The sequence below is a fragment of the Tachypleus tridentatus genome, chromosome 4 (assembly GCF_004210375.1).
Source record: "Tachypleus tridentatus isolate NWPU-2018 chromosome 4, ASM421037v1, whole genome shotgun sequence".
NCBI lineage: Eukaryota > Metazoa > Arthropoda > Merostomata > Xiphosura > Limulidae > Tachypleus > Tachypleus tridentatus.
The window spans coordinates 103,952,664-104,529,379 of NC_134828.1; the positions used below are offsets into that span (position 1 = coordinate 103,952,664).

Consider the following 576,716-nt stretch of genomic DNA (forward strand, 5'->3'; position numbering starts at 1 on the left):
ACACATTTGCTGAGTTTCATGAAAGAAAAACCTTAGTCATTTCGTGTACAGCAAATATAAACTGAAAACAATGTACAATCATTATGGTTTATCACGGTTCACAATAATTCCCTTTCTTTACGCTTACTTTGCAGGTTTACAAACTGCTTCTTACCTAAGTTTCTGTTTACAATGACGTTGAAACTTTTCATTTTTTGTTATATAGCGATAAGAACATTTAAGTGAAAGTGAAAAAGAATGTTCATGAATACGTGAACCACACTGTAGTTGGGCAACATACAGTCATCGGTAATGTTTACGCATGTATAGTTTTTTCACGTTTGAATAACAAAATAAAACGTCCTTGCTTGGAGGAGTCCTTTGTCAACAGAACATGAAGGTGAAGTTTACCAGAGTAGTAAAAGCCTAAAAATAGAACAAATAATAATCAACTGCATTGATTTTATCATAGTTCATATGTTTGAACGACATCAATGACGTCATTTAATAACTTTAGAGACAATTCTTCCTCAGGTGTTTGTCTTTTTTGTTTGTTTTGAATCTTGTGCAAAGCTACACGAAAGCTATCTGCGCTAGCCATCCCTAATTTAGCAGTGTAAGACTAGAGGGAAGACAGCTAGTCACCACCACCCACCGCCAACTCTTGGGATACTCTTTTACCAACGAATAGTGGGATTAACCATCGCATTATAACGTCCCCACGGCTGAAAAGGCGAGCATGTTTGGTGCAACGGGGATTCGAAATTTTCAGGTATGACATTACAAAGTAATATATCTTTCTTCAATTGGTTGGTCGCTCTTGATGTGCAAAGCTTTCGATGAGAAAATATTTGTCGTTTCGTACAAGTTATAATGTGACGGTCAATCCCACTATTCGTTGGTAAAAGAGTAGCTCAAGAATTGATGGTGAGTGGTGATGACTAACTCCCTTCCATCTAGTCTTACACTACTAAATTAGGGACGGCTAGCGCAGATAACCCTTGAGTAGCTTTGCGCGAAATTAAAACAAAACAAAGGACACGATATTTACCCTATTCACCTGAAAAAGGTATTGAAATTTTAAAATAATGTAATGCTTGCCAACGTTTCAAGAAAATAAAAATTCATTGGTATATTTATTTCTCGTATATTGCATTCAGTAATATTAAGATTAATTATTTAACTCACCTTTCTTACATTCGTAAAACATCTACTGTAAACAAACATACAGAGATTTTGTTTGTTTGTTTTGGAATTTCGCACAAAGCTACTCGAGGGCTATTTGTGCTAGCCGTCCCTAATTTAGCAGCTAGTCATCACCACCCACCGCCAACGAATAGTGGGATTGACCGTCACATTATACACCCCCACGGCTGGGAGGGCGAGCATGTTTAGCGCGACAGGGGCGCGAACCCGCGACCCTCGGATTACGAGTCGCACGCCTTACGCGCTAGGCCATGCCATACACAGAGAATAAGTAATTATTTAAATTCACCAATCCGTAAAATAATATTCTTTTGAAAATACTTACTATTTAAACATGTAGGAATAAAATTTAATATTTGATATGAAATCTTATATATAACGCGAACGTTGATGTCCGTCCCAATTTCGTCTGCCTTTAGTTTAAAAAGTTGTACATTACATGAAGGCATAGCTCAACATTCACTTTTAATATGATGTGAGAACTGACATGAATGATGTTAATATTAAATTTTATTTCACAAACAGGATGTTCTGGATTAATTTGTTTGGAAATTAATAACACTATCATTCACATTTCAAAATGTAGGTTTATATTATATTATTGTTGAAAGGCTCTTAGCATGACTGATATACTCAACAATTACTTTTACATGGGCTGTATAAAGAGATAGTAAAACGAACAGTGTAACACAGTTAACCTTTTTAAAGTCCACGATATAATTTAAATTCATAGATTAACTTCAACTTTACTTGTCATTGAAGACAGGTACTTTATAAGAACATTCTTTTTGCTCTTGTAATACCTGTGAAATATTTAATCCATCATTGTTTGAACTCGTTATTCTGGTCGTATACCCCAATGGGATAACAGTAAGTCCATGGACTTACAATGCTACAATCCAAGGTTTGATACCCAGCAGATAGTTTTGCTGCATAAACACAAAAGTACAAACTATACAATGGGTCATCGAAACCCGATTTTGAGTGTTACAAGCTTTCAGGTTTATCACATATTGTTGGATCCTATATTCCATTGTTGCTCCAAAAGACCTCCAACTACACCTTCCACACCATGAGTGCGACAAAGAAACATTCAAGTTCGAGTCTCCTTGGAACTACAAACCTAAATATTTCTCAAGACGGTGATAATGATGAACCACTGGAAAGATGGTCTAATCTGTGTATAAGACTCTACAATTTTCTTGGATGTCTCTCTCCAAACCACATTTAAACAAAGGCACAAATGTCCAATGAAGTTGCACCAAAACATTTTATAAAATTGGATTCCATGACGCTATTGAGACTCCAGTATTTCTGTTGTTGTTTTTTTTTGGCTATCTTTCAGGTGAAAAGAACCGTTTATTTCTAAGTATGGCTGGAAATTTGGAAACGTGTATTACGAACCTTCAAAACCTTCTCACTCTTGTTAAAACTGTTAAATGTACCAAGTTCCTAATCCTTATTAAAATGTCAAATTACAAAGCTTCTAATCCTCAAAACGAAACTACTATAAACAAATTCAAATAATTCTCAGCACAAAAATGTGTCCATGCATACATCCAAATAATCTTATGGTATTCCTACTATACGACGTGTTTATGTTTTGTTGTTTTCGTTTCCAGTATATACAGATGAATAGTTTGTGATCACCTAAAACTTGCAAACAAACTGTGTACAAGTTTTAACAGTAGAAAATTAGCAATATCTAGACAACTTGTTGGTGTTCTAGTAACCTATTGTCAATTAACATTTTTCACGGAACAAATCGCAGTAGAGATGCATATTTTAATGTATTGTACATTTGAGTAGCTTTGTAAGCCGTGTAAGTGCTCAGTGATAACTAGAAGCTATTTAATCGCTAGTTTTATGCAATGATCAAACATGAACGACCAGCGCATGCGTTCTGGAAGAGCTGACGCTATTGTCTTTTGTATCATACATAGTCGTTAGAGTCTCTCAGACTAATTAAGAATTTCTTCAGAAAAATTAAAATAAGGGATTTTCCTCAGACACCACAAAATAATACTGGTTGATGTCTCATCTTGGAATTGTGTTTGAATAAACAATAATTATTTTTAACGTTTTTTAATATTCTATTTTATCTTTTTTTCTCCAAATTAGTTTGTTGCTAATTTTAATTCGCATAGCTTTTCCATGTTCATCCTGTTGCATCGGTCACTGTTCTTACCTCTAAATATAATTATTATTCTTGAGAACACCACAATATTACTCCAACTTTCTTCTTTTTTAGAAATTACGGAAACCGTAACTAGGTAGACTTAATTTATTGTAAGTGGTATAATAGAACTGAATCTGTTTCTTTCAGTTTAAAAGGACACTTTATGTAATATTTGTTTTATTTTAAGTTTTTTTGGGGGTGAGGTGAACAAACTTTGTTTAGGTTAAGTGTTGTTTTTGTTCAGTTTGCTGTTTTCAAATACCGGTATTTCTCGTTTATTTGTGGTTTTAAATAAGTTATATATCCTACCGATTTAAAAAAATGCCAGATACCAACTAGATAACGTTGGATTTCTAGCTGGTTATAAGACGGTACCTAACTACGTTTCAAATTAACTTTACGCATGAAGTTGAGTCTTTTAACCTTTGTCATGCATAAAGTTAAGAGAAATATTTGTTTCTATGCGGTAGAACAATAAAATATATATAAATCTGTAAATCTGTAAAATTACCGCTGTACCAGGGGGGGGGGATTTTAAAATGCAAAAATTCTAAACGACAGTGTTGATTTTTATGTCTTAAAAACTCTCAGAAGGTTTTTGAGAGATTTCAGTTTTCTGACAATAAAAATTTTAAAGTTTTTTGGGTGTTTTTTTTTTTTTGAGAGAAGGCGTGCGAAGTTTCTCAAAATTGAGTAAATATTAACATAATGTACCTGTGACCTAGAAATGTTACCATGTGGGTTATACTGATGAAAAATTTAAATAACCACATCATTCTATCAGTATTTAAAACGGAATAATTTAAATTCAGCCCGAATTTACTTCTATGTTACCAAATTTAATTTCGGCCTTATTAAAAATTCTCGTTGGCTACGTGACGTCACTTGGGAGCTGATAAGTGACGTGCATTAGAAGGAAAGCTAAACAGACCTAAGTCATTATAATAATTATTTATAACAATTATCGCCAGGAACTGTTTATTGTAGTTGTTGAATTTCGTTCAAATCTACTGGGAGACTGTTTGCGTTAGTCATCTCTAGTTTAGCAGTTATACATTAGTCACCACCAGCTGAGTTTGTGATTTTATTTGAATTAATGGTTTAGTTTGTTTATCCCACTGTGGCCATGTTTGAATTAATGTTTTAGTTTGTTTATCCCACTGTGGCCATGTTTGAATTAATGTTTTAGTTTGTTTATCTCACTGTAACCATGTATGAATTAATATGCTTCGCTCACTATAGTTATGGTTGATAAACTGTTTAAGTTACTTTAGCCCACTATGATCAGAGACGTTTATGTCACTTCAAACTACTAGGTGCAATTTTCTGAGGGCGCTCGTCTGTAATGATAAAGGTCGGCCACCCAGTGGTACAGTGGTATGTCTGCGAATTTATACCACTATAAATCGGGTTTCGATAACTCTGACAAGAAGAATACAGATAGCCCTTTGTGTAGGTAGCTTTGTGCTTAAAACCAAAACAACAACTATAGATCCGCTTTGTCTAGGGTGGCCTGGCATGGCCAAGCGCGTAAGGCGTGCGACTCGTAATCTGAGGGTTGCGGGTTCGCGCCCGCGTCGCGCTAAACATGCTCGCCCTCCCAGCCGTGGGGGTGTATAATGTTACGGTCAATCCCACTATTCGTTGGTAAAAGAGTAGCCCAAGAGTTGGCGGTGGGTGGTGATGACTAGCTGCCTTCCCTCTAGTCTTACACTGCTAAATTAGGGACGGCTAGCACAGATAGCCCTCGAGTAGCTTTGTGCGAAATACCCAAACAAACAAAAAAGCTTTGTCTAGGGGAGCCCGCACTATGAAGGTCCTGCCGATGTGTTGCCTGACACTGAACACACCACAGTCCAAATCATTGAATCTTCTAACCAAATAATGGTACTTGACAAAAGCCCTAACCGTGTAGCGAGTATGTTCTTATTTTTATTTTGTGTCTTTGTATAAAGTGCAAATCACAGGACCTTATTCATATCCATAATAGTCCGGCACGCTACCCAATAGGCCACGCTTGGACCAGCTCAAATTTGTCGCTAAGTATTTAAAAAAGATTAGAGTTTGGAGCTCATAGGCGCATCAATTTTCAGCGTATCATATCGATCAAGTTTTATTTTTGTGGTTTTTCAAAACATCAGCTGGAGATTCGGCGCACCATAAAAATATAATAGAGGCACGGATCCGTGTATCAGTGCCTTGTAATAATTCTGACTCCGTTCAAACTGCTGACATCCGGCCTTGCAATGCAGCAGAATATTAAAGACATAAAGATATTATGAAACGTTAACTCTGAACGTGCTTACTTTACTGTAATATTTCTTACTTCATTTAAGGTCTTCCTTCGTTAGGTTCTTGTGTTTTACATAGCTATATATATTAACAGGCATTTTTAGTTTTAGAACCAGACATTTAAAGACAGTTTCTTACTAATTTTGCGCAAAGTTGCATGAGAGCTAAGTGTGCTAGCCGTCCCTAATTTAGCGGTGTAAGAGTAGAGGGAAGGTAGCCAATCATCACCACCCACCGCCAACTCTTGGGCTACTCTTTTACCAACGAATAGTGGGATTGACCGTAACATACAACGCCACCACGGCTGAATGGGCGAGCACGTTTGGTGGAACGGGAAATCGAACCCGCGGCCCTAAGATTACGAGTCCAGCGCCTTAACCAACTGGTCATGCCAATGGAGGAGACAGTGAGCTGGGTAAATCTGTGTCCGGTTGTTATCTGTAAAGGAAATGCATATGTAAAAAGTGTGTTTCAAAATTTTGCTAATACATACGTATACATTCAACTGAGTTACACATTAATTTGTGAAATATTTATTCAAATATGTGCTCACTTGTAATACTGTTTAAATTATGTATAGACTCACTCAATTTCGTTTTCATTAGAAAGTTAAGTGTGACAGTTGAGTTGCCGTTGCTGTCCAGTCACGTTCGTAATTAATTAATAAATCAGATGACTTGCAAACTTCAAATGTAGTTTACTGCACTAAAAACGCAAAAAACGCTTTTCCTTCCATTTCGGAAAAATAGTAGAAAAGCCTAAAATTAGAGGTTTATATATATTTCTAAATTTCAAATTAGTTAAACGTATAGAACAGAGAAACTTGCGAAAAAATACTGAATTCTGAAAAAAATGTTATATTGTATTTATTACAACCATTCAAGTTTTTAAGTTATTATTTTCAATTTTCACTTGCAAATGATGTTTTTATACGCCATTTTACGAGATAACAGCTTTTGACCTAGTTTTATCTACAATGTGTATTCTGTAGCTCGAACTGACACTCCAGACACCTCAATGAAAGCTTGAAACTAGCAAACTTAGACTGAAAGACTTTAAAGGTCCAAGAAAATAGATCAAGGAGGGAAAAATATTTCTATCTTGAAACATAGACTACGGATATCAAATTGTTTACAGTGTTGAACCATAGACTAAAGTTATCAAGCTGTTTATAGCGTTAAAATATAGTCTATGGTTACCGAGCTGCTTATACTTGTTGAGACATAGACTATAGTTGTCAAAACTTAATACAAACAAATTGTATAGAAGTTTAAACAGTAAAGAATTAGTTGTTTACCTATAGTTTGTTGCTGTTTATAGGGTTAAAACATGGATTATGCTTGCCAAACTCTTTATAGGTTTAAAACATAGACTATGGTTACCAAAACATTTGATTGTAAGATTTAAACATAAACTATGGTTACCAGACTGTTTACAGGGTTAAAACATAGATTTATGGTCACCAAACTGTTTATAGTGCTAAAACATAGATTATGGTTACCAAACTGTTTATAGTATTCAAATATAAACTATTTGTCACCAAACTGTTTATAGTTTTGAAACATAGACCATGGTTATCTAACTGTTCATAGGGTTGGAAAATTAACTATGGTTACCAAATTGTTTATAACGCTAAGTAATTCTGTAATTTGACGTAACATTCTACACATTTAAAACTTGCAACAAGCAATACATTATAAATCTCACCAAAAGCATCTTAGGTGTCAAAAAAGGTGCAACCAAAAAAAGGATAGAGCGTGGAACTTAAAGGAATGAATTCAAAACAGATGACCAACGTGGTAGCCACACTTATAGTATTGATAATAATATTAAGCAAATATTCATTTATCAGTTGGCCATGCCGAATTTATTTGTTCAACTTCGGGCATGAGTGGATAAAACAGAGCACGTGGCCTTGTCTAACTAATGAATGGATATTTGCTTTAGAAGTCTTATCAACGCAATAAGGGTGGCCACCATTTTGACTGTCAATTTTGATCTCATTCTCTTAAGGCGCATGTTGAATCATTTTATGACCTCACATTTTTCACACCTAAGATGTGTTTGAGCAGACATCATGGCTTGTTGTTAATTCACATCAATAAACAACAGCAAATAAGAAAGTGACACTCGATAGCAACCAACATTAGATATAAAATCGCAGTGATATTATTCAGAACAGAACTTTACGTTACCGAATCAACCAGATTATTTATAAATTAAACACTGGTAGTTTCGATCTCTTACACAGTTTTATAGTAACGTCATGCACACTTGATAACAGTTACTTGCACTCGGAAAAACCCGTATAAAACATCATAATTTACGCTAATATCACGTGACGCTATACGGTTTTTAATTGGGATAATATCATAACGTTTAGTAAATTTCTGCTGAAAAGTTGGCAAACAATAATGAATAATATATATTTTTTTGAAAACTCGTGTTAGAAACTGCTAATCTAGTTTGGTTAGCCTAATCAGTACTTGTGTATCTGCATGTGCTTTCACGCCACACTTTTGTTGCTGTAAAGTCGCCATATGTAAACTGAATGAAAAAGAAACTAAATACGTTTTACTTTTACTATTAGGTGAAGCTGTAGTAAAAACTTAACAACGATAGATCACGTGACGTTTTGCATAGGTGTATGCGGTATTTCGGTCAATATTGAGCGGTTTTGTTAAATAACTTTGCATGTGTGGTTTCTATTTACACCATATTTGACAGGCCCGGCATGGCCAGGGAGTTGAGGTGTTCGACTCGTAAACTGAGGGTCGCGGGTTCGAATCCCCATAGCACCAAACATACTCGCCCTTTCAACCGTGGGGACGTTATAATGTGACGGTCAATCCCACAATTAGTTGGTAAAAAAAGTAGTCCAAGAGTTGGCGACGGGTGGTAATGACTAGTTGCCTTCCCTCTAGTCTTAAACTGCTAAATTAGGGACTGCTAACGCAGATAGCCCTTAAGTAGCTTTGCGCGAAATTCAAAACAAAAAACTAAAATAGACCATATTTGACACTTAATTGTAGATTGTTAAAACTATCAGTGTACAAAACTTAGAGAAATCACTGAAAGTGAAACATGTTTTTATCAAACACTATTTTCGTACTTTCGGTACCAAACAAAAAAAATTGGAAAATTTTATTGAAAATTGGATATTTTATATCTCATGTATTTTTTAATGGAGTGTCTTGAAATTTGGTCTGTGCAGTTAAGGGCCAATAATGTACATACACTGAAAATATAAGTTAATTTAAATTATCACTGTTCAAGACAGAGAAAGTGAAATATTTCTAAACTATAATTCCTGTTAATAGCACACCTCGTGTGTTCTAGAGGCTGCTTTGTGCGCGCAGCACATTACCATGTATCTTCGTAAAGTGTTTAATATAACACTCTGTTGAAATAAATCATTCAGAATCATAGTTTCAACGCCAAAATCCAGGGCTAGATTCCCTATCGTTAACAGAGCGCAGATAGCTCAATCTCTGGCTAAAAACAACACCGAACCAGGTCACGACGTAGTTTCCAACAGTATTAAAGGGTGGTAAGTTGTGTTCCACCCTTTTGAGGTCCACATTAACTTTCTAAAATAATTTTCAAGCAACACGCTTTTTTATTCGTTTTCGAATGTGAATTTTAGATGGCAACAATACGTGTACTCAGAATACGTTACTTACGTAAGGACATGAAACCCTTTTATCCGATACAACATACAAAGTTTCGCTATAGTTAACTTGGCATCATGACAATCTTTCAAGGTTTTGGTACTGTAAATACGATATGATGATTTTCTTGTTGTTTTGAATCAAGCACAAAGCTACACAATGGGCCATCTGTGCTCTTCCCACCACGGGTATCGAAACCCGGTTTGTAGCGTTGTAAGTCCACAGACGTACAGAGCAATACGATGAAGCCACGTTAATTGTGATAAAACAATTTGTCATTTCTAATTACTGTTTCTCGCGTTTTCAGTTATTCTGTATTCTAACTTATATTCACCTCTGTATTCTAACTTATATTCACCTCTGTATTCTAACTAATATTTGCCTCTGTATTCTAACTAATATTCGCCTCTGTATTCTAACTAATATTCGCCTCTGTATTCTAACTTATATTCGCCTCTGTATTCTAACTTATATTAACCTCTGTATTCTAACTTATATTCACCTCTGTATTCTAATTTATATTAACCTCTGTATTCTTACTTATATTCACCTCTGTATTCTTACTTATATTCACCTCTGTATTCTTACTTATATTCACCTCTGTATTCTAATTTATATTAACCTCTGTATTCTTACTTATATTAACCTCTGTATTCTTACTTATATTCACCTCTGTATTCTTACTTATATTAACCTCTGTATTCTTACTTATATTCACCTCTGTATTCTAATTTATATTAACCTCTGTATTCTAACTTATATTAACCTCTGTATTCTAATTTATATTAACCTCTGTATTCTAACTTATATTAACCTCTGTATTCTTACTTATATTAACCTCTGTATTCTAACTTATATTGACCTCTGTATTCTTACTTATATTCACCTCTGTATTCTTACTTATATTCACCTCTGTATTCTTACTTATATTAACCTCTATTCTTACTTATATTCACCTCTGTATTCTTACTTATATTCACCTCTGTATTCTAACTTATATTCACCTCTGTATTCTTACTTATATTCACCTCTGTATTCTTACTTATATTAACCTCTGTATTCTTACTTATATTCACCTCTGTATTCTAACTTATATTAACCTCTGTATTCTAATTTATATTAACCTCTGTATTCTAACTTATATTAACCTCTGTATTCTTACTTATATTAACCTCTGTATTCTTACTTATATTCACCTCTGTATTCTAACTTATATTCATCTTTGTATTCTTACTTATATTCACCTCTATATTCTTACTTATATTCACCTCTGTATTCTAACTTATATTCACCTCTGTATTCTAACTTATATTCACCTCTGTATTCTTACTTATATTAACCTCTGTATTCTTACTTATATTCACCTCTGTATTCTTACTTATATTAACCTCTGTATTCTAACTTATATTAACCTCTGTATTCTTACTTATATTAACCTCTGTATTCTTACTTATATTCACCTCTGTATTCTAACTTATATTCACCTCTGTATTCTTACTTATATTAACCTCTGTATTCTTACTTATATTCACCTCTGTATTCTAACTTATATTCACCTCTGTATTCTTACTTATATTCACCTCTGTATTCTTACTTATATTAACCTCTGTATTCTTACTTATATTCACCTCTGTATTCTAACTTATATTCACCTCTGTATTCTTACTTATATTCACCTCTGTATTCTTACTTATATTAACCTCTGTATTCTTACTTATATTCACCTCTGTATTCTTACTTATATTCACCTCTGTATTCTTACTTATATTCACATTTTCAGCAATGTTTCTAACAAGTCTTTGTAGTAAAGTCTTTACTGAAAGCTCACAATAACAGACTTACATTAAGATTTTTCACAACTTACGACAGCACATTCCTGAATGTTTATAACACTTTCCTGGAATCTTACTACAACACAGTCTTTTTAATGAGCAATCTAATCCTCTCGTGTTTAAAGAACATTTCATATGGTATTTTATTAAATTATGTGACAAAGATTATGAATTTTATTTCGCGAGCTCTGCTTGATAAGGTCAACAAACTTCGTTTAGGTCAATTGTTTTTGTTCAATTTACAGTTTTCAAATACCAGTTTTTCCATTGTTTGTGTCACAATTAGGTCATATCTTCTACCGATTTAAAAATGACATCTACCAACTGGATTTTTAGTTGGATATAAGACGATTATCCAAATTACTTTTCGGATTAACTTTACACGTGAAGCTGGTTCTTTCTAACAGTAAGTCTACAAAGTTTAGAGAAATTCTGTACGGTAGAGCAAGAACGATATGGCGTGCTCGGGAATATTTAGTGGAATAACCGTTTCTCATAATTTCTATCAAAACAAAAACCTATTTTAAAACACTCCACAATTGACAAAATTGTACGTTATAAGTATGATCAATGTCAAATCTCTCTCTCAAAACTGTACGTTATAATATCAATGTCAAGCATCTCTCTCAATATGATGTTTATTTTTCATTATACTTTGTTATGGTGATCGTTGTAAACGCATAGCAACCGTTTAATATACACTGCTGACCAAAATCTTAAGGCCAATGAACATGAAGAAAAACATGCATTTTGCTTTGTTAGACTCAACCACTTATTTGAGTAGAGCTTCGAAAGATGAAAATAAGAAAAGGGAAAATAAAGAAACAACTTTTTTAGCATTTAATAGGGAAAATGTGAACACTATAAAATTAGCCCAAATATCAGCTGATCAAAAGTTTAAGACCATACTATAAAGAAGTCCTTAACAAGGTAGGAAATGCCCAACAAGGGGTCTCAGTAGTGAGATTCATGGCCGTCATTGCGAATAATGTCAAACATTCGCTTTGGCATGGCCGATATAAACGTTTGCAGAAGGCTGGCTGGAATGTTATTCCAAGTGATGAAGATGGCTTCACAAAGGTCATGCACTATTTGGAACTGACGTCCATTTCTATAGATTTCCCTTGCCATCCACCTTCAAACATTTTCAATGGGGTTCAGTTCGGGCGAACACGCTGTATGGTCCAAAAAATCATGTTATTCGCCATAAAAAAGTCCTTTGTCCTGTGGGCATTGTGGATTGCAGCGTTGTCCTGCTGAAAGATTCAGTCATTTCCACATAAGCGAGGGCCTTCAGTCAATAAGGATGCTCTCTCCAACATGCCAATGTAGCCAGCTGCTGTTTGACGTCCCTGTATAACCTGAAGCTCCATTGTTCCATGGAAGGAGAAAGCACCCCAGATCATGATGGAAACTCCTCAACTGTGTCGTGTAGAAAATGTCTTCTGTGGGATATCCTTATCGTGCCAGTAACGTTGGAAGCCATCTGGACAATCCAGGTTAATTTTTTTCTCGTCAGAGAACAAAACTTTCTTCCACTTTTCTACGTCCCATGTTTGGTGCTTCTCAGCAAAGTTTAACCGAGCTGTTTCGTGGTGTGGAAAGAGGCGTGGCGTTTTTAAAGCTTTTCTTTCGTAGATGCCGTCTTATTGTTATTGAGCTGCATTCTGTGTCCGTAAGGGCATTAGTTTGTTTGGGAATTTCGCACAAAGCTACTCGAGGGCTATCTGTGCTAGCCGTCCCTAATTTAGCAGTGTAAGACTAGATGGAAGGCAGCTAGTCATCACCACCCACCGCCAACTCTTGGGCTACTCTTTTACCAATGAATAGTGGGATTGACCGTAACATTATAACGCCCCCACGGCTGGGAGGGCGAGCATGTTTGGCGCGACGGGCGCGAACCCGCGACCCTCAGATTACGAGCGCACGCCTTACGCGCTTGGCCATGCCAGGCCCGTAAGGGCATTAATCTGTTGCGACGATTGGCTGGTGTCTTGCCGGACAACCCGTCGAATTCTCCTGCACAACGCCGGCGAAATCTTCTTGGGCCGACCTCTTGAAATTCTCGTTGCGTACCCCTCATGGTCTTTTAAGAAATTTGCAACAGCAGTTTTACTACGCCCAATCTCACCAGCGATGGAACGTTGAGAGAGACTTTGCTTTTGCAGCTCGACAATTCTGCCACATTCAAACTCTGTCAACTTTTTAGCCTTTGTCAAGTTTTACCCAATGTAACAGAGGAAGATGTCACTGGGAGATGTTGACAACGCTAATGCTTGAACCCAAATGACTAAATTTCGTTACGTGTTTACCAATTAACTCTTCATTTCAGTGTAGTCTTAAACTTTTGACCAGCTAGTAATTAGGCTAATTTCATAGTGTTCACGTATTCCCTATTAAATGCTAAAAATATTTTTATTTTTATTTTCCATTTTCTTATTTTCATCTTTCGAAGCTCTACTCAAATATTAAGATTTTGGCCAGCAGTGTATGTCTTGAAGAAATAATGTACTCCACTTCCTTGTAGTGCTTATTTTCATAATCTCATAGCAACACCTTCTTAGATTCTCATTACCCTATTTTGAATGTTTATTACAAACCTTGGAAGGTAGAATAACAGTAACATGAACACTGTAGCTTACGTAGGTAGGTAATAAATGGCCACGTCTAAATTAGTTTCGTTTCGTTTTGAGGAATAAATTATAAGAAACAAATTGCTGGACTATCAGATGTACTTGCTAATGGTTCCTGAAAGTGTTCTTTTTCTAAAGTAAATGAAACCAAAATTAAGAGCAACAAATATTTTATTTCCTGCTTTTGAAGTTCTTATGTCATGCTGTATTATAGCCTATGGATTATCTCATCACTAAATGTTGAACTGTGGATTACCTCAGCACTAAATGTTGAACTGTGGATTACCTCAGCACTAAATGTTGGTCTATGGATTGCCTCAACACTAAATGTTGAGCTACGGATTAAGTCAATGCTATGTGTTGAACTGATTTCGAAAGATCTTCTGCAAAAACAAGAAGCAAAAGTGGCACAAAATAACCATCTTAATTTCAAACACAAATCTACACAACAACGATTATGATGCACACACTTAATAGAAGACGCTCAGCTCGTAATCTCAGGGTCGAGGGTTCGAATCCCTGTCACATAGAGAAGTTATAATGTTACAGTCAATCACACTATTTTTTGGTAAGAGAATAGTCCAAGAGTTGACGGTGGGTGGTGATGATGAACTGTCGTCTCTCTAGTCTTTCATTGTTAAATTACGGATGGTTAGCACAGATATCTTCCGGGTAGCTTTGCGCGAAATTGAAAACAAAACACACATATTTTAATGTCACAATGGTATAAGTGACATTTTAATGGAAAAGTACAATGGCGGAGAATTAACTGTCCATTTGAGGCATTGTGGAAGAATTTTTAAAGATTCACTTTTCAGTTTCGTTCGTCTTTGTGTGCGCTGCAGAAAGGGAAGTATAGTAAAGGTTCGTGAAGTTGGCGGTGGGTGATGAAAACTAGTTGCCTTCTCTGTACTGTTTTACTACTAAATTAGGGACGACTAGCTCAGATAGCTCTCGTGTAACTTTGCGCGAAATTCAAAACAAACCAAATTATTTAAAAGAACAAGAATCGTTAAAGGTAATAATTAAAATGTCATATCAAACAATTAAATAGACGAGGTGAAAACGCGATTTCAACAGCTGTACACAATATTGAGAGTGTTATATAAAAATAAAGTAAATTTTTCAATTTATGGTAAGATATTTCAAGATTTGCTGGAACAAAACGGTTATTCTTCGGGATATGGTATGCAAAACTGATTCTTAAGGGGAATAGAGTGTACAATTTGTTTGTTTGTTTGTTTTGAATTTTGCACAAAGCTACTCAAGAGTTATCTGCACTAGCCGTCCCTAATTTAGCAGTGTAAGACTAGAGGGAAGACAGTTAGCCATCACCACCCACCGCCAACTCTTGGGCTACTCTTTTACTAACGAATAGTGGGATTGACCGTAACATTATAACGCCCCCACGGCTGAAAGGGCGAGCATGTTTGGTGCGACGGGAATTCGAACCTGCGACCCTCAGATTATGAGTCGAACTCCTTAACCTACCTGGCCATGCCAGGCCTAGTGTCTACAACAAGTGTTAATGATATTTTCAAATCCATACTCCACACAGACTCTTGTTTCCCAGAACTTTAAAGGTTCAAAGCATGTGTATTTAATGTGCGAAGCATGATGAAAAATGTAGAGCATTACGTGTAGCCTAATTCGTAATCTTAGCTCTGACGTTTACTTAAGGATTGTTCGTTCATTGCTCAACGCATTCTGACCATCATTGACCAACACGTAGGAGGAAGAAAAAAGATTTCCTCAGCAATCGACGCTACTTTCATTCCAATCAAGTGAGATGCAAGATGAAGATGAGATAGCCTCACAACATGCTATATGAATAATTAATAGTTAAAATATTAATAAGTAGCCTAAAGTAAAATATTTTTACCATACTAAAAAGTAGACGATTATTATTATTAAGACAATTATATCTATTTTTAAACAGGAAACATTGTTATCATATGCCAGGTGTGATTATGGGGCATAAATCTTTAGTTGCCCTTATAATCAGTCAGTGATGTAATAAGAAACAGGAAGTAGCAAGATTAGATTACTTGCTTAAACCACAAAACTGCACAATCAGGCTTTCTGCGCTGTGTCAGTCATACGGATCAAGTTCCAATTGTTATCATTATGAGCACTTAACTCTACTGTTAAAAAGATTTTTAAATATTTCAATTAGGAGTTTAATATTGTCGATGAAAGTTCACGTTTTTAAAAAAAATCAATACCACTTATTTCTAGAAGCAAAAAGCCTGTACAATGACCTATCCTATTGCAGGAATCGAATCCCGAACTTATAAATGTGTTTTCGTTTTACATGTCTAAAATCTACCTAATAATAGCACTGCGTGAAAGTAAGTTAAATTAAACAATTGCTATTACTACGCTACGTTAGAGTTTTGAAATTAATATAAAGAACAAGTAATTGTTTGGGGGTAATCCATAAAGTACGTATGTAAAGATTTTAAATGGTCTCTCCCTTATATTCAGTATTACGTTTCTCTCAGATACCCAATGAGAATTACTTTCTTTCGTCATTCCTCGTTCCTCCCGAAAAACAATGTGAGAGGCAACACATTTATTTAGACTATAAAATGTCTTATTAGGCAGTTGTATATGAAATATCGGATTCTCACGTGCAAATTTGAATCTCGATTTTTAAAGGTTGAAAGAGAAGCATAATTTTAAAATTTTCAGAATAATATAGTATGTGGTCTGGTTCACGTCACAATAACTTTACTTTTCTTATTTCAGAGACTAAGTCACATTTATATTGATGTTTGTCATCATGGATAAAATTAATATTCGTATAATCTACGAGTTGAAGTTCAAGCTTGGTCACAACGTGGCGACAGCAGCTCGTATCATCATGGGTGATGAAACAGCCAATGAGCGTACAGCACAGCGTTTTTCCAGGAGATTTCGCTCTGGTGACACAAACCTTGAAAATGAGCCATGGGCTGCCCTCAGACAGCCATTAATGAGGGAGAAATGAAGGACTTAGTTGAATCAGATACCCGCTAAACCGTGAGAGAACTTGCTGATAAATTTAATATTCATTATTCAAGAGTTTTCCAGCATCTTGAAGCAATTGAAAAAGTTCGATAAATGGGTGCGTCACGAGTTGAGCGAAAATCATCAAACAAGTTGAAATTTATTCCTCACTCCTTTCTCGCAACAAAACAGACCCGTTTCTCCAAAGAATTGTCACCTGTGATCAAAAATATGTTCTTTACAACAATCGACGTCGATACAGACAGTGGCTTGGCTATGAACAAACATTAAAACATATCCCAAACCAGCTCTTCATCTTCAAAACCTTATGGTCAGTCGTCAGCAGGTGTGATCCACTATTCATTCTTAAACTGAGGAGAAACAACCACAGCAGATAAATATTGTTGTGAACTTGAAATATTTCATCAAAAGTTCTCACGAAAGTATTCAGCAATAGTGGATTGCAGTGGACCCATATTGCTTCATGACAATGTTCGTTGTTGCTGTCCAAAAACTAAACAACCTTCAGTATGAAACACCATCTCAACCACCATATTCACCACATCTTTTTTCCATAGATTATCACTTTTTAAACATTTGGACATTTTTAAAGGAAAAAAAAAACGTTTGCAAACCAAAGCTCTATTTAAAGTGACTTAGAAGGCTTCATTGCATCAAAGAACGTCCAACTCTTTAAAAGTGGCATTTATAAACTTACAATTCATTGTCATAAGTGTATTGAGTCTAAAGAAGCTATTTTGTCTAAATAGATTAAGTAACAAAAAGAAGTAATTTTCACATTTTCCTTCAAAAATCCGACATTTCACATGAAACAGTTTTATACAAGAAAGTAAAGCTGACATTTCAGCAGCAGACTAAGAGAAAAAAAGAAAAAAGTTAATCTTAAGAACTAAATTTTTTATGTGTATGTTTTAGTTTTTGTTAATAAAGCAACTGATATGCCTTTCTGTGAATATGATACACCCCACTGTACGTTATTGATGGTTTGCTTGTGTTATGTATTATGGTCTGCTTTCTTTAAATGGATTGTACTGCAGCAAATGTACAGTAATAAACCCTTAGTGTAACTGAAAGTTATAATATTTTAGCCTTTATCATAAAAGAATGCCAATCGCCCTCTTTATGTAAATCGGGTAGTTGATTGGTTAGTGGGAACAAGCATTATCATTCATTAGGCAAAAGCCATGGTCAAACACTCCAAAATATGGAAAAGAAAGGGTTATAGGTGTAGTCCTTATCATGTATGTCTTAATGATATAATTTCACAGAATGTAGAAGTCAATACAGTCTGTATATGTAATGAGCGATTTAGTTTCATTAACTAGAATTCAGAAATGGAAAGGTATAGGAAAGTAACAGTTAGTGAGATGGAGTGGAATGTTATAGGCCTACTCTGCGAAAATATCAACGAGGTTATTCAAGGTCAAGTTCAAACTCACGTCTTTCGAAATTTGTATTATTGTACACTATGAACCAAAAATGTCATTCTTAGAACATTTTATAAAAGATAACAACCATTGTAATCAGAAATATCAATGAGGTAAACATCCTAACAGCATTATTAAACTGTAGCCAACTATCAATATTTGCTGCCCAATTATAACGAATTTATTTTTCATTAGTCAATATTTATGACTTTTGTTGGTTTACAAATGAGTCTGTAGTACGCAGCCGCTGAAACTACATTTTCTCCAATCTGACGTGAAGGATGGCGTTCATATGAAAACCGTATGGTATATAAATTGGCACAAAACAAGGTGTTTAGGTGGCGCTCCGTGCAGTAGGGCTAATGATAAACTGTTACTTATCTAAATACTGTAATGTTATTTAAATGATTTTGGAGCAGCTGAAGTGCATCTAGGAGTCAATATTTTTTAAAGGTGTTGAAGAATTCGAACAGGAAAACTACTTCATTTATCTATAATTATTTATTATGACTTAATTGATATCATCAAGGAGTAGGACCACAATGAGTCTAAAGTGCCACACTAATACATATTTAGTATTGCTTATTCTTCTCCATGCCATACTTTTATTAGAGTCGCATGCCTCGTGTTCTCGTGCGAAAATGAGGTCATACTCAGAACTATATTCTGTTTAAATAATAATTATTGTTTGATCTTATATTGCTTCCCAAGTCATTTCTTCATTGAATACACTATGGGTACGAATATGCCTTTTTGTGAACATGATGCACCGCATTGGACGTTTGTGGTGGTTTGCTTGTGTTATGTGTTACGGTCTGCTTCCTTCAAATGTCTGTTTCATCGGTTTGTAAATGGTTTCACACTTTGTCATCGACTCTTGGGGAGACAACCTTCTGTAAGTAGCCATCTTCCATTTGTTTTATGTCTCTCCACATCCGTAAAATGTTCAATCTCTTTCTTGAGGTCTATCCATTGTCTATAAAAAGTTTGGGGCACTGCAACTAAGAAAATATTATATAAGACCACTTCATACAATTCAGGCTGAATAACTAGTAATATATATCCGGATTGCATGGATATTTTGTATGTCTAAATGATGTAACAATGAGCTGAGAAGAACAATTAGGATTATCGTATAAAAATGTTTTGTTTTGCTATAGCTATAATATTACCGTTTTCGGTTATACCATAAATGTTTCGTACAGTGTATTGTATTTGGACGATGCATCCAAATGATGCGCTTCAATGCTAAAGACGATAATGGATTTAGTATTTAAAAATGTAGTGCTGAGTAGTTGTGAATGTGAAGTAGTAAGAAAGCAAGCCATTGGATATTTATAGATATTATCTAACTAGAGAATAACCTCCAAAACAGTAGCTACAAGAAGGATTAATTATTCTTGTTACCACTGACGAACTAGAGAATAACCTTCAAAACAGTAGCTACAAGAAGAATTAATTATTCTTGTTACCACTGACGAACTAGAGAATAACCTTCAAAACAGTAGCTACAAGAAGAATTAATTATTCTTGTTACCACTCACAAACTAGAAAATAACCTTCTAAACAGTAGCTACAAGAAGGATTAATTATTCTTGTTACCACTGACGAACTAGAGAATAACCTTCAAAACAGTAGCTACAAGAAGAATTAATTATTCTTGTTACCACTCACAAACTAGAAAATAACCTTCAAAACAGTAGCTACAAGAAGGATTAATTATTCTTGTTACCACTGACAAACTAGAGAATAACCTTAAAAACAGTAGCTACAAGAAGGATTAATTATTCTTGTTTACACTGACAAAATTGGATCCAGATCCTCCAATATCTTACTTTATGGGGAAACAAAATCTAGTCTTCAGGGTCTGAAAAAATCGGTTCAATTCCACCATCAAACTGGATGATAAGAGGAACCACCCGTGAGCTGAGTTTCTGGGCGAATAAAAATCAATATATACTAATGTTGACCATTCTCAGAGATCTTAGTAACAGCGACGGGCATGTTTTAGATGGGGATGTCGTATTAATGTTCATTTAATTTTGTATTGATAATGGTTTCTTATGTATAAACATTAGTCATTGAGTGGTTATTTGATTATGTGTTAAAGATTTGATCAGTGATGACATGGTGTATATTTTACCTCAGTATCTTTGGCACTGATCTGATGGAGAATGTTACTATTAAGCGATACAGCTGAGTCAGTAAACAGACGAAAATTTAATTGGTACTCACTTTAGATTTCGTGTTCATAATAACCAGAGAATAAATAACACAATGGTGTAGATGTTAAAAATTGTTGAGTATACAAAAGATGTAATATAACATAGAGTATTCGGGTAAGTAAATAAGAGATGAAACAAACCAGTTAATATCAGGTTCACAATACTTTATCAATACCTTGTTATGTTTCTAACCATATTTCACAACAGGGTGCGCGTTGCGTGCTGAGTATTTGCGCTACTGGCCGTAGTTTTCATATAGTATGTTTAATGTTGAGTACTTTGATACTGTCATTAAACAACGGTTTAAGGCTAACTCCATGAGCTTACACAATTTTAAACAGTCTAAAGTTTAAAAAGTGCCCCCTAGTGGCACAGTGGAACGTCTGTCGACTTACAACACTAGAAACTGGGTTTCTATATCCATTGAATGGTTTTGTGCTTAACTTCAAACAATAATAACAGAAGTTTAAAATCCGTGATAACGAAAAAACTCACTTGTAGAGAAAATTATATGTGTAAAAACCCTTCACACGTTTTCGAACACTGTAAATCAAATAAACACAACATAACCATAGAAAACACCCAAATACTAAATAAAGAAACAAACATAAACAAACGCAAAATTAAAGAAGCTTTACTTATACACCAACTCAAGCCCAAAATAAACCAATACAAAGGAACACCTTTACACCTATATTAATAAATATATCCAACATTTAAGCACGCCCTTTACATTCCTACACTTAGTTACACAACTGCCTTCAAACCATGTGGTCAGCTATTGGTCAGTTACCTCTTTCTTTCTTTGTGAACTTGACAACGACCGAAGAAAGTCAAAACGTTGTTCGCTCCTTTACGTAGTGCTTTCTCTATCCATACCAGCCGTTTTTACATATATAAAAGTTTAAAATATTGCTTTTGTCCAGTAAGATCACGTATTCTCATCGTGAACCCAGAAATCAGGACACATTAGTACTTTAATGATACTTCTGGGATTATTCATTCTTTATTTCTGCCATAAGCCAGGAGAGCAATATCAGTACGTCTATTAATTGCAAAACAAATCGATTAACTCCCACGATCTAACAACAACAATTCTAAGTTGAATGGTCTCCTCTCAACTATTCCTATCTTCTGTATGGACGTTTCGGACTCCGTGTTGAGTTTCCTTTCAGATTTTACCTAGAGTAACAAATTTATTTTGACCATAAAATTATCATTCCTCTCACAGTGGTCAAGTAGCCTGCATCTTTTATTTTACCTTATTTAAAAAAAAAGCGTAGCACTCTCGTGCGCCCTCGGCTAGTACAGCGGTAATTCTACAGATTTACGACGCTAAAATCAGGGGTTCGATTCCCCTCGGTGGGCTCAGCAGATAGCCCGATGTGGCTTTGCTATAAGAAAACATACTCAGCATTCGCGTGTCTAAACAACTCAACGTGCTGATAAGAACGTGTTATATTAACATTATCTCGAAGTCATTCTTTGATATTAAGTCACTGTTTTCGTAGTTGAAAGGTATTATTTACCATTTAAATATCCACACAAATTAAACTGCTTGTTTCCTGTAGTTTTGATTGAGTTAGTTTAGATAACACAAAGTTGATACACTAAACCACCTTTCCATAGAATGATCATTGTTTTACTAAAGGTTACGTTATTCCAGAAATGTTTGTAGTCTTTAAACTTTCTGTCAATAAATGTTATCAGGACATAATGATAAACAAACAGTTGTTTAATAAATGTTATCAGGACATAATGATAAACAAACAGTTGTTTAATAAATGTTATCAGGACATAATGATAAACAAACAGTTGTTTAATAAATGTTATCAAGATATAATGACAAACAAACACTTGTTTCATAAAATATCGAATTCTGTTCCACAGTTTTTTAAAAAATCCTGAACGGCTCTATGTACTCATTAACTGAATGGCTCTATGTACTCATTAACTGAACGGCTCTATGTACTCATTAACTGAATGGCTCTATGTACTCATTAACTGAATGACTCTATGTACTCATTAACTGAATGGCTCTATGTACTCATTAACTGAACGGCTCTATGTACTCATTAACTGAACGGCTCTATGTACTCATTAACTGAATGGCTCTATGTACTCATTAACTGAACGGCTCTATGTACTCATTAACTGAATGGCTCTATGTACTCATTAACTGAACGGCTCTATGTACTCATTAACTGAATGGCTCTATGTACTCATTAACTGAATGACTCTATGTACTCATTAACTGAATGGCTCTATGTACTCATTAACTGAATGGCTCTATGTACTCATTAACTGAATGGCTCTATGTACTCATTAACTGAACGGCTCTATGTACTCATTAACTGAATGGCTCTATGTACTCATTAACTGAACGGCTCTATGTACTCATTAACTGAATGGCTCTATGTACTCATTAACTGAACGGCTCTATGTACTCATTAACTGAACGGCTCTATGTACTCATTAACTGAATGGCTCTATGTACTCATTAACTGAATGGCTCTATGTACTCATTAACTGAACGGCTCTATGTACTCATTAACTGAATGGCTCTATGTACTCATTAACTGAATGGCTCTATGTACTCATTAACTGAACGGCTCTATGTACTCATTAACTGAACGGCTCTATGTACTCATTAACTGAATGGCTCTATGTACTCATTAACTGAACGGCTCTATGTACTCATTAACTGAATGGCTCTATGTACTCATTAACTGAACGGCTCTATGTACTCATTAAATGAATGGCTCTATGTACTCATTAACTGAACGGCTCTATGTACTCATTAACTGATGGTAGTTATTTGAGTCTTAAAACGTCAGAAAATTTATTTACGTAAATATCTTGAAACGCTCATAACGGTATAAACATGCCATTTTTAATTACACATTTATTAATATCTTTATCGATTTAGACAAGACTTATAGATTATAGTTCATATATGGCCAGCTTATTTAAGCTCTTAGGGCAGTTTCTTACCTTTACTGTAGTATAGGGGCCAAAACTAGATAACCGAATAAAGTATGTGTAATAGATCCTTAAGTTAAATTTCATTTTCTACTGTCTAATATAGATTCTCAGTTATTAGTATAATCTGGAATAAGCAACTGAGTTCACGTTTCAGAAACGTTATTAAAGCCGAGGTGGTTCGGTTACAGTTTTGTTTTGTTTTATGCAGTTTGGTCAAAATATATTATGACTGAAAAGGGGATGAAACGAATAAAATAAACTCATGGTAAATACACAGTGAATAAACTTCATATTTTTAACATGATAGTTGTGAAGTGGTAAAGAGACTCAATATTTTCAATATGGTAGTTAGTAGGTGTCATAAAGTTACCTAATATTTTCGACAGTTGATGGAGTGGTAAAGAGACTCGATGTTTTCAGTATGATAGTTATTGGGTGTGATAAAGTGACCTAATATTTTGAACAGGATAGTTACTGGGTGAGATAAAGTAACTTAATATTTTCAATATACTAGTTTTTGAGTGTGATAAAGTGACCTGATATTTTCAACATGATATTTGTTGGAGTAGTAAAGAGACTCGATATTTTCAATATGATAGTTATTAGGTGTGATAAAGAAACTTGATATTTTCAATACGATAGTTATTAGGTGTGATAAAAAGACCTAATATTTTCAATATGATAGTTAATGGATGTGATAAAAAGACCTAATATTTTCAATATGATAGTTAATGGGTGTGATAAAGTGACCTGATATTTTCGACAGGATAGTTGTTGGAGTGGTTAAGAGATTCGATATTTTTCACATGGTGGTTATTTAAATATCAATAAGCATCACTAGGCTTATGGTGTGAAATTAAAACAAAATATACCTTCCGTGTAACTATTGAAATACGTTTTATAAATACAATATACCGCAAAACAGATATTTGCTACCAGGTAAACAATTATATTAATGAATAACTGTTTTTGCTTTAATGCAAAGTTGCACAGTGAACTATATTCTACACGGGGATTGAACTCATAATACTATATTTAGAAGCCCTGAAGCTTACCACTGAGTTACTGGGCATTCCTAACTGGGTTAAACTTATTTCAAAAATTACTTCTATGTTATTTTAACGTATTAAAATTAATTTCGGATGCAAGTATTATTTTAACACATTATTGTTCATTTGTCCACAACGGATTTGAGATCAAAGTTGTGTACAAATAAAATATCATTTCTATCCTTTGTCTGTCATAAGTTACTTTCTAGTCTGTTCTGAAAATACAGCGTCTAGTGAACCTTTTGGATATCTTAGCTCACTTCAGCTGACGAGATCTAACATTCAACAAAAGGAATCTCGTAAAGTAACGTCAAGTAGACGAGACTTCTCTTTAATTTTGAACGTGATAATATTCTTACACTTAATTAGTTTCTATCGTTTCATCATATAAATGTATCTCTTAAGAGAGAAAAAATAAATACGTTTAGTCATCTCTGCTCGATAATATAAAATTTTGCAATATATAGATATAAACTTATTGTTGATGGAAAAGTCAGTGAAGACAGTTTGAGTATTAAAGTAATAAAATATCCTGAACTTGTTTAACTAAAGAGCCATATATGATCTAGCGAAATGGTCTCCATATTCATTTCAATAAATATTTATCATCACCGTAGTCCATTCCATTTTCATACTATATACATATATACAGTAGCGGAAAAATTTATTGCACTACTCAAATTGTTTCATATTTTTTCACGAAATTATCCTCTCATTTTGTAGCCTTAATATATATGAGTGCAAATGTGTTCCATGAATCATGCAGTACTGCTTAATTATTACAGAAATATATCGATAGGCTGTCTGGGTATTGCACCAGTTTTTCTTTTCTTGGCCATGATAGAGATTCTTACTAAGAGTCAGTTTAGAAGACCATCTGCTACAATAAACGTGTGATGTCACCATGACCAAAGGTTGCGAGTTACTCCTCTGGAAAAAGAGCAGTCATTGTTTCTTTGAGTAAAGAGAGACTTTCGACAAGACAGATTGCTAGCTGAATTAAATTAATCAGTCTACTGTGAACCGCTGGGTGAAGAGATAGAAAGGGATTAGTTGCGTGGATCGGGGGGTAAGAGATAAAAATAGTTTCCACAGCAGCTGGTGATCGTGTTTTAAAACGCACAAGCCTGTAGAATTGCCATATGTCGTCCACTAATCTTAACAGAGCATGGCAGGAAACTTCTGAGGTCATTGTCACCGCAAGCTTTCGCGTCTACCAGCAAGAAGACCGAGAAACAAAAACCTCTCCTCACCAACATGACAAAGTTCAACTTGACCAAAGATTATGTTGACTTGACTGAAGCAATGTGGAGAAAAGTGATCTTCCCAGACGAATTAAACTTCAACCTGAATGGATCTGATAGGAAGTACTTTACATGATGTCGATGTGAAGAAAAGTTTCATTCATCACGTTTGAATAAAGTCACTTTACATGATGTCGATGTGAAGAAAAGTTTCATTCAACATGTTTGAATAAAGTCACTTTACATGATGTCGATGTGAAGAAAAGTTTCATTCAACATGTTTGAATAAAGTATGAAGAATCCATAGGGTCAGATGATATGGGGATACATCTCTGGTTAGGGTGTGAGATGTCTAAATTCTGCGAAAGGCATTGTCAATGCTGACAAGTACGTCGAGATCCTCAACTCCTGGTTAAAGCCAATAATTCAAGATCACTTTGGTGGAGCTGATCAGTGCACATTCCAGGATGATCCTGCTCCATATCACACGGTTTAAATGGTTGCTAGTGTTGATGCACTCAATGCAGCAGGCGTGAAATAAATAAAATATGCCATTTTACATACATTGAGAAAACATCATTGCTTTTATTTCATTGCCTCATGTAAAAGACTATATTTGAAGATAGAAAATCAAGACACGAAACGACAGCCCGGATCTCAGCCCAAATGAAAACCTTGTCTACATTCAGTCCCTCGTGCTCTCTATGCCACGAGGATGTCAAGCAGTTATCAAAGTCAGAGAAGGCACAACCAAATACTAAAACTAAAATCAGACTCAGTTGTTGTTAATTACACTGATGAACTTATATTTAAATATAGGTTCTATTATTCAGAGAACACTTTCGTATTTGCGAAGTGATTATCGATCATCTGCTGTAATACATTTGTGGCGGTTACTTTTTTTTAATAAGATGAACGTAGATGTCTCGATGACTGGAACATGTATATATATATATATATGACTTCTCATTATATGATAATAAGCAAAAATGACCCAGCATGGCTAGGTGTTTAGGTGACTCGCAATCTGAGATAAGATCATTATAATGTGACGCTCAATCCCACTATTCGCTGGTAAAATAGTACCCCAAGAGTTGGCGGCGGGTGGTGATGACTATCTGCCTCCCCTCACTGCTAAAGTAGGGACAGATAGCGCAGATAGCCCTGGCGTGGCATTATACGAAAAATTTAAAACAAACAATAAACAGAAATATTTAAAAGAATTATCTTAATAACTATCATTTAACATCAATAAATTGTGAAATGACTACAGACCTCAAAAATACAAGAAAGCAGTTGACACTTTTTATCTTTAAAAAAACAAATCCCACTTTCTGAAATTACTTAGTTCATTCGACTGTCCGATTCACATGTTTCCACTCTAAGCACTGCATGCGTTTTCTACTAGGATACCAATATCTCATTTTCTACACATACAGTATAAAATTACTACGCTTTATATGTCGACACAACGTATACATTATGTGGATAGAACTGGTAAGCGTTCAGTCACATTTTTACATTGTTTGTCGTACGCATATTACACAACGACTGTAATTTAACACAATGGTTTTATTGATAGTGATACCTCTTATCAGATTCAGTCTTAAACTTTATACTAACAGTATAGATGGTTAGCATAACCAGGTCAGTATACTATTATGGAGTAAATTAAAAGAAATTACTGAAAAGATTCAAGAAGGGTGAGCGAAACACGACGTGAATATATATCTATCATGTTACCACCTTTAAAACACTTGTCAGCTTTAAAGAAAAACTAACGTTTTATACTCTATGGTGGGCTGAGCATAGTCTGTTGGTTAGCGAGCCCGGACTGCAAATTCGAACATTCATGGTTCGAAACCTACTGATACGACAACTAAAGCTCTAAAAGCACTAAGAAGCAAATGGCAATCAAATACTACTATTGGAAGAGACAATGATAACCTAAGAGTTCACGTTAAGTTCCGTTGAGTGAGTGAGTGCATTTTCATGTTCGATATTAGGAACAACTGTGCCCAGACAGCCCTTGTTTAAATATCTTGAAAGTCTGACACAAACTTTTTAATATATTTCTTGTGTTCTGTACAGGATTTTTTATGCTAGCTTCTCTTCTATGGAAAGCTGGTAAAAATTGAGTAAAGCTGGTATTTCTCTAAAGTTTCCTTTCATTCATGGCTTGGTATGGCCAGATGGTTAAGGCACTCGACTCGAAATCCGAGGGTTCGAATCCCCGTCCCACCAAACATACTCGCTCTTTCAGCAGTGCGGGCGTTATAATTTGACGGTCAATCCCACTATTCGTTGATTAAAGTGTAGCCCAAGAGTTGGCGGCGGGTGGTGATGACTAGCTGCCTTCCCTCTATTCTTACTCTGCTAAGTTAGGGACGGCTAACGTAATAGCTCTCGCGTAGCTTTGCGTGAAATTCAAAATAATAATAACAAACTTTATAAATGCATCTAATAATGGAGGTTTATTTGAGTCACTTGTTTCACGAGGAATACCACATTGAATACATATCACAAACTGAACCCAGTCAGGTGGTTAGAGCACTCGACTCGTAATATGAGGGTCGTTGGTTCGAATGCCTGTCATACCAAACATGATCGTCCTTTCAGCTGTGAGGGGCGTTACAATGTCAACGTCAATCCCGTTGGTAAAAGAGTAGTCCAAAGGATGGCGGTGGCTGCTTTCCTTCTAGCCTTACATTGCTAGATTAAGGTACGGCTAGTGAATATCGGCCTCATGTAGCTTTGCGCAAATTCAAACCAATCCCTCTTTCGCAACTGAATGTTTAAGATGATACTGTGAAAATCTAAAGTATATGTCTTAAACCAAAATGTTTACGACCTCTGATAAGAAAATAAACACAGTTTATATGATCATAATTTGATCTAATTACCTCCACAAATCGAAATAAACTCGATGAAGACAATTTCATCAAAAACGTAATATTTTTTTTATACTGTTCTTTTCATTTTGCAGAAAAGTTCTGTTTTTCTTTTTTAATTTCTCGCACAGCTACTAGAGGGCTATCTGCGCTATCCGTTCCTAATTTAACAATGTAAGACTAGAGGTAAGGTAGCTAGTCATCACCACCCCCACAGCAGACTCTTTGGTTATTCTTTTACCAAATAATAGTGGGATTGATCGTGACATTATAACGCACCCACGGCTGAAAGGGCAAGCATGTTTGGTGCGACGGGGATTCGAACCAGCAACCCTCAGATTACGAGTCACGTACCTTAACCAACTGGCCCTGCTGGGCGTGGCGGAAAATACCAAAAACATTTACTTCGAGGACGTGCCATGTTTTTTCTTGTTTCGTGATGTTTTACATCTTAATTTGAGAGTTAAATGAAAATGGCTTAGCCCAATATGAAAATGTATTTTCGTTTTTCTAAGATTTACCGAATTAATAAATCAGTTTTATGTGTTGTTTTTAATATTGTAAACACTTAAAGAAAACCATTTACCTTTATTTTATTTGTTGTGTTCGATTTCTATGCAAGTGTCCTATAATACAATAATACGGTTATTGTGCTTTGTTTATATCTATTAACATTTGCCCATAAGCACCTTCTATTGTTAAAATTAGAATATTGATTAAAAACTTTATATAAAGTTTACGACTGTATGCGAAAACTTAACATAAAGCTAAATATAGATTTTCTTCTTCTGTAGTTAGTATGTTTCTGTTTATATTCACTAAATTTGGACCTACGCTATGTTTTAGTATTCAAGTGTCGTTTAACTTATGCCCAAAAAAATATCATAGGAGATTCGCCACTTCAATGTAAATGTAACGTTACTATGGCAACTAGTAAATTTTTGTTATTTGAATTAAAGCAAATCCACGTTCGGCTGGCCGATGTGTCCACTATGTGGAATGGAGCCCTAGATTTTAAGCTTCGTAGGTCCATAAACTCACCGCTGACTGCTCGTGGAATGTAGAATTGTAGATTTTTGAACAATCTTAACTCGGGTACCATGTCATTATCTTCAGCGATGCACGATGTTAGAAAAACAAGTAGGTTTAAGAAGCGTTGATAGTTGTAATGTTTTTTTTGGGGTTTTTTCGTCATTGTCTTCCCAGAGTTAGTACTGTAAACGTTGATACATTTATTTTTTACATATTTGCATGGTTCCAGTAAATTACCAAATTATTATTTTTCGTCAAGTGTTTGAGTATCTGTGAACCACAAACTCATCCAGTGTTTAAGCCTCTTTCATAATAATATTTTGTGCAAGTTTTTCTTCTAATAATGAGTGTTTATAGTACATTTCTTGACCTTTTTTTTTTAAGTTTACAATTATATAAAAACTGTTTCGACACAAATTGATTCAACATTAGCAAGTTTCACTGTCTTAATTGAAAAACGGCCAAACGTTTTGCGGGAAACAAAACACGTGGACCTTCCCGGTTAGTCAGCAATAATTTTATGTACTTACAAACCTAAAATCCGGGTCTAGAAATCCCAATGTGGACAGAGAGCATAGCTTTCGACTGACATAAACATCAAATGTATCCACAAAGTTGTATACTCATCTTGTTTTTTTTCTATTTAGTTGTATTCCATAAAAAAATAAATCGTCGATATGTTTTAAATTTCGCGTAAACCTACATGGTGGCCATACACGCTGGTTGTCCGTAATTTAGCACTGCAAGATTAGAGTAAAAACAGCTAGTCATTAATAGCCGCCGCCAACTCTTGGGCTACTCTTTTACCGACGAATTGGCAGTAAAATTATAACGTCCTCGCGGCTGAAAGTGCGATCGTGTTTGGTGTGAGGAGTATTCGAATTCGCAACCCCCAGATTACGAAGCGAGCGCCCTAACTACCTACCTGGTTGTGTCGGGCCTAGTTGTCGAAATGAAGTGGCGTTTATAGTTTAGTTTGAATATAGGAAACACTATAATCTTATCTGATTAGAATTAATACAGATAAATGTATCAAAACTCGGACAATGTCTTTCTCGCGGCTTTGTTTAATCATGGCTGACTAATCTCTTACAGGCTTAATACGACTGTTTTAAAATTATTATTTGGGCAAATTCTTATGTGGCCCATAGACTGAACAGCAAGGCAAGGTTTAGGCAAAGCCAACACTAATTTATAATTCCTGACACGAAGGGTAATTAATCAGTAGTGTTCACGGTTCATGCGATAATTTTATAAATGCGCGACTCGCAATCTGAGGATCGCATGTTTGAATCCCTTTTACACCAAAGAAACTCACCGTTTCAGCCGTAGGGGCGTTATAATGTGATGGTCAATTCCACTATTCGTTGGTGAAAGAATAGCCCAAGAGTTGGCGGCGAGTGATTATGACTAGCTGCCTTCCCTCTAATCGTACACTGCTAAATTAGGACCGAGTATCGTAGATAGCTCTTGTGTAGCTTTGCGCGAAATTCAGAAAAACTACAAAACGTGAAACTTTCAGTAGCAGATAGAGGCTCGCGAGCCTGATATGCTAGCATCTAGCTTGTACCAGATATTGTTAAATCAAAGTTAAGTTACTCTATATGTATTAGTAGTTTTGAAATTGAGAATATTTTAGACAATAGCTTTTATTATCTTTATTATAATATTTAGTTGTCAACTCTTCAAAATATTTGTCAAGTTAACCATTTTTTTTTGTAACAAAATTTACAAGTATTTAAAAATAAGGCACCAAAGGGCACTAAATCATAAATAGCATTCAGAATATACTAAAGAATGTTTACTATAATTACATAACCCTTACAATTATTTGAATATTGTCTTGTCATCGAAGTCAACTGGTATAGAACACAAAACCTTTGTTCTGAATATATTTGACAGTTTACCTTAAAACAGTAAACTTTGTCCCCCACCTTCTTTCTATAAGCAGTCAAACTATTTCTACGTTACTACTCATTAATACTATAAAGTATGGAAGAACTGAAACATTTGAATCAAACTTAAAGCAATCTTCTATCCATGTAAACCTCAGATATTTTTCAAAATACACAAAATTCTTAATAAATGTATTAAAACATTAATTTTGATGAGCATATACACATTGCTTTGAATACCCAGAAAATGTTACATAAAGAAAAATTAAAAATCCGATTTTGAATAAAGCTTCAGTTACAATATTGTTTATCAACTTAAAAATATGAAAACATCATACCTGGAAAACCTTTATAGTAATGACAAGAAACAATGCAGTATTTGATTGTCACTATACTGTCATAAGATGGTATTTAACATAATATTCACTTTATATAATATCTATTTATAAAACAAGTGTTTAATTTTGTTATACTTAGTATACCACAGTCAGTCACAAGAACGACAGTAATGCTGGTATCACGTGATTCTTTATTCTTTCCAGAATATTCGTTACGAATGCCCACCAGTTTATTCAAACCTTCGGCGTAAAGCGACATCGTGAATAACCGTCTAACGTAAGACACTCAGAAAAATATAAATAAATAAACTGTACGCCTCCTTAAAGTTTGTTTAAAATGGAAAAACCTTTTAATTTACTATACAGGTCTGTTTTCAATCACGTCTTTAATATTGTTTTTGACAAGCATTTGTAATCAACTTTATTTGAACCATAAATATAAAATTTTAATAAAATACGAAACAAAAAAAAATTTGGAGATCAAAAATGATTAATGAAACAAAAATTCTGTAAATAATACAGCACGTTTTCAGTAAAGATAAAACCGTATCAACATCCTATTGTAAGAAGGTTTTAAACGGTTTTAATGCTGGTTCAAAAAGGGAATGTTTATCGGAATCATTCCATGTTCAACATTGTCTTTTATTACTAATTACGCATGTGTAAAACAGATTGTCTTAAGTAAGCATACAAATAATAAACCACATAACTCTTGTATATGCACGTAAAAATACACGTTTTCATTTCAGCATAAAAATACTAGTCACACCCAATAATTAAAATCAAATTTTCTAATCATACCTTTCTCAAAACGTTACCAAATTTCATGACGTTCTCTTGTAAAAGTTATTCCACAACACAAACAAGTTTCTATTCTGTACATTATATATTTCATATTGTTAAACCATGGCATTACGAAATCGAAGTCAAGAACACAAACGAGTTGAAATTAGACGCGAGAACAACTGTTAAAACGCAACGTAATCACACTTTTTCGTGGTGTAAAGGAAGACCAACGTTTGAGATTTAAAAATTAAAACGAATAAATATTTGATAGCCAGTTTAAAATATCATTTCGAAATATTTTTAAAAGATTAAAATTCAAAATATTCAGTTATGTGTACGATGTTTCAGGGGTAAACCCCCCTCCCGTCAAGACGTTCAAGATTCCTACGGTTTTGTGATCAACTTGTTTTTTTGTCTTTTGTTCTTGTTTTCTAGAACGTTTAAGACATTATGATGTACAAATGGTGTTTAAACTCGGAAAATATTATTGTAGTTACCCTGGTTTATTTTGCAAGCATTTTCCCAAAAAAAATTTTTCTTTTATAAAACGAGCTAAAATAATAAAAAGGTAAACAACAAAGTGGGCCGAAACGACATGAAACTGAAACGAAATTTGTCATTCCAGACCACGAAGTACTTCTAACCACGACTAGTTTCTTTCTGAACAAAGAGTTCTCACTTTCTGCGCAATTCATTGTACGTGTTCCTGAACGACTTGAAACTTAGCACACGACTGCGAGGTCTAGGGACCCTTTCCCCTTTTCTTTTCCGTCGCTAGACTTGACTTGTAACCCTTGTATAAAATACACAGATAACACAAACATATATCGAAAGTCACTGTGACGTTTAACATAAAAGAAACCTACATGTGCTTGCTTTCAATAACAGGAGTTTTTAATTCATCATCGAACGCTTTGTTCTCAACACCACCAGTGGGAGAAATACGGGTATGCGAGTCAAGAATATTCATTTCGGACGAGGATGACACAGGCCCTTTGTCCCCTGGGGTTGAGTTATTAGTTTTGCAACAGTCTTTGCAGCAGCTACACACGGTCAACATTCGGCTTATGAGTCGGTCGATCGGGTCGAGAGAATGTAGACATTCAGGTAACCAATTCCAGTCGCGTAACACCTTAGGCAACAGGGTCGACTTCTTCCTCTGAATAATGTTAATGACGATAACGAAGAAAAAGACGATAAGGATTGGAATACCGACCGCCAACAGAACTACGGTACCAGCTGCAGACAACCCGAACACGATCCCGGGAAGAACCAAAAACATCATTAACAAATAAAAAACTGAAAACCACCGGTATTTCGCTGTGGTGTTACCGAGGATCTTAGATAACTTGATAGGGAATCGAAGAAAAGGCAAAGGGTAAAACAGTATGATGCCACTAATATTAAAGAATAAGTGACAAAGAGCTAGTTGAAGTGTCTCGGCAATATGTTTTTTATCCGCAGCTAGAGCCGCCAACATACCAGTAGCTGTTGTTCCAATGTTAGACCCCAGCGTTAACGGATACATCCTCTCCAGCGAGATAACTCCAAGGCCTGCCAGAGGAGTCAAGGCTGATGTGAAAATAGACGAACTCTGGACCAGTACCGTTACAGCTGCGCCAATTAGGATGGCCAAGTATCCCATTAACTCCGAGAAAGGAAAACGTGGGTTTGCGTTGACTGTCTTTTTTATGATAACGGCTATTCGTCCTTTCAACATTGTATGAAGTAGTTTAACCAACATCATAAGACAGGCGCACAGAATGATCAAAGATAATACCAACATCAGGACACCTATCAGCGAATCACTCCAGTCCAACCCTCGCAACAAGAACTCGCCTGAAAAAAAAAAAAAAACAAAACACATGAAATAAAGAACTAAAGGTATTGAAAAAATTAAAGATAGCAAATCGTGTCCATAATTCAACGTTTTAACTGAAATATTTAATTAGTTGTTAAGTGTCAATTACCAAATAGTAAACGTTATTTATTGCATTACTCTTCTAAACTTCCTCAGGAGTTGAATGAATTTAAAACACGCACAACTAAAACACTCAAAGTCTTTGAATAAGAATAAACGTTAATATAAAAGTAATTTTATATTGCTATAAAATTTATTTTGGAAGATACCTCGCACCCCTTTATGAACGACAGGTTTACTGTGGTTTACCTCGAGGTAAACTTGTTCACAACTTCTAGAGACTTTTTTTTTTAATCAATTTAAAAAAATATGAAAGAACAAAGTGTGAAAATGTTAAATTTACAAAAAAGGTATTTTTCGGGAAAAATTGTTTATTTTAGCATAATTCTTGTACTTACAATTTTTTATACATTCGGTTCCGTTTTTCTTACAACAACGTTTGATGAGAGACAAGTTCTTTGCAGATTCCTCCTGTTTAGCTATAGCTGTTATCACACTTTTATCCAGCTAGAAGCGAGAATAAACATGTTTAAGTTCGAAATACTTAACGAATGGTAAGGTTTATTTTTGATTGAACTGGAAAAAAAAAAAAACCTGTTCAAACTTTTAGGCAAATATTTAAGAATTACATTTCACTTGAGGAACGATATACATTATGCTGATACATCAATAGTTAGGCACAAGGATTTATAAGCTTGATTTTTTAATGGTTTTTATTCGTCTTGAAACATACTATATGTTTCGACCTAACATTGTTTTTTTTTTTCGTGTATGATCAATAGCAAACTACAAACAGTATTATTAAAACAAAAGAATTAAGACAGAATAATGTCAGTAGGTAACTGGACATAATTAGAAGGTCAAGTCATTTGTATATGCAATGAAGAAGATTGTTGACAAATACCCGACATGGCCGTCGCAACAAACATACTCGCCCTTTCAGCTGTGGGGGCGTTATATTATAACGGTCAATCCCTTTATTCGTTGGTAAAAGAGTGGCCCAAGAGTTGGCGGTGATGACTAGCTGCCTTCCCTGCTAAATTAGGGACGGCTAGCGCAGATAACCCTCATGTAGCTTTGCGCGAAATTCAAAAAAATAAACAATGTTGCTAGAATAATTATCACGGTTTAGCGAGATGATCGGCAAGTTTGATGATTTACAAGATTTCTAAATAGTATATTTTTTAATTGGTACGGTAGAAAAATTTCATCCAAAGTTACTTTGTGATCCGTTTCGTACTAATACGTTAGAGCAGGTGTTTGGAATTTATCTCTACGCATGTGATCTTTGTGTCTTCAGCAGTCTTATGTTTAGAGAACACGTGTGTTTGTGTTTTACTTATAGCAAAGCCACATGCTGAGTCCACCAAAGGGAATCAAATCCCCGATTATAGTGTTGTAATCTAAAAAGCATGTGTGTTTGTGTACTTTTTGCTACACACTCGTAACGGGTACTCAAGATACCCAAAACAAAGGAGAGACTATTTAGAAACCACAGAAATCCAAATTACCAATATCTCATTAAACTGATAACTCCAGCAAGAGACGTTAAGCCTGTTCAAAAAAAACTCTAGAAACATTTAGAAATTACAGTTGTTCACATTTGCTAGTTTTATAAAAGGAAGGTAAGCATGTTTGGATCTTCTAGGCAAAGTTTGGAGGTAAACATTTTAGGCAAGTAATAAGAAAACTAATGTAACCAATTACGTAGATCTTCTAGAAAGGAAACAAATAACGCCGTGAATTTTGAAAGTATACTTTTTCTTTTTATGCATACGGAGAATACAAAAATGTTAGATTTATATAAATATAATGCAAGGTTAAATATGCTACTTTAAAAGTCATTTATAAACCTACTGTATCAATGTAAGGCCAACATCAGATATTGCTTCATACCACTAAGTGTTATTTGATCAGCAGCTTCGTGCAACGTATTTTTCACTGGCTTTTTAGTAAATAACCTAACGGCTAAGTAAGTTAAAGAAATCGCAAACAAGATATTATAATTCAAATGGGGGCGGAGGACTTTAAGACAATCTTATTTTATATATTAAAGCTCCAAAACAAAATTAGGGGCCCCATACAAAATCATTGATGTAGCCTTAGTGAAAATACACTAACCATCCATAAATAAAACAGGTTAAAAAACACCAACAGCTAACTCGAGTGACCTGTTTTTAAAACATTAAACAAATGACAAATCAAAAAAATTGTTAATATGTTACACTGAATACTTATTGCTATAATTCCAAGACAAACTTGGAATATTCTAAACTAATAAAACATTAATTTTCTCTATTTAAGTAACAGTGATATTTTTCTTTTCATTTTTTCATCAAAATTTAAGGCTTAATTGTTAATATTCTTGTGACAACCCACACAAACAATGTATTGCTGTTTAGTTGAAATATACAAAATGAAGAGCCTTCTCAAATAGGCCCGGCATGGCCAAGCGTGTTAAGGCGTTCGACTCGTAATCCGAGGATCGCGCGTTCGAATACTGGTCGCACCAAACATGCTCGCCCTCCCAGCCGTGGGGGCATTATGTTACGATCAATCCTACTATTCGTTGGTAAAAGAGTAGCCCAAGAGTTGGCGGTGGGTGGTGATGACTAGCTGCCTTCCCTCTAGTCTTACACTACTAAATTAGGGACGGCTAGCGCAGATAGCCCTCGAGTAGCTTTGCGCGAAATTTAAAAAAAAAAAAAAACTTCTCAAATAACATATTCGTGAATTCTGATTTAACGATGAGCGTTTCTAATAAATTACATCGTATAAAATATGTACCACTTTTCAAACAAGTAGCGAAATAATCGGAGAACACGTTTCTCTCCTAATTAATAAAATAAAATCAATAAGCTATTACCTGTATAATTTTCTTCGTAAAAGGTTTTGTTAATTTCTTCAAAAATTCTCTGTCGGCATGCTCATTCTGTTCCCAGTTTCCTGAACTTAAAATTGCTTTCGTCAGATGAAATAGATAATCTATATAAAAACAAGAAGCATATTAAGTTGTCACGATGGGTCAGGATACAAATAACTTCACAGGATGTCACGAATGCATACAAACTAACTACTTAAACTACAGTCTACGAGTAGCTACAATAACTAAACAATTTGTTTCATGAAAACCCAAGACAATACTTTGGTAGAAAACATTTATTTAACAGTGTCATTTTCCACAACAGTGCTAAATGTTTATACAAATTTTAATGGGCAAGTGTAATTATCGATATGCTCGTTATATTCAGAAGCGTTCTGAACATTAGTTCGAACGTTTCGCAGTATAATATATTGTTAACTACCCATGTACAGCCTAGTGGTTAACGACTCCGACTCGAGATCCGAGACTCGTTATTTATTGTCTCATTGTAAAAACAAACAATCTCGGTCCACACACTTTGTACAGTGTGCATACGATAAGACAGACAGTCAAATCCCCCTCATTCGGATATTGTAGCCCACACCTTGACTAGTTTCCTTCCCTCTAGTCTAGTCTATCAAACTTAGACCATTAGGACCGATAGTTCTAGACTAATTTTGCGCGAAAATCAACATGTTGTTAAACACCTCAAAACTACCTTCAGACTTAACATCTAGTGGGAGAACAGTTTTTCTTGTTGTTTAACGATTAGTAAAATATAAATTGTAATTAGATGCCTCCCTACCACCACATAGATTGGTCAGGGACTCGAATCCACTAAAAACGAAGTCTGTAGTCAAAGGCTTAAGTGCTTACTTTTACAAAACCGGGACAGCACAACAAACAGTAATAACAATATACAACCGTGTACCAGGAATGAGTCTACTCCATTTTAGGCTAGAGAGATCTATTGTAACCTTTATCTGATGACATAATATACAAGGTAGCGCAAAAATCGCTATTATTGCGCTTTTACAAAGTCGTTTATCGCCAATTGTCTCCCATTTGTATGTCGCAGTAAGTTAAGATATGATTAAATTTAAGAGTGGAAGAGGTCCTCATTGTAACACTGTCATATTTATAACAGCTACAGCGGAAGAACTTGGAAAGTTTTGTTGTTATATCATGACTGTACGTAACTTCTGTAACAACCTGAATCTCAGAAGTTTTTAAATCACATGCTGCTCTACAGGTACATCAAGTGCGAATTAGATCCACTTAACATATTTTATGATAATTAAATGAGGCAACTCAACCTGTTCCTTTCTCTATTGGAAGCAAGACAATGACAGTCAACCAGTTGAACATATCGTGAACAGTGGCAGCTGCGAAGGCCCGACGGAATTCGTTTCTTTCGGTCGCTTGCATTAAGGACACTATAGTGTTGGTAACAGACGTGCCAACGTTGGCTCCCATTACAATCGGTATGGCGTTCTTCACAGAGATTACTGAAAAAAAGAAAAGTTTGCTATAGCTTGAACCACGATGGTGGTTCATAATAAGGATCGCAAAAAAAAACAAACCGTTATAGAATGTTAGAGCAAAAAGTACCTTAAAAAAATAAAGAGTTCAAACAACGCTTTAATGCCTTTAATAATGGCTGCTAAGGTTGTACACACATACAAATCCGATAAAAGTGGTTCGTTTGTAATTTTTTTTTTTTTTTTTACCAGCCTGCAACTTGTTATATTGCGCCCAAAGCCTTTTGTAAAATATTAAGTGTACTGCGAAGGTCAAAGGGTCAATAAAAAGGTTTTACTGCATTTTACATAGCCTAAAGACATCATAATCTTAGTATAAAAAAGTGTTCCTTTACAAAGCTTACGTACAAGGTAAAATAGGAGTTACCAGTCAATAATAGATTAACAGTAGGTGACTAACATGTAGGTCCTGAATGCTTTGTACACTATCCAAGCGGTGTCTTTAGGAAGACAACGTATGTTATGTATATAGTGCGAGAGTTAAAAATATGTATTACACATTCTTAAAATATTTAGTTTAAAAGATGAAGGTTTATTTAATGCGGTGTCTTAGAAGTACAAGTTTTATTTGAAAAGTCTGCTTTTCTGCTGGTAAATTTTGTATTTTATTGTAGACATACACTTGCCCATTGTTATGCATTATGTATAGAGGATTTAATTACACAGAAAATATAAATGCTCATTATATTCTCAAAAATTTGACAGTCTGTAGCTGCAGACTAACATGTTATATTTTGAACTAATGTGATCAGATAGTCAATAGCTATAGTAAATCATCATGAACCGTATCAGCTAGTTGTGTTTATCATACATACAAAAAGTTAGCTACATATTAAATATTACCCATAGCTAAGTGTAAAAGTTAAGGAAAAAAGATTAATAAAAAATTAGAAATTTATAAAAACTGTATTTTTATTCGCTTATTCATTACCAATGTCAAACCGTGACATAAATAAATGCCCCCCCCCCAGTGGCTCAGCGGTATCTATGTGGACTTACAAAGCTTAATTCAAAACAACAACAAATAATTTATCTAAAGGTTACTCCTCCATACATTTTCTCGTGTCTTGATAGAATACAGGAAATAACGGAAAAATATTAACTTTACAAGCATTTTTTGAAGGAGCAAACTTCTCCTTCTCCTCAAATTAAGATACTTAAAATTCAGCGGTCATACTTCAAACAATGCAAGAAAACAATCAAACTCTTCCTTACAATAATGCACTTTTCGCCCATCCGTCACTACTACACCGTTACTGTTAGATCAAATGTTATACACAATATTTAAAAGTTGTTTGTAATGTTTCCTGCATAATAAGTCTGAACAAACCCTTGACTTTTGTGTATACAAAACACATTTTGCTAATGTAATAGCAAATTGAAAAACAACTAAGTGTAACGAAGTAGTTTTAGTTATAGAACGATGGATTTCAGGGCAGGAATATCGTAATAATTTGTAGATAAGGAAAGAAAAATTCGCGAAAACATTTTACGACAAGAATATTTTTATGTTAAGTGGGATTTAAGTGTAGTGTCGACTGCTTTTATAACATACGTATCGAACTAATTCACTGAAAGCAAGAGTTCGATAACAGAAAGCTCAACATGACCGGGTGGATAAGACACTCGACTCGCAATCTAATGAGGTTCGAATCCCCGTCACATGCTCGCACTTTCAGCTGTAGGGGCGTTATAATGTTACCACCAATCCCACTATTCGTTAGTAGAAAAGTAGCCTATGAGTTGGCGGTGGGTGGTGATGACTAGCGCATATATCCCTCGTGTAGCTTTACGCAAAATTCACGAAAATAAACAAACATCGATAACAGTCCTATTGAAATTACAGTTACATTATCACTATAAAAAATTTGATAAAAACAGTTGAAATTATGTAATCGAAAAATATTCGATTACAAAGCTTGTTTACGAAGGTTTAAAAAGATAATAGTCGTAATTATACAACTATATAGATTATATAGGTCACCTTTATCAACACTTCTTAAATCCAAATTGTAATAAATTAAGATACTCACATTCAGCTCCTACCATAGTTATGACGATAGACGTAGATGTCGACGAACTCTGGACCAAGACTGTAACAAGGACTCCAATCATCAGACCTACCACTGGGTTGGAGAGCAATTCGTTTTTTGATAACACCCCTCCAGCGGCTTTCCCGCCTATCAGACGAAACGCAGAGCTGAGAAAATCCAGGGAACAGACGAATACGTACAGTAGAAGTAAGAGAATCGCAATCTTTAAAATAGACAAGGCAACTCGTAAAATCTTCTGATATGTAGTCAGCTCTGGAAAGAGAAAGACAATTCACGATTTTAAAAACTTGGTTTTTAGCGTCAGTTAAAAAAAATACAACAAAAACTTATTGATGAGAAAAACCAATTAACCTTCTAACAGTTAAACAAATCACAACTACACGATAATAGGTTAGACTGAAAGTGTAAATACAACCCGTTCGTTATTCAACACACGGCCGATAGCGTAAAAAATTCACCTTGTGAGACAAAGTGTAGTAATTGACTAGGAAACAATAGCTTACGTGGGAAGACGGTAGCAACGAGTCACAATATTAAATGTGTGTGAAAAAAGTGGGTACCAGATGGTATAACAAAATTAGTGGTAGTAGGTATAACAACAATATAAGGGTCTTAACGTGCCAAAATTGTGAATAAAATGTTGTTTGAACAAATACATTACGAAACAGATGACGTAGCAACAGCTCGTGAAACCTGCGACATAATCCAGAAGAGAATGTTAAAACAGCAAGTCCAATAACAGTTTCTGAAACACGTTTGACAGTCTACTATAGATCATGTAACACAAGGTGCAGTAACAACTCATAACATCAGATGGATCCGAAAGTCTAGAACAATATGGAATGCAATGACTGAGTAATAAGTAAGACAAGCAAAGCAATTTCAAACAGGATTCTAAAGTTAAGGCTTACCGAAAATTGATTTTTTTTAAAATGAAGACGTATCAATGACGACAAATCATTTTAACTTGTATAGAATAAGTTTTAAAATAATGTTTTGCAATAGCTGTAAAAAGTTATTTTCCTTCACTTTAGCACCCCATCTGGTGGCCACAATCAGAGGATTGTGCATCAACTTCGTGAGGAACATTCCCAAAATACAGTCCTACTTGGCACAGTACTAAACCACGAATCACTCGTCATTTTAACAGTAACAATCTACAGATTTATAAACAACCAAGAAGTTTGTAATAAAACGTTTTTACAATACTTTCTACTTATAGAGAAAAGTAGAAAAAGTTAACAGTTAATAGATATTGAACAATAAGCATAGAACCTAGCGGTCATTTTTGTAACGATTTTATATCAAATAATTTGATGTAGTGTTAAGAGTTTAGGTGTGGACTCATTGATGCTAAAATATTTTGCATCTGTTATTTGAAGCAAGTTTAAGGACTTGCATCGCTAAAATCCGTGTTCGATTCTCCGCGATGGACACGGCGTAAATAGCCCGTTGTGTAGAGTCACGCTCACAAAAAATAAATTGATCTAAAACTTGAAATTGGCCAGTGTGATTAATTTAGTTCATCTGAACCGATATTGTTCGTATTCACACATAACAGAACTAGCATTATTATAAAAAGATTCTAGCCACTGGCTGGGGGTAAGGTTAAAGAACAGAAGTCCACACAATCACCAACACGAAAGCACAAAATAAAAACTTGTTCCACGAGTCTTGAAGTCACTAAAATATCTCTCTGTCTCGAGCTGTTTCAATACCTTCTGTCTCACCAGCAGACGGTAGAGAAAAGTATGCATAATATCAATTAAAAAAAAAATCATCTCCAACTGAAATTTAAAAATAAATATTACTAGCACAACATAACCCCATATTGTACCAAACGATAACAAGAGTTAAAACGAACACCTTTTGAAAAATCTTCCCATGAAATATAACCTTGAAACCTACATACCTGCCTCCAACTATAAAAATGACTTTGGAAAATTTTACAACACAGACAGAGCCAAAAAGTACAACAACAGTGGTATTTACCAATTAACGTACAAGGACTGAAATATTGTGTGTGTGTGTGTGTGTGTGTATATATATAATTCAGCCATTGCATCCTACCTTGTTAAAACTAAACAGTTTAATCCAGACGAAAAATGGAATATTTTGCATTTTTGTTAAAAAAGGTAAAAACAAGACAATTTAGAAAGTTTATAAATAAATAAAAGTTTTAAAACAAATCCAGAAGAAAAAAAAAGACATTAAATGTTCAAATCAATTTAAACTCTTCCCCACGTCTCGAGGCGAATGTAACTTCCGGTTCTTTGTTTAAAGATTTATAAAATTGTTATAAAACATTTCATTCTGTAACTGATAACATCTTTACTGGCGAAACGACGATTGTGAATAAATGATACATATGAGGGCTGTTCAAAAAATACGCGGACTGACGTCATAAAACAAAATGTACTTTATTTAGAAGTTACAGGTCTGGGACCCCTTCAAAAGTACTCTCCTCCCCAACGCACACACTTATCCCAACGGTGTTTCCACTTGTTGAAACAGTCCTGGTACGCTTCTTTTGTAATGTCCTCCAGCTCCGTCGCATTTGCCTAATCTCGGGAATCGTCTCAAATCTTTTTCCTTTCAAGGGTCTTTTGAGTTTGGGGAACAAGAAAAAATCGCAAGGAGCAAGGTCAGGTGAGTAGGGTGGGGAAGAACAGTGATCGAGTGTTTGGCCAAAAACTCACGAGTTCTGAGGGCTGAATTTCGCAGCAACGCTGTGCATCTTCAATTTTTCTGTTAAAATCTCGTAACAAGATCCAACTGATATCCTACACTCTTCAGCAAGCTCCCTGACAGTCAGACGTCGATTTGCCCGCACCAGGGTGTTGATTTTGTCGACGTATGGGTCGTCAGTTGACGTGGAAGGACGTCCAGGACACTCATCATCTTCAATGGACTGTCGACCATCCTTAAAACGTTCATGCCACTTGAAACATGCCGTACGATTCATAGCAACATCACCGTAAGCGTGTTAAGCATAGCAAAAGTTTCAGTCTTAGATTTTCCAAGTTTAACACAAAATTTCACAGCAAGTCGTTGCTCCTTCAGGTCATTCATTCTGAAATCCGCCAAACGAAAAAATCGCACTTCACTTAAAACCGCGTAGCTAATACACAAATGAAGATATCTGCAATCGGGAAATGGCGTCGTAATCAGCTGATCTGTGCAAACCTAGCGACACCAAGCGGATTCCCCTGGAACCAACTGGAGCCGCGCAATTCAAACAGTCCGCGTATTTTTTGAACAGACCTCGTATGTGAAGTGTGTGGTTTTCTTAGCTTTCCTCTACTTTGTAATTATGGAGTTTAAACAGGTACCAACGGTTTACAGTAACAATTTCGTATTACTTTTAAAAATGCAAGTTAAACCTTTATTTATGAAACAATAACATTTTTGTCGCATTAAAAAAAAAATCACGAAAGTTATTTTACTTACACTATATATGATCTCACTAAAGGTTATTTTAATTACACTATATATGATAGAAGACGATTGTTCTTTATTTCCTTTATATTCTAGTTTAGTCAAGATATTCGTTGCTTTATGAAAAACATACTAATAATTTGTTGTTAGTTAGCGAAGTATGGTTGGTAGCAACAGTTTAGTTTTTCACCAGGAAGTCTTAACACAAACAGGTCGATATATCATACCTGTATACTCGCAAAGGGAAATTTCTAAATGCATGTATTGGCTCGAAGTTTTACTGGAAATCAAAGGCGTCATTAGGTGTTTAAATGGAAGCGGGGGTTAGGCCTATAAACGCAGGAACTTTAAAAGGCATTTAGGCATGATATCGATCATGCTTTTCTATTCTGATGTTAAAGATGCCAAACGTGAATTAGGAGCACAGGCCACGTGTGCCAGCGCCTAACGACCTCTCTATGGTATTGGACTATGTGCGCGTGCGCAAAACAGATGAATATTTCATACGTTAATTCCGGGAACAAATAACATAGGCCTGCGATGGTTTAACCGTCTTGAAATGTTTTACATGTTCTGCAGTAATTCCTGTACACTGAATTCGAAAACTATTTTCGCAAAAATCACGTCATAACGCAATACATAAAAGAAATGCCACAACACGCAGATTTTGAGACCAACAAATAAAACACGTAGATTTCGTAAAGGATACACATTCGTTTGGTATCAAGGTTATTTCATTTTCTTCAATTTGTTTGCGATTTTGCCAAAAACATAGCAACATAAAACAATATTACACTATGTAACAAAAGTTTTGTTCCTGGATAGTATGTGTTATTTCTTATTTGCTTATGTTATAAAAGTACAGAAAATGTCCATTATTCTCTTTAACTTTGCTTTTGTCACCTGTATAATAACATTTAGAAATTAACCTATTTTCTATGTAAAAACGGACAAATTTGCACAATTTTCATTTACATAAGGTCTGAATAAAACAACATATGAATCAAGATTTACATGTATTTATACTAAAGTTAAACAAAAATGAACAAATATGTTTAGAAGCAAGTAGGTTTTCGAGATTTGCGACTGTAATGTAAATCACTTTCATGTATCAGCCCCCAAATATAGTCTCCCACCATGTTTTCGTTATACGTTCCCAGGTCACAAATGCAAAGTTTGAAGAGAAAAATAGGTCATTTCCATTTACTTTAGGCATAAGCAATTGAGAAATAACACTTGCTGTCCAGGAACAATAAAAAGTAAAAATTTTGTTAAATAGTGTTATGGTAAACAAGATAATAACTTCATCCAAAAACTTGTTTCCCCCAGATGTGTAATAAATACTTACGTCAAGAAAAATATCTTTTCTTAGTCATTGAAAATCCGTTATTAACACCAAAACAACATTTTTTATGAAGTTAGCACGCCTGTGTAATTAAAAGACAGAAAAACCAGTTTGTGATGCAACAAGTGGAACACAGACGAAACACCAAGCCTTATTTCAAGAAACGCATGAAGAAGCTGCCTCATTATTTATGGTGGCCCGCAAGTCCCTACCCATCCATATGTTATTATGTTATATTCAATTACGCATGTATTATAAATGAGTTTTTTTTTCAGGAGAAATATGGCCAATGTAAGCCCATTTACACTTTAAGAGCGTATTGCACATAATATTATGCAGCGAGAATGAGGGACAACACATAGATACACTGGATACATAAATAACAAATGGATGGGTAGGGACTTACGGGCCACTCTGTATGTTCTAGGACTAGTGTTCAACAGTTTCAGCATTTAACAACAACCAGTAAAGTGCTTAATGACGTCACTGAGACGCTTAGAAATTTCCGAATTTGAAGGTTTTCATAATGCTAAACCTTTAATTAATTTTAAAAAATATTAATAACACAGACGTGTATCACTTCATAAATTTCCTAGTTTTTAATCTATTACCAAAACAAATTACCCCGCTATTTCTGTGATGGTGACAAACATTTAATGTTGAACCAGTTTTTGTTTGTTTGGAACAAAGCACAAAGCTACACAGTGGGCTAGCTGTGCTCTGCCCACCACGGGTATCGAAACCCAGTTTTTAGCGTTTCAAGTTCACAGACATACCGTTGTGCCGCTAGGGGGCAACAGTGCACCAGTAAACAATATTTTAGTTATTTATATCGTAATAGTTTTACAATGAAACGAAATTCGAAGTTGTTGTTTAAGATCTGATAACTTTTTACTGTTGGTTTTTCAAACTTCGTTTAAAATATTTGAGAAACTAAACCTACCTGACCATTTGACCCCATCGTCCTTCAACTCGGGTAACGCCCATGGATCAACATCTGCTTCCTCTTTCTCCCCGCTAGAGGTCGCGTTGCCCGCCGTGGGACAACTTCCATTTGACTCTTTAGGTTGTTCGACTGTTTCAACTTGAATCTTCAACTGTCAATATATTTCATAATCATACTAATCTTAAAAATTTAAATATATCTCACTCACATCTTCATTAGTATATCAATGGTTATACCAGTAACACCTGTCAGGTAAATTTGTTTTAATCTTACACCAATAATTTACATTTTCCCAGCTCGATACATATAGTTATATATACGATATAAAACGCTGAGCATTTACTACCTGTTCAAACCTAGAATTTACGGCGTCCTATATTTTTGCATGTCTTAACCACTACTGACCATGATAAATAAATAGTAAGTCCGAGGGGTATACATTAAAAAATTAGGTTTCGATACTCGAAGAGGACTAAGTTACAGGTAACTTATCGTGTTTACCAACTTAACATCACTGAGTTAGAAAGCTATTTTAGTACTAAATTCAGGTGTTTTAGTGAACTAATAACTTCTAAAATATGTTGTTTGCTATGATAAAATATTTAAATACAAAATTATCAATACTAGCCGACTGACCGTGGCGCCACCGCATTAGATCCGCGTGTGACGCATTCATAATGTCATATCTATACCCTGAGAATAGAGGGGAGTCCTCCTTGACGGGAAACGAAAAGATTGGCAATCCCTATTGGAAATCTACACGCACACATAACAAATTCGTAGTTGGGAGTTCTGCATCGCGTAATAATAATAAAAATCCAGTATCATACATATAATAAGTAAAAGGTAAACCAGGATACATAACCGTTAATGAACAAGACAATATTACACGTGGTTGCATTTTCGCGAATAACAAAAATACGACAACCACATTTTAACTATAAACATTGTTGTTGTCAGCGACAAGTTTACGGATTTACAACGTTTGAAAACGGGCTCCAATTCGACGCATTGGACAGATCGTAGATAACCTAGAATATAGGTTTCGGTTATAGTGCGAGACCACAGACAATCTTACGTATTGTACTTTATGAAGTTGTTTACGATATATTACGATTATTTTAATTCTTAAAATTGACTCAAGTACCATCTAGTGGTTATTGAAGCCGATTCAGTCTGCTGACCGCGGGTCAGATCACGTCGCTGAACAATCTCGCCTTTTCAGTTGGCAGTGGGTAGTGTTGACGGTCTGTCTTCCAATTTAAAAATTAGAGGAAGTTGCATAGACACCCCTCGAGTAGAAGTTATGAGTGAAGTTCAGTAACATTTAGTACATAACTATAATTAATTCTATCTTTGATTTTATGACCGGTTTATTTAGTTATTTATATCAAAAAACACATCGTATAACACACGTTGATCCTCGTGCAGATACAAAAACACTTTTCAAAATGGCATTACACAAACGATTTGGGCCCGGCATGGCCTAGTGTGTTAAAGCGTTCGACTCGTAATTCGAGGGTCGCGGATTCGAATCCCGGTCGCACCAAACATGCTCGCCCCTTTCAGCCGTGGAGGCGTTATAATATGACAGTCAATCCCACTATTCGTTGGTAAAAGAGTAGCCCAAGAGTCGGCGGTGGGTGGTGATGACTAGTTGCCTTCCCTCTAGTCTTACACTGCTAAATTATGGACGGCTAGCGCAGATAGCCCTTGAGTAGCTTTGCGCGAAATTCAAAGCAAACCAAACTAAAAATACACTATCTTGTCCTACGAATATTACAACAAACGACTTACAAACGATTTGTAATAGTAGAAAATTACTGTAACGGTTGTGAATTGGCCCATTTGTTTAGTATATTACGTAATAGATATACTATTATCATGAAATTGTTTGAATAGTTTAAACTGCAGTTGTCTAGAAAACTAAATTTATTAATAAATTACCGTTTTTTGGTTGTTTTTTTGTAAATTGCAACTGTTTGTCGATTGAGTTACAAACATTATTTTGGGGTTTTCAAAAGTGTAGGGCTTAAACATGGCATTAAAAACAGTTAATTCACTTTATCTCACATTAGTGTTCGTAAAAACAAACATTTTAAAATAATTTTTAACCTATAAACTATATTAAGACAAAGTTTTATTGTACCACTACAACGTTTATTTGTATAGAATTAAGCACAAAGCTACACAATGGGTTGCGTGTGTTTTCCCCACCACAGGTACCGAAAGCAAGTTTTTAGTATTGCGATTCCGCAGACATAGAGCTATGCCACTGGTGGAATTAGATGTTTGAAAGTTATAAAATTATGTATTTTTAGGGGCCGATTGATCCTCATTTCTCCTAATGAGATGCAGTACATACGGATTTTCTAAAATGTTAATAGTTACTACTTCACCTGAAAACTTCGAAAAAATTAAAAGCGTAATCTACCTTTTTCATTCTTTTTAATTTGAATGGTTACTTTTTGTCGCAAACAATTTTTTTCTTACGGTTCTTTGGACAGTAAAAATACGTTAAGTAACAAATTTTAGGCATCACTTGTTTAAATAAAATGTGTAACAAATTAAAAATTATTGCCATTGAATAATTATTTTTTCTTACCGTTCCTTGAGTCATAATTTTGCCAAGTCGGCGTTTTCATCAACTCTTCAAATATTACTTATTGTTTCACGTTCTTTCAGACGTTTCTGATAAAAGAAGCTTCAACTGGGCTTTTTATTTCTAGCAAAACGTCATCCTTTCCTGCAACGTCACATATTTGTCTCACTACCCAGTATTCAGTGTTAGTTCGTTTTTCGGCGTCCTGTACAAAAATAAAACGTTATATAACATAACTGAGTATTAATTTAGTCGCTTCCTATATTATATGGTATCTGAGCTTCTCAGCGGATGAACATTTTTAACTGTCATTAATGATTTTATCTGCTCTCTACTGATTTTTATGGAACTTTTTTGAAGTGCGTAGAGTTACAAATGTGTATTATCTAAATGTTACAGGTATCGGAAAGACCGTATACACCTGCAAAAGATGCATCCTTATTGGTGCTTGTGAATACTGTCCTACTTCACGCGACAACCTCGTGCGTAGTGTTTGACACTTCCTAAAAAAGCACGTGTTAATAAGAGGTGTGGTTATTCCCACAAACGTGCACGAGATAAAAAGTTCTAACACAATAAAGTTGTATTTCAAGAAATGGTCTAAGGTGTGACTTTAATAAATTCTTATTCGTAATTTTATTTTGTAAAAACGATTATTATTCTAATTCTGAATACGTTTGAAGCTAAATGAAAAGCAACACAATGGATTATTTATGCTCTGCCCACCACGGGTATCGAAACCCGAATTCTAACGTGGTAAATCCGCAGACATACTATTGTGCCACTGGGAGGGTCAGTTATTGTTAAGTGAAAGAAAAACTCAACTTTTTTTTTTCATATAAAAGTAGTAAATTTAAAATAACAACATGAGTATCTTATTCTTACATTTTTTTTTTCTTAGCGGACTCAAATTATCTGGTAAAACTTGTAGGTCATGTTTATAAATGACACTAACTGGCACTGTAGTAACATAAAATAAACGGCTTGGCATGGTGGTTATGGCACTCGACTCGTAATCTGAGGGTCGCGGGTTCAAATCTTCGTCACACCAAACATGTTCACCCTTTCAGCTGTGGAGGCGTTATAATTGCACAATCAATCCTACTATTCGTTGGTAAAAAGGTAGATCAAGAGTTGGCAGTGGGTGGTGATGACTAGAAGCCTTCCCTCTAGTCTTACACTACAAAATTAGGGACGGCTAGCGCAGATAGTCCTCGTGTAGCTTTGCGCGAAATTCAAAGCAAACCAAACTAAAAATACACTATCTTGTCCTACGAATATTACAACAAACGACTTACCGTATCAGCTAGAAACAACTACAGTATCTACACGACATTTTCATATTTATAATCTATTGTCGAATTTTCCATAATACGTGAAATTAAATACTTTATAACATTCTAGGTTTTCTAGACCTGTTTTATTAAATTTTCTAATCTTTACGCCATGATTACGAACCGCGGTTCCCTCTAGCAAACAGTGTGTTGGTATAGTTTCAAGATTAACGCCCTCTTTGGCCAATGCGTTTTTTTACTTCCAATGCAAAGTGTGCTACCCCCTCCGAAAATAAAACATTGACAAACCTGTAATTATGCTCTGTACATTTTGAAACAAATATTTTAAAGGACAGCGGTAACTCTGCGGATTTACAACGCTAAAATCAGGGGTTCGATTCTCCTCGGTAAACATAGTTTTGCTGTAAGAAAAACACACATACATTTTAAAGAAAAATTGTGAAGAAGTTTTATTCTAATAAACATATAATACATCTGGCATGTATGAGGTTTTGTCTGAAGAACCGAATGAAGCCTAATAATAAATTATTTTTTTCCATTTATGTCATAGATAGAATACTTTATAATGTCATAGATAGAATATTTCATAATGTCATAGATAGAATATTTCATAATGTCATAGATAGAATACTTCATTATGTCATAGATAGAATACTTCTTTATGTCATAGATAGAATACTTCTTTATGTCATAGATAGAATACTTCATAACTGTTTAAATATATGATCTTGTAGCAAACCCTGTTTAACTGGTTTCTAAATAACCTGTTATCATCTTTTCGTACATTAGTAAACATTCTTTAATTATCAAAACTCAATTAAAAATGCTATTGAAGGGTACATCCGCAGATACATCTGAGGTGCACGTTTAAACCTAATTTTTAGTTATTATTGCTATGTGTTTTTCGTTCTAAATTTAAGAGCCAAATTCCTACTTTACAAAAAAAAACTTACTTGCTCCTATCGACAATAAGGCTACATGGGGTCCACGGAAAGAAAGTTAAGGAAAGTTTAAAGAACGTACAAACTTGAGTTTCCTACTAAGTTTGGCCTGGCATGGCCAAGCGCGTAAGGCGTGCGACTCGTAATCCGAGGGTCGCGGGTTCGCGCCCGCGTCGCGCTAAACATGCTCGCCCTCCCAGCCGTGGGGGTGTATAATGTGACGGTCAATCCCACTATTCGTTGGTAAAAGAGTAGCCCAAGAGTTGGCGGTGGGTGGTGATGACTAGCTGCCTTCCCTCTAGTCTTACACTGCTAAATTAGGGACGGCTAGCACAGATAGCCCTCGAGTACCTTTGTGCGAAATTCCAAAACAAACAAACAAACCTACTAAGTTTAAAATTAATTTTGTAGAGTTAGCAAAAGGATGACTAGCTGCTTCTATGTCATCTGTTATAAAATACTTGATACATATGTGTTTACTCAAAGGAAAATTTCATACAGAAGAAATCAAACAACTACAAAATCAAGATATAAACAGTTCAAAGAAATGGATGGATACTCTTGTCTTGAATGTTTCCGTAAAGCTGTCCAAGGCTAACCCTAATTTTGACATAACAAACAAAATGAAATTCAGCTAGTCTACAGTGCCAACTTCTCGGTCTTGGTCTATTCTAAGTAAAATAGTGGAGTTTGTCCCTAACCCACATACCCACGTACCCACGGCCCTAAATTGCTGAGCATGAATAATCGATAATGAAACACAAACCTTGGACCCAGGCATTCCAGTCCAGCACATTGGCCCCATTACAACATCCAGCCCCGGGCAAAGACGACCTCTAAATAATACAGTCGTCAAAGCACGGGAATCTTAACACAGTTAAGTTGTTGTGGGGGGGGGGGGAATGGATGAGAGACAATGAACCTGCTTGTAAATACATTGTGATCAAATGAAAGGGGTGAAAAATGGTGCTATTATTGTGTTGAACATGAAACAAACTATCACTGGGAGAGGCAAGACATAAAGGTTTGTTAAAACAAGATATCATAAATTATCACGAATCAGTTACAACAAATTATTGTGAATGAAAGATATTAAGTAGAATTTTAATGACTGTATAGATCATATAGGCACGAGTTAACATTACAAAAGACACAGGTTACCAATACACGATATACTTTTAAATACAGCTTTAGGTCTCACGTTAACATTGAGGTTACCAATACACGATATACTTTTAAATACAGCTTTAGGCCCACGTTAGTGAGGCATACCATACAGGAGAGAGGACATCACAGTGTTCACTAGTGTTGTTTAGTATTTTAAGTTTAAAAATAAATAATTAACTTTTATGTTTTTAAATCCTTTTTCTAACTCCACTTATTCACAACTAAAATTCGGAGCAAACTTTCAATTTAGCAAGGTTTCGCGTGAAAAAACAAAATGTATCACCTTATAGGCCAATCAGAAGGAAAACCAGTTGGCCTGGGCCTCAAACTCAAAGTGGTTTAATTTAAGTTTTTGGCATTCGTCAAGTTTCGCGACTTGTTTTACGTGTCTTCCTTTAAATTATATTTTACTTTGTTTTTTAGAGCTAATAATAATTGTCTTATTCTATTTTCACGTGTCGTTGTTTCTATTGTTATTTTTATGGCCAGAAACTTTAAAACCTGGAGATGAACTCGACATCTTTTAACCCTAACAGAGCATCCACATCTTTGGGTGTAATTAAGTTTGTGCGTGTTGGGAGGGTGGGGAATGTCATATATTTGATCAAGTGGAGCTTAACCGAATTAAAGCTCCATTTCCTTAGCTTAATAAACATCAACATAAAAAGCGAAGAGCACTTTGTGGTTTAAAATAAAATATTTCATTTTTTTCGCCATCAGAAACCCTGCAGTAGTTCAAACAAGCTTTTTATCTGAAGTTCAACTTCAGATTACACACCATAAGGAATTTGAACATTTCTTCTATTTAAATAAAAATTAAAGTTCTTCTAGTGAAACTTCTGAGAATTTCTTATGTGATAATGAGTAATATACTGGTAAAAAATAATCATATCTCAAGGCATAAATTAATGATTGAGCTTGGAAACCGAACTAGGTGTAGTCATGTTCAAAAGAATTATGAATCATGTCTCATTTTGAATACTCACGTGATCAACGAACGTCAAAGGAAGCTATGTGGACAATCAGGTCATGGAAGGTACGTTAAACGGCTACTAATGATTGATTTGGTTTGTTTTGAATTTCGCGCAAAGCTGCACGAGGGCTGAGCTAGCGGTCCTTCATTTAGCAGTATAAAACTAGAGGGAAGACAGCTAGTCATCACCACCCACCACCAACTCTTGGGCTGCTCTTTTACCAACAAATAATGGAATTGATCATCACATTATCATGCCCCCACGGCTAAAAAACGAGTATGTGACGAGGATTCAAATCCGCGACCCTCATATTGCGACTCGATTATTCTAATCACTATGCCGGGCCATCATCATTTGAAAGAGTTATAAGTCAAAAATAAAATAAAGCGTTAAGTACAATATTCCTTTTTTTTTTTTAGTAAATATATATTTTATAATTTCTCTCATATATCAACCAATCGCTAAAGTATACAATTGCAGCCAACTCATCGACTGAAAACTGTTTATTGTAATGTCTGTTATTTCTTATTGGAACTATTATTTTCTTTTATACTTAATTTATTCAAATTATGTTACTTAATTTAAAAAACAACAACACATTATTCTCTTGTAATCTGTACATCCTACAAAGCTTATCACTTTAAAAGTCGGTTCTGATACCTGTAGTGGGCACAGTACATGTAGCCCATTGTGTATCTTTGTGTTTAACAAATAAACGAACAAAGTTTTAATCTTGGAAATACTTACTTCACAATAACAAACTGCCCGGTGGTCGACTCGTAATCTGAGGGTCGTGGATTCGAATACCCGTCACACCAAACATGCCCGACCTTTACGCTGTGGGGGCATTATAACGTTACGGTCAATCCCACTATTCGTTGGTAAAAGAGTAGCCTAAGAGTTGGCGGTTGGTGGTGATGACTAGTAGCCTTCTCTCTAGTCTTACACTACAAAATTAAGGACGGCTAGCGCGGATAGCCCTCGTGTAGCTTTGCGCGAAATTTAAAAAACAAACAATGAAACACAATAACAACAAGATGTATCGCACATATTTAAAAGCTATTTGGTCAATATCGTATATTATAGAATATCATGGTATTTATAAGGTGTAGAATGTCGTGACATTTTTTTAAATATGTCTAAAATATCATGGTATTTCAACGAGTAAATCTACCGAATGGAATACTACAAAGATAAATTTGTTGAGAAAACAACGTTTGCTTATATGTGGAACAGACCAATCTAGATGAAGATTATTCATCAAGAAAAGTGTTGAACCTTTCAAATTAAAAGTAGGAACAACAGTTAAAGTACACATTAATTATATTGATGATATCGATAGTTTCAATTTCAGAAATAGAAGCTAGATCCATCCTAACATCAGTGTATAGCGTCTTTCACCTAGCGAAACAACTTCAACTATACTGACTTATAAGAAAGATTAAGTTTAGTGTGTTTATTTTGTCAACAAATTCAGCAGAAGTTTGGTGATGTATTCATTTCTACTACTCAACTGAAAATGTCGTTGAGAATGTTTTTTCCCACAAATTGATACAAGACGATTGTATTGGGTACACTAGGTTTAAAATTATTATTTAACTTATGAATCTTAGATAGAATTTAAAAGCAGGGTAGGTATAAATTGGAATTGGAATTTCTTGCAAAACTTCGCTCGGACTATCTGCACTAGCCATCCATAATGTAACAGCGAAAGCCTAGAGGCAAGGCAGTTTATCATCACTACCCACCGCCAACTATTGGGATACTCCTTTTATCCATGAATAGTGGGATTGACGGTCCTATTCTAATGCCCCCATGGCTAAAAGGACAAGTGTGTTTGACGGGATAGAGATTCGAATCCGCAATTTGCGAGTCGAATGTTCTAACCACCTGACCCATCCAGCCCCCAAAACTCGAAAGGAACTTTTTTCTCTTTGTATTTTGGTCACCTGACAAGGTCATACATTGACTAATAAGGTTTACCAAGTTATGAAATTGTTTTTGTTGAGAAACGTATGAGCCGTAATTGAATATCAAATCAACAGAAGAAATGTAATGACAATTGATCAACGCCACTAAGCACCCTCCTTTGTCTGTCTGATATCCTTAGGCCTGGCATGGCCAGGTGGTTATTCGAGGATTGCGGGTTCGAATCCCCGTCGCACTAAACATGTTCGCCCTTTTAGCCGTGGGGCGTTCTAATGTACGGTCAATCCCACTATTCGTTGGTAAAAGAGTAGCTCAAGAGTTGGCGGTGGGTAGTGATGTCTAGCTGCCTTCCCTCTAGTCTTTCATCACTAAATTAGGGAGGATAGCCTTCGTGTAGCTTTGCGCGAAATTCAAAACAAAACAAACCAAGCTGATATCCTTGAAAGGAGACCTATTTAACAACTCGCACTGCTGTCCAGTAGTGTGTTGCCTAACTCGTTAAAATGACATTACATAAGGGACGCTTAAATTACAATTTCACGAGAAGAATTATGCACTCGGTAGGCTACAACACAGCATGGTATATGAACTTCAAAAGCAAGAAATAAATTATTTGTTAATTTTTTATCTTGAAACAGAAGTCTTTCGAGGAACCTGCGAAAGTCCATCTACTAGAAATATTATTGTAATTATTCAAACCCCTCCATCAACAGTGGATTGTTTGCAGACCTTATAGAACCCAACCGATAGACGTTATGTGTCAATACAAGGAAAGTCATGACTTAATAGAATCCATGCCGTTGAGTAGTACTTAACACAACAAGAAATTACAGAACCCACTTGGAACACGGTTTTACATATTTTTCAGCTAAACAAGTTAATATACGTTTATAACATCAGTATTCACAAGTGTTCTCTGATCGTGAGCGAAATGTGAATTCAGTTCACGCATGTCCACTTGACGTTATGTGCTACATTATTCAATGTTATGTCGTCTTTAAATCAGAATAACTCTTAATGAAAACATTACGTGACAATAGAAAACCACATAATTCACGTGAACAAAAGTACTGACGTAATCCAAACTATCTCTTTGAGAATATACAATGGAGTTTTTTACCTTAGTAACATTGTTTAAACACAATATTTTACACGCTTTATAAGACTCTGAAGATAAATCACATAAACTGATACACGGTTTTATCAATGATTGTTATCAATACAGTTTATGACGGTAAATAGAAAAATCACTGTTTCAGAAACAAAAATGCATAAGTTGAATTTGTATTGGACAAGATAAATTCCTTAAATAAACAATTAGAGGCAAGAAGAGAAAGCAAATATCAAGTAGCAACAGCAAAGGAGCACATCTCAGTAATCCTTTTCGAAAACAGTTTATGATGTTATTACTACATCAGAACGTCATGTTCGATATTTAATACTGCAAATTAATGATCTAAGTAAATGGAAGCGAAATCTCATTGAGTGTGTAAAACCAGTTTACAATTAACAAGTGAATATCACTTTATAAATATATCTTTGATATACACGAAAATATCCAAGATATTCGTCAGATTATTCAAAACCAGAACACAAAAGGATATCGCACTGAGAGATAATACAGCTTAACTTGTATTTTGTATTTATGAAAAAATCCTCATTATTAATATCAAGTATTAGATGATGAAATAACAATACCAGTGTATCGGTGAACGAGAAATGAAATACTTCTCGTTTGTTTAATTGATTATCTCTATCACACATATATATCTTCTAATACGATTTTACGTATAGACTTCATTACAAGTTATAGTTGACTTAATAAATCTATCAGACAGAAGTGGTGTTTAAACACAGCAAGAGAAGTCATGACTTAATAGAAGTTGATAAGAGTAAGACATAACCACAGATAGGAAACTTAATAGAATAAGCAGTAAAGTCATGAATAGACAGATATTTGGTAAATTAGCACTAAGATAGTACTGCCCTATTACGTATTGAACTGTGACAGGTAAGTAATGTGATTGGCACTTCTGGTAAGTGTTATTATATACATTTTGGTGTATATTCCAACTAAATTATTTGGGTGGCAACAAAATAGCTAAGTATCATTAGTAAATAAAAGATCAGGATTTATTGAAGAAATACAAATGGCTTAATTATAATAAATATTTGATTTAATACCATGTATTTTCAACAATGCAAAGATAGTGTGTCTGAAAGTAATCACAGTTTCAACTACGCGTATTTTCTATCTCTCTTTCTCTATACTTTGAATGTTAAACCTAAATAAATAGGATAAACGACCAAACCCTCACTTTCTAACATTATAAGGGATTATCGAATAGTCAAGTTTTTTAGTCACTGCTCTCTCTTATTCTGAATAGTTTCGAATCGGATACTAGCTCAGTTAAACAGAAGATGAGTACTGTAGATTAAGATAATTTGAAATAAAGAAATTAGTAAGTCGTATGAAAATCACGATCGATTTCAAGTCTCTGTTGAACGGCATGTATCAGAACCTTATCGTGATATTGTTTGGTGTTCGTAGATAGTATGTTGTCTCCAAAAATCTATCGCTTCTAGTTGGGGTATGTGACAGCCCTTTCAAACACAATATATTCTTACACTGAGATGGTAAAGATATGACCAGATCAGGGATATAGAATTAAAAAAAAAAACGAGGACATTCTCTATACTTAAAATCGAGGATATTCTCTATACTTAATAGTACAGAAAAACAACAGAATATAGATCAACTTGAGAAGTCAGGACCAAACAGAAAGAGACCTTCAACAAGTCGTACACCAAAGGTAGTAAACCAAATGCAACGTCCTCTAAGACATGAGAATCCACCAACACTAAGGTTAGTAGCAGGTATTATCCATGCGTCTCAGGCAAGAAAATATGACGTAATATAGAAATATTTCCGATGGGAACGAAGCCAAAGAGCATGGGCTCACCAACATAAAGCTTCTACTCACACCTTCCGCTCAACCGTCGCACGCCCCAGTCACTTAGAACTGTTGATGCTATTCCATATGAAAACGTACAGATCGAGTTACTAGACATAGCACGTAATTGGATTGTTGAAACGAGTGTTGGAAAAATTAGTTCCTTTGTATACTAGTTAGAGTATGGAAAGTATCAGTGTGAGGTGGTAGGCTTTAAACACGCCATCTTCATGACTGAAACCTTTAAAAGTGGAATCTACGTTACAAGGCTATTGTTAAGCCGCATGTTCGTCAAACAGAGCATAACTAGACATAATGAGGGTTCAAAATATTACGTACTAAATTATTTGTATAACCGAATGATAAAAATCTAAGTTTTTATAACATCATTGATATAGAACGTTTAAAGCTAAATTTACATAATTGTATATACTTCACTCAAAACAGTACTTCAATCAACCTTGACATACATACTTTAACTAGTACACAAAGGTTAATGTGGAGTGCCACGGGTTACTATACAGCAGTGTTATAATTTGTGGTAACTTTATTTATGGTATAAAGATTATTAGAATATTTATCTTAATAATAGATGGCGCATGTCCAAGTGCTCGTTTATAAATGACTGTAAAGTGTTTTTTATATTATTACTACTAACATTTATCGACTAATTTTTATATGATAAGTAAATGCTAGTATATGACAAGTACTATTCCCCATTCTACTAAAGTATAAAAAATTCTTCGACAGTGCATTATCCTAGTTCTAATGGTTTGCTTGTTTGAAGAACTTCATATAAAGTATTTTGAGGGTTAACTGCGCTAGCCATTCCCCACATTTTTAACAATACGAGGGCTGTTCAAAAAATACGCGGACTGTTTGAATTGCGCGGATCCAGTTGGTTCCAGGGAAATCCACTTGGTGTTGCTAGGTTTGCACAGATCATCTGATTACGACGCCATTTTCCGATTGCAGATATCTTCATTTGTGTATTAGTTACGTGGTTTTAAGTGAAGTGCGATTTTTTCGTTTGGCGGATTTCAGAATGAATGACTTGAAGGAGCAACGACTTGCTGTGAAATTTTGTGTTAAACTTGGAAAATCTGCGACTGAAACTTTTGTTATGCTTAACACGGCTTACGGTGATGTTGCTATGAATCGTACGGCATGTTTCAAGTGGCATGAACGTTTTAAGGATGGTCGACAGTCCATTGAAGATGATGAGCGTCCTGGACATCCTTCCACGTCAACTGACGACCCCACGTCGACAAAATCAACACCCTGGTGCGGGAAAATCGACGTCAGGGAACTTGCTAAAGAGTGTGGGATATCAGTTGGATCTTGTTACGAGATTTTCACCGAAAAATTGAAGATGCACCGCGTTGCTGCGAAATTCAGCCCTCAGAACTCGTGAGTTTTTGGCCAAACATTCGATCACTGTTCTTCCCCATCCCCTCTACTCACCTGACCTTGCTCCTTGCGATTTTTTTCTTGTTCCCCAAACTCAAAAGACCCTTGAAAGGAAGAAGATTTGAGACGATTCCCGAGATTAGGCAAATGCGACGGAGCTGGAGGACATTACAAAAGAAGCGTACCAGGACTGTTTCAACAACGGTGTTTTCAAACACCGTTGGGATAAGTGTGTGCGTTGGGGAGGAGAGTACTTTGAAGGGGTCCCAGACCTGTAACTTCTAAATAAAGTACATTTTGTTTTATGATGTCAGTCCGCGTATTTTTTGAACAGTCCTCGTAGCTGTAGAAAAGAGAGTTAGTCCATACCACTTAGGCCAGGTGATTAGAGTGCTCGACTCGTAGCCTGAGGGTCACGGGTTCAATTTCTGTCACATCAAACATGCTTACGTTATAACGCCCCCACAGCAACTATTCGTTGGTAAAAGAGTAGCCCAAGAGCTGGCAGTGGGTGGTGATGACTAGCTGCCTTCCCTCTAGTCTTACACTGCTAAATTAGGGACGGATAGCGCAGCTATATAGAAAGCTCTCGTGTTGCTTTGCGCGAAATTCAAAACAGCAAACCTTATTACTTTTTTACGGTCACGTGAATCGTAGTCTACTGGTGTACTTTAGGCCTAGCTTAACTGGTAAGACTTAAATATGTCAATGCTTTTCTAAGGAATATCTGGACGAGGTTAATATGGTTAATTTTGTATTTCTAGTATGTTTCGAAAACCACAGCTGTGTTTTATTCACATTATTCCAGTGGAACGTTGAATATACATATATAAATATCTGATATATTCAGCTGTGTCCTTCTTTATTTATTGATATTAATGGGATAAAACAACCATGAACTCCACGAGATTCACACGTGAACAACAGACAAACGAAAATATCGATCACGTGCAGAAACAAGTCGAAAGGTTGCTAGGTGCGTCAGTGCTATTAAAAACACGATCACCCAAAGAGAAGCGATAAGCGTGTTCCTAGAGAAACATTTTTATCACACTTAACACACCAATGAAACGGCTTATGTTGTTGATGAAAAATACTCATGAATTGGTCTGTTTGTCATTTCGAGCCAGAGCGACGTTAATTTGATCGTTGTAAGGAGATCAATGAGCAGGTGCAAATCAGTGGTATGGATCTGAATGGTTTGGTTGGTTTTGAATTTCGCGCACTCTAGGGCTATCTTCGCAGCCGTTCCTAATTTTGTATTGGAAGACGAGAGAGAAGTCATCACCACCCACCGCCAACTCTTGGGCTACACTTTTACCAACGAATAGTGGAATTGACCGTGACGTTATAAAGCCCCCACGGCTGAAAGGCCATGCTAGTGTAACAATTTCAAATAACCCCTGTTTTCAAGTTACCCCGGTAATATGAAATTGTTTTCAGAGTACCGGGGGAGTAACATGAAATCGATTTTAAATTACACCCTTGATCTCAAATTACCCCCTCTTCTAACGCCAAAATGACAAACATAATGATTGCTTTTAATATTTGTAGTGTGTTTCGAGTACGTATCTAAGTACACGATAGTAGGAAAAAAAACAGACGGGGTTTACATAAAGTAAAGAGTTCACGTGTGAAGTATTCGGGGGGGGGGGGGTAGGTGACAATACGTTTTTTTCAAATAAATAACAAAGTCTTTTTCGTAAACAGCGATTTTATTTGGTCAAATCTGACACTGACACTTTTTACACTATTGAACACTGAACACAATGATAGAGTCCAAATTCGTTCATGACATTGCAGGTTCAAAATGTTGTTAAAACGAGTCTATCGGGAAGGCGGTAGTTTGAAATCAAGTGGGATAAAATGAAATTGATTTCAGACTACCCCCGATGATAACCTGAAATCGATTTTGTCCTACCCCCCGGTAATATGAAAACGAATTCAAATTACCGGGGGGTAACATTTACAGGGGGTAGTTTGAAATCGGTACACCGGGCGTATGGATTTGAAATTTGTTTAAAACAACACGTATTTGATATATATATTTCTTTTGTGATATAATAACCTTTGTGGAAGGTTTTTATATGTCAGAACTGGTAGGTATGACATTTGTGTACATAACCGGAAGTGAATGTTACGTACCTAAAATCTGTTTATTTTTAATAATAACGAATGCGCTTTTGAGGGGGTTTGGAGATAGATGAATGGGTAATAATCAGGTGATGACGACAAAAGATTGTCAAAACGTTATACAGTTGTTAATTATAATAAAGTTTACTTTATTCCTCATTCAAGCTGTCCCCCAAACTTTCCAACCTGGTTATGTTGACATAACTTTCAAACTGTTGTTATTACTCGTATGAACTCATGGCTTCATTTTACATCTACCTTTCTATATGCATTGGATCATATTTACTAATTACATGACCTGGTGGTTAGGGCGCTCGACTGGTAATCTGAGGGTTACGGGTTCGAATCCCCGTCGTTATTATATCATGGTCAATCCCGCTATTCGTTGATAAAAGAGTAGCCCAAGAGTTGACTTACCTCTAGTCTTAAACTGCTAAATTGGGGACGGCTAGCGCAGATAGCTCTCGTGTCGCTTTGTGCGAAATAAAACAAACAAACAAACAACTCATTAGATTTAGAATGCGTTGTATCTGAAGAAAATTATATAGAGGACTACAAAACTATCACTGAGTATATAGAGGCCTAGGAAAGTATCACTGACTATATAGAGAGCTACAGAACTATCACTGAATATATAGAGGCCTAGGAAAGTATCACTGACTATATAGAGAGCTACAGAACTATCACTGAATATATAGAGGCCTAGGAAAGTATCACTGACTATATAGAGAGCTACAGAACTATCACTGAATATATAGAAAACTACAAAATTATCACTGAGTATATAGAGGGCTACAAAAGTATCATTGAATATATAGAGGGCTACAAAACTATCACTGAGTAAAACTACAATAACTATACTGACATAAAACGCTAAAATCTGAGGTTCTGTTTCCCGCGATGGACACATTAAATATCCTAATGTGACTTTTGGTCTAACACAAACAAAACTAGAAAACTTGTACATAAATGTTCATGCAGAGGTTTTTCTTTCAGTACAATTACACAGGAAAGTTTATATTCTGTGGAAAAGACAGTTTCTAAACTTTTCATAAAATCTTCAGTTATCACATTACGAAAAACAAAATGATTTTATAAATTAACATACAGATTATGCACAACCTTCCTTACCCTTACCTTGCATATTAAAAACACAAGTCTTAGCATTTATCTTACCAAGGAAATTCAAAACTATATCTGTTATTATTAACTTTTCTTAAATTTTATTTCCGCTTTTGAAATATGGTCACCTTTTGTTGTTATCTTCATGAGCCCCCTTAAAGGGTGGTGGTTGAATGGACTCGCAACACTTGTAGAGTTATACAGACTTTTTAACAACTTTAAAACCAGATATCAGTTATTGTTGCCTATTTTAAACCTGTGTAAAACATTAAACGATTTTTATCGCTCACTACTTTATCTCGATAAAAAAGTTTTTTTAAAAAAACGATCTTCACATTCCAGACATGTATAAACGATGTTTTTAAACCAACGTTTTGCCTTTGCGGCCTACATTAGGATTGTGTATATTAACCCTAACGAAGCCGCAAAATCCATTCAACTTTTGCTGACTCTATTATTCTGAAGTGTTTGATTTTTTTTTGCTGTAATATTTTTAGAAGACTCAGTGAAAGTAAAAAGAAGAAAAAAAGAAGAAAGGAAGCACTCCTAATTAGCAACCAACAACCTCAGCTGAACAATCAACTAGCTGCATCACTGCATCCGAAACTATGGTCAACTTATCGTGTCTGACATGGGCAGAAAGTGAAAATCTCATCCAACAAACAAGTGTCAATATCTACTGAAATGGAAGAAACACTTGTATAATAATATAATTAGGAATAATACATATTATATGTATAAAATCATCTGGAGACAATGAAATACACTATGTTTGATTGTCCTGTATCATCGAATATAGAAGTATTCTGATTCTGACTTAGTATAACTAACCCTGATTTCTGTAAATAAATACAATTAAATAACGCACCTGTTTCTCGTAATTGAGCCACATTCGATAAGTCCTTTCAATTGTTTAACTTAAGACACTTGTGGTGCTTTCACTTCTATAAAAACTATACTCTTAGTTAATATCAGCTTCTCTAAATATATATGATAGGACCCGACATGGCCAGGTGGGTTAAGGCATTCGACTCGTAATTCGAGGGTTCGAATCCACATCACACCAAACATATTCGCCCTTTCAGCCGTGGGGGTGTTATATGTGACTGTCAATCCCACCATTCGTTGGTAAAAGAGTAGCCCAAGAATTGGCGGTGGGTGGTGATGACTAGCTGCCTTCCCTCTAGTCTTACACTACTAAATTAGGGACGACTAGCGCAGACAGCCCTCGTTTAGCTTTGCGCAAAATTTAAAAACAAACAAACACTCTAAGCATATATAATACAGTAAACTTGGATTACGCAAATGTGTTCCATTAACCCTTCTCTTCTAAAATTTACACTGCAGTACAAATATGGGGAAGTGAAACAATTTAAAAAGCACTTCCTTAGGACATTCCTAACAAAGAGATAATGGAAACTTAAAACATTATTATAGGTTAATAGAAAGTTTGTAGAAGAATTAAAACGAACAACAAACTTAGATTATACACAAAAACTGATATTTATTGGTTAAGACTGAAATTGTTGCTAACTGTCCGTAATTAGGTAAACATGAGAGTAAATGGGAATGATGAGAACGTGAGTACGTTGATTTTTCTATCCAATTCCCTTTAAAGCAGTGGAATTCTCTACCATATTTCAAGTCTTCAATAGCAAACGTAGAAGACTTTAGATCCTTGCATGTCTAGAAACACAAAGAGAATACATTAACACTATTTCATATTTGGAAAGAATTGTCAATATTATTAAAAATTACCGACACGTTTCCATGCAAGGTTTAATTTTCTAGCTATTTTGATCATCGCTCTGTATGTTTTTCTCTTCTGATATACAATATGTACTTAATAAATGGTCTGAAAAGAGTTTTATTAATATTTTTTAACGGGAAGGATCTACTGAGTTATGTCTCCCCATTCAGATCTCCACACGTTCACTTTAACCTTCAATGATACAAGACAATTTAACAGTGAGTCTTAAATTCGAAGATTAGAATTGAATTTGTATTATTGGACTGCTTACATATTTCTGTTTTCTACAATAAAAACTTATTATTTATAAGCTAAAGAAATACTATATTTATTAAGGATAATAATAAACTATTAACCTGTTAGTTTCGTTAGTATGAAAATATCATTCAAACTTAATTATAACATGTTTAGTTTCGTATTTCTTGAACTTTTTGTTTAAAATAGCAACTGTAAAATGCTTATTAGAGCCAGTATCAAAGCCTAGATTAACAAGTCACTACTGTGTACAAAAACACGTTCAGTACTCTAAATATGTTGAACTTTTCTTTTTTACCAGAGGTGAAACTGGCAAGAAAAAGATGTGACGTATAGGCCTAATAAATGTATTATTTTATTGGCGGCACTATCCACTGAGAACTGCAGTTTAGCCTATTCAGGGCTCATTGGCACAACTTGGGTCAACAAACCAAAGAAATACCATTAGGCCTCGTGTAACGGTGAAGTGTGTATAATATACGCAGGGTTTTGAATCAGTTTTACTTTACCATACAGAAAAAGAAAATAAATATTTAAAATTGATATACATATGACCATTAAACAGTTGAGCCACTGTATAATATCGAATAATGAATGTGGTAAATTATTTACATTTCTAAATTAATTTTGGTTGATGTAGGGTAAAGTTAAAAGGAACCATAACATCACAGATTATTCAGTTCTAGTTTTATATATTAATGTTTTGTAGATTAACAAATCAGTACTATGTACAAAAACAGGTTTTGTAGTAATATTTTGTATCAAAGTTTCGTCAAGTAATCATTATAACTTCAATAACATGATTCACTGGAATAAGTTTATCACTCTTGGATAAAATGCTGTTACTGTGAGTTGTTCAAAGCGACATTCTGTATGATAAAAGTTTCATCTTATGTTATTCACCATTTTCGAGGCATTTTAAACGTATTTTCACGTTCAAGTGTAAACGTGAACATGATTGTAAATAGATTGGTTTGGTTTGTTTTGAATTTCGCGCAAAGCTACACGAGGGCTATCTGCGCTAGCCATCCCTAATTTAGCAGTGTAAGACTAGAGGGAAGGCAGCTAGTCATCACCACCCACCGCCAATTCTTGGGCTACACTTTTACTGACCAATAGTGTGATTGACAGTCACTTTATAACGACCCCACGGCTGAAAGGGCGAACATGTTTGGTGTGACGGGGATTCAAACCCGCGACCCCTCGTATTGCGAGTCGAGTGCCTTAACCACCTGGCCATTTCGGGCCTGATTGTAAATCGATAGCGGTAGTTTGGTTCCAGTAGTTTTTAATTATAAAAATGAATCTTACTCAAATGGTTTCATCATTTTTGAGCGAGTTACTCAATTTTCTTTCAATTTTCAATTCAGCTTATGCATAGAGTGCATTTTATTAGAATATTTATTATGCTTGTTGGCTTATATATTTAAGTTGTAAACAGCACGTATTGAGCTCTGTAATAATCAATAAAAGGAAAGGTTGATGATAACAATCGTTTCTGTCATCTCAATCGTGATAAATCACGTTCTTCAGAAATTCGGTAAAAGCATATTTCCTCTTGTTACAGAAACTGTTGCCATACCACCTACTATAAAAACGTATTTCATGATTTAGAGATACCATATCTCTGAGCTTCTTAACTACCAATCCTCCAAGTTGAATCAAATCACGAGCTTTACAATATTTAAAAACAATATACTTCAGTTCCATGAACCCAAGATAATCTAATTGCACTATTTCTAATTTGAGTCAAAGGTCCTTAGTTTGATAATGTTGAATGTGATTTTGATTTTCATGATATAAAATTAAACATCCCTTAGGGGGACAGTGGTAAGCCTACGACAGACTTACAACCTGGGGTTCTACTCCACGTAGTGGAGAAATCAAATAGTCCCATCTGGCTTTGTTATAAAATAAGAAACCATAAAATTACAATACAGGAAGTTTACAAGTTCAAAGTTTTATTATTTATCAAAAAACTTTAATTTATTTTATTTTAGTTTCTTCATGTTGATGAGGGACGACAAAAAGTATTGTTTTCTGGTTCTTGATAATGCGATAAACTAAACTGTGTTATGAAAAGAATCAGAACAGAGATATTTGTACTCAAAAAGGATTAGATTCAGATGATAGAAGAATTGAACTATGTTCATATAAATAAGTTTTAATCTATGTATCCATTTTTTATATAATCATTTTTGAAGAGAAGTTTAGCAGTTCTTTGTCTTGAAACTTGTGTCTCAGAACTTCAGTAACTTTAGGTTCCTGTCTTTCCAAGCAGTTCGAGCTGTTTCAGTGTGGTAGGCTGAGATCATCTGAACCAAATATTTGAAAATTTAAGGGACTCTTCCATGATATTTATATATTTTTTTCTGAGTGCGATCAAACCAAGGTTTTTTGGTGTGTTTTTTTATAAATTCTCCTTGACTTCAAGGTGTATTAGTTTTTTTGAACGCTAATCCTAATTGCTGATATAAATGTGACCGTTTGGTGGTTGTAAAAACGCTGCAAAACGGTATAACTGATGACACGATCGGTTCATTATAAAGACCTAAAATATCTGAACAAAATTTTTCGTCACTAGTTTTTGCTGAAAAGTTTAATAGTTTAAAATCGAGGTTTAGTTTATTGTTTATGTTCGAATGAACTGTTATTCTAGAAAGAATTCGACCGCATAGATAATTATAAGAATCCATGAATGAAAGCAAAGGAGAATAAGTTATAAATTGTCAACCACACTACATTTATCTAATCCAGTACCGACGAGGCCTTTCGCCTAATACGAAGAATCACCAGGCCGGCTAGGAAGAGACAGATGTAGTGGTGGTATATATACATAATTTGTCAATTGTTACAGTGTGAACTAACTTATGCTGAAATATATGTACTACAATATTATTTCTGGATAGCTTGCTACATGTAGCTTTACATACTTAGTAATATAATGTTGACAGTTCTAATAAAATAACATGGAAAACATCTGTCCAACGACATTATGTTGTAAGGACAAACGGCTGCGTTATAGTAAAATTTTTGTTCTATTCGCTCTGATTATCACTACAAACTTGATCTGATGGTTAAACGTGTTTTCAGCTGATGGGATTATTAAAAGCAATTCATGACTATGAGTTATTAGGTGATAATTATGTAGTTTAGGACCAAGTAGAGTTCACAGCGAAAGACAGAAGAGCAACATGTTTTCCCTTACCTGTTCTGTTTGATTGTTTTTACTGAATCTTGCGCAAAGCTACTCAAGGGCTATTTGCACTAGCCATCTTGAAATGAAAGACTCGTCCGTCTCCAAGTTCTCAACCATTTTCATCAAATAGTAAGACTCACAGTCACATTATAACGCCTTGTAAACGTGATTCATTGTGTTTCAAATTCTCACACGATCTGGTAAATAAACAGCCAACAAGGTATTCCCAATGTGACTACCGCGCTAACTTTAATTAGATAACGTTCACAGATCTTTATATGTCCAATCTCTATTAAGAAGAGGAAGGTTACGGGTATGCGTGACTTTCAAAGATACGTCACTGCTGGTGTTCATTGAGTTTAAAATTAAGTGTTAAAATTATATCATCAGGATCTCTGATTGGCTGCTTAAACCACGTGAACATAAACTGTCCTTCAGGTTCTTTCATATCTTTATAAGTGCAACCCCTCAGTATTGGGTCTACGAGCTTATACCAATATAAACCGGGTTTCGATACCTGTGGTGAGCAGTTCACAGATAGCCTATTGTGTAGCTTTGTACTTAACTCCAAATAAACTGTTTGTTTGTTTTTTGTTTGCTTTTGTAAGAGCTTTGCAACATATTTGTTACTGTCATATAACGTTAGGAGAATGCCAAGGCACATATCTACATTATAATTAATTTTAAATGACCCACTTTAAACCACGAAGTTTAAAATTAAATAAAAGTACCATATTTTTACCAAACCACCCATACTAACTGAATCACTGTTATGAAGAAATTTATCACACCTACAAGTTTAAAACAGAGCAAAAGTAGTTGAAATACTCTATTTTATATACATTTTCTTATAGTTTTTCCCATCTTTAGCCCACTCTACTTTACTAAACTCTACTGACAATCAAACTTTTTAAATAAGTAATAGTTTTTAGTTAATGTAATATAATTAGAATTATCCAAGTGAGAGTTAAGTGATTGACAAACAAATTAACAATAACTATCAACAATTAACCACACATTCATAACTCATATTCAGCTTACTATAAAAATGATCCAATATGTGTATTTATTAACATCCCTTCCCACAGTTCACGTGCTCCGTTACTGTAATTTATTTATGGCGACTGAAAATTGTCCAATGGTGTACTGAACTCTTTTTTTTTTTTTTACAAATTTTGCATATAAATAACAAACACCAAAAATAAATCACCAGGAGAAAATGGTACACAAACCATTCTTCTTTAAAAAAGGCACTCCGAAATTATTTAAATATCTTTCAGCAATTTTTAATCTATCATTAAACTCTGGTTATATCCCGGTTTCTTGGAAGCATGCAAGTGTATTAATGCTCCATAAAGAAGGAAAGCCAGCCAATAATCCAAACAGCTACCGACCAATCAGCCGTCTGATCAGCTGTGTAGGCAAAATTCTAGAGAGAATAATCAGTAACAGACTTTCCACATTCCTGGAGACAACATCAAAATTACCAGACGAATAAAATGGTTTCAGAAAATTCAGACAAATAACAGACCATTTGGTCAGATTAACAGAATCAATTATAGATAGTTTTAATAAACGAGAATGCACTGTCGCTTGCTTTCTCGATATTGAGAAGGCATTCGACGCCATATGGTGTAACTGTCTCCGGTTCCGAATGCAAGAAATCGGGGGCCCGGCATGGCCAAGCGTGTTAAGGCGTGCGACTCGTAACCTGAGGGTCACGGGTTCGCAGCCCCGTCGCGCCAAACGTGCTCGCCCTTTCAGCCGTGGGGGCGTTATAATGTGACGGTCAATCCCACGAGTAGCCCAAGAGTTGGCGGTGGGTGGTGATGATTAGCTGCCTTCCCTCTAGTCTTACACTGCTAAATTAGGGACGGCTAGCACAGATAGCCCTCGAGTAGCTTTGTGCGAATTTCAAAAACAAACAAACAAAGCAAGAAATCGGACTACCGCGGTGAACTATTCGCTGGCTGTCAAACTTTCTCGAAAATAGATAATGTAGAATAAATGTTGAAGGTACCTTCGCTGAGAGTTTTACTCCAGAAGCTGGTGTTGCTCAAGGAAGGTAGTTAACCCTATCCTGTTCATCATGTACGTGAATAATATGCCTCTAAAAGATCCAAATAATGAATACTCATCACAGTTCGCAGACGATGTAGCAATCCGGAAAAGAGCAAAAACACCAGCAATAGCAGCCACAAACATACAACCACAATTAAATAGAATAAGTGAATATTGCCAAAAATAATAGAATCAAAATAAGCATAACTAGTAGTATTCAGTAAGTTAACTAAACATAAAAAAGCACAACCTCAGATGTATATGAATGGTGAACTACGCCAGACTGCTACATCAGCAAAATTCTTAGGACTTACGTTCGATTCAAAACTGACGTGGGTAAACCACACAAATAGTATTAGAACAAAAATTTGGCGAAGAACAAACTATGCTGGGAGTCTAACTGGGCAAAACAGTGGTGCTACGGCAGACAACATTAGGAAAATATATAAAACATACATTAGACCCGTCATTGACTGTGCAGCTCCTGCATGGATAAATGTAAGCAAAACACTACTACAAACAATACAAAATACACTACTCACAACAACTTATAAAGTACCCAGAACAACATCATCTGAATTTATGCATAAATACGCACACATGGAAACAATAGCAGATAGACTCCTACATAGTACAATAAACTATTTAGACAAAAATTGGAGAAATGAACTATTGAGGGAACTTGACAGGAATTGTTTACATGATGAGGATAGACTTAAGCAACTTTCCCCAGTGAATATATATTTTATGAATAAATAAAATAAAATAAAAAAAAAAAAAAAATAAAAGGCCACCTATGAACTGGACTTCACATTAGATTAGGGATTAATTACAAAACATTGAAAAGGTTTTTTATATAAATGTTTTATAGTTAATGCCTAACTGATGAAAGTACAAATAATATATGGAACTGTAAGAAAAATGTTTTATTTGCATCTAGTGTATGTATAGATCGTACATGGACATTATTCTGAAAGGGGCCTGAGAAAGTGCGGGTTACTCTGGTCCTCGTGTACCATATATAAATAAATGTATAAAAACCAAATTTTGAAGGAAGGAGGAAGAAGTTAACGAAACCTGACCCTTCTGGGTAGATAAACATCAGTATCCAAATATCCATACAGAGAGAGAGATAGAACATGTTGCAGAGAATTTCTCTTCCTTAAAACTAATTTTATTCTTAAAATAAGTAATTATTACTCCTTATACTGTAATAAATTATTTCAAACACGTGTTGAGTGCTTAATTTGTTCCACAATCTATAGTCATAAGTTAAATTATTCAGTGACAGTGAAATATAGATTCGCGAAAGTTTAGCTGGGTCCTCTTCTGTTGTATATCATTACTCACAGAATTCTAAACTATACTAATTTCCGTTAACTTTGAAAGGGTCTACCATAGCTCGCATACCAAACTATTCAACCATACACTATATATTTGTTTATTTGTACTTTGAGGGTTGCTGCTCCATATGACCCCGATGCTACGTCATAATCTCAAATTTTCCTTTTCCGTTGTATTAATCATTTCATTGTTTACAAGCAAACCAATTTTCGTTTACTTTGAAAGTGTCTACTACACCTCAAATAACAGACCACTCAGCCATACCCTACATTTGATTAGGTATTACCTTGATGTCATGTTCTAGTCACGAAATCTTCCCTTTGTTTATAAGAATACCAATTTTCGTTTACTTTGAAAGTGTCTACTGCACCTCAAACAACAAACTAATCTTATTACAATATGTAACACAAATTTTGTTCCTGGATAGTATGCGTTATTTCTTAATTGCTTATGTTGTAAAAGTACAGAAAATGGCCATTATTCCCTTTTAACTTTGCTTTTGTGAGCTGGTTAATGAAATTTAGAAATTAAGCTATTTTCTATGTAAAAACGGACAAATTTGCACATTTTCATTTACATAAGGTCTGAATAAAACAACATATGAATCAAGATTTACTTTATTTATGCTAAAGCTATACAAAAATATTTAGAAGTGAGTAGTTTTTCAAGATTTAGCATAGATTGTTTTACTCAGACAATTTTCAGCTTTCAGAATAAAATAAGACTTTTTCAAAGAGACATATTGTCAAGAAACTTCAGTTACTTTCCTAATCTCAAAAGGAGAGTAAATACATTCCTTGATATTGAAGTAAAAGACCACAAACTAGAAGAATACACAGAGAAATCACAAGGACTACTTAACAATCTCCTAGACAGGTTTAAGAACTTGCAAAAGCTTAAGCCCTGCTTTGCCTTTCTTGTAAATCCATTCATGGTTGATCTGATCAATATGGTTGTCCAATTCTCGAACCTTTGGTCACAGAATCATTTGCTGTGGAAATGAAACTAATAGAACTACAGGAGAACCTGGGTCTAAAGATGATCCACATTCTACAACTGAGTTCTGGAAACAAGTTCCAGAAATAAAATATCCTGAACTAAAGAAAACCAGCATACTGTTGTGAATCACTGTACTCTGTAATGAAGTTTGTGGAGTCCAAGCTTAGTGCAATCCTTAAAAATCAACACCTGACGGAGCTAATTTGTGCAGCTTTGACAATATATCAGCCGGAATTTCAACGACTCACAACCCAGATGGAAACTTACAAGATGTCTACTAGCAGTAAACAGCAGCCTGATAATTTTATCAATGTCTGTTTGTGTCGGAAAAATATCATGATAAGACTAAAATTTTGTAAAGTGGTATCTGATTAAAATAACTCTAATTTTATTGGTTTGCATAACTTCCTCCATGTTTTAACCAGTTATTTACTAAGACAAATAAATATCATTAAAATATCTGTTTTTACTCCTTTTATTTTTGTCAGTCTCATTTAATGTTAATGACATGTAAATTTGCATATTTTTCTTAGATGTTTCCTTAGTTCATTACCGTATTAAATACGGTCAATACAGTTAAAACAGCAATCAGCCAGGATTTTGAAAACATTTCGTATATATAAATGTTTACTTTGTGATTACTGAAACCAATACAAATTAACAGTTTAAAAACCACATACATTAATAAATATTGTTACGTACATGTATTTATTAATGTTTATATTAAATGTATGTAACAAAATGTGCATGTAACAATAAAAACGTGTGTGTAATATCTGTTCGTGTCTTGCAGCTCTCAAACATCTGAAGTTTATCGTATATGGCTCTTAACGTTAAGCAAGTTTGGCCACCCCTGAGCTATATGATACTATCTTAGTTTGAATAATTACTTGGAACGTGAACCACGTAGCAGTTGCACTCGTGCAGTGTGTGTATACACTCATATACTTCAAATATCTGATGCATATGATCCAAAAATGCAGAATAACACTATAAACATGGACAGCAAAAGAAATAGAAATATACAGAAAGCAAATAAACCATATTTTTGTTTAAAAGAATAGTATATTTATTTTACTTAATGGTGGTGTTCATTACAACTAAATCGGCTTTTAGGGCAGAAAGAACGTTTCCTAAACAAGCCCAAAATGGAGAAAAAAGAAATAATGCGTGCCAGCATCAGATTTTTTTTTTGTTTGTAATTAAGCACAAAGCTATACAAAGGCCAACCTGTGCTTTGCCCATCACGGGTATCGAAACCCGGTTTTTAGCGTTGTAAGTCCGCAGACATAACGTTATGCCATTCGGAGAAGAGGCGAAAATGTTCAGAAGAAGATAATATAATATTCTCCACTTTCATGTCAGAACTGGTTTCTAGTACGGCTTTTTTACAATCCTTAAAGCACCTACGTTAACAAGTATTTTAAATAACAAATACAAAAGAAAAAATCCATCAGTTCGTATTAAGTATTCGTGTCACAGCGCCCCAGATGGAGGTACAAACACAAGGCCAAATTGTCACAAGCTTTTTCAGGATAATTATTGTAGTATTTAAACTTTACCTAAACAAAAAGGATTAGTGCACCTTTGCAATTTTTGTTTATCCAACTTACAAGAATGTAGTAACTATAAAGAGGTACAGAAATAGGCAGAAACGTATTCAGGGTTGCTAATTTGGGAGGACGACGTTAGTTTACTTATAACAAATACACATTAGGCTATCTGCTGTGTTCACCGAGGGAAATCAAACCCCTGATTTTAACATTGTAAATCCATAGACTTACCGATGTCCCACCGGGGAATACTTTTGGAAGAAAAATGAAATTAGTGGTGAAGCCACGTGCCTCCCCCGAAAAAATTAGTGATTTTCACTGAAAATTATGTCACTTGGTGCTATCTCCGACTGTTGTTACACCTATTAAAAATTGTTTGAAAGACACTATACTGGTAGAGCGAAGTTAACATTTATTTCAACTGTGACACAGGCAAAGAATTGTTAGTTCAAACAAAATGTTTATCAATGTGCTTTCAACTTATCTTTGTTCTTGTTGAAGTTATATTTATTTTTCAAGAGATAAACTTTATTTCAATACTGTAATTTGTTATAACACAATTAGCTTTACTGGAAGCACTCCAAGTTCTCAGCTGTAAGTGAAATATTTTGGTGGAAAGAGACTTCTAACGGTAAGTTTCATATTGTCCTTATTGAATGCAATTATTAACTAACTAAGGAACGTTTATATTTTGGTACTGAGCCTTTGAAGTGAAGCAAATGTCAAATTGAAATCATGGTTTCATTGAGAAAGTAAAATTTAAACTAAGTCTGGGGATATATATAACTCGTAATTTTATCCTTCTCAGCAAACATTGGAATTCCAGACGCATGCGTACATTTTGGTCCGTGTCTGTCATAAAAGTGTAACAGAAAAAGAGCATAGCTTGCCATCTCCTTGTTAGTGGCTAATTGCACACCTTGCTTTGTAAAAGGAAATAATTGTCTGATTAAACTAATTAGTGCTTTTGTCTTAAAATTCAAAGCCAAAAGTCTATTTAAAAAAGTGGAAATATGCCTTATTTCAGGTGTGTTTGAACCACTTCTTGTGTAAAAATCATGAAATAAAAAAAACTTGTGCAGAGTTTCCAGTTTACCGTACTAAACATTACGATAAATGAACCAGCTAACGTTGAGTAATGTGTGTGATTGTGTGTTTTCTTATAGCAAGGCCACATTGGGCCATCTGCCGTGTCTACGAGGGGAATCGAGCCTCTGATTTTATGGTTGTAAATCCGTAGATTTACTGCTGTCCCAGCGGGGGGACAACGCCAAGTCCATAAAAAAAAACTGAAATGCGCCATATTTCAGGGGCATTTTTTTTGGCTTGTATTTTATACAATTGTATTTTATAAATAATGTTGGTGTGGTGTTTGTCAGTGTGATACAATGTGATAACTGCCACGACTTCTATATTGGAGAAACAAGTAGAAAAATGGAAACCAGATTCAAAGAACATAAAAAGTCACCTTCACACGTTTTCGAACACTGCAAGTCAAATAAACACAACATAATTATAGAAAACACTCAAATACTAAATAAAGAAACAAACATAAACAAATGCAAAATTAAAGAAGCCTTACTTATACAACAACTTAAACCCAAAATAAACCAATATAAAGGAACGCCTTTATACCTATATTAATAAAATAAAATAAATAAAATTATATATTCAAACATCTAATACCGCCCTCTACATTACGACACACAGTTACACAACCCCTTTCAAACATGTGGTCAGCTTCCGGTCAGTTACCTCTTTCTTTGTGAACCTGACGATGACCGAAGAAGGTCGAAACGTTGTTCGCTCTTCTATGTAAAAGTGTTTTCTCAGCCAAAACGAGCCGTTTTTGCATATAAATTTTCTCAACAAGTGGGTTTCTCGTCATCACTGATGGTGTTTGTTATTGCTTCTATGAGTTCTTCGGCTGAAATTGTGTTTGTGCAGTCGTTTGTGTTGTTGGTTTGATAGTTATTTACGTCTACTGGGAAAAGTGGTTTGAATAATTCACAGTTGTTCATTATAAAGGTATTTGCTTCATTATAGAAGCATGTGTTCATGTCTGGGTCGTTGTTTGTTTTAAACGTGTTTTCAAGCTGTTGTTTGAATATTTCGGCTTTGTCTTTATTTGTATATGCTGTGGTATTATTGTGCTTTTATGGCGGGTTGTTATTGTATATTGTTGTTATATCTCCATTTGTTCGTCTTTTTAGGTGTGTCCATAATTGTTTCGGATCTGTTTTTTCGTTAAGTTTGGTGCGTCCCATTTTTCTTGTTTTATTAATTTAACCTCTGCTCTGATTTGGGTTCTTATTCTATTTATTTGTGTCTTTAATTCGCTGTTTTTTGTCTCCATGTATTGTCTTCTTAATAGTCGTGTGTGCTTGATTAGTGTTAACAGTTGTTTATGTGGTTTCCATGTGTTATTTTTGGTTTTATGTTGTTGTTTTGATATTGTCTGTTTTGCTGCGGTTTGTAGGCATTCCATAATTATTTGACAGTAGCTATCAACATCTATTTTATTTTTAGCTGTTGCTATAATTTTGTTTGGCAGTCGATGGTCTAATTGTTTTTGGTATTCTTTCCAATTTGCTTTTTTGTAATCAAATTTTTCTTTTCTGTATATAGTATTTTTATGTGGGTTGAGATCGAAGACACATCATATAGGTTAATGGTCGCTGTCTACATCTTTTCCCACTTGATTTTTGACTCATGTTATACGAGCTTAGGCACGCGTCTAGTATGTCAATAGTATTAGTGGCATACGTAGTATGCGTAGGCGTATCGTTATTCAGGAAGGCTATGTTATGTTCATCTACAAATTGTAGAAGTCTTCCATTAGAATTTGTTGAATTAAGCCAAAATTAATATGTTTGCTGTTTAGATCTCCTATTACAATAGTATTGTGATTGTGGGAAAAAATGTTGTTTATTAAATTTAAATCTGTTTGTTTTGTGGGTGAACAATAAATTCCTGCTATTGTGACTATTGAGCGATTACTTAACAGGATATCTCTAATTATATTTTCGTTATAGCTGCTGATTTGTGTTTCTGAAACTAAAAGATTTGTTTTGTATAGCAGCAGCATTCCTCTGTTCCTATCCTGTTTATTTAATCTGTCTTTTCTAATAGTTATATAATACGGTATTTTAAATCTGCTGGTTTGGTATAATAGGGTTTCACTTAATATCACAATTTCTGGGTTTGAAATATATTATGTTTTCCAATTTAAATAAGGAATTGGGTACCGGGAGAGTATTTCCATCGAACGTCAATAAAGTTACTGCCAGCCGTCCAATGAAGAAACAAGACGTAAACAATGAGGCCTGTTGACGTCAGCTTAGTACGCTGTAATCTGATAACGTGTTTATGTAGCAATCATTAAAACGCCGCTGATGAAATACTTTTTGTTACACTTTTATGAAAGAATTTGAAAGTCGGTAAAATGTTTTACTGAAAGATCGATCTGTAAAAAAAGATATTCAGCAATAAAACAGCTGAAATGTAATTACGTTCAGATGAATGCATTTCAAGTGAAAGGTGCCGTACCTTCGTAGAGACCATAAATGTGTCGGTATTAGTCAGAAAACATCATACAATATTAATGTGAACAGTGTCAATGACCTTCCGCAGTAGATAAATCGTGAAAACGCTTTCACACAACACATAGAGGTCAGGTATGTCTTTGAAATTTCAATGTACCATTGTGTGGAAATGACAAAATACTTGACATGAGTTATTTGAGGAATTTGTTTCGAAACTACACTTAAGAAAGAACCAAGTGCGAGATGGCAAATAATAAATAATCTGAAACTAAACTTTATCTTGAATCGTCCCCTACAGATATATACATAACTTAAGACTACTCCACGCAAATTAAAACAAGTTACTTAATGTTTTTACAAACTACCTTCAATGTACACTGTTATAAACCACATTTACAAACGATGCTAACCACACAAGACTATCGTAAAAAATAAACTTACTTTATCGTTTCATTTCACAGCTAAAACACAACACTACTGATTCGCTTTAACATCTAGAAACGACTGCATTATCTTGAAGCAAACTAGTTTACTATCTCTTACCTATGTTGTATTTATAAGTTATTATCGAAGGCATTAGAAAACCTGATCTGAAATCTTTGAAACTTTCTAGGACTAACTTAACGACATCATTATGACTCGCAGCTTCCTTTATCTAACAACTAAATCACATCATTAAAAATATAGCTTATAAAAGTAGTTTAAAAAAAGTACGACAGTCAAAGAAATAACGAAGTTCCTTTCTTTCTAGTTACCAATTAATCTGGGGCATTCATTCAGGGTATTACATATGTCTTCTCGTGAGAAAGATTTCTGTAAAGTTGAAATGTGTTTTTTTCTTATAGCAAACACACATCAGGCTATCTGCTGAGTCCACCGAGGGGAAACTAACCCTTGAGTTTAGCGTTGTAAATCCGTAGACTTACCGCAGTACCAGCAAGGGACAAAGCTGAAATACTATAAAAATAGAGAGATGATTCTTCGAGCGTATAATTTCCTTTACTTTTTGATGGAACTAACCATAACAAAGATACAGAGCCCACAGCTGTACTGGTCCCAATATGCTTTACTATAGATGATTGACAATAACACCGTTCTTCTCTCTGCTATCAAACTAATGTTGATTGTTGCCAAACAATTCATGTTCATCTTTAAAGGTCATCCCTTCCAAATGTGTCCCTTCTGTTGTTTGATGTCTTGTTTGGCTTGGTTATCTCTCCTGAGCAATAGTTTTTATAAAGCTTCACATCCACTGAGGCAACTTCGTGTTAATGCGTACCTTAATATTATACAGGTAACTTTCACACTTATATATGCTAGGTCATTGGCTTTCATAATTAATTCCAACACTGTTTATATATATATGTAATACTTATCTATTGTCAAATAACTTGTAACCGTAAGTAAAAGAATTCCATCATTAGAAAGCTCTGAAATCTCTATCGTTCGAAGCAGCACAGATTCTCTAATTGCACTGATCTCGAACGTTTCCATCTTTCTGGTACTTTTTAAACAGGAAACAAAAAGGCTTAAACCATAGACACTGATAAGCATGTTGTGGGTTGAGAGTTTCTGAAATAGCTCAGTTTATCGTATATTTTCAATACTAAAAGCGTTTAGAGTAAACATTTCTTAGCAAAAAAACACACGCCTTGCTATGTGTACCTCGGTGAGTCAATGGTACTTTTATAAACTTCCAACGCTAAAATCTGGGGCTCGATTCTTGTGGTGGACAGAGCGCAATCAACCTATTGTGACACTGCGCTAAAAATGAACAAATTACCTTTCAAAATCGTTCCGGTTATCAGATTTCTTTAATTTTTAAACTTTTTTTTTCTTTGTATTTGAGCACAAACCTACACAAAGTGCTCTCTGTACTGTGCTCTTCTCGGGTATCGAAACCCAGTTTCTAGCGTTGTAAGTCCGCAGGCATACCGTTGTGCCACTCGAGGGAGGGGGTTGGAAATGTAAAAGTACATCTTCCATCGCCGTGAAGATGAGGTAATTTCCGTTTTCGGGAATGGCTCATTCGGGTCATCGATTTCTTTGATCTTACAAAATTAAAGGAAACCTTTCTCAGAGAGAGCAAGTTACATTTTTCATACACTAAGTTTATCAGGTTCTCTTAACTTTGCAGTGAGAAAGATTTCAACCATATAGAACTGTAGTACGCAAATATAATTAATGCATATCAGTTTATTACTACACATTCAGTACGGAAAATAATAACAAATTAAAACTAGTATTAAATATGAAATTAAGGTTCTTAAAGCATTTTCCAATATTGGTTTTAAAGTTAACAAGTTTCGCTGTTGCTTACAAACAAGATGAGAACTAATATGAAAATTTAATAAATATAATTACATCATAGAAGAACACATTTAATTTTTATTTATTTTATTTTCTCTACATAAAAAATATATTTTCTCAACCCAAACCAGCCGTTTTTACATATATATTTTCTTTTATGTTATTTCACAAGTGTGTTAAGGCGTTCGACTCGTAATCCGAGGGTCGTGTGTTTGAATCTCCATCGCACCAAACATGCTCGCCCATTCAGCCGTGGGGCGTTGTAATGTGATGGTCAATCCCACTATTCGTTGGTAAAATAGTAGTCCAAGAGTTGGCTGTGAGTGGTGATGACTAGCTGCCTTCCCTCTAGTCTTACACTGCTAAATTAGGGACGGCTAGCGCAGATAGCCCTCGAGTAGCTTTGCGCGAAATTCATAACAAACAAACACAAAAAATGGAAGATTTTATAACCCTGGTGGATATAATGTGCATTATAACTTTCCCAGAAATGGATGTCTAATAAAATTACGTCATCATCCAGGACATTACGTTACTCAGAAGTGACATGGTTGTGAATGAAACACATGCACGGACTTCCTGTAAAATATGTTGTCAGTTATGATTCTAAGAGTGTATCCTACTACAGAAATTCGTAGATTTTGCGCAAAGCTATATGAAGGCTGTTTGCTTAGCTATCCCAAATTTCGAAGTAATACACTAAAGGGAAGTCAGCTAGTCAACATCACCCATTGGTTAACAGATCCTTAGTTTTGAAAAGATACATACGAGCAGAGTTTTCCAGAACATTTTGGAATTGTCGACAAAATTGTCACCAACTCCTAAATTCTTAGGATATAAACTACACATGAGACTTTTTTAGGATATAAACTACACATGAGACTTTTTGAAGTATATGTTTTTCATTATTTATACACTCTGGAGGAGCGGAGAAAATAAACTTAGGGGCCATTTTCGACCTAATACCAACTTCTAGGTCTTCATTCACATACAGGGCTAGAGGGAAAGTAGATATATAGCCAACACAGCCCATCACTGGCTCTTAACGAATAGTGAGATTGACCATAACTTATAACGCTCTTACGGCTAAAAGGGCAAACATGTTCTGCAACGGATCATGGACTGTTTATACACAGTAGTTTTTAAAAACTGGCTATCTCAGTGTATCTCAGCATGCATGTATTTTACTATAAAAGAATGTACTTTTAATGCCCGACACGAGATATTTTAAATTAATTTTTGTAATTTCAGTTAGTTACGTATGAAAATTTAACATTTAATGTCTTGTTTGATTTCATATTTAGAATTTAAAGTTTATAGTGTCGAGTATTTGTAAATATCCTAATAGAATTAAATCAGAGTGAAAGTTAAAGGAATCGAGAATAACTAAAATTAAATGTTAAAGAATCGTTACAAGAACTTAAATGTTAAAATTACTTCAGGCAGCTAATTCTTAAGACAAAATCCCAGACAGAACACTTTTACAAAAGGCGAATGTTGAGAAATTTAAATAATACATTGTTTATAAGAAAATATGTTATAATATGTCAGCGTGATTTTTTTGTATTAAAACTTGCAACGTCAAAATAATTAAGCAGAGGGCACTTCTGTTATTTCTCCTCAAACCAACACTTTATCCATTTGTAATGTCCTCCAAACCACGAAGTTTGTTTGTTTGTTGTTAATCGAGAAGCACGCATTGGACTTTGTGCTGTTCTCGCCACAAATGTCGAAAACCGGTTTTTAGTGTTATAAGATTTCAACCGTACCATTAAGCCGCTAGGGGACGCCACGAAGAGAAAGTTCAACAAAGTGTACATAATTTTAGCTGTTATTGGTTCTAGAATAATACAGTAACAGCACAGAGGAAAATAAAGAAAAAGGCTAACAATAAACAGTTTACTTATTTTCTAAAAATTTTAGACCTAATTCAAAACTGTATACAATTTATCATTGAATCTTCATCGGTTTTTACTTTCATTAGTAATTCAATGGTCATTTTTAAAACAAATAAACATTACAATTATTCTTATAGAAGTGAAGAGTAATTAAAAGAATTGTACGCATTATCCGTTAAAAAGTGTCAACGCTTACAATTACGTTTATTCCAGAGATTTCGTATAAAGTCACACAAAGACTATCTAGCCCTAATTCTGAACTGGTAGACTATCTTCATCTCTTTAAGTAATCTTATCTAACTGAAAAGTATTATTTAATCATTGTTCTTATACCGCACACACATAACCCTAAAGTGCAGCTAGTGTTTTTATAGATGAACTTAAACACATAAATTCATAATCCATTTACGTCATCTTCCAAACCCCGACACCTGAGCCTTTAACTGGTGTCCATTATTTCAGATTGTTGAATGTTATGCACACATAAACAGGAACTTTCCATAAAAAGACTCTAGATGCGTTTCGATGTCCTACAATATCATCTCCAGGAGTAATGGTTAAGGATAGTTGGGATTTATATGATCATATATTTATTTATATCCCAAATGCCGTCTAAACTTAAACTACCCAGAGTTACAAAGAATGGTGTGATAGAACACCGAAACATACGAAGTTTTTTATATGCAAAAACGGCTCGTTTGGGCTGAGAAAACACTTTTACATAGAAGAGCGAACAACGTTTCGACCTTCTTCGGTCATCGTCAGGTTCACAAAGAAATAGGTAACTGACCGGAAGCTGACCACATGTTTGAAAGGGGTTGTGTAACTGTGTGTCGTAATGTAGAGGGCGGTATTAGATGTTTGAATATATAATTTTATTTATTTTATTATATTAATATAGGTATAAAGGCGTTCCTTTATATTGGTTTATTTTGGGTTTAAGTTGTTGTATAAGTAAGGCTTCTTTAATTTTGCGTTTGTTTCTTTATTTAGTATTTGAGTGTTTTCTATGGTTATGTTGTGTTTATTTGACTTGCAGTGTTCGAAAACGTGTGAAGGTGACTTTTTATGTTCTTTGAATCTGGTTTCCATTTTCTACTTGTTTCTCAATATAGAAGTCGTGGCAGTTATTACATTGTATTTTATAAATAATGTTGGTGTGGTGTTTGTCAGTGTAGTTTTTACATAGTATAGACCTCAGTTTTGTGCCGGGTTTTTGAATAAATTTGGTATTAATTGGAATGTCATATTTTGTTACTAATTTTGCCAAATGTTGGTTATTTGTTTGCTGATGTCAGGAATATATGGTATACAGCAGTATATGGTTTCGTGGTTTTTGATTCGTGAGCTGTATTTACTTTAGTTGGTTGATTTTGCTTTCTGTCTAGGTGGGTGCGTATAATGTTTTCTACGGTTTGTGGAGGAAACTTATTGATGTTGGTGAAGTATTGATTTATTTTGTCTTATTCATCGTTAATTTTATCTGGTGAGCATAGTTTTATGGCTGTGTTTATTTGGTTTCTTAGTATGTTGAGTTTTTGTTTTGTTTCATGTGCTGAGTCCCAAGGAATGTATAGTCCAGTATGGGTGATTTTTCGGTGGATTTCTGTTTGAAATTGTGTGTCAGTTCTTGTAATTTTGAGGTTAAGAAATGATATTTGATTGCTTTCTTCCTGTTCATATGTGAAGTTGATGTTGGGATGTATAGAGTTAATGTGATTGAAAAATTAAGTATGTGTTCTGTAGATTTGAATCCCGCAACCGTGTCATCTACATATCTGTACCAGTATAGTGGTGGATGTAATGCTGTGTTAATTGCTTGTGTTTCAACTTGTGTCATAAAAATATTGGCTAGAACTGGTGATACTGGGTTGCCCATGCTTAGGCCATTTGTTTGTATATAGTTTTGGTTGTTGAACATGAAGTTTGTCTTTATCGTGGTGAATTCTATGAGGGTTGCTAATTGGTTACTGGGAATGTCTATAGTTGGGTTAGGGTCTCGGATATACAGTTCTAAGGCTATCTTGCAGGCTTCAGTGGTTGGAACTTCTGTAAAGAGGGATATAACATCGAAACTGGCCATTAAGGCTTTATGATTAAGTTGATTTAGATTAGACTTGAAATTAAAAGAGTCTTTGATAAATGAGCTGGCTGATGTTACATATTTGGAGAATGCCCATGCTATGTATTTACCAAGGTTGTAATTAAACGATTCATATGTGGACATTATTGGTCGTAATGGACAATCTGGTTTATGAGGTTTGGGGATGCCGTATATTTGCGGTGTGCGTGAGTCGGTTTTACGTAGGTAGGAATAAAGTGTTTGTGAAATTGTGTTGGCTTTTTTCATTTGTAGTAGTAATTTGTTCAGTTGCGTCTCGTGTGTCTTTGTTGGATTTGTGTGTATTGGTTTAAATTTGTTCGTGTCTGATAGGATGTTATTCATTTTTTGGATGTATTCATTCGTGTTCATTATGACTATAGCGTTACCTTTATCTGCTTTTAGAATTTTTATGTTTTTGTCTTGTTTTAGGTTTTTAATGCAATTAATGTCTCTTTTTGTAAGGTTGTTTTTCAGTTTTCTGTTTTGTGAAATTATGTTGATGGTTTTGTGAGAAAATTCTTTGAAAAAATCGTTTAAGATGTTGTTTTTAGGTGTTTCTGGAAAATATAAATTTGTAATTTTACCTGGGAAGTTTGGCTGTTGGATGTCAATAAAATTATCTAAGTTGTCTTCTTTCTGTTGGTTGTTTTTGGTTGTTTCCTTGTTTTTGTTCTCTGTAGAAAGTATCACAAGTCTCCTGGCTAGGTCTTCTAAACATGTTTTGATTTCTATGGTTGGAATGTACCTAGGTGCTATAGCGAAGTTGAGTCCTCCAAAAATATTTCTCCAAATATGTAACATCAGCCAGCTCATTTATCAAAGACTCTTTTAATTTCAAGTCTAATCTAAATCAACTTAATCATAAAGCCTTAATGGCCAGTTTCGATGTTATATCCCTCTTTACAGAAGTTCCAACCACTGAAGCCTGCAAGATAGCCTTAGAACTGTATATCCGAGACCCTAACCCAACTATAGACATTCCCAGTAACCAATTAGCAACCCTCATAGAATTCACCACGATAAAGACAAACTTCATGTTCAACAACCAAAACTATATACAAACAAATGGCCTAAGCATGGGCAACCCAGTATCACCAGTTCTAGCCAATATTTTATGACACAAGTTGAAACACAAGCAATTAACACAGCATTACATCCACCACTATACTGGTACAGATATGTAGATGACACGGTTGCGGGATTCAAATCTACAGAACACATACTTAATTTTTTCAATCACATTAACTCTATACATCCCAACATCAACTTCACATATGAACAGGAAGAAAGCAATCAAATATCATTTCTTAACCTCAAAATTACAAGAACTGACACACAATTTAAAACAGAAATCCACCGAAAAATCACCCATACTGGACTATACATTCCTTGGGACTCAGCACATGAAACAAAACAAAAACTCAACATACTAAGAAACCAAATAAACACAGCCATAAAACTATGCTCACCAGATAAAATTAACGATGAATAAGACAAAATAAATCAATACTTCACCAACATCAATAAGTTTCCTCCACAAACCGTAGAAAACATTATACGCACCCACCTAGACAGAAAGCAAAATCAACCAACTAAAGTAAATACAGCTCACGAATCAAAAAACCACGAAACCATATACTGCTGTATACCACATATTCCTGACATCAGCAAACAAATAACCAACATTTGGCAAAAATTAGTAACAAAATATGACATTCCAATTAATACCAAATTTATTCAAAAACCCGGCACAAAACTGAGGTCTATACTATGTAAAAACTACACTGACAAACACCACACCAACATTATTTATAAAATACAATGTAATAACTGCCACGACTTCTATATTGAGAAACAAGTAGAAAAATGGAAACCAGATTCAAAGAACATAAAAAGTCACCTTCACACGTTTTCGAACACTGCAAGTCAAATAAACACAACATAACCATAGAAAACACTCAAATACTAAATAAAGAAACAAACGCAAAATTAAAGAAGCCTTACTTATACAACAACTTAAACCCAAAATAAACCAATATAAAGGAACGCCTTTATACCTATATTAATATAATAAAATAAATAAAATTATATATTCAAACATCTAATACCGCCCTCTACATTACGACACACAGTTACACAACCCCTTTCAAACATGTGGTCAGCTTCCGGTCAGTTACCTCTTTCTTTGTGAACCTGACGATGACCGAAGAAGGTCGAAACGTTGTTCGCTCTTCTATGTAAAAGTGTTTTCTCAGCCCAAACGAGCCGTTTTTGCATATAAATTTCTCAACAAGTGGGTTTCTCGTCATCACTGATTATACGAAGTTTTTGTTTTTTGGGGGGAGTCCCTGTTTTAATAACTAGTTATTGTATAATTATTCTAATGTTGTTTTCCTTGTAAATGTTTTACAGAAGGTTGCTGTAACTGATGTATACTCTGTCTTCATGCGCTCCATCCGTATTCGGGAATCAATGAAACAATGCAGATATAACTTGTGTTTCTTGTACATTACCCCTGTCTGTTTGAGGATAAACAAGTTAGTTTGTTTGCAAATTTAAAGGCTTTAATTGGGTTTACAATGCTTTTAAGTACGTGTATGAAGAACTAAACATGTTTAGAGATGTCTTAAAATTAAAACAAACCCCATAAAAGCAAATTATGTAGTCACAAGTATATCTGTATTGTTGCAGATAGCCCTAGCGTACCTTTGCGCGAAATTCAACGTAAAATACATACGATATCCCAGCAGTAATAAGCCTAATTAATTACGATATTTACTGTATTTCTGTTTGAAGTTTATGTTGTAATTGACCCTATAACCAACAAAGTCACGGAACCACAAGTAATTTTTCTCGTCACCTGCTCTAGAACACATTTAATGATATTCCGAGTTATCTGGTTAAAGATCTACGAGTTAAATACAAAGATACTTTAACTGACTTATTTTAGTTATTAGTTGCTTACATCAACCTGTCTGCGTGTTTTACTGAAAACTTAAGAAAAAACAGAGAAACTATTGTTTGTTATTAAGCTACACGAAGGTTTGTTTGTTTGTTTTGGAATTTCGCAGAAAGCTACTCGAGGGCTATCTGTGCTAGCCGTCCCTAATTTAGCAGTGTAAGACTAGAGGGAAGGCAGCTAGTCATCACCACCCACCGCCAACTCTTGGGCTACTCTTTTACCAACGAATAGTGGGATTGACCGTCACATTATACACCCCCACGGCTGGGAGGGCGAGCATGTTTAGCGCGACGCGGGCGCGAACCCGCGACCCTCGGATTACGAGTCGCACGCCTTACGCGCTTGGCCATGCCAGGCCGCATCTTATTAGAAAGAAATGGTTTTATTCCAAGAAAACAATTGTTTGTTTGTTTTGAATTTCACGCAAAGCTACTCGAGGGCTATCTGTGTTCGCCGTCCCTAATTTAGCAGTGTAAAACTAGAGGGAGGACAACTAGTCATCACCACCCACCGCCAACTCTTGGGCTACTCTTTTACCAACGAATCGTGAGATTGACCGTAACATTATAACATCATAGTAATAATGGTAATAATTAGAATTGTTATCTATCTTATTGTGAAGTTTGTTTGTTTTTTGGAATTTCTCTCAAAGCTACACAAGGGCTTTCTGTGCTTTGCTTACCATAGGTATCGAAACTCGGTTTCTAAATGTGTAAGGCCGCAGACATGCTAGTAAGGGACATATAGAAAAGTTCGACGTTAGATCCTCACGGATGGTTCATCGCTCTTGGCGAAGAAACCTTGCTTTATTATGTAGTATGGAAATATTATAATGTCTAATGTTGCCATGTCTTTCAGATACGTGAAATATGCATTGTACAATTTTTCTATAAGTCTTCAAGCTACTCATAGAGGGCTATATATTTAGATTGAAAGCTAAACAACAACATAATGTATATTATTGTTACGTCATCTCATTCATGTAACCTAAAAATAGTTACCCAACTCATCTCCTCCTCTCACTTCTGGAAAAATCGGAAATCCGTCTCACTGATGTCAAATACTTTCACACGCGAGTAATGACGAATATACTTTCAGAATCTTTTACCATTTCAGTGTAAACCAAGAGTGCGAGTCATAACTTATCCAAGAAAGTATTTTTACTTTTTAAAAAAATTTGTATGATGTAAGCCACGAGTTTTTTACTATAGTTTTGTAAGTAATGCGGTTCACAAGTATGCAGTTTTAAAAATATTTATAGCGCGACGAACACTGTACATTTAATATTGTTGTAAGCATTTTATCAAGAACTTTATTTTTTTATCATAAATACTATACCTTTACCTCAGGTATCAAACAATTTCAGAACATACCAATAATTCATTAATAAAATAACAAAATAATTTAAAATTTGTAATTTATTTCCAGAAATATTTTGTCTGGATTTTTTTTTCAATAAACAAGTTGGACTGACAAAGTTTGATAATAGTTGAACCCGCAAATCATATTCATTTATTAAATAGATATATATGTATCTTGGTTCATTAATATTACACACAATACTTATCAAATCACCAATATCTTTCTGTTACTTTCCTTTTAAATACCTGAATAAACGTGTCTCAGTAGCAGATTTAAGGGGCTACGCTCTGAGCGGGCACAGTATAGGTAGACAACTTGGCAGTTTTATGCTTTAAAAAAAAAGATAAAATGAATATATTAATACATATACATGTATATAGTTTCTATAATGATTGTTTAATAGCGCCCTCTAGGCACTCCTTAAGATCTTAGTCTCCAACACTTATTTGCCCATACAAAAATTAAATGCTACAGAACATAGTGTGTATCTCTCGATTTGTTTCTCGGTTATGCACTGATGTTATTGCAACTTATTACGTAACTTACGTAGTTTGGCTTCTTGTCAATTAAGGGTGAGTAGTCTAGGATTGATAAAAAAAAAAAATTAGAAGATATATTTGAATTAAAATGTACAAAAAATTGCACCTTTTTGAAAACGTATCTTTGTAATTCTTGAGTTAGGCCAGAAAAAAAATCCAATTTCAAAGACCGAAATTTACTAAGCAGTGTTTCACTTTCAGCTAAACCTAACACATATTTATTAAATTAGACTACAAGTACAAATAGGCCTATTACTTATGTTATACAATGTAGAATTAGCGTTTGAATCGTTTTAAGTGGTGAATAAACGTTAATTAATCGGGTGGACGCGTACTTTTGTTCACGATAACGTTTAACATTTCCGCGTAGTTTCTACTAAAAACGTGGTGATTAAAGAATGAGACAGATGAAATAAGTGAAGGTAAATTTTGGAAGTACACATTCGTCATAGTTACATTCTACAACTGTAGTTAATCATTCACCAGTGGTTTCCTATCATTTCTGGCGAGCTTTTATACTAGAAATAACAATAACACTATGTAACAAAATATTTACTTTTTCTTGTTCCTGGACAGAAAGTGTTATTTCTCAATTGCATATGCTTAAAGTAAATGGAACAGACCTATTTTTCTCTTCAAACTTTGCTTTTGTGACCTAGAACCGTATAACGAAAACATGATTGGAGACTATATTTGGGGGCTGATACGTGAAAGTGATTTACATTACAGTCGCAAATCTCGAAAAACTCGCTTCTAAACATTTTTGTATAACTTTAGTATAAATACATGTAAGTCTTGATTCATATGTTGTTTTATTCACACCTTATGTAAATGAAAATGCGCAAATTTGCCCGTTTTTACACAGAAAATAATAGGTTAAGTTCTAAATTTCATTATCCAGGTCAAAAAAACAAAGTTTGAAGGGAATAATGGCTATTTTCTGAACTTTTACAACACAAGCAAAAAACGGAATAACACATACTATCCAGGAATATAAAAAAATTGTGTTACATTGTGTAATGTATACCGGTTGTTCAGGAAATGCAACCAGATTTTTAACAAAATTTTCTTTAAAACTCAAAGAAAAAAATGAATTTAAAAAACTGAGAAACAGGAAGTTGTTAACTTCCTGTTATAACTTCAAACTTATATACGATCAAGTTTTAATTCGAGTAAATCTACGTTAACAGGATGAATAACTGATTATAATGTTCCGTTTAGCTAGGCCTGCACATCAACAAATTGTGGCTTTAACTAAATTAGTCAGTTGGTTTGGCAAACCAGCTTCTGGAAATAAAAAACAACGCAAATTATTGTTGAATTATAATACATTGTTGCCAGGTGAAGGTTCCGGTACGATGGCTACCTGTGCTACCCGTCCCTAATTTTGCTACTCTTTTACCAACAAATAGTGGGATTGGCCCTCACTTTATAACGCCCCCAACGACTGAAAGGGTAAGCATGTTTGGTGCGACGGGGATTCGAACCCGCGACCCTCAGATTACGAGTCGAACGCTATAACCACCTAGCCATGCCGGGCCAATGCACAGTTAAAGTGAATGGTTAGTGGTAATCTTAAGCTCCCTTGCACAGTAAATAACAATGTTATCAGATACAATGAAACACGTACAACTGAGTGGTTGGAATAAGTTTATTGGTTTCGACTTCTTTGATTCACGTATAATCTGTGTGAGCAAATGTATTTTTCTCAATTTGTTATGCGCCGACAAGAGACAAAATATTTTCTAACATTATTTCATAAATACATCAAGTATATTACAAATAATACAAAGACTGTACAATTATGCTAAGAAAGAAAATGAATTTCTAGTATACAAACGCACTAACAAACATCACATTCTGAGATAAAAAAAAAAAAAGCTACCTTGCATATCAGTATGTACGGGTATGGGCTTGTTAAAAATGTAGTGCTGTTCCTCAGACTCCCCCTGCATTAGTGGAAATATTAATACAAGTAACGAGATTGACACGTTATACTGAAATAACACGTGCCGTTAAAATTATTTTACAAACATTATCTGAAATATAAATAATTTACACTTTCCAACCTGGAAAACAAATTTTAATTCAAAAATAACTTTATTGAAGCACAATACTGAGTTTATCAACCGTAAGATTTTCGGAGGTTAAAATTATACTACCGTATTTTCCGGTTAATAAGCCGAATCGCCGAATAAGCCGAGGCCAATTTTCAGCTCTGAAAATGAGGGTTTTTGCTTATTACCGCCCAATAAGCCGAAGCCATTTTTGAGAAGTGACAAGTTTCTTCAAAATGATTTCTTAGTCTCGTTTCAGCCTCACCATGCATGTTGTGTGTGATCATTGGCGTTCTGTAGTAAAGCAGAACGTGTCGTATTGAGACAGAGATGGAATCAATATGTCATTCGTTATTGACTCCACTCACTGTAATTAGGTAACCAATGAAATTCCAGAAACAACGTTTCACTGTAGTCTTAACGTGCTTTGCTGATGGGACAAAATTACCGCCTATGGTAATTTTCAAAATAAAAACATTTCCTAAGAAGAAGAAATTTCTGAAAGGAGTGATCGGCCAATAAGCCGACCCCAAAAATCAGGTCCAAAATTTAGGGCCAGAAATTCGGCTTATTAGGCGGAAAATACGGTATCTAAAGAAAACGTTTATTTTCCTAAACGTATGAGATTTTTTATATCTGATAAAACAACACAGCTAGAGGGGGGGGATGACACACCAAACAAGTTCCAAACGGGTAATTGGGGGAACTTTCCCACACTCCGGTTTCTGATATAAAACACGATAAAACATTTACGTTATTTGAATTAGAAAGCCCTCCTCACCGTATTCGTCAATGGGTTTTGTTCATTTGAAACTACCCAATTAAAATGCCAGAGAAAGTTATACGATGTTAAAACAGCGATTTGACTGTTGAATTCCTAAAGTTGAGATGAGAACAGCGTAAAATAATTCAAAAACAAATATGGATAACTTAACAGCTTTTAAAGAGAGATCAAAATCAGAAACCTAATGAAGTTATATTAATTATATTATATCTAATGCTTTCCCACTTACATAACACAACCAATTTCACATAACACACAACACTGCGCCTGCTTTACGCCTTGCCTAGAGTTAGGAGGGAGATAAGTCTCCCTATGGTGTCTTCTGTTGAATTTTGCGTAAAGTTACTTGAAGGCCTATCTTCACTAGCCGCCACAAACTCTGATAAAATGATAGTATTTAGGGCAAAGCCACGAAGGTGCTGTACCAAATTAACTACTGTACTACTGGCCTGAAAGAGGGTAGCCAATCAGCATTACTCATCACCAACTAATGGGTTTTTCTCGTCAACCCTAATAGTGAGATTCGAACGCCGCTCTTAAAATTCCCCGAAGGCACCATAGCGCAGTTTTTCATTTACTTTGGCCTTCACGTGACACGAGCCACATAACTTCATGTTCCTCCCCATTTTATTTTCTTACAACATATATATAAACAAATTTCAAGTTTTCTATTTTCATCAAATTCTCTACTTTGTTAACATTTAATTAACCACCTCTACTTAATATCTGTTAATACGATTTTTTCATTAACTTACACTCTTCAATATACGTTACGATGATTATTTTATACAATTTAGTGCACCAACAGTGTCAAATAAGAAAATAATGTGAAACTTTTCCAAACAAAACCGAGTTTCTTAATTCGTAATGACGAGTAACCACTTGAAGTAAAAATGTATCTCAGGACGGCTGGTATGAATATGAACACTTTTAACGAAAATACAGAAGAAAACAATGATTCGACCTAAATATTACCTCAGAAGGTCTAAACGTTGTTCTCGGCTATATTTTTGTAAAAGTATTAATACCCATATCAGCCGTCCTCAGATATATTTTTAAGTTTCTTAATCATTACAATACCTCCTTCGATGCAAAATTTCAAAGTTATTTCTCATTTAAAATACGTTTTATTCCTTCTGAAACAAAATAATAATTGTTGAGATATCCCCCAAAAAATATTTTGAACGCACGACTGGATCAACACATTAAATAAAAAAAAACAATAAATGCAACTGTCATTACAACTGTGCACACGTACACGACCCCTGTTTATATTTGTGAAAAACTGGCTCCACTCTAAATGCAAATCTTATACATTTTATCCATAAAATATCAAGCACGATAGTTGCACAAATCTTAAAAAAATGTGTATATTCTTTTTTGACTGATATAAAACACATAAAAGTGATAAAATCCGTAGACGGGGGTTAAAAATCGAAAACAAAAAATACTGAATTATTTCTCGAGTTATAAATTCTACAAATATTATGCGTAAGAGGGGTATTATTCACAATTATCACGAAAACCCCCACCAAGAAAATACATTGCTATGATAAGAAAACACAAGAAAGAATTTATTTTAGCGTTATTTCATGGGGAACAGAATAATCTTTATCTCATTAACTCATGGGGTTTTACTGAACTCAGAGGCAACTTAAAGTTTAGGGCGTTAACTTCCTGCTTTCAAGTTTACTCATAATGACTTTCGCCACCTGGTGTTTATTTTGAACACTACAGGTAGCATAATTTTGGGAAGCTGACAATCAAGTAACCTCCTATAATTTGTAACTCCAGCTTTCCCGAGGTATAATATAAAAAAAACAACACCTCCTGACTGACTGAACGGTTAATTTTATATACACAATATTCTGACTGATATATCAGTTAATATTAACATTCTTTGCACAGCAACCTTACAATACTTACAGTTTGCCTCGCATGTATGGGCATTTTCTGAAGTGAGGTCTTTCAGTACATCTTTTTCTTTCAAAATATTCAGTATTTAAGCTAGGAACATTGTACCCTCTCTGTCAGAAACTAAAAGCCATCAAATATCATAAGTTGCACTTATATCCATACTTTACAGAGTATTTGTATGTACCAAAGGGACATTAACACAGGTCACTAACACCACCACATCAGGACAAAGTTACCTACATCCAAGACAAACTACCACATCTTTCTTAAATTACTGTTAAGGTGAGCTGAGAAGAAAGTGTATTTGGAGAATAACCGTTATTAGTTAAGCCTAATATATCATACAATATATCTAACCGAGGAAGATCAGTATGATTGTTCGATACTATCCACACAAGAAAACAACTGTTCCTGTCTATAAAAGAAACGTCAACACTCTTTTGTGTTCTAAATAGGAATACATTAAAAATGATCAATGCCAATTACTATCAACAATTATATGAAGTGAAGTGCAAATGTTCTTACTGTTGAAAACATTGCCTCCTTAAGCTATGTTTTTAACAAATCAAGAAATAATAAACATTCAATGATTAGAATTATTTGAGAAACAAAATATTTAAATAACCATACTTCCTGTCACAAATTTTTATGTATTTATATTGTGGTTTATTAGTAATAAGGAAGAACCTTTCAAACCAGGTATAAATTAAAAATTTGGAGAATAATGGGTGTGTGCTAACATCCACAATCACCGAGTAATATGCCGATAAAAAGGTTGGTAAGAAAAGTTAATATCTGTATCTATTACAATGAGGTTGGAAAAAACGTTTCACACTTCAATACTTCAAGACCTATCAAATCTTTAGGCATCTTTGTTAGTTGCTCAGACAGGGTAAGACAGATGTCAAATTTGTTTTAATTTTTACTTTATGTTTATATTCATATTCTATTAAACCTCAAATAAACTGACCAACAAATAAACAAAACAAAGAGCAACAGTTAGAGACACCTATTCACAAAAGTTGGTAGTAAAACAATGGTGATAAACTTTTAAAATAAACTAATTGTTTAGAACTTCGAGATTAAATCAGCTTTTCTGATATTTTAATAAATAATGTTAAGTACTCTATTATGCAGTGAATTGAAGTTACTGAAAACAGAATGTAGCATTTAATAGAAACATCACAAACAAATAAATTATTTCCAGTTTGAGTAAAAGTTCCTAATGTTACTGTTGCACTAATGTTTCAAAACAGCTTCACATATCTTTCTGGTTGATACTGCTTGATTCACTGTTGGTGTGCCATTACCAATATACCCAAAACTTTTTCTTCAGAATGGATTGTTACAAACGTAATTTTTTTATGGTTATCTTCTACATAAACAACAGAACATAACTCATTAACTGAAGCTGGTATTCCTGCACACTGAGTAATAATACAAAGTTTTTCATGTTAATTCCATGAAAATAACACTTAACAAGTTTGAAGCTTGTTTGAAAAATAACAACAACATTAGTAAATAACAACTTCACATGAAAGATGCAATTATTTAAGCACTTAAAGTGCAAATTATAACTTATCAAGTCATAAAATCATCTAAGAACAGTATCATTTGGACAGTATGTTCACACAAACCAACAGTTAAGTGTGCCATATTTAGGTAAAATTATTTTCTACTGTATAATTCATGCAGATACCAGTACAACTGTACCATAAAAATATAAAATATTCTTTCTATTTTGTACACGACTAACAATACCAGAATGTTACCACTTATTCTTTGAACTAAGTAAAACTGAACTAACACAAGCATCACAAGAAATTAAAGGTTCTGTCAAATTTGGCTGTTCCAAATGCAAACTGAAATTATTTCTACTATGTAGAACTCACAAACCAATAAAAAACTGGCACAAAACCAACAGAAAAAAATGACCTTCCCCAATTGTGAATAGTTTGAAGACAAACTTCACTGATCCACAAACACCAGAGGTAATAATTCTTTGTTGTGTAGGCTGTATTCCAATTCAGTGTCACTGAGAACAGAAGACTACATGATAAGTTGTTACTCAAACAGGTTTAAATCAAAGAATTATTAGAAAACATTAAACATATGTTAAGTTGCAAAGAAACTGGATTCTAAATGAATTACTTAATTTTTCATAGATATGTGTTCATGGAAAATACATTGGAGGGTTTGCTTCCTTTAAGTTTCTGATTTAGAGGTAAAATACAGAGCTGTTTTGAACATCACCTTTAGTTAAATTAACAACATAATAATTACATTTCACATTAAAAGCAATCAAAATAAATTTATGTTTGGTAGCAAATTCTAAAAGGGACAGTTAATAAACTTGTTAATCACATACATCAGGGCAGTCATCACTGAAGCTGCATCAAATGCACAACAATTACAAATTCAAGATATCACAAATGGACATGTGTGAACATACTCAAACACACACTCATATATAAAACAAGACTGTAAATAGAGCACTTGGAAAATAGGCACCAACCTGTAAACAAATAGATTTGAAGAGAACAGCTATATTCCCTACATCAAATTAAAGATAAGCTGCTACTGTGTGACTACTGAAAATAATGAACTACTCTAAAGATTAGAAGCTATCTTATTCAGGATTTAATATTTATTTTACTTCTCAGTAAATACTGAGTGATAACAAGCTGATAAGTTGCTTATCTCCTGTTAACTTACTATATATTATTGCAACAAAGAATTGTTTTTCATATGTCATTATTTATAAGCATATCTACCACAATGATGGTAATACCATAGCTATGGAGCACTTACAAACTGTTCTAAGGATTATTTTTTGAATTATTGAAATTATTCTTGCAGAACGTTTTCCAAAACAATACATTGTTTGAGGAATATTTTTCTAAAACAATAAATTAACAACTTGTGTTTGGTATAATTTTTCAAACAATGTACTGAATCTTTAGTTACTTACTCAAAACAATAAACTATTTATTCCTTAAAGTAGTTCTTAAATAAACAAACTATTTCTCAGGAAATGATCAACTACACTTATCAAAGTTAATATAGTGATTTTTTTTTTTCTTTTGAGGGGCTTAATGATGCAGAGGAACAGGTGCTGGGATGTGATAAGTTATTTCACAAAAATTGACAAACTAGAGTATGGGAGCAATTTCTACAGGTAATTATAAACTTAACATTTAATGCACAAGTAATGGAAATATTTGAAACTGATGACAAAATGAATAATATTTTACTAGCACTTGGGTTTCTTTTCCTGTGAGATGATGATAAAATGAACATATTTTATAACAGGCATGTTTCCGTTATGGTGATGGAAAAAAATTACATCGATAATGTCTCGTATTTGGGCCAGAGTTAACATACTTCTCACAAAAATGATATTTTTATATCTATGCTACTAAATGATGCTGGCTGGGAGTTTGTCAAGAACCTCTGGAGACTTTTTGGAAATACTTCCCCTTCGGCGAGGTAGTGTTCCTGATGGTGGGGCAAGAGGCTGGTCTGGGCAGCCACTACTAAGCAGAAGGTCTTCTATTTCTTGAAATCCCGAATTTCTAGCATAAACAAGAGCTGTCCTGCCTTCTGAGTCAATGGCTTTTACATTAATATTATTCTGAGAAAAAGAAAGTAAAACATCATTCAGGCAATTATATGCTGAAAGTACTTAATCAGAGTAAAAAATTATGATAAAATTACATGTGACAATATACATATAAATATCTCCAATTTATATAATTCTTAATTGAACATAACAGAAAAAGAACAGCACATATTTGACACTAACATGACACTTCCCGTGCATAACAAGATCCATGTGAAAATGATCATCTTATGGTCTTTTTTCCATCTGTTAACTACAAAATAATGAATGTTTCCTGACTGTTGTTCGAAATCAATGTGAGAGAGTCCTAATCAGAAGTAACTAGTATCCCAATTTGATGTTTTTAAGTTTTGTTTTCAATAATTTAAAGATATTTCATGAAATGAATTCAAATTCAGAAACACAATAAAAATGGATTAAATTCAATAGGTTTACAAAGGGTTGCTTAAATGTTCCATATTTTGAAGAAATATGATGCCCAAACTCCTTGAATACATGCATAATGATTTTGTGATGTCATTTGCATGCCCATACTCTAAAAAAACACAAGGTAATCAATGCTATCTTTCTGTTGAGGGTGTAGCTAATAGTTTACTCATGTGAAAGGTCAAATATAATAATTTTCCAAAAATATTCACTTCACTTCTGTATCTAATGATGTTTGAATCAGATCTTTATTTATGATATTAGTGGTGAAGCAAAGGTACATAAAATTTATAATAAAAATGATCTTACTATGATGTCAGGTTAAATTTTTGCACACTCTACTGAAGTCAGTAAGAAATAAAAGTAGTACAGCAAAATAAGTTAGGACCATTATAATCCAGAATTGATTTATCTAGTTTACACAATATTTTCATCCGTAACATCATAACTTTAGTACAAGTTCCCAGGATGAAAAGTGAAAACACTCAGAACCATAAATTATATAGATGGAACAAGTCTGTAAAACATTCAATTAAAGTATTTAATCCTGAAATTATTGATTCACTTTAACATAATTTGTTACCAACAAGATTCACATATCAAATGTTACTGAAAAATTCTATGCTTTTGTTTCTTACAGCACTCAGTATAAAAATCTGACCAAATGATCATTCATTTTATACAAATATATAATAAATAAGGGACTCTAGCATGAAGAAATGTGAAGGTTAATTGTAATACTGATGATATTCTGACTGCATTTCTTTGTGTGGCCTGTATCTTATTAGGGACCAAGTAATTAAATTAACAAAGTAATGGGTTCACAAGCAATGTGATGTAGAAAAGAGATCAGAAAAATTTGTTTCACAAGACAAATGGATCTGTCAGTAATTCTAGGGTAAAAGATTTTACTACTAGAGCTATGTAAAACTGTAACACAAATAAGCTGTAAAGAACATTTCTCTTCTGAATTGGCTAGATTCTTTAAACTTTAGACAAGTAAATAAAATTGATGACCTATGGCATGGGCTCCCAAACTTTCTCAGCAGAAGGCCCCATAACATTCTACATTTTGACTGAATTATTTCAAACAATATATTTAAAGAATAACCCATGATCACGAGAAAACCCTCTTGTAGAAAAAATTATATATGTAAAAAACAGCTGGTATGGATAGAGAAAGCACCATGTAGAGGTGCAAGCAATGTTTCAACCTTTTTTGGTCATTGTCAGGTTAACAAAGAAAGAAAGAGGTAACTGACCAATAGCTGACCACATGGTTTGAAGGCAGTTGTGTAACTGAGTGTAGGAATGTAAAGGGTGTGCTTAGATGTTGGATATATTTATTAATATAGGTATAAAGGTGTTCCTTTATATTGGTTTATTTTGGGTTTGAGTTGTTGTATAAGTAAAGCTTCTTTAATTTTGCATTTGTTTATTTTTGTTTCTTTATTTAGTATTTGAGTGTTTTCTATGGTTATGTTGTGTTTATTTGATATGCAGTGTTCAAAAACGTGTGAAGGTGACTTTTTGTTCTTTGAATCTGGTTTCCATTTTTCTACTTGTTTCTTCAATATAGAAATCGTGGCAGTTATCACATTGTATTTTATAAATAATGTTGGTGTTGTATTTGTCAGTGTAGTTTTAACATAGTATAGACCTCAGTTTTGTGCCTGGTTGTTGAATAAATTTGGTATTAACTGGAATATCATATTTTGTTACTAGTTTTTGCCAAATGTTGGTTATTTTTCTGCTGATGTTGGGAATGTCTTTGATGAATGAGCTGGCTGATGTTACATATTTGGAGAATACCCATGCTATGTATTTACCAAGACTGTAATTAATGATTCATATGTGGACATTATTGGTCGTAAGTGAACAATCTGGGGATGCCGTATATTTGTGGTGTTCGTGAGTCAGTCTTACGTAGATAGGAATAAAGTGTTTTTGAAATTGTGTTGGCTTTTTCCGTTTTTAGTTGTATTTTGTTTAGTTGCATTTTGTGTGTCTTTGTTGGATTTGTTTATGTCTGATAAGATGTTCTTCAATTTTTGGATGTATTCATTTGTGTTCATTATGAATATAGCACTTCCTTTATCTGCTTTCAGAATTTTAATGTTTGTGTCTTGTTTTAGGTTTTTAATGGAATTAATGTCTGTTTTTGTAAGGTTGTTTTTAGTTTTCTGTTTTGTTAAATTACACTGACAAACACAACACCAACGTTGTTTATAAAATACAATGTGATAACTGTCACAACTTCTATATTGAAGAAACAAGTAGAAAAATGGAAACCAGATTCAGAGAACAAAAAAAAGTCACCTTCACACGTTTTTGAACGCTGCATATCAAATAAACACAACATAACCATAGAAAACACCCAAATACTAAATAAAGAAACAAAAATAAACAAATGCAAAATTAAAGAAGCTTTACTTATACACCAACTCAAGCCCAAAATAAACCAATACAAAGGAACACCTTTATACCTATATTAATAAATATATCCAACATTTAAGCACACCCTTTACATTCCTACACTCAGTTACACAACTGCTTTCAAACCATGTGGTCAGCTATTGGTCAGTTACCTCTTTCTTTCTTTGTGAACCTGACGATGACCAAAGAAGGTCGAAACGTTCACTCCTCTACACAGAGCTTTCTGTACCCATACCAGCCGTTTTTACTTATATAATATTTAAAGAATACTTTAAGATTATTTAATTTAACCTTTTTAGCTTTGCTTTCTAATACTTTTTTAAAAATTATTTTGTGTATTTACTACAACCCCTCTGTGAAATCTCTCTGACCTATTATTTTTGTATAGATGTAATTAATTGTGTGATCAAACTATAAAATAAAAAAATTAATATAATTAATGTATAAAATTAAGTCTGTTTTATCACAGTTGATACTGTTTCATTTTGCATACATGTAGGTTAATTACAGAGCTTACACAAATCTTAATTTCTGTTTGGTGCAAATATAAGCAACTGACATCAATGAAAGTCTGATAAAAATAAACACAAAACCAGAACAGGTTAAAAACTTAACATTAGTTTAAAAAAGACAACAAAGTAACATACAATGGTTCGTTACAGTAATATTTACTTGGGTATACATTGCAATTCTTACCCAAATTAGCAGCTGAGTGATTGCAAGGTTTCCTGATGCAGCTGCAAGATGAAGTGGAGATCGAAAGTCACGCTGGCTAACCATCACATTCACCTGATCAGCTGAATCAGCATGGGCTAAAAGCAGTGCAACCATCTTAACATCAACTTTATGAACAGTCTCCAGAAGTTGCTGGAATGATAATAAATAATAAGACTAACTTGATTCAGTCAAAACAAGCTCGAAAGATAATTTGATCCAGTTATTACATAAATTCTCTTATGGAAGAGAGGGTTTTTCCGAGATAAATTATTCAGGTAATATTTTTCAACACTGATAATGAATGATGTTTCATAACAACACCCTCACACCAAACAAACCTGCTTTAGATTATAATACAACACCAATTTTTAAAAAGTCAGAATTTTTTACTTTAAGCATGAAGGAATTCTCAATAGCCACAACACATGAAATTCTTTTAGGCATAAATAGAGTAAAATAATCTATGATATCTTTGTTTCCTTTTCTATTATCTATATTTTCATGCACCAGCAACACACTAAGCATGGCACACGTACACTCAATTTGATTTTACTACTCATCAGAACCTCTACCAGCCTAGATTCAAATTGAAATTCTATTAGGCAGGATTACAGTAAATTAATCTATGAGACCTTGGACATGATCAAATACATGAATCAAAAAGGTTTGACCTCTTTATTCTAAAACTGTAATTAGGTCTCAACTTGGTGAGAAGATGAAGTTATGAGCTAAAAGTCTGTACTTAAAAAAAAAAAACTCAGAGTCATTCTATGAGCCACTAAGGTGCAGATAAAAAGAAAATATCCTCTGGTGGGTTGGAAGTAAGTTTACAAACTTACAGTAGTACAATTCTGGGAACAGTTCCCTGCAATGAACAGACCACAGATACAAGCTCTACACTAAAACATACATGTCAAACATAAAAATAATAATAATTACAATGCATTTCAAGAAATTGTTTTTAAAAATTTACTTTAACATTTAAACAAAGTGGTCATTAAGAAAAGTTTCTTTGTTTTATATATTTGTTATATTGCAAAAGAAAATGGTAAATATTAATGAAAATAATAACATTTATCACTATTTATTTATTTTGATAATATAAATGCTAAATAAAACTAGTTTTATGGGCTTTGCCCCCTTAGAAATGTGCTTCTTGATTTCATGTGAAAGGAAGCTCTGAAATAAGGTTAACACTATGTGTATGGGTTGGCATCAAAGTGCATATGTCATGATCTTTTATACAACATACCTTTTCAGTATATAAGTAGTTGATAACTTTGATAGCAAATACATATTTTATCATATATTACTGATTTGGTGACAGGTTGTGATGAGTAAATATCAGATACATTATTAGAGGGATACTGAATAAAAGTTGCTCATACTAATCTCAGTGGTTTTAGAAGTTACTGAAATGCAGACTTTACGAAAGATAAAATATTTTTATTCTTCATGGGCTTTACGTTGTACTCTGACTTGAGTCAGACTAGTATCATCAGTTTACAGATGTATCTTGAGTACAAAATACTTTTGTGATACATCTGTTTGTTTCTGTATATTTTATTAAAAGCTTATCACATTTCATGTAGATACTTCATAAATTTAGAGTAACAGTTAACATTCCTTTAACAACACGGAGTTGGCCCATTCTCATTCGATTAAAAGATTTTTTTTATCAGGTCTTTGTAGAAAGTTAGTTTTAAAAGAACACTTAAGACTAATGTAATGATAATTATTTTCCAAGCAATTTCTTTTCTTGTGTTAGTTGAAATAAAATTTATAATGTTTATGAATGCAGCTCATATATAATGGATACAAAAACAGTTTATTCAGTACTTGTAGATTTACATTCAGCTAGTTTCTCATTGTGTTTAATACATAAATGCTTCTGCATGTTCCAAAATCCAAATTTTTCATTTACTCTGGAATATAATACTGAAAAATTCAGCTCACCTATTAAAAAAAAACTCTTCACTTACCATCTTTGTCAGTGTGTAATAATAAAATAATCCTGGATTCGTTGAGCAAATTAAGTGCATTTCTTTTACGTTTGGTGTATACTATACATCTATTTGTCAAGCAAATCTAGGATGTTACTTTTGTAAAGAAATTCATAGAAGATAATTTTAAACTGTGCTAACCTGCACAATGAGGTAATCAGTATAACCACAAGTGTGGTTTTTTTATGCTCTTCAAATGCTACAGTACTTAATGTGGCATAACTTAAATAACAAACATGTAATAAACAACTTTACAAAGTTTCATCACAGTTGAATTCCTTTTTTGCTACAAAAAATATTAAACCTGAAGATACAGTCATTAATATAAAAACAAGTTACAAAATTAGAGTACATGACAGAAACTATATGATATAATATTAGCAATATTAGTACAATGAATGAAGTCAATACATTTGAAATAAAAAATGTCTTGATTAATTGCAACTACTATGTAAGATAAATAACTTATAGTTATGAAGAATCAGGACGAATGATACAGTTATAAATATGTTATTGTATTGCAGCAGGTGGTAAGATGTGAACACACTTGTTCAAGAAAGCAAAACAAATGTAATATGAACAATATAATTTTGGTTAAATATTTTACTAACCAGAGAGTTCTTATTGGAATTCCATCTTTAACCTGTGTATAAAACAACGTGTAAAATCACATATTGTTTTAAGAGTAACAAGCATTGTCTTATACAATAGCACACGATAGCTCAAAAAAGAAAGGATCAAGAAGAGATGTTGATTTTTGCAAACTTCAGTTAACTACATTCACAACTCACCTGTCCTAGAGGAATGGTAGTGTTAATGGGAACAAGGAATTCTTTCAACTCATATTTAGATCTAATCCAACGTTCTTTCTCTTCCCTAGGAAAGATACAGAAATTACGTTTCAACAATCACAGATAATAATTTATCCTTTACCAAGAAAAAACTGTAACAAGATTTACAGAAAATATTCAATATATTGTAGATATGTCTTTGTCTTATCACAAACTACCTGCTAGAATTTGGTGTAGGTTTTGCTCTTCCTCTGGTGTTCCCTTCCCATATGTTGTTGGCCACCTTGTTTCCCGAGAGACATCATTACACTGACATGTCCAGGCCTGTAATAGAAGAAGAAATAAAGCCACGAGTTTTAACTGTTTACTGCAGGATGAGCTTAGGTTGTCAAGATACACATCTTGAGTTTCTTCAGATATATAGAAATAAGTTCTATTAGAGTTATGTTTAAAGCAAAGAAGAATGTATATAACATCTTACGGCCACTCGTCCAAGTCCAAAGAACGAACTCGTGAAATGTGAGATCCTAAGTTTCTGTGAATTCCGGAACATTCAATACACATCAAAGCTCCCAGGTTGAGACTTGCCCAATCAGGATCTAAGATAAAAATAATAATAAAATAACATCAATACATATTTTAATAATATTGGATATACGTTTTTAACTTAACAATTTCTATCAAGACAAAAAAACAGTAAATAATATACTAATTCAAAAGTTTTGTTAATGTCAGTAAACATTTTCCAACACATGACACAGAGATAAACCAGATTGTTTTATAGGCATTTGTAAACAATAATTTCTAGCTTGCAGCAAATTAATAAATGCTTATTATTTTCATGTTTTCATTAAGCTTAGTTAAACTTTAAGTTAATAAGTACAATTTACATTTATTTTTAATTCAAAAACTAAAAGATTAATCACAAATGACTAGTTTGTTTTAGTCTAAGTGTAATGACTCTCCAAATATTTTCCAGAAATTTCATATTTAATTAATGACTGCTATGGCTACGTAGCTAATAATACTTGTAATTTTACCTCTCTTTTTTATTTGTAGTATTTTGGGTTAATCAAAATTTTAAAATTGGCATAACCAAGCTTAATATGTCACAAGATAAAGCCATTAAGAACACTTCATTTAAACACTTCTGCAATTCAGAACCTGATTCCTCATGAGAAATATTCTAGGTTCTCACAACATAATATAGATCTATCAGTCTCTTATTACAGAAAAGTAAACATTTTTAATTTCGAGTTCCATCTACTAGCTAGAATGTAAGCTTTTCAAGCAAATATTTTTAGTTTTTAATATTTTTATATATCAAATAAACATTTATTTAAACTTGTTTGTAATGTCGCTGACAAAATCACAGCACTGACAACAGAGAAACTGGGTTCTATTTCTTTTCCAGTCACTCTAATTTTAATGCACAAAAGCCTATGCCACTGGTCACCAGATATACAGTAATATTTCAATGTAGATATTTATAACTGATATATTTTCACATAACGAATTTACAATGTTCTCAAAAATATTTTTGTTTAACTTGTGGTGCAAAATTATTGAATATTTATTTATTATGGGCATCTTGTTTATCCAGTAAAAGTGCACACTATAAAATATTTTGAAAGATCACCACACATAAATTTTAAAATTAAGACTTTACATGTGCTTTTTTGTAACACCCATTACAAACTTTTACCATATAAAAATAATGTTGAGATCCCATGAAGGAATGATCACCTGCAGTATTTTCACAGTAGGAGCACCTACATGTGTGTGTGTGTGTCTATATCATGTTTATTTATTACTATATTTGTAGATTACACAGCTTTCTAGTTTAAGAAGGTAACTTTCTTCATCATTGTTGTTCCTTATGTGACTTGTAAGGATGAAAATCTTCTCAGAACATTATTCTCCAGTTTCTTTTCTGCTACCAAGTACATTTGATAAAAGTTGTTAAACTGGACAGTTTTCATATAGAATAAAAATGGGAACAAGTTTAATACAATTAGTGTCAGCATGTTTCCACTTTCTGTTGTGTTACGATACAATTTTAAATAATACCGTATTTGTTTTATTTTATTGAAAAAGTTTCATGTTTCACTTATATAAATAGGATGCAACTTTCCAAGTTCTTTTGCAGCTAAATGTAAAAATTAGCAGAACCCTAAGATCATAAAATGGAATATAAAGAGAAAGCCTTATAACTCACGTTCTTGTATTAGGGCTGCACTGGTTTTTACAATACAAGCTAATACTATTGAAACTTCAATACTGTGTTTCTCAAGCTGAAAATGTATAATAAATATATATTTTTGGAATCAAAACCAAGCTTTAACATGACAAGCACATATGTATTAAGTAATAAAAAACTGGCTTTGATGTTTGTATTATCACTGTCCCCCTTTATTCCTGATAATAATGAGGCCCACCTTTAAGTCAAATTCTAAACTTTCAAGATGAACACTATTTTCTCTTATACACAAAAAGTAATATGAGAACACAAAATTATTAATTTACTATGCCTGAATGTATATGTATTTTGCTGAAAGCTAAGAACTCACAAAACAGTCAAGAACTGAATGAAACTTGAATCCATTTAATGCTGAATAGAAAGAAACTTTGTCTTGCTTTCTCTTATATATAATACACTTATGTTTTGGTAAAATATGTAATAGTTTGATCCTCATAATCTAACACTAAGCTTTTTACTTTAAATTCATACTAAAATAAAAATAACTCATTTTTACTCTGAATTCTACTTTCTATGTTTACTGAAGAAGTTTTAAACTCTTCAACTGAAGTTGTTCTCAGGTTATTCCCTAGTGAAAACAAAATTCATAAAAAATACTGTCACCAAGTTAATAAAGCCATGAAAGACAAATAATAAGTTAAAAAGATGTGTTGCTAGGAGTTCTTCCAAATTTTTAAAATTACAACTAACAAATATTTTGTATCTGTGTTTACTATTACCATAAAACCCAATAATCATGTACCGAACAGAAACTATTAACCTAGTTATTGAGGTCCTCACAACACAGTCAAGAAACTAAATGAAGAATTAAAACAACTCACTTGTAGCATCACAGTCAACACAGTGTGTGTTTCCTAGGTTTGGGTTTCTTATCGCTTGAACAGTAGTTGCTCCAAGCTGAGTGCTTGAACTGGACTGAAAAAAAAAAAGCAAAACAAAACAGAAATCACACAACTAAACAAAAACCCATCTAAAACCCATAAGCAATACTAACTAAATATATATTACAGTTAATAAGAAGATAAACTTGTTTGTGTGTTTGGTTTGAATTTCATGCAAAACTACACAAGGGCTATCTGCATTAGTCATCCTTAATTCAGCAGTGAAAGATTAGAGGGAAGGCAGCTAGTCATCACCACCAACTGCCAACTTTAGGCTACTACTTTACAAACAGTGAGATTGACCATACCTTATAATGCTCCTATGGTTGAAAAGATAAGCATGTTTGGTGTGACAGCGATTCGAACCCACAAACCTCAGATTGTGAGTCAAGCACCTTAACCACCTTGTCATGCCAGGCCTGAAAGTTAAACTAACAGCAGTCATATATCTTCTGAATAATATATAACAAAAGATCAAAGATTCATAAGAGCTCAAACATATCCAAGATCAAATGCATAAAGATGCTCTACATATCACACTTGCATCTGCTGCAACGTAATTTTATTTAATCTTCTTAAGATTACTAGAAATTTCCAGGTGATTTTTGAAAAACTCTAAAACTTATTTGATGCATTTATACATATCTGTAGATTTTTTTTGTAATGTACATTTCTTACCTTGGCTTTAGTGCTTTGTATTCCTTGTAAACTAGAAAGAATTTGTTGCTCAATAGCAGAAATCCAACCATCCCTCTCCTGTAAAATATTTGTGCAAATAAAAACAACATTCAAAACCAGAGAATTACATTACAATATGTAGGTAACCAATAAATACTCAAACTGTCAGTGATTATTTGGCCTACAGTTTACTAGAAATTACTGATATTAGGTCAAATTTCCACAAAACTCAACAAATCAGAAATAAAGTTAAATGTTTTAATATAATTACTTGATCGTCCTCACTTATTTCAAGTATTTCTACTTGGTTTTAGGTGTACACAGTGTTTACATAACATAAAAACATTACATGTGTTTTCAATATTCTATCAAAAATATTAATATATTCCTCTTACACTTTCATATGAAAACATTAAAAACATATTTATCTATCTATCTATCACATGTACAGCCACCTTTTATAAATTTCACACAAAGATAAATCATATGTTGAAACTAGTGCTTAAATACAAACTATGTGTAACTTATTATATGTAAATTTACAAGCAACTTAAAATGTATCTGGTGTTTCTAAAATAATAAATTGTTTATACCTAAAGTTAGTCCATTTACACATTCAGAAAATACTAACTTTTACAATTATTTTCAAGTACTTATCCTATGTTAATAATCATCCAATACTGCATATATCACATAACCACTAGTTATGTAAATTGTCAATGGTTATTACATATATATATAGAAACACACACATTTAAAATGTATTGTACATGAACACTAACTGTTACAAGTGTCACTGTTTATTATACAAGTAGATGTATTCTTTACATAATATAATTAACAGTTCTGAAGTATTTCTTTGGGCATATCTTCAGAAATAATATGAAACAGCAACAAAAGAATCACATTTTTGATTAATGGCTGTTATTCTTGTTTGTTTATTAAATACACATATGTATTCTATGAGTTGCATACCACAAGGATGCCTACAGTCTAAATCATGCAAGTTATTTAAATAAGTTTTTTTCATTAGTTCAAATTGCCTTTGCTTATTATCTGGTTATGTGTTAAGTCACAAAAGCTGGCCACATTATGAAGACACCACTTGATAACCTATTGCTATGATAATAACATAAAATATGACACAGATTCCACAACAAGGAAAGTGTCTTGTTTACTTGTTATGGATTAAGATCTACAACCAGTTCATAAACATCAGCAGAGGATTACAAACAAAATACAACAAACACGTTAATTTCAGAAAGGCTTAATGAGGCCAAGGTTCATTAAATGTATTACCTAAGGAAAATTAACAAAGTCACTGCTGTGGTCTCTTATGAATAACAGAAGCAAATGGATTGCTGAATTGTTGTCTTCAAAATAAACTTATTTGTTAGGTGAAGATGTAGATTGGAAATAACCACTAGTAACGTTCAGGTAAAATTTGTATCCTTCAGGAGACACACACCCTACCACAAGAATATTTTCTACATCTAAGAGGACAGAGTGGTGAAACATAATTCTTTACAATACATCACATATTCTAACCACCAACGAAGGTGTACTGACACAACCCATTTTTTGAGTTGTCACCAAAGCTTCTACATATTACAATTGGGAATTAGTTGCATTTTACAAACCCATACAATAATCTCTCCCTTCAGTTGGCCACTAGCACAAGGTGGGACAACATGTGTTGAATCTTACAAACCTATACAAAATCTAGTTGGCTACTAGCAGTTTGCAGCCAATTTATTTCCATGGTGACAACTGATTGCCAATGTTAACAGACACTGAGAGAGATGTATTTGAATAGACAGTTACAGAAACAATATCTGTCAATGAAGCTTCCACTTGGCAAGCAACTTTATCATGCTCTTTTGAAAATCAGAGAGATCCTTGCTTTAAATACATTATTTTAAACATTAACTGTGGCATGGCAACATTGTTGTGAGGTTCAAACAATCCCCTAATGTAACATACAGTCAGGCTGTTTTGCATATGCAAATAAAGTGTTCTTTGAATGAGTATGAAAGGATCTTAATAAAGTGATCAGAAGGTACACGTACATCATTGATGATTATCTCAACTTGCATTTATTATTTATTAAGTATTTAGTAAGTTACTTACATCATTACTGGTGGCTTCAAACTGCCATTGTTTATTATCTAGAGAGACAATAACAAACTCATATCCATCAGAGTCTGAAAAGAAAAAAAAACAAAACATTCTTAACAATTCTTTTTCAAGCAGTAATAAAATTTGGATTAAAAACCTATATATACTGGAGCTAAATCTTGCAATAAATTTATCATAAATATTCCAGTAAAATGTAATTAAACAAAAACATACTATAATCCCAAATTAACAAAATGCATCATACAGGATAAGACGGAAAAATGGTTTTATTCTTGGTTATAAAGAATAAGAAAGTTACTACCATTAACTGAACTATCAGGATTATTCAACATGTTAAAAAAATAGGTTATTTTTAGCTAACAGCTCTATAATTGGAGCTTTTAAAAGTTAACTGTATATTGAACACTATAATATTTACTAGTTTAAAGATCTGGTTGGAGGGCCAACATCTCAAAATAAACAATTTGGTTTTAACTAATAGTATTATTACTATCCACTTTCATTGAACACTCAATAAAAACTTATTTACTTTCCATTTATATAAAATGCATGTCATACTACTTTACCTGACATGTCTTTATAACAGATTTTATTATTTAAAACATTGTTGTTGTTTTTTTATAATTTTGTTATTTTACTCATTTCTAGTTATCTGTATTCCCCTAGTATTTCTTTTCATTCTTCAACTTTCATGCTTTGTGGATAATTTTTGTTCCCAGGCTTCTTTTGGAAGCTTTTTCTTTAAGTAATTTATCTAACTTTTCTTCTCCTTTATTAATTTTATTTGACACAAAAAATTACTGCCACACCTATAACAACTTCCTTCAAAACCAAACTAAACACTTCTGTTTTGTAAGACTGGGCTAACACATACTTATGACTGTACTGAAAATGGCTTAACTAAAATTTACACTTCACATTTCACTTCTGAAATAGAACAATAAGGTTGTCAAACTTCTTTCATTATGTATTGAAGCATTTAAAAAAAAAAAGTTAACCAATCATAATAATTCACATGTGAATTCTGTGATTTTATTCTTACTCTACAAACAACTTATTATACTAAATGTTATGGAAATTATCTTTATATACAACCAATAAAATTTCAATAAATCAGTGGATGAAATTTGATTCACTAGGCTTATTATTTTCATTTTTTCAATCATAAAAACAGGGTAAGACAAGCATATCTAAGTAGAAACTTTATTGAATCACTTACAGAATAAAGATATTGAATTAGTCATATTTTCTCTAAATCTGGAGCATTTGAACAGAAATTTGCATTATGAAGTAGTTCTGGATACAAGCTATTTAAACCAAAAATACCTTGGGTGTGAAAAGAAAAGAAACTACTACCAGAATCTGGTTAGATTTTTTGTTCAATTTTGAGATCATAGTGGTAAAATAAAATACACTGCATACCAATATTTGCTGTCAAATTATTATCAGTGTATAAATGTAGATACCAGTTTGACTGCCAATTTTGATTTGATCTCTTTAAATTGCATGTTCAGTCTTTTTGTTTTGGCAACATTTTTTTTCACACCTAAGGTGTTTTTAATCAGAAAGCAAGACTTTTTTTTATCAATACATACCATAAAATTACACCAAGTTAAAAAGTGACACTCAACAGTAACTAACATTATCTTTAGGGTCATAACCATATTATTCAGAACAAACTTTTATTTACAGAACCGACCATATATGTATATGGTGGTAGTTTCCTCTCTAAAACAGTATTAACAGCTTCCCTTACACTGATGCTATGAGGCTGAAGACGTAGTAAAAATGTTAGACCTAGAGCTCACATGATATTTTGCATAGGTGTGCACAAACATGTTTGTCAAACTTGAGCAGTTTTTGTTGAATAACTTAAAATGTTTTTAACTGTACCAAATGAAACTCCTAACTATAGGTTCTAAAGATCTATCAGTGTACCAAACTTGAAATAAATCCATAAAAGTATGATCTTCTATCACATCCGTTTTCTCTACTTTTGGTGAAAATACAAAATGGATAAAACTCAACCAAATGTCAGATGTTATATTTGGGGTATTTCTAAATGAACTGCCTTGAAATTTAATAGATGAAATAATAGTTCAATAGAGCACATTAATTGAAAGTATGTGATGATTTGAATTACCACAGTCCAAGTGACAGAAGGAGAAAAACTGTTAAACTACCATTTCTGTTAATAACACACAGTATGTCATGTAAGTTGTTTTCTGACTGCAAGACACACTACCATTTGCTATGATAAGGATTTATTTCTCCCTATTAGGAAAGTACCTTTTATACAGTATCTTAACTATGGAATCATATTTACCAATCTCTTGAAACTAGACCATTTGAAGGTAAATGAATTAAGTTGAATTACAACTGTATTATAAAAAAACAAATTTATTTAAATTTTAAAATGTTTTTGAGCATATTTCATGTGTGACACAGTCCAGTAAACATCTTCCAGTGAATTCACTAACAGCACAAAAATACAACAAAATTTTGTAATGGAAAACAACATGTAAAATGAAGAAAAGAAGGCTGAATTTAGATAAAATGCAAATGTAATCCAAAATAATTAGAAAAAAAGATAAAATAGATAATTATCTCAGTGTTGGATATACTGAACAACACTGAGTTATTCAACAATAAATACATAAACAGTTTGTTTTACTACTATAGTGTTAACTAGTTTCCTTGCTGTAAAATATACATTAAATTTGAACAAGGTGAGTAACAAACTCAAACCAAATTTATTTAAAATGATATAGTATGAGGAGACCTATAACCTGCATATTAATGACCTCTTGTAATATCAAAAACTTACAGAATATCTTTCCACCTTCAATAGAAATCATGAATAGCTTTGCATGAAAATGACATCTTAAAGTGCTTGCATTGGTACATGTTTTACCATCATGTGTTACCTAAACAAATAAGAATGAACTACTAAGAAATGATTCCACACAGGTAGAAAACAGCCAATTCTTTCTCTTCATAAAGAGGTACACCACTTGCAACATTAATCCAGTTTCACTGAACTACATTTATAACAACCCTCTGTTTTCTTCCATCAAGCAACTCTCCTATCTAATTCGTTGACTTATTCCCCTCACTTACAAGATCAGTTTCTTTACAAGTCTTTTATATGGTATTTTGTCAAATGCTTTCTTAAAATCCCGATGCACCAAATCTATAACCTTGCCATCATCTACATACAAGTAACATTTTCAAAGCATGCCAAAAGATCTGTAAGGCAAGACTTTTCCTTACTAAGACCATTTTGATGGTCTGATAAAATTCTAAACTTTGTTAAATAACTTTGCATAGTATATTTTATCATAGTTTCCAAAACTTTTTCCACAACTTATGTAAAACCAAATGGCCTATAATTATTGGGACAGCTTCTATTACCTCCCTTGAAGAAAGAAGTAACATTAACTAATTTACATTCTGTTTGTACTTATCCACTAATCAAGACCTCACAAAAAAATTGTAACAAGTGGCTCACATATCCAATCCTTGACCTCCTTTAAAACCCTTGGGGAAATATTATCTGGTCCAGGAGCTTTATCATTCTTTAAACTCCCAATTTTATTTCAATAACCTCAGAATTTATGTAACTGTCTTATTCAGCTTAATTTTTATCTATCAATTACTCAAGAAGAGTAATACTGCTTAAGTATTCATTGGTAAAAACAGAAAAAAATGCAGAATTTAATAATTCAGCTATTTCATAATCATGAGATACAAGCCTTCATTTCACATCCCTCAAGTGTCTGACATTTTATTTATGCCAAATGTACTTAAAAAATCCTTACTGTTAATTTTTATCCTTTCAGCCAAATGTTTTTCATACACCATTTTGGATTTCATAATTGCCTGTATGACCAGCTTTTTTGATCTTCTATAATACTAATCAATTTAAATTTCTTAAATATGTAATGCTTTTCCTTAATTTGATCTCTTATATACTTTGTGAGCCAACTTCACTTTTTACTTGGAGCTACCCTTTTCTTTCTGTAAGGAATATATTTGTTTTTAATATTGAAAATATTTTCTTTAAAATTTTTCCATATTTACTCATTGTCTCCAGATAACTGAGCTGCCCAATTATCACAAGATAATTCTTGTTGTATCCCTTCAAAGTTTGTTGTTTTTCTTAAAATTTAGAATCAAAATATCATTATTCCTGATTTCCACTACACATCAAACTTAATAAAGCAGTGATCACTTGTACCTACATGTTCCCAAATTTCCACCTTCTCTACCATTCCTATATTAGAAGTTAACAACAAATCTAAAAAAGCATTATTTCTAGTAGTTTCCTTTACCAATTGGTGGAAAATTCCATTTTTAGCAATTTAAAAAAACCTTTCTCTGTCATAGTTTGGCTTAAGCATTTCCCAATCAATATGTCTGAAATTAAAATCACCCATAATTATGACTTCATTAACAGCTGAAACCTCAATCTCAGTGTAAAAGTTACTCATCAGATTCATCAAGTGGTTTGTAACAGATCTCTACTAACAGATATCCACCAACAAAAGCCCAAATTGATTCAATCTCCTTGCTATAATCCTTGATATTCTTGACTTCAACAGGATGTACCTCACACTTTACATATGAAGCCACTTCTCCTCCATCTCCATTACTCTGTCCCTATTAAATAACCTATAACCATGTATTTCAAAGAAACTTCTGTCATCAAAATTATCTACATTTAAATTTGTTTCAGTTATTCCCATTATATCACAATCTTCTATTCCTACCAGTGGCCTAAAGCCATCTATTTTATTTCTTGTACCTCTAGTATTACAATAGCCTACTAAACCTATTCTTGTAACTACTTTTACGCAGCTTTTCTCTACATATTAATTTTGTTTTATTTAGTTTATCTTTGCCTCACCACTATCTAGTTCTAGTTTTAAGCTTCCATTAACCTGTTGACTGCAAAGTATTTCAGCTGCTATGGCAACTCCGAACCAAGTTCAAAATACAACTCTGATGCTTCTTCATTTTGTAACTTTTTCGTGATGCCATTTTGGATTGAAAGTGAAACAATTTGTAAGTAAGTCAAATGAATGTCTTTAAAAACACATTGAGAATGAATTAACTCGTCCGTGGCACTGTGTTACCAATCGGCTTGGACGAGTTATCTCGTCTACGACACTGAACAGGTTAATGATGAGTTAATAACCCTTTCAAACATGTCAGACTCTTTCCTACTTAAGTAAAAGCCATACATTCCAAAAAGTTCCTTCCTCTCACTGAACTGATTCCATAAGTCCTACCAGCTAACCTGCTCATTATTAAATATTAATTTCAGCCTAGCATTTAGCTCTAGTGATCTACTCAAAATTTCATCTCCACTATTAATTCTTAGCAGTATCCCTGACACAATTTATTTATGGTCTTTATCTTTAAATGCTTTTATCAACCCCTTGAAGTTATTAATTAGCTCCTCTGACTTTTCCTTATATTGTTATCTCCTACCTACATAACAAAGACTGTATTGCTGTCAGTCCCCTTAATTGTATCTTTTGCTCTGTCAATTGTGTTTCCTACCTCTAGGTAGTATAATCTTAACTCTTTTCTCCTTATTTACTGTACAGACTATTTTATCCACTTGCCATATCAAGGAATCACCTATAACCTCTTTACATTCATAATTCATATCCTTCTCTATTATTCCTTATGATTCCTTTTCCTCCAATAATTCTAAATCTACATAATGTAAGGAGTTGAAATTTGTTGTTTTGAAAACATACATAACTTCAACTTAATCATTTTGTTTAAAATAAACTATATTTATTAAGACCCTTGTGTTTTTATTTCTGTTTGAATAGAGGATCAAAGATACACTGTCATAAAAACAGAATTAGGCCACTTAAAGTGTGCACCAATACTTACAGGGATAATTGTAATATAAACAGTCCAACCCAAGCTGCAATTCTTAAAAATTACAAAACAAATATTAAACAGAAATTCCATTGTAAGCATCAAATCTTAATTGCCTGTTTACTGAAGTAAATAGGTACTGTTATCTTTAGCTCATATTAGTATAAACATTTCTCCTCAATGTGAAAAACATAACCCTATATGTATGAACCAACCATCGAGAGATTCAAGGTTCTTTCCTCCACTACTCTTCATTCTTCTGTGTCGTTTCTTGATATTGGGAGTGTCTAGTTTTCCCAAAAGAGGATTAGTACTAGGAATTCCAGATATATACTGCCCATCAGTTCCATTTACTGCACCTGCTTATTAAACAAAACATTACTGAGACAAAAAGCATAATGCAACAGCAAAAAACGATTGTACTTATGTAAATTAAAGTTGTTTATCTGTCAACATTATAAACAGCTTATCAACAGAAATTGGTCAGAAAATTTTCTTTGATAAGAATGATCTTAGCATTTTATTAAAAAAAAAGATGATAAAAAGTAGAAGCACTAATTGAATACTAATCAATAAACACCTAAACAAAACCTATACTTTCACATTTTTACAATTATTTAAAAAAAAAATGTATAAATATAACAGTTAGTTAAGGATATACTTTAAGCATCAGTACAAAATGTTTCAGACACTATTTTATCATATTGTAACACTAGCTTAATGCCTACATTTAAAATGTTCAAGTAAATATTTTAATAGCACAAAACAGTTTCATATTCAGCATCATGAAGACTAGTACTGCAACAACATTTTATCTTTCAAGACAGCAAGTCTAAACCTAGTGTTACACCACTGTTTGAAATCATTAGCTGGAAATTACGTGAAAACACTATTTATTATACACTACTAAGTTGTACATCCACTAACAAAAATAAGTTATCTTATTACTTTGTTCTAAATAAAATGCTTTTAGGAAACTGACAAACAGAACTAAAGAAACAAAAAGATGAATTTAAACAAAAAATGAATAAAGAAAACTATAAACTATGAAACTTAGTACAAGAGAATTAACTTTTGTATTAACTTTGATTGTTTTAATTGGATACTTTGCATTTCATTGTACATTATTGTATGCTGTACAATGCAATAAACATGATAACTTGGCACAGTTTATTGTCTGTTAAACTATATTTTGTTTCTCTGTTGCTTTTCTCTGTATACTGATATCACTCTATGTAACTGGATACCTTGAGTTATTTTACACTCACATTTTTGTATAATTTAGCTTTAAATAAATGGAGTCTTACTTCTTTGTTTGATAAGACATCAGTATCCATCTCCAGAATGTGTATATTTTGTGATATGTAGAAGCTGTGTTTTGAGACAAAACTGAGGAATATTTTTCATACAGTTTTTGTCATTGCAACAAAATTGAATTTTTTAGTAAATATGTTTTGTATGTAGTAATTCTCTTGTACTAAGTTTTCATTGTTTATAGTTTTTTGTATGTAGTAATTCTCTTGCACTAAGTTTCATAGTTTATAGTTTTTTTGTACGTAGTAATTCTCTTGTACTAAGTTTTCATAGTTTATAGTTTTTTGTATGTAATAATTCTCTTGTACTAAGTTTTCATAGCTTATAGTTTTTTGTACGTAGTAATTCTCTTGTACTACGTTTCATAGTTTATAATTTCATGCTTCTTCAGAATAAATCAATACATGTCTGTATATTTCAAAATGCACACAAATGTCCTTCTTACCTGATGTGACTGGATGATTGGAAATCACTACAGCATCATCACAGTTACTGGATAACGAACCTGACCTGCGACTCTGACGATCTCGTACCAAGTCAAATGCCGAAGCTAATAACGCTTCCCGATCTTGAGTGATAGGTTTGGAAAAAGCCAAAAAAGGAGAACAGTGGTATGTGCCTGTTGGTGGTGGTAGAAAAATGGCATGGTGCGTGGTAAACTCTGTACATGTTGAAACTAACTACCAGATGACACTAGTGCTAACTATCATTTGTAATTTAAATTCAGTTCCTTACGTCACATGAACCAGCATGTAATAGCCTACAAAATTTTGACATGCACCACAATATCAAAATTTTATGGATATAAACACCTAATGATAGTGAAACTTATATCTTAATTCATACAACTTCTGATAAAAATAGTATATAAAAACAATCCTAAGTACTAAAGCCTATCACACATTAATTAAAAGAAATAAACTACAGTCTTTACTCACTTTAATATTTGTCAACTTATATTTTATAACTTTCACACATCATCCTGAAACCTTAAATTCCACTTTCTAAAACTGCTATAACTATATTTAACTGGTAACAAATGTTAAACTAACTAAGTGTTAAAAGTCAAAGCCACAATAACTACAAAAGATTCAAAAATAAAAATAAAAGATTCATAAAAAAATGTGCTTGATAATTACCTAGTAAATTATCAATATTTTCATACATCTGACAAACGTTTCTTTACTAATTTGCTACTTATTTCTAATCCTACAATATACATCTTCTTAACAACTGTATACCAAAGTATCACATGGGGAAAAAGATTGGTTGGTTGGCATTTATTGGCACAAAGCAACCTGGCTATCTGGACAAAACAACCAGTAAGAAATTAAAAATAAAAGTAAAATTATTAAAATACATAAAAAGGAATCATGTTAAAAGAAAACAAAGGAAAATTTTCAAATTAAAAACTTGAACAGAATTAAAAAGGCCAATGGCCTTTAAAAATAAAAAAAAACAACTGAGGTGGACAGTGTCACCATCACCAATGACACTGTCCAAAATGAGGTGTGAACCCATGTCAAAAATAGTGCCATTGCTCATGGCTGTAATGATAACACGATGGTAAAATGTGGGCTATTGTGACTTGAGTGTCACATACACCACACGTTGGTGCATCAGTCCCAGTTAAAAGAAAACAATGAATTAAAAAAATGTGAACAATGCGTAACCTAGCCAGGACAACTTCCTCCCTTTGATCTTTATTGAAGCAAGACAGCCAAACAGCAACAGAAGGTTTGATCTGAAAAAGGTTGTTATCACGTTAATCACTCCAAGACAACTGCCAACTGGCAAGGAGCCGAACCTTGAATACATGACTGTAGTTCACGTACAGAGCAGGCATGGCAGCAATAGCACCAGAGCAGACAGATTTAACTGTGGTGTCAGTGAGCACATTCCCACAAACACTGACATGGCCTGGTGTCCAGAAAACCTGGATAGAAATAGATGATAAAAAGAAATGGGCCAGTCAGTTTTGAATATTGATGAGAAAAGGCTGAGAACTATTGTGATGTGATTATAAGACTAATATAAAGCTAAGTGAGTCAGTATATATAGTACAGTTTGTGTACTGCAATGCTTCTATGTGATCCAGGGCAAGAGAAATGACATAAGTTCAGCAGCAAACACAGAAACTGTAGAGGGGATCTTGTGTGCAACCAGTGAACCACACCAAACCATGGCAGAGCCCACAGAGTCACCTGATTTCAAACCATTTGTATAAATGGTATTCCCAATTGGGAGTATCTGTTTTCTTTAGATGACTCAAAGAAAGGGCACATTTGTGGATGGTAATAAACCATGGTGGGATGGGCTGTCTAGTGGAGACAGCAACATCATTCAAGGACAGACCAAATTCAGCCAAAAGGTAAAAAGGAAAAATGGCAAACCATAAAAAACATGGTCCACTGAGGAAGGAAAACATGACCCCAAGTAAGGATCAATGTTTTGAAGTATACAATAAAGACAGTTGCAAACGGTGGAGGTAGTGAGGAAGTTCATGAGACTCAATGTACAAACTCTGGACTGGGGAAGTGCAGAAAGCTCTCATACACAGCCGAAGCTCCATAATGTGAATGGTGTCCGAAAGCAAGGCTGAGGTCCCAGCAGAGCCACAGACCATGAACCCATAGTCCAGTTTTGATCAAGTGACAAAATGATAGATCTTTAACACAGAACATTAATCTGCTCCCCAAAACATAGAAGAGAGAATATGAAGGATGTTCAGTGCCCTTGCACACATGATACATAGCTGCTTTATGTATAGAATAAATGTAAGCTTACTTAAGAATTTTCCCTCAGGAACCAAAGAAAGAACATCATCGCCAAGACGGAGCTCAGGATTAGGGTGAATACCTGTTGATGACAAAAATAGAGAAAGAAAACAAAATCCTTTGCTGTGGTCCTCTTTAATAAATGATTGAGGGCAGTTTGAAGTTGTCGCTTAATTAAACTTATGCTCAATGATTGATAAAAGACGTGAAAGTTGTCAACATAAAGCTCATTTGCAATGGCAAGATGGAGTTGTCTAGTGATGACATTAATCTTCACACTGAAAAGTGTGACCCTCAAGACACAGCCCTGAGGGACTCCAAGTTTCTGTGAGAAAGTATGGGTGTCAAACCCACAGAGACTTGGAGTCACTGGTCCGTTAAAAGATTAATGATAAATATGGGCAAATGGTCTTGCAAACCATAAGAGTGGAGGTCTCGCAAAATGTCATAGAGACATCATTCCGATAGGAAAGAGGTGATCATTCTGCCCAAGTCTTAATGGCTAAAAAGGTTGGGGATGAAGCCTAAGTGCTAGATGCATGAGAAAAGCTTTTGCCAAGAGTATTGGCAATGCTCTGGTCACCAGCAACTTCCAGGTCATCAGAGAGCGAAATCAAAAGGAAGCAAGAACTATACTGTTCACTGACCTTCTGAATCTTGTCCAATACAACTTTGAAACTGTAGGTAGAAGAGATGCTAGTTGTGAACTTAATCCAAGATTCCTTCTGGTTTTGACGTCTCACCTGCTGAGCATGTGCACGAACCCACTGAAAAGGTTTTAGGATTATACTGAGAAGCCATCCAGATAATATAGTCATTCACTGCTGCCAGTCTTTTATCAATGTCTTACAGATGATGGCAGGATCAAGTTCTGAGAGAGCAGTAAAAGAGGGCCAGTTGGCCTGGTCCAGCTTCCATCAAGGCATTCAGGTCAAATGGCATCAACCATGAGCAGTCTTCCTCAACATAATAGGAAAATTATCACTATCCCTTGGGTCATTGTCAACCACACAAGAGAAATGAGAGAAAAGTGAAGGGGAGTAGAAAGAGAGATCAATAGCAGTAGGTGCATAAAAATAAGTATAAGAACCAGTACTGAAGATGAAAAGGTTATGATCCGAGAACACATGTTCTACAAACGACACTTCTCATCAATATCAGCATCAGTCCAGAGGGGACTATGTCCATTAAAATCTCCCAAGATTAAAAAGGGAGAAGACAACTGTTCAATGATGCACCAAGGTCTGACTGATAGTAAGTCTCTTCAGGAGACAAGTAGAAAGAACAAACAGTGATCATATGACTTATATGCAGTGGCAAAGACAAGGTGGGTATGTGTCGATAGACCAGCAGTGTCACCCCTTCATGTACTCATCCATCACACAACTTGTCATTTCTGTACAAAGAAAACCACCAAAAGGTGACTACATTGGCAGGTTTCAGAATCATTTACTGGAAGGAGACACACACAGGATGACAAGAATCAATGAAATCCTTAATGGCATCTATATTTGAATGGAAATTTCAATAGTTCCATTGTATCAATGTGGACATTTTTATTTAGGTAGAAAATTAGGTGGAGAACTTTTCATTTTATGATCACATCATTTTTCTTTATTAGAAGGAGATATTTTCACCTCTATAAATTCTGCACTGCATTGAGTAGGCAGGTCTCCATCGGTAGATATAGAGTCCAGTGACTGAGGTTGAGAATGAACAACTGTTCGACAACTCAAGGTCAAAGAAGATGGGCCCAAGCATACACCAAAAGCCAGGGCCAAAGGAAATGGACCTGAGCAGCCACTAGAAGGTTTGGTGGGTACAGATATTGGAGTAGACATTGACTCGTCTATTCTCTTAATCACAGATGGCAAAAGACTCTTCTCACACTTGAAGAATGATTTTGATGGAGACACAGAAAAATCTGTCTACACTCCAACTATAGCAGTGGAACAGAGTGCAGCAGCATGTGTTTAAGATGAAGTGATATACAGTAACCTTTGAGGTTTGTGATAAGAAATATTGTGAACCTTTTTCTAACACTGCACCTCTTCTTCCTCCAACAACCAAGGGCAAAAACAAAAGTAAGAGTGGTAAGAGCTACTATAATTAACACTATGAGGGTCCATTTCACACTTGTTCACACATCAAAGAATCATGACGTGATACCTTTGAGTGATCAAACTGCTGACACTGGAAACATCTGAGAGGGTTGGAATATATGGCTGTACCTTACAATTTAGATAACCTGTGTTGATGGTGACAGGTGGTTGTGGTGATGTAAACATCAAAAGTAGGGCACTGGTAGGAAACATAATTCCATCTTTGTGAGTGGAGATACACTTCATTGCAAAAACTCCTTGGGTGGAGAAACCACCGAGGGTCTCTAACTCAGGGATGTTCTTCAAATCCCTGTCAACAATAATTCTTCATGACAAATTCAAAGAAGCATGGGAAGTAACCTTGATGGTTATATCCCCAATGTTTTTTGAATTCAGGAGTTTATTGTGTTTCAGAGGGGATATTTCCACATACATGTCCCTAGAACATAGCTTTTTGACTGACTTAGGAGAGCCAGCAAGCCCCTCTAATTCCTTCTGAATAAAAAAGGAAGACATTTGCCCTAAAGATTTCTCTAATAAATAATGTAATATCAGAAAATGATGTTTAATATGTTAAAGACTGCTGCTCAGTATCTTCAAGATGTGATCGTTTACCTATAATCTGTGTTTTTTACTATTTTATTTTGATTTGGGGGATATATAATAAAAAAAGAAAATTTCAGTGCCCATTACCCACCCACCACAGAGCCCAATGAGGGAATACGTTGCAATGTCATAGAAGGACATTGCAGCAACGCCTAAACAACAGTATCACATGCAATGTCTACAACACCTATTAAGAATTTCCAACACTGGTACTTATTTGACCCCAGCACAACTGGACCAGTCAACTGATCTTGGGGACCACTCCAAGGCTGCCATCTAGAGGAATTCAAGATCAAAATGGTGTGTTAGGGTTGAACCCCTCAACCACAAGGATTCTCTCCTCCCCTTTACGGGTCGCCATGCACAGCAAACACATGGTGGATGTTTAGATCTCAGAGGAGGTAAACTGAAAGCACAGAACCTTCTCTGGGAGATCCTCTCACCACTTACAGGAATCCACAGTAACAAGGGGGAGAAAATAGTATCAATTTTGATTCTTTTATGTCTGCAGTGAAGACATCTTGCTCTTTAACTGGAAACCTTTCAAAGTTGTATGACATGTGATAATGGATTAATCACTGCAGCTGCATAAAAAAGGCTATTATTATGGATGGCCTTTATCCAGCTGTACGCTCAACTTTAGAAACAAACACAATTACTATGTACTTAGTTCATTCAAGTGAATAAAAATTAAATTGCTTAAAATTTTATTTTAGTTAATGTTTCAAAATGTTTTTGTTAAAATGTATTATATAGTAAAGTTACCATTTTCTCAAAGAACATACAGTTAGAGCTCTCGAGCATTAACTAGGTATAGTAGAAATGCTTTTAAGCCCTTTCTTAAATGAAAACCTGTACCAGAGCAGTGGAGAATGATCTAATTTAACTATTATTAATCTTGTATTCTCAAGATGGCTGGTATGGGTATTAAGACTTCAAATAAAATAAAAAATAGTACAACATTTTCGACCTTCTTAGGTCACCTTCAGGTTGACAAATTTTAATTAACAAACTTTAATTACTTTTAATACCCATACTAGCAATCTTGAGAATACATTTTTACTTCAAGTGGGTTTCTCATCATCGTGTATCATTAATCTTATTGTGATGAAACATATTACCACTAATTCTTGATGACTAGAAACCCACTTGAAATAAAAATGCATCTCAGAAAATGACCCAAGAAGGTTGAAGCATTGTTTTCTCTACCTATTAATAAAAGTGTTAATATCCATACCAGCCATTCTGAGATACATATTACTACTAATTACTAATATTACCTGAAGACATAGTAATGCCAGCATGCACTAATCTGGTACCTGTAGAACTTATACCAGACAGCAACTAACCAACTATGTACAAGTTTGTTGGACTTTATACCATCGATAAGTTTATCCTTTAAATTTTTTCTTAATGCATTAAATGCACTTTAACACACACTTACTTTCATATATTTATCCTAATTAGTATGGTACTGGATAACCATCAAGTTAAATTCTTGGTGAAAATGTGCATTTGTATAGCCACACCTACAGTGATTGACATACAATATCAAGAGGTGAGCAGGAATTTTTGTTAATTTATTTTAGGTTAATGATAAAGTACATGTCTGTTTGTATAAAATGAATGGTTTAAAATGCTAGATTATAAGTTACTCAATATGATAATTCAAATGAAGAAACAAATAATTTATATTTGGTTTACAATGTCATTTCAGTTAATATATTCAAACAGGCTTTCATCACCATCACTATATCTCAAGGAATATATATAATAATATGCATCATGAAAAGTATATGTTAAGTTTTAAAAGTATCATTCTAACACAAGTAGTATAATATTGTGTTGAATATCATCACAATGAATATATATTGTGGGAGCTATAAAACAGTATTTTGACAGTGGTATATTAATGGGAGAAATTCAAACAATTTGGCAATATTACACTATTAGTGTCACATCAGTAGAATACATATAAATGAAGTTTTTAGTGTCACACTATAATGAAGAACACAAGCACTTATTTAATAGTGTCACATTATCATTAAGAATAAGAATAGCATTGGTACGTATCATGTAAATAGGATAAACATAAAGAGTGATTTTAACAATTACAAACAGCAGAAGAAATAAGAGGTCTTTTAATGTTACCAAACTATTATGACAAAGACAAATACCAAGAAATATTAAAGATAATTTAACACATAAAAAAGTATTAACAACCTTCAGCTAATCAAGAACAATATAAACAAGACTTGAAATTTTAATATCATAAGGAAAATTTTAACTTGAGAAGTGGACTCCGAAAGTTTGTCAAAGCACGTCCTTCAATTAGACATGCACATAATAAACAGAGAGAGAGAGAAATTCTTCATTGCTCAATCAGATATTTTCAGTTACAAAAGAGGAGATACTTTTATATTCCTGTAGAAAATGATATATTAAAACAGGTTTAATTAACCAGCTTATCTTGAAATCAGTTTTCAGAATAACCATGCCAAGAATTGAAAACATAAACATAGATTAAGTAGAACCTAAAATCAGATGCAAATATACTATTTCCAGCTGATTATGAATGGATAGTAACAAAAAATTACCATCCAAGGGTCAGTATAAAATAAGTACAAACTTACACAACATTAAATGCAAAATTAGGAGTGAATAAAAAAATTATACTTCCAAGTAAAATTACAAATATTGTAAGATGCAACAATTAAACTTAAGAATGTAGAAAACAATTACAAAAAGAAAGATTACAAGAAAAACATCCATGACCTCAAAAAGACTAAGTTATTTGTTAAGTACATTTAATATACTTAATATTTAAAGAGACACAAATAAAAGAAACACAACTAACAACAGCAAGAAAATGTGATTTCTTTTCACCACAACATAAATAAAACAAGTACATCTGAATCAGAAAATCTGGATAAAAATTCTAGTTACATTACACTAAGAATGTAATTTCCATATAATAGATGCTAGGTTAGATTTATTAGGGTTGGATTCAACCAAGAGATATAGTTACATTAAGGAAAAATAGAAGTTAAGAATTTTTCCATACATATAAATGTAACTGAAAAGTTCTTATCTTCATATATAAAGTGTCTCAGGCAAGTTTAATGGAAAATTTTTCTTTCATATTAATTTAATATTTTTAAAGGACAAAAGGGTAGAACATAAACGGTAAATACAAGCTTCACAATAACTGAGAATTTAGAGATAGCTAAAATTTATCATTTCCATATTTTTTCAATACAGTTGAAGTACAAACCATTTTCTTAGCACAGATATCCTCCATTTAGCAAATAAATGGTAGAAAGAAAAGACCAACATATAAATGATGCATTCTTGCTTGTATTATCTCAAAAAATGAAATACATGCAATTGTTTTCTCACAATTTTCCAAATTTGTATACCATCAAAACACTGTTCTTGCAGTCAAGAACTACTTTTTTCTTGTTACAACTCTTTCTAAACAGTTATGGTCAGAAACTAGTTTTCCTTGTTGAAATTCTTTTAAACATAATTTATATACATATATATCTCATTTGAAAAGCTAATTACTGAGTTTGAATGGGTCAGTCATTTCAATTTCAGTACATTTCTTTCATAATTTTCTTGTACAAAATTAGACATGCACATAATAAACAGAGAGAGAGAGAAATTCTTCATTGCTCAATCAGATATTTTCAGTTACAAAAGAGGAGATACTTTTATATTCCTGTAGAAAATGATATAGTAAAACAGGTTTAATTAACCAGCTTATCTTGAAATAAGCAATTTCATACATAGAATATTTTGTTCTTTTAAAGTAAATAACAATATTGAGATTAAAAATATGCTGGAATAAGTGAGACAAGAGATACGATAAATATTAACTATGATATAATATCTTTATCATAATATTATTATTCTTTATATTGCTGAGCAACTAGTTTCAAAGACAATTCACCAAGTTTTTTATGAGATGTTCAGTTTTTAATTTAAATTTATATATTGTAGTTCATAAATTTTCAGTAAAACTTTCATGTACAGCACAAAAAATTCTACAGTAGTATTTTATTCCGAAAATGTATGAATTTTTGAAAAAGCTCAAACTTCAGAATTATCCATGACATTTTGTAACTATTAAGTAGGTATAACACATACACTGCTGGCCAAAATCTTAGGGCCAATGAACATTAAGAAAAAATATGCATTTTGCATTGTTAGACTCAACCACTTATTTGAGTAGAGCTTCGAAAGATGAAAATAAGAAAAGGGAAAATAAAAAAAAAAAACTTTTTTAGCATTTAATAGGGAAAATGTGAACACTATGAAATTAGCCTAAATACTAGCTGGACGAAAGATTAATACCATACTGAAAAGAAGCATTAATCGGTAAACATGTAACAAAATTTAGTCATTTGTGTTCAAGCATTAGCATTGTCAACATCTCCTGTTTTACACTGGCAAAGGCTAAAAAGTTGACAGAGTTTGAAAGTGGCAGAAGGGTCTCTCTCAACGTACCATCACTGGTGAGACTGGGCATAGTAAAACTCCTGTTGCAAGTTTCTTAAAAGACCCTGAGAGATATGGAACGAGTATTTCAAGTGGTCAGTCCAAGAAAATTTCACTGGTGTTGAGTAGGAGGATTCGACGAGTTGTCCAGCAAGACACCAGCCGATCGTCAAACCAGATTAAGGTCCTTACAAATGCAGAATGCAGCTCAAAAACAATAAGACAGCATCTACGAGAGAAAGGCTTAAAAAACCATAAATGTCTTCAAACTTCACGCCTTTTTCCACACCATGAAACAGCTCGGTTAAACTTTGCTGAAAAGCACCAAACATGGGACGTAGAGAAATGGAAGAAGGTTTTGTTCTCTTACGAGAAAAAATTTAACATGGATGGTCCAGATGGCTTCCAACGTTACTGGCACAATAAGGATATTCCACCAGAGACATTTTCTACTTGACACAGTTGAGGAGGTTTCATCATGATCTGGGGTGCTTTCTCTTTCCATGGAACAATGGAGCTTCAGGTTATACAGGGGCATCAAACAGCAGCTGGCTAAATTGGCATGTTGGAGAGAGCATCCTTATTGACTGAGGCCCTTGCTTGTGTGAAAATGACTGGATCTTTCAGCAATCCACAATGCCTGCAGGACAAAGGACTTTTTCATGGCGAATAACGTGATTCTTTTGGACCATCCAGTGTGTTTGCCCGAACAGAACCCCATTGAAAATGTTTGGGGGTGGATGGCAAAAGAAGTCAATAGAAATGGACGCCAATTCTAAACAGTGCATGATCTTCACGAAGCCATCTTCACCACTTGGAATAACATTCCAGCCAGCCTTCTGCAAATGCTTATATCAACCATGCCAAAGTGAATATTTGCAGTTATTTGCAATGACGGCCATGCAACTCACTACTGAAACCTCTTGTTGGGCATTTCCTACCCTGTTTAGGACTTTTTTTTGGTATGATCTTAAACTTTTGACCAGTTAGTATTTAGGCTAATTTCATAGTGTTAACATTTTCCTTATTAAATGCTAAAAAAGTTTTTTTATTTTTATTTTCTCTTTTCTTATTTTCATCTTTTGAAGCTCTACTCAAATAAGTGGTTGAGTCTAACAAAGCAAAATACATATTTTTCTTTATATTCATTAGCCTTAAGATTTTGGCTAGCAGTGTATAATAACTACAGTTTGATTAATTTACTTTATAAAACATTTTATTCACTTTTTGTAGAAAATTGTGGAGCAGAAGGGGCAAGATACTTTAAAATAAAATTAATTTCTACAAAAACAATTTTTAAAATAAGAAAGATAATTTCAGTAATTTATAGACAACCACAAAGCATCACAAAGAACTCATATTATTGCCAAAAGCAACCATACCAAAGTGAAAAGTCAACTGAAGTCAAAATGTTTTCTAACTAAAGTTTTGAAAAAACAAGAACTACATAATACTTTTAAAACAAATTAAACTCACAAGTTAAAAAAACAAAAGCAACATGAAAAATTATCAGTGAAAATTAAATCTTAAATCACAATTAAAAACAAAGTTCTTAATACTATCCAATAACAAGCCTGATTGATAGATTAGTTACTAATCTTCCTTCTTTCAGCCAATCAGTTCACACTTTTTTTTATACAGAATAAAATCAGAAAGAAAAAACTGACAAAATTAAGCAAAACCTTGTATACATAAGAAGGTATTATCTTTCACCAAAATAAGCAATAAATTTAAAGTTAAACAAAAAACTAGTTAAGGCTACCATTTGTAAACTATCACAAAAACTATATCACTGTAAATGTTTCAAATACACAAATAAAATTTCTGAGTTAATTATTATTATTTCACAAGTTTAAGTCACAAAAGTCATTTGATTTCCCAGATAATGCCATCTGTGGTCATCATTCAAATTTTCAAGTTAATAAAAACATATACACACACAATTTTTTTGTATTATTTAAAATATCACCACCATATTTCAATATTTTATTTAATTAGTAGATTATTCAAGTTTAATTTCTATTATCACAACCACTACATCTTCTCTAATTCATTGTTACATTCTTCCAGAATTATTAAGTTTAAGCTTATACTACCAACACAACAATCAAATTGTTTAGGTTACTTAACCTTCTATCCAGAGAAGGTTTTTCACATTATTTTTACACCTAAACAGCTATATTTTCCATGTTGTTTTATTTAGTATCATCTTAAAAGATTAATTACCACCACCACCATGTTTTTGAATTCTTAGCTTAATACCACCACCATCAGGTTTTATGTTATTTTTTCCTCCACCACCACCAAATTTCTAGGCTAACTCACCTACCACCATCACCACCACACTACATGTTAGGTTATTTCAGCTACTTCCATCAATAAATCTTAAATGAAAGAGTATCCAACATTCCAGAAGAGGTTTGATCTCTGATAAGAATTCATGCAAAACAAGACAATTCACACAGCCATTAAGAATATAAAAAACTTGCAATATTACCTCCAGTAAAAGAAATACCACTCAGTTCAGAAGTTAAGTCATTCATTTGGTTCGATGATGATGTTGATGGAAGCTGCCTTGAGCCTCTGGGTTTCTGGCCTGGAATTTTCACTGTTGTGTGCATCAGAGGGATTTCCTTTCCATGGACATCATCCATATAATCCTACAAATACAATCAATATAACAGTATTACTTAAATGTGTTTTGTTGCTGTAAACATTAGTGATGAATATACATGCAAGTTTCATTTCATATCCAAAGTACAAATAACTCCATTCAAAATAGAATTGTTTGGTTGGATATTTGCTACTCTCACTACTACTACTGAGCTAAATTTATAAATAAAAAATCTCACTACTTCATTGCCTATGAGAATGAACATACAACACCTGAAAAGGTTAAAATGTTTGGACACCGAAATAAAGTAGTAAATGATAAAATTTACAAATGATAATTCCATTACATTATCCACAATATATAATCTATAAGGTATTTGTCTTTATTTATCCTTTTAGCAAATAAAATATCACTGTTTTCAGTGATGCTCAATGAATTTTTTCAATTGGCAATATACTCCATTGATGAGAACCTATCTTTGCCACACACAATCTTATATTAAAATCTATAAGTTAGACTACCTCTTGCTTTAAAAACCATAAAGTTACAGAAAATCAATTTATATGTTACATTTCCTTAAAAATGTACTTTTGATAAATACTAGAAAAACGTATATAAATAATAGGCCAGTAAGGATACCATATCTTAAATGTTTTCATATCTAATTAAGGTTCTTGGGTACTTAAAACATTTTCCCAATATTTTTGTGGAATCTATGCTCCTACTTTTATATGCCTAACAAGAGAACTTTACTTAAAAGTCTTATAAACATTGTATACTTCTGTTAACATTTATTTATGATATGATTTATTCTCAAGATATGATCGTTTGCCGCCTACAAAGATAGGGTTTAATATTCGAAGTATAATTAATCAACTAGCAAATATTTATGAATCTACAGTGTTTTCTTTTTCTACTTGTTTTTAATGAGAATATAATCAGGTTACAACATTGTAGGATTCAGTTAATTGCATAAAGAAAGAAAACAACATATAGTTAGCTGTAGATCTATTACTAATTCATTTAACAAGGTTTCAAAGTCTCTGATAATATACTTAAGCAAAAATTAGTATTTTTATAAATTAGCATGAAGACCAATCAAAAACCATAAAACATTTGCTTACATGAAGACTAGGGTGATAAGTCAGCCTTCCATCACTTGTTAATGTTACATATTTTTTTTTCCATTCTTTGTTTAAGGCTTTGCTACTTCTTTTGTATAAGTAGCCCTGAAAAAAAAAAAAAAACTGAGGTAACAGTGACTCAACAAAAATACATTAAATGTAAAAAACAAGTGCAATAACAGAATAAAAACACTAATTCAAATAGAAGACCTAAAAAACCCTGAAATATTCAGTTCAAAGAAGTATATCACAAAACCTTACTTTCTAATATATCTGAACAAATAGCTCCTTTCAACTACATTACTGAAACATTGACTTTGATACAGATGGCAAATTATCAGCTACCAGTACTAATATAAGTACAGATTATTTTAGTTACAGATAAAATTACATTACTCTATAGCAAGTATTCAACTACTCCAAAATCTTTCATTTATAGCAAGGTAAACTTCACTTTACTTTTATCTGTATTTCCTAAAACTCTAAAGTATATAAAAATCTGAGAAGCTTCAATCTCCTATTGCCATTTTCACATGCTAACAAGTACATAGTCATCCCATTCTAATTTAAAGTAACATTTTAAGCACTTTCTCTTGTTACAATAATATGAAGAAGAAATAATGTACCTGTTTTAATGGAATTATTCTTCCACTTCCAACTTCTCCATTCTTGGTTTTCTTCTCTTCTTCTCCTTTTTTTAATGGCTGAAAATGTTTATTCAAAATCTCTAATACGTATTTATGGTTACCTTACATTCAACAAGGAAAAAACTACAGTATAACTTGGAGTCAAACTGTTTGAGAAGAGTCTCCATAAACATCTCAGCTGAGAACTGAGGATTTAGTTGTAATTCAATTGTTACTTATATGAAGACTTAAGGAGTATTTCTCATCTTGAACAACTGATGGATGGACACAATGTGAACAAGATGATAGCATTAATTCAGAGCTTGTTAAGGAAAAATTGGGAAATTAAAAAAAAAATGATGAAGTTTCTGGATCAGATATTTCCCCAAGGGTTTTAAAGGAGGTTAAACATTGTATGCACACTGTCAGTGAGCCACTTGCTGTCATAAATTCTTGAACAATGGGCAGGTGCCAAAGAACTGGAAGTTAACTAATGTTACTCCTCTCTTCAAGGTAGGCCACAAAAACTGTTCAAGAAATTATAAGCCTAACAGTTTTATATCAGTTGCAGAAAATGTTTTTGGAAAGTCTGATAAAAGATGTTTTTCAAAGTAATTTAACAAAATTTAAGATTTTATTCTATAGTTAACATGGTTTCACTAAGTTAAAATCTTCCCTTACAAATCCTTTTACATTCTTTAAAAAGGTTACTGCTCATGTAGGTGAGAGTAATGGTGTAAACTTGGTGTGTCTGGAAGTATTTGACAAGTGCCACATAAATGGTTTGTAGAAAAAAAAAACATCTCTGTAGAAGTGGATGGTAAGTAGCTAATTGGATAGAAAAATGGCTTGATGTGAAGAGCAGATGAATCGAAGAAAGTAGGAGGTTGTTACAAATGGAGTTCAATCAAACTCTAGATTAATGTCAGAAATTGGTACTTCAGGACTTAGTTTTTGGACCTTTGCTCTTTTTGGTTTACATCAATGAAGTAGATGAAAGAATGACATATAAATTACCTAAATTTGCAGATGATATTAAGGTATTGGGTGTTGCTGGCTGTAAAGAGGATGCTGCCAATTTACAACAGGAGTTAGATCTCAAATGGACAGCAACTGCTTGATGTGAAAACACAATTGTAGAGGATAATGTTTTGATAGGCTTCTGTCTTTCATCTTTGTAATGGGTCAACTTCTATCAACAAGATCAACAAGTACAATAAAACCTTGCCGGCTTGCACACTACTCTAATCAACTGACCTTCCTGCTATGCTGTAGAGATTAGAACATTATCTCAAACTTTTTGATACTTTAAGCAATTACTTTCACCAGAACAACAAAAATCAAAAAGTCCTCGACAATACAAAAAGACATCTCAAACAATTACATATAAAAGAAAACAGACAAAAAAGGAACTACCTAATCAAGACATCTGGAACACAATATTTTGAACTTTGACAATTTTGCACCATGAATACAAGTATACTGTACATCTTTAACCCTCACACCAAACACTATACATTGAACCTGGGAAACATCAAGAAGAAACAAGTGCAAAAATTCAACAGAATTATCAAGAAAGGTAACTCTATGACTACCAACACAGTTCACAACTTCAGTTCAGGACCACTGAAACAGAAAACAAAATTTTTAATCTAGGATTAAACTGTACTATACAATCTGGTACACTTTCATTTGCTGGCATAGTTGCAACTTAGAATCTACTGCACAAAACATCCTGAAACCAGTAGCCAAATAATTTCAACATCAAACCTACTCCATCATCAAGAATGCCAAGAATTCAACATCTGACATAATTTAAAACAAATATAATGGACCTGAAGATGAAGATGGAAGACTTTTGAAATGTCACTTGTATTTTTTACAACAGGCAGTTGCTGCCCATTCCAGTTAACTTATCATGAATACATTGCCTAAACTATTTATTAAAATATTTAGATAATTTAGTGAGTTGGGCATATAAATAGAGAGATGGGTTTTAACTATAATAAATACAAGGTAATGCATGTGGGTTATCATAGCTTGAATTATAAGTATAATTTGGATGAAAATAACTTTAACAGTGTCATAAGAGGAAGGGATCTTGCTGTAATGATTGATCAGTCTCTGAAGCCATCCAAGCAGTTTGTTGTTGCTAGTGATAGGACAAACAGAATTTTATGTTTTATCTACATAAATATTGAATACAAGTCTAATGAGATAATAACTTCACTGGGTAGGTCACTGGTAATATCACATTTAGAGTATTCTGTTAATTCTTGGGGTTTTTACCTGAGGAGGGACATTAAATTGTTGGAAATGGTTTAGAGAAAGGTTATTAGAATGGTGCCTTGGACGGAGGGGTTGTCATCATGAGAAGAAATTAAGATATCTGAAATTGTTTTCTCTTGAAAAATAAGAGTTAGAGGGGATCTGATTGAAGTGTTTAAGATTGTAAGAGGAATTGATAATTCTGATGCATCACTTTTTTCATACTTTATGAAGAAGAATAGTATGGTTAGGGGATACATAAGGATTCTGTCAAGGTAGGTGTCACTTTCAGCTAAATCCATTTTATTTTTACATCAGGGTTGTTGGCATCTGGAATGGGTTGTCTTTGGATGTTGAGAAGGCAGTAAAGTTAAGTGTAAGAGAAAGCAGAATAACTATATGAATGATAAGGGCTGGCTTTAAGAGTTGTTTTATTTTAATTTATTCAATTAATAGTTTTAGTTTTTAACAGTTTTAGAGATTGTGACAGCTGAGATGGACTAATAGGACACATGATGTCCATAAATATAATATTTTGTTTTTATGCATATATAAAGGTAAAAAAATTAAAGAAAAAATGTATAACCCATAAAGTTACAACTGAAATTTGGAATTCACTAAAATTAAAGATTCAAAATCAATATTTCGCTTTTAAAAAAAGGACTATTAAAAATGAAGTCTTACAGTAAACAGATTTGAACGTCTTCTGTTTTTCCGAGAGGTTGTTGGAGTTGAACTTGGTGTTGGTAAATCCTTGTCCTTAGAAGTGGATGTAGGAGGCAAAGCAACCTCTGTCAAAAGATGATCTGGGTCTTCAATCTTGAAATCCTTCAATACAGGAACTCCACTAGAAGCATCCTGACTCCTCTGTCTCATACTCACATCCTATAAAAGAAATTTCTACTGATACCCATGTAGTGATCAAAATTTGTTTAATGAACTGAATGAAAAGAATGACTATTATTCTGATTAAGTGAACCATATAATCAAAGTAAAGGGAAAGTTTTAAATCATGATTATACCAGTAAAATTAAGTTCAATAAAAAAAACTCAAATGCACTTAAATCTGTTTTCCTGAAACATTTATTTAAATTTCTAGTAATCCATCATTTTTACCCTCCTATACATACAGAATAAATAGGTATGAAAAGTATGGAATATTACTTATGAATGTATAAACCAACATAAGTCACTAATGCTCCTTCTTTAAAAGTGTTGATATCCCTAACAGTTTCTTAACTCAAAAACGTATTTCTAACAACACTTATCTCCACTCATACTACAGCTATCACTTAACCATTAGTGTTTCAATCTAAGCATTGATCTGATTATTTTCTCACTTGCTCCAGTCTTTTAACCCACATAACTGCCCTCAGAGATATATGTCTCGTGGCACTCTCCACCTATGTCAATGTGTACTTCAATATATAAGCAACTCCTTCAGATAGTATTGCTACTTTTTCAAAACTGATCCAATCCACAATTACTAACACTGGCTATTAGTGGAATAGAAAGTCAGGAAGGTCTAAAAGGAAGCAAGCACTGTTGGAAATACATTTCTGATTTAAGAAATTGTTAGCTTCCCAAACATACCTCTTCTCACACTACAGCTAGAATCCCATGTTCATAAGGTGGAAGGGCTTGTGAGGGCATTATCAATACAGAATACCCCTCCACAGATCATGACTGTGCCCACAGAAAATTATCATCCCAATGGGGAATGATACTATATTCAGAACAGCCATATTCTTCACCTAGAACCTAAATTATGCACTTTTGGGTGGAATTTAACGTGGTCTATCATTAACTCTGGTCAACCAGGTAGGCAGATCACACTATTTGGGTTCGTAATTATAGGGCAATGGCTCATAAATCTCACTTTGGTAGCTAGGGCATATGGCCCACAAAAGATATAATTGTGAGTGGATCCCAAGCTTCAGCTACAGGGTGATGCATTACAAGCTGCAGGAATCATGATAAGAAGTTAAACAACACCAAAATTGATAAAATCTTTCCTCAACCTGAAAAATTCCAAAAGGCAACACTCCAAACTTAGAGCAACAGGATCCTGTATTCCAAATTTAACCTAAAGAGACAGAACTCGTCAGGTCTAGAATTATAAACACTTATATGGACAAAGAAAATTCCACTTGCCCCTGAAATTATGTGAAGGACATGGAATATACAGTACTCAACCATGAACCCAGGATGGGACCACTCTGTTTTCAGAATTACAAGGAAGTAATGGACCCTTTTCCATGAACAATCTACTGAAACAATATCAGTCAAAACATAGGGTTGCATCTAACCCAACCAGATAGTCAATTGTCAAACCTGAATTGTTATTACTAGTAGGCTTCTACATAAGCTGGTGCCACTCCAATCAATATTAATTGTACGTTACTGATATTTAACACCAAGTGACTTTGTGCTTTCGTAATGAATGTGATTTTGTACATGCCCTTACTTTATTATTATAAAATTTAGATGGAATCTTTTAACTAAATAACAAATGGGGTAGTACTGTTAGTTAGTTTCTACTCCTAGCTTGCTAATCATGAAAAACTGGTCATTTTATATGACTGTGATCTTCTTTTAGCTATTACCTCACTGTTTTTGAAATCAGAATGGCCATGCATGCATAGTTCAATATGAAATGGTATATTTAATTTTATTTCTGTCTTTGCCTCATTGAAAGTAAAATTGTTCTTAGAATGACTACTGTTACCTTGTTTCTGTTGTAATCATTCAGACCTTAAAAACTTCATAGCTAGATGTGTAGGCTAAAAGAATGTGCTTAGATTTTACCATCTCTTACCTTGCTGACCTTGAAAACTGGATGACTTTGTGTATAGGTAACAGTAGGATGGCTACAGTGACTGGGAGAGGTTCCTACTGTTGTTCCTGATGTGACTACAGAACTTGATATACTTGAGCCTACAGAAGTGGAAACCATGGTTGTGGAAGCAGGATGTGATAATATATACCCATTGTTAGCCTTACTGGTCGTTTGTGAGACAGCACTTGAAAGGAAATAGTTACATCTTGGAGGATGACCAATTGGTGTACTTGGCCTTGAGTTGTTTGGAGTTAGTGTGGCCAGTTTGTGTTGAACAATTTTCTGACATGCTGTAAATTAACAAAAAATATCTAATTCAATTTTAGTTGTATCTCAAGATCCTTTCACTTTATAATATCTATAATATAAAATGTATTTTGAACATTAATCTCCAAATAAAGATTTCTTGAAAATCTGAACACAAGTTTTACTCAATATAACAACTAGAATTTTTTTTAAATAGCCTCTTCAGTAAAAGAGGCTATATCCCGTGTGAACACTTGAAATGGTCATACAAAAATCATTTAACATTTTTTTGTTGAGATGTTAAAATGTTTTACTTACCATCTTGAAAAACCCTCTCAACATTTAAACCATACGTTGCACAAGTTTCATAATAAGAGCATCGTTTGAGGTCACTGGCCAGTTTCCGAGCTCGAGAATCATCAATTATTCGGGGGTTGTTTTCACTAATAGCATCTAGAAAATATATATATATATATATATATATATATATATATTAACATAAAAAAATATGACTCTTTCAACTCAAGCTAGCAATAACAACATTACAGTAATCTATCAAATCACTACCAAACAATGAGAAAATGAGTATAGTTTACATGCAAAAGAGATATGTAAAGGCTTAAGTTATTAATGGGAATGCTAAAAGTGTGGAAAAAACTTTCACTCTCTCAACTGACTTACCATGTTGCATCTGTTAAAAATATTCATGACGTGAGAGGTAATTCTACGGTATTACCCCTTCACGTTATTTATTCAATCAATTTCACATAAAAAGTTATACACAGACTTGCAGGGTCAAAAGGAATTAGTGCCCTCTCAATGTATTTTGGAGGGAGGGGATATAGTGTATAGGTGACACTCATTAAATTTTGTCAGATTTCTTTTGGTGACAAACAGGTTAACTTTAAAAATCAAAAAATGTGAACACTTTCTAAATTATAAACAAAAGCAAAATAATATGTTATTTAACCTGTTCAGTGCCGTAGACGAGATAACTCATCCAAGCCGATCGGTAACACAGTGCCACGGACGAGTCAATTCATTCTCAATAATACCTAACTTCAATGCTAGATGTTAGCACCATACATGCATTTGATCTACTTACAAATTGTTTCACTTTTGATCCAAAATAACGTTACAAAAAAGTTACAAAATGAAGAAGCATTAGAGTTGTATTGTAGCAGCTGAAATACTTGACAGTCAACAGGTTAAAGGAACAGTTGGGTCATCAGTAAAATAAACAACTCTCAGGTAGGTTATGGTACAATTTCAAATTAAAATCATTAAAACAAAACTGATCTATTTAAAAGGCTGTTAGCACGAGTCAATAAATCACAAGTGGGTACAGGGACTTATGAAACCAAAACATTTCAATACACAAACTAATGTCCTAAAGAAGAGCAGGTTAACAAAGGAGACATGCACTAAACATTCCTTACGTGATCTATACAAGCTAACGGAAACTCCATGAGTAATAAACTTTAAGAGCAATATAATTGGCTTTTAAAGTTTCATAAAATTATTCACAATGATATGATGAAATACAATAATCAAATGCAGTATATGATTGTTATCTGTATTGTTTGACCTTAAAAAAGCTTACTTCCACAATACAATGTATTATTATATTGTATTGTTATTTAGTGATAATTACACAAGATAAAGGATGTGTGTGACACAACACACACCTCATGTTCTACTTTACTGTGCAGCTTCCTATTTGTTGATAAAATTAGATGTGATGACCCAACATCTTGCCTGCATTTTGGATAGAAAGATATTAACCAGACTGAAAAAAACATTTGTTAGCAACACATTCAGTCTTCATTAGACATTTGCATAACAATGATTTCAATGCAAGTTAATCATTAACAAACAACAGTTTCAACATTTATTCTAACAGCTAATTAACAACAATTTCAAATCTAGCTTAACAAGTAAGTAATGAAGTTCCACAAAGTTTAACATAACAGTTAACTAGAAAAGGTTTTAGTGTCAAGCTCAATACTTAACCAACAAAAGTTAAAATGTTTCATTTAACAGTTAACTTAAAACAGTTTTAATGTCTGGCTTAAGCTTTTAGACTGTTTTACGTGGTAAATAAAACTTCCACAAGTAGAAAGATGAAACACCCAAATGTAAAATAAGTGTTTTATCATTAAAAAAACATAATGATGAAACACCCAAATGTTTCTAACACAAACTGATGTCACAATAAGATTAAAGTTCACACTGGAATCAAATATTCAGAGCTCCAGTATACTTATCTCTATCTTTGATTTATTTTAAAACTAAACAGAATTTAAAATATTATAATGAATAACATCATTAGTAATTTAGTACATTGTTTTAAAAAGAGAAGTAGTGGAAGAAGCTAATTAAACTATTTATAATACTAATGTATCTCAGAATGGTTGGTATGGATATTAACACTTTTATTGATAAGCAGAGAACAATGTTTCGATCTTCCTAGGTCATCTTCAGGTTAACAATAAAAGTGTTAATATCTCTACCAGCCATTCTGAGATACATTTTTATATCAAGTGGGTTTCTCGTCATCAAGAATACTTATAATACTGTACTTTTAACATATTTTAGCATCAGTGCACGTGCTTAGTGAGTAAAATTTTAGCCAAAAGAGAAAACAAACTTTTTTTTAACTAAAATAAAGTTAACATTTTAAGTTGTATTATATCAAACAGGTAAGCTGAATTTCGTGTGAACTCTTGAAATAGCCAATTCTTATTAAACAGTGCCTAATTACACTTACACAATGTGTCTTCTTTGAAAATTAACTTGTGTGTGACTACACTACAGTATAATCTAAGGCCTGTAAAGGAACATCATATTGATAAAGGTCCATCCTTATGTTCAACAGCAACTCAAGGAGGAACAAACAGTTTGATGTAAATTTTTTATTAACCTGAAAATGACCTTAAAAGGTTGAAATGTTGTTTTTCCACTTTATTTTAATTAAAGTTTTAATACCCATATCAGCCATCTTTAGAATACATTTTTACTTCATGTGGGTTTCTTGTCATCATGAATCAGTTTGACTTCTGTGTTTCTTAACTCATCAGTTGTCTGTAACTTAGTTTGCATGAACTTATAGCCAGGCTCGTCTATCCTAAACTAGTTCTTCAGGATTATGGTATACTAAATAAAAAGAGGTTTATAAGACAGACGATTAGGTCTTGGGTGTAAATACTGAATAAAACCATTTGAAAATACATTTCAAGCTTGACTAAGAGTACTGATGATGTAATTCTTTAAAGATTACTTTCAAGAAATAAGAATATTCAAATCTTAAGCAAAACCTAAAAAAGCTGTATTGTCAATTTTTATCTGTTTGTCCTTACAAAGGTTCAGATTCATCTGTAGTAAATAGAACAAAAAATGTGGTGAAACAGACGAATAAGAGAATTCCAAATTTCTATTGAATTCAATCTAAATATTGTCCACGTGTCTAACTAAACTAAACTAACGTGGCAGGGGTTCAGTTTAGAGAGAGAGAAATCAGAAGAGTTCTCTCTCCAACTGGGGTGTTCAGGAACTTTATAGTTCCTCTTCGTCCCCTTACGTGAGAAATGTTTTAAAATATCCATGGAGTTTTTACTTTATTTTTAACATTTCAAAAATATTTGTGAGTGAGAGGAAGGACGGGAGAACTGGACGAAAGCAGCGAAAGTGAAGTGAGCCAGACTTTAGCTCGAGGATGGAGAACCCTGGCGGCTGGCGAATTGGTTTTTTTTTTTTAAATTTACTGTAATTTCCACGTGTCACGTCGTCTCGTGAACTTTAAGGAAAGGTTAGTAATAGCCAGTCGCTTATATATATATGGGTCCAGACTTTCTATAAGACACAGCACACTTCCAAATAATATTTCACTCCTTCTAACAACACAGTACTCAAATAAACAAAGGTGTATTAAATAAACACCAAACCACAATATACCACGATATCTCCTAAAACTTGTTTCGTTTCACAAACTACATCACAGATGCGTCATACAAATGTAGAAACTGTAAACAGTAAAGGTGAATTATAAGTTTGAATTATTATGTAATTATTCTGTAGTATCGTCTACATAAGCGCCACCTATTGGAAGTTTACCAACATATAAAATAATAAATTATTTTAAATAACTTAACCTTACGGGGAGATTTGGTCATAGTCAGTAATGAAGACTATTTAAATCTAAAACTGTTTTCTAAAAATAAAGTGATAAGTTTTCCCTCAGTTACTCAACTCACGTAAAAAGTTAAAAGTTTCTCCCTCAGTTACTCATGTAAAAAGTGATAAGTTTTCCCTCAGTTTCTCAACACACGTAAAACGCTACTCGTCTACAAGTCTCCACCCATACAGTTGCCCAACGTACTAAACACCATCTAGGTTAATTCTATCAATAAAGACAAATGCTTGCCGTCACGATATCCCTTGATATACAGTATCTTATCTTAAAACTCCATTAGTTACGTACAGATAAAGCGTTTCTACAAAAGGCGAGTTATAATACCTAATAATCTTTAGACTGGGAAAGTAAAGTTTGTTATATCTGACTTACAGTAATACGAGAACATAATCAGAAAGTGAGAATACAGATAAAAGAAAAACTATATTTATAACATTTCAAGTTGTTAATCTCATAATACCGATCCTTCTTTTAAGCACACAAGTTGTAATGCGGTAATAAGACAAATCGTGAAGAAAATTAGAAAAGAGAACCTAAATGGTATCTTACTGAGAGTCGTGACAATGAGCAATTAATATTAATATCCAAAAACTACGTGGAGGTTCAATTTTAATTACGGTTACTTTTATATGGAAGTATCGTTAGAAAACTTACGACGTATCGAATTTATAACAATGCAATACCTGTTTAAATCACTGAATACAGGGTTTATATCTTCATAATATCTATCGATAATTAATGAGTTTGTACACGGTTCACATATGGACAATATCTGTTAGTAATCATCGAGTTTGTACAAGGTTTATATCTGTTAATAATCACCCAGTACGTGAAGGGTATATACTTGGACAATATATGTTGGTATTAAATGAGTTTATCCGTCGACACAGTTTTAACGTGAAAGTACACAGCTTACAGTTCAGTGTGTGTGTGTGTGTGTGTGTGTGTGTGTGTCGATGAAACAAGAAAACATAGTATCTGCACGTTTATAACAATACTTGAACTCAGTCGTGAATTGTAAAATGTGATAATTTACGGTTGATGAATGTCAAAGCGTGGTGTTAACAGATAATACTTTATAGTAATAAATACATTGTTGTAATGTTCTTTTATTGGGCTGGTTCTTTAGAAAGTATTTGGTGAAAATAAAACTAACAGCGCACTTAGACAGCAAATTAGTTTCTTCATTCTTACAGACTACTGACCCTTGAAACACAGGTGTAGGCCAGAGTTCATAAACATTTTCACTTTCAAATTCAACAGAGGTTTACTCACTAATGGTATTATAATTAACTTGCAAATAAATTTACTCGTACAATTTTACGGTGAATCGATCAAATAACTGAATATATATTAATCGAAAAATGTTACTGAATGGCTGGAACTCTACCAATTAAAAAACAGATTCAATGCTTCACTCATTCTCATGCTTACAAAGTAGTTTTGTTTTTAGACACTTCTCAGTATCTCACGATCATTCATATTCCTGAATATTCTACACATTCTTGGACTTGCTTGTCATAATGTCACATGAACTTTAGCTAACATGTCAATTAATAAACTGAATACATCCCTTAAAACCGTATAAAACCTGCATCCTTTACCACAATAAACGATTCCCACTCAACGAGTCCTTACTATATAGCAAATAAATGACCCATTCACTAACCCAAACAATTCTTACCTTGTGTGCCGACAAGAATCAATGGAATTTCTTGAGAGCTGCGATAGTGAGACAACTTGGTATAGTAACTGACGACAGCATCAAAAGATGGCTCGTTCTCCAAACTGAAGACGAAGATGACGGCGTCCACCCAGCAACTAAACTGTGTTATCATAAAAACAACAACACACGTTATGACAAAGGAAGGTAATAGTGTACATACCTGGGAAAAATCTAGTATCAGTACAGGCAACGAAAACTTTAAATACACACGTTTACATTCTTCAAATAGAATTTATATATATATATCTTATTCCAGATGTTTAAATTATCATAGGTAGTAGCTTTGTTTTAAACAACAAGAATAAAAATTGCTGGTTTGTTTCCAATATTTGGACAAAGTTACACAAGAACTATTTACGCTAACCATTTTCAACTGACAGATCAGAAGATTTGGTTTGGTTTGTTTTGAATTTCGCGCAAAGCTAAACGAAGGCTATCTGCACTAGCCGTCCTTAATTTAGCAGTGTAAGACTAGAGGGAAGGCAGCTAGTCATCACCATCCACCGCCCACTCTTGGGCTACTCTTTTATCAACGAATGGTGGTATTGACCGTCACATTACAACTCCCCCACAACTGAAAGGGCGAGCATGTTTAGTGTGACGGGGATTCGAACCTGCGACTTTCAGATTACGTATCAAGTGCCTTAACTACCTGGGCATGTCTGGCCCAGGCTGGAAGAAATACATCTAATAAACAGCGCCCATCGACAACTTCAAATGGTGAGTTTTAGACATCCATGATTTTGCCATAAAGGGACGGGAACCATGGAGCCTTGGAATGACAGTCAGGAGAGTTAACCATTATGTCACACCTAGCCGAATGTATATCGAAATCAATTTCTTTTTAACTTTGCTCAACAATTTTGAGCAATGTTTCCCCCCCCCAAACAAATTTTTTCTTTAATCTATATAAATATAATAGTTTTGTCTGTTGTCTGTCCATACATACACTTGTCTATACAAATATAATAGTACTGTCTGTTGTCTGTCCATGTGACTACTTCGCAGGGTGCGGATGGATCATCAAAACTGGTATGGAGGTTCAATAGCGGGAGTACATACAACTGTTCAGTTTTGCATTTTGCGGTTTTCATGGACGTTTCTTGCAGCTGTAACAGATTCACTGTTGTACATTTATTTTAATACCTACATTTGTTTCGGTTTGATGCGTGTGATGTATATTGCGCAAATCCCGACTGTTCTGTAAATTTGTAGAAGACTTTTGAGAGTAAAAATCAACAAAGTTTACGAAAACACTAGTACATTTTTGAACATTGTTGAAAGTTCGAGAACATCACGTGATTCGTAAAAAAAAAACAGCCAAGAGACAGAATGTGTGTGTTTTCTTATAGCACAACCACATCGGGCTATCTGCTGCCAAGAGGCAGTAAATGAAGATTACTATTGGTCAGCTACAGTAAGTGTGCTATACACCTCGGAAGCTATAATTGTAATTAATGTCTATTAATCCGTAAACTACAGATTTGGACAAAGAATGTCTATATATTTCAAACATTACGAACCGTTTAACATCAGTGAACTAACTTCGGACGTTTGCAGTTCTACAAGGACATTGGATATTGTCGCCAGTGATAACTTATGTGTTTCAACCTCAGCCAGCCGTCAAAAGAAGTGTACAGGTGCATCAACAAAGAATTAATTTACTCTCCACGAACGTTTATAAAATATTCAGTTCTATACTAGATATAAGAGTCACTATGAACCGTCATTTGCAATAACTATTAGTAATAACCGTTATTACAAAATGTATTTTTTATCTTAAAATATATTTGTGTTAAGAAAGAAAATTGTGTGTACCAATCTTGTTGGCAAATATCATAAACTTGATATATGTTAACATTCAATTCACTTCTAAATTCAAATTTACGGCTAACTGAAATAGTAATACGTAACGTAGTAACATAATAAATTGAAAACTTGTCCGAAATAAACTATACTCTTCAAAAAAATAAACGCAAAAGGGATAATTTTGTTAATTTAAAAATAATATATGTAAAAACGTTACAAGCTCAGAGTATGTGATGTTACACATGTTAAGGCACTGATTGTCAGACCAAAATGATAATAAAAGTTGTGCACTTTGAAAACGGAGGAAAACATCAGATTTTTCGCAAAAACGCATTCGTGTCTAATAAATTTGTTTGAGAGATCTGCATGTTCTGCAAGTGCAACATGTGCAAAATCCCTATAAAAGTGACGGATTTCCGGTTTCCATAGCTCAGTTTTAAGCCACCGACACGCAATACAGTTACGCCAAGACTGACTGAAGCACAACGCAACAACGCCATTGGTCGCTTGGAAGCAAGTGAATCTCGATCAGATGTTGCTAGAGCTGTGAATGTCCACCCAAGCACCATCACAAGGCTATGGAATCGTCACCAACAACATGGATCAACTTGTGACCGTCCACGATCTGGCAGACCTCGTGTGACCACGCCCACACAAGATCGCTACATCCGGTTACGTCACATTCGGGATAGGACCACCACTGCGACGTCTACTGCCTCAACAGACCTTTTGCACATTCGAGGGAATCTTACGGCTCAACGATACGTCGATGAGATTCTTAGGCCTCATGTGCAACCCATCATGGTGAACGTCAACGACGTTTTTCAACATGACAACGCCTGTCCTCACACAGCCCGACTCGCCACTGTCTTCTTGAGACACCACAACATCAACGTTCTTTCCTGGCCCTCCAGATCACCTGATTTAAACCCCATCGAACATCTTTGGGACGAGTTGGACCGACGTCTGCGACGACAACAACCTCAACCGCAGACTCTACCTCAGCTTGCAGCAGCTTTGCAGGCTGAGTGGACAGCCATTCCACAGGATGTGATTCGTCATCTCATCGCTTCCATGGGCAGGAGATGCCAAGCAGTTATTGATGCTCACGGGGGGCATACTCGTTATTGACGTTGAGTGAGGTCAAACTTCAACTAGTGAGCGTGGACTTCGCCTTTGCAGACTTTGGATGTTCAGCAGTGAATGTGCAAAGTTTCACACATGTTATACAGAACTACCCGGAATAAACTTGTTAACAAAATGTCTCAAATTTTGCCTTTTGCGTTTCTTTTTTTGAAGAGTATCTAACACGTAACACCATTACTTCATCCGCTGCTGGACGAATCTTCACAAAAGTTCGCACCATGGATTGTTGAGTCCATGCGGAGATACACGCAAACTTGCTGTTTCACATTTTGTGTTTTGCAGTTTTTATGGACGTTTTTGCGTTCTTTGTAATTACATACAAAGGAAGCAACTTCTCATATCCTAAGATAATCTTTCAATAATCATGAATTTACATAACTTCCCACCAGGGGATGGATACTAGTTGTCAAATGTTTTACACATTCTTAAGTCATTGTTTGTTTAAATGAAGTTTACGAATGTATAAATATCTTTATCATTTCTCCAACAGTATTAGGTGAGTTACAATTCTATACCCATTGTTTTTATTTGCTACCAGTCTGTTAGTTTTCTCCGTATTCTGGAAAATTCTAACAAATGTATTTATATTACATTATGGCAATTAAAACGCAGTTTATACAGGCGATTAAACTGGTGTAGGCACAAACGAAACATTTTTCTTATTTTATCTGTCTTTATAATGCATTTATTTTACGAATGTTTCAGCAAAAGTTAATTCGTTTAAATATTGTCCACAAGTTAATTAAAACAATAATTCTGCCTTTCCTTCTCTACTGAAGGTTCAATCTCCTATCCACGGCTTCCATCTTGAATTTCTTGTATTTTATATTATACTAGCATACCGCGTAAGTGAGGGGTCAGATTAACATTTAATGAAGTATGGAAGAGTTTCTCAGTTCACGAATGTTAAATCTAACATGACGATGTGTTGGTAAAGTCAATAGTTTATAATAATTCACACATTGTTTCTACTCAGAAAAGCGAATAAGTATTGGAACTTGCTTTTCCTGGTTATAGGGAACAGTCTCATTAAATCACTTCACTAAACAGAAGCGAAATAAATAATAAAATAGCAATTTGATTAATATTATATTATGTTCATCCTGAATGATCCTTATACGATCGGGTTAAACAGACAATCCAGAAACCTCAAGATTTAGGTAGAGTTATTCAACCCTTCTTTAGGATTGCTATCGTGGAGGATGGCAACCCATCGCAAGCACTGCTGCCTATGCGACTACTTTTAACCGAAGAACAGGTTGTCACAATTATAATGCTCTCTTGCAATTGGAAGTGTGGAGTACATCCGTGAGAATACCACGATTCGAACCTTGCACCTTTCGTTACCTACCCCATTATGCAACCACCAAGACATTTACGGCCACATATGACATTCATAGACAGTCATGAAATTCAGGTATGAGAAAAATAAATACCAGTTGTTATGTTTTATTCTCTTACCAAAAATAATTTTTCTTCCCTAAATGAAAAAATGATTTGATGGTGATTATATGAGAGTCGCATTCGTACGTACGCTAACACTTAAATGTAATAGTTATGTGTGTTTAGATAACATATGCGCATGTCAAGATCGAACAATGTATAATTCTTTAAAGTAAGTGACGTGTACTTTTCGAAGGAAATAATTACAAAGACAGTGTTTTTATGCTGTTTCCATGGCAGCCGTCACGATCTACTTCCCGTGTCGGCCATCTGCTGTACGTACATCACAAATAGACGCCACTTGATACGAATAATCCGCAATCGACCAATCAATACAAGTAAAATATTATTTGTAACTCAGTGCGTTTTCTATAACTTCGTCTGTCGTTTCCTCATGGGACATACACACTGAATTTTCGACCAAGAACTCATGAGACATATTGTATATTTCATCAAGAAAAAAAAACCAAAACCCTTGGAATTCACGAAACGCACAAACTACGATGACGACATTCTTTATGGTATGTGGGTGTTTATATATATATATATATATATATATTGCGTTTAAAAATTAATATACTACTTACGAATATTGTAAATATAATAAACACACCCAAAAGAAATCAGCGGTGGAGTCAAATGTATGAGAATTATATTTTTTGACATTTTATAGGTGGCGCCACAGCAAATTGACCGCTGCGGGAAGGGTTAGTAACAGTCTCTTTCGACACAAAATATTCATAAACTAAGATAACAAATGCATTCAAACAGGGGATTAAGAATTTACAACGAAAAACGAAGATATTTCCTTGTACGTAATGGCAATGAGAAACAAAGGAATACAGTTCAACTCGATACGTTAAAAACATTCAGAAAGAAACCTGCAACAAGTCGTACTCAACGCAATCGTGGAAAACAACGCGTGATGTCATGTAAGAGGTGAGAAACCAAAAACATAGAGGTCAGTGGCAAAAGTACAGTAAGTTATGCAACGAAACCATGAATAATTTCAAGTTGGAAATAGACCAAGATATGGGTTAACCATGATAAGGCTTCCAACTGTATACCAATATTCAGTTAACGCATACATCAAGCAGATGGAAAAGTACGCGTGTACTTATACAAAACTATACGAAAACAAACCAATCAACTCGCCAGACACAGCGTCTATAAATTTCTGTGATCGAACTGTTAAAACGCTTTTACACTAGATGAAATACTGGAACTATGCAGGGTGTAGTAGTACAGAATATAACAGAATCTTCTGCAAAAGAAATTCTTATAGAGTTATTGTCGAGATGTACAGTCGTCCGAAAGAATATGACCATCATGTGAATATATAGCATGGCGATATGTTTAACTCCAAAACTGTTTACAATACAGCACACTCAACCCCTGTGTGTTTACGTATAGTGTATGTATTTTCGATGGTCGGACTAGAACAAGATTTTGAATACAGACCCTTATTATGTACAATCTCCTACAAAAGTTTCAGGTATTTATCCACTTGTTATCGTACAATAAAGTTGGAAATAGAAGACAAAAGTACAAACAAAAACTTACTTGAAGTTCTGGAGGTCCACCTTCGTCTCTAATTAACAATAAATGGCTTTGTCCGTCAATCAGCACCTCCTTCTTGAAGCGACCACCTATTTAGTAACAACCTCAGTCTAGACCATTATAAAACATCATACCTCAGATACTTGAACATGTACAAGTAATTTGAATAACTACTTATATTCTTATACTTTAAAATGCCATCATCGGACGATACTTTTGGAAAGCCAAAAGTAACTGATTCACATACAGAAATGAATGATAAAAACACTGTAGGAGTTTAATTAAATGTTTCCAGCTTAATTTTGTTTCTAACAAGAAAAGTGCGTTGGAAGAGTTCATATAATAATAGCATGCGTTTATACAAATATATTATTGTTTGTAATGTGACATACCTTCTGGTGATTCCTCCTGCATGTAGGATCCTGTCAGATATCGATGAACTAAGGCTGATTTCCCGCTGTTTAAACTTCCCACAATGCCCTATGTTGATCATACAACAAATGCATCCTTACTAAGCCCAACTAACGATTATAACCAAGAAAACGAGTAATTCTAAACAGCGATAGAAAAGCTGTTATTCAAATTAAAAACTTTATTATGAACGTAAGGGAAATAACGTAGGTTGTGTGAACAACTGACAAAACCAATGATAAAAACAGATTTGTAAAGTGAACGTAACTAATAAACAAAAACACCCAGAATTATATGTACTCTAATAAAAATACAGCTTTGAGATACGTAGTTGACTAAGACGTTTTAACACAATATTAATATTTAATATTAACTCCTACTCGTATCAACCTAACGATTAAAAATAAACAAAACAATAACCTTCAACCTTATTCATGATATCAGGAAAACATATAGATTCAAAAATTCATTTAAAGACAGAAATAGAAAGCTATGCAGTGCAAACTCTTTCGAAATGTTTCTCCACCATGGGCAAATCCAACTTTTACTATATGACGAATTATACTCTCGTTAACAGTTAACGAAATACGGAAAAGTTCGTGAAACAAATCACTAAATCCATAAAAGTTGTAAAAACATGATAACGTTTAATTTTGTAGCTCAGTTTGTAAAGCACCTGAAAAATGTTCGTTTGTGATCCTGGGATAAGCGGTAAAAACCAATACTATTCACCATTTTACCGCACAGAAAGACAGTCAGTGTTATTCTTTATAACAGAACAAAGGATAAGGAAAAAAACAAAAAAACTATTCACCATTTTACTGCACAGAAAAACAGCTAGTGTTATTCTTTATACTAGAACAAAGGATAAGGGAAAAAACAAACAAACTATTCACCATTCTACTGTATAGAAAGACAGTCAGTGTTGTTGAAAACGAAGTATTAATATACCTAACTTTACTAAACAATTATGGAAACAAAACTATGAAAGTAACAAAAAAAAATTAGGTTATTCAAACATTTAAGATTAATAACCTATCATAACACTTACATTTATATTTATCGCAAAGCTACCTGCTGACGTCCATAATTTTTAGCTACTGACCAGAGAAAAGGCATCCCAGTCAGTAGCACCCTGTGACTCGTGATTCACGCTATGGGACTGCTTGTTACTCTTATATCTTACTTGCAGTTTAAAATGTGGGGAATATTTTGCAGTATCGCACGAATCCACACTTGGCTTGCTAACTAGACTCTAGATCTCTGCTACAAATCCAACACGTGTCCAACCTATCTTTATCGGGCCAAGTAAGGGGTATGGTAAAGTTTAAAGGATGAGAATGTATATTGACTTACCAGCCTCAAATCAGGTACAGAACGACTTAAAGTCCACTCCTGGCTGTTGACGAAAGAGTCTGAAATGACGAATAAAATATTAGCTATATATATATATATTTATTTATTTATTTATTATTCAAAATTTCTGTTTGAGTGAGGTAAGCGTCGAATTTTTGTATGATTCGTATAAAATTTAGTATACATATAATAGGCCACCCATGTAAAGCATTTGTCACATTATGTCGTCATTTTTCTTAGCAAAACATGATACTACTGCAAGCACTGTTTGTTTGTTTAGAATTAAACACACAGTTACCACAATGGGTTATCTGTACTCTGCCCACCACGGGTATCGATATCCGGTTTCTAGCAGTGCGAGTCCGCAGACATACCGCTTGTAACCTTTCATTCAAATATCTCTTTTTTATTCTTCTAACACGTATTGATTACACTATGTAACAAAAGTTTTACCGTTTATTGTTCTTTGGCAGAAAGTGTTATTTCCAATTGCTTAGAAAATTCGTTGCTTTCTTTGAGTCTATATAGCCTAGCAAATTTTAACTTACGTGGTATTAGTTTTTTACACATTAACTTACAATTGTACGGATGGAAAAGTATGTACGAGTTCACCAAAGACGATCATTAAATATGAATGGTTCTTGTTGAAATTACACTATGTAACAAAATGTTTACTTTTTCTTGTTCCTGGACAGAAAGTGTTATTTCCCAATTGCTTATGCCTAAAGTAAATGGAAAAGACATATTTTTCTCTTCAAACTTTGCTTTTGTGACCTGGAACCGCATAACGAAAACATGATGGGAGACTATATTTGGGGGCTTATACGTGAAAGTGATTTACATTACAGTCGCAAATCTCGAAAAACAACTCATTTTTTAAGTATTTTTGTATAACTTTAAGATTAAAGTTATATTGATTGTATAAAGATTGTATAAGATTAAAATAAAGGCAGCTAATCAATGTTACCCACCGCTAACTGTTGAGCTACTCTAATCGGATAGTAGCGTTTGACCACCACTTTTATAACGCGCGTACGATACCAAAGTGCGTATTGCAACAATAATACGCGAACCAACGAACCTTCAGGTTTTACAGTCCGGCCACAGTAACTACCAGAAAAACATCCGACACGTGCCTGAAATAGTAAAAGTTAAGTGCTTAGCCACGATATAATTTAATGAATTTAGTTTTTCCATATTGCGTGGCCACAATCAGGCAAGTTGTGTTCTTTAATATTTTGAAATGTGTCAGTTGTTCTAGTAATGTGATATTCATTTAGCAATTTCGGGAAAATAAGGGTTGATGCTACACCACTTTATAACACAAGTGTGTTGATGGCTTTTAACCTCTTTGAACTTCTCGAATAAAAAAAAAAAAAAAAGGAAATAGTGGAAAATGACTTGTCACTGCGAAATTCTCAAAATGTCGGAAAGTCAAAATGGCCGCCAGAATATGATATTTTACTAATTTTAATCCTATACCAGCACTATATTATCAAACCGTACGTTTTTACGATTAATTATTTTTACCAAAAGAGTTGCTAAAAAACCTTTAATAAAATTACAATTAATAACAAGTTAGTAATAATTATAAATGACAGACAAACCAAAATACCTCTCTGACCAATCTTCGATAAGGTACCAACAAGATTTCCCCACTGTTAGTGGTGTTACGTTTTGTTTAACTAAGAACATCGCTACACAACAGACTGTTTTTGCTCTGCCCACCACAGGTATCGAAACCTGATGTTTTAGTGTCGTAGGCCTGCTGACTTACAACTGAATCACTGTATGTAGAGGTGTTAATAACATATGTTCATTCTTGTATATACAAAATTTTTTTGTGACCTGAACAATAGATGGGACACAGCGAGAGAGAATAGTCACATTAATCAAAGTAAAAGGCATCGGGAAACCCATTCACAGTTACTAATACTAAAAATATTATGTGGTGTGAAGGGATCTGCGGACGGAAATTACAGTGTGTGCATTTTGGTTGCAAATGAATTTGATAGGAAAATAACTGAAAAATATGTGTCATGAGAGAAACCGTGCAAAACAAATTTGCATACACTCGAGGATTTGCAAAGGATTGGTTTGTCTTGAATTTTGCGCAAAGCTACTCGAAGGCTATCTGCGCTAGCCGTCCCTAATTTAGCAGTGTAAGACTAAAGGGAAGGCAACTAGTTATCACCACCCACCGCCAACTGTTGGGCTACTCTTTTACCAACGAATAGTGGGATTGACTGTTACATTATAACGGCCCCACGGCTGAAAGGGCGAGTATGTTTAGTGGGACGGGGGATTCGAACCCGCAACCCTCAGATTACGAGTCGAGTGCCTTAACCACCTGGACATTTGCAAAGGAAAACAAGAGACAATATAACCGGAAGAGTTTGAGGAATCAAAGTAAAACATACATTTTTGTGTTGAAAATATTTTTGCTTGTTAAAAAACGATAATCAAAACAGACGAATTTGGATAAACTGCCATGTCGTAAACTAAGGATCCTATCCACCAGCTATTTCCAAATCTAATGATTATAAAAATTATGCAACTAAAAGGCGGAAATAAGGCTACTCTTGTTAATGCGATTAGAGGAAAAATCAAGTTAGAAAAATGACCAAAAGAAATTAAAAATGGCATTTCGAGATTAACAGTTTTTGTTGGTATCATCAGAAAACCAATGGAAGAAAAAGTTGGCGGAGAAAGTGTTGTAATCAATTATGAGTGATGGCATAGGAGACGAAATTCAACAGAGACAACTGCTTGAAACAGAGAAAAGTTACAAAATGTCAACAGAGACAAATGCTTGAAACAGAGAAAGGATACAGTGTCAACAGGGACAACTGCTTGAAACAGAGAAAGGATACAAAGTGTCAACAGAGACAACTGCTTGAAACAGAGAAAGGATACAAAGTGTCAACAGAGACAACTGCTTGAAACAGAAACAGAGAGAAGGATACAAAGTGTCAACAGAGACAACTGCTTGAAACAGAGAAAGGATACAAAGTGTCAACAGAGACAACTGCTTGAAACAGAGAAAGGATACAAAGTGTCAACAGAGACAACTGCTTGAAACAGAGAAAGGATACAAAGTGTCAACAGAGACAACTGCTTGAAACAGAGAAAGGATACAAAGTGTCAACAGACAACTGCTTGAAACAGAGAAAGGATACAAAGTGTCAACAGAGACAACTTGAAACAGAGAAAGGATACAAAGTGTCAACAGAGACAACTGCTTGAAACAGAGAAAGGATACAAAGTGTCAACAGAGACAACTGCCTGAAACAGAGAAAGGATACAAAGTGTCAACAGAGACAACTGCTTGAAACAGAGAAAGGATACAAAGTGTCAACAGAGACAACTGCTTGAAACAGAGAAAGGATACAAAGTGTCAACAGAGACAACTGCTTGAAACAGAGAAAGGATACAAAGTGTCAACAGAGACAACTGCTTGAAACAGAGAAAGGATACAAAGCGTCAACAGGGACAACTGCTTGAAAGCAATTGGAAAGATATTCTTCAAAATAAGAATGGTAAAGTTATTAATCTGCTTTTCTGTTCGAAAATTGGTCAGAAATAAATATAATCTGTCTGGAGTTAATACATTACACACTTCAGGAGGGATTCGAAAGCAGAAATATGTTATCGCTAAAAACGGTATTAAGGAGGGAGTATCAATTATATTTTTCTCGTGAGGAAGTGGACACTCCGTCATCTGTATGCATTACAGACAGTTTGAAACCTAGTAGCGCATGTATCATAATTACAATATCAGATACTACTATCTTCGTTACTTCAGTGAAGATGCATGAAAGATTTGTGGACAACCAATGAAATTATTTATACATTGAGACTAACGATTATTTCATATTACTCGGTAATTTTGTGGAAGCTTGAACACAAATTAACAAAATATACTCTATTTCCACATGTATTCAGTGGATGTGATACGATATGGTTTCTCTTTTGGAAATGATCAGGTCAGGATTCTGGATACAGTCGTCAAAGATATCTTTCCCAGTAAATTTGCCAACACATTCTACACTTTGGAATGACAGAAAAACTACACGATATTGTGAATGTTACCAAACAACTTGTTATGGTATGTATAAAGACTGGTCTTTTCACAAGCTGGACTTTAAAATGCTACATTGCTTAGAGCTATCATTCAGCTATGATTTAGGCTAAAACTGATGAATCAACACCATTCACACTTAAAATTATAAAAGTTTCACTACCTGATCATTTTGTGATTGGACGACCGCAAACAATTGCACGCGACTGTTGGTGAAAACAAAACCCGATTGGCTGGCAAAAAGAGGAAATGACTTTTTGTAAGTGGATTCATGATTACTCTAGAAATTGTAACGTAAAACAATGCGGATATCTCATGATCTTTCATGGAGATGTTGGGTGGTCCAGAAACTTGGTTTGCAAATTAGAATAAAAACTGACGAAGAACAATTTTAATGCAAGAAGTTGTCGTGTTCCGAGTTGCGAACACTATTTGGTATGGTTTGAATTTCGCGCAAAGCTACTCGAGGGCTATCCATCAATCTGTAGTTTAACAATTAATATCTAAACTCTCAAAACTGAATAAGAAATTGACGCTTGGTGGTATCACGATTTTAAATTTTTTACTCGATTTTTCAGTTTCTGTTCCATTTCAGTTAGAACACAATTAGATAGGTTATTAATGACTGTTTTTAGATCAGCGATAAAATACATCCATCACTTAGAGCCAATTTAAAATGATTAGAAGAGAATGTCAATAATATAAACGGATAATTGTTACACGAAGTCGTTCTATTAGACGATACTAGTTTAGAAAGATCAATTTTACAATATTCTATTATTGAAACCAGGCATTCAAAACTTATGCAATGCCAAAAATACGAACATTAAATTATAATATAAAAATGGCTTAGAAAAACAAACAAACAAACACTACAAATTGGGTAGATATATAAAATTTATTTTCGAAATAAAAAGGCGAAATTATATTATGTGATAATAAAAGTTTCAACAATAAATTAAAATAAAATCCAATGAAAGTTTTAATACAGTTGAATACTTTATATTGCACTTCAGAATTAATCTGTATCATTTATGTGCCCACACCCAAAATGTAATTTCCTCTTTTGTATATTAAAACTAAATTTTGAGACAACACTAATGATTATGTTTGTTTGTAACTAAATACAAAACTACACAATGGGATATTTATGCTCTGCCCACCACGGGTACCAAAACACGGTTTCTAGGATTGTAAGTCCACAGACATACTGCTGTGCCACTAGGGGGCGATAATTAAGTAGATTTGCAAGTTCGCTAATTTTTGAGCGGCACATTACATATCTAGCTCTGTGAAAATCTACAGATAAAAGTATCTGTGCCAGCCATGGAACACTGAATTTAAAGTAAGTTGTTCCCCTACTAAAAGTCCAGTCAATCTTTATTCTGTATTCCTCAGGGGCGTCGACCCATCAATTCAACCAGAAGAAATTAGACAAACCATAGAACCCCAAATACAAGCCAAGGTATACGCAGTACATCGAATTTGTTCTAAGAACAGTAATCATCCCACACACTTCATGAAGATAGTGACAACATCGAAGAACAGTGCCGACTGTATTTTACGAGATGGCTGTTATTATCATATATTTCATTTTAGAGCCGAACGCCCACATCGACGACCACTCAAGAATGGTTCAAACCAAGCACCCAGATATCGCAAACAACCAACGGGAATCTTCCAACATGAAAATACCAAAATACCGCCGAGTCCAGACCGTATTAGAAGAAACATGAAAACGGATTCAGACAACCCGACTCAGAAGACGACAACACCCATTGTTAGCAACACGCCAAGTTCCAGTAGTTCAAGAAAGAAAAAGGACAGTTCCTGCCAGACTTCAATCCTAGTTCCACAGAATTCAACAACCAGCCAGACTCAAACCATTACGAAGATAACCATCGACGCGACAGCACAAACTGAAAAACAATCTACCTCCACGCAGAAAACTCAAACCAAAATCTCGAGAAGAAACAAAGCATCACAGACCAGCGAAGAACAACTCACCGAAGAACAGCCAGTAGTTCCACCACCAAGACCACGTTTCTCACTTGCACCAATGGGCTTCAAGTGTGGAAACAAGTTCATGATGAAGTTACCACCCGATCTACAAGACTGCAGCTAACAGTTTCCACGTATACCACCAACATAGTTCATCAGATTTTTTTGTTTTGTTTTTTTTTCCCAGCTACTTCCGGGCACGGTCTGGGTAGATTATTCGGCGCCCAGGCCGTGAAAGTGGGTTTTCTCGGGGTACTCCCGTTTCCCCCCACAGCAAAATCTCTGGCATCGGACCTGTAGGTCCCAGCCTCATTCTGAAAAGGGCCGTTTACCCAGTCAAGGGGATCTAATAAATTACAGTAAATTTTAAAAACCAATTCGCCAGCCGCCAGGGTTCTCCATCCTCGAGCCAAGGTCTGACTCACTTCACTTTCGCTGCTTTCGTCCAGTTCTCCTGTCCTTCCTCTCACTCACAACTACACAACTCCATTTTTTGAAATGTTAAAAATAAAGTAAAAATTCCACGGATATTTTAAAACATTTCTCACGTAGGGAACGAAGAGGAACTACAAAGTTCCTGAACACCCCAGTTGGAGAGAGAACTCTTCTGATTTCTCTCTCTCTAAACTGAACCCCTGCCACGTTAGTTTAGTTTTAGTTTACAGATAAAAGTTAGCTCTCGGCTTTTTTTTTTACGAAGCTCTTTAAATGTCTTACATTAAAAGTTTTGAAGTATTTTACGGAAACTGCAGTCCTCCATTTTTTTCTCTCTTGAAAACGCAGGAAACACGCAGAAATTTGCTAAAAATGAGCAACATTCTCTTCGAAGATTTTCAGTAACATTCATTCTCGAACAAAATTGTTGTAAAACGGGGGAAGTAGATTAGAAGCGACGAGTTGTAGCAGTTCAGTCTAGAATCTTGGTACAGCACAAATGGCAAAGCAGTTGCATAATTTATTGTTCACATTTTGGTTTGGTTTGTTTTGAATTTCGCGTAAAGCTACACGAAGGTTATCTGCACTAGCCCTCCCTAATTTTGCAGTGTAAGACGAGAGGGAAGGCAGCTAGTCATCACTACCCACCGCCAAATCTTGAGCTACTATTTTATCAACGAATAGTGGGGCTGACTGTCACATTATAACGCCCCCATGGCTGAAAGGGCGAGCATGTTTGGTGTGACGGAGATTCGAACCCGCGATCCTCGGATGACGAGTCAAGTGCCTTAATCACCTGGCCATGCTTGTTCCAAGTAGTCCATTTCACAGCAGAGATGTCGTCAAGATTTCTACTGTGCAGATTTGGTTGCATGGAATTAACCACAAAGCTACACAATGGGCTATCTGTACTATGCTCACCACGGGCATCGAAACTTGGTTTCTAGCTGTGCCACTAGAGGGCGGATTTGGTCAATTTAACGCATTAGATTTAATAATAACCTCGAATTATCCTTCTACAGGAAATTATATCCTACATTAAAATGAAAGGAATTTACTAAAAACATTTTTAAAAATCGCTAGTTAAAAAAGGATTGTAAGAACAGTGATGTCTCTCGAGACACCTACATTTTCCAAATAAAATATTTTTCTTAAATGTACAAAACATTAACGAACCACTTTATTAGGGTTCTTTTTTACACTTCCAAATGAAAGTCAACAGTGAGAACAGAATACAACATATTAACCATGCAGTGAAACATCTACACATAAAGTTGATGTTGGTAGATATTGTTTAGAAACAGGTTGTATAAAAAAAAATGTTACAAGAGTAGACACGATGGTTTACTTTTGTACAACAACGCTTAATTCTATAAAAATAAACACAAAGTTTCTGAATAACGTAGTATAAATGGATCACGAAATAAAACAGTCTGTCAGCTGGTTTCTTGCACGTTGGAGTTTAGACGAGTACAAGTGTTGTTTCCCTTAGTTACTTGAATTATCATGCCCAGTTGTGTCAAAAATACTCGTGATTTCAAGACTGCGTGTTCACTGGACTAGGCTAAAACCTGATGAGGAGAGGACGACAAGCTTGTTTGGATAGGTTGCCACAGAAAAACATGAAATAAAGCCTGACCCACTTGGCAACCTTTCAAACACTGAAACGATATAATCTAGTAAATAACGTTGTGATTAAACCATGGATAAATAAAAAGTTGAATACCTAGCTAAAATATTTATGGCTGACGACAGTATATAAAGTTCTAATCTCAGTAACAAGCGCGTGTATGTTTTTTTATAGCAAAGCCACATTGGGCTATCTGCTGAGCCCACCGAGGAAATCGAACCCCTGATTTTAGCGTTGCAAACCAGTAGACTTACCGCTGTACTAGCGGGGGCCAGAAACAAGTACTTTATTAACTGGTATAGTGATACATCATACTGGTTAAAACAAGTCCCAAAAATAGATTATTGAAATGCATTTATTCATCTAAAAACGTTTTATTTATTTTTATTAAAAACTATGCAACGTACGCTTTTGTCCAAGATCTAATCTTACACATAAATGTGTAAACGTGTGGAATGATGATCACGTGTCTCCCTCTCTCACTGTATATTTTCAACATTTTAAACCTTTTCTAGTGTTCTAATTCAGAACAGGAAATACGGTCAAGGCTGTGCACTAATTCAACCCTATATGTCACTTTCTTTATCAGGATATGGTCAAGGAAGACATATATTTTAATGGGTTCTTTTCATTGTTTCCTATATCAATATTTATTTGCGTGATTCCTTCGTAACTGTCACGTGGACCAGGGAGTTCAGCATCAGGAATAATGTAGAACGTTTTCAGATTTTTAGATAAATTAGCTTCTTACACCGAGAGTTAGGACATGCTGTACAAACACCGAGAGACATGCTGTACAAACTTCCTTCTTGTTCTAGTCTTTATACAGCCGTCGATCCTGATTTGTTTATTTCCCAGTTAAAACGTTCATGTTTACAAAAAACAAAACAAAAAAACTTTATTAAAATACAAATTTTCTTGTCCTCAACCTATTATTTCTTTATTAAATTAGCAATCTACTTCCACTAGCTGATCAGCTTAAGTACAATTTAACTTCTGTTTTGAAAACGGTTTGTTCATAACATGTACTGTCTTTTTTCATTCCATCTGCAACAAAACACGTCTGTACTCTCGAGTACTAAATCCATAAACTTCTCGTTATTGTAAAAAATCAGGTAAGGAATATCAGCCCAAATGTTGGAATGTCATGGATTACATTGATGAAGAAGACATATTGGTGCTATGAATAGAATTTAGGCCCGACATGGCCAGATGAGTTAAAGTGTTCGACTCGTAATCTGAGAGTCGCGGGTTCGAATCCCAGTCGCACCAAACACGCTCGTCCTTTCAGCTGTGGGGGCATTATAAAGTGACGGTCAATCCCATTATTCGTTGGTAAAAGAGTAGCCCAAGAGTTGGTGGTGGATAGTGATAACTAGCTGCCTTCCCTCTAGTCTTACACTGCTAGATTAGAGACGGCTAGCGCAGATAGCACTTGAGTAGCTTTGCGCGAAATTCAAAACAAAAAAATTTGAACCTGGAGTTACTACAGAATTCGGGGTTGATCTGCATGTTGGATTCAGACAAATTTCTCTCATTTTTAATGTGAGATGGGATTCGAAAACTGCCTCAGCAACCTGGTCAAACATATGGCATAGAGAAGGGGAAGCGAAGCTGATCTAGTATTAAGACCATGTGGTTTCTGAAAGGCTCACAGAAATCTTCTGTTGAACAAACAGTGCTTCTCGACATTTTACAAGTGTATTACAAAGGGCTAATCAGTTCCACCCACGCTCAGCCCTCTTAGTGGGGATGGTGTGTACAGTGAGCCATGTAGTAGATTGGCACCCAGCACTCGTGAAGCCCACAATAATTAAACATTTCAGTAGTGCCCATCCATCTTAAGATGGCGTGGTCACCATGACACTAGATACTTAACATGCCTCTCATCAGCCTAGAATTCTCTCATGCAGACAGTAGGTATTGGTAGCATGCAGACAACAGGAGTTGATGGCACGCCCTAAGAAACTCTGCTCAATAGTCCATTTGTAATTATTATTATTAATAATCCCTTTGCTAGCCTACAAAAAAAACCAGCTTGGATATATCGCGTCCAGACCTTTTGTAGAATAATAAAAAGGTACCACAAATGTCGTAAGGTCATATAAAATTCTGTTTGTTCTGTATATATTTTATACTAGGTAAAAACGCCACCATTCTAGTGTAAACAATGTTATCATTAACCTTAAAGTTAGCTTTCTTACAAATACCTGGTGTTCCTTGAAAAATAGCTTAAATCAAGGGTAAAACAGAAATAATAGATGAACAGTAGATGACTAACATGTAGATACTCAATGCTTTTTTCACTATACAAGAGCTGTCTCTATGGAGCCAGTTCCTGAAATATGTATGAAGTGAAAAAGTAAAAAATATAAATATACACATATATTAAATTTTATTACACACATTTGTAGAATAATTACTTTAAAAGGAACAAAGCTTTATTAAATGTTCATTTTCCTTTTTTTATTTATGTATACAGAACTTAGCTGCAGAGCCATACAGACGTTTCGGCCACCGCTGTCTAATCACGCTGTCAGTCTTCTTTCCTATAATAAGATGTCTCGAAGACATCGTCATCCGATATGAGCCCCAAGTACGCCTAATCTCTGAAGCCACGAGGCAACCACGTAGAGGAGGAATTCTCCTACAACCCGAGATTCACGATGGCCTAAAATCTTTATGCAACCCATGGAACTCAATCACCCCAGTCACTTGTCAACCCTCTAAACGCCAGGCTACCTTCTACACAGTCTTTCTATAAATTTAACTATCACTACACATGAAATACTCTCCTCCCTTGAATCTGATACCAACTTTAAAACTTATCTTGCTCACAGAATCATTTCAAAGAAAAACGGAAGTAATTCCCAATACATGAAAATCGTTATCACTTCCATGAAAACTGCAGGCTACATATATTCTGGTGGTGCTTCTTTCGTTTCAAAGGATAGAAACCACACCAGTAACCATGTCCACTTCTTACATACATCACCTCCTTCTATCTTACCACTTCTACTCAACAACAAGCTAATGTTAAAAAAACAAAAAAACCTCAAAATCAGAATAATCTAAAAAACCAATCCACTGTTTTTCCAAGCCTCTTCCACCATGTCAAAACCAACCCATACTAGTAAGACCAAGCCGCTCAGACCAAAAAAGTTCCAAAGGAAAAGCTCAACTCAGATCCAGGCCCATCCCCACAACCACGACTAATTTGACCAACACTAGCTCCTGCTCTGACAACCATACATTCTCACTAAAACCCGTCACAAACCACATCAGCCCATCCGATGGACCAACCACAAATAAACTATCAGCCTCTTCTTCCATCGAACACACACACACACACAAAGAAACTGACCACGCTTATCGTTAAATTCGACTGGTATTCGATTACTATTTCACTCAGTGAGTTGAATAATATGAACTAGTTGACACATTGGCTCAAACAATCGCTGAAACAACAGATAACTCGTTTCAAAATAACGAGAATCCTCCATAATTATCAAGGATTACCCTTCAACTGAAAGTCGTTTGCCGAGTGGTGCTGAGGTGTAGTGAAGACTGACGCTAATTGGTTGACCGTCCAGACTACGAAACATGTGATTCCTCAGTTTATGAGTTCAGAGCAAACTAGAAGGAGCGAACACCTGCCAACTGTAATACTGATAATCAATAAGCGAATTTAACCATAAACTTTAACCGAGTTGTGTAAGGTATATACTTGTAGTTAAAGTGTCCCAGCCTGTCAGTGGTAAGTTGGTGGGTAGGTTTGGCGTTTTATGGCGCAAAGCAACTAGGCTATCTGTGCCAATGGTAAGCTTACGTTTCTACAGTATTCATATGAAATATGCATCACTAAATAACTTGAGACATAGGCTTTTAAAATTTATTAAATATCTCCTGCATTTCCTAGATAAATAAAAATTACTGGCCATTCACACACAATATGATACAAAATAAAATAATTCTACGTTATGAAATTCTTCTATTCTAAAACGTCACAACATTTTTATGTACCAATCAGTCGTTAATTAACAGTGTCTATTTTAACCTATAACATCATAGAAGGAATTCCAGAAGCGACTGTAGAGGGACGTTTATGATGTACAAACAAATACGACAGATAAACTGTCCTGAAACAGAACACCACACACCTTGTGGAACATGGAACAAAACAGAGGCTCCTGACACCCCCTCCCCATCGTCAAATAATTCATAACTTTCCACACCGTATGAAGCCGTATATTTAAAATGAAGTCATGGCATTCAAGATATAAACAGTTATGGTAAGTATTATGTCACTGTTTGTTTGTTTTTGAATTTTGCACAAAGTTACACCAGGGCTATCTGCGATAGCCGTCCCTAATTTAGCAGTGTAAGACTAGAGGGAAGACAGCTAGTCATAACCACCCACCGCCAATTCTTGAGCGACTGAAGCGGCAAGCATGTTTGGTGCGACGGGGATTCGAACCCACGACACTCAGATTACGAGTCGAGCTTTAACCTTTAATTATACGACATAGGTAAGTCAAGTTCAGTATTATACTTATAAAACTTATGACACATTAAGAACTTCCAATTAAACACAAATAACTAACTCAAAACTACAATTATTTGAAAATAATATACACATTAATAACTCGAAGTTTTTAATATTGTTACGAAACATTTTATACATGTACCCACAACTTGGCACCCTTAATAACGTTGAATAAAGTGATTTTATATATCAAGCGACAGGAGGGTCAACGCACTCCACTCAGTCAGTCACGTAGTAGTTTTCAATCCAAATGATTCATTCAGTTAGGTCTCCAGTTACTTAGTGAGCAGGCCATCTTTAATTCAACATAACATTAGGAAGTCACACTATAAAACATTATGCCCTAAATATGCTTGCAATGGAAGTAGCAACGTCCCTAATGTGCCTATTATAATAGACGTCAACGAATACAACTTGAATACTGTCTTCTCCTTGCAAAGTACTTATGTATTACAATTCTGCAGTCTCGGTCTTGTAACAACGTAGTTCCGAATTTCACCGTTTAATTAAATATACATCAACAGAATTTGTAGATGCAATTTTTATATTGGAAGATTCATTGCTTTCTTTGAGTCTATATAGCCTAGCAAATTTTAACTTACGTGGTATTAGTTTTTTACACATTAACTTACAATTGTACGGATGGAAAAGTATGTACGAGTTCACCAAAGACGATCATTAAATATGAATGGTTCTTGTTGAAATAACACTATGTAACAAAATGTTTACTTTTTCTTGTCCCTGGACAGAAAGTGTTATTTCCCAATTGCTTATGCTTAAAGTAAATGGAAAAGACCTATTTTTCTCTTCAAACTTTGCTTTTGTGACCTGGAACCGTACAACGAAAACGTGATGGGAGACTATATTTGGGGGGCTGATACGTGAAATTGATTTACATTACAGTCGCAAATCTCGAAAAACTACTCGCTTCTAAACGTTTTTGTATAACTTTAGTGTAAATACATGTAAATCTTGATTCATATGTTGTTTTATTCAGAACTTATGTAAATGAAAATGTGCAAATTTGCCCGTTTTTACACAGAAAATAATAGGTTAATTTCTAAATTTCATTATCTAGGTCACAAAAGCAAAGTTTGAAGGGAATAATGGCCATTTCCTGTACTTTTACAAGCAAAAAACGGAATAACACATACTATCCAGGAATATAAAAAAATTGTGTTACATTGTGTAATGTATACCGGTTGTTCAGGAAATGCAACCAGATTTTTAACAAAATTTTCTTTAAAGCTCAAAGAAAAAAAAATGAATTTGAAAGACTGAGAAACAGGAAGTTGTTAAATAGGCCGATTTCACTCATTTATTTCAAAACTTCAAACTTATATACGATCAAGTTTTAATTCGAGTAAATCTACGTTAACAGGATGAATAACTGATTATAATGTTCCGTTTAGCTAGGCCTGCACATCAACAAATTGTGGCTTTAACTGAATTAAGTCAGTTGGTTTGGCAAACCAGCTTCTGGAAATAAAAAACAACGTTAAAGGATTGTTGCCAGGTGAAGGTTCCGGTACGACTGTGTTTTTTTTATTTCGCGCAAAGCTACACGAGGGCTATCTGTGCCAGCCGTTCCTAATTTAGCAGTTTAAGACTAGAGGGAAGGCAGCTAGTCTACACCACCCACTGCCAAATCTTAGGCTACTCTCTTACCAACGAATAGTGGGATTGATCGTCTCATTATAATGCCCCAAAGCTGAAATGGCGAGCATGTTTGGTGTTATGGGGATTCAAACAAACGACCCTCAGATTACGAGTCAAGTGCCTTAACTATTTGGCCATACAGGGCTGCGCCGGTATGAAGGCCGCCAGCTCGCAAATAAAAGTATTTTAACATAGAGAAAAATCTGTGTATAATTCTGCATATTAACTTAACCTACGTTATGAGTCTTAAACAACAGCGCTAAATGATTGTTGAAGGACACGGAAAACAATGGATCTCCATTGTTATCAACGTCGGTAGTCAAAATACATGACAGGGCGAAAATACATGTGAAGTCAATGAAATGTTCCAACTTTTATAAAGTATGAAAGAATTTCCAAAACACACGGAAAAGACATGGTTGGTGATAAAATAAAATCGAATATACATTTGCACAATGTTCAATCACCACTCATTCAATGGAAACAAAGTTTTGTTTGTGTCTGGGCACAAGCTTACAGAACGTGCCACTTGCGTACGCTCTGTCCAACCCGAGTAGGGAAAACTGCTTTGTTATTGTTTTTTGTGTAGAAGCCTTAATGCTTTTGTAAAGTGCGGCGCAAATTCGCGCCCAACAGCAAATCTGGATAACAATAGAAAGAACGCAATTACTTGTTTATTAAAGTAAATGTTCGAAGTGCCGGCCTTTAACCCCGGATCAATAAGTGCTTCGATGTTAATAATCAGCAATTCGAATATGAACTAACAATTACTTTTTTTTTCGTTATTCAAAATCCCTATGGGGAGCGACTAAGTAATTAAAACGTAAAGTTCACACTGATGAAAAAACAAGCAAAACAAAAACTCGGGGTTTCCTTCACATCCGAGATGTTTATCTCTTGCACCTCTACTCACGTTTAAAAAAGAAAAAAAAAAAACGACTCTTTTATACAGTTAATTAATCATGAAAATTAAAACTAATGAAATGCTTAATTCGTATAAATTATTAAATAAATTATTAAACATTGGAATAAAAAGTTGTTCTTCAAAACAATAGACCAATACCTAACTGTCGAATTAAATATTTTTTAACCGTTCTTATGGCACTTTAACTTAAAGTTTAACTTAAGAATTAAGACTATTAACTTGATGCGGTAAAATAAATTACGAATTGTTTCATTGAATCCCAAAACCTTTCAGAAGATAAAAGACCACATCCTTAACCACATCATAACTGAAACATACTTTACATCTAGTATTACAGTAATAAGGAGTTTTACAAACTTGTCAACACTGTGTTTCTTGGTTTTAAGTTTACAAATAATACTTGTATAGGGTCTATTGGCTGCTAATAAATAATACAGAATAATCTAAACAGTGTCTACTAAATATAAATGGAATCAAAATTCACAAGCTACCTTCTCGTAAACGATTCGCATGAAAAAATAAGAAAGCATTTCAAACTATTGTAGTTACATTTGTTTTGTGAAGGAAAATAATGAAATCTGCACATCCAAAACCGTGTTCTTCTCAAATAAGAAACATGGCTACCAAACACATGCTAGCATTAAACAAATGTACAAAAAAAAACAACGTAAAATTAATTGAAAAGTTTAAGTACAAAGCATCTGCTCGCGAAATTTGTTATTGTAATTTTAGTTTAAGATTAGGTTCTGCTTAAGGAACAGGCAACATTTCCAACTTGTACAATTCAACAGACATATGATTATCTACTAAAGTCTACTAATGAGAAATAACGTATGATTTTTACTCATGAGATAAACTAATACTAATGTCTGCACGTGAGATTCTTCCTAGATTTTATGGACATCTGAGGATTTTTTTTTTTATTGTTGTGGTTGTTGTATTTTTAACTGATATAAACTAGGTGTTCTTAAAATCGAATAATTTTTGGTACATTTGTTTATTGGTAAAATCAGTTACTAAGTTTTACTATAAGCACATACAGTTGGGTTTTATACGATAAAATGAAACCACAACTTGAAGGAAACGGTAATAAATTAATAATTACAATTAGTTTACCAACGTTTGCTTCTGTTTTCTTAACCAAGTTAAAAAGTAACTCACAAAAAACTCCTTTATAACTTGTAACAAATAAACTGCTACTAAGTTTCAATTTTGCACCACGTTTTTTCACCAAGTTTTAGAGACTTCAAACCTACATAACACAGAACGTAGAGTACGCGGCCCTGAAAGAGGCCGTTCTTTGACTGCTGAGACAGAACAACAAAAAATAAATAAATAAGAAGTTGACAACATGAAGAGGAACGAGCAACACTGCCCTTGTCCTTGTATTCTCTAAATCACTGGCTCTAATTACTTTAGATCACACCCAACACATGTTTTAATTCTTGTAAACTAAAACTTCAATTAATTAAATCCAGAGTTCTAAAATACATATATATTATTACACATCGAAATAACACATCATGAAATTAAGAAATGCATATTACATTTCTTCATGTCATCTGATTTTGTTTCTTTTTAATTTCGCGCAAAGCTACACGAGGGCTACCTGCGTCCCTACTTTTGCAGTGTAAGACTAGAGGGAAGGCAGCAAGCCATCACCACCCACCGTCAAGTCTTAGGCTACTCTTTTACCAATGAATAGCGAGACTGACCGTAACATTATAACGCCTCCACGGCTGATAGGGCAAGTATGTTTAGTGTGACGGGGATTCGAACACATGACCCTCATGTCACTCGAAGGAGACAACAATAACACCATCACAGCTGTACATGGTTAAGGCTAGTCATCATCCACTACTAAAACTTTCACTGCCCTCAGTGGCACAGTGGGATGTCTGCGGACTTGTACTACTAAAAACTGAGTTTCGATACCCATGGTATAGCTTTGTGCATAACAACAACAGCAGAAATTAACGTGGTTTTAAGGTCACCGGGATTCAGATAAAACGGCCTACTGATTTGGATAGTTTTTTTTTTTTCGATGTCTGATATTATAAATAAAAATTCTACATTTTTAATACAGAAAATACATAGATTATGCGATAAACTAGAAAAACTGGAGTCTCTTAATTTCTAAACAACACGTTTTGGAATCAGAAATAAAACGATTATTAGAGAACGTACTTAGAGCTGCACCAAACGAAAATTTTCAAAGAATATTGACTAATCAGGAATTAGGTTATTTCACACACTTTCAAGATTAACTTGCTGATTCGCCAGTTCTTATGTACGTTAATAAAGTTAACTGAAATGAATAATAATCGGTGCTAAAATCGTGTGTTATTTCACCTTAAAATTCCGATAAGTGTATTAACGAAATAAGAATTGTTAATTTGTTAATAATTAAAGTATCGTGTGTGTATAGATACACACACACATACATTATAACTATAAATTTTAATCCATAAACAAAACATATTAACATGAAACAAAATACGCTGCGTATTTTTAAAAAAGTGAAATTAACTCCAAATGAAGTTAAATAAACAAACAAACTCACGAGGAAGGACTGCATCAAAAACAGCAAATCCCAATCTCTGACTAATTATATTATAACCATAAATTATTAAGCCACAAACAAAATAAATTAACACGAAACAAAATACGTTGCATATTTTTAAAAAGGATCTATTCATATACACAGAGCTTACCTATCTCATGAGATCGAGTACTATATGAAAGGCCTCGTCGGCATCAGATATGACAAATGTAATATGAGTGACATATACTATATTCTCCTCTTCCTAAACTTATAAATGAAACAGATTTTGTTTTTGACAGCACCGGGAAGAATGTCGCTGACAGTGTTTGACAGTTCGCTTTAATAATTAGTTTTTGTCAGAAACTTTCAAACACGCCTGTCACTCCGATTACAGTTTCTGCACAGTAATGTTCTACACCTAGTACATATAGCAAAATATGATTTTTAGATTTACGTATAGAAACTGTTGAAAATCATAACAAATTTACTCAACAAATAACTCGTGTTCAATTAGATTTACAAACTAAAAATGCCAAGATGTGTTTATAACATTACCATATTATGTTATTTTCTTTGCCTATATATTGTTGGTTAAAAAGGGCAAAACGCCAGTGACGACAAGGGAGTTCTCTGACAAGCCCTTTCTCTGAGATACTAAGTGGACTAGGCCATCTTTCTATGGTATTTATATTGTACAAGAATTGCTTATTGTTTTGTCAATTTGCTTATAATATAATAAACATGTACACATAATTTTTATAAAATAGGCACATATATGAACAACATGTGTATGAACAGGTGTACTAAAAATATTCATGTTAGTGATCAAACATTGTCAGGTGCCTTTACTGCTAGTAGTTAAGTCGTTTAAAACAGTAAGACGCGAATTTAAGGAAAATATCCTAATATAACAACGTAACATGAAAGCCCATTTCTCCATAAACATAACTTGTTGTGATGTATCAGCTACGATTTTAAGGAAATGTTTTATGACATGGTTTTCTGTAGCAAGTAATTTATATTAAAACATCCCACTCCCTGGTGTCAGAAAAACAAAACAGTATGGCACTGATAAACCTTGACAATTAATAAGCCTTACTGAAATAACTTTCACAAGATTTTTAATAATACACTTTACGTTTATCAATCCGTTATGCAGTGTAAAACAGACACACGTCTAAAAGGATGGCACATTTAATTAGATCTGATCAGGAAACTTCCACCTCAATCAGTGTGTCATTCCACCCACTCCCTAAATAAATTCACAGGAAACAACTAGCAAAGAAACTATTCAAACACAACACTCTATCTTAACTCATACGGCCGTGATTTGATTAGTATAAAAGCCACTCGACATTTATATGGTTAATTCTCAAGATGGCCCAAAATAATTTTCAAATGTAATGCGTCAATCGATAACAAAATTGGTCACGAATACAGCTGTACCGTTAAGTGGAAAAACGTCTACACTCAAAAGTATAAAAAGTATTTTTTTAAGACTCACACGACTGTTTTATTATCTCTGAAGGATGTGAAAACAACGTGAATCAACTATATTATTTCTAACAGATTAAAAAATATGAATAATCACTAAACACATACAACTATTTTCCTTTTAAGAAAATAACCTACTTTCAGTACTCCAATAAGAGTAATTACACAGTACTTACAAGGATCCTCTTTAAACTTGTTCAGTCATTCCAGATTGAATTTTACCTATAAACTGACGCCATAAATTGTTCATTATGGAACGGATGTGAAGACATCGGAACATTTTGTAATATTTTGTAGAAACTATATCTATAAACGAGCTTTTTGTGCTTTAGGAGAACGTTAAGCCTAGCTTTAGAAACTATTAGTATAAAATGTTAGCTGTAAACCTAAAAATTCGTGCGAGGTTTTATGAAAAATGAAACACCATTTCAATCTCAGCATTAAACAATACTACTAACAAAGAGCCGCAAAGCATTTTCGGTCAAATTAATATCTTTATTGTAACAAAACTTCTTAAAATAGGGGATTTCTAAAATACTACAAAATAATTCTAATAACAGATGTCGAGGTCTATAAATCATCATGTCTTTGGGTTAACAGTAGTTAAGACTTCATAAACCAATATAGTACGGCCTACACCTATATTCGTTAAATCAACACTAACTCCTGCTTTTTGCTGTAGTTTAGTTAGGGTTAAACTTTACCGCGCTTAATACTATGAATAAATAAACTTGTAACGTTATTTAACGAGCAGACGAAAAACTGAGTATAATTATAATAGATTTTATGTTTACACATGTATATTTTAAATGAGCCGTTCCACAATTAAATCACAGTATCGACTTAAAAACAACAGCAGAAGTTTACTTTACGACTTTAACTCCGTATGGTATTTAGTAATCTTAACTATCGAAGAAATATTCCTTATTTGAATCGTACTGGTTAACCGACCTAAATAAACCGCCTACGTCCTCATAATGCTACTCGGAAGCATAAATATAAGCTTCCAAACACACCTTATTTACAGTTAACTGCACTGTAGCTAACAAAATAACACACACAATATTTTCACATTATCCGTACATGGGTACGTTTCTTCAACTATTCGTTTCGTCACTACTACTACTTTGTAACTCCTTCCAAGCTAGGCCCGGCATGGTGGTTAAGGCACTCGACTCGTAATCCGAGGGTCGCGGTCACACCAAATATGCTCGCCTTTTCAGCCGTGGGGGCGTTATAATGTTATGGTCAATTCCACTATTCGTTGGTAAAAAAAGTAGCCCAATAGTTGACGGCGGGCGGTGATGACTAGGCTGCTTTCTCTCTAGTTTTACACTGCTAAATTAGGGACGACTAGCGCAGATAGCCCTCGAGTAACTTTGCTCGAAATTGAAAACAAACCAAACCTTCCAAGCCAAAACCCAATGTTGTTTCTGCGGAAATACCCGTCTTTAAGCTTTTGTAAGCCTCACGCTAACAGAACTTAAGACTATGTTTTACTTATTATTATTATTATTATTATTATTATCATCCATTCAAAAGTCTGGAATAATATGTTGACTACTCTATATACATACATAAAAAATTCAGACGTGCGTGCATAGTATATATAAGCCACGCGCCCCACTACCTGTTCAAAATGTATAACAGAATATTAGAGACAAGCTGATGGTCACACTTTTCATCTTAGTACCTTACACTTCACTCTTTTATACAGGCCTGATAACAGTGTCGTTCAGTGTATTTAAAGCTACACAGAACACTATATTTATCCTACTTTCAAATACGCCCTTCAAAGTTGTTATCTTAGAAGAAAACAGGACTAGTTTTTAATTCTTGTACTAAACAAGTTGCATCATATCAAAATATACACTGTAAGCAAATTAACGTGGAAATAAAATACTGATAGAAAGAAGAGGAAACAAGCACGATTCAGTAATGTAAGATAATTAATCTCCTAAATATCGAATAACATCGTTTAGAGTAGGAAAAACAAAACAAAATTAAAGACAGCGGGTAATTAGTTAAGTAGTAATTTCTCTAGAAATCACTGAGCTATAACACTAGATACGGTTGTTAAAACATGTTAACATTTACTGTTAACCCTTTTTTTTTCTTACCTGTTGTGTTAAATCGCACAACATCAAGTTACACTGACAGCGGTTAAGTCTTTATAGATAGATACGTACATACCATATATTTTATGTAATGAATATACAGTCTACAGCAAAAAAAAAAAATTGTGTGTAAAAATAAGTTTAGGCCTGTGAAAAATATACAATGTTTCACAAATAACAACTCCTTCACATAAGAGAACGTTCCCACCGTGACTAAAGCGATACATTCTCACAGCCAAATAGAATAAAGCAGCGGAAACACGACATCTGTTGCCATGAGGCAAACGGTTAAATACACAGGGATAGAAAGAATGAATGAGCGTATGGAGATGAATAAGGAACATGTCACGATTGAAGGAGATAGGAATAAAATGTTCAACAGGAATATAACAAGAAATATTAAATACAGAACCTGATAAAACTCGTAACTTGTTCCTGTCGTCTTTTCGTCGTTTAAAACTGATACGAAGGGACCGTCTTCGAAATTCCACCGGAATATGTGGTAATTTCAAATGCATCACTACACCTTTTAGATTCGTATGAATTATAGCTTATTCACTCCTTTATGGTATGTTTGTCCACTCTTACGAGGCACTACTTACACAGTTTACAGTTTCATAGCAGCTGCTATATCTAGATTTAGCGTTTTGAAGAAATACTTTTCACAGTGAAAGTTCAAACGAGAGCACACCAATTCTGTACAATATATATAGAGTACTACGAGACTGACAGTTTCTCAGGAAATGTTAATCTTTACATTACACTGCGCGGCAGCACCAACAAATCTTATGATACAGCACATTTTGGTTCCTCTGTTTTAAACTTGACAAATAACAGCAGCTATTTCTTTTGACAAAAGGGGAAAAAGAAATTACAGAACTCAACTTCATAAGACCTTCGTCTACTCCCAGCAATGTCTAACAAAGATTACCCAAACAGCCAATCGCACAAGGGACGCGTAACACGCCGCCCGGGCGTTCATTCAGCAAGAAGTGAAATGCTGTTCAATCAAAACGGTGAAACGTTGGTAAATGAACGAAGTACGGCAGAAGACTTAAACTGATTACGTCATTTTGGGATGGTGTGTGGACCACAATTAAACCTTTCTATCTACAACCGTCTCCACGTGGGTCGCGTGGGGGCGAGCTTTACTCCCTCTAACACTGGGCTTGGTGACACAACGAAATGAGTCATCCAAAGTTGGTTGAGAACAAGTTAACGTGTAAAAAACTCTCAACGCCTCGGTTGTTTCACATCGGTGTTCCTGCTATGCTGATATAAGTCAGAGCACGGCAGATTCCCGTCCGGCGTTACTAAGTAAAGCAGGTAAATACCAGTTCGTGCTATGTAGATAAGCGCATCCAACTACACTTGTTTGAGATTAACTATGATAACCACATACGTAAACACCTAGGCATGGTTCATAACGTTGTAGTCATTTCGGACTTGAAACCCTTGTATCCAGAGTGTAAGTAATAACGAAAAGCCGGTGACGGCATATTTTACCCAAATGTCACGTGATTTCACTGGCTTCCACAAAACGCTCCATGGCAACGAATGAAACAATTTAATTTAACAATGTAAATATGAAACCAGCACCAATTGTCACCAAGTGACATACACTAGGTACAGGAAGCACGAATATAGTATTTGATTATAGTGTTATTGAAAGTACATCACGTTAATTAATGCGATAACCTGCTTGAAATGCAAATATATATGTATAAAACGATACTCAAAAAGGCCCAATGAACAATATGTGAATGTGGTATCATGTTGTATATACAAATCTAACAACGCTACTCTTAAAAACTCTCAATGAACAATATGTTTACGTGGTATCATATCATATAAACAATAACAACGCTGCCGTTAGACGCCTTTCTGCCTGTTTACGACCAGTTATTTGTGCACTGTTTAATAAACTGTAATCTACTAATACCACTGATAAGACGCTTCACAACACCAGTCGTATGTCACTTTACACAATGCAACAACGCTGCTGTTACAACAGTTGGCACCAGTTACGTACCTCATGATGTACAAAGTAATAATTTTTGACGATTAGTTACGTTAAATTACATGTAACGATCTACTAAATATAACGTATCAACACTATTATCTATATTTACCTACACGTCTATATTGATAACTTTTATTATATAACACCATTAGTGAATCATTTATTTGCACGTTTCATTATCTTTATTATACAGCGTAAGAAACTTTTTAATGAGCATTTTTGTTCAATTAAGCATAATTTTCGCGTGATATTAATTAACAATGTTATTCACTTGCGCTCGAAACTCATTTCTGCATGTTGTTGTAAACCTACTTGGTTTTTTTTTTGTTGTTTTTTTTGCATTGTTCATATCGCGCATGGCGAATACAATGGTTTGGTTTGTTTTGAATTTCGTGCAAAGCTACACGAGGGTTACCTGTGCTAGCTGTCCCTAATTTAGCATTGTAAGACTAGAGGGAAGGCAGCTAGTCATCACCACCCATCGCCAACTGTTGGATTACTCTTTTACCAACGAATAGTGAGATTTACCGTCACATTATAATGCCCCCACAGCTGAAAGGATGAGCATGTTTGGTGTGACGGGGATTCGAATCTGCGACCCACAGATAACGAGTCGCACACCTTAACACGCTGGGCCATGCCGGGCCCTCACCCTATCTAAGACTTTACGTACTTTATAATTCACAAGTAGTAAATAACTCTATGAGCGAAGAAAAAAATGTTAAAAAAACAACAACTGAGTTCAGTTTTCTTCTTTTCCTTAAACGGAATGTAACGATTTTCTGTTTTCACATCTTATCCTTGTGCTGCTTCTTTTATTTGGTTTTTGTGTCACATTCTTGTGCGGTTTTATATGCATCAGTCTCAGGAATAAATATACATTCTATCAGAATATTATCTGAAATAATCGAACGTTGCCAGGGGGTGTTGAAAGTCAGTTTCTTCAACAACATAAAAAGCGAGGGTACAATTGCAGTAAAACAGTGTGGCTAACATGTTCGAACGCTGTAAAATAAAAAACAGCGTTTAGGTGCGTGATCGAATCCACAATTTGGCAACGTTCCCCTCTCAATCTGATTGGGCGTTAAGAATGCAGCTGTCTAAACGATGGGGAGATAGTCCAACCGTTTTAAACCGCGGCAGAGCGGATCACATAACGTTTGATTTTTATTTTATTTTACTTTTTTTTTTTTTCAAATACAAACTTTTAGCTCATAGCTCCATCTCTTGTTCGATTTGAAATCTAGTTACATCGGCAGCTATTGAAAATTCCCTCGTTTATTTTGTTTTTCTATCAGTCAATGAACAGAAGAAAACTGTCGTCATAACAGAATAACAATTAACAAATAATAACTGCCTTTTGACATACAATATCTCGTTTTCCGTACACGAAGGAAGCGCCGAAGTAATTGGTTCTTAAGAGTCACATAATTGTCCATGATACGAAAAGAAAAGCTAGTTTTAAACTTCACTGTCACGTTACTTAGGTGTGTATTTTGATTGAAATTTCCGAAAATATTGAATTTTACAAAGGAATAAGGAAAAGTTTGTTTGTTTGTTTTAGAATTTCGCACAAAGCTACACCAGGGCTATCTGCGCTAGCCGTCCCTAACGTAGTAGTGTAAGGCTAGAGGGAAGAAAGCTAGTCATCACCACCCACCACCAACTCTTGGGCTACTCTTTTACCAACGAATAGTGGGATTAACAGTCACATTATAACGCCCCCACGGCTGAAAGGGCGAGCATGTTTGGTGCGACGGGGATGCGAACCCGCGACCATCAGATTACGAGTCGCACGCCTTAACGCGCTTGGCCATGCTTGGGCCATGAAAAAACGACAAACCAACATGTGTATAAAACCGTTGTTTTCTCTCTTAAATAGACTTCATCTAAATGTTGCTCTCTTCAGACGCGGATGTTTTTCGTTAATATTTAATCAAGAAATTCTCTAGTGACTTTCTTCTTTTCCAAACATGTCACTTTAGTCACACCCGTTTTCATGGAAAGACTTTAAATCACGAAGTATAACTGCCAATTTTTCCTAACGTTTTACACAGTGTGAATAAAGTGAAATGGAATTCTCCGGAATGCATACCGGTTAGGTAGTGGGGCGGAATTCTCCGGAATGCATACCGGTTAGGTAGTGGGGCGGAATTCTCCGGAATGCATACCGGTTAGGTAGTGGGGCGGAATTCTCCGGAATGCATACCGGTAAGGTAGTGGGGCGGAATTCTCCCGGATGCATACCGGTAAGGTAGTGCGGCGGAATTCTCCGGAATGCATACCGGTTAGGTAGTGGGGCGGAATTCTCCGGAATGCATACCGGTAAGGTAGTGCGGCGGAATTCTCCGGGATGCATACCGGTTAGGTAGTGGGGCGGCATTCTCCGGTATGCATACCGGTAAGGAATGAAATGACGGTATAAAAAAGTACTACTGTAATATATCCTACCCACAGAGCCAATGTTTGGGATGAAAGTATGTTTGACTTTAGTGTTTCTGCAACTATAACGCAATCATATGTTACATCAAGTCAAACATTTAATACCAATACATATATCTTCATATTGGCTCATTTTCACAACACTTTAAACACCATTTACACGTATTACTTACAGTCAGGAACTACATATGAGCGCGTCCAATATTCAGCACTAATACCAATGTTCCACGAACCTTGGCTTCAGCTGATGTACTGATATTAACGTTGAGTTTATTTGTAAAAGAAGTCGGTAGGTCTAACAGGGCCCGGCATGGCCCCGTGGTTAAGGCGCTCGACTCGTAATCTGAGGGTCGCAGGTTCGAATCCCCGTTATACTAAACATGCTCGCCTTTTCAGCCGTGGGGGCATTATAATGTGAAGGTCAATCCTACTATTCGTTGGTAAAAGAGTAGCCCAAGAGTTGGTGGTGATGACTAGCTGCCTTTCCTCTTGTCTTACACTGCTAAACTAGGGACGGTTAGCACAGATAACCGTCATGTAGCTTTGCGCGAAATTAAAAAAACAAACAAACAGGTCTAACAGGTGTCATTAAAGGCTATACATAAAACACGTGCCTTCCTAGTTAAAATGTGCAATATGTCAGATACAACATTAACTACACAGTTGAGTACGTTATATTCAAACTATTTTGAGTAAACAAATCAGCAAGACGTGTAGCAATCATATTCGACATAAAATTGCGATGGGAGAGAATGTATAAGAACTAAATTTTAACATTTTTTGGCATAACGTAAGCAGTGTGATACCACTGAAAATTACGAAGGTATGTATCAGCTTTTTCCACTTAAAATGTTCATACACTCGAACGGATACCTCAGCAACTGTCACATCCAAATATAATAATATTTCACTATTTTTATTTCACCGGTGCTTTATTTATTGCCATAAATCCCAATATGAAACTGCCCCCTTATGGCGTTTATCGCAAAACGTTGGACCCTAGAGTCAGGAAGTTTTATTATCAAATATATAAAGTCTTACCCTCCTTGCAAATAAACCAGCAGTGAAATCTCGCGTTTCTTCATGCAAGTTTAAAGTTCGAATCTGACCTCCCTCGAAATACTTTTCCATGATTTTTTATAAATGTGTAGAAAACTTACTGATTATAGCAAATAAAATACTTTTTAAATATATTATCTGCACCAGTGAAATATTATTCTGTACAGTTTTGGGTGTGACAGTTGTCGAAGTATCCGTGTCACATATAAAGATGTGTTCAGATCGGATTATCCATTGCTCTTAATACTATTAGAATCCAGAGGAATATTAATCAACTTAGGGTACCAGGCCCATTCAGAAAGAAACCTGCAACATGTCATATGTGCCAAGCACAGTAAATTATCTTGTAACACGTGGAAATCCATGAACACTAAAGTTACTGGCGAAAGGTGTTTATGTACCCATGGCAACGGTATGTAATCACATCCAAAATGATCTCCGTCACACAAAAAAAAAGAAACAAGTCACATGACAAGTCCCTTCCACGACATATCCATTCAACTGTCGCCCGCATACATCAAGCAGCTGGAGAATGAAATGGCTATTCGTGTTATTATTTACGAAAAGAAACTAACCAAGTTGCTGAAAGCAGCGTCTATAGACTTCTGTATCACTGGACTATTGAAATAGACGATAGGAAACCATCTTTTTTTTACGCTAAATACAGCATGGAGAGAAAACAGGATGGATGAATGTACATTGAATATGAAAGCCTTACAACGGAGGTTTTAGCAATGGAACTACACTTCAGGGCCATTGTCAAGATGTGGTGTCATTAAATCTGGCGTGTCAAGATGAGCTGCATCAACCTGGCGAGAAATCGTTTTAATATAACGTCCTCTCTCTCAGTAATACAGCAACCGAGAAATCGTTTTAATATGACGTCCTCTCTCTCAGTAATACAGCAACCGAGAAATCGTTTTAATATGACGTCCTCTCTCTCAGTAATACAGCAACCGAGAAATCGTTTTAATATGACGTCCTCTCTCTCAGTAATACAGCAACCGAGAAATCGTTTTAATATGACGTCCTCTCTCTCAGTAATACAGCAACCGAGAAATCGTTTTAATATAACGTCCTCTCTCTCAGTATTACAGCAACCGAGAAATCGTTTTAATATAACGTCCTCTCTCTCAGTATTACAGCAACCGAGAAATCGTTTTAATATAACGTCCTCTCTCTCAGTAATACAGCAACCGAGAAATCGTTTTAATATAACGTCCTCTCTCTCAGTAATACAGCAACCGAGAAATCGTTTTAATATAACGTCCTCTCTCTCAGTAATACAGCAACCGAGAAATCGTTTTAATATAACGTCCTCTCTCTCAGTAATACAGCAACCCATATAAAAATATACATGTAAATAACGTGTACTCGTTACTTTACCACGAACTATAAAACTACCTTCTTCCTGCTTCATGTATCTAGTGAAGGAACTCGGTGCAGAAAGCGAGAGAAAAAGAATTTTTGTTTTGAAAAATTTAAGGGAGCTTTCATTAAAACCATGCGCCCGTTCCTAACCCATTTGTCATCTGTCTTTTAAAAATATTAAAAGCTAAAACAGACCAACATATAAACGTAAAAAAAAAAGTGGTCTAGTTGAAAATGTTTCTCTGTGGTCACACAAAGTTAACCGTCCTACAGAGAAAGCACCAAATTAACAGCATACACCGCCAACTCCTAAGTCACTTTAACCAAATACTGAGATTTGACGGTCCCACTTATAACCCACCCTCTGTCCCAACGACTTTGCTTCAAAGGAACGCGAATAGTGGACCAATGGGATTCACACTCCAACAACTTAGCTACTAAACCACAATATACTTTGAAAAATAACCAAAACAAAAAACATTAAGACTGTGATATCACAGTCATAATGAGGTGTGTGAAAGTTTTTGACTTGTTTAAGTGAACCAGATGTTCTGTGCGCAATATTAAATCACACAGCAAAACAACACCAAGCCCACTTATACAATCCAACATTTAACTTGATATTTCATTTTGAAATTCCAACATTGATGTATTTTTGCCTATGCTTACTTTCTAGCCTGATTAATATGTCATGTTTATGTACCGATTCCACGTTTTTGCTTAAACTCAATCCAAACCCGACGATTCCTTCTGTGCCTCTACAGTCTAACATAAGCATCTTTCAGTTGTTTTTTGTATTTTTATGACACGTGTAGTGTGAGCTGTAGATAAGTTTAGTTAAAGTTGAAAATACTAAACTACCTTGACCCTGAAAAGAAGAAAACCTGGAACCCTACTTTCAACCACTAGATACCTAGGCAAACACCAGTTCAAAAACAGCGTGTTTGGCATATGTAGGTCAGTGCAAATAAAAATGTGCAATGCAGTGCAATTATAGGGCAGATAAATAAAAGTAACGAGTTTTGCACATTTGATTTTAGAAGTACGAAATGTTATTTATACGTATATAATTTTGACACAAACATTAACTCTTCGCTAAATGCTTTTTATGAGAGGTTATTAGCAAATTTAAAATCCAAATAAATCCTTTTGTTGTTGTTTCTTTTCGTGATTTTTGATACTATTGTGCCAACTTTCTTCTAAAGACCTGTCCACGCTAAGGTTCTTTTTATTTTAGTATTCAGCACAGTGTGGATAACAAACGATCTGTTTACACTGGAGATTTTATTCAAACTCAGAACAGTTGGATTTGTTTGAAGAACAGTATGAATAATAAACAATCTGTTCACATTGGAACGTTTATTCAAACTCAGCACGGTTGGGTTTGTTTGGAGCATGGCGCGAACAACAAATGATGTGTTTACACTGGAGCTTTCATTCAAACTCAGTACGGTTCGACTCGTTTGGAGCACAGCGCGAAGAAGTGGTATTGGTTCGCGTGGTAAACTTGAAGGTGGACAACAGAGGGACTGGTCGGCTTAAAAACAGGAAACGAGCTACACATTTTACGTAACCGAAAATTATATTCACCCATATACGTGTAAAAAATTATTCCACGAGTTGGTCAAACAAATTAAAATAATGTCGTCAATCTTAATTTATCCAATACAGTAGAGCGATAAGTCAGGTATACACAAGTGGTAATGGATCCACGAAACGATATGGATATTAGAGAAAACAACTGCATATTAAGATATTTGGAAAGACGACAAAATTCTTACTGAAGTTGATAAAAGCCATAAAAAATATTTATCAGTGATGTCGAGAAACCCCATGTAGAGAAATATATATGCTAAAACGGCTCGTTTGGGTTGAGAAAATATTTTACGTAAAATATATTTGTTAATATCTCTCGAACACTGAATAATAAAGGTTTTCACAGAAGTTTCGAGAAGTACTGGATAAACTAAAAAAAAAAAAGTACAAAAATTACTTAAAAGTACAGAAATGAGACGATCACAAGATGGAAGTAATTTTCGCAAGAATAAAAACTTTGTACCTGTTCACTAGTGTTTCATTGTCTCACATCAGTTACCCCTCTCTCTCTCTAGGGTTTGGGTATCATATGTACCCTAGAGGGTCAGGTGCTCTTTGACCTCTTCCTCCATATCAGTTACCATTGGTGTCGTTTGTCTGTTTTTTGAATTTCGCGCAAAGCTAAACAAGGGTTATCTGCGCTAGCCGTCCCTTACTTAGCAGTGTAAGACTAGAGGGAAAGCAGCTAGTCACAACCACCCACCGCAAACTCTTGGGCTACTCTTTTGCCAACGAATAGTGGGGTTCACGGTTACTAAATAAAGCCCCCATGACTGAAAGGGCGAGCATGTATAGTGCTACGGGAATTCGAACCCGCGATCTTCTGATTACGAAACACGCGCCCAAACCACCTGGCCATGCCGGGCCGCTGGTTGCCATCCTTACAGACCATAAGTGTTTCCTGCATTTATTTTACACAAGGTGAAGGCGGTATCCAGTCGTAAAATAAACTAAGTCTAATATATCATAATGTGAACTTTGATGAACTGAGTGCTGACAAAACATGGACGCGAAACCGAACTCCAGTGGTGCATTTCCGAAAGAACTTCGTATATTCGTACACAGAGCAAGTGTAAATATTTAGACCATTTATGAAAGCAAACGATCTGAAGTAAGTTGAAATGAATCAACTGAACATTGCCTGATTTGGTTGAACTATTATTTGTATTTTTGTTTAATATACATTCGAATAGAAAAACTGAGACAGAAGGAAACTTTATTATATAGTTTGTTACAATGTCTATATACAAATGAGAATGGCCTTACATATACAATCATTTTGTTATTTCAAGTTAATATGATCCGCCATGGCCAGGTGGTTAGTTATCCCCGTCACACCACACATTCTTGCTCTTTCAGCTGTAGGGTCGTTATAAACCACAGTCAATCCCACTATTCGTTGGTAAAAGAATAGCCCAAAAGTTGGCAGTGGGCGGTGATGACTAGTTGCCTTCCCTCTCGTCTTGCACTGTTAAATTAGGATCGGCAAGCGCAGATAGGCCTCGTGTAGGTTTGCGCGAAATTAAAAAAACATCAAAACAAAGTGAAGCTAATAACTCAATATCAAACAACTTACTATGTCGAAACTTTGATGCAATCAAGTTTAATAAACTAAACGTATATCATACACATTTGTATTTCTGGTTAATGAGGCTATATGCCACCGTCTCTTATTTGTGAACTACTGTCCAGGAGAGAGGCAGCAAGCAGAAGCGCTCTAGGACAGTTTATTCACGCTAAGGGATTAACTGTCGCTCTTATAACGCACCACAAATAATGGGAATATTTCTTGGTGTCGCATGGAATCAAAGCTGGTTCACCAACTCCGACGTCCAGACCGCTACCACGGGGTAAACCAACAAACTGTTCATCATCGTTTCTCAAAAAAATAAAATAAAAAAGCTTTAAAACACCGCACTAAGAGAGTAACAAAACATACATAGGGAGGTTTATACAATGGTTTACAAAATGTTACTATTGGTGTTTAATGACATTACACAGTTAAATTTTAAATACTTAAGAGCCAATAAAATTTCTTTACCAAACGTTATAGGTTACTTTATATAACAAACGGCAAACTGGATTATTAACTAACCGAGAGATAACAATGGCGTATATTATACTTCCACATCTGTAGACTATCACCAACAACAAACAAGTACCACTCTTTTATAGCCATAGTGTATTTGTAAATAATTTCAACATATTTCATATTTATTTAAGACACTTAGAATTTAGAATATATCACTAAATAATGGAATAAAAATTCGATTATTGTTTTGTAAACAAAAACAATGCAAGATAAGATTAGATCATTCATCATTCCAGTAACGACGCTATTGTGCAGCTTTTACAACAGATGGCGCAACCGACATGAATACAAATGACCATCTTGATAAAATCTATTAAAACAATAAAGTTTTGGAATTAACAACACTTTGGATGATGTTAATAGAGTCGAAATCTTATAATTTTAGTGGATTTAGCAGTCGTGGATTGCACTAAAAACAAGGTATGACGCATTAGTATTTTGTACATATGGTAAAGCTACAAAGGTTCATCAACAATTTCGAACTACTGACCACAGGCCAACACTATCTATGCTAAGGGACAAACTGTCGTTCTTATAACGCACTCACAGTTTAAAGTGCCGAGATTCAAACGTATCGCCCAAGTAAAAATGGGAACACAGCTCTATCAAAGGGCCATCCAGCGTCTGAAAGAAGTTGGGGGTTCTACCAGCTAAAAGTAAAAGTACTATTCAGAGTTTCTGTCTGGAGTTACGATAAGACAGCTTTAACGTTAGTATTAACTTGCTCTTCTGAAATAGAGAGTAAATAAACTCGGGTAGCGTAAACCGTACATATAATCCTGGCGCCTTGTGTGAAATTAATAACAACACAGACAAATCTAAACAACAACCACACATAATTAAGTTGCGACTACATACATACGACATTAGTACACAACTAAAATGTTGTGTACGTATTCCAATACCTAGTTTTCGCGAATATATTTAGGGTTAGTGATTAATTTACGAGCTATGAATTTTTGGTTGATTTAATAAGAAGATGTGAGGAGGTTGTTCTACAAACTGCTCTTGTTAATATAAATTATTCGCGAACATCTGAGGAATACAAAGCCAGCCTTTCATTATGAATCATAAATACCCCAATGTGTCATTAAAACTGCTCTCTTATTCCCCGTTTCTCAGTTTCTTCTATAGCCCGTTACAACACACGCCCATTGTACCCAAGCATAGTTAAAGAAGTTCACACCAGGGTCGCACAGAGTCGCCAAATTTATTTAGTCCTGCTACCTACTTGACTGTGGGAGATGTTCATGGGCAAACAAACAAAAACTCTCAAACAAGCAGCATGAACCACCTTACGATTTTAAGACAGTAAATTGTGTAGGATAAAAATCGTCTTCACGTTGTTAACTCGGAAAATCGCAATTAAAAACTGTTTAAAGGTTAACAAAAAACATTTCGTGGCGACTTCTTTAAATGGATTGAGATGTCTCATTCATACCTTGCTGAAACTATAACTCAGGCTTCGTCTACAATCTGAACATCAGTATAGAATGAAAACAGAATATTAGCTAATGATCACCTTTACAATAAAAAAACACTTTAATTTAGCATAAAGGTTAAAATTTACAAGCAAAACTAAAAGATCGTTACTCCAATAAAGTACTTACCTTCCGTGAAACTCTTAGTTTGTGTTTTTATTTTGTGTATGTGTGGGAAGGAAGTAGTATATTTTCATTCCACAACCAATGAAACTCTTCTATAACTGACTCTACATGGAACGGGGGAGTGTACAATGTGGAAGTTACATCAAGTTTTTCGGGTTTTTTCCCCAAAGCAAGGACCGGATTCGTAACCCCATAAGCTAACCACAAAACCACGCTCTGCCCAATTTCATTAAAAAATAGAAGTACAGTTTCTTACATTGTACCAAACAATACTAAAAAAATGTTATACTTTATTTGGAATAGATGTACAGTTTATTGTGATATACCAAACAATACTGAAGGAATGCTATACTTTATTTGGAATAGATGTACAGTTTATTGTGATATACCAAACAATACTGAAAGAATGCTATACTTTATTTGGAATAGATGTACAGTTTATTGTGATATACCAAACAATACTGAAAGAATGCTATACTTTATTTGGAATACATGTACAGTTTATTGTGATATACCAAACAATACTGAAAGAATGCGTAACTTTATTTGGAATACATGTACAGTTTATTATGACATACCAAACAAAACTGAAAGAATGTTATACTTTATTTGGAATAGATGTACAGTTTATTGTGATATACCAAACAATACTGAAGGAATGCTATACTTTACTTGGAATAGATGTACACTTTATTATGATATACCAAACAATACTGAAAGAATGCTATACTTTATTTGGAATAGATGTACAGTTTATTGTGATATACCAAACAATACTGAAGGAATGCTATACTTTATTTGGAATAGATGTACAGTTTATTGTGATATACCAAACAATACTGAAGGAATGCTATACTTTATTTGGAATAGATAGATAGTACAGTTTATTGTGATATACCAAACAATACTGAAAGAATGCTATACTTTATTTGGAATAGATGTACAGTTTATTGTGATATACCAAACAATACTGAAGGAATGCTATACTTTATTTGGAATAGATGTGCAGTTTATTATGATATACCAAACAATACTGAAAGAATGCTATACTTTATTTGGAATAGATGTACAGTTTATTGTGATATACCAAACAATACTGAAGGAATGCTATACTTTATTTGGAATAGATGTACACTTTATTATGATATACCAAACAATACTGATATACCAAACAATACTGAAGGAATGCTATACTTTATTTGGAATAGATGTACAGTTTATTGTGATATACCAAACAATACTGAAGGAATGCTATACCTTATTTGTATGACATCTATCTTAATTTTAAAATAATCCACTTTCTTTCTTCACAGCTTAACAATAACAACCATAATACTACATCACAAAACTGCAAGGTGTTGATCAATGAAAGAACAACACTAACAGTGACAAACAATACACACCCTGTTACGTATTGTTAACAATGTCTCAAGTACAAAAAATAAACAGGACATGTAAATAGCTGCAGCGTTAGAGACACTACAACCTTAAATAGAGAAGAATTATAATAATTATTATTACTTGTGGTAACTGCAGTCATATTTAAAAAGTTTGAACTGTAGTAAACACCTGTCAATATCTTTTATTAAAGATTCTTATGAAGTTGCACTTAATTTGTCTAATTATACGTTTAGTAAGACAACAGATACATAAAACCTGAGCATTTCTATTGTTCTTCTATAATTTTAATTGAATGTAAAAAGTAAATACTTTTATTGAATTCTTTATTTTTTCATAATCAACTTAATGTTATTTAAAATAATTAACAAAATATACAATATAGCCATTCATTACTACAATTTAGTCATACACTATTTTACAAAATGTTCGTATGCAGTTATTGTGTGACAATTAACACAAAATTGTAAGCAGCTGCCATTATATTTATACCACAGTTGTAATGCACATAAACTTGCATGTACACTTATGTAAAACACGAGAGAATTTTTATTTTCTGAATAATCTGTATAAAACCATGCACAATTCTCAATCAGATATTTCTCAATGACAGCACAAATAACACAAAAATGTGCAATATTAAAAGCACCGACTCTTTGATACCATGAGATTAAGATTTTACGTTACACATAAGAAATCGGTCAACTACATTTTTTGTTTGAAAAATGTACTTGCTGCATATAAAGCCAGTTTAGAATGAAAATGCGAAGAAACTGTTATGATATCAATATTACGTGCCACTGATGGAATAGTTACTGAGCTAAGCAAATCTTAGTACTTACAGGGTTCAGCATATCTTAGGGATAGTTACCAAGCTTAGCAGAACTTAGTGGTATTTACTTGGATTGGTAGAAGTTATGGGTAATTACTGGACTTAGCAAAATGTAAGGGTTAGGATATTTACTGGACTTGGTTAACCTCAAGGGCAGAAATACTCACTGGATTTAGTCAAACTTAAAGGTAGGGATACTAAATGAATACAGCAAAATATAAGGATAGAGGTATTTACTGAACTCTGGCAATTATTTGGTAACGAAAACTAAGTTCCACCTAGTACTGCTCACAAAACCTTTGTGCTAGTGAGACTCAAAATGCTTACATCAATTGTGAAACTATCTTAATCTTATAAAAGTAACAATAAATTATGAAAATCACTATTGTTTTAGAAGAAGAGAATTTTCTAGAAAGTATTCACACGTGAATTCAGGAAAATTCAATACACTGTACACATTAACTTTGTCATTTTTATCACAACCTTTTGACTTGGCTGGTGTTTCAAACGCTTACTCATGCACTACTTGTAACTGTATATATTTTTAACCTCGTTAACTGTTTATTTATTCATATTTTTTTCCTCATGTCAATCCTGTCAACAATTTCTGTGTTGAATATACGTAACCAAAACTAGACATTTTAAATTTTAATACCACTTACCTCTAGAAACTACACTTGTTGGACAAGTCATGTTTAACGATATTTTAGTAGCAACTTTTCACTCCACTAACTACAAAAACGTTTAACAGATGGCGACACACAAAAATAATTACGCTCACACTTGTTTACAGGGCTTTTTGAGTTACGGAACATTAGCTCAGTGTAAATGGTTTATCACGCGTATAGTTCCATTATTATAAAAGTAGCGTGACAACCATGTCCATGAAAATAATACCAAAATATTCGCTGACAATACATTTCCGATTAAACTGCTTTTTGACATAAAATTACCAGTTGCCAACTTATATTTTAAAGCCCGAAATAGATAATACCAAAAAAGAAATATATAACCAAAAGGAATCATTCCTACCAGAATCAATAACTGAAATATAGTTCTTATCTTTATAAAACGCCTGATATCGTGCTATATCCGTAGCTCATATCATTATTTTATCACTAACTTACAATCAGTTGCTTAAAGCAAACCTAAAATTCGACTTGTTACCAATAATTACTATAGCTAATAAAACATACACTGCAATTGGATATCAAAAACAAACCCAGTAAATATTTTAAACAGAAAATTTAATTTGTTTTTTTCTTCAAAGCCAGATTTACACATTTCGTAACTAAACTACAACAATGGTAACTGTCACCATCAATACAGACATTACCTTAGGTAGTTAGTTGTCCCTTGGGGTAAAGCAATGCATGTATTTTTGTAATTATTCAAAAGATAGGAAAGGAATACCGGTGCTTGTTACATAATGACTGATTATTCTCACATTGCAACTGAAACTTGAGAGCTAATTGAAGTTACCTAGACTATGAAAACGTGTTAGAGTCATATTGTCCCGAGGAAACCGTCCTAATTAACTGGTGAATCTAATTACGCACCAACAAGTACTCTTTACATAGCAAAACAAACTATGAAACAACTATTAATACAAACACAGTATTTCATCACTTGGAAATCTGTTCCCAGTTACTATAAACAATGGTACACAAACAGGAACTACACCTTCATAACGAAAAAAGCCACTTTTGTTTATGTACTATGGAATCCGTTACAAAAACAGGGCTCTGTGTCAGATTGTTCTCACTTACAGGGTTTTTCGTTATTTCTACTTCATTTACACATATTTTAAGGGAAGTAAAAAGAGTACACACTTTCAAATTTTAAAATAGTAAAAAGGTTTTACTTTTATAATAGATATAAAGTTTGAAGCGCCTACTAACTCTCTCCAAACACTAAGTAGTTTTGTTTGTTTGTGGTCAAATACAAAGCTACACAAATGGTACTATGTTTACCGTTACCGGATAATTCTGGTACTATTCATGTCTGTCAATTTATCATCAGCTGTTGATTTGACATAAAAAAAATCAGTAAACGTAACTCTTTTTACAGCTTGTATTTCTCAGTGAAACGTCCTCAATTTGAATTTTTTACGAATTTACCTCACTTGTGACTGACTGCTTTATGACCACTAATGACAACAGATAACAATCAAAGTACGAGAAATACCAATACAAAAGTGCAAGGCTCGTGCGTTCTTATGTCACGAGCAAGCTCGTACATATATATAATTAAATTGGGCACGTGTGAAGCCACCGAACCGTTTTTTTCTCTTTCTTCTGTACTACACTCATATAGTTTGAGAATTTTCGCTATTTTTTTCTAAACAATAAAATAAACTATAGTTCCATAAAATGTACAAGGATTGACAATGAAATAAATATATTTTTTTCTCCCAAGACTTAAGGCAGTTTACACCAGAGAACAATATATTTCAGAACAGATCAAGTTACTAGTTCTTAGCACGTACTATAAAATAACAGGTCATCCAATAAGTAATGTCCGAAAATGTAATACAGAAAGTGCATCATCATTTCTGTCTTTGTAGAAGGCTTTAATAACTAAAATATGTAGTAGGACGTGTATGAAAATGTTCAGACAAATAAAATAAACTAACTCAACTCAGCTTTTTCAGATCTTTAATCAAATAAACCCCTATGAAGATGGATGTGTCTGAGGAGCACATTAGGCATGTAATGCTTTATGAGTGTAAAAAAGGAAATAGTGCAGCAAAAACTACATGAAACATTCAAGGTGTTTATGGCGTGGAGTCTTTCAATGAAAGAAAATACCGTAGGTGGTTTCAGAAGCTCAGATTAGGTGACTACAGCTTAAGTGATGTGCCACATTCAGGTCGTCCTGTTGAGTTTAATGATGACTTGCTTGTGGCTGCACTTGATGAAAATTGTGCTATAACAGTTGAAGAACTAGAACAGCGGCTTAATTCAACAGTTCATCATCATGTGTAACAGCTTGTAGAGGTGTAAAAACTTGGAAAATGGGTCCTCCATGATTTGATAGAAGCCAATCTTAGAGCAAAAATGGGTATTCGCATTCCTCTGCACTCTCGTGAACGTAACTCATCTATTTTGAACAAGTTAGACGAAACTTTTATAAAAATGTTAAGCGCCGCAGACAATGGCTCAGTGCAGGTAAACTGGCTAAAGCACAGACCAAAGTAAACATCCACCCTAGGAAAGTCTTGTTAAGCGTTTGGTGGAATATTATTGGTGTGATCCACTTTGAGTTGCTGCCACTCAACGTAACGATTACATCAGACTTCTATTGTCAGCAGTTAGAACGCTCGAATGTTGCACTGAAAGAAAAGAGGCCTGCTCTGATCAATCGTAAAGGTGTTGTGTTCCCCAATAATAATTCAAGGCCCCATACAACAAGGACCACACCTGCAAAGATTAAAGAGCTAGACTGGAAAAACTTCCACATCCTCCTTATTCTCCAGACCTGGCCCCATCTGATTATCATCTATTCCAAAATATGCAGAACTATCTCGATGGAAAACAACTTGGAACACATGAAGATGTCAAACTACTCTCTCTACATTCGTTTCCTCCAAATCCCAAGAATTATATAAAAGTGTTATTCAGAAGATTGCGAATCGTTGGGAGAAAGTAATTATTAATAATGGAAAATACATTATTGATTAAATAACATTAAAAGCGTTTGAAATCCTTTCTCTTTTTCTGAACCTAAAATCGGACATTACTTAAGGGATGACGTGATACGCTGAATAGGTTTAAATTAAAAGTTTTATTCTACAAACAAATATTATGGCAGATAACCCTCCCAAAAGAGACACAAGCTATAGTCTCTATTTCTTTAAACAAATACAAAGGCAGAGTGGTATGTTTAGAACTTTAGCAAAACACGTGACCTGATGTCAAATGTCGAGCTTTAACTTTCTGCCAATATATCTAAGTTGGTGTCAGATCCACAGCGGTATCTATTACACTGAAACGCCCGAGTTGGTGTCAGATCTACAACTGCATTTATCACAGTAAAACGCCCGAGTTTGTTCAGATCCACAGCTGTATTTATCGCAGTAAGACGCCAGACTTAGTGTCAGATCCACAGCGATATTTATCACAGTGAAACGTCAAAGTTGGTGTCAGATCCACAACTGTATTTATCACAGTAAAATGCCCAAGTCTGTTCAGATCTACAGCTGTATTTATCACAATAAAACGCCCGAATTTGTCAGATCCACAGAAATATTTATCACAATGAAACGCCAAAGTTGGTGTCACATCCACAGTTGTATTTATCACAGTAAAATGCCCAAGTCTGTTCAGATCTACAGCTGTATTTATCACAGTAAAACGCCCGAATTTATGTCAGATCCACAGCGATATTTATCACAGTAAAACGCCCGAGTTGGTGTCACATCCACAGCTGTATTTATCACAGTAAAATGCCCAAGTCTGTTCAGATCTACAGCTGTATTTATCACAGTAAAACGCCCGAATTTATGTCAGATCCACAGCGATATTTATCACAGTAAAACGCCCGAGTTGGTGTGAGATCCACAGCTGTATTTGTCGTAGTAAAACGCCCGAGTTGGTGTCAGATACACAGCTGTATTTGTCATAATAAAACGCCCGAGTTGGTGTCAGATCCACATCTGTATTTATCAGCAAAATGCCCAAACTGGTTTCACATCCATAGCTGTATTTATCACAGTAAAACATCTGAGCTGGAATCGAAATCAGCGCTCTTCTCACTTGCTAATCAACTTGGAAAGACATAGTTACATTATCGACTGTACAAACATTACACACACAACACGTAAGCTGGTATTATGTTGAGAAACAGATCTTTTATCATTAAAGACACGTATTAGCGCCTGGTTTCTGTTTATAACCTTCCCAAAAAAGACACGTGCGCTGTTTATTAAGTTCGTGCTACAATCTTCTCAATACATACACTAAGATGGCGTTCAAGTTCACGTCTTTACCTTTTCACATAAACACATGAACTAAAGTGTAGTGTACCTTCTTCAGAATATCCATAGGTTTAGTTCCAATTCTGTGTCTCTAAGACTTTATTAATAAAAATAAAGTAACGTAAAATTCAAACCTGTACTTTCTCCTCACTACAGCCATCTTATGAAAGTCCAATACTTGTTTAACCTACTAAGCCTTACCTACCATTTCCAACAGAACACGAGCCGATTAATGTAACGCAGAACAATGTTCATTTTAATAAAATCAGTAAATCAACAACATCAGTCTCACCTTTTTTTCACCTTACAGAAAAATATAGGAACTGGTGTGTAGACCACGTGGTTGCCACTTTCAGCACTCACACAGAAACCTATTCAGAGTTGTTATAAAACTGACAACACTCGAGTGAAGATTGTATCTTTATTAACGTGACGTCATTTTTCGTTTTTCTTTACTGACTTAATCTAACTGTCCTCACTCACTAGACTGCTCTCGTTTTTATGGCAATTCACCCAAACTGTGAAATACACCAGCTGTATACAGTTACACATACATATATTTTCTGGGATATATAGCAGCTGCACGTTGTCTTTTCTCAATACATCTCAGCTGTGGTCACTCTTCGCATAATCACGGATCGAAGCCACCCCTTCATCACAACTAGCATACAGAGTGAATATGTATCTACATTACTACTCCAGTCCCTCTATCAACTTGACCCATGTCAAATTCAGTATTACTTACATCACAAGCGCAAATCATAATAGTGGATTAGACATCGCTTTAAGTATACGAAAAACCGGGGTTAATTTTTTTGGTAGATGAAATATTCTAAAGTGTGCATCTTTCAGTTGTTGTTTTTTTAAAGAAACAAATACTCAAACACTTGTAAGACAACTTTGTATGATTAACAATGAATGTTCTTTATCTTATTAAACTATTTACTGACTGAAACTGTTCATTCGGGATAAGGAAAGGAAAGGAGAGCTATAATACACATGTAATATGCACACCAGCAAGAATTTTCATTCCACTGTCTCTATAAATAATAATAAACTTCAACTCACAACTTTAACCTTAGTAGATAGTGGAGCTTAAAGTAAAATCCACAAATAAACCGACTGGCCATAGACCCAGTTTTACTGCTAATACTAAGTAACAGCAATAAGGAAAGTAATGTTACTACTAATATATATATACAGTTAACTTGAATATAGTAAAAGTCAGAAATATACCATTTGGCCACAAGTTCCATTCTACAGCTAATGGAAGTAATAATAATAAGTGTTTCAATCTTACACCAAATATATATACGTGTGTGTGTGACTTCAATACTGTAACGAGTAGAAAAAACAAGGTACAGAAAATCAATTTAACATCAAAGGTGCATAAAAATGACATTCGTATATATGTAAATAGACAATTTGTATTGCTGTAAATTAGTTATTCTATTAAATACTAAAAGTTTGACGGTAAATCTCAATTGTGAAAGTATCCTTAGTTCTGGGGTATCTGTAACCCTAAATTGGATCTCAAGTTAACCCTCAAAATATATTTAACAAAGAACACAGCAACATATTAAAAACAACTGTAAAATTATCAACTATGCTAACGACATAATATTATAATCGGGTCTTCCGCCACTCGACTAGTTTATTCAAACCATACAAAACTGACTCTGCTCATAATGAGTCACAAAAACAGAAAAAACACGCCCCTACACTCGTAAAGATGACCGCGACAATCATGGTTTTACTGCTACATCATTCCATAATTTTATATTGCATTTTCAATGGCACACAAGTGGTTATTTATAATTTGTTGCACACGTATCCACCGGATTGAATTTTTTCATAACAAGAGGTTGAACCACCATTAAAAAAAATGCAATCCTTTAAAATGTATAGGATAGAACCGTTAAACCATGCACAAAAGAGGACAAGGGACTGTCAGATAATGTAAAAATACAAAGTCAATGCATAATCTAGTAAAACAACCTTCACGTTAGAGTAGAAAATTGCTTTACCTGGTTGAATAAGAAACTTGCCCGGCATGGCCAGGTGGTTAGAGCGCTCGAATCGCAATCTGAGGATCGCGGGTTCGAATTCCCATTACACCAAACATGCTCGCCCTTTCAGCCGTGGGAGCGTTACAATGTTGTGGTCAATTCCACTATTCGTTGGTAAAAGAGTCCAAGAGTTAGTGATGGGTGGTGATGACTAGCTGCCTTCCTTCTAGTCTTACACTGCTAAATTAGGGACAGCTAGCGCTGACAGCCCTCGTGTAGCTTTGCGCGATATTCAAAACAAACCAAATAACAGAAAAGCTAAGTGTGTGCACACACTCATTCAAGACAGCTCTCCTGAGAAACGAATCCTATTCGAGAATATATTACAGACAAAACAAAATAATGCCGTACTCTACAAAAGATAACTATTTATAGAAGGCTGTAGAAAGTTCGATATGTCTTTAAAATGTACGTACTTGTTAAGAACGTTGTCTTTTAGGGAATTTTTATTTTGTATTGATATTAAAACTACTAAGGGTATCTACTGCAGTTTCTAGATTTTAACCAACCAACCAAAAGAAAGACAGGCAATTAATAACACCATATCAAATACAGTCCTTTCTAAGGAATTGACTCTCACTCTTGTAACGTACTCATAGCTTAGAATACTTCGTTTCATCGCATGTATTTGAACCTGGTTAGTAACCTCTGATATCTAGAATTATACCACAGTGTCAATCCGTGCCTCCTACATCTAAAAACAAGTAAACAGACTATGTGGCTAACATTCTTTACAATTATATTGCTCAAATAACAATAATTATTATTTCTAAGTTAACTTCTATCACTGACATTTTAAGTAACAATATATATATACTAGCCCTAAAATAATCTATGGTGTTAATAAAGCAACGATGAACAAAAGATACGCTTGAATGTATACATACATGCACACACACACAAAATACTTTTACGTAAAGATACCCTACACAGTGAAACAGATCATAAACATATGTTCATGAACATCTCCAGTTTCTCTCCTGTTTATTTCAAGCAAAATGATCCCCCCTCAAGTTTTCTGTTTAAAACATACATGTGTATTTGTATGTGCGCATATTAATATCAATGCTGTTAAAGTTTCACTGATTAATCCACTTATTCTTGGTTCATTGTGAAAACTCAATTGAGCTATTACACTTTAATTATCTTTATTCTTTTTAAAAGAAAGTATCCTAGACCTTAACGGGATCATGGCCGAAAGTATCGTTAGCAGCGATGACGCCTTCAAATGATTAGAAACAAGCTAACTGCCTTTTTTTTTTTTTATATTATTTAGTGTAACGGTTTATAAGTATTTGCTAACTTGCTATTCCGAACCGTCTACATTAGCATGTGTGTTACGTTTCACACTATTCAGTGTGGTTTTATACAGTAAGCTTGTTCAGAAGTTACTGTTAATTTTAACTTCATTATTACTGTCCAAGCTGCGAGCAATACACACCGTATGTAAGTCACTCTACTCACTTGTTTCGTGTACAGCCAGTGAGTGAAACACATGTCGGGTCGGATTCAACCCAACAGTTTATCATTGTATATGTATAACGGATGATTCAGCGAATGTAAGTACGAATTTCTTTTTATTTGTATGACATTTCAACGGCCGCTTTTTAAAGTATACAAGAATGTTCACACTTTATTTTCTAGGTTGTTTTCTGGTTTAGTTGAGCAAACGTTTTTATTCCTATCATGAAGTGGCTGAAATGTCCCAGGATAACAAAATGCATACACACAAAAATGTTAGAGTTCCAAGAACATCCGGTTCTCGTTATTTTATGATATAACGGTATATTTACACTGACATAATGAAAACGTACCTGTTGTGAATTCCATAACATCAAGAACTCGATACACATAAACAATTACGATATAAAATCTCATCTTTCATAGACTTAACTGGTGTTAAACAACTAGTTTCTGATACACATTTAAATTTACTATATTACAAAAGGTTTATTTGTAACGATACTTAATACATTCACTATATATATTACCTGTCAACAATCACTTTACTATCAAAAGTGGATAATTTTAAGTCAGAGTTATATGTTTTAGCGTAACAAAATAGACAGTATATTCCCTCTTAAGTGTTACAATTATTAGAAGATTTTTAGTCAATGCAAGCGTTCCAAAGCCCTTAAATTGCAGAGGTATTGAGTAACTTTGGCTTTTATATTCTCTCATTTTCACAGACTAAACCCATAATGGGTCTCTTTATCCACAAATTCTCCATTTATTATTTTTTTGTGCTGACCATACATAATGTTTTTAAAGAACTACAGTTTCCAAATTAAGAAATTATTCAGGACAATAAAAAAATCATAATTACTACGGAACCCTTAATACAGTGAACTTAGAGACAACTGTCTTTGCTTTCTGGGTAAACCAGGCCTGCTTGTGCATGTGGTGAGAGCCCAGGTTTTAGATACAATTCAAATTACCTCTACCGACATCATTGCGCTCCTAGAGACGTCTTGACAATTTGTTAAACACATAAAGACACACGTTCTGAAACTTCACTAATTATTGTTTTTCTTGTATAAACTTTGAAATCGTCATGGACAAGTTCGATCCATAACACAAATTTAAATAGAGCACTGCACCCAGGGTACAATCTGAAAATGATAATCCTGCAATTATACAGAGCACCATCTAGCGACGTACGACTACAAAGTACTAAATCATGACAATGAGATTGTCACCCGTCTTGATAGGAAAAACATGTGTCCATAACCATCAGTTTCCAAGTACGATAAAAATCCTAGATGCGATACTTTTTGTTACATTCAACTCATTAAAATGCACAAAGTATATATGAAACATAATAAAACAATTATTGTCGCTCCAGTATGTCCAGATAACAGAATAAAATAATCGTTGTACCTTCAGTATGTCTAATATAACAAAACAATCATTGTTGCTCCAGTATATCCAGATAACACAATAAAACAATTATTGTCGCTCCAGTATGTCCAGATAACACAATAAAACAACTATTCTTACTCCACTTACTTCAACAAAACGGTTTGTGAGCTATTTACTAGATCGCACAGCCAAAGGTCATCTTAGTATACATGTAACTTTGTAACTGTTTAAGCCACTGCTTGATGATGCCTGCGTACGACAGACTTGTTGGAATTAGAATTGTACGTTTGTATTTTGGGCAAAACAATCATTATCTCAGTACTGTCTGTTGACCAAATCTTGAACCCTGGTTTAGCCTAAAACCTGAAGACAGACAGACTGACATGTCACAAAGCTTTTATCTCTCTCGTTTAAAAGTTATTATGTTTTAAAATGAGCACAACCACTTATTGGCACAATACAAATAGTACGTGTTCTGATGTGTTTTTCATCACATTCAAATTCACCTTTTCCATTGGCAATAGGTTTTTAAATACTAAATTGTCAACCAGTTAATCACCTATTTCTTGTTTAGGGAAACTATAATAATACCAGCTGCTTTGAATAACATTTTATTTAGGTTTGGTTTGTTTTGAATTTCGCGCAAAGCAACGAGGGCTATCTGCACTAGCCGTCCCTAATTTAGCAGTGTAAGACTAGAGGGAAGGTAGCTAATCATCACCACCCACCGCCAACTCTTGTGCTACTCTTTTACCAACGAATAGCGAGATTGACCGTCACATTATAAAGCTTCCACAGCTGAAAGGGCGAAGATGTTTGGTGCGACGGGGATTCGAACCCGCGACTCTCGGATTACGAGTCGAGTGCCTTAACCACCTGGCCATGCCGGACCCCTTTGTTTAGGAGCGTCCAACTTAAACATGAGACGCACTAAACTATATATCCATTATAACTGGTTTTACACGTTTTCGTGTGTTTTATAAATATTTAAATTGCAAAGCTTGGTTGACTTCAACTTACTCAGTGCTTGACAAAAAAACACTAAATTACTTATCCTTAATATATGATCAGAGCATGTTACCTCCACTGATCAGAAGCAGTACCAGCTCAGCAAATAATATGGCTAATTTTATATACCTCCCTTACTAGTTGTTATGTTATGTATAAAGTTACACATAGAGCTGTCTGTGCTCTGTCCACCACGGGTATCGAAACCCGGTTTCTAGCGGTGTAAGTCCACAAATATACTGCTGTGCCACTGGACGGGAGGGGCTCTCACTAGAAATACGTTGCCGTAAAACGAGAAAGAATAATTAGAATGCACCAATTCATCAATTGGGTAACTTTGTTATTATCGATATATAAGAGATTCAGTCTTAAATACATACACAAAGTTATACATTTTATGATAAATTTACATGAAAATATAAAGACAAATAACACACACATACATATTAAACAATATAATCAATACTGATATATTAATAATTAAATTAACTTTAGATAGAAATGGAAAACTTACTTAGCAAATTTAAGAAATTACTGACAACAACAAAAAATTTCGCGTTCTTTTGACTTTATTCGTAAAGCGTTATAGTGGCTTGAGATATTTTGATGTATCGAATAACTTGTATGTTCGAGTTAGCAATAAGACTTAGAAAACAACTACTTCGATTCATAACCTTAGAATGCTTATACAAGCATTCTATCGAAATTCTGAATTACGTGCATAGCTGCCACAAGAGGGCAGTAACACCAAAAAATGAAAGAAAAAGCTACACTAAATTTCTCTGAAACAAGAAGGAAATATAAACGTGAATCTACAGACACGATAAATTTAATTAATAATTACGTCATGTGCATATCGCTAAAACACCCAATTACTTTGTAAGACACAGCAGAAAAATGCATCTGCAGGCATATGATAAAGATGAAAAACGCTCTGTCTTTCATTCCTGGGCCTGGCATGGCCAAGCGCGTAAGGCGTGCGACTCGTAATCCGAGGGTCGCGGGTTCGCGCCCGCGTCGCGCTAAACATGCTCGCCCTCCCAGCCGTGGGGGTGTATAATGTTACGGTCAATCCCACTATTCGTTGGTAAAAGAGTAGCCCAAGAGTTGGCGGTGGGTGGTGATGACTAGCTGCCTTCCCTCTAGTCTTACACTGCTAAATTAGGGACGGCTAGCACAGATAGCCCTCGAGTAGCTTTGTGCGAAATTCCAAACAAACAAACAAACTTTCATTCCTGATAGCCGGTCATAAAGAAAGAGAAATACTATTTCAACTCTTAAAGAAAATGTAGTTTATATATATATATATATATCGTTGTTTTTATTAAGATTAAAATGTGAGAAATTTGCTGAAATATAATTAGATGCACTAGCTAACCAGAATAATTCCTTTGTAGCTCACGTGACTCCAACATACCAACACATGTGCGTGGATGGAACAACACTTAGCTTAACGTATGACGGCATTTCGAGAACATCACGTCTTTTAGTAAAGAAAAACTAATGATGAAAAATATTAACAATTATGTGTCTGTGTGTAGTTTATAGCTACAACAACTATAAACTTATCAGAGGGTGAAATCCATAAAAACTAATTTTATTACAATCAACAACATTATTCTGTATGTGTAGTTTACAATTGGAACAACTACAAACTTATCACAGGTGCTAACCATAAAACTAATTTATTATTACAATCATCTCCTTTGTTGTTTTTCAGATATGTCTGACATAGTTATTACGTAACTGCATTAAAGTACGAGAAATGTTGCTTAGTGTTTGTGAAATGTACATCTATTTGGTAGAAATAAATCTACACAATTTGTAGGTGTTTTAATGTATCTGGCATTCAGCAGATTTAGGGCTAAAAGTAAATCGTCAATGATCTACAAGTATGATGAGAAATGTGTTGACAGTTTCGTTCACAAAGTCTAACTTTCTCGATGACGAGAAACCCACTCGAAATAAAAGTTATCTCGGAATGGCTGGTATGGGTATTAACACTTTTACTGATAAGATGACCTAGGAAGGTCGAAACGTTATTCTCTCCTTATCAGTAAAAGTGTTAATACCCATACAAGCTGTTCCGAGATACAAAAGTTTAATTTTGTCTACCCCAGTTTTCAGCTGACTTAACAGACACCATAAAAAAAAGCATTTATTAGAAAACACATGTATTTTCATGTTTCGGTGAGAGATTCGGATCAACTTTAAACCCCTGTTTGTGGTACTTAGGATGTTTTGAGTGAAGAGGCAAGCAGGGGAACACTTTGTAATCTCTGGTTTGCAGATTATTTGGTTCAAACAGCAGAAACAGAGGAGGGGTGGCAGGAGAGGTACAGAATGTGTCAGGAAATTCTCGAAACAGGTGGGTTAAAGGTTAACACATCAGAGAAATGGAAGTAATACTGTGCATCGGATAAAGAAGAGATGCACACACAAAACAGTAACAACTTAGGTCAAGTCGATTTAGGTTGGTTGGTTTGGTGCAAAGCAACTAGACTATCAGCTCCAAACATCCGGTAAAAAAGTTGAAATTAAAGTAAAATTATTAAAATTCATAAAAGAAAATTAAGGTAGAACAAAGTTTAATTTTTCAATTAAAAAGATAAATAGCATTAAATCCAATTTTTATATCTAGTCTACAGTGGCAAGAGAAAAACTACAGTAATACAAGTTGTAAAGGACTTTCTGTAGCATAATTGTAATTATCATAACTCCCCAGGATGACTAACAGGTGAGTTCAAACAGCAGCGTTAGTCACCAGAAGCTGGCCTTTCCAGTCCTGGTGTCGAGTTATTTGACGTTACGACCATTTTATAATTTCAAAACGAACTAGATGTATTTTGATTCTTAAAGGGGAATCACATTATAAAAAGGTCTAATGTATAAATAAAAAACTTAAATAGCATTAAAAAGATTAAAGGCCTTTAAAAAACTAAAAACATTTAGAAGGTGGACAGTGTCACCATCACCAATAACACTGTCTTACGTTATGGATAAACCTTGGGACAGAACATGTTTAAAATGGTGCCGTCGTTATGACTCGACGATGGCAAGACAGTAAAATGTGGCTTATCGTGACCTGAGTGTTACAAAGACAATACATTGGTACACCAGTCCCATATAAAAGAAAACGACGAGTTAAAAACTGTGAGCAATGCGTAGTCCAGCCAGGATAACACTCTCTTTCCGATCCTTACGGAGGCAAGACGGCCAAAGTCCCAATAAAGGGTTTTATTTGGAAAAGCTTGTTTTCACGTTGCTCGCTCCAGGTCGACTGTCAACTGGCACATAGCCGAGCCTTGAATATAGGACCATAATCCAGGTATGGAACAGGCACAGCAGCGACAGTACCAGAGCAGACAGATTTAGCTGTGGTTTTGGTGAGCCCGTTCCCGCGAATACCAACGTGGCCTGGTAGCCAGAAAAACTGCATAGAAGTGCATGTTAAAGAGAAACGAGCCAGTTGGTTTTGAATATCGGCGAGAACAGGGTGAGAACTAGTGTGAGACGATTCCAGGGCCAGTAGAGAACTAAGCTAGTTAGTATAAATAATGCTTAGCTTCTATGTGATCCAGGGCAAGAGAAATGGCATACGGTTCAGCAGTGAACACAAGCTGTATAGGGGATTCTGCATATAATCACTGAACTACAACAAACCATTGCAGAACCCACAGTCACCTGATTTTGAACCATCCATATAAAATAGGAATGGAAGGATGGTTAGAAAGATGTTCAGCAAATAGCAGACAGTATTTCCAATCAGAAAAATCTGCTTTTCTCAGATGACTTAATAAACGGTCAATTTTGAGGGCTGTAATAAGCCATGGTGGATGGGCTGACCAGTGTATACAGCAATGTTATCCAAGGACAGACCCAATTCATCCAACTGCATCTGGATACAAAGGCCAAAAGGAGCAATTTCAGTCTGTTTTGAAAAAGCATGTCCAGGAAGGAAAACATGGCCCCAGGTGGGATGCTGTGGTAAGGATCAAAGTTTTAAAGCATACAGTAAAGACAGTTGCAAACAAAGGAGGTGCAGAAGAGGTTCATGAGACTCTGTGTATAAGCTCTAAACTGGGGAAGTGCAGAAAGCCCCAGCATAGAACCAAAGTACCTGATGATGAAAGAGATCCAGCATCTTCAAGGCCTAGGTCCTGGCAGAGCCATAGACCAGTGACCCATAGTGTCCAATTATTCGATTGAATAAGAGCACAACACATCTTTAGCATAGAACATCAATCCACTCCCAAAGTAGTGGAAGAGAGGACACAGAGGATGTTCAGCACTCTTGTACATTTGACCCATAGCTGCTTGATGTGTGGTATAAAGATCAGCTTATGGTAAAAAATAAGCCCCAAGAACTTTGTCTCTGGAACCACAGGTAGCACAACATCACCAATACGGAGTTCAGGAACAGGGTGAATATCCCGTTGGTAGCAAAAGTGCATGCAAACAGTTTTAGTGAGAGAGAAGTTAAAACTGTTTGCTGTGGTCCACTTCAGTAAACGATTGAGGGCAGTTTGTAGCTGCCTTTCAATATACCTCATGTTCAACGACTGGCATGAGACGTGAAAGTTATCAACATAGAGCCTGTTGTAGATTTAGGTGCTAGGCTCCATCATTAGTGAGGAAAGATGTGCAGTGGAAGTAAGGGGAACAGAAAGAGCTGGAAGGAATAGGTGAAGAAAAGAAATACTACAGAGGCTTTTGTTCAAAATTTACAAAACAGTAGTCAGGCTAGTTCAGATTTATAGAACAGAAACTTGGTTCATAAGAAGAAAGGTGGAAGGTATTTCAGGAAGAACTGAAATGAGAATGTTAAGATGGATGGTGTAAAAATGTTTCAGAGGAAGAACAATGAGAGATGACATCAAGAAAAAAGTTGAAGTTTGTAACATCATTGGAAAAGTGGAAGAAACAAAACTGAAATGGTTTGAGGATGTAGTAAGAAGTAGAAAAGTGCCAATGGAGAGATGAAGAAGTAAGGTAAAAAAAATGAATACAATGAACAGACACACAACAGAGATCAGTGCAACTACAGATGATGCACAGGACCATAATCTATGAAAAATGAAGACCTGAATGGCTGACCCCACATCAGAATGGGATCAAGATCTTAAGAAGAAAAAGTACCTGAATTTTGTGTGGAAACCAAATGAGTAGTTATACCTATCTGTCAAGTTGACATGATAAATTGACAGATTTCATTAACAGCATCTGTATCTGTTTGATGCTTAAACAGTTGAAAGAAGATGCATTTGCTAAAATGACCAAAAATTTGACAATAATGTAATTTTTCCTAATGTCAGAGCCAGGTCAATAGCCTACCGATATTGCAGTGATATAAGGAAAAATTACATTATTGTTAAATTTTGGTCATTGTAGCAAATGATGTGTAGATATTTTTGCTTGCTGTTGCATGAAATGTTTGATGCTTAAGCAGTTGAGAGAAGGATGTATTTGCCATAATATTGCCATATGCTATAAAACATGATTTGCTTATGAAAAACTACAACAGAATACTTGATTGTAAGTTGTGTATTATAAAAAATCTTCATGTGGAGACATCACTGGTAAATATATAACACTGAAGCAAGCGGTACAGAAACCAAATGAGTAGTTGCACCTATTTGTCCAATTGACATGATAAATTAACAGATTTCATTAACAACATCTACATATATAAAAAACACTGAAATACGAGCGTGGAAACCAAAAAAGTAGTTGTACCTATTTGTCCAACTGACATGATAAATTGACAGATTTTATTAACAATATCTATATAGACATACATATATAAAACAGTGAAACATACATCTGAAGAGAAGAATTATTCCATAACATAATTTGTATCTGGAAATAGCATGCTTGTCATGTACTTTTGGTTACTCCAATCAAATAATCAAAAATATAATTTCAATATATTTTGCACTGCTGAGAAAGACTGTATAATGTGAATTTATTATATGATAAAATTTTGTTTCAATATATATTCTTCAAACTAACCTGTATCAAGCTTAATATTTACCACACTTTTCACAACCCCCTCAAAAATTATCAAAGTTTAAAGGTTTAAAATGTTGCAATTGCATCAAATAGTTAAATCCATATAAAAAAAAACAGGAAATAGAAAATTTCAATGTATTCTCTTCAAAGACAAAAATAAGCTGATATAATTAAAATAACAGACCTAAAGTTTATTCCTCTGATAACAGTGCGACAACCATAATAATATGCAGCAGTGTAATGAAGCGTTAGTGTGAATATACATAAACTATAAAAAAGATATCCAAATAATTAAATACATAAATAAAATTTACATTTTGTTAGGAGTTTTGTAATTCACATAAGGAATGAGACAATAATACCTTTAAATCTTACGTGTATAAGTAAATATTTATTTAATATTCGAATTATTTAAATAATTCAAAGAAAAAATTCAATTTTTCTTTATTATTCAGTTCAGAAATGTAATGAAATAATTACCCTTTTGTTATTTGCCAATCAAAGTGTCTGACTATGAGTAATTGTAAAACAAAAAATTAACAGTTTATCCAATCCAAGGTTGAGTTTCTTTGAAGTAAAAACAAATTAGGGTTAAGAAAACAGCAATTAATAACTTTCCAAATCAATAAAACAAGAGCACATTTAATTTTTAACAATTTAGGTTAAACAACAATTAATATTTTACTATTAAAATGCTATATAATTTTCACGGATCAGTCAGTCCAAGTTTGAATATTAATTGCATGAGTATTACAGATACACAGGTTAGTCCAAGCTCAGGCACTACTGATAGATTAGTTAGTCTAAGCCTTACTATTACTGTTGGATGACTAAATCCAAACCTGAGTAGTGTTCAAGGAGCAGGTCCTTTAAGTTTTGGTATAAAGTCAGATACATGAAACTTTAGTGAAGAGGTTCAGTATTTACAGTTATCAATCGAACTGATTTTAGTGAATATACATCAAATGAAAAGGTTAGTAACTACATATGTCATTTTGTCCTACAACCAATGAAGTTAGTGATTATTTGTAGGTCATGAAAGAATAGTCAACAAGTAAGTTTACCTATTGTTTAAATACTACTGGCCTAGTCCACTGGAATACAAGCTCTCAGAAAATACACTATCAAAAAGTGAAAATGTTAACTCATGTGAAATGTTACTATCAGATCTTCACAGCTTGACTGTACACAAAAAGAGGCCAGGGTCTGAGCTTATCTCATTGCATAATGTGATTTGTTTCAAATTACTGATAAGAATCATTTTTAATCAACATGTAATTTTTATTAAAACAATTTTGTATTGCAAAAAAAAAAAAAAGATGCATATTGATAAATATTTAACAAACAACAGTTTGGACATACCAGTTGAAAACATCACTAAACTGAAATCTAATAACAGTTTGAAATGTAACTTTTAAATAGTTTGCATTAACTCAACACTAACACAACTTTATAACAGCAACAAAACTTTCTCAAATACAATAAAAGTAAGAACACTATTAAAAAGGGAAATTCAGACACAGATCTGAACATAAAGAAACATGACATCAGAAATGTTTCAATCAGTTGATACAAGTTCAGTTAACTTCTAGCTGATAATCTAACACTTTCAGTTCCAGCATTCAGAGGATGTTAACACTGCTGATTTTCTTGTTTGTTTATAAAACAGCAGTCAGTGTTTACAATGTACATGTAACAATTTAAGCTGTTAAGAACAAAAATGTCAACAGCTAAACTTAGCACCACCTATAGATCCTTAACGGTTGATAGATGTTGGTAAACATTATTTTTCAGTTATTCTAATTTCAAAATCTGCAGAAAAATAAAACTTGGACAAGTTTTTGAGCCAAAATAACCAATCAATGTTTAATAGCTAAAGTGTAAGATAAGTAAAGTATGAACATTTGTAACATTTATCATGTATTTAATTATTATACACACACACGCTGTATAATCTAATTGTTGCCATACGTACATATATCCTCTGTATAGTGTAGTTGTTGCTATATGTATATATCCTCTACATAATCCAATTACTGGCATATTATATATACATATATATATATATATTTCTCAATATAGCCTAGTTGTTGACTTATGCAGATATCCTCTGTATGTTCTACCTGTTGGTGTATGTATGTGTGTGTTTTTCTTATAGCAAAGCCACATCAAGCCATCTGCTGAGCCTGCCGAGGGGAATCGAACCGCTGGTTTTAGCATTGTAAATCCATAGACTTACTGCTGTACTAGCTGTGAAGTAAATATAGTTTATTTGTTGGTAAATGTATACACTCTCTATACAGACTACTTGTTGGTATATGTATACACTCTCTATACAGACTACTTGTTGGTATATGTATACACACTCTATACAGACTACTTGTTGGTATATGTATACACTCTCTATACAGACTACTTGTTGGTATATGTATACACTCTCTATACAGACTACTTGTTGGTATATGTATACTCTCTCTATACAGACTACTTGTTGGTATATGTATACGCTCTCTATACAGACTACTTGTTGGTATATGTATACACTCTCTATACAGACTACTTGTTGGTATATGTATACGCTCTCTATACAGACTACTTGTTGGTATATGTATACACTCTCTATACAGACTACTTGTTGGTATATGTATACACTCTCTATACAGACTACTTGTTGGTATATGTATACACTCTCTATACAGACTACTTGTTGGTATATGTATACACTCTCTATACAGACTACTTGTTGGTATATGTATACACTCTCTATACAGACTACTTGTTGGTATATGTATACACTCTCTATACAGACTACTTGTTGGTATATGTATACACTCTCTATACAGACTACTTGTTGGTATATGTATACACTCTCTATACAGACTACTTGTTGGTATATGTATACACTCTCTATACAGACTACTTGTTGGTATATGTATACTCTCTATACAGACTACTTGTTGGTATATGTATACACTCTCTATACAGACTACTTGTTGGTATATGTATACACTCTCTATACAGACTACTTGTTGGTATATGTATACACTCTCTATACAGACTACTTGTTGGTATATGTATACACTCTCTATACAGACTACTTGTTGGTATATGTATACACTCTCTATACAGACTACTTGTTGGTATATGTATACACTCTATACAGACTACTTGTTGGTATACTCTCTCTATACAGACTACTTGTTGGTATATGTATACACTCTCTATACAGACTACTTGTTGGTATATGTATACGCTCTCTATACAGACTACTTGTTGGTATATGTATACACTCTCTATACAGACTACTTGTTGGTATGTATGTACAGACTACTTGTTGGTATATGTATACACTCTCTATACAGACTACTTGTTGGTATATGTATATGCTCTCTATACAGACTACTTGTTGGTATATGTATACACTCTCTATACAGACTACTTGTTGGTATATGTATACACTCTCTATACAGACTACTTGTTGGTATATGTATACACTCTCTATACAGACTACTTGTTGGTATATGTATACACTCTCTATACAGACTACTTGTTGGTATATGTATACGCTCTCTATACAGACTACTTGTTGGTATATGTATACACTCTCTATACAGACTACTTGTTGGTATATGTATACACTCTCTATACAGACTACTTGTTGGTATATGTATACACTCTCTATACAGACTACTTGTTGGTATATGTATACACTCTCTATACAGACTACTTGTTGGTATATGTATACACTCTCTATACAGACTACTTGTTGGTATATGTATACAGACTCTCTATACAGACTACTTGTTGGTATATGTATACACTCTCTATACAGACTACTTGTTGGTATATGTATACACTCTCTATACAGACTACTTGTTGGTATATGTATACACTCTCTATACAGACTACTTGTTGGTATATGTATACACTCTCTATACAGACTACTTGTTGGTATATGTATACACTCTCTATACAGACTACTTGTTGGTATATGTATACACTCTCTATACAGACTACTTGTTGGTATATGTATACACTCTCTATACAGACTACTTGTTGGTATATGTATACACTCTCTATACAGACTACTTGTTGGTATATGTATACACTCTCTATACAGACTACTTGTTGGTATATGTATACACTCTTGTTGGTATATGTATCTATACAGACTACTTGTTGGTATATGTATACAGACTACTTGTTGGTATATGTATACACTCTCTATACAGACTACTTGTTGGTATATGTATACACTCTCTATACAGACTACTTGTTGGTATATGTATACACTCTCTATACAGACTACTTGTTGGTATATGTATACTTGTTGGTATATGTACTCTCTATACAGACTACTTGTTGGTATATGTATACACTCTCTATACAGACTACTTGTTGGTATATGTATACACTCTCTATACAGACTACTTGTTGGTATATGTATACACTCTCTATACAGACTACTTGTTGGTATATGTATACACTCTCTATACAGACTACTTGTTGGTATATGTATCTCTATACAGACTACTTGTTGGTATATGTATACACTCTCTATACAGACTACTTGTTGGTATATGTATACACTCTCTATACAGACTACTTGTTGGTATATGTATACACCTCTATACAGACTACTTGTTGGTATATGTATCTCTATACAGACTACTTGTTGGTATATGTATACACTCTCTATACAGACTACTTGTTGGTATATGTATACACTCTCTATACAGACTACTTGTTGGTATATGTATACACTCTCTATACAGACTACTTGTTGGTATATGTATACACTCTCTATACAGACTACTTGTTGGTATATGTATACTCTCTATACAGACTACTTGTTGGTATATGTATACACTCTCTATACAGACTACTTGTTGGTATATGTATACACTCTATACAGACTACTTGTTGGTATATGTATACACTCTCTATACAGACTACTTGTTGGTATATGTATACACTCTCTATACAGACTACTTGTTGGTATATGTATACTCTCTCTATACAGACTACTTGTTGGTATATGTATACACTCTCTATACAGACTACTTGTTGGTATATGTATACACTCTCTATACAGACTACTTGTTGGTATATGTATACACTCTCTATACAGACTACTTGTTGGTATATGTATACACTCTCTATACAGACTACTTGTTGGTATATGTATACACTCTCTATACAGACTACTTGTTGGTATATGTATACACTCTCTATACAGACTACTTGTTGGTATATGTATACGCTCTCTATACAGACTACTTGTTGGTATATGTATACGCTCTCTATACAGACTACTTGTTGGTATATGTATACACTCTCTATACAGACTACTTGTTGGTATATGTATACACTCTCTATACAGACTACTTGTTGGTATATGTATACACTCTCTATACAGACTACTTGTTGGTATATGTATACACTCTCTATACAGACTACTTGTTGGTATATGTATACACTCTCTATACAGACTACTTGTTGGTATATGTATCTCTATACAGACTACTTGTTGGTATATGTATACACTCTCTATACAGACTACTTGTTGGTATATGTATACACTCTCTATACAGACTACTTGTTGGTATATGTATACACTCTCTATACAGACTACTTGTTGGTATATGTTCTCTATACAGACTACTTGTTGGTATATGTTCTCTATACAGACTACTTGTTGGTATATGTATACACTCTCTATACAGACTACTTGTTGGGTATGTATCTCTATACAGACTACTTGTTGGTATATGTATACTCTCTATACAGACTACTTGTTGGTATATGTATACGCTCTCTATACAGACTACTTGTTGGTATATGTATACACTCTCTATACAGACTACTTGTTGGTATATGTATACACTCTCTATACAGACTACTTGTTGGTATATGTATACACTCTCTATACAGACTACTTGTTGGTATATGTATACACTCTCTATACAGACTACTTGTTGGTATACACTCTCTATACAGACTACTTGTTGGTATATGTATACACTCTCTATACAGACTACTTGTTGGTATATGTATACTTGTTGGTATATGTATACACTCTCTATACAGACTACTTGTTGGTATATGTATATACTCTCTATACAGACTACTTGTTGGTATATGTATACACTCTCTATACAGACTACTTGTTGGTATATGTATACACTCTCTATACAGACTACTTGTTGGTATATGTATACACTCTCTATACAGACTACTTGTTGGTACAGACTACTTGTTGGTATATGTATACTCTCTATACAGACTACTTGTTGGTATATGTATACACTCTCTATACAGACTACTTGTTGGTATATGTATACACTCTCTATACAGACTACTTGTTGGTATATGTATACACTCTGTATACACTCTCTATACAGACTACTTGTTGGTATATGTATACACTCTCTATACAGACTACTTGTTGGTATATGTATACACTCTCTATACAGACTACTTGTTGGTATACTTGTTGGTATACACTCTCTATACAGACTACTTGTTGGTATACACTCTCTATACAGACTACTTGTTGGTATATGTATACACTCTCTATACAGACTACTTGTTGGTATATGTATACACTCTCTATACAGACTACTTGTTGGTATATGTATACACTACTTGTTCTCTATACTCTATACAGACTACTTGTTGGTATATGTATACACTCTCTATACAGACTACTTGTTGGTATATGTATACACTCTCTATACAGACTACTTGTTGGTATATGTATACACTCTCTATACAGACTACTTGTTGGTATATGTATACACTCTCTATACAGACTACTTGTTGGTATACTCTCTATATACACTCTCTATACAGACTACTTGTTGTATATGTATACACTCTCTATACAGACTACTTGTTGGTATATGTATACACTCTATACAGACTACTTGTTGGTATATGTATACACTCTCTATACAGACTACTTGTTGGTATATGTATACACTCTCTATACAGACTACTTGTTGGTATATGTATACACTCTCTATACAGACTACTTGTTGGTATATGTATACACTCTCTATACAGACTACTTGTTGGTATATGTATACACTCTCTATACAGACTACTTGTTGGTATATGTATACACTCTCTATACAGACTACTTGTTGGTATATGTATACACTCTCTATACAGACTACTTGTTGGTATATGTATACACTCTCTATACAGACTACTTGTTGGTATATGTATACACTCTCTATACAGACTACTTGTTGGTATATGTATACACTCTCTATACAGACTACTTGTTGGTATATGTATACACTCTCTATACAGACTACTTGTTGGTATATGTATACACTCTCTATACAGACTACTTGTTGGTATATGTATACACTCTCTATACAGACTACTTGTTGGTATATGTATACACTCTATACAGACTACTTGTTGGTATATGTATACACTCTCTATACAGACTACTTGTTGGTATATGTATACACTCTCTATACAGACTACTTGTTGGTATATACACTCTCTATACAGACTACTCTATACAGACTACTTGTTGGTATATACTCTCTATACAGACTACTTGTTGGTATGTATACACTCTCTATACAGACTACTTGTTGGTATATGTATACACTACTCTATACAGACTACTTGTTTGTTGGTATGTATACACTCTCTATACAGACTACTTGTTGGTATATGTATACACTCTCTATACAGACTACTTGTTGGTATATGTATACACTCTCTATACAGACTACTTGTTGGTATATGTTCTCTATACAGACTACTTGTTGGTATATGTATACACTCTCTATACAGACTACTTGTTGGTATATGTATACACTCTCTATACAGACTACTTGTTGGTATATGTATACACTCTCTATACAGACTACTTGTTGGTATATGTATACACTCTCTATACTACTTGTTGGACTACTTGTTGGTATATGTATACACTCTCTATACAGACTACTTGTTGGTATATGTATACACTCTCTATACAGACTACTTGTTGGTATATGTATACACTCTCTATACAGACTACTTGTTGGTATATGTATACACTCTATACAGACTACTTGTTGGTATACACTCTCTATACAGACTACTTGTTGGTATATGTATACACTCTCTATACAGACTACTTGTTGGTATATGTATACACTCTCTATACAGACTACTTGTTGGTATATGTATACACTCTCTATACAGACTACTTGTTGGTATATGTATACACTCTCTATACAGACTACTTGTTGGTATATGTATACACTCTCTATACAGACTACTTGTTGGTATATGTATACACTCTCTATACAGACTACTTGTTGGTATATGTATACACTCTCTATACAGACTACTTGTTGGTATATGTTCTCTATACAGACTACTTGTTGGTATATGTATACACTCTCTATACAGACTACTTGTTGGTATATGTATACACTCTCTATACAGACTACTTGTTGGTATATGTATACACTCTCTATACAGACTACTTGTTGGTATATGTATACACTCTCTATACAGACTACTTGTTGGTATATGTATACACTCTCTATACAGACTACTTGTTGGTATATGTATACACTCTCTATACAGACTACTTGTTGGTATATGTATACACTCTCTATACAGACTACTTGTTGGTATATGTATACACTCTCTATACAGACTACTTGTTGGTATATGTATACGTTCTCTATACAGACTACTTGTTGGTATACACTCTCTATACAGACTACTTGTTGTATACACTCTCTATACAGACTACTTGTTGGTATATGTTCTCTATACAGACTACTTGTTGGTATATGTATACACTCTCTATACAGACTACTTGTTGTATATGTATACACTCTCTATACAGACTACTTGTTGGTATATGTATACACTCTCTATACAGACTACTTGTTGGTATATGTATACACTCTCTATACAGACTACTTGTTGGTATATGTATACACTCTCTATACAGACTACTTGTTGGTATATGTATACACTCTCTATACAGACTACTTGTTGGTATATGTATACACTCTCTATACAGACTACTTGTTGGTATATGTATACACTCTCTATACAGACTACTTGTTGGTATATGTATACACTTGTTGGTATATGTATCTCTATACAGACTACTTGTTGGTATATGTATACTTGTTGGTATACTCTCTATACAGACTACTTGTTGGTATATGTATACAGACTACTTGTTGGTATATGTATCTCTATACAGACTACTTGTTGGTATATGTATACACTCTCTATACAGACTACTTGTTGGTATATGTATACACTCTCTATACAGACTACTTGTTGGTATATGTATACACTCTCTATACAGACTACTTGTTGGTATATGTATACACCTCTATACAGACTACTTGTTGGTATACTCTCTATACAGACTACTTGTATATGTATACTATACAGACGCCTCTATACAGACTACTTGTTGGTATATGTATACACTCTCTATACAGACTACTTGTTGGTATATGTATACACTCTCTATACAGACTACTTGTTGGTATATGTATACACTCTCTATACAGACTACTTGTTGGTATATGTATACACCTCTATACAGACTACTTGTTGGTATATGTTCTCTATACAGACTACTTGTTGGTATATGTATACTGGTATATGTATACATCTCTATACAGACTACTTGTTGGTATATGTATACACCTCTATACAGACTACTTGTTGGTATATGTATACACTCTCTATACAGACTACTTGTTGGTATATGTATACACTCTCTATACAGACTACTTGTTGGTATATGTAATCTCTATACAGACTACTTGTTGGTATATGTATACACTCTATACAGACTACTTGTTGGTATATGTATACACTCTCTATACAGACTACTTGTTGGTATATGTATACACTCCCTATACAGACTACTTGTTGGTATACACCTCCTCTATACAGACTACTTGTTGAGTATAAAGCATATGCTTTCTATACAGACTACTTGTTGGCATATGTATACACTCTCATATACAGACTACTTGTTGGTATATGTATACACCTCTCTACAGAGCCTACTCTGTTGGTATGCATGTATACACTCTCTATAACAGACCACTTGCTGGTATATGTATACACCTCTCTACAGACAATTTGTTGGTATGCATACACTCTCTATACAGACTACTTCATGGTATATGTATACACTCTCTATACAGTCTACTTGTTGGTATATGTTCTCTATACAGACTACTTATATAAAACTCATACAGACTACTTCCTTTCTCTCTTACAAGCTTATATGTATACGCCTCTCTATACAGACTACTTGTTGGTATGCATACTCCTTCTATACAGATCTACTTGTTGGTATATGCAAATATACACTCTATACAGACTACTTGTTGGTATATGCATACACTCTCTTCATAGACTACTTGTTGGTATATGTATACACTCTCTATGCATAACTACTGGTTGCAAGTACACTCTATACAGATCTACTTGTTGGTATACATGTATACTTCATGGTATACTGTTATGAACTCTCTATACAGACTACTTGTTGGTATATGTATACACTCCCTATACAGACTACTTGTTGGTATATGTATATTCTCTATACAGACTACTTGTTGGTATATGTATACGCTTCTCTATACAGACTACTTGTTGGTATATGTATACGCTCTCTATACACTACTACTTGGTATTGTATACCTCTATACAGACTACTTGTTGGTATACTCTCTATACAGACTACTTGTTGGTATATGTATACACTCTCTATACAGACTACTTGTTGGTATATGTATACACTCTCTATACAGACTACTTGTTGGTATATGTATACACCTCTATACAGACTACTTGTTGGTATATGTATACACTCTCTATACAGACTACTTGTTGGTATACACTCTCTATACAGACTACTTGTTGGTATATGTATACGCCTCTATACAGACTACTTGTTGGTATATGTATACACTCTATACAGACTACTGTTGTTGGTAAATGTATACACACCTCTATACAGACTACTTGTTGGTATATGTATACACTCTATACAGACTACTTGTTGGTATGTATACACTCTCTATACAGACTACTTGTTGGTATATGTATACACCTCTATACAGACTACTTGTTGGTATATGTATACACTCTCTATACAGACTACTTGTTGGTATATGTATAATGCCTCTATACAGACTACTGTTTGTTGGTATATGTATACTGCTCTATACAGACTACTTGTTGGTATACACTCTCTATACAGACTACTTGTTGGTATATGTATACACTCTCTATACACACTACTTGTTGGTATATGTATACGCCTCTATACAGACTACTTGTTGGTATTGTATGTACACTCTCTATACAGACTACTTGTTGGTATATGTATACACTCTCTATACAGACTACTTGTTGGTATATGTATACCTCTCTATACAGACTATTTGTTGGTAAATGTATACACACTCTATACAGACTATTTGTTGGTATGTGTATACACTCTCTATACAGACTACTTGTTGGTATATGTATACCTCTATACAGACTACTTGTTGGTATATGTATACCTCTATACAGACTACTTGTTGGTATGTGTAATGCCTTCTCTATACAGACCACTTGTTGGTATATGTGTACACCTCTATATCTAATGGCATACTCTTCTATACAGACTACTTGTTGGTATATGTCAGCACTCTACTTTAAGACTACATTGTTGAGAATACTCTAATATACAGACTACTTGTTGGTATGTATATATACTCTAAATACTACTTGTTGGTATATGTATACACTCTCTATACAGACTACTTGTTGGTATACACTCTCTATACAGACTACTTGTTGGTATATGTATACACTCTCTATACAGACTACTTGTTGGTATATGTATACACTCTCTATACAGACTACTTGTTGGTATGTATACACTCTCTATACAGACTACTTGTTGGTATATGTATACGCTCTCTATACAGACTACTTGTTGGTATATGTATACGCTCTATACAGACTACTTGTTGGTATATGTATACACTCTCTATACAGACTACTTGTTGGTATATGTATACATCTCTATACAGACTACTTGTTGGTATATGTACACTTGTTGGTATATGTATATCTCTATACAGACTACTTGTTGGTATATGTATACACTCTCTATACAGACTACTTGTTGGTATATGTATACACTCTCTATACAGACTACTTGTTGGTATATGTATACACTCTCTATACAGACTACTTGTTGGTATATGTATACACTCTCTATACAGACTACTTGTTGGTATATGTATACACTCTCTATACAGACTACTTGTTGGTATATGTATACACTCTCTATACAGACTACTTGTTGGTATATGTATACTCTCTATACAGACTACTTGTTGGTATATGTATACACTCTCTATACAGACACTCTCTATACAGACTACTTGTTGGTATATGTATACACTCTCTATACAGACTACTTGTTGGTATATGTATACTCTCTCTATACAGACTACTTGTTGGTATATGTATACACTCTCTATACAGACTACTTGTTGGTATATGTATACACTCTCTATACAGACTACTTGTTGGTATATGTATACACTCTCTATACAGACTACTTGTTGGTATATGTATACTCTCTATACAGACTACTTGTTGGTATATGTATACACTCTCTATACAGACTACTTGTTGGTATATGTATACACTCTCTATACAGACTACTTGTTGGTATATGTATACGCTCTCTATACAGACTACTTGTTGGTATATGTATACACTCTCTATACAGACTACTTGTTGGTATATGTCTCTCTATACAGACTACTTGTTGGTATATGTATACACTCTCTATACAGACTACTTGTTGGTACTCTCTATACAGACTACTTGTTGGTATACTCTCTCTATACAGACTACTTGTTGGTATATGTATACACTCTCTATACAGACTACTTGTTGGTATATGTATACGCTCTCTATACAGACTACTTGTTGGTATATGTATACGCTCTCTATACAGACTACTTGTTGGTATATGTATACACTCTCTATACAGACTACTTGTTGGTATATGTATACTACTTGTTGGTATATGTATCTCTATACAGACTACTTGTTGGTATATGTATACACTCTCTATACAGACTACTTGTTGGTATATGTATACACTCTCTATACAGACTACTTGTTGGTATATGTATGCTCTCTATACAGACTACACTCTCTATACAGACTACTTGTTGGTATATGTATACACTCTCTATACAGACTACTTGTTGGTATATGTATCACTCTCTATACAGACTACTTGTTGGTATATGTATACACTCTCTATACAGACTACTTGTTGGTATATGTATACACTCTCTATACAGACTACTTGTTGGTATATGTATACACTCTCTATACAGACTACTTGTTGGTATATGTATACACTCTCTATACAGACTACTTGTTGGTATATGTATACACTCTCTATACAGACTACTTGTTGGTATATGTATACGCTCTCTATACAGACTACTTGTTGGTATATGTATACGCTCTCTATACAGACTACTTGTTGGTATATGTATACACTCTCTATACAGACTACTTGTTGGTATATGTATACACTCTCTATACAGACTACTTGTTGGTATATGTATACACTCTCTATACAGACTACTTGTTGGTATATGTATACACTCTCTATACAGACTACTTGTTGGTATACACTCTCTATACAGACTACTTGTTGGTATATGTATACACTCTCTATACAGACTACTTGTTGGTATATGTATACACTCTCTATACAGACTACTTGTTGTATACGCTCTCTATACAGACTATACACTCTCTATACAGACTACTTGTTGGTATATGTATACACTCTCTATACAGACTACTTGTTGGTATATGTATACACTCTCTATACAGACTACTTGTTGGTATACACTCTCTATACAGACTACTTGTTGGTATATGTATACGCTCTCTATACAGACTACTTGTTGGTATATGTATACACTCTCTATACAGACTACTTGTTGGTATATGTATACACTCTCTATACAGACTACTTGTTGGTATATGTATACACTCTCTATACAGACTACTTGTTGGTATATGTATACACTCTCTATACAGACTACTTGTTGGTATATGTATACACTCTCTATACAGACTACTTGTTGGTATATGTATACACTCTCTATACAGACTACTTGTTGGTATATGTATACACTCTCTATACAGACTACTTGTTGGTATATGTATACACTCTCTATACAGACTACTTGTTGGTATATGTATACACTCTCTATACAGACTACTTGTTGGTATATGTATACACTCTCTATACAGACTACTTGTTGGTATATGTATACACTCTCTATACAGACTACTTGTTGGTATATGTATACACTCTCTATACAGACTACTTGTTGGTATATGTATACACTCTCTATACAGACTACTTGTTGGTATATGTATACACTCTCTATACAGACTACTTGTTGGTATATGTATACACTCTCTATACAGACTACTTGTTGGTATATGTATACACTCTCTATACAGACTACTTGTTGGGTATATACTCTCTATACAGACTACTTGTTGGTATATGTATACACTCTCTATACAGACTACTTGTTGGTATATGTATACACTCTCTATACAGACTACTTGTTGGTATATGTATACACTCTCTATACAGACTACTTGTTGGTATATGTATACACTCTCTATACAGACTACTTGTTGGTATATGTATACACTCTCTATACAGACTACTTGTTGGTATATGTATACACTCTCTATACAGACTACTTGTTGTATACACTCTCTATACTACTTGTTGTATACACTCTCTATACAGACTACTTGTTGTTATGTATTCTCTATACAGACTATGTATGTTCTCTATACAGACTACTTGTTGGTATATGTATACACTCTCTATACAGACTACTTGTTGGTATATGTATACACTCTCTATACAGACTACTTGTTGGTATATGTATACACTCTCTATACAGACTACTTGTTGGTATATGTATACACTCTCTATACAGACTACTTGTTGGTATATGTATACACTCTCTATACAGACTACTTGTTGGTATATGTATACACTCTCTATACAGACTACTTGTTGGTATATGTATACACTCTCTATACAGACTACTTGTTGGTATATGTATACACTCTCTATACAGACTACTTGTTGGTATATGTATACAGACTCTCTATACAGACTACTTGTTGGTATATGTATACACTCTCTATACAGACTACTTGTTGGTATATGTATACACTCTCTATACAGACTACTTGTTGGTATATGTATACTTGTTGGTATATGTATACTCTCTATACAGACTACTTGTTGGTATATACTCTCTATACAGACTACTTGTTGGTATATGTATACACTCTCTATACAGACTACTTGTTGGTATATGTATACACTCTCTATACAGACTACTTGTTGGTATATGTATACTTGTTGGTATATGTATACACTCTCTATACAGACTACTTGTTGGTATATGTATACACTCTCTATACAGACTACTTGTTGGTATATGTATACACTCTCTATACAGACTACTTGTTGGTATATGTATACACTCTCTATACAGACTACTTGTTGGTATATGTATACACTCTCTATACAGACTACTTGTTGGTATATGTATACACTCTCTATACAGACTACTTGTTGGTATATGTATACACTCTCTATACAGACTACTTGTTGGTATATGTATACACTCTCTATACAGACTACTTGTTGGTATATGTATACACTCTCTATACAGACTACTTGTTGGTATATACACTCTCTATACAGACTACTTGTTGGTATATGTATACACTCTCTATACAGACTACTTGTTGGTATATGTATACACTCTCTATACAGACTACTTGTTGGTATATGTATACACTCTCTATACAGACTACTTGTTGGTATATGTATACACTCTCTATACAGACTACTTGTTGGTATATGTATACGCTCTCTATACAGACTACTTGTTGGTATATGTATACACTCTCTATACAGACTACTTGTTGGTATACTCTCTCTATACAGACTACTTGTTGGTATATGTATACACTCTATACAGACTACTCTCTATACAGACTACTTGTTGGTATATGTATACACTCTCTATACAGACTACTTGTTGGTATATGTATACACTCTCTATACAGACTACTTGTTGGTATATGTATACACTCTCTATACAGACTACTTGTTGGTACATGACACTCTCTATACAGACTACTTGTTGGTATATGTATACACTCTCTATACAGACTACTTGTTGGTATATGTATACACTCTCTATACAGACTACTTGTTGGTATATGTATACACTCTCTATACAGACTACTTGTTGGTATATGTATACTCTCTATACAGACTACTTGTTGGTATATGTGTACACTCTCTATACAGACTACTTGTTGGTATGTATACTCTATACAGACTACTCTATACAGACTACTTGTTGGTATATGTATACACTCTCTATACAGACTACTTGTTGGTATATGTATACACTCTCTATACAGACTACTTGTTGGTATATGTATACACTCTCTATACAGACTACTTGTTGGTATATGTATGTATACACTCTCTATACAGACTACTTGTTGGTATATGTATACACTCTCTATACAGACTACTTGTTGGTATATGTATACTCTCTATACAGACTACTTGTTGGTATATGTATACACTCTCTATACAGACTACTTGTTGGTATATGTATACACTCTCTATACAGACTACTTGTTGGTATACACTCTCTATACAGACTACTTGTTGGTATATGTATACACTCTCTATACAGACTACTTGTTGGTATATGTATACACTCTCTATACAGACTACTTGTTGGTATGTATACACTCTCTATACAGACTACTTGTTGGTATATGTATACACTCTCTATACAGACTACTTGTTGGTATATGTATACACTCTCTATACAGACTACTTGTTGGTATATGTATACACTCTCTATACAGACTACTTGTTGTATACACTCTCTATACAGACTACTTGTTGGTATATGTATACACTCTCTATACAGACTACTTGTTGGTATACTTGTTGTATACACTCTCTATACAGACTACTTGTTGGTATATGTATACACTCTCTATACAGACTACTTGTTGGTTGGTACAGACTACTTGTTGGTATGTATACACTCTCTATACAGACTACTTGTTGGTATATGTATACACTCTCTATACAGACTACTTGTTGGTATATGTATACACTCTCTATACAGACTACTTGTTGGTATATGTATACACTCTCTATACAGACTACTTGTTGGTATATACAGACTATGTTGGCTCTCTATACAGACTACTTGTTGGTATATGTATACACTCTCTATACAGACTACTTGTTGGTATATGTATACAGACTACTCTCTATACAGACTTGTTGGTATATGTATACACTCTCTATACAGACTACTTGTTGGTATATGTATACACTCTCTATACAGACTACTTGTTGGTATATGTATCTCTATACAGACTCTCTATACAGACTACTTGTTGGTATATGTATACACTCTCTATACAGACTACTTGTTGTATACACTCTCTATACAGACTACTTGTTGGTATATGTATACACTCTCTATACAGACTACTTGTTGGTATATGTATACACTCTCTATACAGACTACTTGTTGGTACTCTCTATACAGACTACTTGTTGGTATATATACACTCTCTATACAGACTACTTGTTGGTATATGTATACACTCTCTATACAGACTACTTGTTGGTATATGTATACACTCTCTATACAGACTACTTGTTGGTATATGTATACACTCTCTATACAGACTACTCTATACACTCTCTATACAGACTACTTGTTGGTATATGTATACACTCTCTATACAGACTACTTGTTGGTATATGTATACACTCTCTATACAGACTACTTGTTGGTATATGTATACACTCTCTATACAGACTACTTGTTGGTTGGTATACTCTCTATACAGACTACTTGTTGGTATATGTATACACTCTCTATACAGACTACTTGTTGGTATATGTATACACTCTCTATACAGACTACTTGTTGGTATATGTATACACTCTCTATACAGACTACTTGTTGGTATATGTATACACTCTCTATACAGACTACTTGTTGGTATATGTATACACTCTCTATACAGACTACTTGTTGGTATATGTATACACTCTCTATACAGACTACTTGTTGGTATATGTATACACTCTCTATACAGACTACTTGTTGGTATATGTATACACTCTCTATACAGACTACTTGTTGGTATATGTATACACTCTCTATACAGACTACTTGTTGGTATATACTCTCTATACAGACTACTTGTTGGTATATACACTCTCTATACAGACTACTTGTTGGTATATGTATACACTCTCTATACAGACTACTTGTTGGTATATGTATACACTCTCTATACAGACTACTTGTTGGTATATGTATACACTCTCTATACAGACTACTTGTTGGTATATGTATACACTCTCTATACAGACTACTTGTTGGTATATGTATACACTCTCTATACAGACTACTTGTTGGTATATGTATACACTCTCTATACAGACTACTTGTTGGTATATGTATACACTCTCTATACAGACTACTTGTTGGTATATGTATACACTCTCTATACAGACTACTTGTTGGTATATGTATACACTCTCTATACAGACTACTTGTTGGTATATGTATACACTCTCTATACAGACTACTTGTTGGTATATGTATACACTCTCTATACAGACTACTTGTTGGTATATGTATACACTCTCTATACAGACTACTTGTTGGTATATGTATACACTCTCTATACAGACTACTTGTTGGTATATGTATACACTCTCTATACAGACTACTTGTTGGTATATGTATATACACTCTCTATACAGACTACTTGTTGGTATATGTATACACTCTCTATACAGACTACTTGTTGGTATATGACTACTTGTTGGTATATGTATACACTCTCTATACAGACACTCTCTATACAGACTACTTGTTGGTATATGTATACACTCTCTATACAGACTACTTGTTGGTATATGTATACACTCTCTATACAGACTACTTGTTGGTATATGTATACACTCTCTATACAGACTACTTGTTGGTATATGTATACACTCTCTATACAGACTACTTGTTGGTATATGTATACACTCTCTATACAGACTACTTGTTGGTATATGTATACACTCTCTATACAGACTACTTGTTGGTATATGTATACACTCTCTATCTACTATATATGTATGTACTCTCTATACAGACTACTTGTTGGTATACTTGTTGTATACACTCTCTATACAGACTACTTGTTGGTATATGTATACACTCTCTATACAGACTACTTGTTGGTATATGTATACACTCTCTATACAGACTACTTGTTGGTATATGTATACACTCTCTATACAGACTACTTGTTGGGTATGTATACACTCTCTATACAGACTACTTGTTGGTATATGTACAGATACTTGTTGGTATATGTATACACTCTCTATACAGACTACTTGTTGGTATATGTATACACTCTCTATACAGACTACTTGTTGGTATATGTTCTCTATACAGACTACTTGTTGGTATATGTATACACTCTCTATACAGACTACTTGTTGGTATATGTTCTCTATACAGACTACTTGTTGGTATATGTATACACTCTCTATACAGACTACTTGTTGGTATATGTATACACTCTCTATACAGACTACTTGTTGGTATATGTATACACTCTCTATACAGACTACTTGTTGGTATATGTATACACTCTCTATACAGACTACTTGTTGGTATACACTCTCTATACAGACTACTTGTTGGTATATGTTCTCTATACAGACTACTTGTTGGTATATGTATACACTCTCTATACAGACTACTTGTTGGTATATGTATACACTCTCTATACAGACTACTTGTTGGTATATGTATATATCCCTTGCAGTCTATTCGCTGATGTAAACTTATATGTCACAAGATATTTTTATCACAACTCATCTTTGCATAATCCACTTAATTAGCCTGAACTAAAGCTATAACTCTTGATTTATAAAAAAACAAGGATAGTTTTCATTGTCTTTATCATGTAAAGCAAAAAGTGAAAAAGAACAAACATATGATCACACAACCTCAAGACTTGAAACAAACAAGTTATTTTCACCATAATTTTATTTAATCAATTCGTGGTTCGAAGACAAACTTGTTACAATGAAATTTTATGTCCTATGCCAATAGGTGGCTACAACAGTTGCTATACCATTATAATCTTTTTCTTAATCTTGCATCTTTTGGGGCATATTTTCAGGAAAGTTGATAATGGGTTATAATAACAAAATAGTATTACAGTTTTATTATATAAAATTCAGCTTTTCCCTGAAGAACTATTCATCAACTGTGAATCTGCTAGCATGCATTTATTTTTCAAGCCCCAAGTTTTATTGTTTTCAGCAGTTCAGAAATAACTTATTTAAACCATTATGACAATACTGCATTATCACTGGCTGAGTACAACCTGTAACTGTTTAAACTTGATGTTAGGTACCTTTCATTTGATAAACTCTTTTTCTAACTTCCTATTGATGATAATGTCTAAATTTCCATGTTTCACCTATTTATGTAACACATTTCCATGTCTCACCTATTTATGTAACACAAGCAATGCATAATTTTCAACAATGGTGAAACTTTGTGTGACCTATTCAATTAATACTGTAGGTAAAATTCTAATAACTTATGTGTAAAAGTAAGAGTGAATATGCCATATATCAACCACGCTACAACTGCCATATCCAGTACTCATGAGGACTTTCACCCAGTGTAAGGGGTAATTGGACTGGTTGGAATATGACAGATGTAGGAGGCAATGTAGTTAGTAGGTGCTACTTTATATTAAACACCAATCTTCACGACCACAACTGACACGTGTGGACAAAACTATGTAAATGAATTGCTATTATCATCAACTTTAAAGTCATTTATAAATCAGACTTTTTCGAGTTTAAGGATTAATATTTTTCTCACTGTTTACTTTTTTTCTGAATTAACTTAACAATCATTTAAAAGAACCAGGAAACCAGTCTTAATTCATATAACCACAACAATGAGGGAACACAAACCACTTCAGCAATATTATGAACTTATGAATGAAAATAAGTAATATGTTTATTGGTTGGCTTCAGATACCTCCATAAAATTACACAACTTGTGATACTAATCTGATACTGGAGTGGTATAGTGGTATGTCCACTACTAGAAACTGGGTTTCAATACTCGTGGTGGGCAAAACACGGATAGCCCATTGTTTAAGTTTGTGCTTAATTTCAAACGAAGAAAACTTGTGCTATCTGTGCTACACACATAAAATGAAGGTTTGTAAGAACCTGACAGATATGAAGCTAATATCCATTAGAAAATCAACACAAACTTACAGTTAGAAAATCAACACAAACTTACAGTTAGAATATCGAAAATGTTTGATACAAATTATCCACGAATTTCGTACGAAAACTGATTCTTTATTGCACAGTTTTGCTTTTTCAAGCTAGAAGTAAACTTGATATCACATAACCATAATTGTTTCTGGTATAATATCCTGGCGAGTTTATACTAATACATTTTTATATGTGTGGGTGGGTGAAAGAAAATAATTCGCATGAGAGGTCACGTAAAATTACGGTTGTGTTGTTTTACTTGAATAGGTTACATTTCTGTTTTCGTAGATTAAGCTTGAAATAGTGCTGATTCATATAAACTCAAATTATGTTAATAATGAAGGATTTTCAAAATAGTTATTATCATTCGATTTCCCATTCAAATTACCATTAAATGAAAGAAGAACCTGCAGTTGCTCAATGGGATGTGGTGTCGCCTGCCAAGCAGTCAGACAACTTCTCGTCAGCATACGTCATCACACACTGAGTCAGCCCAGCACCTACTCTGAGACTCAGGGGAATTCATGCATGCGGTTAATATATTTCTTGACGGAAGTGCTAAAAGACTCGTACATCAATAAAATAACAATAAAACTATAATATAGTCGATGAATTACTGGCGATAATATTAGCTTGAAACTAGTAATATTCATAATTTAAACGGCTTGTAAGATTATTTAGCTGTGGTTATAAATCAAATGAACAGATATTCTTAGGTGCACACCCATACAGATTAGACAAGAGCCTGAAAGTCAATATTTAACCCCAATACTGGATCTATATGCACACTGTTTGAAACTCGAAGTCGGGTTAAGTTTTATGAAACTTATTTCCTAGTCCAACTTTCACAAAGCATTCTTGAAATAAAGTAATATCTGAAAGCCTTGTTGAAATACCTTTGTGTATATATTACTTACTTATTACATCCCACACATGTACACAAGTAATATATCCAAGCTAACTAGTCTTTTCACCGAAATACTATTACTTTTTAAACACAAGTTTTAATTCATAACGGACTCCCCACCGTTCAGCGTTGCCTTTTATACCTAAAATGAATCCAGGGGATGTGTAAAAAACAGGCATCCGATCAGTACGGGGGAGGTTTCGACGAGTGTAGGAGGGGACCACGCGAAGGTTAGTTCCGACTAAGGCTCTGTTGCCGTTCCTTGCAAAGGTGTGTATGTTGAAACTTGCTGCAAGAAGGCTAAGCTATATTAATGTGTACATCAGTCAAGTGGATGTGTCAGTAGCTGAAAGGAGAGAAACATATACAGATTTACACAGCTTCACCACGCTGAAAATAGAAAACACAATGAGCAAACATATGCTAGAAAATCTATTGTTTATACAACCTCCCTTAGAATTTAAATAGTTGTTGCACTGACTGGAAACATCAATAAACAGTTTAACTTTTCCCAATGTTCCCTGCAGTCCACCGGTCTTGCTCAAGCACTGTAGTTTATTGTACGTGTATCTGTAAGCAGTATGCCCCCCCCCTACTGTCAAAAACAAATGACTTCAGTACATAACCAGCTGAAGATAATGCGAAAGAATACGGTTGGTTTACAAAATCAATAAAAGCAGCAAGAACAAAAGATTTAACAAAAGATTTACAAGATCCACAAAAAATTTCGTTACGTCACACAGCGCATACACACGTACAGTATTCATAAAACAGCGTCACATCTGTATATCCTTGAGAGAACTAGATATATATATATTTAGCCTACCTGTTTGACATATACAGCAATACAAAAACATCAATGGAATAGGGATATTTAGATGTATTATTTTCTAAATGAACTTAAATCGATTTAAAAGAAGCGGCGATACGTGTTATTAAAAATACCAGTATTCTTAAGTTTTGGTACAATACTTGAACAATAAATGTTAATGGTCCATTTCTCCATTCTATTAATTCAGATATAATGCAACTTTCACAACATTGTTGTGTAAGTAGTGTCCGAAAACGATCTAATTAGAACAATTCTATTTATCCTATTTTACCAACTTCGAGATAAAAACATCTTTATCAGCTGAATCTATATCGCAGAATGAAATCTTATAACTTGACGCGACTTCTCGGGATGTCTAGTTCTTCATTTTCAAGCGTATAGTAACTACAACTGCATACCCGCTATTCATAAAAGCCAAAACTTAACATTTTTAAGCAATAGTAAAATAAAAATTGAAACAAGTACATCACAATAACGTAGTTCGCATCTACTGATTTATAATTTCACTGACATTCAATTTTTTTTTTCATTCTCGAAAGTGATTCCTAAATACGTTTTTATTTACAGTTCAACTTGCTGAAAATTATATTGTGTAAAGTTGTGCTACTGAAAAAATAACGCCAGTGAGAAACGCGCTAATTCAACTTTAAAGTTTTATGACTCACAATGGGTTACGTAGAGATTCGATACTATAAAGTTGTATTTTTAGACAATGTATTTTAAACTAAAACTATAGAGTAGAGAGAGAGCAGCCATATAGGAAATGATAGAATTGGCCGTAAAATCTTTAGTCCATTAACAGTGAAGAAAATATATATATATATGTAATAAATACAATTTTGATATCTCATGAATATTGTTTTAAAAACGTTACAACTTCCAAAAACAAAATATGCAAAATATTATACGCTACTCAACTAAAAACAAAATGTATTATAATTCATCATACAGTTATATCTCTTTCCCATTAAATAACTAACTGTAAAGAATACTGAAAAAAATAAAAGTTTGGAGGAAATCGATAACTAGAAATATTTTCATTCGCGGAAGAACAAAAATAAGTGTAAACAGCAAACAAACCAATTGCAAGTAAATAAACACACGAAAAAAGTGAAAATAATAAGTAAAGAACAACATTTGTTTGTTTGTTTGTTTTTAATTTTGCGCAAAGCTACACAAGGGCTATCCGTGCTAGCCATCCATAATTTTGCAGTGTAAGACTAGAGGGAAGGCAGCTTGTCATCATCACCCACCGCCAACTCTTGGACTGCTCTTTTACCAACGAATAGTGGGATTGACCATCACATTATAACGCCCCACAGCTGAAAGGACGAGCATGTTTTCGTATGATGGAGATTCGAACCCACGACCCTCAGATTACGAGTAGAGCGCCGAACCACCTGGCCATGCATGGCCAAAGAATAATATATCATTTTGCACAGAAAGGAATTAACGTAAAAACTGTAGTCCATAATCCATCATCTTTAAGAAATTCTATACCATTTTTTTCATTTTTCACACTGTTTCAGTGGATCTCATTTAAATTATATATTATGCAGAAATAACTACGACCAAAAATTATAAATGCAAATAACGACAGAAAACGTTTGTCGAGCTAAGAATATAAACTTTGAACTTTATAGATTATCTAGAAAAAAATATTTATTTTTTAGATTTATTAGCAATTTAAGAATACTCAAAAATCGATAATGTAAATATAGGGAGTTTGTAAATCTGCCATCGAAAACTGATACGGGTTTTAATATTGCTTTCCGTTTGCCAAGTTTTTATCACTCACACACAAAACATCAAGTAAAATCATTCTATTGATAATTATAATGTTAAAAAAATCACACAAGTGTCAAATTCATTAGTTTGGTTTGTTTTGAATTTCGCGCAAAGCTACGAAGGCTATCTGCGCTAGCCGTCCCTAATTTAGCAGTGTAAAACTAGAGGGAAGCCAACTAGTCATCACTACCCACCGCCAACTCTTGTGTTACTCTTTTAACAATGAATAGTGGGATTGATCGTTACATTACAACGCCCCCGCGGCTGAAAGGGTGATCATGTTTGGTGGAACGGGATTCGAACCCGCGATCAAATCTATTTGAGGAGTTAATTTCCAACCTCCATGACACCGTTGCTACCTTTAAAACATGCACTTGTTAACAGCGATTTTGCTACAACTAAAAGACATATTTCGCTTATAGCTTCAACTTCGCGATTGTGCGTTTCAATGTTTATAAATAGTATTCGTGTAAAATTTAGTTAAGCCTCGAAACAATCAATCGGACCAATTGAGTGACCAATATTTAATTTTTCAAAAAATATGGTTAAATTTACTTGAGACAAAAACCTAGCAATATAACATTAGAATACACAAGCGAATACATCTGAGAATTAAAACTATGATAAGGAGATAAGATACTAAAGCCAACTTGTAGGGGTTCGAGGATATTTTTACATATTTTACTGCTTCTCCCCAGACTTTACAATACAAACATTATATTGTGACCTATAAACTCCATCTAGAAAATGTAGAAACCCTACAATGAGCCACAAAAAATGTGAAATAAATTAGTCTTCAAGCAAAAAACTTTCTTTAGAAATATTCAAATTTCAGTTTGTTCAAATCTTACTGAATTATTTCCAGTGTTTATTATCACAATTATTTAGACATAACCAATATTTTTATTTATCTCTTCTTGCTCATGGCAGTCCAGTTGTGCGTTTCCCTGTTTCTCCCTATCAAAATTTGAATTTATTTTATCTAAACCAAAACTGATACCTAGGTAATATCCCCGTTATTAGATTGTTTTACTCACGGTATACTAAATCTTGTCCACATTTTATTTCAGACCATGCCTATTTCATGGTGTTATATTAACCGAGCTTCGCTAATGTAAAATCGCGCTAATAGTCCTGTACTCACAGTACGGTTCAGGCCGAGCTGTGGTTCCTCTGAAAACACTTCCACACCTTTAGTAATAAGGGCTTTATAAGACTGACATACAATCGGTTCAAACGGCAAACTCCTTAATTGGATACTTACGGAACGGTTATACCCTGAAGCTAGGCGGCCGTTTAGCCATTAAATGCCGCTCGTGTTAACAATACCAACACGATTAAACATTTTGTCGTTAGCACTTTTACTGCACCTAAGACTTGTTGAAACGAAGCATGTTAACTACAAGTGCTACCATGCTTGATCTAAGTGGCTGATAGCCAACGAAACCACAATCAAACTTTATCCTTCAAATTTTGAAAAAGCTACAGGTGGTATGTAGGAAAATCCTGAAGCGCAAATACATATATGGACGTACACGAACACTCAAGCATTTATTTGCGAATTACGACACGATTCGTTAAATTATTTTATGTGATGTTTGTAACAGTATTAAATCACTTGAAAATAATTGTGTGTTAAATCTGGAAAGAAAAAACGGCCTAAAACACACAAAGTTACTGTGATAAAATAACATAAAAGAAAACTTTTTTTAAATGTCGAGAACTATTCCGTAAGGGATGTTAAATGTCGGTTCTTTTATATTGGTTTGTTTGTTTTGAATTTCGCGCAAAGCTACTCGAAGGCTATCTGCGCTGACCGTCCCTAATTTAGCAGTGTAAGGCTAGAGGGACGACAGCTAGTCATCATCACCCACCGCCAACTCTTGGGCTACTCTTTTACCAACGAATAGTGGGACTGACCGTCACAATATAACGCCCCAACGGCTGAAAGGGCGAGTATGTTTGGTGCGACAGGGATTCGAACCCGCGACTCTCAGATTACGAGTCGAACGTCTTAACCCACCTGGTCATGCCGGGCCTTTTACACTGGTATTGATTTTATTGTTTTTTTTAAACCTCATAGAGTTAGTTTTTGGAAAAAAAATGACACTTCGTTTAATCACTCGTGAGTTCAATGGCTTTATTTATTTTGCCAACCAAACTTCATCAGAGGGCACTCTCTTGCCCTTTTAATGTTATTGATACGTCAAGTGTCACGCATTAGGCACATCAGATCTTTTTACAACACGGTTTTGTGTTACCCAAGCCCGAAGTTAATCTAAATTTGTTTTTTACATTAACGTCTAAAACCCATCAAAGATATTCCATGACAGTTTCATCGTACCACGTGACTACAATAAAAATATGACAACTTTCAAGGTTTTTTTTTTTTGCATTCGTAAAGAAAGAAAAAAATGAAACAGGAGAGAGAGAGAAACACAAAGCTTTACTATTTTCCGCACACTCCATGCACGAGGGGCCTTCACGTGTAAATTCGTTCTTCCTTTTTACTGTACCTCTCTGCGTTGTACTTTTTTTGCTTATTAGCAGTATCACGATTTATTGGAACAGTTAACACACACACTATACATATACGAATAATTACACACACACACACTATACATATACGTATAATTAACACACACACACTATACATATATGTATAATTAACACACACACACACACACTATACATATACAAATAATTAACACACACACACACTATACATATATATAATTAACACACACACACACTATACATATATGAATAATTAACACACACTATACATATATGTATAATTAACACACACACACTATACATATATGAATAATTAACACACACTATACATATATGTATAATTAACACACACACACACTATACATATATGAATAATTAACACACACACACACTATACATATATGTATAATTAACACACACACACACTATACATATATGTATAATTAATAATATACATATATACATTAACACACACACACTATACATATATGTATAATTAACACACACTATACATATATGTATAATTAACACACACACACACTATACATATATGTATAATTAACACACACACACACAATACATATATGAATAATTAACACACACTATACATATATGTATAATTAACACACACACACACAATACATATATGAATAATTAACACACACACACAGTGTGAATTAAATTAATGATAAACAATCTTCTCAATACATCTCCATACTCCGTAATTTTATATTCATACAAGACATTAATCTGGAAAATTAGCCTATAACAAACCAACAGAGCACACTCATACTAATAACCCTACAATAAGTAACACTTTAAATGAGAAACTATGCTATAAGTATAGGTTTTGAAATATTCAAAACTAACAATTCATACAAACATACAGATGACTGACATGAAAGGTGAGATTATTTGCCAAAGTTACTAGTCAACTACATACATTAGCCTAATCAGGCTGTACCTAATTTTGAGGTAATAAACCAGAGGGAAGGCAGTTAGTCAATGCTACCCACAAAAACCTCTTGTACTACTCTTTGCTAACAAATTATGGTATTGACCATCACATTACAATAATCCATGGCTGAAAGGATGTACATATGTGGTAACATGTTTCAATCCCACAACCCATTGACAGGTAATCTAATGTCCCGACCACCAGGCTATGTCAGACAAATTTTAAGAAAAATAAAATAGTTATTCTAAAAAAAGGTAAAATTTTGTTTATTGGATGTGCCCTCTGAAGTTTAATGGATTTATTATTATCTGTATGTATCTTTATAAGATTGTCATAGCTGAGAGCATAATATAAAAATTACTTCAAATCAAATGTGTAGCACTTGTATTCTAGACTTGTATTTAGAAAAATTTATATATTTATGCATTTTTAGGCACTTATTAGGAGCAAAGTATTGTCATACAAATAAGCATACCTTTATTAAATGTTATGTACTGATACTGTTCTGCCATTCAGATAAAAAATAACAACGTGTCATTTGCATCTTGTCTGTGTGAAGAAAATACACTACTAGATGAATCAAAAACAGAGATAAAGGGTGGATATAGAGGTTATTCATGTATGTAAGTTGCTAACACACCCCTATCATACCCAAATAATTTATATTACAAAGAAGTTTAACAGAAAGGAGTTTATAAAATTCAATAGAATTTTACCCTCGGGTGAAGTGAGTATAAGATTTTGTGTGTCACAATACATGCACAATGTACATGCTTTTCATTTATTTAAAAATTAACCATTGCTTAAAAACCATTATACCATAAACAAGTGTTTCTGCTTCCCTTTTATCTTCTATTTAAAATGACAGCAAAAGTTTTCATTGGTTATTCACTGTTCTGATTTTTCTTTCGCTCTTTGAGAAGGCTGCTTCAAAAACTGCAAAACAAGCCACTTTAAACAAGGTACTTTTCTAAACTTATAATGCAACACCTTTTCAACAGACATCTAGCCAACTGTCTGCCACCTGATAGCCTCAGATACTATAAACACAAAACATCTTTATGTATTTTGTACTTTCATAAACTTTAAGTATGGGAGAAGCTCAAACAATTCTCGAAAATAACACTGATTCCCTTGTTGTGTTAATTAACAACAGGCAAACAAAAACTAAGTTTTGTAAGTGGCATATTCAAGATGCCAAAATATTTAATGAAACAAAATTTTCTGTCAAAGCCATTCAGTAATAATTACCAAGTTTGGATGAGTCAAAAAATAACCTTTCTACTGAAGACTATAAATAGCTTTGAAAGGATGAGTGATAGTGATGCATTAAAAAACAAAATCAGTTATTACAATACAAACCAAACAAATAGCATTGTTTACAAATACCTCAGCAACACTCATTACTTATGATAGACTCAAAAAAGGGCTTTTTCAAATAAATAATAACATTATGTTTTATTGAATAGCTCAAATGTGTCTTTACTGATTAAAATTCAACAATGTTAACCACTGGATTAACAAGGAAGAAACTGTTTTTGCTGAATAAAACTTGATGGCATTCAGTATTTTAATTATGAGTGAAAAATAAATATAAACAATTTTCAATTTATGTTCAATGAACTAGAAATATATTACTTTTGCTAAATAAAAGGGAGAAAATTACTTTGTTCACAAAATCGGGATATACTATTCCTATTGAAACAAATGTAAACATTATATATGCAAAAACGGCTTGTTTGGGTTGAGAAAATATTTTTTATATAGAAGAGCGAACAACGTTTCGACCTTCTTTGGTCATCGTCAGGTTCATAAAGAAAGAGGTAACTGACCGGAAGCTGACCACATGTTTGGAAGGGGTTGTGTGATTGAGTGTTGGAATGTAGAGGGTTCATTGAAGAAGCCAGCAAAGTACTATCTCTTCTGATTACAATTAAAAACACACAAAAAATTAAATAAGCTAGGGAAAATACTATTTATACTGAATGCAGTAAATATAATTTAGTTTTTGTATTCTATAATTTGATGTTATACTTCTCATGAAACAAGGTAACATTTATTTTGGTTGAACAGACAAGGGATAAGGTTTTTATTATCTAAATGCCACTAAGTAGAAAAGTTATTAATTAAATATTAATACTACACACTTTCTGGAAAAATAGTTGTTAAAAACATTGCATTTTCAGTAGTTGGACTACAAGAGTGTCACACTCACTGAATAAATAATCAACAAGACAGAATTTTCACTGGATGAATGAAATGGATAAAAATAAAATAAAAATGACTTCCTTTTGAAAATATTTTGTAATCAATCTTTGATTAAAATTTCATATTCATACTTCTGTTAAACTTTGTTTAAAAACAGTTATTAACATGAGGCAACATTTCAACCCACACGTTCTGTTCTTAATGATCAAATGTCACAATACTGATCTAACTTTATAAAAGTCAAGAACTATTTTTATGATAAACTACTTTTCTGTGGTACAAAAGAGTGAATTGCATTCCTGACTTTCCATACAAATGTTAAATTTAATTGTAAATAAAGAAGGTTACATTAATTTTAAACAAGATCCTGGTAAAGCCACATTTTGATTGCTGTGCATTGTTTTTGTCCCCTAACCACAAAAATTCAATAAATTTGCCAGAAGAAAATGCAGAGACAATGCTTTACACAACTTTATTCAAATATTTGGAACTGTTAGTGGCTTGGATAATTTGCCTATAAATGGTGTGTTTGAATGATGGAATAAAGTTGACAACACAATCAGAGGTAATAAGTCTTGCTGTATTCCCAACCCCACAAGAAAAACCTATAAAACATCATATACTGTTTCAAAGAATTATGAAATTAGGATTTCAAATCACTTAACCTTGAAGTCAAATTACAGTCAATCAACCACATTCAATTTTTATCCTGCCAGAGTTTTACTTTGAATCACCTATAACCAACTTGCTGGATTAGATTATAGTAAGAAGCAGGTGACCACTGTTTTTTGTTTCCTAGAAAGTTCAACTGACTGAATGTTTTAGAATGATGTATGCTTTGTGAATGTTTATTAGTCTTGTAAACGTAAGTAAAATGAAACACATAAAAGTAAAAATATATATATATTAATTTTTTTCCAAAAGATTTTCACAAACCTGCTAGACCTAGCATTACTCTTTGAAAAAAAAACAAAAACAATTTGGGGTTATAAACATGTGTAATTGTTTACATGATAAAACTGGTTCTTCCAGTAGAGGTAGTTATGATGTTTAGCTACATCCTTTCAAAGACAAGTTACAATGGATACTGTCTATGATGGGTAAAACTTGGAATTATTTTAAAAACAATTGTCCATGTACACGTTCTGTATTTGGTCTTTCACAGATAATGCATATACATAACCCTAAAGTGACTAATGTTAAGTGATCATTTGAAATGAACTATAGACCACAATGGATGCTGGAAGCTTGTACAAGTCTCTGGTATGTGAAACCCGTGTTGTTGTTTTTTCTGTCAAGGAAAGTGGTTTACCTAGAAGTTTATTCCAATGCATACATTTGGGCTGGATAACTGTAGCATTATACAGACATAATAGAAAAATCAGTAGCATATCTGGCATCTAGGACATTATTTAAACTGAATTTAATCAGGCACCTAATGTCTAATTAGCAGATTGTAGTCCACATGAGCGATATACTGGTGTTTATTCTTTTCTTAAATTATTTGTGTGTCAATTAGTTTAAGTTCATATAATTTTGTGGTCACATAGGTCAATACTTTAGTATGAATGCTAATAAACATTGGATTATAAATAAAAACTTTTGTACAATGTGTGTTCTAATTTGTGAACTGTACGAATATAATTATGCTAATATATATATTATAAGGTATGCAGCATTAAACAGAATACCTGCTCATTTTCCTTCTAGAATCATTCTTCTCCCAATAATATTGTAGGGCAGGTATAAAAATTAACTTGTAAGCTGCTTTAATCCCAAATCCTATGCTCATCACATTTGAATTTTTCAAATATCCAGATAGGTCATGTTGGGTGACTCTCATGTAGTCTACCAAAACTTTGGCTACATATACCACTTGTTATAATTGCAGTTGCTTGTTACTTTACTATTTGTTGATGTGGATACCTACAACATTTCTTGTAAAACTAAAATTTTATAAAGCAAACCCCACTAAAAACATCTTCTCAGAGCCTCGAGGATCATAATACTGTTCAGATTCCTACTAAAACTGAATTAGTAGAACTTACAAATTGATTAACTGTTAGAGTAATTATTAGATGACATTGAATGAACTGGATATTTTCATGTGAAAAAGCTAAAAAATGAAAATTATAATGCTAAATATTAGATTTACACATAATCCACTGTGTATCTTTTTGCAAAATGGCAATATTCCAGTGGACAAGGGACCTAGTTAAAGTAAATACACAGTAGAGATAACTAATAAAGATAATATTTTGATCACTTGAATAGTTGGAACAATTGAAAACAATACACATCACAAATCCTAGTTTTGATTGGCTGGTTACTTTAGTGAATTGTGTCAGTGTTATTTATTGGTTGAACTGAGAAAACTTCAATTAATCAAAAATGATAATGAAAAAATCACAATGGATTCTTTTTTTTTTTGTTACTAGATAGTTGAAATAATTGGAAGTACTCATTTTCATTAGCTGGTTATTTTATGACATCAAACAAATTAATCATAATTTCAAATAATTAGTCACTTAAATGACACTAATAAAAGTACTTAATCCTCACAGATTGATTTGTCCTATCAATAACCCAACTCTAGCTGGTATTTAAAATTTTTAAAGATATGTTGAACAGGTAAGTAAATGTGAAAGGCTAAATTCAACTTGATTTTGATATCTTGGTAAACATCAATAGACTAAACCTGTAAATGTTTACTTGACTTTTTTTATGTTCTCAAGTATCCCAAAGAAAAGCAAGATAAGAAACAAATATTTTACAAACTACAAATAAACAAATAAAAACATTATTCAGCACTCCAAAGTCATTACCCCATTTCTTAAAATTAAGATGTCAGATCACTCATGTCAAACTGTTCTGTAGAAAACCAGTCAGTAAAAGACAAGCTGCACTTTACAAGTAAATGATAAATATCCTTCACAGAAGAATTCCAGTTGTAATTACTGAACTATTTCAAAAAATGTGTATCTGTAATTCCTAATATCCAGTTTTATACACCCTCAAAAATAAAAGAGATGAATATTTGTGAAAAAAATATATGTTGGTCCAATTACCATCAGGTCTCACACCACCTCCACATGACTCATGCAAGTCAAAGCATGTCTGTATTATTCCAAATGCACTGATAGCTAGTATTCTGCAAATGGATCAAATGTTTTGTTCCCTGACAATAACCTTGGGATTAGCAAGTGTAACTAAATGTAGGATTTAAACTGAAGAGTGTCCCTGTCCCAAAATACCATCTGTATTAGTAATGGGGAAGTCTGTAGCCATGGTAACAGTCTCACACAACCGATACAGCAGTTACACAGCAAATATAAGATCCATTCCAATACCAAGTATGTATGTGATAGTATATTAAAAGATACAAGTACTTTAAACACCATCAACTTCTTCCCACTACAAGAAGATATAATTCTGCAACATGTACTGTTGCTGAGGTTACATTATCTTTACCTATGCTGGCTCCTTGACCACTTCTCTTGGGGCAAAGATTCGGTATCCTTGACCTCTCTATAACAACCCTTAATTACATTGTTCAGTAGTGTCTGTTAATTGGTTTGCTTTTTGCTAAACAGTCACATTTTAACACCAGGACCAGTCCTGGAGCCTGTGTGAGCTGATGTATTTAGTACCCTTGCCTCTGTAAAAATGACTAGAACTTCTAATTGCAGTGTTGGTTTTGGAACATGCTGCCCACCCCAAAGGCCAGCCATGTTTGGTATTAACCTATTAATCTTGATTTTAGACCAAAACTAGTGAAACTTGATGTTTTTTTTACCACATTTATAATCTTTCTTAAAACATTATATTGTTTTAAAATGTAACAACTGTTTATAGACACACTTTCATAGCTCTAAGGCCACAGCTGTTAAGAACTATAAATAGTGTATACAATAAATCTTTTACATCATGGAAAATGGCAAATAAAGTTGATGCAAGAAAGTACAACAACTGTTACTGAAGATAATCAAAATTTTACATCAAAGTATAACTAATATGTGACTGGTAAAAACAGATTTTGGTCTACTATTTGAAAAAAAAGGCCTGAAGAATCTTCATATAATTCTATTGTTATATACAACAAGCAAAGACTACTATATGCATGTGATGGCACTATACATATTTGGACATAAATAATCATTAATACATACAAATTTCAAATACTGAAAGTTTAGTTATTGTGTAGCTAAACATGCATCAAAAAGTAATAAATTGAAGTTACTGTAAATCATAAATCACAGAATTTTCAATTCAAGAAAAATAAAAATATCAAAATACATTTGTTTTAAAATTACCTTTTTTCAGTGCAATTTTCTTCCTGAATTGTGAAATACTTTCACGTGAAAGTATCTATCATGACAAAGTTGCAAACAATTCTTATTAAAACATTGTTTTATGGGAAATCATCATTTTATATATTAGCATTGATAGAAAAAACTAGAACCTTTTGAAAACATAAATAAGTTCAAATAAATGAAAATATGTAGCATAGAAACAATTTTGTTTCAACATTTCCATAAACTTTGCTGAAATTCCCATGTGCCGTACAACTAGCCTTCAGTCAAAATGTGCTCACATAACTGTATAGATTTCAATAATTATAAAATACAAAACCAATAAGATAGATAAGGAGTAGAAATGTAGATTTCCTCTTCATATCAAGCTGAGGATAATATTTAATCACTTTAAACAATATTAATTAAAAATACCTTTGTTTGAATCTGCAAACCTTTTTATTTTGCCTTTTCCAAAATTATTTTTTCATGATACTATAAAACAATGCCTTTACCAGACGAGCAAAGTAGACTACATATTATTACAACGTCAAAGATTCTGACAATTTTCATGACAGTCAAAATGTACAAAATCAATTTTGATTTTGAAAATAGTAAGTTTGTGTACTTTGATTAAGGAAGTTTAGCACAGACTTATTTCTGCGAAAGCAAAACTGATATTGTGAAAAACAATATACATTGTGACAGCTGGTAACAAATCATCTTAGATAGTAATATTTCTAAATTCTCTGGTCATACCAACTGTTGGAATAATTGAAAAAATTCTTTATTCAAAAGTATTAAAAAGGAGGCCATACTCTACAATTTTCATGGAATTATTACATTTAATCTGTACTTATATGTACATGGACTTTTCAAAAAGCCGTTGCTAGATTGTCATATAAGGAACTTCTTGGAGAGATTGCATCAGTTTATTCAGGAGATACAGTAAAAAATTGAATGAGAAATTATCTGGTGGTAAATAGCAAATGATTGATATAAATGAGATCAAATCATAATGGATTAATGTTAAAAGCACTATTTCTCTTATTGATTTATAACACTGATAAAAGAATAATCAGTTAAATGGTTGAATATGCCAGTATTAAATTGATTGGTATTTCATCTGGGTAGAAACCTGGCAGATAGCTTTAAACCTTAATACAAGTTATGCAAAATGGCTTCACACTATGAATATTCTAACAGCCTTCTTTGCAGGGGAAACTACGTGAAGCTGATGAGGACACATTACCTGAACATGGTTATTATAACATCTAAAGCCTTCTAAACAATGTATGTTGCCTATAACAAATCAAACAGGATTTTACATTTTACACATACAAATACTAAGAAAACAAATGAGGAGGACAACAGTTCACTTTGTAAGATACTGTTGAAATATTCTGCCCAATCTTGGTTGCCTTATTTTTAAAATAAAGTCTCGAGCTGTTGGAGAAAGTTCAGAGAAGAAACTGAGGATGATTCTAGTTTTTGAAGAGGTTAACATCTTATAGGTTGAAAGAATTAGGTTTAAGAGATAGCTAGAAGAGTAGCTTAGAGATGAAAAATGGATATATAAAAATAGGTTTATTTATCTAGTTTGGTGAAGAATCATAGTAAAAAAATGAAATATTCTAGATGATCCAAAAGGTCCTTACTAACCCTTGAAAATGAAGTAAATGTAAATTATTTAACAGTTTCAGTGAATGAGTTAGAATGTGAAAGATAAAAATATGTGCACTTAAAGAATATGAAAACAGAAAGGACTTGCTTCTTTCATGAGAGAAGTAATGCAATGATGCTGTGAAGAAGACAAAAAAAAAAAATGGAGAGAAAGAACCAGAAGAGATTCTTAATAAAACCTCAAGTATTCTGCTCAGTATTTATCTGTGCTAAAGAAATACTTATTTGTTTTTTTCTACAATTTGAATTTGTGAACAGGAAGATTGATGTAGACCAGCAAAGCTTCATATAGAGAAAGGTACATCATTTTGGTGTCTCTAGTCTCTCTACTACAGATATGAAGAACATGCTGGAAACAGTGTAGAAACAGGCTACAATAATAATACCTGGTTAAATACATATTGGCTAGAAAAAAAACTTTGAGCTTATTTACAATGGAGTTTAGAAGGAAATGAGGGCTTAATTCAGATTTTCAAAAGTTCTCAGAGTTTATGTTTTACTGGAGGTTGTGTATGTATAAGTGTCAGAATAAACAATGTTCAAAATACAAAATTGTATGTTCTAAAATATACTTTTGAAATAAGGTTTCAAGATTACTATAGAACAAAGTTTTTAACAGAATATTTTGTAAGTGTTAAAAACAGTTGAACAAATTACCTGATTATGTAATTATGTACAGAATAACTTGTTTCAAGATTTATCAGATGGGTATACAAATGTGAAAGGCTACTTTTCTTTGTATTTAAAAAAAGTAAAACAAACACTGTTTTAGGGTTCCAAATTGTCTGAATGGTTTTTTGATACCTAGCATTTTCTTTACTATTGAAAAAAAAAGTCATCCTACTTACAATAACATACTAAAATTTTAGTCTCTGGTTATAAAATGAGCAATTCATAAAATATGTTAAGTAAAATATTTTCAGTGGCCTTTCTTAAAATTTTTTCAATGCATGCTGAACAGTGATATTTTTGGAAACAGCTTGTACAAGGGACAACACTTTTGAAGTTTTTATTATCAAAATTACTCACTAATTTTAATATGATTAATTTGTGAAACACTAATAAAGAACTTTGGTGCTACTAGAGTGTGCAGTCTACAGTTACTATCACCACCACCATTTTAATCATTCACTAAAACATAATTTCTTGCTAAATGACATATCTATTCAGGTTTTTGTTCAGCAAATAATTATAACTTAATGAGTTGTGTGTTCCAAAAAAGTACTTTAAATTTATGTTATAACTGTGCTAGTTTCAGTTATTTGAACTTATTTCATTCCAAATATATTTGTTCCCAAAATGTTATGTAATGTTTTTTGCACTTCATTGGTTTAAAAGCTTTATTTATAATAACTGGCATCAATGGCAAATACATGAAAGTTAAAACTATGATGGTGATAGTATTTCTGTAGACCTCATGTTACAATATAAATATCTTTGTAGACTGCAGGATATGATAGCACCAGAACTTCATTAAAAGAAACTTAATCTATTGCTAGTATACACTAGCAATTTAAAGTTCAGACACCTACCATACGTTAACTGGTAAATTTATCGTTATATAATTTCACCAACTCTATGAAACAACTTATTGCCTACCCTCACACAGTGCTAACAAATTGTGTGAATAATAACACTGCACTAATAAAATGTTTACATGGAGTACAATGTGAAGTTTACAACAATTGTAAGAGATACAATAAATACCTTATAACAGTGTAATAATTCTGCACAGTAAAGAAAGGTAAAATAAATATTCTTTAATTATGAAGACAATGAATGTCAAAATTAAATGTACATCATCATTACCTAAACAACATTCACACAGGATAACAGAGTATATCACACATGATAACTGTCAATGAAACTGTCAAACAGTAATTTCCATGCAATTGTTTTCAATGTAAAGTATAAGTATTTATCTAGATCTTAAGGATACGGCCCTGTGATTAAGATTTTAACAAAAAGTATCATACCTTTATGTTTTTCAAGAGAATGTAACTACTACCAGCACTTATTGTACATATAACTTATAAGCTAGGCATTTTGAATATCATTTTCTAACCTAGAATCTACTTAAATTACTACAAGGTAAGGGTGCATCAATATGTCAGCAAGAAATGTTTAGTGAAATTTAATTTTTTTCAAAATGACATAATTGAATCTTGGAAGAATAATAATGAAATAATAATTTTATGAAAAATGTAATTTAATTTCAATTTTATTCTAAATATCACCATTAAATTCTTGTACATATTTAATTAGTTTTTAACTTTTGTGTATCTTAAGTATTGTTTGATATTCAAATGACCAAATTTTACATTGTAAAAAACAAATCATTCCCCTGGGGTTGAAAAAGCAATAAAATATTTTATAATTTTTTTGTCTCTACAAATTTTATTAAAAATCTTTAATTGACAAACAAAATGACCTTGGCTTTCACAATGCTGAACTTTCAATTGGTGGTATGTTTAACGTAAGAAAAATAACTTGACAATTAAATAGGAATGAATCAGGTGATTGTTTTCATATTAATTACTAGGTCTGACTACTGTGTTTGAACGGAATAGGCATCAAATTAATAATTTACCCCATTTAACTTAAGATTTTACTTTTGTTTGAATTCTGTCATAAATAATAATTTGTAAATAAAAAATAGATGCAATACAGAATCCATGTATATTCATTTAAGAACCTACACAGTGAAACCTCTATACAATTGAAAATATATTCAGAAAAATAACCAATTCAACTTACCCTCAATTCGGACAACTTGGTCCCTTATTTGAGCTGCCAACAGTGGGTCAGGAATAAGGTCTAGCAAATCGTAAATCGCATAGATACTAGGGTGGACACTTTCAAAACGATGAATCTCTTGACGTATTGCCCACGAACTGCTGTAAAATGATTGTGGTATGTGGCCCCTGTTACTCATTTTACTATTCTTGTAACTGGTCAACTAAGAAATAATTGACACATTTTTGATAACAAATATAAAAAGAGACCAGTAGAGACCACAATGTAAAGATAAACACAACCTCACGCTCTTCCGACCATTGCTTGTGTGACAAAAGCGCATGCGTAGATTGCTGTACACTGCGCAAGTTGAATACGCAACCCGGCGTGGTATATAGCTAGCCCTTCTCACTGTTTATAACCTAATTTTGTAATTCAAAAATGAACATGAAATTGAAGTTTATTTTATTTTATAGGAAACAAGCTTAAGTATAACAACGATAATTGCTTTTATAAAAAAAAATAAATTATGTATCTATCCCAAATTTAGCAACAACTTATAATCATTACATGTTTCGTAAGTTACATTCATTTTTGTTTGTTTGTTGTTAAGCGCAAAACTACACAATGGTCTATTTGTGCTGTGCACATCACGAGTATCAAAACCTTGTTTATTGGTATCAGTCTTCAAACTTGCTGCTGAACCACTGGTCGCACATCATTGATTCTTTGTCTGAAAGCTTATTAATCTTACACCAGTTGTGGGGAAAGGTTTGGGAAGTCTGATAAAAATGCTTTGCAAAGAAATTTAATAAGGTTTAAAATTTTATTGGATAGTCAACATGGTTTCACTAAGGTAAAATATTACCCTACACATCTTTTTTCGTTCTTTGAAAAAGTTACTGCTTATGTAGATGATTGACAAAGTGTCACATAGGAAGCTCATAAAAAATACATCTTTAATTGTAGGAGATAACTCATTAAACAGAAGAGTAACTGGATGGAAGAAAGCAGGGGTTTGTTATAAATGGATTTCAGTCAAACTGGATTAATGTCACAAGTAGGATACCTCAGAATTTAGTCTTAAGAATTTTGTTATTTTTAATATGCACAAATGAAATAGAGAAAATGATTATCAATAAATAACTTAAATTTGTTGATGATATTAAGGTGTTTGGTGTCGCTAGATGACGCTACTGTTTTACAAATGATTTAGATTATTTACCCAACTTATAAAAGAAACTGTTATTCCCCTTCAAATCATGGAAGAAATGGTATAATGGTTAATCACTTTATTGAGTCGTCTAAGCAGTGGGATGTTGCTAGTGTTAGGACAAATATAATGTTAGGTGTATCTACAGAAATATTGAACAGAAATCTGAAGAGGATATAATTTCATTGTGTAGGTCATCATTGTTTAGGCCACATTTGGAGTACGGTGTTCAATCTTGGGCTCATTATCTTTGGAAGGGAGTTCAGAAGAGAGTTACTAGACTGGTGCCTGAGATGGAAGTGTTGTCACATGTGGAAAGATTAAGATCTATGAAATTGTTTTCTTTTGAGAAAAAAAAAAAGAAGAGTAAGAAATGATCTGATTCTGCTGCCTTGTAATGTGAAAGGAATTAATAGTGTCGATACATACTTTTTTACATATATAACTGCGAGAATAGTAGAACTAGATGACACAAAAATAAGTTTTGGCAAGGTCGGAGTCATCTTCAATTGAGAGAATTTAACTTTGTTAAAATGACGGTTGTTCTCTAGAATGGGTTGCCTTCAGATGTTGTGGGGACACCATAGAGTTAAGTGAATATAAAAGAAAGCTTCTTAGCTATATGAATGATAAAGACTAGCTTTAAGATATATTCTAATTTTAGTTCAGAGGATGAAATAGCCGAGATGGTTAATAGATTCCCTGTTGTATTTAAACATTGTGTAATGTTAAAGCTCAAAGTTAAACATTGAACTATCCGTGCTGTCCCTATCGCGAGGATCTAACACAGAATTTTAGTGTCGCAAATTCTGAAACTTACCAGTAAATTACAAGGGAGAATATCCTAATTAAAAATTACTTATGATATTATTCAGGTTTTTTTCCTTATGTGCACATTTTAAATATAGTGTAATAAAAATAATCTAAAACAGGAACAGGTTATGATTTTACTAACAGTTATCTATTTGTGTAAATACAATAATTACACTCTTTAAGCATTAGATGCTAAAATAAAGAGCACTTCAAAATCCTACGTTTTCAGACTTATGATTCTCAAATATAATACAAACTCGGCTCATATGTTAAATATAAAATAATATAACATTTAGGATGAATATCTCAGCATCACTTTCTTTAAAAAATTAGTAATAATTTTAATTCAAATTTTATCTTTCACAAAATTCAGCTCTTGTTTGTTTTTAACTTCGCACAAAGCTACTCGAGGGCTATCGGTGCTAGCCGTCCCTAATTTAGTAGTGTAAGACTAGAGGGGAGGCAATTTGTCATTACCACCCACCGCCAACTCTTGGACTACTCTTTTACCAACGAATAGTGGAATTGACCGCACATTATAATACTCCCACGACTGAAAGGGCGAGCATGTTTCTTGAGACGGAGATTCGAACACACGACCCTCAGAGTACGAGTCGAACGCCTTAACCCACTTGATCATGCCGGGCCTAAATTCAGCTCTTTGGGTTTTTTGGAATTAATGCATGGGAATTTTTTTTTAGAATTTTCTACATTGTTAACCAACATTCTCACCGCTACCCGATTTTGATCAACTAAAATACTTTAGACTCCGAGCTTCCAGTAAGCTTTCTCTGACCCTGATCTTCGTAACTTTTATTGCGTTTCACAAGTCTCTTAAAACATTTAATTTTATAGAAATTTATAGTTATTAGTTATGCGCGATATTTGTGTGTTTTTATAAAATATTAACGTATGGTAAATATAAATGTTTATAGTTAAGCTCAAAGTTACAAGATGGACGAACTACCTATGCTGTGCTCACCAAGGCAATCAAAACTCGTTTTTGAAGTCATACCGCTGAGCTACTGGAGGCTGACGTATGGGAGAATATAATCGTTAATACAGTTTGAGAATCAGAGATAAAACCTCCACAAATTTATTATCGTGACTCTGGCATGCCTTATACTATTTAAAGTTACAACTCTATCAACTAAATGCGCTGGAAATGCATTAACAACAGATAATGCTTGAAGTCAATCCTAATTTAATAACATGTATATTTATCGCCAGCCCATATTTTATGTTACAAATTTAATAATTACAAAATAATTTGGCTCGGCATGGCCAAACGTGTTAAGGCGTGCGACTCGTAATCTGAGGGTCGCGGGTTCGCATCCCGGTCGCGCCAAACATTCTCGCCCTCTCAGCCGTGGGGGCGTTATAATGTGACGATTAATCCCACTACTTGTTGGTAAAAGATTAGCCCAATAGTTGGCGGTGGGTGGTGATGACTAGCTGTCTTCCCTCTAGTCTTACACTGCTAAATTAGGGATGGCTAGCATAGATAACCCTCGAGAAGCTTTGTGCGAAATTCCAAAACAAACAAAATAATCAATAACTTAGGAAATATTTTGCTCAATATTTGAAATGAAAACTTCAAGGGCTAGCAGGAGTCATAGTCTAAAGTTAATGAATTTCAAATAGCAGGCAAATATTATAAGATACAGTTGCGATAAAATGCTAGTCATGCTAATAAAGTGTGTCCTGGAGTTATTAGTCATTTAATACATTTTTTAATGTTATCTAAACGTTAGTCGTTTTGTAAATAATTAATATTTGGTATTTAGTTCAGTCAGTTTTGTATAGGTAGCAATAAAGTCTTCGTATGAGTTCTTGGTATGACTTTTTTAAATGTTTTTTTTAAATTCCCATATCTGAAAAGACCTGGCTAGCTACGAAAGAATAAAGCTAGAGAGCGCTGATAGCCCTCGAGTAGCTTTGCGCGAAATTTAAAACAAACCAAACCAATAAAATTAGAGCCAGGGTTTTAAAATCGTGTGTTTGAAATTAAGGCTTGAGGTTTTAAGAGTCATCTATGATTCGTTTTTGAAGTAAAAACAAAAATCAGTAGTGATTATTATACCAGTAAATCGTCATTAGTTAAATGTGCTTAATCATGATTTTTATTACTTGAAAATGTGAAAGAAATAAACCACTTATATATCAAGCTGTCTGTACGAAACATAACTATTTTGCCAGTAGAAAATTACATATAACTTTGTTTGTATTGTATTATGTCACGAAATCTCCACTCTACACACACACACACATACATATTTGCCAACAGTAATAACAATTTCAGCTTTACTGGTTCATCTGTTTGCTAAAGATATACGTACAATAATTTAAAGTGTCAAGATTTATACTTCTCTAGATTTTAGAACACTTCTTACGAAAATAAAGTTATAAGTTATAAGAGTAACAACTAACATCTCTCTAAGAAAAGCCTTCAAATAGAAAAACAAAATCAGCTTCTTACCGAAAAGGATGCGCATGTATCCCTAATTGCATCACATCAAATTCGTAATGTCAGTTATATAAAAAAAAACATAAAATATTTAAATAATTCAGATGCCCATCGAATGAGATTACGAATCCAATGTACTGAAATGACCAGAAACTGGATTTGGATACCTGTAGTGAGCAGAGCATAGATAGCCCATTGTGTAGATTTGTGCTTAATTACAAACAAATAAAAATTACAATATTAAGAAAAACACAGTAGCATGACAATTTACATCAATAATTTGAATTATTTGGTTACAGGTGTCACAATGATTATAGTATTCGATTATTGTGTGGAAGTCTTGAGCTAAAGTTACTGTTAATTCGGGAGTTTGTGTTTATTTTTCATTATTATATATATATTTATGATAAAGCTTTTTGAATATAAGGTACAGGGTGTTCAGAAAGTCACTGTGCAGTTTTGAAAGCAGCGATAACAGCATTCATTCAGTCTGTTTCAAGCCAGCAACTGATAGCGGTGTTTAGAAACAAAATAAGAAGGATCCAAGCCTGTATTGATGCCAACGGGGGTCACTTTTAACATTGTTTATAATTGTCATTCATATTTACCTCCTGTATTCTATATTGAAACATGTCTGTTAATAAATATATAAGTGCACAGTGACTTTCCAAAGAGGTTATATAATACTATATTTGATGTATGTAGAATGAAGTGTGTGTCCTTCCGTAATACTGCGTCCAAACAATGGCTTTTATGTCACTTTGCCACAAAAGTATGGCCTAATAGTGTTGGTAATCGATGGGTTAAAACTGTAAAATGAGATGTCTAGGTAGCGAAAAGAACAAAAAATAGCTGAACTCTTAATTTAGTATCTAAGTTTATTTTTTATTAGTTTTTAATATCGATGATATAACAGTAAAATATTTTACCCCAGAAAATATTTAGGCTTAAACTCAATTGATATTTTTTCCTTTCATGAGAAACTGTATGCCTTTTGGCCTATGCTATGAGGTTCCACATTGCATCTTCACAAACAAAATATTCAATATTTGCGGCATTTGAATTTCTTTTAGGCAGGATTAAAAGAAAATAATCAATGAGACCTCTGCTTCCGTATTTATTATCCATATTTTTGTGCGTGTACACACGATTTAATTTTATTACTTATCAGGATCTATATAAGTCTATTATCAAATTGAAATTATTTTACGTAGGATTTGAATGAATTAACCTATGATACACTGGACATGGTCAAATACATCAATCAAAAGGCTTGGTCTTACGAGTCCAAAACTGTAATTAGATCTCAAATCGGCCGAGAGATGACAGACTATGGATACTAGTTTGCACACCTCAGAGTCGTCCTATGAGCCGATATGCCGCGGCTAAAATGTAGTATTTTAGGATTACTTATCGCTCGCGATAAAGTTCATTAACATTTTATTTTTTATATTTTCATAGATTTTTTATGGTGACTCCTGAGATGTCTTTGATCTTGGGTTGTAGACAAAAGTAAAGTAAAACGTATCAATGATTTCAAAGTATGGTAAGACTTACATTACTTTTGTGCATTCGGTTTCATGTTATCTCATATTGTAACACGCGCATGTAGTAGAAGCATTGTGTTAAGCGTATAGACAATGAAGTTGAAAATATTACTGATTTGTTAGTTTAGTGTTCGAGTTTATTAAAAAGGTTTTTTACACTTCATTAACGATATTATCGTTTTAAATAAAACTTATCAGTTACAATCAGACAAGAGCACGACAAAGTTTAAAAATTAAAATAAGTATAGCACAGGTAAAAAAAATTACTCATTATTGTAATTGAAAACATTTTCCAAATATTAATTATTAGTACTGAATTTTTTGTTTAATTTTATCTTTCATAGTTCCAAATTTAGTTGTTGGAATTAAAATCGTTGAAAATATCATTCTATAGTTCACGTTCTGAATAATGAAAACGTTGGATTGTAAAAACATACACTGTTGTTTTGTAAAAATTGTCATGTTTTGTTTAGTTAAATAAATGCACTCTAAAAATATTCTCCCGACTAATGACGTAAATGCGAAAGAATCTGTGTGTCGAAAACAAATTAATATATATATTGCCACAATAGATGGCGCTATAATATATTATTATCGATGTTTTTAACCTTTGGTAAGAATTGTTAAAAATTTAATCAAAACATTTAAAAGCATCTTTTATGAAAAGTTATACCGCTACACAAAAATATATTACCTTTTCCACCACAAATAATAAACCGCAGCGTTAGTCGGGAGTTAAGGTAACCCGGTTTCTAGCATTACAAGTCCGCAGACATGTCACTGTGCCACTGGGGACCGCAGGAGTATACACTTGATATGTAGGAATATTTCTTCAAAAATCATTTATTTTTGCTTTGTTTTCGTATTGTTCAATCTATATGATAAGACGACTTTAACAATAATATAAAAAAAAATTAAGTCAAAATTGTAATGAAGGCCCACTGACAGGAGATGACCAAATACACATAAAAATGCTGTTTTTGTGAATTACCAGAAAAAGGATAAGCATTCTTTGCACACACAGTGTTACTACAATATAATTAATTTTTTTAACCGTGTTCATAAAACATTTATTTATATTTAATTTACAGATGAAAAATGAATAAACAAATAAGCTGACAGAATGGTAGAGAATATTTCCAGTTTTTAAAATAAAACTTGTAGCATAACTTCTCACTAAGTAAGATAGGAGTTAGTTTGATAAACATCGTATCAAAATAAAATATATATATATTTAAAAAAAGAAAAAAAAATTGTGTACCTTATACTTTCATTTGCGACGCTGATGAACATGTGTCCAGTTTAGTTTAACTGGTTTGTTTTGAATTTCGCGCAAAACTACACAAGGGCTATCTGCGTTAGTCATCCCGAATTTAGCATTGTAAGATTAAAGGGAAGGTAGCTAGTCATCTCCACCCACTGCCAAGTCTTTTACCAACGAATAGTGGGATTGACCGTCACGGCTGAAGAGGCGAGCATGTTTGGTGTGAGGGGAATTCGAACGCGCGACACTTGGATTACGAGTCGAGTGCCTTAACCACCTGGCCATGTCGGGCCTTAGCCTAATTGAAGTATCTGTAAGTTTGTGATGCTAATCTGGTTTGTTTGTCCTAAAGTATAAAACTATACAATGTGCTATCTGTGCCCTCTCCGCCACGATTTTACTGTTAGAAACCCTCAGATATTCCGCTGAGTCACTAGGGAACTGATGTTAATATGAATAAAAATCACTGGTTGGTTTATCAAAGTATATGGTGCAATCAGAGTTCTCAAAAGCTTTCACTTATAACGACAACGGCTATGTTGTGAACACTTTTTCCAAGCTGACGAAGAATGATTATAATTAGTTATACTTGCCACACATTAGTGTTAAATCTAATATATATTTTTAAGACTACGTTATTTGTTTAGTCCCTTATGAATTTTCAATAATTAAAAGAGCACACATATATAATAATAATATTTCAACCACACTTGTCTTGGCTATGGCGAACATAGTGTGGTTCAAAATACAATTATTATACTTTTCTAATGGACTAGAGAAAGAATGGAGTTTGAAAAATATAAAACTAATGAGCTCTGGATTGAGCGAAACGAGTCGTCGGCAATGGATATGGCAAACATAGTTTGGTGGAAATACTATCGTTAAACACTTTTCTAATTCTTAGGAAATTACCAAAAAATTTATATATACATAGATGTAGTGCTAGAAATTATCGTAGGGCTAAAAATAATGTCGTGTGACAAGTATAATTGATTAATTTTCAATTATACCCGTTTCATATTTCGTTCTAAAATAATTCGGTTTTGACCACCAACGTTACATTTAACCTTATATATACTCTTGACTTGATTTTTGTTTGCACTTTGCTTGTAATTTATGACTGTTGCCTGCTACAGACCTAAATTGAGATAATAATCCTCTAAAGGAGAAGTTATCTATTTTATGATATTAACCCATAACTACACACAACCAACCAATGTATAACTTAAGAGAATGAATATAATCAAAGACACACGTCGTTAGTTCTTGTCTAACAGAAAGTGTGTTTTGTCACTAATTTTTTTGTTTTAAATTTCGCGCAAAGCTACACGAGGGCTATCTGCGCTAGCCGTTCTTAATTTACCAGTGTAAGACTAGACTGTTGGGCTACTCTTTTACCAACGAATAGTGGGATTGACCATCACATTATAACGCCCCCACGGCTGAAAGGGCGAGCATGTTTGGTGGGACGGGGATTCGAACCCGCGACCCTCAGATTACGAGTCGAGTGCCTTAACCACCTGGCCATGCCGGACCGATTGTCAATTATATCCCACTCACTACTCCAAAGTGCGGAGCAAGTTTTTTTTTTTTTTGGCAGTAGCTTATGAACCATGAATTCTAGAATTAACAGTCCGAGCACGTTAACCACTAGCTCATTAAGAACAAAGTTTTATGGTTGTTTGATCTTTAGAATTTGTAATTACGACATATAATACATTTTAAACTTGTGTCTTTGTGTGTGTGTGTGTTTTTCTTAGAGCAAAGCCACATCAGGCTATGCTCTGTTTCTTTTTAAGCGCAAAGTTGCACAGTAAGCTCTTCCAACGTTGGCTAGCTAAACCCGATTTTTAGCGTTACGAGATCTCATACAAAGTGCTGGATTTTAAATTTCCCAAAGCGTAGTTTTTCTGATAGAATTCCATCCAATGTAAATTTACTTTTCTCTTTATAACTTGTACTTGTTGATAGACTTATGACATATTGACTTCAGTACATTCAAAATGTTAACATTTTATTCAAGTAATTTCCTTTTATTTCTGTACCACTCGCATGACTTATTTTAATAAGTAATATCTTTAGAAATCGTACAAAATACTAAATATGTTAGTTATAGTTCGGTAAACATTTCACTTTCCATTCGGTAAATCGCTCTAACTTTTTTCTACGCCTGTTTATACATTTGAAGAAAAAAAAAACGGCTCACCTATAAAAATTCGAAAACATTTCCTCCTCGAGCTGTTAGAGAAAATGAAACGTATCCCTAATATATCTGCAATAACAGGTAATCTTTACGACCTGACAAATATTTTGATCGCACAATGACGTCAAGTTAATTTAAGTAAGGCAATGACCAACCAATCACAATATTACGTTCGACAGTTACGTATGGTGATGTCAATCTTATTTCCAACTTTATGAATATAATAGTCTCGTGATGACGTCAGAAAAAATTAATAATGACAATTTTCGTTTACTCATATATCATTAACATTTTCAATTATATTGCGATGACAAAATAATCGACCGTCTTTCGAAAGTGTTTAGACAACAGAATATATTTGATTGAGATTGGCCTTTTAACATCCTGAAACTTTTATAAGAGAAGTGTTATAAAATTAGGTTGTTTAATGGTAAAAACAAGTTTGAATAGTTTTACCACCTTTTATTACTTACAATAAAAGTAGTCCGTTCAGCAAAGAGCTGGGTTTATTTAAAGTTGTATTAATTACGGTATATTCAAGGCATACAGATGAGAATTCACGACAAACAACAACAAGGAAATAAATGGCTCGTTTTGGAAGTCATGTTTTATTAAACAACCATTATAATAAGCACATCATTCTCAAGTTATAAACTAACAGCTTATTCTTAAAAACCGACATTCAACGCTTTGCAAGAAATTTATAAACAACATTGATACTATTGTACCTTATTTATTGCATCAAAACTGTAAACATATTTTTGTCCTTTGGAATCTGATATAGGTTTTAAAAGGAAATCGCGCCAACTAGCATGTTCAATTTTAAATTAGACCAACGCTAAATTTGTCACTACACAGGTCGTTACTCTAAATCCATGCAAGGGAAGAGAAAAATCTACTAGAAACCATAATCCCTTCCATGCAAGGGAAGAGAAAAATCTACTAGAAACCATAATCCCTGGAAAAACATGAAATTGGGATCAAAGACGAAAACACATACATAGTAAAACTTCAATAGCAAAGAACACGATTCAGCGTAACTTGTTGCTCATCATACTTAAATTGGTTCAAATCTTTAGAGGTGAAAAAAGTTAAAAAAAACACCTAAAAGCCGTAAAATATTATTTTGCATAAAAAGAAACAAAATACATTCACAAAGAAGTTTCAAATATTCTATCATCAAATATTAAACAGTAACAATACAGTGACATCTACCGATAGGTCACTTGTCTGTTCGGACACAAGTTACGCTGAATCTATTGCACTCAAAATTCAAAAGGTTGGTGTTAAAGAGATAAATATTAACTAACAGATAAACGGACAGACTTACGGACAATACCACAATCAAATATAGCTCTCTCCTCGGTGCGCGTGCACAAAAAAAAAGTGAAAAGTTGCAGTTATTATTGGCACTTTAAACCTGGTGTTTTAAACACTTCAGGCCTAATATTTAAACACTTTAAATATGATGTTTGTGACACTGTTAGGCCTATCATTTAACCTCTTAATCTGTTGTTTGAAAAAAAACACACTTTAGAAAGTAATCAATCTCCCAAAGAGAAAATCAGGTAGCGTAAGATGTGAGCAACAGGAGATACAAGTGCATGATATGTCCTCAAAACACGAGATATGTATCGAGCTCACATATATTTCTCGTGAACTACATCTAAAAATAACAATTATTATGATAAAAATACGACCTTAAAATGACGACCCTCCTTGAGCATCGTTTCCATCACAGTCCTCATAAAAATGCATACTTCCCATTCAATAAAAATACATGTTCATAATAGAACCACTGCTCGGTTGTGGTTTTCCTCCCCCTTCCGTTCCCCAACAACAGCAATATTAGTGTTCCAGTAATTGTTAGACTGTAAACAATTCACACAAACATTAATCCTGTTTTTCTTTAGTTTGCTCGTTGACTGGTTATTGTCAAAATGCTACATGTAGATCTTACCTATAAAAATCTAAAATCGTATATTAAAACTTTTAAATTTATAATCCTATTTCACAGTGTAAGTAGCAGTGGTTGCCTTGCGTCCTGAAATTCAATTTTATACTGCACATAAATATATCACAGTTAGGATATCTCTATAGTATATCCTCTCAGCTTACCTACTTTACTATACGTGACTGCTTTAATAAGAAAAAATGAAAACAGTAAATAAAAACTACACTGTCCTTTGCTACATATAATATTTAGCTGCTCACGTGACACCCCTTACAATATGTCACGCACAGCTTACCACGTGTCAGGGACCTTTTTTCTTCTGTCACGTTAAAATGTTAAACTATAAGAAAAACTTCATATCATTTCGAAATAAATATTTTTCTCTCTTCTGCTTTTTTTTTTTTACAGTCAAATATTACACAAAATCATAACATATATAATAAAATTAAATAAATCACAATTCTGGATGTTATACGATTATATACATTTTGTACACCTTAAACATAAAACTGTTAGATAAAAACTATATCTAAAATAAGTGATTTAAAAATATTTTAAAATTATTCAAATTATCTACTCATGTACCTAAATACAAAAAAAGATGGTTTAGATGTTTCTTCAACATTATTTCAATTTCTATCACTCTAATATCAGAAGAAACAAAGTATTACAACTGAACTATGTCAGACTGAAAAAGTATTGATATAACTTTATAGTTGTATCAAGTCGTACTTGTATTAAAATTCTAAGACTAATCCGAACAGTTTGCATTAAGAGTAAATAAGTGTTTGTGATAAACAAATACTATTTTAAAACCGACTCTACGATATGTCTCCTTTTAATAATCAGCTTTTACAAGTCATAAGTTGAGAACATTTATACCAAATTACAGAATCTAGCCTTTATTTTAACAACTAATTCTATTTTCATTCAAGATAATTGATTCATCAAAACACTTGATAAGCTGAGACCCTCAGTTTGCAGTTTTTATCTTAAAACTGTTAACAAATGTGGGAATAATAACCGTATGATGTTTCCATAACGACGTGCTACATTGTAAAACTATGCTCACTTTTTATTCTTCTATATCTCTGAGACTTTCGATTGCCAATTATATGTTTTCTGACCGTTGGTGAAATAAAAACAGGTATTTAAGTTCTTAAAACCTCACAAGACGATCACTGCACAAGACCACTCTTAGCGATTTTTTCCCCACCTAAAACAATAATTATGTAAATATTTTAAATCTATCCCAACTCATGTGGTCAATGTGAAAAATGGTCTTTTTGTACAATATTATTTTCAAAAACAGTAAATTATGTTACTATAACACACAAATTATAAACGACAAATAAAGGGAAGTATACAATAAAATAACACATTAATATGTGGTGTTAGCTTTTGTTGAAAATTCGCATATTTCAAACCCTTTGAAATGTAAAGCATAGCAAGTAATTTAAATGATAAAGCACACGTAACCGAAGTAACAACAGAAAAAAATTTAACATTTTTGTGTGTATGTGTTTTATATATATATATTATAGCAACGACCCCTCAAGGTCTGAAAACAAAAACAATTCAAATCCTACTCTTAGCATGGAGTCATGTTTCACATTGTTTTGTCCACGAACAGATTAAAGTGTCACACTCAGTGATTAGATTCGTAAAACGTTTTAAATCTTGTCTATGAGTATCATAAGCTCGTTGAAGGGTGAGGTGTCGTATCAAACGTGGATTCACGTGACCTCAGACGAATATCATGGATTCTGTACATAAATGTATGCCGTTTATTGCACTGATTAGTACACTGTAATTTATATTGGCAACGTTTTTATTTCATTTTACAATAATAAACTTATGGATATGCAACTCATTAGACTTGAGTTAAAAATGAATTTATATATCCCTGAGTCAAGTATGAACATCGATTTTTTTCCCAACATAAACACGCTGATGACGTTATTGATATGAGGACCAAAACAGATCGTTTCACAGGGTGTTAAAACATCTTTACATGATTAGGTTAATTTATTATTATTGTTGTTGTTGTTTTTAATTTGAAATGTGAAGAATTAATACAGATTTGAAAAACTCACCAGAAAGTGAGGGAAGGGTTAGGTGTGTTTACATTTGTTCACTTTCATATGGGTCGACAATAAAATAAAAATAAATTAGGGAGGGGTCATTTTCTGAAAGAATGACGTAAGAGATCAGCAAAAAATAAAAGAGTCAATGAGATCTTTACTCTATTTCTGCAATATATTTTACCAAAAATAACAATTCCGATGAAGGTTCTACCGAGTCAAACGGCTATAAATACATCCACAATTTAACTTTTAAAAATGATATTACTTGCTCTAAAATAAATTAAAAACACTAAATGTTGACTCAAACAAAATCACTCGGCTTGAGTTAATAAGGGCGCGGTTTTCAGCCCTTTTAGATGTCCTGTTATCAGATGGGACGTAATATAAACGGAAATGTCTCATATTAAGTGAAGTTTAAACATTGACAAATCAATCCAGTTTTAACAAACAGTCTAATGTACATATAATTCGGTATACTGATATGTTCATATCGACACTTTGAGCATAAAGATAAATATTTTTGTTATGCTTTCGTTATGTACCTCAACCTAAAATGGTAAGGAAAAACTTTGTGATATGCAGTGAGTGGTAAAACGATAGTTTCGTCAAGTTCTCGAAATAACAGTTACATGAAATCCTTTAACAACAACGACAACAAAAACAAATATCTGGTAAAGAATAATAACAAAAATCTACAATTTAAACTCGATTATTTCATCACGTTCTTCTAATTTCATCAAAATATTTAATTATATAGCTTTGTAATGGTTATCATCTTATATCATCAGGAGATAAGGTTTAAAAGCTCTTTTTTTTAAATCTTTCTGAATATAAAATATGCACATCCAGATTTATAAATACACGAAAAGATTGTCCTTCGGCCCACATATTTCTTAATCATCTCTTCTTCAGTTATTGATGATATGTTAATCAACATTCCGAACTTCACTCGAGCACAAACCGAACCTTACAGACTTGAGACTGTAGTCCAGTTCGGATGTTTTGTGTGCCTCGGCAAGTGAGGCCATCTGGTGGTGAGTAACATCACATGATTTGTAGTGTCTATGGTGTAACACTTGACGAGGAAATCTTGTCATCTGACGAGGAGGGCGAAGAAAGGAGGAGGAAAAGAATCATGACGTAAGGGTCCAACAACAGGTGCTTCAAGAAGTCGGCGGTGCTAAGTAATACTTTAACAAATACATAATACAATCACTTCAAGAAGTCGGCGGTGCTAAGTAATACTTTAACAAATACATAATACAATCACTTCAAGAAGTCGGCGGTGCTAAGTAATACTTTAACAAATACATAATACAATCACTTCAAGAAGTCGGCGGTGCTAAGTAATACTTTAACAAATACATAATACAATCACTTCAAGAAGTCGGCGGTGCTAAGTAATACTTTAACAAATACATAATACAATCATTTCAAGAAGTCGGCGGTGCTAAGTAATACTTTAACAAATACATAATACAATCACTTCATTTAAAAATATCGCAAATGACAAATCACAGAATTTACCACTACATTTTATAAACTTTTATTTAAAAAATGGCTTATGTTAAAATTTTATGTACTTCAACCATCAATTGTTTAGCTTAAAAGTTGCTACCCTGAGTACCATTAGAAATATTATGAGATATTTTAAAGTGTTTGTACTGACAAACTTCCATGTTTTTATTATGCATGAACAGCCAACTGTAGTCTTCGAAGTATATTAATGTGTCCAATTACGAAAACTAGCGAAACGGGTCGTATAATCCATTTCAAGCAAACAACATTAAAATTAAAGCGATGAGTTTAGTTATCCAGTTATATTTCTGCAGAAAATGGATATAGAGGGCAGAATAACCAAAACAAGGATTCTATACACAATTACTTGCTTGATTCGCATTCGCTACAGTTATATTACATATCCTATATTTATTTGCCGCAATGATTTTTAAAAACCAATCAACTGTTTGGCATAAATTTCAAGCTACTATATATTAATCAATTCATTCTTGACTTACGACATTGGACCTTGAAAAACATACTGACCTGTAGCAATTGTCAAAAAATACCAAGTCTGTTTTTATGGCTTCTGTTGATATATAAATTAATCACTTGTATAAGTACATATAAACATGTAAAGTTATAAATGTTCGGTATTGTCTCTCAAGCATAGCAACCCTTTTATGTTTACTGTTTTTACTCAACTATGCAAGTTTACCATTTGTTGAGTACGCAATTATAACCACCTCTACTTTAAAAGAAAATCCACGTTTCCCGACATTCACACGATACATCTGAAAGTTCATTATCGAATTAGCAGTGTTTAAGTTAGTTATATGTAGTGTTTCACCTAAGATCCGTCTAAGCCCACTACAGCTGAAGTCCAAGTAGAGAATGTAAAAGTTTTGTTATGGAAAAACATACAAATCCAAAAAACAAGAACCACCCAAGTCTCTAAATGACACACAGAGGTATTAAAGAACCGTTTAGAACCACCATGGTAGATGTTGTACAGAAAGCTGAGTGCAATATTATGTCTGTAACTGCTTTCAAAGTATTGCTGTCTGCTCATCCCACTGCTGACTATCGTGATGCTGCGACCTTCCGAATCGCATATGAAATCGTTCATTTCTCAATTGAAAGGTTGGTTGGTTGATTTAGTGTTTTATGGCACAAAGCAGATAAGCTATCTGCACCAAACGTCTGGTAAAAACGTAAAAATAAAGTAAATGTAGTAAAATTCATAAAAGGAAATGAAGGTAAAACAAAATAGAGTTTATAAACATAAACAGCATAAAACCAATGTTGACATTTAGTCTACAATGTTAAGAGAGAAACCATTGTAAGATAAGTTGTAAAAGACCTTCTGCAGCATAATGGTAATTACCATAACCCGCCAGGAAGACTAACAGAGAAGTACAAGAACCACCGTCAGACACCTGAAGTTGGCCATTCCAGTCCTGGTTCTGGGTTATGTGTCACTATGGCCATTTTCAAAAAGTAATAAAAGTTTTAAAAGACATGCAGCAAGATTGTAATAACTCACCAGGATGACTAAAGGGTAGTTCAAACAGCAGCGTTAGTCACCTGAAGTTGGCCTATCCAGTCCTGGTGTCGAGTTATTTAATGTTATGGCCATTTTCTAATTTCAAATCGAACTAAAGAGATTGTGATTCTTAAAAGGGAACCACATTAAAAAGGTTTAATGTATAAATTTAAAACACTTAAATGACATTAAAAAGATTAATGGCCTTTAAAAAACTAAAATCTTTATCAAGGTGGAGAGTGTCACCATCACCAATAACATTGTCTAACGTTACGGACAAACCTTGGGACCGAACAGTGTTAAAATGGTGCCGTCGTTGAGAGTCGTAACGATGGCAAGAAAGTAAATGTGGCTTATAGTGATCTGAGTGTTACACAAACTACACACTGGTGCATCAGTTTCAGATAAAATAAAACGATGAGTTAAAAAACTGTGACCAACGCGTAGTCTAGTTAGAACAACTTCCTCCTTTCGATCCTTACAAAAGCAAGACGGCCACAGTCCAATATAAAGTTTCATTTGGAAAAGCTTGATTTCGCGTTGTTCACTCCAATTCAACTGCCAGCTGGCACGGAGCCGAGTCTTGAATACAGGACCATAGTCCATGCATAGAATAGGCACAGTGGTGATAGTGCCAGAGCAGATAGATTTAGTTGACATGTTTGCAAGCTTGTTCCCGCGAATACCAATGTGGCCTGATATCCAGAAAACTGGATAGAAGTAGATGTTAATGAGAAATGGGCCAGTTGGTTTTGAAGCGATTCCAGGGCCAGTAGGCAACTAAGCGAGTCAGTATAAATAGTGCAGTTGGAGTACTGCTTAGCTTCAATATGATCCAGGGCAAGAGAAATGGCCTACAGTTTAGCAGTGAACACAGAAGCTGATGATTTTGTGCACAACCACAGAAACTGCAACAAACTATGGCAGAGTCCACAGAATCACCTGATTTGGAACCATCCATATACATTGGAATGGAAAGATTGTTCGAAAGATGTTCAGCAAATAAAAGACGGTACTTCCAATTGGGAGTATCTGCTTTTTTCAGATGACTTAAAGAAAGGTCACATTTGGGGACTGCAATAAGCCATGGTGGGATGAGCTGACCAGTGGATACTTCAGTATTATCCAAGGACAAACCCAATTCATCCAATTGCACCTGGACGCAAAGACCAAAAGGAACAACGGCAGATCGTCTGTTCTGAAAAAGTATGGCCCACTGAGAAAGGACAACACAACCCCAGTAGAGATGCTTTGGTAAGGAACAGAGTTTTGAAGAATATAGTAAAGACAGTTGCAAACAGCAAAGGTGCAAAGAAGGTTCACGAGATTCTACAAAAAAGCTCTGAACTGGGGAGGTGAGAAAAACCCTATTGCAGAGTCGAAGTCCTTGATGATGAATGGGGTCCAGCATGTTTAAGGCCGAGGGTCTAGCAGAGCCATAGACCAGTGACCCATAGTCGAGTTTTGATCGAATAAGAGCATGATATATCTTTAACATGGAACATCGATCTGCTCCCGAAATGGTGGTAGAGTGGACACAGAGGATGTTCAGTGCTCTTGTGCATTTGACCCGTAGCTGTTTAATGTGTGGTATAAGGTCAGCTTACGGTCAAAGATAAGCCCTAAGAACTTGGTCTCAGAAACCACAGGCAGCAAAACTTCACCAATACAGAGTTCAGGATCAGGGTGAATACCCCACTGGCAGTAAAAGTGCATGCAAACGGTTTTAGAGAGAGAGATTAAAGCCGTTTGCCGTGATCCACTTCAGTACACGATTGAGGGCAGTTTGTAGTTGATGCTCAATATATCTCATGTTCGACGACTGACATGAGATCCAGTTTGCAACAGTGAGAGGGAATTGTTCAGTGATGGGATTAATCTTTACTGAAAAATGTGACACTCAAACCACATCCCTGAGAGACTTCAAGTTCCTGTAGAAAAGTACGGGAAAGTGTCGAACTGACACGAACTTGGAATTTCCTGCCCATTAAAAATTTTTAATAAAAATGGGTAAATGGCCACGTAACCAATATATATGGAGGCCTCGCAAAATGCCACACCTCCATGTTGTATCATAAGCCTTCTCAATGTCAAAGAATGTTGATACAAGATGTTGTCATTTGAGAAAGGCTTCTCTGATTGATGTTTCAAGTCGAATCAGGTGGCTCATGGTGGAGTGCTGTTGTCGGAACACACTGGGTAGGCGAGAGGAGGTTGTTTGATTCAAGGAACCAAACAAGACGAGCATTAACCATCCTCTCTAAGGTCTTACAGAGGCAGCTTGTCAAAGCAATTGGACGGTAGTTTGAAGGAATCTTGGGATCTTTCCCAGGCTTAGAGAAAGGTAAAATAATAGCCTGGCACCAGGCATTAGGAAAAACATTATCCTGCCAGATCAGGTTAAAAACAATGAGAATAATATCAAGAGAAGCAGGAGATAGATGGTGCAGCATGTCATAGTGTACATCATCTGGTCCAACAGATGTACTGCCAGACCAATGAAGAGCCAGTTTGAGTTCCACCAGTGTGAAGGGACGATTATAGTCATAGAGACAGTCAGTTCAAAAGGAAATAGGTGAACGCTCTTCCCGAGTCTTTATGGCCAAGAATGTGGAGGAGCAAACAGAAGTGCTAGATACCCGGCAAAAGCTTTCACCTAGAGTATCGGCAATGCTCTGAATATCAGCTACTTCTTGGCCATCAGAGAGTAAGATTGAAAGGGGGACAGAATTGTAATGCCCACTGACCTTTTGAACCCTGTCCCATATGACATTGTAACTGGTGGTAGAAGATATGCCAGTTGTGAACTTAATCCAAGATTCTTTCTGGCTTTGACGTCTTACCCACCTAGCATGTGCATGGGCCTGCTGGAAAGTGATCCAGTTTGAAAGTGTGGGATATCTATGGAAAGTATCCCAGGCCCGTTTTTGAGCCTTCCATGCTATGTGGCAGGCAGGATTCCACCACAAACGAGGATATAGTGGAAAATGTGTCGTGGTTTAAGGAATACATTGAGCAGCTGCTTGTATTATACAGTCAGTTACTGCTGCCACACAGTCGTCTATTGATGGCTGACTGATGATGGCAGGATCAAGTTCTGCAAGAGCAGTGAAAGTGGACCAGTCTGCCTAATTCAGCTTCCACCGGGGCACGCGGGTTGGGTGGCATCGACCACGGTCAGTCTCTTTCAAAAATATAGAAAAATTATCACTGCCTCATGGATTATTTTCAACCCTCCATGTAAAATGGGGAATAATGAAGGGGAGCAAACTGAGAGATCAATAGCAGTAAAGGACTGACTAGGTGAGTGAATATAAGTGGAAGAACCAGTATTGAAAAGAGAAAGGTTGTGATCAGAGAGCATACGCTCTACAGAGTGACCCCTCCTATCAATAACAGCACTTCCCCAGAGGGGATGATGTCCATTAAAGTCCCCCAGGATTAGAATGGAAGATGGCAACTGTTCAATGAGAGCATCAAGGTCTGATTGATCATGTCTCTCCAGGTGACAGGTAGAAAGAACAAACAGTGATGGTATGACCCAAGGAAACACGGATGCCTACAGCCTCCAAGGGTGTGTTGAGTGACAAAGACAGGGTGGGCTGATCAACCAACAGTGCCACCCCTCCATGTTCTCGTCCATCACACAGCCTGTCATTTCTGTACACAGAAAACTGCCAAAAGGTGACTGTATCGGCAGGTTTCACAAATGTTTCCTGTGAGAAAACACAAACAGGATGATAGAAAGCAATCAGTGTTTTGATGTCATCCAGATTAGAACATAAACCTCGACAGTTCCATTATATCAAGGTGGCCATTTTTAGTGACATGTAGGCGAATTGGCTGGAAAACCCTTCTGTTTACGACCACGTCTTTTTTCCTTACTGTCCTTATTCGGGGGAGGGCTATCAACTTCCATGGATCCTGCCCTGAGTCGATTTGGCAGGTCTTTGTTGTTGGAAGGGGATTCCAGTTACTGAGGACGCAAACGAATGATTATTTTGCATCTTGGGGTGGGAGAAAGAGATGTATCCGAAGAAATGCCTGTACCTGGAACCAAAGGATGTGGATCTTGGGGTTTGTTGGAATGTATGGGAGGAACAGAGATGGGTGTAAAGTTAATTCATCAACTTTTTTAACCATGGAGGTCAAAAAGCTTTTCATTTGTTTTGAGAACGATTCTCTTGGAGGCACAGAGAGCTCTGTCTGCACTCCCACTGTAGTTGTGGAACGAAGTGCAGCAGCATATGTTCGAGATTAAGTGGTGGACAGAATTTCCAAGCCTCAGAATAAGTAATATTATGAGTCGTTTTCAAATGCTGCACCTCTTTTTCCTCCAACCATTAAGGGTAAGAACGAAAATAAAAAAGGTGAGAATCATTGCAGTTGACACAATGTGGGTCTGTTTCACATTAATAGGCAACGAGCACATGTCAGGGAACCACGACATGATGTCTTTGAGTGACCAAACCTCTCACACTGGAAACATAGTAGAGGGTTTGGAATGTGCGGCCGTACCCTGCAATTTAAATAACCTGCCTTGATAGTGGCAGGTGCACGTGGTGATGTAAATGTCAAAACAAGGATATTTGTCGGCAAGGTAACTCCCCTTTGCAAGTGAAGATGCGCCTCACTGCAGAAACTTCTTGAGTAGAGAGACCAGCGAGAATCTGACTCAGGGATGTTCTTCAAATCTCTCTCAACAATAACTCCTCGTGAAGAATTCAAAGTAGCATGAGGTGTAACCTCAATAGGTATATCCCCAATTGCCTTTGAATTCAAGAGGAGTTCACTGCGTTGGGATGTGGATGTTTTAACCAATGTCTCCAGATCAAAGCTTCTTTACTGACTTTGGAGAGCCAGCAAGTCCCTCCAGTCCCTTCTGAATAAAAAAGGAGGACATTTGCCCTAAAGGTTTCTCTGAAAGAGAATGTAGGATAAGAATATGAGGTACAGCTGATGGTACAGATGTTGAAGATTGTTGATCAGAGTCTTCAAGACGTGGTCGTTTATTTATTGACTGATTTTTCACTATTTTATTTAAATTTTTATTTGGAAGATCCATAGGAAAAAAGAAAATTTCGGTGCCCACTGACCCCACTCACCATGGAGCCCTACGAAGGGACGCACTACAATGTCTGTTTGTTTTGGAATTTCGCACAAAGCTACTCGAGGGCTATCTGTGTTAGCCGTCCCTAATTTAGCAGTGTAAGATTAGAGGGAAGGCAGCAAGTCATCACCACCCACCGCCAACTTTTGGGCTACTCTTTTACCAACGAAAAGTAGGATTGACTGCACATTATAACGCCCCCACGGCTGAGAGGGCGAGCATGTTTTGGCGCGACTCGGGCGCGAACCCGCGACCCTCAGATTACGAAGTGCACGCCTTAACGCGCTAGGCCATGCCAGGCCACTACAATGTCAAACAAGGACACTGCAGCAACGTCAGGGTTTCTTGAGCACTAAACCCAAACACCAGCATCAGACACAATGCCCACAACACCCGTTGAGAACTTCCAACACTGGTACTTGGTTGACCCTAGTCTAAGTGGACCAGCCGATTGACCCAAGGGGGTCACCCAAAGACCTCCCGTCTAGAGGAATTCAAGGCCAAAGTGATGTGTTAGGTTTAGACCCCTCAACCACCAGGATCCTCTCCTTCCCTTCACAGGTCACCACGCACGGCACACACGTGGGTGGATGTTTAGATCCCAGAGGAGGTAACCTGAAATAACAATCTTTTCTGGGAAGTCCCCTCACCACGTACAGGAATCCACACCGAGGGGCAATTGAAAGGTGATAACAAACATAAAATGTTGGCAATTTTTTACTTAATGACGCTGAGAATATGGCTTTATCGATATGTTCTGAATTTACTCCAAACAGGTAGACTTTATTACTAGCCAAAATGGAAATTTGACGATACTGTATTTCACTTAAACATCAATTAACAAACTAAAATTTGTCTCAAGATATACCCAAAACCACCCTCTTGAGGAGTTTTCGGATTAAACTAACTCTTAATATTTAACAAACTAAAGTGTAAAGACATCCATTTGGTTTCTGAGGGACACGTTAAAATGTCATAATGTAGTTCTATACGTTGTTTACTTTCTGCATAGGTAAGGAATACGCCATTCTCTCATTCCAACACTGTCCTCTCACACTCTTGGTTTTCACTTTTTTCTTATCAGTACTTTTAATTACATTATTTCCCTATACTGTGGGACAACTTTATCTACACAATGGCCTATCTGTGCTCTATCCGTCGCGAGAAATCAAATCCGGATTTTAGTGTTGTAATTCCGTAAACTTAACGTTGACACATCGGGAGGTGGTGGCAATTATACTGATTGAATTATTACAACCAGTAACACTAATCACAGGAAGGCTGTTGTCAGGTTCTGTGAACCAAAGAACGAGGTTGGCTGCCATCTTTTAATATTTTCACTACTAAAAATGCAGAACATGTCAATGACACTACACCTTGAGTATTTCTATCCACAACTCGACACAGCCCACTATATAAACCGTCTTGAGTAATATTCTACTGAGACAGTTATACCTTCAAACTCATAATAATGATGCAACTTCTTCAGTTTATAAAATAAAATTAAGTTTTATATATAGGTACCGAGTTTTTACGTTATGAGAAGCATAATATTTCAATATTTTACTCTCCTAGTTTCTTCAGTATGACTGAATATATACTGAAATTTGAGGATTTTGAAATTGATTTCAGACATGGTAATATCTGAACAGTCAAACATGACAGCATGGATGACCAAGGCCATTTTGTAACTATGCAAATAGTAATATAGTTTATACTTTAACAGAAATGAACTAAACAAAAACTAAAAAACTTAAATTGTTTTATAAATTTTAATTATGGAAATGTTATCGCAAGCTTGAAAAAAAAAAGAGGTCGTTACACTCAAGAACATAAAAATTCAATATCTACGTTAAAATTATATTTAATATTAGTTGCACACTGAATCATTACAGAATCTTAAAATACATTGTATTTGCTAAATATATCCCAACATATATGTTCTTTTAAGAAAAGTTGATGCCTAGTCTTACTTCTTAAAAAAAACCAGTAAGCACAGTTAAGCCTTTTTCTGAGGTCCTGATTCAAACCGAGCAGGATGTACGTGGTTCCATCAAGGTTGAACTATATTTTTTCTTTATGTGGATTTGTACAAACATTAGATTGAAATTTTGTAATAATCTGTAAGAGAATATTTAAAGAGACCATCTCTCCAATATTCACCCTTTATTGCATCATTTTAACCACACTAGCAATGTCCTTCAAGATGACAATGCACCTTGTTACACTGGAAGAATTGTTGCTAACTGGTTTGCCTTAGTATAGACAATACTTTAGTTTTCTATCTAAAAACAACACTTTAAACACATTAAAAGATCCGATTTGGCCCTGACAAATATTGACCTCACCACTACTCTAAAATATTAAGATAAAAAGAGGCGTTATTGTTGATTCTGATAACATGCACCTGAAAAGGTCTTACTTAAACTGAAAACCGGATGGATCTTTAAATATAAACATTTATACACTAATATCTGTGAAAACAAAGTTTTCTGCGAAAATATCCGATTTTTGAGTAGTAGTAAATCGTCGAACAGATCAAACAGTTTTCAAGGATAAACTTCTACTACAAATTTAAGGTTTTACTTCATACTAATATATGCATTATTACTGAAAAATAAAAACTTAGGAATGTTCTTGTGTCATTTTACATAACATCCTTACTTTAGTTCAGATGTAAAAAGTGTTAAAAAGCACATACACACAGATTACACTGCACAACAATTTTTTTTTTGAAAAGTTTTGCTTCCTGAAAAGGTTTTGCTGATTGTGACAGGTACCTGGTGGGTATGCACAAATATAATTTGGTTTTTCTTCATGACGTAGGAACTCTGAGAAATAGACAGTTAACTGTTTACTGGCAATAACGTATTTAATTGCATTTATGTTTCTAATACGCTATTAAGTTCAACATAATTAAAAGTGTTTTGCTCCTGATTTTCGTTTTATTCAATGTCCGGTGCATCACGTTGCAGTGTCCAACAGTAGTCAACAAGCATTGACTGATTCCAGTTGCCCTGATATCGTTTTTCCATTATAGCAATGTCCTAGTAAAACTGAAGATTTCGATGAAACGGTACGTGATGGGCAAATTTGGATGTGATTTTCGCGATCAGCAGCCAAAAATCTATAAGGAACACCCAACAGTGTTCAAGAAGCAAAAACTTTGTTGTGGAGTGTTGTTTCTCTTCTTTATCGTGCAATAAGTATCGAATAAAAAAAAATACGTAATGTTGTTTCAGTGATTTTTCAAAATGTGACTAAACTTCAATATCTACTTACTTACATACTGAAAAAATACTGACATTTTAAAATACATTGTATTTGCTAAATTTATCCCAAAACATACGTTCTTTCAATAAACACTGATGCCCAGTCTTCTTAAAAAAAAAAACAAGCAAGCACAGTTAAGCCTACTTCTAAGCCTACATCTTATTTTTTAATGAAAATACCAACTACAGTAATTTCGAAGTTATATTGTACCACAGAAGTAACTAGTTTACATTAACTAGTACGTAAAAGTTTGATGATACTTACGTTAGATAAACCAAGGAGAGAAGAGAGGGGAAAAAGTAAGTTTGCCGAAAGCTTACTTGAGTGAAGCAGCGGCCATGGATTTCCAGATCAGTGGCAAGTGGGTACTCTGAATGCTGAAATAGTTTGGTTTCATGTATTACGATACTAATACAAATAGTTCATCATGTCAGATACACAACTTTGTTTACACATGTAACTCCTTTTAAATCCATAAGTAGATATTGCGCTTTTGAACTACTCAAAACATCTTTGAAAGACACGTTTCATTGGATTTGTTTGTTTTGGAATTTCGCGCAAAGCTACACGAGGGATATCTGCGCTAGCTGTCCCTAATTTAGCAGTGTAAGACTAGAAGGAAGGCAGCTAGTCATCACCACCCACCGACAACTCCTAGGCTACTCTTTTACCAACGAAGAGTGGGAATAACCGTCACATTATAACGCCCCCACGGCTGAAAGAGCGAGCATGTTTGGTGCGACGGGGATTTGAACCCGCGACCCTCAGATTACGAGTCGAATGCTTTAACCCACCTGGCTATGCCGGGCCTCGTTTCGTTGGAAGGTTCTGAAAAGTTCTTCACAGCTACTGGGCTGCAATTGAATAATTCTGGTTCCGAGATATTCAAGAATATGCCCAAAGAAAAGTTGTAAGTTTTTAAAACAGACAAATTATATTCTCCCACATATCACGCTTCAACTTTTTTTTATCTCTCTCGTTTCTAAATATAACTATTTCATTTAAAGAAAAATGCTAATGTGGTACGAGTGTTTCAACATCATTTGTATTATGATAAACATATTCACACTTCCATCTTCACACGCGTGTTAACTAATAAAATAAAACCTTTTTTTAATCATTAGTTCGTTTGTATAGAAAGATACAGGAAATAAACTGTGTTACATTTAGGTTAAGCATGAAAGAAGACTGTTTCTTTCTAACACACGTAATACGTATAAGGAACTACATCAACTTCACAACAATTTCGTCTAATTTTATAAAAATGTACTATTCATTATTAATAACCTGGATTTATTCATAACTTTTTTAACTTGTAACTCTTCAACGGTTGATTATAAACAGTTCATCAGCTACTTTTCCCAATATCTGTTCATATCAAATTACGAGTAAATTATTTTATATTCATTTAACGATCACGTCATCAGATAAAATACAGCATGTCCCAAAAGTCTGTAACTGTAGGTGACTCGCAGATTTTCTTAATTTCAGGTTCGTGACTGATTATGGAGCTGCCAAAACCCGAGATGATCGAGTTAATCCTGCTCTGTGACAGAGAAGATTGGTCCCAGTAGAAAGTTCCTGCCGATTCAATGCGCGCCATCTAGGGAGGAGGAAGTAAACTATCACGCAGAGTACTGCAGGGAAGTTAAATTTCAGAAGACTGGTTGCATGGATGATATACTTTGCAGTGTTCAGAATAAAAATGTCGTCTCCAAGTTTGTTTCGAACTACGAGGGCAGCATGTAGAATGTATTCAGTAAAATTCGTTGAAGTACCTATGGTTCCAAACTTTTTGGACGCCCTGTAGAAACAACTTCAGAATATTACAAGTTATCTTTTGCGCTTTTGTTCTTTTACCGGAAACACGAAACAAGTTGCGCAGAAAAAAACAAATTTATTTTTAACGTAGTAACCTAGCACATCACACTTAGCATGACGTAATTGAAAACCTGGAGAAATAGGTATATTCATTTCAGAAAGACCATCTTTTACCGACTGTCAAAGTAAAAATGGATGTGGTTTACTTCTAAATTGTACGAAATATTTTCGTGACGGTGGTGCAAACTGGCATTGCATATAAAGCGTTAACTGTTTTACTTTCTAAATTTCCGGGTGACGACTAAACTACTAAATCTGATATTTAAAAAAACAACAAGTAATGAATTCTCCAACACTTCTCTTATTTTTAAATAACATTATATTTTTTATGTTTTAATGATATACGTCTTGTTAGTACTAATCTTTATACTGGTACATTTCTGTTTTCTTTCCTAGTAGAGAAAGCCAACAGGTGAACTGGAGTTAACGTATTTTATTCACAGGATTCGACAACAACCAATCTTGAAATTTAATAAAACAAGTAATTTGCCCATAATTTGCCCAAATTATGGGGAGATTACTACAGATGAAATAAACAGGCTACATACGACACTAACAATCTGGTTATTTAAACCACTTTCACAAATGATTGTTGTTTGTTTGTTTGCTTTTTACATAAATTTGGCATCATTTACTATTAATATGCTTAAAAAATAAGTTTTCACCCCAAAACAGTTTGCCTTTTAAATTTTCACTGTGGTACAAAAAGATTCTGCCAGTCAGCAAGTTAGCTTCATTGTTTAGTATGAAAAACTTTTAATTTCAATAACAGACTGTCAAACTTATGTCATTAAATATCAATCAATTAACAGTGCTATGCATTTTTTAAGCATTAGTTATAATTACTTATTTGCTAGTTTTGATAAGTAACAAAACAAGCAGTTTAAAGCTTCATAGAACATAATCTAGTCACACTGAATCATGTTTATTGGACCAAATCAGCAAGAGCAAAACAAGACATTAACAATTTAAATTTTAAATCATTTTCATGAACAATAACCAATCACACATCATTACTTCTTTCTATATAAAATCAAAATCCTATGAGTAACAGCACTTCTCAAGAAAACCAAATTAAGTACTAACACTTTTTATCAACTTCTAATCTGTTGGTGTTTAATCTCATCAAATGGGTGCATCATGTGAAAAAAAAAATTACATTTTAAAACAACCCATTCAATCAACTTCAGCTTTCACATACATAATATTAAAGATTTATTCTACATAAAATATAGTTTCTTTAATACCTATTTAAAATTTGTCATACCATGATAGGTTTAAGTGACAAGTACAATAATGGGGAAAACAACCCCAACATAACATCTTAAAAGGTTGTTTGACTGCAAAAGAACAATAAGGAACAACTTGTTACTTGGAAAATGATTTAAAGGTTTCTTATTTATTTCTCAGGCTTTCACACGATTAATAAATTCTAAATTATTGAGCAAGTACATGTATTGCTAGGGTTCCATCAAGTGAACATGGATGACACCACCTCAGTGTAGATCACCTTGTTCATACAGCAAATTTTCAAACTCTGGTTGTTTTACAGAAAACGTATTAACAGTCCTTTGTAAAATAAGAAAGTCCAACAAGTGAAGGCTTCAGCTCTACCTTAATAACACATTCAGGAATACACACAAAATTCATTTCCATATTATCAAGCTAGAACATTCTCTCAAACCCTATCACATTCTATTTTATACTAACTGTTGTCATGGTTATGAGTATCTTATAAACTAAAACAAACCCCAATTGGGATGAAATACAATGTATATTTCCCACCCCACAATGCTTAGTATATTCCTACCTTAGCAATATTGTCTCACAAAACTAATTTGTCAAATTTGTTACACATAGTTCTTTTACTAGTTTTTAATACTCATAATGAATTAATAAATGTTTACTCATCTCACAGCAACAATTAGGTTTTCATACTACATTAAAACCTATTATAATGTCAAATACACAGTGATACAAAATTTTAATGGAAAAGAGAAAAACTTTTTCAACTTTAGTCAGACCTCTGTTTGAATTCATTCCTTCGTTATTGTTCCTGATGTTTGATACTATACAACAGAATCACACCCATAAAAAACCTACTTTAATGAAACTGTTTCAAAATTATACAAGCTGTTTAATTGGTTAACCCAAGTTTGCCAAAAAGTGGCTCTCAATTCCATAATCAGTTTTCAAAGGATCCATCACTGTAAAGCCATAATTTACATTTAATTGTAACCTGCAACGTGTATCCTTTTACCATTATATATTTACTTTTTCCATTTTCCAAAATAATGCTCATCTACAGGATGTGGCTCGTTCTACAGAAAATTCTGATAATACACAATGTCCAAAGTTTATTGAACAATAACAAAAAAAGGCAAACTTTAAAATAAAAAGGCAAAGTACTGTATTATAACACTGCAAAAACTCAAAAACAATTTTACAGAAAACACAAAAACTGCAAAAAGATCTCTTAAAGTGCATTTCAAGCATAAGTTCCAATGTAAATCCATCTAGAAAAGCATTAATTTCATTGACTATGAAACAAAGTTGCAGCCCACTGTAACTCACAACCATTCACTAACAAAACCAGCTTAGTATCAAATACTGATACTTAAATAAACTTTGTCCTGAACTTAGAAAATTGTTTGGATCAATTCATTTAACACAGAACATTATTTCATAATGTCAAAATACAATAATCCTGGACTTTAATTTCTTGCAAAACTTAAAAACACAAATCTCAGTGTGTCATACATTTGCAAGTTAATAATTTCATAGATTATGATCAGTAAATTTTTCTTTGTTTGTGACTAACTGCATTAGTAACTAATACAATGCTAAAAAAACACTAAAAAGAAAGCAGAAAACTAACTGAAATAATTACAATATATTTTACTACATAATATATGACACATCTACCTGTAAAGTCTAAGTGCACTAGAACCTTTTTAGTTAGTTGTAATGTACACTTATTAAAACGAAAGTATGCGAAACATAACAAAACATTAGTTTATAAACCACTGTATTAAAAAAAATCTGAACCAATTATTCTTGTCTTTCATTTTGCTTAGTATAAAACATGTTATGTAAAGCAATAAAATATATCTGTTTTAACATATTTTCTCTTCACTAAAATAGTTTGTACACTCCAGATGGCACTGTTTTTTCTTCTAATTTTTACTACTGTCAGGAATAGAATGCTAATAACATTCTCTTTAAAATGTAACTTTCAAAAACACATAACCAAAATAAAGAAAAACTGATTATTCATATAATTAAAATAGTGGGTGCAAGTGTATATTTTCCACAACACACATAACCAAAACATCAATATGCTTAGGTAACTTGACCACAACACATGTACCAAAAAAACTTAAGTGTGGACTGAAAAATTTCCATAACACATGATTAAATAATAAGATTGGGTTAGGGAACTTGCCATAATACCCAACATTAGAATTCTAAGTTCACCTATATTCTATAAAACTGAATTAAAAAAAAGGAAAAATGAAAGTTTAGTTTGCAACATTCATTATTAATAACTGGTTGTGAAGTAAATCTACACTTATGTATGGAATGTCATAATCTGGACTTCATGACTAGTACTATAATCATCATATCCCATTCTGTGAGCTGCAAATTTGCTTCAATCACTTAGAAAGAAAGAAAAAAAATTTTCAATAGGCCTTGATTTCTTGACATTTTACGACAAACAGCTACATCTGATTAACTGTCCACTATCCTTCCTGATTCATTATTATAGGAGACAAAGTTTCTTGAGAAGTCAAACCTTTACGTCATTATGTGTTCGTTACTGTCCAATCACGTTTCTTGATTAACGAACAACTAAATTCTGATACATCCTACATAGAACCCGTGCTGGTTAATGGTCCATACACTTGCAGATCAAATGACCTACAGTTTAGTTCATACAAAGAGAGCTAGGCTGTCTTCTTGTCTACCTTCACGAGACACAACAAACCTAGTATGGAGTGAATTTATTCCTCTCCGACTTCGAACTGCCATTATGGGATGCACTGGATCGTATTTTGGTGGTGAGATTTTTGCGAGCCTGGGCCCTGATGTTGTTGAGGTCTAGAAAGAGAGCAGTGGACGTGGGGTTGGAGGCCGCTGCTGCTGCTGCGGCGAGACCGAGTGCCAAGGGTGACGGCTTTACCAGTTGGCTCAAGTGAATGGCCAGGGGGCTTGGGGTGGTGGATACGGCAGAGGTCATGGTATGTGATGAGGCAGGGGTCGAGTTCGGGTCAAGGGTCAAGTTCTTATGCAGTTCCATGCTGCAGAGACAGAAATGGGAAAGAAAAAACAGAAAATAATTTGGATTAGAGTGTGTTTGGACACCAGGGGAAACAACAAGCTTAGCAGCAAGTCAAAAATAAATACATTATCATTCCAAGCAAGCAAACTAAAAATGCTGGTTAGTCCTGCATGTGACCCAGATAGTGGGATTTTTAAGCCAGGACTAACCAGAAAGAAAAGGGTAATGGTAGGCACAGAAACATCACATACTTTGGATGGGTGAGAACAAAAAGCAAAATAAGGATATCAGCTTCTAAGATTAAAATCAAAATCACTGGCATTCTAATTAAAGATGTAGATTAATCTTCTATAATACAGAGCTCCCAAAGTCAATTTGGGAATAGCTATAAACATTAAATCAATAAAAACTTAAAAGAATATTGACAAAGTTATTTTTATACTACTATTACATGATTAACATTATCAAAAACAAGAGTTTGTGACGTTATTCTGAAAACATGACCTAATCAGGAAAAATTACCATAATTCTCGACAGTTTCAATACTAAAAGCACTTTTCATCTTTTGTTCAGAGCATGCAATTATACTTGAATTTAAAAGCAAGTTAGAAACTCTTTCTTATCCACTACCTATACAAGATCATTCATTAGTTTAGGATGATACATGAAAGGAAATTACTAAAAAGCAATGAAAATGATACTAATGGGAATGAGGTAATATATAATGTTTTATCTCTACAGGTTTATATAAGCCAGAAAAATCAGTATTACACTTGCAACTGGTTGCAGTCAAACTTCCACTGTTTGATTCAACAGCACTCAGCCCCCTTCCCCTTGTAGAAAACACCAATTCAGCCAATATATCTACGAACAATTAATTTCAGTAGGAGAGGAATAAGTAAGTTACTATCAACATATGTTCTAAACAGTTTCATACTTCTGGTATCCATTACCAGGTTACCCCTACATATGGTAGTTTAACTTACTAAAATAATAGTTAAAAGTTCGCTATGAAGTTACAATAGCAGAGTATTTGAATTTTTAATTACAATTAAACACAGAGATTTTTAGTAATTTTTAAAAAATCTTTGGGTGTTTTATTATTAAAAATTCACAGAAGTTTTGAGGCAGAAGAAAGATAGAAAGCCCTTATATTTTAAAATAATAAACTTGGCTCGATACAACTTTCAGGATTTGATATCTGTTAAACACCCACAAAGATCTGAAAATCAGTTCTTTTATCACATTCATTAAATATTGAATTAACATTTTCTACCAGTAACTGTGACAATAAAATAAATCTGAATGGCAGTAGACCATACTTCATCTTTTATGGTTAAACGTCACACACAAACACAAAAACGACTTGATAAAGTGCTTTGACTGAAATTTGAAATTAAGTATTTAAAGAAAATGAATAATTGAAATGAGAATTTGAGAAGCATTTCTTAACTGAGTAATTAATATTTGATAGTTTTTCATACAATGAATATAAATCTGGAGAATATATTATCACTAAATTGACTGAATTTGCAAATAAAAGACACTGAAGTGATCTGTGCTAACAATCACAGTTTTTTTTTTATGGTTCATTCTTGTGAACACAAAATATTTACCACATACATACATACATACAAAGATTGATGCAAACCACAAAAAGAAGCAATAACAAAATGTAGGGTTGAGGAGTATGTTAAAATAATTTTGAATAATTTCCAAAATTATATATTCCTTATAAAAGAATATAATATTGGAAAACAAAGGAATTTTAAATGAACTTTAAACAACAGGACCATTCAGAAATAGACTTGAAACATGTCACACTCCAGTCATGGAAACCAAAATGTGACAACTTATAAAAGGTGAGAAACCACATACACAAAGGTCAGTGGCAAATGCTGTCCACATGGTTTAGGTAACAGTAATCAACATAATCAAGATGACTGGAAAACTGACTGCTTTCATGACATATCCATCCAAGCATTGCACAGCTCAAGTAGTTGGAGAATGAAATTGGTATTCATGCTGTTCTATACCAAAACAATACATTATTTATGGGTTTCTGTGTGATCAAACTGTTGAAGCAGAGGCTAAGAAACCATCATCCTTTTACACTAGACCATAGAAGGCATGCAAGGAGGAATGGAGTTTTTTTGGTATGACAGCCTTATGACAGAGCCATTTTCAACGAAAGTTATGCTGAATGGCTATTCTGAAGATGCAAGTCATCAGATAGAGCATGGACTTCAATAACATGGTGAGGTTAAAAAATCATTTTAATATAACATACTCAACCCTGGATGTGTGTGTGTGTGTGGGCATGTATATACACACACACACACATATATATTGAAAAGAAAATAGTAAAATGTTATAAAGTAACATAAAATAGAGAATTAAAAAAAAGGAACAAGTTCAATAGAAAAACTTCAGCTAATAATCATGAAGCAAATACTGAGAACGTATAGAAAAGTTACACTGGAATTCACATCAAAACTAATTTAGACACAACTTTCATAAGTCTTAAGAACGGCTGTATTGTACACAAAAAATATACAATGGATTTGCAAATTTGTTGTACAAGAGGGAGTTACAGTAAACTGTTATTTTCACTGCATCATTATGTTCTGTTTACCCTTATACTCAACTGTATAACCTTAATTTACAATTTTGCTATACTAAAGAATAAAAAGATTATTTAAACTGAAGTTTTTTTTATGCAAATTTCTGTTATAACAAGTAAACAGAAACACATTAGGAACAACTTGATAAAGAACTAAACAATCCTGGGTATCTTTATATTTTATTCCACATGAAAGTTAATTTTAGTGTGAAAGAAGAAACTCGGCTGTATTTAATACGTACAGATAATATATACATTTAAACCATTATTCTAAAGCTAGAAAACTGGAAAAAGGATAATCAATCAGTTTAATCAGCTAAAATATTCATAATGCAAATACATTCTCTTTTTTAAACCTAATTTTATTAATGAAGCCTCAGAATTCACTAACTTGTTAAAATAAGTTATTCACATAAGTCTTAATGTGCTTGACTTTAAACTACAGGCTTCACATCACTCTGATAATGTGAAATGTTTCAAGAGTTGTGACAAAACCTTCATGATATAACCAAATTAAGGTTTAAAGTTTCCACTGATTATAACTAATCCTGCAATGGTTGTACCAAGAGATTCCACTTATAAACCATTTAGCAAATATTGGTTCCTGAGAATATCGTTTATCGTTACCCTTCATACAATGAAGATGAACATGATGTTCAAAGTAAACCAAAGTGTACCATATTCTCTCTTATGACATTAGAACAACTATCAAATATAACACTGTCAAATAATGTTCAAGTTTTAGATGAGTGGGTAAGAGTTAACATCTTAATCTCAAACTTGACTTCAACCATCAGCAACTACCTAACATTTCTTTACTACTCTGAAAATACTTAACCTATGTCTCTTACTTTTGTTTGAAGAATTTGCCCAAACTTATATAATCCAAAACAGTGTGACCACACACACACACAGAAACAAAACCAAAACATAATTTTTTTCACTCATTACAGATATTAATAAACAATAATAAAAACCTTTCAGTTATTATTTAAATTCTTACAACAACTATGAGTATAATTAAACAAAAGCTAACATTTTTCTTACCTGGAAATGTATTTCAGAAATGGTACTCACCTCTTTACCCCCAAAAACTTGTAACATTGGGCATTGCCATGAAAGTTCTGGGCTCGTGATACAAGCCTTGAATGAAACTCTTACCTCTATCACCTGTTAAAATTTATTTCACCAGCATATGATGTAATCAAAATTACACTATAGTTCTCCACCAATAAGAGGACAACATATCTTACATGCACAGCAATCCCTATGAGCACTAGCACATGGGCAAAGACTTGTTTTTGGCAAGGAAAACTAAATGCACAGAAAGTGGGGAGGATGGATGAGTGGTTGTGCAAAGAGGTAAGTATCTATCTAAAATACATTTTCAGCTAAGAAAATGTTAACCTCAGAAAAGCTGCTCACCTCTCTGCACAACAGACAGCTATAATTCACAATGAATTGTGGAAGAGCCAGTGCAGGTAAAGAAATTAGAAAGAATAGCTCCCTTCCGAAGTGAAAAGAGGAAACCTTATGGAATTCGTCACTTACAAAAGGGGGTTTATTTGTGAGGCATCACTTGGTGGGAAACTATTAATCTGAAGCCAAGAGAGGTGGTAGAACTAAGATACTGTCAAAAAAATATCTTGTTTAGTGCTAAAGTGTCACAAAAGATGGGTGGAATGTAAGATTGCTTAACCAGCTGTTACCTCACATGTGACCACACTTGCACACAGGTACATAGTGTGGTTAAGGCTATACGTCAGCTCATTTCATATTGTACTACACTCCCAAGCCCTGCTTCACATAGATGGTTGTCTACTCAGTTTCAAACCATTGGGGGGAACTCTCCATACCAAACCTTCTGAACGATGGTAAAGCAAGGGTTTTATTCTTAATCCACCAGAAGAAAATAGGAAGGAAAAAACATCAGAGAGGTGTTCAAACCACCCATCACATCTGCATGGGCAGTCACACACCTGGTGCTGTTTTTTGTTTTTTTTTCTCATGTGCAAAATAGCTTTGAAGAGAAACTATGTAGATTCTGCCAAAGAAGTCTCATAGAAAACCCTATCTCAACAGCAAGCACCAACTAGTGGCAGACAGTCTTAATAAGACCTATTTATCACCCACTTGAAGCAAATTTTGAAAAAGAAGTATTTTCTGTGAGGCAACACTGGGCAGATAAGTTTTGTCATATATTTCACATATTTACATTATCTAGTGTTAGGTTTTTTCTTATGGTGACACTGAAACATGTTCTCACCAACATTATGTTTGACTGCCAATGTAACTGTAAACATGTTGCAGCAAACATGGACCAATGGATATAACATTCTTCTGAGTTGGGCTATAAGATGTCAAGTACTGCATGGTTGTATTTCTTAGTTAATTATTACATTTTAAAATAGGAATGATAATTTTGTGCCACTCTGTATATGGAAAACTAAACTTGGATAAATTGCAAACTTAACAAACAAATCCTAAACAATAAGTTAGGACTATCCTATGCCAAGAAACTTTAATACTATTTGAATCATAAATGAAAGTTTTGTTTCACCATTAAAACTGTGAGCATCTACTGTAAAGAATCTGGCCCATCATCAATACTTAAAAACATGACAGTTTCAAAGACATGTTCTGCATACAAATTGAATAAGATAAAGGGTAAGGAAAAGAAAAGAATTGGAAAGCTGGATCATCCACCCCAAGCAAGATGGTTCCCAAAAAAAGGTGGTCATTACAGAGGAAACTACATTGGAAAGGGCGAGCCAAGGAAGAATGCCTACAGAATAACAGGCTAATGTTACTTCTAAGTAATAGTTCACTAGCCTCAATGAAAAAAAATAAGAGGGGGACATGGCCAACCCAGAAGGAGGGATTAATAAAAATGTATGCAGATCAATCAGGATGTGAAGAAAGCATCAGACCTTCAGCTGGAGCATCCTTTACCAAGAAGATTATTTGCCGAAAAGTAACAAAATCGTCTACTGGAAACCAATAGAAGATTAAATTTTAATCTTTTGGGAGAGATTAATAATGGGCTAACAGCCTGTCATTTTCATAGGAATGACAAAAAGAAGTTAAAACTCCAGAGTAAGGTTGAGGAATTGTTCTATAGTGTTTAAAACAGGTGGAGAGATGAAGGAGAAGAAAAACACCTGAAAAACTCAGTAGACTGTAGAAAGTGTAGTCTACCAGTGTACAAAGTGTAAAAGCAGAGATCTCAAATGATCAGAGTCAACAAGTTACCCAAAACAAATCAACTCTATGATCTGAGATGGTTTGTCCATAAAGATACTGTGAGGAGGAGAAGGAATAGGAAAGGGAAGCAACCTTACATAACCATACATGATGAGAAACTTAGTGGGACTCACTGGTCCCAAAGGCATGTAATCAGAGACTAGAGATGATTACTGATCAGCTGCATTAACTCAAGATGTAAAGTTTAAGGAATACCCCAAAACATCATATCACAAAGGGAGGGTGCAAGACAACAGACTGAGGAAGGTAAATATATATATAAAAAAAAGTAAGGAAACATGATAAGGGTAATCCATAAACAAAAAAGTCAAGTTAACTGAAACCAAATAAAAAAAAACACAAGGGCAAGCTGAAAAATAAGTCTATGCAAGTTGCCCCAGAAAGCTGATAGCGTGATGATGTAAAGTCTATAAAAGGAAATGATGCTTGATAATGAAAACAAAGAAGCTGAGGAAGAGGTGGAAATAATGAGTAGATGGAAAGTGGCAGAAAAAGGAAAAACAAGAGATCCCAAACTGAAAAAAAAAAAGACATTCAAGAGAAGAAAGCTTATGCAACAAGGAAGTCTGCTATTTAACAAAAAAATAACTCTGAATAAGTAGAAACAAAAGACACCTGTGGAATACAAACAGTGAAGGATGAGGAAGAGATTACTCAATTATCACTAAGAAAAGAAACCTAGAGAAAAAAGCAGGCAGTTGGAAATTGTAGATCTGGGGTCAGTATGGAACCAACTACATGGTACACAATGACAGTGGCTCCAGCATTGATTGATTCCTGCTATGGAATGTGAAACACCTCAGGAAATATCAGAAATGTAGGAACACAAATTCATAATTTAGTTAATCCGTGAAGCTGATTCTTCTTGTATTTCTTTTCCATTTAATAATTAGAAATAAATTGAGCCTGGTATGGTTATGATGCATAGGCCTAATAATGATCATAAAGAGTACTGGATGAAAAATCACATTTTGGGTAAAATAGCATGAACAGGCAAAAGTACAAATTTGGTTAAGAGAAAATCAAAGTTTTAACTGATAAGTTTAAAATTTTATATGATTCTTTCATATAATTAAGAATAGAAATATTATATTACAGATACTAACAGAATTTTAAAATAATAACAGAAATTGTGAGTAGTTCCTATAAATAACAAATCATGTCTGAAAACAAGAAAAGAATGAGCCTTTATTCAAATGCTAGTACTCAAGAGGATTAATGTACATGGAGGATGTGTCATTTTCCTACTGGTGAAGGGCCACAATCTAATGGTGATTACATCGTAGATTGGCATGTGTAGAGGTAGAAGCTTTATTCAAAGCTGATGGGATATAACAGAAAATCTTTATGGTAGTGTCTAAGGTAACAGCAATTTGTTGTACAGAGAGGTAAGTAGAATTTCTGAATTTTCAATTTTATTTTGTGATGAAAATATGTTTAAAATTTTCAATGAAACCAAAACTATTTTTGTTTGTTATCAGCATGGTTAACTGATGAAGAAAGATGAATTACAATATATCAAAGTAAATTAATATTTTTAACAGGAAATAAATTAACTCTGATCAAATGTAAAAAACAGCAGAACAAGAAAGAACAGATGAAACAAAAAAAACATGAACAGTGTCAAAGAATATAAAAAAAATAAAATATAAGAGAGAACACAGCAGATAAATGGTTAAAATAAATGGATATGCTAGAAAACAACAAAACAAAACACTGAGCAATTTACAAAAATGTAAATCATAAGACAGGGAAAAATAATTATGTTAGGTTAAACGAAATAATACATTGAAGTATATTATAAAAACCAAGAAAGCAAAGATAAAATAAATTATAGCGCATTCTCACCTCGTATTGATTAGGTACTGGGCCAAATTGATGGCCTCTGGTGTTCCAGTGATTGTCACTGTCCTATCTTTAGAACCTTCTTCAGAGTTAGAAATTTTAATTGAAGCCCCAGACACTTGTCTGAAAATCAAGGTTTTGTTTAGATAAAAAATACAAAAACAGTTACACACATAGATTGTGTATTTTGCTCTCAAATTAGGATATAAAAGACAAACAAAATATTAGCTCGAAATTCTATTGCAATTGGGAAAATGAAATACAAATTGGTATGGAAATCAGCCTAAAATTAAAAGGTTATTAGACCAAAGACTCACAGAAAAAGTGGACTCTTGTGCTGAGATTAAAAATTTATAAAAATATCTGCATAAAGCAATAATAAACAAAGATTTAAAGACTGTTACAACAAAACTGTACTTTATCTTGTTTTACTGATAGTTTATATTCAAAACAATTTTTTTTAATGTTACACATGTATATTTTTTGATTCTGAAAATTAACAGTAAAAACAATATAAAATTGAAAAAATTTGATCTTACTAATTTTATTATAACACATACACACATATATATATATGCTGTTAAATAAAATACTGATATTCTTTGAAACATGGTACTAATTGCAAAAATTTGATTTTGTATAACAGTTACTGGTTTTCAGCTCTTGCTTTAACGTTTTTGTAAATCACTTATCACCTTAATGATTATTAGGTTCAAATACACCAGTTATGATTTTACATGTAGAACCTTTTTAAACCTACCTAATTTCATTAATTTTGGCCCCTCCTTTTCCAATCACACAGCCAATCAGATCATTTGGGATGTTTATTTCAGTTACATTTGTAGCTGCAGCTGCTAGATTAGGAGCAGCAGCACTGGCACGTAGGGATGAGTGTGTTGCCAAAGCTGCCAGTGCTGGGAGAAAAAGGATCTTCTCTTAAACATAAGTATTTGCTTGGTTTAAGAGGACACACAAGCATGACAAAAATTGCACTATGTAATGCTAATTGAATCTAGAGAAATAACTATACCCATCTTTCTGATCAGGTAAATGATAACAATAAAACAACATCACTTGCTAATGTAATCAGAAAAAGCTCATATACAAGAGTTATTTATTTGATATTGCATCTTGAAGTTAAATACTCAACTTAGCTACTTAAAGGTTGTTGGTAGTATAAAAAATTACAATGTTTTACACATTTAAATAATTTGGAATAATTTACTTCTAAAACTGATAGAAGAGATTTAAGCAATATAAAACAAGTTTTTCATTTCAATACCACAAGGAGCTACTTAACAAGATACTAACAAAAGTTTGAATACTGGGTTTGTCTAACAGCAAAATTATTTCAATCCTTTTTAACTTAAGTTCTCATGAAAAACCACTCTGTTACTTCTCTATCAATAAGTAGAAAATTCTGATTCTTCTGATTTCTCAAAACATTGTTCTAAATCATATCTGCAATGATCACAATGTTCTAACAAAAGTAATGGTTTACCATTATTAAAGCCCAAGTTATTTGTACAGAAGATCAACTAACAATAAACTAGTGGAGAAAATTCAACATTAATTTATTTTATCTTCTGTTATCTACTTGAAACTCCAAAAAACATGAGAGAAAATAAGTAAAATTCCTTTCATAGAATGCAAGATTATGAAGGAGTTTTCACTTTGAACCTTTTACCCTCTACATAACATCAAAGGGTTATTTTAGCACGTTACACATTTTTAAAAAGTACAAATAAAACAAAAGAGAGGATTCTTTGGAGAGAAAAAGGAATACCTTGAGGAGTGAGGGTCCCAACATTGTGGCCAGGCAGGAGAGGAGCATTTTGTAAGGCCAACTGATGGAGCTTGGTCAGCTAGGAAAGGAGAGAAAATTCTTACATTTCCACTGACAGAATCAATATTATTTCATTTTATTTCTGTTATAGCTTGCAAAAAATCCTGACGAGCATTTATGTTTTTAGAATGTAAATGTGCTTACAAAATAATAAAGGATATTAAATAAAATCAATTAAAACAATAACAACATAATATTAAAAGTCTTTGTAGGCAGAGCAAGTTAAAGGTGTATTTTTAATCACACACAGTTACATTAATTTAATTAGAAAGTTCACTACTTTTACCTAAAACAAGCTGGTAAATTATCACAGCAGAATTGCTTAGGCTGTGTTTCATTCTACAAAAAATACATAGTTTGATAATACTTCAATAAGGATACCCAGAAGTGCTTATTCAATGTATTCAACTAAAGACTGAGTTGGTTGTCTTTTGGAAAGCAAGTTTTTTCAAAACCATTTAAAAATAAGCTGTTTCCAATTGTTTTAAAGATTGTTTCAAATGTGGCAATTTAGTTAACTTCTTTTGTAAACAGAGTCAGCCAAAACTACAAAACAAGCAGTTGCTGAACATCCATCCAACTTTCAGTGATTACAAGAATATAGAATAGAGATGATCAAACATCACTGTGTTGAATATATGCTCATTTTTTAATGCAACTGTTTAAATGTACCAAGAATCATGTACCTGTAACATAACTATGTTGTTCTTAATACAAAAATTGTTAACTGAAGTATTTCCACAGCAAACAATATAATATTAAAAAACAACTAAGACTTAGATGACTCAAGATATACCAATAATTTATCAATTTGACAATGTTCATGATTATGCATTCAAAGTAATTCTACTAGATGTATGTTTCAGTGTTATGATACATTATATATATATCTACAAAAAAGGTCTTATGAAGTTAGTAATTTTTTTTGTTTTCTAAAATAATAAAGTACAAAATAGAATATATTTCACATTTTAAACTGATGGCATATAATAACATTGAGGTTTAACTAACACTGCAATTAGAAAAATGGCTTTGCTGAAAATGTTAATCCTATTGCATGTCACACTTATTATTCTGTTTTTAAACTTACACTGATTCAAGTTTCAAAATAAAATTGAAATCTTACCACTGCATTAAACTTTTGTACTTACATGAAGTTATATACACTTAGTCAAAACTATTTTATCCATAAAATACTTATATGTAGTTATATACACTTAGTCAAAACAATTTTATCCATAAAATACTTATATGTAGTTATATATATTTGGTCAAAACAATTTTATCCATAAAATACTTGTATGTAGTGTATATATATATATTTAGTCAAAACAATTTTATCCATAAAATACTTATATATAGTTATATATATTTAGCCAAAACAATTTTATCCATAAAATACTTGTATGTAGTTATATATATTTCATCAAAACAAATTTTATCCATAAAATACTTGTATGTAGTTATATATATTTCGTCAAAACAAATTTTATCCATAAAATACTTGTATGTGGTTATATATATTAAGTCAAAACGATTTTATCCATAAAATACTTATATGTAATTATATATATTTAGTCAAACAATTTTATCCAAAAAATACTTATATGTAGTAACATATATATTTAGTCAAAACAATTTTATCCATAAAATACTTATATGTAGTTATATATATATAGTCAAAACAATTTTATCCATAAAATACTTATATGTAGTTATATATAATTAGTCAAAACAATTTTATCCATAAAATACTTATATGTAGTTATATATAATTAGTCAAAACAATTTTATCCATAAAATACTTACTATATATATTTAGTCAAACAATTTTATCCAAAAAATACTTATATGTAGTTATATATATATTTAGTCAAAACAATTTTATCCATAAAATACTTACTATATATATTTAGTCAAACAATTTTATCCATAAAATACTTATATGTAGTTATATATATATTTAGTCAAAACAATTTTATCCATAAAATACTTATATATAGTTATATATATTTAGTCAAAACAATTTTATCCATAAAATACTTATATGTAGTTATATATATATATATAGTCAAAACAATTTTATCCACAAAATACTTATATGTAGTTATATATAATTAGTCAAAACAATTTTATCCATAAAATACTTATATGTAGTTATATATATTTAGTCAAAACAATTTTATCCATAAAATACTTATATGTAGTTATATATATTTAGTCAAAACTATTTTATCCATAAAATACTTGTATGTAGTTATATATATTTAGTCAAAACGATTTTATCCATAAAATACTTGTATGTAGTTATATATATTTTTTCAAAACAAATTTTATCCATAAAATACTTGTATGTAGTTATATATATTTAGTCAAAACAAATTTTATCCATAAAATACTTGTATGTAGTTATATATATTTAGTCAAAACGATTTTATCCATAAAATACTTGTATGTAGTTATATATATTTAGTCAAAACTATTTTATCCATAAAATACTTGTATGTAGTTATATATATTTAGTCAAAACAATTTTATCCAAAAAATACTTAATATTTTACTACTGATCTCACAGCTTTATTCTCGATGAAGAAAAAAAAAATTTTTTTATTACATGAAAAAGTTAAAACCTTTCCTTATTTCCATTATAACTTGTCAGGTTTGGCATCAAGACTTTATCCAAGTCCACTCATTAGTAACTCTTTTGTGTCATGTTCCATTTTGAAATAATTTATAATTTTTGCAAACATATTCAGGTAGTAAGTTACAATTTTCAGCTAAAACATTTTAATATTTTTTCCCCATTGCTGATAAACATAAATATTTATAAAAAATTGGATACAATTACCAAAATAACACAGGAATATGTAAGAGGAAATTTTTAGAATTTAATATCTGTAAAAAATTTTTACAAGAATCTACTGATACTAATATATAAATACTGAAACAATAATAATATGAAAATTTACACAAAGTAAGGTTATTTAAAATTTAAAACATTTAAATTAAACATTTAAGACATTTAAAATGTCTGAATATTAAACTAAACAGCTGATAAATATCCTATCTTTTGCCACAGACGTAAGTACCGTGCTATCTTGGAAATAATTTATTTGATATTCTTGGATCTTTTATAGACTTAGAATGAAAACACAATACCCTAATCTCTATCCTTCAAGTATTTCAGGCTTAACAATATGTATTTTTTTCTAGTAGAAGTTAATCAAAGCTGTGTCTAAGCAAAAAGACTATGCTTATTTATTGATTTCATGTGGTATTTTAAGAAAGCTGCAATATACACTAGAACATTTTAATATACAAATCTTATTAAATTTTTCATAAATTTAAGTTTATTTTGAAAACTTTTTCATATCAAAACAAAATAAAAATTGTATCTAAATCGCATGTTTGTGTCCCACCTGACTGGCAGTGTAGCCTGAAATGTAATGTTTTTTACAACATAACATTATGCCTAATAAAATGAGTAAACAAATCATTAAGTTCCAAATAAAATGATCTTTACAAAATGATTTGCTGAATCAACACTAAACTACTTACCAGCACAACACCTTAACAACTTACTTTAACCACACAATCATACGTTTCAAATCCACAATGTTATTTGCAGACATATAAACATGTAAAACATTTTCCTAACTCAAAAATATCACACAACAGAAGGCTGCAAATATCTTTGAAAATTAGAAGTTTTGCTCAGAAATAATAAAACATCTCAGCAATGAGAGACGTTAAAACCTATTATTATGCTGAGATTTTAAAAACCTCAATAAATGTTTTTAGATTTAAAACTGATGCTAGTCTTGTTAATCCTAATTTCAGGTTAGGGAATGACTTTTGTTTTTTAATAGAATGCCCCAAACACAACTGTAATTTTCTATAATTTTCAAGAAATATGAGAAAAAAAGTGGAGAGTTAATTTATAATTCAATACTTATAAGTAGCATAAATGAAATGCAATTTATGCCCTTTATTATATATAACATTACTGTCCCTAGCCAAAAGGATAAAATAAACATTACCACACACATTCTTTAACAGCCTACTCTTTCCATAAGATTGGAACTTGTACAAATGATAGCAATTTAAAAATACATTATTACCATCATTATCAGGAATATTACTGGTAATACCAGCTATTTACACATTTTAACATTCCTGTGACTCCACTGCTTTAAATGTTTTAAAGGGTTCTTCGAACAGTCATACATTTATTCAGAGTTAATTACTTAATAACCACTTATCAGTGAGTTCAACAGATACTCAGTACTTACAAAAATTATGTTAATGTTCATAACAGTAGGATATTAAACTAAATGCTATAGCAGTTGTTTTTAATAAAAATATACTAACTTCAGGAGAAAATTTAAGATTTTTTATTTACATTAAACCTATACTGATTAAACTTATTTATCATTGTACTAGTTCTTAATCAATCATATCTATATTGCAATTGGTATTCACTTTTAAATAAATATAAACAATGATTATTTCTAAATGATTTAACCTATTTATTTTAAAGAACATTAGTTTAATTGTTGATGACACTTTGTAGAATGGATGGCAACTGCCTGTTGTGGAGACAAGTGTAGAGGACAACGTTTTGAAAGTCTTCTGCCTTTCATCTTCAGGTCAGTGTGAGTGTAGGTGTTGTCAGTCTTTTATAGTATCCTGGTGGACCATTGAAGAAATGGGAAGAAAACTCACAACAAGAATAAAAGAACATAAAGAAAGTACAGGGCCTACGGAAACACAAAATTCAGCCATTGCAGAGTATGCCATGCCAACTGGACAAAGAATAAACTGGGAGAAAACAAGAAAAATCAACACAGACAAATTCTGAAAGACAAGAAAAATCAAAGAATCATTTTATATCAACACTATTAAACCTTCACTAAATAGAGATTTCAAATTGGAGGTGAATAACTTGTGGCTGTCATTGGTTGAATCTACAAGAAATCTCTCCTCCAATCAGAAACAGTGATCCAACCAATCATGACATGGTCTCCACTATCCACCAGGACACTATAAAAGACCAATAACACCTACACACACTGACCTGAAGACGAAAGGCAGAAGACTTTCGAAACATCATCTTCTACACTTGTGTCTCCACAACAGGCAGTTGTAGTCCATTCTACAAATTTTCATCATGAATACTCTGCCCAAACAATCTACCCAAGAATTAGTTTGATTGTTTTTGATGTAGTCCTTCTCCATCTACTTCTAAGTCCTTTTCCCAATCTTTTTAGGCTCCTCCTTTGTGAATGTGGCAATCTCATTAAAAGATGCTTGCTCAGAAGGTTTAGAGTCACTTTAAAGCCTGCCAATCAGAATAAAAAAATTGTGAAAAACTGCCTAAATTCAGTGGAAGAGAATGTAGGCTGATGATAACAACAGCTATCTTAATCAGAGAAAATGAATTTTATCTTTGTGCCGCACGAATAGAGAATTTATCTGAATCATTTCCAGACATTTCTACACTAATGGTTTGGTTCACAGATTTTGTTATATCTGTACTGATGCAAGACAAGCAGTATTTCTACACTGTCAACATCAAACATAACTTTATGACTTTCTTTCAGTGGTACACTTCATCAATGTCTTTTTCTATAGAGAAAGATTTTCAAGTGTATACAAGACCCAGAATATTTGCTATTACATGAAATGACCATTGCTAGCTCCTTATGTTTCCTGGTTATGATGAGGACTTGCTTCTCTTTAATAATAATGAAAAAAGTAGGTAACTAAGCTCTCAAGTGTTTCTCAAAGCCAATGAAAACAAGAAAAATAGAACTAATTCTTCAAATATTCATTTCTTCTATAGAGATTCCAAAATATTATCACTTTTCTCAAATCTCAACCAGAAAATGTCATCTGGAATTTTGCCTTATTCATTTCACCCAGCATACACAACTTTCTTAGAGAATGCTAGACCTAAGAGAGTCTTAACTATTCAATTCAGAGAACAAATACCTTTCTCAAAAAATGTTAGACCAAGGAAACCAACCCTGTTTTGACCAGGATTGCAAAGCAAATCATGGTAAAATCCAAAGATGTTTGTAATTGATGGTCTCAAAGTAACCATTTTTTCTGGATATCAGTGAAAAATCAAAAGATTAGAGCCTTGGATCTTCTTTACAGTATCTTCATATCACCTGTGCACCTCAGCTTCTCAATGCTGTCTAAAAAAAGAAGCACAATTTTTTACGCTGTAAGATAGTTGGGTATTTCTTTAGAATTATTTTGATTCACGTTTGTGGTATGTTTTACATGTAAGACACACCAAGAAAAAAAGGAATTCCAATTTTTCCCCATACCTTTGCTTGTTATTGCATAACCAATTTTTTTGATCATGCATCTGTCTGTGATTATGCATATTGTCATGTGAGAAACTGGTATACTAATTAAGAAGTTCACAATTAAAACAATCCACAAATTACTCCAACCATTACATTGCAGGTTCAAAGTATGCTTCTGTCAATTCCAGTTATATACTATCATCAATTCTACTGACTTCAAGCCAGAAATCTTTCATTTTTCTCTCTCTCTTTTTTATTAATGGTAAATAATGACTCCTTATAAGTACTTACATTCTTACACATTTTCACTGAATAAGTTGCATGATGACTTGCAGTAATTTAAACTCCTAAATCTCATCAACTGTAGCACTCAGTAATATTCTTATACCAGAAAAACAAAAGAAAATTAAGAAATTCTAAAACAAATGACACACTATTCCTGTTGACCTAAGGTTGGTCACAGAAATGTACCAGATTATTGTAAACTGTTGACAGTTATCTAAATACTGGCATTATCTAATATGAGAGTGTTGTGAAAATTATTTAGACAACTAATTCAAATTTGTCTCACTAGATAGCAACACAATACACAAAATCAAAGACCTCTGTGTTGATTGGAGAGTACTCAATGCAACTGCGTCCTGCCTGTAGTCTAATCTGTGGTAAGTTAGGTATAAATAAGTTATGATTCAAATTCTTCTGTGAAGTAAGTAGTATTTAATTCACAGTAAGATCACATCTAACTGTGCATTAAAAACTAAAAGTGGCAATGTCATTTGTACTTTATCATGAATTTACACCAATAATTGTCACAGCAGTCATTATGTCACTGAGGAACAATGTATCTTCAGAACTGTTTATAATTTCATTACATGAAGTATATACATAGCTGTATTCCATTGATTGTTTTAGTATTTTATCATCTTCACAGTAAAAGGTTATTTGACAATAATGATGAGTTTTAAGTGACCCCGTAATGACTTAATGAATAACACAGAAAAATAACTTGCAAAACTTAGATAAAATGAATTTTATAGAAATACTTCTGATGGGAGGGGGGCAACTGAATTATTACTAAACCTCTATTCAAGTGTAAAACAAAAGCCCATAAAACGTTTTTTAGACAATAACAGGTTACAATATAATCAGAGTAATTACATGACAGATAATTTTAAAACAAAAGCCCGTAAAACGTTTTTAGACAATAACAGGTTACAATATAATCAGAGTAATTACATGACAATAACAGGTTACAATATAATCAGAGTAACTACAGATAATTTTAAAACAGCATTTACTTTACCAGTGGTAAACTCGAAAAGCAGTTGTACTACTTCTGGCCAGTACAATTATTAATAGGTTCCAAAATATTTGTGTAGAAGAATGAAGCTGGATAAACCTTACATTTCTTTGATAATGCATTACTTAATAACAATAAACCATCAAACCCTATTACAATAATGGTTATCAGAAATATCATATACAATACTAGTTTGTTTGTTTTAGAGTTTTGTTCACCATGAGAAGTCAAATCCTAGATTTCAGTATTGTTAGTCTGTAAACTTACCACTGTCCCACCAGGGGACTACATACTAGAGAAGAAAATAAAAGAATTAAGAGTTCAAACTGAAATCAATCACAAAAATATTAACAACCTAAAAAAGAGTGAGTTGTGAACTTCATTTAGTAATATATTGCATTAGTGTAAATGTATATTAAGAGTAAAATTATGTAATAAACAAGTTCAATAATAACCTTTTATTAAAAATAAAATGGAAAAATTAACTTATATGAGTTCAAACCTAAACTCTTAAAATTAGTGGCATATCAGTCTGAATGTACAAAAACAGCTCTTGATACATCAGATTTACAGGTCATATAAATAAATATACACATAAGTAACCTACCTGCTTTCATTTAACATAAGGATAAAATCACACTTTTTTCCTGCTAAGCTGTCAGCACTTTCTTTTTTATTTGATATGTGGTTTTAAATTTTAGTCAAGCAAAATATTTACATTTATATGTTTTTTTAAAAAATGTGTTAGTAGCATCAATATATTTTCAGCCTGTTTTTTTTTTTTACATAAAAGTAATTGTATTTCACCTTTACCTCACACAATTTAACACTTAACTAAATACTGGGTCCCTAAAGGGTCCCTGGGAATATTGACACCACTTTATCACAGTTTCTGTTCCTGAGCATCATCTGGAACATTCTTAGTTTTAAGAAAGCTGAAAGCTGCCAGATTAGAAAAGCATCTACTCACGTAATTGTTTCCGTGAAGAACCTGGAAATGATAAAGAATGATGGCTCCAGTAGGCAATCTTTTATATGAACACAAATACAAAAATGGGAAGGACAAGAACTATTAGGTTGTCTCCATAAAGTTACGGAACTGGGAGCAAAATAGGGAGAGAAGATGAGATGGATGTTGACAGGTCTCAATATGGGTTGTTTATAATTATGGCTAGGAAGTTGGAGCAGGGAAGGAGGATATTATAGTTATGATAATTGATAGTTTAATTATTAATGCCTATAAAAATGCAAAAAAATAAAAGAAACATCCAGAAAAACAAATTTCAATCTGTGATAAAAATACTGAAATATTTTCAAGTTATTTTATCAACAAACTGACATTACTATAATGGTACTTTCAACAAAATAACCTACTTTAACCATTGAAACAGTGAGATATGATTATGCAATAGAAATATAAAAATCAAAAATATTAAAAATATAAGGAATAAACAAATAACCAATTTTAAATTAGGCATGCTGTTAGCTTTATAGTTTCGTAATGAAAATATTTAATTTTTGGCTATGACAGAAACAGAATTAATAAATCACAATATATTTCAATGCATAAAAAACATCTGGTGTTTAAAAAACACATTAAAATCAAATTAGTTGCTATACAATTTATCATATTCAGCAAATAAGTTGTAACTTTACCACAGAAAACATAAGTTCAAATTAAGAAGCAATAATTCATGCATCAACAGACTATTTTGAGGATAACATAACAAATGCATGTTTTGTTTCTGTTTCTACATATTCTTATCATGTCTTTTACTTCAAGTTACACTAGTATATTCGGAAAGCATGCAAATTGAATTGCACAAGTGACAGTAACTAAAAAAAGGATCTTATATAACCTTCACTGTAATAAAAATAGTAATAACATTTCCAATAGTTTTAAAATACATTTCTTTTTATAGAGACTTCATAACAATAGGGTCCACTGATATTATCTTCAAAAGAAAATACAAAAATATTATAATTTACAAGTGGCACATGACTATTTTTCACCAGCCACATTTTACATTTTTATTGAAAATAGTCTTTAAGTTTTAACATTTTTACTTTCATATCCCCAAACAAAAAGTCCAAGTATCTAAGAACCTCATGATTTCTTTGAAATCTTCTTGAATATTTGGTTGTATAAAGTAAATTACTTTTATAAAAAGAGGGATGTAGGACATTTTTTATTTAATGCAATCCTTATAAGGTACAATTTTTATCTCTATATGGGAATTTTTTAAAAAATAAAATAAACAATCAGTCAGAAGGAACGTACACTAATTCCAAAATGTTAATTTATTTGGCACCATCAGATGTTGCATGAGGAAAAAAACTACCTATATGTATTTATTAAATTTTTGAAGAGACAATGTACATAAAAAAAAAATAAAATGTAGAAATATCTTCACATCTTATGTTTTTAATCTAGTATCTTGGTATTCCATATGTCCTATGTCAATTTAAAGTTTATTTGTCTATTTGCAATTCATTTAGACCTAAAATTGACTACAGAACTTCAAAATATCATGATAAAAATACTGCAACTGCATTTAAAAAAAAATTAAAATCAGAGGAGCAGCATTTCTATAAGTCCATAATTTACAAAGAATGTTATCCATAATTATATGTTATCATTGAAAATAAAGTATTATTCAAAAATTCACACAATTGGCAAATAAACCTAAATATAATTATTTTTAAAGATCTAAGTCTGGTAAGTCAGTTGAAAGATATTTGGATTTAGTCTAGAATTTAATACTGTTTTATTAACTAGCTAATCAACTTTAAAAACAGAAAGTTGGTGTTAAAAAATATACAGTATCATTTATATATGAACAAAGAAAGTCCAGTTACATACAGGTAAATGGATGTTTTATTTTTCAAATTTAAATCAAAGACAGTTGAAGAGTTTTCAAAGGCAAGATCAAATCACATTAATATTGAAAGCCATGATCAGATTAAGATAATGTTTACCACGACAATGAAAACAAAGAAATTAAGCTGCAAAAAATTGGACTTTAATATAGTTTTTTTTTATCAGGACACCAGTCATACAAGTAAAATGCATGTGTCAAAAAATAGTACAACAAAGAATTATAAGATACAATATGTCACCTTCCAACCAGTGATCCACTGATTAGAAAAAAAATCATTGCAAAAAATCATAAAGATTTCTTCTTTTGTAAAAAAACACAAAGTTGCAATCACAAATATGGGTGTAAAGTTGAAATAATTAAATGGCAATATTTATATGCATTAAACTCAACACTCAAATTAGTCTTTTTGTTGCCCAAGCTAACCATGTTCAATATTATGGTAATTTTGATTAAAAGCACAACAAAATAAGGATTATACTCTATAAAAGCAGCAGTTGCAAATGAGTTCATGGCCTCAACTGAAATGGTTAAATGTCAATAATCATCTATATTCATACAAATACAGAATGTTAACTTGTTTGATATTTGTTTTAGGGTAATCCTATGTGATAACTACCTGCCCTCTGTTCACAGTGGGAAATTGAGCACTGGACTTTGATGTTTGAAGACTTAAAAACTTAGTGTTGACCCACCAAGGGACTCGCAATAATTTAAATATGGTTTTGAATGCAGATGTAGCACAACAGAAAAACTTTCATTGAGTTAATTCTAGATAAATTCCTAATGAATATAAATATGAAAGGGTTTCACATAATGTTTGAATAACGTGCAAGAGAAATGGACTGTTATTCAATTTTAAGATATTTAATTACAGTCCATATTTTATATGATTTGCTCATAAGCTTATGCATTAAATATTAGCAGTTTTGCATAAAAACACTACATATGTAAATATATATAATTATATGCATGACAAAGCACATTTTGTGACGACTAAACACTTTATCAAATTCCATACTCATGACATCATAAAGTAATTATATTCAAACCCTATATTACCATACCAAATCAAAACAACATATTTTGTATGCCATATTTTTCTAAGTATCATGATTTTAATTCAAGATATGACAAATACAATATCCACATTTTCAACACAGCTTTCATGTTTACAACATCACACTAAGTTATATCACAGAAATACATCTTCATTTATTGAAGAAAACTTACCACCAAATTACCACTAAACAGAAACACTTCACCTTTATACTAATTATAAGCCATTGAGCTTATAAATGTGTGATAAAATAAGAAAAAAAAAATCTTTATTTAAGTGTCAAGATGAAAAGGTCTTACTCAACTGAGAAAATGTTATTTTTTTATTTTAAAAAAGCTTGTGAAGGTTTGAATATATTATTTCTGTTCTATTGAAAAGCATTATAAATTAGTTGATTTATCTGTGAATAGTTGCTACAACCCTTAAGTACAGTTGAAGAATAATAATATTATTTAAATTACAGAATGTAATGCTTATGTCTTACTGAGGATAATAAGCTAACAACAATCATGCAGAATCAGCACAGTTTCTTATCCAAATTAAGCACTGACAACAGTAGTTGTTTTTCTTTAAGAAGTACTAATAGTCTAATGTTTATGTTCAAATAAAGAATCAGGATACATTGCCGACAAAGGAATACTCTGAAGGCAGTACTTGCTTCTGCATGAGAATTACTTACTAGTCTGTCTGAGAGCAACTTCAAAAAATTAAACATTTATTTCTGAACTACTAATGGTCTTAAACTATTTTTGTAGGAACACTTACGTCTGGATGAGGAATGGCGTACTGGCCCTGCACTGTGTACGCCTGCCCACCGGAGAAAATAACAGGTGGCATGGTTGGCTTTGGACGGTACGGTATTGTAGCTCCCTTAGGAGGAGACTGAAGAGAGAAAAATGTATTATAAATAGAAAATTTTTATTGTAATAATACAGCAATATCAATTTTTTTATCTCAGGACTAATTCAAGATTTTCATACATACAATACTACGAGATTTTGTTTATGAGAAAAAAAAAAAAAAAGTCAGACTTGTACCTGAAAACCATTTAATCTATGATGCACCTGGTAGTACAACCCAGAGAATTATCTTGTAGTTTTCAGCATACAGGCCTTTCAACCTAGAGAATGCTTTCCTCACAAAACTTAAATTATGACATTAAATCTTTATAGCCTGTCCAACAAGTGTTGTTTATTACATGGCATTTAAAATATTTTGTTAGAAGTAAAGATATTCCAAAACAAAATATATTTCAGTGTTTGTTTATAGAAGCACATCCTTTCAACTATCTTAATATACGGCAGTTTAGGGATTCTGAAGCTCAGACTTTTTTATATCAATTTATTTTACTATCAATTAAATAAATATATATGCATAAAAGGATATTTTTACAAACTGGGCTAGTTATTGTAATACTGCAAATCTCTTTTTTTCATTTGTTGTGGTTCTGTTAATCAAAAGTGAATTTTTACACAACAGTTTAGATTTTAATAGTTGCATACTTTCTCAATTTGGTGATGTGCATAATAATTAGTCTGAAGTCATAAAATATGAAATCCTAAGCATATTTTTGTCACAAAAAAGGTTTTTTTTCCACTTCTTTTCTTAGTTTTAAATTACATAATTTCAAGTTATATAAAGTTAGAAGAAACCCACAGATACTCCACGATAATGGTAAAATGAACAAGAAGAAAAAAATGTTGGATTGATGGTACATGTTTTCACAACAGCTAGAACAAAATACAAAAGATATTTAAAATATGGTTTTATATCTTTTATAGCCTAAACTATTAAAGAAATAAAGTAAAAATTTATTTCAACATACATGGATTTGAAACCTATCAGCTGATATTTTCTTGTTAACAAACAATACAAAACACCCCCAAAGTAAAATAAAACAAAGGGCCTCATGAAACATTATAGATATCATTGTAAAAGTGTTCATACGTTGCCAAAAGATGGCAGCAGTTTTCATTAGTTGAGGCACTCTGGAAGGTACAATGTATTTATTATACCTCTTTAGTGTACATGATTTTCACTTGCAACAACTACATGTGCATGTTCACTTATTTGAAATATGTACAGAAAACCTGAGTTTTACATTTGTGTTCAAAGCTCTATATTATAATATAGATAGGTTTTTCCAAGATATTTTTGAATATGTCGTCAATTGTAGCTTACAGATTATTTAGTTGTACCTGCTAAAAAGTATTATCATAATATACAAATTCAATATGCAATATACTTTTATGCAAGATCAAAACACAAAAGTAACATAACTGGTTCAAACTAAAAATACAACACATCACTACATTTAATAACTGGTGATATGTTTTCCTATTTTACTTTATTTTAAAGAAGAATCCTAACTTGAATTTCAGTATTTTACAATTGTATCCATATGGCAAAGAAAATGTGTTAAAGTTATAATATATCAAATTCTTCCAAAAGAAAAGCAGAATACAGAAAGATCTGTGTTAACAAACTGTAAACATCTGTAGTTATCTACAAAAAATTAGAAATCCTTTCACACTTTATCATAAATCACTAATCGAAAATAATATCCTACCTCCATCATAACACAGCATATCTGATAAATACATTTAGTAATAGCATCTGCTGCCCCTGATATAGTCACTGCCCTTTCTGTGGAGTTAGGCAACATCTCACTGGCTACCTGGATAGATGCTCCAGTAACCTTAAAGAAAAGCCAATAAAATTACATCAATGAATAATGCCAATGCTGCTTAATACATTGAATCAAGTTTAGTAGTTTTGTACTGTAACTAGTTAAATAATGAATTATTACTATCTGATAAATTATATTAAGTGTCGAATCTCAATTTTTCCAATCTGGGAAGACTTCCAGTGAACAAACCAACTAATAACAATACAATGACCTTTAATATATCATCTAGTCTAATTTTGCACATTTAATAAGTTCAGAGGGTCCCCTTAATATGTCATGATGTGTTCTGGATAGCAGGATGTACGTATGAGATGAATGTTAAGTAACATAATATTTAAATGTATTATGAAAATTTCAGTCCTCTCTTAAGTAAATTTTTTAAAGAGCATAACAAAGCTTTTTTAACAATGAAGTACTACACAAAACATGCATGTAAGAATGTTAAAGAACTAAACAGTTTGGTGCTAATGTCAATTATTTTCCCAGGCTTCTTATCAAGAGGTATTTTACTATCACTAGGTGACCACTTTGGAGCCATGTTGGAAGGATGAAAACAAAGCTTTTCTGCAGCAGATAAAACAACGTGCTTAGACAATGAGTCCTCTGCTGCCTTGGCTTGTAGATGATGTATCCACTCAGTAAATTAGTCCAACATTGGTACACTCTAGTAATGGAACACAGCAACATTGGTTCATATGTTGGTAGTACAGTAACTGGTAAATACTACACCTGAGAAAATTGTCTGACAATATTTTAACACTTTAGTAACAAAATGACTGTTTCAAAAATATTGGCAGCAACTGGTAAACAATACACCTGGAAAAGTAGTTGAAGACATTGAATCACTATAGTAATGAAACAAAGTAACATTGTTTGGTCTCTAGGTAGCAACTGTTGAATATTATTAATGAAATTGTACAGAGCAATGTAATGTATAAAGGAAACCCACTGTGTATATATTATTGGAATGAAATGGCTACTACAACACTCTGTTGGAATGTCACTGATAATGTAATTATAAGTCAAGATGATTCTAGCTGAATGTTAGATGAAAGAAAAGCTTTTCAATTATGTTCTATTCTCTTAAATCTCTTTGGATATATTAGGAAATAGCTTGTACTGAATAAACTACAGTACCAGGTAATGCAGTATTTTTGAAGGGCTAACTTATTAATTTATTTTACTTTTGCTACTGTCCAATACAAAATCAATTAAAACCACTATAATTAATGACAAATGATTAATGAAAAAACAAAGTATCTATTAACAATGAAACATTATATTAGGTTAAGAGATATATTAAGAAACAAAATTCAGTTAATATAATTGGAATTAAAATTGCAGGCATAAAATCTATACATGTTTTCACATTACTGAGGGAAGCTGCAAGATAAAAAGAGGAGGCCATAATGTTGTTACAACATCAAAAGTAGGTGTTGGAAAACAAGCAATGATGATGAAACATAAATACAGTATGTCTAGTTTGATGAACCACAAGGCCAAAATCAAAGAACTATTCAAGTCTTGCTAAATGCCCATAATCTTTGACAAACATATTTCAACACCTTAATGTCTAAAGGTTACACTGTACAGATATATATTGTAATATCAAGTTATGAAGCTGATAGATTTATATATTTCACATATCAACACGATCAAACTTATGTAGTAAAGTCTCGTCACAATTACCTATTCAACCATTAAATCTTTATCACACCCACCATTATAAGTTTTACTTGAAATCAAACTCCACTTCCAACATCACCCAAAATGACTGGAAATGGTTCTTACAAATAATGTAATGTTTTTATTATAAACTTCCAACACTTATTTTTTGATAACACATGATTCCCCAATGTCATTATAAGCTGTTATGGATAGGTGTTTAAATGTTTTATATCTAACTTGTGCATAAATGTTCATGTAAATATTATGATACACAATTACTTACAAAATTAATAATAAATAAACTGCACTATTTTTTCACTTAACTTTAGTTAAATCTTATTTTTTCTTTATAAATATTGAATATTTTCATTCAAAATTACAAGTGTTTGAATGTCCAAATGTTTTTTACCCCTTATATTATATCCTGTACTAAATGTTTTCAATATAAATGATTTACATATATATATACGTGAGTGTGTAGATCACAAGCTTTTTGAATGAAATACTACATCTAAATAACATTCATGTGTGTCACTATTTTGTGCATACTTCATGTCTTTTAATGAGGAAACAACGATTTGTGCTGATGAGCCAACAATAGGCAAAAACTGTAGTTTACAGCAGTGGGTATGGCCAATCAAAGAGAACATTAGGTCTCCACCTCATACGTTTTCTTTACAATTTTACCTTTGGTGAAATGGAAGAAAAATCTGTAATGTATATATATACATAACAAGGAAACATTATTCTGTGAGAAAAATCATATAATAAAACAGTAGGTGGACCTGTATTTTTTAAACTATTAAGTATTTCTTATAATTTATTATGTGTACTTTCTGGTGGGTATAGATTTTTGATGCAAATACAAACTTTCAGAGCTGTTCTTTAATATGTATTTATAATTGCAAATGTTGAATACAGATAACTCAAAATTTGGTAATTTTTTTGCTGCTATGGCAGATCTAAATAATCAAACAGTGTGGTAAAATGTTAATTTAGCATCATAAGAGCTGTATCTCTGAAATTATTTTTGAAATGTTTTTGATTCTAATGGAAATATTTTGACAAGTATAGTACAACCTATTGTTTTATTTATATAACTGTTCTCAAGAAATCTTTAACTCTTTATAGACAGGTCATGGGTCAGAGGTTATTTCATTGCATTTGTTGACTTGCATTCAAAATGTTTTTGAATTATATTTTGAATTTATGTCATTAAGTCAGGTATTAAACTGTAGATTATATATAACTCAGATTTTTATACTATACATTTTTTTCTAAATTTAAAAGAAAATTTTAAAAACATACCTAAACATTTATTTTTATGTGTGTCACATAAACTGTTGGTAACTAGTACTAATATACATGCATATATAGTTTATAACTGAAATGTGACTAGATTTTATATAATACTTGTCCACTAAAACACATCCAAGACAGGTCAGTTTTATATCTTGGATATATTAACATGAGTACATGTGCACCACATTATTGTAATTTTTGTATTGTTAACCAGACATGGCTGAAAGGCCAGTATAATAAAAATAACAAATATATATAAATGCAAAATGTTATGATATTTAAGCTATTTAGTCTAAGCATTTATGTTTTCATGTTATAATCTGTAGTCCTTCTAGAATGAAAAAGACATAATTTATATTTATTTCATAAATTTTATGGTGTTTACAAGATCAGTCAAATTGATTGAATCCACAAAGAGATTCATTAGTGAAACTACAGATAAAATATATGTTTTTTCTTAAGAAACATTTGATAGCTATCTGGACACTGTAAAGATTTTGCATGTGAATTTTGAAAATTTTCTAATGCATAAAAATATTTTTAATCTTAAAATGAAAATTACTTTGCCTATTGCCTGTCCAACATGTGAAAAGAAAAAGAGAAAAGAAAAACAATGTCTGATAAATATTAAAACCAAATAAAAAATTGATATTTTGCATATAAAAGCCTTGTAAACTTATAATCTGCCAAATTTCATGAACATATGCTTACTAATTTAAAAGTTATAGCACAAAACTTACAACAAACACAAAATTTCCAGGAACTGACCTTGTACTGAAAAAGGTAATGTAAACAGAAAAATTCCCCAAGTTAGTTAAGAAGCTTCTTTTTACAGTAAAACAAGTGGTTTAAGAAATTTATTTTGAAAGAGACAAAATAAATTACATTACTTTATTAGTCAAATTTATTTTTGATATAAAATAGAATATAAAATGTTGAGTCAATACCAAAGTTCATTTGAAAGCAGTATCTATTTGAAAATTCTCTAATCTGGAAGCTCAACATATAACCACACAAAATTCTTTATAATCAATAGTTGCCACTTTTCATGTAATTGTCCCACTTACAGGTTAAATCTCAACAGAGAATGATTATAAACCTCTCACCTCCCTAATTTCTTTAATTTTTGACCCTCCTTTGCCAATGAGAGATCCACACTGACCAGCTGGAACAATAAGACGGAGAGTGACTGGAGGTTTCTGAGCTCCAGCACCACCTGCAGTATTCTGGAGATCCTAAGGATTATTAACAGCTAATTAGCAGAAGTTGAAAATAAATTCTTGTAAATTATACATGACTCAAAAAATAATTATTAAAGATATTTACAAGTCATGAATAAAATAGAACAAAAAAGCTGTAATTTGAATCATTTATATTTGTTTTACCTTCACAATACTAAACATAATACATGACGTACAAACATAAAGGATACTTATAAATCAATGTGTACTAGAAGCTTAATATAAGAATATATTTCATGAAATAATCTGCATAATTTTATATATATATATATATATACACGTGTTCTTTTAATTTTAATATCAAATTGTAAGTTAAAATGAATTACAATTTATTATTTTGTTTTTAACAGCACACTGCCAACTAATGGCTTTATTTTTGTCTTTAACAGTCCTAATAGCCTAAGCAAGCTTTTTTAAAAACTTAATAATTTCAATGAGAAATAACTGAAATTTTACAGAAGCTGTAGTAGCTTAAAAATAGTCTTAGATAAAGAATTTAAGGTTGACATTAAGTACTAAATTAGATTAAAATTAAACAAATTATTTGGGTTCTTGACTAAACAAATCATTTCAAGCTCTACAGTTTAAAAGAGTTCTTGAGTGGGACAATCTTCCTTAGAATAATATCAGTAAGTGGTAATAAAAAAAACATCCAAAAACATATAAAATAACAAATCTCACCTCTTCAAACTTGCTGGCTATGAGTGTGAAAGCCTTGAGAATAGCCTCGGTTGATCCAGTGACAGTGACTATTCGTTCTGGGCATGAGCCATCAGATATGTTTATTTTGGCCCCACTCTGGAGAAAGAATCAGTAACTGAAACATACACTTACAAATACAAGTCACAAAATATTAAAAGTATACTTTCAGTCATACTATCACACACCAACAACAGCAACTTTTTATTGTAGAAAATAAACTTATGTCAAAATCAAGATTTTACTTGAAATTGATATGTTTTATTCATGTTGTCCATAACACTGAAAATCCATTATCTTTATATCAGTTTGTGCCCATACATAATTACAAATTTAAAAAAATTATGTTTTCAATATATATTCATTCTAATTATGTGGGGTTAAATAATTATTCTCGTTTAAAAATATTCACACTTGTTCCTATTAAAAAAACAAGAAAATACCCTGTCTTGTCTGTTTTTCATTTTTTGCTAAAAATCATAATAATTAAATATTTATTACATTTATTTAGTTCTTAATATTCATTCTTATGAAGAATATTTAATAACTGTCTATTCTGAACCCATTATTATTGGTTTGTAATTGTACAATTTAAGATATCAAACATCTTAATATACAAAGTATATATCTATTCCCAAATATTTAAGGATAATTATTTTCATGTTATAATTCTTAATTGCTGTCATACAAATAATATACTTGTTTAACAAATTATTTCCAATCCAAACTTAAAAGATGAATACCCTCTCACCCAAACAGCTTGAATTATAATTTTACTACAAAAAATTTAAAACATAATTATCACAATTTGCAAAAAACTTTTATTCTATATAAAGCAGATATTTTTTTTCAGTCAAGAACTTTATTTTACACACTTTTTTTTAAAATGCAAGAAAACAAAACTTACCTCTTCTCTAAATTTCTTGATGTTGTCACCTTTCTGAAAGAATAAAAATATGCATGTATATCAGTTTGATTTTATTTCTGCACAAAAAAGCTAAAAAAATAATGTTTTCCAATTCAATGAGTAAGTAAATGAGTAAACCCTTTAATGGTATAAACTTTTTCACAACAGGAAAGATTACTGAAGAACTAAGTAAAACACCATACAAATGCAGATTATACAATTAAAAAAACTTTATTAAAAATAAAGGTGGGTAGATTCACCCTTGTAAACAATTAAATACTGTCCACAAACTTCATTGTAATAATAAAAAAAGCACAGAGCTCATTCAATAACTTGTGTGCAACTACACCACTCATCACAAATTATATAGTAGCAAAAATCTCTAGAATCTGAATACATATGATCTGATCATTTCTAAGAGCTCTTAAATTTGTTTCATTTACAAACTAGTAAAATTTTGCTTACTAACTGTGATGAGAGGAGGTCACATCTTTCATAAGAACATAAATTAGATGCATTATTATCAGATAAGCCAGTTGTTTTTTAGTACTAGGTGTTGATATACTAAGTTCTTTTAAAAGAAAATACAGGGATTGTCTAAATGTTTGTGGCCCAACTTAAAATAAAACTGGAATGTAGAAATTATGAATAAATAACACTTAACTTTATGAGGTTATTTTGTGTGTTGCAGATTTTTTGAAGCAAAGAAGTAAGTAGTATTAACCTGTTGACTGCCAAGTATTTAAGCTGCTACAATACAACTCTAACGCTTCTTCATTTTGTAACGTTTTTCCTGATGCCATTTTGATCAAAAGTGAAACAATTTGTAAGTAGGTCAAATGCATATATGGTGCTGACAACTAGCATTGAAGTTAGGTATTACTGAGAACGAATTAACTTGTCCGTGGCACTGTGTTACCGATTGGCTTGGACGAATACTCTTGTCTACGGCACTGAACAGGTTAAACGTTATGGAGAAGATGAAACTTCATAATGTAAAAATATTTGTTAAATAGAAAATGGCACCACAAGAATTCACCAGGACATAAGCAGCATTAGAAGAGGATGCTTGAGCACATTCAACATTCTCTAAAGTCTTCAATATACTCATAACTATGGATAAATCATGGGTTCACCACTTTGATCATCAAAACACAAATACAAAGTTTGCAACAGAAACACTAAAGTTCACCCATCCCAAAGAAGTTCAAATAATCATCCTCTGCTGGAAAGGTCATGGCATCAATGTTTTGGGACACCACAGATGTTTTGCTAACTGATTATTTGGAAAAGAGTCAATCCTTACTATGAATCCTATTAACAATTTGTATTAAGTAATCCTTTTTAGTGTGCTCTTCCATCAGGACAATGCTACAGTTCAAAAAACTGCATATTGTTTTGAATGCTTTCCATGATGCTGCCTTCAATACATTCATTCACCTCCCTTAAATTCTTTCTGAAAGGTTAAATATTTCAAAGCAATGATGATCTCATACATATCACCCATTCATGGAATGAGAACCATTAACATAAGCATATAGACTCAAGAGGAAATTATGTTAAAAATTAAATCATAGATGAACCAGTGACTCTTTTCATTATAGGTCAGGCCACAAACTTTTCAGACTCCTCTCATATTGTGAGGACATTTTCTCAAAGACCATATTTTTACTCTTGTCACACAGTTTTTATACTTTAAAAAGTGAAATAAGGTTAATGTTACAATGTTAAAAAAGGCATAATTTAACTTTACAAAATGAAAGAAATAATAACCAATTTCTGTTTAACACAATAATTATTTTAAGTCTAGAATTAAATGATTTTGTAATATCTTTAAGCAAGACCAAAGAAAATTATGCTAACACTTATTGATAATATTAAGTTGAGGAATAATTCATGAGCATTTTTAAATAATTTCATTCAAGCATTACATGCAAGACTATACAATACTTCAATGCATGAACACATTACGCCCAAAACATTTATTATGATACTTTATTTCATGTAATACCTAGGTATATAGTATGCATTGTTTTAAACGAAATTGCAAGAAATTAAATGCGAAAAGCAGATGGTGTCGAAAATGCTCGATTTTGTCCACTTGACATTCCATTTAATGAGCTGAAAATGAAAGCAAAAATTAAAGACATATGAAAATCAAACACACCATCTATTAGAGCAAAAAATTATCTACCAAATGACATGAAATATTTTGCGAAAGCATTTCATTTATGAATATATTTTTTTTAACTTGAAAAAACACTCACGAATTATTCCTCAACCCAATAGTTATCACAAAAAGAATTTAAAGGACCTAAGTTTAAGTAATGCTAGAATACTATGATTTTACTGTCAAAGTGCTCAGTTCTGTTATAATGCTTTAACTGTAATGGAATGACACATTGTTAGATTGATTCACTTACCTTTCCAATGATACTTCCAACTTCCTACAGAAAAAAAAAAAAATCAAAATGTTAAATATAAATTCTGGAAAAAAACAAATACATTATATATGAAAAAATAATTTTTTGCATGTTTCATTCTAATGTTAAACCAAGAGTTCATAAATAATGGAAAGTAAATATTAATTTGCCACTGTTCGCCAAATTGATATATTTTTTGTTCTTTTATAAAATACTCATATTACACTGAAACAGCCACGGCTGAATGACAAGTAAATTTTAAGTACAATCCAAACCAGGCCAAGTTAAACAACCCTTATTCTACAGTTAGTTTTGTCATTTAATAACTAAAAATGAATTTTTCATATGAAGAGAAGAAGAAAAGGCTTAAAATAGAAGGGCATAAATTATCAGAATCATTTTTTGTACATAATTTTATATTTAGTCACTTTGTAGCAGAATATTTACTGCTGTAAAAAACATAATTTAATGAGTGACTCAAACTAGTGATTGAACACATCTCTTGTGACTCTAAGTGGTCGTAGAATATACATGATACGTCACAAACTAGCCATAGAAGACATGTGCTACGTGATTCAAAAAGACCATAAAATATGTGGTTGTATGCCTAATTTTAAATGTTAACACCTATATACTTTATGACCACAGACTGTATACAAGTGATTTATAACACTTTTAAATAATTATAATTTAACTTAGAAAATGTCCTTCAGTGTATGAAACAAAAATGTTTACAAGAAGAAAGTAAAATAATCAACATTAAAACAAATCTAACACAGTAGGTTTGAAAATGTTAATGTACTTCAACTGCCTATTAAGAAAAAACAAAGCTGACATTTTGGCTTCTATACTGAGGTTTTCTTCAGTATAGAAGCCAAATCATTGTCTCCCTTTCTTTTTAAGCAGGCAGTTGCTGACCTTTAAAGTTTTTTTAAGCCTACTGTGTCTACTTTACCAAAAGTTACACTGAAACATTGACCTAACATGTTTTGGCAATCCACACAAAGTAGTAGGCTTCAAAATAATTGACACTTTAAAAACCACCCAAACTGTCATTAGTGTTTTCAAACTATTTCCATTACTAATAAGAGGACAAAACATAATATTAGGTTATCCAGAAATAAATGTCAGAATTCTCATGACAACATTTAGAAGCTGAATATTGAGTAACTTATTGTTGGTTGGCTGGTTTAATCCAATGTTTGTCACTTACAAGGTATCTTAATTGTTTGCTATTTCAACTCTACTCAAAGTAAGTTTCACAGCCTCCAAGACAGCGTGGATAAGAAGGACTTCTCATCTGATTTTCCTCTACAACTTCAAACTTGAACAAAAAGCAACCAAAACTACATGGAACATTAACTATGCATTTGGCCAAGGATCTGTCATTGAACGTGCAGTTCAGCTTTGGTTTCAACATGGAGATGAAAGTCTTGAAGACTACTAAGGTTGTGGAAGGAAGCCACTCTTAGATAAAAATACATTAAGGAAAGCACTGAGACACACCTTGCCCAACAGTATGTGAGCTTGCAGAAAAGCTAAGCACAAGAAAGTCAAGCATTGCCAACCACCTAAGTGTGACTGGAAAGATGAAAATGTTGGATAAGTGGATTCTGCACGAGTTAACTGAAGATCAACAAAATTGACATTATGAGACCTGTCATGATGATGCTCCAAGAAACTGAAGAATTGGGAAGTGAGGCTCTGCCTCATTTACCTTATTTCTCAGGCCTTTCCTCTACAGGTTTTATTTTTCAAGAACTTTGACAACGTTTTGAACAATAAATGCTTTCGAAACCAGGCAGCTGCAGAAGAAGCTTTCAGGGGGTTCATTAACCACCGAAACTCTAATTTCTAGAGCAGAGACATAAAACAGCATTGTTATAATGTTGGCAAAAGTGTGTTGAAGGAAATGGTGCTTACTTTGATTAAAACATGTTTTACAACACTGGTTTATACTATTCCAAACTTCACTGTTCAAAAACGACATTTATTTCTGGACAAACTAACACATCTTTCCAAACTAAAACTCTCCACTGTGTAATATTTACTTTTGCTTTTTCACTCAATATAACCTGTACCATGCAAATAAGGAAAAAAAAAAAATCAGTGCAAAAACATAACCATGCTATCTACAAATATTTCTCAAGTACACACAAGCACTTCTACAAGAACAAAACTGCATTAAGTTTGGTTATTTGAAGTTGAAAAAAGAAAATTAAAAGATTTTTTTTCCTCAGTTTTATTTGAATTGTATCATCTGTTTGTTTGTTGTTACAAAGCTACACAATGTGCTACCTTTACCCTGTCCACTGTAAGTATCAGAACCTGGATATTCAGCATTGTAAGCACCCAGAACTATTGCCAAGGCATTTTGGATACTTTTCTTTCTTGCAATTGTGTGATACACTTAAAGGTTTATACACTGTTGCAACTGTACTAACACAATCCACATAACTATTATTATAATGCTATTTCTAATAGTATATTTTTGGATATAACTTAGTCATGCAGCCAGGTATTAAATTTGGGGTGGACCTGAAGTTACAATGGATGGAAAAGGGGTGTAAGAGCTTTGAGAAGCAAGTTAAAGTGAACTGAAACATAAGACAGTCTTACTTTGAGTGAACAAGCTGTGTCCTGCCCAGATCAACACACAGCTAAGTTTGTTTTGAATTTCGCGCAAAGCTACATTAGGGCTATCTGCGCTAGCCGTCCCTAATTTAGCAGTGTAAAACTAGAGGGAATGCAGCTAGTTATCACCATCCACCGCCAACTCTTGGGCTACTCTTTTACCAACGAATAGTGCGACTGACCATCACATTATAACTTCCCCATGGCTGATAGATGCATGTTACAATTACGAACAACCACGTCCTCCACAATTAGTACACAAATTCTTGAAAGTACACATAAATTATAAGCTAAAGAAGTAAGTTTGTATAATGATGGCCTTACAAATGCTGTACAAACAATATTAAAAATACTCAAAAACTTCAACAAAATACAGAGAAATCAGGAAGAAGAAGAAAAATCCACTGTAGGTATATTATTCTGTATAGCTTTTAACCAAACTACTGTTCAATATTTTTCTTCTTGTACTTTTAATAATGTCTTTGTGCTATCTTTATCTCATTTCTAAAATCTTGTGTACATATTACAACACAACTTAGGGACAACAAAGGAACTGTTAGTCCATCTCAGCAGTCCCATCCTATAAAACAAAAACTATCATGTAAATAAATTAAACGAATAATAAACAAAATACAAATCATGAAGCCAGTCCTTATTATTCATATAGTTATCAAGCTTTCTCTTAAACTCATTTATATTTACTGCCTCCAGAACATCCAAGTGCCAATAAATCAATTCTATCAATTCCCTTAGCAACCTTAAAAACACTTCATTCAGATCCCCTCTAACTCTTTTGTTTTCAAGATAAAACAAGTTCAAAGATTTTAATCTAGCTTCACATGACACATTTTACATATTGGACATCACCCTCTGAACCTTTTCCAACAATTCAACGTCCTTTCTAAGATAAGGAGCCCAAGACTGAACATAATACTCCAAAGAAGGCCTAACCAGTGACCCATACAGTGAAATTATAACCTCTTTAGATGTGTATTCATTATTTCTGTATATAGATCCTAACATCCTATTTGCCCTAACATTAGAAATAGCAAACTGCTTGATGGCTTAAATACTGATCAAGCATTACGTCAAAATGCCTTTCTTTTTTTGACACTATTAAGGTTATTCCCATTCAAAACACTTATAATTCAAATTATGGAAACCCATATGCATTATCTTGCATTCATTATAATTGAACCCTATCTGCCATTTATTTACTCAGTTAGTAGATGATTTAAATCCTTTTATAAAGCAGCAGCATCTTCTTCACAGCCAGCAACAGCCAAGACCCTAATATCTGCAAACTTAAGTAATTTATTAACCATTCCTTCCTCTATTTCACTGATGTAAATCAAAAAGAGTAATGGTCCTAAAACTCAGCCTTAAGGTATCCAACGTGTGACATTAATCTAGTTTGACTGAACTCCATTCAATAAATAACAACCCTCAGCTTTCTTTCATATATCTTCTCTTCTATCCAATTAGCTAATTTATCCCCACTCCTAGAGAGAGAATTTTTTATAAGCCTTTTATGTGGACCAAATTATTTTTCCCTTTCAATTTTTGTTTCTAATAGTTTACAAAAAAACAATGTTATTTTAATCACCAATTAATGCCAAAACTTGTATTTCATTTCAACAATAAATATGTTTAAGGTAGTATATATAAATTTCTACAATAAGTAGAAATTTACTATTTAACAAAATTTTAAAGTTTAAAAAGGCAGAAAACCATTAAACAGTCAGGCATGGTACACACATACAGTCTCTTCTGTACAGGAAATATAGAAACTAGTAGTAATAAAGTAGTATTAAAACTGAAAAATTTAGTTTTAATAATGTACAAACATAGTGAACATTGCATACAAACACATAAGAAACAATGATTGTTTTAGGATCTTCCACTGTTCATTATATATTGAAAAATACTATTTAACTTTTATAATAGAAACATTATACCAAACAATATTAGTTATTACACCTTTCACTTTCACTGTTAATTATAATCACACTTTAATTTTTAGTGATATGTAAAATTACTTTAAATACAGTTTCCACTACAAAGTTAAAAGTTATAAATAAATGTGGTTTATGAGCAGGCAGGAAAGAATGGAAAGAAAATGTAGGCTTAGTAAGCAAGCTACATTAATGTTAATAAATAGTAAACAAATGTTGTAAAAGTGATTCATCTTACATGCCCAGTCAAAGAGTGGAATTATGTTACATTTATGTAACCACAAACATACCGTACACTCATTCATACACACCTAGGTAAATAAAAGTCCTATTATCATTAAAAAAAACACCCAAGATGTACAAAATAGTAATCTTCTATGAGACATAAATAAAAACAAACAGGTGTGAAATACATATTTTAAGGCTACAGTTTCCACAAGTATAGAGGTGATTGAAGTGGAATTAATTTAAACAAAATGTATTTTTATAAAGTGAATAAATGTCAATACATGAAGTTGGCTCATAGACAAAACGTGACAATACAAACTCATTTAAGGGTAAGAAAGCATTTTAATTCAATTAATGAAAACGTTAGTTGATTAATGTAAACTTTTTTCACTTGAGTAATAGATGTTTATATTTTTTTCTGTAACAAATATCAATTATCACAAAAAGAGATTATTAAAAAAAAGCTACATGAAATTTTGAAAATTGGTGGTGTTGCTCCCAGTGGTGACCTACACATCACCACAAAAGAGCTAGGGTCCACAATTAATCCTATGAAAACCATCTATCACCTTTCAGGTGTTTAGTGCATACTGGCACGTCAAATTTAGAAATTAAAAGTAAAAATAAAAATTCTAACCTTATTTTAACTCAAACATATTTCAGAATCAAAACTGCCATTTTGTATTTACATTTATTTACAATTCGTAAAGAAAAACAAAAAAATATGATGATAAAGATTTCCTTTCAGTAAGGTTCCTTGGAAATGCAAATAATTTCTCTGCACATGTCTAAGCATAGTTTTTTTATTTATTAAGAAAGTATGATTACTTTAGAACAATTGTTCTCAGCTGGATGAATAATTCACCCAGGAGTTATTAATATCAAAATAAGGGTGAACAAGCATTATCAATTATACAACAAATTCATAAGCAAAAAGGTCATTAGTTTTTTTTTAAACTGTAGTTTCATAAATACATTTATTTAATGTTGTATTCATTCTTGTCATAGCTTAATGTATTTTTAAGTCATAATAAAGGATTTTGCATTTCATTCAGATTTAGTACTCTTTTGTAATTTTTGAAAGTGGGGGATTGAGTTCATTTTAAAACTAACAGGGGTGAATGATATTAAAAAAACATTGAGAAACTGCTTCAGAACATAACTTCCATGTCTTATTTCTAATGTGAAAAACATTGAGAAACTGCTTCAGAACATAACTTCCATGTCTTGTTTCTAATGTGAATTCTATACAAAAAGTAACTGTTTGGGATGAATTATCTTGGAAGTTCACTGTAGAGCTCATGACATTATACGTACAAAGTGTTTTACTGATTTCTTTTCCTCTGTGTGTGCCTTTGTTTGATAGCAGAGGAGTCAGTGTTTAAAAAGATTCATGAGTTGGGCCTATAGGCCCATTCACTCCCGTCTAGTGAGAGTAGGTTTACTCGGGGTACTTCCGTTTCCTCCCACATTAAATCTCATTTCAGGCATCGGATCTTTAGATCCCTGTCAGTGTTACTCGATTCAACGATCTGTGCCCGATCCTGAAAAGGCACGTTTGATTGAATGTTCTGTTCTGGTACCGAGTTGCTTATACCTACATCATGGGCCTTGGCCATCTTCATCTCTGCCTCATTTACATTTAAATTTACTTACAGCCAGAAGCTGATCTATTTACATCAGCCCATTAGGCCAAAACAATACACCACTATGTTCCGAAAATACCTATTACTACGTGCAGGGTGAAGGAGGATTATTCGATCTTCTAGCACCCTTGGTGATAAATTGCTTCAAAAAACTGACATTACACCAAAGCAACTACCCGAAATGTATGTGTGCCCACAGGCGCAGGAATTTTCGGTGTTTCAGTATGATATTGATCATTGTTTTTTGCCTTTTTTTTTTTTTTTTTTTTCAAAATACCAACTGGGAATTCGTGTCAGTGTTTAACAGAATTGAGTCACGGGCACTGTGTGCCAGTGCCTAACGACGCCTCCGTCTGATACAATTACAATGCTGATTATTTTCTTTATAGGCCAGTACAACTCGTAGAATTGAACAAACGCCTAACACACTATTAAACAACATAAACGTTCAGTATTATAGCTTGTTTCCACTATTACAACGAGAGTATTGTTAGGAGAAATAATTTGCAGTTTGTACCTTTTTCATAAATAGGGTCTGCGAGTAAGCCTAAAATTCATTTCACTTATTTACTAATAATATAGCTCTGAGACTGCTTTCAACCAGGCTTTACAAGCTTACACAGTTTAAATAATTACAGTACTCTGACCACTTTAAACTGTTCCATAACAAATGGCTACCACGTTACATCTTATAACTAAATATACAGGCTATCACCGTTGTCCTATTCATCCTTGCTTAAAAGATATTATTGCAAACAATATTTTAATGTTATAAACTTGCTAGCTGGGGTTAAGATCGATAGGTTTATTAAATAAGATAGATTAAAACATCTAGAAAACTATAAATATGACGTAAAAGTTTGTAGCACATTCGATGCTAAATTACAAGATAATTGTAAAGTGGGTAAAATTTTAATTCAAGACAAATAATGGATCAATTTATAATAGTGTACTGCTGCTACTGCGGTTACTTTGTACAAATCAATTGATTTGTTTTAGGTTTAACGTCATTTGTAACGTGTGCCTGTGGTGGCGTACAGGTATTCAAGTTTGTAGAAGCGTTAAGAATGCAAATAGTTATTTATCAGCGTTACTTAAACAGGATGTTGAATTATTTTCATCAGATAATTTAAAATAACACACCAACGAGGAAAACTACACTATTACAATACAAACAGAATTTGTTAATCAACTTATTTCAGAACATCTTGCATTTGATTATACTTGTCATAAGAAATTATGTTAGGCCTAATACGTTTTTCACACTATATTCCTAATCTAGTCCCTAAAGAATTTTCAGAAAATAGAAGCGTGTATGATAATAAGTACTGTGTTCTTTGTATCCCAGCCTGCCTAGAGTTCTGGACTGAGGGAAACCCATCATCAGCAATGGATACGACGAATATAGCGTGGTTAAAATACTATTAGTATATATTATTCTAATTCTTGAAAATTCTTTATGAACTAGAGTAGGAATGCAGTGTTAAAAATATAATAGGCCTAACATAATGTCTTGTGACAAATATAATTAATTATATCAAGTTTCGCCAGTTTAAAAAAAAATGATTCACACCATGACAGTTTTTTATATGACTACGCTGCCTGCAACTGAGAATTAGTCCATAACGTTATCGTTAATATTTATGGTACTTTATACGTTAATTACAAGAATAAAAGTACGCTAGGCTTATATACCATTACCCTTGCCCGTCGAATATTTTCATCTTTATGCCAGTAAGCACAAACATTAGCGGAATGAATATAACATATGTCAATTGAACATATCAGTACTACCATTTTCATACTCCGACTTCTCAGGCAGTTTTCATCTGCATAAACAATACGCTTGCGTTTGTCTGTTCGGAAATGTTCTCGCAAAAGTTTCGATCATACACTACAAATTTTATGTCGTTTGAAAGTGCGAAGAGTCTGAATTGCATATTGAGTTTTATATATAGAATAACTTTACCTGTTCTTTGCTTAGTTAAACTTTTTAAAGCAACTAGTATGCTACACGATGGTACGATGTCGTTGTCATTACGTGACGACTGTTTTCAATTTCGACTTTAGATATTTTTAGTTCCAAAGTACTTCACACACTTAATTCACGCGTAGTTTCTTAAAAACTAATATTATACTAAATACAACTGCTATGGGTCTTTCGTTTTATTTAGGTGTAATATATGCATGAAAACATTCGTTTAAAATCCTATGCCAATCATCTTGTGAACATGCAATCGGACGTTTCTGCATATCCCGCTAGGTTTGCTTTGATCACAACTTTACATTTACTTTACTTTGGAATCATTTAGCTTCGGCTTGTTTCGAAGACTGCTAAAAATACATTTTAGTTACTTTTTATTTAGTACGAGTTTTGTCCTTTGTTCTTGCAAGTTTCTTCAACTTCCAAATCGGTGTCATAAATTGAACACTCAACCATTTTATTCTCTGCACACAATTAAATACCATTACTATACTTTATTGTTTATTTTACTTGTAGTTTTCATAAAGTTTGTTTGTGTAACCGTGTAAAACTTATCCAAATAAACCTAGATTTATTGATATAACACGCAATGTTTGCAATAAAACGTAGCTTAAATGCCATGCTTGAAAATGATAGAATAAGAGAAATTACAGCGAATGTTTTGTGAATCATGGATAGCTAGCTATTCTAATACAGCAAATACTGCAATGGTAATCTGAAAATAAACTACATGGGTGAACGAAAAACATTTTTTATCCAAATCGTTATATATGACATTGTTATTAAGGGGTTTGCAATATGGTATTTCTTTGAAGATCTATGTATTCACGTATTCACCTGCCAATCCCTAGGCTAGACGACTTCACACATGAGGAACATTAGCAGCCAAACAATTACAATAATGAAAGTCGTTGCTAATATAGTGTGGTTAACATATCTTTATACATTATTCTTACTCTGAAGTTGCATTATTTTCAATTCTTAGAATTGATAACAGTTTTCTCTCGTTGCTTTAGCCAATTCAGGAACAATGAAAGTAGCTTGCTAGTTAGAAGTTAATTCAAGTAAGATAAATAAATATAAAATAACAATAATAAAAAATTTTGAGATAGAATAAATAAACAAGTTGAAGTCAATAAACATTATAAGCCTATTTTTGATGTGCAATTACTTAAATATAACTTATAACTATTACAACTCACCAACGTAACCCAGTTCACACAGAAAAAGATGTTCATAGAAATTACGTTTCGACCACTGCTGCTACATTTTAGCACAGAATATATTTATTCTGTGGCTGGCTGTCATATCCCAGCCTGCCTGATGAGCTACAAGGGTTACTGTTTAAAAGAAACAATGCTCACCTGATTGAAATTCATAAAATTAATGTCATAGTGAGCCTGTTTACAGTGGAATTCCGGTGATAAAAGACAAATTAATTTCTTAGAAGCTAAACATTAATCACAATTCTTGAAAATGCATTTCATCAATATCCACCACAAGTGGGTTTCAATCTCATGACTGAATCAGTCTACCTTTCTGTATGTGTATGTGTTTACAGATAAAGTAAAAACCTAAAAACAAAGAACTGGCATCAAATCTAACAATCATTTATAGTGTCATTAATATCATAGTTTTAAGTTTCCGAAATTAATTTCTAACAGTTGCAAAATTATACTTGTATCAAAAATGGGGAAAAAATGACGACCTAACTCTTGCCAAAATTCTTCCCGTTGTTGTAGAAACTCAAATGATTTGAAAATAATTACTTAACACTTCCCAGAGACGTTTTAGTATGATATAGTAAGGCAACCAAATATTTGTAGAAGAAAAAAAAACGTGTTAAAGTATTTCTGGGGTGATAATGAAAGCTTCTTGTTCTAGTTAATTGTATAAAAAAGTCATTATGTGGTAATCTGTCAAGATACCGTCATATACATCCTGACAAACGTAATGTTTCTAAGAAAAGGACGACTATTTCTGACATAGGTTATACTGTAACTGGTACAAGGTTTTCTTATCGCCATTTTATCTTTTTGTCAGCACAGTCATACTTACCCCTGTTAAATTCAGCAAATAACTTCATATTCCAGTAAGTACACTGATCGTGTAGCGCCTATACAAAAAATATCTCATTTTATTTTTCACCCACGATTTTTCCCGCCCCTACTGAAAAATGCGAATACATCACGCAAGGCCTAAAATACGGCAAGTAAGAGAAAAAAAAAGTTTATTCTTGGGAGTCACACACCCTTAACAAAACAAATCAGGACTTTTAATGTGTGTGATCAAGAGAAGATTAATGTTAAATTACATGAAACACATTACACGTGTAACCTCTATCATTACAAAGCCAGAGAGGGGTTCGGCACGGTCAGGTGGTTAGGGTACTCGACTCGTAAACTGAGGGTGGCGGGTTCAAATCTCCGTCACACCAAACATGCTCGCCACGAGGACGTTATAATGTTACGAGCAACCCCACTATTCATTGGTAAAAGAGTAACCCAAGAGTTGGCAGTGAGTGAGTGGTGATGACTAGCTGACTTCCCTCCAATCTAACACTGCTAAATTAGAGATGGCTAGCGCAGATAGCCTTCGTGTAGCTTTGCGCGAAATTCAAAAACAAACAAACATTTATCATCACATACGACTTTCATACAGTGGCTGATATTATGATTAGAAGTGATACTCCTGTTGAACCTGTTGTTTCTACACTTGATTACATAGATAGTATATTTTTTACTATTTCTCAGAAATCATGGAATAAATATTTCTTTTCGCTAAGACTTTTCTTTTCTCAACACATATAACATATAACTGAGATTTTAACTTCATTTCCTTCCTCCCCGGCATAGCGACACGTCTGCAGACTTATAACGTTAGAAACCGGGCTTCGATACCCGCTGCAGGCAGAGCGCACAGATAAACGATTGTGTAACTTTGTGCTTAATTCCAAACAAACATTTACATATTTGCAGACCTAGATCCTTTTTCAAGGTGTACGCTGGAAATAAAGATATTTGAGTGACGCCTTTACCTATTCTACCAACGAGTAAGATTAAAATAATTATAAGTTTGTTTTCACAACTTAGAGTGCTGGAACTATTATGGAGTTTTATAAAACTTGGCTCTTAACACTTGACGTTTCGGTGAGATGTCAGACTGACAAATAACACCATCGTCTCACTTATTTTGACACATAGAACCGGTCAATAACTATTTCGAGAAAAATATTGAATTTTAAACCACACGAATGTAAGTCAATCCGTAGTTTCATATAGTTCGTCAACTAAAAGTGAACATTTTTGCACTAACAGATTTTTACTAAACCACGTCTCTGTTTTTCATCCTATGAAAGAAAGTGGGATGACACAAACATCTTAACATCCTCACATCTTATCGGTATATTGTCGAAACCCATTAATCTTTTTACAGTCGTGAATCAACCTACAATTGTCCCTAATCGTAAGTTATTTACAATGTACGATCGGTTGAATCTCTCTCTCTTCTTCCTTGTTTAACTTATTCTTGCTTTAAGTTACGATACAAATCACGAATTGTGAACAAATCGTCCAAACTATAATGGCAGCATTTTCTTAGAGTGGAAACATTAAGAAAAACTTCACTGTCTGTTTTCTGGTAACTTATGTGGCCTAACATTGGAAATGCAGCAGTCTTTTCCGGTTTTCTATATGAAACTCAACGAACATGGAAAGTTACTCCAAATAAAGACAAGAGTACTGGGAGATGATGACAAACAGACCACGCCCACTATTTCAGTTACAGTACTCTTCTGCCTTGATGAATTTATGTTTCTCTTTTTAACACATTTAAAGTGACTTTCGCGAAATAAATAGATTTATAGAAGTCACATGTAATAACGGGCAATACGAGACTTCATGTTTCTGATACAACCTGTTAAAAGTGCCTGAGAAATGTTTTACTTTAGTGTGATAATTATGAAATCCTAATAACAAAGTTCAAGGCCGATGCACCATTACTGGTGGGATGGCAATCTGAGATTCCTCATACGATGGCCTTTTACACAAAGGCTGCAGCCAGTGGCGGCGCCAAGGGGGGCTTAAGCCCCCCAAAATGAGCAAAGCCCCCTCAGTCCCCCAATATTGTTTCCTACATATATTCATAAAATATGGAAAACACAATCGTCGTTGTTGCTTAACAATTAAGATAAAAAAGACAGAGATCTGTAGAACTCAACGTCTTCATTAAGATGAAAGATAGTTAGCCTGATAATGACCTTACTTTTCCTCTGAGTGTATTAACTTCACATGGGATAATTCGTTTCTGCTCTGTAAACTATGTGTTTATGCTATATTTCTTTTGATTTGTGTCTTTACTCCTAATGGTATATTAAATGTTCAATCTAAGCTAATCTTGATTTTCTTTATTATTATATATTACCTTAGGTGGAATTTAGGTGAGCTTCCTCTTTTACATATACGCATATTTTCATAAACAGATTATTTCTAATTTGTAATAATGAATTATTAATCAGAGTACGAGTTTCCAATGAAAACTGCATTGAAAACGCAGTTCAAAATAGCACACCTTTCTGAAATGTACCTTGGTATTTATATTATAATTTACCATCTATACTTCATATTGATATTAACATATCCTGGCGCCACCACTGGCTGTAGCTCTATTTGTGTAAACTCTCATTTCAGTACCATGTATCCGTTTCTTTACTCTCCAACACACAGATACACAAAGAAAGACACGAGTAATCGTTTAGTTTACTAAATAAACAGTATAATATTTTTCAACTCTGAGTTGCAAATACGGAAGATTATTTAATCCTTTATATATTTTATAGTACAATTTAGGGTTCTGCCATGTTCATTTCTGTCACTGAACACAAAATATAACTTAACGTTTAGGGCACGAAAGACCAAAACAAACACCTATGCTTTAGCCCTATCGTATTCTCTATTATGCTAAACAAATGTTATCAAGTGAAGTGTTCTGGAAAGCGAGATGTATGGGTTCTACTTACAAAGTTGTCTTTTGGACTTTACCTTGTCTTGCAACTTTTCACGTGGCTCATGCATCAACTATATAATTAAAAGAGCAATGCGTATACGTGCATGGGAAGCTTTCTTTAAGCTTCAATGAACAATGCAAAAATAAAATTAGGTATAAGGAAGTAAGGGCGACGTCACCTTATACGTAAGGTAGGGGTGGTTGGTACTGTGCATTACACAGGGAAAGGCATTTCGGAAATGTATTCGTCATATCTCAGAACCTTTCCTTATACAGTATTGTTCGTGGCTTAATTATCTGTATGTGAATTTTCTTATTTGCTTACAAGCACTTAAAACACGTTCTAACCTCCTATGATCACATTAAGAAAGCGTCGCTAGATCTAGTGTCCTTCACTGGACAAGTCGATCGGTTTAACATTTTTTACCAGACAATTCGACTCAAAATGTTCTTTTTATTAGAAGCATTTGATAAATGTCATGTTTTGTAAATCAGTTTTAATACACTTAAGTGTAACCTCGCAGTCATTGAGACGCCCCGCATGACTATCAGATTCGTACAGAACTTTAGGTACCTAACCTAATATCCGAGTCGCCCACCCAGATTTCTTAGCCGTATTAATTAGTGTATATACATAGCACTGTCTTAATGTTTTATAAACATTGTGTATTCAAATACAACGTACCACAACTAAGAAAATCTCCCTAGTTTTCTCCTTAGATGTTCAACTGATGTATCATGTCGTGTAATGGAAGCGCTACAAATCTTTAGGGATATAAGCAATGATTGTTAAGTTCGGTATTTTACTGTTTTAAACACAATTAGTATTTAAGACTAACTAACGACTCAATGAACAGTAATTTAGTGAACATGTGTCTGTCAACGTTTCTATTTAATGTTAATTGTGACTGGAGAAATATAGCCTTCAGTTAATAATTGAATTATCGATCTCCAGTTGGTTCCTATTTTGCGATTCAAAATTTTTACATTACATATAAGCTAGAGGTAAGGAGATTAGCTACTATTTTAAATTGTTGTATTTTCTTTAGTTTTAAATTTAACCCAATAATGAAACTACTCAGGGTTAAGGTTCACATGTCCAGTGACTATATTTTATAACATGAAAATGAATGAACAGTGAATACCAAATGTAAATAAATTCGATTCTTTTCAGAAGCTTTTCACCTTCCTTGCTAATTTCTCAGGAAGAGGGCCGAACCTCACTTGGAAAGGTCACCTATTTTAATCACTCGCACCACAATAGAGTAATGTGTTGTGTCAGTCAGTACACACAAAAAATGATGTCACATAAAGAACACTTAACGTTTCAATTTGTACCGTCGTGAATCAGTAAAACGTGAGCATGACATGAATCACGAGAAGAATTATACACTCTGTAGGCCACAACACAGCATGGCATACGAATTTCAAAACCAAAAAATAAAATTATTCGTTACTCTTAATTTTAGTGTAATTTACTCTTAAAACATAAAACCTTTGGAGATCCTACCGAAGTATATCTGGTATATAAAATAAATCATTCTCGAGCATATAACAAACACAACGTAAGGAGATTAGAAACAATTCATAATCGTCATATTTTTTATAATGGAAAATCGAAACAAGAAACCGCGTCAAAAAGAAGACACTAACAAGTACAATGAACTTGAATATATCGTAAAAAAAAAAACACTTTATATTTGAACACAAATTAATAGATAAAGGGCAGAAAAAAAATTGGGGCTATTGTTTCTAGACTTGTGGTGTTCTTTGGTATGAGAACGCTTCTTTAATAACCAGACAACGAAAACAGACGAATATTGGTCGATAATGAACTCTATAAATGTTGTCTTCGTTAGTTTCATCGCCTCAGTGACATGTGAAGTTTCTGGTGTCATTCATTCATTTGTTAAAATCCGACACGAGAAGAAATCTTGTCGAGCGCATCAAGTAACAGACTGGACGAAAAAACTACGAAAGATTATCAGTAACAAACTTTAATAAAATATTTTGTTTGTTAGTTTCGTTAAATTTAGCGCTAAGACACACGAAGGCTATTTGTACTAACCGCCCCTAATTTTCAAGTGATAGTCTGGAGGAAAGTTAGATAGTAAACATCATCTCCCGCCAACACTTGTGCTACACTTTACCAACGGAACAGTTGAATTGACCATTACATTATAACGTTCATACGACGGAAAGGACGAGAATGTTCAGTGACAGGATTCAAACCCGTGACCATCTCTTCCTATGAAAACAAGAAGGCAACTAGCCAACATTACCAACCGCCAACTTTCGAACTGCTCTTGTCAGACCGAATTGTACGATTTAACTATTAAATATATAATTCATTCATGGTTCAAAAGACTTTATTCTTTTCGCTAAAACAGCACGAGCCATGGAACACCAGATGTACGGTTACGCTAGCCACTAGGCCGTTAACAAAATATGAAACCACGTTTAATCGAATATTAATTCTAAAAGCATTAAGCTTGGTATTAGGATCTTCACACACGCACAAATTTAGTGTTTCTTCGTTAGAAACTATATTCAGTTGTAAGTATTAGGAAAGCACTGAAGCTTACAAAGATACAACCCGAGTTCGGTTTACTACGCATCTGCACGTGTCAGGTAAAGGAAAATGTTAAATGAGTATCATGAAAAGTACACAAATAGAAGGATCACCTGATTAATCAGACAGTTTCCTCATTATCAAAACAGAAATACGACGTAATATCACCCATATTTAGAAGAAACGTAAAGTATAATGACCTTGTTTTTAAATTTCGCTGAAAACTACACGAGAGCTATCTGCTGTAGGTGTTCCTAATTTAGCGGTGTAAGACAAGAGGGAAGACAGCTAGTCATCACCACCCACCGCCAATTTTTGGGCTACTCTTTAACCAACGAATAGTGGGACTGATCGTCACATAATAACGTCCCCACAGTTGAAAGGGCGAAGATGTCTGACGTGACGAGCATTCGAACTTGCGACCCTCAGAATACGAGTCAAGCGCCTTAACCTGACCATGACGGGCCAAGTAGAATGCATCGGAACATTTAATATACGCACAATACACTTGCTTAAAAAAGTTAGGAGAAATGGAGAGTATACTAAATAGCTTAAGCAAATATAAATACTTTATATAATTAAAAATATGAGTAAATGTATCATTTTATCTTTCTTAATGTTGAAATATTTGTATACACTGTGAACAGCATTCTAACCGCAGAGTTGAGTCGCACAAGGAGGGAATATTGTTATTAAGCGAACAGTACAATACTACGATTACACAGCAGACTCCTTAAATAGGTTATTAACAAGTACAATTAAACAAATATTTTACCCATAACACACACAAATAATAAAGACGAAACGTATTTCTTACTTAACGTGGACAGAAATTATAAAATTTTAGTAGCTCCTGTCTAATGTAACAGAACAAATATGAAACATTAATCGTAGAAATTGATCAGCCAAAACGTGGAAAATTTTCAAGTCATTCATGTTTCTTATCTCGAATTGCGAGAAAATATTAAAAATCACTCGAATTTATTAGCTATTACAGAAAAAAAAAACACATCAGGAAACAGTGACAGTTTCACCAATTACATTCATTCGTACTTATCAGCCAGTGCACTGAGAATATATTACCAAAAAATGATTTTTCAACAGACAGTTGTACAAATGTTGAAAATCAAATATATAAACCGATCTGTTAGAAAATCATTGAAATCTCACGCTTTTGCACAATATGGTGTATTGTTTGTCCAAAAAGTAATCAAATATAAGCCTTTTTTTGGTTCATTGTCTGTTTGTTTGTTTTTTTAATTTCACGCAAAGCTACTCAAGGGTTATCTGTGCTAGCCGTCCCTAATTTAGCAGTGTAGGAAGATGGTAGGCAGTTAGTCATCACCACCCACCGCCACCTCTTGAGCTACTCTTTTACCAACGAAGAGTGGGATTGACCGTCATATTATAACACTCCCACGACTGAACGAGCGAGCATGTTTGGTGTAATGGGGATTCGAACTCGCGACCATCGGATTACGAGTCGAACGCCTTAACCCACATGACCATGCCAGACCTAGTTCATTGTCAAAATATTAGACAGATTTCAGCGCTCAAAAATACTTTTAGACATCGATTACCAGGTTATATATGCAGACTCAAATATGTTTTACAAACCCACAAATGGTACTGTTTACGTCACACACGCATACAGCGGTGATATAACTAATATAACTACATACACCGTTAAAATGTTAATAATATAGTTTTAAGTAAAATGGCAAACACTCTAAACGCGATTATATTTGATACAAAGTACCTCGAAAAGGTCACCTCAATCAGATTCAACTTGTATAGTAACTATTTTTTACCTGGTTTATTTAATTAAGCCCAAGTTTGCAAATGGATTTTGATATTTCGTAAACACCTGAGAACCACATACCCCTACCACATAGTGCTTCTTTACTTTCTTTAATTTCTTCTAATTAATTATTTTTCCAAGTTGCAGCGCGTTGTACTACCAACATAGAACACTAAAGCACTCTCAAATATTTGGCGATACTATTCTAGGCGTCAACACTTCCCTGCACGACAGACAATGGCCTTGCAACTATAAAACGTAAGAATGGCTGCTTAGCTTCTCAGATATGTTACATTGTTTACATTCACTGCTACCCCAGAGGTGGAACTGTAGGAGTGATTGATACCCCTAGTGGTACAGAAATGTCTTTGAAGCAAATTCTATAGTGAACTGATTGTAACAGCCGTTACAAGTCGCATACAAATTATTGTTACATACTTCAGAGAGGCATTCGTGTCACGTTAATGAAAATTACTTTATATAGTTTCCCTGTTTGGCTTTAAAACAAAGCTGTAAGAAACAACATATGTAGCCGTCTTAAAATGAGAATCTATAAAAGAAACAGCACCATGTAATTAAGCCAGAAAAAAAAAAAGAGTAAAAAATTGGTATTTGAAAATTAACGAGTGAAGCACAGTCGCCGACAACTAGTGGAATCTATCTTTAAAAGAATAATCAACTACAAGTTGTTACTTCCAACAAGCAATTTTCTTAGCCTAATGGGAGAAAATTAAGAGAACATACACGGTTTTACAATCGACATTAATTGTTTTATCGACAGCGAGTTCTCAATTTCCTGTCTTTACAATCTTATTCAATTTTATATGGTTCTTATAATGTTGCAGATAAAATGATATTACATACAAGCATCATACGACCCAATCCATAAAAACGAACGCCTATAGTATTTACTCCCCGGGTGCTCCGCTGAGCCTGGTAGCCAGAAGTTCGCTACAGGAAACACTAAAAAAAATGATACAATTCCACCTGGATCGATCTGCAGCACGCACCTGAAGATCACGTGACTATCTTCCATCTAGACCACAGAATGAACTCTTGTACATCAATAAATAACAACATTCGCTTTCTTTCTCAACTTTTTTTTTTAAGCAGCACAGCAATTCTGTTAACAAAAGACTTTTCCACGGGCAAAAATGAACGTTCACATTATTTTTCAAGAATATTTATTGTTTTTTTTCTGACAAGGTCCAAATTTTTTTTTTTAATTCTACATTTCCCACTGCTTGATTCGGAACGATTTTCTTCAGGTTGATTGGTTTGCTGTCCACCGCAAGTATCGAAACTCAGTTTTTAGCATCATAAGCCTTCAGAGTCACAGTTGAGTCACTATGGGGCACTTTTATTTAGTGTTTCTACACTATAATGCTTAACAAAAATAAAATGTGCTTAAAACCAAGTTTGAAAATAATAACTTTTATAACACACGTTTTCACAAAAGGGCAATAATATTCGGTTATCTTGCAGACTTTATGTATACAAACCGAATACATCATCACATCACCCCATCATTACTGCAACTGCAGTATACCAAGTCATAATATTACAAATAACGGAATTATTTACGCTTTAGTTTCAAAATGTAAGCATGATACATAACACTAAAGCACACAAGATGTTCATAGGATGTACAAGTAGCACCGACTTACTAAGCCATTAGTACCTTATGTTACCAGATCGAGAATTTTTTATTATTATTATTTCTCCTGGACAATCAATAGTAAAAAGAAAAAAACAAAACAACATGACATATAGAAAACCGGAAATTACTTCGGCCCGAAGTGACCAAAGCCTCTACCATCATCGCTCATAAAAATTATCTTATTACGCACATTTAGCCAACTGAATGAAGACAATAGACACCTAACTGAACGATAACACCACAGTACGGCAATAAACAACTAAATGCACGATAACCCAGAGTACGGCAACAAACAGCTAACTGAACGATGACTCACAGTACGGCAATAAACACTTAACAGAACGATGACTCACAGTACGGCAATAAACACTTAACAGAACGATGACTCCACAGTACGACAATAAATGGTAAATAAAAACAAAACAAAAACACAGGTTTACAGTTTCTTGAAAAAAATGAAATGTTAAAATTTAAAAAATGATAATATATAAACGTAACTTTTATAAATTATATTTATAAGAACGTCATATGAGGGCGAACTACGTCCGAGTGTTCATGAAACTATTTCCTGACGTAACGCCTGAGTCTCGACAAAACTGTTTCTTTTATCATTTTTTGGGGAGGATACATAATTCGTTATACATAAATATACACTGTTGTAATACTGTATAACCTACATATTTTTGTATTATTGCTTACTTTTAATTCTTCGATTTTTATCTTTATTAACATTTCGCATTCTACCAAACTCGCTATCATACAATACACGCCAATTTTTGGACCATTTATCTACAATAAAATTATTTTGTTATTTAATACTAACAGCAAAGGCCACGAAAAAAACTTAATTATGTAACAGTGTTAAATACAAATTCAAACCCGGTATGGCTAGGTGGTTAAGGCGCTCAACTCTCTTAAACTGATGGTCGCTCGTTCGAATCCCAGTCACACCAAACATTCTTGCCTTTTCAGCAGTAGGGGTGTTATAATGTGACGGTCAATCCAACCATTCATTGGTAAAAGAGTAGCACAAGAGTTGGCGGTGGGTGGTGATGACTAGCTGCCTTTCCTTTATTTAGCCTTACACGGCTAAATTAGGGACGACCAGCGCAGATATCCCTCGTGTAGCTTTGCGCGAAAATTCTAAACAAACAAATCCATGAGACCTTCCCTTCCCTTTTATTAGTTATATTTATTTGCGACAGTAATACTAAGCGTGAGGCGCACGTACACCTGATTTAATGTTATTAAACATCAGGACCTCTACCAGCCTATCTTCAAATTGATTTTTTAAAGGAAGGATTAGAGTAAATTAATCTACGAGACTTTGATATAATGAAGCTATGAGCTAAAAGTACTTGAGGAAAGAAAAACCAAAAAAACTCGGAGCCTTTCTATGAGCCGCTACTAAAAACTACAAATATATGGTAAGAAAAATGAAGGCAGCGTAACTGGAGTAGCTTCATTCGAAAATCAACATTGTACCAATCAAATCAGCTGGCTCAGAACAACTAACAAATAATGTACAGTTTAAAACCAATGCAATCGTACATTCTTACTTGTAGAAACCCTCCTCTCGTAACTCGATAGTAATTACAAGTGCTTGTAAACTGAAATTCATGGTTCGATCCCAGTGATAAGCACAACGCAGGTAGTAGCTCATTCTGCAGCTCTGCACTTAACAACAAGCAACGGCCCGACATGGCCAGGTGGGTTAAGGCGTTCGATTCGTAATCCGAGGGTCTCGGCTTCGAATCTCCATCGCACCAAACATGCTCGTCCTTTCAGCCGTGGGGGCGTTATAATGTCACGATCAATCTCACTATTCGTTGGTAAAAGAGTAGCCCAAGAGTTGGCGGTGGGTGGTGATGACTAGCTGCCTTCCCTCTAGTCTTACACTGCCAAATTAGGGATGGCTAACGCAGATAGTCCTCATGTAGCTTTGCGCGAAATTCAAACCAAACCAAATTTTCTTCTTCGACAATAGTTATCTTTTATATTAAACGTGAATGCTCTCAATATTTTCATTACATACCTCTGAACACTTAACAAAACAATAATTATTATACTGTAGCATGTCCGTACGTATTCACGCAAATATAACGTGTTATAACAGAATCAAATTTTGAACATACAAATGGTAATACTCAAACATTCCACCCTCTTCTTCTTTTGTTCAACTAATGCTCCAGAAGTTCAAATAATTGTTTATCGGTACAACCTTTCTCTCTTTTAATAGCATTTCCGACATGAGGAACAGTTATTTCTGTGTGTTACTACTGACAAATGTGTGCTTTCTATTTACTTGTTATAAATAGAGAAGCTGATAACACTCCGCAAAAAAAAATCCAAGATTGGTTGTTAGAGTGCCAAAAATGCTCGCAAAATATATCAGTCATACCCAGTTTTGTTTTTTAAATTAATGTCACCAATGAAAGACAGTGTTAACGCCCATTTTAAAAAATTACATCTGTCATTGAACAATCTTCTGAAAGATCACTCAGCCAAAGATGCAGTAGTTTCTACCAAATTACTACATACACTATTTAATCAAGTAACCAAATGTTAAAATACCTTTTCTTAACACGCGCAAGATTTAAACTCTTATACTGCAAGTCAGTGGTAAATTTCGAAGTCTAAAACGCCGAAATTAGGGGTTCGATCCTAGCGGCGGTCACGACACAGTCCAGATATTCTACTATTCAGCTTTGTGCTTAATATATCAAACACCAAGCGACGAACAAAATGCCTCATCCCTAGGAGGAAGAACATGAAGTTTACTGACTTCAATCACGTTGGAGTTGTAACTTTTTAAGGGGTGCACTTGAAAGAGTACGCTGGATGGTCCTGTGTTAGAGCTTTGGATTTCGGAGTTAACGACCCGGATTCGAGTCTGTACGATATCATAAAATAAACACCCACACTCCATATTTTAAATTGTGGGAGCTTCGTAAAAGTGGCAGCCGATCTCTCAGCACGGACGGTGGGTGGTATGGTACTACTGACTGGCTGCTTTCCCTCCGTTCAGTAATTCAAAGCTATGGATACCAACATGCGGCCTTCATAGATTTGCCATAAATACAAATATAGTAAAATTACAACGTTGAAAATATTAATTATTCCCCCTGCCTTATTTACATGAACAAAAGCAGACATAAAAACGTGAATACCCACACTTTAAAAGTACTTGGCAGATACAAAGGCAGCAAAAAACGACTTTTCTATTGCTATAAAACGCTCCCTGCTGGTACAGCATTAAGTATACGGATTTAAAACGTTAAAATCAAGGGTTCGATTACCCTCGGTGAACTCAGTAAACAGTCCAACATGGCTTTGCTACAAAAAAAAATTTGGTTTGGTTTGAATTTCGCGCAAAGCTACATGAGGACTATCTGCTTTAGCTGTCCCTAATTTAGCAATGTAAGACTAGAGGAAAGGTAGCTAGCCATCATCATCCACCGCCAACTCTTGGGCTACTCTTTTACCAACGAATAGTGGGAGTGACTGTCATATTATAACGCCTCCACGGCTGAAAGGGCGAACATGTTTGGTGTGACAGAGATTCGAACCCGCGACCCTCAGATTACGAGTCGACAGTTTTAACCACCTGGTCCTACAAACTACCAAACTTGCTTCTAAATCAAGAGATCATACAATAAAGTGATGGGAATAAAGTTACGGACAAACTTTATCTTTAATTCTAGCTATTGGTTACCTTATCGAGACTATAATTAATTTTCCATATAATTAGGTTCATGTATGTGTACAAAGAATTTTTTTTTTGTTTTCTAGACACGTTACTCAAAATACTTTCTTCACAGATGCGCCGAATCATTGGAAGACTCTTGCTAAATTTAGTTAGAAAATAGGTGACGTAACAAGAGAAAGAAAGGGCCCTGTTTTCAAAGACGACTCGCGTTCCAGAAAGACAGTGTTGCTTGGAATATTACAGATGTGTATCACACGAAAGGATAACTCTCAAAAAAGCATGGAATGAAACAATCGAAACATTATTTAAATTTGAAGTACCTGTCCTACGACCTCAAGATGTTAAGGGCCATTCATGTTTCGACAGTGAAGAATGTGAACCCAAGTACGCAAAAATAATGCCATCAGTTTAACATATGTATCCAAAATATTTCAAAACACTAACAAAATGTATATTATGGTCTAAATATGTGAGAGAACTGCTATGATAATTCCTTACAAGATAACCTTAGAGCTAACTGGTTATGCAATGATTATACATTTAAAAACAGCTGGTATGGGTGGAGAATAATTTGATGAGGCCCGACATGGCCAGGTGGTTAAGGCACTTGACTCGTAATCCGAGGTTCGTGGGTTCGAATCCCCGTAACACCAAACATGCCCGTCCTTTCAGCTGTGGGGGCGTTATAATGTCATGGTCAACTCCACCATTCGTTGGTAAAAGACTAGCCCAAGAGTTGGTGGTGGGTGGTGATGACTAGCTGCCTTCCCTTAAGTCTAACACTGCTAAATTAGGGACGGTAGCGCAGATAGTCCTCGTGTAGCTTTGCGCGAAATTCAAAAACAAAACATAATTTGATAAGTTAACAAAGCTTCAATTGGATCCTTCTACGCAACAATGACCCACGTCCATAATCAATGACAGGTCTAAATAACGTGCGACAGTATAAGTTGTATTATATATACATATAATTTGGATTCTGATCAAAATATTAGTTATAATTTTTGATCACACATTGTGCCGAATAAAACACCGAACATTTTATACCACTAAAGGCACTTTTCAATAAGATTTCCCAATCATGCAGAAAACCTGGATTCAAATTGCAATATACAGAACTAAATTTAAGGCTCTATATAAAGTCGCCCTTTCTGACCTGCGAACAAAACACACAGCATTTTCATTGGCTGAAAATAGTTTTGTTTCTTTTTGGCTCCTAGCCGTATGAAGCTAAATAACTACAATTTTCTGTGAAAACAAAACGGAAATCATTTATTTTATTTAGTATACCAGTATTTGTTCATAACCCGTTTTCATCCTATAGAAACATGGAAAGCAACTGCGGGGTATGTTGTCTGTGCTGTCTAGACGCAAAGCACAAATAGTTCTCTACCTACTAATAGAAGGGTATATAACAGAAGATCTCCTCAACTCATCCGTCACTTGTCTAAAAGTGCTGAAGCCAACATGTTGATACTGGAAACGTTTACAGACTAAATGATACTTGACTAATAGCAATTGGAAAAAAACAATGACAAACTAACTTTTAGATACTGATAACCGTATACGAGTTACGCCTAATGAGCGATTAGAGTACAGGTCTATTAAAACACTGCAGTACTAAGAATTCACCAGGAATTACCAACTGAAACTCCAAGTTCTGAAAAAAACAAAACATTTCGCTAAAATGAGAGCGAAAATTATGGTATCTAACAATCTGAATATCATAAGTTGTAAGACCTCTGTGGCTAGATATATATACCATTATGTTAAAACAGTCTTATTTCATGAACAAAAATAATACGTTTCGAGGACAGCTGTAACTATCCTAATATTTCAATAGCTTTTATAGCGTTTGTTTTAAGATGTTGCTTGTTTTAATACCTTGACATTCATAGAGGACATTCCCTCGATTTTATCGAACTCGAAGCACTGAAGATTATTGAATTTGCACAATACATTAAAAATGTGTTTTCTTATAGCGAAGCCACAATGGGCTATTTGCTGTGTTCATCGAGGGGAATCGAACCCCTAATTGTAGCGTTGTAAATCCGAAGGACACATTACAAATATTCGTGAGATTTAAAAGCAATCACTCAGCTTCTATTCTGATAACATGCGTGTTTTTGTTTTCTTTACTGTCAAAAATAAGATTCCATAAGAAGATATTTTCAATTATTCATTATTGTCCAAGAGTAAATTATTCACTGGAACATAATTCTTTACAAAAGCCTAACTAGTTCGTTATGAATTTTGCGCAAAGCTAACCGACGGTTATTTCCGCTAACCATCCCGAATTTAATGGTGAATGTCTAGAGAGAAGGCTGCTAGTCATCACCACCCACGCCAACTCTTGGGTTTCTTTTAGAAACGAATAGTGGGATTGTTTCTTTCTTTTGAATTTCGCGCAAAGCTACAGGGCTATTTGCTTTTGCCGTCCATAATGTAGCAGTGTAGGACTAGAGAGAAGGCAGCTAGTTATCACTATCCACCGCCACTCCTGGGCTACTTTTTTATCAACGAATAGTGGGATTGACCGTAACATTATAACGCTTCCATGGGCGAAAGGGCGAGCATGTTTGGCAGGACGGGGATTAGAGCCCGCAACCCAACGATTGTGAATGAAGCGCCCTAACAGCCTGATCACGTAAAAGTCTATTCAAGTTGAGAATTTCACAAATCATAAAATACTAGACTATTTATCAAAAGTTGTTTTATCTAGAAATACTATTAAATATAACTATTTTATTCAAATTAAACAACTTGTTTAGTACTGAGTAATTTAATCGATTGCCTATGAGTACCAATTAAATCGCTTAGTTTCTCATAAACTAATCGATCAATATCACGAAAATAACGTACTCATCAAAATTAGTGTTTTCGATTAGTCCGAATATCCAAGTAATCGAAATATTGTTATTATACTTTGTTGTTGTTAAGGGTAAAGTTACATAATTGGTGGGTGTGGGGAATGTTTCGCAATTAGTCTCGGGTTTGATTCCTTTTGACATTAAATTTACCCGTTCTGTCTTTGTTATTACAAAGTTACTATGGCCATCTCCCACTTCACTAATTTTGAACTGCTAACTAGAGGGAAGGCAACTGGTTGGTAGCAGTTATTGTTAACTCTTTGGCTACTTCAGTATTAAATAAAGAGTAATTGTTTTCAATTTTGTTTTGTTTTCACACTGTTATGCTTATAACTGGATAACTGTGTTATTTAATATTGTATAACCAGGCGCAGATCTGGGGGGAAGAGCCATAAAGGGTTTAGCCCTCCCCCAACTAGAGTGGAAGAAATTAGTAACTGTATTTTGTAATGCTGTATAAGCAGACGGGGATCTAGTGGGGGAATCGAGATGTGAGAACCTCCATATATTTCAATATATAATATTATACAAGAACGTAAAGATTTAGAAGAGGGAGTCTAAGGGGATCAGAACCTTCGCCCCATCTCTTCCATCTGTTATTCTAATAAATTAATAACTGTGTTAGTTAATTTTGTATAAGTAGATACAGGCCCAGTGGGTACGAACTCCCCATTTTTATTTTCGGAAATTAATTTAAAAACAGTCAATAGTATCAAAAAGAAATATCTAACGTCAATGATTTTATTACATTGGTCTATTATTTACGCTGTTTGAAGCTTTGTACTGTAAGTTACGTTTTTATTGTTTTAGTGCAACGTTCCTGAAGGAGCTAGAAAGCGAAACGTTAAATATCCAATTAAAAACAACAACATTCGGCGTTATGAAGTCGTTTATTTACTGCAGCATTAAAAATGTCTTTTATACCTCGATATGCACTACAAAAATTACATAAAGTTAGAGTTGTTTTCAAAACTGGTAGTGCATATTGGAAGGAGTTAAGATATTTCGGCAAGGAGATTAGGAAAGAGCAACAACCTTTAATCTCCAGCTAATAAACTTTTAATTTCAGCTAACGCTTCACCGTTTTGGCTCCACATACGTATCACAAAACAATTTTTCATTGTTTGGAAGTTACGATACTCATGAAAAAAACTGTTTCGTGTTGTTGAAATCCAAAATAAGAAAACTATAATTGCTGAAAAAAAACCCCAACTATTAACTGGTATCCTGTTTATGAACGTTAAACTATGAGTTGAGGTGTCGACTTTACAATTATTGGCTTCTAATTCTAGTGTAAGGCTAGAGGGAAGATAGCTAGTCATCACCACCCACCGCCAACTCTTGGGCTACTCTTTTACCAACGAATAGTAGAATTGACTGTCACATATTTGGTGTGACGGGGATTCTAACCCACGACCTTCTGGTTACGAGTCGAGTGCCTTAACCACCTTGCCATGGTGAGCCTTTAATTTTAATTACAAAACTGAAATGTTTATTTTTAACTGTATATTTTCATATTATTCAACACCTAACAATAAAGATTTAAGCTCTGAACTTGTTGGATTGCAGCAATGTTGAGGTACTTATAATAAATCTGTGGGCTTTGTGTGACTGATTTTATCACTGAAGTTACAACTAGTGTGCAGTTACAAGTAACACAACAACGAAAGTAACATATGTTTCTTAGTAGACCTAAAAGAGGACTAGTTGGATCCCTCTCCCCAAAATCAACAAAAACATTCCGGATCTGATGCTGTTTTAAGCAATTTTCCAAAGTATGGATTTCTAACAAGGTTTAACAAAAGTACTATATTCAGTGAACTTTCGCATTTTATAGTTATATATGAACATCAGTATTGTTTGTCAAATATCATGTACCGATCTGAACACAAGTTCTCAAAATATAATGTCCAACAATAAAAGATGTATTCAACTAACTTATAGATGACGTAGACTTATAGGCAAAGCTACTCATTTAAAAAAAATCATTGTTGATGTTTTAAAGCGATGAATTTTATTAACACTATATAAAACTGTCGTTTGAAAATACGTTTGGCCCGGCCTGGCCAGATGGTTTAAGGCGTTCGACTCGTAATCTGAGGATCGCGGGTTCGAATCCCAGTCGCATCAAAATATGCTCGGCATTTCAGCCGTGGGGACGTTATAAAGTTACGGTCAATCCCACTATTCGTTGGTAAAAGAGTAGCCTCCAGAGTTGGCGGTGGGTGGTGATGACTAGCTGCCTTCCCTCCAGTCTTACACTGCTAAATTAGGGATGGCTAGCGCAGATAGCCCTCGTACAGCTTTGCGCGAAATTCCAAAACAAACAAAACAAAATAAATACTTTATTTCATCAAGAAAAATATGATAATTTTAACACAGTTCTCTTGTGGAAATTTATAGAAGAAATCCAAGAAATGCTAAATTAACCGCATTATTTTTAGGTTTTTTTTAAAACATATTTTCTACTAATTCGCATGTATGAAACAATTCTAACTTTCCATATATTTTTGCCACAAATTTTAAAGCAATTTTAACATTAAAAAATCGTATTTTTTCATATTCTGAGATTTATTTAGTGTAATTTAAAACGGGAAAAGTTAATTCTTTTATTTCTTCACAGCTGCCAAGAATTTTGCCCGTAAACAAAACAACTTGCTTGTTTTTTTCTCATCCAAAAGAATTACTTTTACTAAGAACCTACTGCCTTTTAAGAATTTATTATTTAATTATTGAATTTCAAGCGGCCCCCAGTAGCTCAGCGGTATGTCTGCGGACTTACAGGGCTAGAAACCGGGTTTCGATATTCGTGGTGGGCAGAGCACACATAGTCCATTGTGTAGCTTTGTGCTTAATTCAAAACAACAATTTCAAGCGTTTCTCTTAGTTTTTGTAAAGGTGTTGGTTGAAACCTTGTTATGGTGCCACATCAAGTGGTTTAATCAGTCATAATAACACGAAACTTTAAAAACAGTGACAACGAAGTATAATTTATGTTTACCTATGGTTCTTTGTTTCAAATTATGGATGTTTTTACTGCTTAATAAATATACTATAGTTTTACTGAGTAATAATGTTTGTAATTATCAAATCAGATAAGTTTATTGTTTAGTGAATCTGGCAAGCGACAGCAGATTATGATGTCTCAGATCTTTATCGAATATCGTTTTACATCTATTCAAACAACGTACATAGTTTAACTGGTTACTTAATTGTATGTAGTTGTAATCGTAAAACGTTTAACATAAAAACATTATATTGAGACTATAACATGTTTTAATTATTTAATTATTCATTTAACTGATTTACACAAGATCAATGCAGGATAACTGTGATCGCTTGCTAATATTTAGCCAACAACAGCGATTCGTCTGCCAAGTATGAAATACCAAAAACTTTTCTAAAAAGACAAACAAGGTTTCTTGATACACAAATAGTGATCTTCAAAATAGGTCCATCGTTTGAAAAAAATTTAAAAATACTTAAAAAAAAATCACTGCAAAAGACAAAAAATTAATACCATGTTAGAATAATGTAAGACATTCGCACCAACCCCTTTTCTTGGACCGGTTATTAGGAACATGGTGTACCAATTTATTTATAAGCCCATCGATTGAGTAGCAAATACCAGCAATCGCCCAGCTCTAATAATGTTGAGATTAAAAAAAATGTATCATAAACAACATTTAAGAAAAAATCGACCACTTCAACATGCTAAGAAATTCTCTATAGCATACGTGTAAAACCATAAACACACACCATAAAACAACAATATACCGCATTTGTTATATAGTTTAGCCATAAGCAATCCATATAATAATGTATTTCTCTTTCCGATATCTAAATGATTAGGTGGACAGGAAATGTTCCAAACATATCTTATTAAATAAAAGCTTAACGTTTAAAATATATATATATAACAGTATAAATTAAAAGACAATTTGTGAATTAATAAAATTTCCTACAAAATCAGCAAATTGCATGAATCTACAACCCGGATGTATTTTGATCGTACGCTAGTAGTTAATTTGTTTCAAACAAGGAAACAAGTTATGAAGACCTGATGTTAAAGAAAAGTGTATCTCCAAAACCGAAGCGTATGCATTCTAGTAGATATGAAAATGCGATGAGAAAATAATTCTAGACAGTACTAGGTTCTTCTGTTTAATTCTATCTGATACCAAGTGACGAAATTGATAGAAACTCCGTGAATAGCTAGTTATACGTGTGTCATTTTCTTTTCTCAGAAGGTAAGTTTATTAGTACGCATTTTGTAAATAAGAGCCATCAAAGTTTACATAAAAATAACGAAAAATTTTTAATTTTTATATGTGACTGCGCTTAGAAAGATTCATAGGAAAAACACTTAGGACTAAGTCATTCTTTTCTTCTTCTACATTATGTACAAATTAAATAACATGCTTTACGTCTCTTTTAATCGAAAAAGACAAGATAAATCGCAAGTATTATAATAAAAAACAAAAGTTACACTTACTTTGCCTTGCATGATCAGCCTGATGGTAAGGGTGACGGAGGGGCCGTCTGAGGACGACAGGGGCCTGGAATCTACAGTAGCCATGACTGGTGATCGGTATAGGTGGTGGTGGTGAAGGGTGAAGGAGGAGCTAAAAAACGGACAAATAACCTCTTATCACCAGATGTTTGAAAATAAAATTTACACTTTAAAACAGATGCTCCGAAACAAACCACAGGAAGTTCAAGCAGGATGCTAGAAGGAACGTTTATTCACAGAATCAGTAGATAAGCAAGTCTACCTGTATGTTTAAGACATCAAGACCAGATCAACATCTGAAACCTTGGTGACTCTTACTGCATATGACGTCACACTACCTCAGTCTTGCGGACTAGTCCACGGAAAAGTTGGCACGTGCACAGGTCATCCAATTAGCTGCTTACTGAAAATGATGTACGCACGTTCCTCCCGGGACTTTTAGAAACAATGGTTGCAGCTATCTTGTTTTTACAATGCTTTAGACGCAGTTTGGCATGGGCTGTGGGCCAGTACTTAAAAGAATGTTTAAAAAAAACAACTCTCTCTCTCGAATGGGGAGGGATGTAACATTGCGGCCTGTGCTTTATCTTTCCATCACGTGACTGAGTCAGCATCTTCTTTGTAAGAAGTAACCTGGTGGGTTAGGATTGGCATAAGAGCATAGTAATAGTACAAAGGCGGATTACAAGACGAGGTATTAAGGACAGATGTCAGGCTGCAGTCAAACAATTCCACATATAAGGTTTCTTGTCCTGTCAGGCTTCCCAGCTTGGGCTCAGGAAAAACTTCGTGTCTGAAAAGGGTTCTGTAGCTGAGAAAGGGCGGTTCTTCAGAAGAACTAGAGAAGGAGCATAACTACAGCTAACAGACATTGACGTTTCTATTAACGAAATCTAATATAACGCACGAAACTAATAAGAAAAAAAATCGCAAGTTAAAAGTCTCTATTGAATGTTACTTTATCTTCCAATTTAAGGTAGATCGACTAATCGCTTTTAAACAAAACATATTGAAATGCATTGATACTTAATCTTTTCTACACATTTCTCAATAATCTATATTATGCATATAGAAAAATAAGGATAGTAAAATATTTATATTTTCCACGTCTACACATTAGTATAAGAAAAGTTATAAAAGTTAGGTTTAGTCCAGAAATTCAATGTATTAAAGTGTGCAGAATTAGTGCTAGACCTAAACCAATTCCTTCATTATCCGTTTGTACTATAAATATGTAGAGATATTAGGCTTAATGAGTGACGTAAAGCATACAGAAAAGAGACCGTATCAAAACATGCATCACCAACATTAAACTAAACTAGACACAATTACTCACAAAACTAGCAGTGCAATAGAGCATAGCATCAATTAATATAAAATATAAACGAACTAGAGTTTAATTTTCTGTTCAACGAACACTGGAATATGTTTTTAAGAGTATGGTAACACGTCGTAAGAACAGCTCAGAATCCTGCATGTGGAAAAACGCTGACACAGGGAAACCATAAGAAAACCAATAATCCAATACCCTTAATTTCTTTACTTGATAAGATAATAAGTTGGAGTCGTGAGTCATACGAGCTCGACAAACACACACACACACACACACAAAGAGCATAAAAGATACACAAATTTAAATATGAAGGCGCAGAATATACTAAATCATTATGGGTCGTAATGATCGTTCATTATACATGAACATGTTCTAGTTTACGTTTCCTTCTCGGTTTAATTTGACAAGAATACAAATTAAACCGTTATTTGTGAAGCATTCACGACCTACATACATATATCACATACACACAAAACATAAGTTATGCCGTTTGATAACTTCAAGCACAATGTTATGTCAGTATTTCTCTGAATTGGTTTTCACTGCAAGATAGAAGTGCCTTGCTGGTGACTAATATCCCAATATAGTTCATCTATCCATCAGCCATGTTAAGAGCCTACTGATTTTGGAGTTTGTTTTTTTCTTTTCACTACATCCGAATTTCAAGCCAGTTTTATAATATTTTACGTTAATATTACGTGTGTTTTATTAATCTTGGTATCTGCCAATGATAAAATTTAACAGTGTTACTTGTACAAGTCAGGTTTTTTAATCAACAAATCAATACTTCGACCGAAGCTACACAAGGGCTATCTGTGCTAAACAACACACACAGAAATAGGAATCAAAAACACAAACTCAGATACTGCTAACAAGATACTCTGTTTATTCGTGTAGTAAGGGAAGACGTAATAATAATTTAAATTAAGGATGATTAAAATCTCATTGCACTTTCAAAGATGCACTATTTACGAATGGCAGCTTTGAAAACGTATAAAAGAAACTCAAAATAATAATAACACACAGCATAGCCAATTTATTTTTGCAACTAACAATTTATTTGATGTAAAATTTTACCTTGACAAATTAAACATTCTAATATCCAGTCTCACAAACTCCCGTATCTTCAATTGTTTTACGAATTAATATTTTCCCTTTCTACATCACTATACTTAAAAGTGTCCCTCCAATTAACAAGTAATTCTAAACCTTTTTTGTCCCTATGTCCTTGTTTAAATATGACATTTCAACTACCATCTGAAACTCATTCTAACTTATTTTCGATATCCATTTAATTTTGATGTTTCAACAATAATTTGGACTCTCTTTGTTAACCTGAAGATGACTTAAGAAGGCCGAAACGTTGTTCTGTGCTAATTTTAATTAAACTTTTAATACCCATTTCAGCCGTCTTGAGAATACAAATTAAGATTATGTTCTGTACTAATTTTAATTAAACTTTTAATACCCATTTCAGCCGTCTTGAGAATACAAATTAAGATCATGTTCTGTATTTATTTTAACTAAACTTTTAATACCCATTCCAGCCGTCTTGAGAATACGAATTAAGATCATGTCGTCTGATATCCTGTTTAAATATGACGTTTCAACAATAATCTGGACAAATTTTAAGATAATTTCGTCTGATATTCTGTTTAAATATGGCGTTTCAACAATAATCTGGAAACATTCTAATATCTTGTCCCAAACATCCTGTTTAAATACGATGTTTGAACAATCACCTGGACGTATTTTGTCATCTTTTCTCTGATATAATGTTTAAATTATAAAATGAATTAACTTTTTCCCGATTTGTTTTGCTGTATACTTATTCCAAAATATGTTTCAGTAATACACTGCCTTATTGGATCATAATTGGAATATCGCCCTCTGACAAGCATCTTGCCCTAACAGACCTGTTTCATGCAGTTTTGTACTTCTATAACCTGGTTTGAGTATAAGCTTTCAGTTGTGATCTTGTCATTCTACTTCCTTGGATACGGTATTTCAACTAACCTCTGATCTGAAGTCATATCTTAATGCTATTTTCTAGCACTAGTCTGATGGCAAATCAGGTAAAAGGCAAATTATGAATTCGAAGTGAAAAATATCGTTCACTACTAGGAAATGAAACAAAAATAAAATACTGAGAAACTTCAATCTTCATTAATCGATAATTTAGCTGTAAAGTTGTTGTTTCATTGGCGTGTAACAGCGAGTCCTTCTTATTACAGCAGTGAGTTTCATTTTCCTCACCTGTTCGGAGCTTTGTTTGTGCACAGTACACAAGCACCTTTACATCAGAACCGCTGCTGTCAGACAAATCGATACAGGAATGAAAGCTTCAACCATGTCTGTTGTCATTAATGTAGAAGGGCTGATACACAGTCGATCGTCTTAGCTGGATTCGTCCCTATCATTACGCAGTTAAAAGTACAAGAAAAGGAGTGTAACATTTATCCACGTTACCGCATATCGCTTCTCCTGCTTTTAGTATCCTACGCGCTAAGAAATAGCTCGAGATTCCGCTGGTTGAAAAAATGTTGGGTGTCAGAGTGGTGTATGGCTTACGTTTACACGAAACAGTCAGACATACGACTACTAGCCGATGTTATAATATAGTATTTGAAGTATTAAACTAGTAATACTAGCCACTAATAAGTGTATCATACTAAAAATTATCCACAACATAGATTACACTTAAAATAAATAAAAATTGAAATCACCGATGTCTGGATAAAAACCATTCTTTCATAATGTGTATGAATACAGATAGTTATTCTGTCACAGATTATAATCAAAAACCCCAAAATAAATTATTTTGTAGGATTTATCTTTAATCCAATAATCCACCACGTTTAATGCACATGCCATAGCCCCAAAATAAATTATTTGATAGGTATCTTTAGTCCATTAATCCACCACATTTAAGGTAAATGAATATGCTGTACTTTCATTGCTGAAAACGCACTGACTTCATAAGATGGGCACATACATTCTGTAGATCTTTTAATGTAATCGCAATCCGCTATATATACACATATCGTGTCATCCACACATTTCATACACAAATGGTTCTACGCTTAGTTTTCAAACATCGCACGATTCTCTGTAATTAAAGTTTTAATGCTGGCCTGTTAATAAAATACCCTTCCTTACTAAAATCGTATTTATTAACTTTTCCACACAGATAGTTTTACTGTAAAATAATGGAAATGTATTAAATATCAACATTAACAACACAAGAACAATGCTGGTTCAATTGGATAACATTTTCTCCCTGGATAAGCGTAACACAAACTACTGTTTAACATTCTGTATTATCACGTGCGTTTAGAATGATTCAAAAGAGATAAATGGTAATTTTTACTTCAGTCTGAATGACAAATTCACTGCACACAAATTCCACTATTTCGTATCTATATTGAACAAAAACAATACTACCAAACAAGGAGTATTACCTCGATTAGTATAAACTCATCAGAAATAATTCCATTCCAAACTAAAGTGTTTTGTAAGTAACTGAACTATTTCATTCGAATATAAAAGAATTTTGATAAACGAATTGACACACATTACTGACGGGTTCTTACAGGCCCGACATGGCCGGACGGTAAGAGCGCTGAACTCGTAATCTGAGGGCCGCGGGTTCGAGACCCGTCGCACCTAACATGCTCATCCTTTCAGCCGTGGGGGCATTATAATGTGACGGTCAATCCCACTATCTGTTGGTTAAAGAGTAACCTAAAGGTTGGCGGTAGGTGGTGATGACTAGTTGCCTTTCCTTTTTTTTTTTACACTGCTAAATTAGGGATGGCTAGCGCAGATAGTCCTCATGTAGCTTTGTTTCAAAACAAACAAACTGATTTTTATGAAATATCTTAAAGTAAACGTAGAGAACTAGGTAAAGAGTGATAGGATATTGTCTAACAGAGACCAGAGGTGGTGATACCAGGAACTGTGGAAAACACATTTTCTAATATGACAGTTAATACCTTAAATAATTTAGCTATCAAGATCAGGATTGTTATTCTGTAACTTGCACTTTTAAATAAAACCCTATTACCTCCTTTCGAAACAGTTTTCCTCTTTTGTAAGAAATGCTAAACATTACCAATACCATTTCTGAAAGATGAGAATGAACGCCAGTAGGTATATTCGCTGATGTTTAATCTTATCTTATCAATTAATCAAACAAAACATGTGCTTCTCGGTACACGGGAATAGATAAATATTATAACAGCGGCTTACTAGACATATACAGTTCTTGACGCTAACGGTTAATTAAGCTCCACAGGAAGTCGATGGATGACCTGTATATGAAAACAGCATATCCCAGAATATGTTGAATAATATATTATCGTAGACTGCATAAACAATCTTGTAAAACACACGAGAAACATCCGAGAAAAATGTGTGTTGACAAGACAACGAAGATCCAACATACATCTCGTTTCCTCCCCTCTTAATCAGATTAGCTAATTTGTTAAAACGTTGCAGGATACGTTAAATTAGGTGAGTATTCAAAAGTACATTTCAGGCTTCTCGGAAAAGAAACAAAACAAAGAAAAACATCAACAACCATTTCAGTTCTAAGTAAGAGTATATAAAGGCTATTTTTGTTTTTGTTTTTAAGTACAAATTCAACATTCTCAGTCGGGTGCGGGTGAAGAATGTAACGTACGTATATTACACTGAAAAGCGAATTCAGAATTTTAAGGTCTAACACGGCTAAGGCTAAGTAAAACCACACAAAAAACGAGAGCCATTTTTACTTTTACATGAGACAGGAGTTTCATAAAACGGAGCCTTAATTAATTAAATTACGTAAACAGTGGTATTTATCGTAATAATATGCGATCCATCCTGTTTAATCGAAATACGAATTTCATATCCTCTAGCGTAGTTTTTGTTTGTTTCTGATACTTGCGCAGAGGTATAAGATGAACATCTGCAGTCCGTAATTCTTTAAACTGATGCACGGAAGTGTAGAGGTCGATAATGACATTAACTCTTAAATCTGACCTTGTACTGAGATACGACAGTTACTTTTTCTTTGTATAAATAGGTGAAACTGTTTCATTTTTGGTAAGAAATTTTCAGATTATATAAAGATATAAATTCCTTCGCAAAATTCTGGTATTTCAACAGAAAAACCACTCACTATCCTTTATCGTACAATGTCGTTAAAGTTTGCCATAGAAACGAATAATAGACATTCCTGTAGATCTACTGCCATAGGCGTCTGAAATTTCTATCTAAAATTGAATAGCAACTAGAGAAAAAAAAACTCAATAGAAAAAGGAAAGAGACATTAAAATGTTCATGAGGCTTTGATACAGTAATGGGTTTTTCATGCTCACTATTCTAACAGCTAAATCGTATAATCTCAACACAGGTTTTCACAAAGGGGATTCAACTGATAATGGCGTCTAAGTTATTAACATACTTAAATACTGTGATACGTGAACATAACGTTCAGCACGATATACGACTGTATGTATGTCGGTTATATCAAATACCTATGAAAACTTTGCTGCTGATGAGCAGTAATAAAGATACAAGTACTAGTACTTTCATCTCTACTATTCTTTGACCTAAAATTAAGAATGCTGTGTTTTTTACAGGCCCGAAAGTTCACGATTTTGGAAGCTACGAAAGTCAGTATGACCTTCAACAAGATCACCTACACCGTTATGTTGTATACTAAAGAAAATTAAATATATTTTTTTAACTTTTTGTTTCGTTACAAATCATAAATTATGCATTATAATTTATTTCATGATGTCTTAAGTCGTTACAGACGTTTGCCAGCTTCGATACAACAGAGTACTGAAAAATAACCGTGATATTCATAGTGGGTCTTATCTCTACTTGGGATAAAAATTATATTATACACTCTATCTGTTGCATAAAGTTTCTAGACGTATTTTAATCCACGATATAGATACACAAACATATTTTGAAACGTTTTATTTTTTCGAGTTCTGTGCACATTGAAAAACTGTTGAAAAATTTCGTAGCGATCAATAGAAACGAAACGATTCTAGCTCAATGCAATTTGACGAAGGTTTCGGTAAAAATAAGTAAAGTTTGTGTCTTTTGTTGTTGTTTTTTGAGGGACGATAAGACACTGCAAGGCATAAAAAAACTTGCAGGTAAAAATATTGCAAGAAAGTTCAAAAGTTCGTTTTATAAAACGATTTATATACGAACTTACAGTTTATTTTGTTTGTAAAAACAACGCTACATAATGGGCTACCTATAATGTGACAACCACGTGCATCAAACTCAGGTCCTTGCGTTATGATCTCTAAGACTTACAGCTGGGGAGATTAACTTAGAACAAGCAATTCTTTAAGTTCTCCCTTGACAACTTTGTGGCTATCACTTATTCTTGGCAGTTATATTTTATAACTATTACAGGCAACTATCCATAGCAAAATGTGACGTAAGTTTGCGTTACTGTTTCTTCAACCTGATTAACTTCACAAGTAAAGATAATCCGCGTTACGTAATACGGTCAATAATTGGTAACAAAGAAAACTGACCATCAGAGACAAAGAAAGACGTTATAAGCGAACTCAGTTAAAATTACGTCAAAAACATATTACAATAACTTTTAATCTGTTTTCCGTAAATAGTAATAATGTGTTACATGTCCAGTCTGAATAACCACATTGGAAACTAAGTGGTAAGGAAAATAAAATTTAATTTGAGTTACTTAAAAATTTACTTAAATTACTTCATGTAACATTAAGCTTATTAAACTTGATTTTCTAAGGGTCATCTGCTCACATTGAGACTTACGAGACGGTTGGTATCAAGATGATTTTCTTAGTTACATGTATTATGACATGCAAAACACTATATACAACCTTTTAGCTTCCAACATGCTTTTTGACCTTATGCCCCACGTTTCACACAAAGCTTTAACATAACCTTGCATTTTTTGAAACATAGATTCACAAATATCTATTCGCTCAGTACAGAAACTTGCTTAGACGGCTCCTGGCAGTCACGTGTCATGTTATCTTACAAAGAAAGATGTAAAGATTTGCCTGTATTAACAGTAACACTTTAACGGGGAATTCGACTAACATATCACCATAGCAACCAATTAGTTATTCACGAACTAGTTTAGCTTTGGAAGATTACATGACGCATTCCTGATAATAATTTCAGTGAACTGTAACTATAGAAGATAAAGGCCATATACGTTTCCAAGATAAACCAAACATTTTGTTTTCACTAGGCTTCACAACGGTGTCGAATTCTTTATTAAACACGACAAGACGTAGTTTGTACGAATATTTATAATTTTTAAAGTACATCAAATCAGATGTATAATTGTAGGCAGTTATCGGATAATCACATTTTAAACACACAAATTTTACACCACTGGATTTTTAAACGCGTATGTTTAAATTATTTATAGATCACAATATTTATAGGTTGATTCCTTTTGTTTGTCACTGAATACGTAATATAAGTCCACACACTGAAAATACAATCAATATTGGAATCAACCCCGCTAATTAAAAGTGGAATTCAGCACAAACGTTCGGCTAATTCTTTACAATGAGTGTTTTGAGAAACACAAACAAAATAAGTGTATACGATACATTACGTGAACATCACCGATAGGCATACAAAAGCACGTGAACAAGTGGGTCCTTAAGGAGTCAAGACAAAATGGAAAGAAAACGATTTAAATTAGAGATTTTGTAAAACCAGATTACACTTCACTTGAGGAGATTTGTTAGGCTAATATCGCACTGTATTAAATAAGAAATGAAACCAGTATCAAGAATTTGTTTGTTTTTGAATTTCGCACAAAGTTACACGAGGGCTATCTGCGCTAGCCGTCCCTGATTTAGCAGTGTAAGACAAGAGGAAAGGCAGGTAGTCATCACCACCCATCGTCAACTCTTTGGCTACTCTTTTACCAACGAATAGTGGGATTGACTGTCATAACATTATAACGCCCCCACGACTGAAAGGGAAAGCATGTTTGGTGCAACGGGGATTCGAACCCGCGACCCTCAGATTACGAGTCGACGCCTTAACCGGGCCCAGTATCAAGAAAATGTTAAATTATTCTCGATAAAGCTATAAATATTTTTTTCCCCAAACTGATAACATTTAGAATAAGTATCAGATAAAAGCTCTGTACCTTTATAGCATCATACAACAAATATCTTAATTTGTTGATAAATCCATCCAACACAATGAAATAATGGAGGTATTTCACCTGTTAATTGTTTATAATTATTACGTTTAAAATCTGTAATACACAAACACATAATTATAAATTTTGCATAAAGATGAGTATATTCCATTATTTTATTTATGTACAGTTATACATACTCTGTGAAAGTTATTTACAAGAGGATATAATTATATTAATATTGTCATAAAAATAATTACACCAATGTACTATTTGTATCTTTGTAATTGAAAGAAAGCATAAGCTATTAAGCACTTCCTTTTCTGCCCAAACTTATGCTTATGCAATGAAACAAGCTTTACAGGGGATATAGTTAACTTTAACATTAGTAACCTAAATCAGGTCTTTTGCCAACACAGAACAAAAACGAAGCCGAAGTCCTAGCAACAAAGCTAAGAATAGATAGTTCCGACTCATGTCGCCTCGCTTAGGAGTGTACACTCAAATGAAGGCAGTAAGTTAAGTTGAATACTGATATATACATACACACACAAATTTAAAATTATTCCATCTGATAAAAAATAAAAGAAACGTACAGCAAGACTATACACAGACAGATATCAATAACGTCTGCTCTCATAATAAATATATCTGACGATTAAGGATTGTATTAACAGTCTTCTAACAACAGGTCCTTGTCCGCTTGTGTTGTAAGGCTCAGCTTTACACAATGTAGGTATTTTTACTTCTTTTTCGTACGGTGAGGGTCACAAAATGAACAAATATTGAAAAGGAATAACGCTTGGACCCTCCTCACAATTATCCAACTAAATTCATAATCCTTTGTTTCCAAAGCAATTAAGTACAAGGTATATATACCCGTGTTGGAAATTATGAATACCCGATCTGGACACATCTTTACGATCTGGGTGAATGAATCTTTTGCGCTGTAAAGGGTTGTCACATACCTTTCCTCAAAACAAACAATTTTCGGTTATATTAAACTATTTAGGAAACTCCCCAAGCAATGTCACAATGTAGTGCCATCGAAACTTAATATCAACTGTGGTTGTCACGTGACTTACTGATTTGCATATCTAAAATCGTAACGGACTCAACCCGAATATTTCAGTTTAAAATACATATGTATATCAAAATGTTTACTTGCAAGAGTAGATTAGAGGAAAACTAATCATTTTTTTTTGTATTTCCTACAGTTTCATATTGGTATCTATATCACCCAGTCAGATTCTGTTCGTTCTATATCACCCAGTCAGATTCTGTTTGTTCTATATCACTCAGTCAGATTCTGTTTGCGTTAACCGCTCAATCTGAGAAAATGGAAGTCATTAAGAACAAGATATTTTTTCTGAGGAAATTTCAAGACGCAGACGTATACTCTCTAACCCAAGGGTTTGGATTGACTGCACATATTATATTCGTTCATCACTATTTTTAGGAAAATTACCGCTGAATTCTTTCAACGGGGATCTTTTAGTATGTTCATAAAACTAATCTGTTCGTAAAACTAATCTATTAATTAATTTTTAAACTACAATCATATCTGCAACCTTTTTGATAAAATTGATTCGATATTCACGTCTAACTTCGCAAACTTCTTATTAAATTATAACTGTACAATTTAACGTTATCTTCTAACACATACAGAGTAATATTGTTTTCTAGTTTGTGTTTTGTTATAGCTGTGTTCACCGAGGGGAATCGAACTCACCGCTGTCCCACTCATCTTTAAATGAAGGAAAAACGTGGAACAAGTTGTAACTTTGTATAAAGCGGATGCTTTGTTGCATTGTTCTAACCTCATTATTAACACTCATTAACCTCAAACCCAGAGATCTGAAGACCTAAAGCTCACCGTGTTTAACTTCGCAAAATCTATGATCTAGTTTCACGTGAATTTGAAATTAGGAAATGCTTTACTCGTGGAGCACTAATTTCAATGAAAGACAGAAACGATAGAAAAAAAAAATGGGAGCTGAAGCCCTCTTTGGCTGTGAAATGGAGTTTTAGATATACTTTCAAACATTGTTATAACACTTTTTCAACACTTACCAATAAATGCTAAAATATATGGGGCAAATGATGGCTTCACTCTGATTTCGTGAAAGAAAAAAATCTATACACTTAATAATTTGTTAAGATTAGTGGAAAAAACTACTAAAATATGTAGCTCTTTGCAATACTTCAGCACGTTTTTCATAGCTGTGCAGTGTATTTTACAAGCAATTACATTGCAGAGAATGATACTGGTGATAAATGTTGTCCGTATTCTTTTACACCACGTTTTGTTTGTTTAAATTTCAAGAAATGCCGAATGTACATATATTTGTTTCCCGCGGTTTTACATATTACACTGTCAATCCCATGATCTTAACAGAAATATTTAAGTATTTACTGAATTAAAAAAAAAAAAAAATCTGGTTCTAAAGTGATGTGGTTCGCTTGCCAACACTTCCTTGTATCCAGGAGCGTTCCACCTTATCTATAAAACCCTACAGGTATGACGTCATGATAATAGGTGTGACGTCAAGAAGGTCTGGAATTCTGTCCCAGCTTCACTATGAAGCAGCATACAACTGAAGAGATTAAAATAGTTTCAGTAACAATCGAAACATTACGCACTTAGAATTAATAACCAATTTGCATGACAAATACCATTCGAAATCAAATTTTTATTTATCATATGACTCTTTATTAATATTGGAAATCGCTTTCGTGCGGTTACAGTCCAATTGAAAACGACATTTATGTAAAGGACCTACACAGCTTCTCCAACGATAATCGCTGTCTACTAACATGTACGTTGTGAACCATTTAAGAGTGTTAAAAACCTACAACATTCATTAATAATAACCCGCAATGAAAGGTTAGACCGACAATGAAAGCTGAAAAGGTTTACGTAATAAAATGACGTCACCCGTGAGCTATGGGCTCGCATGACGGTTGCACTTATGAGACTTTTACAGCGAGAGCATTGATATAAATGTTACTACAGTAAAGATTATCTGAACACTTTGTGAATGTTCTATCTCGAATAAATGTTTATCTTTCTTGTATTTGATTCTGCTAAAACTTACATTTTCGTTCCCGTTTTTGTGCATTAAGAAGGTTTGTATGTTTGTTTGTTTTTTGAATTTCGTACAAAGCTATTCGAGGGCTATCTGTGCTAGCCGTCCCTAATTTAGTAGTGTAAGACTAGCGGGAAGGCAGCTAGTCATTACCACCCACCGCCAACTCTTGGGCTACTCTTTTACCAACGAATAGTGGGATTGACCGTACATTATAACGCCCCCCACGGCTGAAAGGAGACGGGGATGCGAACCCGCGACCCTCAGATTACGAGTCGCACGCCTTAACCCACCTGGCCATGCCGGGGCCTTTATTAAGAAGGAAACATATGTTTCCTGCATTTAATAAAGAATGATATTATAGCCAGGCAAGAATCCAGTGTGTTCCAGCATAGAAAACTATGATGTATCTAAGCATAATACTGTGCTCTGAAAACACTGAAAAGTATGTGTATACTACAGTCTTCCGATGTTGTAGGCCATCACTCGACAACATAGCGGCCACTAAGTTTTGTTTGCTTAAAAAGCACCCATAGAGTTCGTTGAAAAGAACTACTTAGCAAGGAACACACATCTCCTGAATAAACCTACTGCCTGAAGCGCTGTACAAGTTCCAGGCACCCAATACAGATTGTCATAAACAGCAGAGGAAGCATTGCACTATATATTTACAAGGCGAGGTGTATCCTCTATATAATAATAATAATCAACTAGCTGGACGCCCCCGCTATATAATAATAATAACCAAGTGGCTAGGTGCCCCCTTTATGTAACAATAATAACAAAGTGGCTAGGCATCTCCTCCATGTAATAATAATAACAAAGTGGCTACGCATCTCCTCTATGTAATAATAATAACAAAGTGGCTAGGCATCTCCTCTATGTAATAATAATAACAAAGTGGCTAGGCATCTCCTCTATGTATGTAATAATAATAACAAAGTGGCTAGGCATCTCCTCTATGTAATAATAATAACAAAGTGGCTAGGCATCTCCTCTATGTAATAATAATAACAAAGTGGCTAGGCATCTCCTCTATGTAATAATAATAACAAAGTGGCTAGGCATCTCCTCTATGTAATAATAATAACAAAGTGGCTAGGCATCTCCTCTATGTAATAATAATAACAAAGTGGCTAGGCATCTCCTCTATGTAATGATAATAACCAAGTGGCTAGGCATCTCCTCTATGTAATAATAATAACGAAGTGGCTAGGCATCTCCTCTATGTAATAATAATAACAAAGTGGCTAGGCATCTCCTCTATGTAATAATAATAACAAAGTGGCTAGGCATCTCCTCTATGTAATAATAATAACAAAGTGGCTAGGCATCTCCTCTATGTAATAATAATAACAAAGTGGCTAGGCATCTCCTCTATGTAATAATAATGTGGCTAGGCAATAATAATAACAAAGTGGCTAGGCATCTCCTCTATGTAATAATAATAACAAAGTGGCTAGGCATCTCCTCTATGTAATAATAATAACAAAGTGGCTAGGCATCTCCTCTATGTAATAATAATAACAAAGTGGCTAGGCATCTCCTCTATGTAATAATAATAACAAAGTGGCTAGGCAATAATAATAATAACAAAGTGGCTAGGGTAATAATAATAACAGTGGCTAGGCATCTCCTCTATGTAATAATAATAACAAAGTGGCTAGGCATCTCCTCTATGTAATAATAATAACAAAGTGGCTAGGCATCTCTATGTAATAATAATAACAAAGTGGCTAGGCATCTCCTCTATGTAATAATAATAACAAAAGTGGCTAGGCATCTCCTCTATGTAATAATAATAACAAAGTGGCTAGGCATCTCCTCTATGTAATAATAATAACAAAGTGGCTAGGCATCTCCTCTATGTAATAATAATAACAAAGTGGCTAGGCATCTCCTCTATGTAATAATAATAACAAAGTGGCTAGGCATCTCCTCTATGTAATAATAATAACAAAGTGGCTAGGCATCTCCTCTATGTAATGATAATAACCAAGTGGCTAGGCATCTCCTCTATGTAATAATAATAACAAAGTGGCTAGGCATCTCCTCTATGTAATAATAATAACAAAGTGGCTAGGCATCTCCTCTATGTAATAATAATAACCAAGTGGCTAGGCACCTCCTCTATGTAATGATAATAACCAAGTGGCTAGGCATCTCCTCTCTAATAATAATGATAATAACAAAGTGGCTAGGCATCTCCTCTATGTAATAATAATAACGAAGTGGCTAGGCATCTCCTCTATGTAATGATAATAACCAAGTGGCTAGGCATCTCCTCTATGTAACAATAATAACAAAGTGGCTAGGCATCTCCTCTATGTAATAATAATAACAAAGTAGCTAGGCATCTCCTCTATGTAATGATAATAACCAAGTGGCTAGGCATCTCCTCTATGTAATGATAATAACAAAGTGGCTAGGCATCTCCTCTATGTAATAATAATAACAAAGTGGCTAGGCATCTCCTCTATGTAATGATAATAACAAAGTGGCTAGGCATCTCCTCTATATAATGATAATAACAAAGTGGCTAGGCATCTCCTCTATGTAATAATAATAACAAAGTGGCTAGGCATCTCCTCTATGTAATAATAAAAACAAAGTGGGTAGGCATCTCCTCTATGTAATAATAATAACAAAGTAGCTGGGCATCTCCTCTATGTAATAATAATAACAATGTGGCTAGGCATCTCCTCTATGTAATAATAATAACAAAGTGGCTAGGCATCTCCTCTATGTAATAATAATAACAAAGTGGCTAGGCATCTCCTCTATGTAATAATAAAAACAAAGTGGGTAGGCATCTCCTCTATGTAATAATAATAACAAAGTAGCTAGGCATCTCCTCTATGTAATAATAATAACAATGTGGCTAGGCATCTCCTCTATGTAATAATAATAACAAAGTGGCTAGGCATCTCCTCTATGTAATAATAATAACAAAGTGGCTAGGCATCTCCTCTATGTAATAATAATAACAAAGTGGCTAGGCATCTCCTCTATGTAATAATAATAACAAAGTGGCTAGGCATCTCCTCTATATAATAATAATAACAAAGTGGCTAGGCATCTCCTCTATATAATAATAATAACAAAGTGGCTAGGCATCTCCTCTATGTAATAATAATAACAAAGTCGCTAGGCATCTTCTCTATGTAATAATAATAACAAAGTGGCTAGGCATCTCCTCTATGTAATAATAATAACAAAGTGGCTAGGCATCTCCTCTATGTAATAATAATAACAAAGTGGCTAGGCATCTCCTCTATGTAATAATAAAAACAAAGTGGCTAGGCATCTCCTCTATGTAATAATAATAACAAAGTGGGTAGGCATCTCCTCTATGTAATAATAATAACAAAGTGGCTAGGCATCTCCTCTATGTAATGATAATAACAAAGTGGCTAGGCATTTCCTCTATGTAATAATAATAACAAAGTAGCTAGGCATCTCCTCTATGTAATGATAATAACAAAGTGGCTAGGCATCTCCTCTATGTAATAATAATAACAAAGTGGCTAGGCATCTCCTCTATGTAATGATAATAACAAAGTGGCTAGGCATCTCCTCTATGTAATAATAATAACAACAAAGTGGCTAGGCATCTCCTCTATGTAATGATAATAACCAAGTGGCTGAGTGTCCCCCTCTAAGTAATAATAATAACGAAGTGCCTAGGCATTCCCCTCCAAGTAATGATAATAATGAAGTTCCGTTTAAAAGCTCCCCATTTTTTCACCGTACGTGGTATTCAGTTTCACCAGACCAAGCTATAATATATACTACCTGATTAGTTGCTTCTATTTTGTATAGTACTGTTACCAGTGACGTAAGAGTAGTACGTTCAGATCTGGAAACAATTCTAGTAGCTAACTTTATCGTGTCGTCAGTGGTTATCAATTCTAGTAGCTAACTTTATCGTGTCAGTAGTTATCAATTATAGTAGCTAATTTTATCGTGTCGTCAGTGGTTATCAATTCTAGTAGCTAACTTTATCGTGTCGTCAGTGGTTATCAATTCTAGTAGCTAACTTTATCGTGTAAGTGGTTATCAATTCTAGTAGCTAACTTTATCGTGTAAGTGGTTATCAATTCTAGTAGCTAACTTTATCGTGTCGTCAGTGGTTATCAATTCTAGTACCCTAACTTTATCGTGTAAGTGGTTATCAATTCTAGTAGCTAACTTTATCGTGTAAGTGGTTATCAATTCTAGTAGCTAACTTTATCGTGTCGTCAGTGGTTATCAATTCTAGTACCCTAACTTTATCGTGTAAGTGGTTATCAATTCTAGTAGCTAACTTTATCGTGTAAGTGGTTATCAATTCTAGTAGCTAACTTTATCGTGTCAGTGGTTTTCTCATACGATAAAGATTCTTCACATATCGTTTTTGTGCACTGATTTAGTCTTAGCGATTTTAATGTTTTTTTGTTTGTTTTTTTAACGACACGTATGTAAAAATCTTTTGCTACAAGTCATACTGTGTTTAAAAGCCTCTCCGGCCGGTCGTAGCAGTTTCTTTATTCATCATTCATATTGGTTAATTGGTATTAGAATCATGGTGCACAGTTTCAGCTAGTTTATTTATATTCCTATAAGTAAATCCGTTGTTTCAAAGAACAACTATTTTAATTCTTGTCCTCTGTACTCAACTTCATTATATACCCACTAGTCCTTCTATCAGTTTTAGTAATACTCTCAGCTCTTTCTGTTTATGCCATACATTTGACTATTGGCTAAGCTTCTCTATTAGGTGGTCCCGTCCAATGACGAATATCCCACCAGGCCGATAAGATCTATAGCCGCCCCATAAAAATTTCTTTTTTATTTTTACTTAATATATACCTTAATAACTGACACTTATAACTATTGTGATTATTATATTAAAATATTTAACAACTGTTTTCATAAGCGTGAGAGGTAGTTTACGACAAGTTTATTTTTGTCATTTAATAAAACAGTGGTAACGTACCAGGGAGGCGTCAAGATATGGCGTGCACGAGAATAGCACTTCGTCTGCTTATTCGTATCCGTCATTGTGTCTCGTCATTATTGTAATTATAAGTACATTTATTTTACTTTTTTTTTTCTGCAAACTCTTTTGAGTGTTGTGATTCAGGTATTGTGCTTAAGTTTGGTTTGTATTAGAAATTCGCGCAAAGCTACACGAAGGCTATCTGCGCTAGCCATCCCCAATTTAGCAGTGAAAGACTAGAAGGAATGCACCTAGTCATCACCGCCCACCGCCAACCTCTGGACTACTCTTTTACCAACGAATAGCGGGATTGACCGTCGCACTATAACACTCCAACAGCTAAAAGGGACGAGCATGTTTGGTGGGTCTAAGATTCGAACCCGCAGTTGATTGCCCCACCCACCTGGCCACGTCAGGCACATTCTGCTTAAGACGAAAGACGAGAAGAAGACACTGAGTGAGAATATAAACAAAGTCTATGAAAGAGAAAAGACTAAAGGAAAGTATTACAGAAGATACACGAATCAGGTTCATCTTCTGTGTCACTACCAGGGAAGGCAACTTTAGGTCGGGATAACGAAAAGGTTTGAACCAAATACTGATGTGCCAGGAACAAGAGGCAATGGTGACAATACAAAAACTCCTGTATTAAAATAAATCCTTGTCAACTCATCCTGGTTTCTATTCCAACTATGAGTAATGGTTCAGTTGAGTGAATAATCAATGATCAAATTCACCTGGAATCAAAGAGAATATCAATGCAGATTTCTTGAATTTGAGTAAACAGCACTGCGTTCGAAGTATTGCTTCAATGAATGCTCTTCAACGATGAAGTAAGGCTACAATGGCATCTTGTGTATTCTACAAACAAGGGATAGGGCGCTTCATGGCACGTGACTGGAAGAACTCCCACCTCGCACGTGAAGAGTATTCCGACTGGGAGAATGTAACCGCTTGACTAGCTCATAGCGAAAATTCAATAAAGCATAAGAACTGTGAAATTACTTTGTTTGAAACAAGATGAAATCATGGGGGTAACAGACACTCTGAATACAAACTGAGGAAGAAATCGTATATTAGAGAAGGGTGTTGAATAGAGTCATTGCTTGGTAAAAATAACTGGCTAGTTGGGACTTTGTGTTGAGAGCGAAGGAAGTGGTTTTTTGATTCCTCTTAACAGTGGAATTGCATGGTGGCGTGTGCGTGTTTTCTTATAGCAAAGCCACATCGGGCTAGCTGCCGAGTCCAACAAAGGAAATCGAAACCTTGATTTTGGCATTGTAATTACATAGACTACCTCTGTGCCAACAGGGACCACACAGTAGCACCGTGAATTAATTACTGAATATCACTTTTTTTTTTTTTTTGTCAGAGCACATCGTACGATATGGAAGTGCTTGTAAGATCACCTTATCTCTTCTCAACCACACCTGATGAATTCGTATGGCAGATGGCGTCAAAAGTGATCCTGAAATTATTAATAAAATCAAGAATGCCAAGTACTTCTCCATTATTATAAACTCCAGTCCGGGCATCTCTTGTGTTTAACAAATGGGTTTTATATTTAGATATATGAAAGAAGAAAACTTGACAGTTGATTGTCTCTTGTATGTTACCCCAAAGATTACTCATAAGTCTACACAGCCAGCAAAACTCGCGACTTTAACAACTGATTCCAATGGAATTGACATCATAAACTGACGACAACGATAACATGTCTGGAACTTACAGTGACCTACAAGCAAAGCTAGAAAAGTTTAAATCCTCATGCTATCTATGTGTCTTGTTCACCACATTCGTTGAAGTTGGTTGGAGCACGTGCACACAAATTTTCCATCACTGTTCAACATCTCTAACTTCTTCGCTGTGTCTCAGTCACCCATGGAAGCCTTTACTGACTAATCTGATGACAGACAGTAAAGTACTGATGATGTCTACTGGCACTTAGTGATCTTTTCGTGAGGAGACTCACTCTAATTTGTACAAAAAACTGGACTGCATCATTGAAGCTTTGGCAACAATAGAAGAAGGAGCTACTGAAAAATCAGCCACACGTAATGGAGTTAAAGGTCTCTCGGGCATCAGTTGATATGACTTGAATCAACTTTCAAAACCATTCCTCGAAAATTCCTTTTTGAAGCAACTCAGCGCAACCACTGAAAGAAAATAAAAATAAAACTACAAGAGTAGAAGTGGACACTTTGGCCGTTGAATAACTTTACGAATCACAAGTAGTTTGTTAATCTAACCACAAGATATTAAAAGGTTTTTTAAAACAGATTGGTTTCAGGGGAGTGGGTTAAAGCAGTGGATTCCAAACCTATTTCACGTGCAACAAACAGCATAACCTTGATTTTTGCGACACCCCTAGCAACTTGTCGCAACACACTACTGTGCAACGACATGTAGTTTGATAACCAGTTTGTTTGTTTTTAGTGTATCACAGCTTTTGTACATGAACCTTTAAAAGATGTTCAAACGGTGTTTTTCATATGGTTTTAAACTACTTGAGTAGTTAATGTCACTGTGTAATGTATTTACGACAAATAAGTGGAATTACATAATTAGATATAACTACCCAAATTTGATAATACTTCTATACAAAAAAACAAACTCTGCTAATATCAGGACTTGAAGCCATGAAGTTGATACCAAATAAAGAAAATTTTAGCTCGACGAAACAAACAAATAACAACAACAACAAAAAGGAAGTAGAAATGACCGGAAGAAATAAATTTAAAATGGAAACCTTCTTTACAACAACAGCATTCATTAAAAAAAACCGGAGCAAAAAAATGCAGCTTTCACGGTCGTTACTGGAAAGTTACATTTATTCGGTAATAGTATCCAAACTCCGCAATCAGTAACAGCGAATTAAGTTTGAAACTTACTATCGTACTATGAATATGACTTGGAAGAATTATTCGATAATAAGTGTTTCCACTTTTTTGTTTCTAGTACTCGTTGGAGAAGAAAGAAAGCTAGTTCTCCATATGTGCAAATTACTTCAAAGTCGATATCTAAATTCTGTTTACACGAACGTGAATATATCTCCTCAAAATATGTCTTTGCATATCTGCCACTAACTGTTCAGTGGAGCGATCTTTCTTTCTTCTAAATATTCGAGAGTAAGTTATTTGTTTGTTTTAGAGTGAAGCCACATCAGAGTATCTGCTTGGTCCACTGCGGGGAATCGAACCCTGTATTTTAGCATTCTAATTTAGCAGAGCTACCGCTTTCCCACCGAGAGATATCCGAGATCAAACTTGATAAAAGGAAAATTAAACGCCCTGTCTGTGGTAGCAAATGTGATACAGTTTATCATTTTCTTAGACAATGTCGACGTTATAGACAGCTTCGCCGCCTAGTGACATGCGGAAGTGACGTAAACAGTCATACAGACCAAGGATTAGTATTAGATACCTAATTAAAGGAGGTTTATGAAAACTGATTTAAATATGCGTTTGTATTTTATGTTATTTTCTTCTTTTATAACAGTTTATGTTTAGTAATGTTAGTGTTGTATTTTATGTTACGTAATACACGATCTGATGAAATACTTTTCCACTCAGTAGTTCTGAAAGCCAACTTAGGTTTCAATTTAATAGCAACAGCGACGGTAAGATCTAGAGGGCGGCATAATAGTAAGCTTGTTACTGTTTCCGTTACAATATTGATATTTTCAGTTAACAACCACTTAGTGCCGACTTTCAATATTACTCATCCCTTTTAGCATGGCCTTCCTTCTCTGTAAGCCAATCTAATCTTTTTATTGGTCATTTCTTTTGTCTGACCCTGATAGTCTGCCATAACATTTCACGATTAGAATTTTCATTTGGTGTTTAAGAAGTTAACAACTGCTATATCTCTTGAGTTTTTAGTGTAAAGCTACACAACGAGTTTTGTTAATCATGGATAATTTATATCGGATTTTAGCATTGTTAGTCCATAGGCCTACCGATGACCAACCGGAGGACTGCTATATTTATACTATGATAATTAGGACTACAGTAAAATATCTGTACTTGAAATATTCTAACCTACTTATTCAAAATAAAAGACCGATCAACGATCTTTCACGTTTTTTGACGAGATAAGGCGACCCGTAAAAAATTCTCACAGCCCAGCAAGACAGAGGAAGACTTAGGAGTCCAATAACATCATTAAAACTTGCCAAAACTAAAAAATGTTTATACAGAACGACACTTAACAAACATCAAATGGTCAAGTAGGTGATCGTCACGGTAACTCCGTGCGCAGATGACAGTTTTTCTTTAAATGTTGAAATAAAAATACTCAAAAAAAAAGTCGTAGCATTCTGTGTTGTTTTATTTTTTAATAACGTACGCTTCTCCTTTTATATATTAATGTTATTCTAGACATATATTAAACATTCTTTTAATTAGTATAAAAGACGTCTTGTTAGCGGATTTCCGCGCAATGCTACGCGACTATATCTGCGTTAGCAAACTCTCATTTTGAACTGCTACAATAGAAAGAAGGCAGACAGTAACACCTATTACCAACTTTTGGACAACTTTACTCAAATATCTCTCGCACTCATGACCCCAAAGTAATAGGCACGCTTTTTTAATTTTTTTGACAACGGACACGAACCTATAACCCTCAGATTCACAGTCTGAGCGAATCATTAGCCCATTGAAAACTACAGTGAATAACAAATATCTGGGAAAATATAGTCTCGTTAATTCAACCATATGCTAAACATTTGCCACAAACTGGTTAAACGACCTTCACAATCACAGATATAGATAATGCAAACCGATGGCAATAGACCATACATAAACAACCAATAATCTGGAATAAGTGTGCAACATGGTTTGACTCCGTGTTCTCGCCATACTTGCGTAAGTACAATAGCGCATTAACTTTGAACTTTTAACATTCTATTTTTTGATGTGATGGCGTGTACAATTTATCCGTGAAACAAGTACCAACCAAATATTCCACATTAACCCAGGCGGTTAGGAAATTGTAGACTTGATGGCGCCTCTTTCTAGCGCAGGAGGGTTGGCAACTGCTATTCTTCGAAGAAGTCCATAACACAGCCTGGAAACCAGATGTAAATTCTTGGAACTATTCAACATATTTAAGGCATCTGGATGCTTAAGAACAGAAGGAAGACACAAAGATATATATATATACTCACATAATTATGTTTCCCTTGTTCAAAAATCTTCAAACTTCCTGTCTTAATTTACAGCCGCACTAAAACAGGATTCTGCTAGCACAAGAAAGACACTTTTTAAATTCGTTAAATGACAGGTTACTTTTATAAAGCAAGGCCTAAAACGCTTAGAAATTAATAAGCGATTTTATAATACTAAAACATTAGCATTAAGACACAAATAAGCGTTGCAGTTTTGGGTATTGCTGGCTGTTATGAATAAATGAAATCAATTTATTTTCACGTTTATCATAAGCAAGGATAATAATTTGATGTACCAGAAAACATATGGACATATACTAATTGGTAAGTAGTGAGGTGCATAGGTTTTCTAATAATTAAGATTTCATTTTTATCCACAATAAGCTTGAAAAAAAAAAAAGAGTTTTTGATCACATTTATTCACGGAAACCCAAAACTACGATTCTTATTTATGTAGGTAGTGCTTAATGGTCGATTCTGAAATGAGTTATAAGTGTTCAAATGTTTATAAGTTCAATTTATAAAAGTCAGATGACATTTAAAAGGTTACAAAAACACTTCTTTCCTAAATTAATGTAAACTGGTATTAAGTCGTTGAATTTCGCACCCAGCTACTCGAGGGGTATTTGCACCAGTCATCCGTTATTTTGAAGTGACAGATTAGAGGTAAGGTCGCTAGTCAACACAACCCACCGCCAACTCTTGAGCTATTCTTGTCAGACCGATATTAAAAATTTGACCATCACTTTCTTAACACAACTACGGCTCCAAAACCCGCAGCGCGTTTTAAATATTTTTTTGGCGGAAACGGGACGCTAGCCACGGAACCTCAGATCCACAGAATGTCACTAACCACTGCAGGTGCGTGTGTGTTTTCTTATAGCAAAACCATATCGGGCTATCTGCTGTGTCCACCGAGGAGAACCGTATCCCTGATTATAGAGTTGTAAAAATCCGTAGACTTATCGCTGTCCCATCGTGTGACTACGTAGAGACAAATGGTCCGATGAGTTCAATAAATAGGTAAAGTTTTCTCATTATTGGAAATCGTAGATGATCACGTTTTTAAATACACTTAAAGCTGTCTATAATTTCTACTATTTGAATTTCGTTATCGTATTTGATTTTGGTTCTACTGAAATTTGTTTGTTTGTCTTTAAAATTTTGCGCAAAGCTACACGAGGACTATCTGCGCTAGTCGTACCTAATTTAGCATTGTAAAACTAAAGGGAAAAAGTTAGTATTCACTACCCACCGCCAACTCTTGGGCTACTCGTTTTACCAGCGAAAAGTGGGATTCATCGTCACATATATAACATTCCCACGACTGAAAGGGCGAGCATGTTTCGTGTAACGGGGAATCGAATGATTTTCATGCACCTGAAGGCTTGAAGTTTGATCGTTACGGTGCGAAAATCATACCATTATACGTTAATTGTATAAAGAAAGAACATAATGGCTTTTTCTGAATTACAGCATAGATGAAAATGCAGTAAGTTGTAATAGCATCCATTCGGAACGCAGATTTGGTGGTTGTTTTGTTTTTTTTTACAAAGTTTTGTTACATTACTACGACAGTACGCACGATAGTGACTCGTAGAACGATATTAAAAATGATATGTTCATATTTAGAATCTCTGAGTTTTAGTAAAAAATTATGACGATAAGGAAAATTACAGAAGTGTTAGACGATATGAGACCTACATTGTTTTTAGATTCCAATGTAAAATTATACAACAATAACACAACACTTACTGTTGATATTTAGTTTTACTTTTCAGTTTTTTTTAAATTATTTCCAGGAACATAAAATTATTTCTCGAGCACTACACATAAAAGAACAAAACCGGAAGAAAAAGACATCACAAAAGCTGCCATTAAAATCGTGTAAGTAACAGAAATGAGTTATAAAAACAGTTTAGTAGAACTTTTGCTATACATCAATGTATATAGTAATAAAAAACCATGTAGGATAACAAAATATGAAAATACAATCAAAAATATCTCGACAACCCACTCAGGTAACCTTTCCGACTTTGGGTTTGTTTGGTTTTGTTTAGAATTTCGCGCAAAGCTACTCGAGGACTATCTGCGCTAGCCGTCCCTAGTTTTGCAGTGAAAGAGTAGAGGGAAGGCAGCTAGTCATCACCACCCACCGCCAACTGTTGGGCTACTCTTTCACCAACGAATAGTGGGATTGACCGTCACATAACACCTCCACGGCTAAGAGGGCGAGTATGTTTGGTGCGACGGGGATTCGAACGCCTGACCCTCAGATTACGAGTCGAACGCCTTAACCAACCTGACCATTCCGGCCCCCGACTTTGGGAAAGAGTATGGATTGTTGTTTTATTTTGTGATTTATACATTCACGTATAAATTGCCCAACAAAACACAAGTTACATGTGATTTATTACCACAACTAACATTGCAGTCACGTACGGAGAGAGTTGGATTAGGAAACGCACTGAAACAACTTCAGTTTTCATCCTGTACTTTGATTGGCGGGACAAGTTCCATTTGATATTTATAATGGCAATTTAGACAAAATCGGAGGGCAAAAAATAGCTTAGTCCATTAAGCGAGATGAAAACTATGATCAAAGCATTTCTAAACTCCATCTGTACATCAACATACTGGAAATAACACACTCTGAAACTCGTAATGGTTATTTTTGAATTACACATTGTACTGGGAGAACAGCACGTGTGTTACTGCACAACTACTGGCGAATAGGTTTTAAACAGAGAATAACAAATACTAAAACCGTCTTAGACAACACCCTTAGAACCACTCAGTGTTACAAGAGTAATTAAAGAAAGACTTTATTGGCAAGTCTGCAAGCTGAGAATATCTTGGACGACTAGCTATGACACTGAAGAAAAATAGGATATTTTTTAAAAGTTTCTTTGCAAAAAAAGTGTAAGAACGTCTTTTAACATTATTGTAAAAGTAAAACCAAAGGAAAGCCTAACGTAAAAAATGGCGCGAATGACACTAACAAACAACAAAAAACAATTCATCTCTGCGTCATCAACTACAGACAAAGAGATTTTTTACATTCCACTCTGTCTAAATATCAACAGAATTACGCTTAATGGCTATATTTGGCTTTAGGTCCTGGACGAAAAAAAAATATTCGTTTTAACAAACAACATTTTTGGCAAATTTCTGCACAGCATAGTCTTTTAGAGTCATGTTTGCGAGGACCATAAGCCACTGAGTTCCTCACGAATAAAAAGTGTCAAATCGAAAAGTATATGTAATAACAAATAATTTTTTATGTGCTTATACGTTTATTGGAGTTAAATAGAAAGGTTATTCATGTTCATCTTTTTGTCAATCATTATTAATCTATAAAACAGTTTTAACACAAAATCTCCAATTCAACAGCAATAAGACAGGATTGTTTTGGTAGGCGTTATGATATCTCATAAAATTCTGAAATTTTAGATTAAAATACATGTCTGTGTAGGACATAAACCAAGAATTCTTTTGACGTGTTGTTTCATTTGATTTGAATAGGCTTTAGAGTGTTTCTATCCTATCAAAGTGTGCCAGCCGCAAGCTACGGGCGATGCCATATTACGATTATTTTAGTACTCCTCTTATCAGTGTAATATTCCTGTAATTTACTCAGAAGTCTTTGTATTTTTAGTTCCCTACACGATCTTAAATCGCTTTTCCTCCTTTTGCTCTCATCCCCCCACTTTAGGACAAGTCGCCGGATACATCCGTAAGGAGTCTGTACCAGTTGCGATTATCTTTTATCGCTTGATCGCATCTCCCCACAACTTCTCTGATCACACCTGATAACTACTAGGACATTTTGTTACTTTACATTTACAGGTTAACAGTGAATCTGACTTCGTTTTCATCTCGACAAGAACAAACACTCAAGAGATCATTGCTGGTTGTCTCGACAGCTAATTACAGGTTTTACAGAAATATTCGAAAATGGTTAGTGTTCCACAAATAATGTGTGATAACAGTGCTACGAACACCGTCTGAATTAAAGTAATAAAAAGAAAAATCCAACACTACTGACAAAAAACAACCAAAACTTCTTTGGATGTTATCCAATTTAAGATCACCATAGACCTCTGGGTTCCCCGTAAGATACTACATATACCTCAAAGAAGGACTAAATGTCTGTGTATGGTTCCTACAAAGTGCTCTATCATCATACAACTAATGACTCGGAGACTGATTCTTAAAATCGAATGCAAACTTTTTTCCAAAAACAAGTCTCAACTAAAAAATCTTCTCACTTCATATGCAATTAAAAACCAGCCAAGTTAAAAAAAGATTAGATAATTTTAATGTCTCCTAGTAGTTTAGCGGTAAGGTTACAAAGTTGCAATGCTAAAGTCCGATATTCAGTTCTCCATTTTAGAACGCACACAGTCTGTTGTCCAGCATTGCAGACAAAAAACAAACAACAAAAGTTAGTTTTAAATTTTTAAAATATAATTTGTTTTCTCTTGCAGAGTACCCGTCTTTAAAAAATAATTGTGCTCAGTTAAATTACTGATACCTGTACGAAAATATCCCCCCTGTAACTCCATTACTACATAATGAACGTTTTTTGTTTGTTCGTTTGTTGTCTTTTTCCCTGTTAGACGATTGGAAGAAAACATGAACTTCCTAAGTACCTAACAGACGTTTGTTATAGTCTAATGTTCCTGTTGAGATTCAAAAGCTACAGCGCCCGGCACAGCCAGGTGGTTAGGGTACTCGACTCGTAATCCGAGGGTCGCGGGTTCGAATCCTCTTCATACCAAACATACTCGCCCTTTCAGTCATGGGGGCGTTATAATATGACGTTCAATCCAACTATTCGTTGGTAAAAGAGTAGCCCAAGAGTTGGCGGTGGGTAGTGATGACTAGCTACCTTCCCTCTAGCCTTACACTGCTAAATTAGGGATGGCTAGCGCAGATAGCCCTCATGTAGCTTTGCGCGAAATTCAAAACAAACCAAAACCTATAACTCGATATTTATGTTGAATGGATGTTTATTAATTCATAAACAGATATCAAAATTTTGCTAGTTATACGTCATTATTTTGTAGGATGAACGTCAACAACAGTTTGTACAGTACAGTCTTACTCAGACGATTTCATTACATTATCCGCCTTATCCAGATCCACTACTTAATTAAAACCTAATGTAACGTGATCAGAACTGTGCTATGTGTACGTGTGGCATTAAACCTGTTATATAATACTTTGAAAGTCTGCTCCATAAACTCTCTTCTTTACTTAAATACTTAAAAGTGTAGGATTTAGTAATATTCATATCAAACATAGCAATGGCTAGCTCGTTATTTAACCCGAATGACCAGTGGTTAAACAGGTTTATTTGTAAAAATTCAGTTCTGGAAGACAACCAAATTCACTTACACGTGAAACAAGCAATTATAAAATAACAAACGTTTGTAGTCGAAGAGATAACTGTTCATTTTTTAAAGTTAACCACAAAATTGTTATATCTAGAAAATTCAGTTTAAAAATGGTGAAAAAAACCGCTTCCCGCAATTTTGAAACACCTTCTTCGGTAGACCTGATAGGCTGTGATATCAGCGAATCTAGTCTACTTCTGAGAAAGTTGCCAATCAAAGAATGGACTAAGCATCCACGTCACTTTTAATTCACGAAATTCACGTTTCGGCGAGAAATGCGAACTCATAAATATATAAATAATTCATCCCCGTATAATAATGGGTAACTAATTGTGACTGTATGCCACGTTATTCAAACATAAAGCACTTTATTTTATTAGCAGCGAGTTAAAAGCTATACATCAAAAATCAAACATTTTTCATTCTATACACTCGCATCATCTTCGGAAGGTGTGGTTCTGACAGCAACCGTACATAAAACAAATTAACAGTAGCCATATAAAAAACATCAAACATAATAAACGTGTGTTCTGACAATGAAACTTTACAAAATATATTTTCTTTTTATATTTAAATGTCAAGAAGTAATTTTTATAAATAAACAGTCGGCCTGTCGTACATATTGGCGTATTTCACACACACACACACAAATAAGAGTAAGAATAATAAAGTTTTGAAAATGTCGAATTTTTACCAACTGTATGAAACCTCCTTAAACGATCTGTACAGATATAAGACTATTTCCTCTGTTAAGATGAATCAAAATTATTTGGAACTAACTGGAGTACCCGTCCTCTGGAAGGAAGTTATGTAGATTCATGATTAATGAAAGGTTACCATAGGACATGAAACGTTGCTTCCTCTGTAAGCAATTGTAAGAAAAAAGTGAAACTGGAAGTTTACGTGTATCTCCACATGGATCCAACAAACCTTCGTGTCAAATTTGGTGAAAATCCATCTGTAGGGATCGAACTAGTGGTAAAAACTACAAAAACGCTCATAAAAACCGCAAAGCTGAAAATCTGTATATAATCCCCACCCCGCATGGACCTACTGTTCCTCCGTAGCAATATTTTTGAAGATCCATCCAGATCCTGCGAAATAATTACATGGACAAAAAGCAGACAGTATTATTATATTTATACAGATTCTATTATTTTTTTGGGTTACATTAAAAAAAAAATAGATGGCACATTCTTATATTAGTATTGTTACTTTGGATAGAAGACTGGCGTCAGATATTATTTATACTAAAGCCTTGACACTAAAAATATTTTTAAGGGTTATATTTTGTTGAGACATATACCTACTTCTTAAAAACAACCAGAACCTAAGCCTAAAGGAATACAATGAACTTGCTCAATATACAATTTTCAATTTCTAGTTACAAAATAAATACAGATCTGTAATGTGTTTATGTATTATCCTAAGTTGTTTCTTAGTCTCTATGCAGCGCAGGGTTAAGGAACAGTTAGGTTTCAATTAATAACTGTGAAGAATATATTGTGCAACTAGATGTACTTCCAAAGGGTCTCCAAAAGTGGTCTCTTTAAGTAATAAATACAATCAAAATTAAAAGAAAATATTTTTAGTTCGTTCTTTTAAGTTCATATGTTAATCTGTGTTGTGGGCTACAGAATGCATAATTCTTCACATGATTCATGACATGCGTACGTTTTACCGACGTTACCACAGTACAAACTGAAACGTTAAGCGTTCCTTATGCGACGCCATTTTAGTCTCTATTGACAGACAACACACTACTGTATAATGGTGCCAGTGGTTAAAACAGATTACTAACGAAGCAGCGCAAGGTTTTATAGAACGCTCTGGTAGATACAGACCAAACCAAAAGCAGAGTTACAAACAGCTTTTTTTATCAAGTAAAAACAAATGAAAAATGTAAACAATAAATTAGTTTTTTTGTTATTATTAAGCGAATTACTACAAAATAGACTATCTGTACTGAATGGGACAAAAATAATTTTTGGCTCAATTTTATTGACTTAAAACAACTTCAGACTAATGTTATCAATTTTGCACACAAATGTGTTTGATCAGTTTCTGGGTGACGAAATCGTCTAGAGATCAAGAACTTGGCACGAGACCGAGTTTGAGCAGTCTTGATGATGAAGACGAATGTAGATCAGTTGAAAATTACCAAACAACAGCGTTTGATCATCCTATTTATGAAGTAGGCTTAACACGCCCCCGGTTTTTTTTATGGATTTGCTGGTTGCCAGAAAGAAAAAGCAATTTAAAATGCCGGTGTTTTGATGTAGGCCTGAAGATTTGTATAGTTATCACATTACAAGATGATATTTTGTGTTAAACGTTCCTTTGTCCAGTTAAAAATTATTGCCGAAATGTTCCCACTTCCATAGTTTTAAAACTGTTGTGGCTGTTGTAGTATGGTGTTGTCATACTTATTTGTTGTAGTATATTACTGTGGTGTTGTTATAATTATCTGTTGTAGTATATTAGTATGGTATTGTTATACTTATCTGTTGTAGTATATTAGTATGGTGTTGTCATACTTATCTGTCGTAGTGCACTTGTACGGTGTCATAATTATCTGTTGTAGTGCACTAGTACGGTGTCATAATTATCTGTTGTAGTGCACTAGTACGGTGTCATAATTATCTGTTGTAGTACATTAGTATGGTATTGTCATAATTATCTGTTGTAGTGCACTAGTACGATGTCATAATTATCTGTTGTAGTGCACTAGTACGGTGTCATAATTATCTGTTGTAGTGCACTAGTACGGTGTCATAATTATCTGTTGTAGTGCACTAGTACGGTGTCATAATTATCTGTTGTAGTATATTAGTATGGTATTGTTATAATTATCTGTTGTAGTGCACTAGTACGGTGTCATAATTATCTGTTGCAGTACGTTAGTATGGTGTTGTCATAATTATTTGTTGCAGTACGTTAGTATGGTGTTGTGATAAATATCGTTTTACTTCTTTCATTCACTGAGGTAGGGTGCAGAATTCCCTTGTCGGGAAGAGGGAGTCAGCTTTTTTACATTTTAAAAGTGATGACCCAAAGAAGAACAAAGTAGTTGGAAATCGCTTTGTTCTTACGAAAAAAATAAATTATAAGAAGACCACGTGTGCCTAAACGAAAATTTAAGTTCTGCTATTTATTTCGACAATTTTCGTTGTTGTTGTTGTTGTTTGAGTTTTACATAACGTAAAAGGGGGTGCGAACCAATCTTCCCTCTATGCTATGCGGCCATACAACAACAAAGTACCTACCACGCACATTCAAAGTAATGGTAAGGAGTCTCAACACGTTGATGGCCTTAATAACCGTTGCAGTCGACAGGCCTAAAGCCCAAATAACTAACTGGGGGCGCTACAAAGTGGCCTAATCATCCAATAGGTTCTATGGACTAAAAATTCCACCACCACCAACTTTACGAAAAAAAAAAACTACTAGCGCGCATCTGCACATCACCGCGATACTGGTGCACATGAAAAACATCCTTCCGCACATGGATTGAAAAAATTGGAGGGAACATTGATGCTAACTATTATAGTGTAATAATATGTGATACGATATCGGATACTTTAACGCTGACCTTTGTTTCAAACGAGCGCATTCAAAAAGAAAGCTTATCTAACAAGAAAAGAAAAAAACACTGAGATACATGAGCTTTCTATAGAACCGGGGTGCTGGAAAGTTAGGAGGAATTTTGCTGATGGTGGATGACACATCACGCCTACAGGGTAGAAATGAAACACAGCACAATACAGATGAATTTTTCGTGACGTCATTAGTCACAACCGTTTCCAGCCAGAGTCAGCACTCTGAACAAAATTAGCTTCTCAAGAGCGTGTGTGCAAAATCATGCACAGCCAAGCTCAAACTTGCCAACTAATAGGGTCCCAGGCGTTGACGACAGCTTTATGAGCCTCGACGACGGATAAAAGATCCCGGAGTCGTCAGGTCTAGTAAGAACGATAGGTAGTGTCGGACCTTCGGAAAAGTGTTAAATATAACACTAGACAAAAGACAGATAAAAGACATTCTCAAAGGAAACCGAAACAATATGGGAAAAGGAAAAAACGAAAACATTAAATAAACTGGTATCAAAATTTTGGCGAGTGACGAAGTAAATATCACTAAAAATCGGGAATATATAAAAATGCGAGAAAGTAATGAACTTAAAAGTAAAAAAAAAAAAAGGTAGCTTTTTTTAAATTTTGCACAAAGCTACTCGAGGGCTATCTGAGCTAGCCGTCCCTAATTTAACAGTGTGAGACTAGAGGGAAGGCAATTGGTCATCACGACCCACCCCCAATTCTTGGGCTACTTTTTTACTAACGAATAGTGGGATTGACCGTCTCATGATAACGCCCCAATGGCTGAAAGGGCGAGCATGTTTGGCGGGGCGGAGATTCGAATCCGCGACCCTCAGATTACCCTCTCCAACGATAGGAATAAAACCTTTCAGTATTGCAAATCCGAAGACTTGCCGCTGTCCCACTTAGGGGTCTAGAGAAAAATAGACCTGTGAAGACACACTGAATAAGTAAATATATAAGAAGTATGGAAAACCTAAGAGCAACAACATAAAGAAGCTAAAGAGAGAAAGTTACTTTCCTGAAGAATTAGTTGTAAAAACACACGTTGCAATTTTTTATTTAAATTTTCGTTCAGTTAATATCACAGCTGAAATATTCCATTTTTTCTTCTTTATAAACTGAAAGTTATTTATGTTTGGGATTCTTTCGGAATTTATATTTTCATTAAATTAGAATATTTTTTAAATCTTGAATAAACTTTGTAATTAGGCCTAATATTCGTGACGAAATAAAGTTTGACTACAGCTGTGTTTGTTACACATATTTCATTTAAAGAAGCTTTATTATTATTATTAATCAGATTAAACATCGAACCCAAAAATCTTTTTACTGTTATTTAATTGAAGCCCAAACGCTAAGAGTTATTAAATTGACCATTAGCCAACAAAGAGGGTTTTCTTTTTGGTACTTAAAAACAATTATTATCGCAAAGTTTCATAACTGTCATGAATTCACTTTGTTCTATGCAATGTCACACTGTTCAGGGTGGAAAGTGAGATCTGTACTTTTAGTCTATTTTGATGTTTTCATGAGTACGCTTCAAGTTTAGCGCCACACCGTAAACACAAAATACCGTTGACACCCATAAATTAACGTCACTCATTACAACCACTCCTGGTTACATGACAACACACCAGTTGTTTTACACATTAACTGGTATTTGTTATTTAAAAGACTAGATAAAGCCAAAAGTATGTTAATTCAGCAAGTAACAACATCGCTTCATATTTTCATCAAAACTGTATTCAATTTAACAATAACAGTTCGTTGTCTGACATTGCGACATAAACGCAAACAAGCCAGTTATATATCCCTGATGGTATAACAGATGGATGATAACCCTGATAAGGAATAAAATTATAATTACAAATTCGGGACCATTTTTAATAAGAAAAATGTAAAATAAAAAAGTATGAAAGTTTTCCACTTACTTTCGAACCTTCGTTTATTAGTAAGTTACTGGAATCTTTGCAACAAATGAACAACAAATCAATGGTTAATGAAGCAAGCTTGAATAGATTATAAGATACAACTGCCAAGAAATAAAATATTCATATACCATAAATTAACAGATAACCGATAGAGGGCACTAACATGATTTCTTAAACTGTCTTAAAGTTAATGTCATTTTATAGCAATAAGGAAAAGGTGACTAAACGGGATCCTCCATCTTCAATCAGTAACATTTCGTTCCATCTACCCCAGAAGCTCACTGGAACGAGACAATCACGAATTTCCCTGAGAGACGCAGTCATGTGACTAGTATGTGATCGATTTCTCACCTGGGAGAGAGCACATTCACAAGAATAGCTTTCTATGTAGGAAGTAAATTTCCATAGATACGGATCAGGATTTCCCGATGTGATCGCAAGCACTTAGAAGAATATTTAATTTTTTTCCCATTATTTGCAGACAACAATGACAGTATTTCATATTTTAATACATTTTACTTCATAAAATTAAAACCATAGTTTATAAAAACATCGCTTTTAATACCTTTGTCAACAACCATTTTCTTTACTAGTATAACACAAAGAAATGTTATCGTTTGATAGATATGGAAATAGAACTTCGACTAAAACCTACTAATATACATCCAACCTCGGAGAAACTATGCCTGCTAAAACAAGTTCACACATCGCATCAAAAGTGTTTAGTCATGGTTTTTCTTCCACATATTTCAATCGACGTTATGTAATTTTTGCAATTTAGAGATTCAATATGTTGTTTTTGTATCTCCCATTCATTTTACCAATAAAAAGTTAGCCCTTAAGGAAGTACCTTTCGAAAGAGTTCGTTTTCATTCATTTCTAAATTTAATAAGACCATTATTATTGCTATTGTTTTAACGTAGGTTCATAGAGAAGGTAATAATATATGCAAAGTGTCGCGTCACGAAAAGGCCTAAAAACCATTGTTTTAGATAAAACAATGGCGTCAGATACGGTCTTTTGTCTGAAATCAACAAACGTTTTGAAAGGCGCAAATACCAAAAAGCAGATATTTGTTTTAAAAAAGTCGCCAACAATGTAACATTTCTAGGTAGAACTGACGCTAATGTAAAAGTATCGCAAACTCAGCACTAAACATTCCTGGGTTTCGTTTACATTAGTAATTATTTCCTTGTTCCCCCTTCATATATCCTGTAACGTTATTTTTTGAAAACAATGCATCTATAGAATGCATCAGTGAGAATTACAGTTAAAACGTTAAATTTGAAAAGAACCACCTATAACGGAAAATAACAATAACAGACGTCAGAGGTAACTAAGCAACGCGGAAACAGGGTTTATTGTTTATGTCTAACATTTGTATCATTGCTCGAACCCTCGTGTTCCTGTCGTGTGCGGGCTTCATTCTCGAAGCCGTCGCCATGGCAACAAAGCAGACATCACGGGATTTCAGGTATATGTTTGCCATCTTCCGAAGTCCCACGAAAAATTGCTAGATCATAGTCTTTCAGAACGATCGACGACATTTCCCAAAAGTATTTCGTAACATATCAAACAAAATGTCTCAGATTTTTTTTTTTTCAGAAATGAACTCGTGACGGACTGAATTTAAGTAATATTACAGTTATAAGTAGTGATTTTACAGCAAGTTACAGAAAGTTATATTCTATTCTAACGTATATCCAACAAATAATACACGGTATTTAAAATTTACATCACACAAAGCAGTTGACTGAACCTTTTCGTGCAAAAAGCAACACGACATTAAGAAAAATAAGCGCTAAAACTAGTCTTTGTAACCAACCGCAGAAAATCTGTAGTTTACATTTTAGACGTGTGGGTGCTTTTGTTTTCATATTAATTATGTGAAAATGACAAATATTTCTGTTTCTGAAATCAAACTTCATAAAACGATACCCGAATATCAAAAACAAAACAGAAGCAACAGATATTCTGCATAAAACACTTTAGTATAAGAATAAACACTGGCTTAAAGTGTTACAATTATACGATTAAATAGAATGTTTCAATTACGTTTAATAATGCCGTTATAATATCACAACACTTCATAAACAGCTGTAATAAAAATAATTTCATTTATAAACAGGCTAATATCTGTAATTCTTTTTACTGAAAATACTTTAAAATCACTTACAAATTTGAAGTTGTAGAGTTATGTGAATGATAGAAAAATCTCATTAACAAATCAAACTAATATTACGCTTTTAACGAAAATCTTCAATGTTTTTATTCCCATTCAGATTTATTAACAGCAGCAAAAAAACAACAACAGAAGTGATTTATAAGAAACCTTATTATGAGTTAGAACTTGAGTTAACAAAAAAATAGTGCGTTTGAAATACAACTCCCATAAACGATTGTTTTTATTTGACTTGAAGTTCAAATTTAGGTCATTCCTTAACAAACCAGCGTTAGTTACACGGTATGGCCAGTTTTGAATATTTCGAAATTAATAATTTAATACGTTCATAATTGAAAACACATTAAGGTCTGTGTATCTAAGTTCAAAACATGTGAATCAAACACAAATTCTGCATTTTGAAAGTTTACGATTTGTGAGACCAAGTCAGCATTTTAAGTTAAATATAATTATTTCGTTAACTTTTTTATATGAAATTATAAACTTATAACAGGATAGAAACATAAACGTTATTAAACTAATCATGTTTGGGTGTGAACGAGTTCTAGTGTGAAGATGTGAATAATGTTTTTCCACCAACAAATGTAGTTCTCCCTTTCACAGCCCTAAGTACTATTTATTAAACATCGCAATTATTATTTGCTGTCCTTTGAACAAAATTGATGGTACGTACCTCTGAAGTGCAGCTTTCTCGTCCTTAGCCTCAAAGTCTATATATAAATAAATAACCAGCTATGGGAAGTGATCATTTTATTACCTTGAACCACTTTATTTGCTATTACATGGCCGTGTAAACGACAGTTATACGCGAAAGCACAGCAAATGTGAAACCACGCACTGTAAAAACGGTATTTCTAACAAATAGCTCTTTGTGCTGTATTCTAATAAATTTAGTGCCGTAGTTTGGTTTGGTTTTGAATTTCGCGCAAAGCTACACGAGCGATATCTGTGCTAGCCGTCCCTAATTTTGCATTATAAGGGAAGGCAATTAGTTAGTCACCACCCACCGCCAACTCTTGAGCTACTCTTTTACCATCGAACAGTGAGAATGGCTGTCACATTATAACGCCCCTACGGCCGAAAGGGTGAGCGTGTTTGGTGTGACGAGGATTAGAACCCGCAACCCTCAGATTACGAGTCCAGTGCCTTAACCACCTGGCTATGCCGTGTCTTAGTACCGTAGACAGCAACCTTTCTAATTGTGGATTAATTAACTATGTTATTTTATTTTTTGGAGAAAATAAACATTGTGTTGGTTCAGTGTTAGTCATATAACTCTTAATAACCGGTACATGTATTTAAATATGTATGTTTATTTACATACAACAAACGAAATTAATACTTGAATATTTTTCCATAAAGTTGACCTTAAAAATTCTCTTTCCTTTAATATCTTTTGTGTTTCTCACACAGTCGACAAATTTGAACCGAGCAATGATTGTGACGGGTCGCGAAGGTGATTTCAACTTCTAGCAGTTTGTTTGCTTAGTTTTTATAATTTCGTGCAAAGATACACGCAAGCTATCTGCGCTAGCCGTCTCTAATTTAGCAAAGAGGGAAGGCAGCTAGTCACCACCACCCACCGCCAAATTTTGGGCTACTCTTTTACCAACGAATAGTTAGATTGATGACCTTTGGATTAGAGTCGAGCGCCTTAACTACATGGCATGTCGGGCCAACTTTTGGCGAGTCAGCCAAATCATTGCTGCGGGTCATAGGTTGCCAACCATTGTTCTAGTATCGATCTAATCGTGATTACTAATCTACACCAGTGTACGGTGTATTGGGACTCAACTGGAATACCGACCTTACTCATTTTTGTTTTCCAACGAATAAAGTAGGTATTTTATTTTGAATACCTTTGTTTGGTTACTTTGTTTCTTCAGTTCGAGCAAAGCTGCATAAGAGCTATCTAGATATACAGACTACAGCATCCACCACCCACACGTTCATCCAGGTGAATAGTAGGTCTTGATCGACGCCTATAACACTAATAACCAAAAGTGCAATGTGCGATTTCTTTTTCCTAAAGAAACTGGCTACGAGATATGAACTCTCAGAATAACAGCACAGCACGCGCAGTACTAAACCACAACACTCCAGCATTTTAAATAAGGTAGTATGAACTTATTGACTGCTACATAAGCCAACAACCCTCCAAGCGCATGCACAGAGAATTAGCATAAATGGACAGTACACCCTAAATCAAGCTAATCCAAAGACAAAATCATGAAAATAACATATTAAATTAACCATGTTAACTAATAATGTATTTGTATTTACTATGCCTGTAAGGTTATTGATGGCCCGGCATGGCCAAGCCTGTTAAGGCGTGCGACTCGTAATCTGAGGGTCGCGGGTTCGCATCCCCGTCGCGCCAAACATGCTCGCCCTTTCAGCCGTGGGGGCGTTATAATGTGACGGTCAATCCCACTATTCGTTGGTAAAAGAGTAGCCTAAGAGTTGGCGGTGGGTAGTGATGACTAGCTGCCTTCCCTCTAGTCTTACACTGCTAAATTAGGGACGGCTAGCACAGATAGCCCTCGACTAGCTTTGTGCGAAATTCAAAAAACAAACAAACAAACAGGTTATTGATCAACAGCCTAACAGGTCATTATTCGAAAACATTCTACGTAATTTGTTCGCAGTCGACAAGGATAGCACCCATTTCGCAAAGAACAAATAGTTATGCAATATTTTTAACGTTATCATGGAGCAAACAATAATCCTGTGAACAAAAACACTTTATAGATAACTTATGCATAATTCTATTTGAAAATAAAGCGTCTATAGCTCGCTAACTTACACCACGGTTCAATAAGCAGTCTTGTATTAGTGGTATTGATTTAACTAGCTAGCTTAAAGCTACTTTACAGAAACGAAGGCTTGAAGGAAATTAATGCATTTTCTGCATCATGATAAACAGTGAACTGCATTCAAACAGAAAACGATCTATAGCACAAGCATAACAATATTGGTTCTTAAAAATCAATCGTGACGATATGAAAGTTCATTAACCCGATAAAAAACAACTGAGTACTTTGATTTTATTTTAGTTTCAAGGTTTGTAACATTCACTAAATCCAAAGTATGAACACCGTCTAAAACAGTTACTCTACGATGGTTGCGCACTGACAACGTCGTGTCTGATAGAATAGCCACAAACATTTTTATACGACGTGTGTTTCCTGAAACTTAACGATGAATTTCAATCTTTTTATTTCATAAATTTCAGTGTTTTGCGCTTCTATCCCCATCAGACGTTTCTTTCTAAATTAAACTTACACAATCGTACTAGTGTATCTTCTATTGATACATCATTGATTATTATAATACTCCGTCTGTTCTCACATTGTACGCGCACCTTACTATTTAAATGCGCATATGTGCGCACTTCATTCAGTGCATGTAAATAAAAGGCGGATGCAAATACACTTTAAGTACACATTTTGTGAAACGTCATATTAAAAGTTTAAAGTGTTTAACATTATAACTTAATTGACGGTATTAAGTGCGGCAAAATTTAGTCCTAACTAAACTGAAACAAAAAGTATACATAAATTAGGTGTTAGCTCTCTATGGAATATAGGTCGTACTTATATATATATAATAACGACTTAACTAACGTTAGGCCTAAGACAAGTGGATTTATATAGATATCAGTGTCTATGATTGCAATTATTTTGCATAATTCTAGAAATCATATATTTAAAGATGTAGTGTTGTAATAATTATATTAATTTGATTGCAAATGTTTCGTGGGATCCTACTAGTACAGAAATTATTTACAATTTATGTTTCATTACATATGTGGGATGATTATAAGAAAATACCCTTAACGATTAAGATGGTTTGAAATTAACTGATTTATATATAAAGCTATGTTAAGTGTTTTTATGACAATAAGAAAAAGGTTTACCTGCTAAAAGCCACTGTTCCTTTGTTTTCCATTTCTAGACTAATTTATACTTAGCTAAAATATTATTTGAATAAAACGTATGTTTACGTTAAGAAGGATAACAGCATGACAACCATATTAATACATTGTAACTAGTATACTCAGTTTATTATTGCAAGATTTACGAATTTTGAATGAATACAAAATATATATCATGTCAAAGATATAGAGACGCTCACTGAACATGCAGCACGACCCATTTAACACACAGATCTTCATGAGTAAAACACCAGAAACAGAATAAACAGATAAGTAATATCCGAGATGCCATAACACCGAGTAAGATCTAAACACACACAAAAGATTCACAATGCATGATCATGACTGATCCACATGTATTTAGTTAATCCGAATATGAGGTATACAACAGAATGAACTGTGCAGCAAGACCAATCTCACATGCACTTCCAGAAGCTTACTTCTAGCACAGAAATCGAAACAGAAACCCTATCTGTCACACTTACAATGATAATGATGATGATAACCTACATCTCAAAGATTAAGGCTAAAACAAAGCCTTCATGAGCAGGTACATTTACCAATGTGATAACGTTGACATGCAAGAGAGACTCACGCCATATTTAGTTTGGAAGAGACAGATACGCAGAGCCATACGTACACCTAAAGATGGAGTTCCAGAGCTGAGTGGGGTAAGATCCTTCACCTTTAAGAAGCCAACAGATACAATACTGTTAAAGTTAATTTGTAAGAATCAGTTAGGGGAGGCAACAAGCGCTATCCTTGAGGTATGAACTTGCTGTCATTAACAAATCCTTGCCCAAAGCTTTGGAAGACCCACTCTTGTGTTAAAGGTCATCAAACCGCCAGCCTCTAAAACTGGCAAGATGCCAGTAAAGGTTGTAAGTTTGTTACAAGATTGAGCCATTGCTGCCCTCACCACAAGGAAGATAAACCTATATCAATGGTGCTGAATTCATAAGTGATACACGGGAAGGCTCTGAAACTTTTCAGAACCACCTTAGAAGTAGCTTTAACCCTGGAAGATGCCTACATTAGAATCCAGCTGTTCATTCATTTTTGCTCACAAAAGTGCGATACGCACTATCCTGAATTACACACTACCGATGACTAGTAAGTTACACATGCCTACGTAAGACTGAAAAGATACAAAACTATGTTCAAGGCTAATCATTCGATGTAGTTAAACCCCCTTCCCCAAACACACACACATCAAAGCCCTATTACACCTTTCAAGTCTCATCAGCATCACAGAATAGCAACAAAAAATAGTTACTATGGACTTACAGTATAAAAAAATGCATTGTGTCATCGTCTCATTGTCGTTTTGACAAGAGCATCCACACGCATCAACCAAGCTCGGGATTGCCAAAACTACAGATATAAGTGGACAGGTGCTAGACAGTCACTACATCTCAAGCAGTGCAGTGTACTTAAAATAACTGAAACAATTATATGCCTATACTACTCACGTATGGCATTAGGTACGAAAAGTTGTAAAGTTCTGGACCGGGCATCTCAATGACTTAAAGGTTAAATCTATTCCACAATATGCTATACCCACCGAATACTCCTAGTACAAAAGACACTTTGAGGCAGATGGCCTGAAAATGACAAACCGATCGACTTATCTAGTACGAGACACGAGATCTAGCGACTCTTACAAACCCTTGGTCTCCCAAGCAAGTGTTAAAACTCACCAGGGTTACTACACTGGTACTTCAAGATCTATAAACGACTGAAGAAATTCATACAAAAATTCTTAATATAGAAACACTACTGTCTGAGAAGGGGATCTGAGAAATGACAGATCTTTTCCCCTAAATACCTTTATCTTGAAGGCCCAGTACTACCTAAACCCTCCTCTCCTGTACGCATACGGTGATGTTGTCTGTATTACATCCATTTTTGTATAGTACAATACAGTTATAAACGCTACACACACACGCACATATTTCACTTCATAAATATACAGGTATCTGTATAATTAAAAGCAAAGCTTTTCACTGACTAAGACACTAGTAATAAACAGGTGTCTACCATTGATCTTTGTTACTATTAATATAAGAAACAAGATACTGGTAATAAACAGGTGTCTACCATTGATCTTTGTTTCTATTAATATAATAAACAAGATACTGGTAATAAACAGGTGTCTACCATTGATCTTTGTTTCTATTAATATAAGAAACAAGATATTGGTAATAAACAGGCGTCTACCATTGATCTTTGTTACTATTAATTTAAGAAACAAGATACTGGTAATAAACAGGTGTCTACCATTGATCTTTGTTACTATTAATATAAGAAACAAGATACTGGTAATAAACAGGTGTCTACCATTGATCTTTGTTACTATTAATATAAGAAACAAGATACTGGTAATAAACAGGTGTCTACCATTGATCTTTGTTTCTATTAATATAAGAAACAAGATACTGGTAATAAACAGGTGTCTACCATTGATCTTTGTTTCTATTAATATAAGAAACAAGATACTGGTAATAAACAGGTGTCTACCATTGATCTTTGTTACTATTAATATAAGAAACAAGATACTGGTAATAAACAGGTGTCTACCATTGATCTTTGTTACTATTAATATAAGAAACAAGATACTGGTAATAAACAGGTGTCTACCATTGATCTTTGTTACTATTAATATAAGAAACAAGATACTGGTAATAAACATGTGTCTGACATTGATCTTTGTTTCTATTAATATAATAAACAAGATACTGGTAATAAACAGGTGTCTACCATTGATCTTTGTTTCTATTAATATAATAAACAAGATACTGGTAATAAACAGGTGTCTACCATTGACACTTTGTTACCTGAAATATAAGTAAATAAGATAACTGGTATTGACACTGTCTGTTACTGGTCATATTAGAAATTTAAATCTGAAAACAAACAACTTCGGATTTTTTCGAAGAAAATTAATTTTTACAACCTAAACGTCATTTGAAATCATCTGAAGAAGTTAATTCAAAAGTTTTCACGAGCTGAACAATATTTTGTATCACAAGAGACATGCATATGTCTTACAACACAGCAGCGACATCTATTTGAACGACGTTACCATAGTGACCAAATATTCCTTCCCTCACCCGTCTAGAACAGTGCATTCCTTGATACCAGAATCTCGATGCATAAGATCAAGGTAAAAAATAACGGGCTGTAAGTATTGTCAACTTTCATCTATACAAAGAGTAACAAAGAATACATTTTTACCACACTTAACGACTGTACTTCATGTATTAAAACAACAACGAGGTATAAACACAGAAGTCTATATGTTCCAAGCTCTCTCATTAACATAAAAAAAATAAAATATATTTAAAAGCTGAAACGTGTACGGTCTTCTCGGTATGACTAGAATACAAAACGAATAAAATAGACACGCACTGTACCAGATATTCAGCAGTTCAGTAAATATTCGTTATGAAAACGCTGACAAGTGTCGTTTGCTTCGATTTGTTTCAGTGCAATAGCAATATAAAGTTTGTAATATGTTTCCTAACAAGCATTATATGCATGTAGAATCCTCACTGTACGCAAAGCAATAACTCAATTACATCGAAAAAAACCCAACAAAAACTCACTATTAAAATACATAAAGCTCTATTTGTCATATTGAAACGTTTTACATGAATATATATATGTAAAAACGGCTGGTATGGGTTGAGAAATTTTTTTTTATGTAGAGGTCATCGTCAGGTTCACAAAGAAAGAAAGAGGTAACTGATCGATAACCACAACATATCCATAGAAAACACCCAAATACTAAATAAACAAACATAAACCAACGCAAAATTAAAGCTTTACTTATACAACTCAAACCCAAAATAAACCAATACAAAGGAACACCTTTATACCTATATTAATAAATGCAATCACACATCTAAGCACACTCTCTGCATTCCTACACTCAATTACACAACCACCTTCAAACATCTGGTCAGCTATCGGTCAGTTACCTCCTTATTCTTTGTGAACATAACGATGACCGAAGAAGGTCAAAACGTTGTTCGCTCCTCTACATAAAAAATTCTCAACCCAAACCAGCCGTTTTTACATAAATATTTTTCTCTACAAGCAGGTTTTCTCGTAATCACAGTTTTACATGAAGTTACCACATTATTTAAATTGGGGTATTTTACACGAAGTTACCACATTACATTAGTGAAAGTGAAGTGTTTTACATGAAGTCACTACGTTACATTAGTCAAAGTAAAGTGTTTTGCATGAAGTCACTACGTTACATTAGTCAAAGTGAAATGTTTTACATGAAGTCACTACATTACATTAGTCAAAGTGAAATGTTTTACATGAAGTCACTACATTACATTAGTCAAAGTGAAATGTTTTACATGAAGTCACTACATTACATTAGTCAAAGTGAAATGTTTTACATGAAGTCACTACATTACATTAGTCAAAGTGAAGTGTTTTACATGAAGTTACCACGTTAGTCAAAATGAGGTGGTTTACAAGACGTTACCACATTAGTCAAAATGAGGTGGTGTACATGTCGTTACCACGTTAGTCAAAATGAGGTGGTGTACATGAAGTTACCACGTTAGTCAAAATGAGGTGGTGTACATGAAGTTACCAAGTTAGTCAAAATGAGGTGGTGTACATGAAGTTACCACGTTAGTCAAAATGAGGTGGTGTACATGAAGTTACCACGTTAGTCAAAATGAGGTGGTGTACATGAAGTTACCACGTTAGTCAAAATGAGGTGGTGTACATGAAGTTAACACGTTAGTCAAAATGAGGTGGTGTACATGAAGTTAACACGTTAGTCAAAATGAGGTGGTGTACATGAAGTTACCACGTTAGTCAAAATGAGGTGGTGTACATGAAGTTAACACGTTAGTCAAAATGAGGTGGTGTACATGACGTTACCACATTAGTCAAAATGAGGTGGTTTACATGACGTTACCACATTAGTCAAAATGAGGTGGTTTACATGACGTTACCACATTAGTCAAAATGAGGTGGTTTACATGACGTTACCACATTAGTCAAAATGAGGTGGTTTACATGACGTTACCACATTAGTCAAAATGAGGTGGTTTACATGACGTTACCACATTAGTCAAAATGAGGTGGTTTACATGACGTTACCACATTAGTCAAAATGAGGTGGTGTACATGACGTTACCACATTAGTCAAAATGAGGTGGTGTACATGACGTTAACACCTTTGTCAAAATGAGGTGGTGTACATGACGTTACCACGTTAGTCAAAATGAGGTGATTTACATGACGTTATCACATTAGTCTAAATGAGGTGGTTTACATGACGTTACCACATTAGTCAAAATGAGGTGGTGTACATGAAGTTACCACATTAGTCAAAATGAGGTGGTGTACATGAAGTTACCACATTAGTCAAAATGAGGTGGTGTACATGAAGTTACCACATTAGTCAAAATGAGGTGGTGTACATGACGTTACCACATTAGTCAAAATGAGGTGATTTACATGACGTTACCACATTAGCCTAAATAAGGTGGTTTACATGACGTTACCACATTAGTCAAAATGAGGTGGTTTACATGACGTTACCACATTAGTCAAAATGAGGTGGTTTACATGACGTTACCACATTAGTCAAAATGAGGTGGTTTACATGAAGTTACCACATTAGTCAAAATGAGGTGGTGTACATGAAGTTACCACATTAGTCAAAATGAGGTGGTGTACATGACGTTACCACATTAGTCAAAATGAGGTGATTTACATGACGTTACCACATTAGCCTAAATAAGGTGGTTTACATGACGTTACCACATTAGTCAAAATGAGGTGGTTTACATGACGTTACCACATTAGTCAAAATGAGGTGGTTTACATGAAGTTACCGCAATAGTCAAAATGAGGTGGTTTACATGAAGTTACCGCAATAGTCAAAATGAGGTGGTTTACATGAAGTTACCGCAATAGTCAAAATGAGGTGGTTTACATGAAGTTACCGCAATAGTCAAAATGAGGTGGTTTACATGAAGTTAGATTACTTAAAGTTAGGTGTTTTACACGAAGTTACCACATTAGTCACAAACAAAGATGTCTTACATGAGAAGGATCCAGCATGGCCAGGGGGTTAGGGCGCTCGATTCTCAATCTGAGCGTCGCTGGTTCGAATCTCTATCACACCAAACATGCTCTCCTTTTCAGTCATGGAGGCGTCATAATGTGACGGTCAACCCCACTATTCGTTGGTAAAAGAGCAGCCCAAGAGTTGGCGGTGAGTCTTATACTGCTAAATTAAGGACAGCTTCTACAGGATGGACACCGTGTAGTTTCGCGAGAAATTAAAAAAACAACAACAACAAGCAAACAAAAACAAACTTATGATGATACCATATTAGATTCTCCCAAGCCTTCGTTGTCGCCCACAAGAATTAACAGATGGGCATCTCAAACAGCTCCGCTCTTCATGTTGTAAAAATGGATAAATGTTTATTTTAGACCCGCAGTCTTCGGGATTTCATCAGATATTAAAACAGTAGCTGAAACATATAATCAATGACACTTTTCATTAAAACCACATTTTTATCACTGTTTTTCTTATGGCTTTTATTGCTAACCTTTCGGAGTCTTAAACAACCAAGGTAAGGCATACAAAAAGTTAGTTATTTTGCAAAAACGTTTCATTGAATATATATTAAAAATCGTTTACACAAAGTAGGATCTATGCACTAAATTAACTGACAGATCTTTATATATTTGTACGTTACTATTCACTAAGTCGGGGAAAATCTGTACCCCTTCTTCAACACCAAAATATTAGGTTGAGGAATAATTCGTGAGCGTTTTTAAATAATTTCATTCAAGCATTACATGCAAGACTATACAATATGTCAATGCATGAACACATTACACCCAAAACATTTATTAAGATACTTTATTTCATGTAATACCTAGGTATATAGTATGCATTGTTTTAAACGAAATTGCAAGACATTAAATGCGAAAAGCAGATGTTGTCGAAAATGCTCGATTTTGTCCACTTGACATTCCATTTAATGAGCTGAAAATGAAAGCAAAAATTAAAGACATATGAAAATCAAACACACCATCTATTAGAGCAAAAAATTATCTACCAAATGACATGAAATATTTTGCGAAAGTGTTTCATTTATGAATATATTTGTTTAACTTGAGAAAACGCTCACGAATTATTCCTCAACCCAATATATAAAGGGTTTACATGAAGACTGTGTGTTCATTTTAGAAAAAAAACAATGCGTATTTAAATTACACAGCAAAGGGTTGTTTATTCAACCTCACCGCCGTTCACGATATTATACGCTTACAAATTCGACGCTACTTTCAATACATTGATACTGGTTTTTATTGAATCAAATTCTGGATTCTTTTATCTCACATAATAATACACTGGTAGTTTTATATTATATACTGGTAGAACCTTATTGCTGTTTTGTTTTCCTTTTCCTATTTTACGAATTTTAACACGTTTATTTTTATCAATAGTTAAGAGAGAGATTATTCTCCTCGTTGCTGTTAAAAGTTTCTCATCACAAAATTGGTAATTGGATCACAGGTTAATTATTTCCTAGAACGATATTCTACATTAAGGCTTAGGGTTAAGTGTAAATGTTTGCAAAGGTTAAGAGTTAAAGCAATACAGGCCCCAAAGCATTTCTAATAAATATATCGTCCATTAAAGTAATTAGTTCCATTTAAAGTTCCTTATAAACACAGTTTGTTAGAATTGCACTGTAATTCCCACATGCATTTTAGTTTACAGAAATCATTAAAGCCTTTGGAAAGAAACCTATCTATCTATCTAACGTAGACAGTTAATAACGTACTCTTGCGTACAAACACACACACAAAAATAGTCTTTAGGACGTAAGTGGCAAGTGTAGTTCAAGAGAAACACGAAATATAGTAGCATTTTTAATGTGAACAGCAAATACACCCTTGCTTCGCTCTTTAATGGTCCGAAATCACGATTTTATGTTTTTTTTTTTAGGTTATAACAATGTTGTGGCCGGCTCGAGAAATTTCCGTGCGTGTAATCCGAATCGCGCTTTTACACACTGTGCAGAAATTACGAAATAATAAATAAGTAAATCTTGAATGCAGTAATAATGTGTGGATAATAATCTATTTACCAAAGGAAGACAGAAATACCTTTATGTCCCCAAGGGATACATAATACAGCTACAAATAACACGATATTACACACGTGTATACTAAGTACATGCACATACGTATAAAATCACGTACTGTCGATGCTGCAGATTTAAGTTACAACTTTTGTTCCTACATGTCACGCATATTCAGCAGAACTGCTTTATAACCAACTAACTCACCAAAATACATTCGGATCTGTTAAAACATCTACCACTTCCTCACTTATCGTATACTTAAAACTTAACTGAGGTTATACTGAAGTTAAAATATATAGTAAGAGAGTCAGTCTCTTCGATCAGCAGTTACCCGAGTATAAAACTGAACAAACCGATTATTTATTTACAAAGTATTAATTTATAAATATTTATGATTAAAAACCAACCAACCAACAGAATAAAACTATACTTTCTTCTCATAAGGTGCTGACTGCTCCACGACACAGAAAATATATTTCAGGCACACAAATCCGTAAATATTTTACAATTTTCTGCAAAATTTGATATCCAATAACTGAAGAATTCACATTTTTCCCCTTACTATAATAACAAACGATTATTAGTTCTCGAATATTGGTATCTTTCTTATCTCTTATGAGACCATCTAATTGTTCTCTTATTCCCTCATCAGCTATTGTTTAATCATTAACTAGGCTCAGTGAAATACTTCACACCGCCCCCAGTAGCACAGCGACCTGCCTACGGACTCATACCGCCAGAAACTGAGTTTTGATACCCGTGGTGGGCAGAGCACCGGTAGCCCATTGTGTAGTTCTGTGCTCAATTCCAATCAACCAGCAAACACCTTACAACCTCAATCAAAGCAGAAAGTAAATACGTTTAAGATTATTTATCAACCTTTCATAACAATTAAAAAGTCCTAAAACATAAGTGAACTCAAGACAAACAGCAAATGATACAAATCCGTTCAGCAGCTTCTTAGTACAAAATACTAAGAAATATGAAGGTAACAACTAAACCTAACGTTGGTACAAAAACCAATTTCTTTAACCTTCCAAGTTTAAAATAATCAACTATAAATACCACCATTCGTATTGATAACAAATATCAGTTATAAGTACAAAGTTAGGTATATCTTACAGAAATTTAAAGGTGATAAGATGTAAGTATCTACACTGTTCTAATAGAACCGATTAACAAAGGAACAGCGTGTATCAATAAATATGATTATTAAAATGTCAGAAAACATATTCGCTTCTCTTCTCTCTGTATCATGACACATAATCAATAACAGAAATGATCGGACATGGACAGTCAATGAACTGTTCCACTGAACGTTGTTCAGTACACTGAGTCCACATCAACAAACTTTAACAAGTGCACACCTGTAACAGGAAACACCCATCTCTCTCTCACCAATCTCTTTCAACTGGAATGTAACGACAATAAAGCATTTAAAAACGCACAGAAAATTAACAGATGCCAAAATTATACAAAACTATTTGGCTTCTGAACTGTTTCCTATAGTAAAGATGTTCCTTAAATATATCCGCTTACTAGTCAAAACACATACGTGGTATAATTGCTATAACAAGATAACAAAGTACCAAAACCTATTATTGCCTAAACAAAACAAATTTAAAGCATTCCAGACAGCCATGTCTTTATAAGATATAACCAATAAAGGTAACAAAACGCTACTATGAAATCAATATTCTCTATCCACCTGAAACAGCATTTCTCAACCTTTGTATGATGGACCGGTTTGTTGCCAAAATTGTCACGAACAACTATAATGCAAGTACACAGAAATACCATTACTTGCATATGAATATACACTGTCGTTGTTTTGTGAAATTCCACAGACTGACAAGGTAATTGGAATGAACCACTGCGTGAGAAAGGATCTGTTTGTTTGTTTTTTAATTTCGCGCAAAGCTACTCAAGGGCTATCTACGCTAGCCGTCCCTAATTTAGCAGTGTAAGACTGGAGGGAAGGCAGCTAGTCATCACCACCCACAGTCAACTCTTGGGCTACTCTTTTACCAACGAACAGTGGGATTGACCGTCACTGAATAACGCCCTCACGGCTGAAAGAGCGAGCATGTTTGGTGCGATGGGGATTCGAACCTGCGACCCTCAGATTACGAGTCGCACGCCTTAACCCACCTGGTCATGTCGGGCCTTGAGAAAGGAACATTTCATAAAGAATTAACTCACCTATTATGGATGATAAAAACAGATATTAGGGTGAACATCACCACCAGCGTTTCTCTATTGTTTTGTCATTCACTCTAACTTTAACAAATTTGGTTTCTAGCCCTTCTTCCCTTTCAAATGAGGGGAAGAATGCGTAAGTGATGAGGTGTAACACAAGGATACACATTGAAATGTTATATATATTGTAGTAATTACTTCTTATTTTCATTAATAAAAAATACACCAAAACGTTTAATTTAGCATTACTGCACTCTTATCTTACTGATCGCGGCCCCTAAAAGATCATTTGTGCCCCCTTTGGGGAATGCCCCACACTGTGTAAAACGCTGAATGACTTATACTTTTAAATTAACCATAACATACAACTTCATGTAGTTTATAAAATGTCTGCGGCGTTAAATAAAAACGATTTGTTATTCCAAACCTACTGCTATAGTCGTGTGTGTATATAATACGAATATGACTCAGGCCTAGCACCAGGAATACAGTTCCTCGCAAAAGCATTCATTCATTCCGATAACGTCAGCATTTTGGTGAAATATAAAATGTAAACAATTGTTTTCAACAAACTTCTTTTTATTTATAACTCTTAATGTTACGTGAGAAAGATGCTGAATGTCAACAAAACCTGCGAAGAAAATATATAAATTAAAATTTGCTGATTGAATAAGTTTTCAGGCTCCTAAGTCCGTATTTGCTGGAGGCACCATTTTCAGCAACTATAGCAGCGAGTCCTCTGGATAGGTTTTTACCAACTCTGAACAATGGTATGGTGTAAGATTTGTCAGTTCGTCTAGGCAAAATTGGTTCTATTCTGACAAGTTCGTTGAAGATCGTTGATGAACTGAAATCTTCAAGTCTCGCCGTAAATTGTTATTGGATTCAAGTCAGGACTTCGACTGAGCCACTCAGGACATTCTTCTTTTGAAACCACACCAGTGTGGCTTTGGTCTTGTGCTTGGGGTCTTTGCTTTGCTGAAATGTAAATTTTCGACCCAGTTTCAGATTCTTAGCTAATTCAAGCAGATTTTTCCCTGGTATTCTCCTTTACTTTGCACCATTCGTCTTCTCCTTAATCCAAACAAGCATCCCAGTCTCAGTTCATTAGAAGCATCACCATAACATGATGGTACCCTTCACCATGTTTAACAGTTAGGGTGGTGTAGTTTGGTGATGTGCTTTGTTGGGCTTGCGCTAGACGTAACACTTTGAATTGATACCAAAAAGCGCAATTTTTCTCTCGTGTTTTCATAAAACTTTCTTCAATATCATTTAAAAGCTTTGTCGCAAACTTCATACGAGATCTAAGGTGATTCTTTCTTCCCACTCGCCCATAAATGCCACCTTTGTGGAAATACTTGGATATTGTCGTTAAATGAACACCGATTCCCATTTCAGACACGACTTTGCAAATACTTCAAAGTCATCAATGGCTTCATAGTGAGATCCCCAAACAGTTTCCTGCTTGCACGACTGCTTAGTTTGGAAAGGCGACCTAATCTAGGTAGTTACTGGGTTGTATGAAGCACATTCCACTTCTTAATGATGGGCTTCACTGCATTCAAAGGGATAATCAGTAAGTTTGAAAATTTCTTTTAACTTTCCTCTAATCTGTGCTTCTCTACCACTTCATCCCTGACTTGTTTAGAAAGCTCTTTGATCTTCATGGTTGATATGTTGTATCACTGCGAGTTGTGGCTTGAACAGATGCATTTATTCTGAAGTCAAGTTAAATTACTTTGACTACAGACAAACAGAAACCATTACACTAATTTTGTAACCTTTCGAATTAATCTTTTGCACCTGAACTGATTTAGGGTTGCCGGAGGAAGAGGGTTGAAGACTTATGCAACTGAGAATATTCTAATTTTCTTTGGAAATCAAGCTTAGACGATATCAGTTTTTGTAGCTCTCTCAGTTTGAAAGATTGTGTAGATTCTGAATATAAAGTTCCATTTGAAAATTCCATGATTGCAAGCTCAGGTGGCAACAAAAATGTGGAAAGTCTGCAGAGGAGCTGAATGCTTTCGCAAGGTATTGTAATTTAAATTCAAAATCAGCAGGAATAGAGATAAGTATATTTTTTTACAGACTGTACTGTGAACTGTTTGATTTAGCAGCAAAATTCTGTAAATCCACGAGACTAACGAACTGGACTTTCAAAAACCTCTAATATTAGGGGTTCTGTTACATAAACTCAGTACAGAACCTGACGTAAACACTTGTAAATTAATTAGATCTACAAGTCTGAATAAAAACAGATGCATGTCCAATGCATAAGTTAGATATCAATTGCTGATAGGAATAACTTTCAAGGGTCTTCTTTCAGAATCACGTTCAATTTTACCTTTTCATAATGTAGACTTAAGCTCCATTTCCCACAAGAATATTCTATCAAGTTTTATTTAACTTCCTATCTCTGTTTCTGTTTTTCTCTCACTCTGTTTATATTCTCAGTGTCAAAGAGTTCCTTCTTTTGAACAGTTTCTCATCCTTCTAAACTTGGTAATAAAAAGTCTTTCATCTTGATTTCCAGAGACCATGAATATAAGAGGCCAGTGGCTGAAATGTCATTCAATGCCCATAGTACGTCTTCAGAGCAGCCAAGAATACTTGCTACGTTTTACGAGAGAGAGAGGGGGTGGATACTGTTATATTAATTAATAATGATATACGTATCGCAAACAAATCACTAGTTTTCATCGCGTATGAGACACACACATACAGTGCTACAAAACGAATAGCCGTTAAACCTTTACTGTTATCGATTAGTACACTGACAAAGTGTAGGTTGTATTTCTGATTATTCAACATCTGAAATACAAAGTAAAGTAAATCGAGGTGTTTCATAATTAAGTAAAATCCTGACTTTCTTTTCTCAGATTAAAGATAATAATCAACCATGAAATTACAGATTTATTTTTATACTCCTTGCTAGAGGGCAAGGTCTTTCTACTACTTCTTACTGTTTATTTATTTTGAATTTCGCTCAAGCTACACGAGGGCTATCTGCGCTAGCCGTCCATAATTTAGCAGTGTAAGACTAGAGGAAGGCAGCTAGTTATTACCCCTCACCGCCAACTCTTTGGCTACTCTTTTTACCAACGAACAGTGGGATTGACCGTCCCCCTATTATAACGCCCCCACGGCTGAAAGGGCGAGCATGTTTGGTGTGACGGGGATTCGAACTCGCGACTCCCGGATTACGAGTCGAGTGCCTTAACCACCTGGCCATGCCAGGCCACTTCATATTGAAGAAGTTTGTTCTTACAGGTTATAAAACTCGGCGAAAAGAAACTACCATAAAACTGAGGTGAAATCACTCATTTTATATTTACAATTGTATGGTAGGGAGGATCCTAGCGGTAAACAGTGAAATTAATTTCAGTATGAACGATACTGAATTAGTATCCTAACAAAATTAGTCCTAACTAATTTTGTGACTTAGGCAAAAAGCTACACAACGAGCTATCTGTGCTATGCCCTCTACGGGTATTGAAACACGGTTTCATATTTTTAAAAAGTCGATCGATCACCACTGGTAATAAAAGGGGAAAAACGAAGAAAAAATCGTTATTTTTTCCATTAAAAACAAAAACTTAAAACAAGTCTGAACATCAAACTGTAAAAAAAAAGAAACAAACAGGAAACAGTGAAATCTGAATCAGATTTCAGGACCTGAAATTTCAAACCCTTACAGAGTTGAATTAACTTTCCATGTATCACGTGGTGTTAAAAATGTTGTAAATATTGCAAATGATTCGTACACCTCTCATTTAACGCAACAACTAATCGGAAAATTTAGCCATACTCAACATGAACTAGATAACACTGTCGTGGGTTCGAATCCCTGTCGCGCCAAACATGCTCGCCCTTTCAGCCGTGGGGGCGTTATAATGTTACGGTCATTCCCACTATTCATTGGCAAAAGAGTAGCCCAAGAGTTGGCGGTGGGTGGTTATGACTAGCTACCTTCCTTCTAGTCTTACATTGCTAAATTAGGGACGGCTAGCGCAGATAGCCTTCGAGTAGCTTTGCGCGAAATTTAAAACAAAACAAAAAACTAGATAACACTGACGTCCATAAAGGTGTCACCGGGAAACGTACACAACCGACACGTAACCTGGAGATATATTTATAAGCGACATGTAACCGGAAAGCCTGCACATTATTTAACACTCAACGAAATAATAATAATAAAAAAATTACGCTAACCAACATGTAACCAGAAACGTGTATATTAATTAACGTATAATTGGGTAATGAGCAAACTAATCAACTCTCAGAACGAAGTTAAACCAGAAAAAGTGCACTTACTATTAATCAACGTGTAACTGGATAACGCTAGAAAATGTAAATCAGTTCCTATGAAATGTAACAAGCCTTTCGAATACTCTTATATATCAGGGTTTCCTGTTTCAACACATATGTATGCAGATGGACTAGGTAAAACATCTGTCTTAATTAGCACGTGACCAGATCGCATGAATCTCCACTGTTTTACAAACATACTGTTCGTTGATTTCACCGTCACAAAAACATAAAAAGAGGTAAATATATTTGCGATTTTGCTGACATTAAATAGCAACTTTGTTGTTTTCGTCAACTAATAAATGAATCATTGTTCGTTTCTCTGACAAGATGTCGGATTACGTAAACCACCTCTGGTTCCACCAACATGTCACGGGGTCACTTGAATCATCTTTGGTTTCACCAACATGTCACCAAATTACATGAACCACCTTTGATTCCACTAACATGTCACCAAATCATCTCTTAACAAGTTACCGTATCACGTCAACCATCTTTGGCTCGACCAACAAGTTAACAGACCACGTGAATATTTAGAATTCCTCTTGTATCAAACAGTACCACATTAATGTTAGTTATTAAGCTACTACCAAGAGTGCATAAAATGTTGTTCCCTCACAAAGAACATATTCATTCAAAACACGTTTTCTGTTTTTTTGTTTCTGAAAAAGTAATCACAAAAAACTTGTAACTTGACTTCTGTCACTAGAGATAAACGTGTCGTGATTCAGTTTTCCTAACCACAACATCGCTATATCCATGTGAATCGTACATTCCTCGGAGGCACTCGGAACCTCTAGTCTTGTGAACCTTTGCTTCCTGCCGTAATTTATCAAAACAAATGTACACCACTTACCATGTGACGTCACTGCTATATCAGAGAGATTCCTGGTTATACGCAAAGCATATCATATTTGTTGGCCTCATAGCACCAAGTTCCAACGATCTTGAAATGAATAAAATATTGTAAGGCATTTTCGTTACATTCTGTTGCTGTATCTTCGTCACACAGTCTTCAGGGTTAAGTCAACACTGTCAAGTTACTGCTTTTCGACTATGTTTTGTTTAATAAACAAACTTAAAATTAAACATGTATATTCTCCTAATAAAAAGATATTCACCGACTGTAAATCATCTTTAGGGTCATTTAAGCAATTGCTTACAACATTTAAATTTTTCAATGCCACAGTTACTGATGAGTGACTCTCCCAATCCCAAATTTGAAGACGGCTGGTGTGGGTATTGTAACTTCTATTAAAATAAAGTAGAGGACAGCGTTTCGACCTTCTTAGATCATCTTCAGATCGAAATGTAGTTATCTACTTTATTTTCATAAAAAGTTTTAATATCCATACCGGCCGCCTTAAGATCCATTTTTATTTCAAGTGGGTTTCTCGTCAACACGAATCCCAGATTTATTTGTAGATACACAACATAAAGAGAAAAGTAGGTTTAAATATTTAACTTCTTAGAACTGGTAAGCTATGGGGTATTTAAAGAGGGAACAGTCTTTCCTCAGAATTCCCACAAAAGAATTAAAATACCGTTTCTACCAACCAACGAACTAATGTTGCAAAATGTTTTACAGACATCTAGGTAGAGAGGTAAAAATAGTTATTTGCATTTGTTGCGTTTTTTATGCTAATTTTGTAGTATTTATTACGAATGTTTCTGCATTTTGTAGGAACAGCAGTAAAAAAGTACTCCCATATGCATGTTCTGTGATAACAACTTCCACAGGCAAACTTCAGTTTTTCAGACTACAGATAGTCGCTCATTCTTTTTGCATACTTTGGGTGGTTTCACGACGACAAGGGTTAATATGTAAAGTAACCGTTTATACACAATATTCCTTGAAAAACAAATCAGTGAAGAAGCTCGGCGTTAGTACGTGGTACAAGATCGTTCCTAGGAAGCAGCTTCGAACAAAAAGCTTTTCCTTGATGATAATATAACATTTTATCACTTTTCTTATTCCATACAAAGTGAACAATATTTTATATGAGTACTGTGTTCCTTATCATGTGCTCTCTCTAATATTGCCTAATCTTCATGAAATGAACGATTATACTCCCTAACATTCAACATATACATTTTTTTTTTTTTTTACATTTTAACGTATAGCCATCATAAATATGTCATCTCAAGTTCTTAAATTACCTGCACCATCCTTTTACAAATCATGAGAACTTCCCAAACCTTCCGTTACGGCTTTTTGAGCAAGATTTTAGCTTTTTCTCTATATTTACGTTTCTTTCAGATATTTGCGCTAACCTACAGGGATATCTGCAATATCAGCTCCCACTATAAACTTTTGTGATTTGAACGTCATACTTAAAAAACATCCCTTCAAAACGCGAAGGGCGATTTTGCGACAAGGGGATGAAAACAATTAACCCTCGGATTCGCAGTCCCACACGCTAACTCCTAGGCCATCAGCTAAGTTCAGAAACATTTTAAAATAGTTTTACTATAATGAACGTAGCGTGTATGTCAGTGTCTATGTATGTAACCAAAAACTATGAAAAAGTCTTTAAGCATCAACATATTGATAATATTGAAACAGACTTTTCTTATGGTGTGTGTTAAACTTATAAGAAGAGGATTGTTTGTTTGTTTTTGAACTTCGCGCAAAGCTACACGAGAGCTATCTGCCCTAGCCGTCCTTAATTTAGCAGTGTAAGACTAGAAAGAGGGCAACTAGTTATCACCACCCACTGCCAACTCTTGGGCTACTCTTTTACCAACGAATAGTCAGATTGACCATGACATTATAACGCCCCCACGGCTGAAAGGGCGAGCATGTTTGGTGCAACGGGGATTCGAACCCGCGACCCTCAGATGAGTCGAACGCCTTAACACATCTGGACATGTCGGGCCCATAAGGAGCGAATCCAAATAAAACCATTCAAGATGGGAAGGGAAAGAAAAGTATAGAGATGTCAGTGAAAGGAAGGCAAACGAAACGTCGGGGTCACGAATCTCTCAAGCGAAAAGAGAAGAAAATTGTTTTAAAAAAAAGTTGCACTACGTGAAGAAGAACACTGTACCATGATTAATAATTATTAGCAGAAACAGCCACCCGTATGGTGGTGTTTCTGCTTGTAATAATAATATTACACAGTGAAAGAAGCTGTAGTTTGACCAAGACAATATAAATACTTGAAATATAATAAATAATTCATAAACACCAACTTTTAATGACGAGAATCATACAACGCAATTTTCAGTCTTCCATTTCCTTCCAAGATCCAATACATAAAAATTACTTTACATCAGAGTTCCAATCCTCTAAATGAATTTACAACTAGTACTGAAAAATGTAGCAGCAGACTCTGTTATCTGCCATCAGATATTAATATTTAACTAAACATATCAGGGTATTCCAATCTTTTATCTAAAAGTCTTACGTTGTGCTGTTCATTTTATACTTGTATGGCTAATGCTTGAATGATAAAAATATCACATTTAGTGTAAGATGATTCTCTCCATAATCGTTGTGACAAGTGCATCAGTTATGTAAAGTTATAATAACAAAAATAAAACTTAAGTTCACGTTAAACGTAGTTTTAACTTAAAAATAAATTTTAATGGTATCTAATTTTAGCGCTAACTTAAAACACGCGAAAAAGTAACTTAAACTGTTATCCTCCATATAACCCCTTCACTATTATAATTGGTGAACATACATTCAACATTACACTAACGAAATGTTACACCTCCTGATAAACCTTTAGCAGGTATGCCCGTGTCTAAGTTGGACCTGAATTTTTTTTTTTTTTTTTTAAGAAGAGGTGTAAGGTACTTCCTTTAACAGCTGGTTTTATGAATGTAGAACACTTGTTTTATATCTGTCTCTATCAGAACACAGTTTCCAAGTTCCAAGAAACGGCAAAAGATGAAATCTGAGCTTTAGACGGTCGATACTGTTGAATATAAATTAAGAAACACTTTTAGTGGTTTTATCAACACGGGCACTTGTTCCCTACCTTATCCACCAACTAAAACAGGTTCTCTATAATATTACACAAGTTGGGTTAAAACCTATCACTCAGTACCACGTTGTGCAATGCCCAAACTCCTGCTGTAAATGATAACAATAACTGACACTGTAAATCTTTTATATTTTGATACCTAACAAATTGATCGCATATGATAACCCCACACTGTACCCTGAATGCGAATTACGACAAATACGAACTATATAGAGGGTACACAGTGTTCCGACTGAACCCTCAACGAAGTTTATTCTCAAACTACTCTGCTGAAAATGGTTGCTTAGTGCGTAGAAATACACTCTAGGAAACTAAATGTTAGTTCGAACAGTACATGATCCAGCATAATATGCAATACCACTACGCAAAACTGCATGCAATCGTTTCTCCAAAACTGCCTTACCTGAGCAAGTTCACCAATCACATGAGCAAGTAGGTATTATCAGCTCTGAAAGGTTGCTGAGAGTGGACACTTAACAAGCCGGGAAACGACGGTGTCCAAGACTACAAGGTGAACAATAGGAATAGATGTTTCCTCAACACCAGTCTTATACCTTCAACTGTCGGTAACCTTCTGAGATAGGAAGACAGAGGGTGCACCGTGCACGCGCCACTGCAGGATTCGCTGTACGCAGGAAAATTACACGGAATCTAACGCGCGCGAGCTCACTGGCACAGCCAGCCAATCAGGGTTTACAGCATCTTTCTCGTTCAACATGTCGTTTGGTCAGTCTGAAAGCTACTAAACATGGTTCTACGGACCAGTCTAATGACGTACGAGATAAGACAGCATCGCTTCGAAGCAATGAAAATTTATCCACATACTTATTATCGTTTTTAAATTAAAGACTAGTTTTCGTTTTTTAGAAGATTTTTAAAGGCATGTTTTGCTCGATCCGAGCTAGGCCAAATCGAAAATCAATTGTGAAGTAAAGCTCAAACCGATGGGAAGTATTGATTTATGAAGAGCATGGTACAAGTCTTAGTTATTTAACACTAATATTCAGATACAATGAAATCATTTCAAAACACAAATAATACTTAACAACCGTGTCCAAATAATGACGAAGTTAAGTGATTGGTTTGGTTTGTTTTGAATTTCGAGCAAAGCTACAGAAGGAGTATCTGTGATAGTCATGCCTAATTTTGCAATGAAAGACCAGAGGGAAGGCAGTTGGTTATCACCACCCACCACCAACTCTTGGACTACTCTTTTACCAACGAATAGTGAGATTGACCGTCACACTATAACGACTCCACAGCTGAAGTGGCGAGCATGTTTGACGTGACGAGGATTCGAACCCGCGACCCTCAGATTACGAATCAAGCGCCGTAACCTGGCCATGCAGAGCCAAGTATAACGAATCGGAACACTTAATATACATACAATAAACTTGCTTTCAAAGTTAGGAGAAATGGAGAGTATACTAAATAGCTTAAACAAATATAAATGCTTTATATAATTAAAAATATGAGTAAATGTTTCATTTTATCTTTTTTAATGTTGAAATCTTTATATGCACTGTTGAGTTTGTGATATGTTTTCAATGTGGTATTCCTCGCAAAACGAGAGACTTGAATAAACATCCATTAGAAACATTTATAAAAATTTATTATTATTAATATTTTGAATTTCGCGCAAAGCTACACTACATGAGGTCTATCAATGTTAACCGTCCCTAATTTAGCAGTGTAAGGCTAAAGGGAAGGCAGCTAGTCATTACCAACCACCGCCAACTCTTGGCTACTCTTTAACCAATGAATGGTAGAACTGACCATTACATTATAACGTCCCCACGGCTGAAAGGGCGAGCACGTTTGGTGCGATGAGGATTCGAACCCGTGACCCTCAGATTACGAGTCGAATGCTTTAGCCCATCTAGCCATGCCGGGCCGCCATTTATAAAGAGAGAACAATTTATGTTAACGTTAATTTAAATTTACTCATTACTATAATCATTGTTGATACTCTTGGTCTACTCTTTTACCAACGAATAGTTGGATTAAGTGTCACATCATAACATTCCCACGGCTGAGAGAGTGAGCATGTTTGGTGTGACGGTGATTCGAACCCGCGACCCTCAGATTACGAGTCGAATGCCTTAGCCCACCTAGCCATGCCGGTCCTTCTAAAGTAATGGAAAAGAAAGATTGTAGCTTGTCAACATCACCTACCACCAATCCTCCGGCTATTCTTGTTTGATAGAATTGTCAGAGTCGGTTATCACTCTTACAGTACACCCACTACTTCAAAATGCAAAGCTCCTTTTAGCAGCATTGGATCTCGAACTGTAAACTCTCAGGTTCACAGTGCAGGAAGGCTAACCACAGAGCCACGACCAGCTCTTCAAAGATGGTAAGGTTGGCCAATTGCTTGTAATTACGCACAAAGCCACACAATGGAATATCTATCGTCTGATCATCACGGGTATCCAAACTCGGTTTCTAAAGGTGGGAGTCCACAGACATGCCGTTGTGCCACGAGAGGGCGGTAAAGAAAAATACGATTGCCTGAAATAGAGATAAACTGTTGTTTGTTTTGAATTTCGCTGAAAGCTGTACGAGGGCTATCTGCACTAGCCGTCCCTAATTTAACAGTGTAAGACTAGAGGGAAGGCAGCTAGTCATCACCACCCACCGCCAACTCTTGGGCTACTCTTTTACCAACGAATAGTGGGATTGACCGTCACATTACAACGCCCCGACGGCTGAAAGGGCGAGCATGTTTGGTGCGACCGGGATTCGAATCCACGACCCTCAGATTACGAGTCGAGCGCCTTAAAACACTTGGCCATGCCGAGCCCAATAAGTTGTTGACTTACTGTAAAATAATATTAATAAAAAGTGTGCACAGAATGAGTAATATATTTAGGCTAACTTCCCTTTCTCATAATATGAAAATTCCCTTTATATTTCAACGTCAGTGTTATACACTAAATAAAAAACGTAAAATGAAAAGTCCACACAGAGAGGCTGAGACGGTACACATAACTAAAGTTCGCAAATATCACAAAAACAAATATGGACATTGAGAAAATTTCATGTATAATGCACGTTATTATCAAAAGATTTCAACATGAATAAGGTATATCGAACAAACTTTTTACAAACTAATTATGACGAAACGTTGTTACTGTATTTGATAATGAAACAGTTTTCTTTGTTACCCTCCAAAATCGATTAGAAAACTCCTGAAATGAGCAAAACGCAGCAAGTGGTTAACTTATTCTAAAAATTACGAACGTTATTTATGTTATCATTAATGCAAGTAAACTGATGAAGCCAACAGATGTTTCTGTTTATACAACTGTTCATTAATTTACTTAAACAAGCAAAGTTAAGAAATATTTTCAACAACTGCTATATGTAATTCAAAGTAATGAAATGGTCAAGGCTCGAGGTAAGTAACATTTACTATATGAAGCCACGAGAAATCATTACATACTTTACTACATCAAGCCACAAGAAATCATTTCATCCTTTACTATATGAAGCCACGAGAAATCATTACATACTTTACTACATCAAGCCACGAGAAATCATTACATACTTTACTACATCAAGCCACGAGAAATCATTACATCCTTTACTACATCAAGCCACGAGAAATCATTACATCCTTTACTACATCAAGCCACGAGAAATCATTACATCCTTTACTACATCAAGCCACGAGAAATCATTACATCCTTTACTATATCAAGCTACGAGAAATAACTTTACCATTTACTGCAATCCACGCGGCTACGAAACAATCGCAATCTTTCTTTAGTATACGAAAATAACGGAAGAAAATAAACAAGCAATAACTTGGAAACAGATGCTGATGGCGGAAGCAATTAGAAAGCATTATATAGAAGGACAGAGCTTTAAACATCTCGTTGTAATGACGATGTAATCGTTCCACATTTCAAATATTCTACTAGATGATCATGTGTTATATAGACTGAACTGTGTATTCTGGCAAGAGCCCAACATAATTAATCATATATACGCGTATGTGTGTATATTTTAAAAGTTTGGCCTTTCAACAAAAGATAAATACATATAGACAAAAAAGCTCCTAACCTGGCACCGTGAAAATTCTATCACAGTAATCTTTATAATGATTAGAAATCAGTGATTCATCACTTTGGTGCCCTCACTGTTAGCGAAACCTTGGGAAAGTATTGTACTATTAAAAAACTTGGAAACCTTTCTTCTTTCGGGTTAAACTTACAGAATTAGAGTAACGGCCTAAATTATAAAATATTATCAAAAGTCAAGAAAAGCTTCCAGTCATTACTAAGCAAAACGAATACTGTGCTGTTTGTATACAAGTATTACCTTGTTTGTTTGTAGTGAAACAGAAAGCTACACAGTGGACTATCTGCACTCTGTACACTCAACAAGAATTTGGAAATCCTGTTCCTAGCGTTGTAAAGTCTGCAGACATACCACTGTGTCACTTGTGGACAGGTTTAATCTATCAGTTAACATACGTACAGGATACTGATTTACAGAGTGTATATTTCGTATAGCAAAGCCACATCGAGATTTCTGCTGAACCCACCGAGGGGAATCGAACCCCTCATTTTAGCGTTTTAAATCCTTAGATTTACCGCTGTACTAACGGGGGACTCTAATTTAGAGAACGAAAAAAAAACAACTCAAAAGAGGGGGAAATATTTTGTTATTTCTAACAAGTGTCCTATTTAAGAATTAAAACATACTGTAAGTGAAATTAATTTTACTTTAATTTGCTGAATTGACAAGGCATGGCCTAAAACAACACACAATAGACAAGGTATGGCCTAAAACAACACACAATAGACAAGGTATGGCCTAAAACAACACACAATAGACAAGGTATGGCCTAAAACAACACACAACAGACAAGGTATGGCCTAAAACAACACACAACAGACAAGGTATGGCCTAAAACAACACACAACAGACAAGGCATGGCCTAAAACAACACACAACAGACAAGGCATGGCCTAAAACAACACACAACAGACAAGGCATGGCCTAAAACAACACACAACAGACAAGGTATAGCCTAGAACAACACACAATAGACAAGGTATAGCCTAGAACAACACACAATAGACAAGGTATAGCCTAGAACAACACACAATAGACAAGGTATGGCCTAGAACAACACACAATAGACAAGGTATGGCCTAGAACAACACACAATAGACAAGGTATGGCCTAGAACAACACACAATAGACAAGGTATGGCCTAGAACAACACACTTTGAAAATCTAACTAGTTTAATTAAAATAAAAAAAGATGAGAAGAAAAAATTCAAAAAGTTCATGACCATTTATCAGCTCAAGTGAGGAACTGGTTATAAATGAAATTAGCTCTTACATACATGCCAAACCGATGTGATAAAAGGAGCTAACAGACGGTTACAAAGCAACAGTCTCAGTTTAATTAAAGTCAGTATCAGGTGAGTCTTAATTGAGAATAAATAATTAATATACAGAATCACACTGAAAAGTGAATAAAGATCTAACGAAATAGACTACTTTTCAGTTAAGTGCTTATTTCATTAGAAATCTTTAGATGTTTTGTTCCGCCGCTTCTGAATGAATTTAAATACAAATGAAAACGTTATGAACACATACACGGCTTTTCAGTTCGGTGCATGAGTGTGTGCGTACGTTGTAATATAAGCTCTTTAATTCACATATATTTAAAATAATTCAATCCAAAGGTACAAAAAGTATATAGTGATAGAAGGTTTAATGAATTACGATGTAGATGGAAAGCGTAGCGCAGTCTTCCACTCTCTACCTTCTGCATATCGCTTCAAATTAGTTTGGCATTGTGATTGTATTTGTATGATACCAAATACTACTATACCTAGTGTGCTCAACCATCACTGACCAATTAACATCTATAAAATTTATTTAATTTCTAAAGATATTAATATAACATATTAACACTGTTTGTTTGTTGGAAGTTAAGCATATAATGGGCTGGGCTATCTGTGCTCTGTCTACCACAGGTATCGAAACCCGGTTTCTAGCGTTGAAAGCCCGCAAACATACCGCTGTACCACTGTGTGTGTAGGGAGATCAACATTCTAGCACGGTAAAATAACTACCAGTTTTAAAAACAAAAGATGGGTCTAATAAATTTATACAGATAAGTCCCTTTAAAAACACGGTTTCTCAAACTAATTTTACGACAGAGGTTCCGTTACGTATCATTGTTTTCTTAGCTAGATACAAAACATTCTTTAACATTGTTTTTTTATTTGTCTAAACTGGCATCTTTTAAATGTCAAATTTCTTTGTCAACTCATTTACAAGTACATACATGAATTATAGTGTTACTTGGCGTATAAGCACAACTTACTATAAGTCGTTAAATTCCTAATGGTTTGGACACGTAATTTCTCAATAAACTATCTTAGAGACACAATGTAGAACTATTCTATAATCACGTTAAGGTAAAGTTCAAATATTAAGTGTATCCAACACTATTACATAAGAACAAGCAAGTATTTAATATAATATTTAACTAGTATCCTACGTTGTGTGGCGTTAGCGTTCCTCAGAGGATATTCAACAATGCATGTTCTAAAAATACGAGTTAAGAGGAGAGAAGTGACGTCAATAACTACAGGAAGTTAACCCTCCAAAACATCTTTAAAACCCAGAGAAACCGAGGACAATCGACAGCATACTAAAAAGGGAAGTCTCAAAACTGAAAGATCATAGGCCAGCTGGTTCAAGAAGGACACTTTTACCATTACCATCTCGTACACGGGTTACTCCGAAAACAACTGAAATGTTAATAAGTCACACAAATATTACGAAATGTGTAAACAGTAATTATTTAATATTGTGTTTTATATTTTGACCAATTACCTTATTGGCAAATACATTTATGGCGCGTTTTATCATCCACTGTTTTAAAATTATTGCTCAAACATATTAATTAAAAATCTGTGAAAGCCTTTTTATTATTCGTAAGGTTCGTTATATTTACAACTTACTGTTTTTCATGAAAAATATATTTTACAAAGAACCGTGATATATAAAACTTAACGAAGCACCATCATTTTTAACAAAACAAATGTAGATGTTGTTATAATACTAGTACAAAATTAGTGTGTGTTACTTAAAACTACTTATTATTTCAAATATTAGAGAAACGCTTGAAATATTTTTACTAGTTATACCTAACAAATTAAAAATACTGACCTATCTAACATACATTTAAAACTGCAAAGCACTGAAATAAGATGGTTATATTAAAATATTCACAACAGAACTCCGCAAAACAGAATAAATGCCTATCTTATTCTGTAAGAAACACTACATATTTCGGTAAAGATACGCTATATTATAGCAATCTTAGGTCATTTTGTTGTTGTTGTTTTTACTAGAAACATCATCTAGTGACTTGAATGAAAAAGAAAAACGCACTGCTGCATTATACGAAAGTTGTAGAGTAAAAAATGACGTAAATAGAAGGTTAAATTCCGTTATCCATCATTCCGTATTGAGTTTTAGTGTCACAGATTGCGGACGATGGTTGACGTCGATGCTACGTCGGAAAGTAAGCACGAGAAGAATGACGTCACCAATATGGATACAAAGCCAAACTGCAATCAACAACACCCAGTATGCATAATCGTTTCGTCTGTTATCTGCGATTTTGTTCTTCTTATGAAACACTGTAACAATATACGTATTATATACCGAGCTAGAGATGCGAAAAAGTAAATAACTGAAAAGTGCAGTTATTTTACTGGACACCAGGTAATAATACCACGTGTTTTGTATTATAACTTTACAATGTACGAGATCATGTCATAGTTTCACAACTATAAAGAGTAATACTACACAAGAAGAGTATTCTACCCAGTGTTTTATCTTCTACTGACAAAAGACAGAATTCAGGAAACTCACAGGACCAAACATAACACCAGTCGGGTGGCCTGCTCAGTTGTACCGCAGTAACTAAATCACATCAGAACAGAGTGCGATAGCATGAGTGAAAATGATGGAATATTTTATCACTTCTTGCTTCACAGGAGCAGCCAGATGCCTGTTTGCAATCATCCCGAAACCTTCTTAGTTTCGAGAATACAAACACTCGATGTCATAATCAAGACAACCGTTCCACAACCAGTCTGTTGTTCACTCACCAGCACAGAATCTCAACATATTCGCTCAACACTCTTGTAAATTACGTTATACTTCAGTCGAAACATTGCTACAAAGTTGGAGTGCACCAGAAGAAACTTAAGTTTCTGAAAATATAATACACCCAAGTTGGATGTCGATTGAAACATGATGATAATCATTATCCCCACCTCTCCTTCTAAGGGCGTACAACTCAATAAATGCACCTATTCATCATGGAATTTAAAACAATTTTCAATAAATCTGGGCAAGTCCAATTAGCTTCTAAAAATATTAAAAACAATAAAGTATTCATAGCCATTCTGAAGCGCTAAACCACTCCATCAATGATCTGTAAATCTTATGCAACTCCATGATCTTGGCTAAAGTACTCCATCAACGTTCAATGAACCTCACACAACACCGTCATTTTAGCTAAATACTCCATAAACGATCTGTAAATGTTAAGTAACTCCATAACCTTGCCTAAACAACTTCGTCAATGACCTGTAGGGCCTGGCATGGCCGAGCGCGTAAGGCGTGCGACTCGTAATCCGGTTCGCGCCCGCGTCGCGCTAAACATGCTCGCCCTCCCAGCCGTGAGGGCGTATAATGTGACGGTCAATCCCACTTTTCGTTGGTAAAAGAGTAGCCCAAGAGTTGGCGGTGGGTGGTGATGACTAGCTGCCTTCCCTCTAGTCTTACACTGCTAAATTAGGGACGGATAGCACAGATAGCCCTCGAGTAACTTTGTGCGAAATTCCAAAACAAACAAACAAACAGACCTGTAAATCTTATGTAACTCCATGATCTTGTCTAAAGTATTCCATCAACGATCAATGAGCCTTATGCAATTCCGACTTTGTACAATTATCCGGTTTTAATACAATCACACCTTGTATCACGAGTCCCATCAAATTCAAGATGTCAAGAGTTAACACCTGGCTGAACTTGGCTTGCTTAAAGTTGATAGCGAAGTTATGCAATTGATTATTTGTGCTACGTCCAATAATGGTATCGAAACACGGTTTTTAGCGTTGCAAGACTTTAGGCTTGCCACTAAGACACTTGGAGTCAAGCTGAATCTGGAGGCATACGCCTGTTACGTCAGAAAATGTTATGGGAAATCACGTCCCATCGCATGCTGGGCTAAGGTTTTGACATACCCAACGTCTCACGAGACTTGTCTAAGGCTTTTTCTCGATCAATCACAATCCTAGCAATACGAAATTAGCTGGGCCCAATAAATCCTGGAAATACAAAACCAGCTAGGCCTAATACCAAAATTACGTTCGATCAGCAAATAAAGCCTGTAGAAATACAATACGAAGTGTACGAGTGACCAATATCGTTCCTGTCAACTGTGGTTAATTTCAATAACAGTCTAAACCAAGCTTTGTGACAATCGATGAGCCGAAGGATGTATTCCCATCATACCTATTCTTTACTGTCTGCACAACAACTATCACTCAAGTTGTGGTCTAAGTTGGTAAGGTGTATACATACAGTGGAATGGTGGGTCCTAAAGGCCACACTGTGTAGAGAGTGACTTTCCACATCTGTATGAAGACTATGCTGCGTACAAACCAAATATGTGTCCATAAGGCTCCGTTTAAAGTTCACACTCAAATGATATATAATAATTTACCTTTGTGTATACCTGGTTTTAACACTTGAACGGCACTGACAATCTGTACTTTCATTGTAGAAATAAAAATGAAAAGAACCTATTAAAATATCAGATTAGCAAATGAACACATCTTAAGTCGATATGAAGACAGTCTATCCCGTGCGGTTAAGCATGTGCAAAATTCGTCGAAACAGCAAAATAATTCTTACAACAGCACACATAAATCATGTGCAAATCGAATAACACATTTTGACTGTATAAAGATATAAATTTTCAGGCCAAATTAAACAGGTGTTTGTCGACAAAGTAAAACATATTTTCATCCACTGGATACATTGCAATGCTCTTTCCAAACGCAAATATCACTATTAATGGTATATGCATGAAAAGGGTGTTTTAAGAATTTATAAGTTTTGGTTTTTAATTATTCCTGAGTATCATCAGTCCTCAGCCTGACTAATAACCGAATCATTGACCACAAATTCCTAATTACAATACTTGTGAACAGCATTCACAAAGGTTAATTGGGCTGTGATGCTGCCCTCTCGTGATAGCTTTCTCTTCACTCGTTATTTTTAAGGTCGTAAGTTACCCCATTTTCAACATGGCTTAATTTAAACTCCACTTGTGGAAAGTTGCCAAACAATTGTTTAAAATCTGTGGTTGCTGGCAGTCAAATTATGATTTCAGTCTTAAGTCTTCCTCGTCTAAATATACCTACATTTTTAAGTGTATCAAATCTATAGTTAAAAACGGTTTATCGAACAATATGATCTGCGACGTCGGTGTTTTTAAATTCATACGTTTTCCGTTTTCATAGCTGCATGTTTTATCCGGTCACAAGATAATATTTTACTATGGCAACAACAATCAAACTTCCACTTGAGCTAACGGAAAGAAGTTATGTAAGTTCAAACAGAAAAAGTATAGGTTATTAAAATGAAAGATACACTTTACTATAAGTAGCGCATTGATTGCTGAATGGCGAATAACAAATTAGAAAGAATTATATTTCTACTTGCGCATAAATACACAGAGAGTGAGAGGTCGTACAATTTGAAGCGAAACAAATTCCAAATTATAAAAAAAAGAAATAACTGTTGGTTTGTTTGTTTTTGAATTTCGCGCAAAGCTGCATGAGGGCTATCTGCTAATTTTGCAGTGTAAGACTAAAGAGAAGACGGCTAGTCATCACCACCCACCGCCAACTCTAGGACTACCCTTTTACCAACGGATTGGCCGTAACATTATAACGCCCCCACGGCTGAAAGAGTGAGCATGTTTGATGTGACGGGGATCCGAACCAGCGATCTCTGGATTACGAGTCGTGTGCTTTAACCACCTGGCCATGCCGGGCCTGAAATAACTGACCCAAGTTCTTCTATTGTTTTATTATTTAAAGTCGGGATGTAGCGTAAAATACATCCGAATTCTTTTTTAACCAACTTCCATGTGAGTTTTTTTCGCATTCGTATTTATTTTCAATCTCAATTTTTTAGAATTTTTTATTTCTACTAACAAACAAAAACGCGCAAAAATACGGGTCTGAAAGAAATTTCAATTTTATTACTGACAACAATTTTTAACCGGTTTTATTCAATGATTGGTATTTTGTGGAAATATTGTGACTGGGAAAAAGGGTAAGTGTTAAGAATTCCACTTTAATCACAATAACACGAATATATTCACATTAAGTTCGATCACACCTTTATGTCAGTAAAGAACCTTCTTCTCAGAAGGTTACTGTAGTTACTTACACTTTTTCTAAGTGACAGCAAATTATTGCCACATAAGAGGACCATCATCTCCATGGTAATCCTCTCAAAGCGTTCAAACGTCAGCTTTCAGGGTTGCTTGGTTTGAGGAATGTAATTTTTTGTTATAGTTACTCCATAGTGTGATGAAAACTGCCACGAGCAAATAAAAGAAAAAAATGTAATATACTTGTAATTCATAGAACAAAACTAATGTAACCTTTCAATGTACACTTTCGTTTTCGTGCCCGTAGTTAGATATGTATGTGGAAATGATAATACTAAACATTTTACTAGCCTCAAGCTACGAACAAAAATCGATTTTTTTAAAATCAGAAATTGTACTTCATTCAAAAACAAATACTCTTTATCTGTGCACACACACACACATTACAAAGTTTGTCTTTTTTTTTTTAAATTTCGCGCAAAGCTACTCGAGGGTTATCCGCGCTAGTCGTCCCTAATTTAACAGTGTAAGACTAAAGGGAAGGTAGTTAATCATCACCACCTCCAACCATCGCCAACTCCTGGGCTACTCTTTTACCAACGAATAGTGGGATTGACGGGCACATTATAACGCCCACGCGGCTAAAACGGGCGAGCACGTTTGGTGTGACGGGGATTCGAATCCGCGACCCTCAGATTACGAGTCGAGTACCTTAACCACCTGACCATGCCGGGCCTATTGCAAAGTACAATAAATTATTATATTTTTCTTTCGACTAAAACTTAGACGGTTCAAAAAGTTATGTCATTATGTATCTGATATCTATCACTTACTACATTTATGCATAGACAAAGATTTCTCGGATATTTGTTTACACGAGGCTTTTAAGTTTGAATACATAGAGCTTAATGTACTTCCAGTAAGAATATTTCAATTTTATACATTCAGAAATATTAGTTTGATGTCTTTTATAAAACACAAGGGGGGTCGGCTGGTCACGTTTACTTCTTCCTTCTCATGTCCACTTTTATTACGCAGAAACCTCAGCAATTGCAATTAAAATTTATTAAATTTCTAATTACGGGGGGGATATGTCTTCTTGATTTATAGGCGATTTTAGTGTGCACGTAGTGGTTGAAAATGAAGATTTTATAATTTTGAATTATGTTTTAAAAATGGAAGAGGTCATAAAATTACATTGTCGTTTCAATCTGAACAAAAATGTATTGGAACATAGGAACTCTTGGAAAATTCAATCCATATCTTCTTATGGACAGTGGTTTAATCTTCTTACTTAAGAGTTTTCATAATACTATTTTTTTTAAATTGTTGAAACAAAAGTCATTTAAGTATCAGAATCAGTCGATTTCTGCTAAACTGGCTTAGACATCTTTGTCACCATTTACGGATTGTAACGTCCAAAAATGGCTGACAACAGTTGTTTAAATACTTCATAAAATCAAACGTTTGTTCGTTTTAAGAATTTTTCGCGCAAAAGCAACTGCGTTCGTAGCTAAACACAAAACCGCATAATAGACTAACTAACTATGCTGTGCTTCTTACGGGTATCGAAACCCAGTTTTAAGCATTATAAACCTTCCGACTTATCGGTGAACCACTGAAGGCCACAAAGATAAATAAGAATAATTATCTGTATATAGTTGTTTCTAATATCACAATGGCAGACTACAGGGCAGGCAGCTATTGAACAGCACTCACTGCTGACTCTTAGGCTACTCTTGTCTGAACAAAGAGTGGACTTTGACGGTCACTATTACAGCGCGCCCATAGTTCCAAGATATGGAGAGCCTTTTGTGGCAACCATGAACCCTCGGATTAGTAGTCTTGGGACGCTAGCTCTTAAGCCATATCCAGTCTATGAAAACATTGCAATGCTTATCAAATCTCAATGTCAGAAAACAATTATAAAATCTAAAATCCATAATATTCCAGGTTAGCTAACTAAACAATTTATCCCGACAAGAATTTGAGAACGTCGTTAATTTCCAGCCTCCATAACCCACACAAACAAATGCACGTACTTTCCAAATAAAGGGAGCTAGCTACCAATAACAGAATATTACTGGCGAAATGATACTCATAAAATAAACATAAGGCATCGCGTACGCGTGCGTGCGCGAATGGTGAAACGGTAATTTTCTGGATGTACACCTACCAGTGTCATTGATTCTATAACAACATTTTAAATAATGTTTCTCTTCGAAAACTCGTTGTATTAAACGTGTATCATTCAAACAGACTCAAGAAAATGTAAACAATAGGGATCCCTCAACAGCCGCGGTACTTGAAACATTTTAAAGCAGAATTAGAGTAAATTAATTTATGAAACTTTTTACTCCTTTTTGTCAGCTACATTTTTATGCCACTGGGGCGCGCTTATACCTGATTCGATTTCATTATTCATCAGGATTTCCACTAGTCTATCCTCAAACTGAAATTATTTTAGGTAGGATTAGAGTACATAAATATACGAGACCCTGGGCATGGTCAAATACATCAATCGAAAGGGTTTGACCTCCAGAGCAAAAACTATAACGATTTCAAATCAGTCAAGAGGTGATGGAGCTATGAGCTAAAAGTTTATATTTGAAAAAAACAAACTCAGAAACATTCTATGAACTACTACGCCGCGACTAAAAATACGTACTTTATACAAGTAAAAACTCATCTAATATTTTAATTGTTGTAAGAAAAATGCTATTTTATTTTTTCGTTTAATATGCTATACAGTGACCGTTTTCAAACATTTATTGATCACTGTACGTAAACGTGTGATTTTTTTATCCTACTCAATTTTTCTACATTATTCCAAATATATATCTTTTATTAACATAGGTTGATTCTTGTCAAGAAATGTAATAAACATTTTTTAACAAATTATAAAACATCTATGTATAACAACACGCGCTTCTTAAACAATAAACGTGTCGCTTATGCAAATTACTATTCAGATGCTCAAAGAAACAAGTAAACAGCGTTTCGAGAGACGTCTTCAAATTAATAAACTCGAGAGCTTTCGCGCACAAAGTATAATCTAAGGCCTAGTAGGTAAACAACATTAACTTTAGTCTGGGAGATAAGTAAAGAATTGTAACAAAAGATTCCTTTTCAAAGATTGCAAGATAAAAGCTAGAAGTCCTTACCTCCACAAGGACCAGGGGAACAGGCTGCACGGTGAACTGCTGTTGTCTGGAGAACACGAACGTTGTAGTCCACAACTTGAAAAGCTGAAGAGGAGAAAAAAGAAAGAAAGAAAATTAGAAATGAGCTCTATTTCTGTTCTGGTTGCTAGGTGACAGCATGGTCCGAAAGCAGACAAGCCTTGTCAAAATATCACTAATTGTATAGCAGCATAAAAGGATGCTTGTAGCTCTCATTCGCGTGCTCTTGTTGCCATAGCAACAGCAAGACTAATAGAAGAGGAGTGGCATTCGTTTGAAGTTTACAGACCGAGATTTCGAACTGTTGATAAAGGACGTGAGCGAAACATTTTTGTGAAGATCACAGAACAGATCGTTTGTTTCAAAAACATTTTTATTTATTCCGACCTGTATTGAATGTAGGTGTCTCAAGAATATTCTGGAAATACATATTTTGCTATTTCCGAAAGGTAAACTTTCGTGATTGGAAAACACTTTTATAATACAATAAACTACATAAATAATCGTCAAAATTCTACAAAAAGGAATTATAGCACAAAAACAAAACAAAGTACACACATAAACTACCTTGAATATAGATCATAAGATTTCACCCAGTGGTGTGATGAAATGTGAACAGTGATGACCAGTAAAAATGTCACTAACCACATCCTACATGAAAGTTTAAAACCCATTTATTGTATGAACATAGTTTCTCATGTTTCAATGTTTATATTGTTGACTAGTGAAATTGTCACTAAGTACATCTTCTATGAATGTTTAAAACCTGTTTATTGTATGAACAATGTTTATCACATTTCAGTCCTCATGAAGATGTATAACAACAAATATGTCAAATAATGAAACGTTGCCAATAATATCCATAACTTGTTTCACATTTCGAGATCGAAATTTGTTTTGCACTAAAGTTTAATCTGAAACAGGTCTGAAAATTATGACACAAGAGTTGGTGGAACCGACACAACAGAGGAGAGGCAGCTAGTTAATAGCGCCTACCACCAACCCTGGTTACAGCTGTCTGACCGCAAAGTAAGATATGACCATAACACAACGCACCCACAGCTCCAAGATGTGGAAAGCACGTTTTGGGGGATAAAGAGGCATGAACGTGAAACCCACAGATTAGAGAAGGCATGTTAATCACTGGCCCATGATTCCCACTTACATCCCAAACCATTTACCAACGCATAGTTTTATTTAACTCTGCACACAATCATATTAAACAAGGTTCTAACTGGGGCAGAATATTTATAGATAGAACCCAAATGTTTACGTGCAGATCTCTATGTATATATAAATATAACGGTTCTATAATAACCACAGATCATCCACACAAGCGAACCAGCTGTTCGGGCAATACAAGTATCGCCACAACTAAGATAAAAAACGGGACACACAAATTGGGTGCCTTGACAGCAGTAGGAGGGTTAAGTGGTCGTTCTTTGACAGCTGTGTCTGATGGCGTTCATTTTTTTTTGTCTAGCATGGAGCAGGTTGAACACTCAAAAGACGACAGACAAGTTCGAGTGGCTTAACGAGTCACAAATAAAAAAGGTGAAGAAAATCCACTTTTAGTGTTTATCATGTATTGAAATCTACGGAGGGGTAGAAAAAAAAACAACTCTAAGTAAGCACCTCTGTGTATTTAAAGATAACAAACACTATTATTAGTTTTATAAATCATCACAAAACCAACGTATTGTAAACACGTGTTTCACGTAGTGTTTAAACCACAGACATAACCTCTGGCTGTTAAGTTAAACAAACATCGTTCTGCAAACTCAAATGTACTAGAAATTAACTAACCAGTCGATATCTAAAGGTCTCCTCATTTGTCACTCTTTTTAACTTAATGAGATCTCAGCACCATAGCAATAATACGACCGTCTTGATAACTTTCATTTTATACTATAAGCTCTGGGATTAGTGTTCTCGGTCAGTATCAGTTCCATACCCATCTGTGTGTATTTAACGAAATTATTCTTTCAAAAACAAAACACATCTTACTAACACTTCAGGTAAATAACCTACACACGTTTAATAAATAGATATTATTATGAAACTCCTCTAGATACTTTATCCATGTCTCCATCACAGAGTAGTTATCCTGAAACTCCTCTAGATACTTTATCTGTGTCTCCATCACAGAGTAGTTATCCTGAAACTCCCCTAGATACTTTATCCGTGTCTCCATCACAGAGTAGTTATCCTGAAACTCCACTAGATACTTTATCCGTGTCTCCATCACAGAGTAGTTATCCTGAAACTCCCCTAGATACTTTATCCGTGTCTCCATCACAGAGTAGTTATCCTGAAACTCCCCTAGATACTTTATCCGTGTCTCCATCACAGAGTAGTTATCCTGAAACTCCCCTAGATACTTTATCCGTGTCTCCATCACAGAGTAGTTATCCTGAAACTCCCTAGATACTTTATCCGTGTCTCCATCACAGAGTAGTTATCCTGAAACTCCCTAGATACTTTATCCGTGTCTCCATCACAGAGTAGTTATCCTGAAACTCCCTAGATACTTTATCCGTGTCTCCATCACAGAGTAGTTATCCTGAAACTCCTCTAGATACTTTATCCGTGTCTCCATCACAGAGTAGTTATCCTGAAACTCCTCTAGATACTTTATCCATGTCTCCATCAAGAGTAGTTATCCTGAAACTCCTCTAGATACTTTATCCGTGTCTCCATAACAGAGTAGTTATCCTGAAACTCCTCTACATATTTTATCCATGTCTCCATCACAGAGTAGTTATCCTGAAACTCCTCTAGATACTTTATCCATGTCTCCATCACAGAGTAGTGATCCTGAAACTCCTCTAGATACTTTATCCATGTCTCCATCACAGAGTAGTTATCCTGAAACTCCTCTAGATACTTTATCTGTGTCTCCATCACAGAGTAGTTATCCTGAAACTCCCCTAGATACTTTATCCGTGTCTCCATCACAGAGTAGTTATCCTGAAACTCCACTAGATACTTTATCTGTGTCTTCATCACAGAGTAGTTATCCTGAAACTCCACTAGATACTTTATCCGTGTCTCCATCACAGAGTAGTTATCCTAAAACTCCCCTAGATACCTTATCCATGTCTCCATCACAGAGTAGTTATCCTGAAACTCCCCTAGATACTTTATCCGTGTCTCCATCACAGAGTAGTTATCCTCACAGAGTAGTTACTCCCTAGATACTTTATCCGTGTCTCCATCACAGAGTAGTTATCCTGAAACTCCTCTAGATACTTTATCCATGTCTCCATCACAGAGTAGTTATCCTGAAACTCCTCTAGATACTTTATCCATGTCTCCATCAAGAGTAGTTATCCTGAAACTCCTCTACATATTTTATCCATGTCTCCATCACAGAGTAGTTATCCTGAAACTCCTCTACTATTTTATCCATGTCTCCCACCCCTAACCTAGAGAGTATACCTAAGTCTTATACTAAAACATTTCTGTACGTAAACACAGATGAATAATTTCACATTGTTTTTAAATGTCTTCCAATGATACACAATGATAAAATTAGACAAAATATTTTCCTCAATCCAGAGAAAGCCCAATGTGGTTCACGGTTCCAAGCAATACAAAGAAATTTGTCAGGTTATTCTAATTTATTAAGTGTTACATTATGTTTAAACTGACGCAGAAGAACTCTGTTTTCATCGATAAATAAAAAATTTAATCATCGAAGAAAATAATTACTTTCCCCAGGAAAGAAGTTGCTCAGTAATGCAAGATACCCATAAAACACAAAATATATAACACCTGGAAAAATGAATTCCATCAGGATTGTGTAAAATAAAACTTTCTTTCTTTTAACGGACCAGAAAACCCATCGACTAAACACCTTCAAACAAACTGAATTTAGTGTTGAAACCCACACGTCTATAATTATTAGTGCAAATCATTTATTGAGGAAGATCTGAGTGTCTTTCAATCCGCAAATTAGAAGGACTGGTTTTGGTTTGGTTTTTGAATTTCGCGCAGGACTATCTGTGTTAGCCGTTCCTAATTTAGCAGTGTAAAACTAGAGGAAAAGCAAGTAGTCATCACCACCCACCGCCAACTCTTGGGCTGCTCTTTTACCAACAAATAGTGGGATTAACCGTCACATTATAACGTACCAGCGGCTGAAAGGGCGAGCATGTTTGGTTTGACGGAGGAGTTAGAAAGAAATCACAATAAAAATTTTGTTAACCGAGTGTTCGACCTGTTGGATATACGTGTAATATCCCTTTGCAACTGTATTGCGAACCACACAGATTTACTAATGTAGCGAACAGTACAACATAATACTATTGTTCTTAACGTTGTTTAAGACAGGTTGGAGTTTATTGTGAGATGTTTCCATAAATGTAAGTCAATTCACGACCTATATCTCCAGAATATAACTTTATTCATTACTAACGTAATAAAGGTACATTCCGAAGATACAGATCATAATTTAATTTACGTTTAAAGAAACAACACAATCTTAGTTTCATTACTATATATTGTTTTTTTAATGAAGATTATGTTGCATTGTTAGCTCAGTATATGTAATAAGAAATTAGGACTGGTCTAAATATCCTGATCTGATGAAATTCAACGAGATATTATTGGGATTACGGCCGAAAAATTATGCTAACAGTTAAGGTACCCAACTTAAAATACCGATGTATTTCAATTATTAAAGGTTTGTTATAATCACATCAGATACTTCTAATTTTAACGGCTTATTAAATCAGCTAATATTTATTTCTGCTCTATGTAAGTAGCTTCCTTTTATCAAAACTTAATAACAATACTCCCAAATAATATCGAATAACCACGTAGCGTTGAAACATTAAAATAACTAAGCATTCCTTTTCAAGGCTTAACAAGATATGCTTTAGTGAGAGGTAAACTTCAAAGCTTAAATGTCGAAGATTACGAAATGGAGCTGTTTAGGCTAGAACAACTTAACAACTGTCTCGAAAAAAAAATGCTGTTAATAAACGCGAGTTAGTTTTTTTTATGGCTTTACAACGTTAATTTCCAGAGGCGAGTGCGCGGCAGAAAGGTCACGCAGCTTTAGGCTAACACACAAACACGAACTTGTAACTACGCCCTCTAAAGTAGTTCAATGAAACAGTAGTTATATCTTTCAAAAATGCGTGAGCATTAAACTTATTTAATACGCAAATTCTCCTTCTGACTGTAATATTTATGACCAAATTGATAATACCACGGTGGATTCGAGATTAGAACCGTCATTTGTCAACTTGCTTCCTTGTTACCATGACAAATAATGGCTGAAGGACAGTCCTTCAAGCTTTAAACTTTATGTACCATCTCAAGTACGTTACCGTACTTTTGTCATCTGATTATTTCGAGTATGTAAATCAGTTCTTTCTTGTGATTCAGTTGTCGACAAGATAATATAAAGTTTATTACAGAACATCGAAAACGTCAACTTGTCTTCTTAGATGCTTTAGAGCATAATCCTGATGTCAATCATGAATGTGTAGTTTGTCATAAAAATACATTTACTGGTTTTATTTGAACTTAGCCAGTTTTACCTCGTTCCTAAATAAGAAATATATAGTAAAGATCTTGGTTCAAGATCACCAGTTGGTATTAATATTAATACAAAAAACTGTGGGTCAGCAGTAAGTTTACAGACTTAAGACTTATTGAAGAAAAATCCGGCGTTCGATTCCCCGCAGTGAACAGAGTACTATACTGTCCAGATATCCCTTTAAGTAGCTTTGCACAGATAAAAAACAAAACACAACGCTAGATACAGCGAACACACTTACTACCACGTGGATTGTGAGCAAACACAGATACAAAAACAAACAAACCAGAATCATATTTTCACATTAATTCAAACACAAAGGAAAAAAACACCAGTTCCTGTGCTTCAATAATTCCACGCAAATATGCATAATATATTTTTTAGAAAATATTAATATACCACAAATATAAGGGAAGCAAACCAAACACGTACATGAATAATACGTTAGAACTGGGAAATTACTTTTCTCCACAAATATTTGAGGTCACTGACAAAAAACGAAACCGTGCTCTGCACTTTGGAGTGCGTTATAAGAGTGGCAGTAAAATCTCACTATTTTGTCTAAGAAAAGCAGCCCAAGTGTCTTTAATCTATCACTTTAAAAAGAGTGAATAGTAACGCAGATAGCCATTGGTCAACTTTTGCGCGAAAAAAAAGAGCACATTATTGTTCAACTTAAGTATCCACCCACCTAATGATTTGATAGAAATTTTAAATAACACCCATTTGTAGCACCTTATTTTCATTGCAATTTCTTCTTTGCAAACATTTAAAAAATAATTGAATCACAAAGTATAGTTTTGTAGTTACGTTTACTACAACTGATAAAAAAAATCTTCACAAACATTTGATCCCATGTGAAAAAAGTTAAGGTTATTTATACATGACCTGAGCCCCCAGAACCCTGAGACCATCTAACAGACTCCGGCTTCGAAGCATCTTAATGAGATGCTCAGTTCCGACAAAACATCCCTGTGTGTTTCGACAAGGTGGCCCTCACCAAAATGCACTGGGTGGATTAACTTCTGATTGGAGAAAGCTGACATTAACAGCTGTAATAATTCACGTTAGTTTGACAAGTTTCAAGCAGCTTACTACGAAGACGTGTCACGTGACTCGGATTAAGCAGTGTTTCGTCACTTTGACGTCCGTCAGTTACGAAAACCAGCAAGTCATTGCATTGCAAGCCTATCTTCTCTACGCAACTTAACAACTCAAAGACGCGAATTGATAACGAGCGAAATCATTAAAAACCGAAATAAACAAAACATATTAAATACTTCGCTATCTGCCAATAATCTTTTTGTTTGGAATTTTTAAATGCAATTTGATCAGCATTAGTATGAAGATTTGTTTGTTTGCAGTTAAGCACAAAGTTACAGAATGGGCTATCGTGCTCTGCTTACCACGGGTATCTAAACCCAGTTTCTAGCGTTGTAAGTTCGCAGACGTACCGTTGTGCCACTGGGGAGCATATCATTAAGGAAAAATAACTTTGCACATTAACATTTAAACTTCTCAAATTCCACAAATAATTTCAAAAGTGGCACCAACGATACAGAGGTATCAAATGACGGACTGTTCTACGATTGATTCTAAGGTCCTAACACAATAACAGTCAGACAACTTAAATTGTAAAAATGTATAATCCTCGACTTCTGAAAATATCTCACTCCCATCCTTAGCACGTTTGACTTCACTTATCCTGTCATCCCAGGAATTGTGAAGTTGAATAACCATAGTTTGCGTCTCATAATCACACAATATTAACAAAATGTCTCACCCAACACTTCGGGGCCATGGGTGCGTTATAAAGGTGACAGCCAAATCTCAATTTCTGTTCTCACAATAGCAGCCCAACAGTTAAAGGCAGACGGTGTTATTTAACCATATGTTACATCAACATGAGTAACGGCTAATATTCACAACCCTCAAACAAACAACCACACAAAATAACTTTAAAAATGCAAAGAATATTTTTTGAAACTGAAACATTCAAAAATATCTTATACTACTATATAATACTGTTTTTCTATTTATATATGAATTATTTTTTTCATAGTTTTCGAGAGCTAACAGACCGAACGACTGTACGTGGTTGATTATTCTTCAATGCAAGATCAGTACACAGATTTAGGACCAACCTCAATCTTTAAGCTACCAGAATCTCTTTTGAATCACGCAAAAAAGAACGATAACAGTGACAGTAATTGTTTGACCTGTTGACTGCCAAGTATTTCAGCTGCTACAATACAACTCTAATGCTTCTTCATTTTGTAACTTTTTTCGTGACGCCATTTTGGATCGAAAGTGAAACAATTTGTAAGTAGGTCAAATGCATGTATGGTGCTATTATTGAGAACGAATTAACTTGTCCGTGACACTGTGTTACCGAGCGGCTTGGACAAGTTATCTCGTCTACGGCACTGAACAGGTTAAAGTAGGTTTAAAGACAAGAAACGTAAACTGGCTACACTGACACGACTACGGAAGCTCAATATGGTTGGTCATACAGGAAATCAAAAAAGTATACGGAAAAATGTTGGCTGAAACTGTAAAGGTTAATAGCAAATTGAAAAAAACAAACAAACGAAAAAACATTAAGGATGTTAGAATAGGGATGATATAGAGAGACTAATATCTGATAATTAATGGACAGTTGGGTAAAAAGTCGTTCATAGTAATCAGACATACACATAAATAACCCAATATTCCATTTAAAATGAATGAAAAAGGTTGCTAAGGTACACTTTTTTAAATTAGAAAAACAGTTCGACTTCTGACATCACAATGAAAGAAAACTGCTAATATGTCACGACATGCAACAGAAATACAGTCATTAGTATGTCCAGTACCAATAATAAATAATGTTTTTTTCTGACCTAAGATGTACGATGGTTGATACAATTTGTGGATAAAGCAGTCATTGTGTTTTCTATGCATCTCGAAACCTGATAACTTGTGATGTTGAATTACAACAATAATGTAGATTATAAGGGTAATGAACCATGAATCATCAGATTAAGAACCCAGGAATACTAACGACTATATCAGTTTTTCATTAAATTCCACAATTCTTATCGCTCCCTTCAACGTTAGTTTCTATAGATTGTGCATCTACATAAACCTAAAGGTAAATAGTTCAGTCCTGGAAGCTTCTATTATATAAAGTTATACACACAGCTGCCTAGTGAATAAAACACAGATGTTTTGTGTTTTCTTTTGTTGTTTCATTCAAGTACATTTAAGTTACACATTAATATTTGATGTAACTAACTGAGGTTAAGTAATTATATTTTAAATCAAACCCCTGTTTCAATCCGTCATAGTTTCATTTTTTGCCGCTAGTCGGTTTAAACGTGTTTGTTGGTTGTTAAGTGCAGGATACATAATGGGCTATCTGTTACATGCCTACCATATACATCAAAGCGTGATTTTTAGTGTCACAAGTCCCAAGAATTATTGCTGAGCCAACTTAATTTATGTTATTTCTAACTTTTTATTCTGGGTTTCTTAAAGCAGAAATTATACTGAGTAACCTAAATTTAAAAAAAAAATCCTTAAAACGCACCTACGACCCCAAAATTAAAGGAGAATTTTATGGCTATAATCAGACGCGAACAGAGGACCCGCAGATGTGTAACATGGCATTTTCAGAGTTTGTGTGTGTAAATCTTGTTTGGTTTTAATTTCGCGCAAAGATACTCGAGGGCTATCTGCGCCAGCCGTCCCTAATTTAGCAGTATAAGACTAGAGGGAAGACAGCTAGTCATCACCACCCAATGCAAACTCTTGGGCTACTCTTTTACCAACGAATAGTGGGATTAACCGTCACATTTAAACGCCCCTACGGCTGAAAGAGCGAGCATATTTGGTGGGACGGGGAATTTGAACCCGCAACCCTCAGATTACGAGTCGAGTGCCTTAACCACCTGGCCATGCCGGGCCATGTGTAAATCAGATACAGGAGTATTCCATATACGTTCGTAGTAAAGTACTTTCAACTTAATATAAAACAAGTAAAAACTTGTAGAATAATAAATAAGCAAATTTATCAAGAGCAAATAAATAACAAAACTTAAAATTATATATAGACCAACTGAAAAAAAAAAAGAGCCTCGAAAATTCAGCAATCTTTGGCTAAAACCACTTAGTTAACAGTGGAAGGTCCAATCGCAGACGCATTTATAAGATTCAAGAGATAAAAAGTCCAGTAAACAGCTGTAGCTATGCTATATCACTCAGACCCTCATTCATTCCCTTATTCATATACTCTCAGTGGCATAGGTACCATTTATCCTCACCAGACATGATTATATTTATCACCTTTAAATGTTTCATGCTTGTAAAAGACTCCAATGCAAACTACAAACGAAGTTAAGTCCAGTTTTCCGAATACTCTACCCACCATTTACAGTGATTGCAGGTCCTTGCAAAATACAATAACTTCAAACAAAATATGGCGACATCTATGCAAACACATGCTTTTGTATTTGAATGAATTATTTAATCCTCATAATTCTGTACTACAAAAATCAAAATTAAGATTACAACCGTTACCCTGTCATATTTCAAAGGTCTTACTCTAAGGCAAATAAGAGTTAACAATAGATTAATTGTGGCTACGATTTACCTGTAAAACCAATTAATGCCTAAAAGTGTATAACTATTTGCCACCTGTGAAACAGATGGAAGTAAAATAATAATATGAAAGGATATGAAACGAGAAACACTGTAATACCAAATTTCGAAAAGAAGCGAAACTCTGAACGAATGCAAAAAAAAAAAAAAAATTCTTACCCTGAAATAAATGGGTTTGATAAAACTAATATGATAACATTCTTATAAAATACATCTACAGGATATCTCTGCGGTCACTCTTACGAAAATCAGCAATATTCTAGCCAGTGTAGATAAAACTACTGGCGAACCAGCAGAATCAGAACGTGAAATACATTTTAAAACTTTTCGATACTGGAACAAAACAGCTAAATTTACATTTTTCGGAAGCACACGTAAAAAAAAAAAAAAAAATGCATAACGAAGTGCGAAAACCATAAAAATCATTCTATCTCACACTGTGGTTTGGGAATATCTTTGTCATTTTCGTTTGGTTTGGTTTGTTTTAAATTTCGCGCAAAGCTACACGAGGGCTATCTGCGCTAGCCGTCCCTAATTTAGCAGTGCAAGGCTAGAGGGAAGGCATCTAGTCATCACCACCACCGCCAACCCTTGTGTTACCAATGAATAGTGGGATTGACCGTCTCATTATAACGCTCCCCGGCTGAAAGGGTGAGCATGTTTGATGTAACGGGGATTCGAACCCGCGACCTTCGGATTACGAGTCGAGTGCCTTAACCACCTGGTCATGCCGGGCCTGACATTTTCGTTATTAACTGAATAGTCATAGAATTCGCATTTTCTGTCATCTATCCCGTATGAATACGTTTGCTCCTTTCCTCTACCAACTGAGAAGGGTTCGAAGACTTTTGTCCCTTCTATCACTTCCATTTATCACATTTAAATAATCAACTATGCAATACTAACTACAAAACCTTCCTGTTCTTAATACTCATAATCTGTACAGCAGTGAAGAAAAGTCCAATCATCACAGATATTGTATAAACTTAGCAGAAAGTCATGTCTATACGTATTTGGTTACACACACTAACTGGAATGTAATAAACGGATGGTTTAAAAGATCGCCTATAAGAAAGGATAGAAAATTGTACTTATATATTTTCTTAACACAATAAACATTAAAATAGCAAAATATACTGAAAAGAAAGACATCCTCTTTAAGAATTTTATCAATATGAAATTATGCGAGGGGTCCACCCCTTCAGGACTATCGTGTATCATTGTGTGAAATTTGGTGTTGGTTGATCAAAAGATGTGGAAAGGTATAGGGAACAGACATACAGACGTTTAACTAACACAGAAGATGGGATCCGACACCCAACATGGAGAAACGTATATGAAATAATAAACCTATAACTGTAACTTTCCTTGAACAAACTTTGTCTTTTATAGTACATAAAATTAAACATTGCAATATTATTATAAACATACACGGAGCAAAACAATTCATCTTTTATAGACGATAAAAAAAATTTGATTAGCAGACAGACAAATAAAAGAAGTCATAACAGTCATTGAGAGCCCAGGGAATTCTAAGTAATTCTCTATTTTCAAATACAAGACTCCTCAACCGTGTTTAAAATCAAGTTTATGTTTTTATGAGGCCAAGATTTTTGTTGGTACAAGGGTGGTGCATAAGATTCCAATAGCGATAAATTTAGGAGAGAAAATATTGAAATTACAACTTTTGCAATATAAAGTAATTAATTCTGGATTAAGTGATTTTATTCTAATTATTTTAATAAATAACAGATAATTAAAAAAATAGTAACTGACGACATTGTTAGAAAAATAGTTTTACTTGCTCGTTAGAGACGACATTTCAACTAAAAGGGTATTTTATTTTCTGAATGACGTAAATCGTTACCCATCTTGACATAACACGTACATCCAATCACGTTCACTAACGTTTAGTCGCGGGAGTTGACCTCAAACGATACTAACTGGTTAGCGAATAATGGCACGCAAGTTTTGTTGGTTTGTGTTTTGAAAAACAAGTCCACATCGGGCTGTCTACTGTGTTCATACTTTTACCTATCAAATTCGCTTCGTTATTAACTTCAACAATTCCTCACGTTGGTAGCATCTGGTGATAGAAAACAAAATCATTAATAAACTTATTTTCCTTCTCGTTTTCTTTATTGTCTACACTAAAAGATTTACTTTGACACATGCCGATAAACCAGTGAAATCATCTTTAGAGAGCCTTGTTTACAGAACAATCATTCAATGGCAACGTAAATAAAAAACTGTAAAAATGTAGTCAGCCAACCATGACGAAGAAAGTTTTAATTTGCTTGCGATGCAAATGCTGACGAATATAACGAAATGCCAATTTCGAAATTTGTCTTCGAAGTTTGTACGAGTAATGTTAATAAAAAATTTGTTCCACATCTTCCATTGAAACATGTGCTGAAATTAATCTTCGACTAATGAATGAAGAAATACGAGATAGACGTTCAAGTAAGGCATTTTAGCGTAAGAAATGAAATATTTACCATGGACCAGTACAAAGAAAGAATTGATAAATTTTATAATTTCCAATTCTCTTCTGAGAAATTTCCACTATTTGATATCATTCCCTTTGACAATGCACAGCTTTAATATTTTCAGTGAATAAGTTGTTAAAAGCATAAGCCAGATCCGTTGATACAGTTGTTACGTGCAGTCATCGGTTATCTTTATTCACGACGTTTGCACCTGATCCTGGATGGCTTTCCTTTTACTGTTTAACACTTAACCTAAACTTTGGTTAATGTTGCACAATAACATTGTGCAACAATACAATACTGACCAGTTTAGCTAGTACTGTGGGACAATCATTATCATTAAGACAGTAAACCAGCGTATGTATGTCAAAACAAAAGGATCTGGTCCTTATACCGCGTGACAATAATAGCACAAAATCCGCAGGACGTGACGTCTACAAATGTTTATTTCTTTCCACACTGTACTTCCGCCACCATCACCATGTTTTTCACTATCCTGAATAAAAATCTTGAGGTTCTAGATTCTTCTTAAACGAAAGCATAAACCGTCACACTTATAAAAACATATTTTACTGGGAATTTTTTAAAGTTTTACAACAAAAAAGAAGAACGCGAAATCGTGACCTCCTCTTGCATTTGTTGTTTTTATTCCGAAGATAAATTATAACACTTTATCCGAGTTGCACCAAACACAGAAAACAAAAAAACGGAGCAACCTGCTGCAAGGCATCCACATCTTGGGAACGTTATTCTGTTCGATTTGGGTGAAATTCATTCGCCCAAGTTCAACTTACCGGGATTAACATTACATTTTGTTTTTGGCGCGGTACAAAATGCAACGAGTATGTATGTTTATTTAATTTTATGAAAAACGCCCATGCGCAGTACTGCACATCAGTTAACGTTAAAATCCAAGGTGAAGACAGCTATTCCTACGTTTAAATTAACCCGTGTTGATTCTCAGTGAGCAATTATTCAAAGTCAGGAGTCATTAAGCTCAGTTCGTATTCCCGTCAGTGAAAAATGATTACCGACATTAATAGGTCTAATTACTTCACAGAGGGCCAGTATGAAGTTTGTATGCGAAGTTAAACTCTGTCATTTTCCTATACTCTTTTCTCGCCCTTGTTCCTTTAATCTCTCTCTGGGCGACTGACAATTTATCAATAGTCAACATGACATCTTTCTAGTTTTATCTTCACATGTGTGATCCAGAACACTAAATCATCTATTTTTATTTTGTCCTGAACCGAGCTCATGTAACTCCACCTTATACGAGATAGTTGCAGATTAAACAGTGACAAAAAGGATCCCCCCCCCCTCCCGTTCCACCGCGTTGCTCACCCTCTGTTTTATTATTGACACAAGGGATACGTTAGCCTCTTACCGTAAAATCTTGGCACCTTCGACCCCTCACTAGAGCAGTAAATAATGAACCAATATAACTTTAAACACATTCTAAAAATACGTATGGAACCCCACAACCCGTACTTTGCGGCTTTGTTTTTTGCTTCTGTTAGTTGGATCCTGTTCAAAACGAATTCTTCATCCAAAACAGTGGCAGCCAAAAAAAGAAAAATTAGATAAATAAAATATTAGCTCCGTACACATTTTACGGAGTAAAAAAAAACGTTTTTTTCAACTTTTTTATTACTTTTAATAATAACTCTTAAAGGAAGACTACTTCCTTCTTAGATTAACAAACAAACAACTTAATTCATATCTGACCCGAGATAAACCTCCACGCCACAGACCCCATGATCAGGCACAGTTATTCCTAATTGAGAGCTGAGAGCAGAGGAAGACAGTGAGGGTGATTACTACCTACCAACTATGTGGCCACTCTTAACCGAATAGTGGATTTAAAACACTGGATGTTACGACATGGCAAAAAAAAAAAAAAGCAGGTGAATAACATTACACCTCTTCGTTAAATGTCTTTTTTATGGCAACCACACATCTGAGAATCTACCAAGTGATTTGCAGCACAGAAGCTTGCCCATTCAGGCTGTGCTCCTTAATACAGTTTACTAGAGGCGACTACATATTTGTTTTCTATAAATGTTCACTTTACTATGAATTACGACCACTACGAATAGCGTGATACGAATGTCGTACAATTGTACAACGTGTTGATAAAAACCATCAGTTCCTGGCATCCTTACATCTAGTCTCTCTTGACTCTAGATGCAACGCGTCTCCCAAGAGTATCCTGCACATTCTGACTGAATCTAAAATATAGTTCACTCCCTTCGGTCAATCTCTTCTTCAAGTAAACAATACTGACCAGTTTAGCTAGTACTGTGGGACAATCATTATCATTAAGACAATAAACCAGCGTATGTATGTCAAAACAAAAGGATCTGGTCCTTATACCGCGTGACAATAATAGCACAAAATCCGCAGGACGTGACGTCAACAAATGTTTATTTCTTTCCACACTGTACTTCCACCACCATCACCATGTTTTTCACTATCCTGAATAAAAATCTTGAGGTTCTAGATTCTTCTTAAACGAAAGCATACAGGTTGTTGTTTGATTGAAGTTCGGAGAGAGACTCTCAAGTATACTGCAAGACTCCCCAGTAAACAAAATATTGCTCCACATGTAATTTCACAGCTGCCAAATTGTTTTTTGCATTTTTGACAGCGTCATATACATCTTTAGAAATCTGGTATGTATATATATATATATATATATATATCAAGATCAACCTTTTGAACTATTTTTCAATCATCAACAGACACGATATCTACTTGAGGGTGCAAACATGCGATTCTGTTTCGAAGCAGGTAACTTAAAATTGTAAGAAAAACGACTAATAGTCGTCTGCTCATGTTCTGGATGATGATATCCGAGCGTTCAAAAGCAGTTACAGATTCTACAAAAAAAAACTTGTAGCCTGAAGTAATGGCAGCGTGCAGTTTTTTCATAGTTCTATTGAGTATGTCTATAAAGGAGACATACAAAGATTTCCTCAAGGCTTAGCCCAGTGGTACAAATGACAAGAGTCACCTGAAGGGAGTGACTGACAGTATCTTATACAAGGTTTCCCTTCTCATTGTTAGAATATAATGCCCAAAACTCCAATCATCTTTTAATTGTTTCGTGCATTCTACACGTGCTGACTATACGCTTCTTTGAACTTGTCAGCAAATAATTGATTTTAAATTCAGGTACTCACTTCTCAGGATACAAACATTTAGATTTCTTCACACAAGAAAAAAGCTAAAACTGCATTCTTTTTTTTTTTAATGTTATTTTATATAAATTACAGTTTTTACTGTAATTCCACATTTATTCTATACCATAAATCTTTCACGGTACAAGGAAAATAATTCGATTCTGAGAATGTTCATTGTGCGAGATACCATGCCAAAGACCTATTTTAGCTAATACACATTTTCCTAACGGTTTAAAACTTTTCATGCAGAATTAAAACCGTTATTTATGACTTCTATTATTTCAGATAAAAATCAAAACTTATCTGTTAAAACTATTGAAAAAAATCATTTATTTACTGAGTAAATTCCCCTACTAGCACAGAGGGTATTATTTGAATGTAAAACGAATTAAACGTCCTTCATTTCCTGGAAATACGTCGACTATTATTGTAACAACAGGAACTCTCGAGTTTTGATTTTAATTTTTACTTCGCATGTTTTAAGTGTCAATAAAATAATTATAAAGTACTTTTATATGTTTGTACTACGTAATGTTTCCTACAGCTGTTTGTAATGTGCAAGTATAATTCTTTCTCAAGCTGTGTGATGACAGATGTCACATTTGTATTCTGAATAATTTTAGCTGTTAAGGAATGTTGAAGTGAAGAAACTAATACACTTTTAGATACCAACCTAATCCCTATCAAAGCTATGAACAGATGACTGGTAGACAACACAGTGGTGTATAGGTGTGCGAATGGTTTAAGCAGGCGACCTCCTCCGACGATCGAATGACTAACTGACAGATAACACACTACTGTATAATGAGCGAGTGGTCAAAACAGGTGACCACTCCAGGTGGCCTTCATGGTCCCCAGGCCCGGCATGGCCAAGCGTGTTAAGGCGTGCGACTCGTAATCTGAGGGTCGCGGGTTCGCATCCCCGTCGTGCCAAACATACTCGCCCTTTCAGCCGTGGGGGCGTTATAATGTTACAGTCAATCCCACTATTCGTTGGTAAAGAGTAGCCCAAGAGTTGGCGGTGGGTGGTGATGACTAACTACCTTCCCTCTAGTCTTACACTGCTAAATTAGGGACGGCTAGCACAGATAGCCCTCGAGTAGCTTTGTGCAAATTTCAAAAACTAACAAACAATTCATGACCCCTTTTGGAGAAATTATGTTACACGAGTTTAAAACCGTTTTGTAGCGCAAATCTTTTTAAGAATTAATAAACGAATTTGATAAATATCAAAAAATAACTGTCTAACATTCACACTTTTCTAACTGGAAAACTTGATATCCTGTATTTGAAATTAAAAAGCTCTTAGCCCATAATTCAAAACAGCCTTGTCCTCTCAAAGAGGTTCCAAAGGTCAACATTAAAACCAAAACAATACAATAATGCACATATCGTTGAATGGGAAATGTATTTCATTTGTTTTATCCTGGACTAGCAGTCTCAGAGTTCTTGGATTTAAAGCAAAGACGTCATGCAGTACCCAATGATGAAATTTTTAAAGTTAACGAGTTAATCAGAATATATATATATATATATATGGATAAAAATGGATATTTATGAATAATTAAAACGACAAGTGATTTACAGTTTAGACCTAAACTACGGGGTACTGTGCTAACAGATTTTGATCTAACATTTGTAGAACATATCTGTAAAACGTTTATTTAATGAGCTTTAAACCACAAATACATTACAGGTTATAGAGTAGGATGCACATTCTTATAACTAATGGCATCATACACTGATATTTTTTTTGAAAATGATATAATTATTGTGATTGGTTGTTTTAAACGACGGATTCTGGAAACATTTTGGGGCCTTTTGGAAAGTGTGCCCCCTGCACTGAAAACGTCTTTTAAAAGGCCATAAAAAGAATGTCCATGCCATATTTAAATAGCCTTTCGTTGGTTTCTTCAGCACAAATAAGGTGTTCAAACGTATAACGACAGAATATAACTGAATTAAAATCAGAATTCTGTTTCTTGTGAACGCTGTTATGCATTTCACAAAAGTACACACATAGATAGAACTTCTAATATTTTCGAAAACAAATATTTTATCATTAACCAATCAAAGAGAAAATATTCTGTACGCAGTAAATCGATGTAGCTGTGAAAATGTATCAGCGAAGAACACTTAACTGACGTCAAAGTTGCTCAGAATTGGTAAAATACAGAAGTCACTAACGGTTATAACAAAATTGCTGTTCCTAAAGGAAAATAAAATTTCTGTAAACATACGTCACTAATTCTCGTATTGTAAAGGCGTGTGCGCGAGATTCCTCCTCATTTTTAAGTGTAGCAATCAAAATAAACCAGAACATGTACACGGTAGTTTTCAATCATAAGACCATTATTTCGCAAACTGATTGCTCGTTTCTTTGAACTGTCACGCAAAGTTAATCACGGCTATCTACATCAGCCAGCCCTGAATTTTTGAAGTGAGACTACAATGAAGGCATATTAGTCAGGTTCATCCACTGCCAGCTTTTGGGTTACTCTTTCCCAACGAGTAGTGGGTTTGACGTCATACCATAATGCTTCTACAGCTGAAAAGGGTTTTGATCCTACGACCTGCAGATTGCGAATCGAGCGTCTGAACCTTCAAACCATGTAAGACCCCAGTTTGTTCGATTTCAGGCGCAAAGGGTTATCTGTGATATGTCAACTAAAGGAGCTGAATCCTAAAATGAAGTGTTCTAAGTCCTCAAGCTAACGTCTGAGTCATCGACAATTTATAACAACATACAAGTTTCAAAGGCAATTTATCAAGTACATTCATAATCCAAAATTCAGTTTTAACAGAAATCTGTTTTGGACTGAACGACACTGTGGGACTTGATTTAATACATATAACTTACTATTAATATTACTTCATAATGGAACCGGATATAAACTAACATTTACATCTCACGCTAGTGAGATGTTTTTTACATAATTACTTTTTGGGACTCAAACAGTGGCACAGAAGACTTCATATTCTCAAACTGAACAGTTCTGGGATTGAAGTTCCAAATATATCCTTTCAGATTTCTTCCTTAAACTATAGAAGATACAGAAGTTATTACTTTTCTGTTTTTTAGTACAAAGTTACATAATGGGTATCTGCATTCTGCATACCAAGAAGAATCGAACCCAGGATTTTAAAGTTCTTTATAACAGAATCTATACCATACTAGTTTAATATTTTTTCTCTATGAAAAACGTGTTTCTTTATAGTAATGAACTACCAAAAGTACCAAAACTAGGGCAGTGAAATATATACATCGCTTTCGTAAATCAAAACATCTTATGCTCTACTCTATGGCCGCAAAGGTACTAGATGTGGCCTAATGGTCAGCATGGCAGACTGTGAATTCGAGGGTCCATGGATCGCATCCTGTTGCATGAAAATCGCGTTCTGGGCCACTAATGTGTTACCAGTGTAACTGTAAAATCCGACTATTTGACTGATGCTATGAATGATTATGCTGTTAATTAATTTTCATCCTAGCCTATTGGTTCAAAATCAGGGAATGTCATCCCAGATAGCACTCGTGTAGCTTTGAGTGGATAGCCGAAACATATTGACTGTAAATCTACAGATCTAATTCTCAGCATTAAGCCCGAAACGCAAAACATTTGCGGTAGTTTTCATGTTCTTCGCTTGAATTTTTCTTATTTTATTATTTTCACGAAAGACATTCAAGATACACTGTCTTGCAGGCATTATATGTTACGTTCAGTCTGTGACAGTGTTTTACGAGTTGAGACAAGAAACTTATCAAAAACGAAAAATTAAACCTATATTAGCTAAAAAGTGTTTATAGCAGAATACTAAACCAAATGAAGCTAAATTATTTGAAAGCAGAGTAAATGTAAAGTTTTAATGAAGGGAAATTTAGCTGCTGATGAAGATACGTCTAAATATGTGTTTTCATAAAATGATAAGCATGTGCTTTTGAACAAACTGCGCATGCGTATTTTAGGCCTAAATGAATCAAGAAAGCCCATAGAAATTATATTTTGTGTAACTTTTTTTTTGGGAAATTACATGCGAATTAACTAGTTTATGTGCAGTACTATGCAAATAAAAAAAGTTAAACTCGAAGGCAGTCATCACGTAGTAACATTGTATTATTGTGTATCACACACACTTGTTGCATAAAAAATATTTGACCAAGAAAAAAACAAGTAACGTGAACCTCAATGGGATAGCCAATATGCAACCCAAACTTCTCAGACAAAGGACTTTCTGATGATATGAGATTTGGGGGGTTTGATGAAGAAATTTGCGAGAAGAGTGTCGGACAAACAAACAGACAAACAAACGCAAGCGTATTATTTATTTGGATAATTATAAATGGCAAACAAACTTCAGACACATTTCTCAGCAATGTTAAAGCAGTTACATTAAAACTTTGGACTTTACAGAATACCCAAATTTAACATTAACAGTTATGATGCTGAAATAAACCAAACATGGAGTTCATATAAAGCGCTCATGATAAACTCATAATAGTAATAATTTTCAACAACAACTGATCAAGGCAAGCTACTGCACAGACTAGAACGAGAACGCACAAAGCTACTAGGGCTACACGTCCCTAATTTAGCAGTGTAAGACTAGAGGGAAGGCAGCTATCATTGCTACTCTTTACCAACGAATAGTGGGATTGACCGTTACATTATACACCCCACGGCTGGAAGGGCGAGCATGTTTAGCGCGACGCGGGCGCGAGGCCATGCCGGGCCACAAGAAAAGACTAGAACGAATAACACTATGTTACACAAATTTTGTTCATGGATAGTATGTGTTATTTCGTAATTGTTTACGTTGTAAAAAAGTACAGAAAATGGCCATTATTCCCTTCAAACTTTGTTTTTGTGACCTGGATAATGAAAGTTAGAAATTAACTTATTTTCTATGTAAAAACGGACAAATTTGCACATTTTCATTTATATAAGGTCTGAATAAAACAACATATGAATCAAGATTTACATGTATTTATACTAAAGTTATACAAAAATGTTTAGAAGCGAGTAGTTTTTCGAGATTTGCGACTGTAATGTAAATCACTTTCACGTATCAGCCCCCAAATATAGTCTCCCATCACGTTTTTGTTATGTGGTCCCATGTCACAAAAGCAAAGTTTGAAGAGAAAAATACGTATTTTCCATTTACTTTAGGCATAAGCAATTAGGAAACAACACTTTTTGTCCAGGAACAAGAAAAAGTAAAAATTTTGTTACATGGTGCAATCCACCGACTAACTACTGTAGTTAATTAAGTATACCAGTCTCTTATAAGTATGCAATGTTATAAAACAAAAATTAGTAATTATAGTTTAGGACAAACCCATTCAGTTGTAGAACAAAACAAAACTCAGTAATGACAGTCTCGAATAAATCGATTAATCTGTTGGGTACTCTTGCTATTATCGGCCGTAATGCGAATATATCTCGAATTTTGACCAGCTTGAGTGGTTCAGGTAGGCCTTCAAGGTTTTTTTGGTTTACTTTTTTGAATTTTGCACAAAGCCACTGGAGGTCCATCTGCACTAGCCGTCCCTAACTTTGAAATGATCATATAGAGAGAAGGCAGCAAATCAATTACACGATTAAGCAAATCTTTACCAAAGTATAATGGCACGCTTATACTAGAGTAACAATGCTAAGGCTTCATAACAAAACCTAAATCAACTAAAAATATATGTACATTAAATATTTCAAACAATACAGTTGATAAAAAAATGGTATAATAACTCACACGAGAAGTTTATGTTCACTTAATTCAGGCTAACAAAGAATTGTATATAAACAACATCGTAGTCTGTGTATGTCAGTATATCATAACACATTACTATTCAGCTCACAAACACTATTTTGGTTCTGTCTGTACTTTATATCAAACGAAAGCTACTATCATATTAAAACTGTCCGAAACTGAAATACAACTCCAACTAATCAGATCACTTTCAAACGTTTATAAAACGTGGTCCAGTTTATGTCCACGTGCATTAGGGAAATACTTGAAAGAACAAATTATAAACGAAGTACAAACGAAAACTATCGTAAAAACAAAACAAAAACGGTCTGTTAGAGTAGCCTATTTTAGAGAAAACTAAATTGAAATGTTATTCGTTAAAATAACGCTTAACGAAATCTAACAAAGAATAAAACTGGGAAGAAGTAATGACTACCAGCTTGGGTCTTTTACACGACATTAAAACTTTATGTAAAAAAACAAAAAAACTCATGCATTTTAAACAAATTGATGTTCCCTCCCTAACTACAGTCAATTTCACGATTAAACAAACCTTTACCAATGTATAACAACACGCTTATACTAGAGTAACAATGAGTAAGCTTCATAACAAAACATAACAATTAACGAAAAATGTTTAATATATTTATTTATTCAACATTTCAACCAATATAGCTGACAAAAGGAAGGACGCAATATAACTTACACTTTGGAGATCTTCTATTGTTACAATTCTGTGAATGTTATCACACGAAAAAACACGTAGTTTGTAATTAAGTTCTAAGCTACACAACGGGTGATCTGTGCTCTGCCCACCATGCGTATCGAAACCCTATTTCTAGGGTTGTAAGTCCGCAGAAATACCGCTTTGTCACTGGGGGGCCCACACATGTACAGGGTCAATATATTAGATTAATTAGACAGTACACGAAGAATTCACGCAGAGACAAAAAGAAAGTTCAACTACACTGATTTTGTTTTTCGGCACACGAGACTGAAATGTTTTGTTTTCTCTTAATGTGTACTTTAATATTTGACGGGTTACTGTCGTCATTTCATATAATCTAGTCTGGTTTTCATTAACACGAACGTACTAGCGTATCTGCCACAAGAAAATACCATAAAACAACCCACGAAAAAAAAAAAATATATATATATTGCTATTTTACAGATTCTTGTTTCACAAGGTTGTACTACGAAAAGAGAGTGAAACATTATTTAATACATTATTATATTTATCACAGAATAGTTTAATTATTTTATTTAGTTTTTAATAAATTCATTATATATTAATTTTTGTATCAATATTTCAACATTAATAATAAAATATTGTAATTCATCACAAATTTTACAATATCTAAATAATTGTAAAGTTATACTGCTTATAACAGGAGGGTAGGTACATTACTATTAAGAGAGAATAAACTGTATATTGGAAGAGTAAAGTACTTTATGAACTTGTGATTAATGGGTGTTTTCTTATAGCAAAGCCACATTGAACTATCTGCTGAGACCATTGAGGGAAATCGAGCCCCTGCTTTTAGCGTTGTAAATCCGTAGATTTACCGCTGTACCAGCGAGCGACAACTTGTGATGTTTAACACGATTTGATATCAAAGTACTCAACACTTTCGATATCCTTTAAGCAAATCTGGTATTGCGTGTGTTTTCTTATAGTAAAGCCACATCGGGTTATCTGCTAAGCCTACCGAGAGGAATCGAACCCCTGATTTTAGCGTTGTAAATCCGTAAACTTACCGCTGTACTAGCGGGAGACATCTGGTGTTGATTACTGTACAAGAAAATTACTTTTTTTTGGGGGGGGATAAATATGTATAGTAAATTAAATTAATAGATTCCCGTCACGAAGAGTGTTTATAAATATTCATTACGATTCCTTCTTTCTTAACCACCTAGTTCACTGTACAACTGCATTACAACCAAGGGAAACAAATGTATTAGACCATTAAAACCTTAATGGAATATACTTCTAAACATGCCACAAATTCTGATTTATTTCATACCCCTAAATTTGGAGTAAAACAGTAGCAAAGTGCTAGCGACCTGTGGAACAACCATTTTTAAATCTCTAATATGCTCCATATGATACGTATCCTACTGGGAGTAATGACAGTCAACGTAATAGTTTTTTAAATAATCAGGATCGAACCATAAATTAACAGTATCACCAATCGATACAGCAATGTTTAGCCAAATAGTGTGTCTCTTGACTAGTTCACCGAAATTATGAACTTTAAACAGACACGTTTAGTTTCTCAGGTTATCATAAATTTACATAAATATTCAATAAACAGTGAAGTGTCGTGCAAACACTGATATTGGAAAAGATGTGTCGTAAATACATTTGTTTTGTGAACATTTTACAAACCCGCACTGCAAATAAACATCAGTTATTTATAAACCGAACATACTTTATCACCGGCTCTTCTTTATACCTTTAATGTTTGTTAATTTTATATTTAAAAAAAACGCTAGAATTTATTCAGTAAAAGCGCGAATTTTACCACAAATTTTAGGCCTAATTGTTTCTGTTATGTTTTATCAGTTTTTAATGTTTAACACTAAAAACGAAAAAAGTTTTCTGCAGTGTATATAAATTTTATTTCATATGGACTTTAACTATCGTAGGTCTTTCACAACCTTAGGTTCTACATCTGGGCTGAAAGTATCATGGACATTGATCTGTAGCAGGTTCAAAATATTAGGTTGATGAATAATTCGTGAGCGTTTTTAAATAATTTCATTCAAGCATTACATGCAAGACTATACAATACTTCAATGCATGAACACATTACACCCAAAACATTTATTATGATACTTTATTTCATGTAATACCTAGGTATATAGTATGCATTGTTTTAAACGAAATTGCAAGAAATTAAATGCGAAAAGCAGATGGTGTCGAAAATGCTCGATTTTGTCCACTTGACAGTCCATTTAATGAGCTGGAAATGAAAGCAAAAATTAAAGACATGTGAAAATCAAACACACCATCTATTAGAGCAAAAAATTATCTACCAAATGACATGAAATATTTTGCGAAAGCGTTTCATTTATGAATATATTTGTTTAACTTGAAAAAACGCTCACGAATTATTCCTCAACACAATAGATCTCAAATGTTTTTTTTCTTTTATTATAAACGCCTTTGATATAAAACGTATAATGTTAATCACGAAAACTTCGGAACAGTTTGAGTTTCTTTAACTAATACATAAACATATTTATTTTCGCTTTGTTTAATTGGGCTTTTCCTGGATCAGAGGTTTTCAAACAGTAATCCACGAACAAGAAAAAAACAAAAACGTTTGGGAATCTCTACCTCAGACGAATTAACTTCATTTATTGTCAACTGTAACAGAATGTTAAAACCCTATATGCATTATTAACAGGGATTAAACAAGAATTCCGAGAGAAGAGAACTCCTCCTTTTTTAATATAACTGCCATTTGATCAGAGAAACAGGAATGTTAATGGAAAGACAATCCGGCCTAGTTTATCCCCTTATTATTAATATAATGAGTAATCGCACATTATCAGAAGTTCATACAATTTCATACTGGCCTATTAACAGCATTTATTCGAAACTTACATCTAGCCTAACATTACCCAAAGAAACAAACATTTATCAAATTTTTAACACAACTTTAAGAAGTGTCTTAATGGCAGGGGGTTGCCTCCACTCTGTCCACAGGGGGAAATCGAACCAATTTCAAGTCCGTAGACATATAGATTAAATTGTACATTACTAATACAAACAAGAGATAACCCTCAACAGCCGCGACACTTGAAATTATTTTAGGTAGGACTGAGGTTAAATTAATCTACGATACTTTCCCCCTTTTTTATTATATATTTTGTTGTATGCCAGTAATACCAAGCATGAGGTATGTGTATACTCGATTGAATTTTTTATTACTCATTCGGATCTCTACGAACCTACTCTCAAACTGATATTAAACACAGGAATAAATTGATCTGTAAGAGTTCAAGCGTAACTAAATACATCAACTGAATCCCGAGTCCAAAACTGTAATTAGATCTCAAACCAGTCAAGAGACGACGAAGCTGAGGTAAATGTTTGTACTTGAAAAAACGAAAAGAAAAAAAAAAACAACATAAAACCTTTCAGAGTCGTGTTAGGAGCCCATATGCCGCGGCTAAAAAATTAATAAACTTAAACACACAACAAAAATAACTTCTGAAAATGTCTAGCTTATAACAACACTAACTAAGTGACGTTACATTTATTGCTTCATTTTAGAATACAAATCGATTGCGAATATATTGTCACTTGCACAGTTATCACACTTTAACAAAAACATAAACAGAATCGATTCGTTTAGGCACGTTTTGAATTTGTGCAAAACTACACGAGAGCTATCTGCGCTAGCCGGCCCTAATTTAGCAGTGTAAGACTAAAGGGAAGGCAGCTAGTCATCACCACCCACCGCCAACTCTTGGGCTACTCTTTTACCAATGAATAGTGGGATTGACCGTCACATTATAACGCCCCCACGGATAAAAGAGCGAGAACTTTTTGTATTCGAACCCGTGACCTTCTGATTACTAGTCGAGTACCTTAACAACCTGGCCATACTGGGCAAACGGAATCGGCCCTGATCTCTCAAATAGTAAATTTTACTTCAATCACGTAAGGCTCCCCACATACTTATACATTCTTTATCAAAGAATCTGTAAAATAAACTTTAAAACTACAAAAATAGTTTAACCTTTTTCTTGCAAGGCGATTTAAATCGCTTATACATCACCAGATAACAACAATAGAAAAAAAAAAAACTTACCAATAAACTGCATCATTAAGAAGAAACCTAGTGAATAACATAAATACAGATTATTGTATTCCGATATCGTATTAATCGACAGCAAATGAACTTTTATATGCGCTTTACGAGGTCTGTTCAAAAAATACGCGGACTGACGTCATAAAACAAAATGTACTTTATTTAGAAGTTACAGATCTGAGCCCCTTCAAAGTACTCTCCTCCCCAACGCACACACTTTTCCCAACGGTGTTTCCACTTGTTGAAACAGTCCTGGTACGCTTCTTTTGTAATGTCCTCCAGCTCCTTCGTCGCATTTGCCTTAATCTCGGGAATCGTCTCAAATCTTCTTCCTTTCAAGGGTCTTTTGAGTTTGGGGAACAAGAAAAAATCGCAAGGAGCAAGGTCAGGTGAGTAGGGGGGTGGGGTGGGGAAGAACAGTGATCGAGTGTTTGGCCAAAAACTCACGAGTTCTGAGGCACAAATTTCACAGCAACGCGGTGCATCTTCAATTTTTCGGTCAAAATCTCGTAACAAGATTCAACTGATATCCCACACTCTTCAGCAAGCTCCCTGACAGTCAGACGTCGATTTGCCCGCACCAGGGTGTTGATTTTGTCGACGTGTGGGTCGTCAGTTGACGTGGAGGGACGTCCAGGACGCTCATCATCTTCAATGGACTGTCGACCATCCTTAAAACGTTCATGCCACTTGAAACATGTCGTACGCTTCATAGCAACATCACCGTAAGCCGTGTTAAGCATAGTAAAAGTTTCAGTCGCAGATTTTCCAAGTTTAACACAAAATGTCACAGCAAGTCATTGCTCCTTCAGGTCATTCATTCTGAAATCCGCCAAACGAAAAAATCGCACTTCACTTAAAACCGCGTAGCTAATACACAAATGAAGATATCTGCAATCGGAAAATGGCGTCGTAATCAGCTGATCTGTGCGAACCTAGCGACACCATGCGGATTCCCCTGGAGCCGCGCAATTCAAACAGCCCTCGTATACTGAAACATATTTAAACTGATTTTAGGCGGTACCTTTCTGTATTTAAAATGTTTGGCCTGAAAGATCTAATATCGAACACGTTCTATTCCGTTTCATTTTTCATCTTCAACTTGTGGTGGCAAACTCGCTCGTGATTCTTTGTGTTTAAGAACCTTTCACATTTGTTAGACAATCTTAAGATTTTAAAATGTCACACATGCGACCATTCGTTTCACCATTCATCGTACACACTATTGAGAAACGTAATAAAACTTTACGTTATTCACTGTTTTACACTTTTAAATTTATTTAAGTGCAAATCTGCACAACGAACAACCTACGTTCAGCCTACCACAAGAATCGAACCCTGAATTCTGCGAGAATTATTCATGGAATTATAACGTTAATTTGTTTGAGAAAACTTTAAACTTTACCCCAGTCCACAACCTTGTAGAAAGGGTGTTCAGTGACCTAGGTCAGTATTAGCAAAATTAAACTTGTATAACGTGTCGTTGTTTTCCAATAGAATGCTTTAAGAGGAAACGCTTGATTTAGTTAGTTTGCTTGTTTATTTTTGAATTTCGCACAAAGCTACTCAAGGGCTATATTCGCTATATGTCCCTAATACAGCAGTGTTAGATTAGAGGGAAAGTAGCTAGTCATCACCACCCACCGCCAACTCTTGGGCTACTCTTTTACCAACGAATAGTGGGATTGACTGTAACATTATAACGCCCTTACAGCTGAAAGGGCGAGCATGTTTGGTGCGACGGGGATTCGAACCCGCGACCCTCAGATTACGAGATGAACGCCTTTGCCCACCTGGCCATGCCGGGCCCGCTTAGTCACTTCCTTAAACTTCTAGTTTATCTGTTCTCCAAAACGTAAGCTTTAATTTTCTCTTAGTGTTTGTTTTCTACTTGCGAGTAGAACACGCTCCCCAAATCCTTTAGGAATGATTGTTCAGTGCAACTAAGAAAATGTGAGCAAGAAAAGCATTTTTCGTTTTTTGATCTTTTGGTTATATAGAGATGTCACTCGATAGCATGTCATATTCGAGCCTAGCCCTTGCCAACGGATAAATGATAAAGCTAATTTAAGGTGCCGATAGCAAAATAACGAAAAATCACATCCGTTAGTGTGCTATAAGCTAAACAACTTGTGATCCCACTGAGGTTCATTTGAACATATTTGTCTTAACATGTTTTCATGTCTGGCAACTTTATACTACGTCAATTGTTTTACTCTGCGTTAAAATAATTAAATAATTTTGATAATTCTTAAATGATCAGTTATTCTAATATACTCCTGATGTTAAATCCAAAACCATAAGCCACTCCGAAAAGGTTTGGGTCGTTTTAATTACACGCAAAAGAAAGACAAATGACCACTACTTTCGAGGTTTATATCGCTGGACCAAGCACGTGACCTGACACGAGACTATGTAAGCCAACAGGAAGTCACTTTGTAGAGTAAAACCGTGTGGCAATGAAACATTACTGAAACTGTTTATACGTGGTTGAGAATATCATGGTTTAAATGTCGCGATTAAACTGAATAGTCGGTCCAGGTTGAATGAGGGAAGAACTTATCTGAACACATCTCAATCGACTTGACGCACGAGTTGAATCGAAGATTCTTCAATTTATTGCTGTATTGACAGCAAAATATAAAAAAAAAGTGCACAATGGTATTGTTATTTTCAAAAAGGGAAGGTTTGAATTATATATTGAAAATCATTAGTTTCAACGTCTCGTGATATTATCAGCACAGTAAGCCTAGAAAATGCAGTATTCGTGTTGAAACAAGTGCATTACAAGATTTCCCTGGCGATTCTCAAATTAAAAATGTATTTCTGTACTGAAGAGCAAACATTAAAATGATGGTATAACGCTCACCACCAGAGTATGATTGACAGACATTTCATTTCCGACTTGTTATTAATATTTTGTTTATCTTCGTTTTAGACGTTGCTTCATTTTTAAAGACATATCCAAATAACCATAAATTATCGGTTTCCGAATGGCCAATCACTGACCATCCGAGGCTAAATACTGAAAGATGCTGGACTGGCTTCTGTGGTAGGTGTTGAATAAAAATAAACGATCATTTCGTCAATGTAGTTTAAGCCAGTGGCTCTCAAACTGGAGTCAGTGTTACACAGAGGTCCACCAAATGTTCCGAGGCTGGTCCATAATGCAAGTCACGGACTGATAACGCCACGGCTGAGGTCATACGAGAGAGAAAAAACAAACACGTAGGGTAGAACGGAAGTGGTTCGAAACGAAAAAGTTTGAAAATTACTGGTTTAAACCATATATTTAATTATCTTTGCTCATTACTGTCTGTTGTTCGAGATCTGATATATTCAAGTGGCTTTATTTAATCTGAAGTCAATATTAACAGTCTTTGGGTTTTTTTTTGTTGTGGAGGTAAGATTATATTGCGCATAAAATGAGCCTCATGACACCTAAAACTGTAACACTTAAACAGCCTTGCCTGACACAGGCACCTAACCTGTACTTACTGAATCAATTTATTTATGCAGCATTTTTGCCTCCAAGAAGTAATGTCCAAAGTATACAACAACTACTGATTTATGTATGTTGTACCGTTTGCCTCCAAGAGGTAATGTCCAAATTCAAAAATTGCCTCAAAAAATGTAATACTCTGACCCTACTCAAATATTCCCAGCTTGTACAGATATAATTCTGTTTTAATAATTTTGTAATTATCAATAATTTCTGATCTATTCAAGGTACCTATTAACGAAAAGATAATTAACTAAAACATTCTGCTAATTTCATATGCTGATGTAACTATAAATATACGACTTTCGTCAAGATTTAACGATATATGTGTATAATTACGTAGTGGTTAAGAGCTGCATTTAATATACATATATTATATACACATTTATTCATGGTTACTGTTAAGTATTTTAAATTTGTGACATGCCTACATTTTATCCAGTATTTTTCACCTGATAAAAATTTAGATTTTTATCAACAATCAGTTTGTTAGTAACTGATAACAGAGAACCAATAACAATAAGTGACATTTTTTAACTTATACATTTGTACCAAATGTAAAGCACAAAAAGCTCAACGCGTCAACTGTTTGTTTTTTGTTTGTTTTGAATTTCGCGCAAAGTTACTCGAGGGCTATCTGAGCTAGTCGTCCGTAATTTAGCAGTGTAAGACTAGATGGAAGGCAGCTAGTCATCACCACTCACCGCCAACTCTTGGGCTACTCTTTTACCAACGAATAGTGGGATTGACCGTCACTTTATAACGTCCCCACGGATGGAAGGGCAAGCACGTATGGTGTGATGGGGATTCGAATCAGCGACCCTCGGATTACTTAACCATTCGTGCTTTTTAACAAACTTTCATTCATAAGAAACTGTGAAAGATATTGGGAATGAATTACAAGTTTCCCAAATTTGCGAGACTGATCAGGTTCAACGCAATAAATCCTTTGTTTTGTTTTTTATTTCTAATTCCGTAAGAAACAGAGTAATCGTTCAATACATGCAAGAAAACTGACTACCTTCCAACCCAAAAAGGCCTGGCATGGCCAGGTGGGTTAAGGCATTCGACTTGTAATCGGAGAGTCGCTGGTTCGAATAACCGTCGCACCAAACATGCTCGCCCTTTCAGCCGTGGGGCGTTATAATGTGACAGTCAATCCCACTATTCGTTGGTAAAAGTAGCCCATCGTTGGCGGTGGGTGGTGATGACTAGCTGCCTTCCATCTAGTCTTACACTGCTAAATTACGGACGGCTAGCGCAGATAGCCATTCAGTAGCTTTGCGCGAAATTCAAAAACAAACAAACAAATCCAACTGAAAATTGAACATGGATCGTGTTTGGGGGGGGGTGAAGAGTGGGCGAAGAGAATATTTTAATGGTGACATAACTAAAACAACTCACTTAATCTGGTGTGCATATATCAAATTCAATGATGGCAAACTACAGCGTTTCGCTGCACAAACTAGTTATTCAGTCCATCTTCCACCGTGGTGTTACACCACTGGAAGCTGACTTATTGCTTTATTACAAATCTCTTCTCTTCCCACACGAACCAAACATCAACACCATAAAAATTATGGCTGGTACTAACAAGAAACAAAGTCTATAAACTAAGGTATTTAAAACAGGGCTTAAACTTTTTTTCGAAGGGGGCTGTAATAAGTTTAAACTGATAATGTAGCACTTTTTTTTCAGTCGCAAACAACGTTTATTACTTAACACAGTATGTACCATCATTTACCAGACATAATGAGAATATATTGAACAAAATAAGTTATCACACTAGCGCCATCTAAAGGTAGAAATTAATAATTATTTGTGTTTTTACCTTTAATTTAATTTTCGTTACCTTTTGGAGCGATAATAACCAAAAGAACGATGCTTTAGGCTGTGTTTCATAACACTTGTTTGTTTCAAGATCTGTACATACTTAACTTACGTTCAATTTATACAGGAGAATACATTTTCAGCTACTGCATTTAAGATCCTTACACTAAATGCGTTTATAAATACTTATTTTCTGTAAAGTGTTAATCTGTTCATCCGAAAGAAAATTAACTAACGCAAGAAAAAGAAATGTCCATAATAATTACTATATTTTTCCACTGCCAAGTCTCTGGCGCTATTAGACGTTAGTTCTGAAAAAAAAATATATCGGTTACTTCTTAAATGAAAATAGTTTAACCGAAATAAGCAAAAACTATAACACTGACTCATTTATTTTACCCATTAAAATGATGTAATTAGTTTCACAATGACTGTCTAAAGTGCCCTTAAGAAAAGAACTGAAATATATTTTAACATTTCTCAAGCTGGAATGTTCGTTGTACGGTCTCTGAGTAAATCTTGCATAAAACCATGTCAGTAAGATTTTATGTTAAGACAAATTATAATTAAAGAAAAATTGACCACAAAAAGTCACTAGAATTGCGGATTACTACAACTACTGGAACAACAGGTAAAAAAAACAACAACAACAAACTCACTGCGACTATATTCGTCGTATCCCAGCAAGAATAAATTGCCCTGGTATTAGACGAAAGGCCTCATAATCACATCTTATATATATTCTCTCAGATTCTTAGGAAACCCGATACTTAATGAAATGTCTCCAAGCGCAGTTGTAGAAAAAATATTTTAATAAAAAGCACCTAATAACAAAATGCTATAAAAATGTAACATTATACAATGAAATCCGCCAGAGACAAAATAACGGATTTTACTTGCAATATATTAATTTTTGGCTGTGATTTCAGTTTGCCGAGATTAATGCAACTTTATTAAATTACTTTTTGGTTAAATACTCCTACGACCTAACAATGACCTGATGTTTTTTCAATATTAGTTGAATGAAAATTAAAACAGTTCTAAGTGTTACAAGTATAGCACAAGACAACGGAAAAAATTACAATAATGTTGGTTCGGTATATTCAACTCCTCGTGATTTCAAAAACGATTAGCTAAATAAATAATAATAATATAAACAACAAATACCGCACAACTCAAAGTTAAGCTAAACAAAATCAAGTGAGACTAATTTACTAAAACTGATTTTTTAACGCATAGTCATAAGCTACATTTTCAGGGTTGTAACTCAGACGGCTAGAAGACAAGTTTAGAATACGTAGAAATCTGTAGATTTAACGTTACGAACACATTAATACATAAAAGAAATATTAAAAAAAACATGAGTAAATTAGAGAAACGAGAATTAGTGAAGTACAATTTTTTTAGTTACAAGTGTATCCGTCAATATTTAGTTTTTAGCTGCTAGTATCAGTCAATGAATGAATGAATGAAGTATTTGGATTCGCTTTGTTTCTGCATTTGTGCAGTTATGTTGATGTTAGTTGTGGTTCAGTTAAAGTGATATTTCTGTTAAAGCGTCATTAGTAAACATAGACATACAAGTTAGAGTAAATGAAGGAAGCTTTTTTTCAGCTAATAATTTATAAAGAAACATACCTAACGAAAGAATAACGTTATAATAAATGGTGTCACAAACTAAGGTTATTTTGGTAAAAATGAAAGAGAACTTTGAACGTCAACTAAGACAAAAAAGAAAGACAAAAATCAACACCAATAAACACTAAAAGTTTTAAACTGAAACACCCAATACTACAAAATATGAAATAGAATTTGTCTGGTCTACAACTACTATCATTACTGCTGTGCCATCTGATACTGTAGAATCTTCCTGGACTATACAAACCATGACAGTACCAAATCCAGTCCCAGAGTTTAGTTGTCCAGTTAAATATCGGTCAGCCAAGTAAAGATGGCCAATGAGATGGTATCTTGAGCACAATCCAAGACTCGGTTTAAAATCATTTCCAGAAGGAATGGGAGGAACAATAAATAACAAGCCTTCTGCCCACTTAAAATGATCAATTTTAACTACATCAAATAAATTTTCAACTCAGAGCCATAATAACTGACAGTTGCCTTGATAACTGCCTTATACAACAACAGGTTTGGAGTGACATACCAAAACTAAATATCCAGAGCAAAGTTTGGTAACAAGGAAAGAAGATATCTAAGCTGAACTTGTAGAAGATTTGGAAAGGCTTGTCCAATTATCTTACATTGACGCTCGTTATAAAATGACGGATTCATTGGCACGTGACCAATTTATAGATACCATAAGAGACGAGGATATGAGAAGCAGGCTGAATGAAGCAAAGTAGCTGTGGAGCTTTTCAATTTGGGATAATGCTAAAAATTCCCTTAACACCGGAGATAAACAACTAAAGATAGAATCTCGAAGTTAAGAAATCGTTCGGTTAAGTAGTATTGAAAAATCAACTTCTGCTGACAATATTTTCAAACGAATTGTTTTTTTAAAAAATTGATAAAATAAACCATAAGACAATAAAGTTTTCAAGTATAACTTAAAATGACATATTGCAATGGGCTGTAGATTAAAAGCCTGTACAGTATAAAGACTCTTCCTACAGGGTGCTAGAAGGAGGGCAATGTTATAATTGTGAGAAATATGGCCATTAAAGCAGAAAATGTAAAGAATCAACAGCTGTTATTAAGCAAAGGAAACAATACCCTAAAAACGTATCTTTGAACACAAGATTAAAAGATCAACAGTGAGCTACACAGGCACCAAAAAGATAGAAACTGGCTAGATTTATGGTGTGAAGTTCACCTGGAAATGCTTCATCTACTTCAAAAGACATATGTTTATTATTTGATGAAAATAATCCAAGAATTCATGGGTTTATTAATGAAATACCTTATTTGTCAACACTAGTTTTACAGTTATAAGTTTTTAAGCCATTCTGGTAATGAATGATGGAAAACTGTCTCTGTAGATAAGGAAAGAAGAAAAGAGTTAATGCAAACAGCAAATGTATATAAAGTTTCAGCGAAAGGAAAATTCCCCTTACCGTAGGAAGCTTATCCATACCTCATATATAGGTAAAAAGAATGATCTTGAGAACAGACTTTAATCCAAAACATGGATGAGAGTTTAGACAAGTTTTAAGTGCTTTCATAATATAACAGCATGATATCCATAGGTTCTAAATGGCAATTACTACATTGGAGATTAATCTTCCAGTAACAGCGAGGAGGGTAGTCATGTACAAACTAAAAGTAAAATACTCATATCAGGAGTTATTAGCAATAAATTTTCATTTAGCAAATGAGACACAGTGGAACCAATCACTTTAGCATGTCCTGAAAAAGTAGTGGCTGGTAAAGTTCTCGTGAATGTAAAAAATAACAATATCAAACGTGACCTTAACCGAGAAAGACTTAAATCAACTTAATAAATCATAAGACTGCTATGAAACTAATGTAATAAACCTGGACTTCATTAAGGTAACATGATATAGCTGAACAGTTCTTGACACAAGACACGACAAATTTCAAAGTTAAATAGATGTCTGGATGAGACATTCATCATGCTGAAAAGAATCAATGATAAGGGTTACAGAATCCAGATGAATAAACAATCCATGTCAAACATCCTACCGTGATTGTCTTTGGAAGCAAGTCAATAACATAATGGCCAACAGGGTAACTTTGGAGAATTTGTCAGTGGAAATTCAACTTCCTGAGGAGCTCATGAATCCTGTCAAGGCCACTTACACACGATCGTCAAAAATGGAGCCACTAGTGGATTCATTCGATCACTTATCTAGGAAAAAACTCTTCCAATGACAAAATAAGTCATTAACGACAAGGGGCTATCCCACTGTATACCTCGAGCAAAAGAAACCCACAAAAAACATTTAGTAAATACACAAATTTATGGTGTTATTTCTTAGGTTTCTATTTAGACTGTTGAAGATACTTCACAATTCTGGAAGGAATCAGTGCTGTAAACTATATTTTTAATGTTTTAAATGTTAGCTACAGGGCGAATGATATTAAAGCAGACCCAGAATACCTACATATTCTAAATTTGACGTCTCGTAAGTTTGAGGAGTATCGAGATACAAGAAGAAATTATAAATATTAGAATAAGTGAAGCACTGAATCAATGACTGTGCTTATAGCCAGCTAGCGTGGAGCAGTTTGCGAAGAAGTATATCAATTCGTGTTATTTAAAGCGTATATTCAAGTTACTTGATCAATCAGCCATGAAACTGTAGACATTTATCTTTACAGTAATAGTGGTACAATAAGCTGCTACTTACATTTGAACATCGCTCGTTACACGTTGATATGAAAGTTAAAACAGTGTACAAAAAAGAACGCTTGCAGAAACGCTAGGGAAGAATAAATTAATTCGTTATCGTTGCAGTGGATTGGACGATTTAATTAAAATAAATTTAACAATTTAATTAAAAGAAGACAAATGTTAAAACAGTATTAACTGTCTTCAGTGTAAGCTTCTATGTTGTTTTATTAACACATTTTTAAATAATTCTTTAAAAAATTTCACGAGCACAAGAAATCGTTATCGAAATCAAGAACATATCGCACCCACAGTTTTGTTTTTTTTATCACTCACGTTCTACTTGTGTCATCTCGTCAAATTAGATGTGCAGTTTGTATTAACCCTACTTCTTAAATAAATTCAAGAAGACAATAGTTAACTCGTGGTATTAAACGCATTTTTTATCTGGTTTGGTTTTGAATTTCGCGCAAAGCAACACGATGGCTATCTGCGCTAGCCGTCCCTAATTTAACAGTGTAAGACGAGAAGGAAGGCAGCTTGTCATCACCACCCACCGCCAACTATTGGGCTACTCTTTTACCAATGAATAGTGGGATTGATCGTCACATTATAACGCCCCCATGGTTGAAAAGGCATGTTTGGTGCGATGGAGATTCGAGCGCTCCAATCCTCAGATTACGAAGTCGAGCGCCTTAACCACCTGGCTATTTTATTCAGTATTACGTAGCTCATATGACAAGTAAAATTTAGAGAGACAACACATTTATTTATCTTTGATGGCTACATGATTCACTTTAAATGAACTGTGTTTCATGTACAATTTTACTTAGGATACATTATGGATGTTTTTTCTCATTTTTATACTAACACTTTAACAACACATTAACACAAGAAAATAACAGGTTCTAAACCACAGAAATCGATATAAAATTTGCTTGTTTTCTTTCCACGCAAATATACACTATTTGACAGCCCCCTTCCCACTAGTACAGCGGTAAGTCTACGGATTTACAATGCTGAAATCAGCGGTTCAGTTCCCCTCGGTGGGCTCAGCAGATAACCCGATGTGGCTTTGCTATAAGAAAACACACACACACACACTTTGATTAATTTATGCCAATCAAAATCTGCTAGGTTATAATAAATGCTCATTTGGTTAAAACGAAAACAAAACCAATTGCCTAAATGGAAATTTCTAGTCTGAAAAAGATTGGTGTTTGACAACTGAAAACCTCCTTTATTACAGTAACTTATGTGACTTTCGCTTGACATAATGTGAAAATGGTCTATATTCGCGCCAAAAGCTCATTAAAGAAATCAAACTGAAAAGCCTGTTACCAAAATATATCACACTAAAAATCTTTCCAACAAATTCCTTCTGTTTTTTTTTCATTACAACTAGTTTCGTATCAAGAAAATTATCGTATTTTTCAGTGTGTAAGACGCACTCCTATTTTCAAGGCTATCTTCAGGGAAAAAAATATTTTTCACAGTTATCATTTGTTTATTTGTTCAACATCAGTATAATCTTTTATTATTCTTTAGAATACTTTAAAAGTAGTGTCCATAATAAAATAAAATATGGTTGTTTTATACATTTACATAAAAACATCATTCATTATGAAAACTTTGAAAATCTACTTCTGTATCGCTTAAAACAAGTTCTGAACGTTCACTCTTATTTGTCCTCAAACAATATCATCTTTGGTGCCATTAAGGCAATTGCTCGTGTCACATTTTTAAATACCTTTATTACAGTTTCACACTTTGGGGAAAAAAAAGGTTTGGTACTTTTAAACATTACGGAAACGACGAAAAAAAATGCTTACTTGCCATAGGGAGGCATAAAAATTTTGACTTTCGGTGTATAGGACGCAGGGGGCTTTTGAGACCCCATTTTTCGGAAAAAAGGGGGTCTTATACACCGAAAAATATGGTAATCAAAACACAGTTATTAAAAAAAAATCATTCTCTAAGTTGTGTTATGCAATTACAAAATAAACTGAGTAAAATTAAATAGTAAAAAAAAAACTGGTATTTTGGTGGTTTCTTTAGAATTTCGCGTAAAGTTACACGAGGGCTATCAGCGTTAGCCGTCCCTAATTTGGCAGTAAGAGGCCAAGTGGAAGACAACCAGTCAACATCAGCCACTGCCAACTCTTGGGCCACTCTTTTACTAACAAATACTTAAATTAACTATCACATTATAACGACCGAACGACTGAAAGGACGAGCATGTTCGGGGTTATGAGAAACCAAATTCGTGTCCCTAAAAATGCAAGTCGAGATATTATTATTACCATCTTCAAGAATCAATGTTATATAAAATTTTATATTAAAAAAGATAGTTATTGTCTCCGTGAATCGAAATATTTTTCCAATAAGTGGATTGTCAGAGACAAATATACCTACTGGCCTCCATATCATCAGCCGAGGATCATATTCCTGTTTTATTGCTTTCCTCGTTTCACAGAGCTTCCTTTTACAGGTTTACGGAATATTTGTATCATGCAACTTTAAAATGTAAAATCGTATCGAAGCAGAAATTTTTTTAGTGTTACAAAAATATCATATTTCTAAAAGAAATACCAGATGTATGTATGTGTGTGTGTGTGTGTGTGTGTGCACATATACATACCATTCTTACCATTGAAACTAAATTTAACACAATAAGTTGATAGGACACGACTTTCTAAATAAATTACTGTACAACTGGAAAAAAAAAAATTGTTCCCGCTGCATACAGGTTTTGTTCTAGCACAAATGTGCTCTGTCCACCACGAGGAATCGAACCCTGGACTTTTTAGCATTGCAAGTCCGTAAAGCTACAGCTAACTCACTAGAGGACACAAAACTCGTAACAGCTAACAATGCACATACCAATTTCTTTTGTTTTTTTACTTTATAACAAAGATGTTATTTTATCGAAAACCAACAACCCACACAAATATATCCTTATTTTTACTTTTAATTTCCACCACATTTCGAGGACTTCTATATGATAATTAAATATTCACATACTGAAAAAGTTACCAACTGGTTCAGAAGATGGGCAACACAGCTTCTTTACCAGTGGGGGAAGAAATAAGCAGATTTTTAAATCTCGGAAATGATAATGAAAAAAAAAAAACTTTCTAGTTAGTCCAGAAAAACTAATAACCAAGTTCAATTATCTATAATAATCTACTGCTACATTTGCTACTGCTGCGAACAAGGAATTCGATACAAGAAAACACAGCATCCAATATTTTCACAAGATAATAATTTTCTCCGAGCCAACGAACACACTATACACCGCCTTCGCGAAAAAAAGGTTTGGATGCATATCTTATTACAAGCGTTTTACAACAAAACCCAGAAGAGTTCTATTCAACGGTTGTCCTAGCAACAGCTCTGATCTTATAAATTAATAAGCGGAATAGCGTGCAGAAACCTAATCAACCGACATTGATTGAAAAAAAAAAAGAAGACATTTATCATCTGTTTATTCAAATCTAAATGAAAATTCTTTCATTTATCCGTCTGTATGTGTATGTGGAAAAATATTTGTAAGTTGAAACTAGCGCTTTTCTTTTGTTATGAGAAAATAAGAATCAATTGTTAAATATTTATCGTTAAAATAATAAAAAGATAACGAAAATTAGTGTTTATATAATACAATCACAAGTATATAAATGCTCCACATTAGTTAGAAATAAAACGACTGTGCAAGAAGGATTTATAAGTATTCGGTTTTCGAGAGGTGTAGGACGGGGTCTAGATGGACTTTGCTTGAAGATTTCATCGGTCATGTGACACGTAGATGGTGCAGAACGATTTCGCTTTGTTTTCTTGGGAAAGGTCCTTAAGCATATGTACTTCAGATACTGATTATGCGTGCATAGGTATAGAATAAATTCCCTGTTTTTGTGCGTATGAAATAGTACTGTTTAACGTGTGAAATTTAGTTTATAATACAACGTGCACTTTTAATTTAGTGGTAGTGTCATTACAGTCCTAATGGAATAAACACAGTAACTATAAATGTGTACGAATGTTTAGTGCAATGTTAAATATTTTTCCTTTTAGTTCCTTAATTATGCATTATAATTTATTCCCACACAAATTTGCTAATGGAAACCTCTAACGGCCAATATAGCACGCCATTTATGCCTGGCTCGAGTTCCACCATGCAGTATGCAAACTTACGTTCAGTTTACTATTGATCATATATTATAGATAGCAGTTCCATCAAATAAACAAAACATTAAAACAACTGTTATACACCAGTAATGATTTTATTTTCTCAGTGCATTTTCAATTTCATATAAAAAATAAAACCTTACTCGAATATTCGAAGAAATCAACATTATATTTTAAGCAGGCTTTTTTGTGTGAAGGGTGGAATAAAAATTAATAATTCGTTTTTAAAAACCTGTATAGTAAATCACGGTTAAAAATCTTTCATGTACAGATTCCAAAATTCTACATGAAAAATAAAAAATCTTTTCTTCTCTCTAGTTTCTAACAATATTGGTTATTTTATTTTCTTGTGAAAATACAACTGAATACTGGTGTTTAAAAATAACGAAACTTTGCTTCCATTCCAAATAGATGTGTGTGTACATATAAACAAAATAGGAGAGCTCTTTCACATAAGAAACGAAATTACGCTCCTATCTGAAACGAATTTTTATACAAAAACTGCCGAAAATAACACAGTATTTATATAAAAAAGTGCTAAAACTAAATACAATACAAACAGAAAAATTAGGTGTCTGTGCTTCTTTGTCACTCGTTATTGTATTGTTGTAAACTAGTTTTTAAGAACAAGTTAAAAATGTAACCACAGCATACTTAAGATGTTAACGAATATTACTATTAGTGATCGAGACACTTTACGAAATATCCAGAAGAGGCTTGATCCGGTAAAATATAAAATATTCAGCGTTAATTATTATATTATATATATTCAGTTATGTACGTTAGTCGCAGCAACAGTCGAAATTAAATTTCAGTTCAAACTGAAAACGTTATTTGTGAAGTTAAGCCTACACGTACAACTATAAACAAGTGTTCATATTAGTGGCCTGCACCAAACGTTAGGGAAAAAAAAATGTTATAGTAACGTAAACTGGACTTCGCTTTATTTTCATTAATTTAAAAGAACCCTTCCAATGAAAAGACAACACTCAACAGTTTGTGACATACGCATAATAAATTTGTACTAGTTTCTCATTCACAACACCGTATATTCCAACAAACATTGTCGATAACACTAGAACTTAAAAAGAAGAGACTAGCTTCAAAGAATGTTTGTTCTCTGGCTAAAAGCACAAGATAATAGTGACGCGTCTTTTATCTTTTAACATATCTTAGAAGACATTTTTAGTAAGCATAAAAAACTTTAAACTGCTCGTGAAACTGTGGGAGGGGAGGCTTGTCATTGGGAAAACAAATAGTTATCGTCTTTATACGATTTCATTTAAAAGCAGCAAATATCCATGAAAACTTGCAGTACTTATTCTCCAAGAAATTCACCTTCAGCTCATTTGTGTTTGTAATAATCAGAGGTTTCAATTTAAGGATATACAAACTGGAAAAAATAGTGAATTACTGTGTTAACAGCCATTTTTGTAATTTATGTAAAATTAATAAATAAATTATCATCGAGAAAAATGTGTACACGGTCATTTTATGTAATCTTGGGACATTGAAAGTAATTAAAATCGTTATTAAGCACATCACTAAGTAGTTTTATTTATTACACTTACGATCAAACTACATTTATCGGTAAGGCATCACTATCGAACCTTAAAACAACGTGAACAAAAACTTGACTATTATCAAACCTTTACTCATAACTTATTACTGAAGACATATTACCATATCTAATATTAACTCGAGATCAGCTTATTCATAAACCTGTTTGCATAAACATAAAACTAATCTTTTTGTATTTGTTACAAACTATCATGTTTTACACAATAAAAGCACGAGTAAATGAAATAAAAAAACGAAAAAATACGCTGTTCTTAACGAAGGTATTTTTCACCGAATACAAATTTCTATAAAGTGTAGCTTAAGAAATTATCTATGCTAAACAATATAGCAAGTTCGAGGTTTATGGTCTTGTAAATGTTTAAATACGCTAAATACATAGTTGATTTTAAAACATTATTTCTTCTGTGGAGAACATGTGGGTATGTTGCATTCATTGTAAAAAATATGGTGTAAATGAAAAGTCTGTTCTACCTAAAAATATTTGCACTGTTGAAATACGTGTACATCGTACTTGTTTGTTACATCCGCCATTTACTTAATAGATACGAGTAGCTCGTTTGAGCCCGAGGCCGTCCCAAGCCACCGCATACAGTGGTTGCCTCGAGCGACTGAACAAAGTAAACTGATAATTATGCAGGGAATTCACAACAATTTAAATATTACAAGAGTACATCAAAACACAGAGAAATTTACACAAATTACAAAAGCGGGTTATATAACAATAATTAGGATGAATAGTTATATTTTCACACCAACTTTAGAATATCATGACAAAAAGCAACAAAGTTTTCTTATTTAGTATTAACTGCAGCTATAGCTACAGGCATAAGTTCGTGCAAGGAATTGCAGAGTGAATCACAATGTGAAAGTAGAGAAAGGAACGTGGCACACAGCAATGGCGACAGGACAAAGCATTAACAACAGAAAATTGGGAACAAAACACAGAACAGCTCAAGGAGTTAGGGACATACCTTGGTAATGACCGAGAGGGCTGTTTGGGATATTGGCAGGTACCAGGGTAGGTCTTTAGGATCTAGTGGGACAAGAACGGGATTTCAAATAAGGAAAAGGACAGTGCTCGTCAACCGCGTGATTCTTCCCTGCAATGGTAAAATCACTATTCATCCACTACAAAACGTAGTTCTAAAGGTAATGAATACTGATAGCTCGCATTCCCCAAAGTTTTTAATATATTCCAAATATATTTAATTACACGTTTCTAATTAAGTGTTTTATTGAAAAATTAGAACAAATAATATTATTATCTTATAGCTTAAATAACGATTAAGTATTATTCCGCAGTAGGGACCATCACATTATTAAAACAATTGTTAAGTGTTCAGTAAACTAAATTTGAAAATAATGCTTTGTAAAAACACACAAAATTGAAGAAAAGTATTCAGAAATTACTCTGTACGTTCATTTCGTTTTATTGTTGGTGAATAGTGTTATAGTTTAAATGAAATATAGGTTTTTATTTTTAAAAGTATTTCCGTGGTGAAGTATTTACGACCTGATAGAATAAATGATAGATAAAATTAAAAGGAAAACAAGTTCTGCGTAGGAACATCCTAATATAATAATTCTTACTTTATTTTTAAATATGTATATATCATACCACAAAAGTAGGATTTTGCATTAAAATGTTTTTTTTTTCATATATGAAAATAATAAAATGCTTTAATTTAATTTATATTTATAATAGAACCATCTATGCACTGATTATAAAGTACTTTTTATTAATCCCATAATAAATACTCTACATTTTTGGCATACACATACAGTTATCATGTTATAATTATAACTTAACATCGAAGGACGAAGAGCGAGAGGCAAGAATAAAGTCACTTGATTCGATTACGTTTGGAATTTGGACGAGAAGGTCGGATTAGAAAAATTAATGCAAGTAGAAAATAACGAAGAGCCATATCAATTAATGTTATAATTTGGAAGGACATCTTAATTGATTAATTAATCAGTTCACAATTACAACTATGACGTAAATTATCGAATGGTCCTCATAGACTCACATGGAAAAGCGCGGCCTCTAGCGAGAATAATTGTAAATAGCCATGTAAAAATACAGCTGGGAAATATGTACTTTAATTACTAAAATGCTATAATATTGAAACGTCTTACGGTAAAACTCAAATTACCTTCAAACAGGGAGTGATTTACCTCAATAGAAAAATGATAGACGTTTTTGTAATTAATAAGAAACAATAATTTATTAAATATTTTTTGTAAACATCGTTTATATTAACCTTTCGAAACACAGTAAAAACAATGTGTTTAACGAAGGAAGACAATAAACTAAAAGATAAGACAATTCTTGGATAACTATTATCGAAACAGGTGCGTCCTAAGAGTTTTTAAGTCACGTGACCAGATAATGTCGCCCTTATCAACCACTTAAGTAAGATAAAAAGATAGCTATTACTGAAGTCCAGTTTAACTCACAGTAGCTCCACAATGTGTCTAAAAAATACTATTCAGGCGACCTAAAACTATTACAAATGGGCTTACAGTAATTAAATCATGTTAAATATTTCTATGTTTATCAAAATTATAATAGGACAGTTTCTAAAGTAAACTAAGTGAGTAATTAAGTGTTAAAAGCCAGTATATTATTTTTAATATCAAGCTATAATAATATTTGGTATTTTCATTGTGGTTTTTAAAAGCTACGATCTCATAAAGTAAAACATGAAATTAATAAGTCACGAAGTCTGTTTGTGTTTTATTTTAAAAAACGAAAACACATATGAACCCTAAAACCGTTTATAAGATAAAAGTAAATATAACCTCACACACGTGTGCAGGTGACTATCGAGGGGGCTCTGTCTAACCCCTTATTTTCATGCTGTAAAAAAAATTATGCTTATAAAGCTATTGTCAGCTGGATGACCCGATAATAATATTATAATATATTTCCTTACAACTTTTTCATTAACTTGTGACTCTCTTAATATTTGTTATTGTTTTATAGTCAAAAGTAGCCTTTTTTCTTGGAATTATAAGGTAAATAACTATTATATAGGTAAAAATATTTTTTTTGATAACGAATGGAAGGTTATAAAACATAAAACATTACTATGATGTGTTTATTGTATATTAGTATGTGTGTATGTATTCAAAGCGTCTCATAACATGTGATGTGAAAAAGGAGTGACTACAACTTTCATATCATAAAGTCTATTCGTTAACCCTAAAACTTAAATATAAATAATGGAATTAATTGAATTACAACCATCGTAAAACGCTCCTTCTTAAATGTAGATTATTCTTTATTTAGAATGTTTTACTCTTCCAATTATTTGAGTTCAAATGCTTTGCTACTCAATTTCTCAAGAGTTCAAATACTTTGCTACTCCATTTTTGAAGAGTTCAAATGCTTTGCTGCAGTATTACACCTACGGGTTTTTAGTAGTATGATTGTTATGCAGAGATTAAGTACTGTATATTAAAACAATTATAGAGTTTCACCACGTCATTACAGTTCATGTCACCATGTCAAGGTCATCTTTTATTTGACGACCATATATCGGGTCATCCCATAAGTCATGTCTGAAAATTTAATACAGAAAGTGCATCATCATTTCTGTCTTTGTAGAAGGCTTTAATGACTAAAACATGTAGTAGGATGTGTATAAAAATGTTCAGACAAATAAAAGAAACTAACCCAACTCCACGTTTTCATATTGTTAATCAAATAAACCCTAATGAAGATGGATGTGTCTGAGGAGCACATTAGGCATATAATGCTTTATCAGTTTAAAAAAGGCAATAGTGCAAAAGAAACTACATGAAACATTCAAGGTGTTTATGGTGTAGAGTCTCTCAATGAAAGAAAATGTCGAAGGTGGTGTTTCAGAACTTCAGATCAGGTGACTATAGCTTAAATGATTCGTCATGTTGAGGTCGTCCTGTTGAGTTTAACAATGATTGCTGCTGGCTGCACTTGATTAAGATTGTGCTGTAACAGTTGAATAACTTGTACAGAAGCTTAATTCAACCTATTAAACAGTTCACCGTCATCTGGAACAGCTTTGAAAGGTGTCAAAAACTTAGGAAATGAGTCCACCATGATTTAACAGAAGCCAACCTTAGAGCAAGAGTTGACATTTGCCCTTCTCTGCACTCTCGTTGATGTAACTCATCTTTTATAGACAAGTTAGTGACTGGAGATGAAAAATAGGTATATTATAAAAATGTTAAGCGCCGCAGACAATGGAACACATGAAGATGTCAAAACTACCCTCTCTACATTCTTTTCCTCCAAACCCCAAGAATTTTATAGAGTGGTATTCAGAAGCTTGTGAACCGTTGAAAGGAAGTAATTAATAATAATGAAACATACATTATTGATTAAATAACATTAAAAGCGTTTGGAATCATTTCTTTTCTCTGAACCTAAAATCGAACATTACTTAAGGGATGACCTGATGTTTTAGCAATAGTTCTGCAGCATAGTATCCATTGCAAATAGCTCCATTTTAAGGCTGCTGTGTTCAAAGCATACCTCTCGTCTTTGCATTGTTTCCATAATTGATCACCAGCATTCTTTCGGAAAATATGATCACATGGAAAGAAACCCATAAGCGGCGGTTGAATATATATTTTGTGGAAGCATCTTGTGTGCACGTGGCTTATGTTGTATTTCCAGATGGAGATCCTTTTTTTATTATATTGCATATTGTTACCTAGAGCTCATAGACGACTTTTACCACTGATCTTTGTATTTTTAGATTCTCACCTGTTACAAGATGCAGCATTTTGTTCACCATGCTGGAGTACAACTTGTAGCAGGATTTTTTCTGGATGGTCCTAGTTTTCCAAGTTATTTGGGGCTCAGCAATGCCAGGTGGTTAAAACACTCGACTCATAATTCGAGGGTCGCTGGTTCGAATCCCAGTCACACCAAACATGCTCGCTCTTTCAGCTGTGGGGGTGTTATAATGTGATAGTCAGTCCCACTATTCGTTGGTAAAAGAGTAGCCCAAGAATTGGCGGTTGGTGTTGATGACTAGCTGCCTTCCCTCTGGTCTTACACTGCTAAATTAGGGATGGCTAGCGCAGATATCCCTCGTGTAGCTTTGCGCGAAATTCAAATCAAACCAAATCCAAATTGTTTTACGTCCCTTTATTTTCCAATACTATTACGTAAAAGAACTACGTTTATCTTCGAAATTCCAAATCCCTGGTCTGAATGCATCTTTATGAACTAAAGATATAAATATTTTGAGTCGGAAAAAGACTGTTACATACTTTTCCAAAATATTATCAGTTTTAGATAGCATCACACTGACTACCAAACTCAAAACGATTTCAAAAGGTAGTTATGATACAAACTGTTCTACCATAACATTTTTGCATTTCTTGCGTGACCTGCTGAAAATTGATTTAGTGCAAATCGCTGTAATGTATGTAACCAGTCATTGAATATTTTTACATTGTGTTGACAAAGGTGATTGTGAATGGCACGATCTCGATAGGTAACATCAGTGATATGATACGTTGCCATAGCTGGCCTCCTAAGAATGACATGTGTCTATTTAAATAGTGTTTATTTTGTATATTAGATTTGTTAAATTCGCGAAATGATAAATGTATAGTTTCCCACCAAATAGTTAAAAATGTGTAGAAAAATCTACCCTCACTCAACTAATAAACTTATAATGATATTTCTATGTTACATCACCACTCAAAAAACCTGTTGAATGGAATTAATATGTAAAAGCTTATAATTCCATTTATTACTCCAATGTAACACTTTGCATCACACTAATCCTTGAATTATTAATTAATTTTCCGGTTTCATTTACCTTTTGACTGTAAAATATGTGAAGTTATGTTTTACGCTGGCTGCTTTTACACTAGATAACACCCACGTTTGATAAGTAAACCAAAGATAAAACAAACAAAAAAAACATTTAAAATGGTAACACTGGTTCGTATAACAAGCTTCAAATGCAGATTTTACACTAAAGCCGAAAGCTAATTAATGTCTTAGACATTTTCATAACTTGTGTTTTATAAATAAGAGGAAGTTCTTTTCCTACCTTTAAGCCTTGTAAATAGAGATGACCACCTGAAGGTGAAACATTTTATTGAACAGGTCTTGAGCACTTCTGGGATGGCGAAATAATTTTTATTTGCAGTTTTTAATCCATTTCACGGTGTATACTTGAATATCAAAGTACATTATGCTGATATAATGATGAGTATAATTATGTTTATAACAGAACAGAAAATATATTCCAGAACCAGTGAACAACAGAAAATTCTTTGACAGAAAAGTCTTACTTAGGATCACGAAATATGATAGAACTTACGAGTTGTCCACTTTAAACTTGAGATATTCTTAGATTGCTTTCATTTCTATCAAAGTAGACTGCGAGGACTGCGAAATAACAGGAATACCTCGACTTGATTACGAGTCTTTACATAAAAGGAGGAGACTGGAAATAAGTTTGCGAAAACAACACGATGAAAGTTCGAATTAACACTTGGGCAAGTGCTTAGTTGTTCAGCTTGAGAGAGAGAAGTTCATTTTGCACTTTCTGACTAGTATACTTGTAGCAAACAGATTTTAAAGTTGGGTCAATTCATGCTGAAGCTGATCAGCAAATACCTTCTTCAGAAAGTTGTAATGGAGGTCATAAGAACTATTCTTTGTGACTCAGTTAGTGGTACCCTTGACCGGCTTTCTATATCAAGAATAAAACTTGAAATAAGTTGAAAATTTGAAACAACAAGAACAAAAACATTATCTGTTTGTGTCTGTACCTGTGTTTCTGTGTTCGTACCATGAAAACTGAACCACCGATGTACTCGACCAATATATACAAGATGGGAAATCAGTGTGGGGTAGTCCTCTTCCAATTGCATTGGATTTTTTATAATGGTGAGATAAGGCATCTTTTTGCAATTTTGGGTTAATAACTTTGTAAAGAATGATCGAATTTGAACCACATTTGATGGGTACATTAAAGTTTGTTTGTTTTGTGAATTTCGCACAAGGCTACAAGAGAGCTATCTCTGCTAGTCGTCCCTAATTTAGCATTGTAAGACTAGAAGGAAAGCAGCTAGTCATCACCATCCATTGCCAACTCTCGAGCTACTCTTTTAATAACGAATAGTGAGATTGACCGTTATATTACGCCCCCACATCTGAAAGGGCGTCCATGTTTTGGTGTGACGGGGATTCGAACACACGACCTTCAGATTAAAAGTTGAGCGCCCTAGCCACATGGCCATACCAGGCCAGCACATTGAGGTTGAGAATCCTTACTACTTTACCAAAAAGGATCTGGACCATTTATTTTTCTGGTTCCGAGTAAAAATGTGTATGTTTTTAAAGGTGAAATTTGACGTCACCCAATATAAACGCTCGAAAAGAAGTGACGAGTATATAATTTCTCTGGTTTCTCTTGTTTGATATGAAATAAACTGTTCACTATATTTAAATATACTTTGTAATACTAAAAGTTCCACCAGTAATTGTATTGCAAGGTATGGGTCACATTTGTGAAAAGAAATGTGGACCATGACCTAAATATGAATATATCCTTACATTTCCATGTTTTTCTTCCATTTATATGAACATTTTATTTGATATTTCCACGAATTATTTCGTATCTTTCATATTATGAGATATAACGGAACATTTCTTGTCTGTCGGATTTAGAACATTATTTCTTGTCGGACAGTAAAAATTTAGAGCATATTTATTTATTCAACAAAAGAGGTTTGTTTGATTTTCTTATAGTAAAGCCACATGGGGCTATCTGCGGAACTTACCGAGGGGAATTGAACCCCTGATTTGAGCGTTGTAAATCCGTAGACTTACCGCTGTATTTGCAAGGGTCGACAGAAGAGTCGCGTCACATCAGGATATGTTCAATATCTGCCGTATGAAATATGGCATCAGCCATTATAAATCCTAAAGTATGTCGAGCACAGATGGTAGCACATTCAATCAGACTTTGAAATTTTATCATCGGCTATTTGAAACTGTGGCAGTCATTTTCATTTCCCTGAGAATGGATGGCCCGGCATGGCCAAACGTGTTAAGGCGTGCGACTCGTAATCTGAGGGTCGCGGGTTCGCATCCCGGTCGCGCCAAACATGCTCGCCCTCCCAGCCGTGGGGGCGTTATAATGTGACGGTCAATCCCACTATTCGTTGGTAAAAGAGTAGCCCAAGAGTTGGCGGTGGGTGGTGATGACTAGCTGCCTTCCCTCTAGTATTGCACTGCTAAATTAGGGACGGCTAACACAGATAGCCCTCGAGTAGCTTTGTGCGAAATTCAAAAAACAAACAAACAAACAAACCCTGAGAATGAATATGTTTTATATTTTCTTTTTATACAAGCAATGATTAGTTTTTAAAATGGCAAAGCAAGAGAGAAAACATTTAATCTATAAGGATAAATGTTTCCAATGCGATGGCTTCGAATATGCTTCAACTTGTAGCTTAACTTATCAAACATTTTTTTTCCCCTCCTCAGGAGCACATCTATGGTTGATTAAATCTTCTCACGCGCTATGACGACCCATACCAAAATGTTATACAACACATTGTGGTACGTGAAGGTCGTGTACTCGCTGAAACTGGTTGTGTCAGTTATTAATAGTAAACACTTCATTCTTGTCTCTAAAGGGAAAGTGTTACCGTGATTTCAAACACTACCTTCGGTGTACAGCCCATTTGGCACTTACAATTATAAAATGCTTGAATGTTCAAAGTTCGGCTTTACAGTTAAAACTGACAGTAAAAGAGTCTCTGATAGTTATACAACAAACCACTACTAAGCTCAAGAATGTGAATAACACTTTGTTAACCCACTAGTGTGAATAACATTTTATTAGTTCAAAAGTGTGAACAAGCTTTTGTTAGCTCAAAAATGTAAATAACACTTTGTTAGCATAAGAGTGTGAATAACACTTTGTTAGCTCAAGAGTGTGAATAACAGTTTGATGGCTCAAGAGTGTGAATAACACTTTTTTCTCCTAGAAAATATTTATAATCTTCCCCTCTCTTACCTGCTCATATCTAACAAAGTAAATAAGAATTACTTGTAATCCTTTTGCTCATTCCTTTCCGTACAGGCGGTAATATTTTTTCCAAAATTTACAGTACCGTGGATGACTTGATTGTAAGCTACAATAACTAATGAACTAATACAATAGAAAAACACAATTAAGACAGTTTAACAATGATTGAAGGACACAATATTACACAACGTTAACACATAAAAACTAATAAAGAGAAAGACAATAAAAGCAAGTTGAGCACGAATCAGAATGTCGAAAATTTGTTTTTAAATTCGCGTAAAGCTACACGAGGGCTATCTGCACTAGCTAACCCTAATTTAGTAGAGTAAGACTAGAGGGAAGGCAGTTAGTAATTACCACCTATGGCCAACTCTTGGGCTACTCTTTACCAACGAATAATGGGACTAATTGTCACTTTATAACGTTCCCACGGCCAAAAGGGCGAACATGTTTGGGGTGATGGAGATTCGAGTCCGCGACCCTCGGATTTCGACTCGAGCGCTCTAACAACCTAGCCGTGCTGGTCACCAGAATGGTGGAAATAACGCGTAGATAGAAGATGAAGACGGGTTTAATATTTCCCAGTCAGAACATTCCTTGGATCTACAGTAATGTTAGTTAAATAAAAGCCGACTTATAAATTTATACTTGAGAGAATGTTGTTCACGATGGGTTTATTAACTGCTTCAATTTATTTTAGTACAACTCATTTAACGATTAATTCTAAATAACTAACTGCAATGTCTGAGGAAACTACTGGTGGTTGCGCATGATTTTTTTTCTAAGTCTTATTTTAGCTTTCAACTGACCTAAAGCATAATATTCATACTGTGCTAAGTATATTAAAACCGAGATAGACGACTACGAGAAGTAGATTAGGCAACGCTATCGATTTTTCTCCACTCTCAATAATAATATCTTGGGGAATGGAGGGGAGTTAGAGGGAAGGTTAGACTAACTGCAAGATGCCGCTAGAGCACATCGATCTGGGTAAGCTGCATTAGAGGTGGAGGTGACCAAGTCCACGTGCAATGACGTGATGAATATGACAGGTAACTTTCAGTGCTGTTGACTTATTTTGCTTTGGAAAGTTTTAGTTTTCGAACATGCTTTAGTTAATCGCTTTGTTTCTATTATCAAAGCTCTGACTGTATAGTGGTCGTGAAGTAACATAAACATGCAAGAAAAAACGAAACTGTACAGACTGCTGAATGAATATTAAAACGAAAAGTCAGAACACAGAAAATGAAGATCAGTAAGAAGAACGCAAGAAATTTTAATGAACTAAAATATATTAATGATTTTTTTTATTAAACACAGAACTAGATAATGGGCAATCTGTACAGTACTCATCGCAAAAATCGGACACTCGAGTGCCCTCTAGTGGCACAGCGATATGTCTGTGGACTGACACCGCTTGAAACCGGGTTTCGAAAATCGTAATGGTCAGAGCACAGATTGCCCATTGTGTAGTTTTGTGCTTAATTCCAAACAAATAAATAAACAAACACTCAACTTTTTGTTTAACTTCTAAAGCTTATCACTAAGCCAATATGGTAAAGCCAAGAAAGAAAAATTCATTTTAAAACGGTCAAGCAAAACTTTGAAAATACAAGAACAAAATTTGAATAAAAAACAAAACAAAGAACATTAACACAAATTAAAATATTCAGTAGGCCAGCGTGCCACAGTATTTTTAAAACTGTAAACATTATCAAACTGAAGGTAAACAACAACAACAAAAATGAATCACAGTTATTAACAGCTCACATGTACATTATCTTTTTCTTTTAAACTAATTTGTTTGTTTCAGATATTCGCAATGCTGGATAAGGATATTTGCAGTAGCTACTCCTAGTTTTAAACTGTTAACTTGGAGGGAAAACAGCTAGTGAACAACACCCACCGCCAACTCTTGGGTTTGGTTTGTTTTGAATTTCGCGCAAAGCTACTCGAGGGCTATCTGCACTAGCTGTTCCTAATTTAGTAGTGTAAGACTAGAGGGAAGGCAGTTAGTCATTACCATCTATCGCTTCTATTTTACCATCGAATAGTCGGATTGACCGTCACATTATAACGCCTCCACGGCTGATAGGACGAGCATGTTTGATGCGACAGGGATTCGAACCCGCGACCCTCGGATTACGAGTCGAGTGCCTTAACCACCTGGCCATGACGGGCCTCCAAGTCTTGGGAAGTGTAATAGTGGGAGTTAATGGTTCCTGTCACTCTTATAACACACCTACAGACCGAGGTTCTGAGGTCTCAGAACACGAATTAAGAGTCCTAGAATTCACAATCCGGGCACTGAAAGTACGTCAACTACGCCCCATCTGTCGTGGCTCTACTGATTTTTGAAGAAATTGTCATAATATTTCCTGATAAATGTTATATAATGTAAAAATACTTTGGTGTTGCCATGTTATTCTTATGTCCTCTTTATCAACTTAATTTTACTTCTGTCAAACACAAAAGGCTCACGAGTTTAAATAAAGTATTGCTGAACAAATACGAAAGGTTGTTCTCGAAGAGTCAGGCATGGTCAGGTGGTTAGAGCACTCGAGTGGTAATCCGAGGGTCGTGGGGTTCGAATTCCCGTCACATTAAAAAAATGCTCGCCCTTTCAGCCGTGATGGCGTTATGATGTCACGATCAATCCCACTATTCGATGGTAAAAGAGTAACCCAAGAGTTGGCAGTGGGTGATGATGACTAGCTGCCTTCACTCTTGTCTTACACTACAAAATTAGGAGTGGTTAGCGCAGATAGCCCTCGTGTAGCTTTGTGCGAAATTAAAAAAACAACAACAAATAAACAATTTTTCTCCCACTACAATTTTAACCGACTATCAAACATTGAACGTTTAATGACTTATATTACAGTTTTAATACCTTTAATGAGTTATAGCACAGTTCTTACCCCAGAATAAGAATGCAAATACTCTATGAGTCATATCATAGGTCTCCCTCAGTTTTAAAAACTGAGAAAAATGTAAACTGGAAACAACATGTTAAGCATTTGACAAAAACACCAATATTTATGTTTATTAAAATATGGCTAAAAATAATATAGCTAAGTTTAAGGTACTTGTAAGATAATTTTGATTAACTGTAAAAATAAAGATTTTTAAGGTAATAAATTTTAAATGAGTTATTGTTACTTTTAATTTGAGTGTCAGTAAATAAAACATTGGATAATTAATGCTACTAATCCAATAAACAGAAACCTCTTGAGTAAATAATAATTTGTACTGTATTCGTAACTGTACCTTGTAAACCTTCCCTTTTTAAATAAATATCTTTAAGTTAATTTTCTATGACTTATATTACAGTTCTACTGAACATCAAACTGTTAGCCTTACATGAATTATATTACAGTTCTACTGAACATCAAACTGTTAGCCTTACATGAGTTATATTGCAGTTCTACTGAACATCAAACTGTTAGCCTTACATGAATTATATTACAGTTCTACTGAACATCAAAATGTTAGCCTTACATGAGTTATATTACAGTTCTACTGAACATCAAACTGTTAGCCTAACATGAGTTATATTACAGTTCTACTGAACATCAAACTGTTAGCCTTACATGAATTATATTACAGTTCTACTGAACATCAAACTGTTAGCCTTACATGAGTTATATTACAGTTCTACTGAACATCAAACTGTTAGCCTTACATGAGTTATATTACAGTTCTACTGAACTTCAAACTGTTAGCCTTACATGAGTTATATTACAGTTCTACTGAACATCAAACTGTTAGCCTTACATGAGTTATATTACAGTTCTACTGAACATCAAACTGTTAGCCTAACATGAGTTATATTACAGTTCTACTGAACATCAAACTGTTAGCCTTACATGAGTTATATTACAGTTCTACTGAACATCAAACTGTTAGCCTTACATGAGTTATATTACAGTTCTACTGAACATCAAACTGTTAGCCTAACATGAGTTATATTACAGTTCTACTGAACATCAAACTGTTAGCCTTACATGAGTTATATTACAGTTCTACTGAACATCAAACTGTTAGCCTTACATGAGTTATATTACAGTTCTACTGAACATCAAACTGTTAGCCTTACATGAGTTATATTACAGTTCTACTGAACATCAAACTGTTAGCCTAACATGAGTTATATTACAGTTCTACTGAACATCAAACTGTTAGCCTTACATGAGTTATATTACAGTTCTACTGAACATCAAACTGTTAGCCTTACATGAGTTATATTACAGTTCTACTGAACATCAAACTGTTAGCCTTACATGTATTATATTACAGTTCTACTGAACATCAAACTGTTAGCTTCATATGAATATTATATCGCAGTTCTAGTGACTATCAAAACGTTATCCTCACATGACTTCAATATCAAACTGCTAGCCTTACATGAGTTTTATTACAGTTTTACTGAGTATCAAATCCTTATCCATACGTTATGTCACAGTTCTACCTGGAACTAAAAAAGTGAATACTTAATTAATTATACCACAGTTCTACTTGAGCATATATATACATATATGCAACTGTACGTATATATATACGTGTACAGTTTAAATGTGTAATATTAATTCACTTCAATAGTTTGCATGGCTCGAAAAAAGTCGGTTGAAATTGAACACTTTTTCTTTAGTTACGTAATTTCAGTGTTAGGTTGTCTTTCTTTTTCTGAGATTACAATTCCATAAAAGCGAATAATGTTCGTTTTTATGAATCAAACTTTTACGTCGTGTAAAATAAAATAAAATAAAAAAATATTCAATTGTTTTTTCTCTTCATAATGCAATTCACAAAATATTTGCTGTTTGCAGTTAATCTCTCAAATTCTGAAATATTTTTTAGTTTTTAGTTACTGTTGTTAACGTAAATTGGTCAGCAATTTCTAAATACTACGTAACGAAAGACATTGTTTTGTTGTTGTTAGCTATATATACTCGTACTTATTATCTTTATGTTTGAAATATATTTTAAGATTTTTTTACTTGTACTGTTATGATATTTTAAGGTTTTTTTACTTGTACTGTTATGATATTTTAATGTCTCTACCTTATCTTAACAGCCTATATATATATATATACTGTGTTCACTTAACACTGTGATTCATTTCAATTGTCACTGTTGTTGCATGTTTACATGTCTACATGATTCCTATTGGCCCAACGGTATGCCTTCGTACTTACAGTGCTAGAAGCCGGGTTTCGATACACGTGCTGGACAAAGCACAGAGAACCCATTGTGCCGCTTTATGCTTAAATACATACACATGCCTCTCTTTATATATATATATATTCAGTCTGTTCACATAACACATGTTTACATGTCTATATATATGAGATACATGAGGGATGTCTGCACTAGCCTACCCCAATTTAGCAGTGTAAGACCAGAGGGAAGGCAGCTAGTCATCAACTTTCACCACCAACTCTTGGGCTACTCTTTTACAAACGAATAGTGGGATTGACCGTCACATTATAACGCCCACATGGCTAAAAGGGGCGAACATGTTTGGTGTGACGGGGATTCAAACCCCCAACTCTCAGTCTGGGAGTCAAGCGCCCTAACCACCTGGTCATACCGAGCCCCGTGGGTCTGTGTTGAGGATTTGTGAATTTTTCAGTGACCATCTTGACCTTTAACTTGGGCAAGGTCGTTAAGGCACTCGTCTCGTAATCTAAGGATGGCGGGTTCGAATCCCAAATACGTCACACCAAATATGCTCGCCCTTTCAGCCGTGGGGGCGTTATGTAACGGTCAATCCCACTTTTCTTTGGTAAAAGAGTAGCCCAAGAGTTGGTGGAATGTGGTAATGAATAGCTGCCTTCCCTCTAGTCTTACACTGCTAAATTAGGAACGGCTAGCGCAGATAGCCCTCATGTAGCTTTGCGCGAAATTCAAAACAAACCAAACCCAACCTTTAACTTGAGCAATTCTTTACAGTGGTACGTATGCATCACCAATAATATCGAGTTCCATAATATCTGAGTAAACACAGAGTGAATAAAATCCTCCATGTATATTAACACTATGTGGAACTATATGGGTTCTGATGCTATACGATTATTCTCAAACCCGAGTATTATAAATAGTACCGGATCAAATAATACCAAGTATCCTTCTCTCATATTAACATTTGCTTTTCTCGTGAATGAATCGTATTCAAATGCAGGATGCATGTTAGTTTCATTGGCTAACTCGTTCAGTCTGTTTAGTATTCTAATTAAATGTTCACGTTCTTTGTAATGACCAGGTGTAATATAAATGATTTTTATTGTGATCATCAGAGGCAGTTAATGAACTGATACAGCCTGTACTATCAGATATATTATGTCAACTATATGGATATTGTACTTCTGTCAAGGGAATTTCCCTCATTCTACAAGGTCAATAGACATCGGAAGATGTATAGGAAACTTGCCAGAGTAATATTAGGAAAATCATTCATAGAACTATTGCAGGGTAACGTAACGTATAGTTGAGCCATGTTGAATACAAAGAAACACATGTATACGTAACATTTTGTGATGGTAGGCAATTCAGATCTCTTTCAGGCATCCAGCTATTACATTGATCAGGATATCCTATCCATTTTACAAAATGTTGTGTGTTTTTGCCCCTTCCTTGTTTACATAATATTTCTTCAATAGCACAGACGTCTTCGGGAGAGTTAATAACTCTATGTAGTTGGGATTCGTAATTTTTCTCAAAGATAGTCTTGTAGTTTATAAAGTGGTGGATTTTTCTCTATTCTCTGGTAAATTGTATATATTTAATATGTCCAATCAGGCCTATAACCCTTCTTAAACTGACGCTTCACTTTATTAATACGTACTAGGTCACCTTCATTGAAGTGAAATTTTACTTTAGTTGATAGTTGGTAAAGCGTTTTCTTCACCACAGACTGATTAGAGTAATTAACAACTATTGGTCTTATTTTAAATCTACGATGATACGATAAATTATAAGCACTGACCAGATGTTTCAACATGATGATATATTTATAAGTTCTACATTGAGTAAAGTAGCGCAACATTCTAGGTTTAAGATAGTCATTAATTATTTATGCTATAGATGCTTTTGTTTTGTTATGTGTAATAAAAAAGTGAATGTCTTGTTCCTTGAGATATCGTTGAATGAAACGATTATTAAACTCTGTCCCAGCATCGGTTTGGAGTTTACAAGGTTTTAACCCCGTTTTAAAATGTTTCAAAGATTTTACAAGTGTTGCACCTTGTTATCCTTGAACCCATGCATATTTAGAAAACACGGTGATAAACGTGAGTGATTATTACATTGAATAAGATTAGAGAGATTCACCAAATCACCCTGCACTTGTTCATTAATCCCTAAAACGATAACTTAGTTTCTCGAAAACTTATATTGAACTGGTTTGTGTAAAGTGTATCTATCATGACGACTTAACCAGTCTTTAATCTAATTTAAACTTTTGGGTTTACCTAGCTGTCACAGATCTAGACAAAGGCTGTATTCCACCAAAACTAACAGGATGTGAATGGTTATAATAGATAGATTGTAGAGTTTTATTAGATATTATTTTTTATGTCAACCATTTTTATTTAACTTTTACGTCAGATTTGTCTTTGACACTCCTACGAAAAGTGGGACCTAATAGGCCCCAGAGCAACTTGAAAGGTTATTAATACTAGGCTAATAATTTTGTATTTAAATGAAATTGCCATTTAAATCCATTAGTGAATGGATTAACGAGAATCTCACTGTCTCTATCTACTATCTAGCGAAACCACAGCCAGGGGAACAGGCTTGGAGAAATCAGGACTAGAAACGTCTTTTCGTAGGAATGTTAACACAAGTAATAATTTGACCTTTACAAAAGTAAATGCTAATTCTCAGACGACTCAAACTATTACTTAACTTAAAAGGCTGTCAACAGTTCATGATGGCAGTCAAGACACAAATGAACAAATAAAACAGCAGTACCTTATTTAAATTATCCCATTTAGATACAGTACGTTTATGTCATTTCTAACGTGTATCATGTTTCATTTAATTCCATCTGTCTATGTTTCCATTAACTTCCTGGGAAATGATCATATTTGATAATAGTTTTGTACATTCTTTCCAGCCTGTAAGGCTAAAATTTGTTCGTTTTCGTCGCACATTGTTGATTAGGTCGATAATGTTGTTGTTTGTGATAAATATTCCACTAATACTTAATCTTGCACGATCATTTCATGTTAGATCCCCACTGGGACGTATCAAATTCAGTAGAATTTCAGCTTTCTCTTTATATTTCTGAGGAACGCTGTCAAAGATCTATACATTTTCAGGAGTCAGTGAATATTCCATTCTAATTTTAACGAGTTTCATGGCCTGTGAATATTCCATTCTAATTTTAACGAGTTTCACGGCTTGTGAATATTCCATACTAATTTTAACGAGTTTCATGGCCTGTGAATATTCCATTCTAATTTTAACGAGTTTCACGGCTTGTGAATATTCCATTTTATTTTAACGAGTTTCACGGCTTGTGAATATTCCATTCTAATTTTAACGAGTTTCATGGCTTGTGAATATTCCATTCTAATTATAAGGAGTTTCATGGCCTGTGAATATTCCATTCTCATTTTAACGAGTTTCATGGCCTGTGAATATTCTATTCTAATTCTAACGAGTTTCACGGCTTTTAAATATTCCATTCTAGTTTTAACGAGTTTCATGGCCTGTGAATATTCCATTATAATTTTAACGAGTTACACGGATTGTGAATATTCCATTATAATTTTAATGAGTTTCATTGCTTGTGAATATTCCATTCTAATTTTAACGTGTTTCACGGTTTGTGAATATTCCATTGTAATTTTAAGGAGTTTCATTGGCCTGTAAATATTCCATTCTAGTTTTAAGGAGTTTCATGGCCTGTGAATATTCCATTCTAATTTTAATGAGTTTCATGGCTTGTGAATATTCCATTCTAATTTTAACTAGTTCCATGACCTGTGAATATTCCATTCTAATTTTAACGAGTTTTATGGCTTGTAAATATTCCATTCTAATTTTTACGAGTTTCACGGCTTTTAAATATTCCATTCTAATTTTAGCGAGTTTCATGGCCTGTGAATATTCCATTATAATTTTAACGAGTTTCACGGCTTGTGAATATTCCATTTTATTTTAACGAGTTTCACGGCTTGTGAATATTCCATTCTAATTTTAACGAGTTTTATGGCCTGTGAATATTCCATTCTAATTTTAATGAGTTTCATGGCTTGTGAATATTCCATTCTAATTATAAGGAGTTTCATGGCCTGTGAAAATTCCATTCTAATTTTAACGAGTTTCATGACCTGTGAATATACCATTATAATTTTAACGAGTTTCACGGCTTGTGAATATTCCATTTTATTTTAACGAGTTTCACGGCTTGTGAATATTCCATTCTAATTTTAACGAGTTTTATGGCCTGTGAATATTCCATTCTAATTTTAATGAGTTTCATGGCTTGTGAATATTCCATTCTAATTATAAGGAGTTTCATGGCCTGTGAAAATTCCATTCTAATTTTAACGAGTTTCATGACCTGTGAATATACCATTATAATTTTAACGAGTTTCATGGCCTGTGAATATTCCATTCTAATTTTAAGGAGTTTCACGGCTTGTGAGTATTCCATTTTAATTTCATCGAGCTTCATGGCCTGTGAATATTCCATTCTAATTTTAACGAGTTTCACGGGTTGTGAACATTCTATTCTAATTTTAACGAGTTTCACCGCTTGTGAATATTCCATTTTAATTTTAACTAGTTTTATGGCCTGTGAATATTCCATTCTAATTTTAACGAGTTTCATGGCCTGTGAATATTCCTTCTAATTTTAACGAATTTCATGACTTGTGAATATTCCTTTCTAATTTTAACGAGTTTTATGGCCTGTGAATATTCTATTCTAATTTTAACGAGTTTCATAGTTTGTGAATATTCCATTCTAATTTAACGAGTTTCATTGCCTGTAGATATCCCATTCTAATTTCAACGAGTTTCATGGCCTGTGAATATTCCTTTCTAATTTTAACGAGTTTCATAGCCTGTGAATATTCCATTCTAATTTTAACGAGTTTCACGGCTTTTAAATATATCCATTCTAATTTTAACGAGTTTCATGGCCTGTGAATATTCCATCATTTTTTAAACGAGTTTCATAGCCTGTGAATATTCCATTCTAATTTTAACGAGTTTCACGGCTTGTAAATATTCCATTTTAATTTTAACGAGTTTCACGGCTTTTAAATATTCCATACTAATTTTAACGAGTTTCATGGCTTGTGAATATTCCATTCTAATTTTAACGAGTTCCATGACCTGTGAATATTCCATTCTAATTTTAACGAGTTTTATGGCTTGTGAGTATTCCATTCTTATTTTAACGAGTTTCATAGCCTGTGAATCTTCAATTCTAATTTAAACGAGTTTCATGGTTTGTGAATATTCCATTCTAATTTTAACGAGTTTCATGGCTTGTGAATATTCCATTCTAATTTAAACGAGTTTCATGGCCTGTGAATATTCCATTATAATTTTAACGAGTTTCATGATCTGTGAATATTCCATTCTAATTTTAACGAGTTTCATGACCTGTGAATATTCCATTCTAATTTAAACGAGTTTCATGGTTTGTGAATATTCCATTCTAATTTTAACGAGTTTCATGGCTTGTGAATATTCCATTCTAATTTAAACGAGTTTCATGGCCTGTGAATATTCCATTATAATTTTAACGAGTTTCATGACCTGTGAATATTCCATTCTAATTTTAACGAGTTTCATGACCTGTGAATATTCCATTCTAATTTTAACGAGTTTCATGGACTGTAAATATTCCATTCTAATTTTAAAGAGTTTCATGGCCTGTGAATATTCCATTCTAATTTTAATGAGTTTCATGGCTTGTGAATATTCCATTCTAGTTTTAACGAGTTTCATGACCTGTAAATATTCCATTCTAATTTTAACGAGTTTCATGGCCTGTGAATATTCCATTCTAATTTTAACGAGTTTCATGGCTTGTGAATATTCCATTCTAATTATAAGGAGTTTCATGGCCTGTGAATATTCCATTCTCATTTTAACGAGTTTCATGGCCTGTGAATATTCCATTCTAATTTTAACGAGTTTCATGACCTGTGAATATTCCATTTTAATTTTAATGAGTTTCATGGCTTGTGAATATTGAATTCTAATCTTAACGAGTTTCATGACCTGTGAATATTCCATTCTAATTTTAACGAGTTTCATGGCTTGAGAATATTCCATTCTAATTTTAACGAGTTTCATGGCCTGTGAATATTCCATTCTAATTTTAATGAGTTTCATGGCCTGTGAATATTCCATTATAATTTTAACGTGTTTCACGGCTTGTGAATATTCCATTCTAATTTTAAGGAGTTTCATGGCCTGTGAATATTCCATTCTAATTATAAGGAGTTTCATGGCCTGTGAATATTCCATTCGAATTTTAACGAGTTTCATGGCCTGTGAATATTCTATTCTTATTTTAACGAGTTTCACGGCTTTTAAATATTCCATTCTAGTTTTAACGAGTTTCATGGCCTGTGAATATTCCATTATAATTTTAACGAGTTACACGGCTTGTGAATATTCCATTTTAATTTTAAGGAGTTTCACGGCTTGTGAGTATTCCATTTTTATTTCATCGAGTTTTATGGCCTGTGAATATTCCATTCTAATTTTAACGAGTTTTACGGCTTGTGAATATTCCATTCTAATTTTAACGAGTTTCATGGCTTGTGAATATTCCATTCTAATTATAAGGAGTTTCATGGCCTGTGAATATTCCATTATAATTTTAACGAGTTACACGGCTTGTGAATATTCCTTTTTAATTTTAACGAGTTTCACGGCTTGTGAATATTCCATTATAATTTTAATGAGTTTCATTGCTTGTGAATATTCCATTCTAATTTTAACGTGTTTCACGGCTTGTGAATATTCCATTCTAATTTTAACGAGTTTCACGGCTTTTAAATATTCCATTCTAATTTTAACGAGTTTCACGGCTTTTAAATATTCCATTCTAATTTTAGCGAGTTTCACGGCTTTTAAATATTCCATTCTAATTTTATCGAGTTTCATGGCCTGTGAATATTCCATTATAATTTTTACGAGTTTCACGGCTTGTGAATATTCCATTTTATTTTAACGATTTTCACGGCTTGTGAATATTCCATTCTAATTTTTACGAATTTCATGGCCTGTGAATATTCCATTCTAATTTTAACGAGTTTCATGGCCTGTGAATATTCCATTCTAATTTTAACGAGTTTCATGACCTGTGAATATACCATTCTAATTTTAACGAGTTTCATGGCTTGTGAATATTCCATTTTAATTTTAACGAGTTTCACCGCTTGTGAATATTCCATTCTAATTTTAACGAGTTTCACGGCTTGTGAACATTCCATTCTAATTTTAACGAGTTTCACCGCTTGTGAATATTCCATTCTAATTTTAACTAGTTTCATGGCCTGTGAATATTCCATTCTAATTTTAACGAGTTTCATGGCCTGTGAATATTCCATTCTAATTTTAACGAATTTCATGGCTTGTGAATATTCCATTATAATTTTAACGTGTTTTACGGCTTGTGAATATTCCATTGTAATTTTAATGAGTTTCATGGCCTGTAAATATTCATTCTAATTTTAAGGAGTTTCATGGCCTGTGAATATTCCATTCTAATTTTAATGAGTTTCATGGCCTGTGAATATTCCATTCTAATTTTAACGAGTTCCATGACCTGTGAATATTCCATTCTAATTTTAACGAGTTTAATGGCTTGTAAATATTCCATTCTAATTTTAACGAGTTTCATGGCTTGTGAATATTCCATTTTAATTATAAGGAGTTTCATGGCCTGTGAATATTCCATTCTCATTTTAACGAGTTTCATGGCCTGTGAATATTCTATTCTAATTTTAACGAGTTTCACGGCTTTTAAATATTCCATTCTAGTTTTAATGAGTTTCATGGCCTGTGAATATTCCATTATAATTTTAACGAGTTACACGGCTTGTGAATATTCCATTTTAATTTTAACGAGTTTCACGGCTTGTGAATATTCCATTATAATTTTAACGTGTTTCACGGTTTGTGAATATTCCATTGTAATTTTAAGGAGTTTCATTGGCCTGTAAATATTCCATTCTAGTTTTAAGGTGTTTCATGGCCTGTGAATATTCCATTCTAATTTTAATGAGTTTCATGGCTTGTGAATATTCCATTCTAATTTTAACTAGTTCCATGACCTGTGAATATTCCATTCTAATTTTAACGAGTTTTATGGCTTGTAAATATTCCATTCTAATTTTTACGAGTTTCACGGCTTTTAAATATTCCATTATAATTTTAGCGAGTTACATGGCCTGTGAATATTCCATTATAATTTTAACGAGTTTCACGGCTTGTGAATATTCCATTTTATTTTAACGAGTTTCACGGCTTGTGAATATTCCATTATAATTTTAACGAGTTTTATGGCCTCTGAATATTCCATTCTAATTTTAATGAGTTTCATGGCTTGTGAATATTCCATTCCAATTATAAGGAGTTTCATGGCCTGTGAAAATTCCATTCTAATTTTAACGAGCTTCATGGCCTGTGAATATTCCATTCTAATTTTAACGAGTTTCACGGCTTGTGAACATTCTATTCTAATTTTAACGAGTTTCACCGCTTGTGAATATTCCATTCTAATTTTAACTAGTTTTATGGCCTGTGAATATTCCATTCTAATTTTAACGAGTTTCATGGCCTGTGAATATTCCTTCTAATTTTAACGAATTTCATGACTTGTGAATATTCCTTTCTAATTTTAACGAGTTTTATGGCCTGTGAATATTCTATTCTAATTTTAACGAGTTTCATGGTTTGTGAATATTCCATTCTAATTTAACGAGTTTCATTGCCTGTAGATATCCCATTCTAATTTCAACGAGTTTATGGCCTGTGAATATTCCTTTCTAATTTTAATGAGTTTCATAGCCTGTGAATATATCCATTCTAATTTTAACGAGTTTCATGGCCAGTGAATATTCCATTATTTTTTAAACGAGTTTCATAGCCTCTGAATATTCCATTCTAATTTTAACGAGTTTCACAGCTTGTAAATATTCCATTTTAATTTTAACGAGTTTCACGGCTTTTAAATATTCCATACTAATTTTAACGAGTTTCATGGCTTGTGAATATTCCATTCTAATTTTAACGAGTTTCATGACCTGTGAATATTCCATTCTAATTTTAACGAGTTTTATGGCTTGTGAGTATTCCATTCTTATTTTAACGAGTTTCATAGCCTGTGAATATTCCATTCTAATTTTAACGAGTTTCATGGCCTGTGAATATTCCATTCTAATTTTAACGAGTTTCATGGACTGTAAATATTCCATTCTAATTTTAAGGAGCTTCATGGCCTGTGAATATTCCATTCTACTTTTAACGAGTTTCATGGCCTGTGAATATTCCATTCTAATTTTAACGAGTTTCATGACCTGTGAATATTCCATTCTAATTTTAACGAGTTTCATGACCTGTAAATTTTCCATTCTTATTTTAACGAGTTTCATAGCCTGTGAATATTACATTCTAATTTTAACGAGTTTCATGGCCTGTGAATATTCCATTCTAATTTTAACGAGTTTCATGGACTGTAAATATTCCATTATAATTTTAATGATTTTCATTGCTTGTGAATATTCCATTCTAATTTTAACGTGTTTCACGGCTTGTGAATATTCCATTCTAATTTTAACGAGTTTCACGGCTTTTAAATATTCCATTCTAATTTTAACGAGTTTCACGGCTTTTAAATATTCCATTCTAATTTTAGCGAGTTTCACGGCTTTTAAATATTCCATTCTAATTTTATCGAGTTTCATGGCCTGTGAATATTCCATTATAATTTTTACGAGTTTCACGGCTTGTGAATATTCCATTTTATTTTAACGATTTTCACGGCTTGTGAATATTCCATTCTAATTTTAACGAATTTCATGGCCTGTGAATATTCCATTCTAATTTTAATGAGTTTCATGGCCTGTGAATATTCCATTCTAATTTTAACGAGTTTCATGGCCTGTGAATATTCCATTCTAATTTTAACGAGTTTCATGACCTGTGAATATACCATTCTAATTTTAACGAGTTTCATGGCTTGTGAATATTCCATTTTAATTTTAACGAGTTTCACCGCTTGTGAATATTCCATTCTAATTTTAACGAGTTTCACGGCTTGTGAACATTCCATTCTAATTTTAACGAGTTTCACCGCTTGTGAATATTCCATTCTAATTTTAACTAGTTTCACGGCTTGTGAATATTCCATTGTAATTTTAATGAGTTTCATGGCCTGTAAATATTCATTCTAATTTTAAGGAGTTTCATGGCCTGTGAATATTCCATTCTAATTTTAATGAGTTTCATGGCTTGTGAATATTCCATTCTAATTTTAACGAGTTCCATGACCTGTGAATATTCCATTCTAATTTTAACGAGTTTAATGGCTTGTAAATATTCCATTCTAATTTTAACGAGTTTCACGGCTTTTAAATATTCCATTCTAATTTTAACGAGTTTCATGGCTTGTGAATATTCCATTTTAATTATAAGGAGTTTCATGGCCTGTGAATATTCCATTCTCATTTTAACGAGTTTCATGGCCTGTGAATATTCTATTCTAATTTTAACGAGTTTCACGGCTTGTGAATATTCCATTGTAATTTTAACGAGTTTCATGCCCTGTGAATATTCCATTCTAATTTTAACGAGTTTCATGGCTTGTGAATATTTCATTCTAATTTTAACGAGTTTTAATGCCTGTGAATATTCCATTCTAATTTTAACGAGTTTCATGCCCTGTGAATATTCCATTCTAATTTTAACGAGTTTCATGGCTTGTGAATATTTCATTCTAATTTTAACGAGTTTTAATGCCTGTGAATATTCCATTCTAATTTAAACGCGCTTTTGAATGAAAGGTGTGATTACGTTTTTGCAGTTGGTTTATGATTCTTGTTTTACAATCGAAGGGTAATAGATAATTTTGTGTGACTGTCTTCATATCATCAGCTAGACTGTTTAATATTTTATGTACAAGCTTTTCATAAATCTGGGACTGATAAATAGAATTTATCAGTTCTTCATGAATGAGAACCATTGGTGTTGCCATATTTTAAAATTCCAACAGGTTTAACGATAGCCCGTCTTGTCAAACCAATAAATAATGAAACTATTGGTGTTATGAGTGACAGTAAAAACCGTCTTGTCTGTATTAGCAAGATTCTTTTCCGTTTAACTGATGTTTTTTGACAGCCAACTCTCTCAATAATGACATGTGTCGACTAAGCTTCTGTTTTTGTACGTTAGTCATGGAAACATTGCCCTTGAAACACTTAAAACAGATTCACAAATATATAAGATAAGAAATTTGTAGTTCTGGCAATCATTTCTTTAATTTGTGTACGTGTAGCTTTGGGTAATGCACGGAACAGTCCTTGTTATTTAATTCTAAGTGTGGTGATGGCAAAACGAATAGAGACTATGAACTGTTACGTATTATAATTTATGTCGCACAAGTTTTGAAAGTATTATGTTACATATTACAATTTCAAATAGCTTGAAATTTTAATTTTAATTTAGAAGTTAATTGAATGTTGATATGTATCACACTTATGACATTTGTCAACAACACTGACACACACACATTTCTTTCTTAACACAAATATATTTTAATATACAAACTACATTACAATTTATAATAACGGTTATTATAAATAATGATTCACATACAAAAGGTTTTACAAACTTACAAACAATACTCAGTCATTCATCTGATCTGAAACTAAATATTTTATTGGCGATTCACAGTGAGAGAATTAATTCTGAGTTGATTAAGTAGCTAGCTCTCTACTCCTGGCTGGCCTCACACTATTTACAAGCTGACTTTTCTCCGACGAAGATGTCTTATCTCCTCGTAGCAGTATTAACGTCCGGAGTTAATTCTCTGAAGTTAAGCGGTTTATAATGTTTGAAATCTATAAAAGAGAAAATAAAGCACAGATAACAAAGTATTACCACTTGGGGTTATTTAAGTTAAATAAACTTATCTCTTAAAGTTGACATTCCAACCCTATTATGGTAGCGAGGCACCAATTAGTATCCCAGTAGACAAGTTATACTAGTATAATCAACTAGGAAACCAACCAATTATTTAAACTAACTAGTATTTATTTTATAATTCTGTTTTATTTTTCATCTTCTTTACTTTAGAGAGCAGCCACTTTCCCACAACTGTCTTCAAATGGTAAAGGGTGATATAGATGTGGGACATTGTGGGCTTGAGCACCCTCATCTCGCTCTCCTAATTCCTATTTCTATTCCTTTTTTATTATTCTTAATGTGAGACTGGTGTGCGGAGGTTAGGACTGATAGATGGTTTTTATCTCCACCACAATGTGGGACCTACTTTCGCAGTCACCTACAAAAGATAGGGTACATTTTATATCCCATATTATAGCCTGTACCGTGGGGCTTTGGATTGGTGCAGTGTTTTTTATTTTTGTTTGGGTTTGTTTTTCTTTATAACAAATTATTCACAACAATACAATAAACATAATATATCATCAAAGAATTATGACTCTTCAGAATTTATGACGACTTTATATGGCAACACAATCGATACAAATAACCTTATGAACGTAAAATTACATAGCTCGTGAAAGTGCTTAAACACAAATGCCATCTTTTTTAATTAACACAGTCAATAATCACATGACAGAAGGGTTCTTTGTAAGCTGAGGTAGGTTTCAAAGGAACAACAGGAATTTTTGGTTATCTTTTACAATAAATTGACAGGTATGACAGGTTGTACAAAACTGAGAAACATCTTGCCAAATTTTAGGGCAAAAGAAATGTCTCATAATTTTGTCACATGTCTCGTTTACACCTAAATGAACCTCTATGGGAGTTCATGGGGAACTTTCAATATTTTAGAATGATATATTTTTGGAATAACGATTTGATAAGCTTTGCTGGTCTTCATTTTCTCATGAGCACACCATATTTGAAAAAGTAACCATTTGGAACTTTCTCCAGTTCATCTTTTAAGAGTGCATATTAAAATAATGAGGAGATCATTTTCTTGTTTGACGATAAGTTTACTTCTCACAAAGGCAACTTCCCCAGTTGGACCAGATTCATAACGTCCATCATTGTCACTCATTTAAGAGTTGTCAATAGTACAATTATTCACAAGCTCCCCATCAGATCCAAAAAAATCTTTAAGACAAATCTATAATATCACCCCTGAATACGTGTATATCATTAGTTTTTGACGGAAGGATTTAAAGTCTGAAAGGACGTGTTATTTGGGGTAAACTTGATGATAATTATTCTTTTCTTCTTCGTTGTAAATGATCTTTATCTTTAAATTTCTGCAAATCTTCTTATGCTTAATCACTGCCATAGAAGGCTAAAAAGGACTGAATACATTGGTTAAATACTTTTAACTGATGAAGAGTTTTATTTTTCACTCTTAATAATATTAAGGGTAAACCTTCTGATTTTATAGCATGACCTTACACTGTTGCATAAATAAGCATAGTTTTTGGACCACCACTGACTCACGATGTTATAATGTGTCCATCCAGCACGTCTGTATACTCTCCAAGATAATCTTCTGGAAGCGGATTGCTAGATTCATCTGAAATGTAGAAAATATTGTCTGTATCATAACACAAACAGATGAACCTAACTTCTCTAATGTATAATTTCAAACGAGGATATGCTATTGTAAACAATGCCAAAGAAATTTTGGTTTGATCTTTCTGGAGCAGATATTCACGTTTATGTTTCCAACGAAGAGCTATAACTTATTCATTAATCAATATAATGTCTGTTATAATTTTGGAGTTATCATTCATTAATGATTGATATTTTTTAACAGAAGTAACGTCGGTCAATACGATTTGCCCCCAGACTTATCACAATGACCCCAGAAAGAGTTAAGAAAAAGTTTTGCAACTGACCTTCTGCCTGGATGAAACTGTTATGTTTTTAGGAGTCAGTTGCACTCCTTTCTTTTCAGCAAACTGTGCAATATATTTCTGTTTTGCCTCTGATGTAACATAGTCAGAAGGCCATCCTGAACTTTTTTGGTTTATTGTTAGAAATGTGTCTATATAATTTTTATGCTGTTATGTGTAGGTCTTTCAAAGAAATGGTAATTTTCATAACTTTATCTTATACTCAACAGCTTTTTCATCTCCTCAGTAACCTATGTACCGATAAAAGCTCTTTCATTATCCGAATGGTTACATGGTAGTGATATTCTTAAATCGACACACACGTTTTACAAAGAGGGAAAGCCAATTTTATGTTATTTCAGTGGTAATACAAAATGATAAAATTTTCTTGAGCTAACACTTTACACTTAATGAATTCAAAATAGCTATTTAAAGTAGAAAACACTGTCGTTATATTTGTTGGATGCCCAACAGGATATTTACAATATTTGTATTAGCCCATGGATATAAAAATGTGAAATATACGTACTTGAATTTAGCTCCTTCTTTTATGGTGTATAAAGGTCTTGTAACATTAGCTCTTCCTCCACAGAAGACGTCTTGTATATCCAGACAGGGAAATACTGTGTGGTCCCTAAGGAAACTCATTAAATATGTGTCATTAGTTTTCATTTTTTTTTAATTCACCCTCTCATATTGTTACGGCTTTGTGTCATAGATCTTCCAGTTGTTTTTGTCTTTCAGTTGTTCATTTTTTTATAAACCATATGGGTCTATTTAAAACCATATTCCTTGTGTGAGAGTCATAACATTTATCACAACCATGATAACACCACCCGCAACACTCATAGATCGTGATTCGTTCCATACAGAAGCTGTCTACCCTTCAGGATTAGTTTCTCACCACCATTAAGTGCATGTTTAATCTTAACCATCTTGGATTTCTGTACATAAGCTAACCATTGAATACTTGTTTGACTCTAGGTGTTGGTCTAAAACATCCACGAATAGGTATCAGAGCTATATACAGACCGTGGTGAAATAAGTTTACTTCTATATACAGCTATGTATGCGGAAGCAATGGTCGTATTTCTGAAGTGATCTACATCACAGATTGTGAGAAACTCATCCCTGAACTAAAGATAGTGTATCTATGTCTGATCAGCAGTATCTAAAAAGAAATAGTAAATGTAACATTCAACAACGATAGAAACATTACTAACAACCAATAACGATATTGTTGTTTTTAAAACAAATATTTTTCATGAGAACAACAAAACATACGATATTGTTGTTTTTAAAACAAATGTTTTTCATGAGAACAACAAAACATACGATATTGTTGTTTTTAAAACATATGTTTTTCATGAAAACAACAAAATATAGTTAATAAGATTTAACAATGGTAGTTTGTTTTTTCCTACCATACATTCTACACAAATGTATTCACTACAATGATGAAAAGTTGGATTACATTTCTTTCTGTCAATAATGACAGAACAGTTCTTGAGCTGGTAAAATGTATTATTCGACGACTTCGTTTGTCTAACATTCAATTATTTAGGTTTATTGTAACATTCTAAGAATTTACAAAATATGTTACAATCAGAACAGATAACAGATCGAACTTTTATACATTCATTACAATAACAATTGTTACAGTACACTGAGCAATGATGTTCATTTAAATGCTCAAATGATTCATTGTTTTCTGAACAACAAAAATTTACCCAAAAGAAACCTTTCCTTGACATCAAAATGGTGATCGTGATACCACAGATTGACATTCTTTGCACATGAACTACCTTTATGTACCACACAATTATAGTTTCTCAATGATACTACATGTATTTGAACATTTAAATAATGTTCAAATTTGGTAATATCTCCTATGCTGCATGATCATTCTGGAACATTTGCCAAAGAATGTTAGTTTTTTGCCATTCGAGTCAGCACCTATTGTCATTGATCTGTAATATAATTTGAATCCTTTCTGAAATATGCTAAACTTAATGATATTGCTTTAGCACAACAACGCTTGTTGTTAATTATAGGAATAACTGATTTTTTTCATACGTTGGTCAAGACTTGTTAATTTGCATCTGGTGCTACTTACTGTACCTACTAATAATTCTAATGTAGTAACTTCAGTTTTAAATGAGTCATCTAGCGGCATATAGTTTTACTTTTATTAACTTTTTTATTGTAGTTAAAATTATTTCAGGTGGGAAAAAATTCTTTATTTTGTAAGCGTGTGTTTATAGGTTTACCGAAGTGGTTTGATAACACACATGCTCTATGTCTTTACCATCCAGATGTTTAGTTGTATCATCCAGTATGTTTTGAATATAATAAGTACTGAGAATGTCGAGAATATTTGTGAGATTGTTTGTTTAGAATTAACAGAAATACAGTAAGTAGTAGAAGCTGTGTTATACTTTTTAATTATTCTATTCACAGATCTTCTAACGATACATTTTCTGTCTACCTTGTGAGAACGTTTAGCAGACAACTGTGAAAGACAGAGTATATTACTAAATGTAATTTGTAAAGGGAAATAATTTCAGATATGTAAATTATATATAAGTTTCAAAAACGTACTTTTCCTTCTATGTTAGAGGATCTCTCTACACATCAGGAAATCCATGTATCTTCACTGATATGTGTTTGTAAAATAAGAAAAGTAAACGATTTTTTGTATAGAAATACATATTATCAATACAAATGGTAAGAAAGCAACTTACTATTTGTTTGTATGTTTTGGAATTTCGCACAAAGCTACTCGAGGGCTATCTTTGCTAGCCGTCCCTAATTTAGCAGTGTAAGACTAGAGGGAAAGCAGCTAATCATCACCACCCACCGCCAACTCTTGGGCTACTCTTTTACCAACGAATAGCGGGATTGACCGTCACATTATAACGCCCCCACGGCTGAAAGGGCGAGCATGTTTGGCGCGACGGGGATGCGAACCCGCGACCCTCAGATTACGAGTCGCACCCCTTAACACGCTTGGCCATGCCGGGCCAGCAACTTAATGTATTTAAATTAGTTTAGTTTGATTGGAATTTCGCGCAAAGTTACATGAGGGCTATCTGTGCTAGCCGTCCCTAATTTAGCAGTGTAAGACTAGAGGGAAAGCAGCTAGTCATAATCACCCACCGCCAAATCTTGGGCTACTCTTTTACCAAGGAATAGTGGGATTAACAGTCACATTATAACGCCCCTACAGCTGAAAGGACAAGTATGTTTGGTTTTACAGGGATTCGAACCCGCGACCCTCGGATTGCGAGTCGAGTGCCTTAACCACCTAGCCATGGCGGGCCCTGTAGTCAGTACTTCAGTCTTTTCAACAGATAGAGGACACGGAAGTAAGTAAATACCACCTGACTGTTGGAACACATTTCTCTCTAATTCGTCAAGATCTTCACTGTTGACCGATAGTGGGACCAATTCCTACATAAATATAAGTTATCAGTAATAATACTTCTTTTACAAAAAAAACACAAAACCTTATACTGCTGTATACCATATGTTCCCGACATCAGCAACAAAATAACCAACATTTGGTAAAAAAACTTACAACAAAACACAACATTCCAGTAAACACCAAATTTATTCAAAACCAGGTAAAAAACTAAAGTCCATACTACGTAAAAACTACACTCACAAACACAACATCAACATAACTTATAAAATACAATGCAACAACTGCCTCGACTTCTATATTGGAGGAACAAGCAGAAAAATGGAAACTAGATTAAAAAAAGAACAAATTTTTGATTGTTTTGAAATTTCGCACAAAGCTACTCGAGGGCTATCTGTGCTAGCCGTCCCTAATTTAGCAGTGTAAGACTAGAGGGAAGGCAGCTAGTTATCACCACCCACCGCCAACTCTTGGGCTACTCTTTTACCAACGAATAGTGGGATTGACCGTCACATTATACACCCCCACGGCTGGGAGGGCGAGCATGTTTAGCGCGACGCAAGCGCGAACCCGCGACCATCGGATTATGAGTCGCACGCCTTACGCGCTTGGCCATGCCAGGCCTTCACATTTTTGAACACTGCAAATCAAGTAAACACAGCATAACCATAGAAAACTCCTAGATACTAAGTAGGGAAACAGATATAAACAAACGTAAAATCAAAGAAGTCTAACTTATACAACAACTAAAACCAAAATTAAACCAATATAAAGGAACACCTTTATAGCAATCCTAATTAATAACCTAATATCTAACTGCAACGCCCTCTACAATCTCGTACACATTTATACTCTCGTCCCTAAAACATGTGTCCGGCAATGGTCACTTGGCAGACTTTCTTTATTAACTTGAAGATGACCTAGGAAGGTCGGAACGTTGTTTTCTGCTTATCAATAAAAGTGTTAATACTCATATCAACCGTTCTGAGATATAATCACAGCACTTGTCTACTTAACAGTACATGCTTCAATTAGTTCGGAAACATATTCAAAATAGACCTATAACAGCATTGGTTTCATTCAGTCGAGAAGGATATTCAAATTAGACTTGTAACAATATTCGTTTCATTAAGTTCAGAAATATATTCAAAATTATACTTATATCCATTGAGCTGTCCATGGTTATTACTAGTTGAACTATAAAATGTAGTATTGAAATGAATTCAAAATGATTATAGACTGATTGACAGCTGCTAATATACAGTCAAGCTACCATGTTTGGCTGCATATAGGGAAATAGATTTTGTCAACTGAGAAGTAACTTTTACTATGTGTGCCAAGAACCAGTTCCGTGTAGCATTATGTCTAACGTATATATGTATATATACAGCAACAATGTTTCAAAAACATTATATTTGGTGTATTAATTAGTGTGATACTAATTGTACTTGTAATTTAATTGTATTTAAGTAGAATACAACTTTCATTTTATTTTAAGCATATTAACTTCACTGAGTAACAACAGAAGTATAGCAAACATTGTACATTAACTTGTGTAAAAGTTAATTTAATCCATACATGTTATAGTTTTGTTAATATCAAAGGATATTATGTTGCATATAAAAACTGTCTAAACTGTAAAATGTAAGATAATAATATTTCTTTACATGCTTATATGATTACACGTTCGAGAAGTTAGACTATGTACCTAACTTTGAGTATTATATTCAAATGACAAATGTGTGAGTTTTAAATCGAAACTTAGTATAATGGACGTAACAGTTTATTTAGATTGTAAACACACTGGAGTTATAAAACGTGAAAGAAAAGGTGTGTTCTATCTTTTATTGTAAGAAACTTGAAAGATACTGAAATAGAATTTATAGGTTGTTTGTCTGATTCGTATAGAAGTACTGTCACGGTATATTTGTAAATATCCTATGGACAGTTTTTAAAATAGTAATAATTAAACGTATAGATATTTGAAAATCCCCTTTGTAAAACATGATAATATTAACACGTGTAAATTAGTTTGTTGTATAAAGTCTAATTAGTGAAAGTGTTATTGCACAATAAATGTTTTTATTGATAATGTAAATTGTTGTATAAAGTTAAATTAGTGAAGTATAAGTTGTAATTACTTTATGATATTTCTCTTATGAGGGTGGTTTATACCTACAGTAATATATTGTGTGCGTGGTAAAAAGGTATGCTGTGATCATGTTACAATAGTTAATATTTTTTGTCATTGAAAATACTTGATTGATTAAGTTTCAATTAGTGTATCGCCACTTTTAAGTTAATTTTAACCGATTTAATGAATTTCTGCTAAGAGTCCTTTTACAGGATTTGATTTAATTAATAATATAATTGGTGTTAAGAGTTCTTTTTTATGGTGCCTTAATTAACTGGTGTTAAGCAACCTTTTCTGGATGATCTAATTAATAAATTCTTGTTGAGATATGTTCGAGTTCTACATTGTGTTAATATTACATAATCATTCAATAATATGCCCATGGTGGTACATTTTGGAACTATGACATCATGTAGACACATTCCTACTCTTTGTCACTATTACGTAAGCATCCATCATGGCCGCCTGTCATGGCGATCTAGCAAGGCATGAATGAAAGCACTATTTTTAATACTAGCTGCAGTATCCGTACCTTGGATGCAAGTTATGTAATTTCATGACAAATGAAAGGTTATCTTAGAACATGAAAAGTTGTTTCCTTTGTATATAATTTATAAAATAAAAACAAGCAAACCCAAAACGCCCATAAAAACAACAAAGCACAAAATGCGAAACCATAAATTTTCACGTATCCTCTCATGGACTCAACAAACCTTCATGTCAAATGTGGTGAAGATCCATCAACAGGAGCGAAATAGTGATAACAAAAAACAACCAGCAAAAACACTCATAAAAATCGCAAAATTCAAAATTTGTGTGTATTTTCTTATAACCCTAATGAACCTTCATACCAATTTTGATGAAGATCCATCCACACCCTGCAAAATCTTTACATAGACATATAACAGACAGTACTATTATATTTCTATAGATGGCGCTAGTGCGTTAAATTCGCGATTGACTTATTCATGACTACAGTAGTAATTATCAATATGGTGAATCTTATGAAGATAAACAGATCAATTAATGCAATAGTAATTATTAATATGGCGAATAGCATGAAGATAAACAGATCGGTTAATACAGTAGTAATTATTATGATGAATCTCATGAGGAGAAACAGACCAGTTAATGCAATAGTGGTTATTACTATATAGATATGTGACGAGTAATAGTTTTATATCTTCAATTACCTTTAATTACTGTATAAAATACTAGTTGATTTTCACATATCAATTAGAACTACCTCGTTGATTAAGTGGTCTGAGGCACGAGTTGAAATTATCAAAAAAGAAAAAATAGATACTCAGCTGGATGAAGTGGATCCGATTTTGACAAAAGAGAAAACTCTACTTTTAGACATAGAAAACGACAAAGTAGCTCAAATAAGCCTCGGTACTAGAGAGTACCAGTAGAATTTCACCCTTGTACTTTTTTGTTGTGTTTCAAAACTTATAATTCATACTGGGAGGATCCACACGTTTTGATAAGAAGTTAATAAAAAAAAGACCTTTACATTCGTGTACACTAAGACGTTTCATCTTTTATCTTTCAACATTTGAAATAATACGTTCATCCAACTCCAATGGATGTTGTTTACTGGGAAAGTTATAGTGTTTGCGATTTTTTTTTCTGCGACAACCTTCACCGGTAAACTAATATGTCTCAGTATTTTATAAAAGGATACTTTGTTGAATGGAAAGTTTAACAAGTTTTTAATCAACTTTCTGTCGAGAATTTTTTTTGTACACTTACAAGTAAGAATTTTTGCTATCTACGGAATTTTGAAGTCTTGCACGCATTTTTCACTGAAACGTGGAAACTTGCCAGTTTTTTTTTTTGTATACACTATTCTTGGTCACCAAAAAAACGGTAATTATTCTTGTTGTGCAGTATTTCAATCCTGGAAACCATGATTAAAATTTCACTAATACTACTGGGTATAATATGACTGCCTGTAATGTTAGAAGCTTTATACTGGTGTGCCACTATTAGATTAGTTGGATAACAAACAATTACAGTGGAAACCATTAAACAGGTGATTATACTCTGATCCAATTAAGTTTCAAGTGATAACAGGATTGCAATCCTGTAGTATTTGCCTTTTATATTCTTTTTCCTTGCAGTTTCTATAATTGTTTCAATATCGTATCTGAACACTACCACTCACATACTTTGTACCTATTGTATTTCTTTTGACATTTGTGAGTAGCTTATTAATAGATAACAATTCTATATAAAACAACAAAGTTTGACTGGTGTTTACTATGCATTATCTGAAAAAAGTGACACCTTACTCCTACCTTAATTTCTAAATTTGTGATTAATAGTTTCCTATTTTTTGAACCAGTAATAGGTTTCAAACTTTGTGCTTATACTATTTTAAACACTTTTTATTTTGGATATTGTTCAGTTATAGTCATGAAATATTGTTTAGAGACATAACTGATATTAGAACAATGTAAAATAAATGAGTAAAAAGGACAGTTATAAGTATGATAACAAAAATAATATTTCTTCATATAAAGGTATTCCAGAATAATTGAAAACTAACAGGTTAAGGTTTTTCACGCGGCATGGCTCTAGTTATACTTTAAGCCGAAATTAATAAATTACAACGCAAAGTTAAACTCCCTCCAGTCATTTATGTTTCCATTAATTAAGCTTGGTTTGTTTTGAATTCCGCGCAAAGCTATTCAAGGGCTATCTGCGCTAGTCGTCCCTAATTTAGGATTGTAAGAATTTACAATCACGAACTCTTGAGCTACTCTTTTACCAATGAATAGTGGAATTGACCGTCACATTATAACGCCCCCACGGCTGAAAGGGCAAGCATGTTTGGCGTAATGGGGATTCGAACTACGAATTACGAGTCGAGTGCTTTAACCACTTGGCCATGTCGGGTCCATTCATTAAGCCTAGTATATCTCATGAAGGCAGAGGACTTTATTAAGAACCTAAATATATTTGTACAATTTAGTAATAAAAATAAACGAGGGAAGTTTTACCAAACGTAAGATGTTAATTTGAACACAGATTTATGTTTTAAATTGCTGACAAAGTACGATTACACTTCATAAATGCTTACTATAAATATTTTTTTGCATGTGTGTTAGTTTTAAAAAAAATAATTTTCTTTGTTAATGTCCTAACAAGCTCTTGCTTTTATCAAAATACGTGTCTTAATTTTCTTGGAATGTGAACTGATTTCGTCCTAGGCGAGGTACATGAACCTATATTGAGTTCTTAGAGGAAAGTAGTTAGTTAAACATGATAAGTTGATTTATTTTGAAAGGTTATATATTATATTAGTCGATGCAGAGAAGGCAATGAGTTAAGGATTCTCTGAATAGAGCTAGAGGCATTTCCAAACCACTGAACAGTGGTTTCAAAATTTAACATTAACCTCAAGGTTGCTGATGGACGAAAATATATTAACAGTTTGCATATCCAATCACGTTTCTCCTTGCCATTCCAGTAACCTGTGGCTATACAGGTTAAAAGCACTGATCATCTTATTGGTATGCGTTATGTTTCTTGAAAGCACGGATTATTCACAACCGACTTTGCTAAAGTAAAAATTTATTATTCTGAACCTCATACAAGAAGTTTTCATCGATATATTTACGGATGAAAATGCAAGTTAAAAACTAGTATTATCTGTACGGAAAACACCGAATGTTCTATATGAAAGTAAACTCCGTCAAATCCTCTGAAACATGTTCATTTTAAAAGTAATTTCATGGGATTTCAGAGACGTAAACGTTTCACATCGCCAAATGTGCAGAATACAACAAACATGACAGTACTTTACCTGTTTATCTGATTGTCTTCATTCATATCAATAGTGGGTCATTACCTAGAAACTTGGTAAAAATGGCTGTCACCACTACACAAATCACTAAACGTGTGGTCTTGGAGGCTTTTACATCTAACCAAACATTAATTAGTATGTCCTCATCAACTGTGGCCGTTCACTTTGTTCCCGCTGGTACAGTGATAAGTCTACGGATTTACAACACTAAAATCAGCGGGTCGATTCCCCTCTGTGTACTCAGCAGATAGCCTGATGTGGCTTTGCTATAAGAAAGCACCTACACCGTTTATTTCTGGGGAATAGAATTATTATTACTTTGTTTTAAAGGTGATTTTTAACATTTTTTTCACAATCTTCGCACGTGCGAGTGATTGTCAGACTATCAGTACTTCAATTCTCAATACTTTATGAGAAATAGATCGTTTATGAACAAAGACCGACACTAATTCATTTATTTCTTTACACAATGGTTCCGGGAATCTTGTAATCCTTTTCTTTCAAACATATGAAACTCACAATATTTCACGCCCCTTAGCAGCATCGTTAAACTAACTATTTAATGCATTATTTCATGAAGCAGTAAGTGAGCCATGTTTAAGAGGTGTTCGGACATTTCTGATAGAGGACTGTATGTATGTGTGTATATATGTACCTAAAACTTTATATCATAGTTAGGAATAATTCTAAACTACGCTCTCTCGTCACTATAATATACACTTCACGATAAATCCCCTAGAGTCAGGTATTGAAAGCTTCATGTCTAACAAAACATTAATTAGCATTGTAAACAGTAGTGCATCAAATATTTATTTAAATCTGTGTGTATAACCTTCAAACTTCATCAATGGTCTTCACAACAACATTTGTAGAGTATCTTTGATTTTACAAAATGTAGACAACTTCTCTGAAACAATCCAATCTGTTGTTTATTTCAAATACTTTGTGTATATCAACTTGGTTCAAAATTATGAGTTAAGGAAGCTTTCAGGAAGTATTTTGGGAAATATTATTTAATGATTATTTTAATGATTTCCGAAACTTGAAGCTTTCAGGGAGTATTTTGGAGAATATTATTTAATAAAAGTTCTTCTTACATTATCAAAATAATTAGCTGCTAACGTAAAAAGTATTTAATACAAAGATTTTCAATTAGTTCTAGTTCAACTCTGGTTATTAATTGTTTTTTTTATTCCATTTGGTTCGCTTTTAAATATATAAAAAAGGCATTTCGTGCAAATATAACGCCAAATTCAGTGAATATACCATTCACGAAAACATGCGTGTCCTCAATAATTGTAACATAATTATTTTCGTCAAGTCATTATTAGAGCGATACTGTTCTATGTTTGACTCTCTACTAGTTTATGATTTTAACTTGTAATCAATTGACGACAGTTCTTCAAGGGTCCTCACAACTGATGTTTCTGGTGTTCTCATGTGTTTCTTATTTTGGCGTGAGTTATTCTTTTGTGTAAATATAAAATCAGTTTTATATATGACACTTGAACACTTTAGCTATGAAAAATTATCTTATTTCTAAAGTGGTGTATTTTTCTCTCACATATAAAACTGTATCCTGAAACTTGATGGCGAGTGTGGTCGGAACGTTTCACATTATACTTGCATTGTATCTTTCTACATATTGAGAAATTAATTATATATTGTTTCGGAATGTTACATGAAATTTAAATGCAGTACCGACTTCCCTTAAAAGCACTTCAAATATTTAAGCGTACGATAACAGCATTAGTACACAAAACACTTGTTACTTCTGTGCATCTTACATTAAGGAATTCTTCAATAAAGAGCTTGAAAACACCTCAATATACTGATTTTGGTGATTTTGGTATACTCAATATACTGGTGAGTTAGTGTCTATAAATTTAAGGGTTAAATTTTGACTTCAGGGAAAGGGGGTATCAAGACAATTCCTTATATTAAGGCAGATGATACTGTTCCAGGAAGGAAAACATTCGTGCAGACTAGATAAAATAATCCGGTTGTTTAAACTGATAAATACCGCATAAACATATGTTTGTATCTGGCTTTATTAATATCCCGAAAAACAACACTTATTTTAAGGCATGAAAAGGCACCAAGAAATCTACGAATAAAAACATTTCATAGCAATCAAGCCAGATTTTTGTAAATCCACTGCAAGTACTGAGTTACCCGAACAGTAAGCCACGGTAACTTACAGTTTGGCCTGGTGGACATAATCCCAACTAAAAAATATCGTCCCTCAAAGGTCTTCACCATTACAGCCTGTCCAAAGCTTGTTCTCTGGAGTGAAAGAAAAGGAAACAAGCACATTAAAATACCTAATATATATATATAATTCTCTTACAAACTAAATAATACAAAATGGTAAGTAACTTCTAAGGGTTTTAATCTGAGTACTCATATTTGTATTAAGTAATTTATTAGGACTATCACCACGTTTCTTTAATGAACAAGATTTCTTGTTTTTCTCATTGTTGCTAGGGAACTAGAGATTCGAATAATTCCGTTAGATCTTGTTTATTAAACGCCTGGGACCTGTAGAAGGTGCAGGTGATTGGACCAAAAGCTTGTGTATCAACAACTATAAAAAAACAAAACAAAACGTGATGATAGTGCAAATAATACAAAAATATCGATTTATGTTTTAGTAAACGCACTTGAAGAAGCTGTAAAGCGAAATTTTTGACTCTCCAATTAAATAAAAACAACGTTTTGATGTTGTTAGTTAGTTATCACCATTAGATTCCATCTAGGAACATAGGGCCGCAATCGCTTGCGGATTCTTCAACAAGTATTTAAGTGAGTAGGTTGTTAGCCCACTGCACCGAGCCGTCCCTAATTTGGCAGTGTAAGACTAGAGGGAAGGCAGCTAGTCATCACCGCCCACCGCCAACACTTGGGCTACTCTTTTACCAACGAATAGTGGGATTGACCGTAACATATAACGCCCCCACGGCTGAAAGGGCGAGCATGTTTGGTGCGACCGGGATTCGAATCCACGACCCTCGGATTACGAGTTTTTGGTGTTCTAAGTTCGTTTATTTATTGTATTAATATGTAAGTTGTATATCCTACAGAAGACTATTTTCCTTTCTTAACTACTAAGTTTTATTTTACAATACAACGCCTTGCATTACATACAGCGTATTGATGTTTAGATGTTTTATTGACTTAGCAACTGTTTTTTTTCTTCTTGTAATGCATACTTATGCAACATGTGCTGACAAAACTGTTCATGATTTCATGGACTTTATCGATACAGTATTCATGTGTTTGATTTATTTCTCACTGAGCTATCAGTTTCGTTTTTTAGCAGAATAAAATACAATTCATATGCACAACGTCTTCAGTTTTATTTAATCTGGGTTTACAGGTTTTCCCTCTAATACAATACTCCCTATGGCCTGAGGTGGACAGATGGTGTTAGAGCGCTTGACTCGCCACCTGTGGGTTCGAATCCTCGTCCCATTAAACATGCTCGCCTTTTCAGCCTTGGGAGCGTTATAATGTGACAGTCAATCCCACTATTCGTTGGTAAAAGAGTAGCCCAAGAGTTGGACACAGTAGTGGTTCATAATAGGGATATCAAAGATAACAACTCTCTAATAGAATAGTCGGGCCCAAAGCACTTTAAACGGTTAAATATTTCACGCAAACAACACTTTAGATCTTTACTATTGTTTGATAAGACTGTACATATATAAAAATTCCTCTCCCCTTAGAAAAGAATGCACGTTAGACTTTAAAGGAAAAGAAAATCCTCTTAGAACGTGTATTTCTTCTTATTATCATTACTGCTCCCTTGACAGCTTACAAATACAGCGCCCGACATGGCCAGTTGGTTAAGGCACTCGACTAGTAATCCGAGTTAATATAATATAGTTACACACAAATTAAAAGCATACTGTACTCTCAAACAAATCTCCATGACAACCTGCAGTTACAGATTAACATCTTACATCTCGGAATAATGCGATCAAAAAGCCAATAACTACAATCAATCATCACGAACGGTCTCCGCTAATTTCTAGCTATATTTATCATCACTATTAATAGTTCGTGATGATTTATTGTAGATAGTTAGCCACTCTATCAAGTAATTCTTTGTCCGTAGTTATGGATTAAAAAAGCCAACAAACAAGATGGACTAAAAATTGGGAATTTAAAAATATGCACAATATGGATTGTAAAAAGTAAGGAACCAAGACTGAAGATACTGTAGACATAACTTACTCAAACTACAAGTCCCTATTTTGGTTCGGTGCTGCCACCTAGAATTACTAGAGATTTTTAGTTTGATCTATACAGTAATCTAAGTAATCTATACAGTATTTTCAGTCCCTATTTGTAGATTTTTAAATTCCCATTTTTTTTATTCATCTCCTAATCTAGTTCTTGCTATATACATTTCGCAAATCCATTTTGTGATGGATCTTCTAGCTAACACTTAAATTATAACATGAAAAAAATATATATATGTATACACTACATGTCCAAAAGTATATGGACACTCCTTCAAATTACGGGGTTCGGCTATTTCAGTCACACCCATTGGTAATAGATGCATAAAATTAAGCATACAGCCATGCAATCTCTATAGACAAACATTGGCAGTAGAATGGGTCATACTGAAGAGCTCAGCAACTTTCAATGTGGCATTGTCATAAGATGCTACCTTTCCAACAAGTCAGTTCGTTAAGTTTCTGCCCTTCAAGAGCTGCCCCGGAAAACTGTAAGTGCTGTTATTGTGAAGTGAAAACGCCTAGAAGCAGCAACAGCTCAGCCACGAAGCGGTAGGCCACACAAGCTCATAGAACGGGATCGCCGAATGCTGAAGCGCGTAAAAATCCTCAGTCCACAGTTGCAACACTCATTACCGAGTTCCAAACTGCCTCTGGAAGCAAGGTCAGCAACAAAACTGTTCATTGGGAGCTTTCTGAAATGGATTTCCATGGCCGAACAGCCGTACACAAGCCTGAGATCCCCATGCGCAATGCCAAGCGTCAGCTGGAGCAGTGTAAAACACACTGCCATTGAACTCTGGAACAGTAGAAACGCATTCTTTGGAGTGATTAATCGTGTTGCACTATTTGGCAGTCTGACGGACGACGAATCTGGGTTTGGTAGATGCCATGAGAACGCTACCTGCCTGAATGCATAGTGTCAACTGTAAAGTTTTGTGGAGGAGGAATAATGGTCTGGGGTTGTTTTTCATGGTTTGGGCTCGACTCTTTAGTTCCAGTGAAGGGTAATCTAAATGCTACAGCATACAATGACATTCTAAAGAATTGTGTGCTGCTTCCAACTTTGTGGAAACAGTTTGGGGAAGACCCTTTTTTGTTTCAGCATGACAATGCCCCTGTGCACAAAGTGAAGTCCATAAAAACATGGTTTTGCCGAGGTTGTTGTAGAAGAAATTGACGCCTGCACGGAGCCCTAACCTCAACCCCATCGAACACCTTTGGGATGAACTGGAACGCCAACTGCGAGTCAGACCTTCTCGCCCGACATCAGTGCCTGACCTCACAAATGCTCTTGTGGCTAAATAGGAGCAAACCCCCATAGCCATGTTCAAAAATCTAGTGAAAAGCCTTCCCAAAAAAGTTGAGGATGTTATAGCAGCAAAGAGAGGACGAACTTCATATTAATGCACATGGTTTTGGAATGAGATGTTCAAGAAACACATATGTGTGTGATGGTCAGTGGTCCACATATGTTTGGCCATATAATGTATATGTGTAATTTATAACAGTACACTTTGCTATACTGAGCTTTGACCACTACTTGGTTTCGTGATTTTTCTTCCTTCAGTGCATAATTTTACAATGTATGTTTCTATTGATGTTTTCCTTATAGTTAATTCTTTCAACGCAGCGGTAAGTCTTCGGATTTACAACACTAAAATCGAGGGTTCGATTCCCCTCGGTGAACACAGCAGATAGCCCGATGTGGTTTTGCTATAAGAAATTACACACACTTTTTAACGCAAAGCTACATTGGCCTATCTTCTCTGTCCAGCACAGAAATTCAAACTCCGACTTTTAACGCTGTAAGTCGTGTAAACTTACCATTGATATGCTCGAAGTTCCTGTATAAACTATTAATTTCCACTCTTAATCCGAGGGCCGGGGATTCGAATCCTGTCACACCAAACATGCTCGCCCTTTCAGCCGTGGGGGCGTTATAATGTTACGATCAATCCCACTATTCGATGGTAAAAGAGTAAGCAAGAGTTGGCGGTGGGTGGTGGTGACTAGCTGCCTTCCCTCTCGTCTCACACCGCTAAATTAGAGATGGCTAGCGCAGGTAGCCCTTATGTAGCTTTGCGCGAAATTCAAAACAAACAAAACCAAACTTAAAGGATGTATAAAAATGAACACTAGAGGGATAATTAGTTAAATAAAGACTGTATTGCATTACATGTTGCTTAATTTAAATTTTCGATCAATTGCGTTTTAAAACTATACTCTTAATAATTTAATTTTAACCCTTCCATATACTGAATCGTTTACAACCTGCGTGTTACAACTTATATTATTAAACGGTATGTTAAAATCTACTCAAAAAGTGATTCCTACAACTTTATGTACGAAAGACGAAAAAGTAATACTGTTGTAGCATTGTAGCATTTCATTGTCAAGTAAGATTGTCTGGTGAAAATAATTCAGTGTGCAGCTCACGTAATAATAATATTTTTTTATTTTCCTTCAAAGTTTCTAATAGTTTGTACACTACCGTAAGTTGTTACAGGCCTGCGTTAATGGCATTGACTGACATAATGAATCAACTAACTTGTATAAATAAACTCGATGAGCGTGATAGCAGAAAAAAAAATCAACAGGGCCATATTAAGGGTGGTAAAGAAACAGAAGGTCCATTAGGACTCCGACCAGTTGGATCCATAAAGAAAAAAAGAAGAAATCTTTATGCATTATACGCATTTGCATTGATAACTGAGGGTCCAAATGCTAATCTACTGCTCCAGGACCCACTTGACCTAAATCTGCCTCTGGATATAAATATTTCACGAAAACACACAGCTTGGTTCAACTTTCTATTTTAAAATAACTGTTTCCTTGACTATATTTCAATTTAGTTTTCAACATAAAAGAAAACTCCACACAGTTCAAAAATCATATTGTTTTTACAATAGAGCGTCGACTATCGACTGTATGAAGAAACGTTACATTACATCCTTTGAACTTTCTAGGTGAACTAGTCCTATCACATTAAACCTTTTGACATGAGTTTATCATTAACAATGGCAGCTCCCTCTAGCCAACATTTAAATTACAAAATTAAAATAATGGCTTACAATAAACTCTTCCTGGTTTGTGAAGTTTCCTGAACAATCCTAATAAAAATAAATAAAACATTACACTAAATTTTTCTTTCAACAAGTCTTTTTGCTAGTTTTCTTTTCAAAGGCTTAAAATATACAGAGGGGGATGACGTATTTTTCCTTGTTCTCACCTGCCATCCTGTCGCTGAGAGAGTTCATCCTAGGTAGATAATTGAAAGAATACACCAACGATTGATGATCCTGTGGAAGCACTCCAGTCAGAAACTTGAAGTACCTCCACAGATTAAAATTCTGTTGACAAGATCTTCTCTGGAGATACGTAATTAGCCATTCTCTCACTGACGTACTTACAAAGACGATTGTGTTGAATGGCCTTTAATATGAATTACCTATCTTCCAAACACCTAGTTAATTTTAGAGTTTGTCCTCTCTCACAACAGGAACTATTCAGCCATACCACGTTAGCCTGATAGTATCCAGTTTCATCAGCACTTGCAATATAATTATATTTTACTTTATTACAAACCGATTTACGTCTTACTAAGGTAAAGCCATTAGTGGCAAATCTCTGGACTTATATGCTAAATGGGTTTTCTTACAGCAAAGCCACATCGGGCTATCTGCTGAGCCCACCGAGGGGAATCGAACCCCTGATTATAGCGTTGTAAATCCGTTGACTTACCGCTGTACTAGCGGGGGGCTATATATGCTAAATATCAGGTTTCGAAATCTGTGGTGAGCACAATACAAATAGTGCACTGTGCCCCTTAATTATACACAAACAAACCTGGATAAATTCATGTACGTACGACATTGCTAATCTTCCTGCCCACTAATATCTCATGAAATGCTGGAGTATTTGGCTTCACTATACCTCAGTCACTAGATAAAGAATTTTTGTTAGTAATTCTTAATAGAAGTATCTCACTTATGACCAGTGTCCTAGTTTCCACTGGATGTCCAACCTCCAATGTAGAAATTGCCATGCGACTCACAAGGATTTCCCAGTTATAGAGCATGGGGTTACTAAAACAAATCTGACCTCACATTCATTTTTCCGCATGAAGTACATTCCAAAAATGCACTCTTTCTTCACGTTCATTACCCACACATCACGACGAAGAAACCCTTTTCTACAGTAAGGTAACCTCCAATTTATTTTTAACTGGAACTTTATGACCACATGTTCTTTGCATAAATCCTTCTACATTCTTCATCTCTGGAGGCAATTTCCAACTATTTTTAGCAACAGTTTGGGAAGAAAAATTGTAGCAGTGAGGCCAATGTCAAACAGTAGGATGCAAGGTTTTTTTTTTATCAATAAGCCCATGGACTATTTACTTCAAATAATTAACTTATTTTTTCGTCGTGGTAGATGAAGCATTTCCTTTTGAACTACGTCTCATGAGTCCAACTTATTCATATCTTACTGATGTCTCATTAGCTCTGTGTTGTTCTTTCGATCTGGTTGGACTTGAAAACTCACCTTTGTGCACTTTCTTGGTGTCTTAACAGCTGTTGATTCCTCAAAGCCTCGATTGTAATGTCCAAGTTTACCGCATTTATTACAACTCCCCTTTGTAATATCCACTAGAAAACGTTTTTATTCCTTACAAACATTGTCATTAATTCTTGACATTATGTTATTTCAAGTTATATCTGAAACACTTACTGTTTTGTGGCATATTCCCTCTATTCTATGCCACTAGTTGTCTACTTTTTTTAAAAATTCTTCTCAACTGTCGCCAGTATTAATCTACAACTTTTATGGAATCATGTTCCATTGCCAACATCAAAATGTTCTTTAAGGATGTGCACATTATTTGCTTCAGCCTAATTCTAATATCCTCGTGTGTTATGGTGCTTTTAAATGGGCTATGTGCAAACAAATCCATCAATTTACAAGGATCGCTCACGTACGATAATTGAAAGTCTTTCCAAATCTTCTGCAAATCTGGTTAAGATTTCTTTTTTCCCGTGTATTTTATTCTGAAACATTGCTGTGTGTATACATGTTTCTGTGCGACTTCAGCTATAAATGGTTGATACTTGTTATGATTATGAGCTGCAAGATTACTTAATATTATCAAAGCTAACTTACATAAGAACATGAATTTTTATTTGATCTTTCAGGTATCCCAGCTACAATTGAAATTTAAAAAATACAAAATTTCTAAAACAAAATAATTTTAACCGTAGTAGACACTGAAAAATAAAAGGCCGCTTGATTCAGGCCTAACATTTGTTAAGCCTCTGTTTAGTATTTTATCGATAAAAATATAGATTAACATTGTAAATTGTGTATGTATTTTGCTTTAGTTTAGTTAGGGCTAAACTTTACCGTCTTTAATACAATCAATAAATAAAGTTATAATGTTATTCTGCGACCTAACTTTTTTACCTTTTCAAAGTCTTTGATAAGCTTTTGTTATGGCGTTTTACAAAAATATCTATTAAATTAGTTTTACATCCGTTGAAAGGAAGAGCATTTTGATTTACGTGGTAAGGTGCACGCACATTTTCAGGACAGACAAAAGCTGAGTATTATTACAATATATTCCGTATTGTGTGCATTTTTTCATTATTTATGTGGGATTTAATTTTTTCATCACAACATGTGTTTCAGATAGTTTTAATTTACTCACCTCACAGTCGTCCTCTTCATAGCTTTCCCCCACGCACATAGCGCCCTCTACTGACGGAATAATGTTCCGATAAATTGCCTTACAGTCAGATGGATGCCAAACTGCTAGTTGTTGGGTGTGGATTTCAACGTCCAGTGATTTATCTAATATAATTATATTTATTTTGATACTTTTCTTTTGCATATATGTATAAACACGTATTTATTAAAGTTAAGCATAATATTTAACCAAACGCTAAGCTTGATCACAAATACTTTACATATCCATAGATAAGTGGAGTAATCAAAGGTTTTAAACTTCGTAACTAAAAATATGTTATTACTTTTGCCTTACATTTAACATAAACAATAATTACTGAGATCAGAATACAATTTGACGAGTCTCATTACAATGTGAACACAAATTCGAAGATTCTTAAGTAGAATAAAGCACTTAGTTTGTCAGTGCCATGCTATTTATCTGAAAATGTAGCATAATAATGGAAGCTCCAAAGCTGCGTTATTGTTAAATTACAACTAGAATTTGTCTCTTCATTGGTTGTAAGTTAAAAAAAGTAAAACACTTGCAGTACTTTTTCCCTGTTCTGTGGGAAACATCATGAACAATCTATTTGTCTACATTTTAAACTGTTATCACTAACTGCCATCAAAGCAAACAATCAGATCATTTGTTTTTTGTGAGTCTTTAAGAAAGATGCACCAAGAAATAAAATTAGAAGTATAGGTAGTTTTGTCTGTCATCGCAATGTAGGCCTCGCATGGCTAGGTGGTTTGGGATCTCAACCTTCCAATTTAAAACCAGCAATTTCGAATCCCTTTATTGAATATTCTAGTCCTTCTAGCCGTGAGAGCGATATAATGCTGCTATGAACGTAATTCAACTTTCATCTTTAACAAACTGTGAGATTGTGTGGGTCACATATACAATTTATGTGTATTTTAATTCCCATTTAATGTCCGAGCTCCTGTTAACTTGATACTTTCTTAAGTTCATTAACTTCCGCTGAGATTGTAAGATAACCGTAATTTTCTTTTGCTTGCGCCTGTAGAAGTACCTAAAATTAGCATCTAAATCAGGGCCTGCATTACAAGTTGCTGCGCATGTGAATAATTTTAATGAGTTGGTGTAAGTTTATAAATTACCTCATGCGCTGTTTAAATATTGTAATTTCTGTCTTACTGTTAAATGACAGAATAAGTTATAATTATAGTCGGCTAGGAGGAACACAACATTTGCACAGGGCTTCTACGATGGGTCGTCTTGGCAATGGGTGGAACTCCCCGATCAAAACAATGCTTATCAGATGGAAACCACGCATATGCTATTGTATAAAATATACTGGAAGCAAAACTTCATGTTGAGAGATGTATTAACATCGCTCAGTTTTAGTTTGTATATCTACTGTATAATACATGGATCATAGATAAACTGTGCCGATCTAACAGTTCTGGAAAATCCTTAATATAGCTCTAAATACTCCATGTTAAGTGAGCTGTTAATCAAAACTGCCATTGAAACTAAACCATAAAGTTTTACAGTTGGAAGGAGGAGTGGCATGACCTAGTGGTTAGGGCACTCGACTCGCAATGTGTGGGTCGCGAGTTCAAATCTCGTTACTGAACATGTTCGCCATTTCAACCATGGGGTCATTATAATGTTACGGTTAATCGCATTTTTCGTTGCCCATCTAGTCTATCAGTCCCAAATTCGGAGCAGATAGCACAGACAAACCCTCGTGTATCTTGGCGCGAACTTCCCAAAACAAACAAGTGGAATCTTACTGAAAGGTGTAAATCCCACTGTTGCGTAGTACGCTCTGAAAGAGTCGGTTTTCACTGGAGCATCTTCGGCTGGTAGACATATCGGCTGAATATTACCAGTATTCGCAGCAGCGAAGTCTAACTTCAGAATAGCGATGTCGTTAATAAAGGAACTTATGCTGAATTTCTCATGAACTTTGACGTGGAGGACAGGAAGCCTAAACGTGTTCCCGTAAGTCCCTGTACTTCCAGACGATTTTGACCAGACTTGGAGAGACAATCTTGAAGTCGGTAAACTGGAAAGAAGGTACAAACATTCAAATATTTCATTTTTAACATTACCATTACCAATTTTATTAAATTTGAAAAGCATTTAGTGTCCAGTTTGTTACCTGCAATTATTAAACAGTTTGGTTAGGTGCTGTGACACTGGAGTAAAAATAAACATAACAATGAACTTGTGGAGAATTATTTAAAAAGCGTAAACAAAAAATATGGCTGATCTGAAACAATGCTGAGCGCATTCATTGATATCAAAATAGATCTTCATTTCAAGTAACATTGTTTACAAAATATCCATCCAATCGACACTATACACAGAAATGGCTTATGAAAATGCAGAGAGACAATTTTGTTTAATAATACTATTGAACAAAATTTTTTACTTTCTCTTGTTCCTGGGCAAAAAGTGTTATTTCTCAATTGCTTATGCTTGTGCTTAAAGTAAATGGAAAATACCTATTTTGCTCTTCAAATTTTAGTTTATGACCTGGGAGCGTATAACGAAAACACGATGGGAGACTATATTTGGGGGCTGATACATGAAAGTGATTTATATTACAGTCGCAAATCTCGAAAACCCACTAACTTCTAAGCATTGTTCATTTTTGTATAACTTTAGTATAAATACATGTAAATATTGATTCATATGTTGTTTTATTCAGACCTTACGTGAATAAAAATGTGCAAATTTGCCTGTTTTTACATAGAAAATAGGTTAATTTATAAATCTCATTATGCAAGTCACAATAGCAAAGTTTGTAATTTCACAACATAAGCATTTAAAACATAAGACATACTATCCATGAACAACATTTGTGTTACATTGTGTTATATTTCAAAATATAGCAACATCCTCCAACTCTGCATTTTGTTCTCTCGTTCTCATTGTTATCAGTCCTAGAGTTTCTCAAGAAATCGGAAAAAAAGTTACATGCCAAATTCAAATTCTTGGAAAAGGTGGTATAAAAGAAAGAGCTCGTATTCGAATAATAATAAAAAAAAAGTGCACGAGATTCGTAGAAATCTCTTCACAGACTCAGACAGATAACTCTTGGAGTAAACACACCCGCTTTCGACAAGCGCGGGATGTACTCATAATTTCTGTGCAATAGTAGTATTTCTAATTATGGAATTAATCACAAGAGTTACAACATAATACTATGTTTTGTTGTTGTTATTATATTTTTACAGAAAATGTACATAAATGAAATTAATGTTCCATGTAACCCGTGGCTCAAAGTTAAAACGCGCACTCTTTTTACTTACATATTTGCACGTTAAACTAGAACTAAGTGTATCCAAAACCTTAAAGGAAATCCCTTTCAACTTATCAAAAGAAAGAAGAAGATAACACAAAATTTTAAGTATAGCTCTTTTCAGATTAACTTGTTCGATGAGTATTTTAATAACGTTTGGTTTGTTTGTTTTGAATTTCGCGCAAAGCTACACGAAATTGTAGCTAACCGTCCATAATTTAGCAGTGTAAGATTAGAGGGAAGACAGCTAGTCATCATCACCCACCGCCAACTCTTGGGGTACTCTTTTATCAACGAATAGTAGGATTGACCGTCACATTATAACGCCTCCACGGCTGAAAGGGCGAGCATGTTTGGTGTGACGGAGATTCGAACCCGCGAACCTCGGATTACGAGTCGTGTGCCTTAACCAGCTGCCCATGCCAGGCCGTTGAATAACGAAATAAAGTGATCAAAATATCCAAGAAAAAAGGTAAAGCAGGTTTTAAAGACATGAAAATTAGTTCTGTTAAAAAAACAAACATGGTAAATTTATTTATTATGGGCCGGCATGGCCTAGCGCGTTAAGGCGTGCGCTTCGTAATCTGAGGGTCGTGGGTTCGCGCCCGAGTCGCGCCAAACATGCTCGCTCTCCCAGCCGTGGGGGCGTTATAATGTAACGGTTAATCCCACTTTTCGTTGGTAAAAGAGTAGCCCAAGAGTTGGCGGTGGGTGGTGATGACTAGCTGCCTTCCCTCTAGTCTTACACTGCTAAATTAGGGACGGCTAGCACAGATAGCCCTCGAGTAGCTTTGTGCGAAATTCCAAAACAAAAACAAACAAAAATTTATTTATTAATATTTAAAGAAAAATAGCGTTGAAAATATCCTTATATGTTCTATAATTTGGTGGCAGTGATCCTGATAAGTAATAAAACTGAATCGGGTATACGCGCATCCCATACTTGATATTGTTAGGGGAAGAGAAAGGGGAGGTATCATAGGTTAATTAACTCTTATCCTGCCTAAAAAAATTTCAAGTGCCTCGGCTACTGAGAATTCCTTCTTGTTTTCAACTCTGACTGTTTGAAAATCTAGACCGAAGCCGATGAAAAACATGGCCTGGTGTGAAAATAACCTCAATTAAAAGATCGTCAGTACAGTTCAATTCCTCGAGCCTGGCATGGTCTCGTGGTTTACATCTGCGAATTGAGGGTTTCAAATCCGTTACTTAACATGCTTGCATTTTCTGTGGTAGAGCCATAATAATTTAATCGTCGTCAAAAAGAAGTCCACGATGTGGTTGCAGCTAATGTTAACAAACCGCCTTCTCGCTCGTTTATAATTTTAAAATTAGGGATAGCTAACGCAGATAGCCATTGTCCAAAATTCAACAAAACAAACAAGCAGTAATCCCTCAGACTCTTTCGTAAATTATTTATTAACATTGTTAAATCATCAGTTTGAAAAAATATACATGTTTTACAGCATACTTAGGTCTTAATATAGGTAGAACTGATTCTGATAACAACAGAAATATGAAGTATACCTCAGAAGAAGAAAGACATTTACACTCCAACTAGTTTGGCAAACACTAAGAGAAAGGAATTTTGTTTTCGTAAAATAATTGAATTTTGGTTGATTGTTGCAAAAATCTTAAGTTTTAAAAATGTATGAATAAGGCACGTTCGTTAGAATGTAAGCTTTAAGAGTGGTTGAAACATACGCTTTGTTGACACTTTACTATAATATTCATTTGGATAGTTAAAACTGTTTTACCAAATCTGAGCCACAACAATTTACAAAATATATATTTTTCTATGATTATTTACCATTTGTTATTAACATGTGCTCAGCCTTTTTATTTATTCTTTTTATAAAGCTTTTTAAGTTTGCCAACACTCAGAAATTTTAACATTTTAGCAATTATATTTTTAATTCGAACAGGTGTGTATGTTCTTACTTTAATGTGACGATGTTTTATTATGAGGTCTATTTTGCATTGTTAGCTTAATACATGAATTTAAACCTTCTAAGCTCACTGAACATTTTGACATATTATTAGAATTACGGCCGAAAATATTGATAACAACAAGGGAACCCAACAGACGAATCGATACATACCAACCATTACACGTAGTTTTTATTTTATAATAATGCAAAATTCAGTATTTTCGCGTATTAAATTACCTAAGTTATTTACTAGGCTAACTTTTAGACCTCATCTAGGTATGTAGCTTGCTCTAATCATAAATTATTGATAACGTGTGGAACATCTCAATTACTTACCAGTTACATCAGCAACGTACTTAAAAATTAAGAATAAGTTTCAAACTTACAGCTGGTTGGTCTCCTCGTCAAGAACACAATGTGCAGCAACTAACACGTGTAGTTTACTAATAAAAATTCCGTTACAACGAGCTTTCCTGGTTGTGTACGTTTCAGTGAACAATATAGCCTGAAATACAAATGAATATAGCAAAAAATTATGTAAAAAGAAAACAATATAAGCTGTACACCTATAAACGTGAGATCATTTTATATTTTTATCGTAGAAAGAAAAAATAGCAAAAACCAATGTATTGTACAGCAATAATATTCAATAATGCAATAATAATAGAAAGATTTCCTGAGAAATTTCCTGGCTGAGTAACACGAGTGAAAATTAGCCATACAATAAATATATTTCGCACCGTTCATTTGAAGACCTGTGTTTATTGTAGTTTCTGGATGCGCAGCCTAGCCATACAATTAAGATATTATGCAACGTTCATTTGAAGGTGTGTTATATCGTAGTTCCTAAAAACGCAAGAGCACTTCATTAATGAATAAGAAGTAGTAATGAAGTTGTTTTACTTAATGAATTCGGTTTTAATATAAACTCTGTGAAGATCTGGTTGAGTGGAGAATTTTTGGTAAGCAACTTTTGGTAAAAGCTATTGTGATATTGTTTAGGTTTAAAATGTGATCCAGAAATAGTATTTATGTCAGCACTTCAGTAGTTTATTTGCTCATATAGCCCGTACTTCTATCTATCTTGAAATATCAAGATGGTATAATAATACCATCTGGTCGCACCAATAATTAAGTATTGTAACTCAAAAACAAATCACTGAAATACGGAAATATTCAAAGAAGCCTTAATCACCAATAACAAGTTCGACAAATTAACCACTTCGTATTTTTAATTATTTCAATATTTGAAAGCATGCCCAGTCCTGAAGCTATTGATAATTTCTCTGTTATAATAAGTTCACTGGTGACTCTACTCACGTACAATATGACTAACGTTACATTTCAGATCTCGATTCATCCATGCCTCCAACAGTGAAGTTGTCAAAATATTAATGTTTTATTTTTTGTTTCTTTGTTTGTGTTTCTCTACAGCCTTTTCATCCATGCATCAAGAGTGAATTTGCCAGATGATTAATGTTCTGTTTGTTTGTTTTTCGTCTAGACCTGTTTCATCCATGACTTTAATTAGCAATGACATTTTTAGCAAATCACACTACGGGTTTCATCGTTCATACCTTCTTCTCCATAGTTCAGTCACATTTCCGCCTACAACCATCTGGTAATTGTTCGGTCTATGTTTTGTTCTTTCCAATCCAGTTTCATATCCGTTTGTAGTATATCCAGATAAAACTAGATTCAATGTGGAGACACGCAGACAGGCCCACTAACAATCGAGATATTCACTCAAAACACCGATTACGAAATGGTGTGCTACTAAATCTCTTACTAGCTGAGTCGATGTCAAGGTCAAATGACGAGACTGGACACAAGAATAAACCAAAATGCACAACCTTTATTATTACAATTAAACGCAAACACAGTAAATGTACTTGCTGTTTATTTACATGGAACGATCGTTTTTACTGACGCTTGTCTTCCAACCATTCAGGGTGAAGCTGTGTTCTAGCCTGACTAAGTACAGTATACAAAAAAAAAACAAAAAAAAAACTCGTATTCATCTCACTAGTCATTCTCACTACACTATAGGCGAGACAGTAACCTCTAAACATCACCTGAACAAGCGTCGAAGGTCAATGCTATCTTCATCCAGTAGGTATCTGCTTTCGACAACAGAAAAAGCAGAAAAGCAACTCGAAGTAAGATCGTTTAACGATTTTTCAAGGCCACATTTTAACTGAAATCTGAACGCTTCAGAACTAAGAATGAACTTAGAACAAACATTTTAACATTACAAAAAGATAGAAACCCATAGTATATTCATAAACGACAATCTACTAAGTTGCCATCAGACCATTTTTCAGTCGACATTCTGTTCTTCTTAATTCTGTTACATCTACAAAAACTACAACTTAATCAATATGTAAATATCAGTATATACATTCAATGTAGTCACAGCTTCAGTTCTCCCAATTCAGTAATGTTTTCAACAATCAAATTGCCTTCTGATCATGTTTTAAAGTTATCTAGGTACACCTAGTTTTTACCATTTGTCCATATTTGCTTCAGTAAATCACTAGTTAATTAACTTTTAAGATTTTTGCTTACATCAGATTCTTTAAAAATTAATCCATTAATTTCTAGTCAAACACATTCGCAACTTTTACGTACAAGAATCAGGCATTGAAGGATTTAAAGCATGTAAACCTAAGGAAATCGTGAGCCAATAGCAGTCTACAGTACACGGCCCATAGCAAGGTTCGTGTCAGTAAATCGTGAGCCAATAGGATTCCACAAAACACGAAAAAGTTATGATTATAAAATCATACACCGCGTTCGATAGTTTATGCAGCACTATATTTAATCTCTGATCATCAGAATGTAATCTACGCGTTCATGCACTCCGTCCACTTTAGCCACATCTTCATCAATTAAAACGCCATCAATATACAGTTCTAGATAATTATATTGATGTTTTGTTTATGTCTTCATAGATTTACATACATACGAGAGCTGTTCAAAAAATACGCGGACTGTTTGAATTGTGCGGCTCCAGTTGATTCCAGGGGAATCCGCTTGGTATCGCTAGGTTCGCAAAGATCAGCTGATTACGACGCCATTTCCCGATTGCAGATATCTTTATTTGTGTATCAGCTACGCAGTTTTAAGTGAAGTGCGATTTTTTCGTTTGGCGGATTTCGGAATGAATGACCTGAAGGAGCAACGACTTGCTGTGAAATTTTGTGTTAAACTTGGAAAATCTGCGACTGAAACTTTTGCTATGCTTAACACGGCTTACGGTGATGTTGCTATGAAGCGTACGGCATGTTTCAAGTGGCATGAACGTTTTATGGATGTTCGACAGTCCATTGAAGATGATGAGCGTCCTGGACGTCCTTCCACGTCAACTGACGACCCACACGTCGACAAAATAAACACCCTGGTGCAAGCAAATCGACGTCTGACTGTTAGGGAGCTTGCTGAAGAGTGTGGGATATCAGTTGAATCTTGTTACGAGATTTTGACCGAAAAATTGAAGATGCACCGCGTTGCTGCGAAATTCAGCCCTCAGAACTCGTGAGTTTTTGGCCAAACACTCGATCACTGTTCTTCCCCACCCTCCCTACTCACCTGACCTTGCTCCTTGTGATTTTTTCTTGTTCCCCAAACTCAAAACACCCTTGAAAGGAAAAAGATTTGAGACGATTCCCGAGATTGAGGCAAATGCGACGAAGGAGCTGGAGGACATTACAAAAGAAGCATACCAGAACTGTTTCAACAAGTGGAAACACCGTTGGGATGAGTGTGTGCGTTGGGGAGGAGAGTACTTTGAAGGGGTCCCAGACCTGTAACTTCTAAATAAAGTACATTTTGTTTTATGACGTCAGTCCGCGTATTTTTTTAACAGACCTCGTATACATAGTACTAGCTGCAGTACATATTCATTGGACGGGTGAAACAAAAGCTCATTTGTAACAAACGATAGGAAGTTGTGCTTCTATTTTTTTGTCTTCTTAACACGATAAACATTAAAAGTGCAATAAGTACACACAAAGTTACCAATACTGACAACAAAGACGTATTGTTTTCGATAATTCTATCAGTATAAAATTAGATGGAGATCTAACCTCCTTAATAACTTTCTTGTCATCCTGTATCGCTGTGTTAAGTTTGGTTCTGATTGATCAAGAAATATGGAAAGATATGAGGATTGTTCCTCATATGACTGAATGACTGAAAGGCGCGATCACCAAGACACATTAGACACGTGTGTATAAAGACTATGGAAGTAAAGTGCTTTCTAGAATGAGAGGAGAAAGCATAATTAAAGTTTTACTCAAATAAATATAAAATAAATAAAAGAAGACTTAATACGTTTTAAGTTATAACCTATATAAGGTTTGTGTTTTATGTTATTACATTTTGAAAAATATGTGTTTAATTCAGATTACTTATATTTAGTTGAAAAGTAGATTCTGAATGATTTTGTTACAGGTTTTCCGTAAAATTACATCCTATAAAATAAGATGTAAACTTATGTGTTTTAGTTACATACACGTTCGTAAATAATTGTCACTAAATAAGCAACATGTGCTACGAATGCATTTACCCCTATAACTTTATTTTACTCTTAGGTACGAAATGAACCTTGATATGTTTGTCGTATCCCAGCCAGCCTGAAAAATGTTAGTGTTAAGAAAAAGCCCTTAGCCTGCACTGGATATAGCAGATATGGTGTTTGTTGGCATTTTATTATACACTTTATTTTTACCCAGAAATTGTTGTTGTATAATTGAGTTTAAAAATACAAACATCTTACCATCCAAGGCCATTCTTCTGGTTGAGCTAACTGTACAGTTTCTGGTAAAACATTTGCTGTACTACCAGTGGAATTTGTATTTAGATTTGTCGCAGGTTTATCTTGATCTGCAGCAGGTTCTTCAAGGTTACTTATGGTGGTGGTCTGATGGTTACTATAACCGCATCCTGAAGTAGTAAGAAATTAGTTAGATTCTCTGCGTAACTAATATCTTCTAAAAAAATATTTTGAAAATGTGAAAAAAGAACTAATTGACTTAATGTCGACAAAATGAGAGAAAAGAAACTAATCTGCACAAAACAACAACAACAACAACCAAAACAAGTAAAACCTAACGCAATACAAATAAAATAAAATGAAAAACTGTTTAAACTAAACTGGTTGATTTGCTAAGAAAGTAAAACTGAAATAAATCTAATTTTGCACTGCAATTTTTTTAAAAATTGCAGCATACGATTGGCCAGAAGATTGAAAAAAAAACAACTAAAAAAACACATACACATAAAACCGTACAACAAAAATGTCCAAGTCGGTCTCGTCTCTCTCAAAGGTGAAAGGACTCCTTTTGAAAGTATCTCATTATTCACATTATTTCCAAAGCCGGCAAACCTAATTCTCGGAATCCGGTTATATCTCCACCTCCTATGACAACCAGAAACTAGCCTTACACAGAGGGCTAGCGGCACAAGTACCTCATGTGATGGCGGAATCCACTTTCGATAAACTCTTGCTTCAGAGGCTAACATTTATGACAGAATCCGGCACATTACGTTGAACAAAATTTCTGGCTTAGTAAACGTTATTTAAGAGATTTCTGTCGCATTTATTTCGTTTCTATTTACTCATAAGTGTTTCTAGACTGAATCAAATTTCAATACAAGTGTGCATCTGTTGCGAAATAGCAAAGCACTTTAAAATACCATATTTCAAAGTATTGATATTATTTATCTTGTTGGTGTAAGACTGAAATATTGGTTAAGAGTGTACGTTTATTCATGAACCTGTTATCCTTTCGCTGGAGTTTTATTATTTTGATAATTTGACAACAGTGTATCGGTATTTAATCCTGTAAAACACTGATTAATTTTCTTCAGATGAGAATGGGCTCTCAACTCATAATCTGAGGGTCGCGGGTTCGAAATTCCGTCACACCAAACATGTTCGTGGGGCCGTTATTACGTAACGGTCAGTCCCACTATTCGATGGTAAAAAGAGTAGCCTAATAGTTGGCGGTAGGTGGTAATAACCAGCTGCCTTCCCTCTAGTCTTACACTGCTAAATTAGGGACGACTAGCACAGATACCCCTCGTGTAGCTTTGCGCGAAATTAAAACAACAAACAAACTTTCAGACGAGATTTGTACTAGAAAATACAATTTTGAATAATCTTTAAAAACCTGTAAAGAAATCAAAACTTTGCAAAATAACATCTTATGCACGCAACTGTCACGTCAGATACTGCTATGGTTTAAACATGGATAGAATAGCCGTCTCTAATTTTTCAGCAGCAAAAAGAAAACAAACAGTTGGCAGCATTGCTGCCTGAAATGGCTACAGTTAACCGAATAGAGGGCTTGACTGTGTTTTACCACGGCTCACAGTTGAAGACGAGAAACGAACCCGAGACCATCGGATTCTCAGCCCAATAAGTTTATCATTAGTTCATGTTGGAATTACAATTATATTTAAGTTCAGAGGTTGATAACAGTCTGTTAAAAATAATATTTCAGTCTTTCTGTTTCCCAGCTAGTACAGCGGTAAGTCTACGGATTTATAACGCTAAAATCAGGAGTTCGATTCCCCTCGGTGGACCCAGTAGATAGCCCGATGTGGCTTTCCTATAAGAAAACATACTCGCACGCACACACAGTCTTTCTGAATTACGTTTCCACAAAATCAAACCAAAAAACAAATAACAGTTTCCCACAGACCATGACACAAAATTACCTGGGGTGTTTGACAATGAGCAACATACAACAGGAATAAAACCATCATATCCACACGACGCATTTCGAACAACTGCCGGATCTGACTTGAAGAGCAGCTCGGGGCACATCAGTATATCCCGACAGTTTCCATAACCACTAAAAGACTGGGTACATGGACTACCGAAGAGGGGATGCTCGTACGGATAAACAACTGAAAAAGATTTATTTTAAATGAAACAATTTTTTTTCATATTCTCAGTTTCATATATTTCAAATCGTGTTTTCCATTCTTGAAGAAAAACAAAGTGATTGAATTAATAGCTCATTTATTTAGATACATACGTCAAATTATTTCGGTTATTTAAATTTTTTATCTTGAAAACGTACACGAATGAAGAGCTTATTGATTCACTTTATTAAAAACCAAGTTTCGATACCTGTGGTGGGCAGAGCACAGATAGCACTTTGTGTAGCTTTGTGCTTAATTAAAAACAACAACAACAAAACAAACACTTATTTTATAAATATTGAATGTTCTTGATGGTACATTGACACCAATTAATTTATAATTACAAATAATCAGTCTCTCATATTTACTGCTCAGTGACACAGTAGAATGGTTTACAACACGACAAACCAGCTTTCCATACTCGTGCTTTCGTGCTTGACTTCAACCAATCAACTGTGAAATTTTCCTTCTCCTCTCGGATAACAACATTTGTAATGTGGGTTGTACAAAGAATTAAGTAACAAAGAATTAAGTAACTCTATTCGAAATGTAATCATTTAAACGATACAACCAGAATCTAAGTTAAATAACTCAAACATCTCATTAATAATTATTCCGAAGTACCTAAATAGTACTTTACGTTACACAGTCTATTATTGAACTTACTTTGTTTTATGGATTGTACTTTAAACCTTGGTAAGAACGTATAAGGGCCTGGCATGGCCTAGCGCGTTAAGGCGTGATCTTCGTAATCTGAGGGTCGCGGATTCGCGCCCGAGTCGCGCCAAACATGCTCGCCCTCCCAGCCGTGGGGGCGTTATAATGTTTCGTTCAATCCCACTATTAGTTGGTAAAAGAGTAGCCCAAGAGTTGGCGGTGGGTGGTGATGACTAGCTGCCTTCCCTCTAGTCTTACACTGCTAAATTAGGGACGGCTAGCACAGATAGCCCTCGAGTAGCTTTGTGCGAAATTCCAAAAACCAACCAAAAAAAAAACAACCAAGAACGTGTAATTTTAGTTTAATTTTATCTAGGTTTGAAAGACAGTACCTTTATCGATGATGGTATGTTCACTCGTCACATATACAGCTCCGAAGAAAAGTAGAATAATATACTTCTGATTGCCTCTCATTTTGCTTCCTATTTTACCTGCAATGTAAAGAAATAGCTCAGTCAAACAAAATGGTTATTTTTCTTTACATTCCTTATACTGTTCATTTGTTTATAAACCTAGATAAGACAATATTTTCTAGCTTAAACTAAATGTTATACGTGTAGCTTTTCACCATCCTTCATTTTCTGAAACTAAACTACAAACTAGACGCTAGTTTTATTCGCTCGGAATTTGTCGCAGATATTGAGTTAAGGAAATCCCGTAGTTACGCATGCGTATGTAAAATGACTAATAAAACTCCGGCTTAACGTTCATAATAAGACATAAAAATTATGACATAAAAGTGATTTAAACAATTAGGTAAATACCTGTTTCCACGAGATTACAACATCTGCTATTTCACCGAGGGCGAGACTGGCTATCCGAAACAGGATTTCGGTATCCACACTTACCACAAATACAGGGCCTTGTCAGTGTGCTTCTGTTTCGGAGAATGAATTCGAATAGGGTGAAGTCAATCAGCCCTGTAGGCGCTGTTTATTGGCATTTTGCCAACTCAAGATCCGTTATGAGTATGTAAACAAAATGCAATTTGTTTAGTTCGAGATTACATACGATTAATGGTAGAATAGTTTTTTTTTGTTTTCTTTTACGAACATAGAAATTAAAAGTAAACATTTTGAAATGAGAAACAGTGATTTTGTGAACACTGTGCACCCTGCCTTGTCATCAACGGGAATCAAAAGTAAAATCCCAGATCTAATAGTTGGGGACTCCGAAATATAATCCATTAAATCAATATTCTTATTCATTTGTTAGGTATGTAAAATGAATATTACTTATTTAATTATCTGAAAAACAATGTCCACATTACACCAGTAAAACTGTTCCCTTCCTTCTGGTAACCTTTGACACCTTTTACTTTTACCCAATTTTCAAAGATTGAATGATGCAGAACTCGTTTCATCACACATGGTTCCTCTTTGTGAAATTTTGAGAAACACCCAGACGATACAAATTACTTGTGTTCGATTTTCATAAATACCAAAACTTAGTTTATTCTCAGAGTCTGTTCGATAAATTTCGTAAAAATCAATAATTTGTAGTGAATTTTATTCGAGAGATATTAGTTGTTTTCACTGCGGTCATACCTATCGAAATACAGTAATGAAAATCTAACCAATTGGTTCCTTCGTCAAATTCTCCCAACCATATTTGAGAAAGGAAAATACGCAAAGAACAGTAAAGCTAAGCCTTGTGATTAACAAATTCTTTAGAACTCAAATAATTAACAGTATGATCTGAGTTTTAATCCACGAAGAGTCTAAAACACATTGCAGTGTATTACGTGGTATTTACATGTCATATACGTCTTTTATGAAAGTGCATTTTGTGGTACTTCAGGACAGTGAACTCAGGGAGCAACTGATACAAAAAACTAACGCATGATCGTCATTTTTAATATATATATAACGTACTTATACAAATTCCTGTTATATAGTACGTGGGTATTCAATTAGTATAGATACTTTTGTTTATGTACGTAGCGTTTACTGTGCGGGTTTAGGCCATCTAGTCACTGGTTTTGTTTTCCATTTCAACAGTTATTAAGTTACGGATATGTTTGTTTTAAATATTTGTTAATTATTAATGATTCCGATGATATTTTAATATTTGTTCAGTTTGTTTGTTTGTTTTGAATTTCGCGCAAAGGTACACGAGGTCTATCTGTGCTAGCTGTCCCTAATTTAGCAGTGTAAGACTAGAGGGAAGGCAGCTAGTCATCACCACCCACCACCAACTCTTGGACTACTCTTTTACCAACGAACAGTGAGATTGACCGTCACACTATAACGTCCCCACAGCTGAAGTGGCGAGGATGTTTGACGTGACGAGGATTCGAACTTGCGACCCTCAGATTACTAGTCAAGCGCCGTAACCTGGCCATGCCGGGCCAAGTGGAACGAATAGGAAAACTTAATATACGCACAATAAACTTGCTTTCAAAGTTAGGAGAAATGCAGAGTATACTAAATATCTAAAGCAAATATAAATGCTTTATATAATTAAAAATATGAGTAAATGTTTCATTTTATCTTTCTTAATGTTAAAATCTTTATATGCACTGTTGAGTTTGTGATATGTTTTCAATGCGGTATTCCTCGCGAAACGAGAGACTTGAATAAACTTCCATAAGAAACATTTATAAAAAATTTATTATTATTAATATTTTGAATTTTGCGCAAAGCTACACTACATGATGGCTATCAATGTTAACCGTCCCTAATTTAGCAGTGTAAGGCTAGAGGGAAGGCAGCTAGTCATTACCACCCACTGCCAACTCTTGGCTACTCTTTAACCAACGAATGGTGGAATTGACCATAACATTATAACGTCTCCACGGCTGAAAGGGCGAGCACGTTTGGTGCGATGAGGATTCGAACCCGTGACCCTCAGATTACGAGTCGAATGCCTTAACCCATCTAGCCATGCCGGGCCGCCATTTATAAAGAGAGAACAATTTATGTTAACGTTAATTTAAATTTACTCATTACTATAATCAATGTTGATACTGAGTCCAATTAGTCTGGCGTTAATTAACACTTTAAAACTACTTAGTTTGAAACTTGAAGTAAAAGAATACAGTTGATTAGTTAATCACACAGAAAATAAGTAACGTAAAAGAGAAGTTAATACACTGAAATAAATGTCAACTGAAAATTCAAAGAAAACAAAGGCCAGCGTTAAATCAGTAACTCCATTACAACGAACAATTAATTGTTTTATACTGACGTGGAGGAGACAATTTTCTAAGAAAATTAGGACCAATTGCCCAACGTGTAATGATCTAGGTCTTCACAGGCACTTTGAAACTCACACAAACAAAAGTATTCGTGGTTAGAGACTAAGCCTTGCCTTTCATGTAAGAAACGTTTGGTAATGTTTGAGTGAGAAGAGATCCTTAATTCAGAGAAAAGCTTCTTTCACACTGTTACGCTGAAAGCTGGAGTGGAGTGCAACTAAATGGAACGATCCATGTGCTTGAATTAATAGAGAAAACAACAAGAGGATCATGAGGCCAACTTAATGGCTTTCGATATGTTTAAGTGACCTGCATTACACACCAAACAGACAAGTTATATTCCACCATAATTTATGACTAAATCCAAAATAATATACTCCAACCATTAATCTGTTAGATTTTAACAACACTAAATGGTAAACAACAAATACTTTACTATACAATAACTGAGTGTGTGTGTGTTTTTTTCTTATAACAAAGCTGCATCAAACTATCTGGTGAGTCTACCTAGGGAATCGAACCCCTGATTTTAGCGCTGAAAATCCGTGGACTTACCGCTGTGATAGCGGGGGATTACGATACAACTAAAGCACAGAAAATTTGTGTTAAACATTTGCGAAACATTAAACAGACACTTTTTTTAAATTAAAAAATAGATTTACAGTAATCCAAAAAACAAACATTAAACGTCCAGAGATTCCATGGATACCTACTAGTTTGGGACAGGCGTGGCCTAGTGTCTCCTTGCTGCTAAGAACTCCCACTGGTACAACTATATGTCTGCGCACTCACACAGATAGCTCTTTGTGTAGCTTTGTGCTTAATTCCAAATAATCAAACACACACACCTTAATGCCAAGAAAAGAAACTGCGCTCGGCTTTTTAGGACTATAGGTGCTTAAGAAGTGATGGTCAAATCACACTATTCGGTCTAATGAGCCCAAGGGCCAGCGAAAGGTGACGTGGAGTAGCTGCCTTCTATCTAATTAATCTCGTCAATATTAAGTACGACTAGAGCAGATAGTTCTTGTATAATTTGTGTGAAACCCTACTTCTTTAAATGTCCTTTTTATTTTTTTACAAACTCGTTGTTGTGATATAGAAAACATGTTTTTCAGAATGGTTATATTTTCAGTGTTAATCTTACAGATAAAACGGCAAACAAACAATTCACGTACTCGTCATAACTGTTACGTCTAATAGGGTCTAGCAGTAGGACTTTACATGTAACGACCATAAATTTGACTTGCTGATATTGAATGAAGTCGAGTATCTTCATAGATATTTTTGTCACACATTGGAGATCCTATCATTTAGACTCTACATCTGAGGCCTATACAGTCCCTAACGAGTCGATTATAATTTCTTGCTAAACCCTAACAGAATATCATGTATGCTTAAAAATGAAAATGTATGTAAGACTATAATAACTTTGTAAATGGCACAGACTTGCAAAAATTAAAATAGTAAAAAAACTCTTAAAAACAAGACATTTCGGAAAGAAGGCCAACCTTCTTCAATCTCTGAAGAAAAAAAAAGGCCCAAACAAAAAGGCCCACTAATGATCACAATAATGATTGTAAGGATGAAAAACATATATATTATATATATCCCTCCGAAACAAAAGTTTAGGAAAAGAACTTTATCTGCACAACCTCGAATTTCTCAGGAAAGAAGAACGTAGTCATGAAAGACCATCTTGATCTAAGTCTTCGCCAGCTGTTCTTCCAAGTATAGTATAAAGACAAAGAACTGTCAGCTGGTAGTTAGTGTACGTTTGTTCCATTAATGCCTATTTTTTATGCACAAACGTGTTTGTCTTACAGTTCATTTCACAGTAATATAAATATTTTAATTGTTTTTTATCATTTTATTCGTGGTATGTACGTGTTTATTGTTCTGCTCAGTTGTTATTGATGGCTTACAAACTTCGTGTTTTTAAGTACAATTCCATTTGATATATCAATATACAAAATCAAATTTTGTTTGTGTTTTTAAGTATTGTTTGTTTGTTTGTTTTGAATTTCGCGCAAAGCTACACAAGGGCTATCTGCACTAGCCATCCCTATTTTAGCAGTATAAAACCAGAGGGAAGGCAGTTAGTCATCACCACCTGCTGCCAACTCTTGGGCTACTCTTTTACCAATGAATAGTGGGATTGATCGTTACATTATAACGTCCTCACGGGTGAAATGGCGAGCATGTTCGGTGTGACGGGGTTTTAAACTCGCGTCCCTCGGATTATGAGTCGAGTGCCTTGTCCACCTGGCCATGCCGGGCAATTTTTAAGTATCATTTCGATTTTATATACGAATATACAAAATCACAACTGTTTCAGACTTCGCTGGTGATAGAATAAAGGTATTCTGAAAAGTGCGACTAATCTAAATAAAAGTTCTTCCATCCTACAACTTTCAGTAATCTTCGTTGATATACACAGACGGTATGAAGATGATACTGTCTGCACATTGTAGTGTTCGTTGTTCAGAATCTGTGAAGATCCATAATCCGAAAGTGTCAAGGTTTAGGGTTTCCTCTTCTTTCTTTAAGACGCAAAAGAGTTGTAATATATCTTTATAACATAGATATAAGAAAGATAAATAAAAATATGCAGTATCATAAGAATTAAGATTTAAGTGGCAAATAAAAAAAACCGTCAGAACACTGAAAAGAGCCTAATGTTATACAGATCAAAATATATAAATCTAAGGAAAGCTATTCTAAAAGTTTGAAATCAGTGAAGTTTTAAGATGGAAATTTAAAATTAAATTTATATTATTTGAGTAAAGCAATGAAATAAAAATCATAAACACGTTTGAGACTAAATCACAATATTGTTTTTTTTCAGTCCTTCTCCACTGCGCTTATTACTAAAGCGAAGTGCAAGTTACTTCATACACTACAAAAATGTTTGGGTGCATTTTTAATAACCGTCACTCTAGAACCTGAACATCCAGATCTGTTGGTTGTCAACCTTATCTTCTTGGAAAATCTGATGAAGAAAGTAACTCAACTGGTAGAACGTGTTTGCAAACATAAGTTACAACGTGATGAACTATTACGCAATTCTGTGAACTTACTACTTACTATAACTGAATGGTAGGAAAAATGTATTTTTCTTTTAATTCATTTGAATATAAAAAAGGGCTATTTACTTTAATATTAAATAACAAGTAAACACAAGCATGCTACCTCGCACGCTTCATGAAGTAATTTCAATGATAAGCTTCCAATAATTGTTTGTTTGTTTGTTTTGGAATTTCGCACAAAGCTACTCGAGGGCTATCTGTGCTAGTCGTCCCTAATTTAGCAGTGTAAGACTAGAGGGAAGGCAGCTAGTCATCGCTACCCACCGCCAACTCTTGGGCTACTCTTTTACCAACGAATAGTGGGATTGATCGTAACATTATAACGCCCCCACGGCTGGGAGGGCGAGCATGTTTGGTGCGACAGAGATTCGAACCAGCAACCCTCAGATTACGAGTCGAACGCTTTAATCTACCTGGCCATACCGGGCCGTGGACCTTGTAGTAATCATTCCGCTTTAAAATTATCTTTAGGTTCAGGTCATCATATATGGAATGTTGGGTGATAAAATGTGTTGTACTTGCAATATTTATATGACAGTTAAAGAGATCTCATTAACTCTCTCTCTATAAATACATAAGTTGAGTTGAGATCCGGACACAAAAGACGGAAAAAAACAAACATCACTTTGAACTGAAACCCGGATACAAAGAAATTACGACAGCAGATCTAACGTGATTTAAAAGTTTGTTAGACTCCGCCCCTTTTCACCATTGCTCTCCTTTAAGAGGCACAACGGGAGTTACATTTGTAGGTTTATAACGCTACTGAAAATCATGTGATTGGAAGATCGTGTACCTTTGTTTTTAACAATAAACATATATGAACTATTTCAGTTTAAATTAAGCAGTTGGTGGAAATTATTGAGTTTTGTTTCTGATACGATATAAAAACAACACTTCAAGCTGGTAGCAATGTGTTTGAAGCATGGTTCAGGTAATCTTCACCAAGTGACGTGGAAAAACGTCATAAACTTAGACCAGTAAGATTTGTATAACATAACATACCAATATATATAAATATATACATAGAGAGAGAGAGAGCTCAGTGACAAGGATTCGTTATTCAACTTCTGATATTTAGAATATTGCAATAATATTTCAATTATCGCTTATTTACATATTTATGTGCGTGTGTGTGTTTTCTTATAGCAAAGCCACATCAGGCAATCTGCTGAGCCCACCGAGGGGAATCGAACCCCTGCTTTTAGCCTCGTAAATCCGTAGACTTACCGCTGTACTAGCGGAGGGCTACATATTTGTGAAAGTGGTAGATTTTGCTAAGTTGCAGTTTATATCTTCTCTGTTTGTATGCAGAAATGCACACCCTTTTCTACAGTGACACAGTGGTATATCTACGAACATATACCGTTAGAAACCGGGTTCCGATACTCATGGTGGGCAGAACACAGATAGCCCTTTGTGTAGCTTTCTGCTAAGTTACAAAATCAACAACAAACAACAAAAACAATATCCGTACTTCTTTAATGTGGAGTTTACACATAGTAACTAATCCATTTAGATTTAACTTCTAAATATTCTTGTTTGTATTGCATTCCATATATCTGATAATATCACAGTTTTAAGCTCGATAGTTTTTGTTTCTTTGTTTTTGAATTTCGCGCAAAGCTACACGAGAGGTATCTGCGCTAGTCGTCCCTAATTTAGCAGTTTAAGACTAGAGGGAAAGCAGCTAGTCATAACCACCCCACGCCAACTCTTAAGCTACTTTTTTACCAACGAATAGTGGGATTGATTGTACATTATAACGCCCCTACAGCTGAAAGAACAAGTATGTTTGGTGTTACGGGGATTCAAACCCGCGATTCTCGGATTACGAGTCGAGTGTCTTAACCACCTGGCCATGCCGGGCTAAGTTCGATGATCCTATAACCAACCGTGGGCGTCCGCATAAATTCTTCTATAGAGGTTTAAAGTTATCCGGAGAGATGGGAAAGTATGGTGAAATTGTGAATTGAATAAAAGGATGTGTATACATATGGTAAATGAATAAAGAACAAATTATGTTTCTCATTTTCCAGGGAAGTAAGTTACCTCTTGCCCCCCCCCCCCCCGGGGGATTTGAAATGAGTCGCTGCATCGCTATTTTACCTGTATGTGTGTTGTGAGAGTAAGAGCCAAACTAGATAATCGTTAGGAAGAAGCTTCGGGCGCCGGACACTCACTTATGGTAGCGTTACCTTTCATTAAAGAAATCAAACCATGCCTTGGCTGTAATGCTGTTATAAAAGAAACTCATGTTTTTGTTGTTCTTAATTTATTCTAGCATTATTTAACAAACCAGAATAATAATATGGCTTGCTCTGTTTATTGACCTTATATCATTATTTTAGTTTAGCTTTTAGGCTTCAGGCTTATTGTTGCAAAGCAAATTAGGACCCGTTCTTGTTTATGTTATTGCTAGGCGACAAGTGATTCTAATTGTTCTGTTAGATCCTATTGTTTACAAAACTTCTCGCTATAGAAACCCTGTAGAGGGTTAAGACAATAGAGCCAAAAGCTTGCGTATTAAAAAAACGAAAATAACGTGATAATTTACTGTCAACTTTCTGTAGCTGCTGTGCAGTCATTTAAAACTTCCCTCTAATACTGTATGACACTTTATTCTTCTTGATAGAGATATCATCAGCTTCAGATATGGCAGAAATGTCAGTGGAGGACAAGAAAAGCAAGCCATCTCTATGCAGCATCAGGATGTCTTTGTGATGGTCTACCCTTGGCAAGTCATTGTAACTCCTTTGAGCCCTTTTTTGTGGCCTGTTTGTAGTCATGACTTGGGATGTCATTACCATAGAAACTGCTTCTGTTAGGGTGAGAATATCTTTGCGTGAGTTATATATCATTGCCCAGATTGTTGAATTTATTGTTTAGGATATCCTTACAATCTACTTAAACCATTGAAGAGTATGCCTTCGTTTGCAAACAGCTCATATCATTGACATAGGCACCAAAATTCTCAGAGAGGGAGACCCCTTTTTGAGTCTTTAACTCAGGCCAATGTACAGCTCAATTCCTACTGGATTGAAATGTTAGCGAAATTCAGCTACAACTGTATTTCAGTCTCATAGCTCAGTGGTGTTGAGAGCTAAACTGTCAAAATTAAGAATCGGGTATTGCATTCCTTGTTCCCTAATTTAGTCATTCCAAACAGCAACATGCTTGAATTTTTGCAAGAAATAGTCTAAGTCTTGAAGTGACACACCCTTACATGTAAGGGGTGTGAGCTGCTTCTCCTCTATCACAGGAACCCGTGAGCTTGATGTAAGCCTTTCACCCACAGTCTCAGTCAACACCAGTAGGTATTATCCTGAATACTGTGGACATAAGGACCCCTAAACTTAGACATCCTCAATGCCTCGTGGATTACTACCTTCAACAGTCCATGCTAACTATCTAGTCTTCTGGGAATACAGCTTTTTCTGGTGGAAATCTCCCATCAATAGTGTTTTCAGTTTCTCTCCACTAGTCACTAGTGGTATTGATCACAAACCAGATTGGACTACTTTGGTCAGCAAATATCTGAAAGTCCAATAAAGACTTGCACAAGCAAACAAAAACTAGACTGTGCACAAACATAACATTCCTCAGTCGTTTGTTAAACCTTAGGAGTAGAATCTCATTGTTATTATGGGTGCATCAGATTTTGGCAGTTCTCCTTCCCAGATATCTTGCAGCAGGGAAAAGGATTTTATAAACTTTCACAACATTATCAAAAATCTGAAGTCCAAAAGGGACCTTTTACCACACCCAAAAACTCTCTATGGCAGCCATGCACCCACATGTTTAACTCTTCCTACTGATCATAAGCCCTTTGACCCATAGGAAATGCCATTTCCACAGTTATGAATCTTCATCTCAACACACAAGAGATTAGAAGAATGCGGGTAAAACTATTCCTTCAGAGAAAAAAGACACTTTGTAATAAGAAATCCTGTAAACATGGCACCAACTACAGACACTTTGTAATAAGAAATCCTGTAAACATGGTACCAACTATTCTTCTTCCTACCTACTTCGTGGTATTCTCAGTTTCCATCTAATGATTGGGCAGAAACTGCAAAGTGGCTTGAGAGTCCCCAGAAAATGTATTGGGGAACAGGATTCTGACTTCGTATGACTTCAAATGACTACCATAGAAAAATCTAGACAAAAGTTGCACATATATATTTTGTTATTTAAATTAGATAACATTAAGTGTTAATGGAAAATGTGAAGTTTGTCACTTTTATTGAAGAGAAATGAAGAGAAAAATTATAATTTAAGAATTAAGTTTAGTTTAAGCTTGGAAATTAAAGTTAGATTAAACTGAACCAAATTATATTGTAGTAAAAGTTGTTCAAAGGTACTTGCTATAAAAGTTTTCCCAGAGTGAAACACATATAACATAATATACTAATAACTGCAAACACTATTGTTCTCATATCACCAGAAGCGTGTGTGATAACTCTATTTATATAGACACATTTATCATGATAAGTGCTTATTTTTATGTAAATAATGTATACACATCCTTGATGACGAGAAGCTCACTTGAAATAAAAATATATCTCAGAACGGCTGGTATGAGTATTAACACTTTTATCGATAAGGTGAGAACAGCGTTTCGACCTTCCTAGGTCATCTTCAGGTTAAGAAAGAGAGAGTTTGAATGTGACCGTTGACAGACACATGTCTTAGGGACGAGAGTATAAACCAATATAAAGAACACCTTTATACCTATACTAATTAATAATCTAACATCCACCTGAAACGCCTCCTACAATCCCGTACCTGTTTAAACTCTCGTCCAGGTGGTTAAGGCACTCGACTCGTAATCCGAAGGTCGCGGGTTCGCATCCCTGTCGCACCAAACATGCTCACCTTTTCAGCCGTGGGGGCGTTATAATGTGACGGTCAATCCCACTATTTGTTGGTAAAAGAGTAGCCCAAGAGTTGGCGGTGGGTGGTGATGACTAGCTGCCTTCCCTCTAGTCTTACACTGCTAAATTAGGGTCGGCTAGCACAGGTAGCCCTCGAGTAGCTTTGCGCGAAATTCAAAAACAAACAAACAAACTCATGTCTTTGAATTATTTTACAGTCACATACGAAACCGTAATAAATCTTGTAGAGATTGTGATACTCCTCAAACTTGGAGAAGCACAGAAAATTCTTTTTATTTCTAGATTAGTTGCCAGCCATATTTCAGGATCACTTTTTTGTTTAAATTAGTGGACTGCCAAAACTTACACCTTGTTTTCTTACATGCGTTTGTCAGAACTTATTTGATTTCTTCCGAGGGGGCCTGGCATGGCCAAGCGCGTAAGGCGTGCGACTCGTAATCCGAGGGTCGCGGGTTCGCGCCCGCGTCGCGCTAAACATGCTCGCCCTCCCAGCCGTGGGGGTGTATAATGTTACGGTCAATCCCACTAGTCGTTGGTAAAAGAGTAGCCCAAGTGTTGGCGGTGGGTGGTGATGACTAGCTGCCTTCCCTCTACTCTTACACTGCTAAATTAGGGTCGACTAGCACAGTTAGCCCTCGAGTAGCTTTGTCCGAAATTCCAAAACAAACAAACAAACAATTCTTCCGAGGGCATTCATATTCCTGGCAGGAACAGATAAAGAATATATATACTAGAAATGACTAAAGTATCAGCTCTGTCTAACGTTTTTTCTTTAATTACGTGAACATTTTTTTATCTGAAGCATCAGAACAGTTGCATGGTAGCTTTATGGTACCTCAGTTGCTCAGCTGTCAGCCACTTTGTATGAATCAAGTTATTCTACAATGTCGAAAGACATAGTCACTGCTTGAAGATATTTCTTTAAGGCAACTTGATTGACGTTAAAATTCATGCTCTGTTATCGTTAAAACTGGTTCATTTAAAGACGCGATATATCTAATACTTGAGTGTGGTGTTACACGGACTCACTTCACAAACTTATAAATATTCTCTTAGTCAGCTACAACTATCCTAGGGTATGCATGCTCTACTGCGGAAGCATTGCACTTCGTATGCATAAATTCCACTTAGTGAGAATACATTTTTTACTATGGCAGCAGTTTCTTAGCTGCAGATTTGATCGGGTTCTAGTTATTCTACGGTATTTAAAGTTCGTTTATTCCTACTAAGCAACAAAAGTTTCATCATTTGTTTCTTGGTCGAACAATTTAATACGACTACTTAATAAATTATTCCCTAGGCCTATGGACTAGAATCGTTATGCTTTTACCTTGCTACTGCCGCTAGCTGCAGCAAAAGGAACCTACCACCAATGTGCATAATTTTGTAAAAAGAACTGAGAATCTGGTGTTAGTATAGGCTCTTCTCTACTAGTTGGGATTATTAGGTTTTGTGAAATGTTAAACTTCTGTAGGTTTAAATGAGAAATTAACATAATCATTTTCTTTCTTCCTCGTGCCACTGAAACAAGATATTCAGGTTGGCGATGCTTGTATTATTTCCTGGTTTATTCATGTTACATTACGTGTACGTTGTGAGGGCTCACCATGTTTTTGCAGGTCTTGTGACCAGTAGTTTTGATTTGGGTATTTTTATAACGAATACTTTTCACACACATAAATATTTTTATAAGCTATATTTTTAATGTTATAATTTGATGAAAGTTACAGAGCAAATGATCTTAAAATTGACCTGGAACGCCTAAGTTTATAAGTGAGTACAATATTCGGTTGTACTAAGGAATAACAGTTTTGAAAAATATATTTTCTCTTTCTCGAGAAAATGACATAGCCTTTTGGTTAGGGCACTCGACTCGCAGTTTGGGAGATGAAGAATCGAAATCTGTCACCAAAAATGCTTGACCTTTCAGCCGTTATAATGTGAAAGTTAATCTCATTATTTGTTGGTAAAGCGTGCCTGTGGGTAGTGTTGACTATTTGTTTTCCCTCTAGTCTATTATTTCAAAATTAGGGGTAGCTAACGCAGATACATTGCTGTCCAAAATCTTAAGACCAATAAACATAAAGAAAAATATGCATTTTGCGTTGTCAGACTTAACTTCTTATTTGAGTAGAGCTTCGAAAGATGAAAATGAAAAAGGGAAAATAAAAATAAAACACTTTTTTAGCATTTAATAGGGAAAATGTGAAGACTACTAAATTAGCCTAAATACTAGCTGATCAAAAGTTTAAGACCATACCAAAAAGAACTCCTAAAGAGAGTAAGAAATGCCCAACAAGAGGTCTCAGTAGTGAGTTGCACTGCCGTCATTGCGAATAACTGCAAATATTCGCTTTGGCTTGGTCGATATAAGCGTTTGCAGAAGATTGGCTGGAATGTTATTTCAAGTGGTGAAGATGGTTTCACGAAGGTCATGCACTGTTTGGAATTGACGTCCATTTCTATAGACTTCCCTTGCCATCCACCCCAAACATTTTCAATGGGGCTCAGTTCGGGCGAACACGCTGGATGGTCCAAAAGAATCACGTTATTCGCCATGAAAAAGTCCTTTGTACTGCGGGCATTGTGGATTGCAGCGTCGTTCTGCTGAAAGATCCAGTCATTTCCACACAAGTGAGAGCCATCAGTCAATAAGGACGCTCTCTCCAACATGCCAATGTAGCCAGCTGCTGTTTGACGCCCCTATATAACCTGAAGCTCCATTTTTCCATGGAAGGAGAAAGTACCCCAGATCATGATGGAAACTCCTCCACTGTGTCGTGTAGAAAATGTCTCCGGTGGGATATCCTTATCGTGCCAGTAACGTTGGAAGCCATCTGGACCATCCAGGTTAACTTTTTCTCATTAGAGAACAGAACCTTCGTCCACTGTTGTTTGTCCCATGTTTGGTGCTTCTCAGCAAAGTTTAACCGAGCTGTTTCGTGGTGTGGAAGGAGGCGTAGCATTTGAAGATGTTTAGGTTTTTAAAGCCTCTCTCTTCTAGATGCCGTCTTATTGTTCTTGAGCTGCATTCTGCGTCCATAAAGGCATTAATCTCGTTCGACGATTGGCTGGAGTCTTGTCGGACAACCCGTCGAATCCTCCTGCTCAACGCCAGCGAAATTTGCTTGGGCCAACCACTTGAAATTCTCGTTCCGTATCCCTCAGGGTCTTTTAAGAAATTTGGAACAGCAGTTTTACTACACCCAATCTCACCAGCGATGGCACGTTGAGAGAACCTTGCTTTTGCAGCTCGACAATTCTGTCACGTTCAAACTCCGTCAACTTTTTAGTCTTTGCCAAGTTTTACCCAATGTAACAGAGGAAGATGTCACTGGGAGATGTTGACAACTCTAATGCTTGAACATAAATGATAAATTTTGTTACGTGTTTACCGATTAACGCTTCGTTTTAGTGTGGTCTTAAACTTTTGACCAGCGAGTATTTAGGCTAATTTTATAGTGTTCATATTTTCCCTTTTCTTATTTTCATCTTTCGAAGCTCTACTCATATGAGTGGTTGAGTTTAACAACTCAAAATGCATTTTTTTCTTTATGTTCATTGGCCTTTAGATTTTGGCCAGCAGTGTATCTCTCAAGTATGATAGTTTTGCGATATTTATAGGCTCTTTGGTGATGAAAAAGGATATCTTGTAAATGAAAACTATGGCAACTCTGTCTTCCTTGCTGTATTATCAAGCACAAATATACACAATGGGTTCTCTTTGCTATAACCACTGTAAGTATCGAAATCTGATTTTAGCATCCAAGACCAGATTTACCGCTGAGTCGCCGAATGGCACTAATCTTCCTACAAAATGTATTGATTATTCATCGCTATACCTCTCATTTTACTAGATATTGTTTACTCAAGTTTGTTTTTCAAAACTTTACAAATAATGTTATCAAAAACTAGCATAATTTTTGTGATCAAATTTATGCTCTAACAATCTGTTTCCTTGATACTTTGGCTAGTTCCTCGCTAGTACAGCGATATGTCTTCGGATTTATAATACTAAAATCAGCGGTTCGATTCCCATTGGTGGACTCAGCAGAGAACACCATGTGGCTTTACTATAAAAAACACACATATTTCGGCTATTTAAAATGTGTAAAATAACGAGAACTAACTTTTTTCTGTTTCATCAGAATTATTTCATATAGATGTAAAGGACGAACCTTAATTATAAATAAATGTTTGATTATAAACCTATTTTATAAATTTGGAAAATAATTGCGATATTTTATTATTTGTTCTCATATTGATTTTTATGATAATGTTTTTATGTCAATACCTTATTATTACTCGTTGAATAGATAAATTTATTATTATGCGCTCCCTGTGGCTCAGAAGTTAGTCTGTATGCTTATAACTCCAAAAATCGCGTTTTGATATTCGATGTGAGCACAGTCCAAATAATCCATTGCGGAGCTTTGTGCTGAAGAATAAACAAAACAAAATAAACATGGTACACGTGTCATTTAGATAAGTGTGAAACATAAGTGCTAGATGGCACTACTATCTACGTATTTTATTCATATTTGGATGACCGTGATGTGAAAAGTAAATTGAGAGAAGTTGTATCAAATGAGGTGTGAAGTATACTGCATTAGAAATAAAAAGTAGTTAAAATCCAGATATGTATTTTCCACATAAACTAATCTTTTACGCGTTAGGAATATTTGTATGTTATTTTTACTTTGGAATAATGCAGGAGAATATGTAAGTTTTAAGGAAATATGTTTCATTTTATTATTAATTTTTGACATGAGGTGTAACCTATAGTTAACATTAATTGTAACTTAAGTTTGAAAATTGAAATAATGATAGCTAACGTTGCATATACGGAAACAACAGATGTTGTTATTTAGAAATAATATCAATAAACGTTGTTTGGGATTGTTAATGTCTGTGTTGGTGTAAAATAGGTTGAGTATTATTAGAATTGTAATGTTTCTAATTCCAGCTGAGAACTTGAGGAGGTAGAGATGGGAATAATCAATCTTATTCTCTGAAGTAGGTTGCGGAGGTATTTATTATAATAAAGATAGGAGGCATTCTGCATATCATTATTGTGTATTTTAATTTTAAGAACGGTATATATATATATATTTAAATGTATTTAAGTGGGTGAGATATACCAAGTAATAAAATATGTTACCGAATTTAACAAAAGGTGGATGGTTAAATAAAGTTTGTTATTAACTACCTGGAAACGTGAAGACTTGATAATGCTTTTCCTGTTCTCAAAGAAGGTAGTAAGAATTGTCCTGGAAATTGTAGAACAGTTGTCTTGCTCTTGATTTATTATTTTATTTTAAGAAGTATCTGGTAATAGCTTTACAAAACCATCTAGTGAAATATGCTATTTTAAAATAAAATTAATATCGATTCACAAAAGGGAAGTCTTTTATTAATTTGTTAACTGCTTTAGCAGATGTTACATTTTATCTAGATAACGAGAAAGGATCTGGTGTTTTGCACTCAAATTTTCATAAAGTTTTTGATAAAATATCCCCAAACATTAGCTAAGAAAATGATTTTGGTTGGATTTGGTGGGAAAGTGAGTAAACTGTCTTTTAATATGAGGAATGATATGAAACAAAGTGATTAAAGGGGAGTCAGTTAAACTGAATTCCATATTGCCAGTGGAATGTCTTTGATATCATTTACTGGGACTGTTTTTCCTCATGCACATTATAATGATGTATAGGTATTACTGAGAGACTTGAACTAGTTAGTAAACTATCCAATTATTTGAGCTTACTTAATGGCATGACTAATGAAAAAGATCTTAGCATAGTGGGGCATAAGTCTCTCAAGCTGTTGAAAGAGTGCTGTGTTTCTAATATCAAAGATAATAAATCTTTAGTATATAAAAATAGACCTGTTGATTGAAAGTTGGTTATTTTCTTATGCAAATAATCATTCAGGCTTCACCTGGAATACTGTGTACATTTTTAGTCTCTTTATTTAAGAAAGTTAATTGACTTGTTGGGAGGGGTTCAGAGGAAAGCTTTAACGATTTAAAGTTTTGGGAACAAAAAGATTATCTAATGGGTATAAATTAAGATTATGTGGATTACTATTTTAAATAGGTTGAAACCCTTGGCTGTTTATGTAAAATATGGTAAGGAAAAAAATATTTTAGTAATTTATATTATTAAATAGTAGGATAGAATAATATAGTTAAAATTTGGAATAGATATCCAACTTTTTTAAGAGGTTTCAAACATTGGAATGAGTTAAATCAAAGTTAACATTTTTGTTTTAATGAGATAAATTTACTTTTCATAGAATGAATTGATGATTTGTTTTCTGTGAATGTGTTGATCATTTTACAAAAGTTTTATAAACATCCTGAAATTTCAGAACTCAGACTACTTAATTATTAGATAATATATGTAAATGCTAATTACCTTATGTTAATGAACTTGACACTGTTTTTATCGGTAAATTTATTTCACAGTGTAACATTAATATCCTTAAAAATTGATATTTGTGTAAAATGATTATTGATTTTAAATAGCTTTGAAACCCTTACTTGATATGAAACACATGTATCCAAGGAACAATTTGTTTTATAATTTAGTATATATTAAACTAATAACTATAATTTTTTTATATACACATGAAGTCGGTGCTGGATGAAGGTAATCACAGGGCCTAGGAACCTTCTGTTCATAGGCTCTACCAGTCATAAGTTAAAACTTGGATAAATGTATGATTTATGGTATGAAATTTAAGTATTTACAAGTGTATAATGTATACTTGCTGTTTGTGTTAATACACTGTAGTTAAATATCAGCTGTATATTTATGTAAATGTGAGTACACAAACCAGTGTATGTACAAAAATTATATCATATAACTTAAAGATGTAATAAAGTTTTCACATTGAAATGTGTATTGTGTTTTTACACTTGGTATATTTTGTCCCTCTAAGATCACATTTTAAGGAAAATTTTCATGAATCCATAGTTCTTGTAGGCCTGTGTCTATTGTGCTTAATAAATAATTTGTCTCTGCCTGAGGTATTTAGAATTAGAATGTTTTAAAATTTATTGTCTGCTATTTTTATTTATGGCTGGTTTGGGTATGGTTCTGGATACTTAAGTGGTCTTTCTACATCACTGTCTTTGAGAAGTAGGCAGTTAAATGGACCTACCTACATTTCTTGTTACAACTGTTCAGACACTGTGCTTTGTTCTATTTCAACTTATGTTAACCAACATAGTTGTTGGCCCTCCATCTTCTTGAAGCTTGGCATGGACAGGTGGTTAAGGTACTCTACTCATAATCTGAGGATTGCAGGTTCAAATCCCTGCCGCACCAAATATGCTTGCCTTTTCAGTTGTGGGGGCATTATAATGTGACTGTTTATCCCACTATTCTTTAGTAAAAAAGTAGTCCAAGAGTTGGTGGTGGGTAGTGATGACTAGCTGCCTTCCCTCTAGTCTTACACTGCTAAATTAGGAATGGCTAGTGCAGATAGCCCTCGTGTAGCTTTGCGCAAAATTCAGAACAAACCTAACCATCTTCTTGGAGCTGTAATTTTAGTAATGAATCAACTGTATTGCAGTTACCAAATTTTTCTGGCAGAGTGATCCTTACATATCTTGGTGTTTATATGGAATTATTCCCACTTTTGGAGATTTTTTTATTGATGCATTTATGACTCCCTCGACACAGACTTCTACTCTATGGTTTTTAGTGCCATGCTTCATGGCCCTGGTGGTATATTGTCTGAGTTTGGATTGCTTGATCATCTATATATCCTTCTCCTCTACTTCTTACTAGGTGGTTGTCTTTAATTCATAACATCTTTGCTAGGTTCTTCTTGTTACTCTTCTTTGCCTAGCTTACTTGTATTTGTCACTTTTTCACATCTGGAGCTTCTCTCTCCTCCATGTTGGAGATCCCTTTTTACATCAGTCTCAGAATTCCATTTTTCACCACAAAGTTCCATACCTTCATCTTCACGTGTAACTTTCATCCATTCTATTCCAAGGTAGGCATATTTGTATTCTTGCTCACTTCTTTTCACCCATTTTACCCCTTGAATTTTATTGCTGAAAGCAACTTATTAATGCTGGCCCATTAATCACCTCCTTCCTTTAAGTCATCCACTGTTTCTTATCTCACTTCTTTTTACTTAGTTTTTTTAGTATGGTCTGTCCAATTTTATAATTATTGATTATTGAATGATTTTATTAACAACCTTCTATCTTTTATTCAGTCATTTTCCTTTCCTTCTCAGGTTCTTTCAGATATTTCTTGAGATTTTGTTCACTTTCTCTTATTACCCAGTTCCTCTTCTTGACTGGAATATCTCTTCAGTTCTCAGAGCTTGTACATTTCTTTATTCAAACCTTTGGCGATATATTCCCTGCACCATTTTTTTTCTTGTGCTATATTTTATTATTCTATTTTGTGGGACAAGTCATTTCAATATTTTTGTGTTGTAAGCTTTCCATATTATTTCCCAGGTTGATTTTATTTCCATATTATTCCTTCCTCCCCAGAACTAGACTGTAAGGGAGAGTCATCGGATGTTTTCTGTAATTACTCTTTCACCTACCCACCCTTTTCTTTTTTGTGTAATTATTCAGACCTCAGTTTTCTCCTGTTTGGAAATTTCACTAAAACTTTGCTCTTATTCTTCCTTTTTGAGTCACTTGTAGATCACTGTGATATTATGCATGTGGTTCAGGCAAGTAGCTTTACATTCCAACTCCAATTGTGACACTTTATTTACTATTTGTATTGGGTAAAGAATATTCCCTTTTTGAGATGGATGTGGTCTTTTACCAAGTAATGCTCTCATTAGTTTCCCTCACTGAGTGGGGGATGCAGTTTGAGTTTTCCCTTTCTGTTACATGAAAAGAAACTCTCAGTTTAAATTTCTTTATCTGCACCAGTCTGTCCATTATTTTTCTCAGTATTGGATTCTAGGTATCTGTTTTGTGGACAGGTAAGTAGTATTTCTGAAGTTAACATTTTCGTTATCCAAAAGTGTATCACAGGTATATAGCCACTGAACCCCCCTCTTCTCTCTGTTGTAGATGCATCTTTTGTTTTGGGAAAAAGGAGCTTTTGATATGCATAGTGTGTCAGTGGAAGTATTCATCCTGGAAGATGTGTTCCTTGTATTGGTTGAGGGCTATATTATAATGCATACAGAAACATGGCTTATACACCAAAACATTTGGCAATGGCATTAAATATTTGCTATTTGTTCTTGGAAGAGTGGCTATCTATATATGTAAAAATGGCTCGTTTGGGTTGAGAAAATTTTTTACGTAGAGGAGTGAGCAATGTTTCGACCTTCTTCGGTCATCATCAGGTTCATCGTCAGATGACGATGCCCAAAGAAGGTCGAAACGTTATTCACTCCTCTACGTACAAAATTTCCTCAACCCAAACAAGCTGTATTTACATATATATTTCTCTACAGGTGGGTTTTTTCAACATCACTGATTATTATTTTGTCAGAGTGGCTATCTATTTGAAATCAATTATCATACAAGGAGAACATTAGCATTTTTGGGAAACAAGCATTTAATTTTATAATAATTCTGCTGTTAGTTATAAAGTACCTATGTCATGTAATTTTCAGTCAAAGGCACTTAGAACAATTTGGAAACAATTTTTCCAATTTAGTGCCAAATTGATTTTTGATTACACAGTAAAATTAACATTTTAAGTGTTTGGAAATTCATTCTTTTTTTTAACATGATATATATCTGAAGAAATGCTGGAAAATACAGAAATTATTCCATGTTTATTAATAATTCCTAATAATCATTTATTCACTTTTATTTTTTTTGCAATCCTGTAAATAATCATAATCTATAGTAATTATACAGCATATTCAGCATTTATTTAACAGGTATGTAGTATGAATTAAGTCTCTTGTTTTGAAGGTAAGTGTGCATTTTTTTGGCACTGAAAAACTAGGTGTGAGTAATTTTGTAGACTGTTAAAATATATCTACAGAGATTTGTTTTTCAGATGGTACTATAATGCATAAATTAAATGGTAATGATTAATTCCTAACTAATTGTTATTATGTAACTGTTTCTAAAAAGAAAATATTACAAACTGTATAAGGTAAGTTTCTTTCAGGCCTGAGTTAATGTCTCTGAAATCTATTATACTTGAGTTTTATTAGTTCTAAATTTAGAAGAAAAAATAATGAAGTATCCTATATTTACACAAATGTACACACTATATAGTTATGTATTACAGCCAGTTTTAACCAGAAAATGTTTCATTTCAGAACCCGAAGTAATTATGGTGAAGGGGATAAGAAAGAACGCTTCACGTGCACTTTGTCATTGGTGTTTGTTCAGTGTATCATTAATGCAATTTTTGCCAAAATAAGTAAGTATTATAAGCACAAACAACCTTAAAAATATATGTGAAGCCAAGTTTATCATTTGATTTATTACTTCTCACTGAATTTCATTGGGTTTTGGGAAATTTAACCTCTGATCAAGTTTAAACTGAAAGAATAAGTGTAGGCTTCATGTTGTGGTGGACTGTGTATTTCAGTGTCAAGAGGTAAACTTATTTACAAGTTGGGCTTTACATTTACCATTTAGTACTTTAAACAAGACGTTGTATGAATAATTCACAGATATCTATTATTAGCATGCGTGCTGCATATTTTTGAAAATTTGTAAATGGTGGATCACTGATTAAAAAATTATAAAACTTTGCTTCAATTAATGATTAAATAACTTTAATAATAGAATTTACTGTTTTAAAATATTATGTAGGCTGCTTTTATACAGTAGCATTTCTAGTTTTCAACTGCATTGTGTGTTTTCTATTTAGCTAACAAAAATATTTGTTTTTAACTTTTAATATCTCTCATATAGTATTGGGTTTAATAGATATGAAAATAAATATTAAAATAAATGTTCTCATGATAACTATAACTTTTGAATATTATGTTTATAAACGTTTATACAAATTAAATTAATTTTTATATCAAGTAACTTTTATAGACTATGAAATTACTAAAGTCCATTAGTTGTATTTTGAAAATTTATTAGAATAAATCTTTTCATATTAAAATTGTAAAATATAAATACAAAGCTATCATTTTTAAAAATTTTATACAAGTAAAAACTTGGATGAAATTTAAAGTATATCACAAGGAAAATAAGTTTATAGACAATATTTGAGTTTGCAAGAAATTAAGTAAAATTTTTTTAAACTGCTCTTAAAAATAAACTTCATTAATAAAATTTTGTCAATGAGCAGTTTGTGAATTTGACAAAAGAAAATAATAATTTTTAGGATAAATATGAATAACATATCATTTTTTGTCATCTGATTTGTTATTACTATTATTATTTTTAATGTTTTTTAAATCCACATTTACTTTTGAAATGTACTGCAGACTGATGCAGAGTTGCAGAACAAAGGTTTTTGATATGTTGACCATTACAATTGTGGTATTTCAGGAGCTAGTGTTGATTACTTTCAGTAACCTGGAAGCTAGTGTGCCATATGTTTTTCAGCTCTCTTCAAAGCTGTTTGATGCACATTGTGCTTATGGATATGAGGGTTCCTTAGGTTTGGACCTATATTTGTTGAAAACTTAATAACAAGAGCTTTTTATTTTTTATACATTTTCCAAGAACAAGATATTCTAAACACATGGTTAGACATATTATTACAGTGTGTGTTTTATTAACAGTGTAATACTCGTGTAAGGAAATTGCTTATATCATGATCAACATTGTATTAGCAGTGAGTTTGATTTTAACATTTCATGTTTATAACTGATTAGCCTTATAGGGTTTACATTCTCACATTTTTCTATTTTTACAGTGTTGGCAACATTTTTGAATCAAGGACATGATGAAACAACACAGAAATACTATGGTATATGTTCTTTTTCGTACTTAGGAGCTATGATTGCAAGTAATATGGCCCTTCAACATGTGAACTATCCAACTCAGGTACATTTTAATTGTTGTAAATTGTATTATTTCTAGTTATTAGGATTAGCATATGTATGTATGTGATGCATGGTGAGGACTTTATGAAAGTTTTTTTCTTAAATATACTAGTGGAAATGTAAAGAGTAAAAGTACTTAAAATTAAAGTGTTTCTGTCCACTGGGCTTGGTTAGTTAAGAAACATTTTATTTTAGGTTTTTTATGAAGAAACTCTTAAGTTTTGTGTAATTTAAAAACATCTCAAAGGATGAAGGCAGTTGATTTAAGATCCATCATTTCATTTACAAAATTTGAATGTTATGGAATACATTCTTTTAATTTTCAGCAAAATCTGGAAATTGTGTTAAAAAGATGATTATTAACTAACTCTATAATATCCTAACCACTAGTTTACTTAGATATTAAGTAAAGTGGTAAATGGAAGAATAATACAACAAAGTATTGTTGGCATATTCCAAAACAGTTGAATTTTAAGTGTAAACATTTAGGATAATTTTAAATCTATTGAAGAGTTTTGCGAGTTGTTAAGAGTTGGACAATCTTTAGCTATGAATAAACTTTTTAAATGTAGATTTCGGGGTCTGAAAATACTGTAGTTAAGAGCAGTGAAAGTGTTATATGAAATACTGTGACTATTGTGTTGTAGAATGTGACTGACTGGATGAGAGCCTGGGTTTAAGTAGTGAATGGTTGGTTCTGTTAGATATTCCTAAGCATTCAGACTAATTTTTAAGTGGCTTTTTCTTTAGTGTTCATGACCTTACAGCAAGTTCATACTTATACATGGGCCATAAACATAGAAGTTTTGTATTAAAATAAGTGTTCAGTGTGGAGGAGGCTAGGTCTGTATATTAATGTGAGCTGAATTTGAGGGTAGAAGTTTTTTATTAAAATAAGTGTTCAGTGTGGAGGAGGCTAGGTTTGTTTATTAATGTGAGCTGAATTTGAGGGTAGAAGTTTTTTATTAAAATAAGTGTTCAGTGTGGAGGAGGCTAGGTCTGTATATTAATGTGAGCTGAATTTGAGGGTAGAAGTTTTTTATTAAAATAAGTGTTCAGTGTGGAGGAGGCTAGGTCTGTATATTAATGTGAGCTGAATTTGAGGGTAGAAGTTTTTTATTAAAATAAGTGTTCAGTGTGGAAGAGGCTAGGTCTGTATATTAATGTGAGCTGAATTTGAGGGTAGAAGTTTTTTATTAAAATAAGTGTTCAGTGTGGAGGAGGCTAGGTCTGTATATTAATGTGAGCTGAATTTGAGGGTAGAAGTTTTTTATTAAAATGAGTGTTCAGTGTGGAGGAGGCTAGGTCTATATTAATGTGAACTGAATTTGAGGGTAGAAGTTTTTTATTAAAATAAGTGTTCAGTGTGGAGGAGGCTAAGTCTGTATATTAATGTGAGCTGAATTTGAGGGTCGAAGTTTTTTATTAAAATAAGTGTTCAGTGTGGAGGAGGCTAGGTCTGTATATTAATGTGAGCTGAATTTGAGGGTAGAAGTTTTTATTAAAATAAGTGTTCAGTGTGGAGGAGGCTAGGTCTGTATATTAATGTGAGCTGAATTTGAGGGTAGAAGTTTTTTATTAAAATAAGTGTTCAGTGTGGAGGAGGCTAAGTCTGTATATTAATGTGAGCTGAATTTGAGGGTAGAAGTGTTTTATTAAAATAAGTGTTCAGTGTGGAGGAGGCTAGGTCTGTATATTAATGTGAGCTGAATTTGAGGGTAGAAGTTTTTTATTAAAATAAGTGTTCAGTGTGGAGGAGGCTAAGTCTGTATATTAATGTGAGCTGAATTTGAGGGTAGAAGTTTTTTATTAGAGAGGAAAGTTGTTTTTTAATTTGCAAGGATTGTAAATTCATAAATAAGGTGGGAGATGACTGGTAAAAATGTTGGTGTACCCATTTGCTGGTGGTTGGAATTTGTTGTTTTGGAAACTGCATGTAATATTTGTTAGAAAATCATTCCTCCAGCTGTTATTAAACATATATTTCCATAGAAGGGTAATTTGTTTGTTTTAAAATGAAATAATTTATATGATGATTAAAAATTCTATTTAATAGAATTTTAAGGTACGGTCAAATTATTCTATTTTGCACAAACAAATTAACCTTCTACAGAAACACTTTTGTGGAAAACCTAATATTAGTGTGAATATATTATTATTTTATTACCTTCTTTCCTCTTAGTGTTAAATTTTATGTTACTCCCTTTCAATAATTTTTATTTTAATGTTGCATCTTTCCAAGTAGTATTGTTATATGGATACTAATTTCTTAATATTACTCAACACAGGGTACTTAATTATATTATGCATGTTTATTAATTGTACAATAAGTGTATCTAAATATATTTAACTACTAACAGTCTTATGTATAATGGTGATTGAATTAAGCATTACTATTTCAGTTGCAATTTCTTCTGGACTATAGTAATTTGTTACTAGATAATTTGGTCTAGAAAATCTTGTGACATTAGTTATCTTTATTCTGGTTTTGCATTATCAGACTTTTTTAAGCATATCAAATTTAAGTGGCAGTGATAAAATTATAAATTTGCTGTTAATTCTTTGAGTTATCAAATCACTTGCCAGACTTGTTGAAGAATGTCATTGTGGTTGAAAGTTTTATAAATAGTATTTGTATATTTTATTTAAATAGTTGAGTATCCCTTCTCATCACCATCTGATTGAAAACAAATCTATATTTATAAAGATATTTTTTAGTTATATACTCTCTAAAAATAATACTTTCTCTTTCATTTTCAGGTTGTAGGGAAGTCTTGTAAACCAATACCAGTTATGATTCTTGGTGTTTTAATTGGACGTAAAAACTATACACTTTTAAAGTACTTGTTTGTATTGTTGATTGTGACTGGTGTTTGTTTGTTCATGTACAAGGACAACAAAGCTGCTTCTGACACCCACTCAGGGTCATTGATTGGTGTGGGAGAAGTTTTACTGGTAAGTTGTAATTCACCGTAAAGTTTCACTAGTAAGTTATTAATGATGAAAACATGAGAAAAACAGTTTTATGATGTTTACTTGATAAAATTATTTGAACTGACACAAGAAATAAAGAAACTTAAGGTATATTCATGTTATTAGATATTGCAATCTCCACCTCTACCACTGAAGGTGGATGGAGGTTGTTTTCATCCCTATAAATGTGTGTATGTTTATCAGCAAAATTTCTCAAATAGTTTAAAGGATTTTGATTAACAATGGTATAAATTTTGACTATGATCCAAATTAGATTAGTCTTTGAAGTGTCAAGTTTACAAAAATCCTAGAAAAAAACTGTTAACATGAAAGCTGATTTTCTTCCACTATTTTTGCTCTATAACTCAGTGAAAATTAACCTTTGTAGACAGTTGTAGAATATTATTCCCCATTGTTCTGTGATTACTGGTCTGTGTTTGTTTATATTTTTAAGAGTCAAATGTGACCAACTCTGTGTGGTGGGGAAATGTACTCTACTTAGTGCCTATTTTTTTTTTTCAAATGTTGCTTGTATTTTATCAATGAAAATACATAGTAATTGTGTAATTTTACATGTATATATTGTGATTAGTTAATTTTGTAAGGGCTAATAGTTTGTTTTTTTAACATTCTGTATTACACACATTTCTGGTCATGTTTAACTGTTTTGGTAGCTCGTTTCACTCACTATGGATGGGTTTACCGGTGCAATCCAAGAAAGGATGCGCTCTGAGTACCAGTCTAAGTCAGGTCACATGATGCTAATGATGAATATTTGGTCTATATGTTACCTTGGAATAGGTAAGATTTAGTATTCTAATGACTGGCAATCATTGTATAAGGTGATTTGACTTTGATTTTTTGTCTTAGTTTCTGTCTGAAAATAGCAAATTTCATTTTACAAAACTGCATTGTCTGGATGAAAAGAAAACTGACTTTTTATGGGTAGAATCTCTCAAAATATTGATTGATACAGTAAAGTAGAGATAAAAAGGTTTTTGTTTAAATGCACGCACAGAAAAAAACACAAGAATAAGGTCACAGCACGCCCACTAATCTTACCAAGATGTTTCATGAATTGCTTAGTGACTTACAGTACACAAGTCTTCTATACTTCTAATTTTTTGTGAGCTATGTGCTTATTATATCTACTTTTGAAAGTGTGTACCTTATATTACCACTATAATATCTGTATTATTATCAGTAATAATGTTATTCTAAGCCTGAGGAGTTAAAAAGAGTGCTGATGTTACAGCACTATATATACAGTAATCTGTTCTTGTTTATTTATTTGTTATTTAATACTAAGTAACTTGTACATTTCGTTCTTGGTCATATAGAGCGGCCTGGATTACTGTCTAGTGTCGAAATACTTCCTCTAGGCTTAGGTTTACAAGAAACATAACCTTTGGCCTGGAAGACACAGGGTAAATTTTTAAGACTTGTGCTGAGATAAAAACAGTATCTTTGATGCTGGGAAATACAATAAATGCAGTCTTCAAAAAGTGTTAAAGAAACATAAAAGTATTGACTTACCTTTGATGATTGCATTTAATAGATGTTTTGTTTTCAGCTCTTTTGTTGACTGGAGAAGTGTGGAAGTTTTTGGTATTTGTACAGAGTTATCCTTATGTCATTTACAACATCTTAATGTTTTCCATTACCAGTGCATTAGGACAGGTAAGCAGATTTTATTGACAGTTTTGAAAGTTAAATTTTCTAGCTAAATAGTGTTTGTGCCTTGGGGTTGAGGTTAATGGTATGATAATCTTTATATAATAAAATTATAAAATGTTAATCCTAACTTTTCTTGAAAAGATTTAAGGTTTTTATGTAGCAGGCAACATTCATCATTCATAATAAAACAGGTGATTGATTTAAGTTGATTTTTATTCAACCACTTTTATTTTGCAGAAAATGATATTTTTTTGTAAATAAACAAATCAAATAAAATGAACATTGTTATGAGCAATGAATTGTGATTTAAGGTAAGCTGAAATATAGGATACTGGTTTCACCAAAGATGAAACCTAATAAACAGAAGATCTATGATTTTATAAGTTTTGAAACAGATGTTTCGTTTACTAGGTTTTATGAAAATGTGTGCTTGTAACAATTGTATGTTTATGTTGAATGGCTAAAAATACTTCCATGTATTTTAGGTCTATTTATTCATGGTGCTAGTCGTAGATATGTTTGGAAAAATGCCAAGATTGTAGAACTAAGACAATTGTGTTTTGGATGGATGAACTTTTATAAAAACCATATGTTGTAACAATAATGTTTGAAAACAGCAGTTCCTTGTTTCTACTGTATTTGTTTTGCCCTTCCTATTTCACACAACAAATACTATTAAAATGTTGGAGTTCAAAATAAACCTGAAATAACTCTTGAGTGACATGTGGAAATCGTGGAATAAACTACAGATAGAAGTTGTCTGGAAATTGTTTCAATGCTCCAAGTGTTACTAGCATTGCAAACATATCCAATGAAATTGAAAACAAATCTTTTTAAAATATTTCTTTGTTGCTACATGATGTTTATAGCTTTAATTCCATACCTTTCTCGTCTTGCTTTACTGAAACAACTGAGTTTGGGTCTTTGCAGCTTGCATAATAATATCTTATATTATCTTTGAGGAATCATCTTATGTTAAGAACATATCTAAGAAAATATCTAACAAGAAGGACAAGTGAAATAATTTAAAACGTTTTTATTAATACAAACATTTTCATTTCAAATGTAGAAAGGTCAGGTAATTCATTATAAATGCACAAAAGTAATTAAAGATGTATATTTCTGAATAAACATTGAAGTTTCACAATAATAAAAAAATTCACAGTGACATTATTGTTTAAGTATTACATTATATTATGTAAAAGAACAAAAACATTGTTTATGCAAATGTTTAGAAAGTGTCTTGTAGTTTGTACCATAAATGTACTAACTTACCACCAGTGAAGTGACCACAAATTAAAATAAGTCTACCCTAAATTTAACCACAGCTGAACTATATGTAGTGGTCAAGAAAACAGTTAAAAAATAACCCAAAAATATAACTAAATGCAGAATCAATATTGCTACAGTAATATGACTAACTACAATCTAAAGCAACGATAACTCTCGAACTGTAACAGATGTGTTTTGGAATTAATTTCATAACAACAAATTGACTTAGAGAAACATGATCATAACTTCTGAATGTGAACTGTTTCGTATTACATGACAAGGTTTTGCCAAAAAGAACAACAATAAAAGCAAGCAAATTTCATTACAATCTCATTGTCATGTACCTTTACTGCAGTCAGAATAAGCACTTTGCAAAATTTAAAAACAAAAGGCTGTTTCTTCAAAATAAATTTTTCATTTATTTCTTCACAGATGTTCATCTTTTTGACAGTCAGTGAATTTGGACCTCTTTCCTGCTCTATCATAACTACCACAAGAAAGTTTTTTACTGTTCTTGGATCAGTAATTATTTTTGGAAATGCACTTTCCAATCGACAGTGGATAGGAACAGCATTAGTGTTTTCAGGTAATCTCATCAGTTAGTAAGTGGAGCTGAAGTCCAACACGTGAATTGGTCTCATTTAAAGCCTTCTTTTCAGAAAACTTTCATATTATTGTAGGTTTACTTTTCTGTGTGTCTTGTTAGGCCAATGGAAATTGGTTTAATTTTAAGCTACATGTTCACAAAGGACAAACTATCCGTGATTATTGTAACATAAAATCTGTCCTGTAATCATCTTTATAGTTTATTTGAATTTAAAACCTTAGTTGTTTTTATGATATCTGAGATTCTATTCAAACACCAAGCTATTGACAGAGAAAGTGAGGAAACCTGTAATGTTGAGATTTTATTCTCTATGTAATGTGGAGATGCTGTGTGATCATTTGCTGGATCAAGTGCAAAGGTCCTCTTCCATTCCTGTCTTGCTTGGTTCCTTTTTTCAAGTTTAACAGCCAGACCTACATACCTTTATTTGGCAACAAAAATTTTTCCTAATGCTTGAAAGATTTAAGGATGACAAAAGATGTGTTGGTTTGTGCAGGCTATTCCATTTACTAAAGTATATTAAGTTTTTTAATCATTCACATATTTATCAGGCCTTCCCTTTAAATTCCTTACGTTTACTGCATCCACCATGTTGGAAGGAATCCATTGATGCTAAGCCCATCTACTAAGCCTAAAAGTTTTCTAATATTGATAAATGTTTTAATTGTACCTATCCAAAGCTAAACGTGAAAACAAACTTATATTTAGCCATTATTGAAGAACTTTTAAACCAAACATTTTCTTCAGCATTGTCACAGTTGTGCCTGTCTTGTGTATGGACTATGATTCTATAATCGGGACCAATAAATAGTCAACTCCAAACTACTGAAGCAATATGAATGTCAATTAAGTGTTGCCATTGTAAAGTTTCATCTGATGACATTTTGCAAGTGATATGACTAAGTAATGACCTTTTTAAAAATGCCCAAGAAAGTAATGTTTACTGATTCTTCTATGATTATTTTCTAAATATGAGTATCAATAATTATAACTATTTAATTCTGGTTAAAAGCAGATTTAAATTTGTTTCTGTCTTTGTTCCTTATTGAATGCATTACAAGAAATAACGATACAAGCCTTGAAATTGCAGAATAATTACCATGTTGAGTTAATTACTTACATAACATGTTATTCTAATTTTGGTTGGCTTGTTTAGGTTATTGTAAGACTATATAGTGATGAATGTTTTATTCAAAATTCTATTAATATTCTAGTGGAAGTCTTTCATATAAAAAAATTTGTCTTGCACAGTGAATTTTCAAAATGTTATAGTGTCATAACTTTTATTGTGAAAAGAAAACCTCACTGCAGTTAGTGTAGAAAAATTAAACACTTTCACTTATTAAAACTTTAATATCATATGTAATGAATAAATTTTCTAGTTTTTATTTTTATTTAACTCCCTGATTTTCAAATTTTGTAAAATAACCTTATAACTGTTAAGTTTTGTGTTACAAAATAAATGTTATTCCAGTTTTGGTCTGATTTTAAATTTAGGCTACTCAAAGAATATAAAAAATACAAGGTTTTTGCTTTTGTTAAGCACTCTTTGCATGCTAAATAAAATGGGTTATCCATTTCCTTTGGTTTTTTTACATGTTTAACTGCATGGTTGTAGATACAACACCTCAGGGGATGTACTATTTGATTAATCAAATTTAATTAATAAGCCCATCAATTAGCAAATACCACTAATTATATAGATCTAGTGTCTGTGGAAATAATGAAAATAAGACTCCTATTTTTGAAAGCATATAATTTTCATCACATACCAACTGTATATATGAAAATGCTGTCATTAAATAAAAAAAACAATAATTTGATTGTTTACACTAGCTGTTTCTTCCCTTCAAAATAAAAACTGAAATGCACAGTTTTTTTGTTTTTTTCTGTTAGGTCTCATTTTAGACAGCTGTTATGGAAAGTCAGGACCTGACAAGAAGAAGTGAACAGTAAATTATTTTTAGGAAGTTAAATTTATTTTTGAACATATGCTTTTACCTCCCTTGTTTTTGAAGCTGGTAAAACAAAATTTAATATTTTATGGTCAAAATGTAATTTTTGTTATACAAGTTGTTTTTGAAAATTGAAATTTAAATTAAGTTTGTTCAGGAAAATAGCCTGAAATAATTAAAACTGTGATTTATTGAATGTGTGTTCTATTACCAAAATACCATTTTGGTGACTGTTAAGTTTTGGGTGAAAAAAATAGCTTACAATTATATTTCAGCCATTTATAAATGCAATTTTATTGCTGTTTTTATGGCAAAGCCTTTCTTTTTTTATTGAATAATTGTTTCTTTAAGTCACCTTGACATCAACTCTGAAGCTGTAATACTATTCAATCTAAAGTTGTTTTTTAACAATTTATTTGGAAATTTAGCTTAAAATTTTGAAGTTAAAAATAAGGATAAGATGTCTTGAATTCAGTTAACACTTTTATAATAGATCCATTGTTGGCTTATTTAGTTTGCTAAAAGCTTTTGACTGCATCACGAACAACCTTTAACCACAACATAGAATAAATAGTATCATTAAACTAGTTAGGTGTTGAATTATGAAAAACAGTGACATGAAATATACAGTTGCATACCCTCTAAGGTGATAAGTATTAGATAATTGAGTTTCTAGTATGTTTACAGTTTTTACACCTGAGTTGGTTTGTCTGATGCTAGTCAAGCTAGCAAAATGTAGCAAATTTATCCTTGCTGTTATGTTTAGAAAACCTTAAATACTTAGACAAAAAGTTTTAATGTAGAAGTGTGATTTAAGAACGTTTTACTATTTTGTCATGTATGTTTGTCCGAGCTTTCTACTTTGCTGACTCTTAAATACTATGCTTGTTATTGGATATTCTCATAGCTGACTTGCACGGTATTACAGTTCTGTTTCATCCTTTTCAGACCTACTGAACTGAGCTTGATCATGTTTTTAAGTTACTAGTTTTAGTCATGAGTTTTATTTAAGTTGGTAGTTCATGTTACAGTTCATACATTCATTTTTTCTATTTTCCTATACTGCTTAAATTTGAAATTTTTTGAAACTATTAAAATGTTTGAATGCCTTATAATCTTATTAACATTGGTTTGAAGTAATCTTTTGATAAATGAGGAACAGGTTTAGTTTGACAAAGGTAGTTTCTTTTAACAGTACAAACATGTCTTCTTTTACTGTTAGTTGTTTCTAATCATGTCGATTATATTGTCACTGCACAATTTCAGTTTGTTTTTATGAATATGTTGTTTTTGTTTCTTCATTTTCTTGAAGGTCCTTTTCACATTTGTTGCCAGAAAACTCCAAATGATGTTTGATTACCAAAAATGTAAGAAAACATCTTTTCTCTTGATATGAAGTAATGTTTTCCAAGTGGTTTGTTATTTTATGAGGGACACTTCTGAACTGAGTTTGAATACCAATCATGGATCTTTTATAAAATATAATATTTACTATTCATGGAGAAATTCTTAAATAATGTCTGGCTTGGCCAGGTGGTCACATTTAGCACTCAACTCAAAATTTGAGGGTTCAAATCCCCATCACATCAAACATTCTCATCCTTTCAGCCATGAGGGTATTATAATGCTATAGTTAATCTCACTATTTGTTGGTAAAAAGAATAGCTGAAGTGTTGGTGGTGATGAATAGCTGTCTTCTGTCTAGTCTTGCACTGCTAAATTAGGGGTATGCAATGCAGACAGCCCTTGTGTAACTTTGTGCTAAATTCAAAACAATCTTAAATAGGGGTAAGGAATTTATATCTTGTACTCATCTTTGAGTGCAATGTAGAAAACCTTCTCTTTTTCTGTTGCTTCAAGTTGTTCTGCCTATCCACCATGATCTATATTGATGTTGGTCATATTGTAGACGTCGCAAGTGAAGGACTCGCTAGTTAAATCACCATCTTAGAACCCGATTTGACAAGGATCATTTATTTCATTCTTGTTTTACTCTTTATCAAAAGTAATTCCCATTTTGTAATTAAAATTACAGCAAACTTCAAATCCTCAGTTAAGGGGTTGTTAGTGTTTGTGATGGATTCCTTAGATCAACAGCTGTTTCACATATAAAGATTTATTAATGAACAAACTAATATCTGAAGGCAACAGTACACATGTTGGGTATTTATTATTACACTAAGAAAATATAAAAAGTTCTGTTTATTTCTTTATATAGTTTTAAATTGTTGGCATGTTCATTTGTGTAGGGGTGAGTTTGGAAGACCATACAAAAGGAAATGCAATAGGTATTGCTTGAGGTAACTGTAATAAGGCCATAATTTGTGTATTTTAAACCCTTTATTTTAAAATCTCCAACCAGATTGTATGTGTAGCACAACATTACTATAAGAATATTACAAAATTACTTTTGTCTAAATGAATAATCAGATAATTATATAATAGTAGTAACAAAATAGAATTGTGGCTCTAAAACAGCATGAGTACCTCTTAATTAGGATATATGCTGTTTTTGTCTTATGAATAAGTGACTTCATTATAATATATTTGTATGTATACCTTTTCATCTGACATGTAGAGTAGCAGCATCTCTTACTGACTAGTAAAAGATCTCTGATAGTAACATTGTAGACAGCCTGTTTAGCAGGGATGGTGATGGTAGGGTTATGTGTTGCTAAGAGCACTTGGATTTCCAAAATTTTACTGTATTAAGTTCGTTGTGTATATAATAAACAATTTTCTGTGTTATTCATTGGTTAAATGCATTTAGTTCCCAGAGAATGTTGTGGAGTTATTAACAGTTTTAATTCTGAGCTTGTCTCATTTAGTTGTGGTTTAAGGCAAGTCTTAAATTGCAAGAGAGTCCACTACCACGTGCACTAAACCATAACTTTAAATTATGTTTGGTTAAGTATAATCTGTTACTAGTACACTACTATGTTACTAATAGTGTAAGAATTGTGCTTGGTTGAGTAAAACACTGGAAAATTGTTGTAAAAAAATTCAAAATTGTATAACTCGTCATACAAGTAATGAAGTTTACCGTTACCATTTTGATTACGTGGGGAACACAGATGTCTTTCTAGGGAATTGTCTCAAATGTTTTGGGTCTTAAAATTATCCTTTAAGTTTATATACACAAGGTGAGTTTTTATTTTAATAATTATAACAATTTTGCCCATACTGTTGAGGTAAGTGTCACATTTCACTTCTGTGATAGGTACAGCAGTGACTGTAGCTTCATACACACACTTTCCATGTGGTAGCATCACCCCTGGTGACTGTGTAACTTGTGTTTACAGGGACGTTTTTAAGCATCTGTTTCACATTTCAGTAGTGTATCTCTTATAAAATATTTTATTCATAATTATTCTAGTAGCCACTATGCCTCTGTTACTTTGTTGTCCACTCAATGGAATTGTTCTTTTGTTGATTGTTTTCTTTTTCTCACTGTTCTGTACATTCTATCATAGATCTGTTTGGTGATTATTTTCACTTACCTGTATGTCACTCATCCTGACAACTGTTTTGTCGACACACAGTAGATTGTATTGTCTGATTTTTAACATAAATAACCATTTCCTTCTGTTCTCCACATTTTCTCTATTCTGTAATAGTTTTATGTACTTCATGTTCCAACCTGTTTTCTGAGACACAATGATTTACTTTATAGTTTCCATATATAATAGCTGTTTATTTATTTATTATTACCAATTGAAGCTAGACTATGTATGGAAGACTAACCAGCAAAGTAATGGTTTAATAGTCTGCTGGATACATGCAGGTTTTATTAAAACTTGGTATGGTCTATTTTCAAGTCAAAATATGTAACCTTTCAGTTGACTTCATAAAGTGCTACAAGACACAGTTAAAACGTGTTTTACCAGCTAGTGTGAGTTGTTGTTCTTGATGTTGTGTCCATGGGTAAATTGTAAGTTAATATGGGAAATATTATTTTAAAAGTTAAACAATATAAATTTTGATAAGTTTTAAATAACTGCATCATTAATAATCAAGGAATTCCATTTTGGTGTGGCGGGAGAAGACATTTAACTGAACCTGTATACTATTATTTATAACATTCTGATTTATTCTCTCTCAACATTTTGACGGAATGTGTGTATCACATGTTTAATATTTCCATGTTCTAGATTAAACATGCAACATTTTAAACTGCTTGCTTGTACCAATAACATCAGGTTAAATGCTCTGTTCTAGTAAGTTTTCAAAGTCAAAATCACTCATTTTATTTGAAGTTATGTTTAAACAATATTTACTTTAGAGGTTTATTGCAACAATTTTGTTTACATATGTAACTTCAAAACATGCCTGGGTTAGAGAATGATTGCATCATTCAGAATTACTTGTAAAATAAATCAATTTAAAATATTAAATTTTGTTCTTTGAAACACATACCAGTGGAGGATTGTTAATTTACTGAATATAGTAAGTGTGAGAATACTGGTTCTTTGCAAGGCAAAAGTTTCTTAATATTTGTTGCTGTAACCTATATTACCATGAATACTATTTTCGAACAAGGCCTGTACTGGAACAAATTTAAGTGACTCATCATAGGATGCATCTAATAGAGCTGTTCCATTTATTTATTCCAGTATTATATATTCTTTCAGTGTTAAAATATTGGGAAAATGAAATAAGCCAAACCAGCATTGAATATTAAAACATTCAGTCACTTTGTATTTACAAATAAATAATGAGCTGTTTATAGAAAGTAGACTAGAATGACGTAATATATAAGTAATTGAAATGTAACAGTAATTACATTGATAACGTAGCCAGTACTTTTGCTCACAACAGGCTCCATAACAAATATTATGAAAGTTTGTAGATATGAACTTTCCTTACAAGGAGATTTCACCAGTTCAAAGTTTTGTTTAAAATTAGTTGGGAATAGCAAAACTTCTTATTTGTAATGTTTCACTAGGTGAAATTCAGAAACTATACAATACAGTACATTTTGAATAGTTTTACTATGTGAAATGTTTGAAATATATTTCTCCTATATAATTAGTTTTATATATAGTTTTGGGACTGTTATAGTAATTATGGATATATTTGTGCTGAGATGATCCCAGTGAATATATATCAACTGTGTTCAATAAATGTGTAAGATAATGTTTATTTACAAAAATCTGAAGCCAATCTCTGTCACTGTTACATAGATTGTGGAGCAGATCTATATAACATAAACCTTTAATACAGTGAAATTTATCTTCTGCATTAGTCGTACTGACCACCAATGGAAATATAAACCTTCTTCCTCACTAACAGTTCAGACATCCAAACTGTAGAAAGTCTTATTAACCTTGACATATATACAGAAAGATGACAAATATTTCACTTGGTGATAAATTTGCCCTATACTTACATGGTTACTATCTTAATAGAATCTACAAAAGATTTGTTGATGACTTACATTAACTGGGGCTAGTCTGATGGCTTTATGAATATGCTTAAGCCACTTTACTATACACAGTAGCAATACATTTTGTATCCCATTAACCAAGTCTGCTGTTGCTGACTTATTGAAAATAGTTTGAAGTTATTTCCCAAGATCTCATTGTCAATGTAACACCATTCTGCAGGATGTATTTAAACAAAACTGCGAGGGACATTCTCATCTTAAATGTTAGAACTATTGGTATAGTTGTTTCTAAAATACTTAACTTCATGCACATAACTGTGGAACAATTTCATCCATTCCTGCCCATCTGTTTAAGTCTGCAGCTAGGGTAGTTGCTACATCCCAGATACTGAAGTAAGGAGACTTTGTACAAGGAGCAAGGAACTAAATCATATACTTTATAGAATAACACAAGCCACATATTATAGCATGTTTTAATACCAGCATGACAACTTAAAATTTCCTCTTTCAAAATATGTCCATTATGTTTACAAAACCAGCAGTGGTAACCAGCTAAGGAATCAATGCATCCTTATTACTAAAAAGCTTTTGTCTCATGACACTGAACAGTGCTAGGGAGATTGGTGTATAAAGTTAACTACAGTTTCTAGGTTCATCTTTATTTCACTGAGAAATATACTTTTAAGAAAGGTTTAGATCTGTCAGATGAGAAAATTAAATGTGGATTTTCTTTAAAATTGCCTAATAATAGATTCAGAAAAAAGATTTTTTATCATTCAATTTTAAATGCTTTACATTCCTAATAGTAGTTTTATTAAGTGAAATAGATGAAATCCTTTTTGAAATTAGATTATTTCAAACTCATAAACAGGAGGCCAGCTATTTATTTAAACAATTACTCCCTATACATTCTTTTGGCTTATGTTCAGCAGTATACAACTCCATCAACAATATTCTGATAAATTTACATTTTATGTGATGTAAGCTACACTTATAAAAAAAGTAACTTGTGCCTAACCATTTCTATAATACAAAACAGAAATGTGACAAATAACCAAAATTACTAAACTATAAACATCAAATTTAGTCATTTACTGGAGTAGTTTGTTAAAAAAATGGCACTTTTACCCGATGTGTAATATTTCTGTATTAAAAGGCTGAAATTTTACGACTATTACATGTAAAAACATGTAGTTTAAACTATAAATAGTCTGTTTGATTCTCCTAAGTTCCTAGGATAGTGACATGTTCATTCTTTTATGCATTCATGTACAGTACCTATTTCTTTACATTTTCTATTTTAAAATAACTTACAAAGGTGAAAAGTCCATTCTCACAGTTTTACTAACATTTAGTTTACATAATGACTAGAAGAAAATGGTAAATATTATTACCTAAATTTACACACTAAGTCATCAATGAACTAGAGTTTCGACTATCATCTATAATCATTTGGTGAAGGTGGCGTGCCACAACTGTTTCGACTGCCTGGTGTCGAGGAATCTGCTGTTGTAGGTTCACTTTCAGCCATTTGTCGGAGCCTGGTCCATATATCAAGAGAAGAAGAATTGGGAGAAGATGGACCACTGCTGGATACAAATGATGGAGGTCCACTCCATACCATACCTTAAATATTAAAACAACCATAATTTATTAGAAGGAAAATAACAAAACTGTCACCAAAACTTCCTAATTTACTTAGAAATATTCATTTTCATGAAAAATAAAAATAAAAACAATTGTAACAAAATTAAAGTTCTCCAAAGACAAAGTACACTTTTTCAATAACCTTCAAAATATCATACACCTAAAGGATAATTAGATGATAAACAATTTAGTTTTACATGAATGCAAAACTCTCACCTCATGTTTTATACTCTAATACTGAAAATGTGTGGACTCAACACTATTATCAGAGATTTCAGATTTTCAAACCAGATAATAGTGTTATTAAATAACAGATGGAAAAGTGTGACTGTCCTTTGTACAATAGAAATCTTAAGGATTTGGGGACTGAAGAAAAAAACAACAAATTCTATAGCTTAGCATGTTTATAACACTGCAAAAAAACAGATTTACTGTCAGTAGCAAAGAAAACATTTTAGGGTAGTAAGAATTATGTGTTGTTATATACAGATACACAATAGTGTGATCTGAAACCAAAAGATGTAAATATGTTTCCTTCTTATGATCCCTCCTTGAACAATTGGTGATTTTAATAAGTTACATATAACTTTAGTATTCTTCTTGTATCCTCAGATAGAATTGAGATTGTAAAAGCTGATATTTATGCTTTAGCACTAAATTATATTGAAATATCTTCATGCCAGATAGCTAGATGCACATGTTTAACTCTGTTGCATCTGGTTAAGCACAGACCACCTCAGTGCAAAACTGGATTAAGAAAGTTATAAAAGATAAACTTGTGGTCATTTTCCACATTAAAAACAATACTACAAAGTCAAAATTTATTCAAAAAATTTATTTTATTTTAAAGATATTTATATCATTATCAATTACAGATTCTTATTTCAGAGAGCTCCAAATGAGAACGTTAGTACTAGTAAATTTCCTGAACTTCTATGAGTATAATTGGGCATTTCTAGTCTCCAAGGAGGAAAATCATACCAGTTTTGGATCAAATGGCACTAATTTTATTCTTTTAACTTGAATAAAAGTGTAATTTTATAGATTTAAGCCAATTACTATTTCTCAATCTTAGATTCTACAGTGTAATATCTCAGCTATGAGAAGTTGCAGGCTACTGATCTAAGCATGTCAGGAAATCTATTTTTCCCTTCTGTTGACTTTTAAAAGTAATTAAGACTTCCAGTTCAGTGGATATTTGGGAAGAGATTGGAATGAAGTGGTAAAAGCTTGGCTTGATGATATACTGCAAAAAGAAAAGATGTTTTAAAAAAACTTTCTGCTACAATTACAGTCCCGACATTTAAAAAAAAAGTTTTTTTTATTTTATGCTTTATTTGAATTATGATCTTCAAGCAATATAAGAAAAAAAAGAGAAGTTTAATTAAATTACAGGTTGCACTCAACCACATCAAGTTTTATTTTGCTTACAAAGGTGCTGTGTTAAGCCTTATTTACATCAGGCCATATCTGTTCAAGTCGCAGCTTGGATAGACAAAGAAAATTGTTGAGAAGTGTAAAAAGATAAATGAATGGATATAAAATAGTTTAAAACTTGTTACATACACTGAGTTAAATATTTTCATTAACAATTTGAAGAAAAGGTTGGCTTTATTACAATTTGGGTATGTTGAAAAGTTATTTTTATGTATGACAGCAACAGTAAAACTGTGAATACTGTTTTGTAAGTCAAAATGACGATAAAATTTACACAAATATATATTAAAAACTGTATTGGAAAATTTTAAAGGAATGTAGATAGACATAAAAATCAGTAAATGAAATATACAAGAAAGGAAAGCATTTTTAATTTTATTAAAAAGAAAAACCTACCACAGTGAAATGTTTTTGAAATTTCAACCTTATAAGTTCATACAAATATGAAAATTTGGAATTTTACTTGCAGAAGCTGCATAATATTTAGAAATAATTCAGAAGTTTCAAAAAATGTCACCCATTACGTTTTACACATTGCTATACAAGAAGTGTAACAAATCATTGGACCTGCTCCTGACAGACGTAATGAAATAAGAGTTTCATAATGGATATGTTGGTTAAATTACAAACCACCATTAGCAATCACTGATATGTGTAACAGAAACAAAAATGCAAGGTCACTGACCCTGCTTAGTGGCATCTTGTACATCTTTCCAATGAGAAGCTATGACTAAAGAGCAGAGAAAGAACAAACGTATGGGTGATTGGCCAAGAAATATTGTAAATTTAATGGAGTGATTCTTAACTTGATTGCTTTGTAAATGATCATTCAACAATAGGAGTCTTTACATATTACCTAAGTGGAATTTAGTTAAATATCAAATGTTTTTAATACTGATACATTTATATAGAAATAGGTTATATACTGATCAGAAGTCAGTTATGTAAATTATTTCATGCAAGCTGTGTCATCAAGGATAACTGAACTGTGTTTTTAAGCATGCATGCAAATTATAGTATGTTTTTAGGTATAAAGAATGCACACCTTCCTATCTTCCAAATCTTTTATCTGAATATAAATGATCTAATGTTTTTACACTATACAGGTTCCACCACATGGTGGTTACCAGTTTGCATAGAAGAAACATGGAAACACAAGATCCATGTAATTTTAAAGTATTAAGAGGCAAGCACTGAACAAATATATTGAGAGAACATCTAAACTTTTAACTAAGGCCAATAATGAATAAGAACTGTGAATGTGTATTAATTAATAGATTAAAACAGAAGTAAACCAAGAAAAACAGTGATAACAATACATTAACTTCATCATATATAGATCAACGACACGTAAATAAATCAGTTATATTCTGTGACTGTTAGTACGATTCTAAATCTACAGAGATATGACACAAACCTATCTAGCATACAAGGCAAAGTGCATTCACTGTACTGGACAAATGCCTCCATAACGTAACTTCAGGCTGGAGGAGCGAGTGTTCTGCCCAAAAAAACTTTTGTACTGCGAGTGTTTAATAATAAATGGCTAAAGAACATAATATTTAAAAAGGAAAAAAAAGGAGCCCTTCATGTTTTCCATACAACTGAAATACTTTCAGAGCATAGCACTTGGAGTAGGAACAGTCTCTTAACTAATACATTAATTCGATCAAGACCATTGCCTTCATCTACAATGTGAAGGCTGTGATTAGGAAAGAGAATCTTCCAACCCAAGAAATACTGCAATGAAACTAGAAGTGTCTTAACCTATTAACACAATAAACACAGACTTGTATATGAAGAAGGTACACAAGACTAAAATAAAATTAATGGTCATTAGAAAGATGGCTAAAAAGAACTGAAATGATGGCAGATCTATATATAATTATTAAACTCCACTGATGTTGGAAGTTACAGAACTAAGACATCAGCCAGTTTTTGAAAGACTGTACAAGTGAAACAACACTAACACTGCTGTTCCACAAAGTTTAACCTCTTGAATGAGAGCCACCGTTATGATGTACACCCTTGTGCAAATTAATTGAAACAAGACAGAAAATTACAATATTTTCAATTTTTTTGCATTTTATTTCTGAGAATCCAAAAATTACTCACAAATTAATACATGATATGACCACCTTTATTTTTCAGAAGATCATTAATCCACTTTGGCATCGAGTTCATGAGTTGACTGCAATCTTTACTAATTTTTAATCACAGTACCACACCTCAATTATGGCCTCAATTAGCTTATTTTTTCGTAGTACGCAATTTTGAATGACGTAATATTCCTCAAAATTTCGTCATATATCCCAAAAATAGATCAACCGTACCACAAAACATAGCTGATGATGTCGCCTGTGTGAAAAAATGACTATTAAAAGAAATCAGAGGGTCCAGCGAGCCTACACTGACCGCCATGCTGAAAATATTGTAAAATGACCATTTGTTTCAATTAATTTGCACAAGGGTGTATGGTAAACAAATTAGTTAAGTTTGTCTGCACAACCATATTATAGTATCTATTAATGTCTGAATGATGAGAAAGGATTATATCGTCACTGTAATGTTAACATTAACCACTTCTCTTATTTACAGTAATTTTTCTTATATTCTTAAAAGTTTATAATGCAAACTTATAAAACTAAAGCTTGTTTGAATGAGTAAGTTGTTTATCTTATACTGACTTATCTATAAAGAAATACTTCATAAACAAAGTACCTGATGGTTAAAGTTAATACATTAATTCAAAAATCTTGTATCTTTATGCATTACACATAAAATATCTTTTAAACCAAACAGTGAATCACCATACATTATTAAAAAGAAGTTAAACATGAGGATACAGTTTTGATCATATATATTACACTAGTCATGACAAGTTCTTGAATATTACAGCTGTTCCCTAACATTCATACTTGTTAACTTACTTTGATGCAGGAGAACTCTGCAGTTTCCCATCAGTGTATGACTCTTCCTTATAGAAGGTTAAAAACAAAGACTGCATTTTATCTGTACAATTTATTGACAATATCTGCCTGGATGTAGAAATAATCACAATAATTGAAACTAAAATATCGTCTATTCCTACATTCCAGCCAGATGTACATAATAACAGTTTGAAAACTAGTACTAAACAGGTTTATATGATTAACTGCTTAGCACACAATGGTCCAAAGTTAACATCAGAAACTTCTATTTTGATAACTATTACTCTTATCAATATGCTTTTGTCCTCTTTTGGGAAAAAAAATATTTAAAATCTTGTATTCAAGTTTAAAGGAAAACTTACTGCTTGATGGAGATATAATAGGTAGAATAGCTGGTTGGCTCATATAAGAGTAATTAAGGAAAGCTGATGAACAAACAGTCGATGGTACTTTAGGTAGGGAAGAAAGAGGCATTCTTACAATAGCTGTAGTCATTCGTTCTAGAAAGTTATCCAGTTGACTGAGAGACAGAGCATTGTGGAGGGTCTCCAGTGGACGGATAGATGGCAAATTCATGTAACCATCTAAATACAAAAAAATATTGTATGGAATGTTATATTCACTGAAGGCAATAATAGCATTTTTGATAAAAAAACTGGAGTGAAAAATATTTTTTCATATGTAAGAAAAACTGGAAAAAACAACAAACTTGTACAACAATGTACACTTACAAAAGTTTGTTTGTGTATGCAAAAATACCTTTTTATTTTAGAAACATTTCATTGAATGAGTGAAATTTTAGCTCATTCAATTACATACACTGATAATGAGAAAATCAGATTAACCCTTTCACTATGGGTCATAGGTTAAAGGCCACGTCATCACGTTTGTTGACTTTAATTCAAAATTATATGGAACTACTATTTTATGAATTTATGTCAATAAGTTTGGAATCAAATTGTAGATTATAACTCAAACTTTAATATTATATGTGTGTTAATTTCTTAACTTACAAGTAAATATTAAAAAAATACATCCAAATATAGATTTTAGTGAGCTGTGCTATGTTGAATACAGTTCTGTTGAAAATTAGATGTTTGTGATGTCAAAATACAAATTATATAATTTTGTGTAAATTAAAAACAAGTTATTAGTATTTACAAGCTAGAACATAAAATAAGAACCTAATATATTTTCATGTTTCCAAGATATGGCTTATGTAATGAATCAATTATGGTGGCCACATTCAACTCTTTACATTTTTTGAAACGGTCCCTTGTATACTTTTATTACAGTATATGACATGAATTGAATAACCAATTAACAGTTTAGAATGGCCCCAGAGTGGTTTTCTGAGCCATTTTAATCTTTGAAAAGGTGACCACATTTTTTCAATACAAGATTTCAATGAGATAGTGTGTGTCTTTAGTGTGATAGAAGTTTCACATTTGTACAAAATCTAAATACATCTTGGCTAATTAAGCTTAATAAATTATAGTAGAATATTACAGTATCACCATAGTTATTTATGATTTTTTTGGTTATTCAGCTGTATATATAAAACCTAAAACAATTTTGTTTGATATCCTCTACATGAAAAATTTTAAAAGGCTTAGCATTCTATGTCCAGCAGCAACTGAATACAAAGTACACAGCAAGAAGAGATAATTGTTTGATTTACTTTTTGATTTATTGTTCTATATTTCAGGAAAAATAACTTTAATCATTTTTCTTCTAAATAATATTAATATATAAACATATGTATAATGTATAATAATTGAAATGTGATTGTATGTTACAAAATACTAGTCCAGTAAAACACAGCCAAGATGCAGAAAACTAAAGGTCAGTTTTAGGTCACTGGATACGTGACCTGAGTGAAAGTGTACCGCTTCAGTGCAAGTTATGTAATGTTAGACAGGCATGACTAGAACGTCAATATAATAAAAACTAAAAAACATGTCTTTAAACTTGTGGTAATAAGTGTATGTGCAGCAGTAACTATTCAAACTTGTTTAGTAAGGTTGTTGTTATAACAGTATACATGCAGCAGTAACTATTCAAACTTGTTCAGTAAGTTTGTGGTTATAACAGTATACATGCAGCAGTAACTATTCAAACTTGTTCAGTAAGATTGTGGTTATAACAGTATACATGCAGCAGTAACTATTCAAACTTGTTCAGTAAGATTGTGGTTATAACAGTATACATGCAGCAGTAACTATTCAAACTTGTTCAGTAAGATTGTGGTTATTATAACAGTATACATGCAGCAGTAACTATTCAAACTTGTTCAGTAAGATTGTGGTTATAACAGTATACATGCAGCAGTAACTATTCAAACTTGTTCAGTAAGATTGTGGTTATAACAGTATACATGCAGCAGTAACTATTCAAACTTGTTCAGTAAGATTGTGGTTATAACAGTATACATGCAGCAGTAACTATTCAAACTTGTTCAGTAAGATTGTGGTTATAACAGTATACATGCAGCAGTAACTATTCAAACTTGTTCAGTAAGATTGTGGTTATAACAGTATACATGCAGCAGTAACTATTCAAACTTGTTCAGTAAGATTGTGGTTATAACAGTATACATGCAGCAGTAACTATTCAAGTTTGTTTAATAGGATTGTGGTTATAATAGTATACATGCAGTAGTAACTATTCAAGCTTGTTTAATAGGATTGTGGTTATAACAGTATACATGCAGCAGTAACTATTCAAACTTGTTCAGTAAGATTGTGGTTATAACAGTATATATGCAGCAGTAACTATTCAAGTTTGTTTAATAGGATTGTGGTTATAATAGTACACATGCAGTAGTAACTATTCAAGCTTGTTTAATAGGATTGTGGTTATAATAGTATACATGCAGTAGTAACTATTCAAGCTTGTTTAATAAAATTGTGGTTATAACAGTATACATGCAGCAGTAACTATTCAAGCTTGTTCAGTAAGATTGTGGTTATAACAGTATACATGCAGCAGTAACTATTCAAACTTGTTCAGTAAGATTGTGGTTATAACAATGTACATGCAGCAGTAACTATTCAAACTTGTTCAGTAAGATTGTGGTTATAACAGTATACATGCAGCAGTAACTATTCAAACTTGTTCAGTAAGATTGTGGTTATAACAGTATACATGCAGCAGTAACTATTCAAACTTGTTCAGTAAGATTGTGGTTATAACAGTATACATGCAGCAGTAACTATTCAAACTTGTTCAGTAAGATTGTGGTTATAACAGTATACATGCAGCAGTAACTATTCAAACTTGTTCAGTAAGATTGTGGTTATAACAGTATACATGCAGCAGTAACTATTCAAACTTGTTCAGTAAGATTGTGGTTATAACAGTATACATGCAGCAGTAACTATTCAAGCTTGTTCAGTAAGATTGTGGTTATAACAATGTACATGCAGCAGTAACTATTCAAGCTTGTTCAGTAAGATTGTGGTTATAACAATGTACATGCAGCAGTAACTATTCAAGCTTGTTCAGTAAGATTGTGGTTATAACAATGTACATGCAGCAGTAACTATTCAAGCTTGTTCAGTAAGATTGTGGTTATAACAATGTACATGCAGCAGTAACTATTCAAGCTTGTTCAGTAAGATTGTGGTTATAACAATGTACATGCAGCAGTAACTATTCAAGCTTGTTTAATAAGATTGTGGTTATAACAGCATACAAGCAGCAATAACTATTCAAGCTTGTTTAGTTAATAAATAATAATTTATAATAAAGTTTATAAGAAAACAGCTTACCTGAAGCACAAGGAGGAACAGCATTCTTTAACTCTGGAGCACTGGTAGAGCCACTGATGACTGCTGTGCTAAATAGGCTAGCAGCAGGTCCACCCAGATGTAAAAATCCTGAAAATGAGAAAAATTACTTACGATTTATAAAATATATATCAATTTTACCAACAACTCTGTATGTTTTTTTTTATGCTGTTGGGTTGACTTTTTTTTATAAATGCTAATATACAGGTCAGCAAAAAAGTGTAAAGATACTATTCATTTAATTTTTTGGAGACTACTTTTTAAAATTTTAACTCAAACATTTTTTTATTTTACTAGGTGGAATTTAAATATGATGTTGAGGTATGTAGTCTAGAAATTTCCTAATCATATAGATTTGATGAGACACGTATAGGACATCTCAAAATTTTTAAGAGACTTGATGAAAAATAAATACTTTACAAAAACACTAACACTAGTGGCTAAAAAAAAATTACAGGACTTTCCAGGACCAAACAATCATTTTCAAGGACTTAATTTATTGTTTCTAACAGAATATGAACTATAACAAAATTGAAAAATCAGTGTTATTGGATATACACCACTGTCTAAGTCTGATGTGAATGTTATGATTTAGGTAGTTTAAGTATAGTTTGCATACACCTAATAGAATTGGAGATTCATACACTTTCCAATACTTTAAAACAACCAGAAGTAACTATTTAAACTGATATGATAGATACTTTAGGATTAAAAGTATAAGTTTCTATGAATAGACAATAAATATTTCAATCCCATTAATAAATGACCATGGTTAGCTAAACACAGAGAAACCTTAGCAGTTAAGCCTTTATGAAGTACTGCATATCTTCCTGGCATAAAGTTTGAGTTTCCAAACATCTGATCAAGGTTGTTGCAACAGAGACTTCTGATATGGAAGAGGTAGAAGTGGATATTTCTGCAAATACTGGAAAAGCAGAAATCACATTTACCCTAACCAATAAGATGCTATCAAGAGAATTCAACAGGGAGTAGAACAAAACACAGTCAGAACCTGGGGTAAAAGCTGAATCGAGGGAAAAAGGTGTACACATGTAAACTTGTCTAATCCTGATTGAACACATCTACTACTAGTGTTTGAGAATACGGTATTGGAGACCACAAAAACTATAGTTGAGAATTCCATTGAGTTGCAAAGGCATCAATTGTTAGAGATTCAAAGTGAGATCAAATCCATTGAAAATCCTTGTGATGTAGCATCCACACTGTTGAAAGAAACAAATTTGGTCAAGACATGTGATGTGCAATTAAATTCATCACTCCTGAAACAAGACATGTTAAAAAGACTGATGATGGAATGGGAATAAACCAAGTTCAAAGGTACAGAAAGAATTTTTGAGAATGTGTGCTTTCTTGATGAGAAATTTGAGATACAACTATGGAAATGTATCATGACAATTTGTCCTTTCAAAAGAGGCAGACCTTGAACCATTGACTGATCTACTGTGAGAAGTTTGAGGATGTTGATATGGAAAATAGACACATCTTCTAAGTACCCTAGAACTCTTTATCTAGAAGATAAACTCCACATCTTTGAAGAAGTGCATTTGTGAGCAGACAGATCTCGGGATGAGGTGGTGGAATGAGTGCCCCAGCAGTAGTGTTCCTTTTATCCAACTACCATTCACAATTGATGATGTTGCTACTGAGTAATGAGACAGGTTGATCCAAAGGACTGAAATGCATGATCCATTGGTTGACCAGTGACCACTGAAGGAATCTCATATGGTCTAGCACCAAAGAAATGAAAGGTTCAAGTACGTCCCCAAAAGCCTAATTATTCTCTCCATAGCTTAAACCCTGAGAGGGGTTGGCTGAGCACAACTAAAGTACAGACACAAAAGATTTTTTTTCGTTATATAAGAAAGTACAATTTTGAAAAGAACATGAGAGTGTTGTTCTGCTAATTAATGGGAAGGAGCCAGTCATCCACATAATGCACAAACCCAACGAATGCAGGTAACAAAATACAAACCTTGAACAATTCTGCAGACAGTGTAACGTGCTGATGTAAGACCAAAAGAAAAAGCCTGTAACTGTAACATCTGACCCTTGTTCACAAACTTGCTATTGGGAATATGGAGATAGCCATCAGTAATATTGAACTTGGCTGCTAAGACCCCTGGTGCAAAGTGCCATTGCAGGGAGAGAGAAAATTCCATACTGAAGTGAGAAGGCTCTAAGAATTGGTTGAGTTTAGATAAATTGATGATTGGATGCTAATCTCCTATCTTCTTGGGTACCATGGATAAATGGGAATAAAACTATGGAATAATGGGATTCACCCCCTCTCTGGCTTTTTGACTAACAACTCTCTTATGGCCTCAGAATGAAGCTTCACTCACTGTGGATATATGGGAGGTGAAAAGGCAACAGGTTGAGCAGACAATAGTAAAAGTGATGTAAATTGAATGACCAACCCTAAAGCTATTACTTGGATATTAACTATCCAGGAGGTGATGTAACTTCACACACAATGCTCCTCTGCCCCTGGGATAATTACAAACACTGTTGTCATTGATCCATTTGAGCCAGAAATCCTTGAGAACATGATTGACCCTATTACGAAAATAAAGGAGGATTAGAAAACATGGTGGGCTGGTATTTTTAAATTACAGCCCAAAAAATGACAAGCTGAGAATGATAAAGACAAATGTAAGTAAACAGTATAAATTCAGGATTGTAACATCTCTGGAAATCCAGCAAATAGCATGGAAGAGAGAAAAGAAGCTTCCTGTAACTTCCAAAAGTGAAAGATGGTAAATAAAATGTCTCTAACCAATAAATCCCAACAGCAGAACAACCAGAAAACCAAATAAAGAATGGGAGAAGACAACCTGACCAAGGTAGAAGTAACAAAAATCCAACTCATCCTTAAATTGCTCAGAGGAACATTGATAACCTTCCTACAAAAGTTAGATTGAAGATAATGCCTCAGGACAGTCATGAGTGTAAGATGAATATGAGAAATCTGCAATCTGTTTGAAGTGATCATAGGTTTCAATCTAGACCCTTCTCCTGTTGCTGACAACCCAAAGTATGCTGGTGCAATTAGTGTGGGAGACAAAGCAGAGCTGTCTCTTCATGTAACTAAGCAGTAAATCTCACATCATGAACAGAAATATCTGAAGAAGGAGGAAAAACCAAGTAGTCATTTGCTATCCTTTCTGCTAACACAAAAGTAAAATGCAATTTGACAGGCTTCAAAAATTTAACAAACACTATCAACCAACTGAAGAAAAGAGGCTGGAGGTGGCTGCTCAAAATGAACCTCTGTAGAGGCTGACCTATTAAAGACAGAGCTGGAAAAAGGAAGTCTAAATTCCTGTCAGTTGTTCCAGGGTCATTTGTAAAAGCTGCCTCAGCAGGTCAATATATTCTTCTCAAACAAGTCATCAACTTCAAGTACCTGTGTGTAATAATCAGCTAAAAAGGCAACTATAACAAAAAGATTCATATTATACTTAGGATAGCAAAATCAGTAGTCAAGTCCATCACATCCTTCTGGTCACTTGGCAAAGATATTAACCAGCTGATAGCAATTTATGGCTGTGAAAGTTGAACACTTAAAAGGTTGCACAAAGCAATGAAAGCCTTAAGTTTACTACAAGTCACACTACCACTAACTAAAACTCCATGTATCCTACTAATCTAGAAACAAACAAATATTTTCAGATCCTTTACAAACACTTGACTCTTAAATCCTTATGCTGATTCAAAAGTAAACACTGAATTTTATAATTTGAATCCCATAGGAGAAAGCTATTTTATACACAGTGCACTAATTACATTTTCAAACAAGGACTGAAAGTAAGAAAAACATTTTTCTGCATGTGTAGGTGTTTCGTCTTTAAACACGTTCATTAGGCAAAACATTTTCCTTTCAAATCGTTTAAAAAGTTTTTAAAGCTAACTCACATGAAAAGTGACTGCATAAAAGACAAATCATCTCAAAATTTATCACCGTGAAGTATAACCAGGTTTGAGATGGCAAAGCCACAAATGTGATGGCAAGTAAAATTAGATTTTCACATAAATGTTTACACTAGTTAAAACACTCATCTCAAGATTGCTCCCAACAATAACATTGAACTCCATGTGCTTAGGAAAATGTAAGTAAACTTGATAGTAGTATCATTATGTAAGTAAAACTGTAAATTTTCATTATTTTATTTCAATGATAGAAATTACATTTTATTAAAATTATAAATAAAGATAACCAAGGCATAAATATTATTTAATTAGTAACCTTCAGTTCTTCTGAGACAGTGAATAAACAGCAAGCAAGTCTACATAATTTATTTTTCTGTTTAAAAACAGTGGCAAAATTTAAGCAAAACTCACAGCATTGGTTCTTTGGGGTAACATGTTTTCATCTTCCTTTTTTTTCCCCAATTAAACATGACTGACATTCTTTACAAGAAATAAACTGTACAAAACTATACAAACAATTCTCTGCAATGGACTGAACTGATTTCTTCCACAGGATTCTATAACACAAACATGTATTTCTGAAAATTAAGTCAAATACTGTGACCAGAATTAAAATAATTTTATAATTGCAAGTATTGTACTAACAAGTCAGCCATACACTTAGAAATCAGTAAGTGATAACACAGCCAGATATGGTTTAAGATATGCACTCCTTCTTGATATTAACTATACATTAACAGATATATATATATATATATATATAATGAATTAATCTAGTTATGTGTGTATGTGTTATTTTTTTTAAATTAAAAAACTGTGCCTATGTGAAGTCTTTAACAGTTATGTTTGGATCAAGTTATGATGTTGATATTCCATTGTCCTAAATGTTTAACCCTTCCTGGACTGCAAGGATGACATTTGAGACTGTTTTGTTCTCACACAGAAAATGTTTAACCTATCTGCATGACATTTAGTACACACTTTGTACACAGTATTCACCCCATATCTGAGAAAAAATTATATAATTTGGAATGTTAATTTTCTGAAATTTTGAGAAGCTTTTTTTAAAAAAAATATTAACAATTTTCCTTTCATTTTGAACTTTTGTTTTCATTATTATTATTAGTATTTATGTTGTTCTTGTAATAGCATACTAATATTCTCATCTGTTCATACAAACCCTTATTTACAATGGAAATAATTAATAGAAATATATGAAAACAAGCTGGATTTTGTTTCACATCACTGTTCAGAAAGTTCAATTTTATGCATACCATATATGTAATGAATTCAAACTTGTTTTGTTTTCATCATTTATTTATATTTATTATCTATCATTCTCCACTAAAGCAGTTGTGTTTCTACCAATCACAACTTTTACAATGTCCTGATCAGTAGAAACACAATTTGCACTTCTTGTTAGACCTACATTGTTACAGACATGTTCTTCTAACTATATTATAGGGAGGAGCCTAATTTCTCTCAAATAATTATTGCTTCTCTTAAATGACTAAGAAGTTCTTTGTGTTCTTTGAATAACTTTACTAATATGCACAAATAAACAACACTTCACTTTACCTCTGAAAAGATTGCTGTCACAGAACTTCCATCTTACTGCACTGACCAACCGTTTTTACCTTTACCAAATGTTTTATCATACTAGAATAATATTTCTGTGGCTTTCAAAGAGGCACATTAAAAGCACAGAAAAGATTATCATAAATAAAAACAAAACAGATTTGTGGCTTTTTTTTTTCCCGAGTTTTGTAAACTTTATTTTATACTATGAGAACTTTCAGTAGAAATAGAAACATTACTTTATATAATTCATACAGACATACAAGTATATTTTCTAATTATTTTTAGGTAGCTGTTGATTTTACCTGATTTCAAGACTAGGATTTATCAATAAAAATCCAACACGTTTACTGTGACATCATAAACCCCTCTCCACACAGCATTCTTAAAATAAAATCACCAAGAGAAAAGGATGTCATGTGAAAAACAAAGCATGGGTACATCCATTTCTAATGGATTACAGAATATAATAAAAACTCTAAAAGAATATTTTTTTACAATTGATATTCCTTGGAACTGCTCAGTTCAAACCTTATTATTTATTTTTTTTGCAAATTACAATACATTTTGAAAAGTTAAGAAATGTTTATTCTTAAACATTTTAAAGTTAGAATTTCAATATTTTACTTAAATTGTGATATCAGATATGTAAATGTGCTTTTGATACTAGAAAGCTGCTCACCAGTTGCAGTAAAGTTAATGTATCAGGACATTTACAGACACTGTTTATTGCCTCATTTAGTTTTTTTGTGTGAAGAAGTTAAAATCACAGTATGAAACAAGTGATGTCACAAACATGGTGGAGTTATATTTTTGTGGTTTTGAATTAGCAGACTGGGATAAACAATTGCAAAATGTTAAGAGACCTACTTGAGAAATATGCTCCTCTTTTGTAAATGTACTGAAGACAACTTATAGACTACAGTTGTTTGGGGTAATTTTTATAACATTTATAAAGACAAATGTAATCTGAAAGACACAGTAAGATTAATATACAGCTGTAGAAGTATTCTTACCAGAGATTTTAGGGAGATCTGCAGCACTGCACATACGAAGATATGAACTTAACTGGCCTGGGATGGAGTGTCGATGGCGTCGAAAACTTCCTACGAACATATAGAAATATAAATTGTTTGAAATATACTGAATTCCAAGAGAAAACATTCTGATTCCTACTTGTACATGTGTGACTATTTCAGTCCTTCTTCTTTTCTAGGGCAACACTTAACAACAATAAACTTTTCTTAAAATCATTAAGAAATTAACTATCACTTGTTTGAGTAAATCTTAAACTGTGTGGTGTTTATGATAATGTATGATGAAAACAGACTGAATTCAACATCACAAAGAAAATGTTTATAACATACAGTAACTCCAAAATTTTCGATTAAGTGAAAGTTGAAATTTTCTATCTTAATTACAAAAGTTGCACCAAAACAATGTCCTTAAAATTGTTAAAAATCTCCCTTTGCCTTGGAAGAAAAGTATTGCTAAAATGTTCATGCAAACCTACAAGAAATACACATACACAACCATCCCTAATTTCAAAGTCCCATACTACAGAGAAAGCAGCTTGTCAACAGCACAAAGCAGCAACACTTCAGCTACTCTTGACTGACTTAATAGGTGAAAGTGAGCATTACTTTTATTGTGCACCACCACCAAGAGAAAATTAGATTAGCAATCTGAGTCCAAACAATAAATGAAGTTTAACTGTTAACAACTGCCAGTCTGTGACAGAACTTAGTCTCAGGAAAAGTTGAGATTAACCTATGCAAGATTCAATCTATTGGATCTGAATTTCATAAGATATGTCAAGCTTTTAGTAAATATTAAGTCTCTGTATGCAAAATTCTGAGTGTTTAATAATTTTTTACTATTTTTTTATTTTTACTAAAAATTTGTCTGTTAATTTACTGAGTCAGTTTGACTGGTCTGAGTGGAAGTTGATTTTCATGTTGAATATAAAAATATTTTTTTACCATCTTACACCATTTTTTCATTTGCACAACCTCTAGAACATCTTAAATATGTATGTTCTTTCAGTAAAATCTTACATTTCATCTGTTAATTTTTTCATGGACATTTGAGAATGAATGCACCAATAAATGAAACATTGTATCTGTTCAAAAATATTCTCCCTTACTGTAAAAGCTTCAATTTGTAATAAAACAAAGAAACATGTTTGTTAAGTAGTTATAAAGTATTCAATCATATACAAGTGATACAACAATACCAATTTAATAAATGAAAACTGGAAACCAAAAAATGTGGCATCACTTTTGGAGAGTTCAAATGATCAGAACCTAAAGTCTTTCTTTTTATGGCCTTTCAATAAATTTATTTGTCTATTGTTACACACAAAGATGCACAATGGGTTATTTGTGCTGTGCCCACCATGAGTAATAAAACCTAGCTTTTAGCATTATAAGCCTTCAAAATTATCACTGGGGGACTCATTTATTACACAAGATTAAATAGAAGGCACAATTAAAAATCTGCTAATTTATGAGTAAAAGCTCTACATGTGATAATACCTTATAGAACAGCTTGTTTTGTGTACTTTACATAATTCATAATAGTCCACAGTGTGAACCAACTGGTCTAGTTCCACTACATATACAGTGTCAGATATTAACCCTTCTTTCTTAATTTATACATACTTTTATAAACTTCTATCTTTTAAAACTGTACAGTCAGAGACTAATTTCCTCACTTTAATATTACCATTTCAACAGTTCAACCTTCCTTCACACATTTTTTTTATTCCAAGTTCCTATAGCTTTAGCCTTCCCTAGTTCACAGAAAAAGATTAAAATTGTTTTTAATAACAACAACTGTTACATGTCATAGCATCACTTAATCCTTTCAGTGGGGTCAGGGTTCAAAGACCATGTCATCACGTTTGTTGACTTGTATTCGAAATTTTATTGAACTACTATTTTATGAATTTATATCAATAAGTTTGGAATCAAACTGAAGATTGTAATTCAAACTTTAACATTATATAGGAGTTAATTTCTTAATTTAAAAGTAAACATTGAAAGAACACATCTAAATACAAATTTTAGTGAGTCACATGGTATGCTGAATGCAGCACTATTTAAAATTAGATGTTTGTGATGTCAAAATATGAAGTATATAATTTCGTACAAATTAAAAACTCAAATTACTAATATTGAAAAGCTAGAATATAAAATAAGAATCTCATATTTGTTTATTTTGCTGAGATGTGGCTTACATACTGAATGAAACACTGTGGCCACATTCAACTCTGTCCATTTTTTGAACTGATTCCTTATCTGCATTTACTAAGAGTATATGAATAACCATGTGAATAACCAATCAACAGCTAAGGAATGTTCACAGAGTGGTCTTCTCATCCATTTTAATTTTTGTAAAGGTTACTACATTCTTCCAATCAAAGTTTTCAAAGAGACAGGTTGTGTCCTTTGTCTGCTCAAAGTTTCATATTTTTTAAAATTTTAAGCTTTATAAATTATAGTGGAATTCTATGGTATCAATGTAGTTAATTATGATCTTTGGTTATTCAACTGTATATACATAAAACCTGAAAGAAATTTTGTTTGATATCCTCCACATGCAAAATTTTAAAAGGATTAGCAATCTATGTCTAGCAACAACCTAGTACAAAGTGTGTAGCAAGAAGAGATAATTGTTTGTTCTATTTCTTGATTTATTGTACTATATTTTAAGAAAAATAAGTTTTATAATTTTTCTAAATACTAATAATCTATACACATACAAATAAAGTATACTAATTGAAATATGGCTGTATATTACAAAATACTAGTCCACTAAAACACAGCCAAGACAGGAAAGACTAAAGGTCAGATTTATATTACTGAATATGAAACCTGGGGGTACACAAGTGCACTGTATCAATACAAATTTTATAATGTTAGGAAGGTCAATATAATAAAAAATAATAAATATATATGCTCATATATATAGCATTATGAGACTAAAACTACTTACACAAAACAGATGTATTTTTGTGTTATAGTATGTAGTCATTCTAGCATGAAAAAACTTATATTTATTTTGTTGTTCTTTTAATGATGGTTACAAGGTTGGTGAAGTGAAAGACTCCTCACAGTTAGAGTACATTAAATAACAAAATACAAAATCTTATTAAAAACAAGTGCTTGAAATGTATTTAGGTGGTTTTCGAGATTGCGTAAGTAATATTTGAGATTTCTGTGATGAAGAACAGTTTGTTTAACCACAACATGAAATCACTTTGCATTCAGACTAGTAACAAAGACAATATTTTCACAAACAAATCTTTAGTAAAATATTTCATTAAAAAAACCTGTTTTTTGTGTACAAAATACTTGTAATCTTTACTAAAAAAGTCTACCAAATTTTGTGAAGATACACGTTGTATCAAAAGTTATAATGCAAATAGTTAATGTGAGCAGATGTGTTGATAAACTCATACGTTAGATCAAGCCCAAAGCTAAAAGGTTAACAGAAAGTCTGTTAACATTTTTGATCTGATAAAATGAGACTATATTTTTGGTTTTGTGTCAGTTTTATAGCCTATACTTTTGGCCACTTGATAAAATGGTTCAGCAACAGTTGTAAGGAGATAGGTCCACAAGAATCTCTCATTGCATGAAGCATACAAAACTTTATTTTCATTTAAAACACACTGCTAAATTTTCTGAAACCAGAGGAATTACAATAACAGCCATATAGATGGAATGGTAAAGCAGTGAAACTACACTGTATGAAACTAGCTAATCATTTATGTGTATAAACATTGTAAGACAGAAAGTGGAAATATTCTATTACTACTACTACTAACACTAACAGGTCATAAATCCACAATCAAAGAAGCCACAGTACATGCCTCAGCACCTCTCATATTTCTTGAACAACTGAAAGCTTTTATGAACCTCTTCAACAGTTGCTCTGAGCAATCTCATGCAGAGTATATTATTTATTATAAGACCCAGTTCGTGGAGACACAATTACCTGACATTATACAAACTGCAAGTTATAAATTTATTTTAATCTAATAATGCTATTTCAACAAAGAAAGACCAGTTCATTTATTGCTCACAAATTTATGTTTTTGCTGAGTAACAAAATGTTTGTAAGATTCACGACTAAGTGTTTGCTTCAGTATAAAGGAACAACACTCCAATAAAAATTTGTGAAAATATCCAGTATTTACCAGCTTGTCCTGACTCAATGCAATGTTGCTATTAAAGATAAAATTATCAGATTTAGTGAAGTAGATGATGAGTAGGTGTTAAAGACTTGTTAAAGTTTGAAGACTGTAAATCTAGAGCCAGCTCTGAACTAACAGAATTCAGCAATTCTGTTTCTCTTTAAACTGTAAACTTTTCCTTCTGAATGTTATTGGTTAGATTACAATATCATCAGTGTTGTGGTAGATGTAACTAACATCACAAAACAATATATTGAGTGGTGAGGCAAAACAACACAATAATCACAACAAAACCAATTTCAGAATTCACCATGTAAAGAAAAAAAAGAAAAACGTTTGACAGAACCATAAAAAATTACAGACACTTCAAATTGAATTGCTTATATTAAAGAACTATTATGAACTATATATAAAAGTAAGTAAGTCACTGTGGTTAGTTTTACTCTCACCTGTGCTGTTATTTCCTTCTCCATTAGTGCAACTGACATCTTCTAGACTTTGAGTGAGAGAGCTATCTATAAACAAAATACCAGACAGACTCACAGAAAAAGCACATGCTTGTATAAAAGAGAAGGCTGGAAACTAGGAGAGTTTTTTCTCATACTGAATAAAGCTATTTTGATTAAGAAGCTGTTTAAAGTAAACTTCTCTTGTAATATAAGAAAGAAGGAAGAGCTGCAGTACTATTAATAACACTATGTAACACATTTTGTTCCTGGATAGTATGTGTTATTTCTTAATTGCCTATGTTGTAAAAGTACAGAAAATGACCATTATTCCCTTCAAACATTGAATTTGTAACCTGGATAATGAAATTTAGAAATTAAGCTATTTTCTATGTAAAAATGGACAAATTTGCACATTTTAATTTATATAACCTCTAAATAAAACAACATATGAATCAAGACTTACATGTATTTATACTAAAGTTATACAAAAATGTTTAAAAGTGAGTAGGTTTTCGAGATTTGCGACTGTAATGTAAATCACTTTCACGTATCAGCCCCCAAATATAGTCTCCCACCATGTTTTCGTTATGTGGTCCCATGTCACAAAAGCAAAGTTTGAAGAGAAAAATACGTATTTTCCATTTACTTTAGGCATAAGCAATTAGGAAATAACACTTTTGCCCAGGAACAAGAAAAAGTAAAAAATTTGTTACATAGTGTTATGGATTTTTTTTTCTGACCAAGCGTGTTGATGAAGATATATAATTACACTACTCCCATTGAACAATTCAATGCATCATAACTATTCAAAATTGACTGACATTGTTTTTATTGTGCATGTGCTAAAATGAAGATGCAAGTGTAATTAATATGACAGTGATGGAAAATTACAATCAAGGAAAAATAGCTATTTATACACGGAAATTGTTGTGATCAGGACATCTTTGGGTAAAATATGACGACAATATTTTCACACACACCAATACTGCATGTAATACGAAAACACACACATAAATAGAAACAACTTGTCTGGTTTAAACAGGTCTTTCCATCACATAGGTTGATCAACAGTGGTAACATGACAATTAATGGTTTGCTATTTTGGGTGTATTACTACAACATTGACATCCAACAACAAACAATGTAGTACAAACATTTTCTTACAAAAGACCAAATATTAAATTAAACTCACACAAGCAAAACACTGCTGTACATTTAACCATCTCCTTCAAATTGATTAAATTTTGGAAAGTTTACTTTTAATATTTCACAGAAAGCCAAAAAGTGAAAATTCCTTTACTGACATCAAATGTCCAGAAACAAATATTTGGAAAATAAAATAATTGTAAGAAATAGCAGTGTTCTCTGGTATAATGTATCATACACATCTACAATTAAACGAGCTATGTTCTTGCTGAAGTTATGTTGCCCCCTACCATTGAGTGAATAGTTTCATTGATAAAAGTATTTTTTTAATTCTATGAAATAAAATACTTTAATATAAAAGGCAGTTCTTACTGCACGCTATGAATTCAGTTATTAAATTTATACAAAGCAATAAAACTGAAATAATGTTTATGTTTTTATCCATTTTATTTCAGTGAACTCTCACAGATAACCCTTTAAAAATGTTTACAATCCTTGACAAATCTGGTAACTTATATTTTGTTTTACAAAGAACAGATAGGGAAAATACTTTAAAAATGTTTACAGTTCTTATGATGTGTCACAGACAAATCTGGTTACCTATAAAGTGTTTTATAATGATCTGATAAAAAAACAACCCTTTAGAAACATTTACAACCTCACTGATCTGCTATATAAAAAACATGAAAACCTGTTTGGTGTATTACAGTGAAATGAAATGGAAAACCCTTTAAAAACATTTAGTCTTTGTGATGTGCCATAAGCAAATCTAGTAGCCCACTTTTTCAGTAAATTGTCAGTAGTGTAAAATAAATTTACAAAATACATTAAAATTATTTATATATTAATGTAAAAAATGAGACGCAAAGATGTTAATCCAATTTCAGTCCGAGTAACTGAATTTCTCTGTTGGCATAAAAAAAACAATACAGAGAGTATTTATTTCCAAACAAATTGATGCAACTATGATATAACTGGCATTTAAGACACTAATATAATCCAAGCATAACTAAATATGTTTAAATATAGGTTTGAGAAAACATGTAATCTTGACTATTTGTGAATCTGATTTTGATTTAAAAGAACGAGTCAAAACATAACCTGGTTACCTGTGAGTGATTCAAAAGTATTATTTTTAATTTACAGTTTAAACAGAATTTCATACCACACACTGAAATATAAGTCTACTTCAGTGATTATGGTTCATGTTTTTCACTTTCCTCACTTCTAAATCTTTTTATCTTACATTTCTTTTTCTTCACATTTTCGAACCAACACCTTTGCTCAAGTAAGCAACCCACAACAATCATGTTTTAAATTTTATTCTCTCATTTTTTGATAAAGGCAAGCTTTACAAACACTTTCTTTCTCTCTTCCTCACATTTACTTGACAAACATTTTGAATTAATTTCATTTGTGTTCAATTTTGTTTTTTCATGTATTATTGAAAAATGTTCAGTAGATCTTTTTTTAACAATCTAAAAACACTACAAATAATCTGCTATCAAAATAAAAGTTTTATACTTTTAATCATTTTTAATGTTGAGAATTTTTTGTTATTTGGTTAGTTGAGTTATAAACTACTATTTACATTCAACTATTATATTTTTTGACAATGCCAATCTATTTGAACCTAGTTATGATACGTACACAACTGACATTAATTTTGTTAATAATACTGATTAATTTTCACTTCTATATTGCACTGCACCAATTACAAAGATCCATCACTGAAACTCGCTCCTTCTCCAGAAAACAAAGAGAAGCTACTCTAGGTTAGTTCAAAAATATTTGCACTAAAAACGTTAGTAGAAAAAATGTGTTTTGGAAAAATCTACATCTAGATTATACTTGAAATTACATCTGGGAATAATTCATTCTGAGTTTCTACATTTATAGAATTAAGACGAATTTCAAAAAGATACTTACCTCTAAAGTACTGAAAGCTTTTTCTGTACAGTTTACAAACATGCTGTTAATAAAACAAGTAACCAAATTATTGACACAAAAAGTCCTTTATGCACTGCAGAGAGCATGTTCTATTTAGTCATCTGTGATATTCACTTTTACCATTCTTGCTTTGTAAAAGCTCAGAAACAACACAAGTCAAAAGTGAAAGAGGATGGTAAAATCGAAGAATTTAGCCAACCCAAGACCAGTATGTAAAGGGTCCAAAGATGAACAAAAGATCAAAGATAATTTCCAAAAGTCCAGACAGAGGAGTTGTCCGAAACAGTCAATAAGTCGGTGTAAAGACCCACCTCACATCAACATTAGGCCACTCAAAAAATACAAGATGTACCATGATTCAATGAAAATTCTTCACTGGCCTTGGAAAGGGTAATGTTAACCAGAAGTAAAACAAAATGTTGAAACCATAACAAACTCCTGCTGCTATTCTTTTACCCAAATGGACACTGGTTTCAGTGGATTACTTACAAAACATAATGAGTTACAGTTGTTTTTTGGCCACTTAAAAAAAAAAAAGGGAGAGACAATGTCCTTGCAACCCAGACCAACAAGGGTTATGTCAAAAGAACACTAGAAACCATGTAGCAATAGGGAAAATAAGTGTGACTTACAAGTCATGAAGATAGCAGCGTAGGTGTTTGATCCTGAATAAAATAATCATAACAATAAAAACAGCTACTAGCTAAAATGATGCAGGAAAAAAAGGTGTCTAAAAACAATACAAAACTTACCAAGTAGGACATAAAACTGAGGGTTAAGAACTTTTTAGGAGAAATGTAAAATAAAGTCTACTAATAATCAGTGATGTCGAGAAACCCACTTGTTGAGAAATTTATATGCAAAAGCGGCTTGTTTGGGTTGAAAATATTTTACATAGAAGAGTAACAACGTTCGACCTTCTTCGGTCATCGTCAGGTTCACGTTGTTCGCTCTTCTATGTAAAATATTTTCTCAACCCAAACGAGCCGTTTTTGCATATAAAAGTCTACTAATATTATAGTACTACAAGTTACAGCTTTTACAGTAAGGGAGTATATTTTTAGAACAGGTACAATGTCTATTAATACTGAGAAAGTTGGTGAAAGTATCTACAACAACAAAATAACTGGAGAGGGGGAGAATTAGCTAATAATGAAGTACAGAAGTGTCCAACACAACAAAATAACTGGAGAAGGGGAGAATTAGCTAATAATGAAGTACAGAAGTGTCTGACACAACAAAATAACTGGAGAAAAGGAGAATTAGCTAATAATAAAGTACAGAAGTGTCTGACACAACAAAATAACTGGAGAAAAGGAGAATTAGCTAATAATAAAGTACAGAAGTGTCTGACACAACAAAATAACTGGAGAAGGGGAGAATTAGCTAATAATGAAGTACAGAAGTGTCTGACACAACAAAATAACTGGAGAAAAGGAGAATTAGCAAATAATGAAGTACAGAAGTGTCTGACACAACAAAATAACTGGAGAAAAGGAGAATTAGCTCATAATGAAGTACAGAAGTGTCTGACACAACAAAATAACTGAAGAGGGGGAGAATTAGCTAATAATGAAGTACAGAAGTGTCTGACACAACAAAATAACTGAAGAGGGGGAGAATTAGCTAATAATGAAGTACAGAAGTGTCTGACACAACAAAATAACTGAAGAGGGGGAGAATTAGCTAATAATGAAGTACAGAAGTGTCTGACACAACAAAATAACTGAAGAGGGGGAGAATTAGCTAATAATGAAGTACAGAAGTGTCTGACACAACAAAATAACTGAAGAGGGGGAGAACTAGCTAATAATGAAGTACAGAAGTGTCTGACACAACAAAATAACTGAAGAGGGGGAGAACTAGCTAATAATGAAGTACAGAAGTGTCCAACACAACAAAATAACTGGAGAGGGGGAGAATTAGCTCATAATGAAGTACAGAAGTGTCTGACACAACAAAATAACTGGAGAAGGGGAGAATTAGCTAATAATGAAGTACAGAAGTGTCTGACACAACAAAATCACCGGAGAAAAGGAGAATTAGCTAATAATGAAGTACAGAAGTGTCTGACACAACAAAATAACTGAAGAGGGGGAGAACTAACTAATAATGAAGTACAGAAATGTCTAACACAACAAAATAACTGAAGAGGGGGAGAACTAGCTAATAATGAAGTACAGAAGTGTCTGACACAACAAAATAACTGAAGAGGGGTAGAACTAGCTAATAATGAAGTACAGAAGTGTCTGACACAACAAAATAACTGGAGAGGGGGAGAACTAGCTAATAATGAAGTACAGAAGTGTCCAACACAACAAAATAACTGGAAAAGGGGAGAATTAGCTAATAATGAAGTACAGAAGTGTCTGACACAACAAAATAACTGGAGAAGGGGAGAATTAGCTAATAATGAAGTACAGAAGTGTCTGACACAACAAAATAACTGGAGAAGGGGAGAATTAGCTAATAATAAAGTACAAAAGTGTCTGTACAACTTATCCAAAAGAAAAAGAGAACAAAGAGTTGTGGTCATGACCTACAGTTTGACCTCAGCTGAACTCAAAAATAAAAAAAGGCAAGTGTCACAAAAACGTAGCATGATCATAAAACCCACCAAAAAGGTTCACCTACAATGGCATAAATGCATTGAATATGCAGATACATGACCATACATTCTGCACTTTAGAGGCAGGTTGCATAAGTAAGATCTCCAAGTCAGATAGTAGTGTAAATACTGGGCACCATAATTTACACTAAATCAAAGTCAATCTATAGTGGGGTTAAAAGTCTGACTGTTAACAAGCAAATCTAAATTACAGTATGAAAGCAGAGCTCATAAAGATCTTCTGATGCATGTGTAAAAGTCATGTAAAAGATAGAAGAATGGAAAATTATGGGTGACAGATATATACTCTGTAATGTATGAAGGACGTTTGGAAATTATGAGCCACATGTTTGTTTGACAGCATGGGGGCATACTCAAAATGCAAAGTTTTTAGTATTTCAGAGGTAAGATTATTTTGATTTAAGTTGCAGCTGTATGTTATCACAGCAAATATCAACTTCCAGTGTTATTGATAAAGAGCAGCAGCACTAAATCAAAACTACAGCTGTGTTAATCATACATTTCTAATAAAGCAGGCAGAACAAATGGCAATCAAGGTTCTAGGATATATCTACTCCTCATAATATATGTTACATACAACACTACACAAAATCTTTGCATAATTTCCATTATTTTTATCATGACTACAAAAACCAACATGGCTCCAAAGTATTGTTACCTGCATGTTAAAGAATCACTATATATTCTGTGACAAGCTGACAAATACTTTAATTAAATATTTGGGGTTTTACGAACTAAATAATAATGGAAGAAAATTCTTATTAAAGATAACAATATTTGTTTTATTATAATCCTTACTGTTTTTCTCTTGTTTCTCAGCACTGTTTTCATTCTCAAGACTTCGGGGTCTTGGGCTGTCAGAGTTACTTCTCATGATTGGAAATGGTTTTTGTCTATCAACCTCTGATATGAAAATGTTAGAAAACATAGACTTTATGAATATCGAAAATTCATAAAAAATACAATGTTTCTCACAAGATGTACACAAAAAAATGTGTACTATATAAGGATACCAAATGTTTTCCACTACCATATTTTGACATAGTACTTTTTTGAAGTTAATCAGTTACTGTGCATATGTGTGCTTTTTACATAACATATTGTCATGTTCTCATAGCTGCTTATGTTCTTTTTCATTTTCTTGAGGAAACATCTGGTCTGCCTCTTGGAAGGTATGG

At 33.9% G+C, this 576,716-nt stretch overlaps 6 protein-coding genes and 1 long non-coding RNA gene across 77 annotated transcripts in view; 1 reads left to right on the forward strand and 6 right to left on the reverse strand.

The window, feature by feature from the left end:
* Positions 1-31,290: 31,290 nt before the first annotated feature.
* Positions 31,291-49,595, reverse strand: LOC143249813 (sodium-dependent phosphate transport protein 2B-like). Its single transcript, XM_076500295.1, has 7 exons — positions 49,390-49,595; positions 46,782-46,935; positions 41,035-41,307; positions 38,777-38,968; positions 37,464-37,582; positions 34,996-35,104; positions 31,291-34,515 (listed from the first exon to the last, which is right to left on the reverse strand). The coding sequence occupies exons 1-7, from the start codon at positions 49,402-49,404 to the stop codon at positions 33,539-33,541; spliced, it is 1,839 nt and encodes a 612-aa protein (XP_076356410.1). The 5' UTR covers positions 49,405-49,595; the 3' UTR covers positions 31,291-33,538.
* A 41,234-nt stretch (positions 49,596-90,829) lies between these two features.
* On the reverse strand, positions 90,830-243,058 carry LOC143249814 (centaurin-gamma-1A-like). Its single transcript, XM_076500296.1, is given in 22 exon segments — positions 90,830-97,584; positions 101,131-101,301; positions 103,946-104,030; positions 104,164-104,237; positions 104,239-104,269; positions 104,427-104,544; positions 107,027-107,120; positions 107,765-107,842; positions 109,895-109,968; positions 116,020-116,163; positions 117,564-117,737; positions 129,604-129,766; positions 130,845-130,949; positions 131,471-131,548; positions 134,423-134,623; positions 136,557-136,867; positions 137,142-137,276; positions 142,700-142,841; positions 148,703-148,788; positions 149,092-149,179; positions 150,467-150,525; positions 242,735-243,058. Coding segments are annotated over 22 exon segments (2,805 nt in total). The 5' UTR covers positions 242,913-243,058; the 3' UTR covers positions 90,830-97,368.
* Positions 181,590-184,165, reverse strand: LOC143249815 (uncharacterized). Of its 2 annotated transcripts, none has more exons than XR_013027953.1 (2): positions 184,093-184,165; positions 181,590-182,269 (listed from the first exon to the last, which is right to left on the reverse strand). It is a non-coding gene; the product is annotated as an uncharacterized LOC143249815 (long non-coding RNA). The 2 variants fall into 2 exon arrangements; XR_013027952.1 differs by lacking the exon at positions 184,093-184,165 and adding an exon at positions 183,924-184,079.
* A 9,751-nt stretch (positions 243,059-252,809) lies between the features above and the next one.
* On the reverse strand, positions 252,810-452,572 carry LOC143249816 (poly(rC)-binding protein 3-like). Of its 15 annotated transcripts, XR_013027957.1 has the most exons (16): positions 452,412-452,553; positions 409,579-409,662; positions 359,239-359,310; positions 336,478-336,607; positions 305,920-305,943; positions 303,497-303,529; positions 302,572-302,688; positions 301,756-301,884; positions 297,560-297,688; positions 295,756-295,872; positions 292,022-292,042; positions 283,372-283,450; positions 282,346-282,499; positions 281,589-281,708; positions 267,955-268,067; positions 252,810-257,451 (listed from the first exon to the last, which is right to left on the reverse strand). XR_013027957.1 is itself a non-coding variant. In XM_076500304.1 (15 exons), exons 3-15 carry the CDS (start codon positions 336,559-336,561, stop codon positions 257,442-257,444), a joined length of 1,074 nt encoding a protein of 357 aa, XP_076356419.1. In that variant the 5' UTR covers positions 336,562-336,607; positions 409,579-409,662; positions 452,412-452,567; the 3' UTR covers positions 252,810-257,441. The 15 variants fall into 15 exon arrangements, 10 of the variants coding, with proteins under 10 accessions (XP_076356419.1, XP_076356421.1, XP_076356420.1 ...); XR_013027955.1 differs by lacking the exon at positions 359,239-359,310 and having other exon boundaries at positions 452,412-452,567; XM_076500304.1 differs by lacking the exon at positions 359,239-359,310 and having other exon boundaries at positions 268,011-268,067; positions 452,412-452,567.
* Positions 452,573-490,992: 38,420 nt separating this feature from the next.
* LOC143249818 (proclotting enzyme-like) lies at positions 490,993-512,715 on the reverse strand. Of its 4 annotated transcripts, none has more exons than XM_076500309.1 (8): positions 512,560-512,714; positions 512,128-512,226; positions 510,869-511,060; positions 508,923-509,089; positions 504,529-504,647; positions 500,695-500,969; positions 498,914-499,056; positions 490,993-491,245 (listed from the first exon to the last, which is right to left on the reverse strand). In XM_076500309.1, exons 2-8 carry the CDS (start codon positions 512,207-512,209, stop codon positions 491,093-491,095), a joined length of 1,131 nt encoding a protein of 376 aa, XP_076356424.1. In that variant the 5' UTR covers positions 512,210-512,226; positions 512,560-512,714; the 3' UTR covers positions 490,993-491,092. The 4 variants fall into 4 exon arrangements, with proteins under 4 accessions (XP_076356424.1, XP_076356422.1, XP_076356426.1 ...); XM_076500307.1 differs by lacking the exon at positions 512,560-512,714 and adding an exon at positions 512,364-512,397; XM_076500311.1 differs by lacking the exon at positions 510,869-511,060 and having other exon boundaries at positions 512,560-512,715.
* A 14,765-nt stretch (positions 512,716-527,480) lies between these two features.
* Positions 527,481-548,593, forward strand: meigo (Solute carrier family 35 member B1 homolog meigo). 4 transcript variants are annotated; one of them, XR_013027963.1, is made up of 10 exons: positions 527,519-527,703; positions 533,263-533,366; positions 534,828-534,958; positions 537,718-537,912; positions 538,605-538,731; positions 539,504-539,610; positions 541,312-541,465; positions 543,383-543,438; positions 544,754-544,806; positions 546,014-548,593. XR_013027963.1 is itself a non-coding variant. In XM_076500365.1 (9 exons), the coding sequence occupies exons 1-8, from the start codon at positions 527,621-527,623 to the stop codon at positions 543,433-543,435; spliced, it is 954 nt and encodes a 317-aa protein (XP_076356480.1). In that variant the 5' UTR covers positions 527,519-527,620; the 3' UTR covers positions 543,436-543,438; positions 544,754-548,593. The 4 variants fall into 4 exon arrangements, 3 of the variants coding, with proteins under 3 accessions (XP_076356481.1, XP_076356480.1, XP_076356479.1); XM_076500365.1 differs by having other exon boundaries at positions 544,754-548,593; XM_076500366.1 differs by having other exon boundaries at positions 527,481-527,573; positions 543,383-548,593.
* Positions 548,594-549,693: 1,100 nt separating this feature from the next.
* Positions 549,694-576,716, reverse strand: part of LOC143249819 (inositol hexakisphosphate and diphosphoinositol-pentakisphosphate kinase-like) — a 153,197-nt gene continuing 126,174 nt past the window's right edge. For 26 of the 50 annotated variants that reach the window (XM_076500338.1, XM_076500316.1, XM_076500317.1 and 23 more), the window contains 6 exons: positions 576,337-576,441; positions 569,814-569,879; positions 565,178-565,267; positions 558,615-558,722; positions 555,204-555,425; positions 549,694-550,453 (listed from right to left, as the gene is read on the reverse strand). In XM_076500338.1, the coding sequence (XP_076356453.1) occupies positions 550,266-550,453; positions 555,204-555,425; positions 558,615-558,722; positions 565,178-565,267; positions 569,814-569,879; positions 576,337-576,441 (779 nt within the window). In that variant the 3' untranslated portion in view covers positions 549,694-550,265. The remainder of the gene's footprint in view (positions 550,454-555,203; positions 555,426-558,614; positions 558,723-565,177; positions 565,268-569,813; positions 569,880-576,336; positions 576,442-576,716) is intronic. The other 24 variants (XR_013027961.1, XR_013027962.1, XM_076500352.1 and 21 more) reach the window with 1 other exon arrangement.

What these genes read in the sequence shown, in the direction of transcription:
- meigo (XM_076500364.1), top strand. Translation starts at nt 527,621, where the DNA reads ATGTATTTTCCACATAAACTAATCTTTTACGCGTTAGGAATATTTGTA. An exon ending in ATGTGAACTATCCAACTCAG is followed by an intron (nt 534,959 to 537,717) that starts GTACATTTTAAT and finishes TTTCATTTTCAG; the next exon opens with GTTGTAGGGAAGTCTTGTAA. An exon ending in TTACCAGTGCATTAGGACAG is followed by an intron (nt 539,611 to 541,311) that starts GTAAGCAGATTT and finishes ATTTCTTCACAG; the next exon opens with ATGTTCATCTTTTTGACAGT.
- LOC143249816 (XM_076500297.1), bottom strand. Translation starts at nt 336,561, where the DNA reads ATGGCTACTGTAGATTCCAGGCCCCTGTCGTCCTCAGACGGCCCCTCC. An exon ending in AAATTAAAGAAATTAGGGAG is followed by an intron (nt 297,689 to 301,755) that starts GTGAGAGGTTTA and finishes CTTTTCTTTAAG; the next exon opens with GTTACTGGAGCATCTATCCA. An exon ending in CAGTACCTAATCAATACGAG is followed by an intron (nt 273,873 to 281,588) that starts GTGAGAATGCGC and finishes CTGTCTCTGCAG; the next exon opens with CATGGAACTGCATAAGAACT.
- LOC143249818 (XM_076500307.1), bottom strand. An exon ending in ACATACCATCATCGATAAAG is followed by an intron (nt 511,061 to 512,127) that starts GTACTGTCTTTC and finishes AATCTTTTTCAG; the next exon opens with TTGTTTATCCGTACGAGCAT. An exon ending in CAGAAGAATGGCCTTGGATG is followed by an intron (nt 504,648 to 508,922) that starts GTAAGATGTTTG and finishes TTTGTATTTCAG; the next exon opens with GCTATATTGTTCACTGAAAC.
- LOC143249813 (XM_076500295.1), bottom strand. An exon ending in TCCAATAGAGAAAGGAACAG is followed by an intron (nt 37,583 to 38,776) that starts GTTGAGTTGCCT and finishes GTTTTTATATAG; the next exon opens with ATTATCTATTTCATCTGACG. An exon ending in AACCGAATGTATAAAAAATT is followed by an intron (nt 34,516 to 34,995) that starts GTAAGTACAAGA and finishes TTTTTTTTTCAG; the next exon opens with GCGAGTTCTTGTTGCGAGGG.